This window comes from Stegostoma tigrinum, chromosome 5 (genome assembly GCF_030684315.1).
Source record: "Stegostoma tigrinum isolate sSteTig4 chromosome 5, sSteTig4.hap1, whole genome shotgun sequence".
NCBI classification, from domain to species: domain Eukaryota; kingdom Metazoa; phylum Chordata; class Chondrichthyes; order Orectolobiformes; family Stegostomatidae; genus Stegostoma; species Stegostoma tigrinum.
In genome coordinates this window covers 88,587,062-89,086,244 of record NC_081358.1, presented here as the reverse complement: position 1 = coordinate 89,086,244, position 499,183 = coordinate 88,587,062, and the positions used below count along the sequence as shown (strand labels likewise).

General features: G+C 41.4%; 2 protein-coding genes and 1 long non-coding RNA gene across 7 annotated transcripts; 1 reads left to right on the top strand and 2 right to left on the bottom strand.

Moving 5' to 3' along the window:
* Window positions 1–26,128: 26,128 nt before the first annotated feature.
* On the top strand, window positions 26,129–401,831 carry LOC132209590 (uncharacterized). The gene is made up of 3 exons (XR_009445777.1): window positions 26,129–26,300; window positions 138,347–138,510; window positions 401,661–401,831. It is a non-coding gene; the product is annotated as an uncharacterized LOC132209590 (long non-coding RNA).
* Window positions 380,893–448,361, bottom strand: lrrc69 (leucine rich repeat containing 69). Of its 5 annotated transcripts, none has more exons than XM_048530110.2 (8): window positions 448,131–448,361; window positions 445,891–446,017; window positions 436,221–436,293; window positions 435,206–435,401; window positions 414,607–414,678; window positions 409,290–409,391; window positions 387,443–387,616; window positions 380,893–383,700 (listed from the first exon to the last, which is right to left on the bottom strand). In XM_048530110.2, exons 1-8 carry the CDS (start codon window positions 448,305–448,307, stop codon window positions 383,590–383,592), a joined length of 1,032 nt encoding a protein of 343 aa, XP_048386067.1. In that variant the 5' UTR covers window positions 448,308–448,361; the 3' UTR covers window positions 380,893–383,589. The 5 variants fall into 5 exon arrangements, with proteins under 5 accessions (XP_048386067.1, XP_048386068.1, XP_048386071.1 ...); XM_048530111.2 differs by having other exon boundaries at window positions 387,506–387,616; XM_048530114.2 differs by lacking the exon at window positions 387,443–387,616.
* Window positions 448,362–454,428: 6,067 nt separating this feature from the next.
* Window positions 454,429–475,160, bottom strand: otud6b (OTU deubiquitinase 6B). Its single transcript, XM_048529633.2, has 7 exons — window positions 475,001–475,160; window positions 466,803–466,957; window positions 466,209–466,307; window positions 465,722–466,034; window positions 462,757–462,818; window positions 457,200–457,306; window positions 454,429–454,716 (listed from the first exon to the last, which is right to left on the bottom strand). Exons 1-7 carry the CDS (start codon window positions 475,068–475,070, stop codon window positions 454,632–454,634), a joined length of 891 nt encoding a protein of 296 aa, XP_048385590.1. The 5' UTR covers window positions 475,071–475,160; the 3' UTR covers window positions 454,429–454,631.
* Window positions 475,161–499,183: the final 24,023 nt, after the last annotated feature.

Genomic DNA, 499,183 nt, shown 5'->3' with positions numbered 1-499,183 from the left:
TATCAAACCATCTGAGGCCAATCCAGTGTTTAGCAGTTTAGTTAACGTCACTTGCCTATTTCATTCAGCATTGTTAACAGCAATTAGCAGTAGACATACAAACAACAAAGACTATGTAATGGTTAAAGCCTTTGAAAAGACTTTATCATTCAATAACGGCAGTAGGTAATGGAATCAGTAAAGAATATGATTAGGACAGCAGAGATTTAATTGTAGATATGAGACCAAATTCTAAGCTTTTGAAGGAAAAGGAATACTCACTTGCTATCTGAAATATCCAATAGAGTGCTTTGAGAAAATTTTTGCTTATATTCTTTATAAAGGTTTTTTTAAAAATGACTTTCAAGGATGTTGTTAAGGAGTCTTAATGGATAACGTTTTAAGTTTGAATTTGATTGTCACTGTTTCTCAGGCTGGTGCAGATATTGAAGTGTGGCCAGTAACTTTCTTGAACCGTAAACAGCAGTGATGTTGCTGGCTCCATTTTGAAAGATGGAACATTAACTGCTTTTCTTTCCATACAGAGCCTAAGCTGTTAAATATTTTCAGCATTTTCTGTCTCTTTGTCTAAAGCAAATAAGCCTTTGTTAAAAAAACAGATTTGCATGTATCCATCATATTACCATATGATCTATGTTATTCGAACAAAAAAAGAAGCAAATTGTTGTGACTTACACTGCTTCGTGACTTGCTCATAGACTCTGTTTACTGCTTCAACATTTGTTTCGCCAGTGCTTGTTTTTTTGCCAGACGTACAATTTGCTTCTAAAAGCTCTGGGAAAGGATAAAAGGTCTCCTTCAAATATTTGCAGCCTCTAGAAATGCTGAAACAATTTCTTGCTCCAGACGTGGGCACTTACCTTGAAGTGGTTAATCCTTTTAAATAGTCTTTTTAAGGAGTCTAATCACCAACCCCCAACTTCGGAGAGCTCACAGGACCAGGCTGAAGAATATCTGAAAGCACTCCATGCATAGCTAATTAGAACTGATGGTAGGAATTTCTGCAAATTCCTGCAGGATATCAGTGAGCACTCAGTTTGCTTTGCTGTGGTCCTCTGTTTCAGTGCCAGGACTAGGAAGTCACAAATGATTTTTTTAACTCTGTGGATGTGGTTTGCAGTGGAACATTTTATAGATTGGCAATTACTCATATATGAGCCTTGACTGTAGATTTAAACAGGGTGCCCAAGTAGACAGACATCATAGGTGAGCCCTATCCTGGCCTTTATCTCATGCTGATACACGTGCCCTGCAAGGAGGAGTTTGTTGAACAGTGGTCAGAAATAGCTGCTTTTCATCTCCCAATCACAGAGATGCTGATGCCAGTTTTAGGATCTTATTTCCGATGCAATGAAATCACCCAATTTGTTACAAATTGCAGGTTGAACCTCGGCCATTCTGCTCTGTGTCATTGAGCTAAATCCTGTTAAAATCAGAGTGATTAAAGCACTGAGTAAAAAAGGCTTTCAGTGGTTAAAGCAGAGATGTGCTTCCAATTATTATTTTGTAAAATAATTCTCTGGATTAGAATAGGTTAGGAATTATAGAAGATGTGGTTAAATACATCATACCAATACAATAAATGGATGTATAAATGTAAAAAAATACTAAGAATGCAAAATTGCTGCTCCAAGATGTGTGCTGCTGCATAATTGACATTCGAAGTGTGGTGACTGAGTGCAAGACATTCATTCTATATACAGTACATGACTTGTGCACAGAATAGAAAATTGATGAAAAATGGTAAAGTTTCTCCTTATTTTCAAAAAAATTAGAACATAACCTTTACAAGCTACATTCTGTTAAATGTTTCTGTGTCTAAATTTGTTTACAGTGAAACATTTTAAGAGCTAACATTCGAACCATCTTCGAAAATGCTTATTCATGAAATCCATCCTTTAAACAGTTTTAAATGATGTCCGGGCACATTACGATTTTTTGGCTCTCATTCCTTGGATATTAGTAGAATTATGGAAAATAATAGACAGACACCACTTCTTTCGGCTGTTTGAGTTCATACTTAGCTACTTTAACTGTCCATGATCAGTTTTCCAGATCAGACGGCTTCAGTTCTTGTGAGGGGAAATAGTAGCATAGCTGAGAAGAGCTAAGTCAATAACTAAAAGTATGAAAGATATGTTTGTGTTTACACAGCATCTTTACAATCACAATCTCTGAAAGCATTCTGCAGCCAACGAAGCACTTTTGAAGAGCCACCATTATAATGTAGCAAATGCAGCAGTTAATCTTCTCACTGCAAGCTCCCACAAACAGCAGTGTAATAATGAATATTTTTTTTATTTACTTGTGAGATTATGGGTATCTCTGACAAAGCGAACATTTATTGATCATTCCCATTTGCCCTTGAGAAGGTGGTGGCGAGCTGATTTCTTGAACCTTTGTAAGCCATTTGCGAAAAATAGACTTATGATGTTGGTAGGGAGGAAATTGCGGGATTTTGACCCAGTGAAAGTGAAGGAACAGCATATATTTCCAAGTCAGGATGGTGAGCGGCTTGGACAGGAACTTGCAAGTGATGATGCTCTCATATATCTGCTGCCCTGTTTGTAGGGTTAAGAGGTGCTGTCTAAAGCTCTTTGTTGAATATAGATTGAAGAAAAAATATTTGAGGACACCCCAGGGTTAAATCCTGTCCTCTTGTTTGAAGTAGTGCTATGGAATCTTTCTCAGACACCCAAGAATGCAGATGGAGTCTCCATTTAACATTTCATCTGAAGTATGAAAATCACATGAAAAGATACAGCTAAAAAAATTGAAACTAAAGCTTAGCATTAAGATCAACATTAATATAGATGCCATGGATCTACATGGTGAACCAGGTATTAAATCATCAATGGGCTTGAGATCGGTATGACAGGTCGGCTCAACATCGAGGGCCGAAGGGCCTGTACTGTGCTGTTATGTTCTATGTAATATGTAATCTGACAGCATACAAGTGACTGACTGTGCTTTGTTACGGACAGAATTCATTGTTGGCATTTCTCTGAAACCTTCATAGCATGAGCTGGAATAGAGTTTTGATTAAGATTGTGTATCTACCATCATTTGAATAAGAATCAATGTGATCCCTTTCAGTCTTCCTTCAACATGGAGTAGATGTTTCTCCTCAACAGTAAGTCCATCAGAATGGTGATGGCTGGTCTTTGTGACTACTGACACTGACCTAGCAGTTTTTTTAGGAGCAAATTACCGCAGATGATGGAAGGTGCACTGAAAACAAAAACAAGTGCTGGATATCACATGGGATCAGGCAGCATCCATGGAGAGAGAGAGCAAACCAATGTTTCAACTCGAGATGACCCCTCATCAGAGATAACATGAAGAATGGAGGGGACTTTATGCAATAGTGGCAGAGGTGGAATGTTGTGGGAGAAAGGACCCTGATAGTGCAGATTAAGTGATCAGAAAATGAGAATGGCAGAACAATGGTGTGCCTGACTGCCAACTTGGGAAGTAAAGATGGTCCCACTGGATTGGGGAGAGGGAAGAGAGGACACGGTGACAGAGAATGTAACAAGTTAAGCAAAAAGAAAGGGAAGGAATGGGAGTGGGTTCATAATCTGCAGGATTGGACTTAATATTGACTTCAACACCTTGAACTTATTTTTAAATGACAGCCAAATCTGCTTGCAATTGTTTGAAGATTCCTCCATCTTTGGCCTGCAGCTCCAAGGACCCATTATGTAGCTCAGCGCATTAGCGTTCAAGTCTGAATCAGTAAAAATTCAAAAAGAGGGTGTTGATCCATCACCTACATCTTCAGGGTCTGAAGGTATCAGTAAAGGAAGTGAGGCAAGGAGCTGAAATTAGGGGAAAGGCACAGGTCAGACAAAGTGTGGCTTCATTGTTCAGCACAGGTTTTTCTCCAGGCAGGTCTTGTTCCCAATAGATAGTCCCTTCCTGACTGAGCTAGAAAGCCTGGATGGAAATAACAGTAGAGTACAGCATTGTACATTTCACCCTTTAAGACAGTTCTTAAATACCACACTTTTTGATCTTTCTGTTGCTCAGTTGCCCTGATGTCTCCTATGATGCTCCAATGCAATAGCTTAGCAGTGCTGTATAAATACAAGTTATTTTTATAAAATCTAATACTAATTGCCTTAATTTTTAAATATAATTTTAATATAATTTAGAAGAATGAGAGATGATATTGATATTTATCAGTTTGTGATGGGGTTTAACAGGTTTGATGCTATTGGTTGTTGAGTTTAGAGTCAGCAGACTCAGTTGTGGGATAAAGGATTTAGGGGACAGGGAATTTCCCCCCACAGTGGGTTGTGACTCTTTGGAATTCCCTTCCACCAAGCACTCTGGATGCTCAATAATTGAGTATATTTGAGGCTGAAGCAGGCTGTAGGGGAATTGAGTGATATGGAGTTTGAGCTGGAAAGTGAAAATGGGGTGAGAGATCGACCTGATCTTATTGAAAGGGGTCATATGGCCTACTCCTGCTGCTTTTTTCTTATATTCTTATAAGTTGATATTATTAAAAATACTCACAAATAATAAAATGAATCACTTAATTTTGTACTGATTTTTATTTGTGTTTGTGTCTGTTGGTGCATTTCTGTTTTGCTTGGAGGGTGGATGGAATATTGCCCGTGAAGAGCAACAGGCGAATTATGTGTCATCAAATTATGAAGTTGGAGCAATAGTTTAATTGGTTACTTTTAAGCTTCCAATCATTTTACCCCAGGCTTAGTTTTTAGAAGTTAAATAGGTAGAATAGAGTTCATGATCATGTGGATGGTTTGAGATCTCTGAGTAATAAGTGGCATATTAAATAAGTGAATCCTCACTACACAGCTGCCACATCATCTCAAATGGATTGCTGACATGAAATGAATGTCTCACTATCATGATCAAATACTTTTCCAATAGTTTGGTGATTAATCTACTTTATTTGCAGTTACCTCGCTTTCAATTGATTGATCTCCAACTTGAAAATATACCATGTAAACACTAACATTTGTATTGATGGTTGAGAGAGCTTTTCAGAGTGGAGAACCTGCTGTAAAAATTAGCCTATTCTGAAATGCTATACCAATTTCACCTCCAGAGGTTTGTAAATTGGGTGTTTTTTTTCCTTATAAGATCCTTAAGCAAATTGAAACTATAGACATATGGTTTAATGAGCATGTCAATAAGCTCTGAAATATATGGTGATGTAACTGTGACCTCAATCATCATTATGATGGAGAATCTGCTAGAAGGTTGGAACTGGAGTAGCTCAATACAGAGATGTTTGCTGCCATATCGTCATTATGTACAAGTTAATAGATACTGTTTGAACAAACACCATGTAATTTGCCTGAATCCAACTGAATAGGTGGGCCCATACTAAAAGCAAAACCACTTTAAAAACCATTGCTCCTCTTGTCCTTATGGTGACATTAGCTGCAGAAATAAATGAATTTAGGTTAGAACATATAAGAATTGAAAGACACCCCTCTAAGATTCAGTGACTAGTTGCACCATGTAGAACACACAACCCACAGCTTTTACTGTTCGCCTATTTCTTACTTGAATGATCTCAGGGATTGAGCAATGCTAGAGATTGTACAGTTTTACTTTTCCCTGAGTATTTCACTCAAATCTGCAGCCTGTCAATGAATTTACTGTTCATTGCATGGAGACTAACATATTAGCTTTGCACATGCTACCTATTAGCAAACGAAATATGAGAAATCAAGTGAATAGACTTTGCGTTCAAGTAATCTGCTAATGCTCACTTTCAATGCTCCTATTGAATAATGTCCACATTTCGAAGGGATGCTGAATGCCCACAGAGCAGAAACACCCCAGGGATTTATTGAGCTGGATACCATTTGAAAAAAAAAGTTGTACAGTGGTAAAAAATGAGGGAAAATCCAATAAGACTTGTTGCTATCTCATGCTTGACTTGGATTTCCTGTTCTTAGTTCTATATCAACAAGCAGGTTCCAACAGGATAGATGGAAACCAGAAATCTGACCCATTTCCATCATGTCTCCTCCAATTATTTCTACCCCCTGCGATCATCGCACGAAAAGTGGCAGTGAGCTTCAGTTAAGGGTTATAGTGCCTCAAAAGGTCATGGAGTAGATCTACTGGAGGCCACCTTCCTATTACTGCTCAGTTACAACTAATTGATCTCCAACTTGAAAATATACCATGTAAGCACTATTGATGGTTGAAAGATACGGGATGTGCAGCCGTGGAGGTCTAAGTTGGGAAGCTCTATTGCCCCTTTAACATCCTTGTCATCTTTGCTGGTGCATTAGAAGAGATTGCCAGCATTTAGACATGGCTGCAAGACCAAGCATTCATAATCAATGACCCACAACACTTGGAGATGGGTCAGAATTAAAGGGTTGGGAGGAATTTCTCATCTTGATGCTCTCCCAAAAGGAAAATCCTGATTAGCACCTTAAGTTAAGGATGGAGGAGAAAATTTGTAGTGAAAACTGGCAAGGGATATAGTATGAAAATAAAATATTGTGAAAGCTGTAAACCTGAAATAAAAACGACGAATGTTAGAAAGCAGGTGCTATCTGCCCCTTTGAGTTTCCAGCATCTTTTGTTTTACTGAAATATTGCACACAATCTCTTGGATTCTCTTAAAATAATGAGGGCAAATTGAATATAAATCAAAGAAAGATTATTTTGCAAACCAAAATGATTTTTGACAGAGTATTTATGGTATTATAATGAAATTGGTAAAACTTGCTGCATTGGTTTTAATATTCTCTTATGATCCTCATGGGCTTAATTACAATACTGGTAAATTATTTTTGCTACATAAGAAACATTGTTTTTTAATAAAGTCTTGATCTATATTAAAGTCCATGATTCGGACTAAATGACTATCAGTGAGTATTAAAAAATGGGTAATATCGTCAGCAATATTGATATTTAGAATGATAAGATGGCTTCAATGGCAGTCAAATTTCCAATCCGGTCCAGGATTTTGTTTCATACATTCCAGCTCCATAGATGAACATTTTAATTCTGATTTCTGTGTATGCCAAAGCTTTGTGAATTGGTTGAAAAATGCGCATGTTCCGTATGCAGTGCAATGGATAGAGCCAGACAAAAATTATGCCAATCACTAGAACACGCTTGCAGCTATCACTGCTCATCAGGAGAAGCAATATTGGAAGGCAATTAATGAGACAGCATTGATAAGCTGTTCCTCTGAACAGTAAACTGGGTTTTACTTTATACTGAGTCAAAATATGCAAGGTTGCAGATATTCATCGTTGTGGATAATGAAATAAGAATTATTTTTAAGTCAAGAAGTGAAAAGTAGAGAAATGGTGAAGTATTTCTTGAATATGAGATTAGAAAGGTACCCTTGCTAGTAGGTGTATAAAAGGTGTAAATTCTAAAAGGTGTGCATTTAGTTTTGTCACTTTGTTTGAAAGTTGGTTCACTGACAGTGATACTTACCATAGTGTAAGTAACGCATCTGTTAATGTAAGTGTGGAGAATGTAAACTCTGAAGTATGGACTTCTTGAAACAGTATATTTGAATGCACAACACAGGAACAAGCTTTCTCCCAAGGAGTCAATTGACATAAGGCAAAATGTAATTGTGTAGATTCTAAACTGAGCATATTAAATCAAAAAAACCTCTAGTTGACAGTAGGTCAGGGCAAAGAAAATGTTTTTTCTAACTAGAATGGATGATGATGGCTTTGCTATTTATGCAACAATACTGCCAGTATGAAATGATGCCTTGAGGCATTTGAATCTAAGCAATTAACATCTGGGGGACTACAATCCTGAGCTGTGCCAAACACTATTCTATCCTTGTGAAAGTGAGTACCCATGCTATAATTTAATTTCAAAACATACTGTTTCAATAATTAATAAAAACAGAAACTGATGGCGAAACTCAGCAAGCCTGGTACGAATAGTCACTGAACTCAAAACGTTAGCTCTGTTTTTTCTCTCCATGGATGCTGCCAGAGCCCTGCTGACTTTTTTCCAGCATTTTGTTTTTATTTCACATCTCCAGCACCTACAGTTCATTATTTTGTCTTGACTTAATAATTAAACTGGTTGAAAGTGATGCAGAAAATGGATTGCGCTACCAATTTTTCATGTGACAAGTACTTAATGTGTTCTCAGATGGAGATCAGATACTTCATCAGAAGCCAAAAAGTAGCAGAGGATGACTTGGCATCCACTATTCTCCTGACAAATATTTCAGAGCTGTCTCCACTGGATGGAGCTGGGGGTCAGTGCGTTTCCTTGTTCACTGACTTCTTGATCCCTGCATAGCAGAAGGTAAACATTTTTTTTATCTCTTAATACATGTGATGAACCTCTGCTATTCCAAAGGTTTACCCTTAATCAGTAGCATTTACTGTAATTGGAATGCCTAAAATGTTCAATTTAGTTGGCTGTTGAGTTAATCCCATGTTTGCATGGAGAATAGAATTTGAACAATATTTTCTTAACTTAATGACAGTTTTTAAAAAAATCCTATTCCTGGGCTGTTGGTGTTGCCGGCTGGGTCAGTATGCATTGCCTATCTCTAATTGCCCACACAGCAGTGAAGAATGAAGCACATAACTGTGTTGCTGGAATCACATGTAGGCAAGACCAGGTAAGGATGGTAGATATCCTTTCCTAAAGGGGAATTAGTGAATGAGATGGGCTTTCAAAACAATTGAAGGTGATTACCATAGTTCAGATATCTTTTTTGTTGAATTTACCATCTGCAGTGTTTGGATTTGAACCCAAGAAAATTAAACTGAGGATTATTAATCTAATGAAAGTATCATTATGCCACACACTCACTCACCTTGTTTGTTCCCACCTTCGTTTCTAAATAGTTTGGTGCTGATGTTATATTCCAGTCTAAATTCAAAGCTGTGATTCGCTGAACAGTTCAAGTGGTTGGTGAACTATCAAGTCATCAGTCACTGTCATCAGTGCTCTTTTGGGAAGAGACTACTGGCTGCAGCAGCTTCTATTTAATTAATGTTAAAAATCTGCCTTTGTACGTCATGTTGGGTACAGGCTTACACAGAAATTGGATAAGTTCTCAGCTGTGCCAGGTGCTCGACCTGACACAACCCTTTAATTCCACAAAACACATTTGACCAGCTTATAATTTATATGGTGATCCAGAAATTCCAGCTGCTTCTTATCATATACAGCATTTTCTTCTTCAGTTCAGACCTCCCATTTCTGTTGATTTTTTTTAAAGACGTTATTGATATTTTGGGGGAAATATTGCCAACGGGATCACTGAAATCCCATCTCTCACATCCCCTGCCTCCTTATCTTGAGTTTTTAGGGCAGGTAGACGGAGTGCACTGTATTTTGCTGATCTTCTGTTTCAAAAACCTAGATATTAATAAAGCTATGTTTTTTTCCAGGTCATCAGAAGTTCCACATTTTTTTTTGTCAAGACTGATGAGAGTATTTACATAACAGAAGTGGTCCCACGCTGCTTTGAGGGAATACACAGGCCTGCAATCTGCTCCTTTTATTGCTCTCATTTCAGCAGTTAACATAGTGATATTAGCAGCCATTCCAGCTTCAATGTCCCTTACTTTGGCCAAGACAGTTGTAGAAAACAACATCTGCAGATCTTTAGCCGTATTCCCCAGCTTCTGTGCAGCAGCAAGTTTTTAACGTCTCTAATGTGATATTTCATTGAACCTGAGATGTTTCAGCCTGACTGCAATGTATACGGCCAGCCGTTTGCCAGCTGGCAAATCTGGGTCTCTACTGCATTCTTCCCTTTCACTACCTTCCGGAAAAGCCTATGTTTACCCGACATTATTAATTGTATTTGATCCTTCTTCCATAATTTTGTGTTATCTTTTCTCTGTGCTAAAAGCAATTCCTTTGCCTGAGAATGGCTAAGTAATCTACTCACTGGCCCGCGTTCCTGGTGCAATGTGCAGGCTGCTCTTCTATGAAGAGCAACTTTTCTATGAGCAACACATTGCCCCTCCATTGAATACACATCTGACCAAGTTTGGAAAGGCAACATAACTGAAATTGCAGCTGAAAGTGCACATCCAAATGTTTATTCGCACAATGTTTTTAATCACCAGCATTTAAAATTACACAGAATCCCTATAATGTGGAAACAGACCATTCAGCCCATTGAGTCCACACCAACCTTGTGGAGAACATTACACCCAGACCTAGCACCCGACCCTATCCCTGTAACCCTGCACAAGCCAATCCACTTAAGCTGCACCTCTTTGGATTGTGGGAGGAAACCAGAGCACCCAGAGGAAGCCCGCACAGAAACAGGGAGAATATGCAAACTCAACATGGATAATCACCCGGAGGTGGAATCGAACCCAGGTCCGTGGCACCATGAGGCTGCAGTCCTGACCACTGAGTCACCACGCTGTCATGTCAGCCTCTTTTGACAACCACACGTGGAAATCAGACATTTGCACTTAGTTTCGAATGAAAGCAACAGATAAAACTATTCTAAGTGTATAATGCAGTCAAATTTATTTTGTAAATAGATTTGCCAGTTGAGGAAGTGTCTTAGAAGTAAACATGTATCTAGGTAGTTACATACTATATGAAGACTTACACTGAACTTGGAACAGTAATTCTATTTCTCTCTCCACAGAACCTGTCAGACCTGTCTGCGGTGTTTTGCTATTACTAGGATATTTTATCTTTCACCACTAGCAACAAGCCTTATCCACCAGAAGTACATATTAAACAACCTGCGCAAAGTGGATGAGTGCCCAACAAGTAATGATAGACAAATTATTAGTAACATGTGTCCAAAGCTGTGATCAGGTACTCCCCGCAGGCAATGATCCCCATTACTTTGTGCTCAATCCACTTGAAACACAAATATATCCCACGGATCTTTACTGAAGTGCGTCAGGCAAGGATTGCATCACACGTTTAGGACATTGAATCTTCTAGACTACATCATGTTGAAATCAGCGACATTGTAACTTAAGGTCTCAAGTAAAAGGAATGAAGTTGGTATAAACATGTAACTGAATTTACAATGCCTTGAAAAGAAGTTATACCACATGTTTTTTGCAGTAGCTACTGGCAACTGTAAAATCTTCGGGTTTCAAATGCAACATTTTAAAAAATAATTCAGCAATACAAACATTTAGCCAAAACACATGCCTTAAACAGCCAGAGTCTAACCTGTTTGATCTGTTTGACAAGCATTTCGGTATTTGGCGGCAAAATAGAATGCATTCAACAGTCTAAAAAGATAATTTTCCTCTTTTGCCAACTGATGTACATGAAGAACATTTGTTATTGTTCAAGCATATTGTCTAGACCATTTTGCTAAACACATGTTAATTGGAGATTTGAAAAATGGTAAGATTGTTATTATGTAGCTATAATTACACATTTTGGAGCTGTATCAGCTAATGAATAGTTGTCTGCGAATAACTAGGACTCAACTTTTATTTAATAAAACAAAAAACTGTGGATGCTGGAGATTTGAAACAGAAACAGAAATTGCTGGTGATATTCAGCAGAACTGGCAACCTCTGTAGGGAGAAACCAGAGTTAACATTTCAAGACCAGTGACTCTTCATTGAAACATATCAGAAGAAGAGTAGCTGGACTTGAAAAGTTAACTCTGTTTCTTCCCACAGATCTGCCAGACTTGCAGAGTTTTGCCAGCAATTTCTGTTTCTGTTTCTCAACTTTTATTTTATGGGCTTCCAAAATATAATCTCAATAAGTCTACCTAAAGTTTCTGCTGTGTCAAATGTCCATTATTAAAACACATTTTTTTTCATCATAATTCAGTCCATTGTCATTGACAAATTGAAAGATGCCAAGCAACCAGTAAATCCCTGATGAATAATAGATTGAGTATTGCAGTCAACAGTCTATTGGACTTCAGCAAGGCTTTTGGTCAGGTCCCACACAGGAAACTGATAGCGAAGGTAAGAGCCCATGGGATCCAAGGAAATTTGACTAACTGGATCCAGAATTGGCTCTGTGGCAGGAAGCAGAGGGTGGTGGTCAGGGATGTTTTTGTGACTGGAAGCCTGTGTCAAGTGGAGTTCCACAGCTATCAGTGTTGGGACCCTTACTTTTAGTTGTATAAATAAATTATTTAGACCTGAATGTAGGAGGCTTGATCAGTGAATTTGTGGATGATGTGAAAATTGATGTGTTAGTAAGTAGTGAGGAGGATAGTCTTAAATTACAGGAGTCTATAGATGGGGTGGTCTGATGGGCTGACTAATGGCATTCAATTCAGATAAATGTGAGGTGATGCATCTGGGCAGGACAAACAAGGCAAGAGAAAAACATGATGAATGGTGAGATCATGGGAAGCACCAATGATCGGAGGGACCAGTTGTGCATGACCGCTGGTTGCTTAACGTAGTGGGGCAGGGATGGAAAATGTTTAAGATGCTTGACTTTATTAGTCAAAGCTCAGAGTTCAAGAGCAGGGAGATTATGCTGGAACTTCATAAAAAAAAATTAGTTCAGCCATAGATAGAGTATTATACAGAGTTCTAGAATCCATATTATAGGATGGATGTGATAGCTTTGGAGAGGATGCAAAGGATATTTCTCAGGTTGTTGCTTGGGCTGGAGAGTTTTAGTGATGAAGACAGATTGGATACATTAGATTGTTTTCCTAGGACCAGAGGAGACTGAGGGGGTGCTTGACTGAGATGTCTAAAATTATGAGAGGCATAGATACTACAGGCAGAAAAAAAAAAATTTCTAGTTGGTGGAGGGACCTTAGATTTAAGGTAAGGGGTCAGGAGATTTAGAGGAAATATGAGGGAGGATTTATTTCTTAACTCAGAGGGTAGAGGGAATCTGGATTTCACTGTCTGCCTGGGTGGTAATGGCAGAAATTCTCATAGCATTTAAAAAGTATTTTGACGTGCACTTCTGGTATTAAAACACACAAGCAATAGGCTAAGTGCTGGAAAATGTGACTAGAATAATGAAGTGGTTGCTTTTGGCCAGGACAGACTCATGGCTGAAGGCACTTTATCCACGTTGTAGACCTCTATGACTGTATGACTACACGAATGACAAAACTATTGAGAAATTGCCATAAAAAACAAATAAAACTTCAATCTATATTACAGTAAGACATTTACTTATCAGTTCAAATATTTGCTGGAAATTCCAGTAACATTTTAGTTTTTCTTTTCCAAATCTCATTATTCTGAATCACTTGCATTTTGTTGATGTACCTCCTACAGTGTTGTTATGGAATTTCACAGCAGGGTGCAGCAACTGCTGTGCTCAGGACTGTAAGGAACTAGAGTTGTGATCACAGCCCAGTCCATCAAACCAGGCAACCTACCATCCATTGACTTCATCTATACTTCTCACTGCCTTGGGAAGGCAGCCAACATAATCGAAGACTTGTCCACCCCGGGTTATAATCTTTTCCAATCTCTACCATCAGGCAAAAATTTAAACATGAGTACCAACAGATTCAAGAGCAGCTTCTTCCTCATTGTTATTAGACTCTGAATGAACCTCTCAAACTTTAAATTTAAAGTTGACTTTGCTGTTTGTGCACCTTCTTTGCAGCTGTAACATTGTATTCTTCTCTCAGATCCATTACTCTAATGCACCTTGCATGATACGTTCTGTTTGCACTACAGGCAAAACAAAACATTTCACTATACCTGGTTTCACGTCACAATAATAAATTAAATCATATCAAATAGGATTTCTGTAGGGATTTTCCTGATTATCTACCATAACTTTGGTAGAATACCCATTGAAATCCCAAAGTTCTTGCAATCAAAGTTAACTGACAATACGGAGAAATCCCTCAGAATTTAATCAAATGCACTTTTGCCTAAAGGTTACATGTCATTATCTGTGTACTTCAACATAAATTCTGTGGCAAGAAAAGGAACATGTGTTACTTTATCCACTCAATTTTCTTGCACTTGATAATCTTTGTCGCCAGTTCCGAGTCAGATAATTAACACAAATGATGGTGAGGGTTAGCAGCAGTGACAGTATGTTTTGCTCTCAATATGTTCAGGGTAAATTAGATTGAAAATTACATGGCACAGGTGTTGCCAAGATAGCTGAGACAGGCAGAAGAGACATGATTATGGGTCTAGAGACTTTCACTAATGATCTTCATGGCTGGGAATTACTTTTTGAGAATTAGTTTTGGCATCCTGCCAACACACACCTGGACTTACCTTACTGTTTCTGACAGTGTAAGAGCACTACAGGATTTTTATTCTTCCAATCTCCCATTTTCCCTTCATCCTGCTCCGATCTCCTGTAAGGGCATGTTCTAATGAATGTGCCCTTGTACGCCATTACAATGGCAGAGGAGAAAGCGCATAGTTCAAAAATGAGTCAGGCAATATAAAACCATATACTTAACAAACCCATTATGGAATACTGAGGCAACATACGTGTCTCACATTATCCACAGAAATAATAAAATATGCAGAAGTTCAACAACAAGATTCAAGAAGCGTGGCGCCACCCAGGGCAAAACAGCCCACTTCATTGGCAACACATCCGCAAACATCCACTCCCACCACCACTGATGCTCAGTAGCAGAAGTGTGTGTTATCTACAAGATACACTGCAGAAATTCACCAAAGATCCTTAGACAGCATCTTCCAAACCGATGGCCACTATCATCAAGAAGGTCAAGGGCAGCTCACTATCTTGACTTGGAAATATATTGCAGTGCCTTCACTGTCGTTGAGTCAAAATCCTGGCATTCCTTCCATAATGTCATTGTGGGTCAACCTACAGCACTTGGTCTGCAGTGGTTCTTGAAGGCAGCTCACCACCACCTTCTCAAGGGTAGCTAAGGATGGGCAAAAAATGCTGGCCAGGCAGCAATGTCTGCATTCCACAAATGAATAAACAATTTCACATTTTATTTTGTTACAACAACGTATAAAATCGACACAAGCCAATCTAGTTTTTCCGAGTGCCATGTTTCATCTAATGTCTGCATGTAACTTTCCTTCTGTTTACAATGCAGTAAGTATAACCTGTGTGCCAATGTTACAAGTGGATGGTTGAAATTCTGCAGGGGTTTTTTCAAATCATCTATCATAACGCAGTCATGAAACCTGTTCTACAAATAGGTTATCGGACTGAAGGGGACATCCTCTGATGACATCTTGCTCTTTGTGGGCAACGGCTGTTGGGTGCACATCTTGGATTGTGCCTGAGCATCCTAGTCCTTTATATTTCACTAGCCAAGTACTCTGAGAGGAGGAAAACTCAAGGACTAGTTTATCTCGCTGTTCTAAAGAACTGGCAAGTTCAGACAAATCAATTCTAATTGTAATCATTCCAGAGGCTCTTAGATGGAAGTCACTGCCAATCACAAGCCTGTCTAATAGCAGCGATCAGTTTGTAAAATCCCTGAAAGTTACTCCATTCTGGTCATGACCTGTGGCATGTACATTGAGAGCTTACCATTCTTTTATCCTGTCGCCAAAGCTATAGGTAGTGTTTGCTGAAGATGGATGGACAGGGGGCTTGCTGCAGATTCCAATGCAGCTGTCATTTACACCAAAAAGCAGCCAAAGGTTTCTCTGACACTGTTCACAAATGGGGCATCTCAACTTGAGAGTCAAACTGGTCATCAAGTCCTCAGAGATTTGTCTCAGAACCTGCATTGAAGTATACAAATTATTGTTTTATCAATAGATTTGAAAACCATGACTCCAAGCCACGAGCAGATTTCTTCAGCCTCCATCAGTTATTTCTCTTCAACTGATTCCACATTTCCAACTTATCTTTTCTTGTAAATCACTTGATATTACTTGGAATCCTAGTTACCCACTCCCAGCTAATTCTCCAGATCATTCCAACCCTATACCTGTGTCAGTATGTTACACAGTATTCTACCCATGCACTGCTGCAAGACTGGATGTTCCCAGGAAGTTTTAATCAGGTGTAAACCTGGTGTTCCTGTTTATAGAAATACAGTGTAACATGCTGTACTCATGTGAATTCTGTTATAGTTGTTTTCAGTTTCAAAACAGAAGACATTAAAGTGTTCTCACTTTGATCACACAAGGTGATAATAAATGAGTAGCTATTTTGTCACATCCACAGGTATCAAAGTATAAGTTGAGAAATTTCTGCTTCACTGCAGGCAGCTGATGACGAAGATAAGTTACCATCAACTGTGCAGAGTACCAAACAACCATTAGTCCGGAGCTCCAGTGATCCTCAGTAATGGAAAGGATCAACAACAGTTAGCCTAGAAGTAACCATTGCCATGGGAATGACATTCCCCAGAGAAGGAACAATACCTCAGTAACAAGCAGATACCAGACAATCAGCCAACAACAATGCTTGTTTATACCATAAGAAGAACTGAATGCTTTCAACATCGAGACACACCCAAACTAATCTTCCAAAAATCTGAAGTCGGAGTTAGTAACAGAATTGAGCAACAAAATCAAAGTCAAATCAAAATAAAAACATGATGACCGATAAAAAAAATGCTAAATCATTTCCAGAACATTAGGCAGTTAGAATTTGATCTAAGAGTTTCTCTATCAAGAGAATGTACCTGGTTCTCATGCAGTTGGCTCATTTTTACATGGATGTGTCCTTGGTCAGCTCACAGGGCACTAGGGAGCATCACTGTAACTCCTCCCATTTGCAAAGTTCATCTCCCCAGCTTAACAATTCACAACCAGTGATGAACTGTACTCTGAACTGGAGAAGGATAAAGTGGGGTGTATCACTTTCAGAAGAAGTTTCACCATTTTCTACCCTCCTCTTGTCATACACCAACTTGCCTCATTATCCTTGGCCATTCCCACCCCCCATTTTAAGAGCAACCTCCTCTCTGTTGAGCCCCAATTTACAATTATCCACATACCTGCACTTCCCCTGTGAGCTCACCCATGTCAATGACCAGATATCAATCCTCATCCTTAGACCTCGCATTATTGAAGCCAACTGCTTCTTCACCTTTAGAAAGCTCCCATGATGGGAGTTCCTGAGACCCTATATGAATTGAGAAACCCATCCTAATGTTTCCCACTCGATTCCCATCACTACCAATAATTCAGCTGCTACTCAGCACCCTCAATGTAATCGTCAAGAACCTCCTAATGACAGTATTGACCTTGCATTTTAGATGTAATACTCAATCACCATCCCAACTAATGAAATTCCACCTACTGGAAGCTGCGCCACACGCATGCACACATGCGTGCGCACACACACGCAAACGCAAAATAGCCCCCTCTCTCCCAATACCACTTCCACCCTTGCCTAAGCTCTGCCCCATGCCTATTTTGACTGACATCTTCCATGCCTCATACAAATTAGATTGACTCATGCAGATACACAATTTTAATCAGTGCATGACATTGATGAATGCTCCCCAAAGAGGCCAAAACAGCAACTATTCATTCTGAAATTCTCAAGGATGATTACCACGTTTGCTGCAGACTTCTATTATACAATCATCATCTATAAGCACTTGCTAACTTGCATATAACTTTGTAAGGAAAGATTGGAGAGACTAGACTTGTGCCCTCCAGATTTTGGAAAAGTTAAAGGTAACATTATTAAGATGTAAGATCCTGAACAGGCTTGACAAGGCAAATGTGCAGAATGTCTCCTTATATAGGAGAATCTAAAACTATGGCCTCCATTTAAAAATTAGGGGTTGCCCATTTAAAATAGGGGCATGGAAAAAATATTTTCTTCAGGCAATTGTGAGTTTTCAGAAGTTGCTTCCTAAAAGAGGTGGCAGAGGCAGAGCCCTTGAACATTTTTGGTGAAGAGTTAGACAGATTATTATTAAACATAGCGTGAAATAATTTCAGGCATAGGTGGATATGGATTTAAGGTTAGAATTACTGAATAGCAGAGCAGGCTTGACAGCTGAATGGTCTATTCCTGTTTCATGCTCATATGCATGTCATTTACTTGAGAGGGAGCATCATTCTGGTCTTTTAATAAGAATGCATGAGAATTATAGATTTCATCCAACTTTAAATCCATTGATGTTAAAGGAAGGTAATTAATAGGATCCCCTAGCAGGCAGTCAATCAACTTTGTCAGATTACCTTTTGGAAGATAACAATTTTGCATCACATGCTTATCATTGAGAGTTTGTATGGCTGTGTTCAATTGTAATAGACCATAGTTTTGTGATACTCGTGATTCTGCTCTCCAACTGAGATATTTCCATTTTTATGTATTGAGTACTGCAACTAACCATGGTACTGAACCTGACAATAAGTTGCTGCTTTACATTGTTTTAGGTATGTGGAAAAAGCTAGAAATAGTTGGTTGCTTGTCATTTTCCAATCACATTTATTGTCATAGCTATCTTACAATAAAATGATGATGTCACAAAATAGGACAGGATTTTCTTCTTAAATTGTACTGATTTACCACCATGTCTCAAGGTGGTAAGAGGTAATAAATGGGCAGAGGCAATCCTGTTTGGTTTCCACCCATTTCTATCCATGTAATATGGGTCAAATGCAGGCAAATGGGACTAGTTCAGTTTGAGAAACCTGGTTAGTATGGACAGGTTGGGCCAAAGGGTCTGTTTCTGTGCTGCGTGATTCTAATAATCTTGCTGTGTTAGTTTAACCCCAATCCCAGAAATGCTGATCCAGCAAAATGTATGGGCATAACCAAAGGCATTAGTAATGATGAGGCAATATTTTGTACTAGGTTTTCTTTTCTCTCACCATACATTTTCTGACAGTTATACGGTGAGAGATGGCATAGCCAAAACCTTCCTACAAAGTGCTCTGAAATATATTATTGGCAAAATTCATCAGCTTAGTAATTCTACTACATGAACATTGCAATAACTGATTACAGCCAAAGCTTTCTACTGTTTTCCTCAATTATTGCATTAAAATCAACCAAAAAATATGCAACCACCATATATACTCACAATACAGGAACATTCCTGAAAAAGGAAATGAACTGCATTAAAGAGATCAACTTGGTGGAAATAGCTCATATTTTAATGAAGTCTGTCTGGGCATCAATGTTACATTGCAACATGTCTAAAGGCTGTTCCTGGCACTTACATAAAGTAATGCAGGCTACCTTGGAAACTGCTATATTGCTTTCACCAAGTTTCAATCCACCATATCAGAAGACTAAAGGCAGAGATATGTTGGAAAGGTGATTGATTAAAGATGGAGTTATCTCTTGCAGCAACAGTTTACGACTCTGGGATGGTATCCAGAGACAAAGAAAAATAAATATAATTAGACCTATAGGACTAGAAGAACTGTAACAGAGTGGCCAACTGCTAACATGTTCTTTTATATTTCTGGAGAAATCTGGCAGAATTCTGTAATACAGCCCAACAAGAATCAGTGTGGTGCACTTCATGCTTTATTGCTCTTAAGAAAAATCTTCTTGAAACTGATGGGAGTGATGATGAAGATGGAGAGAGAGTTCCATCTGTTTATCAAGGGAGGAAGCGCAAAACAAAAAGTAATGGAAAAAGACAGCAATTAGGCAGCAGCCAGAGAAAGAAGACAGCAACCTTCAGTTGAATGCTTCCTGGAAATAAACGTTTCCTCCCCTTAACTACTTCCCAGAGACTTGCATTGCCAGGGGATTTTGTTCATTGCCATTCTATGGGGATCATACTCTTACATGTCATCATCCAGGTCCACTAAATTGTAACCAGTCATTGAATACACTCTGAAGTCTGAGTGATTAAACAGTTTTTTTTCCCCTTAATCAGTGCATGAATTACTCGAGGCTCTTGAAAAAGATCTCAGCAAAATTTCAGTTTGGCTGGTTTAGCTCAGGAAGTAGATTTTTATTTTGCTTTCCCACAGTTGTAACAGGGTACGTGGTTTGGTAGTTACAGCTCATCAGCAGCAATCTGTTGAATTTGAATTTGTTACAGGCCTTGAGCCTAACAGGAGCCACAGGCAATGACCACTCCATCGCTGAGGGTAGATGTTCATTGTTCTATTTGAAACTGAGCAACGATGATTTAGGAATCCAAACTCCTCAATGAATCATGAATGGCATTCCTTTTGTGATTTTTCTAGGACTTTCCCCCTGTATAAACTCTTCAGTGAAAGTTGGGTGTGTTTTTTGGGGAATATTGCAGGGTGGGGTAGGGCGGTGCAGGCGTGGGAAGGTGATAGCATGTTCTCCGTCTCCCTTTCCAAAACATCCATTGTCATCCCACTTACTTACAATGCAGCTGCCCTGCAGCGATAGGACACTGGGAGTTGGCTCAATTGAGTCAGTGGGAGTTCCACTCCCTTCTAGGAGGAACTCTGATGCTGGAGTAATGCTAGTACCTGGATCCAGTTGTGGCCACTGCTGGGACTACAAGCAGCCCCTGTAGATAAAGACTGATGAAGCCTACACTTTCATTAAGCCCAGGACAGGCCTTCATGGCAAACTCCTGGCAAATTAGTGAGTGCTAGGGAGAATGGATGGATGCATGTTTTAGACGTATGGCCAGGACTTGCTGCCCATCTTTAAATGTCCTTGAACTCTTAATCTTGCTAAACTAGATTAGACGGCACATGTAGAACCAGGCTGGATAACGAACAGCAGATTTCCTTCCCTATAGGACATCGGATTGGTTTGTCCAATAATCACTGACAGTTTCATGGCTACCAAGACTCCAAATGAGAACCCTCCTCCCTTCTCACCAGAGGCCTGCATAATGGACTGTTTACAGAACATAGGAGCAGGAATGGGCCATTCAACCGCTTAAGAATGTTCCACCATTCAATTCTGTGACCTAACTCCATGTTAGGTCCTTTGGCCAATATCTCTTCATACGCTTGCTTGGCAAAAACAAAATTTCAGATTTAAGGTTAACTACTGATCTAGCATCCACCACTGTTTGTGGAAGTGAGTTACAAAACTCTACCTACCATCAGAAATGTTTCCTAACATTGCTCCTGATTGGTCTGGACCTAATTCTCAGACTATGCCCCTTAATTCTGGAATTCCTAACCAATGGAAATAATTTGTCTTAATCCACCCTCTCTTTTCCTATTAATACCTTGAAGAGTTTGATCAGATCACCCCTTAACCTTCTCATATCATATACATAATTATGGTGGCGCTCCCTAAGCTACTATTTGCTTGGTTACTTCGAGGCTTCAATAGACACAATTGCGGGTGGATTGCTCAACACAATATTGATGACAGTGCAGTTTACCACTGGGTCACGATCAAATGAGTCAATGGGCTGAAAAGAGGCAGATGAAGTTCAATCTGGAAAAGTGCAAGGTGTTGCGTTTTGGTGTAACATACAAGGGTAGAGCTTATACATTTGAAAGTAGAGCCTTGAGCAGTATTGAAGAACAGAAGGACCTCGGGATTCAGGTGCATAATTCGTTAAGGTTCGTGTCACTTATAGACAGGGTGGTTAATAAGGCATTTGGCACACTTGCCTTCATTGCTCAGTCCTTTGGCTACAGGAGCTGGAAAGTCATATTAAGGGTGCACGGGACATTGTTGAGGCCTCTTCTGGAATACTGTGTCCAGGTCTTGTCACCCAGTTATAGGAAGGATATTATTAAGCTGTAGAGGGTTCAGAAGAGAATTACCAAGATGTTGCTGGTTACGAAAGGTTTGAGTTATAAAGAAAGGCTGGATGGAGTGGGACTTCTTTCACTGGAATGTAGAAGGTTGAGAGGCAACCTAAGCAAAGTTTATAAATTAATGAGCAGTATAGATAGCGTTATTGGTACTTGATTTTCCCGAGGCTGGGGAATTTCAGGACTTGGGGTCACATTTTTAAGCTGAGAAGAGAAAAATTTTAAAAAGACAGGAGGGACAAATTTTTTACACAGAGGGTGGTTCACGCGTGGAACAAACTTCTTGAGGAAGTGGTGGGTGTGATACAATTGCAATGTTTAAAAGACATTTGAATAAGTACATGATTGGAAAGGTTTGGAGGGACATGGGCCAGGAGTAGGCAAATCACACTAGCTTAGTTTGGGCTTATGCTTGGCATGGACTGGTTGGACCAAAAGGTCTGTTTCCGTGCTGTATGACTGTATGACTCTATGACTGAGGTGGCCCAAAACAGTAGATAGGTCACCAATTTTGTTTTACAATCCCCCTTCCTGCACCTTCACATATGCTGAGGAATATCTAGGCTCCTCTTCAGTGGATGTTGAAGATGGGGAGGGTCAAGAGATATGGTTTGAACTGAGTTTGGTTGTTCATCTTGTATCAATAGCAGTTAATATCCATCAAAGGTTAACATCCGTTTGTTATTTTTGGCATTATTTCTGGAAGGAAATGTCTTTTTAAAAACCAGAAACATGGACCAAAAATGGCTACAGTCACCTAACTAAAAGTTGAGGCAAGCTTGGTGAGATCTACATAATATAACAGATAAAGATAGAAACATTTGGTCTGACTGACTGTGAGAGTTAAAAGGGTCAGGGAGAGATGAGTGGTTGGGGAGGCAGATGCTCCCTCCTCACCTGATCATAACAAACCATTAACGTCTTTCTCCAAATTTTTTGGAGGAAATATTTCCAAGATATCAAAGTTTCTTCAAGCTAGATTGTAGTTAGAATCATTCATCTTAGCAACAGTGTCAATTTTTGCTATTGCAACAGGTTGACAGTGCATATGGTGTTACAATGAATTATCCATTGCCTTAAATTTGACACGTGCATCCTACTTTCATCTCCTACATCCTCCCCTGCCCATGGTCTACAAGTTTCAGAGGTTGTTTGCTCTGTGAAGTGCTAACATTGCAGATCTTTAACGCTAGCTGCGTACCTTCCTTTACCACAAATAAAGATAGAATTAAAGGAATGTTACTGTCAAGAATATTTCACATCATCTACATTTCTTATTTGGTTTGCAGATGCAAAATCCCTTTAAATATCTGTCGTTTAAGATGAATCAACTTTGGCAAGCAATTTGAGTTCTCACAGTAATTTGCAATTAACCTGGTGTGTTATTGTTTCCAGATGTTGCTTGGGTGTAGGTCACTTCTTCTGTCAAATGACACTCAGTACAAAAGTGAACATAGATGACAAACAGTAACTTCACTGAATATGTTCAAATCTCTGAGTTTATTCAGTGGTTTCCTTCTCTCTATATCAGTTTGTAGATTGCACTCACTGTCTCTATCCTTTCCAGTTTATGGTGCAGTCCTAAGAGTCCTTTATTTTCGACACTTTATTTGGTAGAATCAGACGAACCAATCATGCTTGTGCCTGTTATTTCAATCAACGATCAAATTAGTCCCAATCGTGTGCTCTTTTCCCTAAACAAAGTTTTACATTTCAGGTATATGTCCAATTTAAAACTGATATTAAATCTAATCCCACGACCTTTCAACCATGCATTGCAAATCATAACAACTAGCTGCATCACTTAAACATTAGGCAATCTTAGTGCTTTCCTGATGACAAGATGATCATCATTCCTCAGTAATTTTGCTCCCTAACCAAACAAAATCGGTATGAATTAACTGCAACATTTTCAATTCCGAAGCACCAAACTTTCATCTTCCCAACAGTAGTAAACCAATAGAAATCTTGTTAATGCTCTAAAGTGCGAGCTGTACAGGAAAATTTAGCTGGTCAGTGGCCCAAGGGTGTCTAGAAATAGTTGGGTTCTTGATGACTAAGTGGATCAAAGGCTACCGGGAGAAAGCATGACAATGGGATTGAGAAACAGATCAGATATGATCAAATAATTCATGGGCTGAATGGCCTAATTCTGCTCCAATATCAATGGGTTAAATGGCAAGAGTAGCAGTGGAACTAACTTATTAATTGGAGAAGAACTTAACACCGTGAGAGATATTTTCCATTATTGCTGCTGATTATTTTAATCAATCTTTTTGGACATATCAATAACATACATCAGCGCAAGTGGGACTTGAACACAAACTTTCTGGTCCAGAGATAGGGTCAATATAGCTGCACCTTGAGATTTCTAGCCATTATTACTGCTAGATATGTTCTAACCAACCTGTGCAAAGATGTTATTACATATCTCTGGAATAGGTGGAACTTGAACCTGGGTCTCCTGGCTCAAGAGGTAGGGAGACTGTCGCTGCAGAAGAACAGCTGAGCTTCCTCCACCCTGACCTTCAACACAATCACCCCCATCCATTGGTTATTGTTATTATAGCCCTTCTGGATATAAACAACAGATGTCTACTGTTACTAAACTTGGCAGAAGACTTCAAAGACAAAGCCTAGGTCTGCATTTGAATTAAAAGCAGAACTTTCTGAGGAAACTCAGGAGGTCTGGTAGCATCTGTGAGGTGGGAAACAGAGTGAAGTTTACAAGAATGGTTCTGTATTTGACTGCACGGTTATTGCCAACACACAAACTGATTGTTTTTTAAGAGGACAAAGGCTTTATCCTGGAGCAAGTTGTCCTGTTGGGCTGCAACAGGATCAAAAATTTTGAAGCAGCAAGGATTTTCCATTTACTGTGACAGGGTCTTTAGTAGAGGTACTAATCTTAATAATATTTAAATTAAGCTTGTGTCAGTATGAAATGTGCTGGCTATTGCACTGATTATATTAGATGAGTAAAAGCCCCTCCCCGACCAACATTTGGATTGAAGCCACCAAAAGGCAAAATTCCAGTCTAAAGCTGCAGGAAATATAGTTCAGTTTTTCCATTTCTTTTTATTTATTATAGTATCGTAACCTGTGGAACACTTCCTATTAAATGCAGATGTATGAGTTCCACTTTCACTTAAAGACTTGCAAATAAACAAACATAAATGCCATTTCTTTTCAGAGTGCAAAACTAAGTGAAAAAATTAGAAAATTTAGTTATTTTATAACTGATTAAGTATTCTCAAATAGTCTTTGAAAAGAAAGTGCTAATATCTCTTACAGACATTCCAGTGTATGACTACCGTACCATAATTGCTGCAGTCATTTTTTCTCCACATTTATTGCTTGGAGCCTTAGCTATAAGTGTGAACAACATGCAGTTTAAAAAAGTCATAATTCACCATATCTTTAGACCAAGTTAAATTCAAGCCTTTTGCCAACAATTTCCCTTTGAAACGTCCTGACCGCTTCAATACTAAGTGGCACCAAAACTCAGTTTATGTGACTAGCCAACTTTGCCTACAAACCTGCAACAAATGTAGCAGAACGGAAATGGTGCAGAAGATTGGGAACAGATTCTGAGGACATATGAGAACTGAGTGAGGTTTAAATAGTAACATTTGTAAGTTTTCAGAACAAAACTTAGCATGACAAAACATAATGTTTCTGCGATGGTTCATTTGATAAATGGACTGCCTGCTGTGAGCACAGTGCTGTACAGGTGGGTTTCAACCCTTAGTGTGTGCTGAGTAAGATGAATTCATCCAGGGCAGTGATAAGAAAGCTGCGTTTGACTTTTGTACATGTGGGTTAGGGAAGTAAGAGTCCGCCAAGATTTAAATTCTTGAGCCTATGACTCTTGCTGAGAAGTACTCTTGAGCGTAGCATATAGATTTGATTGGAATTGGATCAGATTTTGACACAATAGACTCCTTTCTTCTCCAGTTGATAGTTCAATAATATCGCATCCAATTAGATCTGCAGCTGCAGTCAGTTCTCTTCTGGTTTGCTGTGTCACTGTGCTGGGGGTCTTGAGGAACAGTGGTAGTGTCCTTACCTCTGAGCCAGGAGGCCTGGTTCAAGTCCCACCTGCTCCTGATGGATGTAATAAAGCCCCTGAACAGGTTTATTAATCAATATTTTGTTTCTCTCACCAGCTTTTACTGTGATACTATTTTGAATAACACTGGCATCCCTCTTGGAACATTTAACATCTGCTGGTCACCTCTGCATCATGGTGTTGGGGGTCAGCTGCTTAATTTTAATGTTCAGACCTGATTGTCAAGTTGTTTAATTCCTGACGAAAATAATAGGATAAGCAGAAGAAAGTGGTTGCCAGGATAATTTCTGCCTGTTGAGTCAAGTTAAAATTGTCTCCATGGTGTTAATAATTAGTTGTGGTTACTATTATTGGAAATTTTAGCACATTTTGATAAATGGCACATTTTGTTTTAAAGTAAATACAGCTTGTCTTCCTCCAGTTCATTACTGTATGCTTTCACTTGGTGGGTTGGAAGCCTATAAGGGAAGTGCAGGCTTCGCCTGAAGAAGGAGCAAATGATTCAGCAAGGACCGTTTTTTTAAAAATCGATCTGTTAAAGATGCTATTACAGCTCTGGAGCAGGTGGGTCTTGAACCCAGGTTTCCTGGTCCAGAAATAGGGGCACTACCACTGAACCACAACAGCAACTTAGCAAAAGCCCTTAAGATGTTGTGGAAAGCACGCAGTAGGTGAGTAACGTTTTCCCGTTTATTGAAAGTGTTAGACCATCATTAATTTGTTTACTCCTTCGGCTGCTGATTGCAGTCCCATGTCCTCATGCTTTTGGGAGGGAGGTCGACTGTTCACCTCCTCTTTGTCATCAGCGGTTTCTGGAGGGAGCAAGTCGTTGTTCATTATGACTTATGTATGAAGCTACAATGAACCCTAAGAGTTTTGCTGGGTTATATTGCAAGGTGCACCGGACCTATCCAGGCATTTTATGCTGAAGCTTGGTACTGCCAGTAATTGGCCCATAGATACTTGTTGCCAGGCATTAGATCTATTAGGGTGAACCTGAACTGAAACCAAATGGAACAGCTGAAACTAGATGGAACAGGACTTAAAATGCACCATGAATACTTGCCACTCGTTTTCTATCCACCAGCCATTTTAACAATGATGTTACCGTGGATGGGTTGAAGCATCTGCTTGAAACCGGGCTTGTATGTCACCAGGATCGAAATACTTTTGTAACTGCCCATTGGCTTGAGTCTATGGACACCCAAGGAAACCAGATAAATGTGGAGGCGATTTATGTGACGTATAGCAGTTTTCACAGGTCAGGAACACATTAACAATTCTAACTTGGTATCCCATTCAATTCATATACTCTCAGTCTGTTTTAATACCTTCTGGCCTGCTTTCCAACATTATTTGGGCTGTTCCATAGCCACAAGCTTGGCGTGTGCTAGTCTATTATGGGCTTGACTTAAAATGGACCAGGCTTGTCACTACAACTCCTGAAAGGCTGCGCCATTGTTTCCTGAATGGGACTTAAAAATTCCCACGTGTTGTCCCCCAACATCCCTACTGTGCTGTAATCAAAGGTATTGTTGCACATAGATTTACTCACCTCTGGCCCATCCTGATGTATGCTTAACTTATGAGGGTTAACATGATGTATTGTTGCCTGAGAGAAGTTAAATTACAACCTACAGGTGTCTGACATCTTGTACAGAGCAATCTGTGACATTGTATGTAGCAACACACTATTAAAATGAAAGCCTTTTCTACATATTAAACTGAGGGGCTTGTTATATCAAGCATTGAGTGAGAGATGTATATTGCAATAATTGTTCCTTGCGTCGACAGGACACCTTCATGCCTGCATATCTGTACAGGCGTTTTCTCTTTCTCTCAGGTCTTCTGCTTTTCAGCAGGATATGACTGATATAATGCAGCTGGGCGTAATATTCCTGACGTTGATGTAGCGTTGAAGAAATATGTACCTATGTAGAAAAGACCACCCCTTATTCTCCCTGGAAGGGTTCTGTTTCAAAGAAGCTTAAAGTACAAAAAACCTTTTATTAGTCAGCACTGAGAGACCATGAGTGTGAAGGTTGATCAAATATTCCGGGGTTGATCGAGAGGTCCACATAGTCAATGTGAAAACTCACTAAGTAATAGAAACGTAATGCACAACACTATTACACACTATTTACAGCATTAATCATTTCAATAATAAAGCAACTTTGCCTTAAGTAAAACTTAGTGGCACTGTTTCACTCACACCCTCAATTGGCAACTTGAATATTGTGGTAGGTCACAGTATTTGAGGAGAAATTGACTCAACTGTTGTCATTTCACGTGGGCATTCGATTGAACAACAAGTCTTCACATCGGGACGAAAAAAGACTAAACTATTATAATTGCGCAGAACAATACGGTAAACCTTGCAGTAATTGAGGTATATATTTTTTGCTGGTTTATAGAGAGTGCCAGTTCATCAGGTGCTGCTTAAACGAAAGTTTGCTGTACTGTTAACCATGATTGCTACATAAAATGATGTTCTCCTGAGAGAAGTAAATTACAGATCTTTCAGCAGCAGTTGGCATATTTCCCCAGTAGCCTCTGGGATGATGGACCAAGTGTAGACTTCTGAGAAACTTACAAACAGAAGACCTCCTTGGTGTGTGTTGATGGAAGAGATTGATATGCAGGATAATTAGCTTCAATCCTGTGCCACAAAATGATGTCTCAATGTGGCATTTCTGGGATCTTTCTTTTCATTTATTCATGTATGTGATCAATGCTGCCAAGGACAGTATTTAGTGTTTATCTGTAACTATGCTTGAGAACTGGTGGTGAGTTGCCTTCTTGAAGGACTGCAGTTATCTGATGTAAGTACAGCAAAAGTGCTGGTGTGATGTTCAAGTTTTCAGATTTCCAGCTTTCTGGACTGCAACTGTGAATCAATGGCAATGTAGAGCTGGATTTTGTGTTCTCGTGACAGTAAGTTTGAAGATGACAGTGTTGTAAAATCCAAAGGGTAGCCATCCCTGTCAGTTACACACCCAGTCCGACCCCCACCGTAATAATACCAGCTGCCGGGTATTGTATAACGTTGCCTGCAAACTAGTGGACCAATTGGTAGCCTTCAGCGAGCAATTAATGGACTTAGCCAGCAACAAAAGTGGTGGTAGGTCATGTCCAAGTGGAGGTGGAGCTTCCCCCTAATGGGCCCCCTGGGAAAATTGCCTATTAATGGCTGCTGGCGTTCCCTTTGGCAGTTTTCCCTCCTACCCACCTCTTACACTTTTCCTTTTGATGCTGTAGAAAAGTATACACATATCTCTATTTTTGATTCTTATGTGTAACCATATAAGGTTTGACCATAGCTAGTAAAGCTGACAACTGTTTAGGCATTTACTCTTCTAAACAACTGAATTGATTGTATCAAGAGTCTACCAACAAGCCACGATGGTTGCAATGTCAAAAATGTCCAGCCTGTACACATTCAGGCCTGGGAGAAATCCTGAGAAACTTAGAAGTCAATGGTAACGAAGTTCTAGAGGCAAATAACTGTGAAGGGGTCAAAGAGGAAGACATCCTAACAAGGTCATTGAAGACATATGTTTTGGGAATTTATGCTAAGTAACAATTGAGCTTAGTTAGCAGTTATTTTAAAGCTCTTGGGGATAAACATCAACTAAGGAAAATAGCATCAAGTGAATGCACACTAAACTACAAAAAGGAATTTAGCTACTACCATGCAACTGAAAAATAAGTTTTAGCATGGAGATAGGGTGACTTCTCCTGACTTTTGAGGGACTGTAAGGTTACTACTTTTTCCCCCTTTATTCATAAATGGGATGAGGATGTTGCTGGCTAGGCTGAATTTATTGCCCATCCCTAATTGCCCACAGTGTAGTTCAGAGTCAACCACATTGCTGTGGGTCTGGAGTCATAGACAGGCCAGACCAAGTGTGGATGGGAGTTTCCTTTCCTAGTTGAGATTTTTGAACGAGATGGGTATTTCCCCAGCAATGGATTCAGGGCCATCATTATATCGTTAATTCTAGATATTTTATTGAATTCAAATTCCACCACCTGCTGTGGCAGGATTTGAACCTGGGTCCCCAGAATATTATCTGAGTCTCTGCGTTAACAGTCGAGCAATAACACCACTAGGCCATTGCCTCCCTTGTTTGGAGGGAAAGGAATTCATCTTTGTTTCTGAGATTGTCCAAATAATTCTTCTTTGGTGTATAGTTCATGTTTTGCCTTTGTGCAGTAAAAAAATTATGTTATTTTGTTAAAAGTACATTGGCAGTCTTTTGTGAATATGTGTAGTGACTGTCCTTCATGGTAGACAAAAAGAAATGTAAAGCATATAGTCTTTTAAGTCAGGTTTCAATCTAGATTCTGACTTGTCCATATCATTAACCAAAACCATACTAAAAAATACATTCACAATTTTCCGACAGGAACTCTTTCTTTTTTCCCTTCTTCTTATCCTAGGATGGCTATGCATTTCATAGAAATGAATTTTTCATTTTCAGGCTAACATTGACTAGATGAAATGCACACCACTGTCATCATCTTATAAGAGATGATGGGCCCTATTGTTGCTCACTATCTTCTAGTTGGTAAAATCAGGAGAAGTGCCTGGACTCAAGATGCTAACTCAATTTTCTCTCCACAGATGCTGCCAGACCTGTTGAGTTTTTCCAGCAATTTCTGCTTTTGTTTGTTTATCATCGGTCTTCAGGTGACTCTGCTATCAATAAAAATGTTTACTGCCTTGCTTAAAAATGAAAGCCAATTCTCTTTTTAAAAGAAAATGGATACAAGTTGACAGGGGCAGCAAATTTACTTTGAAGATGTAAATAAATTGCTGAAATTAACTGCAGGCTTGATCGTGCTTTCCTACGAAATCAAAAAAGTCTGGGTGTCACCTGTTTGTAACTGGTACGAACTCTGGTTCAATGCATTTTTGCGCTTACTGATCTCTTGATCATTTTTAATCCAGTTGTCCGAAATAGTTGACAGTTTGATCATGTTTTTGTGTGGAAATGTTACCTCTAAAAATAGCTAGAAAATCTGCTTTGAATATAAGTTCAAGATGGTAATAGTTTTCCTCGCAGTCATCACAGTGTAATGGTATATTGCCAACAACTGGTTTTCATTTGTTTAAAATCTATAAAATCTTTATGTTTAATTCCGTGAAACGACCTACACTCAATCTAGTCTGTGCTGCAGTAGTACAGGAGCCAGGATGAAAAGATCTTGACATTTTATTCACAACACCAACTTTATGATTCTATGGTGTTCAGATCACCATTAACTCTTAAAGCACCAGTCACAGGGAGAAGGCTGTTATATATTATGCATCTTTTAAAAAAAGTCAACTCTTTGATTTCATTCCATGTATGGAGATCTTTCCCTTTATTATTTGTTTCCTAGTCTATGAATTAAAATTAATAAAATGGTTTGAGTTTATAGGCTTTTTAAAGGACCAACCCTTTAATGTGGCCTGTGCTTTGTTTTGGGGACTGGGCTTTGCAAAACAAAATATCAGTAGTATGGAATTAGTAAAAAAAAGTTTCCTTCTGCTATGGTAAATTTGATCGGAAGGATGAGGGCAAGAAAGTCTTACATCAAAGGAGCTGGGTATTAAAGCAGTTTTTATACCACAGTCCCGAGAAGAGACTGGATGTTTTCCAACACAGCGGAAGAGAAAGTTGGAGGCATGGTTACCACAGTCAATTATGAGGTCTGACAGATGTCTTGGACTAGAATTTGCCATTAAACCTTCTGGTCTGTGGAAAGCTCAGATCTAAAGGTTACAAGAGAATGTGCATTCAGAGAAAAAACACTGCTTCTATTTACAAGTTGTTATTAATCAATCATTCATTGTAAGCACACCCTTTTGTATTTCTCCCTAAAAATGCTGTAAAGTAGCTGTAAAGATCAAATTCAATTGCAGTATTTTTGTTCCTTTTCTGTTAACTGGGAGTTCCTGGTTTAATGGTTAATGCAACCTACGCTCAGTCACTAAAAAAGGATATCATCTCCAATCCCTGATGCGCAATGCAATTACATCATAATTGACAGGCTGTGATTGAGTGCCACAGAAATACAAAGTGAGTGTGATAAATTCAGTCCAGGAGGCTCTTCAGTTTAATATCTCCAGAAGTAAAATGTTACTCATTATTTTTTCAGCATCTATTTATTTATTCAACAGTTGCTACCAATTTTAGCTAAAACAGGTCAGACTGTGGGAACCTCTGAAGCATTCAAGCCATTTCAAAAACCTGTTTGATATATCATGTATTGAACGGAATTCAGTTCAAACACAGAAGCCTCTAACCGCTACTAAATGCAAGAACATACACTGTTTCAGGCATACAAATTAACTAATATTCAACTACCTAAGGAAGCAAGTAGGGAATTACTACAAAATTTTGAGAGATTTCAATACCTGAGAATTACAATGTCATAGATTGATTACGTAACTTAGTGTCTTTTTTAAATCAAATGTGGTTCAGCTATAATATATTTGTCTCTTGAAACAAAGGATTTGTGTTTAGTCTGACTGTAAGAAGTGAGTGCATATTCTAAGCTGACTCTTCAGTGCAGTATTGAGAGAGTGCTACATCATTGTAATGTTGTCTTGTAAATATGATATTGGGCTGGGTTTTCTGAGAAGTAGTAATCTCATGCAGCTTGTCACTCTTTATGATTGAAGAGAGCGCTGTGTTTCTGACATGAGATTTCAATCAGGGCATCTTCACTTCCATGCTGACAGTTCCTTCACAATGCATAACTGTCAGGAGATGGAAAACCACAATCCCCCTTCCATGCAGCCAGCTGCGGTATTCTGACATTTGAAGGTCCAGAATCACAGGCAAGGAACCCATTGTTGGGGTTTGGACATGGTCAGAAGTCAGACAGTACCAGATTATTTGAAATCACAATCTTTTGGGTGTTGCTCTTTCATCAGGGGAAGTGCGAGAAAGTAACGCACAGACACAGAATTTATGGGTAGAGAGATCAATGGGCATAGAGGTCAAAAGACCATACAGATTGTGTGAGTGGAGTATCGGCAGATTAATGGATCTCTGCAGGTGATCAAAAGTGTCAGACGGTGTGAGTAAAGTGTAATCAACTGAATAAGAAGTGAAGGGCTGACCTATAATCCGATTAAATGACGCAGAGAGATAATTACAAAAGATTAAAAATAAGATGGTGCTGAAGACAAACCAAAAGACTGGAATAATATAATAGGTGTAAGAGTCGCATTTCAAGGGTCTGGCCAAAGTAATAACTGATCCAAAACTGTGCAAACTAATTAAGATAGTCAGATCTTAACAATTTATCAAGGTGATGGTATCAAAACAGGACTGTGAGGAAGATTTTACAGATACAGGACAATGGTGGTGTCACATGTAGCATGATATAAACCCAAGATTACTGTTGGGGCCATCTTTATGGTTACAGAACTTGGCTATCAGTTTCAGTTTGGTGATTGTGTGCTGTTGTGCATCTCGAAGACCACTTAAGAGGATGCTTACCTGAAGGTCAGGGGCTGAAGGTCCGTAGTCACTGAAATGTTTCCCCACCGGGAGGGAACATTCCTGTCTGGCAATTGTTACACGGTGTCCATTCATCCATTGTCATTATATCTGCAACCTCTTGCCAATATACCACACGTTAAAGGCATCTTTGTCTGTAGCGTATGAGATAGGCAACATTGGCTGAGTCACAAGACTATCTACTGAGTACTTGGAGGCTGGTGTGTCCACATCTGATGGTAATATCCGTGTCAATGATCTGTGGCAGGATTGTATAGTGTTGTGGTCAACGTTGCCCTGAAGGTTGGGTAGTTTGTTGCAAACAATAATCTGTTTAAGGTTTAGTGGTTGTGGAGGTGGAGGGGAAGATCTTGGAGAGGTGCTCATTGTCATTGATGATGTGTTGAAGGCTGTATGGAACATGGCGTAGTTTCTTCATTCAGGAGAGCTACCTGACGATGAAGCGTACTGCATCAGCCATTTTCCGTGTGTGTCTTCTGAGGAGTCTGTTGCGACCACAACACCACACAACCCTGTCATGGCAACCTCTGTAAGACATGTCAGATCATCAACATGGGCACTACCATTACACGTGGGAACGCCATGTACTTGGTTGATACTCATGTGACTCGGTCAATGTCGTCTGTCATATTCTGTAGGAAACGGTTCCTGAGGCATGGTACATTGGTGAGACCGCACAGATGCTATGAATGGACACCGTGTAACAATTGCCAGATTGGCATACTCCCTCCCAGTGGGGAAACACTTCAGTGGTCAAGGACATTCAGCCTCAGACCTTCGGGTAAGTGAGCTACAAGGCAGCCTTCAAGATACACAATAATGCAGAATCACCAAGCAGTAACTGATAGCCAAGTTCTGTAACCATGAAGAGGGCCTCAACCATGATCTAAGGGTCATATCACATTGTATGTGGTCCCATCACACTGTTCTGTACCTGTAAAATCTTTCTCACTGTCCTGTTTTGATACCATCACCTTGATAAACTAATAGTTATGATCTCTCAACCTTAATTAGTTTGTACAGTTTTGAATGACTTATTATTTTGGTTAGACCCTCAGCATGTAGCTCTCATAACTATTACGTTATTCCAGTCATTTAATTTGCCTCCAGCACCACCTTATTTTCAATTTTTTTGTAATTATCTCTCTGCCACAATTAATCAGATTATAGGTCATCCTTTCACTTGTTATTCAGCAGTTGACACTTTAGTCACACTGCCTGACACGCTTGATCATCTGCAGAGACTTATTATTCTGCCTGTTAACAGTTCACTTATACCATTTGTGTGATCTTTTGATTTCTCTGCCCTTCATCTCTCTGCCTATAAATTCTATACCTGTGTGCTTCCCTCTCACTTCTCCTAACGAAGAGACACCATTCTGAAAACATGTGATTTCAAATAAACCTGTTGGATAATAAACTGGTCTTGTTTGACTTCTGACTTGGTCCACCCCTGACCAGCACTGACACCTCTACATTGTTGTTTGGACTCGTACATTTATGGTCTTTCACCCACTTCTCCTGATTTGTCCTGGTGAACTAGACCCAGACAAACAGAATAAATCCAGGCAACAGGATCGGGGAAAACTATCTCATTGTGTTCTTTACTTTTAATCATTTCAAATTTGTATCAATTATACAGATCAGGAGATGAATTCATGATTAGAACTTCCACATTTTCTGTTATGTCTAGTCTGCCATGACTTTTTTTCTGTCAGTCTTCTGCTCTTCACTCCAGGTATGCAACTAGCCTCTTTGGGACCCTTCTCATGCTATTGTGCTGCAGTAGAGGCAGAAGTGCTCACCACTGCTGGGATCTGCAGCATATACATCACTGACATCATATTTGAAGCTCAGTTGTACGTCGGTTAAGAGGCTGCAAATCAAGCATGACCTCTTGAATGTTGGGGGTCATTCCGGATGACCAAATACATGGCCCAGAAACAAAAGCTCACTCTGTGCGCAGGAGCCTGGCGATGCTGATGGATGAGGTGGTGGAAAGTTGACAATGCAAGGGTAAGTGCCACTATCAGCCCTCTGCCATGGACCACCACTGACTTGAATTCTGCCACTCTACATGCCTCTCACCAGCACACATGGATGACTACTGTCACTGTTGCATACATTTTGTCCATGCAATGGCATGTTTTTTGTACTCACTCATGCTACATGGGTGTCACTGACTGGTCAGCATTTATTACTCCTCCTCTGTTGCTCTTGAGAAGGTGGTGCAGTCCACATGATGTAGGTTGACCCAGAATATCCCTGGCAACAGTGAAGGAATGTCAATATGCTTCTAAGTCAGTAGGATGAGTGGCTTGGAGGGGAACATATAGGTGGTGATGTTCCCATGTTGGAGGGAGTGGATATTTGTGAACGTATTGCCAATCAAACATGTTGATTTGTCCTGGATGCTGTCTGGTTTCTTGTGTTGTTGGAGAGGCAAGTGAGGAGTATTCCATCACTGTCCCTATTTCTGCCTTATAGATAATGGACAGGATTTGTGGAGTCAGGAGGTGAGTTACTTACCACAGTATTCCTAGCCTGTAACCTGTTTTTGTAGCCACTGTGTTTATGTGGCGAGTCCAGTTGGATTTCCAGTTTATGGTAACCCCACAACGTTTATAGTAAGAGATTCAGTGATGGTAACACCATTGAATGTCAAAGGGCAGAGGTAAGATTGTCTGTGAGTGAGATCATCATTTCCTGGCATTTTTGTGGCACAAATGTTACTTGCCACTTGTCAGCTCTTGCCTGGATACTGTCCAGATCTTGTCACATTTGACATGGGTTGCTTCAGTATCTGAGGAGTCATGAAACTTCTGAACATTGTGCAATCATCAGCCAACATCCCTACTTCTGATCTTATGATAGACAGAACATCACTGATGAAGCAGCTGAAGAGGGTTGGAATTAGGAGTTGTGAATGATGCTGAACATTGTGCAATCATCAGAGAACATCCACATTTCTGACATTATGATAGAGGCAAGGCTTCCACAATATCCTCCAAACGATTGACCATTTTTGTCCTCTGAGCTCCTACTCAGTTAATGGAAACACCTCACCACTTCTGCTAATGAATCACTGCTAACTACTGTTTCATCCACTTCCAACACACTCAATCGCTTCCTCCTGTTCTCATTGGAGGAACCCCACAACTGGGCTAAGACTAGTGGAGAGCATTACTGGTGGCAGACATCAAGCTTCCAATCCATTATGCTCCTTATTAGAGCAGAATTCATAGCAACAGCAGTGGGCCATTTGGCCCCTTTAACCTGCTCTTCCATTCAACAGGATCACGGCTAATCTGACATTCCTGACTAGATAATAAAATGTGAGGCTGGATGAACACAGCAGGCCAAGCAGCATCTCAGGAGCACAAAAGCTGACGTTTGAAGGGTCTAGGCCCGAAACGTCAGCTTTTGTGCTCCTGAGATGCTGCTTGGCCTGCTGTGTTCATCCAGCCTCACATTTTATTATCTTGGAATTCTCCAGCATCTGCAGTTCCCATTATCTCTGACATTCCTCACGTTCACTTTCCTGCCTTACCCTTATAATCCTTGATTATGAATCTATACTGATCTATATACTGATCAAGAATCTATCTTAGCCCTAAATATACATAAGGACTCTTCCCCTCACAACTCTGTGTGGCAAGGAGATCCAAAGATTTAGAACCCTATGAGAGATGAAATCCTTCATCATTTCAGTCTTAAACTAAAGTCTCGAATTAATTCTGAAACAATATCCTCTGGTCCAGGAATTTCTTGAGATGACAAACGCTCAGCATGTACCCTATCAAACACCTTCAGAATCCTATGTTTCAATAAAATCACCTCTCTTTCTTCTAAATTACGGAGAGACAATTTCACCGGTAGCTTCTCATTTGGAGATGGGGTACCTCGATGGCCAACCAAGCCATTTAGCCTCATTGTGCTGAGTTGCTCCACTCCCTTATACCTAACATTCCTAAATATAAACAGAAAGAGCGGGAGAAAATCAATGGGCCTTACCACACCTATAGACAGAAAAAAAACAGAATAAATTTCTCAAGTTCAGTATGGCTTATTTGAAACACTCATTCTTAATCTGCACAAGCCTTTATCCCTCTCACACAACTATTTTCCTTTCTTGTCTTACCAAGGCACTAGTGACACCCAATGAACCTCCACTAGGAAGAAGCCAGGACTAGATACCTTCTGATCCATTCCCCACCTGTGGATTCACTGACAAAGCTTTCATCTACATCCTCCAGCAGCTCAGTTTCACATTGTTGAATAATCTATCTCAACTAAACTCAGGAATGCAAAATGCTCAAACAAAATGCTTCATTCTATATCACAAACCAAGTCCTTGCAAGCTTACAGTACTGTTTGTGAATGTGACAGCTGCTAAGCATTATCTTCCAGTGTTAGCTATAGAATGGGAAATGGGAACTTCAAGTTCCACATAATAGTGCATGTTTAATTGTAGTTGCTTTGCTGCCATGATGAGGAGGAAATTGTTGTGCACACTGTGATGCTCCAGCTTACTTGAGGTTGAGTTTTGCATTCTTGTGAAAGAAATGACCCACTGATTGGGTTCAGAGTGAAGCCAGATGGAAGGCATCACTGTATCAGTGGAAGCACAATGACTGCAATTGCCCCTAGCAGAACGTCCATTTCCAAGAGTCTTACTCCATTCTTGCATCAAAGAAACACACTCCCCCAACCCACTTTGCAATCCATGCAATCAATTTTGTTCGGTTATCACACGGCTGACTTTCAATCTGAAATGGCAAGGTTGCAACCTTGTTTTAGTGTGAGTGAGTTGCAGGGTCTACCTGAGACACAAGGTACTCCCCCCATCTTTCACATTGTATTGCTGCTCTCGTAACTCCTGTAACTTTCAAACTCACCCCGTTTTTTGGGTTAAGTCAATTGGTATTACTATTAATATGCCTTCTTTATTATGGGTTCTCTCACCATGTAGATACCAGAGTGACTGTGACCCGGGAAAAACCCTTACCCCAGGGCTTGAAGTATACCTACTCACTTAGGGCCACCCTCTATTTAGAAATGGTCCTATCACATTAATGGCTCCTCCAGCAACTCACACACCATCCCACGATTTGAACTGTCCACACTTGTCACAACTCCATGGACTGCAGCTTGATGATTTCCTTGATCATAGCCCCAGGACTGGCTGACAATCAACCCTCGAAACTGACTTAGCAGGACATCCTGATGTGAGCCTGATGAATTGGCCTGTAGTCCTCAGATTGCTTGTACGTTACTTGCACGACTGACCATGGCTAATCTTCCATTCTAAGGATATGGGTCCCTGGACATTTGTAGGACCACATGCCTGACTGACTATGGCTAATCCCCTGTACCGTAACAAGATTAACATCATGACTGACTGTGGCACTATCCTTAGGCTGACTGTCATCTACCTTGACTCCACTAAGGACCTGCTCCCCTTTGACTTTGACACACAGTCATTTGCTTGAAGTGCATGCTGTGTATTGGCCTTGTAAGCTGATGGCACACGCTGAAAATTTGACATTGACATGGCGCACTGCCATACAGTGACATGTCCATAGCCTTGATAGTTCAGCACTCACCACCATGACAAGCTCCCTGTCTTTCCTCAGCATTAAAGGAAATTCAAGCCACAGAAGCCAGCAGCCTATAGCTGATCACTGAATGCCAAGAAACTACACCAGAGGCTGGCAGCCTACACATCTAGGCTAAAATCAATGAGCGTGCCCTTAAAAAGCAGTAAGCAGTATACACAATCTGGAGCCTCCAAGTAAGTGCTAAGTGAGTGAGTACTAAGAAAGCAAGCCAAGAACCATGAGGTGTGTCTTCTTTGGAATAATAAGATGCATTTGAGTTGTTGCATGCAAAGTGATCTGGCAGAAGTGTCCGAATCATGGCAGTAGCTATATCTTTTTATGGTCAACGCGGTGGCTCAGTGCAGCCTCACAGCGCCAGGGACCAGGTTTGATTCCACCCTTGGGCAACTGCCTGTGTGGAGTTTGCAAATTCTCCCCATGTCTGCGTGTGTTCCCTCTGAGTGCTCCAGCTTCCACCTAGAGTCCAAAGATATCCAGGTGGGGGGATTGGCCACGCTAAATTGCCCAGAGTGTCTCGGGATGTGTGGGCTAGGTGGAGTATCCATGGGAAATTAAAGGTTGCAGGGATAGGGTGAGGGCAGGTGGGTCTGGGTGGGATGCTGTTTGGAGGGTAGGCATTGATATGATGCGCCAAATGGCCTGCTTCCACACGGTAAAGATTCTCTGATTCTATAAGTTGTGAGTGTGCCTAAGCCCAAAAGTAAGGTGTTGAAGTGCCATAGTTTTGTGCGTGTGTGTGTGTGTGTGTGTGTGTGTGTGTGTGTGTGTGTGTGGGGGGGGGGGGGGGGTGGGGGGGGCGTGGGGGGCAGTGGGGGGTGAGGTTGTTTGTTGGCTGATGCTGACTTGCTTGAAAGATCAAGAAGAATGGTGGGTCTGGAACACATAGTAATCATGTTCTGAACAAGCAGTTGGATGACAGCTGAGGCAAGCCAGCAATGAGTTGCAGCTGCCAGGTAACTGTTCTGATTTACATGTTGGGAATTTGCAGCACCAATTGTCTCGAGGAAGAAGAGTAGAGCTAGAAAAGGCACTCAAGTGAGTTAGGGTATTAATGAAATGCAAGCACATGGGAAGTAAGGTAGTCACCAATAAATAGCAAGATTCTAAAGTTGTCACTTGAAGATTGAGGGGTAAGTTGCAAACATTTTCTTGACTTCAAGATTCCAATATTTTTTCAATCTCACCATATATTTCTCAACACTGTTCATACCACCTAAGACTTGGGGACATTCTGCCCATTGTCTCTGCCAAAATAGATGCTGGTGGCAGGCCATAATTGTTCTGCTTTGCACTTAGGTACACGCATTCTCTGGATACAGAGCAGAAGGCATATATTTGGAGACCCAACAAACTGATTTTCCAGATAATAAAATGTGAGGCTGGATGAACACAGCAGGCCAAGCAGCATCTCAGGAGCACAAAAGCTGACGTTTCGGGCCTAGACCCTTCATCAGAGAGGGGGATGGGGGGAGGGAACTGGAATAAATAGGGAGAGAGGGGGAGGCGGACCGAAGATGGAGAGTAAAGAAGATAGGTGGAGAGGGTGTAGGTGGGGAGGTAGGGAGGGGATAGGTCAGTCCAGGGAAGACGGACAGGTCAAGGAGGTGGGATGAGGTTAGTAGGTAGCTGGGGGTGCGGCTTGGGGTGGGAGGAAGGGATGGGTGAGAGGAAGAACCGGTTAGGGAGGCAGAGACAGGTTGGACTGGTTTTGGGATGCAGTGGGTGGGGGGGAAGAGCTGGGCTGGTTGTGTGGTGCAGTGGGGGGAGGGGATGAACTGGGCTGGTTTAGGGATGCAGTGGGGGAAGGGGAGATTTTGAAACTGGTGAAGTCCACATTGATACCATATGGCTGCAGGGTTCCCAGGCGGAATATGAGTTGCTGTTCCTGCAACCTTCGGGTGGCATCATTGTGGCAGTGCAGGAGGCCCATGATGGACATGTCATCAAGAGAATGGGAGGGGGAGTGGAAATGGTTTGCGACTGGGAGGTGCAGTTGTTTGTTGCGAACTGAGCGGAGGTGTTCTGCAAAGCGGTCCCCAAGCCTCCGCTTGGTTTCCCCAATGTAGAGGAAGCCGCACCGGGTACAGTGGATGCAGTATACCACATTGGCAGATGTGCAGGTGAACCTCTGCTTAATGTGGAATGTCATCTTGGGGCCTGGGATGGGGGTGAGGGAGGAGGTGTGGGGACAAGTGTAGCATTTCCTGCGGTTGCAGGGGAAGGTGCCGGGTGTGGTGGGGTTGGAGGGCAGTGTGGAGCGAACAAGGGAGTCACGGAGAGAGTCGTCTCTCCGGAAAGCAGACAGGGGAGGGGATGGAAAAATGTCTTGGGTGGTGGGGTCGGATTGTAAATGGCGGAAGTTTTATTATCTTGGAATCTCCAGCATCTGCAGTTCCCATTATCTCTGATTTTCCAGATATTTATTTTTTGATCCATTAATCACAGAGTACATTAAAGGCTGGAGAACATTGACACATTTCCACTAAGAATTATGAGCACATACTTACCTCTACATCGATTACAGACTCTAGTCCAGCAAACAATCTTGAGGAGCCATCTTGAAACTTCAAGGTGAACCACAATTAGGGCAGCCCTGCCTTGAATTTATGGCAATCCCTATTGCAATAGGTACTATTTTAATACCAAACTGCTTATTACATATATTTCATGAATTAATTATTTAACTTATGAATCCAAATGAATTCCCAGTAGTTAGGAAGCCACTATAGTGTAGCTCAATTCAGTAGCTGATTTTGTATTCACTTTACATTCATGATGATTTCTTTACTAATCCCATGAGCACACCTACAAAATGTAACATCCTCAAAAGGTCTTTCCATCAGCCCTCCTTTGAATCTGCTTTAATGTGCGCAGTTGGTACAAAGACTTTCACTATGTAAATCCTGCTTTGAAATAATAAAGTACTTGTTTATTGGTGGCACTACAAGAGATACTATCATGAAGCAGCAGGACCCCACTGGTGGCTATCAGCAGCATTTGTGATGAGTCGCTTCTATTTATGTGCATTTCAATCAATCTCTTTTTCTCCTGTATTCAAATTCGACAAGACTTTCTTTTTCTAAATGACATTTTATCAGTTTGTTAAGTACTTCCTTGCTTTAGTTTACAGATTCTAAATCCCTAAAGCTTTCTGCTGACTGACAAAATTTAAATGAGATTATGAACAACAAGTCATCAACACCCTATCACCCTGCTCCATAATTCCAGTGGTTTCCAGCTTTAAATTATATTCCATCCACACCTTTGGACATCTGTGATTCTATTACAGTCCTTAGAATCAAATAAATACATCACCAGCTGGTGCATTTAAACCCTCTAGCTTGATTTTTTCCTTCAGTTGACATGGTAACAATTGTGAAGCCATCTCTTGGTAATACTCTTAATTGATAGTATAAATTATTTCTGAGATATTTGATTACAAAATGATGTACTGAAGCTATTTAGTGATCCCAGATCAGCTTTTTTTAGATATGAAATTGCAACTGAGCTTCCACTGTGTTGCAGGTAGTGCTTCAAACCTGAGTTGTAATAACCAGACATAGTGCTTTTTGAAAGGCTGTGTTTTAGCGTGAAAAGCATAGGGGTACTTATATTCATGTGAAGTGGGCTTAGTGTGTGATTATAGTGATTCTGATGCTTTTCTCTGCATGTGATGCTATGATTTGTGCATTTATGTCTACACAGTACTGTACTCCATTACAGAACAATCTTCATTGTTATGCTGAATTGATTGCTATATATATATATGACTCATAACAAAGGCACACGGAACTCTCATTTTGGAGTAGACAAGCTGGAAGGAAACCTGCCAAATTAGATGGTACAAGCATGCTTCCAAAATCTCAAACATTAAATCAAATCAAAATTACATAAAGACCTAATGCAGGAGATTCTCAGCAGCTGAGTAGCCAAGCATGCTAACTTTAATGTTGAAACATTGGTCATGATCAATTGCAGTGCTACACTAAACCCCATACCAATACTATGTAATTATAGTTCAGTGCTTGGAATTCTGCCAGCATAAAATTATAAATGATTCTAAATATGCATATTCTCAATGCTTTTCTGATATGTACTCAGCACTGAGAAAGCATACAACTCTTTGTGATTAGTGAGACTTTATCTCACAAAATGAAAATTGCAACTGCAAAGAGGTTGGGGACCCTGTGATTCTGGGCATGCTAGGAATATAAATTTTAAAATTGGGATCTTTTTCGAATGATAATATACATGATGCTTAACTATGAAGTGTTAAAGTCATCCTATTGTTTCAACTGGGCATTGTTAAACTATTTATTTTCTGGCAGAACTCCAGTTACTCAACTATAATTATGTGGCACTGTACGAGCTTCCATGGAAGTGTAGCAATTAATAAGATAGCATACATTGCTTGCCACTCATTTTGTTTTCCAGTTGCATTGCTCTAGTATACTAGCTTCACACCACAATAAAGGAGGCAACATGCGTACCATTTGGACAGGATATTGGTGTTGTGGTGAAAGGTACCTGGCAGAGTAACTTTGTGCAATAAGTATTCTGACTAAGGTACTCTGTCAGAAAGAAGATATTGCTAAACTCCGATTTGGTTTGTTAAATGCTGATAACAGAGTGGAATCAAAGGCATATGATGTGGCCAACAATTTCTATGCTTATGACACCAAAATGATAAGCAACTTGAACCGGAAGCCTATTTTCCATTTACACATTGGTCCTGTGGAGGTAATTTCAAATTAAAGGAAAATTGATAGGTCAAAGCAGTAGTGGTTTCTTCAGTACAATTAATAGTACATGATACGGTATGAAGTTGAACAGGATCATTGGATTACATTCATTTGTTCAGCATATAGTTATGTAATTCAATTGGTAACGATAGTCATGTGGTATCACATATCCCAAGCAAAATTGGAGTAAATGGGAATGGATGGAGCGAGGCAACTGTCTACTAGTTAGAGACACAACTAGCACAAAGGAAAATGGATATGGTTTTGAAGGTCATTCATTTCAGTTTCACATCTCTGCAGGAATTCCTCAAGGTAATGTCATAGGCACAAACATCTTCAGCTGCTTTATCAATGACTTTCCTGGCATCATAAGGGCAGATTGGGGATGTTCATTGATAAATACATGATGTTCTGCATCAGTCAAGATTCCTCAGATATGAAAACAGTCACGCAAGTGCCAGGCAATGACCATCTCTATAACCGGGAATCCAACCATCACTTCTTGATATTAAAATGCATTATGATTACTGAATCTCACCCTGCAAATATCCAATGAGTTCCCGTTGACCAGAAACTGAACTGGATCAACCATATAAATGCTGTGGCTATAAGAGCAAGTCAGGGGCTAGGAATCCTGCAGCTAATAATTTACCTCCTGATTCCCCAAAATCTGCCCACTGTCCACAAGGCAGGAGTCAGCAGTGTGATGGAATACTCCCCAACTGTTTGCTACACCTTCGTCATACACTTCGTCCAATCTGCTTGCCCAGTGGTGGCAATTCTCTTCTGACCTCATTTTCCAACCCCTTGAACTCTACTACCTAAAAAGATAAGGACATCAGATGCATGGGAATGTCAACCCCTGAAAGTTCCCCTCCAAGCCACTCACCATCCTGGCTTGCAAACATCACTGTTCCATCACTGTCCGTTTTCACTCAAAATACTGGAACTCCCTTCCTAACAGCACTGTGAGTACAACCAAGGATAACCCTTGTTCAAGAGGTAGCTCACCATCAATTAGGGATGGCAAGAAATGCTGGCTGACCCATGCCATGAACAAATAAAAAAGAAAATATTTGCTGGGTGCCACTATCTGACAAATCTAGTGTTGTTTAACATTAACAGCTGAAGAGATCCTTGGGCTTGGCATCTTCTTAGGGCTATTTTAGATTCATCTTAGGACAGTATTGGATCAATTGATAGATTAAAATATGTCATTAAGGTTTATTGCCTCATATTGTTCGTGCAACACAGCACTTTTATCCCTTTCTCATAAAACTGAGTTCTATTTAAAATCCAGCAGAAACAAACCACATTTAACACACAGGCAATTGAATCATAGAGTGGTGCAGAATCAAACAAGGCCATTCAACCCATTGTGCCTATGCTGGTTCTTTTGTCTTGTTATCTGATAAAGTCAAATATATCTCATATCCCTGGATGCTTTGTTTCTCTTTACCATTTATAAGTATCTCTTTTGTATATTTCTATTAAGTCTGCTGTGGCTACTCTTCCAGGCAATGCATCCCTGACAACAACAACTGGAGGAGTTAACAGAAATGATTTCTCATCCCTAGTATCTTCTGGTTACTGACCATACTGTCATAAGAAACAATTTTGATATGATTACTCTACCAAAACCATTCATGAATATCTCTCCTGAATCTTCTCAAACTTCTGAAGAGGAGGAGAAAAAAAAACCATTTTTTCTAGTCTCACCACATTATCAAATAACGCCATTTCTGGTGACATTTTAATAAGTCTCTTCGGCACACTTCTAAAGACAGCAATATCTTTCTTAAAATGTGAGGACCAGAACTGAATATAATACACTCATTGAAGCCAACTCAATTATACTGTTAGTGCCTCTGAATATACTGCCATATTGACAGCATCCTCCTCCCCAGTGAAAACAGATGCAAGGTATTCAGTATTCAGAATTTAGTATTCAGCCATGCCTTCTGTCTCTACAAGATCATCTCTTGTTTGGTTACTAATCTGCTATATACTTCCTTTAAAGATCTTTACACTACTTATATTTTATGGAATGTTTTTGTATACTTTTTTATATTAACTGCTAAACTATTTTCATTCTATCTGTGACTTTCATTTCCTTTTCTAGATCTCCTCTGCACTATCTATACTTACCTTGATGCTTTACTGTACTGTGAATCTCACAATTATTCTAAAATGGGTAAATCTTCATCAAATTGAGTATTCCTAGCTACTAGTTTCTCCTTCACAGATGCTGCCAGACCTGCTGAGCTTTTCCAGCACTTTATTTTTGTTACTCTTGGCAAATACTTTATTCAATGAGATGAGGCTGTTTGCTCCTGGGGAATCAACATATGCCTGTACATGTAGAAACATCTCCCTCAGGACATGTTGCGCATGTTCTGCTGAGTTTTTTCCAATTCAAGTGACAATTCAAGTGATTCAATTGCGTCGATACGTGCCTTTAAGTGGGATTTGTTCTGTCTTGCCTCTCTTGAAGAAGAGTGTTGTCAACCTGGAGACAAGGTGTTGCTCCATGGAAAGCAGAGTAACTAGCTGTTCCTATTAAAAAAAAGCAAAAGAAACATGAGTGGATCAGGCTCACAGACTGAGGGTTTTAGTTTTGCTTTCAGTTGTTGAAGTTGGAGCTTTGGAGTTGAAGCTGCTGGATACTGCTCTCTCTTTGCTACAGCAAAATGGCTTGTGTTTTCTCTCTGTTGCCAGATTTCTTCTTTCAGTATTTCATTCTGCTGAATTAGAGTTAGAAGACAGCACGTGAGCAAATCTATTTTGGTGAACTTGTCTTTGCCAAGGCTGTGTTTATATGATACTCTTATATTGAAACAGTCAATGAGCAGTAGTTGAATAATATACTATTTTTGTAAAGTATTTTGATAGAGTTAAAATTTTGCCAATTCATCTTTCCTTTTGTTTATATTTAAGTGTGGTGTAAGAATAAAGTGTGTTTTGCTTAAAGACTAGTAATGTGACCAATCAATTCAAATCTGGAATGCAGGTTTCCTCTTGTCATTTTACCTCTTGAATACTTAAAGTCCATAACACAATTCAATTTCAGAGGATTATCGCTTCAAAATATTAAATTTTGCTTTTCTCTCCTTTGTTGTTGCTTGACCTGCTGAGTATTTCTATCAACTTCACTTTTTATTTCAAATTTCCAGCAGCTACAGTATTTATCTATTGTTCTCCAGCGGCCCACAGTCAACAGTGGCCTAACCAGTAGTACTGAAAGGTCTGGAGGCTATCTAAGAATTGGTAGTTTTTAGTATAAAGTGTTTGCCTGTTGAGCTGGAAGGAATAGGAATGCTCCTGTTGATTCCATTATACTACTGTGGGTCATCACAGGAGAAGTGCAAAAAACAGAAGGCATTGCCTTGAAACATAGCAGAAACACCACATTCTCACAATTGGGTTTGCACAAGACGTCTTGAGAGATAAAGTTGATGAAATGGGAGAAGCTCTGAAGAATTCTGAGTCCTTTTGTTTCACTATGTTTACAAAAAAAATTTAGAATCCTGACTATAACTAATAACAATGGAATGTCTGGAGCTTTCAATGACCAAGCACAAAATGAAATGTTTTTCAATTGTTTTATATCTATGAGATTTGAAATAAATAAAATCTTACAGGGGGAGAAGAAGGAAAACGAAGAATGTGCAAAAGGTGTAATAGTTTAAAAGGTATTTGCTTTTTTCTTTTTAACATTCATGTACACAAAGACATCACTTAATGTCACTTACATGATCGTGAGTGGGTGGTACGGGCTGTAGTATTGGAGTAAGAAGTGGGGGAGCAGAAAGGCAACAGAGTGACATTGGTCTAGATATTCTGATTAAGGTTTAATACCCAACTCCCGTCCATGATTGGGTTATCCATTTAGTTTTAGATGGCTTTTGCACTGGAGATTCCAGTGTCAAAAGAGACTAATAATATTACAAAATTATTAGATATTCAAGAGGCAAAATGAGGAGATGAAATAAGCAAATAACTGCTAATATAGAGAAAGTGCTAGGGATTTTGATGAAGCTGACAGGATACTAAGAAACTTGGATAAAGTGGACTATTAAAGTAGTTTGTTAGTCAGATCACAGCTGGCATATCGTGAACTATCTTGGGCTACTTATCAAAGGAAAGGTCTATTAGCATTGGAGGTCGTCCAGAGAAGGTTCACCAGGCTGGCACTATATATGTTCGGAGATAATGGGAACTGCAGATGCTGGAGAATCCAAAATAACAAAGTGTGGAGCTGGATGAACACAGCAGGCCAAGCAGCATCTCAGGAGCACAAAAGCTGACGTTTCAGGCCTAGACCCTTCATCAGACAGTCTAGGCCCGAAACATCAGTTTTTGTGCTCCTGAGATGCTACTTGGCCTGCTATGTTCATCCAACTTCACACTGTACATGTTTGGACTGTTGTATGAGCAAGATTTGTTCATGGATTCCTGGGCAGGTTCCCAGATTGGAATTGTGGCAAAGGGTCACAGGACATGAAATGTTAAATCTGTTTTTCTCTCTTCAGATGCTGCTAGGCTTGCTGAGTCTGTCTAGCACTTTCTGTTTTTGGTTCAGATCTCCAGCATTGGCAGTTCTTTGTTTTATTTCTGTGGGCTGGGGCTTTAATCATTGGAATGCAGAAGAATTTGAGGCTACCTTATTCAAGCATCTTAGGTTTTTAGAGGACTTGACAAGGGAGATGTGAGGACAATGTTTCCCCTTGTGGGAGCATCTTAGGTCAAAGGGCATAATCTCTGAACACGGAGTGGCCCATTTAATTCAGAGATAAGACGGAATTTCTCTCTGAAGATTACGTATCCATGGAATTCATTACCAAAGCCTACTGTTGAGGTCGTTAAGTATAGTCAAGGCTGAAATAGACAGATTTTTAATCAGTAAGTGCGTCAAGTATTTTGGATAAACACAGAAAAGTGGTGAGAATTATCAGATCAGCCATGATCTCATTCAATTGATGGACTGAACGGCCAACTTCTGCTCCTATATGTTATGGTCCTATAAACTCATGGACAGGGGACTTCTGTTAAGAACCATCAGCCATCAACAGAGTTGGCTAATGCTAAGCAGGTGTTGCTTGATAGCACTGTTAATGTTTCCATTCCACCACTTTACTGATGACCAAGAGTAGGCTGGTGCCGTGGTAAATACATGGTTTGGATTTGTCCTGTTTCTTACGTATGGGAAATATCTCGGCGATTTTACACAGTAAAAAAAAAATTCAAAACAACTGTGAATGTTGTAAACCAGAAACAAAAATGGAAGTTGCTGGAAAAACTCAGCAGGTGTGGCAGCATCTGTGAAGAAAAAATCAGAGTTAATATTTCGGATCTGGTGACCCTTCCTGAGAACTGGTCTTTGTGTGAGATAATTGAAGCATTCCTTGTTCCACAGCTATTCTTGCCCCCAACCACAACTCTTTCTCTGGTATATTGATGACACCGTCGGCGCTGCTTTCCTGTCTCATCTGGAATTACAAAAGTGTATTTTTCAATTCCAACCTGCTCTCGCTTTCACCCGTTCCATTTCTGACTTTTCCTTTTCGTTTCTCAACATCTCTGTTTCCATTTCCAGGGATTGGCTGGCCACCAATATACACTACAATCCCACTTATTTCCAGGACTGTACAGAGAGCAACAAGAGAGGATGTGAGGGCCCCATCTCATTCTTCCAATTTCTCCATCTCCACTGCATCTGTTCTGGCAAAGCTACCTTCTACATGGGGTCATCAGAAACATCCACTGAAGATTTCTTCAGCTTTCTTCAACTGACGATTTGCTGCCACCATGGTTGACAAGGACCTCAGCCATGCCCAACACATTTCCTGTACTTCTGCTCTTAATCCTTGCCTTCTTGCCCTCAACAGTGATTGAGCCCCTCTGGTCCTTACTTGACAAACCCAGCAGCCTCTGTGTCCAAAGGATTGCAAACCACCATTTCTGTCTCATCTAATGGGATGCCTTGAACAATTGACATTCCCCTCCCCTCCCTTGTCAGCATTCCACAGGGACCATTCCCTCTCTGGGCTCTCTGGTACACTCCTACTTCAATCCCAACATTGCCCCACCACACCATGGCAGCTTCCCATGCAATCCCAGAAGGTGTAATGCCTGCCCGTTTACTTCATCCCTCCTCTCCATCCAAGACCCCAGGCACATCTTCCATCTCAATCTCACTGTCAGTCCTTCCCTCACCCCTCCCTTTCTGCCTCCACTCCCAATCTTCAACTTCAGCATAAATACCACATTTTCCCAGCTACTATCAGTTCTGATGAAGAGTTGCCAGTCACAAAACATCAAATCTACTTTCTTTGCACAGATGCTACCAAGCCTGCTGAGTTTCTCAAGTAATTTCTGTTTTTGTCTTCAGTGCTATTGCCAGAATGTTGTCAAGCTCATAGCCTTTGCAATACCCAATATCTCCAACCATTTCTTGATACCATGTGGCTGACACTCAATCCACTTTTTCCACTTCATTTTCAAAAATCAATTTCAACAATGCATCCTATTTCATTAGACTAGACACATATTGCTGTAAGAAATTCTCCCAACTGGTGAGGTACTGGCCTAGTGGTATTATCAGTAGATGATGAATCCAGAGGTATTCTGGAGATCTGGGTTCAAATACTTCCACCCAGAAGTATTTGGTGAGAGCTGGCGGTAGAATTTGAATTCAATTTTTAAAAAATGAAATTTAGAGTCTAATGGTGACCATAAAACCATTATTGATTGTTGAGGGAAAACCCATCTAATTTACTGCTGTCCTTTAGGGAGGGAAACTGCTATCCTTACTTGGTCTGGGCTTCATGTAACTCTAGATCTGCACTCTGTTCTATTACTTTGAAGTACTAAAAAAAAGTATGATTTGTCCGGTTTGGACATAATACAATACTTTTCACTGTATCTCAGTACATATGACAATAATAAAATCAAAGATCCACAGTAATGTAGTTAACTCTTAACAATTACGGACAGGTAACGAATGCTGGCCTGCCCAGTAATGTTCACATCTTGTGAATGAATGTTAAAATATCTTTAAAGAATGCAATGCATAGTAGAGCTAAGGGTAAGGAAATACACATTAGGATTCCAGAGTTGAATTCAAATGCTAAACATAATTATTATATAGTTGAACAATACAAGCAAAAACAATAAAGACTGAATATGTATACTAAAAAAGTAAACCATAAATATATAATTCTAAGCAATATAGACAACATAGACTCTAATTTTCAGGATTAGCTTGAGATAAAAGAACAAACAAATTATGATTAAACTCTCAATAAAAAATGAAAGAACTGTGGATTTTTTCTTCAGGAATGAAAACTGAAGTTGCTGGATAAGTTCAACAGGTCCTGCAGCATTTGTGAAGAAAAAAATCAAGAGTTAACGTTTCAGGTCTAGTGACCCTTCCTCAGAGCCTGTTCTGTGTGGAAGGGTCAGGGGACCCGAGATGTTAACTCTGATTTTTTTCTTCACAGCTGCTGCAAGGGCTGCTGAACTTTTCCAGCAACTTCTGTTTTTATTCATAAATAAACACTCTACAGACTGAACGTTAAATAGCTAATGTAGTCAGGATCAAACCTCACTGGACGTTAGTGAGGCTGTGGATCACTAAATCTCATTAAAACTTTGTTTCTTCTTCAAGGAATTCCAATGGTTTGTTAGAACATAGAACAGAACATAGAATAGTAGAGCACAGTAGAGGCCCTTCTGCCCACAATGTTGTGCCGAACTTTTACCCTAATCCAAAGTCTATCTAACCTCCATCTCTACCTTATACTATCAACCATATGCCTATCAACAGGCGCTTAAATGGTCCTAATGAGGCCGACTCCACTACCCTCGCTGGCAATGCATTCCATGTCCTGACCACTCTCTGAGTAAAGAACCTACCTCTGACGTCTCCCTTATATCTATCTTCACTCACTTTAAAACTATGCTCCCTCATAATAGCTACCGCCACCCTAGGAAAAAGTCTCCGGCTATCCATTCTATCTATACCTCTGATCATTTTGTACTGCTCTACCAAGTCACCTCTCATCCTTTGTTGTTCTAAAGAGAAAAGCCCTAGCTCTCTCGACTTTCCTCGTAAGACCTTCCCTCCATTCCAGGCAAAATCCTGGTAAATCTCCTCTGTACCTTTTCCAATGCTTCTACATCTTTCCTGTAATGAGGTGACCAGAACTGGACACAATACTCCAGATGTGGCCGAACCAGGCTTTTGTACAGCTGGAGCAAAACTTCATGGCTCTTGAACTCAATCCCTGTATTCATGAAAGCTAACACACCATACGGCTTCTTAGCAGCTCTATCCACCTGGGTGGCAACCTTCAGGGAAAAGTTCTTGAAGATCTAGCTTCAGAGCTCCAGCAGAGCCTTTACAACTAAATCTCCTTTAACAACAGTTCATAGCCTTGATAGTTCAATCTCTTTGCCCAAGATTGAGTTCCCCAAAACCCCTGAAACTATTCTCAAGTATCTAATTATTGGCAGAATCTCAGCTTTTATCAAATTCCTAGCATCACTGAGCAGCTTTAAATTTCTTTAAGCTTCAATCTTGCACAACTTTATCAAGCAAATGCTGTTTGAAGGCTTCTTTTACCCCATTTTCAGCTGCACTGATGATTTAATGGATCCCCAGAGACTTATTCTTCTTTAACTGGAACCTGCCATATTGTTCGCTTGAAACTACCTCTGTGCTTCAGCATTTCCCAGATCAATTCAAACCAGAGAACCTCATTCTATCCCACCTCTGTGAAAACATAGTCTGCTCTACTCTGTGCTTAACCAGATTATTCGGATTTACTGAATGCTTTTAAGCTAATAGAGCTCCAACTTCTTCTAGACCACCATTGCTTTAAACTTTGTAGGCCATCTCTGTAGCAAAAGAAAACCTACCTTCTTATAATTCCATCTCTTCCATCTAATCCTATGGACCAAACTGACAATCACCAAAGCCTAGCATTTTACTTACATTACCTTCCCAGCTGTTAACTTCTTAAAGTAAAATGACCACAGCATTTTAGGTACATCAAACTTCAATAGACTTCAATGGCATTTATCCCATCTCTACATTTTAACCTTTAATTTCTAAAATTAAATCATATTTAGGAAATGATGGACTAAAACATATTAACCATGATCTGGATATTCAGAGCGGTTCGTAAAATGAGAACTAGCTCCTTTTAAAAAAAATCTGTTTGTACCATAGTGCGTTGAAATCAACATTAGAGTAAGGAAAATAATGTTTCATGTATCTACATGCGGGAAGATTTATTGCTCTTCAGCAAGTTGTAAAATTCATCTGTAAGACTCAGTTTGACAATACTGTAGCCCAATTTAGTTTCTCCATTTTATATTATTGAATTTGTTCTGCAGCCTTTTTCAATCACTTTTCATTTTGTGCTACAGAATTGAGTTTATAATATGTTTTATTTCCACTGACCTGGGCACCTGCTTTTCTGAATGAATATCAATGCAGCAAAAATAAATTAGGAAAGGCCACATCAAGAAAAGCTCTTCTAAAGAACTGTTTTGATATGGCTTTTGTTAGACATTTCCCATCCTTATCTGGTTGCATTTCGACTGTAAGGCTGATGAACTTACCATGAGTTGAAATGCAGTGATATTTCTGCTGTTCTTTCCACAGTTCATTGTGACTTTTTTTTATCAGTAACAGAAATAGAGGGAGACTGAATTAAACAGGAGCTGCTGAACTGGGATCTGCGATAACAATACAAATGGATTTTTTGGACAGAGAAAACAGCTGTCTCCATTATTTGAATGCTTCACCTTTCTCCACTCCATTAATTGCTTCTTTGATCACAGACTGAGGTGGAGAGGCTGTGATAAGGAATAGGTTATTAGGAAAGTAGCCTAAAGGAATAAATCGGACCCACTACTTGCTGCAGGAGATGAGATAAACCGGTAATGCTAGAGAGTGTGAGTGGCAAGTAGCGATAGTGCTTCATTCTTCCCTGAACATCTTGCAAAGGAAGGAGAGCAAGGCAGCAGCACTATGAAAGTTAATACAGGATATACATTTAGCTATGAGGGATGGATGCGGATAAGAATTCCATGAAGAATTTTTGGCCTTTGAATGGCTTACACATTTTTTTATCAAACGACGTTGAAATATTTTGTAGAAACGGTTTCTGAATCGTGTTGTGTATTAAGCACAACTGGAGGCTTTCAATAAAGAGGAGAAAATGACTGTTAAATTTGTCCTTCAAGACATTAATAACAGCTCTCTTTGAAGTGTGGTAAAGCTAAATTGCTGGAATTAAATTTGATTGAATCTAAGCCTGTTTATTCTTGATTTTTAGGGATCAAGCAATGCACAATTTGTAATACTTCGCTGGAAATATTAAGAAACTCACTATCTTGTAATCCGTTCTGTCCATGAATGCTACTGGAGGGGACAAGCCATATTGGTTTGTTGTTAATGTACTGGAAAGAGGTGCTATACAGAAAACAGTTAATATTAAATTATGAACACAAGGTTATCTTTCGGTTGCACATGCTCCAGTGCCCTAGGCTGGAGTAATCTGCTAATAGCATGCGATCAAAATTACACCATTAAGGAACTGAAGCTGCACATATTTTGCAGCCTGAGTGATGTCGAAAGCTCAGTTTTTCATCATTCAGACTGCAGTTAATTATCTGTGGTGCTAAAAATTGATGTGGGGCATAAGTTAGAAAGAGCTAGTACTAAAGCACATAGCAAATGGCCGCAGGCAGGGACAGAAGGACATACTTTTGATGACTAATCCCTCATGACATTGCACCAAATGCTACTCTTCCATTCAGTTTCACATCAACCTCAAATATCTTAAGCGATCTCTTCACTTACATAGGTATCTGCGGGGAGATTTCGAACAATGGGTCATGCACTAAGTAAAAACGTACATGACATCTACAGCAAAGCTCTCTTCAAGTGTCGCGGTACATTTGTAGTAACCTGTGTTGCAAGGTTCATTCCATTCTTTGTCAAGCAGTTCAAAGTCAGACGCTCACACTGAACTGGTGCGACAAATTATTGATTTTTTTTTACTTGAATTCACTTCTCAGCTTCTCTAGACAGCTTGCTGAATGCCTGACTATTCTCAGTGATGACTCTCTCTTAGAGATTAGGAAGTAGGATTTCCATTTGATACTCGCAATTTGTTTTGGTTAATTCATGAGGAAGTCTACACATATAATAAGCTGAATTTTCAGAATCAGTAATGAGGCCCTGATTCACTGCCTCTCTCTTGTAACCTGAGTAACATGCTTGTGAAAATATTATCTAACATACTGTTGTTTAATTCCACTAGAAATATATTAAAAAATTGAAAAGTTGGAAAATTTGATTCTTAGCAGGACACTTTAAAAAATTTAAAATTTAATATTTTAAGGTAAAATATAGTTCTTTTGCTAATGTTTTTGCATATAGCCTTTCCTAACTGGTCTTCAAAAATTAAGACAAGAGCTGTGAAAATTAACTGGTATGGACTTCTGGTCACTAGCATTCAACACACCCCATACTAAATGCATTAAGTTGAAGATCTCCTACATTTCTTTAAACTTATCTATATCCTTGAACTCATTCTTGTTCTTTGTTTCACATTCACCTTCAACAGGTATGAGGAGCTCTTGAATTTCTTTATCACCAAACATGCAGTAATCTGTTCTCCCCACATCCTCCTTTCCACCAACTTACTCTCAAGATAGGGCCATCCTTGCAACTGCCACACTCTGCTTGAGCCCTAAATTTGTCTCCCTGAGCTTGGCAAACTGGAAAGGTAAGGCCCCTAACATTAGTGATTATAAAGGCATGCTTGACATTAACTTGGTTCAACCATCTGGCCAGAATGCATATGAGAATTTGTACATGAACCTGCAGCCACCAAACTAAACCCCCGACCCCTCCTTTTGCCATTGTCTCCTGGTCTGTGTGGCCACTCTTCATTCTTTCAATCACCGTCAGTTTCAAGAGGGCGCTGTATCAGGCTACCCGTGTCTGCAATCAACCTGTTCCATCGCAAGCTTTTAAATGAACAAAAACATACTTCAGCATCATTCTCTGTAGACTTTTAAACCCTCCACTCAATGCGGGAAAGCAAGGGGGATTTCACTAGAAGCCAGAAAAAAAAAGGCAGCAACTAAACATGAAATAGTTCATGAGTCGTTTTTAATTTCCGCCATGCCATTTAACGTCATATTCAGCTGTGAGACAGGACCATAGTTGGAGGGTGGCATTCAAAAGAGGCAGTGTTTGTATCAAATAAATTTTTCACATTGATTGATGTCATAATCTGCCTGTTCTGTACCTTGACAGTAGTCACTAAGTGCTTGTTTGCAAGCCCTTTACCAAGATGGTATCTGGCGTTCTGCCTTTCAAAATGTGTCTTTTATAATTCGGATACCATTTTCCAACTTTTAGGAGGTTGTACTTTGTTGAACAAATAGTTGCTACAGAATCCAGTTTCTTCTACAATAGCTCAGTTCCTGTCAAATGTTATCTAGGGGAAAGTTGCAATTAATCTGCAATTTCGCTTTGGAGAAAAAGACAAACATCACACTAATTCAGTTCAAATTTTCCGAGGCTGTAGTATTTTGATTTTGATATCAATTGAGTGTTGTTACTGCTCACTTTGCAGCCTACGTGATAAATACAGGTAATGCCCTCAAAGTTGTATCATGGTGAAACCAGGACACAATCCTTGTGCCACGTGAGTTTCACCTGTCTAAGCATGCAGAAGTGGGAAAAAAATTCAAACAACTGTGCCGGTAATAGAAGAGAAGGGGAGAATGCCAAAGATAGTTCCTGGAGAAAAACGTATGAAGAATAATGAAGTGGACATCTTTCTGAAGGATATGCAAATGCTTAGCACAATAATGTGGGATAATACACCACAATTACACAAGATGTTATTGGTAACTTAAACTAGCACAGAACTGTTGCTGAGCAGGATGGAATCCAGATTAACTGATAAAAAGAGATAGTGGTAAACTTCGAAAATTGTTTTCCTGAGCATCTTATAACCGTTGCAAGACTTGGCAACTAATTTGCGTTCAGCCAGCCTCAGAAACAGTAATCTGATATTAATCAAAAAGTTCTATTTTTGTGAAAAATATTGGCTATAAAAATTGGGAAAACCAGAGCTGCTCTTTCTCAAATGCTGTCATGGGAGTTTTTTTTTAATCCAATTGAGGCGTTTATTTCAACCAAAAGATGGCACTTTTGGTGTTAACGTTTGTCCCTGAGAGTGTCAACGTAGGTTTTTTGTGCTGAACTTAGAAGTCCCAAAAAAGAAAGAAAACATGTTATTACCATACCTTCATCCAATATTATACAACTGCAGTTATTGGTTCTTTTGAGTAATTCTTTAAATGATTGCTTGCACCCATAGGGCAGTGACATTAACTTACATGTTAGATTCTAGCAATATACTAATTAGATCCCAGCAATGCTCAGGAGGGTTATTGACTATGGATTGATGCCCACGCATTACCTGCAATGGACAATCTTCCGAAAATAATATTTCTGGCACTAACGGCTACCAGAAAGGAGATGAATTTCAGCACCATGATATATATTGAAGCATGCTTCTTCAGTTTTTGAGCATCAATTTATGAATTAGCAACAATAATGGGATCCACCATTATAAACCAAAGACCAAAAAGAATTAAAGGTGGCCAATTTAAGACAAAAGTGAGGAGAAATTTCTTCCCTCAGAGGGTAGTGAGTTTTTGGAAGTCCTTGTCACACAGAGCATTGGGGACTGAGGCCTTGTGTATGTTCAAGGCTGAGATAGATGCATTCTTCTTACGCACTTATATGAGGCATTAGATCTCAAGGGTAACAAAGCATTCTGATGTAACCACACTTATCTGAAAACAGTATGAAAGAATTGGATGCAAATTGTGTCATACTGTCCCTTTCTTTATTATGAGATTTAGGTACAAATCAGATTTTGATTAATGGAACACAACTTTCCTCTTTCTGTCAGCTGCAAGCATAAAAAAGGCAAGGATTTGCAAACAGTGCTCTTCAATCAAACAAGTTGACAAGTTAAACTGGAAGCAACTAACTCATAATCGATCCTGCTGCTAATGAAGAGAAATTTCATTCTTCAGAAGTAACATTTGTTGTGGTAATGAACAAGAAACTTTTACAAACATGCGCATATATAAACTATCACACCTACCGGAATTGTATGATTTTAGATACTATTGAGGAGGCGCAGCAAAACCTGAAACAAAACAAAAAAAATATATCTTACAACAAGGTTTGACCAGAGTAAAATCCTTCATAAAGATAGAAACATAGAAGATAGGAGCAGGAGGAGGCCATTCGACCCTTCGAGCTGGCTCCACCATTCTTCACCATCATGCCTGATCGTCCAACTCAATAGCCTAATCCTGATTTCTCCCCATAACCTTTGACCCCATTTGCTTCAAATGTTATATTTAGCTGCCTCTTGAATACATATTACAATGACAGTATTATTAACATTAAAAAACTCACAACATTTAAATATGCTTATAAACTACAGTTGCTGATATCATCACAGGAATGCAGATTGGAATGCTAAATTCTAAATTTTTCATGCCACTTTATTTTGAGTGAGTTCACGCCACCATTAAAAAGGTAGAAAACGTCGCTGGTAAAACTTGTTAAGTATTTGTACAATGGCTTCCCTAAACATCACCTGAGCGATATTTGCTTAATACATAGAGTTATGGTAAGAAATGAAGCAATCTTAGAATAAAGACCAAAAGAACTCCGGATGCAGTAAACAGAAGTTGCAAGAAAAGCTCAGCAGGTCTGACAGCATCTGTCAGGTAAAATCAGAGTTAACGTTTCAGGCCTGGTGACCCTTCTTTAGAACAGATAGTTGCTGTTGGCTATATGCAGAAGATAGGGTGGGGAGTGGAGGTAAGGAGTAAACAATAGTTGGAGATAGAACCCAAAGAGAGAGAAGAACAGTTGGATAGACAGAGGAGTAGATAACGATCTGGCCTAAAGGATGAATAGCTGTTAATGTGGACTATTAGTGGTTAACAATGGGAAGTGTGTAATGGCAGACTATTTGATAACAAGGCCTGGTAGGCCCTAAAATACTGAACTCGATATTGAGTCCAGAGGATCCTCAAGCAGAAAATAAGGTATTGTTCTTCCAGCTTGCGGGAACCAGAACACAGATGTTGGTCAGGAAACAGGGTGGTGTGTTAAAATGGCAGGCAACAGATCTTTTTTGTGGGCAGAATGTAGATGTTCTGTGAAGCAGTCACCCAGTCTAACTTTCATTTCCCCAATGTAGGGGAGACCATATTGTTTGCAGCAAATGCAATAGACTAGATTGTGAGCACTGTTTCACCTGGAAGGTATGTTTGGGCCCTTGGATGCTGGGGAGGGAGGAGGTAAATGGGCAGGTGTTACACCTTCGCTGGTTGCAGGGGAAGGTGCCATGGGGCTGTGGAGATCTGTTGAGAGTGAAAGAAGACTAGACCAAGGTGGGCCAGTGGGAACGGTCCCAGTGGAAGGTGGACAAGAGGGGGAATATGTGTCTGGTGGTGGCATCTTACTGGAGATGGCAGAAATGGTGTATGATGATCTTCTGGAAGTGGATGCTGGTGGGATGGTTGATAAGGACAAGGGGAACCCTATCTCTGTTGTATGAGGGAAGAGAGAGGGCAAGGGCAGAAATGCAGTAGATGGGTCAAACCCAATTGAGGGCCAATTCAACAATGGTGCTGGGGAATCCTTAGCTGAGCAAGGAAATGGACATTTCTGAAGCTCCCTGATCAGTAAGCCTCATAGGAGCATTTGCAATGGAGACGGAGGAACTAGGGGAATGGAAAGGTGGCTTTACAGGAAGCAGGGTGCAAGGATGTATTGTCCAGGTAGCTGCAAGAATTGGTGAGCTTACAGTGGATATTAGCGGCCAGCCTATTGCCAGAAATGGAAACAGTGATGTTGAGGAAGGGAATGAAGAGTCAGAGATAGGCCAGGTGAAAGTGAGGGCAGGGTGGAAATTGGAAGCAAAATCATTCAACTTTTCCAATTCTGGACAAAAGGGGAAAGCAGCACTTGATATCATCGATATATCAGAAAAAAAGTTGTGGGAGATTTTTGGAAGAGGATTTGAATGAGGAATGCTCCACATACTTCATGCAGAGATAGGCATAAGCCCACCCCCGGCCTAAAAAAAATGAGGAGTTAAAAGAGAAATGGTTGAGGGTGAGACGAGCTCAGCCAAGTGGGGGAGGAAGGTGGTGGGTGGGGATGGTTCAGGCCTTTGGTCTAGGAAGAAACAGGGAGCCCTGAGACCCTCCTGTTGGGAGTTGGATGTGTAAAGGGATTGCACATCCATGGTAAAGAGGAGGCTGCTGGAGCCAGTAAACTGGAAATTCCGAAACTGAGGAGTATCAGAGGAATCACGGATATATGTGGCAGGGACTGGACTGGGGAGAAAGGACCATGTCAACTTGGAAGAGATGAGTTCTGTGGAGGAGGAGCAGGCTGAAACAACAGGTCTGCCCGAGCAGATGGTAGAAGTGAGCTGTGCAGGACTGGGGAGCTATCAGCTTGGAAGCAGTGTGGTGGGGAGGTCACCAGATCAAATGAAGTCAGTTACTGTAGTAGATGCAACGGCCTGATGTGCCATGGTGGGACCATGGTCCAGGGGAAGGTAGGAGGAGGTATCTGAGAGCTTGTGCTCAGCCTCTGCAATATAGAGGTCAGTATGTCAGATTACAACAGCACTACCCTTATCTGCAGGCTTAATAACAAAGTCAGGGTTAGGCCTGAGCACACAGAGTGCAATCAGTATGGAAGGAGATGAGATGGATTGGTGAAGTGTGCAGAGAAATTGAGGTGACCAATGTCATGTTGACAGTTCTCAATGAACAGATTGAGTGCAGGAAAATACCAGAAGGAAGAGTCCAGGTGGACGGAGAATGTTGGAGCTGGGCGAAGGAGTCTGTAGGACAAGTAGAGGACTCTTGTTCAAAGAAATGGGCATATAGCCAAAGATGGCGGAAGAAAAGTTCATTGTCATGTCCTGAATAAAAGACCCTGAGCTTGTCTGTCCAACTGTTCTTCTCTCTCTTTGGGCTCTATCCCCACCTATCATTTACTCCTACACTGCACCCCCCACCCCCACAGCCCTACTTTCTGCATATAAACCAACATGTTCCTCGGTCCCATCAGTTGTGAGGAAGGCTCACTGAACCCAAGCCATTAACTCTGATTCCTCTTCACAGATGCTGCCAGACCTGCTGATCTTTTCCAGCAACCTCTGTTTTCGAAACATTTTTAGAAAACAGGTTTCATAACAATGCTCAGAGATAGTAAGAACTGCTGATGCTGGAGTCGGAGACAATACAACATGGAGCTGGAAGAACACAGCAGGCCAGGCAGCATCAGAGGAGCAGGTAAGTTGAGGTTTCGGGTCGGGACCCTTCTTCAGAAATGGGGGAGGCGTAAGGGAGCTCTGAAATAAATAAAGAGAGTGGGGGTGGGGCTGGGGAAGGTAGACGGGATGGTGATAGGTGAGTGCATGTGGGCTGTGGTGGATAACGGTCTGTGAGGTGGGAGAGGTGGGTAGGGCGCAGAGCAGATGGGCAGGTTGTGTCAGATCAAGGAGGCAGGGATGAGAGGGAGAGTTGGTCATGGGATGAGATTGGGGGTGGAGAGATTTTAAAATTGGTGAATTCCATGTTTAGGCCATCGGGCTGTAGGTTCCTGAAGTGGATCCATAACCTTAATCAACACTTTCTCTCCAACCTATCTGACACATTCATATTCCACCTCGGAAACCTATAGACTGATGGCCTCAACACGGAACTCACCAGCTTCATAATCTCCCACCCCCGCCCTCATCCCACATCCAACACCTCTCCCATCGTTGCCTCCTTGACAGTTCACAACCTGTCCATCTTCTGTCCCACCTATCTGCCCCTCACATCCCACTTACCAATCCCCACCACTGCCTACCTGCACCATCACCATCCCACCTACCTTCCCAAGCTCCATCCCTCTTTTCTCTATTTATTTCTGAGCTCCCTTCGCCCTCTCCCATTTCTGAAGAAAGGTCCTGACCCGAAATGTCAGCTTTCCTGCTCCTCTGCTGCTGCCTAACCCCTTGTGTTCCTCCAGCTCGATACTGTTATCTCTAAATCTTGTTCCTAAAATAGTGCAAAACAGTGGTTAGCATGTAAGCTGTAATCTGGAAATGGAACAATATCTCCTTAATTTCAAACACAGGCTCACTCACAAAACACAAGAGCTAAGTCTCTGCTGAGACAATTTTATTTTTAAAATAACAGAGGAAACGTGGTTGTGGGGCATGGCTTGAAAGCAAAGATACGAAGGTGGAATTTGATAACTGCTCACAGTATACCGTGTATCTTGTCGATGAATTCCAAATACTGACAGTGATATTCTGATGCAAGACTTTCAGTTCACATTGAAATCAAGCTGGATCCAAGCAAGTCTTTGTAAAATAGCCTTGATTTAGCTTTTCAGGCCTTATAAGCTAGTCAAAAACTTTTTGGAAACTTTATCAGGTTCCCAAAACCTTCTCAAATGATGATAAAACACTGTTCTAAACCTGAAACAATGACAAACAATGCTGGAGAAACTCAGCAGGTCTGGCAACATTTGTGGAGAGACGAACAGAGGTAATGTTTCAAGACTGGTGTGACTTCTTCAGTTTTTGAAGTTTCGCTGAATTTGCTGAATTTTGTTGATTTTTATTTTGCTGAGTTTCTGCAGTATTCTCTGTGCTTGTTCCAGAAGCTTCAGAGAGAAAAGGGGGGCAGAATTGCATCTCCCTGAATTTCTCCATTACTGGCTGCTCAGGTCTATAAAATAAGAAACTAATGGTTTTCTGGACAACCATTAACATTGAAACCCTATACGCTTTTCAAATTCAGATTTTCTAGTAATTAAAGCCATAAACTCCATCTCTTATCTGCCTGAAATCCTTTGCTTGTCATTTTTCTAAAGTCCCTTCACTTTCTGTGAACAGCAGGTAGACTTCAGCCTGTATTGAAGTGTTGAATTCATTTCTAAGACCCCATATGAAATAAGCACTTTTCAATCCAGACGACCTCTAAACAGTTTTGTAGCATTCAGTTTTTCATGAGCATAGTTCAGGAAACAAAACATGTTTACCCAACAAAGCTTTTGGAGGATAATGTCCTGTAAATATATTGTCAGGAAAGATGTTCATTGCTCTTGTTTGATGGGAGTCCACATAGGGATTCAGAAGAGAGAGAAATAATGGCAAAATCAAATGACAGAATGTGAAATAAGAAAAGTTATAGGCAGAGAATTCAAGGACAAGAATCACACAGTGCCATGGTGCAAAATAATACAAATGGCACTAAAAATGTTAAATTCAAGCTTTAGGCCCCTGTGTCTTAAGGACTGGAACATTCACAATGAATTGGATGAATTAGTTGTAGATTTAAACATGAATGGTATCATTGGGATTGTGGAGATATGGTTGTGGGGTGACCAGGGATGGGAATTGAGTATCCAGGAGTATTCAGTTTTTAGGAAGGACAGACAAAAAGGTAAGGGAGCTGGGGTAGCATTGCTGTTGTAAAGGGGACATTAAAGCAGTAATGAGGAAGGAAATGAGCTCCAGTGAAATGGGATCTGTGTGGCTAGAGCTTAGAAACACCAGAAAACGATAGTGGGGGATGTACGGAGACTCCCAAAGTGAAATGGTATGCTGGGGAAGGCATTAAACAGTAAATTAGAGATTGTACCACAATAAAGGTACAGCTGTAATTATGGACCATTTTAATCTGCATATAGATTGGGCAAATCAAATCAGTAACTATACTGTAAGGGAGGATTTTCTGCCGTGTGTGTGGGATGGTTTTCTGGATCAATAAATTGAGGAATCAGTCATGGAACAGGCAATCCTAGAGTGGCTATTGTTTAATGATTAAGGAATAATTAGTAACTTAGCTGTGTGATACCCTTGGGAAGAGCGACCACAATATGATAGAATGTTTCAATTAAGATGACGGATATCTTAGTTGATTCTGAAAGTAGGGTGCTGAATCTAAATAAAGGAAACTACGCTGGTTTGAAGCACAAGCTAGCTATGATAAAATGTGGCATGGAAAGGTTAATGGCAATCATTCAAAGAGGCACATGGAGGAATGGGAACAATTGTTTCTTCATGTCTGATATAAAAGTAAAACAGGAAAACTGATCAAACAATGGCTAACAAATGAAATTAGCGATAACATTACATTCAAAGGTCAGACATACAATTTGGCCAAAAAAAGCAAGAGACCTGAGGACTGGGGAATGTTTAGATTCCAACAAAGGGATTGATTAACAGCAGAAAAACAGAGCATAAGAGTAAGCTTACAGGAACATACAAATTAGTTGCAATAGCTTCCATAGTCATGTGAAGAGAATACAATTGATGAAGACAAATGCTGGTCCCTTACAGTCAGAAAGAGCAAAGTTATAATGGGGAACAAAAAAATGGCAGACCAACTAAGTACATACTTTGGATCTTCATTCACAAATGAAGACATAATTAATTTTCCAAAAATGTGAGGGAAGGCAGGGCCTACTGACAGGAAGAGGGTGAAGAAAATCAGTATTAGAAAGAAAATGATGTTGGAGAAATTAATGGGATTAAAGACATAAATCCCCAGGCCTCAATATCCTACATCCCAAAATGCTTAAGGATTGACTCTGGAAATATTGGGTGTTTCCAGATCATTTCAAGATTCTATAGATATTGGAACTGTTCTTATGGATTGGAGAACAGTTAAAGTAATCCCCATTTTTTTTAAAAAAGAGAGGTAGTAAACAGAGAATTGCAGAACCGTTAGCCTGACATTGGTAATTGGGAAAATGCTAGGGTCTATTCTGAAACATTTAATAGCAGAGCATTTGGAAAACAGTGACAAGATTGGATGGAATTTGCATGGATTTATGAAAAAGAAATCATGCTTGATAAATTTGCTGGACTTCTTCAGGCCTGTAACTTGCAGGAGTTGATAAGGTAGAAACAGTGGATGTGCTATACATGGAGACATAGAGTCATAGAGTCATACAGCACAGAAATAGACCCTTCGGCCTAATTTGTCCATACCAATCAGGCTTCCTAAACAGAATCAGTTCCTTTTGCTGGAGTTTGGCCAGTATATCTCTAAACCTTTCCAATCCATGTACCTGTCAAAATGTCTTTTAAATGTTGTAGTTGTACCCACTTCTACCATTTCCACTGGCAGCTGGTTCTACATACTCACCACCCACTGTGTGAAAAAATTGCCCCTCAGGCCACTTTCAAATCTTGCCTTTCTCATCTAGCTTTGGACTCCCTTACCCTGGCAAAAAGAACTTGTCTATTCAACTATTCTATACCTTTCACAATTTTATAAACCTCTTTAATGTCACCCCTTAGCTTCTTACGTTCCAGGGAGAATAGTCCCAGCCTGTTCATCCTCTCCTTATAAGTCAAACATTCCAGTTTCGGTAACATCCTTGTAAATCTTTTTTGCGCCCTTTCCAGTTTAATAACATCCTCCCTATAGCAGGGTGATCTCAATTACATGCAGTAATCCAAATGCAGCCTTACCAATATCTTGCACTGCTGTAATAAGGCATCCCAACTCCCGTACTCAATATTCCTAATAATGAAGGCAAATGTACCACACACCATCTTCACCACCCTGTCTACCTGTGTCGCCACTTTCAAGGAACTGTGAACTTACATCTATAGGTCTTTCAACATCACTCCCCAGGACCCCCCCCCATTAACTATTTAAGCCCTGCCCTGGTTTTGTCTTACCAAAATACAACACCTTGAATTAAGGGTCATTTATGATTTCTCAGCCCATTGGCCCAGCTGATCAAGATCCCATTGCACTCTTAGATAACCTTCTTCATTTTCCATGAAGGCCTTTGGTAAGGTTCCCCATTAGAGATTGGTATGCAAAATTAAAATGCATGGGAATGCGGCTAGTGTACTGATGTGGATCTAGAACCAGTTAACATACTGGAAACAAAGTGAAGGAAGAAACAGGACTTTTCCTGCTTGGCAGCCAGTGATTAGTGGGGTACCACAGAGATCAGTGCTTGGTCGCCAACTATGCACAATAAATGTTAATGATTTAGAGGAGGACACTAAATTTAACATCTCCAAATTTTACAGAAGACACCAGTTGTGTGAGAAGGTGAGCTGTGTGGAAGATCCAGAGATGTTCCAGTGTGGTTTGAGCATGTTGAGTGAATAGGCAAATGCATAGCAGATGAAGCAATAATGTGGATAAATGTAAGATTTTCAACTTTACTAGCCAAAAACAGGAAGGCAAGTAATTATCTGAATGGCAATAGATTGGGAAAGGGGTAGGACCAGTGAGATTTGGATCCCACTGTACACCAGTCACCGAAGGCAAGTATGCAGGTGCAGCAAACAGTGAAGATGGCAAATTATATGTTGATCTCCATAGTGAGAGGATTCAAGTACAGGAACAGGGATGTCTTATTGCAAATAAATAGTGTCCTCATCAGCCTACGCCTGTAGAATTGTACATCCCAGATGCCCACGTTCTTCAAGGACCGCAACTTTCCCCCCGCAGTGGTCGAGACGCCCTTGACCGTGTCTCCTGCATTTCGCTCAACACATCCCTCACACTCCACCCCCGGCACAACTGCCCAAAGAAGATCCCCCTCATTCTCACACACCACCCCACCAACCGGATACAACGCATCGTCCTCCGACATTTCCGCCATCTACAATCCGACCCCATCACCCAAGACATTTTTCCATCCCCACCATTGTCTGCCTTCCAGAGAGACCAATCTCGCCATGACTCCCTTGTTCGCTCCACACTGCCTTCCAACCCCACCACACCCAGCACCTTCCCCTGCAACCGCAGGAAGTGCTACACTTGTCCCCACACCTCCTCCCTCACCCCCATCCCAGGCCCCAAGATGACTTTCCATATTAAGCACAGGTTCACCTGCACATCTGCCAATGTGTTATACTGTATCCATTGTACCCGGTGTGGCTTCCTCTACATTGGGGAAACCAAGCGAAGGCTTGGGAACCGCTTTGCAGAACACCTCCACTCGTTTCGCAATAAACAACTGCACCTCCCAGTCGCAAACCATTTTAACTCCCCCTCCCATTCTTTAGATGACATGTCCATCATGGGCCTCCTGCAGTGCCACAATGATGCCACCCGAAGGTTGCAAGAACAGCAACTCATTATCCGCTTGGGAACGCTGCAGCCCAATGGTATCAATGTGGACTTCACCAGCTTCAAAATCTCCCCTTCCTCCACCGCACCCCAAAACCAACCCAGTTCGTCCCCTCCCCTCACTGCATCACACAACCAGCCCAGCTCATCCCCTCCCCCCACTGCATCCCAAAACCAGCCAGACTGTCTCTGCCTCCCTAACCTGTTCTTCCTCTCACCCATCCCTTCCTCCCACCTCATGCCGCACCTCCATTTCCTACCTACTAACCTCATTCCACCTCCTTGACCTGTCCGTCTTCCCTGGACTGACCTATTCCCCTCCCTACCTCCCCACCTATACTCTCCTCTCCATCTATCTTCTTTTCTCTCCATCTTCGGTCCACCTCCCCCTCTCTCCCTATTTATTTCAGAACCCTCTCCCCATCCCCCTTTTCTGATGAAGAGTCTAAGCCCGAAACATCAGCTTTTGTGCTCCTGAGATGCTGCCTGGCCTGCTGTGTTCATCCAGCTCCACACTTTATTATCTTGGATTCTCCAGCATCTGCAGTTCCCATTATCCCGGTAGAATTGCATGCAGTTTTGGTCTCCTTTTCTGAGGAAGAATGTTCTAACTATGACAGGAATGCAAAAAGAGTTCGCCAGCCTGATTCATCAGGTGGCAGGACTAACATATGAAGAGAGTCTGGTTCAGCTATGACTATACTCACTGAACTTTAGAAGAATGAAGGGATCTTACAGAAACCTATAAAATTCTAACAGGATTAGATAAATGCAGGAAGGATGTTCCTGGCAACTGGAGAGACCAAAACTAGAGCTCACAGTCTGAGGACATTTTTTTTTCACCCAAAGAGTGGTGATCCTGTAGAATTCCCTGCCACGGATGTGGTTGAAGCCACAGTTGATTTTACTGTGCTGACATTATCATTATGAGTTATGTGAATACCTTTCTCTGTTACCAAATAAATTAGCATTGCCAGAGACGTACTATGTGTTAAGTGCTTGCCACCTATGTAGGGAAGCACAAACAATGTTAGAGGAATGAGGCATCTCAAATTGAGAAGAATTAATCTGAGAGTTTCTGCAGCTGATTGACACAACCACATATTACATAGAAACACATATATCTTATAGAACAAAGGCAGATATCCAGTCAAGTACTTAACAGAATCATTACAGTAAAGAATGAATCCATTCAGTCTATGCCTGTTCTCCAAATTAGCATTTCACTTCATACCATTCTCCAGCTTAGTCCCAGTAGCCCTACATTTTGTTCCTTTTCAAATCACACTCTGATTTATTTTAGAGTGCAACAACTTAACTTGCTTTTACCGAAGGTTAAAGTTATTCATAGACCAGCAAATAGTAGTGGTGGTGTAAGGCATGGTACTAAACAGGAGATGAGAGAAATATATAGCACATAGCATGGGCAACACAGTAATCATGGGTGACTTAAATCTGCATAGAAGAATATAAAAAAAAAGAGCAAGAGGAAATAAATCAACCCCTGGAGCCTGTTCTGCCATTTAATATGATCATGACTTATTTCATCTCAATCTCAACACCATTTTCTTGTCTGCTCCCCAAAACCCTTTAAACTATTATTAATTAAAAATCTGTCTAGGTCCTCCTTAAATTTAGTCAGCGTACTGGCATCCACTACACTCTGGGGTAGTGAATCATGACCCTTTGATATAAGTAATTCCTCCTCATCTCTGTTTTAAGTTTGCCACCCCTTAACCTAAAACTATGTTCTCACATCTGGATTGCCCACAAGAGGAAACAAATGGTATACATCTACTTTGTCAATCCCCTATAGAAACTTATTCACCTCAATTAAATGTCTCATTCTTCTAAACTCTAGGGAGTACATATTTGGGTAAACCTATCAAGTGCTTCCAAAAATATGGCACCCAGAAATGATGCAATATCCCAGCTGCTACATATTTCTCTCACCTTCTCTTTAATACCATGCTGTACAATTCCACTATTATTTGGTGGTCTAAGAATAACTTCAAATTTTATATATAGCTTGAATTTAATTGCTTTGCTTTCCTATTCTCTATTTTAATGGCCAGGTTTCTGTATGCTTTATGAGGCACTCTCTCAAACTATCTTGCTACCTTCAATGATTTATGTATATATATATATTTTCTGAAAATGTTTCCTGCACTACTCTTAGCATAATATTTTTTACATTTTTCCTCTGCATTCTTAATGACAAAATTAATCTTTAAGGTTTTGGAGTAGATTTGTAGCTCGGGTTGTGAGTATTGAGGTTGGTTGGCTGGTTGAGCTGGTTTGTTGTTCCGCAGACGTTTCATTACCATGCTGGGCAACATCCTCAGTGCAGCCTCTGGTGAAGCATCGGTGTGTTTTCCCTGCCTGGCTTTTAAACTCTGGGATCCGTTGTGATGGATTGCCTCACTTCCAGGTTTCCTCCATAGTAGAATGTTTATGGGGTCGAGTTCAATGTGTTTATTAATAGCCTGCTTTGTGGAGTGCCATGCTTCCAGGAATTCTCGTGCTTGTCTCTGTCTAGCCTGTCCCAGGATCTTGGTGTTGTCCCAGTCAAATTTGTAGTTCTCCTTGTCCATGTGGATTGAGATGAATGAGTATTGGTCATGTCTTTTTGTAGCCTGTTTGTGTTCATGTACTCTTGTTGTTAGTTTCCTTCCTGTTTGTCTGATGTAGTGTTTCTCGCAGTCTCTGCAGGGGATCTTGTAGATGACATTGGGCCTGTCCGTGGCAGGGAGTAGGTCTTTAGTTCAGGTGAGCACTTGTCGTAGGGTTGATGTGGATTTGTGTCAGTCTGATGCGCAGCGGTTGTAGAAGTCTTGTGGCGAGTTTTGACGTGTTCCTGATGTAGGGTAGTGTGATGAGTGTGTCGGAGCATGTAGCATTTTTCTGATGCTGTTCCTGTAGGCATCTCCTGATCCAGTTCTTTGGATATCCATTATCCTTGAACACTTGGAAGAGGTATTCCTCATCCTCTTGGTGAAGTTCCATGTTGCTGCAGTGTGTTGTTGCCAAAAGGATATCCAAAGAACTGGGTCAGGAGATGCCTACAGGAACAGCATCAGAAAAATGCTACATGCCCCAACACACTCATCACACTACCCTACATCAGGGACACGTCAGAACTCGCCACAAGACTTCTACAACCACTGCGCATCAGAGTGAACACAAACGCAAATCAACCCTACGACAAGTGCTCACTCGAACTAAAGACCCACTCCCCACCAAGGACAGGACCAATGTCAACATGAAGGAAACGAACAACAACAGTACATGAACACCAAATGGCTACAAAAAGACAAGACCAATATGCACTCATTTCAATCCACATGGACAGGAGAACCATGACTTCGACTGGAACAACACAAGATCCTGGGATAGGCTGGGCAGAGACAAGCACAAGAATTCCTGGAAGCATGGCACTCCACGAAGTAGGCTATTAATAAACAAATTGAACTCGACCCTATGTACATTCCACTACGGGGAAACCCAGAAGTGAGGCGATCCATCACAATGGACCCAGAGTTTAAAAGCCAGGCGGGAAAACACACTGACGCTTCAGCAGAGGCTGCACTGAGGATGTTATGAAGCATGGTAACGAAACATCTGCAGAACAACAAACTAGTTCGGCCAGCCAACCAGCCTCAACAATATTAATCACCTTATACTTCTTCGCAGTAATTTTCATCTGTCACATACCTATCCATTCAACGAACTGACTACGTACTTTTGAGGTTCTGTCTATTCACCTCATTGTTCACCGTACTTCTACATTTCCTATCGTTCTCAAATTTTGAGATTTTTGCACCCTGTGCGCCAAGGTCCAGGTTATGCATACCAGGTGGAGAAGAAGTTCCCACACCAGTTCTGAGGAATTCCACGGTAACTCTTGATCCTGTCCGAAAAAACAAGCATTCATCACTACTCTTTAATTACACTCATCTGGTGAATTTTGCATCCATTTTATTACTATCCCTTTTATTCCATGAACTTCAACATTGCTCATAAATCTGTTGTGCAATGTTTCAACAAACGGTTTTTGCAGGTCAACAACATCACCCTCATCATCAATCCTTTCAATTACCTTGTCAAAAGCCCAAACAAATTAGTTGCAAATGATTTGCTTTTAACAGGTCCTGGTGGATGTACCTCAAGTAAATAAAATTTGCCCAAGTGACAATTCATTTTGTGTGGAATATTGTTTCTAAAATCAGCCCTACTACCAAGGTTAAATCAACTGGAGTGTACTTGTGAGTTTGCACTTAAACCCCTTTCTGAATATTTGCAACTTTTCAGTCCTCTGGCACCAGTCTAAGGAAGATTGGAAAAATATTTCTAGTGCCTCTGCAATTTCCACTCTCTGTTCATTTCTTATCCTTGGATATATCACATCCAATCCTGGTGTCTTATCAACTTTAAGAATAGGTGGCCGATCCAATAGCTCCTGCTTAACAATTTTAAACCAGTGTCTGAAGATTTTTCTTTTTCACCGTGATATAAATATCATCATCTCTCTTGAGAAGTTGTAACTGATTCATTAAAAACCTAAATTTTCATGCAAAAATCCATCTTTTGGTGCCTAACTGATTCCTCTCCTCCTCTTTCCACTTTTTTTTAACTTTCCTTTCCCTATAGAGACTCTGCAATTCCCTTTTGTGCTCGTTAGCAATCTCACCTCCCATTCTCTCATTACTTCCCTTATTTGCTTTTTCAATTCCCCTTTGAACTGGTTCTCAATTGTATTATCCACCTAATATTTAATAACACATTCTTTTTCTGTTTCACCTTCATCTCTAATTCTTCTATCATTCAGAATATTTTGGATTTGAGCACTCTACTTTTCCCATTAAAGGGAATATACTTGAGTGTGTTTCTTCACATGCTAATCTTGAATTCTAATTTACCTAGGCTAGAATGTTTTTAATTAGATACGATAGAGATAACAGGTCGGATTGGTGTTTTACAGCTAGAGCATTCGGGAGTTGCTACATGCCTAGGTGATCCACAGTGAATACATCTGTAATGAGAATGTGCAACTTGAGCAACTTTCGATCCAAATTGAGGTCCTGGAGACTGAGCTGACATTGCACTGCATCAGGAGGGTAACAATTGCTTGGACATTTTGGTGTTGGACGCAGTCTCGCCACTTCAATTAGCCAATTCAAAAATTCTGTAATCAAGGACAGGAGAGAGTGATGGTATATGAAACAGGGGACCCAAGGACCAGCACATTATCTAAAAATGAGAAACCACAGTGATCTGAGATTCAGAGGGATCCATGTGTCCTACTGTATGAATCACAGAATATTATTGTGCATGCACAGAGAGCAATCAGGCAATCTAATTGAATGCTATGTTTTGTTGTGAGGAGAATTGAATGCAAGAGTTGGGAGATTATGCACATCTAGAGTGCTGAGTACTGGCCACCAGACCAATGGAAGGATGTTAAAGCATTGGTTTACTACAGTAACACCTGGAATGGGCAGATTTCCTTATGATGAAAGGCTAAACAAGCTTGGCCTCTTCTGAAGATTTGAAGAGACAGGGTGATTTAATTGAAACATATAGGATTCTGACGGAGCTTGACTAGATGGTTTCATCTTGTGGGAGAATCTAGAACTAGGGATCATCTTTTAAAAATAAAAACATCTTTTTAAGGCAGAGATAATGGGAAGAAAAGTTCTCTCTGAGAGTTGTAAGTCTTTGGAATTCCCTTTCTCAAAAGGCATGTAGATGTAAGTGCGGATGTAGAGCCATTAAAAACTTTGAAGGAAGATGTCGCTCTTGATCATGAAGGCGATGAGTGATTACTGATTGTATGCAGGAACGTTGAGTTGAAGTTTAAATCAGATCAGCTGTGATTTTATTGAATGGCAGAGCAAGCTCAAAGGGCCAGGTGGTTTACCCTTGTTCCTGGTTCATATGTTTATATCAGTATAGGTAGTGATAGGGAATGGAGAGGGTATTATATAAAGGGGGTATTTTCAGGATCGCAACATGTAACTGATGAAGTGCCATAAGCATCAATGCTAGGGCCAAAATTATTTACAGCATACACTGATGACTCAGATGATGGAAGTGAATATACTTCTTCAGAAGATTCACAAAGTGAAGAAGGGTCACTGGACTCAAAACATTAACTCTGCTTTCTCTCCACCAACACTGCCTAAGTTGCTGAGCTTTTTCAGCATTTTCTTCTTTTGTTTCAAATCTTCAGCATGTGCAGTGCTTTCTCTAACATTAAAAAGGGAGGCCTTGCTAAAATTGCCCAATACCCTTGTCGAACCATAGGTGGAATGCTGGGACCAGTTTTGGTTTCCTTATGGAATGGAGGACATTCTGGCATTAGAGGCAATCCGGAGAAGATTCATGGGGCTTATGCCATGTATGAAGGGATTTTCTTATTTGGAGTGGTTGAGTAGGCTGGGCTTATACTCAGTGGAGTTCAGGAGAATGAGAGGAAAGCTTATTTAAAACATGCAAAGTTCTTAGGGACTTGACAGGGTAATTGTAGATAGGCTCTTTCCTGTTGTAGGACAGTCTAGGACCAGAGGGCATAATTAAACGAGTCTCCCATTTAAGGCAGAGATGAGAAGGAATTTTTTTCTCTCAGAGGGTGGTGAATCTGTGGAATTTTGGATTGAATTATGCGAAGGCTGGGTCATTAAACATATTCACACTGAGGGAAACAGATTTCAAATAATTAAGGGAATCAGTGGTTATGGGCATAAGGCAGGATAGTGAATGTGAAAACTATCAGATCAACCCTGATCTCATTCAATAGCAGAGTGGGCTCAAGGGGCCGAATAGCCTCCTTCTGATCTGATATATGTTTGTAGATCCATTCTTAACTCTTTGAAGCAGGCTTCCTCCAGTGAGTAATTCCTACTCTGGTTTGCTCGTTTTTCTTTCCCTTTGCCAAATCAAAGCTTATGAAATTATCAGTGTCTGCTGGAAATGTTCCCTTATTAAGCTTCCCATCTTATTTGACTGATTTACACTGCTGTCAAAAAATTCCTCAGCACACTCAAGAACACTCGTCCGTCCCAGCCCATTACATTACTACTATTCCAGTCTACACAACTGAAAGTCTCCATTATAACCAGATTCATAGAATCATACAGCAAGGAAACAGAGCCTTTGGTCCAAATTGTCCATACCGACCAGATTCAATAATCTGAACCAGTCCCATTTGCCTACATTTGGTCCATATCTCTCTATACCTTTCTTATTCATGTACCTTAACAAATGTATTTTATACGTTGTAATTGCACTCGCCTCTACACTTCTTTTGGTGTTTGTTCCATATGTGCCCCATCCTCTTAAGTCTTTGCACTCTGTAATTTCTTCTGTAATTGCATCTTCCTCTTCTATGGGTAAAGCAGCCAGCTGTTTGCTGAGCATCAGGTGAGTGGTTAAGATCTATTCTATCCCTAACGTTTAATAGAATGTAACAGCTGGTAGTAAGGTTCATAAAATATATAAAATAGGGAAAAGAATCAGGTTTATTTAATTAGTCAATGAGGCTGTCAAGACAGGTGCTGTGTCATGGCTGCAATAGGTTAGAACTTCTGGATGCCATTGCAATTCAAGGTAAACAGGCCTACAGTGAATGTTTCAAGTTCAAACAGCTTCAGTTCAACTGCAGATATTGCAACACAACAGGCAAAGAAAAGCGACCTAGATAGTTTGTACTAGCTGTTACAGCCTTTAGGACAGGCTCATCTGATTTGGAATGTGGTAAGTGAAAGGAGGATGTGACTGCAAGTGAGGCAGTTAAGAGAGATCCAGAGGGCAACAGTCAGCTTTAGTGATTGTCCATGCTGCTTGCTTAGATGTGAGTGCAGGCTGGAGGGTGATTGAACCAACTAACCATAGAACCATGGGGAAAATGAAATTATAGAATTATAGTGCCAATAGGGGACTGTATAATAATGGGAATGGATACTGTTCTGTGCAGCCAAGAGTGTGAGGCCAGAGGGCTGTGTTGCCTGAAACAAAAACAGAAATTGCTTGCGAAACATGACAGATCTGGTAGCATCTGCGGAGAGAAAGCAAAGTTAATGCTCCAAGCCGAGTGACCCTCCATCAGAACTGATTACGACTCCACTACAAACCCATTGACTCCCACTGTTACCTGGATTATACAATCTTACACTCCACTCCCTGTAAAGAAAGTCCGCCTTTTTCCTCAACTGAATATTCCCACAACCGTGGTTGACAGGGTTGTCAGTCGCATCTGATCCATCTCTTGCACTTTAGCCCTCACCTCTTCTCTTCCTCCACAACACTGATAGGGTCTCTCTGGTCTTCATCTACCATCCCATCAGCAACCACATCCATTGGACCATTGCCGCCATGATTTCCATTCACCTTCCCCTCAACCCGTACTTATTGCAATCTCTGACTATCCTCACATACCTGTCATCTACAACTCTATTGTTTCCTTATGCCAACAGGCATCCTCCTGCCTTAGATCTTAATAAAGAGGAAGTGGTCCCAGGCCTCAGCCTAAAGTTTGAACAATTGAGCTACTTATGTCCTGGCAGGCTACGAAAAAGAAAAGTTCAAATTCTTAAATGTTGCAAAGAGAAGAGGAAAGACAAGGTGAATAAAACATTTGCTCTTTTACATTTTGCTTAAAATTGTATTTGAAATGTTTGTCAAAGTTATTATTTGGGTATTTTATCACTGAAATATATTAGCTGCTTCTGTTCAATCTATAGGCAGGGCAAAGTTAAAAACTGCTTGTTTCCTTGAACTTCTTATGACTCTCAGGATTAAATAGATAGCAACATAGTCAAATCTGTATGTATGAAAACTTATTATTGTTCATATTGCACAGAGTGTTGGTGAAAGACAACACTTTTTCCATCTCAATCTATTGAATACGAGAGCAGAATTCTATTGTGGTTTGACATTGAGCCATCTCATTATGACAGTGTAGGGGCAGCCAAGTAGTTATGCTGTCACTGAATGCAAAATGCAAAAGGCACTATATTATTCAGCACAATTATCAGTCAGCTTAATGAATATGTCCTTGCTTTTTGAGTCTTTCTGCTTTTTTCTGCTGCTAGTGGTAGCACCTTATCAAAACGTGCATTACATGGAGTAATGTTTCCTGGTATTCACTTCATAATTGATTAATGGAATGTACAATCAAAATTATCTGTTGATATCACTATAAGGGTAGGGCACTGAACTCTACAGACACTTTCAATATGACTGCCGTCTGAAATCACTTTGTCCATCGGCTGAAGAGCTGTCAAGAACCCCATCTGTCTCTGTTCTAGAAAGTCTGCCAATTAAGTTGCATTTAATCACTTTGCTGGACAGTGGTTAACAATCCCTGGGAAAGATCCTGGATATGGAAATCTTACTGTCAATGGGTGCTGGCAGTCAGAGGCTGGCAGCTTTATTGATAGCCATGTTGCTGGGATGGTGGTGGCTGCTGTTCTTGTGGCACCCAGCTCAGGCCTAGGACCACAGTGGGTGAGAACATTGGGATGGGAGTCACGGGAGAATGGGGTGAGAGGTTGTGGCAGCAAGGCTAAGGGGTGGTTTTCACTGAGAGCCTTTGATTAAGTAACTGCCAACAACCTCCCCTACACTGCACCCCAACTCCACCAGGAGAGCACGAACAATCCTGCAAGAGTTTGCTTCTTATCCCACTTCATGCCAGGTCTTCCACATGGCACAGAGTTAATGAAAACAGCCTCTTAAGAGGCTGAAAGGACAAACCATGGACTTTCCCATCACTGACTAAATTAAGATGGAGGGAGGATCCCAGGCAAACCCTCCCACCTGATTAAATGCCCCTCTGACAACAAACTGGCACAGAAAAGGAATTCAATTCTATCCTATGTTAAAAAGGCATCAGCCATAGTAAGACTTGGCATTTAGTTATTAGGAATCTCAGGAGAGATACATTGGCCACCAAGAGAATGCATCAGTCATTCACCAGAATAATAATGGAGGCAAGTGTGTGGATCATACTTATATTCCTGAGAGTTTAGTAGAATAAGGCATATTTTAACAAGTTTCCATTTTTAAAAGGAATCAATAGAATAGACACAAAGAACCTGCTTCCTCTGGTAGGGGAATCCAGAATAACGGGGATACAATCTTAAATTCAACTGTTCAGGAAGCAATTTTCTCAAATGGTTGTAGAAATCTAAAATTCTTTCTCACAATAAACTGTTAAAAATAGAGTAGAGCCATAAAATTCGGTCAGTTGTACCCAGATTTTTTGTTAGAAAGGACGCTGTTTCAGTCAAAAATTGCATGCAAGCAGACTGTGCATACTTTTGGCATTGGACCTGATTTCCAGTAGGTTCTTAGTGGGTGGATTAGAAATGAGTGCCATGTAGACATCACACAGCTTGGAATGCAGTTTGATTCTAGCAGTGCCATTTTCAACCTGACTGCTCCAACGACTGCCCTCTCTCAACTTCATGGACCTGAATATGGACTCAGCAGCAGGAAGACCTGCCCTACCAGACCTATACCGAACATCAACTAGAGCTTAAGTAGCATCTGCGGTGAGAGAAACAGAGATAACACTTCCAAGCCTAATATGACTCTTCTTCAGTTCTATACCAGACTCGAAATATCGCTCTGGTCCACTCTCCACAGATGTTGCCAGACCTGCTCCGTTTCTTCAGCATTCTCTGTGTTTGTTTCAGATTTCCATCAACTGCAATATTTTAGTTCCACACTAAAGGCTAGTTACTGACTCTGGTTGAGAAAGCAGAAGCATTTGGAGGTATGCTTAGGTTTTGAGTTTGGTGAAGTCAACAAGATATTCATATATTGAAGGCACCGATTCCAACTTCAAGGGTTCTGCTCAGAATATGTGATCCAAATGATGCTTGGATGTTGTTTCTATATCCTTTAGTTTGCAGAGGAAATGACAGAAAGGTCGACACCAAGAAGGACGAGCCATTCAGAGAGGGAAGTGGAGGTGGGCGTGGGTGTCGAAAATGCCCCCATAGAGAAAGCTCATATCTACCCAAAGTGAATGGCAGCTATTCATGATCCTTCATTCATGCCTCCTCTAGATATAGCTTTTGTTCCTTTTTGTTTGCATCCATCATCAGTTCCCATGGAGTTTTGCCATCAATTATTTTCTTATTTTATCTGTCCTATTTTCCTGCCTTTTACAACCCTTTTGTTTTGCTATTCTGTGATTTTTTTAATCTCACTCTTTATCCTTTAACTTACTCAAAACCGAATACATTTCAAATTTATTCCAGCTATTTTTTAAAAAAAAATCACTCTTGGAATCTGACCCTTGCTAGCCTGGAGTAGCATTTGTTGCCCATCCTTAACTGTCCAGAGGATGGTTAGTGTAAACCACATTGTTATGGCCTGTGAGTCAACTGTAGGCCAGATATATATATCTGGTATATATAACAAATTTCCTTCCCTGAAGGGACATTACTGAACCAGATGGGATCTGAAACATCAAGACTGACATTGACAATCCCAATAGCCACAATGAGCATGGATTCTTCCATGCAGCCAAGACCATTAACATCCCAAATGCCCAAGGGCCTGTCCACTGAGAGCTAAGAACTGAGCCGCAGTAAGGCGTCAGCACTGGTTGTAGACAGCACTTCAAAGATCTCTTTAACCAATCTTCAGTCCTCAATATGGACTCATCCTCATCCTCATCCCACAGAATACTAGTACAACTCCCGTACTAAAATACAGCAGACAAGCACTCTTAACATAATGAATATATCACATCATTTGGAGGGAGGAGCTGCAACAGTTGTAACCACCTTTAAAAAAGGAGATAACTTTAGAGGGGTGTCCCCACTGGCTGAAATGCTCCTACTGGAATCACAATGTGGACTCTACCCATCACAAAGCACCTTTAACACCTGGAAATACCCATGTTGAATGCCTTCCTCCTTAATCCACTGGCTGGCGTTAACTGGGCACCTATGCTGGTTGCGTCATCTTAATTGAATGCCGTTGTCCACCCCCACCCCCCCCCCCCCCCACCACCACCACCACCAGAGCAATAATACCAGCTGCCCCACACTTGCAATGACCAGAAATCCTGTAAATTCAATATACCAGTGAAAAAAAATCAAAGCGAGCAGGGCATGGTGATCTGACATCCTGCGATCAGCCACAGGCACACCCAGTAAATTGCATCCCCTTAGATAATGGCTGCCAATAACTTCATTAAGAAGCTCAATTGACTTCCATTACGGTTAGACAAGTTGCTGAGAAATGTGGGAGGAGGCAGGATCACATCAGTTCTCCTGTCTGATGCAAATTAATGTTCGTCTCCAAACTTACCCCCTGTCTTCAACAGTTTCATACAATCACTGCCCCTGACAATGCTGTGGTTGTGTTTTCTTTGGTTGATTGACCTCTGCATACAGTTTCAACTGGAGATATCAAGATTCAGTTGTCTGGTCCACAAAGGCAGAAGTATAAACCTATATGTATTTCTTGCCAAGCAGCTAAGTAATTCAAGTGAAGAGTAAAATGTGAAAGAAGCTTCTATGATTGCATGGGAAAGTGCGACGGGGAAGGGAGGAAATCTTTGGAGTGAAGAAAAAGTGAACCAGGATGTCACAGAGGGAATATATTGTTGACAATGGAGGGAAGGGAAGATGGTTTTGATGGTGACTTCCTGCTGAAAGTACCAGAAATGATGGAGAATGATTTTTTGAACGTGAGGACAAGTGGGGTAGAGAGTGAACTTGCATGCCATCAGAGAATTAAGAACACTTGTGCATTCACCTCCTGCCTCCTCACCATCGAAGTCTCTGAATACACCTTCCAAGCCAAGCAGTGTCTTTCAGTCTAACCTTTGGTACTCATTGCTGACAATAGAGTCTCCTCTACATTGGTGAGAACAAACATAGACTGGGTGACCGCTTTGTGGAGCACCTCAGCTCTGTTTATGGGAATGAATCTCACCTCCTAGTTGCTTTCCATTTCAATAAACCCCTTTGCTCGCATGCTAATGTTTCTATCTTGGGCCTGCTGTAATGTTCCAAGGAAGCACAAGGAACAACTCTTCATTTTCTGCTTCGGCACATTACAGCTTCTCGGAGTCAATATTGAACTCCACATGTTCAGGGCCTGACTTCAAGATGTTTATTCTCCAACGTTTTTTGCATTTTCTACCATCACCACCCCCATCTGAGCTCTCCCCACCCCACCACCCCAAACTCCTTGACCTTCCCTACGCAACCTTGTCTTTTTTGAAGAAGGGTCACTCGACCCTTAGTTAACTCTAATTTCTTTCCGTAGATGCAGCCAGACCTGCTGAGCTATCCCAGCAATTTCAGTTTTTTTTTTCTTGTCTTTTTTTTGTGTCTGGGTTTCTTTGCTCTTAGCAGAGAGACAGTCTCTCCCATTTTAGCTTAATTTGCACTCATTTTACATCTCCATTTCTCTTTCACCACAATTAACAACCCTTTTGTTGTTTTGCACCCAGCCTCCACATCATATATTCTTCCCACTCCTCCATCACCTCTGTCAGAGGTTCATAAAAACATTTATAATCCTTTCAGCTCTGACTGAAATGTTAACTCTGTCTTTCTCTCCATAGATTTCTCTCTCACGCGTGCCTGGTTTCCTCAACGTTTTTTGTGCTTGTTTCAGATTTACAAATGTGCAGAATTTCGCTTTCATTTGAAAGAAGCTGAATTTGGTGGTGATGATATCAGCAGCTATTGGCTGTAAATCAGCTCATTTCAAGATAAGGGATTTAATGAATGAGAAAGACAGTTGCACGTTATCTGCAGCTTAAGCAAGCTCTGAACATTGGACACTCAATTTGCATTATGAAGGAGCCACCAATTTGATTGAGGTTTTTTTCCTACAATAACTATGTGTGTGCACAGGCTTTCAGCATTGTTGGTGCTTCCTAGTAATTTTGTTTTAATTACTTATGGAACCAGGGCATTGCTGACCATCTTTTGTTGACCATGAGAAGATACAAAGCTACCTTCTTGAATTTCTACAATGTGCTGTGGGTAAATCCACAATACCAGTCGGGAAAGAATTTCGGGATGTTAACACTGTGACAGAGAAGAAACGGTGATATATTTCCAAATCAGGATGGTGAGTGGCTGGAGTGGAATTTACAAATGGTGGTGTTCCCCTTTTTCTGCTGCCCTTGTGCTTCTAGGCTGAAGTGGTCATGCAGGAGGGGTGCTGACTAAGGATCTTTGGTGAATTTCTGCAGTGCATCTTGTAGACAGCACATGCTGCTACTGAGCATTGATGGTGGGGGGAATGAATGCTTGTTGATCTGGTACTAGTCAAGTGAGCTGCTTTGTTCTGGATGGTATCAAGCTTCTTGAGTGTTGATGATGCTGAACACTCAGGCAAGTGAGGAAGGTTACATCACATTCCTAACTTGTGACTTGTAGATGGTAGAGAGGCTTTGGGGAATTAGGAAGTGAGTTACTCACTGCAGGATTCCTGGCCTGAAACCTGCTCTTGTAGTCACTGTATTTATATGGCTAATCCAGTTCAGTTTCTGGCCAATGATAACCCCCAGGATGTTGATAGTTGGGGGTATGTAGTAACAGTAATGCCATTTGAATGCCAAGGGATAATGATTAGATTTTCTCTCGTCAGTGATGGCCATTGCCTGGCATTTGTGTGGCACAAGTGTTAGTCACCACTTTTCATTCTAGCTTGGACATTGCCCAAGGGTTTTTTGCATTTGGGCATTGATTGCTTCAGTCTCTGAGGACTTGTGAATAATGCTCAGCATTGTACAAAGATCATCGAACATCCCAACTTCTGACCTTATAATGGAGGGAAGGCCATTGATGAAGCAGCTGAAGGTGATTTATCCTAGGACACTACCTTGAGCAGTTCCTGCAGAGATGTTCTGGAGCTGAGATGACTGACTTCCAGCAAACACAACCGTTGTTCCAGTTATGACTCCAATTAGCAGAGTGTTATCTCCCTAGTTCCCATTGACTCCAGTTTTGCTTGGGCTCCTTGATGCCACACTCAGTCAAGTTGGGCCTTGATGTCAAGGGCAGTCACTCACACTTCACCACTGGAATTCATATCTTTAACATGCTCTGTGCACTAGGTGGTAATGTAATGTGTCCAATGTGCATCACTAAAGGGACTGGCGATTATATTGCTGAACCCGTACTTGGGCTATTAATTAATATTCTAAATAAACTGAATTGTTATTGTTAGAAAGGAACAAACTCCCGTTTAAGAGGTGCCATAACTTTTAATTGTTTGCAATTAAGTTTATTGGTTTAATGTTTAGGTTAAATTTATATTACCTTTTGTCTTAATTTGTAGGTCTTGATATATTTCAGTGATGTGTTGTATTCATTTGTGGACTACTAAGTTATCCCTGAACAGGATTAGTAGGAAATCAATTTCAATGCGTTCACTTTTAGAGATAGCAAATTACGTCATAATACTAAATATGAGAATATTATTTTGTTATTGGCCATTAGGGCTTTAAGATTCCCTGAATAGTCAAACAAATACCAGATTCTGAAAAGTTTCTTTCCTAAGTGTTTTCAAATCAATTTTCAGTTGTAGGATAGTTTCATCTTTATAGAGTAATCATTAATTTAAAAGTACCTTATGGGTTTTTGAACTTCCCAGAGATTCATGCTGTGTTGATTAATTGCTAATGAATGCTAATGAATGAATGAAGAGAACATGCACTAAGATGTACTTAAGAAATGATTGATTTGCCCTAAGTATATGCTGTCGCAAGAGAATTCAGTGCCCCAACATGCAAGCACCTACGTATGACTCCAATACGTCAGTATCAATTACTGTTCCTCAGGTCTTAACAGACGATGAAGACTTTAAAATCTTGGTGTCCATTGTCATAGTCTGAACTGAGGTGTAAGCCGCTAAAGAATAGACAGGCGTTCTTTCCATCAGAACCCAATACAATTTAACACCTGCGCCACATTATGTTAATATTTGGGGTGACATATTTTGTGAAGAAGACATTAGTCCCATTTTCCATAATTTCTTCATTATTAATGCTGAGCCAAACCACCTGAGATAGACATGTTTAATCAAACTGTTTAGTTGTGTTATAACATAACTTTGGAACATGTGGGACCTGAACCCAGTCCTTCTAGCTCAGAGGTATAAACACTACCATTGTACCAAAGGAACTCCCAAATCACCTGAGGCAAAGGGTTGAGGCCCGTGCTATCCTCAATGAAACATGAAGCAATTGGTGGAACCAGGGACAATGAACTAAGATCAAGATCTAATAGAGGCCATCAGAGCCACAATGCATCAAAAGTGGATGTTTTGACCAATATCTTTCACAATTTAATGGGCTATCTAGATACAGCAATAATCAAAATGGTACTATTTTGGGTTGACTAGAAGTACAGTAGGATTGTGAGATACTGTTTTACAAATCTTTGAAGGTGGTGGGCCAAGTTGATAAGGGGCTAAGAAAGCTTCAAGGATCCTTGGCATTATGAACAGTTTATTAAATACAAATCCAAGAGAGATATGTTGAAGTATTGTCTTCAATTCTGGGCAGCATGCTCTAAAAATATTCCTAGTCTTGGAGTAGGTCCTGAGGAGGTTTAGCAGACTACTATCTGGGATGAAGTAATTTAGTGAAGTTTGAAAGGTTAAAGAAATTGGAATTATTCTCTTTAGTACAGAGATGGTTAAGGGGAGATCTAGTAGAGATATTCAAAATTATGAGGATCGTTGCTAGAGGGAGTAGGGAGAAACTAGACTAATATCAACAAAAGAATAGGTAGCAATGAATCAACCCAAAACATTCAAATGGTTCAGGTGTAAAAACAAAACAATGCAGAACATTGGACTTGTGTTTAGTTGTATTGGAGGCAGCAAAATTGATCCACAAGTCAAAGTTTAAACTAGTGTCATCCCTTGAAAAGTCGATTTTCAGTTACATGTACATTTAAAAAAATGACAATCGAGGCTGTATAAATGAAGCAGAAATATTGGCTTTGTGAAGGCTTTGTCATTTTAAGACAAACCATTTGATTGACACAAGTTCAATATACTACCATATGGGATAGTTCACCACAATGAATTACTGTTTCATCAATGTGTAGATGAAAAAGAAGAAAAGTCCAATGTTTAAGTTATAATGGTTATCTGTTATGTAAGGTCATTTGTACTGAATTTGAGAAGAGCTGTACTTGGTATTCATTATGGCAGTGAGTTACATGAAATGACCTTTTTTGCTGTATATTAGTTACTATTTTTTGTCTATAATGGATTGTCTTTTTTAATTGTTCATGAGATGTCGGCATCTCTTGCAAGACTATCATTTGTTGCACACTCTCATTGCCCTTGAAGAAGGCGTTTGTGAGCCAAATTCTGCACTTTGAATGATGTTACACCCATAAGATTGGTGGCAAGGAAGTTGGAGGATTTTGATCCAACTGCAGTGAAGATTACATAAATACCCCTCAAACTACACTTTCAATTCACATTACTTCTCAACCATATCAGATAACTGCCTTTTATTACTGTACCGAAAGAATTAAAACCCAATATGTGTTTGATTCTAAGAGATGGCTGCTATAACGACGTGACTGTGTTTAACAACAACCATTCAGGAACTTCTCAGAAGTCAGAGTAAGCCAGACAATCAACAGCTCATACCTCCCAATATCCCAGTTAGGGATCTGCATGGAAAGCATTTAGGCATACTCTCAGTTGTTATTCGGGTTCACCTTTCCACACAGACAGCGGGTTGGCCATGGTCAATCTTGAGAGTTTATGTGATGAATGTCAGAGGAGGGGCAGCAGTATCAGGGGACACTGTTGTGGTAAGGAAGTCAGGTCAAGTCAATTTTGCAGATTGGAGGGAGCAACAAGGGAATGCTCAGGGGACATGGGTGGCGAAGAGAGAAAATTTGACATATAACAGGAAGGGGGAGGCAGTAGTGCATGGGAAGAGATGGAGTGCCCAATATGCATTGAGTATATTCCATGATATTTTGACATTCTATGAATCACAAATAGCTGTGGCTACACCCACTTTCTTTTCTGGATCACAATGTGGGTCCACTTCTGAGTGACAGGAGACCCTTCAAGGGGCAATTACATCAATCATCCACTTGTAGAGTACAGGCTGAAGAGATTTGGTGTTATGTCATCATGCATGTGAAATGTGCATTTCAGGTGCTATTGGTCTTTGCATTTGGAAGTAAAATATCTCTGTGAATTAATCGCAGGCAAACTTAAGGAGGCACCTGTGGGCGACAAAGTATAATGGTAATGCAAGAACTGATAGGATGCACAGGGATATGGAATCTCTCTCAACTTGAGTTGTAATTAGGATGAAAAATGCTCTTGTATGCAATGATACTTTTAATGGTGATGTGGGACTGGGAGGAGAAGGGTTCAGTGCTCATGTACCATCTGCTATGTCCTACTGTCTCTCTTAGTCACTCACCAGAGCCCCACTGTACGGAGCAGTGTGCAAAGCTCTGATTTGTGAGTGTGCGAAAGCTTAATGCTCATATGACTAAGGACTTGTTTAGTTTCTTACATTCCCCAGCAAGCCCATTGCAAGTAAGAGTGATGGATCCAGCCACAGTATGGGTTATAGTTGCTGGTGAAGATGCAGAAAAAATGAAAGAAGTGTAGACACACCAGAAGCCCAGAGCTGGCAGCAACCTGCAGTGATGCTGAGCACAGAAAGATGCCATAGCTGAAGATCCTCTCCGGACACACAGGAAAAATGAAAGAGTCAGAATTTGTTATCCTCTATGTTATCTCCCTTGGGTGAGAGCATTGCTGCAGACTGCGGGTGTGCACGGACCCTATGGGTCACAAAGTTATGCCAAATGGTGGAGTGGAACCTGTGACCTGAAGGAATGTATGGCCGTCCTAATCCAGTAGCTGTCAAGGGCTGTTACCCAATGTCATTTTATGTCAGACTACACTGCTTCACCTTATTTTCCTGTGACAAGGATGGAGCAATAGGCTTTACCAATGATAATAGGAACTGCTGATGCTGGATAATCCGAGATAACAAGTTAAAGAGGCAGGATGGAGCCAGTAAAGGCGGGTGTAGGTCCCCTTGACCTGTCCGGCCTCCCTGGACTGAACTATCTCCTCCCTACCTGCCCACCTACGCTCACCTTTACTGGCTCCATTCCCGCCTCTTTGACCTGTCTGTCTCCTCTCCACTTATGTTGTCGTCTATCCATCTTCTATCCACCTCCCTTCTCTCCCTATTTATTTCAGAACCCTCTTCCCCTCCCCCATTTCTGATGAAGGGTCTAGGCCTGAAACGCCAACTTTCCTGCTCCTAAGATGTTGCTTGGCCTGCTGTGTTCATCCAGCTCCACACCTTGTTATCTAGGCTTTAACAATGTTACCAGTCTTGACAAGAATACCTTCCAGCAATGTCTAAAGTGTACTGCTGAAAAATTGTCGTTTAATATATTCTACTTTATTAACAAATTCCTAACCATGAGGAATGTGGTTGCATTCCCAGTAATCAGTGTTGCTAAGAATGTGATGGGAATGGTAGGAGTGGGGCTTGGGTGCTTATATAACAAAAGGGTGCTGTGCATGGTCTCACCATAAGGCTGTAGGAATTCGAAATAGGAGTAGGCCATTTGGCCCCTTCAGCCTGCGACACCGTTCAATATGATTATGGCTGATCCAACAGTCTCATATCTACTTCCCTGCCCTTTTACATAATCCTTGAGTCCCTTACTGATCAAGAATTTATCTTAGTCTCAAATATACACAAGGACTCTGCCCTCACGAATCTCTGTAGCAAGGATTCTCAACCCTCAGAGAGAAGAAATTTCTCCTCATCTCAGTCTTAAATCAGTGCCCCTTCATGCTGAGACTATGCCCTCTGGTCCTAGACTTTCCCATGAACAGAAGCATCCTGTCAGCAATGACCCTGTTAAGACCCTTAAGAATGCTGCATGTTTCAATGAGATTGCCTCTCATTTTTACAAATTCCAGTGAGTAACTTCCCAAACTGTTTAGCTTTTGCTCATAAGACAATCCCTCCATACCAGGGGTGATCCCAGTGAACCTTATCTGAACTGTCTCTATTGAAATAATATTTTTTCTAAAATAAGTGGGGTGGTGGGTGGGGTGGGGGTCGTGGTGGGGTTGGGGGTGGGTAAAGCTGTTCACAGTACTCCAGATGTGGTATTTTAGGCACTTTATACAGCTTTAGTAATATTTCTCTATGCTTAAACTCTGACCCCCATGGAATAAGAGGCAGTATTCCATTCGCCTTCCTTATTGCCTTTTGCACCCTGTGTGTTAGCTTACTGTGTTTCTTGAACAAGTATCTTCAAGTCTCTTGGTGCTGCAGCTTTCTGCAGATTTTCTCCATTCAAATAGTATCTTGTTCTTTGTTCTCCTTTCTGAAATGAACAGCTTCACATTTTCCTATATTTCACTCCATCTGCGAATTTTTTGCCCACTTACTCAACATATCAATATCTAAACAGTTTCTATTCTCGCGACTTGCCTTTCCACCTATGTTTGTGTTGTCTACAAATTTGAACACAGTACAATCACTTCATTCCTCCAAAACCACTTACAAAATACTAGCGACAATCCTTACACTGACAGATCTGCCAAGGCTGAAACGTGTAACAATGGAAATGCCACCACAAGAAATTTTGGCAGAATCTCTTTTGCAGATATCATATGTTTTGTAATCTATTTATCAAATATCATCTAAACCCTTATGGCTGGATCAATTTAAGAAGTTATATAATAGAAAACCCCTCTATTTGGCCAAACTCCTGAACAAAAGTCAATTGAACGCTTCATTGTTTCACTTTTATAACAGGTCTCAGCAAGCAGCTTGAAGAACAGCAGGACAATGCCATTGCAAAGTAAAAGGGTAAAAATATTAGTAAGAAGCAGCAACAGAAGCAGAATTGCAATAAGGTGATTTGTTTATCAGGCACATACAGTAGGTGTTTTCCAAAAAAATATTTTGGTAAAGCGAAAAGTACACCTGCAAGTCAATAATTCCGAAACAATTTTATCCCAAACTTTATGCATTGTTGTTAAATATCACCAAATGCCAATTTTGCTGAGTTCTAAGCATGTTATGAGCAAGATTAATAAGTATTCGGCACAAGTGCTCGAGTCAGGCACAGGGCACTGTTTGCATTATTGTGTAGATATTGGCATCTTGAGGTAGCATGTTGCTATCCTTGGCTCTTGTGCTTGATTTTAGATGTGCAACCTAATTGATGTAGTGATTCCCTTGTGGAAGGTATAAGTGTTCCAGCTGGCTACAGTGTTTCACTGATATATTGTGTGTGATTTTAGTGGCACTTGAAGCATTCCCAGCACTCTATGTGAATCAGCTTCATTTGTGGCTGTGACAATTGACAAGTTTCGTATTTTTTAAAATCATCTCCCTGATTAAGATAGAATTCCATTTTTGTTTAGATTGGTGGGGCTGAGTTGGGAAAAGTTTTGGGAGTGATCAGGTAACTTTGAGAGACCAGCTCTATTTCAGATCATAACTGCTTTCACCTTGTTATTTACAGCTGATTTAGAGAATATGTTGCTGGTGCCTTCTCACAGATTAACCTACCTTAAAGAGGGAGACATCACTTATTTTAGCCCAAAGGTTGAAAACAACACAATTGCCAGTAAAGCATGTGGATTTTTTTTTCCCCATAAGTTGTTAATAATTCATGCTTCACCCTGAGCAGAAATTTCAAGACATTCAAAAGATTTTTCTGTTTCTTTTAAATTTAGTTGCAGTGGAACTTTAGAGGCTGGTGGCACAGAATTTGAAAGAAGTTACAGATTGGCGGAGACTGATACTGAACATGGAGACTGGTAGGGATTAGAATGAAGCAAGTATAGATATGGGAGAATGAATTACAAGGCTCTCTCATGACTCAACACCTCACTTCCAAATTATAGCCACCAAAAACCAGAAAATGTTGGAGAAACTCAAACAGGCTTGATACCTTCAGTGAGAAACAGTGTTAAAATGCTTTGAGTCCATAAGGCCATAAGACACAGGTGCAGAAATTATGCCATTCAGCTCATCGACTCTGCTCCACTATTCAATCGTGACTGATAAGTCCCTCAACCTCATTCTCCCGCGCTCTCCCCATAACCCTTGACCCCCTTGATAATCAAGAACCTATCTAGCTCAGTCTTAAATATGTCTAATATCACACATTTTATTCTGCTGAAAGTACTGTGGCATGGTAGCTCAGTGGTTAGCACTGCAGTCTCACAATGCCAGGAACCCAAGTTCAATTCCAGCCCCGGGTGACTGTCCGTGTGGAGTTTGCATGTTCTCCCCATGTCTGCATGGGTTTCCTCCAGGTGCTCCGGTTTACTCCCACAGTCTAAAGATGTGCAGGTTAGGTGGATTGGCCATGCTAAATTTCCTGTAGTGTTCAGGGGTGTGTGGGTTATAGGGGGGGGTCGATCTGGGTGGGATGCTCCAAGGGGCGGTGTGGACTTGTTGGGCTGAAGGGCCTGTTTACACTGGAGGGAATCTAATGTCCTCCTGAGTCTCTCCAGCATTTTCTGTTTTGTTCTAGATTTCTAGCACCTGCAGGAATTGGTTTTCATCAGCACCAGGCAACCTGATTTACCCCTCCCACTAAGGAACATCTAGAAAGAGCATTGTGGTACATTTTGGAAAACAAATTGTACGCTGGCCCTGAAAAGAATCTGTGGCTGACATCAAAGATATATCGATCTCCAATATGTTAAATTAATTTTGCCTTATGGATATTTTGATCAGAGCATACTCGTAATCGTTCAGAATTAGACAGGAACGAATCAAAGGTTGGACATTAGTTGCAGGTGAGTGGTGCAGATGAAAAAAAAATTGGCATATTGAACCATGCGTAGTGTACACACAGATTTAATTGTTAATACATCGAAGACACAGAGAATTAAGAGTATATCTGCTCTAGAAATGATCTAATAGGCTGAAACATTGTTGCAACCACGCCATTAGCAGTCATTGTCAGTGACCTGATTTGGTTTTGTCTATATGGATTGACGTTTCCAGCAGCTGTTTCATTATTGCATGGCCTATGCAGTAAAGTGGCACCCATACATTACAGGCCCTAATAGGAATGTCCTGCAAAGGATACTGAGTCTTCTCAGGCATTTGAAGCATTGCTTCAAGATGCCAACGGTTCACTTAACTTTCTTTTGTCTCAGGACAAAGTTGAGTAGGATAGTGGGTGTATAAGAGGTGTAAAGGGCATATCATTTCATTTTTGTGCTATTTTGGATTGCAGATCAAAGGAGGAAAAGGATGCCATTTTAAACTAAGCTGTACATTTTCAGGCATCATTGAAGGTGTCAGGACAGACAGAGAGAGCAGTCAGTAAACCATGCAGTTTCCTCAGTGTTATTAATATGACCATAGACAACAAGATCAGGGAAGTGATGTTGAACTTGCTTAAGACACTGGTTAGACCTCAGCTGGACAATTATTTGCAGTTGTGGGTGCCACATTATAGGAAGGAGGTGAACGTATTGAAGAGAATGTAAATGTTATTTACAGATTCTGGCTATGGGAAGTTTCAGTTATGAGAACAGATTGAAGCAGTTGAGATTGTTATCGTTGGAGAGAAAAATGCTGAGAGGTAATTCCTCCATCTACAATGTTTGTTTCTTCATTGTTTGTCTGTCCGCATGTGTGTAGGCATTTAAGAAAGGGTTGAGTTTAAGTTACAGAGTTATGAGCTGATAATTCATATAATGCATGCCTGTGGCTAGAACTGATTTATTTGTAACACAGATGTTTATTTTTTAAATGCAGAAACATGGTCAGTGTTTTCGGTTAAATTGAGGTCATTAGGCAGGAAAATTGAGGACTTTGAGCAACTTGATTAAATCTTTCACTTTTTTGATAACTTTTGTAGTCGGAGTTTCCACTATCAGCATGCTTACATAAATGAATCGTGACAGAGTGAATGTTACAAAGGCCACATTTGCTGCCCATTTCTAGGACTCACAAGTCTGGATGCTAAGCCTCGAAGAGGAGCATGGATGTGATAGTGTTCCCAAGACATTGTTATCTTATCCTTAGCAACAATAGAGGGTGCAGTGGAACCAATTGTTATCAAGGTGCTCTTGGCTGATTACTGCAGCATATTCTGCAGTTAAGACGGACACTATTGCAGCTACAATGCACTGTATAGCACTGTGCTAGTGAGATCTGAAATAGAGAATGTTGACACTGATCAGACCATGTAGCATTATCTGAACATTCATGTGAATATAATATCGCAGTGTCGTTTTATGATAAATATTCAGATCCCTGCCATGGATGCTCTGGTTACCATAATAGAAATTAATGTGTTAATGAGCTTGAGAGATTTGGTAACTGGTTATTCACAAGCATAAAATCAAAACTGATTACAGCACAGCACAGAATGAGGCTACTTGGCCCATTATGCCAGCTTTGCATGGCAAAGTTGTCCATTTTGAGTAATTAGCTAATCCTCTTTTGAAGTCCTCATTTGAAACTGCTTCTATTTATTACATGAAAATCTTTTTACTCATGTCACCATTGTTTCTTTTCTGAAGTATCTTGAATCTGCACTTTCTGATTCTTCATCCTTTCACTCATGGGAATAGTTTCTCTTTACCTACTTATCCAGATCCCACATTATTTTGGACATCTTTCTCAAGTTTACTCTCTTTTCCAAGGAAAAGAGTCCTAACATCTCCACTTAACTGAAGTTCCTTATTCCTGGAACTTCTCCTGAATCACTTCTAATCTTCCCTAATGCCTTCACGTCAGAACTACAGGAATTCAGGGTAAATTTTTGGAAAGGATGTGAAATTGGTTGAAAGGTGGAATTAAACATTTGTTAGAATCGAGGAAAAAAGCTTGTGAGATCTTCAAGATTTTGCACTAAGACCACTGTCGGTTGTAATTTCCATTATTTGACTTCAGAATTTCAACACCACACAGCCAAAATTGTACATGATGCTAATCAAAGAAGATGAAATCAGTGAAGCAACTCAGGAATTACAGAATGAGTTGGATTAAATAAATAATTGGACAAATAACAGTCAAATTTATAAAGCAGTATGTAATTAGGTGGTATCACAAATAGTATGCAAATAGCCAAGGATGAGACTGAAAGAGATCATGACTAACATTCTCCTCTATATCTCCGAATAAAACTGAAAAGATCATGGTTGAAGAAAGGGCAGAATTAGATAGCCAGGTCATTGATTGCTTTATAATCCAGCTTCCATTGCTTCTCTGACTCTCACTAGGGTTGTGACTGATTCCAACATGCCCACTTTTTAATGGAGAAGTCAGAAAAGTTTGCAGATGCAGCTCTGCAGAACCTACTCTCCCTTCAAGTGTGAAGCCCTTGCACTTAACTTTTGGGTGTTAGGTTTGCGCCAATGTCTCAAAGTTAGGAGTTTTCTTACACTGGCTTCTCCCCATTTAAGATCTTTGGATGTTGCACCCTCTCTTTCACTACAGCGTCATCTCAGTTCACTCGCACTGGATTGGAGTCACAGTTGAATCAAATAGGAGGGCAGCTATTTCTGTGTTTTCACTGGAATTCCATCCTAAGAATTTTAGCTGATTTGATTCACAACATTTCCAACTGAATGCAAAGCAGCCACAAGAATAATGCATCTATAGCCAAAGCAATAACATACAACCTTAAGATAACAAAGTATGCGGCTTTTTTGAACACAGCAGGCCAAGCAGCATCTTAGGAGCACAAAAGCTGATGTTTCGAGCCCGAAACGTCAGTTTTTGTGCTCCTAAGGTGCTGCTTGGCCTGCTGTGTTCATCCAGCCCCACACTTTGTTATCTTGGATTCTTCAGCATCTGCAGTTCCCATTATCTCTACATACAACCTGAAGTCAGTCATGAAGAAATTGGAAAGTTTAGTACATTTGTGGATGACGCTAAGGTCAGTGGAGTTGTGGATAGTGCGGAAGGATGTTGCAGGTTACAGAAGGACTTGACAAGCTGCAGAGCTGGGCTGAGAGGTGGAAAATGGAGTTTAATGCAGAAAAGTGTGAGATGATTCACTTTGGAAGGATTAACAGGAATACAGAGTACTGGGCTAATGGTAAGATTCTTGGTAGTGTGGATGAGCAGAGAGATCTTGATGTCCATGTGCATAGATCCCTGAAAGTTGCAATCCAGGTTGATAGGGTTGTTAGGAAGGCATATGGTGTGTTTGGTTTTATTGGTAGAGGGATTGAGTTTGGGAGCCATGAAGTCATGTTGCAGTTGTACAAAACTTTGCTATGGTTGCACAAGGAGTATTGCGTATAGTTCTGGTCGCCGCATTATGGGAAGGATATGGAAGCATTGGAAAGGGTGCAGAGGAGATTTACCAGGATGTTGCCTGGTATGGAGGGAAGGTCTTATGAGGAAAGGCTGCGGGACTTGAGGCTGTTTTCATTAGAGAGAAGAAGGTTGAGAGGTGACTTAATTGAGACATAGAGGGTTAGATAGGATGGATAGGGAGAGCCTTTTTCCTAGGATGGTGATGGCTAGCACGAGGAGACATAGCTCTAAATTGAGTGGTGATAGATATAGGACAGATGTCAGAGGTAGATTCTTTACTCAGAGAGTAGTAAGGGCGTGAAATGCCCTGCCTGCAACAGTAGTAGGCTCGCCAGCTTTTACAGCATTTAAATGGTCATTGGATAAACATATGGATGATAACAGAATAGTGTAGGCTAGAGGGGCTTCAGATTGGTTTCACAGGTCGGTGCAGCATCAAAGGCCGAGGGCCTGTACTGCGCTGTAATGTTCTATGTTCTATGTTCAATGTTCGGGTCAAACCATTGCATGATTATGGCAACTGCTAGGAAAGCAAGATTTTAGCCTTCATAAAATGGTGCTGCTGGTAATAAATAAGCTTGACATGGAGCAAATGAAATTGCTTCCTGTTGGTAGAGGTATTGAGGTTTCTTGCATTTAAGGGATTTTACAACTCAGTAAAACTGTCAATGGCACCGCCATGCGTTGTTGTACATAGGGAAGGTGATGCGCTTGTCCTAACAAGCAAAACAAAAATCATCATTTGCTGCATCTGTGCACAGCCAGTTAAATAATGTTGCTTATGTCCTCAGAGTCTGGAATCACCTTAAAGTATGGGAATTCATAGCAATTCTGACCTTGACATTGACTGACAAAATGGGTACAGCTTGTTACATTGATTCACAAGAAAAGCCATCAGTAAGCACAGCATCTTCAAACACCTTGTCAGAATCATTTGAAGATAAAATGCCCTTGAAGTGAAGATCAAATGGGTAACCTCTTGAGTTGCTTTGCCAGACTGGCTTGCTTCTGGTTGTCTTTTCCATCTATCTAGAAGGAGCAGAATTTCTAAAGAAATTTCTCAATGGTAGTTTAAGAAATTAATTAGACTGTAAGTTAACCACAGAACTTATAGTGTAAGACTAGTAGTAGTATAAGAATCAAAGGATGAAATCCTATCCTCTCTCCGGTAATAATTTTGGTGTGCAAGGGTTACCTGTCACCTGAACCCAGATTAACTCTGTGACAGGAAGGCCTGGCACATCGAGGCCCATTAATGGCCTTTGTCCCAATGCTGTTGGTACGGACTCAACCGCAGACGGGGGGCTCACCTTGCAGAGAGTGTGACCCATGCAGGGTTACAACAGACTCCTCAGGTGGCAGAGTCTCCTTTGTTAAAAGGCATTCAGTGCCAGATGAAGATACCCAGCATCAGGAAGACAGCAGCCCTACTGAGAGTCAAACTCTTGTTGTTGCTGCTGATGCCTCTTACACAGCCTCCACTGTGAGCCCCACCCCATGACCAGTTTCCCACCTGTACCCTCGGATCAAATGGTGATCCTATACCTCAGATTGATGTCACCACAGGCTCTAGCCACAGTGTCCTTGCTGGAGCTGCTAGGCTCTGATTGACCAGCAGTTCTCAGTGTGTGAAACCTCTGCCACTCTGGGGCCCTAGATCCCAGTGTTAGTGCTGGTCAGCCAAGTGCCTGAAACCGGTCTTCCCAAAAATAGCCTTTCTTTGATTCACCTGTGGGATGTAGGCGTCATCGGCCTGGCCTGTATTTCTTGCCTGTCCCTCATTGCTCTTGAGAAAGTGGTGGTGATCTGCCCTCTTGAATTGTTGCAGTCAAATGCAGGAGGTGGGCCATTAGGGAAGAATTCATGTTCCAAGATTTTGCCTCAGCAACACTGCATGAAAGGTGATCTATTTCCAAGTCGAAATAGTGAGTAACTTGGAGCAGAATTTGCGGTAGTAGTGTTCCTATGTATCGACTGCCCCTGTCAATTTCGATAATGGTGTTCGTGGGTTTAGAAGGCGCTGCCTTAGGGGCCTTGATGAATTTCTGCAGAGCATCTTGCAGGCTGTACACACAGCTAATAGTGAGTCTTGGTGATGGAGGGAATGGATGTTGGGGAACTCGTGCCAGTCAAGCAGGCTGCTTCTCCTTGGATGGTGAGAATCTTCTTAAGTATAGATAGAGCTACACTCATCCAAGCAAGTGCGAAGTAATCCATCACACTCCTGACTTATGCCTTATAGATGGTGAGCAGGTTTTGAGGAGTCAAAAAGTAAGTTACCTACTACACAATTTCTAGCTTCTGAAGTTCTTATGGCAATTGCATTGATATGGTAGTCCAGTTCAGTTTCGGGTCAATTGTAACCCTCAGGAAGTTGGGCTCTCACTGACTGTCCAGCCAATATTAGAGACTCCTGCCTCTTTCACAAGTTTCCATCCATTTGGCACGTATTTCAACTGTTCAACAGTGACGAGACTTTTCAAGCACTTCATATGCTGTAAAGTGCTTTGAGACATCCAGTGGTTGTGAAATGCATGGCTTTCAGAGACAGCAAGAACTGCAGATGCTGGAGAATCTGAGATAACAAAGTGTGCTTCTTCCTTTTGTTTCACACCTCCACTAAGAAATGACTTCTGAAGTTTTGGATATATTCTACATGATGGTCAATAAATCGCTTTAGTCTTTGGAAAATCTCTTCGAAGTGTATTTTCCCACAGTAAACCTTATCTCCTCTGCCAAAGACCTTGTTACAAATCATCAACAATTGCCTAAAGAGGCCAGGGCTAACTGGACATACAGCAAAAGCATCAAGGAGAGGCTAAGTGGAGCAGACTTTAAAAGTGAAATTTTGTCATATTTCTTTTCCGTAAGATACTTGTTTTAAAAAACAAATTGCATTCAACCAAAAAAGACATAGTTTTAAGTCACTGAGGGGACACAATCAATGTTGTAGAAAGCAGAATTCTCACCTAAACCCACCTGTGGTTCTTCCATATCCCATTAAATACCACATTATTTCATGCACAGAGTTCTTAATCATCCCTCCCTCCCAGCAGATCCTCAAGTGCCCCTCTGATTTCTTCCCAATGACCTCTCTCATTCTGATGTTATTCCACCCCAGGCCCCTCATCCTTCTCACAGGGACTCAGATCTTGCCGCCCACCATGAGAGATCTCATATTCACTTCCCCCGACTTCCCACTTTGTGGTTGAAGTGATCACTTGTGATGTCTAAACATAATACAACTGGGTACATGGGTTCCATTCATCTGAAGATCTCTGGTGCATTTGCTTACAGCTAAATTAGTGCAGACAGTAGAGACTAATCTCTAGACACATACTTTGTCTAGGATTCTACAATTTAGACTATAGCCTTTGGTAACGTGATGTCGATGTACTTGATTCAACAGCATATTGAGCTTCTAAAAGGGACATCAATCTTAAAGCGATTGCAAAAATCAATACTTTTTTTTCCTCAAAGATAGTTCTATTACTGGTGCCATTGTGATCCATGGCATCTAGCTTGCTCTTAAGCATTCTTTTCGAAATTAACACTGCACTTTCTGAGAGAATCGATTGATATAATTGCATCTAGTCTGTGGAATCACTTTTGAAACTTCCAATGGCGTTGAAGAGTCTGCATACTGTATATCCTGGAGTGTACCTATATGGGTATAATTGGTCTTTTCTGTTGCCATGGGTTGAATTCATTGATAATCATATTTTTGAGTCCACATTGTAGGAGGAATATGATAGCACTGGAAAGGGTAAAGTGGAGATTTACCAGGATGTTGCCTGAGTTTGAGGGTTCCAATCATGAAGACATGTTGGACCAGACTGGGATTATTTTCCTGAGGCAGAAGAGGTTGAGAGGGGACATGACTAATGTATAAAACTTTGACAAGCATAGTTAGGGTAGACAGGAATAAACAGTTCCCCTTGATGGCGAGATCAATGGCCCAGAAACATAGATTTAAGGTAAGGGGTAGAAGGTTTGGAGGAGGCTGGTGGGAATTTGAAACTCACTGTGTGTACGCAGGGTGGAGGCAGAAATCCTCATAATATTGAAGAAGTATTTAGATGTGCACTTGCGATGCCAAAGCATACAAAGCTATGAGCCAAGTGCTGGAACATGGGGTTAGAGTAGTTAGGTGTTGTTTTTGACTGGTGCAGACTCGATGGGCCAAAGGGCCTTCTTTCTGTGCTCTAGATCTCTATGACCTTAACGTCCAATGATCCCTGTGCATATTCTTCAGAACTGAGATTGGTGTTTTCTGTTACTTGTTGGACAAATAGTATTGATTGAGGAAATGTTTCCAGTTGCCTGACTTTATCACATAATGTTTTATATTAACAATGCGGGAGCCTTGTTTATCTCTAGTTAGAGTTTGTTCCACACTGAATCTTATCTCAGGCCTGTCTTACCGTGAACTTCATGAATCAACAGTTAAGCAAGTCTCTGGCTGTATCTTATCACTGCTTTATTCATATTTTTCCCCTAAAAGAAACAATGGCCAATACCGCCATATATTGTTTGTTTGTACTGTTTATAACTAAGATAATATGCACATCTGTTTACTTCAACATATCTGGTGAGTATACTTAGATCTAAATTTGTGCAGATAGTGCAGAGTAATCTCTAGCCACATCCTTGCTCAAAGATGCTACACTGCAGAATGACTGTGGTTCTGGTCAGATGAAAATATCCAGATACTTGGCTCAGCTGCATGTTGAATTTCTTAAATTGAGGATACCACCGCACTCATCACAAAGTTGTGTCCTCTTCAACTACCCTCTTCCCCTTGATATGATCCAATTTGTTGGCCACCATCACTCCCTACACATTATTTAATTGCCCATCAACCTTAGCATTGAGCCAGCTTGTTGTGTGATATCAATAACCATGTTCTAATTGTCATTATCTCTAGTTATTCAATTTTCCTCTTTTTCGTGATCTAGAACTATCTACAAAACGGTACAATTCTAAATGAAAATTTCATCTTTTGATTTCTAATTTTCATATTTGAGATGAAAATTGTTTTAGTGGAGGGATTGTGAGTTTGAGGTTTGAAATATATAGTCTACCTTTTTATAAAGGATGTTGTTTCTTTGTTACTTTAATATTTGCCGATTAATTATATGGATATATTCTCTTGGTTGAAATTAAAATCCACTCATGAGGTGCAGTGAACTTTATCTTGCTCAGTAGTCTGGGCTGTAAAGTCTGAAAGGCTTCTTTGACCTTCCTTTTAATTTGCTCTGCACAATTTCTTTGGCTTTGTTCACTGAAATTGATTTTGTGTTCCTTTACCTTGATGGGAGCTGCCAGTTTTCAAATCCCTAGCCACCGCCAGAAGGCCTTTTCTAGAGTTGCCAGTAGTGCTAATGTTCCTGGGGCAATAGAATAACAATTACCCACAAAGAAAGCCAGTATTCTCTTTCTCCACATTGACAACTTCAACATTAGGATGAAAAAAAATTCATTTAGGCCTTTCTGCTTTTATGAATTCCTACAGGAGTTCTCCAATCTCTCACTTAGAATTCAACAGGAGATTGGTGACCACAGGGTAAATGCTGGGAAAACATTTATGCAATTTCTCCAGGGATCCTCCCAAATGCTTACTGAATTGAATGTGGCACATCAAAATACCTCCAATTGAAATTCAGGGTCAAAATCATTTGGAATCTAGTTGCCAATTTTAACCTCCGAATAAATTGAGGGCAAGCATATGTAAGTTCATTTGTGAGCCAGATGCAGTAGAAGTGGACGTGCCAGGCTTCCCCAGTTGTAATTATAGGTCCTTTTTATCGCTTGCTTGTAACTTGGATATTGCTTTTCTCTCAACTTGTCAGGTCATGGATCTGGTTATTTTAAAATGGGACTCAAAGCATACATTAAAATGAAATGCGGCCAGTGTGATCAGCTGGAACTCCGCACTCCCGGACTCACTGGCTTAGTTGCCTTCTTTGGGGTCAAATACACCAGGTCCATTTTTTCCCCCCAAATTAACCTTGGCTGTGGTTCCCATGAAGCCTCATGGTCAAAGATGGATTGCAATACCCATCACTAAGAGTGATTTGGTAGCCCTATGCACTTTGATCCTGAAGAATATATCTGTCAGTTCATATCTGTGACTTGTGAGAACACCAATAAGTAGAAAAAACTTGACTTTGTCCACATAAATTCATGTATCACAGAAGTTTCTGTTCCATGACAACATTTGTAGGAGAGGCCACCATACACTCCTTATGAAGACATTTACCAATGGGGACAAACCATACAGGGTTGGATGCCATCATGCGGAATGAGATATTTAGAATGAAGTTCACAGTTTGAAACTGGGCATCAATGAAAAGTAGAGGGCCATCACCATCAGCTAATTTGTGCTGCATCACAATCTGTAACTTTACGGTCAAGTATTTTACCAAATCTACCTTTACAACGAAACTAGGGAACGAAATCTGATTCATTGAGGACTGTTATAGACCACATCAGGATCAGCAATGTGAAAATTGGGTTCAAACCTGGTGAAGCTTCGATACAGGGCCATGTGATTGTCAAGCAGAGGAAATAATATTGCGAAGTGATTCCACAATGGCAATAAAAGTTCTGCAGCATTGCCATGTCCAATTGTGAATGACAACAGACAATTAAACAACTAACTGGAGAAGAATACTTCTTGAGTATCCTCTTGGTTAAGGTAGGGGAACCACACTCATGAGTGCAAAGGGCAAGATTGATGCAGTTTCACACATTTTCATCTAGAAAAGTTGTGTGGATGATCCTCCCTAGCATCATCATGAGGTCCCTGTCATCACAGTAGCTGGGTTTCAACCAAGCAAATTCCCTCCACTTGTTCTCAAAAATACAGTTGAGAGCTTGGGATAGAACACTGGGTGTGAGCCTTGGCAATACATTGACTGTAGAGCTCCAGACTTAAATTCCAGGATTATTTGCACCTCTAGCCAGAAAGTTCCAGTACAACTACATCATTGGAAACTATCTGGTGAAGTAAAAAATTGCCTAGTTCTGCAGTCTCCACAAAGAGCAGACAAACCCAACCTGTAAAATTATTACTCCATCAACATTTTTCTGACAATTAACTAAATAATGTAAAGGTTTGTCAACAGTGCTATCAAGAGACATTAAGTCAGCAGTAATCTCCTTGCTGAAGCTCAATTTGGATTCATCCAGAACCATTTGACTTCAGGTGTCATTAGAGGCAGGGCCCAAACATCGACAAAAGTATCTAATTCCAGAGATGAGGTGAGAGTGATTGCCCTTGACACAAAGTCAGCATTTAGGCAAACAAGGAGCATTTTGTTTAAGTTCATGGGGCGTGGGTGGCTCTAGCTGGTCCAGCATTTATTACCCATCAACTTGAGTGGTTTGTTAGAGCCATTTCAGAGGGCAGTTAGGAGTCAACCACAGTGCTGTGGCCCTGGAGTCACATGTAGGCCAGACTAGGTGAGGACAATTTCTTAAAGGATAGTCGTGTAACTGGTAGGTTTTGACAACAATTGACAGAGTCACACACTTACCATTGGGTGAGTTTTTAATTCTAGATTTTTAGTGAATTCAAATTTCACCGTCTGCCATGGAGTGATTTAAAGTCATCTCCTCAGACCATTAGGCTGCAGCACTAGATTACCAGTCCAGTGGCACAACTACTGTGCCACTGTATGCCCACATACATCAAGGATCCCTAACAAAATTGAAGTCAAAGGGAATCAAGGGTAAAATGCTAGGATTAGGGTTAGATACTGAAGCTGAAAATGCCAAAATGAGGAAAGTCTGGCCACAGTCCTGGATTCTGCTGAAAAGTGGTGTGTTATATTTGCACCTCACAGACTACAATGTCTCCATTAACAGAGAGTCTAACCATCTCCCCATGGCATTCAATGGAATCATCATTTCTGAATCCACCACAATCCTAGGCTTGAATCAATGGAGGTTCGTATTCAGGCACAGGAGATCAGGAAAGGTAATAGAATGTTATGTTTCATTGTGAGGCAAATTGAATGCAATAATAGGGAAGATATGCTTCAGTTCTACAGGGCATTGGTGAGACCACATCTTTATACTGTATACAGCAATGATCACCGTACATATGGAAGGATGTTAAAGCATTGGAAGGGTTAGTGAACAGCCCACTTCTGACCTTATGATGAAGGGAAGGTTATTGAAGAAGCAGCTGAAGATGGTTGGGCCTAGGACACTATCCTGAGGAACTTCTGCAGATGTGACTTGGAGCTGACTGGGATGACTGACCTCCAGCAACCACAATCATCTGTGGTATGTCAAGTTAAGGTTAGAATCAGATCAGCCGTGTTCTTAGAGCTATAGAATGCCTGCAGTGCAGATAGAGGCCATTTAGCCAATTGAACCTGCACTGATCCTCCAAAAAGCATCCCACCCAGATCACCCCTATCCCCACATTTACCATGGCTACTCTACCTAGCTTGCAGACTATTGTGCAATGTAGCATGGCCAATACACAATTTTGGACTCTGGAAGGAAACTGGAGCACCCAGAGGAAACCCACACAGGCACGGGGAGAATGTGCAAGCCTAGGCTGGAATCAAACCCACTTTTTGGCTCTGTGCGGCAGCAGTGCTAACCAGTGTCTCACCATGCTATCCTCTTATCAAATAACAGATCAGGTATGAAGACTGAATTGACAGCTCTTGTTCCTTGCTCGTAATCAACTCCTGGATTTTATCATTTATCAAAAGGTTAACTAGGCGAGACATCCTAAATACATTGGTTACAAGAGAAGGCCACAGGCTGAGAATTCTGCATCAAGTAACTCACCTTCTGAGGTGTCTGGAAAGGAAGAAGTAGTGACTGTCCCTGATAGACTTCTCAATGCTTCTTTGACCTTTCTAGTTGTGACCGTTCAGACAATTCTGTTCTCTCTGTAGTGATCATTCTGTCACCCTGCTGACTGTGGGGAGTGTTCCCAATGCATTGTCAACCCATCTCTCACCTCAGAAGTTTCTTCTTCAGGCAGTGGCCTTGAAATAATGGATGCAAATGGTGGCCATCTTCTAAGGTTCTGTAAAGCCTGGAATAGTGCCTACAGATTGGAGGGCACCTAATGTAACCCTGCTATTTAAAAAAGGGAGGTATTATAGAGTGGTGAGTCTGACGTTAACAGTCAGCGAGATGCTGGAGTCCAATGCCAAAAACTTTATAACACAGTAATTAGAAAACACTTGGAGAATCAGATACCGTCAGCATGGATTTACAAAAGGAAAATCATGCTTAACAAATCTACTGGAATTCTTTGAGGGTATAACTAGCAGAGTTGATTGGGGAAAGTTGGTGATTGTGATATATTTGAACTTTCATAAGGCTTTCGACAAAGCCCCACATAAGAGATTAATGTGTAACATTAAAGTACATGGGGTTGGGGATGGTCCATTGAGATAGTTCCCTGGCTGTTTTTTTCTAACCAATTTTCTAACTAACAGTGTGAATATTTTTTTTCTGAATGGCAGGTGGTAACTAATGGGGTGCCATAGGGATCAGTGCTAGAAGCCCAGCTATTCACGATATGTGTTAACAAATTAGATGAAGAAATTAAATGTAATATGTATACATTTGTAAATGACACAAACTGGATGGAAAAGTGAGCTATGAGGTGGATGCAGAGATATTACAGTGTATCTTGTACAGGCCAAATGAGTGGGCAAATGCTTGGCAGATGCAGTTTAATGTAGTTAAATGTGCAGTTATCTACTTTCCTAGCAAAAATAGGAAGGCAGGGTATTATTGAATGGTTATAAGTTGAGAGAAGGGAATGCTCAACGAGACCTGGGTATCCTCATGCACAGTCACTGAAAATAAGTGCCAAGAGATTGAGTTGATTAGGATTGTAGGGTTTAGAAAAATGAATGGAGTCTCATGGAAACCAACACAATTCCAGCAGGACTATGCAGGTTAGATGCAGGAAGGATGTTGCTAATGGTGAGAGTCCAGACCAGACGTCATAGTTTAAGGATAAGGGTTAAATCTTTTAGGGCTGAGTTGACGAGAAATTTCTTCAGCCAGAGAAAAGTGCATCTGTTCACTACCACAGAAAGTGGTTAAGGCCTAAACATTGCATTTTCAACAAAGAGATAAATATAGCTCTTGAGGATAAAAGGATCAAGGGATATGGGGAGAGAGCGGAATTAGGGTATGGAGCTCAATGATCAACCATAATCATAATGAATGGCAGAGCAGGCACAAGGTATCGAATGGCCTACTCATGCTCTTATCTTCGGATTTCTAAATTTCTAACACTATCACCTTTTTTTAATCATTCATTTTGCTCCTCTGCAAAGTTTCTCACAACTCTGATGTTGGACCCTCTGGTAAATATAGAGAAATGTAAAATTTTGCGCAAAGCTTGTTTTGTTCAGATACGTTTATTAGGTCCAGATTTTTTCCAATTAGTGATTTTCTTTCCACATAGTTTTTTTTGCTGCAACATTAAGAACATATGTAGATCTATATTTAAGGAATGTATCTGGCACTGAATACTTTAGAAATGCAATCATTTATATTTCCTCTAATGTTTCTGTTGTGCTTGATTCTGAGATTTGGACTATGCGACAACATTGATCTCACCAGAAGGCATTCTAACCAAAAGATTTTTAATTGTCAGAATTTGCCCCATCTTTATAATAGCCAACCTATAATGCCCTCCTCAACAGTGTGACTAGGTTTATTCAGATTCTTTTGCTGGAGAAATCATTCCTGATTAAAATCAAATCCATTGCTCCTCAGAATTTTGCAAGTATAATCTTTTCTGTGCTGCTTAGTTAGGGAAATTAGTTAACATTCCCTATGTCAAAATTATAATGTAATTAAGACTGTGAAGATTTTTATAAAGATTAAAAGCAGTGAAACAACATTCTAAGGCAGAAGAAAGGAAATTTTATTGTGTGATGAAATCAGTTGTGGCAAGAACCACCAGAGTAATTTAGAGGATTTACCAGTTTTGACATTACAGTGATAGAAGCAGAAGAGTTTACTTTGGGTATTCTACTATTCATTCCCAAACTGTGGGCATCCCCAGCAACAACACTATTTATTACCCAACCCTAATTGTCCTACGGAGGATGGTAGTGAAGCAGAATTTGAAAGGAACCAGAATGAATTAGCGAATGGTTGAGATGGAGAAAGATAAAATTTGAGTATCAGCATAAAAGAAAAGATCGAAGGTACAGTGGAATGGACAGAGTTGAGAATTTGGGTGACGTTGAGGAAATGTGGGTTAGACTAAGAAAATGCGGCAGCTGTCATGACGTAGAAACATAAAATATTGTAGATGCTAAAATAAAATTAAAAATGACGAGTGATTGAAAAACATGTCTTCTAACATCTGTGGAGACAGACCCAGAGGTCTGGGTTAAAAGGTTAAGGGAGATGGGGATGATTCTGGTTGCCCTCTCGTAGCAAGTTGATGCAGCAAGGATCATTAAGATTCATGGAAAGCCAGGCTTTTCCCAGGAGGAAGTCCAACTCACAGGAGTTACAGGTCAATCAGATGGCTCATCCCTCTACAATGCTGTCCTCCTGCATATCAATGGCCTCTGTTGGGGTTGCAGGAGGTCCCACCATGCTGAGGACATCAGGTTTATCTGGAACCAGGGGTTTCAGTCAGAAGGAGTTAATGGGGAAGGGAAGTGGGGGGCTGTGTTCACTGGCGTGGGGATTGGATTAACTTGGGGAAATGAAATGAGCAGTGGATTGAACAGCTCACAAAGGAGGCATTGTCCTGTTGCCTCATACCAGCTGAAGCTGTAGGACTTCCTGCATGGCATGAACTTATTCTCCATTGCAGGTAAGATACTACTCGCAGGATGAAGCCTCTAAGTGACAATTATCTGGCACAATGCCATTGTGGTTAGATGGCAATAAACACTTGACTCCTCTCCTAAACTATACCCCCTCTCAACACGCACCCACATCTTCTCATCTCCTGTATATCCCATAAAATTCAGGCTATTGTGTTCATCTCGAAGTACGCCGCAGAATTTTGAACATGTTGGAATAGTGTGAGGTGAATGGGAGTTGGGAGGATGTGGCCAGGGGTGTGGGGAGGCGGGGGTGAGGCGGAGGTGAGGTTGTGAGATGTAGTAAAGCAGGACATTGAAACAATAAATCCGGAGGCGATAAGGACACACACAGCAGGTTGACTGATGTGCAGCCTGAGGTCTATTGGAAGTTGATGCAAATAAAATTGATCTCAGACATTAACAGATGTAAAACTCTGCTTTATCAGAAGTTAACAGCATAATACGTGAATATTGGAAATCTGAAATAAGAACAGAAAATGCCAAACTGACAATAAGTCATTAAATGTGAGAGGTCAGCTATGTACTGAATCTTACATTTTTCTTGGCTAATTGCGAGTTGCATTGAATTTTTTGAGACAGATTCTTGCCACTAGGCTGAGTGAGAATTCTTGCTGTATGTTACCAAACTCGGTTCCTTAACTACATCTGCCACCCTATGGCATCATAATATCCAATTCCAGTGCAATCTTACCACATGCTATTCCCAAAACAACTCGCCGCAACTTGGGGATATCTGCTGAAAGACTGGCATCACTTGCAACGTGCCATCTTCAAAAGGCTGTAGTTCACCTGGGCAAGTATTGGCATTCTGGAGCTGCCTTACTTGATCAACTATGTTTCCAGAAGATGTCTGAGAAGGGGAAGATGACACCATGTTTTTCCGACGAAGACTTAGAGGAGATGTGAAGGATTCTCTGCAAAGTAGTGGAGTCTGGTTCCCGGAGGATCTGCAGACAAAACCACACCACCAGATCCTAGCTGCCTGGTATGAGGCCACCACCCAGATCAGTGCCAACTCCACAGTACCATGGAATAGTTAGCAGTGCCATAAAAAGGTCAATGGTCTTCTCTGTTCTGCCAGTGTAAGCGCCACATTCATCTCTCTGCTCCTTCAGATTCAGTCTACTGCATCCATCTTCCAACCACTTGCTTCTTGCCTCTTTTCCATGCATCTGCAATGTATCAGCACCTCCTGAATGATGGTTGCCTCCAATGGAATTTAGTGAGGACTCTAAGACTTCGAGACATGTCTGCCTAGGAGAAGCTGCTGGTAGATGGTGCATGAGTGAGATTGTAGTAGTAGACTGGCATACCCAATCCATGAGCTGTGTCTTGCATCGTGCATGCATAGTGTCTCTGCTGCAGCCTTTCACTGCTAGTTCCTGAAGTACTCTGCAATGCAAGTTTGCTTCCAAACTTCCTAATGTATTGAAGTGGTGGCACAATGGTCATAAGAGATTGGCAGGTGCAACATGCCAATGAGTGTGGATAAGTGGCATGTGCAGCTGGTGCCCATAGATTGTGCCCTGTGTGGACACTGCTCTCTCCTAAGCAACATAGAAGCCCTTAGGACCAATTGTTGATCTGAAGTTGCCAAGTATCTTGATTTGATTTCTATATTTAGGTTTTGAGATGGTGAGCTTGATGACATCATTTGGTAAAACAAAAAAAAACCTGAATGTTAGTGACACAAGTTGGGCCATTAATGAGGTGTTTAACCAACAATAATTCCTCTTAATTAGCAATGGGCTCCTCTTTTGTGAGAAACTCATTACATTACAGGTAAAATACCAACAGTGGGATAAGTATCTTGAGTAGTTTTAATGGGTTACTAAAGAAACTCAATAAGCCCAAGGTTAGGCAGACCACCCAATGCCATCTCACATACTGTTAAATGCCAAAGAGGTTGAGAGCAGGCAGGTAGATAGCACATGGTAGATGGCAGATAGTAAAGATCACCTGCTGGATTTTATATGCTTCCTCAGTGACAGACTCACCAGCAAGGAAGCATATAATGCCACCCACTGGCTGTGAAGGCATGTCCTAGCTGAGAAGGAGAATAGAGTCATTACAGAGAGACTGAAATTTGTGCTACTTTCATGAGAACACAATGAATGGCTCTGCAATTAACCATGAAGCTATAGGAGGGTTGTTAAGTAGTGCGAGCAGCTATTATCTGTTCATTCTGAAAGCACAACTTCATTTGTGACCCATTTGGAAAGGAAAGTGGTAACTAAGTAATTTGTTAACAGTTTGTGAAGTGTCAAAATGACTGTCTCTGCAAATGCTCACTGATTCATCCTTTCTGCTGGGCAAGATTTTCAAATTCCTGAGGCATGAATCCAATAGAAGGAAAGCTGGATGCACCTATCAATTTGATTGGCAGATGACATTTCTGAGCAGAGGTGGGTGGACTTGAATAATTACTTCCAGAAGAGGAAAATTGCTTTTTTCAGGCAGCGATGGATGTCACATAAACTCTGCCAATGTAATGTAACCTACAATTGGAAGGGCTGGAAGCTCTTTGGTCAAAAAACTTTCTTGTCCCATGGCCTTAGAATTTTCTGAACACATTGAACCTAGGACGGTTAAAGACAAAAACTTGCAAGACATTTTAATCCCAATTCCAGAGACAATCAGAAAAGAAAATTGCATTTAGTTGATGATAATTTTTTTGCAGCCTCATAGCTTGAATGTGGTGTATTTAATGGTTGAATGATAAAATATTCAGTTTCCAAGTCAATGATCACTTTACTGTTTATTCAGGCACCAAAGATGGCCAGTCACCTATGCTAATAGTCTAGTCAAGGCCTAGTTGAAGTCTCACTGGACTATTAAACCAGAGACTCAGGTAATAGTCTGGGGAGCTGCGTTCAAATCCTGTGCAGAGCAAATGGTGGAATTTGAATTCAATAAAAATTTCAAATTAAGAGACTAATGATAATACAACTCCGTTGCTGATTGTTAGGAAAAGCCCATCTGGATCATTTAGGAAAGGAAATTGCCGTCCCTACCCAGTGTAGCCTACATGTGACTCCAGATCCACAGACATGTCACTCATTCTGAACTGCCCTCTACGCAATTATGGATGGGCAATCAATGCTGGCCTAGTGATGCTGTCATCCCATGAATGATTTTTTAAAAATTACTATTGGGAATGTCAGAGGGTGAACAATGTTTATGACATCACTTTGAATCTATTTGAGCTGAGACAATACCCACTTATTTTAAATGGGTTATAAAACTGGCTAGAGCAAAGGGTGACAAATGTGCAGCAATTACTATTAAGAATATACCTGCTGAGATTACTGGCAGTAAATGTTGACCTCATGCCACAGACCTGTTTATAAAATGGTGCAATACACTGTGATGTGCCACAGAACACAAAGTCATACACACAGATGTCCACTGTCATTAGGCTGCACCCAAAAGAAAATGTGACAGTCAAATTTTGCAGCACTTACTACTTCATTACACTGATAAATGGAAGTTAGTAGAAAACCGACATTTGCTTTAACCTGCCCTTGAAAAGACAATGTAAACCTGATAGATTCTGTACTCCGAAATTGGACAAGGAATAAAGCAAGACGCCTCCTTTCCACCCTCAGCCCACCACGACCACCTGGTTGAAGTTTCATATTACAATTAATTCTGAACCTTGTGGCGTTTTACCATCTAATCAATATTGTACCAGCCTTCACTTTCTTCATGCATTTGTGATGTGATTTTGATGGAATTAGAATGATTATAGTGTCGTTTTGAGATGTAACAACATGGCTGGGGGAGGGATGCTTCACTGAATCCAACCGTGCAAATGCTGCCACTGAGACGAGGTGATGACATGACAAGAAACAAGCTATTAATTGCAAATGCAGAAATAGCACTGTGGCTCTGAAAGGGTTACAAGTGTTTTTTTTCTCTGGAAATGAAGGTGATTGATGTTCGAAAGCTTCTATATCTAATCAGCACTCCAACCCAGCTGTATGTTCACGTCGCTGAAAGTGGCTGATTGGCAGGGCAGGGATTAAAGTTCAATACAGCACTGATTAGATCACAAAATGTAATAGCAGCAAGATTAGATTGTCTTTTCAGTCATTAAACATTGCTGAGCTCTAGAGGGTTTTCACAAAATTGAAGTTGGTTCCATGAAACATTTTAAAAAGTTATTAAAGTGATGTAGTGCTAATTTGTCAGCGAGTAGGTCATTGACACCTTTATAATTTTAAATCTGTTGAAAAGAAAGAGATTGGATTATCAGTTTGGAGTTTAACAATAAGAGCAATTACATTAATCATGTCATTTATTGACAGCTTCTAAATAATTTTCTACAATGATGATGAATAGAATAGGATTCCTATTGATCTAACATAATATCCATTGGAAATAGCTTCTGGGGGCTCTAAAACTATGAAATCAATGTGCCAAAATGATAAAAATATTTTAACAACATATTTCTTTCTTTTAATTTTCATGCAATTCCCATATTTTGGCTGATGGTGTAGTATAAGCCCTAAAATCTCTGGTGGACTGTGCATTTCTAAATGCCTTTGGAAGCCATGAAGAGAATTCTGTAGGTTTGAAATTGACCATCAGCTGGGGAGCAAACTGAGAGAGCCTAAGTCCCATCATTAGGTAAAAATGAGGGCTCAGAAGCTGCACTGTATGGGAAACAGTCAGTCAATGTGGTTTTCCACAGCAAACCAATTCAAACCCAGAGGGAAGGCTCGCCACTTAATGATGGAGAAAATCTGGTGATGGGCTAATCTGAGGCCCAGGATACAATGATAGTTAAATTAAGCAGCATTTGCTTCAAAATTTTATTTGATTTACTATTGTCACATTTGCTGAAACACAGTGAAAAGTATTGTTTGCATGGCATCCAAGCAAATCAGACCATCTATAATTACATCAGGGTAGTAGAACAGAATGCAGAGTATAGTGTACAACTACAGAGAAGGTGCAGAGAAAGATCAATGTTAGTATACAAGAGGTCTGTTGAAAAGTCTGATGTCAATGGGGAAGAAGCTGCTAGTACATGTTTTCAAACTTTTGTATCTTCTGCCCAATGGAAAAGAGTGGAAGAGAATATAACCAGTATGGGAGGGGCCTTTGATTATGTTCGCTGCTTTCCTGAGGAAGTGAGAAGAGTAGATGGAAGGCTGGTTTTCATGATGGATTTGGCTGCGTTCACAACTCTCTGTAATTTCTTGTGGCCTTGGGCAGAGCAGTTATCATACCAAGCTGTAATGCATCTGGATAGGACGCCTATGTGGTGCATCTATAAAAATTGGTAAGAGTCATTGTAGACATGCCAAATTTCCTAAGCCTTCTGTGGACGCAGAAGTGTGTCATTTTTTTAACTGTAGAGTTGAAGTGGCTGAACCAGGATAGATTGTTGGTGACATTTACTCCGAGAATCATGAAACTCTCAACCATGTCTATCTCAGCACCATTGATACAGACAGGAGTGTGTACTCCACTCTGCTTCTTGAAGTCAATGAACAGCTCCTTCGTTTTGCTAACGCTGAGAGAGATATTGTTGACTTGACACGAAAATTGGATGCTTCCTGTCTGAAACTTTTCAAACATTAAATTCAAAATGGATTTTGTGGATACATCGCAGCGGAGCAGATAAATCCTCCCCCAGAGTGAACTGAGGGTCTGACTGGAGCCAGGCAGACAAGGCCTCTGGGCCTCCCTGAAGCACTGGCCTCATGGTGTCCAACAGGGGAGTGCTTTCAGTCAGCACAGTCATCCCTCACTACACCCAAGGACCTGGAAGCTCACTGAATAATCAGTCTCTATAAACAGATAATTTAATTGGGTCGATTTTCGGCCACTGGTGAATTTCCTGCACCCAACGGCCTCTGTTTTCTGGCCAGGAGGTGGCAAAGAAATTCAGGCTGCATTGTTCTGATTCCAGGAAAGCTATGAGTGTAGGAGGAGAAGGGTATCATAGAGAACAGCTTTAGGTGAGACACAGAGGGAGGGCAGTAAAAATAGGGGCAAGCTGAACCCTCAGGATTCATACATTGTTCCAGTATTCACTGTTTTTCATAGAATCATAGAATCCCTGCTGGGTGGAAACAGGCCCTTTGGCCCAACAGGTCCACACCAACAATCACAGTGTCCCACCCAGACCCGTCTCCCTATAACCCACCTAATCTACACATCCCTCAGCACTATGGGCAATTTAACATGGCCAATCCACCTGGCCTGCACATCTTTTTGGACTGTGAGAGGAAACTGCAGTACCCAGAGGAAATCCGCACAGACACGGGGAGAATGTGCAAACTCCATGCAGACAGTCGCCCGAGGTTGGAATCAAACCCAGGTTTCTGGTGCTGTGAATAAGCAGTACTAAGAACTAAGCCACCGTACTGCCTATTTTTAAATGAAAGTATTTGACAGCAAGGGGTCGACATAAATCAGGCAGTGAAAGCCTCATAAATACTGAAATGTCAATTAGAAACTTTGGATCTAATGTACTTTTGACTGTGAGGTACAGAGCGTGGTGAGTCTGTGCCATAGACCCCAATGAGACTCAAGTAAACATTATATTAAAGGGTAGAATCTTACCAAGCTCCAACGATGGGGAGATGTGTGAAGAATCAGGTAAGCTGTGCGATGAGGCTCATCTGGACATCGAGATCATCTCATCACATCTTGTCAATTTTTTTCAAGCTCTATGTCGAGATTCTCACCAGCCAGAAGTGAGTTCCTAATTGACGCTCATCATTGTTTGCTGAATGCCTTGCTAACAGCCCAATGCATCACAGGTTACAATGTTACCAAACTCACCATATAATCTAGCCACGGGAAAACTTTGACATGGAAACCACAGCAGGTTCTTGGCAGGTACAACTGGCTGTTCGCTCCAAAAGAACACCGTCTGCCCCAGGACAAACCGCAGGGCAGGGCAGATGCACCAGCACCAGCTGCACCTGACTGTTCATCACTGTCATTGAAACTCCACTCTCAGGGAGATATTGCCACCATCCTGGCATCCTCCACTGCACTGACACTACACCCTGCAAGGGCATAAAGGTCTAGCAGGACACATTAGTAACCAACAGTGTATGGCTGATAGCACACAGGTAAAGGAGCCCATACCAAGACTGTCTACCCAGGGCTAGTCCCTTTCTCTCTTAACATGCATTCACCTGGCGACTTGCAGCATGTCTATAGCATGCGTGCCTTGTCTTGGCCTAATGACATGACGCCGGGTTATAGCCCAACAGGTCCTTCTAGGACTCAGGCTCCGTGTTTCAAATAAACCTGTTGGCTATAACCTGGTATCATGTGATTTCTGACTTAGTTCACCCCAGTCCAACACCGGCATCACCACATCTTGTCTTGGCCTGCCATGCCTTGCATTGGCAATTGGTGCAGTCACACAACTTGAGGCAGCTAAGCAGTGCAGCGGTCTTTTGTCAGCATTGGAGACATTAGTGTGACATGCCTACCAGTTAGCTTCAGTGAATCTGCTAAGCACCTGCATCTTCAGCGAACAGCAAGAGGTGACTGAATGTCTGAGGGGAGTAGTCCCTGCAGAAGTTTGTTTTGGTATCCCTCAGTCAGAGCAGAGATGGGTGGGAAATGCTGTGGGGTTGGTGAAGGGTGACCTCCCATCCAATCCTTGGCTTCAGATATGGTCAGGTGTCCGAACAGGATGATATTGCACAGGGAGATGGTGTCTCCTTGCCCCATGGTTAGTCCTTTTTCTCCATGGAGGCCAGTCTGAGGCGGGGAACATACCTTTACACCGGTCAAGATCTGAGGGTGAGGGTCAGCTCTGGCAGGTACTTTAGGGTATAGATCATGGTCATCCCATTGCCTCTGTTTACAGAAATGAAGGGAGAACAAGTTGCTGGGGCAAATGGGGTCATGGTGGTGTGGGCAGGTAGGCTGTTGAAGTTGCGAGTGCATGGCTTGGGTGGTGACCTGGAGGTGTGAAGTCTGTGGCATTGGGCGCCCACCTGAAGGAGGGGCAATACTCCGAGAGCTTCTGATTTCAAAGAATATTGTTGATCTTTAACCTGGTTTTGTCCTCCCCATTGGCCACCCCTTTCCAACACCACACCTCCACATCCTGGAGATGGCATTGACCAACGTGGTGCCCTCTGACCACTCTGGCATGATAGGGTGAAGTGGACTCCTGCAGGAAGAGGATTTCACCTTCCACCACCCTGCCCACCAGGCCCTCCTGGCCCACCTCAGAGCAGGGTTGTGCCAGCCTTGCCTTCTCCAGATCTCTCCTCCACCCTTTTACAGCTGAGCAGCACACTTTCCAGAGGGCAGCTCTCCTGCAGGTTTTGGATGATGGTGCAGCTGCCAGGCATGCTGGTCTCAGGGGTGATCCCTGAAGAGTGACGAGATGCTCCAAGAATGGCAGGTGGTAAGCACCAACTGTATCTCTGGTAGATGGCGCAGAATTCTCTGCTATAATGAATACACCGCACTTTAACAGAATCATAGAATACATACATTGCAGAAAGAAGCCGTTTGGCCCATTGAGTCTGCCCCAACCCTCTGAACAGCATCCCAACCCATCCCCATCATGGTGATGTTACCCTGGCAAATCCACATGTCCCTAGACACTACAGAGCAGTTTTTTTTTAATCATAGCCAATCCACCTAACCTGCACATCTTTGCCCTGTGGGAGGAAACCCACTCAGACAAGGGAAGAACACGCAAACTCCATGGAGACAATCACCAAGGCTGGAATCGAACATGGGTCCTTGGTGCTGAGAAGCAGTAATACTAACCTCTGCACTATCATGTTGCCCCAGGATCAAATAAACAATTGTGGAGAACACATCCCCATGATACTGGTTATGTTGCAGGCATTTATCCTTTGACAGGGCATTGATTGTGGGGCATGGCCATACTTCCAGGACCTGCCAGTCAATCTGACAGCCTAGCACCTCTGCTGTCCAACAGCCCAGCTTTGAATGTTAGCCATAGCAAGGCATCTCAGGTAGTTCCCAAAGCAAGGCAGCCAATGGAGGCCAAACTGGTGGGATATAACCAATACCACCTCCTACCGCCCCCTCGATCATGAACCCACACCCGAGCACCAAACCATCATCTCTAACACCATTCATGACCTCATCACCTCAGGGGACCTCCCACCCACAGCCTCCAACCTCACTGTTCCCCAACCCCGCACGGCCCGTTTCTATCTCCTTCCCAAAATCCAGAAACCTGCCTGCCCTGGTCGACTCATCGTCTCAGCCTGCTCCTGCCCCACCGAACTCATCTCCACCTATATAGACTCCATTTTCTCCCCTTTGGTCCAGGAGCTCCCTACCTACGTCCGTGACACACCCATGCCCTCCACCTCCTCCAGGACTTCCAATTCCCTGGCCCCCAACACCTCATATTCACCATGGACGTCCAGTCCCTATACACCTGCATTCCGCATGCAGATGGCCTCAAGGCCCTCCGCTTCTTCCTGTCCCGCAGGCCCGACCAGTCCCCCTCCACCGACACCCTCATCCGCCTAGCTGAGCTCGTCCTCACCCTCAACAACTTCTCTTTCGACTCCTCCCACTTCCTACAGACTAAAGGGGTGGCCATGGGCACCCGCATGGGCCCCAGCTATGCCTGCCTCTTTGTAGGTTATGTGAAACAGTCCCTCTTCCGCACCTACACAGGCCCCAAGCCCCAACTCTTCCTCCGCTACATTGATGACTGTATCGGCGCCGCCTCTTGCTCCCCAGAGGAGCTCGAACAGTTCATCCACTTCACCAACACCTTCCACCCCAACCTTCAGTTCACCTGGGCCATCTCCAGCACATCCCTCACCTTCCTGGATCTCTCAGTCTCCATCTCAGGCAACCAGCTTGTAACTGATGTCCATTTCAAGCCCACAGACTCCCACAGCTACCTAGAATACACCTCCTCCCACCCACCCTCCTGCAAAAATTCCATCCCCTATTCCCAATTCCTCTGCCTCCGCCGCATCTGCTCCCACGATAAGACATTCCACTCCCGCACATCCCAGATGTCCAAGTTCTTCAAGGACCGCAACTTTCCCCCCACAGTGATCGAGAACGCCCTGGACCGCGTCTCCCGCATTTCCCGCAACACATCCCTCACACCCCGCCCCCGCCACAACCGCCCAAAGAGGATCCCCCTCGTTCTCACACACCACCCCACCAACTTCCGAATACAACGCATCATCCTCTGACACTTCCGCCATTTACAATCCGACCCCACCACCCAAGACATTTTTCCATCCCCACCCCTGTCTGCTTTCCGGAGAAACCACTCTCTCCGTGACTCCCTTGTTCACTCCACACTGCCCTCCAACCCAACCACACCCGGCACCTTCCCCTGCAACCGCAGGAAATGCTACACTTGCCCCCACACCTCCTCCCTCACCCCTATCCCAGGCCCCAAGATGACATTCCACATTAAGCAGAGGTCCACCTGCACATCTGCCAATGTGGTATACTGCATCCACTGTACCCGGTGTGGCTTCCTCTACATTGGGGAAACCAAGCGGTGGCTTGGGAACTGCTTTGCAGAACTCCTCCGCTCGGTTCGCAACAAACAACTGCACCTCCCAGTCGCAAACCATTTCCACTCCCCCTCCCATTCTTTAGATGACATGTCCATCATGGGCCTCCTGCAGTGCCATGGTGATGCCACCCGAAGGTTGTAGGAACAGCAACTCATATTCCCCTTGGGAACCCTGCAGCCTAATGGTATCAATGTGGACTTCACCAGCTTCAAAATCTCCCCTTCCCCCACCGCATCCTTAAACCAGCCCAGTTCGTCCCCTCCCCCCACTGCACCACACAACCAGCCCAGCTCTTCCCCTCCACCCACTGCATCCCAAAACCAGTCCAACCTGTCTCTGCCTCCCTAACCTGTTCTTCCTCTCACCCATCCCTTCCTCCCGCCCCCAAGCCGCACCCCCATCTACCTACTAACCTCATCCCACCTCCTTGATCTGTCCGTCTTCCCTGGACTGACCTGTCCCCTCCCTACCTCCCCACCTATACTCTCTCCACCTATCTTCTTTTCTCTCCATCTTCGGTCCGCCTCGCCCTCTCTCCCTATTTATTCCAGAACCCTCACCCCATCCCCCTCTCTGATGAAGGGTCTAGGCCCGAAACGTCAGCTTTTGTGCTCCTGAGATGCTGCTTTGCCTGCTGTGTTCATCCAGCCTCACATTTTATTATTATGGTGGGATATAGCTGGCAGCCAGTTGGTGGGAGGGGGTAAGGGTAGCTGGTGCCCTCGGGTTTGAGATGCCTGGGAGGGGAGTGAAAGAGAGACACAAAATAAGATTGATGGTGTTTCTGAAAGACATATCAGTTGAAGGCATCTCTTCCTTGCCTGACGCCAATACATGCAAATGAAACAGTCTGGCTACATGCATGCTGTGGGCCTCTCTTCTTGTGGTTAAGTTAGAGGTGAGGCTGTGAGTGGATGGACCACCCAAAATCCCAACCCAGACATGGGGAGAACATGCAAACTCAGCCTCTGTAATGTGGGAAACAGGAGTGTCAAGGACAATCACTGACAGGCAGGCCATGTACAGACAATGTACAAGTGCCTTATCCTCAAATCTAGTGAAGGAACAGTGTAAGATTTCACCAATTGATTCATTTATAGGGTGGAAAATCATAGAGGTTAGGAGGCCACACCGCAGCCATAAGTTACTGCAGACAGACAATACGAGCTCCTGGTGAGAATACCAAATTATGCTGTGATGGGACCTCACTCTCCAGAGAAATTAGATTGACAGTCACTTCCAACAGTTCACAGAGTACCGGAGCTCCATAGTGGGCACAGCCATGATGAGGGTTACCTGAATCCAGGTAAGCCCAGCGGCTTTGACCTGGGGTCTTAGTGACTAATCAGGGAGAGGTTGATGTTGGCAGTGAAGTGGGTTTTAAAGATAATGCAAATGGAAAGAAACGGAGAGTGCAATCTTGTTAGGGGGGTATCAATAAGCCGGGGGCAAATCCAATAATAGCACAATTATCTGCATTCCTACTATTTTAAATAGGTCTTTAAGGGAAAAAAATCACAAATCTTACTCTGTGCTGTCCCTCCACAGCAACTATAATTTAGTAAGGATGACCTTATATTGAAGTCAATTAACTTTTTAAAAAGCTCAGTTGAGCTTTAATTATTTACTTATACATGATGGTTGGGCTGCCAAATTTGGCACTTGTCTACTCACTGTGTTGCAGGATAAACTCAGTCGGGGGGGTGGGGGGGAAGGTGAAGGGTTAACTAGCCTCTCTAAAACACATAACTCTGACCAAAAGACACCAGTGATGAGCATGTAATATCAAATCCTTAGTATTTAGAAAAAGGCAATGAATGAGAAATTTGGATTTGAACTAGAAAAATTAATGAACATTGGATTTGTGAAACAAAAGCAGAAAATGCTGCAAGTTGGCAATTCATATGGGGATAAGAGAAATAATGGTTAACATTTCATTACCCTGCTAGACCTACTGTGTGTTTGCATCATTTTCAATTCTTACAGCTGAATGAAAATGACATTTGATAATGGCATTTTTAATTTTTTCATGTTACCATTGTGTTTACTCTCCATCACCATTCTCTGAAGGTGTTGGCTTGTAGAGAGAGCACAATTCCACTGCTGGGTACACCAGTTAAATAATTACCCCTCATTTGGCTATCTATGTTATGGCTCAGAGAGACATTTGACTGTGGACTGGTCTCAATTCAGGCTGAGTCTCCCTTCTCCTGGCATGTAAACATGTGCCTCCAATATAAAGTCCTCTGGAGTGATACAAAGGCCAGATTTTTGTGACTTGAATTGAATGGGAATGGCATTATGCAAACAGGAAATCTGCCCCCTCCCCATTCCTGAGTGACCAATCTTTACAAAGGGTGGGGAGATGGTAGAGTTTGCATACACACTCACCCGTGCTCCCAATCAGTCCAGTTAACATGGTTAACGACTTGCTGAAAGTTTCTCACTATTAAGATTTGAGTTTTGTGGAGGTGGCATTTTGTTATGGCTTTCCTCAGAAAGCCATCACAGTCACTGATATGTGTCATCTGCTGCAGGAGTTTTTGTAATCTGAAGGGGCATGTAGCCATCCAATCCTTTGACTGGCTCTTTCCAAGGATTCATGGGGGGCCTGTATGGGATTGATTAATTCTCAACCTACAAAAGCAACAGGACCATTACCCATGTAATTTGAGCATGATCAAACTGCTCCAACTGCGTCCCTGTGATGAGGTCAGTGTTGCAGACCAGTTCCAGGCTTTGCTAGTGTAGCTGGCATCCCCCAGGTACAGGGCACGATAGGCTGTAGACAAAGTTGCATTGAGAGCAGTGTAGCGTCTAGTGGCTGAATTCATTAATACAAAGTATTTTACTTGGTCGATGTGTAAGTCATCTGAAAACATTACTACCTCATTTCAAAGGTTTGCATCATAAGGGCTATGATCCCAAATCCTCGGTAATTCTCCGATTCCTCCTTCAACGCAAGGGCGAGATGACTCACAAGGATGGCTGTGGGGAGAAAATGGCTCTCTTGTGTCATGCATCACAGCTAGTCTGCAATACTCTTACTAGTAATCACATTTTTGTGTCAAAGCATGTAACCTCATGGTATGAAAGGTCTGAGCCCCTATGTTCTCAAGTTGCTAGCAGTATAGCATGTTGAGAGAGGCATCCAACAATTTACATTCTAGATTGATTAGCCTGAGCAGATACAAGAGGCTGTAATAAAAAGCTATTGAATGCTTCGGCAGTATATTACCCGCATCTCATTCTTATGTTACGGGAGCTAACGTAAATGTCATTTCATCAGGTATGATTACCCTTCTAAAAGTAAAAAGCCCAGCATTGTATCTGTGACAGATTGTGAAGGTAAAACAGATCTCGGTTAGCTGTTTGTGGTGGCCGTTTGCGAAGCAATGACTCCCAGATAACAGATATTACTTAACCATCTCAACCATGTCTGATGAATTCATTATGGAATCCCTGAGGCAGTGTGTAAATGTAATATAGGCCACTGTTTCACTACAGCCATTGTGGGGAAGGTAATCTGCCTCCTCAGTTCAAGAGTCAGCTGTTTGAGTCGATGTTGGAGGCCTTGCGGTACAATCCAGACAGAGTGGGTCACAATTCCTAGCACTTGGCATATCTGGAGCAGGCAAAGAGGTGATGTGATGGATGCTGAAGAGTTGGGAGAGCAGTAGCAGTCATCTGAGGAGGAACATGAGGACATTGAATTGGGGCAATGTCATGTTCACCATGATAGCATGGTGCCACATTGAATGCAGCAAGCCAGACGCTAATTGGCATGCACTTCCCAGATATTTGAGTTGGGTGAAGTCATCATTTATTGACTGTAAGCTGCACCTGCTTAGTTTCAAAAGTAAATGTCGCATTTCTGTTTATTGTTTTTTCACTTTTCTTGTTGTATGTTAAGAGTCAACTTTAGATCGGTTTGAAGAGATCAAATATTAATGGATCTAATGAAGGACAACTTCTGTCTCTTGACTCTTAATCCTACAGCTAAAATGGCAGCTAATTAAGCAAGCAATGATTTAAAGTGTGTATATAATTATCAATGTGGCAGTCTATTCACCATCCCTCCTCTGTGCCCACCACCTGCTTTTTCTAGATCTTTGGCCTCGCACCACATCTAGTTTCAGTTCCAGCGTCCACACATGAGGTGACATTGAGCTTGTCTCATGGCTTTGGGAAGGTAGAAAGCCAAATATTAAAGAAGCAATTTAGGCTGTTAACCAGGCTTTTAACAAGCAACAGCCCCAGTTAATCAGTATCTCACCAGCTCCAGTGGGAATCTCACCACGCCACTTGCTAAAGATGTGAAAGATGGTGCAAGTTGCACCTGACATTGAGCTAGGACCTCAATGGACTCATTTCCTAACTCTGCTACAAATCTCAGCACAGCCCAATTCGTTCAGAATCCTATACTATTCCAATACCTATCACATGTAACCTGTATCTAGTTACTAACGTGCAATACATCTTGTTCAGTTCGAGCGTCTCTTCCAGTTAGACAAGTAAGCTGCTTTCCTTCATCATTCGAGACCACACAGGCCCTTTGGATAACTACATGTATAGAGACCAGTGGCAGCAAACTTCCCACATATTGAGATGCAGACTTTCTTCAGCTGCACATAAGACAGTGCTGAACTCTAAGGTTCTGATTCAGGGGAAAATAGGATTCTTGGTTTCACAGCTTGACTTTCCCAGGACATAGGCTGACACCTCCACATTATCAAATTCAGATGAAGTTCTGGATGCAGTTAAGTAAAAGTAAAAATGTATTATAAAACCACAGAAGCACTTCAGCAGCCAGAACAGCAGCCATGTGTTATAACACTCTACTGTTGACAGATAATGCAACTCAAGAGTTCAAATTCAACCAAATCTACAGTTCAGTAAACTAAGCTGGTTACATTGAATCCAGAAACTGATCCAACCCTCATGTCTACTGCTGAGACTGATTTTAAACTTTAAATAAAGACAGAATTGAGTCAGCTCCTGCTGGAGTTACCAAACATATGTTCAGTCACACATTTGGATTGTTGTGCTCATTCCTAAATAATAAAAGAATTACTTAATTTTTTTAGTTTGCTGCTTGAGAAGCATTTGGAACACAACAAAGGTGCTAGTACCAGCCTTGTTTAGTTTTAGCTACCGCACAAGTTACATATTATTTATACTACCAAATAAATGTTAGCCATTGTATTAATCAACATTATCCAAAAGGCAGGTTGTTTTTAGACACGAGAGTGAATGAGAAAAAGGTGAATAAATAGTGGATGAATAAGTAGACATGATGAAGAGAGTTCTGACAGAACACACCTGAGTTCCATCCTGTTCTTTCATGATTAATAACAGGGCCAAGCTGCACTGATGTGATAAGGTCTCGGTTGCACAGGAATTTATAGCTGCTGGCATTGTCTCCCCTGGCCTTCATCAGCTGTTCCACTCCTGGAGGTGGGGTAAATCAGTAGCTTTCCTATTTATCTTCTGAGGTCCACACTTATACAATCAGATGCCATGTGCTGGTAGGAAGGAACTGGGAAAATAAAGATAAATGCTGAAGTGCAAGGAGGTAGAAATGCCTACCTGCTGTGTATTAATATGGGATAGAAACATATTGTCAGACGTCAAAACCCAGTAAATTATTTAGTCCTTCATACTTAATACCAGCTCACCATTTGCTGCATTTTTTTTCTAATTAACATTATGATGCAAAATGCTAAAGCAAATATCATAAGACCAATCATCTAATCTAGATTTCTTGGCTTAGTTGATGCACTAATCATTACAACCATTTCTAATCAGAAGGCATTAAATGCATAAAGTACACTAACTTGTGTTTATATTTCACTTGCAAATGTTAATGAGCTCGAAGTATGTGAGTAGGGGTTTTGTATATTGTTCTCATAATCTTAGTTCCTGCAGTAATAAATGTAAAGCTAGAGCTCTACTCCATTGTCAAAAAAATTGAATTAAAAAAAATGCTGTAAGTCTTATAAAATGCAGAAATTGTTGGGAATACACAGGCTATATTTGAAAAGAAGAAAACCGCAGGTTAGTGGATGCCATTTAATCAAAATATTAGCCAAACATTACTCAGGGGCATAAACTGACATATGCATTTCCCTGTTTCTGCTTTTATGTCAATAAAATTAACTGGGCTTGATCTTAACTTACTCAAAACTCATTCATTAACACAGAATGAAAGTTATGCATAGTGTCTAAATCTTTCAGTGTTCTAATGACAAGGAAAGAGCACTGTGGTCATTTTTATCCTGACAGCAGCCAATGCAGAGCAAGTGCGTGTGCATTTGAAGGCTTCCTTATCTGTTCATTTGGGAATAATCGAGCACATTATGTTGCTACAGAAACAAAGTTTAAGTGCCTGAGCAGGTTTAAGTGTTTCACAAAGTTTCTTTGACACCATGGTGATGTTGAATCCTGCAAAGCCTTGTCAAACAAGAATGCTGACGTTTAGAAGAGCTGTTAGACCAAAAAATATTGAGACAGTTGGTTAAAACATAAGAAGCTCAATGAATGGAATAATGGTCAGGCCTCTGAAAAAAAAAGTAGATTATTCATAGAAGATCATAGAATCCCTACAGTGTGGAAACGGGCCTTTTGGCCCAACAAGTCCACGCCAATCCTCAGAGCATCCCACCCAGACTCATCCGCCTATAACCCACCTAATCTATATATCACTGAACATTACAGGCAATCTAACATGGCCAATCCATCTAGCCTGCACATTGTTGGGCTGTGGGAAGAAACCAGAGCACCTGGAGGAAACCCACGCAAACACAGGGAGAATGTGCAAACTCCACACAGACAGTTACCTGAGGGTGGAATCAAACCTGGGTCTTGGTGCAGTGAGGCAGCAGTGCTAACCACTGAGCCACTGTGGCCAATGCTTCTCATACTTGAACAATTTTATGGAAAAGAAAACAAACTTTTATAAGAGATAACAAAATGTAGAACTGGATGAACGCAGCAGGCCAAGCAGCCCTCTGATGTTGTTTGGCCTGCTGTGTTCATCCAGCTCTACACTTTGTTATCTCAGATTCTCCAGCATCTGCAGTTCCTACTATCTCAGAAACTTCTTTAAATTGTTTATCTCTACACCTGCCTTTTGCAATAGGTTATGTTATTTGTCTGCAGTCAGTTAGTTGAGTAAATGAACATATGAAGACTACATGTTCTTATAAGTTCTACTGTTCCTAAATTGTGGAAACTACTATGTTGAAGGTGCGTCCAAGTATTGCTGAAACTTTATTAACCACGTTTGTTAACCTGGAATTTTACAATTTCGGAGCAGCAATAAGAGGTGTGTCTTAAAACCTGTACAGAAGGCTATCTAATGTAACAGTGGGATCACTAATAAGAGCAAGCATCTGTTAACAACACTAAGTGGCTATTTAAACTCCTGCAACTGTGCTGGAGAGACCATAACAGCTGGTTACTGTGTTTTGGAAGCTGAGTGGTACTGAAAATACAAACTCAATGACCAAGTACTGAAAATTCTTCTTTAGAGAGTGAGTAGGAAACAAAGGACAACTTATGATGGTACTGCCATCTTTCTCTCCTCCAACTTGAAGCATATGTTACCGCATGCATGGAAAATATTAAAGAAAGACCAAGTGCTATTTCTGAATCAAAAGGAGCTAAAAGGGTGTAAAGTAGATGTCATTCAAGGAAATAAGAAACATAAGATATAGAAACATAAAAGCAGAAGTAGGCCATTTGGCCCCAGAAAACCATTCCACCATTCAACAAGATCATGGCTGACCTGCTCCATGCTTCATTTCCTCCTTCATGCCAATTCATTATATCCTCCAGATACCAAATATTTTTAAAAAATCTATCTGCTTGCTCTTCAAATACTTTCAGTAATCTAACATCTACATCACTATTTTAAATGAGTGCCCCCTTCTTCTGTAACAACATTACCTTGTTCCAGACTCCCCCACTTATGTGAACATCTTTTCAACATTTCATTTCTTCACCTTTTGAAGATCCACAAAGCCAATAGACTTAGACATTCCATTGTATCAGCTAATGGGACCCTATATGAAAAGCTCTCTGGCTATGTGGAGGACCTCTTGAAACCAATCATACAAGGAGCCTCCAGCTTTGTTCGTGACATCACAGACTTCTTACAGAAGCCAGCACCCACGGATCAGGCCAGGAACATTCCTTGTCACAATGAATGTTTCGGCACTCTACACCAGCATACCCCACAATGACAGCGTCACTGCAACAGCCTCGATACTCAACACCAACAACTGCCAATTTCCAGACACCATCCTACAACTCATCTGCTTCATCTTTGACCACATTGTCTTCATCTTTGACAGCCAGCCCTTCATCCAAGCTCATAGAACAGCCACAGGACCAAGTTTTCACCCCAATACACCAATATTTTCATGCACAAGTTCGAACAAGACTTCTTCATTGCATAAGACCTCCAACCAATGCTGGACACCAGATATACCGATGACATCTTCTTCCTTTGGACTCCAGTAAAGAATCACTGAAATGACTATATTGGTGATACCAACAAGCTTCACCCCACCACCAGACATTGCCTGGTATTATCTTCCCATTATCTCTCTGCACATATATTCTGTGCTTGTGCACCTCCCTCGACTTCACCTGATGAAGGAAAAGTGTTTCGAAAGCTTGTGATTTCAAATAAAGCTGTTGGACTGTATCCTGGTGCCGTGTGACTTCTGGCTTTGTCCATCCCAGTTGAACATTGGCATCTTCACATCATGGAAACATCTACCATGTCAAGCTTGCTCAGAATTTTGTACATTTCACTGCAATCACTCTTCATTCTTCTAAACTTTAATGATAAATAATGAATAAACCAATTAGCCATTATTAATAAATCATTCGCTTCATCCCAGTAATCATTGGAACTGCCTCCAAAGCCAGTGTATCTGTTCTAAATTCAGGGGCTAAAACTGTACTCACTTTTCCAGGTTCACCTCACCAACACCATGTGAAGTTTTAACAAGATTTCTCTACTTTTTAAACTCCAACCCCCTAGTAATAAAGGCCAACATTCAATTTGTGTATCGGATCTGAAGAAATCAGACATTGTGGGCCAAAGAATACTGCTAGCTATGGCAACCACTTCATGTGAGCAAATACATGAGATATTTGCCATGAAAATCCTTTGCTCTTTCAACTGAGCTAAGTTGTGGCCAAAAGACCCAGGAAAGGTATGGGTTTTGTGTCCAGCAGAGCACTTTTACCTGATGTGGCAGTTCTTATGTTATCCCTTGTAACACAAAAAAATCTAGGCATGGATAGCATAGATCCAACAGACATTTATTACAGACATTTATAATATCCAATATTTGCATTCACAGACACATTAAGTGTCTGGGTTAATAATTGGCAATTTGTGACAACAGAAGAGCGCACCTCTAGCAGTGTGTCATACTGCAAGAAATCCCAGTAAGATGACAGGTGAGCCCTTTTTATGATCAGTCACAGACTATGATAAAGTGATGATAACATTAGCGTGTCTCTTAAATGTATACTGAAATATTGTGTTTATTAAAGATTTGCTGATATGTTGACTGAGAGACATAATGCAACATTCCTTATTTCTAAAGATAAAAACTTATCCCAAATAGATATCTATTTTTGTACATAGGCACATGTCAATTCAATGATTATTCAAATAGTTAAAAGAGATTTAATAAGAGTAGTGCAATGATCACTTGCATGTTTTAAAAGTCTTGGCTTGTATCTAATTCATACTCTATGCCCAGTGTGTAATTTTGGTGTACCTGTTTAATCATTGCCTATCAGGTTAATTCTCCTCTGTCTTTTAAGAAGAATGCCCTTTATCTAGTTGTACAAATTTGTTATACAATTGATTGCTGGGTGAGGTCATTTGTACACCCAAGGATAGGTTATGCTGGGGATTGGTGTCGCATAAAAATGCAGTGAGGTAAGGTGGAAACCTTGATTTGTTGTATGACATTTGGTGGTCATTGATTTGACGGTATGTATCATATTCTCTGCCAGACTATTTAAACAATGATTTTGGGGTGACAACGTGATTTCTATCACTCCTCGCTTTCTACCAATCTCGAAATGGCTAGGTGTGCATTGTGGACTGTTGTCAAACACTATCTGCTCTGGGGCACTGAATAAACTGAAAATAGCACTCATCATATTGTTGCATCTCTTGACAATGGGATCTTTAGACAAGTCATCCATCACAAGGATATAATCTTCGCCTGCTTTATTTTGTACCAAAGAGTGGATGGAACATTGCGTGAATGTAGAGACTCAGTGCTGGGGTTGATACATTTGGCATAGATTCATGAGTCAAATATCCTGATTAATTCCTGGCCAGTACATAGATTCATCTGCTATCTGTCTTGTGCATTCAATACTTGTGCGTTCCTGGTGTTAACATGAGCAAGACATCCTGGAGCAATGCTATGGATATTAGGACTTGTTTGTCCTTGAAAATATCGTATTGTAGTCACCACATTTATCTCCATATGGCCAAAATGAACAAATCCTCCTAATTATGGCTACATCAAAATCTTGTAGTCCTACCACTACTAAACAGTCGAACATCTGCCAGGTATGTGCATCAACCTTTCTTTTTTGTACTTAAGAGATTTATGATTGTAAAAGCTTCTGATTTATCTTATTTACACTGACATCATGATTGAGTTTAACAATATGTAGTGCTTGGTCATTCTACAAAATAGGTCTGAACCTCATTATGTGTTTGCATTTGTGTACACTCTTAACACTTAACTTGCTGCCAGTGTAGTGATGTTGTACTATCTTGTTAATCACCTTTGATCTGACTTTGTCCTTGAAATCAAATTTCCTGCACAGGCAAGCCCACTTTCCTCGGTACTATACGCTTTATGAATACCACAAGAAGCCTTTGCTTAGGTGGTTTAAAATACGTGTTTCCCGCTTTTATTGGTTTAATGCCTACTGCCAAGCAGAGCAATAGTGCTGACTGCACTTGAAGCACACAACTGTTATTGGCTGCCACAATGGCTTCATCCATGCATCCATCCTCAAGTATTAATGGGATAGTCCGTCTTTTTCAAGAAAGCCCTTCCAAAGGCCTTTAATTGGTGTGGAAGCAATCACTAATTTCATGAACCGCTTTGATAGTTCCTCTTTGGAAATGTCACACTCATGCACTTTGTTGTGGCTTCTTACAACAAACTGATCACTTTATATTGAGCTGGTCTTTGAATATATTCCAGGCCTTGTGTGGATCCTTCTAAACATCCAGTAAAGCAGCACGTGTGTTAATTCTTAAACCCCTCTTTTGCCAAAGGAAATCAAGATTTTTATTGCTCTTAGTTTTCGATCGTCTATTTTTTAATGCGTAAAATTGAATTACATATGTTTTTGAATAGCTGTGATTTAATAAAGCTGTCATTAGCTGTCCAGTCCTGAAGTAAATGTTTGCCTTTCAATTCTTTTTAGGATGTTTTCTCCTTGGCTTAAGATTTTCATGAAGTACACTATTTGTTTATTTATTTTACTGCTTTTGCTTCCATCTCCTTTAATTTTTCCATTTTATGCTTCTATTTCTCACATTTTCATTGTTAATGCTCCTTTCCTGGCCTTGATTCCTTTAAAGTTATCAGGAAAACTACAAATCTGAACATGTCTGGCTCCTACCTCAACTTTACTACAACACTGGCATCTACTCAGTACTACGGGAAAATGCCCAATACTCAGTTAAATGCTCTTTTGACATCATCCAGGTTTAGGCTGATAAATGTCAAATAACATTCATGACACACAAATGCCAGGCAATGATCAGTCTAACAAGAGAGAAACTTAACTAGCCCTTTAACATTCAATGGCATGACCATCATTGATTTTCTTGCCTATAAACATTCTGATCAGGAACTGAAACCGGCAAAATAAAGTAAAAAAAAATGCGGTGGCTACAAGAGCAGTTGGAGACTTGAGCTTCCGTGCTAAGTGAATCACGTTCTGACTCTCCAAAGCCTGTAGCATGGTAGCTCAGTGGTCCGCATCACTGTCTCACTGCACCAGGGTTCTTGGGTTTGACTTTACCCTTAGACAAGTGTCTGTGTAGAGTTTCCACATTCTCCTTGTGTCTGCATGTGTTTCTTCTGGAAGCTTCACTTTCTTCCCATGGTCCAAAGATGTGTAGGTGGATTGGCCATGTTAAATTACCCATAGTATCCAGGGATATGTAGCTTAGGTGAATTCACTATGATATATACAGAGTTACAAGGATAGGATGGGGTGGATGATATGAGTGAGATGCTCTTCAGAAGGTCAGTATGGACTCGATGGGCCAAATGGCCTGCTTCCACACGGTAGGGATTCTATGATTTACGAAGTAAATGGCTGAAGTGTCTAGAATACTCTTCATTTGCATGGAGGGGTGCAAATCTAACAAAACCCAAGAAGCTCTCCTTTATCCACAACAAAGCAGCCAGAGGGATTGGCACTCCAACCACCATCTTCTACGTTCATTCCCTCCGCCACCAATGTACAATGGCAACAGTGTGTACCATCCATAAAATGTACTGCAGAAATTCACCTTTGCCGCTTCACCAGCACCTTCAACTCCCAAACAACCACTAACTTACATCTAGAAGGACAAGGGGCAGCAGAGACATGGAAGCAGCAGCCCCCAAATGTTTCCCACAAAGCTACACACCCTTCTGTCTTTAGACCATATCACTGTTCCTTTGCCCTTCTGCTGTCATTTAACTGTCAAAATTCAGGAACTCTTTTCCTCACAGCACTGTGGCTGAACCTACACCCTGAAAATTACAGCAGTTCAAGAGGGTGTTTTCCACTTCTTTCTCAAAGGAAGTTGGGATAGGCAATAATACTAGCCCAGCCAGCAACATCTACAGCCCATGAATTAATAAGAAATAATGTTATTCAGGTAAGCATCTGATTCTCACAAAATTGCATTGGACCTCCATAAATGTTCATCATGTGTTTCCAGTGGGTATAAAATGCATCTTGAATACTAAATCCCGCCCAATGTCTTCCTTCTGTAGCTGAGTTTCATCTTTTGTTTTATAGTACTCCTATGAAGCAAATTAGGGCCCTTCATTAAGTTAAAGGTAGCGATGCCCTCATCCTCCAAATGAATAATATAAAAAAGTAAGTCATTGTTGTTCTTAAAATCTTCTCTGTTCGATGCTCCAAGGCTACAGGCTGGCAGAAAGGTTTCGAATTAATTTTCTCCTTAGCTCAAGGAATACATACTTAAACAATGGAAATAGCTGTCCATTTTTGTTTAATTTTCATAGTCATTTAAAAAAAAGTGAGCGGAAATATATTTGTCAAAGTGTGGAGTATAGTCAAATAAAGATTGAATGAGCACAAGCACGTTATAAATTTTCCAACAAGGGATGAGTAGTATTTATAGTTTATTTGCTATGATGCTGTTATATTTATAATGCACATGGGGGGGGAGGCTTTCAATGAATTACTACAGTATGTCGACATTTACAGGCACATTTTATATTTTATAGAGCTATGAAACACGCTTATTACATTTCAAAACATTGTTAAAACTTTCTATATTCTTCTTCTGATTTGTTTGGGTCTTTTTTCATCGACCAATAATAGCTTTATTTCTTCCTTAATATCAAGTCCATTTTTGATATGTAAATATTGACTATTATGTATTTTAGACTGTCACTTCAGTATACAGTTCCTGCCCATTTTGCTATTACAGCATGCTGTTACTATAACAAACATCAGCATTGACCGTAGTAACATTGTTTCAGTTAAACAGAAACAGAAAATGCTGGAGAAGCTTAGCAGATCTGGCAGCATCAGTGGAGAGAGAAACAGAGTTAATGTTTTGAATGCAGAGAGACTCTTCAGAACTGAAACTGGCTGGGGAATCGTGTTTTCTTATGCTGTTGGCACAGGAGAAGTAATGAATAGAACAGATTGTGAGGTTCTTGTGAGGCCCAGATCAAAAGATACTTTCTATTTCAGATTTCCAACATCCACATTTTATTTGATTGCTTTAGTTAAAGATACAGAATAAAATCCAAACATAGTGCAATATGTTCATGTTTACACGAGGAGATGCCCAGAATTCCCTCAACATGAGTAACACCATAACGTCTCATTCAAAACAAAATTGTAGCCTCTGCTAAGCAGCGACAAAGATGTTATTCGCGGTCTACTTATTGGTATTTCTATGACTGCAATAGTAATTGGAAAACCTGTCCAAAATATTTTCAAGCAACAGAATTATCTGTAATATTCTATTACCTTTTAAAATGGCAATTCTATCTGAAGTCTTCAACAGAGAGTTATTAACAATATTTTTACTGAGAAGGAGATCAGAGGTGACTCGCACAACAATGTCTTTTGCAGTAAAATGTTTCTTGTTTGCATTCTGTGCTACTATTGCTGCATGATGACTTCAAAATGTGTTCTCCTCCTGAATGGCATTCCTTACACCTGAGGAGCCATAGCTGTGGGTATTGTGTGTGAAATAGGGAGGATGGGATCAGATATTCTCCCAATGGATCTGATGCAACGAGAAGTCAGTGCAATGCGTGCAGGCAAAATGGGACAGAAAAGAAAAAAAACTTTATAATTGTATTTCCAAACAGCAGAAATCTGTATTAAAAACTCCAGCACTCTCCTATGTCAAACACCATTTTTGCCCTAAGCAAGTGACCTTACATCTGCTGTACCTCATAAATCGCAGCTTAAGTTACACTGAGTGCATGAGCATGTAGACCCAAAAAACGTAAGTGTTCTGCCACTGACTCTCAGTCTGATGTAAACAAATTAGACTAGTGGGAGCTCAGCAGGCAGACTGTTGGAAGACTCATAAATTAGAAGGAAGCTTTGCGGAAATGTTTTAAGAGTGAAGAATCTTGCAGACTAATGTCTGAGGTAAAAAACAGGTTGGAAATTCAAATTATATATTGCTTATGGACTGAAAAAGAGGCGAATTAGTCTGATTTTATCTAGTTTACATGATGCTGCAGTTGCAATTCTTAAAGAAGTATCTTGATATTAATAAAATTACATACACTTTATCATTAATGTTGCATTAAAAACAACACTGCCATTTGCATTAAGTCAGAATCTTCTGTTCTGACTTTTGCTCTCTTTGAAACTCATCATTTATTTGTTACTTCTTGGATATTTTTCTTCTGGCTTTAACCATGTAATAATCATATAAATATTTTAGCAGGGGCGAGATTATTTCATATCGAACTATTAAGCCCAAAAGATAAGTTTTACCTGGCTTCATCCATTGTTGTTGTGTAGTTTCTCTGCCTTTTAGCAATTAATATTTGTTTCAGAAGTTTAGAACTTGTCAGAACTGCGACTTTAATCAGGTACATTGTAAGATAAATTGCCTTTGACCCGTAGAAGAAAGGTGAAGAAATCAATTCCCCACAACAGGATGGAAGGTAAGAGGTCATTGAAGAATTTTATAGAGGTATGCACCTTCAAAACATTGCGGTCTATTTATGAATAAAGATACTAAAACTTCTTACAGTGTTTTGTTCACTAGCAATATAATTCGAAGGGCTTAATCTCACAAGGGCATTTGTAACAAATGTGTTAAATCTGCCAATTCTCCCGATGCATTTTACAAAACAAGTGTAGAAAGTACCTAATCACGGCCAAAGTATTCAACTCATGCCCCTGAATATCAAATTAACTTTATTATAATCAACACATAAATCCACAAGCGAAAAACCAACTTTGCAGTAAAATGAATTGTTTGTGTCAAGTATGGTGAGACTGATTTCCCCTGATATCAAGACAGCATTTGATTGGACATAGCACCATGGAGTTCCAGCAAAACTGAAGTCAGTGGGAACTTGATGAAAGCCATGTACTGGTTGGAAACAGAATAGCACAAAGGAAAATGGTTATGGTTGTCAATAGTCAATTATCTCAATTTGCTCAGCCATAGCTGCTTTATCAATGACCTTTCTTTATCAATGACCCTCTTTCTATCATCAGATATGGGTTGTTTGCTGATGTTCTCTCAACATTCAACCCCATTCACGACCACTCAAATACCGAAGCTATCTCTATCCATTTATAGCAAGACCTGGACAACATCTGGACTTGGGCTGGTAAGTGCCAAATACCTTTCATAGTAAAATTGATGGCAACAATTTCTGGACACTGTTAATCTCTAACAAAAGAAAATGTAACCATTTCCCTTTGACAGTCAATAGCATTACCATCCCTAGATCCCCAACTATCATTATGTTAGGAGTTATCATTGACCAGAAACTGAGCTTAACCAGCCATATAAATCTCCTTTACTTTTATATAAATCTCCTCTTCTTGTTGCTTTGTTCATTCATGGAGTGCAGACGTTTCTGGCTAAGCCAGCATTTGTTATCCATCACTAATTTCTCAGTAGGCGGTCTGTAGACAGTCAACCACAATGTGATCTGGAGTCATACTTAGGCCAGATCAGGTAGGTCATTGAGTCATAAAGGCAGGCAGCACAGAAAAAGGCCCTTCAGCCCATGAGTCTGTTCCAGGCAAAAACAAGCTCCTTGATATTCTAATTCCATTTTCCATGCTTGGCTCATTGCATTGGCAAGGATTTGGTAAATTTCCTTCCCTCAAGATCATTAGTGAAGTAGAAATCACAATCATCTTTTGGCTAACATTTTATTCCAGACTTCTATTGAATTTCGATTTCATCACATGCCAAACCTGGATTCAAACTCATGTCACAAGCACACAAAGTTGTGTTGCGGTCCAGAGACATTGTCGCAAAGCCACAACACTGTTAGTTAGACTTGAGATTGAGATTGACTTTCGTTTGTTCCCAAAGCTGTGGACCCTGAGGTGATAAAACTGTCCAATGCTGGATTAGCATTATCTGTCAAATGTGGAGCAAAAGGTGGATGGGTGGATTGAGTTTCAACTCCTTTTAATGTGCATGTTGAGCCTAGAGCTTGACCCATTGGGCATGACCAGGAAGATTGGCACTTTTGCAGGGCCCTCTTCTTCAGTTCGGGGGCAAGATTCTGGGCAAAAGATTGCCACTCATCTGTGAGGATAATGTAGTTTTCAAAGAAGGTTTGAGAATACCCTCGGTGAAAGATGGTGCTGGAATACTGGGGCAATGTTAAATTTTGTTGTCAATATCTGCTGCCTCAAAACAGAAGCTTCCGAGGTGTGAGAATTGATCCAAATTGTCTGGTAGATTGCTGTGGATGTTGATAATTAGAAATAAGGTGGGAATTTGCTACTAAAGGACCTTTGTCTTGTTGATGCTTAGCTTAAGGCCCGTCCTCACATACACCCCACTGAATTTGTCGAGGATTGTTTGACTGTGTGGATGTAGAAATATTTCTTCTGTACAGCAGTTCCCTGACTCATCTCTTGGTTCTGCAGTGGAGGAAATGCAGGTTTTCCAGTTTTCCACTCTTCATGTGGAGAAGCTCCATTGCCGTAGCCATTCTCAAGGAATATGGGGTGGCGTGTTGCAGTGATAACGAAGGAGAAGAGGGTTGGTGTAATGACACAGCCTTGCTTGACCTCAGTTTGAACGTGTACTGGGTCTGTAGTGGACGGTTGGTGAGGATCATGGCTTACATGTCAATGTGCAGCAGTTTGATGCTGGAGACAACTTTCTGAATGTAGTGAAATTTAATGGAGATGTTCAATAATCACTTCTGGTTGACATGGTAGAAATCCTTTGAGGAGTTTTCCTTTGTGGAAGAGTGTAGGGCCAGACATCAAAATCTCAGAGTAAGGAATCAACCATTTAAGACAGAGATAATGCAAAATTTCTTCTCTCAGGGGGTAGTGAATCTGTGGAACTCAGAGAGCTGTCGAGGCTGGGTTGTTAAGTATATTCAATGCTGAGAGAAATAGAAATAGTAAAGGAATCAAGTGTCATTGGAAACAGGCAAGAAAGTGATGTTGAGGATTATCAGATCAACCAAGATCTTATTAAAGAGCGCAGCAGACATGTAGGGCTGAATGGCATACCTCTGCTCCGATGTCTAATGGATTACTGTGTTATGTATAACCCGTCCAGCTTGAACAGGTCCCACCTGCCCCTGAACTAGAAAGTTGATGCCCTCCCTCATGTATTCGTTTGGCATCCACATATTCAATTAATGAATTCTAGCATAAGAACATATAAACAAAATAGAATAAATTAAAACATTTACTCATAACACAAATGCAAAGACTTTAAATTATGCAGTAACAGTGTTATCCCATTAATCCGCAAACATCCCTTTATAAACCAAAAAGAAAAGCAACAACGTATATATAGTGGCTGAAGCATACACAGCAGACAAAATACCAATCATGTAATTTGCACACCAGAGCTCCGACACCTAAATAAAAACTGAAAAAACTGTGGATTCTGTAAACCAAGAACAAAAACAGAAGTTACTGGAAAAGCTCAACAGGTCTGGCAGCGTTTGTGACGAGTTAATGCCAGAGTTAATGTTTCAGGCCCAGTGACCCTTCCTCAAGACTGATGGTAGCTAGGAAAATGTTGTTTTATATGCAGAAGATAGGGTGGGGGAGGGGGTAAGGAGAAAACAATACGTGGGGGTAGAGTGCAAAGACAGAAGAACAGTTGGACAGACAAAGTGGTTGATAACGATCTGGCTAAGAGATGTATAACTGTTAATGGAGAATTCTGTAGCTTACAATAGGTAGTGTGTAATGGCAGGCTGTGTTAGCAAGCTTTGGTAGAAGGGGTAGGAGCCAGGACATGGGAGAGTTTAAGCCCTAAAATTATTGAACTCAATATTGATTCTGGAGGGCTGCAGGGCCCTCACGTAGAAAATGAGGTGCCGTTCTTCCAGCTTGCGTTGAGCTTCGCTGGAAGACTGCAGTAAACCTGAGACAGCGATGTGAGCCAGGGAACAGGGTAATGTGTTAATGTAAGATAACAAAGTGTGGAGCTGGATGAACACAGCAGGCCAAGCAGCATCTCAGGAGCACAAAAGCTGACGTTTCAGGCCTAGACCCTTCATCAGAAAAGGGGGATGGGGAGAGGGAACTGGAATAAATAGAGAGAGGGGGGGAGGCGGACCGAAGATGGAGAGAAAACAAGATATGTAGAGAGGAGAGTATAGGTGGGGAGGTAGGCAGGGGATAGGTCAGTCCAGAGAAGATGGACAGGTCAGGGAGGCGGCATGAGGTGGTAGGTAGGAAATGGAGGTGCGGCTTGAGGTGGGAGGAAGGGATGGGTGAGAGGAAGAACAGGTTGGGGAAGCAGAGAAAGGCTGGGCTGGTTTTGGGATGCAGTGGGGGGAGGGGACGAGCTGGGCTGGTTTTGGGATGCAGTAGGGGAAGGGGAGATTTTGAAGCTTGTGAAGTCCACGTTGATACCATTGAGCTGCAGGGTTCCCAAGCAGAATTTGAGTTGCTGTTCCTGCAACCTTCGGGTGGCATCATTGTGGCACTGCAGGAGGCCCATGATGGACATGTTGTCTGAGGAATGGGAGCGGGAGTTGAAATGGTTCCCGACTGGGAGATGCAGGTGTTTGTTGCGAACTGAGCGGAGGTGTTCTGCAAAGCGGTCCCCAAGCCTCCACTTGGTTTCCCCAATGTAGAGGAACCCACACTGGGTGCAATGGATACAATATACCACTTTGGCAGATGTGCAGGTGAACATCTGTTTGATATGGAAGGTCATCCTGGGGCCTGGGATAGGGGTGAGGGAGGAGGTGTGGGGGCAAGTGTAACACTTCCTGCAGTTGCAGGGGAATGTGCCAGGTGTGGTGGGGTTGGAGGGGAGTGTGGAGCGGACAAGGGAGCCGCGGAGCCATCCCTTCCTCCCACCTCAAGCCGTACCTCCATTTCCTACCTACCACCTCATCCCGCCTCCTTAACCTGTCCATCTTCCCTGGACTGACCTATCCCCTCCCTACCTCCCCACCTATACTCTCCTCTCTATCTGTCTTGTTTTCTCTCCATCTTCGGTCCGCCTCCCCCTCTCTCCCTATTTATTCCAGTTCCCTCTCCCCATCCCCCTCTCCGATGAAGGGTCTAGGCCCGAAACATCAGCTTTTGTGCTCCTGAGATGCTGCTTGGCCTGCTGTGTTCATCCAGCTCCACACTTTGTTATCTTGGATTCTCCAGTGTGTGCAGTTCCCATCATTACTAATGTGCTAATGTGGCTGGCAATCAGAAACGCAGGGTCATTTTTTTCGGGACTTGACGTTGAACTCTTCTGCCTCCATTTTTGCCTGCTGGCCCATTTCTTTGGACAAGAGTCCTCTCTCTGGCTCAGGTTTAGTCCTTATATAATTAGCATGGCTCAATGGTGGAGCTTCAGTCTGTGATATGTTATTTGTTGCTGCAGATAGAAGCATACCATTTGTTACAGGTGCCTGGTTTTTATCTGATTTATCTAATTTACTGCTTAGCTTTAGTATTCAAGCCATCATCATGTGTGATGGGTGGTTGATGATTTATCATCTGTTTGCAGGACTTGACAATTGATCATTACCCTGTCATATGACCTAGGCTGGGCACAAAGACATAACGTCTTTCTGTGAACATTGTGTTCATATGAAAGTCTCAAACTCATATGTCTTCTCCCATTTCAAGTTGGGATAACCTTTGCATGTTAATTGCTTAAGCTTTTGTACAATTTTCTTCCTTTTTTAATAGAATTCATCATAAATGTGTGGTTGGGTGGTGAGAGCATGGAAGGGAAGAACTGTGTGGGCCTGAACCCATACATGATAGTACGCTGTGCAGGTAAACACTTGCCTTAAGGAATTGCATGTTTCCAAAAACCTTGGCGAATTACTTTACAATTAATGATCATAGACTTTACATTAGGCCACTCAAGTGAGGGTGGTGAATGGGAAATATGTTGAACACCCCATTTCTTATGCATGTCTTAGACGGACCATCATCAGGGGCAATTTATTGAGGCATACAACAATGTTAAATATGGCAGTCAGTGTGACAAGACCCACGCTGTTATCATTGATTTATTGCATTCAAATTCAGTGAAACAGGCAATCACTGGAATGTTATCATGACTGCAGACATGGAAAATATCTGTTGAAATCTTCTACCATGGCCAGTGTGGAAAGAAGGGTTCTTGTGATTGTTGGAATGGACGAAAGTTAACATGCTTCACACTACTTACTTAGCTGAACGAGTGATGAATTCACGCACCAAATCTTTGCTCTTTTCTGTGCCCATCTGACCTATAAATATGATCTGGCAACTTTTGATGTAGACCTTGTAGAATTATTACTTGGTCATCCCTAAAGAGTATTTTTTGTGTGAATCCTGTATGTCTCTAAGTGACCAGCATTAGCTTGAGGACCTGTTGGATGTGTTCAGGTCACCAAATGATGATCTTCTTGAGCTGTAGCTGGTCACCATTTCATGTAGTTTGCTGAATCCACTTAGTTGTGATCAAAATACATGAGATCAATGTTAAGACTATCCTCCAGTTCAAAATGAACAACGACCACATGTAGGTCTAAAGGAATATCTTTTATTCTTAGATAACAAAGTGTAGAGTTGGATGAACACAGCAGGCCAAGCAACATCTTAGGAGCACAAAAGCTGACGTTTTGGGCCCGAAACATCAGCTTTTGTGCTCCTAAGATGCTGCTTGGCCTGCTGTGTTCATCCAACTCTACACTTTGTTATCTCGGATTCTCCAGCATCTGCAGTCCTTATTATCTCTTTTATTCTTAACTCGGTTTGGAAGTTAAATAAGATCATCGGAGATGATCGGTTGAGGATTTGGTTTGCATTGTACTTTTAAATTGTATCCTTGAATCTTCACAGGTAGACATTGTCATTGTAATGCTACACTGTTCAGAGGTCTTTGACCGAAAATTGCTAATGATTTGTAGACAATATGAGCAATGAGATTATTGCTAGATATCTATGTGTGAAACCATTGTATCCTGAAAAATAGAGCAATGGTCTTTACTAATGATCGAATAGTTACTATGAACTCTATTAAGGAACTTTGAAGCAAAAAATAGTATGTTTATCATCTTGTAATAGATACACGCTGGGGCCTTTCTGGAATATTTTTACTCCCATGTGGCAACCTTGAGGGATTAATAATGTTAAAGTATATACTTACTAAAGTTTAGAGTAATTTTCATAAATTGAAAAATGTGACAATCTTCCTGTCACATTTTAGATGTCATGTGTATTTTTACAGAAAAGAGCTTAAAATGGAAATAAATAGGTCACAAAATTCAGAACACATGGGAATATAAAGTCAAACAAACTGAGACAACTTGTGCAGACATACTGTGTAATATATTGTATACACCTATTTTGGTAGGATCAAGTCTAATGCTAGTTGATGAGTAGATTAAACCAAATAAGTTAGTTCATCTCGTGTTGATTTGGCATTTTTAAATTGTTGGAAACGAGGCCATGTTTCCTTGCTACTGTTGTGAGTTGATGGTGGTTATTGGTATGCTGACATTCACTCCATCTGGCAACTATGATGTCACCTGCAATACAGAGACAACCCGGTCGATACAATCCAGATATTGTTGGAATATTCCTGTCTGATAGACATTGCAAATGGTAATTTGAGGAAACAATATCTATGAAGCATTCTGAACTGTGACTCGAGGGAACAGATGTATTGACCAATATCCATTCTTGGTATCGAGCTTGGATAAATGTTTGATATCTGAGAATTTGGTATTAATTACTTACATGGTAGGAATTCTGTGTGGACATCGTTTTAATGCACTATTCAGTTGTTTTTATTTAAATGTATATAAAACATTATCATCTTTCCTCAACTAATAAAGTGACAACAGTCTGTGTTATGCTTGTCTTTCCAGATGATGTTGCCTTGTTCGGTGGAATCCAAGTCCAATTTGAGCATTCCTTGAATGTAAATGCTGCAGTTATGGGGAGAGTTGATGCTAGTTTGGGGACCACCTTTCAGATATACCATTGCATTCCCTTTACTGCTACGAACAGTATTAAACTGGGCTAGTTATAGGTAAGTGAGGTCATAGACAGACTCAATGTCGTGGTCTGGAATTTTTGGTGTTGTGATTTGTGATCTTGGAAATTACAGATCCGTGCATACTGGTTTGCCAACGATAAGTGGCCCATCTGTTTCGACAATATTTCAAAAAGTTTCAGGTGTCCATCTGACACTTCCTTGTTGGCATTTGAGATGATTAGTGGAAATGCATGAAATATTGGACCTGCGGTTAAACAGTGAGCTTAATATGTGTGAACTGCATCCTGTGCCAGTTCCCTGAACACAGCTCACAACACATGCTTAAAGGAGTCAAAGAAATAGGGATTAAAATGGAAATACCAATACAATTAGAGAATGAATCAAAAGTTGCAAATTTAAATGTTAACCTTCCAATAATCAGATTAGAATACTCTGAGATGCTTTATGAGCTGTATGTTTTATCTTTCAGAAAACAATCAAAGTGATTTATGAAGGCAAATGCAGAATTGTAAATCAATTTGCAGGAATAGGTCAGGAATAATGGCTTTGGCTATTTCTGACATTAATGTAGGAGATGCATTACTTATAAAATAAAAATAGAAAGTGCTGCAGAAACAGGTCTGTCAGTATCTGTGGAGAGACAAAACAGCGTTAACATTTTGACTCTGTTCCATTAACTCTGCTACTCTCTCTATAGATGCTACCATACCTGTTGAATTTCTCCATCACATTCTATTTTTATTTCAATCTGCTTTTATTTGAATAAAACACACAGAAACTCAATCCAGAGTAAGGGAAGAGATTCAGTTCATAAAGGACAATGAAATTATTGAATTGAGTCATCGTAGCTCAAGGTCACCAATAATGATGGCACCATTGGATCATAAAGATTGTTGCAAAATTAACACTGTAACTAAAGTAAACTCATGTCCTTTTCTGAGCTTAAGCTGAATGAATTATACATACATGATGTGTCACAAAAATTGACTTGCTAAAAGAATATTGGCAAGTTCTGTTGACCAGTAGAGCACATGAAATATGAGCTTTTTAGACCAGGTAGACTGTATCAATGTAAAGTTAGGTTATTTGGAGAGAAAATCAATTTAGCAATATTCCAACAATTAACCAATAGAGTCAGTGAAGGAATATATAACCATGCTGTTTACATTAACAATTTAGTTGGTTTTAGCCAAACCTGGGAGAAACGTTTAGATAATTTAATAAATTATTAGACTGGCTACAAAATTACAATTTGGCTGTGAATCTGGCTAAGAGTGAATTTGCCAAAGCAGAGGCAGCTTATTTGGGCCGCACTATGAGACAATGTCAAATATTGCTAGAGACATATGTTAACATGAATGTATCTTTCACAAGTTTCTGTCCAATCTCAGCACTGTTCTCTAACCGCATTATTTGGAAATCATTAACGTGTTTGCTAAAGAAAATGTTACAGCAGATGCTTTATTGTGAGAACATTTAAAGGACATAGAGTGATGTGGTCCCCATGAAGTAAAGTAAGATAAGGTTGCTGTGTAAATCACTGCATGTTTAATATCAACATGTTTCTACTGTTAGTGAGACATTTCAATGCTGATAAGACTATTTTTGATAGCTCATGAAAATTCCTCTTAAAGACATAGTTTCATTCTTCTTCAGGGAAGGTGTGCTGTGTCATATATATACATATACATATAGATACTTTAAAGTTGTTTTGTTTTTGAGTTTTAGTGTTTGAATTTTGAAATAGTGATGCAAACTTTATTGTGTGTCTGAAGGGGTTTAATGATTAATGTGCAAATATTTCTGTAGCCATGATTTTTTTAAGCTGTGGTGTGAAGGAACAATTTCCTGGAGTAATGGGATTTTGTTTACATTGGGAGAATTTTGCAAGCAAAAAATGTGAACAGTTGTACATTCAGAAGGTCAGGGATTTTGATTTTTTCAATCAGGAAAAAACCCATAGGTTGTGAGGAAAAAGGATTTTTTTTTAGTTTTAGTTTGCGCTTTACATCAAGTGGCAGGGTTGATACTGAATGTGAAAAGCATTTGCTCCTGAGAAAGGGAAAATGTCAATTTTCAATGTCAATAGTTAAAAATGTCAACATCAATTGTTAAAAATATGTTATCTGAGTAGAAGGAGTTTAGTAAAAGTTTCAGACCAGAAGTGTTTGGTTAAGGCCCAGAATGATTTATTTAAAGCTGAGAAGATTTAAGCTCAATTGTAAAAAGGCTCTAGGAAGAGGCTACAAGATTCTCAAGAATGGGAGTTAAAGCCACAGTTAAGTTCAGTAGAGATGAAAGAAAAGGCAATTCTCTCAACTGTGAGTACTGTAAAGGGATACTTTTAGATTGAATAGGTTGTATTTTTCACCATTTGTTTTGACATATTTAGAAGTGTGTTATATGTAAATAATGTAATTTAGAGTCAAAAAGGTCACGGAGAGATATAGCATGGAAGCAGACACTTTAGTTCAACTCTTTCATTCTGACCAGATAACCTAAATTAATCTAGTCCCATTTGCCAGCATTTGGTCCATATCCCTCTTAACCCTTCCTATTCATTTACACATCCAGAAGCTTTTTAAATGTTGTAATTGTACCGGCCTCCACCACTCCATCTGGTAGCTCATTCCAAACACGCACCACCCTCTACATGAAAAAGTTGCCCCTGAGGTCCTTTTAAATATTTCCCTTCTCACCTTAATCCTATGGCCTCTAATTTTGGATGCCCCCAACCCAGACAAAAGACCTTGTCTATTTACCCTCATGATTTTATATACCTCTATAATGTCATCCCTCAGCCTCCTACACTCCAGGGAAAATAGCACCAGCCTATTCAGCCTGTCCCTATAGCTCAAACCCTCTATCCCTGCCGATATCCCTGTAAGTTTTTTCTGAGCCCTTTCAAGTTTCACAACATCCTTCCTAAAGCAGGGAGGCTAGAATTGCATGCAGTATTCCAAACACTGCCTAACAATGTCCTGTACAGTGACAACATGACCTCACGACTCCTATACTCAATGAACCGACCAATAAAGGCAAGCAAACCAAACCCATTCCTTCACTATTCTGTTTACCTGTAACTCTACTTTTAAGGAAATATGAACCTGCACTCCAAGGTTTCTTTGTACAACTACACTCTCTTTCTATTAAGTGTATAAATCCTACCATGATTTGCCTCTCCAAAACGCAGCGCCTTGACCAAAGCCTCAATTTCTCTAGTCATCCAATATTCCCTACACCTACTAGCATTACCTTTCACCCTAAAAGGAAGGAACTGTCTCTGGACTCTCATTATCTCATTTTTGGATGCTTCCTATTTTTCATCAGTCCCTTTGCCTGAAAGCTTTCACCCCCAATCAGCTTTTGAAAGTTTTTGCCTAATCCCATCAAAGTTGGCCTTTGTCCAATTTAAAACTTTGACGTTTAGATCCAGTCTACCCTTTTCCATCACTATTTTAAAATTAATAGAATTATGGTCACTGGCCCCAAAGTTCCGCCTCACTAACACCTCAATCACTTGCCCTGCCTTATTTCTCAAGAGTAGGTTGAGTTTTGCACCTTCTCTAGTGGGCATATTCACATATTGAATCATAAAATGTTCTCGTACTCATTTGAATTCTCGCATGCAAGCCCATAACACTATGACAGTAGCAGTCAATCCTTGGAAAGTTAAAATTCCCCACCATAACCACACTATTATTCTCACAGATAACTGAGATCTCCTTACAAATTTATTTCTTAATTTCCCACTGACTGTTGGAGTGCCTACAGGGCAATCCCAATAAGGTGATCATCCCTTTCTTATTTCTCAGTTCCACCCAAATAACTTCCCTGGGCATATTCACAGGAATATCCTCCCTAAGTACAGCTGTAATGTTATCCCTAATCAAAAACACCATTCCTCCCCACCTCTCTTGCCCTCCGTTCCATCCTTCCTATAGCATCTATAGCCTGAAACATTAAGCTGCCAGTCCTGTCCATCCCTGAGTGATATCTCTGTAATTGCTATGCTATCCCAGCCTTATGTTCCCAACCATTCCAAGTTCATCTTCCTTACCTGTTAGGCCTCTTGCATTGAAATGGATGCAGTTTAATTTATCTGTCCTACTTCATTCTCTGCTTTGTTCCTGCCTGCCCTGTCTGTGTGACTTATTCCTTTTCCCAACTGCACCAGTCTCGGCCTGACCTCTTTCCACACTATCTCCCCCAAACAGCTCTAGCAAATCTTGCCGCCAGTATATTAGTCCCCTTTTAATTGAGGGGTAGCTGTCCTTTTTATACAGGTCACTTCTTATTTGCGCTGTTTCTTCAAATTTAATTTATTTAAGACTTCATCACACAGAACAAAAAACTAAGTATTTACCAGATGTATATACTTGTCATTGGGTTGAGGGAAATGGGCTAGAGTTATTTTGTTCAACCATATACTTTCTGTTACAATGAAGTGAAAACAAACAATAATTTTGGTATTTATTCACTAAATGCTGGTTATTTGTTCCGATTTAAAACTGATTGATTAGGAGAGTTTAATAAACAAGGAAAGAGATTTTAGATACCATTTTGGTAAAAGAAAAGTGATGACCAGTTTGAAAAGTAAATCTCGAAAATAACAGTGAACATATGATCATGTTGATGACATTCATATTATACTGTATAGATAATCCACATACATATGACTAAGTAGCAAAATTGTATAAAATACAGACCAGTTTAAAATAAAAGAAGGCTAATTAATTCCTTATCACTGCACCAATTTGCAATTTTTCCCTTGTTAGAATGTCTACATTAATAACATTTACATTAATACCTGCATGCACACCTTAGAATGGCAGCTAAGACATTTGAATGTAAAATATGGTCTATATATGTGAACAACAAAGTATATTTTACTTTAAGCTAAGATATTTAACAGGCAAACATTTAGTTCTTTCAAAGTGTCAGTGGTTACAGATGCATTAAAGTTCTACAACGACACATTTGTGTAATAGATGTGCATTCAAAAAGTTTCATGCTTGAAATTTAATGGAAAAGACTTTTAGCTAAATAATAAAGTGAACCATTCGTTATTTTTAATCAAGCCGCTAGTTTGGCTATTACTTTAGAAGTCATAAAGATGAATGTGAGACCATGGAGAGCCAGACCAACATAAGAAAGTCTGTTCTGCAGCTGGATGTTATGAGAGATCTGGTTTGCATTAATGGGCTCTAGCATTCATTTCCTGAATAAAATAGAAATATTGTTACTAAAACACTAAATGTTGAATGGTCAGAAAGGAAATGGGTTTGTAGAATAATTCAGTATACTCTTAAAACTTTTCTTTAAAGTATTGTCGTATTGTTGCACACACACTGATTGCATAAAGGTGAAATTTTTGGGTAATAATAATCAACTAATTTTAACTACTTGGTGAGCTACGCTATTGTGAGAATTATTGAAGAGACAGAAGACATTCTGGCTTCTGGAATTGTTATACAAGCATTGTTCCATGCAAAAAGAAAAATATTTTCATGTGAATGACCATTAGGCTGTGGTTAACATCTGTCTTATTAACCCTTTTTCCATCATAACTACTATGTACTTCAAGCTATTTATCAGTGAACAAAACATCAAGAGGCTTAAATCTGTAAACAGTGTTATATTTAGAAACACACACATGAGTGAATGCATACCCCTCTGTATGATATTAAAATGGGAATTAATACAGCTATGTTACTGTGCTGACAAGGTAGTAATCTAATGAAAGCAGCTAATTATAAATCATGCAAATGATACCTTTTGATTACAACATTGAAGCCACTCTCTGCTACTAGTTGTTAAATTTAGAATAAGAACAATCTTTGCCCTTCCAAGTCACACAGCATCCTCACCCAACCACATCACCATTCTGACAATATTGCTAGTTCAAAATTGCAGAACTTCCTTCTTGAAAGCACTGCAGGTGTACATAGCTCACAAGGATTGCAATGGTTCAAGAATGACACTCACCATCTTTTAATTAGAACATAGAACAATACAGCGCAGAACAGGCCCTTCGGCCCTCAATGTTGAGCTGACCCAGTGAACTAATCTAAGCCTATCCCCCGACACTATCCCATCATCATCCAAATGCTTATCCAAGGACTGTTTAAATGCCCCTAATGTGGCTGAGTTAACTCAGGGATGGACAATAAATTTTGCCTTTGCACAATGATCATATCCAAAGTATGGTTAAAAGGATTTGTATTCATCTAGGACCTTACACATATTACCACATTCTGCTGTATTTTAGATATGCCCAAAAGTTTTCTAACATTTATCAAGTCAAGCTTCCATTAGGTTAAATTTATGTTTCTTTATCCCACTTATTTAGTTTATTTTACAATAAGATTCTGGGCATTCATTATAGATACATTTTAATTTGGTGAAGCTGCAAGAATTTAACTCTGTAGTTACAGGGCTGGCCATCATTTCCATAATGAATAGGACGGGCTCCAAGCAGTGCACAATGCCATGTTGGCCCCATGCTCTTTGGCAATGATTAAAAAGCTGCACAACAGAACTGTGAATATATCCTATAAAAACTGAAAGGACTGCAGATGCTGTGAATCAGGGACAAAAACAAAGTCAATGGAAAAGCTCAGCAGGTCCAGCAGCATCTGTGAGCAACGGTCACGGGACCCAAAATGTTAACTGTGTTTTTTCCCTTCCTGAGATTTTCCAGCAACTTTGTTTTTGTGTCAGTGAATATTTCAAGTATCCTGAGTTACATGATCATGACGCTACCTCATCAGGTTCTCATTGATGCTGTTTACAACAGAATCCCACCTGCAACGATGCCTTCTGGGAAACTAACACTTTCAACTCTCCATTTTACCTGAGTGTGGCTGCACCCTACCTGTGCCTGGGTTTTTGCTATGTTCAGATTCCACCTACATTTTGCTCTTAAGAGTGCATTCTGTGCTAGTATCTGAGCTGATAAGTTCAATTGTCAGATCGAGTTGATTGTGCTTTTTCCTCAGATACCTCTGCAAAATCTCACCCTTCCTCTTGGATTTTTCAGTCATTGATCAGGTATGTACATTTGGAAGAAAAAAATCAGAATTGAGAATCGGAGTGAAGGAGGAAGGTGAAGTCGAGTTGAGTGGAAAGCAAGCAGTTCATGGTTACATGCCAGAAAACAGTTGTAAGTGTGGGTGAGGTATGGCTTCAGTAAGATCATGAGGAAAGAAGGAGTGATCATTCTGATCATTCTTCATGATGTGGAAGAATTGTTTAATGCTCTATCCTGATTCATAGGCATTCTGAAAACTCAGGGAGACTGGACAGGAAAGGTGTCAGATGATAAACAATTACTTTTGATAAATTCTGAGATATTAAAACAAGTATTTCACATGTGTGACAACTTCCCAGAGATCTGTGTCCAATAATAGTTTGCCTTTCTGCAAGTACAGTGCAGGCTTCTTGTAGACAGAGATGGAAAGTGCTTTCAATTTAGTCTGAGGACCTGCTTTCCCTCTGGAGGTCAAACAGCAACTGACTTAGAATCCCAGAAGTATGTACGTCTGAAACTCATTAAGATCCAAGTCATGTGACAAAAATAAACATTTCACTTGTTAAAGGCCCATCTCACTGGCTAATTGGAATGCCATTAATAACCGTGCACCTTTACCTTCTGTATTGAAGTTGCTGCTATAAAGTGAAGTAGTGATTGAAAAAGCACTGGCGCCTATTTTAGTCTAATAGCTTTTGAGGTTTCCGCTCGTCCTGAGCTGGCTGGAGGTAGACAAATCATTTCTAAACCTCCTTGTGTCAAAGAATAAGGTGCAAAAACTCCTGGAAATAGGATCACGTGATCAGCCTCAGCCAATTTATGAGTGCAGGAAGGTTGTTCATTTTCAAAAGAGACAGAATTTAAACATGAACATCCGGCAGAAAGTAAAGTTTTCCTTAGGATTTCTCACCAGGCTCCATGGTCACGAAACAAATGTCCATGAATTTTTGGAATTGATTACACCAAAATATTGCGGATGTTCTATCGGTATGGATGGGAGTGACAAATGTTGGCCTCAGTTGCTCTGATATTTCCTGGTTCTCCATTGTTATTTCAGCAACCTCATTTGCCTAAGGGCCTATGTTTACTTTGCCCTCTCACTTCCTTTTTATCTATTTAAAGAAGATTTATTACCCATTTTTCATATTATTTGATATTTTTTCGTCAATTTATTTTCTGAATCTTTATCTTTTATTCCAACTTTCATTTTAAGACTTCCCTAACCTTCTGACTTATCTTTGTGATATTGTATGTTTTTATTTCTTTCATTTTGATCCTACCCTTAACTTCCTTGTTTAACCATAGTTCTGAGAATCCTGCTCCTTTATTGGAATATATCTTTATTATGAGTCATGAACTATTTTCTTAACTGTCTACTATTCATCAAGTGCCTTTTTTGCTAACCTCCTTCCCCAGACCATTCCAATTAACTCAACTGTCATTTATTGTAATTACCCTTATGTAATTTTAGCATGGTTGTTTCTACCCCAAGTTTCTCACTCTCAAAATTGTAGGTTATATTCTACCATGTTATGGTCACTGTTTCTTATGGGAACTTTTACTCTGTGATCATTTGTTAAACCTATAGCATTGCATATTACCAAATCCAGATTCAAACGATCCCTGGCTCAATCCACAACATATGATGCTCAGAAACAGGCCCAAATATATTCTACAATTCTTCCATATGACTACCTCTGCCAAATTGAATCTCCTAATCTATATGAAGGTTAAATTTACTGTGATTAATGTACTTCCTTTGTTATAAACCTTCTGACTATCCTCTGTCCTACTGCCTGGCTTCTGGTAGATTGGCCTATGAGCATTGTCTTCATCCTCTTATTATTCACTAACTCCACTCATATAAGTAATAGGAGCAGAAATTGACTATCCAGCTCCTTAGGCCTACATGGCTATTTTGTATAATTGCGGATGATCTGCCCTAAACCTCAAATCCTCTTTTGTGTCAGTGCTTCATAGCCATCAATTCCTTGATATTTCAAAAACCTACCTTCTCTTGAAATACTTTCAGTGATGTAGCCTTGATGCCGATCTGGGTAGAGAATTCCAGAAATTTACGATTGAGAGAAGAAATTTCTTTGTATCTCATTTTAAATGAGTGTTTCTTATTCTGTAACTATGTCCCCAAGTTCAAGATTCCATCACTAGAGGAAACATCTTCTCAAAATCTACGCTGTCAAGACCCCTTTATTGGTCATTGCGTTGAGTATAGGAGTTGGGCAGTCATGTTGCAACTGTACACGACATCACTTAGGACATTTTTAGAATACTGCATTTAATCCTGGTCTCTCTGCTATAGGAAACATGTTGTTTAACTTGAATGGGTTCGGAAAAGATTTACAAGGATGTTGCCAGGGCTGCAGGTTTTGAGCTATAGGGAGAGGCTGAAGAGTCTGCGACTATTTTCCCTGAAGTATCTGAGGCTGAGGGTGATATTATGGAAATTTATAAAATCATGACAGACATGGATATGGTGAATTGACAAGGTCTTTTCCCCACAGTAGGGAAATCCAAAACTAGAGGATATAGGGTTAAGGTGAGAAGGGAAAAAAATTAAAAGGGACCTAAGAGGCAACTTTTTCATGCAGAGGGTAGTGCATTTATGGAATGACCTGCCAGAGGAAGTGGTGGAGGCTAGTACAATTCTAATATTTAAAAGGCACCTGGATGCATATATGAATAGGCAGAGTTTAGAGGGATATGGGCCAAATGCTGGCAAATGGGACTAGATTAAAGTAGGACTTCTGGTCGGCATGGACAAGTTGGACCAAAGGGTCTGTTTCCATTCTGGACATCTCTGTGAGTTCTATGACTAAGTACTTCAAGTTCAGAAGAACTAAAATCCCTTTACAGAAGAGTTACGGAGAATCTGTAAGCAATTTCATTAATGACCTTTACATTTAATTGAAACCGGAGACTATGGAACCTTGTAATCAGAATTCATAACAGAAAGAATTGCTGTGGGAATTTTTGATCATTTTTAATAAGATCTTTTATAGTCCAAACGAGGTTTAACTTCGAAGAAAGCTAATCAAATCATTTTGGAAAAAGAAGCCTGGGAAAATCTTGGATAATAATAGCAGAAAGTGCCTGAGAAACTCTGTAGGTCTACCAGCATCTGTGGAGAGAAAAACAGAGTTAATGTTTCATGACCAATATGACCTTTGTTCAGAAAATGCAGCTTCATATGAACATCACTTCTGGAACCCGGCAATGGCTGTAAATCTTACTGTTCCTACTTATCGGCTTGCATCACCAACGGGGAATGTATGTTGAATTTCCAGAAGGTTCAGCCTATGACTTATTTAATGTGGTCATGGGCTGCAGATTAATTGGTGTGCAATAGGTCCTAATTGCAGCCTGAAATAGGCTTTAAGTCTCAAAGTAGGTGACAATTATCACATGGCTTTATAGTGACAGAGGAGCATGGCGGCTGAAGGAGTTGGCAGAAGGTCTTATTGTTTAAGTTGCATGTCTTGTAAGACGGCTTATCTGTGAATCACAGCCTCTTGGCCTGCTGCATTTCTATCGCCTGTGATAGGCATGCTGGTGAGTATTCCTACTGTCCTCAGTCCATCTCCAGTTCCTTGAGGCTTCCCTGGCTGCAACTACTGCTTCGCTCCATCACCTTTCTCCTTGTCCTCTGCCCAAAGGTGACTGTCCAGAATGAGTCTAGCTGGCAAAGGTTCCCAATCCCACCCTGATGTTATAAAAAAAACCCACCAATGTCTTTATAGTATGTTTAACATATACAAACCAATTTAAGAACATAAATCAAACTTGTGAACTCCTGAAATAAATGTTTTTCCTTGTCTGGAAGCAGGAATGAGGTGCTACGTTTTTCTCTGTAACTTCCAAGATGCAAATAAATCAAATCTAATTAAAAATATATCCCTATTATTGGGTAAATAAGGTCTGTCAGAAATACATGCCAACACATCAATTTTACAATTTTGGCTCATAAAGCAATTGAAAATTCATTGCATTTCTAAATTGAAAGAAATTTTATTCAGTTTCTGGTTAACATCCTAAGTTGAGCTACATGGTTTATTCCAAATACCCTTTTTTTTCAATTAATTCTATAAATTAACTCAACACAGTGACATGAATTCCAATTATGTGCCTTGCTCTGTATTTGTATTACTGAAGTGGCATCTCACTCTTTAGATGCCATAAATTGATGCTATTAATCCTGCTACTCCTTTGATAAGTCAATGCAGATATGTAATTAGTTGTTAAGCTGAACTTGTGGCTGTTGCTCCACCTTACTTATTACTTAAAAAAATCACTTTAGCCAAAGAAAAGTAAAACCACTTTACACCATTAACAGCTGACCTTATGAGTTGCAGGAGAATATTGGGACTAATGCATCTTTGAGATGCTTCTGTTGTGCTTGACAATGCTATGTCACAATCTTCTTCATATGTGGTGGAAATTAATTGCTTTAAATGGATTCCTTTCTTTCCCTTTAAGCCTGAAGTAATTAATGCACTCACGTTCCTCAAAATTATACTTTAAAAGAAAATAAAAAAACACTGCAATTTAAACCTAGCACTTTAAATGAAATGGTATCTCTTTAAGTTGCTCAATGTCAAACTTTCTTTGATAATGTTCCTGTGCAGCAGGTTGTGATGCTTCACAATATCGCAGACATTATATAAATATAAATTTCTGCTGTTGCTGTTTAAGCAGAATATTATCTTTTAGTTGACATTCAAATTTCCAATGCACTACACTTCCCAATTCATTATAAACAGAAGCAAACCCCCATCATAAATGATAGGGGTACCCAGCAAATCTGAGCAAAAGACAAAATTGAAATATTTGCATCTATCTTCAGCCAGAAGTGCCAAGTCAATGACCCACCTCAGCCTCCTCCTGCGGTCCCCAGCATCACCGATGCCAGTCTTCAATCCATTTGTTTCACTCCACCTGATATCAGGAAATGTCTATGTTGAGACTAGATACTGCCAAAACTATGGGCCCTTCTAACATTCCAGCAATAAGACTGAAGACTTGTGCTCTAGGCACAGCTGTGTCCCCAGTCAAGCTGTTCATATACAGTTTCAACATTGGCATCCATCTATCAATGTGGAAAATAGCCCAGGTAAGTCCTGTGCACTAAAAGTAGAAGAAATCCAACATGACCAATTACAACCCTACCTGCCTATCCTTAATCTTCAGTAAAGTGGTTAAAAAGGTCATGAACAGTGCTACCAAGATCATTGCCACTCTGTTTGGGTTAGTCAGCTCTTGACTGCATTACAGCTATGGTCTAAGAATGGACAAAAGAGCTGGACACAGATTAAGCTGAGTGGCATCAAGGCGGTGTTCAACCAACACTGGCATCAAAAAGCACTAGTAAAACTGGAATCTATGAGAATTTTCAGGAAGATGATCTGTGGCTGGAATCATTTCTAATGCAAGAAACATAGTCCTTTTTGTTTTGGAAATCAATCATCTTAGCCGGGGACACCACTGCAGGAGAACACAGCATTATAGAATTGTTATAGTGGATAAGGCAGCCAATCAGCCCATCAATTCCAAATAAACATCTTAAAATTCTCTTGCCTTTTCCCCTCATACTAACATGTTTTTTTCTATTCAAGTAATCATCCAACTGACTCTAGAGTCCCTCGCTTGAACCTACCTCTACCATACTATAAGGGAGCGCATTCCAACTTTGAACCACCTGTTATATGAAAATATTTCTTTCTCACCTTGTACTTGCTTCTTTTTCAAATCAGTCCTTCTCATTCTTAATCCTTTTACGAATGAAAAGCCTTTCTTCCTGGCAACTCTATCTAGCCGCCTTATGATTTTTAAAACTTCTATCAGATCCTGTCTTAGCCTTCTTCACTCCAAGGAGAACAATCCTAAATTCTTCAACCTGGAACCAAGCCATAGTGCATCCAGAATTGTAAACAGTACTCCAGCTAAGGCCTAACAGTGTCTTAGATAAGTTCAACATCACCTCCTTACTCTTGTACTCCACATCTTTTAATACAGCTGAGGACATTGTGTGCATTTACTGACTGTTCTCTCCACCTGCCCTATAATGATCTGTATACACGTATACCCAGGTCACTCTGTTTCTGCAATGGCTTTAAAATTGTACCCTCTACTTCATGTTTTTTGTGCTTTTCATCTACTGAAATGCATCATCTTGTATTGGTTCACACTGAGCTTCATCTATCATTTATCTGCCCACTCCACTGACACATTTATGTCCTTTTAAAGCCTGATGCTATGCTCCTCACAGTTTTCACTTCTTCTAAGCTTTATTTCACCTTCAAACTTTATAACTGTCTCCTGTTCACCAATATCCACATCATTAATGCATTTCAAGAAAAACAAGGGTCCTAGTACTGACCCCTGGGGAACCACAACACAAACCTTCCTTTCTGCCTGAAGAATATCTATTAACCATTACTGAATGTTTATCACTCAGCCAATTTCATAGCCATGTTACTATTGCTCTTTTTATACTGTGAGCTATGACTTTTTACACAAGTCTATGTGTGGCACTGTATCAATATCTTCTAAGAGCCCATGTACAACATATCAACAACATTACCCTCATCAACCCTTTCTGTTACTTCTTCAAGAAACTCTAACGAATTAGGCAAATGTGATTTCCAATTTACAAATCCATGCTGCACCTAATCAACCATCCTTTCCCATATGCCTTTTAACACTATCGCAACTAATTGGTTTTTTAAGCTTCCCCACCACTGGAGGTAAACTGACTGATCTCCAGTTTCTGGCCCTTTCTTTAAAATCATTTTGAACAATGGAGTGACATTTGAGATCCTCCGTCCTTCTGGTATCCCCCCAAGTCCAAGAAAGACTTAAGGATTGTGGTTTATGGAACTACAATTTCCACTTTCACTCCCTTCAATAAGTCATTCCGTCCTTGTCGACTTTAAGCACATACAGTCTATCCATGACTTCTTATTTATTAATTTTGAATTCTTCCAACGCCAGAGATTCCTCCTCTGTGGTCATGACATCTATGTGGCATCTACACATATCTATTTCACATTTCAGCCATGTTCCCTCCCTCCATATGTGAATTAATCTCTGTAATTCTTAATCAGCTCTATTCCTTCTTTCATCCATTTAAAAGCAAAATACTATGGATGTTGGAAATCTAAAACAAAAACAAATAATAGTGGAGAAACTCAGCAGGTCTGGCAGCATCTGTGGAGAGAGAAACGGTATTAATGTTTTGAGTCCGATATAACGCTTCTTCAGAACAGTCTTCTTTTATTTTATCTTGCTCCTTATATATGTATAAAAGCTTTTGGGATTTCCCTTTTGTTTGCTGCCAGACTTTTCTTGTAATTCCTTTTTGCTTCTGTAACATTTTTTCACCTCCCTCTAAACCCTTTGTATTCCACTTTATTCTCAATTTTACTTCCAACTTGACACCTGTCATGAGTATAGTTTTTCTTCTCTATCTTAATTCCCATCTCTTTTGTCATGCAAGGGGTTCTGGATTTTTTAGTCTTACTTTCCCTTTTGAGGGAATATACCTTGACAATATTCAAACCAGCTCCTCATTGATGGTATCAGAGATAATGGGAACTGCAGATGCTGGAGAATTCCAAGATAATAAAATGTGAGGCTGGATGAACACAGCAGGCCAAGCAGCATCCCAGGAGCGAGCACAAAAGCTGACGTTTCGGGCCTAGACCCTTCATCAGAGAGGGGGATGGGGAGAGGAAACTGGAATAAATAGGGAGAGAGGGGCAGGCGGACCGAAGATGGAGAGTAAAGAAGATAGGTGGAGAGAGTATAGGTGGGGAGGTAGGGAGGGGTTAGGTCAGTCCAGGGAAGACGGACAGGTCAAGGAGGTGGGATGAGGTTAGTAGGTAGATGGGGGTGCGGCTTGGGGTGGGAGGAAGGGATGGGTGAGAGGAAGAACAGGTTAGGGAGGCAGAGACAGGTTGGGCTGGTTTTGGGATGCAGTGGGTGGGGGGGAAGAGCTGGGCTGGTTGTGTGGTGCAGTGGGGGGAGGGGACGAACTGGGCTGGTTTAGGGATGCAGTTGGGGAAGGGGAGATCTTGAAACTATTGAAGACCACATTGATACCATTGGGCTGCAGGGTTCCCAAGCGGAATATGAGTTGCTGTTCCTGCAACCTTCGGGTGGCATCATTGTGGCACTGCAGGAGGCCCATGATGGACATGCCATCTAAAGAATGGGAGGGGGAGTGGAAATGGTTTGCGACTGGGAGGTGCAGTTGTTTGTTGTGAACTGAGCGGAGGTGTTCTGCAAAGCGGTCTCCAAGCCTCCGCTTGGTTTCCCCAATGTAGAGAAAGCCACACCGGGTACAGTGGATGCAGTATACCACATTGGCAGATGTGCAGGTGAACCTCTGCTTAATGTGGAATGTCATCTTGGGGCCTGGGATAGGGGTGAGGGAGGAGGTGTGGGGGCAAATGTAGCATTTCCTGCGGTTGCAGGGGAAGGTGCCGGGTGTGGTGGGGTTGGAGTGCAGTGTGGAGCGAACAATGGAGTCACGGAGAGAGTGGTCTCTCCAGAAAGCAGCCAGGGGTGGGGATGGAAAAATGTCTTGGGTGGTGGGGTCGGATTGTAAATGGCGGAAGTGTCGGAGGATGATGCGTTGTATCCGGAGGTTGGTAGGGTGGTGTGTGAGAACGAGGGAGATCCTCTTTGGGCGGTTGTGGTGGGGGCGGGGTGTGAGGGATGTGTTGCGGGAAATATGGGAGACGCGGTCAAGGGCATTCTCGATCACTGTGGGGGGAAAGTTGCGGTCCTTGAAGAACTTGGGCATCTGGGATGTGCGGGAGTGGAATGTCTTATCGTGGGAGCAGATGCGGCGGAGGCAGAGGAATTGGGAATAGGGGATGGAATTTTTGCAGGAGGGTGGGTGGGAGGCGGTGTACTCTAGGTAGCTGTCGGAGTCTGTGGGCTTGAAATGGACATCAGTTACAAGCTGGTTGCCTGAGATGGAGACTGAGAGGTCCAGGAAGGTGAGGGATGTGCTGGAGATGGCCCAGGTGAACTGGAGGTTGGGGTGGAAGGTGTTGGTGAAGTGGATGAACTGTTCGAGCTCCTCTGGGGAGCAAGAGGCGGCGCCGATACAGTCATCAATGTAACGGAGGAAGAGGTGGGGTTTGGGACCTGTGTAGGTGCGGAAGAGGGACTGTTCCACGTAACCTACAGAGAGGCAGGCATAGCTGGAGCCCATGCGGGTGCCCATGGCCTCCCCCTTAGTCTGTAGGAAATGGGAGGAGTCAAAAGAGAAGTTGTTGAGGGTGAGAACGAGTTCAGCTAGGCGGATGAGAGTGTCGGTGGAGGGGGACTGGTCGGGCCTGCGGGACAGGAAGAAGCGGAGGGCCTTGAGGCCATCTGCATGCGGAATGCAGGTGCATAGGGACTGGACGTCCATGGTGAAGATGAGGTGTTGGGGGCTAGGGTATTGGAAGTCCTGGAGGAGGTGGAGGGCGTGGGTGGTGTCACGGATGTAGGTTGGGAGTTCCTCCCTACCTCCCCACCTATACTCTCTCCACCTATCTTCTTTACTCTCCATCTTCGGTCCGCCTCTCCCTCTCTCCCTCTTTATTCCAGAACCCTCTCCCCATCCCCCTCTCTGATGAAGGGTCTAGGCCCGAAACGTCAACTTTTGTGCTCCTGGGATGCTGCTTGGCCTGCTGTGTTCATCCAGCCTCACATTTTATTATCCTCATTGATGGTAACCCATTGTTCAAATTCAACTTTTCCTCGTAAACTTTCATTCCATCTATGAAACACAGACCAATTCTTGTACTTTTGAAGTTGGTTGTCTGCCAATTATTTTTCTTACACAGATTGACCATTGTAATTCTCCACTATCATTCTAAACCCTGCAATACAACGGTCATATCTCATTAATATTCCCTCACTTATATTTGATCCAATTCACCCATTTCATTTCCAAGAACTAGAGCCAAAGGTGAGTCTTTAAAAATCTGTGACTATTAAGTCACTTTTTGTTTCTGAAAAGCATGTCCACCAACTGCACATCACGATAAGGAATGCAAATAAATACACTCTATTTACCTGGATGGGAACAACTCCAATAACAGTCAAGAAAATTAACACCATTCAGGACAAAGTATCCCATTTGACTGGCACCGCATACCACCTTTAACATTCATTCCCTTCACCATTGATGTAAGGGGCAGCCGTGTGTACCATCTACAAGATGCAATGCATTAACTCACCAAGGCAACACCTTCCAAACCCATGATTGCTACCATCTATATGGACCAGGGCAGCAGATAAACGTGAATGTCATTCACATTAAATTCTCCTCCAAAGTAAACACCACCCTAATTTGGAATGATTTCAAAATTCCTTTACTACTGCTGGTTCACAATTGAGGGCTGCAGCCATTCAAGAAGACAGCTCCACCCTTGCCTTTTCCAGAGCAACTCAGGATGGGCAATAAATAATGGCCTAGCTATCAAAACTCACACACTTTCAATGAATAATAAGGAAATGTGCACCCTATACACAAATGTGTGTAATTTTTTTTACTATTATTGGGTGGGATATTTGATGGCTCGTATTGTAACAGTTAGTTTACTGACAAAGGGGCCGCAGTTGGCAGTGGCTGGTGCTCTATCCCGAAGAGACATCACTTTGTAAAATGAAAGGAAAGTCAGACAGACAGTCTCATTGTGTTTCCATGTACATCCCCCTGCGGACAGTCATAAGGATGTTATGACAAAGGTAAATGCAAGCTCAAATGAATTCTGAAAAATATTGAATACTGCCGTCATATTTTGTTCATCTTAAAATCCTAGCAAACATAAAATGAACCTGGAACCCACTATGGAGCCACCACTAACAACACCTTAAAATGATATTCTTTCCTTAAATCAAAAGCATAACCTTATATCATCCAGATATTTCAAAACATACTGACATGGAGTATCTGATTAGTAGCCCTTGAAGGAATTGTGTAGAAATGAAATGCTTTTTCTGGCCCCACAAATATAGCTGATGTGCTGCTGGTTCCTAGCCTGCCCTCTCCCCTAATCTCCTCCTCACTCAGATTAACTTCCCACCTGCTTCATAAAGTAAACTGTCTCAGTGTCTGAGCTGGATCATTTCCCCCTAACAGCTGTCTTGGGCTGCCTGTTAAACACTAGCAATTAGCTACTGTGCATTGGTCAGACTCACCCACCAGGATGACTGTAACTCTATGAGCAGCCAATTAGAATACCTACAGACAACTCACTATGTAGCCATTTAAATTGCTTTTATTTATTGAAATAAATGCCTCTGTGAATTATAATAACTAAACGATTAAAAAAATGACAAAATGGTAAAAGGAAACTTATACTGCTAATGCAGGCAAAATTTAATTTCAGAATTGTTTTTGTCTTCATTTCCAGAGGTTGTTCCATTGGGAAAATTGTTCAGATAAAAGACCCTGTTCCTAGAATTGATGCAAATTATGTAACAATAATTTCAATGTTCAGACATGAAAAGTGATCTTTCAGTGGTAGCATTTTACAAGCAACATTTGTTTTTACCGGCTGCAGATGTTGGAATCTTGCATACTCTTATAATGCCAATGCTAAGTTAATGCTCGAAAGAACGGATTTTGCCAACAAAAGCAGAAGGATTTATATGCCTACCCACAAGGAATTTCTTTAGGCCAACAGCTGCTAGGCAGATACTGTAAAGTTATAATATAGTTGTTCTGTTAAAAAAAGGAAGTAAAATGGGACTAAAAACTTTATTAAAATGCTTACTGCTGCTTAGTTTTTGCATATTCTAACACATTTTGAAATTATAATAGATGATAAATACGTTGGCCTAAAATGTTCAATCAGATACATTAATGTTTGAGATACATGTCATAGAATAGAAATATAGGCATGGCTAAATTAGCACATTAAAATAACCAAAGAAATTAATTTTCTTGGTATTGTTGGTACACAGACCACGCAAGTCTACAGAGAATTTTGTTATTTAGCAAACTCCTGTACCCATTTCTTGTCTACATTTGATATGATGTCCTTGAATTTTCCTCACGATTTTTTCTGCCTTCTACCCACCAAATACCACCTTTTATAGTGGGAACAAATGATGTAGCAACAGTGAATTTCCTGGGTATTTCAATATTATAATTTAATGGTCCAGCTAAATTAAACATTCCGATGGCCACCACTGGCACTATGTTGCATGAGTTAACTGGTCATCATAAGATATACTTCCTGCCACCATTGTCCTTTTTAGTTTAGGGTACAAAGGGTTTGCCTTGTCTGGTATGGTGCAGGAAAACCCCTCGGCAGTCTAATGATGAAAGATGCTTGTCTTAAAATGCAGTTCATTGCGTGATAGCAATCTTAAGTTACATTGGTATTACAGACATTGTTACAAAGATCATTAGAGAGTCATACAGGCATAATGATTGAGGTTGGTTTAGCTTGAGTGGCTGGATTACAATACCAAGTGATTCCAACAATGGGGGCTCAATTCCTTCACTAGATTAGGCTACCATAAAGGATTGTCCTTCCCAACTTCGCACCCTTGCCTGAGAAGTGGAGATCCTCATGTTAAACTGCTACCAGTTATCTCTCTCTAATGAGGGAGCTTACTATAAGTCTAGTAAGACTATGGCAACTTTACCTTTTACAGTACAGAAAGAAAAGGTGTTTTAACTATCACATCCATACTGGACATTTAACTATTCTGGTATAGTAGGAACTGCCGATGCTGGAGAATCTGAGATAACAAGGTGTTGAGCTGGATGAACACAGCAGGCCAAGCAGCATCAGAAGAGAAGGAAAGAAATGTCAGCCTTCCTGCTCCTCTGTTGCTGCTTGGCCTGCCGTGTTCATTCAGATCTACACCTCATTATCTCTAACTATTCTGATGCCATTTCCTGGTCACTTAGCACATAGCCCTATATTCCTTGGCATCACACAAAAACTTTGGATAACTTACCTCTCCCTTTTAAGGTCCTAAAGTGTTCTGCCTAACTTCTGCCAAGTCGTCCAGCATTAACTATTTAAGAACTGTAACCTTATTGCTCACTGGGTAACTTCAAAGCAAAGGTTATAATTTGCAGCAACAACTGATCTGTGGAAAAACACTTCAGTACTTGGAAAAGACCATACTGTGATTCCTGCAGTTAGAAAATTTTCTTTTGAACATTTGTTCTGTAACTGTTTTTAACTTCAAGATCCATACCCAAATCTGATGATGGTTAACAGGGTCAGCCCACCAAAAACATTTCTGTGCTACTCTCTCCATCTGCAGTTAGCACATTTTTGTATTTGCTCCTCAGGAACATAATTTTTAAAAATAATGATTTTTGTGGACCAGGGAAAGCAGAATTGCCTGAATGGAAAACTTCTTCCTTCTCCCTTAATTGTCATCAATAAGAGCCTACATACTGAAATAAGACCTGAGAGTTTAAATTTCAGTGGATCAAGTTGCAAATTTATCTCTCAACATGCTTGTCCTCCATCCATCTACACCTCAGCAACTATATGTAATGATCTCTTTCCAAGCTTTAATGACATGCCCTGGCTATAACATTGGCCAATCCAGAGTCCAGTATAATTGGGGACTAGGTACAGAGTAAACCTTCCTTCACAACACCACAGTATTATCAAACTCAGAAAAACGCCAGTCTGGCATTCCAATTGCTCACACAAACTGATATATCACCTATCACAGACAAACAATGATTTGTAACTGAGGTATTAATAGTTCTGTATTGTAAATTCATGCCCAGTAGGAAATTAATCCAGATCATGAGACTCATTTCGCATAAGACTCTCATAACCATGAAGCAAAACATTCCTTTAAGCCTTTAATGCGAGACTACACCGAATTTAGAAAATATTTATTTCATCACTATGAGAACAGAACTTGTTTTGAATCCATGTTTCAAAGCTGAAAAAGTAATATACTTCAATCTTACCTCCAAATTCCTGGCTTCACTATTTCATTATTGGTTGCTAAGCAGGCATACATTTCAGTGTACTGTTTTCAACTTAAATAAGTTGTATGCATTATTTCTGCATTCTTAGAGGTAAAAGTGTTGGTATTATAATTTTACTATCAACAGTTTTTTGTATTCAAAGGATTTTTTTACACCAACTTAAATTAGAAACCCTGCCAGGCAACCAAATTTCTATTGACATGTGATAATAAGACTCAAGGTATGATGATTGAGGCTCTATTCAATTTAAGGATTAAAATTATGTAAGAATGAATCATTATATCATGAGAAAAAACAACATGGTTGATGTGCACTACTGTCATGTGATGTTAACATGACAGTAACAATTTCATAGTAGGGTCGATGGCTTTACCATCACATGAACACTCATGATGCAGGTTGGTCTAATTCAAAAGAAGTCCCCAAAGCATAGGCTCGAATCAGGTGATTGTGGAGTATCTGGTGGCTCTTAGAAAAAAGTGAGGGGGCCCTCTTGTGGCACAGAGATAGTGTCTGCATCTCTGAACCTAGAGGCTCAGGTTCAAGTCCTACCTCCTCGAGAGGTGTGAAGTAACATCTCTGAACAGGTTTAGTAGAAAAATAGGTTAAATAAATAAGAGCTGGGTTCTTCCTGGCCTGCAGGGATTTTTTTTCTTCCAGGTAGGGAAAAGGTCCACTGCAGAAAGAAGGAATCTGGTATTTGAGCTGAGCTATAAATCTTATAAAAGTGACGGAGCCCTCTCATGGCATAGAGGTAGTGTCCCCACCCCGAACCAGGAAGTCCAAGTGCATGTCCCACCTGCTTCAAAGAAAAACATTTCTGAACAAGTTGATTACAAAAATAGGTTGAATGAAAACACAATAAAAAATGTGTGGAGCTTGTGTGATGCAGTAATAGTGTCCCACCTGCCCCAGTTGTATAATAGTCTCTGAACCAGCTGATTAGAAATATCTAGGAAAGAATGTGAATATCAAGCAGAGGCAGTACAAGGAAATGCCTATGACATCATTATAACATAATTAGCATAAGAGATTAACTGCTTTACTCCTTTCTAAAATAAAGTGCACTTGATATGTTTGTTTTTATCTTCTTGATCTGTATTTATAAATTAAGATGATTGATCATAGAATCCCTCCAGTGTGGAAACGGGCCATTTAGCCCAACAAGTCCACACTGATTCTCAGAGTATCCCACCAAGACCCACCGCCCTATGACACACCTTATCGAGGCATCTCTGAAAACTACAGGCAATTTAGCATGGCCAATCCATCTAGCCTGCACATTTTTGGACTGTGGGAGGAAACTGAAGCACCCAGGGGAAACCCATGCAGATACAGGGAGAATGTGCAAACTCCACATAGACAGTTGCCTGAGGGTGGAATTGAAACTGGGTCCATGGCACTGTGAGGCAGCAGTGCTAACCACTGAGCCACTGCGTTGCCCAATATATATATTTTACTAGTCAGTCTAAGAATCTTATTGCATGCCTCTGGAGCAAGTGGGACTTAAACCCAGGAGTCTAGCCTTGGAGATAAGGACTCTACCACTGCACTGCTAGATTCCACCAGTAACTGTATAATAAAGCCTTTCTGATCCACTTGCATGTTTTCATGCCAAGTTTATGACTGTTTTGTTTTGACTCAGAACTTACAGAAAATTCTGCTTCTTTTGCTTAGACATCTGCTGTATTTGCTTTCTTTTGGTCTGTTTTTATTCTCTGTGGTTTATAATCTCTATATGTTTATTAACAGCATTGGTTTCAATAAATGCTCCTGATTAATTATCTTTTCATAATGAGCTTTCATGTTGTTTAAATCTTCTTCATTGTAGTGGTTCAATTCCTTTTCTATCTGTGCACAGTACATTGACAGGTTAGAATCACAAATAGTAGGGGTTGCTCTTGACTATCCGCTATAATATGACAATCCATATTCAAGTCCACTGTTTGAAACATCAGACTTGTGCTTCAGATTATGAATTGTGTCATGATGAATGTGTAGGCTCAACATTGGTTGAGCTACTCCTACATGAATCATACTCACTTTGTGGAACTAACACCATCACAACCCCAGCAATTGTAAACAGCGTTTGAGCATACTTAAAAATGATCTAAGCTCAGACATATCTGTTTACTTTGATGCAATGACTATAGCCTCTATCTCACTGAATGAGCACTATTGTATTGATTTTAAAGTCAATATGCATCACCTCAGACTGATCAAGTGCATATTTGCTCATTTCAACATTTCTGATGATCCATCCAACAGTTCGTCTTCTTTGTTACAGCCATGATCAACACTTCATCTGCTGCTCAAGTAATATGGCCTCATTGAATAATACTATCTATTGGAGCTTTGGAGCTACTTGTAAACAACATTGTAACACATAGACAGGGTGGTTAAAAATATTTGGCAGGCTTGCCTTCATTGCTCAGTCTTTTGAGCATATGAGTTGAGAATTCATGTTTTGGTTGTACAGGATGTCAGTGAGGCCCCTTCTGGAGTGATGTGTTTAGCTCTGGTTGCCCAGTTATAGAAAGAATATTATCAAGCTGGAGAGAGTTTAGAAAAGATTTACCAGGATGTCGCCAGGTATGGAAGGTTTGAGTTATAAAGAAAGGTTGGATAGTCTGGGACTTTTTTCACTGGAATGTGGAAGATTGAGAGGTGACCTGATGGAAGTTTATAAAATAACAAGAGGTATAGACAGAGTTAATGATAGTTGTCTTCTCCCTGGGATTTCAAGACAAGGGGACACATTTTTAAGCTGAGAAGAGAGAGATTTGAAAAAGACATGAGAGGCACATTTTTTACACAGAGAGTGGTTCATGTGTGGAATGGACTTTCTGAGGAAGTGGTGGATGCGGCTACAATTACAATGTTTAATAGATGTTTGGATAGGTACATGAATAGGAAATGTTTAGAACGATATGGGCCAGGAATAGGCAGGTAGGACGAGTGTTTAGGATTATGTTCGGTGTGGACTGTTTGGACCAAAGGGTCTGTTTCTGACCTGTATGACTCTATACAAGAGGTCTATATAAGAGGTCTATCTATATATGGCCAGCTTTCTGTTTCACAAATATACTTGCATTAATATCCTTGAAATATTCAACGTAATCAAAGTTTTTGCTATTTCAAACTGAATAACAGTCTTCCAGTCTAATTTCGATTGTACAATTAACGTTTGTCGACTAATTTGGTTTGTTGACATAGCTCACTATAATATTGGGTAACTTGAAAAACTTACCCCTTTGCTGCACATTGTTGTGCATTTGCTCACATATTTAAATAGTTCACCAGTTGTTTGAAACTGTAATTGAATTGCAGACTCAGTTAGAGATTGTCACTGAATTGAAGTGCATGTTAATGTTCTTTTGAATCACTGACAAATCTGTGCAAAGGTCTGACATTTGGGTAATTGCTAGCGTGTTGTTTCAAATGTATAGTTTTGTGAGTTTAGCAACTTCATTTGAATTAATTTGTCTAACAATTCACAGACAATTCTATTTCATAAAGTATGGACTAAGAATGTGACGAAAGTGATAAATTCTTCAACTTGTGACAATATATTCAACAATGTTTTCATAACTTCCCTGATTTCTTGTTCCTGATGTGTAGCTTTCTATTATCTCTTGTGAATTGATCTTAGATTTAGCATGAAACGAGGCTATTTGGTCTTCCATTTTTCTGCTCAATCTGAAGAGGCAATTCACCTATTGCCACTTCCTTGCCTTTTCTCTGTAGCTCTGCATTTTTCTTTTCAAATAATTATTTAATCCACTTTAGAAAGTCTCAGGTGAACTTGTCTTGATCACATCCTCAAGTAGTTCATTCCAGATCCTAAATACTCATTGCACAAAGAGCTTCCTTCCTTATGTCACCATTGCGTCTTTTGCCAATTAACTCAGATCTGTGTCCTCCGTTCCTCGATCCTCTCAACAATGAACCATTTCTTTCCAACCCTTCATTTCAGATCTCTTATGATTTTGAATACTTCTAATGAATCGCTTCTCAAGCTTCTTTCTCCAATGTGAATAGTCCCAAATTCATAAAATCACAGAATTGTTATGGTGCCAAAACATGTTGAAGTCCCTCTGCTCCTGCATTCATTAGAATTGCACACGTATTTCTGTTTGAAACTCTCTACTCTTCTGACCAAACTGAATCAATTTGCACTTCATGTATGAAAGGAGTATGGGGATGTGAGGGAACATGGACACAGTATATGGATTATGGGATGTGCGGAAAGTGGGATTGTGGAGGATATGTGGATCATGGAAGGTACATTAGGTAATGAGAGGTCACGAGTGACATGAGGGGGATTGCGCACATGGATGGTATGAGAAGGCATGAATGGGGAATATGAAAGCATGGGGTATATGAGGGAACAGTAGAACAGGCAGTGATACGAAGAGTGGTCATTTTCTGTCATCCTTCACCTGAATGAACTTCAATTTATTCAAAACTCCGTTGTCCATACATTAACATGTACCAAGTCTTATTTACTCCCATTAGACCTGTTGTTACATGGCAACTTTAGCTCTTGGCTGCCCAGTACCTCATATTTAACTGTTTTTCAAATTTATATATCTTCAAGGCCTATCCGTTCTTATTTCTGTGCCCTCCTCTAACTTACAATGCTTACACTAGATTTTTCATTTGTTCAGCTTTGTCTTCTTATGAACCATCCCGCTTTGTTCTCTCATTAATAGCCACAATTAAAGTTTTTTGTTTACTCATTCATGGGAAATGGTTGTCATTTACTGGTTCGATATTTATTTCCTGCCCTCAAATCCCCTTGAGAAGTTAATGGTGGGCTGTCTTCTTAAATGGTCCTGCACTGCAATTCTTAATATGTAGTTACAGCCATATTGTAGGAGAGGAGCAGAGGTAGTTCCAATGTTTTTGATTAGATTAGATTCCCTACAGTGTGGAAACAGGCCCTTCAGCCCAACAAGTCCACATTGCCCCTTGATAGATCCCACCTAGACCCATCCCCCTATAACCCTGAATCCTACGGGCAATTTAGCATGGCCAATCCACCTAGCCTGCTCATCTTTGGACAGTGGGAGGAAACTGGAGCACCCGGAGAAAACCCATTAAACTGGTAACAATGGTGAAGCAGCACAATAGATCAAAGTCAAGATAGTATGTGGCTCGGAGGGAAACTTGCAATTGGGAGTACTCCAATACTTCTGCTGTCATGGTCCATCTAGTTGGCAGAGGTCATGGATTTGGAAGATTTCAGATATCTAGCACCCATGCTGTATGGTCCCTCACCCTGTATTCCTGTCCTTGTTTAACAACTGCATTAAAGCTCTCTTCTTTGACACCTTTCTGAAACTACTCCTGTGAATGACCATTTGTTTTATTCTTACACATTCACAGTACGTTAGGATATTATTCTACGTTAAAGGCATTTATAAATGCAAGTTGTTGACCTGTTAATATCCTAGTGAAGTTATAACATGCCTGGTTGCTGTGCAGTCATGGAAAGTTAATGTTCCATAGTGACTTGAACATGCAATGGATTGGTATGTGCGCAGAGCAGCCTATAAAACTGTTTTGCACTAAAATGGCAATCAAGATGTATTTATGACTTCAAGTGCCAATTTCCTTATTAAAAGGAATGATACAGTCCTCTCAGTGCCATATGTGTGCAAATGAAAACACCCTTTATCTGGGGTTTTCCCAAATCCAAAAGCCCAGGCTGCAACACTGACCTCATTGTCGGGAAACAAGATGATGCAGTCCATTCTTACACAGATGGCACTGGCCACTATTCTGCATTTGTGGGCATATAACTGAGAAATTTCACTCAGGTTATCCCACCCCCTCAACCCCTGGCCTTCTCTCTTCTTCTCTCTTATGGCAGTGAAAACTCCACTGCCCCTATTGGATCCCTTGCACCTTCCTGAATTATCAGCAGTCTGTTCCCAAAGACAGTACTTGACCCATATCTCTGGCAGACTTTGATAACAGCACCTAGACATGACTGACCAGACACTGACTGCAATGTTTACAGCTCCCTGACTGATGATATGATTCCCTTAACTGCGTCTGATAGCCAACAAGACCAACCATATCTTACACCCTGGGCTGTAATTGTACATATTCCCTAGACTGTGAGTTGCCCGAGCAGACAACTGACAATGGTGAAGCCCCTAAGCTGGGTGCAGATAGTTCCCATAACTGACAATGCCAGAAACCCTGACAAACAGAAGTACATCTCTTGGCTGGGCTGCTGAACTGTCCCCACACGGCTATTTGGTTGAATAGACATGCGTTCCATTTGTCATGCAGGTAACTGGTACATACTCTAGATTGATCTTTCAGTGCATGGCAAAAGCTAGACATACACCATTACCCACCCACCCCACCTCCTATGAGCAAATACCCACTGTCAAACAGCCACTGTGTCTATCTTCATGAAACAGCATGTTAATATAGCATTACCAATAACCTTTGGCTCTGGTTGAAGCAACAACTCAGTAACAGGTGTGGATGCTGTGAGCATGCATGTAAGTGCTAAGTGATGGAGCGCTAAGTGGTTAAATGAGCTTCATTGGAATACAACCTGGTCAAATATATGAGCTGGTTTTCTGCTGCATAAAGTGTCCTTTCAGTTGTTAGTTTCTACTCCATCCCTCAGTGCAAAGTGTGTGCCTACTTGGCATCCTGCAAGTGGATCGGAGAGGTGCCATGATGATAGCAGAGGGTTGGCAAATGTCAGTTGCTCAATATCCATGAATGAGGGCTATGTGCAGAGAATACCTATGTATCATGCCCGAAGGTGCCATTTGGTGCTCAAATCTTGGAGCAACAAGATTTGCTATTAATGCACACTACAGCCATTAAAGAGCTGAAGTTGCCAGCTACTCATTCTGACTTCCATATTGAGAATTCATAATATCTAGCTTGTGTGACATGTGCAATAAGATTAAAAAGTTGGATATTAATGAGGTAAGTAATTGCAGTATTTAAAAAGCTGTAATCCCCCTTAATTATAATTTCATTGCTACCTAATGAGAAATTCACCTCACCATTAAGCAAATGCATAAAAGATGGAATAAGTTGCTCCCGATATCAGCATAGTTCTCACTGTACTTCTCATCTAATTTTGCCAGAAATCCAATCATTGTTCTTGAACAATAAAAAAAGGTTGTAGCTGTTAGCGGATTAGAAACAAATGTTATGCTAGACTGCTTTGACTGACGGGTGAACTTTAGAATAAAAGGTAATGTCTGACCATGCAGTTACAATAAAGCTTTTTGCTAACATGTCCCTCACAGCTGTTATTATACCGGTATGAATGTTGGCTGAGTTTGACAGGAGGCAATTATATCAGCAAAAGTTTCTGGCTTCACAATTTGATTGGCAACTCAAAGAGACTAGTAAAGGATTAAGTCTCCTTAATGTGTAGATTCAATTAGACATTTGTTTATTTTTGTAAATTATTAACTGAGTTTGGTTTTTTTGAAGCAAATGTATCCCATGAGATAATTAGATTGTTGGAAGTTTAGCTTTTCAAATCTACTTACCTCCTGAGGTAAGTAAGTGCCCATGGTGGATAGTGGATTGCTACGGAGATGGCATGAAGAGTATGAAGGGCAACGGAGGGGAGTGTGTACAGAGGGGAGTGAGATGGTGTGATTGATAAGGGCTAGACGGCTTAATATCTCTCAAAACAGCAACAAGCAAGTCTCAGAGAACTGAGGATGCTTGGCTGTCCAATGCTCTGCTTCCAATGTTAGTGGCCCAGGCTCCATCCCACATCCAGCCTGGTAGTATAATTGCATATTTTTGGGTACTTCTTTTTGAGACAGTCCAGTAATCTGGGAATTTCCTGATGGGAAATTTACCTGAGTAACCTAAATTTGGCCTTCAGCCTCTGAAATGATTGTTTGGTTAGCACACAATATAATACTTTTTACTGTATCTCTGTACAAGTGACAATCATAAATCAAAACAAATCCGATCAAATCAGTGGACAGTTACAGTTTAAGTGCTATGTTCTTGTTGCATATCAACAATCAATATGTGAGCTGTTAACAGACTTCACATATTCAAGTCCTTGTATCTTGGATTCACTCATAAGTGAAAATTTATTCTCCATATCCATTTTAATAAATCCCTTCAGAATGTTAAGGACCTCAGACAGCTCTGCTATTGTTCTTTATTTCCAGGGGAAAGGGCCCTAGATTATTCAATCTCTCCTGATAACTACATGCATTCAATTCTGTTAAACTTCTTGTAACTTTTCCTACTCTCCTGTCCTTCTTGAAATATGAAAACTAGAACAGCACAGAGTATCCCAGGCCAAACACTTTCTAGTCTTGGAATGACGGTTCTCTTTGCGTATTTTTTTTTAATTTGTGTGATACCTTATACTTTGTCTCTGTTTAAACTGGCTTTTATTGTCAATTATATATTCACAAAAACAAGTCTTATTGCTTTGCTTATACTGCTTCTTTTATTAATTATTATGGCCCAAATAATAGACCCATTTTACCACCTTACTCACTTGCCCTGTTGCCTGCAATCTGTGGATATATGCACCAAGTCCCTCTGGTCCTCTGTGTTTGTAAGGATCCTACTATTTGTCATGTGATCCCTTGTTTGTTAGTCCTCCCACAGTGTATCACCTCACATTTTTCAGGATTAAATTCCATTTGTCATTGTTGTGCCCATCTGACTCGCCCATATATACCATAGTGTAGTCTAAGGCTTACAACATATCAATTTTCATATCAGCTGCAAATTTACTGATGAAACCTCTTACATGTAAGTCTGGATCATTAATGTCCACCACAAACAGCAAGGAACCCAGTGCCAAACGCTGTGGTGCACCATGTCTCCAAGTTCTCCCAGTGTCATGTTAACATTGATGCCTCAACCAAGGCACAAGAAAAGATTCCTTTCTCCCTCTCTCCCATGCCTTGTGGCATGAAAGGCAAACAAAGAGCATGCTTGTGTTTGCTTCTATAGCTGTTTCTCCTGAATAAGAGGCTAGCCAGTGCAGGGACACATGTTTATCTAATCTGAAGATCAAAAAGAACGTATAAGATTGATGTGGCAGGTAAGGCTAAAGATAATCCTAAGAGGTTCTGTAGCTACATTAAGTGTAAAAGGGTGGCTAGGGAGAGAATAGCCCCCCTTAAAGATCAGCATGGCCACCTATGCGTGGAGCCGCAGGAAAGGGGGGAGATTTTTAATGAATATTTCTCCTCAGTGTAATGCTAAAGAAATAAGGGAAACAAGTGGGGATGTTTTGGACTGCATGCACATTACCAGAGAAGAGGTTTTTGCAGCCTTAGATCACGTTGAGGTAGAAAAATCCCCTGGGCCTGATCAAGTCCACCCTCGGACATTGTAGGAGGCCAGGGAAGAAATTACAGGGGCCCTTGCAGAGATTTTTGCTTCACCTTTAGCCACTGGTGACGTTCTGAAAGATTGGAAAGTGGCTAATGTTGTTCCACTGTTTAAGAAAGATAGCAAAGACAAGCCAGGGAAATACAAGCCAGGGACCCTGACATCAGTGGTAGGCAAGTTGTTGGAAAGGATGATGAGGGATAGGATCAACTATCATTTGGATAGTCAAGGTCTGATTAGGGATATTCAGCATGGATTTGGGCACATGAGTTTGTGTCTGAGTTCGTGTTTTCGAGTTTTTTGAAGCAGTAACCAGGAGGAGGGATTAGGGTAAGGCAGTGGATTTTGTCTATATAGACTTTAGTAATACCTTTGACAAGATCCCACACTGCATGCTAGTCATGAAGAATAGATTACATGGGACCCAGAGAGAGTTAGCAAGTTGCTTTCAAAATTGGGTCTATGATAGGAAGCAGAGGGTGATGGTTGAAGTTTGTTTTTTGGACTGGAGGCCCGTGACCAGTGGCGTGTCACAGGGGTTAGCACTGGGACCTTTGTTATTTGTTATTTATATATATGACCTGCATGTGTATGTACAAGGCATGATTAATATGTTTGCGGATAATACAAAATTAAGAGGTATTGTTGATAGCAAAGAAGGTTATCAAGAATTACAGAAGGATCTTGATCAGATGGGGAAATGCGCTGATGATCGGCAAATGCAATACAATACAGATAAGTGTGAGGTTTTGTATTTTAGAAAATCAAATTAAGGTAGGCCTTATACAGTAAATGGTAAGATCCTGAGGAGTGTTGTGGAACAGAGGGACCTAGGAGTACAAGTGTAGAGTTCATTGGAAGTAGAGTCACAGGTGGACAGGCTGGTGAAGAATGTATGTAGCACGCTGGCCTTCTTCAGTCGAGGCTTGGACCATGAGTTGGGAAGTAATGTTACAACTGTATAATTTGTTGGTGAGGTGGTCATCCTGTTATAGGAAAGACATAGTTGAGCTGGAAAGTGTGACAAGAAGATTTGCGAGGTTGTTACCAGGATTATTAGGCCTGAGTTATAGGGAGAGGTTGGCCAGGCTAGGACTCTATTTCTTTGAACTTTGGAGAATAAAGGGTGACCTTATTGAGGCATACAAAATCATGAGGGGCAAAAATGGGATGAATGTATATAATCTTTTTCCCTGGAGTGAAGAATTGAAAACTAGAGGGCTTGGGTTTAAGTGGAGTGGGGGTAAATTTAAGAAGGACCTGAGGGGCAACTTCTTCATGCAAAGAGTGATGCATATATGGAATAGCTGCCAGAGAAAGTGGTTGAAGCAGGTATAACAGCAACGTTTAAAAATCATTTGAATAGCTACAAGGATGACCAGGGTTTAGAAGAATATGGACCAAGCGCTGGCAATTAGAACTAGCTGAGTGGGCGTCATGGTCAGCATGGACCAGTTTAGGCCAAACAGCCTGTTTCCATGCTGTATTACTCTAAATGGTTGACCAGTTGACTCCCCTGTTCTTACCCATTTCAATAGCCATAGAGGAGTAATTTACAAGTTGATAATTGATTTATCTGGCTTTGTTATCAATGTACATTCCATGTCCATGCCATGGGATGGAACTTGAACTCAGAGCTTTTAGGTCAGATGTAGACAAACACTTCCTCTCATGATCTCCTAAAAAGAAATTACTTAGTGAGGTCTTATTGCTGTTTGTTGGGAATTTTCTTTCATTCGTTCAGGAGATGGGCTTTGCTGGCTGAACTATCACTTATTGCCCATTCCTACCTAAGTTTGCAGAGCCAGTAATGAACTGCCTTCTTGAATCACTGCAGCCTGTTTGGTGTAGATGCAATTGCAGAGAAAGTTTCAGAATTTTGAAGGACTGATAATATATTTCCAAATCAGGATGGTGAGTGCCTTGGCAGAGTAATTTTAGGTGATGGTGTTCTCATGTATTTGCTGCCTTTGACCTTTGGATAGTAGTGATTGCAGTTTGGACAGTGCTGTCTAAGGAGCCACGGTAAATGTCCGCTGTGAATCTTGTAGCTGTACACCCTGCTGCTGCTGTGTTCCAATGTTGGAAGGAATGAATGGTCATGGATGTGATGCTCATCCTGCAGGGTGCTTTGTTCTGAATGGGGTCGAGCTTCATGAATGCCCTTTGAGCTGCATTTGTCCACGCAAGTGGGGCGTATTCCATCAAACTCCTGACTTATGCCTAATCAATGGCTTTGAGGAGTCAAGAGGTGAATTATTCGCTGTAGGATTTCCAGCCTATGATGCAGTCTCGTAGCCATTGTATTTATGTGGCAAGTCTAGCTCAGTTTCTGGTTAATGATAATCCAGAGAATATTGATAAGAGGGGATTTCAGTGACAGTGATGCTACCGAATGTCAAGGTGTTAGATTCTCTGTTAGTTGACGTGATCATTGTCTGCCACTTGTGTGGGATGAATGTTTCTTGCCTTTGTTAGCCCAAGCCTTGAACTTGAACAGGTCTTGCTACATTTGGACAAGGACTGCTTCAATATCTGAGGAGTTGCAAATGTTGCTGAATATTATGTAATTATTAGTAAGGATCCCCACTTCTAACCTTACATGAAGCAGCGAAATATGTTTGAAACCAGGACACTAAGCTGAGGAACTACTGTAGTCAAGTTGAGTTGACCTTCAACAGCTACAATTATTTTCCCTTTTGCAAGGTATAACTCCAGACAGCAGAGAGATTTCCCCTGATTCCCAATGACTTCAATCTAGGTCACATTGTTTCCAGTCAAGTACAGTTTTGATGTAAAGTGCAGTTATTCTCACCTCACCTCTGGAATTCAGCTCTTTTGTCCATGTTTGAACTATAAAGTCAGAAGCTGAGTGGCCCTGGAGGAAACCAAAATGGATGTCACTGAGCAGGTTATTGCTGAGCAAATGCTGCTTGATAACACTGTTAATTGCAATTTCCATCCTTTGCTGATGAGCGAGAGTTGCTGATTGGGCAGTAATTGGCTGTGTTTGATTCGTCCAGCTTTATCTTTTGCGTTGATGTGATGGACTCCACCATCATTGAGGATGGAGACTTTTGTGGACTCTCCTCCTTGAGTGAGTTGTTTAATTGCTCACCACCATTCATGGAGAGCTGCAAAGCTTATGTCTGGTCTATTTGTGAGAGTGCTTAGCTCTATATATCATTTGCTGCTCATGTTGTCTCACACACAACGAACATTTGCCTTGTCTGTGAGAAAGCTCTCTCAGTTTTGGCATGAGTCCACAGATGTTGTTAAGGAGGACTTTGAAGGGTCAACAGGATGAAGTTTCTTAGGGTCATTTCTGGTGCCTACTTCAATGTCAAGTTTTGCCTTGTTTCATTTTTTTTTGAGATTTTTAGTAGATTGTTAGAATTGAACAGGGTGCTGTATGACCATTTCAAAAGGGAGTTATAGATCAATCACATTGCGATCAGTCTGGAGTCACTAGACCAGGCCAGGCCAGGTAAGACCTGCAGATTTTCTCCCCTAAAACACATTAGTGAGTAAGATGTGTTTTTACAACAGTCGTTTCACAACTATCAGTGTATTTTGACTTCATAATTTTTTAATTTAATTCAAATTCCATCATTTGCTGTGGTGGGAAACGTCCCACAACCCCAGACCTGGGTCTCCAATACTAATTCCAGTGACCATAATACTGCAACATCACCTCGCCCTTACTGTGCTTAGCTTGGCTGTCATGTTCTGATTGTGGTTACTCTTCAAAATATTTTACTGCCTGTAAAATGCTTTGTGATATGTTGAATATGATAAAATGCTGCTTATAATTGCTAAACAATCTTTCTCTTTTTTTAGAAAAAAATTCTATATGCACTCTTCAGAATTCATTTCAATTGATCCGAATAGACTGTAGCCGTTAGACATAGTATTTTAACATATTTCCCCGATGATATATCAGCGAATAATGACTTGGCTGGTCGTGTCTTTCACTGGTGTGTTTACAAAGCATTCACAGTGCCTTGATATGCCAGAGGTTACGTTAGTTTGAATCTCATTGGTTGAAAAGAAGTATAACCACCTGAATTGAATAAAGCTAGAATGTCTTAAGAATCAGTGCTGGCCTATGCAACAGGCAGTGGGAGTCTCAGTTGTACTAATATTTGAACGCCTCCTCCACCACAGGAATGATAGAATTTTACAGATAATCATCTTTCCAGATGTTATTTAATAGAAAACATGTGCCCAGTTAGTAAGTTGCAAAGAGTATCCAGTATTCAAAGAGTTAACTTGACCAATGTTATTTGTTTAGAAATGTGAATTATTCTAAAAACAAATGTTGCATTTTCTGTTTAGTGGTTAAAAACTGAAGTTGAATTTCATTACTAAATCCTTTAAAAAGTATAACCATCTTCTCTAATAGCCAAAGGCATTTTAAACATTAATCATACTTCTATCCAGGATATCATCCACATGTAAAACAAATGCTAAAGCAGAGCACACGCAGCGCTAGTCATATAGCTGTTGATGTTGGATCAAATATATATGACAGAAGAAATTGTTGCAGGGATACTTTCTGTATCAAATATTTATGGAAAGTTATGAAATACAGATGTTCTTTTAGTTCATTGATTGAAATAAATCAAGTGATTTATGCATTTCTTCAGCTCAGTTTATAATTTAGCACTTACTGAGAATGCTAGGCTGTTCAGCTGTATAGAATTGAAGTAAAAAATGCATCAGTCTTACCAAATATCTATGAAACCCAATTTTATGTTTGTTTTTAATGGTAATCCAAACTTTCAAGTAAAGTTGGACAAAGAACATTTAGTTAGAGAAGGTTTCGAATCATCGTAAGTAGAACTGACAATCCCTTGTCAATCATATGTAAATAGAAAAGCTGTTTTAATGCATTATTAACTGCAATCTATACAGTTCCAGGATTTTCCATTTTTTAAGCAGTTCTGAAACAGATGTCAGCTGTGCTGGCCTCTTGAATATGAATATTTAATTTGGAAGTTTAATCTCTTTTAATTGGATGGCGTTGATATTTTTAGCAATGTGGGCCACTCCCTAGGATGTAGCTCACCCCTGCTCGAGGAACATGACTGTCAGATTTCTCTGTGAGCCCCTTGCAAACTGGCAGCAACAGTCTATGTTCTGACAGCAAGAAATGTGCTTCAGGCAGGGTGACCTGCATTACTTAGTTTTTCTGCCTTTCTCCCTAAGGTGAAACATTTCATTTCTATCTGGCACTTGGTGTAAAATTTTCAGTGAGGACTTGATGTGCCTTTCTGAGCTGAACCAAATAAGCGGAACTTCTTTTTTTGGTTGGCTCTTTTGCCCTTTAAAGGACACTGCAACATTTCAATTTCTAAAACGCTCATTTCAAAGTTGACGAGCAAAACTCTCCTCTTGAATTTCCGGATGATAATTTTACAATGTTGTGTGGGACCCCATTTGTATCTTTTAATTTTTCTCTATCATTGTTCTTCAATATTTCTTGTATGGCAGAGGATTCTGATTGAAGTGAGATTATTATAGGCCAACAGCCAATTCATGTTCTTTAGCCAAGCTTTATCCTCCTCTATTAAAACTTGGCTCATGTATTAATTAGCAGCACTATTTGAGACCATGAGGAGTGTGAAGCAGGTCAGAATCTCTGTGAAGTAGACCTAGAGGAGTGTGATGTAGGCCCAGGCTATTGTTGGATCACAATGAAGCAAATCAGGATGACTGAGTGGCAAACTGGGGTAAGCATGAAATAGATTGACATCACTAAAGCAGACCAGGAGGAGTGTGAAACAAGTCTGGATCACTGTGATCAGACAAGGAGGAGAGTGAAACAATTCTGGATTACTGTGAGCAGACCAGGAGGAATGTGAAACAAGTCTGGATCACTGTGATCAGACCAGGAGGAGTGTGAAGCAGATCAAGATTAATACTGTGAGTCAGAAAAAAAAATCAAAATTCATTGCAGGAGTCTGTAAATTGATTGTTTTTGTTATAATATTTAGCAACCAATGTTGCTGGAAAAGCTCAGCAGGTCTGGCAGCATCTGTGGAAGAGAAAACAGAGTTAATGTTTCGGGTCCAATGACCCTTCCTCAGAATTGAGGAAGGGTCACCCAACCCGAAACATTAACTTTGTTTTCTCCTCCACAGATGCTTCCAGACCTGCTGAGCTTTTCCAGCGACTTTGTGGTTGCTTCTGATTTACAGCATCTGCAGTTCTTTTGGTTCTTACTATACTGAAAATTTTAACTTTGATTTCCATTCTTCAAAATTGGAATTAATTAAAGGAGCAAGGTTAATTTTTAATATTAAGAATTAAGCAATATTAAGTATAGTAGAGGTAGCTGGTGAGTTTTTGTTTGGGATAACATATTATCCAATAGATCGAGGAAAGCAGGGCAACAATCTATGGAGTGCACACCCTGTTCCACGTGGGAACTCTGGAACATTTTCTCTGTCCTGGATACAGATGTACAGGAAGTTTGGTCAGGAGCCTACTGAATGCATCACAAATTCCAACCAGTATCCAGTTCTGAACAGTAATGGAAGTAATGGTTCGTCTGGAAAACACAACCAGAGCGAAGTCCATAGTACTATGGCTCTCTTGGATGTACAGGCCAGCGTGAAGAAAAGAAAAAGAGCAGTAGTAAAAGGAGATATGATATTGAAGGAAGCAGATAGGCATTTGTGTGACAGAAAATGTAAATCTAGGATTGTATGTTAATTCCCTGGTGCTGAGGTCAAGGTAATCACTGAAAGACTGCATAGGAGTGAACTGAAAGCAGTTGTGGTCCCCATTGGTGCAAGAGAGATTAAGGACAGGTTCAGTTTGGCTAAAGCTAAAGAGCAAAATCAGTGTAATTTATAGGCCGCTACGTAGTGGGAAAGCTGTGGAGGAACACATTTGCAAAGAAATTATGGAAGTGCAAGATTTATAGAGTGTTTATGATGGAGAATTTAATTATCTGAATATAGGCTGGAATATTACTATTGTAAAGGGCAGCGAGGGACAAGATTTCATAGAGTGCATTTAGGAGAGCTTTCTACAGCAATAAATATTCAGCTCAATGAGAAAAGAGGCATTGTTGGACCTGTTGCTTGTGAACGAGATGAACCAAGTGAATGAAATTTCGATAGGGGAACTCGTAGTGGTCAATGACCAGTATGTCATAAGGTTACTCCCCTCCAACCCCACCACACCCGGCACCTTCCCCTGCAAACGCAGGAAGTGCTACACTTGCCCCCACACCTCCTCCCTCACCCCCATCCCAGGCCCCAAGATGATTTTCCATATTAAGCACAGGTTCCCCTGCACATCTGCCAATGTGGTATACTGTATCCATTGTACCGGTGTGGCTTCCTCTACATTGGGGAAACCAAGCGGAGGCGTGGGGACCGCTTTGCAGAACACCTCCGCTCGGTTCGCAATAAACAACTGCACCTCCCAGTTGCGAACCATTTTAACTCCCCCTCCCACTCTTTAGATGACATGTCCGTCATGGGTCTCCTGCAGTGCCACAATGATGCTACTTGAAGGTTGCAGGAACAGCAACTCATATTCCGCTTGGGGAACCTGCAGCCCAATGGTATCAATGTGGACTTCACCAGCTTCAAAATCTCCCCTTCCCCCACCGCATCCCAAAACCAGCCCAGTTCATCCCCTCCCCCCACTGCATCCCAAAACCAGTCCAGCCGGTCTCTGCCTCCCTAACCTGTTCTTCCTCTCATCCATCCCTTCCTCCCACCTCAAGTCACACCTCCATTTCCTACCTACTAACCTCATCCCACCTCCTTGACCTGTCCGTCTTCTCTGGACTGACCTATCCCCTCCCTACATCCCCATCCATACTCTCCTCTCCACCTATCTTCTTTTCTCTCCATCTTCAATCTGCCTCCACCCTTTCCCTTTTTATTCCAGAACCCTCTCCCCATCCCCCTCTCTGATGAAGGGTCTAGGCCTGAAACGTCAGCTTTTGTGCTCCTGAGATGCTGCTTGGCCTGCTGTGTTCATCCAGCTTCACACTTTATTATCATATATAAGATCCTGTTCTCTTCTTTTACACAATCATGGCTGATCCTCTCTCACAATTCTACTTTCCCACCCACTTTTGATATACTCTCAAAGTGGTCAAAAATCTGTCCATATCAGTATTAAATATATTCTACAATGGAGCATTCAGGTCCCTCTGGAGAAAAGAATTACAAACATTCCTAACTCTTTCTATGAAACAAAAAATCTCCTTGTTTCAGTTCAAAATGATCAACATATTTTCCTGAGTCATGTTCTTGATCCTCCTGCCAATTGAAGCAATCTAGCCCTGATATCTACCCTGCCAGGCTACTTTAGACTCTGAGATAACAAGATGTAGAGCTGAATGAACACAACAGGCCAAGCAGCATCAGAGGAGCAGGAAAACTGAAGTTTTGGGCCTAGACCGTTATTCAGAAAAAGGGTCCAGACCCAAAACATCAGCTTTCCTGCTCCTCTGATGCTGCTTGGCCTGCTGTGTTCATCCAGCTCTATACCTTGTTATCTCAGATTCTCCAGCACCTGCAGTTCTTACTACTTCAGATTCTTCTTTGTTTCATTCTTCTAAACTCCAACGGGTATCGGCCCTATTTACAAAGCCTCTCATGATAGGATAGCCATCTTAACCCATCTACTAATCTAAAAAAGATCATTACAAAACTTCCTCTGAGTCAACTATATGCTTCCTTCGATATGAAAACCAAGCAGCTCACAGTGTTCCAAGTGTGGTCACATCAAAACTCTGTACAATTGTAACAAAATATGATGGTTCTTGAGCTCCCATCTTCTTGCAGTAAAGGCTACCCATCAATTGACCCTTTAATTGCTTGTTGTACCTGTATGATCACTTTCTATGTTCTTTGTGTAAGAACACCCACATCCCTTTGAACAATATCAATGACAAGTTTCATTCCTTTTATGAAAATTCTGCTTTGCTGTTCTTGTTATCAAAATGAATAACTTGACAATTATCCATATTATACTCCATCAGCCACTGTGCTACCCTTTCATTTTAACCTGCATTTATCTCTTTGCAGCCTCTGTGTGTCTTCCTCAAAAATAACAATCCCACATGTTTCCATGAGGTGATTTTGCTTTCAGAGGGCAGCAGAAACTAGTAGCCTCAGATCGCCACCCACAACTCCACATGATGCACATGTGAGAGCCTCTAATGATTAGCATTTTCACAAGTTGGTAGAAAAGAAATGGAAACAATCAGAGGAACAGGTAGAAGCAGATCACATTAATGCAGTACAAAAGGCTATAATTGTGCATAGTATTTGATTTCCCTCTAACATGGTCACCAATGCATCCAAAGGGGCTTTAAGGTCAGAATTATACAATCCTACAATACAGCAGAGGCCCTTCAGCCCATCCAGTCTGCACCAACAACAACAACACCAAATCTACACTAGCACCACTTATTATCATTTCGCCTCTAGCCTTTCATGTTAAGACATTCCTACAGTGCATCAAAGTACTTCTTAAAGATTGTGAGGCTTCCTGCCTCAACAACCCACCCAGTTAATGCATTTGAGATTCTACCAAGCTCTAGATGAAAAAAAGTTATTGCTCAAATCATCTCTAAACCTCCTGCCTTTTACCTTAAACTTATGTGACCTTGTTATTGACTCTTCAACTGAGGTGAGCAGATGTTTTCTATCCACCCTGGACATGCCTTTTATAATCTTATGCACCTCAATCAGGTCCCCTCTGAGCCTTCTCTGCTCCAGGTGGTTAGAGGAAGCAGTTCAGTGATACCTTCAAGGCCTCACTGGCAAAGTGCGACACTCCCACAAGCACCTGGGAATCACTGGGCCAAGACCGTCCAAAGTGGAGGAGGAGCATCCACGAAGGGATTGAACACCTCGAGACTTGCTGATAAATGGAAGGCAGGCAAAAACAGCAAAAAGAGTGCACTACCACATCGATGCCCCACTAACCCCTTTCCATGACCACCTTCTGCCCCAAGTGTAACAGAGCCTGCAGTAACCACATTGGACTCTACTGACACCTACGGGCTCACCTGAGAGTGGAAGAGAGACATCCTTATCTGTGAGGGACCACGAATGGTAATGATGACGATGATGATAACACTGTTAACTAAAATACTAATCTCCTTGTAAACTCTACCTTATGTACACACAAGCAGACAAACAAATAGGGAAGTAGAATATTAGTGAAGGTTCAGAAACCTGGAAAGTCAGTTTAGTGGCCTTTGCTTCCCAGCCTGATGTTGAGATGATCCTTTTTCAGCTAAACCAAGCCTCTTACTATTCAATTGTCTTTCCCTGAAGATACCCACTGGTTTGTAAGAAGTACAGAATGACTGATTTACTTGGCAATTGTCTCTGATTTAACTATTCAAAACCCACAGCTCAGAGCAAGGGTTGCAGGAGAGGGAATTGGTTTTCAAAGAAACATGGATGGAAGATGTTAGGGATGGATTGACTGAGCAACACGGGAATGGCAGTACATTTCCAAGTCAGGGTGGTGAGAGATTTGGAGGGTAACTTAGGTAAGGAGTTCCCATGGATCCAATGCTCCAGTACTTGGTTGTGGCTCTGGAAGGTGCTGTCGCAGGGGCGTTGGTGAGTGCAAAGCATCTTGTAGATGGTAGACGCTAATGCAACTGAGCATCGGTGGTGAAAGGTGTGAATGTTTCTGGATGTGGTGCAAATCAAGCAGGAGGCAATGCCATCAGAATTATTGCTGGGATGTTTTTGGGCCATAACCTTTGCCTTCAGCCATTCCTTGATGTCACATGGAATGAATTGAATTGTCCACAGACTGTGATGCCAAGGGCTTATGGAGGAGGAGACTGTGATTGATCTTCCACTTTTAGAAGATCACTGCAAATTTTTCAGCCTTATCTTTATCACCAGCCCATTGTTGAGGATGGGGACATTTATGAACCCTCCTCCTCAAAGTAGTTGTTTCATTTTCCACCACCATTCATGGCTTGTTGTGTCAAGGCTGCAGACATGAATATGGCGCATTGCCAGCACAGATTGAGGATGTCCCTGGACACGATCACAGACTGTTCATCAGCTGGACCAAGACATGTAAGCTGAAGGGGCATGTTTCCATACTATTCCAGTTGCCCTCAAGTTGACAACTGCAATGATTTTTGAGGATCTGCTGGGGATCTCTCTCAATCCTGAACCCACAAACATATCAAGTCTGTCACAGATGCAATTTGTGCCACACCATATGCCACAAGCAACCTAGACAATGAGAATCCTCAACATGGAAGGCAGGGTGGGTACATGGTGACTACCGCTTGCTGCTGGTTGTGAATGGCCTCCATGTTGGTTATCACACAACATGACCTCAGGGCATCATCCGGGGCCACCATCCATGGTCACCAGCCACATATAACCCTCATCTGCAGACATCAGTAACCAATCATCACCAATCCCTCAACATCCTTATGGTATCTCTCCAAACCATTCGCAGGATGCTTAGGACTAAGGTTGTACCTGCAACTAGCATTGAAAGGCAAAGCAAGGGACAGACACCCAGCTCATGGTTTAGACCAGGTGACATCTCAGGTCTGCACATGCGCACTGTTAGTGCTCATGCACTGAGCACATATCACATGCTTACAGTATCAATGCTTTGCCTTGCCAGTTAATGCATTGGCATCAAGGCAAAAATGCAATTTGTAGTGTAGTATGGATGGGCTCTTTTACACAGATAGACTGCTTGTCATGCTTGTCTGTAGGGATCTGTTGCACGGGTTGAGGGGGAGGAGGCATGGAAGACATCTTGCTGGATAGCACATCAACCTGTTAATCCTACACCTACAGCATGTGCCAGCTGCCTGTGTGACAAGCACACACATATATTTATTCAACCAAATGGCCATGTCAGAAGGTATGTGGGGGACAGACAGTCTCAGTCCAGTCAAGGTGGGGTTTGCTGTCAGTCAAGGGTCCTAGTACTAGTCAGTTACACTGCCTGCACACAGTCCAAGGGTTTGGCCGTGGTCTGTTGTCTGCGTGTGGTAGGGTAGGAAGAAACTTATTGTTACAAGAGGGTGAGAATGGGATCGAACAGCCAGTCAATTTAAATTGTACATCCGTGTGATTCTCACTGACTGGTACACATTTAACTTGCTACTACCTTAGACTGAACAAAAATAAAGTTGCTGGAAAAGCCCAGCAGGTCTGGCAGCATCTGTGGAGGAGAAAACAGATTTAACGTTTCGGGCCCGGTGACCCTTCCTCAGAACTGATGGTGGCCGGGAAAATGTCACTTTATAATGCAGAAAATAGGGAGGTGGGTAGTTTGGGGAGTTAACGATAAGACAGAGCCCAAAGAGAGAGAAGGATGGTTGGACAGACAAAGGAGTTGCTAACGATCAGGCTGGGAGGGTGAATAGTTGTTAATGGGGACTGTTAGTGACTAACAACAGGGATGTGTAGTGGCAGGCTTTTTGGTAACAAGGCCTGGTGTGTGAGGTAGGGGGCTGGGACACGGGAGAGTTTAGGCCTTGTTGAATTCAATAATGTGTCTGGAGGGCTTTAAGTTCCCCAAGCAGAAAGTGAGGTGTTGTTCCCCCAGTTTGCATTGGGCTTTATTGGGACACAGACACAATTAGACTGATATAATTTTTGATAGCCAGATGTTCAAACCATGATTTGTGCACTTTAGATCTGGTTGGGATGATCTAAAGCTTCCAGCTTTCTATGGCAAAGTTGAGCACCCTTTTGGATCAAGTTCCCCAGGACATAATTAGGGAAGGTTGAAGATTTTTTGGGTGAGGCAGATTATCCTTTGAAAAGTTGTCAAAGGGAGCTGTCAAAAAGAGCCTCCAGCAGAAGTAACAAAAATATTGTTGAGCCATCAATGAATTTAAACCTTCCGCCCTTTAAATATTTGGGTTAAAATGAGGGTTTTTTTAGGAAAAGTATTTTCCTTTATCCTGGCTATTAGCATAAACCTGGAGACATTATTGGATTAATGATGCTTGAATTGATATCAGAACCTTCAACTAACACAATGAGGTCCCTCACTGTTCACAGTCTGATTGATTGATCCAAGTGGTTATGAACCTTTTGAAGTGAGACTAGAATTCGAAAGCATTTCTTTAATGGATGAAGGAAATTAAATGTAATAGAGTTTGTTTTTAATCTATGCAACATTTTTGTTTAAATAGTAGTTGATTCAACTGGCATTTAAGAACTTTAAAAATTATTTCATTTTAACTCCTGCCCATATTGGATATTTGCTGACATAGTTTTATAGGTGTAAGAGCAAAGGGTGTGGGGCACAAGTTGTATGAGTTGTCACAAAGTTAGCATCAAAACTATGAAGAGCATTGAGGGTGGTTGGAGCTGTATAGGTTAACATGGAAAATCTGAGAGGCAATGACAGGTGGGCAGATGGCAAAAATTAACATAGGGTCAGTGAACAGACATGAGAGTTAGTGGAGGAACATGAGGTGATTTGGAACATTTGAGGGGTCTTGCAGGTTGAGTGGAGGGCACAAGTTGGCATGTAAGCTCTAAACTGATAGTTGAGGCATGAAGTCAGATGCTTAGGCATGAATGGGACAGAGGCATTTGAGGCTATGTGAGGAGTAAAGGCGGTTTACATTTTATTGCATTTTCTAAAAAAAACCACTTCACATTATCAAAGCAACAAGGCAAACCTTCCCCCAAACTTGCCGCTGAACCTGGTAACTTCCACCTTTGTTTCAGGGCCACCTATTGTTACTCTACTCAAACACAGTCCCACTGGAATGGAAGTTGGAATATGCAGCGCATTTTCTCCTATGTTAGGTTACAGACCAGTGAATTGCCCTCACTCTTGATTAGAATTGAAAGTTTAGGCTTGTGTGTCCTCCTCACATCTTGTTTTCCTACATTAGTTTTATAACATCAGCAAATTTAGTTTGAAACACTTGGCTCTTCCTCCAAGTTATTAATGTAGATTATAAATAATTTAATCTCTGTCACACATCATTAGTTACAAACCATCAACCTGTAAATGATATGGTAATCCTAAACCTTTGTTTCCCGTTAGTTTCACAATCCTCTCTGTGTGCTGCTGTATTACGCCAAACACCTGAAGCTCTTATCTTGTGTAGTAATCCTACAGCTGGTAATTTGATTCAAATTTTTTTTCAGTTGAAATATATTATATTCTACTTCTTCCCCTTTATCCATCCTGAATACTGTAATCTCAAATAACTCTAATAACTTTATTAAAAACAATTTTCTTTTCATAGCGCCATGTCAACTCTGTTTGACTGTAATATGCTGTTCCAAATACTTTACTTCTACTTTCCTTTATATTAAATTCTAACATTTTTCCTATGATGGATGTTAGACCAACTGGCTTGCAGTTTCCTACTTTCTGAATTTCTCTTTTCTTGAATAAAGACAATAATGTACAGTTGGCAAATCTCCTGGCACCTTTTTGGAATCTGGGGAATTTTGGATAATTACAACCATTGTATCCATTACCTCTGCTGCTACTTCTTTCAAGATCTGAGGATGCAGGTCATCAAATCAAGAAACCTTCTTTGCCCCATTAGTTTAACCATTAAAAGAGGTTCTCTCAAGCTCCCCCCTCCCATTTACACCTTAATTTTTTTCAGATGCTTTTTATTATGAAGTTAAATTAAAAAATGCCTGCTCAAAGCCTCTGATATTTCCTTGTTCCCCATCATTAATTTGTCAGACTTGTCTTCTAAAAGGACCAAGATTTTTTTTTCTCTTTCTATAGACTCATCAAAGCCCATAAATTTCTTGTTGGCTTATCCTCATTTTCTAATTTCTCTTTTCTTGCCAGTCGTCCTCTGCTGGTTTCTAAAATTTTCACAATCTTCTGCTATGTCTGATCGTCTTGGTATTGTATACTTCTTCTTTTAATTTGAAACCATTTTCAATCTTCTTAGTTAGGAAATATTAATGCCTCCCTTTTGCAGAGTCATTCTGCAGAAGTGCAGCTTGCTGTAGATCAGTGTGACACTGCAAAATGAATGCAAACGTTTTTGTATCAGAAATAATAGGAACTGCAGATGTTGTACAATCCGAGATAATAAGGTGTAGAGCTGGATACTAGGCCCGAAACGTCAGCTTTCCTGCTCCCAAGATGTTGCTTGGTCTGCTGTGTTCATCCAGCTCTACACCTTGTTATCTCGCTAAAGTTTTTGTCATCCTTTTAAATGGAAGTATTTAAGTTCATCCAAGTGCCCTGTAAAAGTTGCCTTAAACATTCTCTGAGGCTTTAACACCTATGAGGTCTGTGGAGACTTGCTGCTGATGAAAAGAAAACTCCAGAGATTCCAGGTATGAATCAGTACTTGTAAGATGAAGATATTCTTCATTATTGGAAGATTATTTTATTTTACTCTTTGCTGAAATTGAGATGACTGACTGGTAAAAGATGCACTTGTTAGATTTGATTCTGTCAACAGAAAACTGGGAAGTCTCCATGGCCATGGTTGATAAGTTGCCGCTGATCTCCACCAGTTCCTTCTCTGTAATTGACATCTGTATTATTTGTAGATTTCGTCACCAGTTCCCTGCCTCATGTATTTTCCCTTTCATCTGAGCACTTCTGTGCTTTGTCCAAAAATTAGATTGAACAGTTAAGATTTTCAAGGGAATCTTCTGTTATAAAAGTTATCAGTATTTCCATTTTCAACTATATAATATTAACGAGGTATCAAATGGGAGCCAGGCACTTCATCGCAGAGAGGGAAGTCCAACACTGCTCCAATGCATTTCTCATCCAGTGGTCGGAGAAACAGCATCTACAGTTAATGTATGACCGAGAGACACAAGGGGGCAAATTAAAGGAAAAAAAAGACTTCCCTTCCAGATTGTCTTACGCAATCCAGTTTAGCCAAAGTGGTGTAGGGTATCAGGGCAGTTGTTTGACTATGTGCACAGTTTTATAAACATGGTTATCAAGATGCTGGGGCAGTTCCTTAACTTAGAAGTAAAGGTGTTTGGATGGTAACTCAGAAGTCAGGAAAGGTATCTATTAACAATTAAATAGAAATGCACTGATTATTTTTGCAATTGTTTTGTGACAAATATCATGTGTGTTTTCAAAGCTGCAAAGGGAATTTAATGCTCAATGGGTTAATAAAGAAAAAGTGACTTCTGCTAAGGCTGACAGTACTAAAACAAAAATGGATCCGTAAGGACATCTTTGTTCCCATGGGCAAGTGTCTTAATGCTATTCCTTGAATTATAGAGTTACTATTTGTTGTATGATACCATCATGGAACTGTTTGCTTACAGTGAATGAGTAGGATATTCCATTCTGCTGGTACTGTGAAAACATCAATAAGCAATAGTCTCCAATGTGTGGCACGTAGCCACCGTACTAAAAAAGGAAAATTGCTCTTTGATGTCACTGACGTAAATGTATTGCCTGCTGCAAGACAGTTAACAGGCAATAGTGAAAACTAATTAGTCGTGACTTTATCCCAATGGTGCACTAAAATATAGTTCAGTTTGACAAGGGACTGAATTAAATATCATGCCAGATGTGACGGCCATGGAATGGCATGGTGAAATATAGTTTGTAATTTTGACTTCTTCTAGGGGGGAGAGTTCATTATTTCCAAGTTCCATAAACGCTGTTACACGCTATGTCCATTGCATTCATTTTAATTTGTTATAAAACTACTTTTTCAAGGAATAACGCAATGCGGAAAACAATAGTTACGGAAACAATAAAATGGAGAATAAAAGCACGAGGAATGCTGAAATATAACATGATGCATGATTAAGTGAAGGTGCTGACATAATAGATTTCTTAATTCACTTATAATCACAAATCACCAGACTCACTGGCAGTGACCCAGTAGCAGTTTATAGTGACAGGCTCATTAATAAAATAGCTACTTGTGTGTCGGTAAAAAAAAAGAGTTGGAATATGGTACTTTTAATGAGATACAGAATTCACCACTGAAATTACATCCAAGAAGTATATTGGTAGACGGATTTGTAGAATTTCTAATTTTAAAAAAAATCACAGTTAAGTGATAATGAGTTCAAATCACCATGAGATATATATATCCATATGAGGTATCTCTGAGAACAAAGGAGAATTATCACATAAAATTATGTTGTCTGAAAAAGACAATATGATTGCTTAACACAGTGACAGCCCTAGAAATTTGATCACATTACAGAAAAAGATTGCAGGGGTATGTTCACATGCTTATCCCCCTGCTCTCAGCCAGAATGTCAAAATGGTACTAGTAACTCATTACAATGTGGCCTCTGTGTAATCATTGCAACTAACAATATTCATGAGATATCCCTTGTTGTTGAGGTGGCTGAAGTGGATACAGGGTGTAGAAATCTAGTGCGACAGTCCCTACTTAAAGGCAACCCACACTTTGTAAAATGAAAGGGTAATTTTGTTGCAAAAAGCAAAGAATGCTTCAGATTAAAAAGATGGCTGGGGAAAATATTAACAAGGTCCACAGATACTGTGATGTCAGACTTTAGGTAGCAGAACTAAGATCCTCTTCACCCTCTTCTTTCTCCCCACTTCCAGGTAAAATAAAGCCCAATACCACCAAAAAAATTCAGCCAGTGAATGTTACCCAGCTCTCAGCACATAACTGCAATGCAGAAAGAAGTTCAATGATCTGTCCAGACTTGTTACTGTAACTATACCTGTCTATTAAGCATGATTCATGCTGCCATGACTTTCGGCTTCACTGCTCATGGTATTGACTTTTCCCTTCATACTCCTCTGATCAGTGTGCTTGTTCATAAAATCTACATTTCCTATCTCATGACCATTCAATCTTCATTCGACAGTCGCAATCTTACAGTGTCACTAAAGTTTTTGCCTTTTTGCAAATAAAAGTGATCTGGCAGACAATTTGTGACAAGAGACAATGGCTGAAGGATATGTAATCTGTCCATATAGGCTTCCCTTCCACAATAGATCACGACACTGACATCTACCCAGCAATAATCCACAGCCAGCAGCTCCAAAGGAGACAGTAGCACCCAGCCCTGCCGAGTCTTCACCATCCCCCCAGACCTCCCCCTAACTGAGGACAAATGGTCAGTCCTCAGGAAAGGGCTCACCTTTGTCCCCCTCCACCCTAACATCAACGAATACCACTCACATTCGGGCATTGAACAGTTTTTCCGCCGCCTCCACCTCCACGCTTACTTCTTTAACTGTGAGCCTAACCTTCCCTCTACTGACCCCTTCTCCCCCCTCCATCCCCTCCTCCTGGACACCACCCCAAGGCCTCCTACCTTCCCTCGATCCCTTCATCTCCACCTGCCATCGAAACATCAATCGCCTCAAGCTCTCCACCCCTCCAACCTCTTCCCCACAGAACGTGGAGCCCTCCACTCCCTCCGCTCCAACCCTAACCTATATAACTATAAAACCCGTGGACAAGGGAGGTGCAGTTGTAGTATGGTACACTGACCTCTACATTGCTGAGGCCAGATGTCAGCTCTCAGATATCTCCTCCCAAGGCACCTTTGATCATGACCCCACCCCTGAACACCAAACCATCATCTCCCAAACCATCCACAACCTCATCACCTCAGGTGACCTCCCACTCACAGCCTCCAACTTCATCGTTCCCCAACCCCACACCACCTGCTTCTATCTCCTACCCAAAATCCACAAACCTGACTGCCCTGGTTGATCTATTCTCTCCGCCTGCTCCTGCCCCACGGAACTCACCTCCACCGATCTCGATTCCATTTTCTCCCCCTTAGTCCAGGACCTCCCTACCTACGTCCGTGACACCACCCACGCCCTCTACCTCTTCCAAATCTACCAATTCCCTGGTCCCCAACACCTCATCTTTACCATGGATGTCCAGTCCCTATACACCTGCATTCCCCAGGCAGATGGCCTTAAGGGTCTCCACTTCTTCCCGTCCCGACTAGTCCCACTCCACTGACACCGTCATCAGCTTAGCCGAACACGTCCTCACTCTCAACAACTTCCCTTTCAATTCTTCTGAATTCCTGCAGACAAAGGGGGTGGTCATGGGTACCTGCATGGGCCCAAACTATGCATGCCTCGGTGTAGGTTACGTAGAACGATCCCTCTTCCATCGCTACACTGGCCCTGAACCCCACCTCTTCCTCCGTTACATTGATGACTGTATCGGCACCACCTCATGCTCCCACAAGGAGCTTGAACAGTTCATCCACTTCACTGACACCTTCCACCCCAACCGTAAGTTCACCTGGACCATCCCTAATACCTCTCTCTCCTTCCTGGACCTCTCTGTTTCCATCTCTGGAAACCACTTGGAAACCAATATCCATTTCAAGCCCAGCACCTCCCACAGCTACCTAGAATAAACCTGCTGCCACCCGCCTTCCTGCAAAAATGCCATCGCCTATTCCAAATTATATTGCCTCTGCCGCATCTGCTCCCAGGATGAGGCATTCCACTCTCGAACATGTCAGATAAGCTTGTTTTTCAAGGATCGCAACATCCCCCCGCGTCCCCCCCCACAGTGGTCAAGAACGCCCTCGACTGTGTCTCCCACATTTCCCACAACTCATCCTTCACACCCCCTCCCCGTAATAACAACTGAAAGAGAATCCCCCTTGTCCTCATGTACCACATCACCAACCTCCGGATCCGATGCATCATCCTCCATCTTCCATCTGCAAACCGACTCCACCACTAAAGACATCTTTCCTTCCCCACCCTTATCTGTTTTCCAGAGGGACCACTCTCTCCGTGACTCCCTTGTCCATTCCACACTCCCCTCCAATCCCACCACACTCGGCACTTTTCCCTGCAATCTCAGGAAGTGCTACACCTGCCCCTACACCTCCCGCCTCACCCACACCCCTGGCCCCAAGTAGACCTTCCACATCAAGCAGATGTTCACGTGCATATCTGCTAATGTGGTATACTGTATCCGCTGTTCCCATTGTAGCCTCCCCTACATCGGGGAAACCAAGCAGAGGCTTGCGGACCGCTTTGCTCGAACACTTATGCTCAGTTTGCACTAAACAACTGCACCTCCAGTCATGAACCATTTCAACTCCCCCACCCATTCCACAGACAACATGTCCATCATGGGCCTCCTGCAGTGCCACAATGATGCCACCCAAAGGTTGCAGGAACAGCACCTCATATTCCACTTGGGAACCGTGCAGCCCAATGGAATCAATGTGGACTTCACCAGCTTAAAAATCTCCCCTCCCCCAAACGCTTCCCAAAACTAGCCCAGCCTGTCCTCGCCTCCCTAACCTTTCCTTCCTCCCACCTATCTCCTTCTCCCACCTCAAGCCCCACCCCCATTTCCTACCTACTAACCTCATCCCACCCCCTTGACCTGTCTGTCCTCCCTGGACTGACCTATTCCCTCCCTAACTCACTATCTACACTCAACTTTACTGGCTCCATCCCTGCCTCTTTGAGCTGTGTGTCTCCTCTCCACATGTCTTCTCCTCTATCCATCTTCTATCCTTCTCCCCCTCTCTCCCTATTTATTCCAGAAACCCCTTCCCCTCCCCCATTTTTGAAGAGGTGTCTTGACCAGAAACGTCAGCTCCACTCCTCCTATGATGTTGCTTGGCCTGCTGTGTTCATCCAGCTCTACACCTTGTTATCTCAGATTCTCCAGCATCGGCAGTTCCTACTATCTCCCAAGCAAATTACCTGGCTATGTTCTGTCCACACAAGATAGAACAAATCCAACATAGCAAATTACTATCCCGTCAGTCTTCTGTCAGTCTTTGGAAAAGCGATCGAAGGTCTTGTCAACATTGTTATTAAGCAACACTTGTTCAATAAAAATTTGCTCCTTGATGCCCAAGTTTAGATCTACCAGGGACGTTCAGCTCCAGACCTTACTGCAGTCTTGATACAAATATGGATACAGCAGCTGAACTCAAAAGGGAAAGTGAGAATGACTGCCCTTGACATCTAGGTAGTAATTGACTGAGTCAGTCATCAGGGAGCTCTGGCAAAACTAGAGGGAAGTCAAGGAGAAAACTGTCCAGTCACAACTGGATCAATAAGGTGGTAGGCGGTTGTCGGTCAGCCACAGGATGTCTGTGCAGAAATTCCTTCGGATAGAGTCCTAGGCCTAAATATCTTTGTCAATGAACTTGCCTCCCTCATAATGTCAAAAGTGAGGATGTTCAATGAAAATGCCAAAATGTTCAGTTCCATTAATGACTCCTCAAATACCGATGCAGTCCATGTCCAAAAGCAGCAAGGCCTGTGCAATTTCCAGGTTTGGGCTGATAAATGGCAAATGACATTCACATCATAGAAATGCCAGTTAAATACCATCCCCAGCAAGAGACAATCTGATCATTGTCAATTAATATTCAAAAGCATTAACACCGCTCAATCTCTATCAATGTTGCTACGTTTGACCAGAAACTGAGCTAGATGAGCCACATAAGTTTAGAGCAGTTCAGAGGCTCGGAAACCTACTGTGAGTAACTCACCTCCTGATTCCCCAAAGCCTGTCCACCATCTACAAGGCACAAGTCAGGACCGTGATGGAATACTCCCCAGTTGACAGGATGAGTGCAGCTGCAACAACACTCAAGAAGCTAGACGCCATCCAGGACAAAGCAGCCCACTTGATTGGCAACCCACTTGTGATGGTATGAAGGCTATTCACTCCCTTCACTGACGGCCCCAACAGCACAGGAATCATTCTGGTGAACCTCTGCTGCACTACATCTATTCTGTCATAGGCAAAAGGACCAGAACTACATAGAATACTCCAGGTACAATCTCATCTGTGTGTTGTATAATTAAAGCAAAAGTTCTTTACTCCTATATTCAAATCCACCTGCAATAAAGACTAACATACCATTTGCCTTCTGAATTGCTTGCTGCAAGTGCTCACTCAATTCTAATGACTTATGAACAAGGACACTCAGGTTTCTTTCGACATCAGCACTCATCAATTTCTCACCAGTTAAGAAAATGCTCTGCACTTCTGTTCCTCTTACCAAAGTGCATCACTTCACGCATATCCACATCATATTCTAGCTGCTATGCGCTTGCACACTCATGCTGCCTGTCTGAATCTGCTTAAAACTTCTCTGCATCCTCTTCACAATTCACAACTCTCAACAAATTTTATGTTATCTGCAATCTTAGAAGTATTGTTCCTCACATGCAAATTATTGATAACAAAGACAGAGAGTGCCGAAGAAACTCAATGAGTTTGGCAGCATCTGTGGATAAGGAAACATAACTGCTTCAAGTCTTTTATGACTCTCCTTCAGAACTGCCTTTATTCATATCATTTATATAGATTGTCAACAACTAAGGCCCAAGTACTGATCCTTATGATATCTCACTGGGCACATAATCCATTCATTTCAACTCTCTGATCATAAAATATGGATTGAAAACTTTCCGTGCTGTTATGTTAAAACAAAGGAATTTATAGAGACCAATTTATACTCATACACTTAAATGCTGACATGCAGGCATACACATTGGCCCAGAAAATCTGGGTGAAGGATGACAGTGGCAGCTGGGTGAAGGATTAGGGTACTTTATGAGATGAAGTGACAGATAAGTAGATGAGTGCTTAAGGGTAGGTTGATCAGAGTAGGGTGAAGTCAGAGGGCAATGCCAGGTCAAGGAGGTTGCATTGCTGATATCATGTCCAGGGTGATGGGGGGAGGTGGTGTTGGCAGACAGGAGTTTAGGCTAGAATGAGTGTATCAGGTCAGATCGTTGTGGAAAGGGAAGGGATGGTGTTCACGTCAGGTCATGTGAGCCTGGCTCAGGCAGAGTGTTGGGTTGTGGGAGAGGTTGACAGATGTGGGAGGGTGGTACAGGATCTGACCCTGGTGTCAGGTTGGGTGGGGAGGTTGTGGGGAAAGAGTTAAGGGTCGAGGGTTGAATAGCTCTGGGGAGTGAGTCAGAAGTTCAGTTTAAAAATTGTTCAAAAATTACAGTAGGTTTTTAATCCTCTCCTGATAATTACCAAAACCCACTAAAATCTCCAACTCAAGGGGCATTTTCAGAGGGTTCCAGTCACAGGGGAATTTCCCCAAGGAGGCTTCAATATCCTTTAAGTCAACTGCATTGGAATTTTTGCCACGCCTATTTATCCTGCAGAAACAAATTTTTCCTGGTCAATATATTTACAGAAAGTGCTGGAAAATATAACAGGTGTGCCAGCATCTGTGAGACAGACACAAGAGTTAATTTTCAAGTCAAATATAACTCTCCTGCATAAGTAATGCGATGCTAGACCTGCTGAGATTTTGCACTGTTTGATTTTTTTTAAATTTCAGATTTCCAGCATCTGAAGTATTTTACCTTTAATATATTTGCATCCACTGAAAGGATTAAATCAGCCTCAAGAGAAGAGTCATTTGCAGACGGTGTATTTGCTGAGGAGGGCAAGTTAGAATTATTCTGCCATATTTAAAGACTAAATGCAGAGAACGTAAGGCATTTTTTCTGCAATGGCACAAAGCTGCTTAAGGGGTACACATCAGGATTTACTCAAAGGCCATGAAAGATCACGAGGTAATCTCTTTGATGCCACTGTTACACTTGTAATGCTGATTTAATTCCTTCCAAGCTCCAGTTCCTCAAAAGCTGATCTTCAATGGACTTCCCAATTATGCTGACAGCTTGTCCTCATGTTTGGAAAAGAATGCAAACAGAGTCATGCATATTTACTGAATTCTTTTTGAAAAAATAGATCTGTTTGCCATGTCAGTGAAAATATGAAGATATTAAGATTTGGTTGAATATTACAACAACTTTTTAAAATGTGTTTCTGCAAGTTCACAGGGAGCATTGTAAAAAGATTTCATATGGAAATTCATTTGTTATTAGTTCAAAACTTTCCATCAGTCTTGTACTTCAATGGTCTTCTACGTACAATAGAATCATAACATTTTTAATTTTATGTAACATTCCATAAAGGGTTGATTCCACTAAACACCATTGAATTAGAAGCAAATTACTGTAGATGTTGGAATCTGAATTGAAAACAAAAAAATGTTGGCGATCACAATGGGTCAGGCAGCATCCATGGAGAGAAAGCAAGTTGACATTTCAAGTCTAGATGTCTCATCAGAGCTGAGGAGCTGATTGACTTGAATTAGCTTTATAGTCACATGTACTCAAATGAGCTCAGTGAAAAGTTTACAAGCCGCCACATTACCGCACCATCTTCGGTACAATGGTACTTAGGTACAGATTCTTAAGAACAAATTCTGAGGACAAAAAATTGAAACATAATAAAAAGAATTTGCACCAATTCCATCCCTTAACAGTTTCATCCTAGAGTAGCAAGATACACATCTGTCCCCATGTTTCCTGTCAATAGGTGTATTTCCATTGATTGTATTCCTCATGACAAATTCATACATGCACTAACAACTTCATTAAATGTAAATCATTTTACATGCTAGTTACAATAACACCTCTAATTACAGTCCCTCGAATGAATTGGTGAGCCCGTGCATGCTGAATTGGACTTTCTGACCAGCAGGAGTGATCCCTGACACGAACCAGGTGTTCAGGAGATGATAAATGGGAATTTACTGGAATTTGCTAGATGCTTGCTGATTGCGAGCAGTATTTTCGGTTCTGTACTTCATGTACTGTTACCAATAATCTGAATGTGTGAAAGATTAATTTAGAAGTATTAAATTCTGTGGTAATTGGGTGCTGATAATTACTCAGTTGGAATCATGTTGTTTACACAGCCAGGGTGCATCATGCTCTACCACCTATGTAGAGTGTTATGAACATAGCTGATGTCAAAACTGGACACATCAAAGTCCCGGAATTAAATCTTGCTTGATAGATCACATGTTTTTGTGTATTTTCGTTAACATGGTGTTCAGTGACTGAAACACAGTCACACTAGGCTGAATAATTAGTTTAACAGAAGAGTCCTTTATTTTACACAAAAATCTAAAACAAAGAAACAAATTAAGCCATCTAGTTATGGTTTACAGTTTAGAAAAACCTTCAAGCACACAGCAAAATAAAGATTTCAACCTATTTCCCAATGTGGTTGTTGTTTGTTTTCCTCTCAAGATCAACACTAGTGGGCACAATAAATACACAATAAAAACTAAAAGAACTGAAGATGCTGGAAATCAGAAACAAAAGTAGAAATTTCTGAAAAATCATCAAGTCTGGCAGCATCTGTAGAGAGAAATCAGAGTTAATGATTTGGGCCCTGTGACCCCCTCCTCAATACTGGGGAGCACCAGTTCTGAGGAAAGGTCATGGGACCATAAACATTAACTCTAATTTCTCTCCAAAGATGCTGCCAGACCTGCTGAGCTTTTCCAGCAATTTCTATTTTTGTTTTCGACATTGAATGTACAACCGTTACTGTGAGCTACTTTCAATTAAACTGCAGTCATTTTAACAAAACATAAAATTGAATAAAAGCTAAAAGAACTGCAGATGCTGTAAATCAGGAACAAAAACCAATTTGCTGGAAAAACTCAGCAGGTCTGGCAGCATCTGTGAAGGAATCTGTGAAGCATCTGTGTTTTTCCTTCATAGATGATGCCAAACCTGCTGAGCTTTTCCAGCAAATTTGTTTCTGAGCATAAAATTGAATCAAGTTACAATGAAAAGCTGCCTCAGACTCACCACTGAGACTTAGGTATTACCTGCACTGCTGAGGGATAGGGCTGGGAAGGATTCAGTCTCTCAGCTGGGTCTGCCCTTCTTCTCTGAACTCTAATCTCAGCATCCTGCTTCTTTGATGGGTTTTCCAAGGTTATTGCCATTGATGCTTTCAAAACACTTATTTTGACATGTTTTCGCCCAATTTTCCAGAAAGTTTGACCCCTACCCAGGACCGTTGTGTCTCCTTGTGATCATCTATATGTGGGTCATATAGACAAGATAGATATCTCCCATTGTCCTCCATTCTGCCCTTCAATGAAGTAGTCTTGACAATGACAAAGGTTGAGCAGCCCTTTAACAACATTTTTATCACCAGATTTCTGCTTAACAACCAGTGCCTGGTTCTGCCTTGCACACATTGGCTATTCCTGTGAAGTTGGCCATTCTCTCCAATCATCCTTGTAGAGACTTAGATGTTAACCATACTGAAGTGAAGGAATTAAGATGTAGCCATATGGCTACACCATCAATTTACAACAATTCAAGTGCCGAGATATTACCCCTATATTACACTTAACTCTTCCCTTTGAACTATAAAGTTTTCTCACATGAGTACTCAGAAAACTGAAAGTTTAGATATCTCAGCTTTTAATAAATTTCAGATTTTTAACCTAACCGTTCTGGCCTTGAATCTGCACAAACTAAACTCCTGCTGAACTAATTTATCCCCTGAACTCCTGAAATCATACTTGCTCCTGACATTAGCCAGTCTCCCCCGAACAGCCACAAAAACTTTCAATCACTGAGTTTCCTGAAATAAATTTACTCCTTAATTATTCTGAACTGGAAATAAGCTAAGGCATTCAATGTTTGTCCATTTGATATAAACCACAACAATAAAGAACTATTTTAAAAGTATATTTTTTTTCCAATCACACCAGAGACATCTACAGGTATTTGTTTGCTGAGCATTTCTGGATTAGGTTACTATTCTGGAAGAACATTCTGACCTTGTCTTTTATAAAATAAAACTCTTCACAAAAGAAATCAATGCTGACATGCCACTACTTTGGAAACCCAGTCCAAAACTAATATATATAACTTTCACTATACCTCTTTACGAAAAATAATGAAAATGTATCTTTAAAAGCTATTTTCATTTCCCATTAAAAAGTTAATTTTAAACACTGTTTCTATATTACATAAAAAGTTATAATATATTGGTAGGAAACACATAATGACTTTCACAGCACCTACATGTTGCTTAAGTCTATTTAGGTGACAGCTATTTGTTTACGTCATAAGTGCTCTTAGCAAAGCATCTGCTCAATATAGCCTTTGTCAGACAGATGAATGATTTGTAAACTGTATAACTGGAGTAGTAAACTTCACTAAAACATCTAGGTGCACAGATAAAGAATACTTGCCTTGGTAAGAATCCAGAGACCTGCTTGTATCAATGAAAACTTCAGCAGAAAAGGGAGAAAAAATTAAAGAAATTGAAAAAGTGAAATGATTAAATAGCACCAACAAAGCAACAGAAGATTGCATTTATATAGCGCCTGACACAGTTTTAGGACAATCAAAGCACTTTAGAACTACTATGCGCTTCTTAAAATGTAGGTGTTGTTGAACTGCAGAAAAGATAGTAGCCAATTTGTAGATAAGAAGGTCCTGCCAATAGCAATGAGATAACCTGCTCTGTTGATATTGGCTGTGGTGGTTTGAGCCCTGACCTCAGGTTCTAGGGCAGGAGCGCAAATTGGAGCAAGTTGAGGAGGAGCAACTGGGGCATGGGATGAGGCCCAAGGTGCAAGACCTGAGGAGGAGGGAGAAGGAGAGATCTGGAGGAAGAAGAGGGAGAGGCCTGACGAAGACTCCTGCCAATGGACTGAGGCAGATTCTGCCTGGAATCAGTGGCCACTTTGGCCCCTGGGTGGAACAGGTGATTGAATTGAGGCATTTATGATCAAGAACTCGATGGGGGAAACAGCTGTCTCTGGGGCGGGAGGGGTGTCTATCTGGCTGTTCTCAGGAAACACTTTTTTCACACAGAGAGGTGAAAATAGGCACTATCTCTCCCTCGCTCTCCCTCAAGTTAACCCTCTTGAGGTCAGCGAGCATTGAAGAATATGATCTTGGGTCAAAGGTGTTGAAGCACAAATTGGCCAAGATTGAACTGACTATAAGTGACTCAGGAATGAATGGCCCCCTCCTGTTTTGTGGCAGAAAATCAGCACAGGGCAACTGACTGGATTCTGATTCTGAAGTTCCTGTTGACTTGTCAATTTCGAAATGATTCCACATTGAATCTAGGAGTTCAGCAAATTGTCCGTCATGGTCCCTGGGTTTATCCTGGTCACCGGGCTCTGGTATCTAGCTTGTGGTTCCTCAGGAGAGTATGGATATTTCCCAGGCTTAGTAAGGGAGCACATTGCAACCGTGCAAACTCTTTAATATAATCTTGGAAAATCTGAAATGAAAGTATTCCAATTTAATGTCAGATGTTTCAACAGAAACAGAATTGGACGTTGCAACAACATAAAGTGATGGAGAAACTCTTTATAAAGTCATGAGGGGCATAGATGAGGTGAATAGCAAAGGTCTTTTCTCAAGGGTGAGGAAGTCCAAAACTAGTTGAAAGATTTAAAAGGGACCTGAGGGGAGCCTTTTTGACACAGAGGGGGTTCATATGTAAATGAACTACCTGAGGGAATGGTAAATGCAGGTACAGTTACAATATTAAAAAGATATTTGGACAGGTGCATGAATAGAAAAGAATTAGAAGGATGTGGGCCAAATGCAGTAAATGAGACTTGTCTAATCTGGTTGGTCTGGACAAATTGGACCAAAGGGTCTGTTTCCATGCTCTATGGCTATGACCCTCATCATACATTCTTGACTCAAAATTTCTCAAAAAAAAATCCAAAAATTGTGGTTGATATAAATAATATTTCATAAAGTAGTGAGAGATGGAAATTACAAATGAATGCAAAGCCATCATAGTACTTCTCAACTTTTCCTCCAGCATTCAATATTTCGGTCCACATGCCTTCAGTTTCTTTGAAAAATAACTAACAACATACTTGATCCCAATTTTGTATTCAGATAGTAAAACAGCACCTGTACCAATGTGCTACCAACAACAGCCAGTTTGAATGGCATTGCATAATTCAGTGCTGCTAAAGCCTTTGCAGTTGACAGCAGAAATTTCAAATTATCAAATACACTTTGACATTAATATTCTCACCCAGATTTTTCACCTTTCTTCAATATGTTTGTGAAAGGAGTTACTACTGTGCTGAGTTTGAAAGTAATGTCTGACAAAACGAACCACGTGTAATTCTTTAATTACAGTCGTCCAAGATTCGAACAGGATATGTGTCTACTTTTGTGACTGCGTTGACTTTACAATAACCAAGACAGAATATTTGTATGGAGGCAAAATACTGCAGATGTGTAAATTCTCTGAAAGAAACTCAGTGAATGCTGAAGTAAAAAATGGTAGGTCTGGCAGCATCTGTACAGAGAGAAACAGAGTTAATGTTTCGAGTTTGGTATGACTCTTCTTCAGAAGTGGGCAGAATATTTGTAATCTACTTAGTTTCACCACAATAAGTGAGTTCTAACTGCAATGCCTCAAGTCAATAATGTCATTGTCTATCATGGACTTCTGTTCTTCCCTCACTTGAGCTAATTTCTCTAAATTGAGTCTGTAAGGATGATTTTTTTTACGGATAACGCTTCCCCCTACATTAACATCAGGAACAGCTGATGATGTTTTTCCTGGCCTATTCACACAAATCAATTTATTCGTCTGCAATAGCCTTTGTAAGTTAGTTTGATAATTTATTTGAAAATAAAATACAATGCCAAATATTTAAGAACCATAATATTATTTAATTTGGTCACTGAAGAATCACCTTATGGGTGTTCAATCTCATATTCAGATCTAATATTGTTATTTCACTCATTATTACTGTAACTACATAAATGCACTTTTCACCTGCTGATCCTTCTGTCATAATATCCTTTTTTAACATTTTCACACGAAATAGTCACTGCTCACATCTTAAGTCTGGAGTACTCACTACATAATTTGCATTTTTTTGTTTCTTTTTCATGTTATAAGGTCCTATGAATCTTATTTTTAATGATTCTCCAGAAACAATATTTTGAACTTTGGGCTTTTTTCTGCTCCAGTCCTCCTGAAACATAATCGCTGAGACTTACCTTATATTTTTTTTTCATGAATTTGAGTCATCCTCCCACGTCATGTCCATATACTAGGAAAGGACTGAATGTTGTGGATTCATGAGTAGCACCCCTAATGGAAAATCTCATTCATTATGATACTGCAACAATTAAGTTGTAATGGTAGCCTTTAAAGTTTGATGCCAATTCTCCAATGCACTTTGAGATTGTGGCTGATAAAAATATACACTGCTTCATTTGAATACTTCGTTCATAAAAGTTCAATCATTTTCTGATTGCATTTATTTGTGTAATCCATTTCTTGTGTAAAAGAAAAGATTTAAATTTTCTACTGCTACTTTTGCTGCAATCTCTCCTATGGGCATTGGTTCAAGAAATATTGTTTGGATAACCATAATTATGAAAACATATTGATTCCCATTCCTGATTTGTGGCCAAGTTCTGACCAAATCTATTAAACATTGAAACATAGGAACGAGGATCAGGATTAAACCATTCAATACTTTGAGCCTGCTCTGCTTTCAATAAGATAATAGCTAATCCTCTGTCTCAAAGCCTTTGAGCAGTTTCTTCACCACCCCAATACCTTCAGCATCTAAAAATGTATCAATCTCTTTATTGAGTCCATTCAGTGGCCAGCCAGAGGATATAGAATTTCCGGAATTCTCTACTGTTGTATTGTAACGAGGTCAGCCAAGTGGACCTCATGGAATATGAGTTTCCTGATTGGGGCTGTCAACCTGGTCCAATCAGAGAGTCCTGGCTGACAGATATGAACAGGAGTGTCAAAGGTTGTGTTCTCACCGAGAGCTGGCTCTGAGGAAGCTGGATCAGTGTCAAGGACATTTCATGTTGAAATAAAGCATGACTTGATGATGGGATACCAGTCTCTGTGGAGTTATATCAGCTATCCCATCGAGTTATGAAGGATAGATCAATTAAGGTATTTAAGAGAAGGTAGATATTTTTGAAATTTCTGGGAGTTGATGGGTATGAAGAGGTGGCATGTAAGATGGCATGATATCTGGGCAGATAATGCATGATTTATTAGAATGGCAGATCAGGTTTAGGTCACTGAATGGCCAGCCTGCTCCTATTTCTTTGCTTCTTATTGTTTCCTTCTATGGCCCATGCCTTCCTGTGTCTTCTTCCTCATTCCATGCCGTCGATGTACACTCCATAGCCATTAACCCAGTATCCCTATTTTCCAGAGCTCCCAAAATACGTGGAGATTGTAAGAATATAAATCTTCTAACAATTTAATGGAGCACTCACTCAAACATTTTTGGTACTGAAACAAAGTCTCAATCATGAACACATTTAAAGAGTTAAAATCCCTGAAGTGGTAGATGCTTTGGAAGAAAGAAGCATAAATTTCACTAGCCAAAGACAGATAATCTTTATAACCTTTTAAAATTGTCAATCATGTGTGAACAGACCCCACGTGATGATAAGTGAGTTGTGATATTTTGAAATTCAGCCAAGCATTCAGCATTGGCTCAGCTGTAATAAAAATGTTCAAAAAAGGTGTAAAAACACACTGAAAAATCATATTACTTTGGATTTTCTAAGCTGCATCAAATGCCCTGACAATCTAAACTGTCCAGGAGTATGTGTTTGTGTTCTCTAAATGAAATATGTTATCACTCTTTGTTTCAATTTAACAAGATTCTGGACTTTAACATTTCAGGTAATTGGATTAGAGTCATAGAGTAATGCAGCATGGAAACAGTCCAACTCATCCATGCCATCCATAATCCCAAACTAATCTCGCCCCGCCTGCCTGCACTTGGCGCATATCCCTCCAAACGTATCATATTTAGGTCCTTATCCAAATATCTTTTAAAAGTTGTAACTGTATCCTCATCCATCACTTCCTCTGACAGTTCATTGCACACACAAACCATTCTCTGTGCAGAAGAAGTGCTCTTTGTGTCTTTTTTAAACCTTTCTCCTCTTACCTTAAAAATATATCCCCTAGACTTGAAATTCCCCACCCCAGGGAATAGACACTTGCCATTCACCTTATAGATATCCCTCATGATTTTAAAAACATCTTAAAGTCATCCCTCAACCTCCTATGCTCCAGTAAATTAAGGGATTAAAGAACCCAAATAGGTTCCTCTTTAATTTTGGATCCATTTCAATGTTTACTGAACACTGGCCAAATTATCTTTGCACTACAAAGCCCCGTAAGTAATCAATGAAGTAAAAAAAAGCATCTAACAACTGTTATGTATTACAAAGCCTGTCGAAGGAAGAATGGCCGTTCATTTTATTTTTGTTTCCTCACTTGGGATAGTTATTCTTCATGGTTTCTCTGAAGCACCATGAACCAAATCTCCTGCTAAAATGAAGACAGTGTGAAGTCTGAAATAAAACATAAGAAATAGTTGTCAGGATGAACCATTCAAAACACTCTAGCCTGCTTTGACAGTCAGTAAGGTCATGTAGGATCCAATGTGGTTTTGCCTCCACTTTCCAGCCTGTTCCCATGGCCCCTGTCATTTGAAAATCTGTCCAAGGCCGTTTTGAGTATATTCAATGATCCAGTCTCTCTTACTCATGTGAGACAGAATTCCAAACACTAACTGCCCTCTATGAGAAGTTCCTCATCATCTGTCTCCTTTGTTGAAACAGTGCTCCATGTTTCTATAGTGCAACATGGGAGGAAACGTCTTCTCAGTATCTACCCTGTCAAGGCCACCTTATCTTATATGTTCCAATTAGACTATTTCTCATTCTTCTAAATGAGTGTCAACATAACCTGGTCTCCCCTCCCCCCCCACCCACCTCCCCGACTTTGTAAGAGAATTCTGTCATCCAAGGAATTAGCACAATAAATCTTACCTGCACAGGGAGCAGTTTGTGTGTGCAATGGACCGTCAGAGGAAGTGATGGATGAGGATACAGTTACAACTTTTAAAAGATATTTGGATAAGGACCTAAATATGATACATTTGGAGGGATATGGGCCAAGAGCAGGCAGGCAGGGTGAGATTAGTTTGGAATTATGGTTGGCATGGATGGGTTGGACTGAAGAATCTATTTCCATGCTGTACTACTCTATGACTCTAATCCAATTACCTGAAATGTTAAAGTCCAGAACCTTGTTAAATTGAAACAAAAAGTGACAACACATTTCATTTGGAGAACATAAACACATACTCCTGGACAGTTTAGATTGTTAGGGCATCTGATGCAGCTTAGAAAATCCAAAGTAATATGATTTTTCAGTGTGTGTTGACCCCTTTTTTAACATTTTTATTACAGCTGAGCCTATGTTGAATGCTTGGCTGAATTTACAATCCATGTACGTTCTTTCTGAAGTAGTGACCAAACTGTAAACAGTACTCCAGGCCTAGTCTCATCAATGGCTTCTAAAATAATGGCAAGATGTCACTACTTCCATACTCTGTCCTTCTTGCGACCAAGGCCAACAATCCATTTGCTTTCTTAACTACTTGTTCTACATCCATGTTGACTTTTTGTTATTCATATGCAACGTTCAAAGTTCTGCAGTCTTTTTTCCATTTAAATAACCCTTTTAAATTCTTTCAAAGTGTACAACCTAAATTTCTTACATTATTCTCCATCGAGCTGGCTTGTTTTTGTTCAGACGTTTCATCACCATGCTAGGTTAAATCATCAGTGGAGCTTCCGATGAAACAATGTTATTCAACTCTCCTTGGAATTTATATTGTCTCGTCCGTTATGATGTGCAGTGTCATTTTCGGTTGTATTCTGTATGGGTTTGTATATGAGGTCCAATTCTATATGTTTGTGGATTGTATTGTGAGTAGAGAACCATGCCTCTAGGCACGCCTATAGACATGGTTCTCAACCTATAATGCAATCACCAAACATATAGAACTGGACCCCATATACAAATCCATACAGAACAAAACAGGAAATGACAATACTCACCATAACGGACCAAACAGTATAAATTCCAAGCAGAGTAGAACAACATTGCTTCATCGGAGGCCTCACTGCTGATGCTACCTAGCATAGTGACGAAATGTCTGAACGAAAACAAGCCATCTCAGCAAGCAAGTCAAAAAACTCACCCACAACCTGAGCTATAAATCTTTGCTAAAACATTATACTCCATCTGCCAATGTTTTGCCACTCACTTAACCTGTATATGTTCCTTTACAGACAATCTGTTTTTCTACTTTTCATTCTATCATCAACAAATTTGGCAACAGTAAATCCAGCACCTTCATACAAGTCATTAATATAGTAAATAGTTGAGACCCCAGTTCTGATCCTGCACCAACCCTGTAATCAAGTAGGCAAGGGTGGGATAGCTGAGCTGGGATTGTTTCTGGCGAAACCAGTACATTTATTACCCATCCCTAATTGCCCTTGAGAAGGTGGTGGTGAGTTAATTTCTGCAGCTTTCATAGTTCATGTCATGTAACCCCCACAGATTTGTTAGTTTGCAAATTGCATTCCAATACTGCAAATTCGTTAATGCATCCCTGAGATAAACACCTCATCCCTCTGTTCGGAAACCTCTATGACCTCACCTCTCCCTACCTTGTAGCCACCATCAAGCCCACAATATCCCATCCCAAATTATCTGTTTTTTTTAAACCTGATTTCTTCTACATCTCACCTCCTTCAAATCCATCATTGCTAGCTACGTCTTGTTACACCATAATCTAACATTTCTCATGGCATGCGATAGATATTTTAACAGAGGTGTCAGGAGTTTCTCTTTCCAGTCGAAACATTATGAGTTCTTTATCCTGAGAAACACAGAGAGATAAATATTCTTTCAGTGTAAGATATGTTACTTCAGTTTAGGCAGCAAAATACCTTCAAATAATACTTTCCCTGCCCACATTGCCGCATTCCATCAATTAGGTCACACTCTACTTTTGAGATTGCTGATTTGGATCATGTTGTTTATAGATATGAAGTTCATTTGAAGTGGTAGCAACTTATAAAAGAATTTGAAAGTGTATAAAGATTAACATGACCTGACCAAATGTGATATTTAGTTGAACATACAACCAATTTTTTTGTGGAATGCCACACCATGAGCAAACAATGTATTGTTGGGGAAAAAGCACTCCGCTATGTAACCATAGTCTGACTCAGCTTAATAAAACATTTCTTGTTGTAAGTTTTCAAAGGTAGCTACTTCAGAATAGTAAATTATATAATGTATATTAATGTAACATGGAGAGATGATCTTCTGCAGAAAGGTTCCATAGCCTGATTTCTCAAATGTCAAGTTGCTGTAATCTGGGTGCAACTTGCAGGCAGCTTTGTAAAACTGCAGAAAACAGCCCAATGTTGTAACAATTTAAACATTGAAATAAATGTTCTCAGCACATGCAATGTGACAAGCTTCATGATTACCTCCTGTGCGCCATTATCTAGCATTGTTCAGTAGAACTTTGAAGAAAATCTGCAATTCTCACCTGGTCTGGCCTACATGTAGACTCTTAACCACCCACTGAAATGGCATAGCAAGACAAGCAAATACATCAATCACTACAAAGTCTCAACAAAAAAAAAATGGATGGACCGTCTGTCATAGATCTAGGCACCGGAAGGACAGCAGCAATAACAGCTCTGTCAACCTTATAATATCCTCCTTCCTAACATTAAGGGGTCTAGTGCCAAAATTGGGAAAAGTGTCTCACAGATTAATCAAGCAACAGCCTGACATAGTCATACTCATGGAATGATACCTTACAGACAATGTCCCAGACACCACCATCACCATCCTTGGATATGTCCTGTCCCACCAGAGCCAGCGGAGGTGGTGGCACAGTGGTATACAGTTTGGAGGAAGTTACTCTGGGAGTTCTCAACATTGAGTCTGAACCCCATGAAGTCTCATGGCTGCAGGTTAAACATGGGCAAGGGAATGTCCTGCTGATTATTATGTACCACCCTCCCTCAGCTGATGAATTAGCACTCTTCGATATTGAATATTTGGAGGAAGCTCTGTGAGTGACAAGGGCACAAAAATGTACTCTGATTTCAATGTCCACCACTAAAAGTGGCTTGGCAGCAGTACTACTGATCAAGCTGGTTGTGTCTGCTAGACTGGATCTGCGCCAGGGGCCGAGGGAACTAGTAAGAGGGAAAAACATACTTGATCTCATTCTTATCAATCTATCAACTACAGCTGCATCTGTCTATGACAGTATCAATAACAGTGGCCACTGCACAGTCTTTGCGAAGACAAAATCCCACCTTCACATTGAGAATACCCTCCATTGTGTTGTGTTGCACTATCACTGTGCTAAATCTAACAGATCTAGAAACACAAGAGTTGGCATCCATGAGGCGCTGTGGGTCATCAACGGCAGCAGAATTGTGCTCCAGCACAATATACAACCTCACAGCCCAGCAAATTTCCCACTCAACCATGATCATCATGCCAGGGGATCAACCCTGGTTCAATGCTAGAGTGCAGGAGGGCATGCCAGGAGCAGCACCGGGCATCCCTGAAGATGAGGTGTCAACCTGTTGAAGCTATCAAACAGGGCTATTTGCATGCCAAACAGCATAAGCAGCATGTGATAGATTGAGATAAGTGATCCTACAACCAACAGATCAGATCTGAGCTCTATGGTCCTACCACATTCAGTCACAAATGGTGGTGGAGGATTCAACAGCTCACTGGAGGGGAAGGCTCCACAAATATCCCCATCCTCAATGATGGAACAGCACAGCATATCAGTGCAAAAGATAAGGCTGAAGAATTTGCAAAAATCTCCAGTCAGAAGTGCCCAGTGGATGATCCATTTCAGCCTCTTCCAGTGGTTCCCAGCATTACAGATACCAGTCTTTACCCAATTCAAGTCATTCCGCATGATATCAAAAAAGCAGCTAGTGGCACTGGATTCTGCAAAGTCTACAGACCCTGACAATATTCCAGCAACAGTATTGAAGACCTAACTGTTTCAGAATTTGCTATTCTCAAAGCCAAGCTGTTCCAATACTATTGCAACACTGGCATTTACCTGACAATGTGGAGAATTTTCATTGTATGTCCTGTATACAAAAAGCAGGTCAACTCCAACCCAGTCAACTATCATCCCATGATCATCAGTAAAGTGACAAAAGATATTATCAACAGTGAGGTCAAGAAGCGCTTGCTCAGCAGTAACGTGCCACCCAGTTTGGGTTCTGCCAGGGTCACTCAGCTAATCACCTTATAACAGCATTGGGACAAACATGAGCTTCCAATGCTGTGAAAGTGGCAGCCCTTGACATCAAAGCTGCATTTGACTGAGTGTAGTACAAAGGAGCCTTACCAAAATTGGCATCAAGGGTATTAGGGGTAAAGTCTCCACTGGTTAGAGTCATACGTGACATATTGGAAGATGGTTGTGATTATTGGAGGCCAGTCATCTCAGCTCCAGGACAACTTTGCAGGGGTTTCTCAGGGTAGTGTCTTCAGCTGTTTCATCAATCACCTTACCTCCATCATAAGGTCAGAAGTGGGGATATTCACTAATGATTGCACAACGTTCAGCACCATTTGCGACTCCTTTAGATACTGAAGCAGTCCATATTCACATGCCACAAGATCCAGAAAATATCCAGGCCTCAGCTGAAAAGTGGTAAGTAATGTTCACAACACAGAAATGCCAGGTAATGATTATCTCATCATGTCCCACTATGGGTAGTTCTGCTATAATGTGCACTCCGTTCATGTGAATTGGCTAAAAGCAATTGATCAATAGTGGGATAACAAGGTGTAGAGCTGGATGAATGAAACAGGCCAAGCAGCATCAGAGGAGCAGGAAGGCTGACATTTTGGGTTGAGACCCTTCTTCAGAAAAGACCCTTCTCCAGCATCGGCAGTTGCTGCTATCTTTGATCAACAGTGGGCACTGTTTGGATAATGGAAACTTTCTGTTGTACAGGTATAGTGATTTTCCGTAGCATTTTCCCTGTAACGTGATTTCCTATGATGATTTTCTATAGAATGAGGTCGTGCAAGAACACCGCAATCGTCGTGTTACCCAGCACGGTAACGAATCGTCTGTGGCCCAACAATCCAGCTTGGCGAGCCAACCAACCTCAACAACTATCATGTTGAAGGAGAAGTATCTGTATTAACATCCTCGGACATACCATTGACCGGAAGCTCAACTGGATTTCCCATGTAAACACAGTGGCTGTAAGAGCTGGTCAGAGGCTAAGAATACTGTGGCAGTTATCTTACTTCCTGCCTCCCAAATGGCCAACCATCCTCTGCATGGTACAGCTCATGAGTGTGATGGAAAACTCCCCACTTGCCTGGATGGGTGGAGGTCCAACATCACACAAGGAACTTGACACCATTTGGGACACTTCAGATTGGCACCCACTCTCAGGGGTAGCAGCAGTGTGTACTATCTACTAGATGCACTGCAGAAACTTACCAAAGATCCTCAGACAGCATCTTCCAAACCTACAACCACTTCTGTCGAGAAGGGCAAGGGCAGCAGATAAATAGGAACTTCACCATCTTCAAGTTCCCCACCAAACCACTCATTATCCTGATTTAAATGTACATCACCATTCATTCACTGTCGCTGGGGCAAAATGCTAGAATTCTCTCCCTAATGGCATTGAGTATCAACCTGCATCATGTGAATTGCCCAAGAAGGCATCTCCTCAAGGGCAACTAGGGGCTGGGAATAAATGCTGGCCAGCCAGTGATGCCCACATCCCAGGATTGAATACAAAGTTTACAGGTTAAGGGCATCGTTGGCTAGGTCAGTATTTAGTACCCATCCCTAACAACCCAAACAGCAGTTAAGTATCAACCCCATTGCCGGAGCCACAGTTAGGCTAGACCAAGCGAGGACAGCAGTTTCATTACCTCAGTAGTAAACAAGATGGGTCTTTCCAGTTCATTCTAGTTTTGTATTGAATTCTAACTCCACCATCTTTCATTGGCAAGATTCAAACCCAGGTCCTCAGATGAATATCTGGATTTCTAGATTACTTGCCTAGTGACAATACCACTAGGCCATTGCCATCTGTCTGCTCCTGCCATTGATAGGAAAGGAAGAGCACAAAAATAAGGCCATATCAATAGCATAGACGTAACAATGTCTTTATTAACACCAGTGCTGCCATCGGCTCCCTGTTGAAAAGGCCCAGCACTAGGTTCCAAAGCAGGCACTCATTACAGGTCTTTGGTTCCTATTATCATGGCAATCAAGACCCAACAGTACAAATCAAGAAGTGCCATTCAGGAATATCATCCAGGATAAAGCACCATGCGTGACTAACACCTTATCTACAATCTTCAATATTCATTCCCTCCATGATCTGGGCACTGTTGTTGCAGGTTATGCCATCCACAAGATACACTGTAGCAATCCATCGAGGTTTTTTTCAACAACGTTTTCCAAATTTGTGATCTCTACCACCAGAAAACCACGGGCAACAGACGCATGGGACACCAATGTATCCAGTTTCCCTTCCAAGACACAAGCCATTAAGAATTGGAGGTTGTTCTCCTTCACTGCCGTCGAAACCAAATGGTAGACCTCTATATGTGCGAACTATAGTGGTTCAAGAAAGTAGCTTCCTGCCAGCTTCACACGTAGATTAACGACAGGCATAAATGTTGGCCCCACCAGTGATGATCATATTCCACATATGAATAATTAAAACAAAAAGGACCACAGTTGAAATTTTAGCTCAAGCCCTGTTCTGTATGTATTTTTACCATTTCTGTGGTCATGGAAACAAAGTCCTCTTGGGATGCCCACAAAAACAACTTGAGCTTCCCAGTTCTCTGTGATCATTCTACAGGCTTGTACCTTTCAGATGATTGCATGACATCAGAAGACATTCTGCAATGAAGGTATCAGTCCCATCTTCAGTCCCTTGATCTGTGCCATGAGTTAATGTTGTTTGTACTGTCAGCTATTGATATGCATTTATTGCGCAGATAAGCCAGTAAGCACAGAACCCAGGCTACATGTGAAAGCCCATGATATTGTAGCTGTGTCAATCATGGGTGTTAATAAATTTCAATTCATTTGTATGATCAAGAACGCAGCATGGAATTTTCCACTCTTTGAGCAGTGCATGTAATACTGAGGATGTTGAGAATACATGGCAAAATTTGAAAAATCAGCTTTTTGACATCCAAAACAAACATTTCCAAGTTTCCTCTCAATGCTTAAACAGTGAGTTCGGAATATTATTAATTACCAAAGACTTGGTTATTTCAGTGCATTTGCAATTCAGTACCAACTGGCCTCATTTCTAAAAAGCTCCGCATTTTCCTCCCGTTTCCAGGAATCAATTTCTGACGTGAGTGTCAGAGTGACAACCTGGCAACAATAGGTCACCACTTGCTTCTCCTCGGGACTTTGTCTAACTCTGACTACACCACAGTGTCTCTGGACTCTCTTTGTCCATGCAATTGGGCATTGGCAAACCACCAGCCTCATCACAGTGTAATGCCTGCCTTCAGACCAACTTCCACAATATTTCAGCCTTTCAGGGCTTTACTTTGGACCTCCGAGACACTTAAGACTCATTACAGACCATATATTTACATAGGGTTCATCTTACAGCTTTTAGTTTACTTTTTAGCATTCAGTATTGGAGGGGGTAAATTGGAGCTCAGTGGTAATGTCACTCGGCCAAAATGCAACACTAAAACTCTGGGGACACGACTTTGAATCATACCGCAGAGATGGTGAAATTTGAATTCAAATAAAAAACACAGGAATAAAAAGCTAGTCTCAAGGCAACCATTTTTGTTGTTGTAAAAACTCACCTGAGTTACTGAATTCCTTTAAGGAAGGAGATCTGCCATTACGGAAGGGCCATAAGTGAGTTGAGCAACTTCACTTCCCATAAACGTATAATAATAAAACTAACTTCCTGCATATTTAGAAGCTGCCAGCCTTGTGGCTTGCATTGCCTTTTTGTGCATAGGAAGAGGTGGTCACTTGTCACAGTTTCGAACACTGAGCAGTCCACGCATTGAACATGTTGTCACATTGCACTCTGCTACATCTTATGTACAGCTTATGTAGCAAAATCACTGCATGTGCTTCAACCAAATGGTCATGAGAGAAAGTTACCGGGACTCATTCCTTTAAGGGGTTAAGAGGAAACAGTTGAATTGACTCATTTAATTCTAGGGGACTGGCTATGTTCAGTCCTGCAGGTTAGCCAAGACCTGTGTTAGAATTAGAGAAGTGTTATTTAGGGTACTGTGGAGACATTAGTCTAGGACAGATGCGCCATCTGTTCCTCGAATGGGGCAAAAAGATGGATTGAAAATGATTGAAGTCAATGAAAGAACAGTTAGCAGTGATGCATGAGCAGGAAACGCAGTGACAAATGTTCCCTCTTAGCTCAGAAATCCGGCACACACTATTTGGCGTGTGGACACATTATTATCTGCGAATAGACGTCACACAGCCCTTGTAGACCCATGCAGCAGAAAGCAAAAAAGGGGAATACAGGGGGTGGGGTGTCCGCAGTTGGTAAGGAGGAAGCTCAGAGGTCTGGAGCATGATTTATTTGGATGGAGGATTTAAAACAGAGGGGGAATGAGTGACCGCCAGAGAGAGCAAGAGGGCTCAGCTATTATTGAGGGACTCCTCCAAATGCATCTTACTCACAAATTGTTTGTCAGCCTTGGAAAATGGTAAGAATATTCTCTTGAGGACAGCAGAGCCAAGGCTGCGGCATTGAGTGTAGCCCAGTCTCTCTGGGTTGTTGGAAGAAGTGTGGATGGGCAATAATTGTTGGGAATTCATTAGTGCAGGGAGCAGACAAGTGGTACTGCAATTGCAGACTTGGCTCCTGGATGGGATGTTGCCTCTATCATGTTAGGGACATCACAGAAATGCTGCAGAACATCCTGAAGAAGAAGGGATCACAGCCAGAGCAGCTTTTTACAAATAAAACTGTATTCAAGTGGAAGCAAACATTTAAGGAGGAAGTAGCGAGAGAAAGGGCACATATGTTCCTGTAAAGACAAAGTGTGGGATCAAACCTTGATATTAAAGAAATAATGGTTAGGATTAAGAAAAATAGAGAAGAGATGGCAGATACAGAGACCTTGATATAGTAGAACCCCCAGAGAAGTATAAGAAGTGTAGGCAGGAAATTAAAAATATTCGGAGACCTGAGAGATTGCACGAGAAAGCGTTGATGTGTAGATAAAGGAAATCCAAACTTTCTTTTTGAACATATAAAGAACCAGAGAATAACCAAAGAAAGAGTAGGGCCACTGGGGACATCTGAGGCAGTCTGTGTATCTACTCAGAAGGTCATGGGCACAATCATCAGTAAATACTTTGTGTCATCCTTCATAATTGGAAAGGGCAATGCAAGGACAGAAATTAATGTAAGGTGAAATATTAGAAGAAATTGACATGGAGGGAGAGGGTATGAGGGAGGAAGGAGATACTAATGGATTTACTACCTTAAAAGTGCATAAATCATAGGTCCACATGAGATGTATCTCAGGATGTTGAGAGTGAGGCAAGGGATGAGATACTAAGGGCCCCAGCAGTAATTTTCTGATCCTCACTGGCCACAGATACAGTGCCAGAGGACCGGAGGACCGCTCGCTGTCCCATTATTAAAAACGAAAGGAAGGGGTAGATCGGGAAATTTCAAGTCAGTCAATCCGACATCAGTAGTGAGGAAGTTATTTGAAAGAATTCTGAGGGACAGTTGGTTCTGCACTTGAAGAGACGTAGATTAATTGAGGGCAGTCAGCATGGATTTGTTAAAGACAGGTCTTGTTGGACAAATATGATTGTTTTTGAGGAGGGTAACCAGGAGTGATGAAAGGAATAACTTGTTTGATGTGGCCTACATAAACTTTAGAAAGTCTCCTCAAGGCAAACTGGTCAAGAATGTATGAGACCATAGGATCCAAGGCAGAGTAGCTTGTTAGATTCAAAATTGACGGAGAGGCAAGAAGCAGAGGGTGATGGTAGAGGGACATTTCTGTAATTGAATGTGTGTTTCATGTGGGTATGCACAGTGCTGTGTTGGGATCTATGCTATTTGTAATGTACATTAATGATTGAGACATAAATGTAGGGGGTACAACCAAGATGACATGAAAATTGTTACAATGGTAAATAGTGAAGACGATGGCTGTAGCTACTGGAAGGTATCGGGTCAGGTGAAAGAAAAAGCTATGGCAAATGGAATTCAACCCAGAAAAGTAAGAGGTTATGCTGTTGGAAAGCTAACAAGGCAATGGTTGGAGCTGGACAGTACTGAAGATCAGAAAGGCCTTAGCGTGATTTTCCACAGATACTGAAGGTTGCATGGTAGGTAGATCAGGTGGTTAGAAGGCATACGGACTATTTACCTTTATCAACTGATGCACTGAATACAAGAGTAAGCTGGTTATGCTGGAAATATACAAAATTCTGGTTAGGTCACAACTAGAGTACTGCATGCATATCTGGTCACCACATTATAGAAAGGGTGTGATTGCACTGGAGAGAGTGCAGAGGAGATTCACAAGGATGCAGCCTGGAAGGTTTGAGGAATAAGAAATGATTAGATAGGCTGAAGCTGTTTACACTGGAGCAGTGAAGATTGAGAGCCGACTTCATTATGAGGGCAGAGGAAAGTACTTATTGTCCTTAGTAGAGGAGTCAATGACCAGGGATCATGTATTTAAGGTAAGGGTTAAAGACTGAGGAGATTTGAGGAGACATTCATTCAGTGTTTGGAATCTGGAACTCTTTGCCTGTAAGGGTGAGCAACTCAAAACTCTCATAACATTTTAAGCAGAACTTAAATATTCACTTATGCTGGCATAGCATCCCATAATATGGACCAAGGACTGTGAAGGGGAGGTCATGGACTAATGTGGGGAAATGGTGGACATGTGTGAAAAGGCGATGGCCTAGTGATGCCGTAACTAAGTTATTATTCCAGAAACCCAAGTAATGTCCTGGAGACGTGACAGTGGAACTTGAATTCAATTTTAAAGAAAGCCTATTGCCTTCTCTGCTCTGATCTTAAGATTAATATCCAACAAGCTGCATCAGGCAGCTCTTTGGCTTATCTGCATCTCTGCTGCCAAACTTAATTGCGGTTCTGTAGTGATGGGAACCAGATGGATTTTATTGACAATGAGATCCTTGATTGAGATTGTTAATCTGGGCCAATTGGAGAGCCCTGGCTAACAGATATACAAGGTATTCAGAATCTCTTCACTTCAGGGATTACCTCTGAACTGTGTACTGTGCACATGTAAATAAAGGGTGACATGGTAACAAGATACCAGCCTCTGTGCAGTTATTTCAGGCTTGTGTCTCAAATTTATATCGTTATCTTTGCCTCAGGAAATGGCTAACATCTAGTTTCCTTCACCATTTTTCATTTGACATGCATGATGCTCAATTACAATAAGTATTAGACTCCAAATTCTAGCCTCATTAGAAATAGAGCATAATAAAGGATAGATCTGACTTAAATAAATTTGTCAATTTTAGAGGTTATGTGAACGTAGATAACATATGCATTCTATATGTATCAATAACATCAATTCTAGTATAGCAACGTATGAAAAATAAAATGTTTCATGGTAAAATAGATTTTCTGACCCTGTATTTAAAAATACATTGAAAGAATTTTAATGCCTTCAAAATTAGAGAATGCCATTTCTGAGTTTGGCTTGAAGAAATTACTGCTTTCTTTGTTCTGGCCACAACTCTTCCTGGACATTGGAAAGAAATACGCCTGTGGTTCTAATGAACAGATGCAAGAACAACATCTTGAGAACAGCAAATGCCACATTCATTTTAGGGCCAATCAGTTTGTTGAATGACAATAAAAAGCATCCGTGACCCGCTTGAGGCTCAGTATGTTGCAGAAGCACTGTAGCCTGACAGATGTTTTCATCTGGATGGTTAACAGCACCTTTGTTCACCAGAGAAATGAACTAGAAACTCAAATAATGCTGGCTTTCTCAGTGTGGAGATTACATGCTTAGGATGAAATAAAAACATTATGGAATTCATGGTGAAAATTAAATGAAAGATAGAAATGCAACATGATCAAAGTGATCAACACAGGTTAAATTACACATTCACACATATCAAGTGAGTGGACCTTTGTGGAACAACGAGATAAATTCTTTGAGCGTCTAACCTAATTTAAACTGCTATTATAAACTCAGAATTGACAAAATTGTGTGCGTCCCCAGTAACGTTATGTATGTCGTGATGTATGGAATGCTGTACCAAGAATGGCAGCGTTCACTTACTTCTTGTAAAATCCACCCTCCTGAGAGAAAGGGATTTGTAACTTGATAATACAGATAGAAAATCAGATTTCAGTTCATTCACACTTTATATGTTCTCCTGCTATACAAAGCCTGGTTCTGCTACAGCTTTTATAAGGACAGTTGTTAAAAACAATTGAACATTGATTGCTGCATTAGAAATGTTATTGATCATTCTGAGGCTTAGGACAAAATAATAACAGATGAAAAGAATAGATTAAATTCATTAAGTACAATTTCCTATTTAAAAAATTGATATGATTTGTTTTAAGCATATAAAGCCTTGACCATGAAATATGAAGAAAAACTATTCAGTATGTTACTGGCAAATTGTGAACTGAAAGCAACTTCAAAATAGCTGCTAAACAGTCAGCTTGTTTTTAACATTTAGATTCAAAAGACAAGGTTGTGTCCATGATAAAAATAGTGGACTTGCAAAATTAAAACATTTCTGTTTTTTTATTGGCAATATCTTATGATTTTTACTGCATTATATAATATAACTGGAGACCAAAAAATATGATTCATGTCTTGATTTGCTAATGCATTGGTAACTGAGTGTGTTCAATATCATGTCAAAAATATGTTATGTTATCAGTATGTCAAAGAGGCTTTTTAATTTAACCAGCTTACTTCAATTTTATTTCTGTTTCTCCTATCTAATCAGTGCCAGTGGCCTAGTAGGATCCATATGTCACAATCTCATCTTCAGTCTTAAAAGCGACAACTTGAGGATGCTATTTGAAAATATTTAGAGAACTTTTGAAGAAAAGAGAAGCAAAGGAAATAGCAGAGAGACATGCAAGCTTTGCATCCAGGTTCAAAAATATCTTCCCCACATGTGCTAGAGGTTATGGGGAGCATGATGAACGTATTATGCTATGTTATGTCCCATAGTCAAAGTCTCAAAATTCCTCTAAGGCACTGTACCACAGCTTGTGACTGGGGTATATAGATCCTAGACACTACCTTGACTCAGACCACATGAGGCCTGTTACACTCATGGAGTTATTCTAATCTTTTTAACTGAATAATTTAATGTTAATCCAGGAAGCCAGGCAGCATCAGAGGAGCAGGAAAGCTGCCTTTTCGGGTTGGGACTCTTCTTCAGGCCCAAAACATCACCTTAACTGCTCCTCCAATGCTGCCTGGCCTGCTGTGTTCCTCCAGCACTGCTTTGTGTTATCTCAGACTCCACAATCTGCAGATCTTACTGTCTCTTAATGTTAATCCAGATTGCGATGTGCTTGTGATTGTAATATTTGTATATGACAGTGAGCTATAATAAATATCTGTTGGATCTTTCAATACCAAGTTACCCACGCCTAAAATCTTGTGTTACAGACGTTAATATATGTGTTGCTGATATCCTGTAGGTGGAAAGCACAGGTCAGTGTTAATTTTAAGCAATGAATGGAAAAGTCGAACTAAAGGAAGAAATCAAGAAAATGATGATTGGAGTCATTGTATGAATGGCAGACTATAAGATCACAATCTTTGATACACTGCAAGCAGTAGGTCAGGAAAATTGATTTTATCTGTATCCTGACATTTGCATTACCCCAGACTTCTCAATTTTTTCAGCTCAAATGTATTCCAATTGTTACAATCTTGTTAGGAACTGTTAATGTTTAAAGACAAAATCTGAATACCTAGCAATTAACCATCAGAAGTATACCACAAGCTTTTAGATCTTTAAATAAAACAAATATTATTACATAGAGATAGAAAATAAATAAAACACTGACATAACACTAGAGCTTATAAAGATTGATACTAGAAACTATTCTACTTATTACTCATACCTTAGTGTTTCATTGTCTAATGAAATCTCAATGATTGTTCCATGTCTTATGGGACTAACCCAGGACTTAGCCCAAACCTCCAGAATCCATCATAATTGTCCTCAGTGCTACAGATATCCTCTGATATAAGATTCTATGGGGACTTTCCAGTAACCTTTAGTTAAGCAACCCTCCATGTTTTCTTTACAGAACTTTGGAGTATTGCATACAATTCTTGTCGTCCTGCTACAGGAAGGATATTCTGGATGGGAGTTTGCTCGCTGAGCTGGAAGGTTCGTTTTCAGATGTTTCATCACCTTTTTTTTTATTTGAAAAAATATACTTTATTCATAGAATGTACAAAAAAATAAAACATTTATACACCTACCCAGTCATGCAAGCCACTCCAGGCTACCCGGGGGTACGTACACCAACTAAAGGGAAAAAAAAACAAAACAGAGAAAAAAAAACAAAGCAAAGAAACCGCCCCGGCAGTCGTCACCCCGCACAGTCCCAGTTGGCCCCCTGACCAGTTGGGGAAGGCGCCAGCTGGGCCCAGTTACCAGATAGGATTCTTTTCCCTTTTCTGGACGAGGGGGCTCATACGGTGGTCTTTCCCCACCGCGCCTTGGCAGCGGCTGCCCCAAGCTTTAGCGCGTCCCTCAGCACGTAGCCCTGGACCTTGGAGTGCGCCAGTCTGCAACACTCAGTCGGGGTCAGTTCTTTCAGCTGGCAGACCAGCAAGTTGCGGGCAGACCAAAGAGCGTCTTTCACCGCATTGATGGTCCTCCAGGCGCAGTTGATGTTGGTCTCGGTGTGCGTCCCCGGAAACAGCCCGTAGAGCACGGAGTCCCGCGTCACGGAGCTGCTCGGGACGAACCTCGACAAATACCACTGCATCGCCGTCCAGACCTCCTGCGCATAGGCACACTCCAGAAGGAGGTGATCGACAGTCTCGTCCCCCCCGCAGCCGCCTCGAGGGCAGCGTGCGGTGGTGCAGAGATTCCGGGCATGCATAAAGGATCTCACTGGCAGAGCCCCTCTCACCGCCAGCCAAGCAATGTCCTTGTGCTTGTTTGAAAGTTCTGGCGATGAGGCATTCTGCCAAACGACTTTGGCAGTCTGTGTTGGGAACCACACGACGGGATCCACCCTCTCCTTTTCCCGAAGGGTCCTGAGGATACTACGTGCTGACCACTGCCTGACGGCCTTGTGGTCAAAGGTGTTTCCTTTCAAAAATTTCTCCACGAAGGACAGGTGGTACGGAACGGTCCAACTACTCGGAGCGTTCCGCGGCAACGAGGCCAAGCCCATCCTTCGCAACACCGGGGACAGGTAGAACCTCAGTAAGTAGTGACACTTGGTGTTTGCGTACTGAGGATCTACGCACAGCTTGATGCAGCCACACACAAAGGTAGCCGTCAGGGCGAGGGTGGCGTTCGGTACGTCCTTTCCCCCATTTCCCAGGTCTTTGTACATGGTATCTCTGCGGACCCGGTCCATCCTCGACCCCCAAATGAAGTGGAAGATGGCCCGGGTGACCGCAGAGGCGCAGGTCCAGGTAATAGGCCAGGCCTGCGCCACATACAACAGTACCGAAAGCCCCTCGCACCTGACAACCAGGTTCTTACCCGCGATGGAGAGGGACCGGAGCGTCCACCTGCCCAGCTTCTGCTTAAATTTGGAGATACGCTCCTCCCAAGTCTTAGTGCATGCCCCAGCTCCACCAAACCAAACACCCAGCACCTTCAGGTAGTCTGTCCTGACGGTGAAGGGGATGAAGGAGCGGTCGTCCCAGTTCCCGAAGAACATGACCTCGCTCTTACCCCTATTGACTTTGGCACCCGAGGCCAGTTCAAACTGGCCGCAGATGTCCAACAGCCTACTCACCGACCGACGATCGGTGCAGAAGACGGCGACATCATCCATGTACAGGGAGGTCTTGACCTGAAGGCCTCCGCTGCCTGGGATAGTCACGCCCTTCAGGCTCACGTCCTTCCTGATGGAGGCGGCGAAGGGCTCCACACAGCACACGAACAAGGCAGGAGAGAGTGGGCAGCCCTGCCTGACTCCAGATCTAACAGGAAAACTGTCTGATTCCCACCCGTTGATCGAGACTGCGCTAACGATGTTGGCGTAGAGCAGCCGGATCCAATTGCGGATGCCCTCCCCGAACCCCAATTTGGAGAGGACGTCCCTCATGTAAGCATGAGAGACCCTGTCGAAGGCCTTCTCCTGGTCCAGGCTGACGAGGCAGGTGTCCACCCGCCTGTCCTGTACGTAGGCGATCGTATCCCTGATGAGCGCGAGGCTCTCAGCGATCTTCCTGCCCGGCACAGCACAGGTTTGGTCAGGGTGAATCACCGACTCCAGGACAGACCTGACCCGGTTGGCAATGACCTTGGCCAGGATTTTGTAGTCCACGTTCAAAAGTGAAATGGGACGCCAATTCTTAATTTCTTCCCTCTCCCCCTTCCTCTTGTAAATGAGGGTGATGATGCCCTTCCTCATGGACTTGCACATTTCCCCTGCCCGAAGCGCACTATCGTACACCTCCAGCAGGTCCTGGCTGACCAGGCCCCCCAGAGCAGAATACAGCTCGACCGGTAAGCCATCACTTCCGGGAGTCCTATTCCTCTGCAAGGACTTGAGGGCTCTGGCCAGCTCGTCCAGGGATATCGGCCGGTCCAGCCACTCCCTCGTGCCGTCATCTAAGACCTCCGTGATAGACGACAGGAACGACTCGGAGGCCGTGCTGTCCGTGGGCTTCGTGTCGTACAGTCCGGCATAGAAGGATCTGCTGATCCTCAAAACGTCGGGCCGAGACGACGTCACCGAGCCGTCGTCCTCCTTCAGCCGGCTAAGCACAGAGCTCTCTTTGTGCACCTTCTGAAAGAAGAAACGCGAGCACGTCTCGTCCTGCTCCACAGAGCGGACCCTGGACCGGAAGATTATCCTGGAGGCCTCCGCGGCGAAGAGCGAGGCTTGCTGGCCCCTCACCTCGCGGAGGTCCTCCGTGACATCGACCCCCATCAACTGCAGAAGGAGCAGGTTCTGCACCCTTTTCTGGAGTCGCGACAGCTTTCCCCGCCTCTCTCTTGCCTTCTGAACACCCTTGAGGACAAAGAACCTCTTGATGTTCTCCTTCACCGTCTCCCACCAGTCGCCTGGAGACTCAGAGGGGTTTCACGGTCCTCCAACCGGTGTACTCCCTCTTAAGCTCCTCGACGTTCTCTGGGGTCAACAGAGTCGTGTTGAGCTTCCACGTCCCCTTGCCGGCCGGCTGGTCGTCCTGTAAGTGACAGTCGGCCAACAGGAGGCAGTGGTCAGAGAAGAACACCGGCTCGACACCAGTGGATCTGACCAAGAACATCCGTGACACAAACAGGAAGTCTATCCTTGAGCGGATAGACCCGTCTGGCCGCGACCAGGTGTACCTCTGCTGCGCTCCGTCTGCAGGGGTGCTGAAGACGTCGAGCAGCTTGGCGTCCTTCACCGTGCCCATCAGGAATCTGGACGTGACGTCCAGTTGAATCCCCCCACCCGCTGTCCCCACGCCGGATCTTCCATCTGCATCAATGATGCAGTTGAAGTCTCCGCCTAGGATGACCGGCCTGGACGTAGCCAGCAGGGGTGGAAGCCGCTGCAGGACGGCCAACCGCTCACTCCGTACCACTGGGGCGTACACGTTGATCAGCCTCAGGGGAGCATTCCTGTAGGTGATGTCAGCCACTAGGAGGCGCCCCCCCACCACCTCCTGAACTTGAGAGATGGTGAAGTTGTGCCCCCGCAGCAGAATAGCCAGGCCCGAGGAGCGACAGTCGTTACCCCCCGACCAGATCGAAGGCCCACAGGTCCAGGCGCCGGACCATTTCCCGTACCTGCCGAGGTGCGGTATCCCGCACTCCTGCAGAAACAGGAGGTCCGCCTTGATGGTGGTCAGGTAGGCCAACGTGGACACACATCTCGCGGTTGACTTGACGCTGCGCACATTAATGCTCGCAATTCGTACCCCCATTGTGGGCAGTGACCGCAGTACCCTCCCCAAGTCCAAGGTCCAGCCCCTCCATCTGTCCCTTCATGCCCATTGCCCGGGCTAACTGCTGGACGCTCTCTGGGCTCAGGAAACCGTCTGTGCTGCCTTCCGGGTGGCATCCCCCCGTCAGGGGTGCCGAGGCAGGAGGGTCCGGCTCCGGGTCAGGCTGGGGACGCGCTGTTTCCTCCTTCCCGCCTGGAAGTTCCGGGGGGCCCTCCAGTGCTCCAGCGGCACTTGACTGGGTGTCGGAGTGAGCCTCCGGACGCCTCCCGTCACCTGGAAGCGGGGTGCTGCTTTCCTTCCCCCTCGAGACCTTTAACTTCTGCTTCGGGTGGGCCCTCTCCGAATCCTCCTCGTCAGAGGAGCTCTTATAGCCCCCCTGTAGCTGTCTCTTCCCTCCTGATTGTTGCGGTTCCTGGGCCCGTCGACGCACCTTCCTCCTCGCTTTCCGGACTGTAGTCCACTCCCCTGGGTCGCCTGTCGCCGCCTCCATTGGCTCCGGGTTGTCGGGGGGGATCGGAGCCTGCAGGGGTGCTTTGCTGGCCTCGGGCCCATCCTGCAGGGCTGGGCCCTCCTGCACGGCCTGGCCCTCCTGCACATTAGTGGGGTCCTTGCTGGGCCCTGGTGCCTTCCTCTCCTCCGGGGGGGCTGGCCCCGCATTTCCCCTGCCGGCGACCTGGGCGTAGGTGGTACCCCGCCGCGGGCATGCCCTATAGAAGTGGCCCGCTTCCCCGCAAAGGTTGCAGCTTCTCTCTCGTGGGCAATCCTTTGCAAGGTGTCCCTCCTCCCTGCAGTTCCTGCAGATGGTGTCTTTGCAGTCGGCCGCCATGTGACCTGACCTACCACAGGCATGGCAGACTTTAGGTTGCCCTGCATAGGTCAGGTAGCCCCTGCTCCCGCCGATCGCGTAGCTGGACGGTGGGTGTGCGACATTCCCGTCTGCGCCCATCCTCAGTGTTACCTTGACCTGCCTCTTACTCGTCCAGATGCCAAAGGGGTCCACCATGTCAGTTAGGTCCCCTTCCACCTTCACATACCTTCCGAGGAAGGTCAGGACATCAACTGCTGGCACATGCGGGTTGTACATGTGTACAGTCACCATACGGCTCCTCTGCGCCGGCATCACAAACAGCGGGACAGCGGTCAATACAGAGAGGGGGCCCTCACCTCCTTTCTCCTTGAAAACCTCCAGGAAGCGCTCGCAAAGCTTGGCACTCCGGAAGGTCACATCGTAAAAACCTCCTCCGGGGAAATCCTGCAGGCAGTAAATGTCCGCAGCAGCAAACCCACAACAGTCCAACAGGACCCTCTTCACGAAGAAGGTGCGGTCCACAGGTGCACCTTCATCCACCTTCTTTACAGAAACACGGATGGTGTTCCGGACCCCCTGACCTGGGGCACGAGCACTTGCTGCAGCCATCGTTGCAGGTTGGCTGCTCCCCTGAACCAGCGTTAGGCCGAAGCCAGCATTAAGATCCACTGGTCGCAAGGGTGCACAGCCAACCCGACGTCCTCCTTTCACCTCCAAGACTGCACTCTCGTCCTCTCAGTCCACAAGAGAGTGGGTCTTTATTGTGTTCGAGATGTAAGCTGGTTCACTGAGCTGTAAGGTTTGTCCCCAGATGTTTCATCACCATTCTAGGTAACATCAGTAGTGAGCCTCCAACAAAGCGCTGGTGTTATGTCCCGCTTTCTATTTATCTGGTTATGTTTCCTTGGGTTGGTGATGTCATTTCCTGCATTGGTGATGTCATTTCCTGTTCTCTTTCTCAGGGGATGGTAGATTGGCTCCAAATCAATGTGTTTGTTGATAGAGTTCCGGTTGGAATGCCATGCTTCTAGAATTCTTGTGCATGTCTCTGTTTGGCTTGCCCTTGGATGGATGTGTTGTCCCAATCAAGGTGGTGTCCTTCCTTATCTGTATGTAAGGATACGAGTGATAGTGGGTCATGTCGTTTTGTGGCTAGTTGATGTTCATGTATCCTGGTGGCTAGGTTTCTGCCAGTTTGTCCAATGTAGTGTTTGCCACACCGGAACTCCATCAACAAACACATTGATTTGGAGCCAATCTACCATCCCCTGAGAAAAAGAACAGGAAATGACATCACCAACGCAGGAAATGACATCACCAACCCGAGGAAACCTAACCAGATAAATAGAAAGCGGGACATAACACCAGTGCTTTGTCGGAGGCTCACTGATGATGTTACCTAGAATGGTGACGAAACGTCTGAAAACGAACCTTCCAGCTCAGCGAGCAAACTCACATCCAGAACCTCAACCTGAGCTACAAATCTTCTCAGGAAGGATATTATTAAACTGGAAAGGGTGCAAAAATGATTTACAAGAAGGTAACCAAGACTGAAGCTTTGACTTACAAGGAGAAGCTGAACAAACTGGGATTTCTTTCCCTCAAGCATAGGAAACTGTGGGGTGACTTTTTAGAGATTTATAAAATCATGAAGGACATGGAATAAGTTAATAGCCAAGGTCTTTTCCACAGAGTAAGGGAGTCCAAAATTAGAGGGCATAGGTTAAAGGTGAAAGGGGAAGGTTTGAAAGGAACCGAAAGAGCAACTCCTATACATAAAGGTCTTGCAAATACGGAACGAGCTGCCAGAGGAAGTAGTAGAGGCAAGTACAATTACAACATTTAAAAGACATTTGAACAGGTACATGGGTAGGAAGAGTTTACAGGCCAAATGCATGCAAATGGGACTAGTTCACTCTAAGAAACCTGGTCAACATGGATGAGTTAGGCCAAAGAGTCTGTTTCCATGCTCTTTGACTCTCTGATTCTATGATGCTATGACTTTAGGAAATTGCCTGTATAAAACATTTATTTATTAACAGTTGCATTTTCCATACCTCATCTGAACTCAGGTTTCCAGACAATAGTATTCCAAAACTCTTCTAGCCCCAGCTTCAGTGTGAGCACTCTGTGCTTCATTCATGGTGTTAGCATCTAAAGTTCATATAAACGTCTCAAACTTATTTTACTTCATCCTTTCAAATTCAATATTGGTTTGCCCAGTCTGTTTTCTTGAATTCTGAAATCTTTGTCTATATGCCTCAGGTATTAATTCATGTGTTGACAATACACACTTTTTGACAATATAACAATCAAGAAAAGCCTTCTCTGAAGTGAAGCATAAATTTCCTTTCCTTTACCTGTCAACTTACACTACGTGGGCTGTGTCCAATGTTCTTTTACCCAATTTATTTGTCTAACTAATTTCTCAAAATACATGTAGAATGCCTCCATATTCGTCACTTTCAAATTTTGGCAGGGGCCGTGCAAACATTTCTGGACAGACTTTAGATTAGACTCCAATTGTCCCCACCAGAGCCTGATTTCAGAATCTGATAGCATCTCTCTAAATTTTAAGTTTTTATTCATATTCTCTCACTATCTCTCTCTTTCTTCTTAATGTCTTCTCCCTTTTCTTATCATTTTTTATGCTCTCTAGTTTCTTCCTTTTGCTCAAACTGCTTTGACTATAACTGAATATGAACGGATTCCAAAGATTCAATACCTAGTGTAGCTGGCCTTAAGGTCCTTTAATTTCTCTTATGCATCAACGTTTTACTTCAATGCAGGAGGCACAGAATGACTGGTTCACAAGTTATAAAGTCATTTATTTACTGGTTAAAAGCAATAGCTTACAGGAGATAATCAGTTTTTGGCAGACTGATGGCTTTTAGTATCAATAACTAATCATCACTTCACAAGCCAATCAGCTGCTTGTTGCTGAACGAATCTCATTTTTACACACTCCCTGACTGCAGGCTACATGTAACTAACCTAGCCCGCTCCTCGAACAAACCAACACGGTAAACTCCACTTGCAATGAGTTTCAGCGGCTTGTGTTTAAAAAGTGTAGTAACCTCTTCCACAAAGACTATTTTTAAAAGAAATCCTTTTCCCACTTAAGAAAAGTACAGAAAAGTGTAAAGATAAGGTCTATACAACACAAAAAGAGAAAGCATCACTGCCAGAGTTTACAACGTGTGTCATGAATGACTTTGACAGCAGGGTTAATGGGAGAATCACAATTGAATAGAGAATAGCACTTACTCAGTTGGCAGAACATGGATGTCTTGGCTCTCCCAGATCCTATCATCATATTCTCCATTGACATCCATGATTTTTTCCTCAAAGGAGGTGAAAAATTAAATTTTGGCTGCCTATCCAGGTTCTTTGGCCCTATTGAGATCTATTTTCCCAGCAAATGCAAGTATTCACCCTGGTGGAACAGACAATATCAATGAAATTCCTACTGTATGGCTGTGCATTCCTTCAGACTGTGGAGACTGCACTAGCCTGGGTGATGACCTCAGACAGGATCTGGTGTCATGGCCTCCTCTGCAGGACCTGAGGGAAAGGGGCATTTCTTTTCTGTACCATTGTATCCACCAGGACATCCAGGTCCCTGTCAGTGACTAATGGTGCCAATTTCACATTATCAGGCGTCACTGAGACAAATGTTGGTAACCATGCAGTTCATTTCTGGAATGCCAGCATTTCTCCAGACACGCAGTAGCCTTTAAATAAGGTGCCAGTGCCAGGGATGCCAGGGTTTCCAGGATATCCAGTCAGTGATGAAAGCATTTGGCTACAGAAAATGGAAAAAGTGGGATGGTATCAGATACAACAGGTTTTAGGTCGTGAATGAAGTGAATTTAAGATGATAGGATAAGAAAACAGGTTGGATGTCACAGAGAGATCCTCCATGAAACTCAATAAATTAGCATTTAGCCAAAACAAAACTAAGATTCAGCTTGTTATGTTTCATTGAGGCATGATTTCTGCAGGATTATTTTTTTCTTAACTGATTTTGTGACCAATCTGTCTATGGGTGGTTCTGTTTTACAGGCAGATTCAAGCTGGCTGTGGAAATAACTCTGTCGGGCAGACTTCTATAGAAATTTTGTGTTCTGTGTAAAGTGTATTAAAACCTTGATAATCAAAGGACTGTACTCAGTGTGAGTTGAAATTCTGGATCAGTCAAGCAACTATAAGAGGAGAGATAGAATTCATAGACACAGGACACCAGAATGAATCAACATCAGAACTAGAACAGCTAACAATGCTGTTTTGAATTGAGAGTCTACAATTGTGTGACTGTTAGAAGAGTTTTGTAATGATAAGTTTGCCAAAAACAAAGTTCAAAAGATGAACTGCATGGTCGCCACTTATGCAAATCTTTGAAACAGTCCTCAGACTAAATGGTAACTGCTCCAATATCTGAAAAGTATCTGATTGACTTTTGGGGGGAGGGGAAGTGAGGGGATTTAAACCAAATTGGTGCAGAAACAAAATTTGAATTAAGAAATTCAATTTAGAGTATAATTAGCTATGCTCATTGAAGTTTTTGTACATTTAATTTAACAAAGTATTTAAGTTAGGATATCATTATTAGCATTCAAGTTCTCTGATTTTGTGTAGTACATGTGTTTGCTTTAAACAATGAACAATATTGTTTCACTCTATTATTAAATGCCTTAGTTCTCAAATTTCGAACAAAAAGTTTAAAACACATAATTAGATCAGTCATGATCTTATACAAAGAGTGGAGCAGGCTCAAGGGCCTGAGAAGCCTACTCCTGCTCCAAATTCATATATTTGAATGAGATCATGGCAATATTTTGTGATTTCCTGCTTGTCAATGAATGTACACTAGCTGTTGGTTAAATCTGGAAATGCAGTGTAAACTTGTTCTCCAAGGCATCTAGCAATGTCCACTCTACAATCAACATGAAGATACAATGTTTCCCTCTCTAATGGCATTGTGGGTCAACCCACCAGCAGGTGGACTGCAGCAGTTGAAGAAGTCACCTCACCACCAGCACCTTCTCAAGGAGGACACGGGATGGGCAGTGACACCTACATCCAATGAAAGAATAAAAAATATCTGAAGTTATATACGCAACTGCTCCAGGAAAGTCTTATCTCAGAACCAAAATTTCTGTGCAAGACTAGATCCTGCTAGCAGTGGATATATTGAGAGTGTGTATCAACAAAATACATGCAAGAATTGCCAAAGCAAATGTAGTCTTCAACAGACTTCAAAATTTAGTCTGGAATTAAGAGGTGTAAGTCTACCCAGAAAATTAAAAGATTATAGAGCAATTGCCCTGACAATTCTGCTCTACCCATGTGAAACTTGGGCTATGTTCCTAGTCACGTCAGTAAGATGAAACACTTTTACCCCTGGAAGCCACGATGTGGAGATGCCAATGTTGGACTAGGGTGGGCAAGGTCAAAAGTCACAGACTCCAGGTTATACGATTCACAAGCTTTCAAATCACAAGCATTTGGAGTGCTGCTCCTTTGTGAGGTGAAGTGACCAGCACTGCAAAACACAGTTGAAGTCTGGGGTGGGCCTGAGTAAGAGTGGAGCAAGAAATGTTCCACATATCCTGTAAAAATGCTGGCATAGCAGTGCCTTTGTGGGTATCCATGGCACCACCTTTTATTTGGAGGAAATGAGACGGGCAAAAGGAGAAATTGTTCGGCGAGAGAACAAGCTCAGTCTGGCAGAGGGTGATGGTGGCAGAAGGCATTGATTCGCCTAGGTGCAGGGAAGAAGCAAACAGTCCTCATATCATCATGGAGGTATGAAGAGATTGGATTTTCTCAATGAAAAGAAGATAATTAGGCCAGAACGTTGGAAATTATTGCGATGAAGTAGGCATCAAGCGATTTATGAATGTAGATGAGAAGAGACTCAGCAAGGGAAGTAAAAAAGTGTTAAGAAAGGAAAATTGTTCGTGGGGCTGAAATGTCTATAGTTATGGAACCACAGGGACAGTTCAGCTTGCAGATTTTAGGAAGGAGGTTGAAGCAGGCCGTGCAGGATTGGCGGAAAATTAGATGAGAAGCTGTGGATCAGGTCAGTAACAGCCCTGAAAGCAATGTATTGATGTTTGGTGGTAGATGCATAGCCAGCGAGATGTAGGAAGAAATGTCTGAGCATTGATGCTCTCCTTCAGTAATTGGAAGTCAGTACACCAGATAATTACAGCATCACTCTTGTCAACATGTTTGATATTAGTATCCAGGTTATAACTGAGAATAGAGTGCAGAGGGTTCACAATGAGCTCGTTTACAGCTATTAATGGAGCAGAGAAATTAAGACAGCCACTGTCATTGCGTAAGCTCATAAAGAAAATGTCAAAAGCTAGTAAGTGGCTAAAGTGAGGCTTCCAGGTGAAAGGACAACACTGAGGCAGAGTAAAGGTTCTTCTAGTCAGAAGGAGGGAACCTGGATCCAACCAGGTTCTGCCTACGCCGAAGCCACTGTGAAGATTCCAAGAATATGAAGATTGAAGATTTGGAGCTGCCCAGTTTTTAAAAACATGTTAAAACATAGAAAGACAGAAAATATGAGCAGGAGTAGGTCATTTTGGCCTACAAGCCTGCCCCTCCATTCAATATGATCATGGCTGATCATCCACATTCCCCATTTCCTTTGATCCCTTTAGCACTGAGAAGGATACTTAACTCCTTCTTAAAATCATTCAATATTTTGCCACTTTCGGTTGCAGAGAATTCCACAGGTTCACTACTATCTGGTAGAAAACATTTCTCCTAATCTGAGTTGTAAATGGCTTAACCCATATTCTTCGACTTTGACCAAGAACTCTGGACTCCCCAGTCATCGGGAACATCCATCCTACATATGCCCTATGTAGTTCTGTGAGAAATTTCTAGTTTTTCATAAGGTCCATCTCATTCTTGCAAACTCCAGGAAATATAGTCCTAACCAATCCAGTCTCTCTTCATATGCCAGCCCTCCATCCCAGAAATTACTCCGGTAAACATATGTTCTTTCCATTGACAGAAAACCCTTCCTCAGGTAAGGAGACCAAAACTGCACACAATACTTCAAGTGTGATCTCAACAAGGTCCTATACAGTTGCAGCAAGACAACTCTGTTCCTGTAGTCAAATCCTCTCACCATTTACCTTCTTCACTGCCTGCCTGCACTAGCATGCTTACTCTCAGTGACTGGTGTACAAGGACACCCAGGTATCATTGTACCTCTCCCTTTTCCAAACTAGCTCTGTTCAGATAATAATCTCCTTTCATGTTTTCTTGCTACCAATGTGAATGACTACACTTTTATCCATATCATACTTCATCTGCCATGCATTTGGTCATTTATTCAACTTGTTCAAATTACATTGAATCATCTCTGCACCATCCTCACCATTCACCCTTCCATCCAACTTTGTTTCAACTGCAAGTATGGAGATATTTAGTGTCCTTGTCTAAACCATGAATATATACTGTGAAAATCATTGGGTATTGTTGTAATGTTAAGTTTCTGCTGATAAGATGAAATACAAAATAATAATTTGAATCATATTTCCACTTGTCTTGTCCATTCTCGGTTATTTGCTAGCAAGGGCTCCTTTGTAATCAGTTCATGAATGGGGACATATGAATTAATGACAATCAATGCATGAATATAGAAGTGTTATTCCTCCTTCAGGTTAAAACCTTGCTCGGCTACATTATATGGAGTGCAGTAATCTATGATCTCTCTGAAAACCTTTTTTGGTGTGTACTGAAGGATGAGTCTAGCTCTGTCCAGGTATTTGAAACATCTTTTCAGTATTTCGATAACTTATAACATATCTGGCAGTGAAATGTCATTCATTATGGTGCTTCTGAGAATCATTCCCAAGTTCCTGAGAGGAGTCATCAGTCATGTTTTAATTGGGTACCCTTTGTCTCCTAGCAACAAGCCAGCAACTCTGTTTCAAGGTGCAAATAAATCATGCAGATTGGATTACTGCAGGAGAAAAGCATCATGGCAGCTTTCCAGGCATCATGTACATGAAGATACTTTTGTAGCTGTACATCATCTGCACATTGATGGAATGGAAGCCCTTGCAGTTGTTGAAAACTTATGAGTGATCTGTGGGTGCCCTAATTGTAATGTGCTTGCAAACAATGATTCCTTGCACTTACAGAATGCAAACCAGAGTCAGAAATTCAAATATTCATTCATTTTGACTGGCATCATTATCGCAAAGTTGGTGTCCCCGGCAAATAGGCCATCAATCATCTCTCCGCTGCAGTGCCAACTGGGAAACACTTCAAACCCTCCAAGTGACAAACTGTACAAAATCGTCAGAGATCTAAACAGAATAAAGAGGAAAAATAATTGATCCCATTGAGTGAAGGGTTGAAAACGAGAAAATGCAAACTTAAGGTGACTGGTAAAGGAGCCAAAGTCAAGTTGAAAAAAAAGTGCAGCAAGTGATTTGAATCTGGAATGCACTGCTGGAAGTATGGTGGAGGGAGATTCAGTCAAGACATGAAAAGGAGTAATGTGAGCATATGAAGGAAAAGAATTGCAAAACAGTCTGGCGATAAGGCAAACTGGATAGTCTTTTCAGAGAACCAGCATGGGTTTAACAGGCTGAATAGCCTCTTTCTGTGCTATCCATTCTATAATTTGATGATTCTAAGTCTCCCAAAAGCATATTTGTGGAAGCTGGAAACAAAAATGTTGAATTTTGTGATGGCTTTATAGCGGCTGTTAAAGAATGGCCTCGAGGTCTGGTTTGCAGCAAGATATAGATGTCTGTTGCCATCTGATGTCACATTCTAAGGCTCCAAAAATGTTATTTTTTTTTAAATTCATTAATGAGATTTGGAAGTCAATGACAAAAGTCAGCATTCATTGTCCATTTCCAAATACTTTGAGGTAATGCCAATACAGCCAAGGTAGAGAGAGTGAGAATTCCCGATTTAGCTAAACATGTGATCAGCATGTACTGTTTAAGTGTAGACTTTAGCAGGATCTGGGAGATCCAAAACAGCAGCGTGTGCTTCAAGTTAGCATAAGACACTGTTTGACAGCATGCCTGTCTACTCTGCTTCTAGATGACATATCCATGCTAGCACCCTTACATTTAGGGTGCTCAGTGCAGGCCATACTCAAAGTGAAGAAGCACGCTGTATGAAGAATTTGAATACTTGAGGCAACACCAGCAACATGACAGAAACATATTTTGTGGTCAGAAATGAACAGTAACAGAAACAATGGTAAAATGTTTAAGTCAAAGGCATTTTATTTAAATAGATGGAGCATTCATAATAAGATGGATGAATTGATGAAAATATGGAGATCAGTAGTTTTGATTCAATAGCCATTACAGACACCATTTTGCACGGTGACCAAGGTCAGAAATTAAATATTTCAAAACTCTTGATATTTTAAAAAGACAGATCAAATGGAAAATGGACAGGAAAAGAATGGTTAGCCCTGATAATAAAAGATGACATGAGGAAAGCAGTTAGAAGGAATTTTGGCTCACAAAGCATACAATGGAAACAATATAGTTCAAGATTAGACATAACAAGGGATTCTAAACATGAGCAGGAAAATTTATTGATCTCAAATGATTGCTATATCCTTGCGCATAATATTAATCAACATATAAAAGATGTTTTTAACATAAAGATTCAACAAATCAAATAGGAACTTGGAAAACATTTCAGACAGTTTCATAGAATGATCCGATGAGGAAAGAGATCATTTAAAATCTAGGTGTCGAGCTGGATGAACACAGCAGGCCAGGCAGCATCAGAGGAGCAGGAAGGCTGTCGTTTCAGGCCTAGATCCTTCTTTAGAAAATTCCTACAAACTAGGATTTTTTTCTGAAGAAGGGTCTAGGCCCAAAACGTCAGCCTTCCTGCTCCTCTGATGCTGCCTGGCCTGCTGTGTTCATCCAGCTCGACACCTTGTTATCTCAGATTCTCCAGCATCTGCAGTTCCTGCTATCTCATTTAGGATCTAGTCTTGTGCAGTATGAAATAGTGAATCGTCAGTTATAAAGAAATTCTATGTGGAACCATGATTATAATACAAGAAAATTTTCTTCTGATTGCGAGAGTGATGTTTAACTCTTAAGCTGATGCATTATATTAAGTGCAGTTAATTACGTAAGTATGAGACAAAACATTGACTAAGGTATATTCATAAGTCAGATTAAAATGTGTAACAGCTGATAAACAATGGTAAACAATTAAGGAAATATCTTATAGTTATCAATTAATATACAATGAATTCCACTTTTGACCACCAACTCCAAGGAAATAATGATGCATCCATATCTAACTACAAAGGTTAAGGATAGTTTTTGGTGGAAGACACTTACAATATTGACAAGAGTTGTAAGGCTGATGTTTGTAAGAATTTTGAAAACCAATAAAAAAACGGAGGAGAGAAAACGAAATATTACTGCAAAATATCAAGAATTATAAGAACAAAAGGGTGCCTGTCCATTCTGTGATATCCTAGCAGTGGCAAGTTTTTTCACACGCACCAATTGATAGGATCAGACAAGAGAGCATCATATGGATGACATAGATAGTTAATAATGTGAATTTTGCAAGATGTGGTGAGAAAACCTAGCCTCATTCCATGAAATTTGATGGAACTGACATTTAGCCAAAAATGGTAGTATTCATCCCTTTATGTCTGTCTTCAAGAAGGAACATAGGAAAAAAATTCCAAGAATACTCGACACCAAGGGAATAATGTGAGTGACGAACTGAAAGATATTAGTATTAACAAAATAATCAATTCTGGAGAAATTATTGGAAATTAAAGTGGATAAAATTCGAGTGTATTGGATTTATTGGAGGCCATCTTTCAAAATACTATAGATCCTGAGTGATTTTTGGAGATTGGAAGGTTACAATTGTAATACCATTGTTTGAGAAAGGAAGGTGGGAGAAAATAAGGAGTTATGAACCTGTTCACCTAACATCAGTGGTAGGAAATATACTAGAATCTAAAATGAAGGAAGGGATAGCATGGCGCCTGGAAAATATTAGCAGGATTGGGCCTAGTCTATAGGAATTTATGAAGGACAATTCATGTTTGACAAAATATTTTGATTTCTTTGATATAACTAATACATTAGATAAGGGGGAGCCAGCAGATGTGGCAGACTGGCCTTTTTAGAAGACTTTTTATAATATCCCTTACAAAAGGTTATGAAACAAGTAAATGGGATTTAGGGTAATATCTTGTCATGAATTGAGAATTGCAGAACGGACAGGAAACTGAAAGTAGGTGTCATTCTCATGTTGGCAGACAACTGCAAGGATCAATAATTGGTCCCCAGGTATTCTAAATCTATGTCAATGATTTGAATGTGAAGATCAATGTAATATTTAAGTTTGCTCAAAACATAAATCTAGATGGGGAAATGAGTTATGAAGAGAGTACAAAGAGTTTTAATGCGATTTAGACATGTTGAGTGAATGGGTAAGAACATGGCAGATGGAATGCATTCTGGAAAAATGTGAATTTATTCACTCATGTTGGAAAATCATGACCAGACCATTTCTTATGTAATGAGAGGTTAAGAAGAATTAATGTGTATAGGGACGTAGGCGACCTTGAGCATGAGTCACTGAAAGTTAGCATGCAGGTACAACAAGCAATTAGGAAAGCAAATGTTATGTTGGACTTTAATGCAAGAGGATGTGAATAACATAGAAAATAGGAGCGGGGTAGTTTATTTTGTCCATCAGTTCTGCTCTGTCCTCCATTATGTCCCTTACTGATCATCCAACTCATGTCCTGTCCCCACTTTCTCTCCATACTCTCTGATCTTTTTAGCCCTAAGATCCATATAAAACTTGTTCTTGAAAACATTCAATGTTTTGATCTTAACTGCTTTCTATGGTAGATAATTCCACAGGCTCACCACTATTTGGGTGAAGAAATGTCTGCTTACCTCAATCCTAAATGTTCTACCCTATAAGCTTAGATTGTGACGCCTGATTCTCCCACTGCCTGCCCACCGTACCCCCTCCCTACAACCAACCTGTTTAGTCCAGTTAGAATTTTATACATCTCTAAGACAGAACTCCTCATTCCTATAATACAATTCTAAACGACTCAACCACTCCCCACTCCTGCCACCCAAGGAGTCAATTTGGTAGACCTTTGCTGCACTTTCTCTATAACAAGAATATCTTTTCTCAGCTAAGGATGCCAATGCTGCACACAATATTCTGAAGAAAGGTCACTGAAATGTTGACTCTGCTTTCTCTCCACAGATGCCAAAGGACCTTGTGAGTTTCTCCAGCACTTTCAGGGTTTTTTTTCGCAATATTCCAGTTATTATCTCACCAAGGCCCTGCACAATGGCAGCAAGACATCTCCCCTCCTGAACTCAAATCATCTCACTATGAAGGCCAACATGCCATTTGCCTTCTTTTCCACCTGCTGCACCTGCATGCTTACTCTCAATGATTGGTGTACGAGTATACTGATGTCTTGTTGCACATTCCCCTTCCTCAATTTATAGCCATTTAGTAAATGATCTTCCTTCCGGTTTTTGATCCCAAAGTGGATAAGCTTACATTTATCCATATTATACTCAACTGCTTCTTGATCAATGATTCAGTTTATCCATGAAGCATCTTTACATCCTCACCACACCTCACCCACTCACCCAGCTTTGGGTCGTCTGCAGACCGAGAGACATTACACTGAGTTCATTCATCACAATCACTAATATATGTTGTGAATAGCTATCAACCCTGCAATACCTTAGTATGCACCACCTGCCATTCAGAAAATGATCTGTTTATTCCTAATCTTTGATTCCTACTGGTCAACCAGTTCTCTATCCATCTCAGTGCACACCCCAATCCCATGTCCTTTAATTTTACATGCCAGTCTCTTATGAGAGACCTTAATGAAAGCCTTCTGAAAGTCAAATGAACCACAGCCACCATCTTTCCCTTATGAATTATATGAGTTACATGTTCAAGGAAATTCAGCAGATTTATCAAGGAAGGATTTCCCCTTTCAGAAATCCACTCTGAATCTGGCTGATCCTGCCACTGTTTTCCAAATCCTCAGCTCTTAAATTTTTTTGTGGTAAACTCAAACATTTTACCCATTACGACTTCAGGCTGACTGGTCTAGAATTCCCAGTTTTCTCTCTGTCTCCCTTTTAAAATAATGGGGTTACATGAGCTAACCTCCAAGCTGTAGGAACAGTTCTAGAGTTTATAGGATCTTGGAAGATGATCACCAATACATCCATCATTTTTATGGACATTTTAAATACTCTGGGATTATTCTGCCCTCAGGATTTATTTGCCTTGAATCCCACCAATTATCCCAATACCATCTCCCTACTAATATTGAGTCCATTCAGTTCCTCCATTTCACTAACCCCTGTGTTCCTCAACATCTCTGATATGCTATTTATGTCCTTATTTGCAAACACAGAACCAAGTATATACTTAGTTAGTCAGCTATTTCCTTGTCCACCATTTCAAATTCCCTGTTTCTGACTTTAAGGGGCCTATATTTGTCTTCATTAATCAGTTTCTCTTCCTTTGTCTATAGAAACTTACAGAGTTGACCATTACATTTACCGCATGCTTACTCTGGTGAGCTGTTGTATCAGGAAAGATTGTACTTTTAGCCTATATTTTCTGGAGTTTAGAAGTATGAGGGGAATCTCATTTGAGCCTATAAAGTTCTTACAGGGCTCAGCAGGACACATTCAGGAAGGATGCTGTCCTGGCTTTGGGGAGGGGTGTCTAGAACCAGATAACATAATCTCAGAAGAAGAAGTACCATTTAGGACTACAAGAATCTTTGGAATTCTCATTTTCAGGTAGCTGTGGAAGCTCATTATTGAGAATATTTAAGACTGAGATTGAAACGTTTCTAGATATTACAGAGATTTAGTTATAAGATGATGGTGCAAGAAAATGACATTGAGGTAGAAGATCAGCCATGATCAATTTGAATGGCTGAGAAGGCTTGAGGGGCTGAAAATCCTCCTCCTGCACCTATATGCCATGTTCTTCTCACTGTTTAACATCCCTATCGACCGGTATTGGTGCTTTGCCAAATTAGTACCTCATTTTTAGCTGCATTTTGTGCTGTCTCTGGCATGTCCCGCCTTTCTCATTATACCAGTGCTAGCTTTCTGATTTGTTGGTCATAGTAGAGTAAGGATATGCTGAACCATAATGTTCAAATTGTAATGGCAGAGAATTTTGTTTCCGCTGAGCATCATTTTTTGAGCTACTAGACCTGTTTTGCATCTATCCTACTTGATGGAACATACTTTCACTTGAAGAAGGCATTATGTCTCAACAATGACATGATAAAGAAGCTTACCCTCTGCCTGTACATCATGCTGTACCATTATTTGCAGCTCTCCCCAGCTATTCTGTAGTTAGAGGTCTGTGACCGGTAGGTTATTGCTTGACCTCTTGTGGATCTTCTTCGTCTTGATCCTCATTTAAGGTACAGACCTCTAAAGCCCAGCAACTAACAACTTAGCAATTTAGCAAAAAGCACCTTGGTCATAACCATTTTCCACGAGCAGAAATTAGCCTTTAATACGCTATTCAAACCAAACTGTAGAGCCTTCATGCTTAAAATATCCCCCTCTGCATTGTGGGATAATAAAATGTGAGGCTGGATGAACACAGCAGGCCAAGCAGCATCTCAGGAGCACAAAAGCTGACGTTTCGGGCCTAGACCCCTCTGCATTGTCTCAGGCAGAGATAGTTTGAGAGTCTTTCTTTCAGTAAGACCAGTCAAGATGAAATGAGGAAATGGGCAGACAAATTCATCAGCGCTGAAATTTTAAGCTTGTGTTGTTAAGATACTTGATTCAGCATTTAAGTGGTTAACAGTCAATGTTATTTACTTTGTTTTTTGTAAATAGAAAAACAACAACCTGCATCAGTCTGTTTGTCTGTTTGATTTCCCTCAAGGTGCATGTTCTTTTAGATTCAAGCAGTAATTATTTGAAGTGTTAATTAGTTAATCATCCCAGTAGTCACCACAATTTAGAATTCCAAACATCTTGTGGCATTGTAAGCAATAGTTCTGTTGTCCCTCAGGAGGACAATTGTGGCATCTGTTTGGTTGGGATGTTGTTTTATTTAATCCATACAACATAGGGCTATTTCTTACAATATTCACTCTTGGGACAGAGGTGCTGTTGGCATTGTCAGCATTTATCTCCCATCCTTAGTTGCTCTATTATGATACAACTAATTGTATTAGTAGGTCTTCTTCAGAGGGCAGTTCAGACACAACCAATTTGATGTTGGGCAGGAGTTGCATACAAGACAAGTTGCATACAGGTAGCTTAAAGATGCAAGTTTCCTTCACTAAAATACAATAATGAATTTTCTTTTAGGCCAATCCAGGATGGTCATGGACACTTTTTATTGTTACCAACTTAATATTTCCAGGCTTTTTCTGACTGAATTGAAATTTTTAACTCAAGTTCCATAGATTTTTAATCAAAATAATTGAATAACTTGTCATTTGGTAACCATATCTATACAACAAAAGCAAAGCACTGCAGATGTCCGGCAAACTGCTGGAAGCATCATGATCACACATCGAAATATGAGATTTCAACACATGGGATCCTTTTGAGAACTGTTTCGCAGCCCAATGGTAAAAGGAGGAGGGAATTGGTTTCCTGGAGCTCACTATGATTGATATTTTAAGATGGAGAATCTATATTTTACCATCTAAAATAACAGCTCAGAAACATGGTATGGTCCATGTGTGTGAACTTTGTAGTCATCAAACAAACAGGATATCTACACATTAAACTTTGACCCAACATAGCATTAAGTGTCAAGTTATTGGAAGAAATTACATTTTCGTGCTCATGTTTAGAAAGTGAGATACATGATTATTGTTTTCATGTATGGAGCAATATATAGATATAGTATTCTCGCTGTGTTGGATGATATTTGAGACAGTTTATTGACTCAGAAAAAGTGCAACAACTCCATGGCATATTTACCTGGTACACCATCAGAAAGAGATGAGAACCACATGGGGAACATGATCTATTCCTGCACGGAATAAGAATTCAATCCCTGGGACAAGTTACAATTTATCCAGATGTTACTCCAAGAAAGTGAACCTATGATGATAGGAGGTGTGAGACCCATTTAATGGGAGGAATCTGTAACGCTGAACAAAGTGGCATTAAGAAAATTGTGATGGTGCATTACACTGCGATAGCCACAATGGAATACTGTGAATGTGAAGTAGTTATTTTTTAATGTTAAAGAAGTGCAAAAAAGAATATCCACTTACACACATATCAGGAGATTGAATAATAAAGATTATAAAGCTTGTGGATCTTGACTCTCCACTTACACACAGAAACATGTAGAAGATACATATAGAAATAAAAGATCTTTCAACCCAACAATTTGTTTCAGCATTTACTTTCAAAAGTAAAGTAATTATTCTGATAATTTTTAACCAACTTATTCACATAACCGTCATACTCTTTTGTTTATCTATCAAAATATGTATTATTGATAACTGAAATTGTTCCTGTCTCAACCACTGAAATGAACTTTCCATTCACACATCCCTGTGCAATGAAGTGCCTCCTGTCTTCTGTTCTAAATTTCTTGCACGTAATTTCCTACATAACCCTCACTTTAACTTATCAACTATTGATAAGAGTCTTCATCTAAAGACAAAGGCCTATCTTATTGTCACATAATTTACACTGTCCCAGAAAAGCACCAATTTCTGTTGTCTTTGCATATGCTTACATTTCCTTATATAAGGCAGCATCTAATGAATCTGCATCGTGATCTCAAAAATATTTTTTAAAAATCATTCATTGTTCAACACTGCACATGTTATGTATTGGAGCAGAACTAATCCCTGTGGGATCTCAACACCAATTAGATTGTTTTACATCTAGCTCTTGCTGACCCTTACATATGCTGCTTCTTCATTTTGTGAAGTGATTCATTCTGTTATTTATTTTGTTCCACATCTACGAAAACAAGAACATAAGAAATGAAAGCAGGAGCAGATTATATTGCCTATCCTGTCTGCTATAAAATTGTGCTGTTCAGATCTTGACCTCAATTCCACTTTCCTGCCCGTCCCTCATTAGCCTTGGCTCCCTTGTAGATCAAACATCTGTCTTATTCAGCTGTGAATATGTTGAAAGACAACTTCTTCAATTCTCTGTGGTAGAGAGTTCAAAAGATTCTCAAGCCTCTGAGGGAATAAATTCTTTCTCACCTGCGTCTTAACTTATTGTTCTTATTGTACAAGTCATTTTTAACAAACTTCTTCATAAAACTCTTCATACTGTTTAGTTTCATCGATCGATAAAGACTGGGCCAGCATTTATTACCCATCCCTAACTGCCCTCAAGACGCTGGTGTTAAGCTGCCTTCTTGAACTGCTAAAGTCCATTTAGTAGACCAAGAGAATGCCTATAGTCTATTAGAATCAGATGTACAGGCAAATGGGAGATTTCTTAGATTAGACAATGTACACTTCAGCAGCTAATTCATCCTTTTCTTCACTCCAAACACTCTTGGCCAAAAAACTCAAAAAAAAGAGACATCCTTCCCCCAGCTTCCAATCCACTTCTTCCTCAGTCTTCCATTCAACCACCACCATCACTAACGCTGAAGATGAAGTCTCTAAAACCTCAGCAGGACAGAGACATTGCGCTATCTAGAGTCCGCTGAGAGCCACAACCTGGTTCTTACATCATAGATGCAGATCCACAACTGGCAAAGGAAGCAACATATGAGATCCCTGACACTCAAAGGGCTGTTAGAAACCAGCACCCTGCCTGCTCCCACTGTTCAATGATAGGTTTCTGCATTTGGCCATAAGAAACACATTTCCACAAGCAAGTGAAGATGAGGCAGAGCTGCAAATGGCCCTCAATAGATTACAGCATCAGCTGGAGAAGTCCATTTTCATTCCAAATATAAATCAAACATAAAACTGCACATGCCCCATTTAGATCCCAAGTTTCCAAATGAAAATATATATCCTACTCCTTCATCACACCGTACTATTGTAAAGTATCTTGACTTCCATTGAATTCTAGTGTGATGCCCTCTCATTGTGCTGCTTGGCACTGACAGTTGGATGGACTGAAAGGAGTGGAGGATCTTCTCCCTCAGATTACCATGCTGGTCTTCCTTTGGCAAGCTATTTCTCACACCATCATCAAAACATGTGCCTATTGTTCAGAGATAGTAAGAATTGCCGATGCTTGAGTCAGAGATAGAAATTTTTTCGGAAGAAGGGTCCCGACCTGAATTGTCAGCTTTCCTGCTCCTCTGATGCTGCCTGGCCTGCTGTGTTCTTTCACCTCCACACTGTATTATATGTGCCTATTGTTGTTTTTATTACTGAGACAAGAATAGACCTGTCTATTGGAGATTCGTCAAGGCTGCGAGATTTATTTCTGGGAAAATGGCCTTGTTAGCTGATCTGAGAGTGAGGAGACTGTCTCTGATTCACAAACTTTCAGAGAACATAAAATAATTAATGTTAGCAATGAAGAAACTTGGCCAAGCTTTGCATAGAAAGATCTTTCCTCTGGCTGAGCTCTCCATGGCCAGGTGCAAGGCTTTTAGAATAAGAGGTAGACAATGTACTGCTGAAATGTGAAGATAATCATTTTCTTGGCATTTGCAAGGCAAGTACTTTGAATTGTCCTGCCCCACCCCCATAGGAATTGAGGCACAGTCATTAAGCCTGTTGAACTAATGCAACTGTTGTCAAACTTCAAGGAAGAGAAAGGTCTCCAGGACTGTGGAAGGTAGTGAGGGAGTAATATGTTGAGTTCTATCAATCATGAAGTGGGAGAACCCTTCCAGGGATCAGTTGGTCTAAACTGGCTCTTCTTAGCTTTCTCTATATGTCTATGTATGCCTTATGAGGTCCTCATTAAGGCAGAATCCACATATACAGATGAGGCATGTGACCAAACAAGCCATGGTGAAAAATCGTCTGGCTCTAAAGTTAATATCCATATGGACTGTGCTGAGGTCCATAATCGTGCTACCCTCCAGGAACTCAAAGTTATGGTAATGCACAGTCAGTGCAAAGACTGGATTTTTCTCAAATTTCATTTTGACATTTCTAAGGGATCACAATACTAGCACATTAAAAAGAAAACAGACACTTTTTTAAAGGAATCAAACAAAAAGTTGATATGAATAAGTCAATGATCAAAGTGCCACAGAGCAAGCAGTGGCATTCCAAGAGGTGGATTTTTTAAAAACATCAAAAGCTGACGCAGCTTGGAATCTGTTCACAATACTTTTTTCACGGGCCAGTCTACCTCATCCGACCACTGCCCAAGTTTTTATCCATCCATAAGTGACTTCTTAGTACACATCATAATTATCACCTTCAGTGTGTAAGAGTAAGGGGACCATACAGCAAACTTACTGTGATATTACAGAGCTAGACATCACAAAGTGTAAATATCACAATGTCACTGGAACTGTTTCCTCAGCTCTCCAATTAACTCCTTGACATTATGTTTCATAGCACTACGATTCTCATTGAACACCTGTTGCTGAGAGTGACCTCTGATGGGAGATTGAAAGCAGAAAGCCCTTATCATCCACCATCTATGCTGTGATTTGGCATCATGATTGAAAGATTAATGAAACAGCTAATTGGTGCAGAATTAACACAAAATGATCCCACAACAGTGGGTTTTTACTGTCATTACTTGCTGAGCATTGTGGCAGACCAACTGTTGCAGTACATCCCAGGTTTAAGACGCGGCACCCTCAAAGCTACCCGTGTGAAGTTGATGACCATGTTCCACTTTGTGGAAGCCCAGTTTTGTGACAAAGCCACCTGCACTGTCTGCCTGCTTCTCTCAACTTATCCATAGCACAATGAACTCCCCACTGCTTGCATAAAGTATGTCTGCCACTTCCCTGAAGCACCAATAGAAAATAAACAGGCTAAGGTTTGGAAAGTAAAAAAACAGAAGGTGGGAAGAATGCAGCAAGCCAGGCAGCATCTGGAGGAAAGGAGCAGACAGCATTTTGGGTATTACTCTTCTTAAGGATGGACAAAAGGTAATACACAAAATGTTGACTCCTCCCTTCCTCCAGATGCTGCCTGGCCTGCTGTGTTCTTCCAGCCTCCTGTTTATCTTCTTTGGTTTCCAGCATTTGCAGCCTTTTTTGACTCTAACTTAAGGTTGGAAATGTTGCCTGTTGCGAGCTGAAAGGGTCCTGGCACAACCAAATTCAGCCCCACAGCAAGCTTCACAGAAACTGACGTGCTGTTCTCTCAGAGATAATGGGAACTGCAGATGCTGGAGAATTCCAAGATAATAAAATGTGAGGCTGGATGAACACAGCAGGCCAAGCAGCATCTCAGGAGCACTAGTTTTTTAAGCTGCAGGTCTGATTCGGGAGATGGTAGTATCTGTGAATGCCTCCTTCATAAACCACTCACAATGTGCACAGTTCTCTTAGCTTAGAGGAAGGCAAAGTTCTCCAGCAAATTGCCTAGGTAGATAAAGTCTCCTGCAGAGTGTCATTCTTCTCTTTATCATTCTTCATTTGCAAATATCATGCATTCTCTCTCATACTGCAACCCAAACAGGGGCTGCTACAATGGCATTCAAGACTGAAAGCAAATTATGTGTCCAACACATTAGCAGTTACATGTAATACCTTTACCCGCTAACTCTGTTGATGCAAGTAACAGCCAAAATAGCCAGCACTTCCACAAACCCAAAATAGCCACTAGAAAGTAAGTGGCAACTAATGTGCAAGTTGCTGTTGTTGCAATTAAATGATATTGGTTGGATATCTTTCCTGCTGCATCAGCATCTGTGCATATTTAAAAGATGGAACCACGCTGAGACTAGTATCAAATAACTAGGGCTCTAGAGCAGGCATGAAATTAATTAGAAGGGGTAGAGCTCACTAGGGATGAATACATCAGCTTACAAGGCAAAAGGATATGACAGCAGTGCAGGGCAACTATTTTGCAAATGACACATAAAATGCGTCTGGAAGAGATAGATCATCCAACCATTTAAAAAAAGTAGCATATAGGGTCAAAGTAGGGAAAGTTATTAAAAAAGCAAAATTAATGGCTGTTTACTCAAAAGTGTTGACGTGTTCATAATAAAGCAGCACAAATAGAGGTTAACTGGTGCAATCTTATAACCATTACAGAGATATAGTTATAAGGAGATCAAATATTTGGAAGTATATGACTGTTCAAATAGGCAGGCAGGGGGAAAGGCTGGTGGGGTAGCTTTATTAGTACAAGATGGAACAAGCACAATAACAAAAAATGATCTAAAATCAGATGTTGTAGATTCCATATGGGGCAAGTTAGCAATGTCAAGAAAAAATAAACACTTTTCCATAAGCCCCCCAAATTGTTTTGGTTCTGTTTGGCAGATAATAAGTCAGGAGATAATGAGGAGCTATGAATAAGGCAGCACAGCAATCATGGGTGCCTTTGATCTTCGTGTGAATTGGGAAAATCAAATAAAAGTAACCATAAGGAAGAAGTCATAGAGCATATTCAAGGCTGTTTCCGAGAACAATGTGTTATAGAACCAGGGATCAAGCTAGTTTGGATCTGGTAATGTGTACTGAGGCATGTCTAATAATTGATCTCAAGTTAAAAGATCATTTTGTGGACAGTGACAATAACATTGTACAATTTAGCACTTAGTTCAAGAGGGAGAAACTTGGGTCCAAAACAGCTGTGTTAATCTTAAATAAGAGTATTACATATAGACAAGTGGAGAGTGTAGGGAGTGGATAGGGAAAGGGGTTTAGCAGAAAGGATGGTTGAGAAATAATGGAAAATGTTTTATTGAATAATTCATGGCTCACACCAAACATTTATCCCAGCGAGGAAGAATGATTCTAGGAAAGGGATAAACCAACCATAATTAACAACAGATGTTAAGGATAGTATCAAATTAAAAGGAAAAACAAACAATATGGCAAACATTAGTGGTAAGCCACAGGATCGGGAAAGTTTAAAAAGCCAAGAAAAAATGACAAAGGAAATAATAAAGAGACAAAAGAAGCTATGAGAGTAAACAAGCAAGTAATATGAACAAGTGTAGTATGTGGAAGAAAAAGGCCAAAGTGAAATTAATCCCTTAGAGAATAAACTGGGAAAATAATAATATAGAACCAGGAAATAGCAGGCGAGTTGCATAAATACTTTGCAATAGTCTTCACTGTAGAAAACATCAAAAGTATTCCAAAAATACTAAATAAACAATGGTTGAAGGTGGAAAGAAATAACCGTCACTAGAGAAAAAGTGCTAGGAAAACTAATGGGGCTAAAGACCAATAATTCCCCTGCACCTGATGGTTTTCATTCTAGGATTTTAAAGGAAGCAGCCACAGTTATAATGGCTGCATTGGGAATAATCTTCTGAGTATACTTAGATTCAGGGAGAAAGTCACAGAGGATTGAAAAACTACAAAAAAGGGAGGAAAACAAAAAGCAGACAACTGTAAGCCAGTTAACTTAACATCTATCACTGGAAAAATTTTAGAATCTATTGTTAAGGATGTAATAACAGAGCATTTTGAAATACAGAACATAATCAAGCAGAGCCAGTTTTGCTTCATGAAGGGGAAAAACATGACTGACAAATTAATTCGAATTTTTTGAGGAGGCAACTGGTATTTTAGGTGAAGAGGAACAGTAGAAGCAATATATTTGGATTTTCAGAAGGCACTCAATTAGGTATCACTCATCTGGCTAGTTTATAAGAGTCTCTGGTGTTGAAGGTAATATATTATTATGGATAGTGAATTAGCTAACAAATAGAAATTATGATAAGGGAGTAATTTTCAAGATTATAGCCTATAACGAATGGAGTGGCATAGAGATCAGTGCTGTAGCTACAATGATTCATGATGTATATGAATAATATGGGTGACAGAGGTAGCTGTATTATTGTTAAATCTGCAGATGTCACAAAATAAGTGGAAAGGCAGGTAATGAGGATGACAAAATAAAGTCTAAGAGGGGTGTAGAAATATTAAATGAGTGAGCAAAAACTTGGCAGATGAAACATAATGTGGGAAAATTTAAGGTCACTTTGGCATGAAGAATAAAAGAACTGAACATTATTGAAGTGAAGAAGGACTGCAGAGAACTGTAGCCCAAAGTCTTTTTTAGGGGTTACGATGCATGAATCACAGAAAGCTATTCTTCATGTTCAGGGGGGGTAATAAAGAAGGTAAATGGTATGTTAGCCTTTATTTCAAAGGAAATGGAGTGTAAATATAGTGAAGTCTTGTGAAAACTATACAAGAAACCATACCTGAAATTTCATGAACAGTTGTGGCCCACTTATGATTTGATTTGACTTGTTGTTGGCACATGTACCTCAGCACAGTGAAAAGCTTTGTTTTTGTGAGCAGTACCAGTAGATTATAGCAAACAAGAACAGAAAGTTGGGTGCTTAGACAGAGCGAGGCATACAATGTTAGCTGCACATGAGATTCACAAAGCAAGATCAATATTAACAAGGTCAACATCATTTGAATTAAAAAAGGTCCACCCAGCGTTCCCACTTGCTTCAAGAAGATCACCATCATCTCAGTACCGGTAGATCTTCTATAAAGTTATAGTTGTGATCCTGTGTAACCTAGTGTTATAGAAAATCATGTTTTAGAAAATGACATTAAAGGGAAATTGCTATAGCAAATTGCTATACTTGTACAACAGAAAGTTTAGTTATCCAACAGCATCCACTATTTATCAATCATATTACAGCCAACTGCCTTTAACAAAACATATGTTATAGCAGAAGTACCTGCACCAAAGAAAACACATGCGACATGCCTCAGTGACTACCTTCCAGTAGGTCTAACTTCCAAAATTATGAGTTGCTTTGAGAGGCTGGTCATGGCTCATATCAACTTTAGCCTCCAAGCCTGCCTCAATCCCTTGAAATTTTCCCACTAGTGAAACAGGTCCACAGAAGATGCCACTTGCCTAGCCATTCACTCATCCCTGTAATGCCTAGATAACAAGGAGTCAGGCTCCTACTCTTCAACTACAGCACTGCCTTCAATACCATAATCCCTACCAGACTAAACTTAAAACTCTAAGACCTAGATCTCAGCTCTGCCATCTGCAACTAGATCCTCAGTTTCCTGACCCACAGGCTACAATCAGCGAAGATAGACAATAGCATCTCCTCCACGATAATCCTCAACACTGGGGTGCTGCAAGGATGCGTTCTCAATCTCCTACTGTACTCCCTGCTCACCCATTACTGTGTAGCCAAATTCCATAGGAATGCCAGCTACAAGTTTGTTGACGACACCACTGTGGCAGGTAGAATATCAAACAACAGTAAGTCAAAATACAGGAAAGAGATAGCATGCTGAATGTCGTGGTGCAATGATAACATCTCTCTCTCTCTCAATATCGGCAATCATTTACTTTAGAAAGAAAAGAGGAGAACAGGCCCCTGTCTATATCAATGGAGCTGAGGTGGAGAGCGTCGTGACTCTCAAGTTCCTAAGAGTGACAATAGCCAACAATCTGTCCTGGACTTCCCACATAGATAAAACAGTCAAGAAAACACCAACAAGGTCCATTCTTCCTTTGGACACTAGGGAAATTTGGTACGTCCATAAAGCCCCTTACCAACTTTTACACAGGCAGCACAGAAAGCTTTCTATCCAGCTGCATAATGGCCTTCTCCAAGGATAGATATATCCTGAAAATGGAGGCAGAGTAAAGAATGTCTAGTCGATTAATCCTGGTCATAGAGGGACTGTCTTATGAAGACGTGTTGAGTTGATTTGGCTGTTTACCTTGATTACCATTATGTTAGTTGTTATGATATATATTGACATATGCGTATGTCTCTTCAAGGTATTTTGCATATCTGCACTAAGACATAAGATTAACTCTTCCAGCACGTGCTAGATAGTAGTCACTCCAGAAGTGGGTCAATGAGGCATGAATACTATTTCTATGTTAAATCAGCCTCTATAATATCCCTTCATTTTTTATATCTCTTATTAGGAGGTGCACAAACCTAAACAGAAAGAGTTGCAAGTAGTTTCTGTTGCCAATTAAACTTACCAGTTTCTGTTCTTTACCCAAAGGCTGGTCCAACACAGAGAGCAACAACTTTCACCATCAGGAGGGCAAAGACAGAGGTCTTGAATCTAGCTCAGGCAGAACAGGGATCAAACCTAGGCTGTAGGCACCAATTTAGTCCAGGAGGGTCATTCAGCCAAATGAGCCAAGGACCACCAAAGCAATCTGAGCTGCTGTTGAAACACATATTTTTAGATGCATTTTTAGAGCCTAGGGCTGTGGATGGTGATGTTAGAGGCTCCAATTTAGCTCTAACCCATACAAAATATCTTCCTCTTACTGCCTGCCATTATGCTGCTGCCTGTAACTGTGGCGAAGTATTTTAAACACTGCAACATGTGCTGTGCCATACTATAGTGTTGCTCACTAACATTACTTTTCCAAAGTCATAGCAAGTTGCATAGTTCATTTTTATTGTGACCTATTATGCAAGGAACCTTTTGTGCTACAGTAACCTCCCGTCTTTCACGCCTTCCTTCCATATGATTTAATTAGTTTATTTATGCAATAATCCATATACAGCTACCTTACATCATCTTTGGAATGAAATTCATTGTCTCCAATGTTATCATTGTCATTGAGTGGAATATACAGGTTTTTGGAGTTAACAATTTAATCCAATTTTGTTCTTTCTTTAAATAAAAGCAAGAGAACTGTGGATAGTGTAAATCAGAAATCAAAACAGAAATTGGCAGAAAAGCTCGGCAGGTCTGACAGCATCTATGGAGGTAAAATAAGAGTTAACATTTCAAGCCCAGTAACCCTTCCTCAGAAACCTTAACTCCGATTTCTCTCCATAGATGCTGCCAGACCTGATGAGCTTTTCCAGTAATATCATTTTTTGTTTATATTCTTTCTTTGCTGTGTATTAAAATTAAGTAAAAAGCAACCTATATTCATCACAGCATCATCTGAAAATTTTGACACCTTTGATACTGGGCCTCCATTCAACTGAATTAACAAACAGAAGAGATGTAAATGAGATTCACAAACAACTATTCAAAAGAAAATACCATGGCCGGACAGAAACTTCCTAACTTGTACATAAATAGTTAAAAACAAATAATGTATAACATCCATCGTTGACAGTAAATAGTGGTGCTCCGAAGTGTTGGAAGATTGTAGCTCATGATGTCTGTCACTTTCCTTAACATTCATGCCTCTTTCCATTTTTTGCTGGATTTGATACTAGTAAAACCTCCTATTGTCAATCCAATTAACAATACTTCCAATGGGAATCCTTGGAAGCAACCAATTCTATTCAAACTTAGCACGTAGAAATAAGAATGATGATCAGAATCTTTTATGCCTGTAGACAGACCTCTTTGCAGAGTAAACATTTGACTCCATTTTAAATGCCATTGGAATGGACTGTATAAAAATAGCTGAATAAAATGTTGCTACTCTGCAGGGACATCTGTTCTCAATTAATCAAGTAGCTGATTGCTATTCCTTACTGATATTCATCACCCCTGTCACAGCAGAGATTCAAATGGAAAATTATGTCTTTTAATGCATAAAATGCACCAAAGTAATTTTACACAATCAGATGAACAGAATCTAAGTTATGATCTATAAATGCAGATTATATTTTGTTTATTGTAGTTATAGTGGATGCCAGTTTGATCAGTTTAAATATAATTTGCTAGCCTTGAAAGAGATTTCTATGTTTAATATGAGCACTCTTGCTCCAACAGCATAGGCACTGACTGACAAGATTCAATAGCAAGCTGTGTGCAGGTGCACTGCAGGAATTTAACTATTTAAAGTCCTGTAGTTAAAGAAAATACTTTATCACTGCTTATCTATCCAAATTATATTTATTGGAGTTCAGAATAAGGGGTAGTGTCATTAAACACAATTGGACAAGGCAGGCTAAATGCAGGAAGGATTTTCCCAATGACACAGAACCAAAAGGCCACAGTTTAAGGATATGGAATAGGCCATCTAAGGCTGAGATGAGGAGAAATTTGTTCACCAGAGAATGGTGAGCCTGTGTAATTCTCTGCCACAGAAAGTGGTTGAGGCCAAAATATTGAATGTTTTCAACAAGGAATCAGATCTAGTTCTTCAGACTAAAGAAATAAAAAGCATGGAGGAAAAGTGGGAAGTTGGATGATCAGCTGTGATCATATTGAATGAGAGGGGATACTTGAACGACTGAATAGCTTATTCCTGCTTCAGATTTAAATGTTTTCTGTGTTCAAAGACAGCCATCTTGTTCTGTTATGAAGAGGTATTGGGTATTGAGTGGGAGGAACTCCTGCTGTCACTGACAGTTCTTTTCTCTATGTTCCCACAAAGAACCACGTTGATCAGTCAATTATACTGTCAGCTGGTTTCCGACAGATTTGCAAAGTCTGCAATATTTAGTCAGAGACTCGAAAGCCAATCACTCAGTGCACGAGCAGGAGATCTCTGAACCCCTCACTCTTGGTTCTTTGGACTCTGTCTCCAAGTGCAAGCTGTTATTAGATATTGGGTTTTGAAACCTAGCACAATGACTCTATATGATTCACTGGCAGTCTGTCAAGCAGATAACTCTTGTGAGTATTGCACTATCAGATTGTGCAATTTTTGCTTGTATCACAATTTGATAGGAGCTAATGGGTCAGGCAACTATTCAACTGATTAAAGAATTACTCTTGTCAACAGTTACCATAATATTACTAGACCACGCTCATCAACATCTACAACCTTCATCAGTCCTCACTTTTGCATTCCGTCATTGTTCAAACACATTCATCTAAATCTTTCTATTTAGAGTTGTCTGAGTGGACAAGAATGTGGCAGATGGAATACAAGTGATAAATTATGAATCTATCCAACATGGCAGGAAATATTTCAAAAAAGAAATCTTTTTGAATAGTGCGATGCTGGGAAATGTTTATGTTCCTGGAAGCCACGTGCATGAACCATAGAAAATTAACGTGCAGGTAATGAAAAACTAGGAAAACAAATAGTATATTAGTTTTCCTTACGAAATCATTGGAACCTAAGAGTAAAGAACAGGAATAATTCATATGATTCGCAGAGTCTGTTCCACAATTCATAAGATCACAGTTGATCTCATCACTTACTCCACTTTACAGGCTATCCTATATTCCTTGATTCCCTTCACTTTCAAAAAGCTACAGACTGCTGACCTTCAATGATGAAGCATTTACAGCTGTTTGGGATACACACATTCTGAAGATTCATAAACATTCAAGTTGCTTGCTGAACCAGAAATATATTGAAAAGATGAACAAGTTCAATTAACTGAACTTCTTTCTTCCATCCAACAATTTCCATTAGAAATCTTTTGAAGGTGGATAGATCTATTCCTATTCTCACTCATTGCTTAATTAGTTTAATTATCTAATTAAATTTAAACCTTAACATAGGTTCTGCCTCAACCACTACACTGGAAATGAATTCTGTAATATCACAGGAACGGAAAGAAGAATTTCTTTATTCTAAAAGTTTAACATTTGGTCCTTTATGCTGACTTACATTGCTTTTGAAAATTAGCTGCTTTCTTTATTTAATTGACTTTCCATAAAGTCAGTAGCATGTTAGCGTATCAATTGTAGTAGTTCACGGAGACCTACTTCCACAGCTTGCCTCATACCTTGCCACTTGGGGTTACCCTCAATTATACATAAACAATCACCTCTCACCAATGGAGTCAGATATCTATGGTGCTTTGTGAACAATGTCTCCTTACTTTTCCCAGTTTTCCATAAATACCGTATTAACCGTTTTGCAGTATGGAGTGCAAAGCTGCTTATAGCATTCCTGTTAATATTTTTCTAGGGTCACATTAACTCTTGGTTGTGTATTCTACATTAGTTGTGATAAAATCTAGAATTCCAACAGTTTGTTTTATGGCCTTATTGACAAAAGATATAGCTTTTAATATCTTGCGAAGGCTAAGCCCAACACATACCAATATTCTTTTAGAATTTCAGTTTGTTTACTTAAAAAAAACTCTATCTTGTATTTTGGGAGCAGGAAGTTTTGCTCCAAGCCACTCACCATCCTGACTTGGAAAGATATTGGCATTCCTTCACAGTTGCTGGGTCAACATCCTGGAATTCACTAACTAACAGCATTGTGAGTCTAACTACACCAAATGAACTGCAACTGTTTAAGAAGGCAGCTCACCACCAACATCTCAAGACCAGTCAGAGATGGCCAAAAAATGCTGGCTTAGCCAGTCACACTCATGTCCCATGAGCTAATTTTAAAAAAAAGGTGAGTAAAACAGTTTAATTGAATATAACAATGAATAAGGGAAGTTACGAGAGGACATCAACTGCAATATACTTATGATTCAGTTCCATGTGATCTGATGCCAATATGACATAGTTTCTTATGCATATGCTCACTAGTTATTATTAAAGTGTGGTTGACCTTTTACTCTATACTGATCTGCTTTCAGCATGACTTCTTTTCTCATTCATTTATCGTTCACCATTCGCTTAACTCCACTTTTATTTTCCCAGTAGTCCGTATTTCTTAATTTAAACATTCCTTTGCTGTTTAATTATTTGCCAATAGATTGGCATCATCTGCAATTTTCATTTCTCCCAAAGTGCCAACAGTGAAAGCATAGCATCCTTCTTTCCTGACATTATATCTTCAAACAATTAAACTTAATAATGAGAAGCAAATAGATGGATGCTTAAGCAAAGATATGGGTAGATTAAAGCTAGTTTTAACACTTCAGGCCCTTAGGAAATCACTGTCATGTGCTCATGCGTTTTTCCTCTATTTTCTGCACTCTGTTAATTGGTACTGCTCTGCAAGGAACATGTTGCACAGCACAATATTTACAGATGAGAAAAACTTGAAATGTCCTTCATTTTCCAAGATAAAAGAATTTAATCTGTTTAGACTCACATGATCCATTGTTTAGAAAGCTCAATGATTCAATCTTGTGAGTGACATCATAAGCGTTGCTGCAGTAAAGATACCCCACTGGTGACAAATTGCATGCCAGTCACAATGTCCATTATTTGGCTTTAACAGTGGTTATGTTGTCAATCTTAACATCAAAACTAAATTGAAATTACATTTTTACAGTTGTTTTTCCAAGAATGGGGTTGAGTCATTTTGACGAATTTCAAACTCCTGTTGGATACCAAATTGCTGTGTAAAATTGTCATGTATGTATTCTCTTCCTACACGCATAACTCTACGTCCTTCTCAACTCTCAGGATTGCCCACTCACTTGAACTATCACAAAGATGAAGCACCCTTTCAACCTCGCTATCACAATGTTGTTGCCAGTAACCCCCGACCCTTATCCTTAGCAATGTAGAACTTCACATGCTATTCCCAGGTTGTGGTGAAAGCTGATAGCACAGAAGCGCAGCTTACATTTAAGTGAAGTTTAAGATAAGTAACATAATTTCTAACAAAGAATCAATAATCACCTATCAAGCAGTGAAAGCAATCTCTAAGATGAAGGACTGAGAGCATCAGCTGTCACCTTGCCATGGCTGCAGCTCTTTAGTTTTATTGAATACTGAAATAATGATCCACCAGCCATGAGACCTGCCTCCATTCACTTTCAAACACACCCAGGTCATTCCTGGAGAGGACAGAATGATGTCAAGATAATAATACAACAGGTAGCATTTTATTTGTGGCACCTCAATCCAAAGCCAGAGCTGTAAATTGACAGTGGTCTTCTGGTATTGTCTCTGGGCTATTAATCCAGTGTCCCACGTAATGTCATGGGGACCTGTGTTCGAATTCTGCCATTGAATTTTTAATGAATTCAATAAAAGTCAGGAGCCTAATGATGACCATGAGATCATTGTTAGGAGACATCCATCTGGTTCATTAATGTCCTTTACGGGAGGGAATTGCCATCCTTATCTTATCTGCAGACGCACTGTAATGTGTTTAACTCCTAAGCACCCTCAGGCAATAAATGCTGGCCTAGCCAGCAATACCCGTGCGCTGTGAATGAAGAACAGAAGGCAGCATTTGCAATCCTTTGTTAGGAGCTCTACATCATACTCACAACTTTGTTGTCAACTTCTTTTCCATTAACATAAAATTCATTGAAAGCACAAAAGTGTGGTGGATGTTTTTTTTAAATGTAAACTTTCCTTGTAACTATTGCACATTGCATTTGTTTCACTTTAGTCATGTGAATTTTGCTAGCATTGTCATTTGTTGGAACAAACTTAGCCAGAGAGATGAACATACTGGCAAAATCATAGATGGCACACATTGATGGCTACAGGGAGCTGTATTTATTTTATTCTGGAAGAAATGCTGTATAGGTTGATATAATGTCCACATTCATGTCCAATGTTGCACTTGTCTTGCCTATGGTAGTTAGCAAACTTTCAGATTCAGTTGGCTGAATCCCTTTAGTGCATTGGAAAGAAGATTGTCTGAGATCACTCTCAGCAGAGATAATTGAACTTTTGTGTGTGAGTTTAAAGCCCTGTGAGGATGGTTCAGAGCATGATTTCTCTGTTATGGCAGGCTAATTGACATGTATCCCAAGTGCAATATGAATGTTGCCAGGAGCAGTGGCAAATAGGTGTGACAAAGCTCTCTATTCCTTCCTTATTTAAGTGTCAGAGAATCAGTTTGGAGGAACGCTGCTAGGGATTGGTCTAGGGATCTCCAGTGATCGGACCATGGACATGTAGGAAATTCACTCTTCGGTGATTCTGATGTTTGTTTGGGTGCTTGGCCCTGGGATCACCAGTGAAGACTCATACACAATCATGCTTCCTCCTCAGGCACATTTAATTCATTCTTATTGGAAGAGTAGTGTTGCTTCTCCCATTCTTTTTATTGTAACTGGATTATATGATCACGTTGTGCAACAAGACAGCAAACCACACCTTTTTAATTTACTTCATGTGGTGTGCTCTACACAGACTCTTCACACCAATCAAGGCAATAGAAGCACATTTTCAACAAGCCGAGAGTTAATTCACGCTGACTTTGATGGATTATGCTACCCCCTGGGAATATCTCACTAGTATAACCAATCAGGTCCAGAAAGGGTAACCTTTATCACTGAAGATCCAGAAATCAAATCAGGATGTGGTGTTAAGAAAGCTGTCACCTTATAGTTGTGTAAACTGTATAAATTATGACAGCTCCCTGAGAAATAAGCACATGTACAATTCTATGCCCACAGTCACAGACCTGCTGCCCATTCAAGAAGTGGAATTCTTTTAATGCAAAGTTGCCATTAGCTGGTCCCAGAAAGCTCTTATGGTTGCATGATCACAGCTGATAATCTCCTGTGATCTAAGGAAATAACCAATGATCCCAAAACCCATATGCATTCGCTTCCTGATTGACTTCATCGGTGAAGTAATTGATTAATTCATTCACACAATAGAAGAGGGTGTAAACTTCTTCATGCACCTGTATGTTCCAGCCTGTGAAATGCCACATTTATCACCACTGGATTCGTGAAAATAACCTTAGCAGTAAAACGGTTTAGAAATGAAATTCAGAAACAGATATCAACTGAGTGCCATGACAGATTCCAACACTCTGGAGAGCAGCAAATATAACCCTTCTATTCAACAAGGGAAGCAGGTAAAATTGAGCGAACTGTAGACCATCTAGTTTGACATATCGTGGGAGGGATGTTAGAATCAATTGCATATTTGAGAATATTCTAGGAAATCAAGACAAGTCAGTCTGGCTTTGTGTAGAGGAAATCATTTCTAACAAATTTTTGAATTTTTTTAAAGGAGTAGCCTGTGCTGTGGATAAAGAGATAGTGATCAAGGTACAGCACGTGGATTTCCAGAAGGCATTTGCTAAGGAGTAACATCAAATGTTATGCAGAAGATGTTAAAAATCTAAACATTTAGCATGAAGAGAAAAACAGAGAGTATGCATAAAAAGCTCTTTTCTGATTTGCAGAATGTGATGTGTAGAATTCTGCAGGGCCCCATCTTTACTAAGGCCCCAAATTTTTACAATCTGCATCAATAACTTAGGCGAGGGATGCGAAGGCATGGTAGCTAAACTTTCAGATGACACAAAGATAGGTAAGAAACTATGAAACAAAAACAAAAATTTCTAGAGAAACTCAACAGGTCTGGCAGCATCTTTGGAGAGAAAGCAACGTTAACATTTCAAGCCTTCTTCAGAATTATCCTTTTTGATGAAAGGAATTGAATATAAAAGTGAAGATGATGTGCTTCAGTAATTGATGAAACCACACCTCTAGTACTGCCCACAGTTTGGTCATTTTATTTGGGAAGAATGTAACTGCATTGGAGACTAATTGCATTTCTGCGATTCTGTGATACTGAATAGTCTTGTCAATGTGGATGTGAAAAGAATACTTCCTCTCCTGGGTGAATACAATTTGACTACTGTGCCCAACCCAAATATGTCATGTGGAGCTTATTGTTGTAAAAGTAGAGAAGGTCTTCAGCTCCCCAAAATAGCTTCAGACCACTGATTCCTGATGCCTGGCCCCTGAAACTGACAGCCAACATTATCGAAGCTATAGCAATGGATGAGGGTTGTATTTTTCACAAATCTGGTTTCACCTGTTAAAGTGCATCTGCCTTCAGTCAAATCTAATTTTCGCGCATAGAATGACCAAGACATGATTTGTGCGCTTGAGGTCCTGCAGATGTCTTTGGTAGGTTCAGAGAAGTTTGATTTGTCCTCTTTGGGGAAGATATGATTCCCTGTGCAGGAGGTCAGGAGACCTTTAGAATAGCTCAAGTGCTTTCTGAGAATGTTAAAACTAAACATGAATAAAACATTAAACCATAAAATGCCAATAACCCATCGGAACTCTCAAGCTGATTATCACTGTCTTCTAGTCACTGGAATTGTAAGGCTGTCAAGGAATTTAAATGCCCTGGTCTAGATTATCATTTCTAAAAGAATGTATTCAAACAAAAAAAAATCAGTGTTTGCTATTTCACTTTGTCTATTGACATAAAATCTAATAGCTATTATTATATGATCTGTGTGCCATATGACTGATTTCACAAATTATCATTTTCACAGTCAGGTTCCTCTCATTTCACAGATTGATTGATACATCCATGTGCTTATAAAGTATTTGAAGCAGGTCTATAAATAGATACTTGCTGACAAGGGATTGGGTAGTTAAAGGAAGGTGAGTGCAATGGTCAGATTTTTGATATCAGAATGTTTGCTTTAAATGAGTGAATTCATCAAAGACACATAGACCTTCATTTATTTTATCTCAGAATGGATCCTGACGCCCATGGTTGGCACTGGCAAGATAACACAGAGGGAACAAGGTCAAAGGGTATTACAGAGGAAATGGTTTGCCATAACTTGGCACTTAGTTAACAGAGTAGCTACAAAGGATCATGGGATGTATATAGCGGTGAGTAGATTGGCATGGAGGGTATGAGGATCCATTGGGGTGTGTGAGGGGCATGATGTAGAATGGATTGGCAGGTGTGAGTGGGGTGGTGTTGGGTTGTGAGTGGTGAGGATTGGAGGTTTTTGGCTTTACGGTTTGTTTCAATAGTTAGGATGAACTACAAAATCGCAAACAGAAGCAGCATTTACTGACAAAAAACTCAGCACGTCCAACAGCATCTGTGGAGACAGATCAAAGTTAACATTTCGTGTTCAATGATCCTTCTTCAGAACTTCAGTTAGCTCTGATTTGTCTCAATAGATGCGACAAGACCTGTTGAGTTTTGCAGCAATTTCTGATTTCCAGCATCTGCAGTTCTGTGTTTTTCTCCATGTAGAGTCAACAAGCCCGGCCTTTCACATGGATAGCTGTGCACCTGGCAACAAGTGCCACCCTCAAACCATTTTCAGGGCCTACACATCCAACTCTAGTTGTAACCCAGACTCCAGGAATGAAGATCCAATTTGTCAGAACCCCTTCTCATGTGTTAGGCTTGCGGAGTAGGGTATTTTCCCCACCTGCGCTACTGACTCAGACGGCAACACTGAGGCCTTTATGTGATCCTATAGCCAATCCAGCTGGACAAAGATTACTTTCATTCGCTTAACAAATCCCTTCAATACAAGTGATGGAATGTTGATATGCCTGCAGCTTAAGTTCCAATAAGCTTGTAGCCCATTGCTGCTACTGATTTACACATGTCACAGACAAGGGCATTGAATTTTTAGTTTTCACAGAAAAATGGAGCAACCTGTGGCAACAGAGATATTTGAAAGCAGTCTAATAGTTTCCCCATCCAATGTTTCTGTTAACACATATCTCACATTCTGGAATTTCATGCATTAGGAACTGCATATAACTTGGTCAGTCACCATAAACTAGCGATGGCCAGGATTTTTATTGTATTGCTGGTTATTTTTGAATGTCAAAGCTTTGAATTTGTATCAGTTTATATGATGGCTTATCAAATTTTGCGAAATTTCAGATTATAATAAATGAAAATATGACTTTAGATGTTGGATCCTGTCATTTTTATTCTCTTTCAAATTGTTGCAGTCTGCTACCAGTTAAGTGACATAAGAAGGAATATAAATCTTCCTACTTTTGGTTTTAACACAAGCTTTATTAATTAATGTAAGCAAGTGTGTTAATTTCTATCGTGCAATTCTTAACCATTTTGCTGAATAAAATCATGTTTCCTTTTAAGGACTGATCAAGATATTATTCTGCTATTATTATATAATTCAATTCAATGAACAATTTAAAAGATATATTTCCACCTTTCCATTAGTTTCAACTAAATATAGGATTTGTGTGTATCAGTAGAAAACTATTGGAAAACAGCAACAGATCTTTTTTGTGCTTTGATATTTAATCCATAAAAAATGTATTGGCAGAAGTTACCATGTAATGAATGCAGGGGTAGTAAGAACTGCCAATGCTGGAGTCAGAGATAACACAGTGTGGAGCTGGAGGAACACAGCAGGACAGGCAGCATCAGAGGAGCAGAAGAGATCTGAAGAAGGGTCCCGACCTGAAACATTAGCTTTCCTGATCCTCTGATGCTGCCTGGCCTGCTGTGTTCCTCCAGCTACATACTGCGTTATCTGTATAGTGAATGCATTCTTTTTAAGGACTTTCAAAGTAACAATTTAAAGTATGTTCTCATTTGTCTTTTTGATTTGGTGGAAAAATCTTGTTAGTGGCAAATAACATATCGCTGTTGCCTATGATACAAATGAGTAATTTCACTATTGGTGGAATGCAGTATGTAGGTCATACACTCCAAAGACTGGCAGATCATATTAAGCAGCATAGATCTACAGCTATTCACTACAAGTACTATACTGATCATATGCAATCAGCTCATATTTGTAACACTCACAACACAAATCCCAGCATTAGAAGTGATTCAGCAATTAGAGGCCATTTATTAAGTAATCATGAGTGTGCAAAAAATTGCCCTGACAACCAAGTTAGGATTGTCCATCAGGCTCACTATGTGCACTTGCTTGTATTGGAAGCTATATATCTGAATACACAAGCCCTTGTTCTTTACAGAGAGAAAGAGTATGGACACATATTTGCCTGCTTCAATGCAATAAAATAAATGACAGTCATTCACTAATTATTTTTTGCCTCGACCAGAGTCAACCTACCTGGTTTAAAAGTTAAGCAAAGTTTAGCAGGCAACGGTCAGTCGTTATTAACTAGTACATACTTAATGGCATTGCCTCTGCCAATCAAAATCCACTCGACAACAATCAGCAGTCTCTGTCTTGAAGCATAATGCTGCTTTCCCTTTACATTATGAGTCGTCCAGATGAGTGGAAGGCAAAAAACTTCAACAAATCGTATTGTTTTTCAGCAATGTGCATATTCTTCACGACCTCTGTTACTCTCACTGTTACCCACAATAGTTGAAACAGTTTTGCTAGACCAGGGCATCAAGCAACACCTGTGATTAGTGAGATCTTCAGCTCAAAACATTCGTCCCAGTAAGTTTCTGAATGTGTGAGCCAATAACCACAGGAACGGATTCAGGGCAACTGAAACCTGCGTTAGCAGGGCAACTAACAAGATACTTCCTTAAATATCGAGAAGTAAAAATTTAGGAATAAAAATGGGAAGGATTATAAAGGAGAATTAATTAAAAAGAGGGAACTCGATGTCAAATGAGGAACACAAAGAAAAATAAAGAAAATTTGATCTGGGAGATTGAAATACAAATGTTCCTCATTAAATAGCACTTGCAACTGTCAAGTACAAGCCTGACTTTCTATGGCACAATTAATGGGCAATTCTTGCAGAAGTGTAGCAAATTCATGAAACTCAGAGGAGAGTTTGAGGGGGAACTGTTGTTTTTGTAAGGCTAATGGCAATGTGGCTTAAATCATGCAGAAACTTGTGGTGATTCGCAATTTACATTGTATTTTTTTCTTCACCATGAGTTGTGGGCAATTTACACATTAATAATGCTAAGTCCCATTAAACGCCTTGTTATTTTGTCAGTAAAATCTTGGTTGTTATGTGGTCAACATTAAAAATTCATGGAATACTATTTAAGGCAGCTGAACCTCAAAGCTATTTCTTTAAACTGAAACATCACTCTGTTTTTAATTAAAAAATGAACAATGCCAAATTCTCTGCAACACAATGAAGAAAACCACATTTTAAGCAATTGTACTCACCAGATATTATTTTAATTCAATCCCAAGGATACAATTCCAGTGTGCCAAACTACATCCATTACATTGATTCCAGACATGACACTTGCGTGTATAATTGATGTAATTGTCTGCTGTTTAATACAAACATAACTTTCTGGAATGATTTGGTTTAATATTCAGCACATTGAATGTCGACACTTTGCCAATTTTACTTTAAAAATATATACTTTAAACATTTATTATTTTTAAAAAGATTATTTTTTAAGGTACAACATTAAAGATATTTATTCATGGATTCTGCATTTCTGTGCAATGTTATTCGACTCAGAACGTATATTTCATCTGAACAGGATAATTTATTTTATTTTTTGCACATTTTAATCTGGGTACTGAGGTACCAATATTTACTGGTAAAACTGCAAACTGTAAAGATAGAAAAACAATGAGTTTCACAAGTGTTTAAATCTTACATAAGCAAACTCCTGATCTAAGCAATCTTCAGATTGATTATTGATTTAAGCTTTTTCACAAAATTCAATGGAACAAAATAGTTTGCTTTAATATTTTTGATATTGTCCAGATTGGTACTTGATGAAATGTTGCACTTGCATGCCTCACAAACCACAGCATGTGATATTTTCCAATAGCCTATTAAATGATATGCGTCACCATTGAATTTGCAGATTTAGATTATTCATTCATTGCTGGTTCATGAGGAGTTGAATAAGAGGAACTGTAAGGCTCCTGTCATTTATGCAGAAATATTTCAGCATCATTGAGTTTTATTCTAGCAATATGACTATTTATTTAATCCGCAGAGAAAGGCTAAGGGAAACATGAGGAAAGGCTGGCAGGCTATGCGAAAACAAACAGTAAAATGTTCCTCAAACATATTAATAGTGAAATATTAGTAGAGGATAGAGTTGGGGCCCATAAGGAGCAAGCAAGGTCATCTGCTCACTGAAACAAAGAGTATGGCAGAGGTACAAAATGAGTACTTGGCTTCTGTCTTTACCAAATTGGAAAATGGCCCAGTTCAAACTGTGGCTGTTGAACAAGTGAGCAGTATAGCTTTGGCCTATTGTACCCCAAACACTTTGTGCTTCTTGGGCCGAGCTGCAGCAGGTTGACCAATAGAACTCTGTGAGTATCCTCCCTGAAATGATGAGACAGAATAGAGAAGAGTAATAGGTTTGGCTATTTTTAAATTCATTCATGTGAGGTAGGAGTCACTGGCCAGGTCAACATTTATAGCTTGACCCTAATTGCCCAGAGGGCTGTTAAGAGTCAACCACATTCCTGGTCTGGAGTCACATGTAAGCCAGACCAGGAAAGGATGGTGGTTACCTTCCCTAAAGCATACTTGTGAACATTGAGCCCTGGTGCTCTCCAGATCTGAGAAAAGAGATCCAACATCAGCCAGACACATCAAAAGCTGTTGACTGACTTTCTGTAATCAGTAGAGGAAGGGAAAGCATTGGTCCAGATCCTCTAGAAACTAAACCTGGGACCTCACCTCAAGGATGCAGTTAAAATTGTCCCTGAGGAAGATGCCCACACCCCCTTGGGGAGCTTAAGAACATCCAAACCCAGTTGGGGATAACTGTGGTGATGGGTTGTAGGTCTCCACCCTGAAGGTTCAGGGTGAAGGGCACACAGGGAACATCACTGCCTTTTCAGCAGAGGGACATATCTTATTTAAAATCCCTTCCACTTCAGGAAGTGATGCCACTTACAGGAGGTGTGAGGAGTGAGGCAGATCTCCATTTCAATGCTGCTTCTTGTTCCTCACTCTGCTAACATGACTATCTTGGAGCCACATGGAGGTACAGCAGGTTGGGGCTCCTGTGCTGATATAATGAGAACTACATCAGGGCTCCGAACCAGCTGAGCATTCATATTACAGAGTGAGGTCACAGAGGCCATGACATGCCTAGAGGGTTGCAATGGGCTCAGAGTGACGCAGGGATGCATCTTGCTGGCCATGTCTTGGTTTTTCAGCTTCCTCCATGGCACAGGCTCTCTGCCCAGTCTCCCTAGCATCACCAGCAGGCTTAGCTGCAGCTGGGAATCTCCCTTTGCGGGGCCTGAGGTGGGTAATGTTGGGGGTGAGAGTGCAGGGGCTGAAGGGGTGGGCATGGCAGCCTAAGAAATTGGGAGGGTCTTCCCTCCTGCCCCACCCCCCGGAAGGTAAGGGTGGGGGAGTTTACAACCATAGTGGGTGCTTCTTCCTTGGTGTTGTAAACAGGACTAGCAAGATGTTAACAAATTCTTGGGCCTGAGAAGACTGAAGTTCTTCATTTGAGTCATTTGAAAAAGTAGTGGCTTGCAACAGTTTAGCTTATCATCTTGTTATCTCCCTCCTCTTCTATTTAACCCCAATGTGCAACTATCATCTAAAAATGTGGGACTTAGCACCCACTTTTTTGTTATCGCTAAGTCCTCTTGTTATCCTCAAATTTGAGTAAATTTAAGTCTGACACCCCAATGTAAAAGGCAGGCTGCCCTGGTTACTTCACCAGGAAAGCAGCCACTTTTCTCACCAGCCAGAAAGGCAGGTGATCGGGTCAGCGACGGCTTTGGGCCCTTAAGTGGTCATTAGTGTCCACTCTTGGGTCTCCTTGTTGGTGAATTGGGGGAAGATGGGGTCAGGAATGTCACCCATGGACCTTCTCCCCTAGAATGATGGTCAATGGGATGGTGCAAAGGGGACAGGTATCTCTCCAGGACCAACCTGCGCCATTATTTGATTTCATCAGCAACTGCCCTCCCATCGAGGGAGAAAGAGTCCTGGTGCAGAGTATGCGATGATGAAGGGCTGCTACATTGGATCAAGCTGCTGTTTTTTTAGAAAATTGTTCAATTGAACCCATCACTGTGATTCCAATGGAATTTAAATATACCACGATATTATTCGAAGAAGAGAAGTGAATTTCATATGCATATAACCTAATCAGCAATCCTCCCTCAAGCAAAGCTGTCAAAAATCAGTCATTTATCTTAGTGCTATTTGTAGCATTATACCAGTTCTGCCTCAATTATAGTTATAGCTGCGGTAAGAGTGATTAATTCCAGCCCAGATTATCCAATAATGGTTTTAAAACAGGGAAACTTCAGAAGCACCAGATTAGTTTTTGTCAATTCTGCTCTGGGCTAGCCCCATAGGAACTCCCAAGATCATCACAAATTCTGTTTATAGTTACGGCCTATACCATATTGGGGCTGCACTGGGAGCTCATTTAAAGACCTGCATTACAAATTGCTGCACAAGTAACTTCTGAAGGGCTGTGCCTAAAATTTAAAGGAATGCAGACTCTTAAAGGTAAGGATTCCCAAGACTGTAAATATTGGCTATTTAGTTTCAGGCAACGAATCCAAACCTGATAAAGGGAGAAAATAAATAAAAGGCAGGTAAGTGTGAAGGCCAGACATTTTATATATACTGCCCAATTTTGCCTTTCATTGACTTGCTTAAAAATGTTCCTTTGAAACATCCACCCCGGTCATGCCTCATGCCAATAGTCTTCCCTATGATAAGCAGGAGCTCCACCCACAAACAAATCCACAGGAGGCTCAGACAAAGTGGGTCACAAATTTATCCCAAGTCTGGCTAAGTTTCTGTTATGCACTCCTGCTAGGGTTGCAATGGGAAGTATATCAGAAAGGCCATATGATGTCAGCCCAATAATAGAGAAAGGAAAATTCAACTATGGCTAAGAAGATTACTGAGAGATTGGCTGCGTATGACATTTCTCCAAAGTTCACTCCAGCAGGGTGGAAGTGGACCCCTAAAGCAATTGAGGTGGATAATAAGTGCTCTCAGATTCAAAGGAGCTCACATCCATGAAAGAATAAAAGAGAATCTCACTGTAATCAAACTGAAAATTTGGGTAAGCCTTATTTAAACATCATTTATTATTTATCCTTTTGTTTTTATTCATGCATGGAATGTTTGTGATTAAACAATGAACCATTCAGGACTGAGACAAGGATGAATTTATTCACACAGAGAGTTGTGAATCTGTGGAATTCTCTACCACAAAAAGCTGTTGCAGCCAGCTTGTTAGATATATTCAAGAGGGAGCTGGACAGGGCCGTCACAATGAAAGAGATCAGGCGTATGGAGAGAAAGTGGGAGTGGGTTGCTGAAATTGAATGATCAGCCATGATCATATTGAATGGTGATGCAGGCACAAAAGGCCAAATGACCTGCTCCAGCACCTATTTTCTGTGAATCTATGAATCGAGACTCCCTGGGGATTGTTTACTGCCTACCTGTGGCTGCCCATGGAAAGTTAGTGGTGAGCCACCTTTTTAAACTGCTACTGCCTACTTTCTGGGAATACATGCTCTGAGGCATGATGGAGGGAGCTTCAGAATTTTGGATCAGCGACATTGAAGAAGCTGTGATATAATTCCAAGTCAGGACCATGAAACATAAGGGAAATTTATAGGTGCAAATGAAGAGGTGAGTTACTTGCTGCAGGATTTGTTGTATCTGACCTGCTCCTATAGCCACTGTATTGATATGTTGAGTCCAGTTCAGTTTCTGGTCAATAGTAACCCCCAAGATGTTCATAGAGGGCAATTCAGTGATGGTAATGCCATTGGATCTCAATGGGAGATGATTAGATTCTCTTTTGTTGGAGATAGTCATTGTCTGGCATTTATGTGGTGAAAATGTTGCTGCCACTTTTCAGCCCAAGCCTGGACATGGTATAGATCTTATTGCATTTGAACAGTGTTCTCCAATATCTAGGGAGTGACGAATGGTGCTAAGTATTGTGCAATCATCAATGAATATTCCTACTTCCGAACAAATGATGAAAGAAGGATCATTGATGAAGCAGCTAGGTTGGGGCTAGTACACTACACTGAGGAACTCCTGAAGAGGTACCCTGGAGCTGAGATGACTGGCGTCCAATAACCACAAACTGGGCATCAATTCTGAACAAGTGCTGCTTGCTAGTGCTGTTGGTGACACCTTCAATCACTTTACTGATAATCGCAATAGACTGAGGGGGTGGTAATTGCCCTGCTTCTTCTGTACAGGACATACCTGGACAATTTTCTACATTGTCAGATAAATGCCAGTGTTGCACTGTACTGGAACTGGGGAGCAGCAAGTTCTGGACAACAAATCATCAGTACTATTGCGAAAATTAGGGCCTTTGCAGTATCCAGGGCCTCCACAACAATTTATTGATATCACATGGAGTAAATCAAACTGGCTTCAGAATTGTAGATAATAGGAACTGCAGATGCTGGAGAATCCGAGATAATAAAATGTGAGGCTGGATGAACACAGCAGGCCCAGCAGCATCTCAGGAGCACAAAAGCTGACGTTTCGGACCTAGACCCTTCATCAGAGAGGGGGATGGGGCGAGGGTTCTGGAATAAATAGGGAGAGAGGGGGAGACGGGCCGAAGATGGAGAGAAAAGATGATAGGTGGAGAGGAGAGTATAGGTGGGGAGGGGATAGGTCAGTCCAGGTAAGACGGACAGGTCAAGGAGGTGGGATGAGGTTAGTAGGTAGGAGATGGAGGTGTGGCTTGGGGTGGGAGGAAGGGATGGGTGAGAGGAAGAACAGGTTAGGGAGGCAGAGACAGGTTGGACTAGTTTTGGGATGCAGTGGGTGGAGGGGAAGAGCTGGGCTGGTTGTGTGTTGCAGTGGGGGGAGGGGACGAACTGGGCTGGTTTTGGGATGTGGTGGGGGAAGGGGAGATTTTGAAGGTGGTGAAGTCCACATTGATACCATTGGGCTGCAGGGTTCCCAAGCGGAATATGAGTTGCTGTTCCTGCAACCTTCGGGTGGCATCATTGTGGCACTGCAGGAGGCCCATGATGGACATGTCATTTAAAGAATGGGAGGGGGAGTGGAAATGGTTTGCTACTGGGCAGTGCTATTGTTTATTGCGAATCGAGCGGAAGTGTTCTGCAAAGCGGTCCCCAAGCCTCCACTTGGTTTCCCCAATGTAGAGGAAGCCACACTGGGTACAATGGATGCAGTATACCATATTGGCAGATGTGCAGGTGAACCTCTGCTTAATATGGAGAGTCGTCTTGGGGCCTGGGATAGGGGTGAGGGAGGAGGTATGGGGGCAAGTGTAGCATTTCCTGCGGTTGCAGGGGAAGGTGCCTGGTGTGGTGGGGTTGGAGGGCAGTGTGGTGCGAACAAGGGAGTCACGGAGAGAGTGTTTCTCCAGAAAGCAGACAAGAGTGGGGATGGAAAAATGTCTTGAGTGGTGGGGTTGGATTGTAGATGGCAAAAGTGTCGGAGGATGATGCGTTGTATCCGGAGGTTGGTGGGGTGGTGTGTGAGAACGAGGGGGATCCTCTTTGGGCGGTTGTGGCAGGGGCGGGGTGTGAGGGATGTGTTGCGGGAAATGCGGGAGACGAGGTCAAGTGCGTTCTCGACCACTGTGGGGGGAAATTTGCGGTCCTTGAAGAACTTGGACATCTGGGATATGCGGGAGTGGAATGCCTCATCATGGGGGCAGATGCGGCGGAGGCGGAGGAATTGGGAATAGGGAATGGAATTTTTGCAGGAGGGTGGGTGGGAGGTGGTGTATTCTAGGTAGCTGTGGGAGTTGGTGGGCTTGAAATGGACATCAGTTACTAGCTGGTTGCCTGAGATGGAGACTGAGAGGCCCAGGAAGGTGAGGGATGTGCTGGAGATGGCCCAGGTGAACTGAAGGTTGCGGTGGAAGGTGTTGGTGAAGTGGATGAACTTCCACTGGATGAAGGTCTTCCACTTCACCAACACCTTCCACCCCAACCTTCAGTACTGATTCTTGCTGTACACCACTGGACACTGGCCTCTAGTCAGTCTAATAACCTTCAACCACTACCCTTGTGTCCTATTACTTAGGCAGTCTCTCATCCATCTCACCAAGTTTCCCTCACCTCCAAGTGCTTTAACCTTCTCAGTCTCCCATGTGGGACCTTGTTGCTAAACTACGTCAACTGAACTTCCCTCAGCCGCACCTCCCTCTGAGAAAGCCATGCTGAATATCCCTAATTAATTTTCCGAGTGTGTATTAATTATCGAAGTGTTGTTCAATGTGGAGTAGAACTGATGACATCAGCTGAGCGAGAGTCAGTATGTAGTAATCAGCAGGAGGCTTCCTTGACCATGTTTGACTTGATGCCATAAAGTTTCATGGAGACCAAAAAACATCCCAACTCTACTGGCCTCTGAACTTTATATGATTGTGCCACCACTTCTGCTCAGTCTGATCTGCCAGTGGGACAGGACATATCCAGGAATGGTGATGGTGGTGTCTGTATATTGTCTGTAAGGTATCATTCCATGAGTATGATTAGGTCAGGCTGCTGCATGACTAATCTGTGAGACAGGTCTCCTAATTTTAGCGCTAGCCCCCATAAGTCTGTAAGGGGGATTCTACAGATTTGACTGCTCGCTCTTGACATTTCTAGTGCCTTAGTCAGTACCAGGAGGTCTATCATGCTTAATTCTTTTAATCTTTATGAAACAACTAAGTGGCTATTTCAGAGGGCAGTTAAAGGTCAATCACATTGCTGGACTCACATGTAGGCCAGACAGTGTAAGAACAGTAGGTTCCTTCCCTAAATGACACCAGTGAGCCAGATGGATATTTGTGACAATTTTTTCTTTGTTATCATTAGGCTTTTAATTCCAGATTTATATCGCATTTATTGGATTTCTTTTGTTAGATGAATTACTAACCTAGTAACAAAATATTTAACATTGAAATATTTTGTGTTTAATAAAGTGTTCATGTCTCACATTTTCTTTGAAAATCTAAAAGATACTTGCAAATATCAAAGATTTGCTCAAACTTCAGTTCGGCAAGCTAATACAGTTCTGGATAACAGTTTGGGTTGCTTTTAATATGTTGCTGTTGAGAATCATATTGAAAAATGGACAATATTCTGACTGCCACTACAGTCTCCACTATTGTGAGTGGTGTAAACTGAATGACAAGACAAGATATCAAGAGCTGGAAAGGATAACTTAATATACTTTCATTTTGGATGATGCCCACTAGTTTTCTAAAGTTATTTTTCCACTCAGAGACCCTCTTGTTAATAGCCCAAGAGGAACCTTTACATTAGATGGATAATATTAATGATAGAAATGTGCATGTTGACATCTCAAAATGGTACAGAAAGCATCTGATCAACAAGGCAGATTACAGTATCCAAAATGCACTCAGAAAATTTGATTCAGTAGATGTTGATAAAATAGAAAACAAAAAGAAATCATTTCTAAAGATAATTGTTACATTGTCAATATACGTTAGAAATTGGGTTTATTAATGTTTTCAATGTTAGTTTATAGATTTAAACATCAGACATATCTGGTAAGTTTTTTGAACTGCTGTTAATTTGCTTTATTGTTAAAAACAAATGTAAGTTTCACACTGATAATGGGAACTGCAGATGCTGGAGAATCCGAGATAACAAAGTATGGAGCTGGATGAACACAGCAGGCCAAGCAGCATCTCAGGAACACAAAAGCTGATGTTTCGGGCCTAGAACCTTCATCAGAGACGGGGATGGGGAGAGGGAACTGGAATAAATAGGGAGAGAGGGGGAGGCGGACCGAAGAAGGAGAGAAAAGAAGATAGGTAGAGAGGAGGGTATAGGTGGGGAGGTAGGGAGGGGATAGGTCAGTCCAGGGAAGACGGACAGGTCAAGGAGGTGGGATGAGGTGGTAGGTAGGAAATGGAGGTGCGGCTTGAGGTAGGAGGAAGGGATGGGCGAGAGGAAGAACAGGTTAGGGAAGCAGAGACAGGCTGGGCTGGTTTTGGGATGCAATGGGGGGAGGGGACGAGCTGGGCTGGTTTTGTGATGCAGTGGGGGGAGGGGAAGAACTGGGCTGGTTTTGGGATGCAGTGGTGGAAGGGGAGATTTTGAAGCTGGTGAAGTCCACATTGATACCATTGGGCTGCAGGGTTCCCAAGCAGAATATGAGTTGCTGTTCTTGCAGCCTTCAGGTGGCATCATTGTGGCACAGCAGGAGGCCCATGATGGACAAATCGTCTGAGGAATGGGAGGGGGAGTTAAAATGGTTCGCGACTGGGAGGTGCAGTTGTTTATTGCGAACCGAACGGAGGTGTTCTGCAAAGCGGTCCCCAAGCCTCCGCTTGGTTTCCCCAATGTAGAGGAAGTGTCGGAGGATGATGCGTTGTATTCGGAGGCTGGTGGGGTGGTATTTGATCCCACCAACCTCCGGATACATCGCATCATCCTCCAACACTTCCGCCATCTATAATCTGACCCCACCACCCAAGACATTTTTCCATCCCCACCCTTGACTGCCTTCCAGAGAGACCACCATCTCCGCAACTCCCTTGTCTGCTCCACACTCCCCTCCAACCCCACCACACCCGGCACCTTCCCCTGCAACCGCAGGAAGTGCTACACTTGCCCCCACACCTCCTCCCTCACCCCCAACCCAGGCCCCAAGATGACCTTCCATGTCAAGCAGATGTTCACCTGCACATCTGCCAATGTGGTATATTGTATCTATTGTACCCGGTGTGACTTCCTCTACATTGGGGAAACCAAGCAGAAGCTTGGGGACCACTTTGCAGAACACCTCCGCTCGGTTCGCAACAAAAAACTGCACCTCCCAGTCGCAAACCATTTCAACTCCCCCTCCCATTCCTCAGATGACATGTCCATCATGGGCCTCCTGCAGTGCCACAATGATGCCACCCGAAGGTTGCAAGAACAGCAACTCATATTCCGCTTGGGAATCCTACAGCCCAATGGTATCAATGTGGATTTCACCAGCTTCAAAATCTCCCCTTCCACCACTGCATCCCAAAACCAGCCCAGCCTGTCTCCGCCTCCCTAACCTGTTCTTCCTCTCAGCCATCCCTTCCTCCCACCTCAAGCCGCACCTCCATTTCCTACCTACTAACCTCATCCCACCTCCTTGACCTGCCCGTCTTTCCTGGACTGACCTATCCCCTCCCTATCTCCCCACCTATATTCTCCTCTCCACCTATCTTCTTTTCTCTCCATCTTCAGTCTGCCTCCCCCTCTCTCCCTATTTATTCCAGTTCCCTCTCCCCATCCCCCTCTCTAATGAAGGGTCTAAGCCTGAAACATCAGCTCCTAAAATGCTGCTTGGCCTGCTGTGTTCATCCAGCTCCACGCTTTTTATCTCGGATTCTCCAGCATCTTCAGTTCCCATCATCTCATTTCATTTATAACCTGGTTTTGTGTGACTTCTGACATTCTGGGGAAAGGCAGGAGTTGATGATGATCAGATCAGCAATGTTCTCTTTGAATGGCTGAATGGGTTCGATGGGCCAAATGACCTACTTTTGCTCTTACATTTTATAGTCTTATAATGGTATTAGGTGGGTAGGGTACTTGGCACATGCCAGTATGAAACTTATATTGCACAAGGTTTGAGCATTAAGGTGGCAGCACCAATGTGATCTTGCATCAACACCATCATTCCCACCCATATATTTTAATTGCCAAAAGGCAAGCAGCAGTTGAAAATTGGGACCCCTTCCCCAATAAGCTTTGTTCCAATGTATAGCACGTGTATGTGTGCCTGTGCTCTGACCACTGTGTTTCTCCTCAGAGCCTGTGTGTCTGTTGTCTGAACTCTGAAGCCTTACTTTCCCAGAAGCAAAATGGGTATCAATAAGGATATTTATCCACAAGTATCGGGAAGCCAATTTAAGGTCATTTTGTCAAAGCAGTTATGCTGCTACCATCAGTAGGTGAAGGCTGTGTTCATGCTCTGCCTTTGTCTTACTCGTAATTGCAACATTATCAGTGATACGTACACAGCCAGGAACATTTGCAATATTCCTATCTGTGTGCTACTGAAGTAGATCTTAGCCTACTGATAGTCTATTTGGTAACCATCAGTAACATCTAATTAGTGTCCTAAATGTCATGAGCTCTTCATTTCATCTGGTAAATGGAGAGACCTATAGCTGTGATTCACATCCAGTTTGGAAAAAAGTGTTTGCGCCAGCAAATTTAAGATTTAATTCTTCCAGCATCGGTCTTTTCTCTGGGCAGTTTTAAGTGAAAGGTTTAGGTGCTTAGATCTAGACATGCTCTTACATTTCTTTAGGGTACATCTGATGGATGTGGTGGGCAACTTCCAAATAATATCATTTCAGTTCAATTGTTCAGTTCCACTCAAGTGCATGCAGCATTTTCTTGAAGAATCAATAAGTGAAGTTGCATCGCTCCTCAGATGTGATATTGTATTACCCTTAAACACAGGCAATTCCATCTAATTGGGCTGATTCCAGGGGTGTTGGATGATTGATTGGTTTGATTGTGTCATGACTGGTTGTCCTACCACACTGGATACATTTAGAACCTCATGAATTACAACTGAGATCTGAGTGCACTGATAGTTCTGACACGGTTGGATTATTGGTTTCCACTAGGTGGAAGATTTTGGGGAGCCAAGATAAGCTTTAATATCGGCCCTTCGATGTGGTTCAGCCAATGGACACAATTTGTGGTATGAGATGACCAATAGCACGAAGTGTTACTTGTTGACAGACATGTCTTCCAGGATGCATAGTGATGATGTGTTAGCATTTTAGTTTTTGGGATGTGTTGATCTGCCTTTCCAGGTCATATGATTTTAATGATCATAAAAGCTTCGGAAACACCTTACAAAATTAACAAAATGTGTGAGATTCAATAAGAAAAGTTTGAGCATCTCCTGAAATTTATCTTTCACTTGATGGGTTCTGAATTTCATCTATGTATCTACATTTGTGCACTTTCTTAACAGTGTCCTTGCTGCCAGCATCATGATCTTTTGGCCATGTGTTATTTTGTCCTGTGGTTAAATTTAGTTTTTGAAAATAGATTTCCTAGACCTCCATGCCCAAAGTACTTTGGTGTCATGTTTCACATATATCCCAAAAGGTTGGGTAGCCTTTGGGTATATATGACAAACCACATCTGTTACAGATTTTATTAGTTTGGTGCACTTTGGTGGCTATAGTAATTGTGTTAACTGCAACTAAAAAAAATAGTTTTCACTTGACAATATAGATTCATAGTTGCATCCATCCTCAAATAGTGCATCAGTCGCACAGTATTTTCTCTGCGTAGAAAATCTTGCCCAAATGCTTTAATTGGTGGAGAATACAACAATACGATATTCTAATACAATAAGTCTCCCTGAGAATTCCTGTTTCTAACAAGTTATACACGTGCTTTTGCTGTTTCATCTTCTGACAAACTGATTAATAGAATCTTGACTTGCTGTCTCTATGACATGAGTTGGAGTCATTTTATGCCTTCTTCAAATTAGAAAAACAGGCGACACTCGTTCATTGGTTCATTTGTTAGGACAATGCCATGACCACAAGACCATAAGACCATGGGAGCAGGGTAGGTCATTCAATACAATGAGTCTGCTCTGTCATTCAATGAGATCATGGCTGATCTGATAATTGTCAACTCTATTTTCCAGTGTTTTCACCATAACTCTTTAATCCCTTATTAATTAAAAATCTGTCTGTCTCAGCCTTGAATATATTAAATAACCCCAGCCTTGACAGCACTCTGTGATAAAGAATTCCTCAGATTGACTCCCCTCTGAGAGAAGACATTCCTTCGCATCTCTGTTTTAAATGTGCTGTCCTAAATATACTATAGTTAGGGACCTAGCAACTATTCCTACCAGTGTCTCCCTCCTGTTTTTATTCCTTAGCTTCATCCATATGCATTCTAAATTGTCCAATCCAAGATCACATCTTGGTGTTTTACTTATTCCATTCGGTGCTGACAATGCTACCTCATCACCCTTACCTTTCTGCTTGTCCTTTTAAAAAGTCATGTACCCCTGGATATTTAGCTATCAGCTTTGATCTCCTTATAACTATGTCTCCATAATGGCTATAAAACCAGATACATTAACCCTTATTTGTGCCATCAATTAATTATTTTTTTCTGAATGCTACAGGCATTCAAGAAAAGAGCCATTCATTTAGCTTTTCTTACAATTTCCTCCTCCTTTGGCCCTATTTACTGTTTTTTTCTACTTTTCATACGCTGTCCCATTCTGGGTGTTGTTATACAAATGGTTGCACTGTAATGCTGTCATAGCTTTGTAAACCTACATTTCCACTTTCCCAAACCCTTTGCCACCTTCTAATTAAACATGGAAACATAGAAAATAGGAGCAGGAGAAAGCCATTTGGCCCTTTAAGTCTGCTTGGCAACTGACCATGATCATGGTTAACCATTCATCTCTGAACTTTGCTCCAACTTACTCCCTGTACGCTTTGATCCCTTTAGCTCTAAGACTACATCTAACTTCTTTCTGAAAGCATTCAATGTTTTGGCCTTAACTACTTTCTGTCACAGAGGATTAGTTTAAAGTCCTCTCTATAGACCCAGTTATTCAATTCACCAGGACACTTCTACTAGCATTGTTCAAGTGAAGCCCATTCTACTTATCTGCCCCAATACTGGCGACAGTACCTAATGACTGAAACTCATTCCACCTGTAACCATTTTTGAGTCACAGACTTAACTCCTTGGCTTTATTTATCCAATGCCAGCTGGCCCGTGGCTCAGATAGCTGTCCAGAGATGATTGCCTTGAAGATTCTACTTTCTAATTGAGCTCTTATTTGTTCAAAATCTTTCAGCAGAACCTTATTTCTAGTCCTATCAATTCCATTGGTACCAACATGTACAATGACTCCTGGATCCCTCCCCTCCCTCTCCAAGTTCTTCTCCAGCTCTGAGCAGATGTAGTTAACCCTGGCAATGGATAGGCGACACAGCCTTCAGGACTCCCACTGATGGTTGCACAGAACAGTATCTAACCCTATAAATATGCTATCCGTTAGCATGACAACATTATTAATTCCTCCACCCAACCCACTTTTTAATGGCTCCTTTTAGGAAGGAGTTATGGTCAGTTTGTTTATCCTCCCCATATATAACAGATTCAAGCTGCCAGGTTAAAATTTAAACAAAACAGGCTGTTAACTGTCAATCATCATTAACTGAGTTCTCCAGGCAATGCATCCATGAATCAGAGTCTACTTGTCCACTCTATTCTCATATAGTATAAATGTTGGTTTCCCATTAAATTGACATATTGTGAATTGTCTTAATGACTACAAGAAGAAAAGTTTCAACAAAATATGTACTTTTCAAGAAAGCCTCAAGTTTGTACTTCCAAATAACTTACTTAGAAATTTTTTCTAGTTTAAGCTATATTTTATTTTAATTAGCAAGAGATTAGTTCTGTCTTCTGTACTCACAGAAACTGACAGAACTGAATTTCTGAATTATTTGATCACCAGGGCTGTTGTTCATTGATTATCAATTAGATTTTCAAAATATCTGCCACCAAGATCTTGAAGCCTTTTTTCTGTGGCAACTGCTGTTTACCATGATGTGGTTTGCCTCCAGCAGGATTTATTTACCATTTCGGCAATGTTTCTGTAATTGTCTATAACATAAGAATCTACATAGGGATAAAGAAGTATCCAACAGAGTTTTAATTACAGCTCACTGTCATGCACAAACGTTATATTCAGACACTTCATTGTCTGGTCTTGTATCAGGCTGTTCAGTTATGAAAAGCAGCATGCTTTCATCAGTGTGTCAGGCTTTGGGGTAATCCAAATTAGGATGGTGTCTGAGACTTTTGAACCCTCAGGCCACATGCTAAGACACAGTGATGATATCATAAGCATGTCTCTTAAAGGGATATATTGACGTACTGACCGAGACATAACACAACACCTGGTTCCCTTGAGATAGTAGCAATTGGCGCAAATGCTGAAAGGTGGCTTCCCAGTAGCAAACAAGCGGGTCAAAATGGTGGCCCAGTTAATGAAGGCATTTTTAATTAAAATGTTGGAGAGAGGACGCCTAACGAATGGTAGTACCCAATCCCTCTCTTGCCTGATAAAGTAGGCTGCTTTATCAGAGCTAGAAGTAGCAGAGCACGTATGATGCATGAGCTAGAGACAGAAAAGGCCCATTTTTTTGGAAAAGTGAAAAGTGTTTAATTGTTCTGGATTAGATAAATGGACAGGTGAACGAGAGTAGTGCGGATCTAACTCTGAACATGGCAATGGCTATATCTTCTGTTCTTGGTAATCTTGATCTAACCTGAGTGTTGGCCCAGAGCCAGCATAAATCCATCCCAGAAAGCTCTCATTTGTCAGTGTCACCTTGATCCAAGCAAAGTTTTAGGAGGCCTCCATTATCCTCGGGAGCTTTCTTCCATCTGAAGCCTCTTTTCCTCCTACTAAAGTCCCTATTTTCATATCTCATTTCTCGAGAGTCATTGGTGCTTCATGCTAATCACTTATTCAACTGTTCAATTATTTGTGGACAGATATTCAAGGTGCTGTACCTCCTCTCCCACTAAGAGATAGCAAGAACTGCAGATACTGGAATCTGAGTCAAAAAACAGTGTGGAGCTGGTGAACACAGCAGGTTAGGCAACATCAGAGGAGCAGGGAAGTCAACGTTTTAGGTCAGAATCTTTTTTCAGAACTCGGGAGGCAGAAAGGAGCTGGAAAATAAATAGAGGAAGGCGGGTGGGGCTGGGGTAAGGTAGGTGGGATGGTGATATGTGGAAGCAGATAGGGGTCATGGGATTGGTCAGTGGAAAGGGTGGGGTGGATAGTTGGAAAGGAAGATAGACAGGTTGCATCAGGTCAAGGAGGCGAGAGGCAGTATGGGTAAGGCTTATGTTTGGTTTGCTACCCAAGCCCTCTACCTCCTCCAAGACTTCCAATTCCTTGGCCCCCACAACCTCATCTTCACCATGGACATCCAGTCCTTGTACACTTGTATCCCCGACACAGATGGCCTAAAAGCCCTCCACTTCTTCCTCTCCCGCAGTCCGCTCCACCAACACTGTCATCTGCCTAACAGAAATTGATCCTACCCTGAACAAATTTTCCCCATTGTCTCTGCCTGCTCCTGTCCTACTGAACTCATCTCTACTTACCTTGACACTGTCTTCCCCCCCAGCGTTCTACATCCAACGGTCTAGGTACACCCCACCTATGTTTGGGATACTACCCATGGCCTCCACCTCCTCCAACACTTCCAGTTCGTTGGCCACCAAAATCTCACCTTCACTATGGACATCCAATCCCTGTACACTTGTATCCCCCACATGGATGGCCTAAAAGCCCTCTGTTCCTTCCTCTCCTGCAGGCCCAACCAGTCCCCCTCCACCTACACCCTCATCACCCTTAACCGAACTTGTGCTCACCCTGAACAACTTTTCCTTAAACTTCTCCCACATCCTACAGGCTAACAAGGGGTGGCTATGGGCACCCATATGGCTCCAAGCTATGTTTGTCTCTTCATAGGATATGTGCAAAAGTCCCTTTTCTGCTGTTACACTGGCATTATCCCCCACCTCTTCCTCCATTACCTCAATGACTCTATTGGCATACCTCATGCTCCCAGGAGGAGCTTGAACAGTTCATCAACTTTATTAACGCCTTTCATCCCAATCTCAAATTCACCTGGACCATCTCCAATACCTTCCTGTCCTTCCTGGACACCTCTGTGTCCATCCCTATTTACCATCTCAATGCCAATGTCTATTTCAAACCCACCAACACCCATAGCTACATGAAATACACCTGTTCTCACTCACCCTCCTGCAAGAATGCAATCCCATACTCCCAATTCCTCCGTGTCTCCTCCCAAGATGGAGTGTTCTGTTCCCGGACATCCCAGATGTCCTCTTATTTCAAGGAGTGCAACTTCCCACACAAAAATAAAGACTGAATCCCCCTGGTCCTCACATATCACCCCACCAACCACCACATCCAGGGTATCATTCTCTGCCACTTCCGCCAACGACAACCCAACTCCGCCACCAAAGATATATTTCTCTCCCCACCCCATCTGCCTTTCATAGGGACCACTCACTCTGCAACTCCCTCATCTGCTCCACACTCTCCACTAGCCCCACCACACCCAAACCTTTTCCTGCAACGGCAGGAAGTTCTACACCTGCCTCTACACCTCCCTCTTCACCTCCATCCCAGGCCTCAAGAAAACCTTCCACATTAAACAGATATTCACCTGCACATCCACTACTGTGGTCTATTGTATCCACTGTTCCCAATGTGGCCTCCTCTACATTGGTGAGACCAAGCGCAGATTCAGGGCTCAATTTGTGGAGCATCTGTGATCTGTACACTTTAATCAATAACACCTTTCGGTTGCCAATCATTTTAACTCCTCCTCCCACTCTCTTGATGACATGTCCGTCCTGGGCCTTCTTCAATGCCACAATGACATCACATGCAAACTGGATGAGCAGCACCTCATATTCCTCCTAAGGAGCCTACAGCCCAATGGCCTGAATACAGTATTCACCAGTTCTTTAATCTCCCCACACCCAGCCTCATCCCATGTCCAATCCTCGCTCTCATCCCCCGCTCCTTGACCTGACACAACCTGTGCATCTTTTGTGCTCCTGAGATGCTGCTGGGCCTGCTGTGTTCATCCAGCTTCACATTTTATTATCTTGGATTCTCCAGCATCTGCAGTTCCCATTATCTCTGTGCATCTTCCTCCCCACTTAACGATTCCACCCTTCCCACTGACCAATCCCTCCTACCCCCTGCCTGCATGCATCTATCACCATCCCACCTCCCCTCCCCCGGCACCACCCCTCCTCTTTCTCACTCCTTGACCTGACACAACCTGATCATCTTACTCCCCACCTATCTGCCACACCCTTCCCACAGACCAGTCTCCCTCTCTGGACTCACTTGTCACCATCCCACCTACCTTCACCCCAGCCCTATCCCTCCTCTCTATTTAGTTCCCAGCTCCCTTACCCCTCTCCATTTTTCATGAAGGGTCCTGACCCAAAACATCAACTTTCTTGTTCCTCTGATGCTTCCTGACCTGCTGTGTTCCTCCAGCCCCACACTGTGTAATCTCCTCTCCCACCCCTGTGCTACAGTGGTGTCCTTCACAGAGATAACACACTTTTACGTTTGTCTCACTGTTAGCTGAGCAGCCTGCTATACAATCTTTCCCAGTAAGAGGAAAACAAAGAGAGCTATTTCTATAGTATTCAACTAATTTGTGGAGATTTCATAATATGACGAGATCGCCATTTATTACACTAATCAACAAAAGAAGGCAAAGAAAATGAAATAATAAACAGCCATTTTAAAATTCCTATTTGCAGCAGTGTCCAGGAATTCATCTCTAGAACCAGGAGATGCCAAAACATTCCTGGAGAATTAGCAACTCGAGGTGCCGGGTGATCACAAAATCACAATATCCTTAGAATCTGGCACTCTCTCCCACAAATCATTGTTCAAGATAATGATGAAAGAAACATGAATAGTCCAGGAATAGAGAAATATTTCGGAATTAGATTGAGTGGCTGATGTGAAGAACACTCCAGCTTAGATTCAGCGGGTCAAAAATATCAGCTTCTACACTGTAACATTTATATGATTTCTACTGCAGAATGAACAAACCAATCACTGAAGTGAAACACTGACCTCTAAAGGTCAAAGTACGCAATTGACATTGTAATGTTTAAAGTTGAAGGTCAGGTTTAAGCTTAACCTACAGTAATTTTGTCTAAATTGCAGTTGTTTTAAAATTTAAAGGAGCTGCATTTATGGCCTTTATATTGAAGTTTTAGTCTTAGAAGAGCTAATGGTTTGACAAATTGATACGTGTTGTATGGAAAGTACTTGCGGGTCATCATTAAAATGCATATAAATCTCCAAATGCAAATTAGATGACTGAATTATTATTGGCTCACTGGATGAACAACTAACGCATAGAGAGGGAAAATATTGTCTGGCAATTAGTCATAATGCTAAACAGTTTCATAATTGTACAAATGCCAGATTGGAGAGGTGTTTACGACCAGTATAGCCTCTCCCGCTGGAAAATAAATCTCACACGCAACAACTAAGCTATTTATATACTCTTCTGTTTTTTTGAAATGTGATGCCAAGAAAATGTTATTAAACGTACATCATTTAAAATCGTCAATACTCCTTCATGTATTTTAGCACTGATAATTAAGATTCAGAAGAAAATCTAAGAATCACAATTATTCTATTTTTGGTAAAATACACTTAAATGTAGCATTCTTTGAGTAGTTGCCGGTTTAGTGAGTGTTTGAGATATTCCTTAGTTTTCTTTCATCATAACCTTAGTGGGACCATTGGCAGTGGTTTGATTTTTCTCTGGTTTTCTTCAAATCTCCCTCAAGCCATGTTCTAATAGTATCCATCATAAGAGATAGGAACAGGAGTAGGCTGTTCAGCTCCTCAGTCCTGCACTGCCACACATTAGGATCATGGCTGATCCAAATTTGTTGCATTTTCCCATAACTCTTGATTCTCCTACTCATCAAGAATCTATCTACATCAGCCTTAAATGTGAGCCTTACCTCAGTTGTTGGTAAAGTGTTGGAAAAGGTTATAAGGGATAGGATTTATAATCATCTAGAAAAGAATAAGTTGATTAGGGATAGTGAGCACGGTTTTGTGAAGGGAAGGTCATGCCTCACAAACCTTATTGAGTTCTTTGAGAAGGTGACCAAACAGGTAGATGAGAGTAAACCGATTGATGTGGTGTATATGGATTTCAGCTAAGGTGTTCGATAAGGTTCCCCACGATAGGCTATTGTACAAAATGCGGAGGAATGGAATTGTGGGAGATATAGCAGTTTGGAATGGAAATTGGCTTGCTGAAAGAAGACAGAGGGTGGTAGTTGATTGGAAATGTTCATCCTGGAGACCAGTTACTAGTGGTGTACCGCAAGGGTCGGTGTTGGGTCCACTGCTGTTTGTCATTTTTATAAATGACCTGGATGAGGGCGTAGAAGGATGGGTTAGTAAACTTGCAGACAACACTAAGGTCGGTGGAGTTGTGTATAGTGCCGAAGGATGCTGTAGGTTGCAGAGAGACATAGATAAGCTGCAGAGCTGGGCTGAGAGGTGGCAAATGGAGTTTAATGCAGACAAGTGTGAGGTGATGCACTTTGGTAGGAGTAACCAGAAGGCAAAGTACAGGGCTAATGGTAAGATTCTTAGCAGTGTAGATGAGCAGAGAGATCTTGGTGTCCATGTACACAGATCCTTGAAAGTTGCCACCCAGGTTGACAGGGTTGTTAAGAAGGCAGACAGTGTTTTAGCTTTTATTAATAGACGGATCGAGTTCCAGAACCAAGACGTTATGGTGAAGCTGTACAAAACTCTGGTGCGGCCGCACTTGGAGTATTGTGTACAGTTCTGGTCACCACATTATAAGAAGGATGTGGAAGCTTTGGAAGGGGTGCAGAGGAGATTTACTAGGATGTTGCCTGGTATGGAGGGAAGGACTTATGAGGAAAGGCTGAGTGACTTGAGGCTGTTTTCATTAGAGAGAAGAAGGTTGAGAGGTGACTTAATTGAAACATATCAAATAATCAGAGGGTTAGATAGGGTGGATAGGGAGAGCCTTTTTCCTAGGATGGTGACGGCGAGCACGAGGGGGCATCGCTTTAAATTGAGGGGTGAAAGATATAGGACAGATGTCAAAGGTAGTTTCTTTACTCAGAGAGTAGTAAGGGAATGGAACGCTTTGCCTGCAACGGTAGTAGATTCGCCAACTTTAGGTACATTTAAGTCGTCATTGGATAAGCATATGGACGTACATGGAATAGTGTAGGTTAGATGGGCTTCAGATCGGTATGACAGGTCGGCACAACATCGAGGGCCGAAGGGCCTGTACTGTGCTGTAATGTTCTATGTTCTATGTAAATACACACAAGGCCTCTTTTCTTTTGGGAAAGGATTTTAAAGGACTCACAACCCTCCGAAAGCAGAAATTAATTCTCATCTCAGTGTTAAATTGGCAACCATGTATGCTAAGACTATGATCTCTGCTCTAGACTCTTCCATGAGAGGATATCCTCAGCATTTACCTTGTCAAGACCCTTAAGAATCCTATATGTTTCAATGAGCTCACCTCTCATTTATCTAAATTCTAGTGAGTAAAGTCCCAACATATTTAGCCTTTGCTCATAAGACAATTCTTCCATATCAGGGAACATCCTTAATGAACATTTTATTAGCTGCCTCCACTGAGATATCTTTTCTTAGATATGGGGACCAAAACTGCTCAGAGTACTCCAGATGTGGTCTCAACAGCACCTTGTGCAGTTGCAGTAAGGTGTTCCTATTCTTATGCCCTAACCCCCTTGAAACAAGGGCCACCAATGTGATTTTTTTCCCTTCCTCTTCTGTGTTAACCTTCAATTTCACCATTAATTGTCACCAGGGCTTCATTTTCAATGTCTGCATTTGGCAATCATTCTCTTCTAAACTGCATTTAGATCTCACCCTGACTTTGCTATTAAGCCTGCCAAGAAGGCTGGTGCTGTTGTAGTCTGGCGTACTGACCTCTACATTGCAGAGGCTGAGCGCCTCCTCCTATCTGTCCCTGGATTATGACCCCACCATAACACATCAGGCCATTGTATCAACTACAGTAACTGACTCCGTTTCATCTGGTGATCTCCACCCTGCCCCCAACGGCCTCCAAGTTGATTGTTCCCCAGCCTGCACAGCTCGCATCTACCTCCTTCTGAAAATCCACAAACAGGGCTTCCCAGACAGACCCATTGTTTCAGCCTGCTCCTGCCCCACAGAACTCATCTCTTCCTACCTTGACTCGGTCTTTTCTCCCCTGGTCCAGTCCCTCTGACACTTTACACCAGTTTTACAATTTCCAGCTTGCAGGCTCCAGCCGCCTCCTCTTCACCATGGATGTGCAATCCCTTTACATGTCCACCCCTGCAACAGGATGGTTTCAGTGCTGTCTGCTTCTTCCTGAAGCAAAGACCTGAACCATCCCCAGCCACCTGCCCCCTCTTCAGCTCAGATTTTTGAGGAAATGTCCTCCAAGGCAGACTTTGGGAGAGTCACCAAGCGGAATCTGATAGCCAAGTTCAGTATCCATGACGACGGCTTCAACTGGGATCTGGGGTTCATGTCACACTCATCCTCACCCTTAACAACTTCCCTGTTAACTCCTCTCATTTTCTTCAGTCCAACATTTATTTGAAGACACAAGCTTTCAGAGTGTAGCCCCTTTGTCAGGTAAAGTGAGAAAGAAGCACACAGAACACAGAATTTGTAAATAAAACATCAAAGGGTCACACAACTGATGAGGATGTATTAAACAAACCTGCTGTTAAATCTTTAATCAGTTAGAAGGTTTCAACTGATTAATGAGTATATGTAAATCCCTGAATTTCTTTCAAGTCATTGCCCTAAGAGAGCTACAGGTTTTATCAGTGTTAGAAAGAGGTGACATTTTAGGTCAGACAATGCCTGTTAGGTGTAAGGCCTTATATAGAATCTGTTTGTGTTTTAATTTGGAGTCAGACTGGTCTGATTTCTAAAGTAGGAATTTATAAAACGCCACATTGACTGACTATCTATAGATTGTGTGTATTCTGAACAAAACAGAATGTATCTGCAAATATAAATTCACCCCACAGATTTATATATGTGTGCATATTAGTGTGTGCGTGCTCGCGCGAGTGCACGCATGCATGTGTGTGTATACATGTGTGCATGCACGTGCGCGTGCGTGTGAGAGTGGGCCTGTGAAAGTGTACAGTGTGGTGGGGTCACCTGTAGTGTGACATGAACCCCAGTCCCAGCTGAGGTCATCGTCATGAGTACTGAAATTGGCTATCAGCCTCTGCTTGGTGACTTTCCCAAAGTCCACCTTGGGAGACATTTACTCGAAAATCTTAGGCCAAATGTCCTTGACCACTGAAGTGTTCCCACACTGGGAGTGAATATTCCTGCCTGGTGATTGTTGCATTGTGTCCATTCATCGGTTGTTGTAGCATCTGTATGGTTTCGCCAATATACCACACCACGGGACATCATTGCCGATATCTGAGATAGACAATGTTGGCCGAGTCATATGATATCTGCCATGCACCCGGTTGGTGGTGTTCCCACGTGTGATGGCAGTGTCCATTTTGAAGACCTGTCATGTCTTGCAGAGGTTACCGTGACAGGGTTGGATAGCATTGTGGTCGATGTTGTCCTGAAGGCTGGGTATTTTGCCACGAACAATGGTCTGTTTAAGGTTTGGCAGCTGTTTGAAGGCAAGAAGTGGAGGCATGAGGAAGATCATGGCGAGGTGCTCATCATCATAGATACTGTGTTGAAGGCTGTGAAGAACATGGTGTAGTTTCTCCAGTCACAGGAGGTACTGGATGGCAAAGGGAATCCTACTGGCCATATCTGGTATCTGTCTTCTGAGGAGGTCATTGCAGTTTTTCGCTGTGGCAAGTCGGAACTGGCAATCGATAAGTTGAGCATCGTATCCTGCTCCTGTGAGGATGTCCTTCAACAATTTCAGGTGTCCGCCGCGTTCCTGCTCATTCGAACAGATCCTATGTATGCGTGCAGGCTTCTCTATAGGGGTGGCTATCTAGCTATGTTTACGGTGTCAGAGAAACAGACGCTGCTGGTGGCATGGTCCGGAAGGGCCTTACAGGCAGTAAAATCTGGAAGGGACACATGCCAATGATGAAAGAGGAACTGGGCACATGGGAATGACAAACCCTCTCCACCGTCAGCAAAAACCCATTCATCAGGTGTAAGGCACCCCCACTGCTACCATACATAGAAATACCTGGCTCATATCCTACACCTGAGCTGTGCCAGTCATTTAACATATCTTTCACTATCTACAGATCTAAGATGACCTGAAGGGCATGAAGGAAGAGCAACCACAGTTTCATCTCAGAGATAGTAGAAATTGCAGATGCTGCAGAATCTAAGATAACCAGGTGTAGAGCTGGATGAACGCAGCAGGCCAAGCAGCATCAGAGGAGCAGGAAAGCTAAAGTTTCGGACGTAGACACTTCTTCAGAAATGAGGGAGGGGAAGGAGGTTCTGAAATAAATAGGGAGAGAGGGGGAGGCAGAAGGAAGATGGATAAAGAAGAAAATAGGTGGAAAGGAGACAGAATGGTCAAAGAAGCAGGAATGGAGCCAATAAAGGTGAGTGTAGGTGGGGAGGTACGGAGGCGATAGGTCAGTCCAGAGAGGACGGACAGGTCAAGGCGGCAGGATGAGGTAAGTTGGTAGGAGTTGGAGGTGGGACTTAAGGTGGGAGGAGGGGCAGTTGGAAGAACAGGTTAGGGAAGTGGGGATGAGCTGGGCTGATTTTGGTGTGCGATAGGGGAAGGGGAGATTTTTGAGCTTGTGAAGTCCACATTGATACCATTGGGCTGCAGTGTTCCCAAGCGGAATATGAGTTGCTGTTCCTGGAACCTTCAGGTGGCAATGTTGTGGCACTGCAGGAGGCCCAGGATGGACATGTCATCAAAGGAATGGGAGGGAGAGTTGAAATGGCTCACGTTTGGGAGGTACAGTTGCTTAGTGCGAACCAAGCGTAGGTATACAGCAAAGCAGTCCCCAAGTCTCTGCTTGGTTTCCCGATGTAGAGGAGGCCACAACGGGTACAGCAGATGCAAGATACCACATTAGCAGATGTGCAAGTAAACATCTGCTTGATGTGGAAAGTCTTCTTGGGGCCTGGGATGGGGGTGAGGGGTGAGGTATAGGGGCAGGTGTAGCACTTTGTGCGGTTGCGGGGAAAGAGCCGGGTGTAGTAGGGATGGAGGGGAGTGTGGAGCAGACAAGGGAATTGCTAAGAGAGTGGTCCCTCCAGAAGGTAGATAAGGGTGGGGAGGGAAAAATGTCTTTGGTGGTGGGGTTGGATTGCAGATGGCGGAAGTGTCAGAGGATGATGCTTTTTTCCAGAGGTTGGTGGGGTGGTGTGTGAGGACGAGGGGGATTCTGTTTTTGTTTTTTTATTGCAGGGAGGAAGTGTGAGAGATGAATTGTGGGAAATGCAGGAGACACGGTCGAGTGCGTTCTCGACTACTGAGAGGGGGAAGTTGCCGTCCTTGAAAAATGAGGACATCTGAGATATACGGGAGTAGAATGCCTCACCCTGGGAGCAGATGCAGCAGAGGCAAAGGAATTGGGAATAGGGAATGGCATTTTTGCAGCAGGGTGGGTGGGAGGAGGTGTATTCTAGGTAGCTGTGGGAGCCGGTACGCTTGAAATGGATATCAGTTTCTAGGTGGTTGGCGGAGATGGAGACTGAGAGGTCCAGGAAGGAGAGAGAGGCATGAGAGCTGGTTCAGGTCTTTGTAGGTTACATGGTACAATCCCTCTTCCATACCTACACTGGCCTTAAACCTCACCACTTCCTTCATTACATTGATGACTGTATCGGTGCCACCTTGTGCTCCCACAAGGAGCTTGAACAGTCCATCCACTTTACCGACACCTTCCATCCCAACCCTAAGTTCACCTGGACCATCTTTCATACCTCTCTCTCCTTCCTGGACCTCTCTATCCCCATGTCCGGCAACCACCTAGAAACTGATATCCATTTCAAGTCCCCCGACTCCCACAGCTATCTAGAATACACCTCCTCCCATGCACCTTTCTGCAAAAATGCCATCCCCTATTCCCAATTCCTGCTTCTCTGCCGCATCTGCTCCCAAGATGAGGCATTCCAAACCCATACATCTCAGATGTTCTCACTTTTCAAAGGCCGCAACATCTCCTCCCCAGTAGTTGAGAACGCACTCGACCATGTCTCCTGCATTTGTTGCAACTCATCCCTCACACCCCCTCCCCACAATAACAACCAAAACAGAATCCCCCTCATCCTCATGTACCACACCACCAACCTCCGGGTCCAATGCATCATCCTGCAACACTTCCGCCATCTACAATCCAACCCCACCACTAAAGACATTTTTCCCTCCCCACCTTTATCTACCTTCTGGAGGGACCACTCTCCCAGTGATTCCCTTGTCTGCTCCACACTCCCCTCCAGTCCCACCACACCCATCTCTTTTCCCTGCAACCACAGGAAGTGCTACACCTGCCCCTACACCTCCTCCCTCACTCCTATCCCAGGCCCTAAGAAGACTTTCTACATCAAGCAGATGTTCACCTGCACATCTGCTAATGTGGAATACTGCATCTGCTGTAACCAGTGTCGCTTCCTCTACATCAGGGAAACCAAGCAGAGGCTTAGGGACCGCTTTGCAGAACACCTATGCTCGGTTCGCACTAAAAACTGCACCTCCCAGTGACAAACCATTTCAACTCCTCTCCCATTCCTTAGATGACATGTCCATCCTGGGCCTCCTGCAGTGCCACAATGATGCCACCCAAAGGTTGCAGGAACAGCAACTCATATTCCGCCTGGGAACCCTACAACCCAATGGTATCATTGTGGACTTCACCAGCTTCAAAATCTCCCCTTCCCCCACCGTTTCCCAATACCAGCCCAGCTCTTCGCAGCCTCCCTACCCTGTCCTTCCACCTATCCCTTCCTCCCACCTCAAGCCCCACCGCCATCTGCTACCTACTAATCTCAACCTGCCCCCTTGACCTGTCCGTCCTCCCTGAACTGACCTAGCCCCTCCCTACCTCCCCACCTACACTCACCTTTAGTGGCTCCATCTCCGCCTCTTTGACCAGTCTGCCTCCTCTCCAGCTATCTTCTCCTCTATCCATCTTCTATCTGCCTCCTCCTTTCTCCCATTTATTTCAGAACCTCCTTCCCCTCCCCCATTTCTGAAGAAGGGTCTTGGCCCAAAACGTCAGCCTTCCTGCTCCTATGGTGCTGCTTGGCCTGCTGTGTTCATCCAGCTCTACACCTTGTTGTCTCAGCTTCATCTCGACAGTCGCTTCACTGTGCAAGAAGGCAGAAAGCATACATGAACCTGATCAATGGGAACACAAACACTTATCCCAACCCGAACTTCGACAAAGCATGTAAATGCAACATTTTTGCATGAGCACATTTTTGTGTCCAGCCCGGGTCATATTGCATGATTAGCTGAAGTGAAGTCAAAGAAAGAAACAAATTGCACATTCAAACTGAATGGAAGCACATTCACCCGTCGCACAGGGTGATAACTCAAATGTTGAAGAAATCATATCAGTCAATTTCCTTGCTTCTATGACAAATGATCTGTATCCATCTGCAATGACAGAAAGCACACCACAGACTGAAGTTAAGTCCTGATAAATGTATTAGGATCAGATCTGGTTATATTGCACATGCACCAACTTATCATCTGGAGGTATAGAGACATCTTTTCTATATGCAGGAATGCTGATGAATAGCCACATTGGACACAAAACATCACCTTTGTTTCTCTGTCCATGAATGCTACCAGATCTAATGAGTTTCTCATGAACTTTCTGTTTTTTCATTTGTTTCTGATCTCCAGAATAGGCAAGTTTTACTTTTATCTCTATGCATTCTTGGACATATTTATCCCAAAAGGGGGTTCCATTCTTAAAAGGGAAAGACGAGATATTGTATTATGGTGTGGATGCCAGACAGGCTGATACCTTTAAGACATGACATCCCAACAAGTGACATTCTATATAAAAGTACCCATCTTGAGTTAATTTTCCATGTCTACATTCTGGTGACTGACCATTTCATAAAATTATCCTTTGCATGACAAATCAAAGATGCGGCTCATGATAAAATGTGACATATTGGTCACAATATTCAGTCAGTGAAGTGTATAACAGATTGAGTGTCTGTCTTCACTCAGGCAGTTATGCATATGCAATGTATAGTAACATCAGTAAGCACAGGAGCCAGATTCTGCATGTTCGTCTGTGATAAAGGCTCAGATATTCTGAGGATTGGCAATCAATTGCCACTCCACTCATTTTCTTTACTGTTAATAGTGGAGTGCTCCACTTATCTGTCCAGGAATTCTGATCCCAGCTTCTTTAGAAATATAAACTGTAATTGAAGCCAACACAGTTCCCCCACAGTGCAGGATGGGGAGTGTTATCAAACCATACCCCATTTTGTAGCAACCCAGTGCATCATGTTCTGAGATGGAAATGCCCAGCAGCACAGTCAGGTACTTTAACAGCTGCTATTCAAGGGTGAGGCTGTAGGTTAAGTGGAGGGGGTGGGGTGCCAGCATTTAGGCTTCCAAGTGGGTAAAGTGTTAGTGTTCCAGGTAAGTGAGGTGCCAAGTGGGTAGATTACAAGGTAAGTGATGGCATGGGGATACCGATGATTTTTCAGATAATTCCCACAGCGTCATTTAGATTAGATTAGATTACCTACAGTGTGGAAACAGGCCCTTCAGCCCAACAAGTACACACCACCCCTTGAAGCATCCCACCCAGACCCAACACCCTGGAACCCACACAAGTCACATGCTTCTTGATTCTGAAGGGATCTGAAGTGCAACTGTGTTGTTCCATCAGCCATCTGGCCAAATGGAATATGGAGGCCATTGTAGCTGTGCAAGCAGTCAGTGCCATTAATAAACTTCATGGCTTCTGTCTCAATATGAATCCAATACTCTGTTGTGCTCACCCACAACCCCTGGCAAAATGCATCTAACCTGGTTTCTCCCTCCCAATCTTCACTCATTTTCCAGTACTACCCTGCTTACCCAGCATCCTAATCTCCTATCCAAGTGGCACCCTTCTCACCTGGCACACTAACCTCACACTGACCATAAGACCATAAGACCATAAGACATAGGAGTGGAAGTAAGGCCATTCGGCCCATCAAGTCCACTCCGCCATTTAAATCATGGCTGATGGGCATTTCAACTCCACTCCCCTGCACTCCGCCCATAGCCCTTGATTCCTTTTGAGATCAAGAATTTGTCGATCTCTGCCTTGAGGGCATCCAACGTCCCAGCCTCCTCTGCACTCTGCGGCAATGAATTCCACAAGCCCACCACTCTCTGGCTGAAGAAATGTCGTCTCATTTCAGTTTTAAATTTACCCCCTCTAATTTTAAGGCTGTGCCCATGGGTTCTAGTCTCCCCGCCTAACAGAAACAACTTCCAGCGCCCACCCCTTCTAAGCCATACATTATCTTGTAAGTTTCTATTAGATCTCCCCTCAACCTTCTAAACTCTAATGAGTACAATCCCAGGATCCTTAGCCATTCATCATATGTTAAACCTACCATTCCAGGGATCATCCGTGTGAATCTCCACTGGACATGCTCCATGACCTTCCTGAGGTGTAGGGTCCAAAATTGGACACAGTATTCTAAATGGTGCCTAACTAGAGACTTATAAAGCCTCAGGAGCACATCGCTGCTTTTGTATTCCAACCCTGTTGCGATAAACGACAACATTACATTTGCTTTCTTAATTACGGACTCTACCTGCAAGTTAACCTTTAGAGAATCCTGGGCCAACACTCCCAGATCCCTTTGCACTTCTGATGTGCAAATTTTCTCACCGTTTAAAAAATAGTCCATGCCTGTATTCTTTTTTCCAAAGTGCAAAACCTCACATTTACTCACATTGAAATTCATCAGCCATTCCCTGGACCACTCTCCTAAACTGTCTAAATCTTTCTGCAGCTTCCCCACCTCCTCAGTACTACCTGCCTGTCCACCTATCTTCATATCATTGGCAAACTTCACCAGAATGCCCCCAGTCCCTTCATCCAGATCATTAATATACAAGGTGAACAGCTGTGGCCCCAACACTGAACCCTGCGGGACACCACTCGTCACCGATTGCCATTCCGAAAAAGAGCCTTTTATCCCAACTCTCTGCCTTCTGTCAGACAGCCAGTCCTCAATCCAAGCCAGTAGCTCACCTCGAACGCCATGGGCCCTCACCTTGCTCAGCAGCCTCCTGTGAGGCAGTGTATCAAAGGCTTTTTGGAAGTCTAGATAGATGACATCTACTGGGTTTCCCTGGTCTAACATACTTGTTACCTCTTCAAAGAATTCTAACACGTTTGTCAGACACGGCCTCCCCTTACTAAAACCATGCGGACTTGTTTTAATCTGACCCGGCACTTCCAGGAATTTAGAAATCTCACCCTTGACAATGGATTCTAGAATTTTACCAACTACCGAGGTTAAGCTAATCGGCCTATAATTTTCCATCTTTTGCCTTGATCCTTTCTTAAATAAGGGAGTTACAACAGCAATTTTCCAATCATCTGGGACTTTCCCCGACTCCAGTGACTTTTGAAAGATCACGACCAAAGCCTCCACTATTTCCTAAGCAACCTCCCACAGAAATCTAGGATGTAGCCCATCAGGGCCAGGAGATTTATCAATTTTTAGACTCTTTAGCTTTTCTAGCACTTTCTCTTTTGTCATGCCTACCGTACTCAACTCTGCCCCGTGGCTCTCCCTAATTGTTGGCATACTACTCATGTCTTCCACTGTGAAGACTGAAGCAAGGCACTTATTAAGTTCTTCAGCTATTTCCTTATCTCCCATCACTAGCCTTCCAGCATCAATTTGGAGCGGCCCAATATCTACTTTTGCCTCTCGTTTGTTTCTTGTGTATTGAAAGAAGCTTTTACTATCATTTCTAATATTACTAGCTAGCCTACCTTCGTATATGATCTTCTCCTTCCTATTGCTCTCTTTGTTATCCTCTGTCTGTTTTTGTAGTCTTCCCAATCTTCTGATTTCCCAGTGCTCTTGGCCACTTTTTAGACTGTCTCTTTTTCTTTGATAGATTTCCTGACTTCCTTTGTCAGCCATGGCTGTCTAATCCCACCCCGGATAATCTTTCTTTTCTTTGAGATGAACCTCTGTACTGTGTCCTCAATTACACCCAGAAACTCCTGCCGTTGTTGGTCTACTGTCTTCCCCGCTCGGCTCTGCTTCCAGTCGATTTTCGTCAATCCCTCTCTCATGCCCCTGTAATCTTTATTTAACTGTAAGACCAATACATCCAATTTTGCCTTCTCTCTTTCAAACTGCAGACTGAACTCTATCATATTACGATCGCTGCCTCCTGAGTGTTCCCTTACTTTAAGGTCTTTTATAAAGTCTGGCTCATTGCATAGCATTAAGTCCAGAATAGCCTGCTCCCTTGTGGGCTCCATCACAAGCTGTTCCAAAAAGCCATCCTGCAAACATTCCATGAATTCTCTTTCTTTGGATCCACCAGCAACATTATTCACCCAATCCACATGCATATTGAAGTCCCCCATGGTCACCGTGACCTTGCATTTCTGACATGCCCTATTTATTTCTCGGTGCTTCTTGCGCCCCTGGTCCTGATCACTGTTAGGAGGCCTGTACATAACTTCCATTATAGTTTTTTTGCCTTTGTGGTTCCTCAATTCCACCCACACAGACTCCACATCTTCTGACCCTATGTCATTCGGTGCTGTAGATTTAATTCCATTCTTAACTAACAAGGCAACCCCACCCCCTCTGCCCACCTCCCTGTCTTTTCGATATGTTGTGAATCCTTGGATGTTTAACTGCCAGTCCTGAGCTCCCTGCAACCATGTCTCTGTGATGCCTACCACATCATAATCATTCAAGAGGATTTGTGCTGTTTATTCATCTACTTTGTTGCGAATACTATGAGCATTTAGATAAAGTGTCTTAATGCTAGCTTTCTTATCATTATTAGAGAGGTTGGAAATCCCAAGGTGTCTTAAGCTATCCTTCCTTTTTGCTGTATTCCTAGTCTGCCTCGAGCTTAAATCCACCTGTGCATCTGCTATCCTGTTGCTTATCTTTCCATTTAACTCCATACTCCCTCTCTCTTTGACTTTCCCTTCCCCCCGACTCACTAGTTTAAAGTCCTACTGACCACCCTATTTATCCTTTTCGTGAGAACACTGGTTCCAGATGGGTTCAGGTGGAGACCGTCCCAATGGTACAGATCCCCACCCCGCTTCCAAAACTGACGCCAATGCCCCATGAAATGGAATCCCTCTTTCCCACACCAATCCCTTAGCCACGTGTTTACTTCCCTAACTTTCTTATCCCTTTGCCAATTGGCACGTGGCTTGGGCAGTAATCCGGAGATTATGACCCTTGAGGACCTGTACTTCAATTTCTTTCCTAGTGCTTGATAATCCCTGAACAGGTCCTCTCCCCTAGCTTTGCCTATGATGTTAGTCCCAACGTGGACCACAACAACTGGATCCTCCCCCTCCCGCTCCAATATCCTTTCAACCCATTCGGAGATGTCCCGCACCCTGGCACCGGGCAGGCAACACACCATGTGGGACTCCTGATCCGGCTTGCATAGGATACTATCTGTCCCTCTAATTATAGAATCCCCTGTAACAACTACCTGTCTTTTTGCTCCTCCCTCTTGAATGACCTTCTGCACCACAGTGCCATGGCCAGCTGGCTCATCCTGACCACAGTCCTTTTCCTCAACCGTACAGGGAGCAAGAATTTCATACCTGTTGCTCACGGTCAAGGGCTGAGGCTCCTGCACTCCTGAACTCAGAATCCCCCTACCTGCCTCACTTACAGCCACACCTTGTCCCTGAACACTTTCTGAATTTGAGCTATTTAATCTACCGGGTGTGACTGCCTCCTGAAACAAAATGTCCAGGTAAGTCTCCCCCTCCCGGATGTGCCGCAGAGTTTGAAGCTCAGATTCCAGATCATTTACTCTGATCCAGAGTTCTTCCAGCAACCAACACTTGCTGCAGATGTGGTCGCTGCCGTTCACAATGGGATCAGCCAGCGCCCACATCATACAGCTACAGCACATCACCTGTCCAGCCATTACTACTTATTGAGTTAACTTTTACAATTTATGTATTAAATGCTTTCTAGTACTTCTCTGCTACATCTTTTTCATTTAAGCAATTCAACCTTTAATAAATTACACAATACACAAGGATATAAATTGAGAAGCCTTACCTTAACAACACACGAGAATTCTTCTCGGTTAGAGCTCCCGCTCTTTCTGCTGCTGGAACAGGAACGGAGGGCTCCAACGGTCAAGGTAGGTATTTGCTAATCTTTAAAGCAGAGACTCACCCACCTGTAGGCCTCTGATCGACGCTCCCGCTCTTCCCGCGAGTCTGTGGACTTTTAATTAGGTTAGAGGAGACCCGACTGTGTAGGACCTGGGGCTTCGAGGTAAGTGTATAAATAACGGTCGCTTACCTTCCCAACTGCCTCTCGGCTCCGACTTCACTTCCGCCCGGCTCCCGCAGCTCTCCGTTGAAGAAAAGACCGCTGAACTTGTGTACTCACTGGTGGGCAGCAGCTGTCAAAGTGGTTGGATGTAATTCTGGACTTTCACATTTCAAAAGAGGGCAGCTGACGGATATGAACTAGTCATCATTTGCTTTTGCCCAGCTGTTCTGCAATATGAGATAACTGGAAGAACAGCTCTGAAGGAGTTCTGATCAAAATCTATCATTTTGTGCAAATAAAAGATGGGGCAGACTGGCATGAGGTTACCAATCCTTGGAAAATCTAGCTCATCGGTACAGCAGCTTTGAGGGGAACCAAGGTTTAGATCTCACTCTTGAAATATGCTCACTTATAAGACCATAAAACATATGAGTGGAAGTAAGGCCATTCGGCCCATCGAGTCCACTCTGCCATTTAATCATGGCTGATGGGCATTTCACCTCCACTTACCCGCACTCTCCCCGCAGCCCTTAATTCCTTGCGAGATCAAGAATTTATCAATCTCTGCCTTGAAGACATTTAACACCCACTGTGCTCCGTGGCAATGAATTCCACAGGCCCACCACTCTCTGGCTGAAGAAAAGTCTCCTCATTTCTGATTTAAGTTTACCCCCTCTAATTCTAAGGCCGTGCCCACTGGTCCTAGTCTCCCCACCTAACAGAAACAACTTCCCAGCGTTCACCCTTTCTAAGCCATGCATTATCTTGTAAATTTCTATTAGATCTCCCCTCAACCTTCTAAACTCTAATGAGTACAATCCCAGGATCCTTAGCCGTTCATCGTACGTTAGGCCTACCATTCCAGGGATCATCCGTGTGAATCGCCGCTGGACATGCTCCAGCGTCAGTATGTACTTCCTGAGGTGTGGGGCCCAAAATTGGACACAGTATTCTAAGCGGGGCCTAAGTAGAGCTTTACAAAGCCTCAGAAGCACATCGCTGCTTTTATATTCCAACCCTCTTGAGATAAATGACAAAATTACAGTTGCTTTCTTAATCACGGACTCACCCTGCAAGTTAACCTTTAGAGAATCCTGGGCCAACACTCCCAGATCCCTTTGCACTTCGGCTCAATGAATTTTCTCACTGTTCAGAAAATAGTTCATGCCTGTATTCTTTTTTCCAAAGTGCAAGACCTCGCATTTGCTCATGTTGAATTTCTTCAGCCATTTCCTGAACAACTTTCCCAAACTGTCTAAATCTTTCTGCAGCCTCCCCACCTCCTCAGTACTATCTGCTTGTCCATCTAACTTCTTATCATCGGCAACTTCACCAGAATGCACCCAGTCCCTTCATCCAGATCATTAACATATAAAGTAAACAGCTGTGGCCCCAACACTAAGCCCTGTGGGACACCACTCATCACCGGTTGCCATTCCGAAAAAGAGCCTTTTATCCCAACCCTCTGCCTTCTGTCAGGCAGCCAATCCTCAATCCATGCCAGTAGCTCACCTCAAACATCATGGGCCCTCACCTCACCCAGCAGCCTCCTGTGAGGCACCTTATCAAAGGCCTTTTGGAAGTCTAGATAGGTAACATAATAGATAACTTTATCATGGAACTTTTTTTCAGCATAGAACACCTACAATATGGAAACAGGCCCTTCGGCTCAACAAGTCCACACCAAACCTCGGTGCATCCCACCCAGAACCTTTCCCCATAACCCTGAACACTACAGGCAATTTAGCAGAGCCATCGTTAGACCGTGGGAGGAAACTGGAGCACCCGGAGGGAGCCCACACAGACACATGGAGAATATGCAAACTCCACACAGATGGACACCCAAGACTGGAATCGAACCTGGGTCGCTGGCACTGTGAGGCAGCAGTGCTAACCACTGAGCCACAGTGCCACCTCAAACCTGCTCAGATGTTATATGGAACCAGTCAGTACTAACCCTTTCAGAACCTTTCTGCTCCCAAATACCCTGTCAGGTGGTGCATTGTAAAGGAGGAAAGCACAGAAGAGAGATGGTGGCTTCTAGAAATATTATTTCAGAGTTTAGAGCCCAGCTTCCAACCTGTTCAGCTTGCTGCATTCTTATTGTTATTTACTGTAGACAATGGGATTTGAGACGGGACACAGCAGCCTAGTAAACTGTCCTCGTACAGTTGAATAAAATTGCTAAGGATCCACTCTGGGGTAGGGGCAGTGGATCCAGGCAGTACCAACTTGCTGCTCTTTGTCACTACCATTCATCTTCCCAATACTGTCACACAGCCTGTGCTCTATTCTTCATTGTTGGTTCTTGCAATGTGACCATTGCTGATTGAGCCAGCATTTGTTTTGAATTCCTAAATTCTCCTGAGGAGGTGATGATGAGCACCCTTCTTATGCTGCTGCAGTCCACATGTTATTGGCATAGGCACAAGACTATAAGAGAGGGAGCTCCTGGACTTTAACCCCAAGATAGTGATAAAACAGTGATGGAGTTCCAATTCAAAATGATGTCTGTCTTGGAGGGGGGCTTGCAACCGGCTTGCATTCCCACTCAGCTGCTGCACTTGACTTTCCAAGCGATATAACACAGATTTGGAAGGTGCCATAGCAAATTGCTACAGTGCATTTTATAGATAATACACACTGCTGCTGTTGTGCATCAGTAATGGAGGGAGGTAGGTTTACAAAAGTGAATGGGGTGATAATCATCCAGGCAACTTTGTCCTGGAGAGTATCAAGCTTCTTGAATTGTTGGAGCTGCATTCATTCACGCAAGTGGAGAGTATTCCGTTCCCTCCTGAGTGGTGCTGTGTGGATGGCAGACAGATTTTGCAGGGTCAGAAGACAAATAACTGAAAACTCCAAGATAATAAAATGTGAGGCTGGATGAACACAGCAGGCCAAGCAGCATCTCAGGAGCACAAAAGCTGACGTTTCGGGCCTAGACCCTTCATCAGAGAGGGGGATGGGGAGAGGGAACTGGAATAAATAGGGAGAGAGGGGGAGGCGGACCGAAGATGGAGAGTAAAGAAGATAGGTGGAGAGAGTATAGGTGGGGAGGTAGGGAGGGGATAGGTCAGTCCAGGGAAGACGGACAGGTCAAGGAGGTGGGATGAGGTTAGTAGGTAGCTGGGGGTGCGGCTTGGGGTGGGAGGAAGGGATGGGTGAGAGGAAGAACCGGTTAGGGAGGCAGAGACAGGTTGGACTGGTTTTGGGATGTAGTGGGAGGGGGGGAAGAGCTGGGCTGGTTGTGTGGTGACCCATCGTCTCAGCCTGCTCCTGCCCCACCGAACTCATCTCCACCTATCTGGACTCCATTTTCTCCCCTTTGGTCCAGGAACTCCCCACCTACGTCCATGAGACCACCCACGCCCTCCACCTCCTCCAGGACTTCCAATTCCCTGGCCCCCAACACCTCATATTCACCATGGACGTCCAGTCCGTGTACACCTGCATTCTGCATGGAGATGGCCTCAAGGCCCTCCGCTTCGTCCTGTCCCGCAGGCCCGACCAGTCCCCCTCCACCGACACTCTCATCCGCCTAGCTGAACTCGTCCTCACCCTCAACAACTTCTCTTTTGACTCCTCCCATTTCCTACAGACTAAGGGGGTGGCCATGGGCACCCGCATGGGCCCCAGCTATGCCTGCCTCTTTGTAGGTTACGTGGAACAGTCCCTCTTCCGCACCTACACAGGCCCCAAACCCCACCTCTTCCTCCGGTACATTGATGAATGTATCGGCGCCGCCTCTTGCTCCCCAGAGGAGCTCGAACAGTTCATCCACTTCACCAACACCTTCCACCCCAACCTTCAGTTCACCTGGGCCATCTCCAGCACATCCCTCACCTTCCTGGACCTCTCAGTCTCCATCTCAGGCAACCAGCCTGTAACTGATGTCCATTTCAAGCCCACCGACTCCCACAGCTACCTAGAATACACCTCCTCCCACCCACCCTCCTGCAAAAATTCCATCCCCTATTCCCAATTCCTCCGCCTCCACCACATCTGCTCCCACGATAAGACATTCCACTCCCGCACATCCCAGATGTCCAAGTTCTTTAAGGACCGCAACTTTCCCCCCACGGTGATCGAGAACGCCCTTGACCGCGTCTCCCGTATTTCCCGCAACACATCCCTCACACCCAGCCCCCGCCACAACCGCCCTAAGAGGATCCCCCTCGTTCTCACACACCACCCTACCAACCTCCGGATACAACGCATCATCCTCCGACACTTCCGCCATTTACAATCTGACCCCACCACCCAAGACATTTTTCCATCCCCTCCCCTGTCTGCTTTCCGGAGAGACCACTCTGTCCGTGACTCCCTTGTTCGCTCCACACTGCCCTCCAACCCCACCACACCAGGCACCTTCCCCTGCAACCGCAGGAAATGCTACACTTGCCCACACACCTCCTCCCTCACCCCCATCCCAGGCCCCAAGATGACGTTCCACATTAAACAGAGGTTCACCTGCACATCTGCCATTGTGGTGTACTGCATCCATTGTACCCGGTGCGGCTTCCTCTACATTGGGGAAACCAAGCGGTGGCTTGGGGACCGCTTTGCAGAACACCTCCGCTCGGTTCGCAACAAACAACTGCACCTCCCAGTCGCAAACCATTTCCACTCCCCCTCCCATTCTCTAGATGACATGTCCATCATGGGCCTCCTGCAGTGCCACAATGATGCCACCCGAAGGTTGCAGGAACAGCAACTCATATTCCGCCTGGGAACCCTGCAGCCTAATGGTATCAATGTGGACTTCACCAGTTTCAAAATCTCCCCTTCCCCTACTGCATCCCTAAACCAGCCCAGTTCGTCCCCTCCCCCCACTGCACCACACAACCAGCCCAGCTCTTCCCCCCCACCCACTGCATCCCAAAACCAGTCCAACCTGTCTCTGCCTCCCTAACCGGTTCTTCCTCTCACCCATCCCTTCCTCCCACCCCAAGCCGCACCTCCATCTCCTACCTACTAACCTCATCCCACCTCCTTGACCTGTCCGTCTTCCCTGGACTGACCTATCCCCTCCCTACCTCCCCACCTATACTCTCTCCACCTATCTTCTTTACTCTCCATCTTCGGTCCGCCTCCCCCTCTCTCCCTATTTATTCCAGTTCCCTCTCCCCATCCCCCTCTCTGATGAAGGGTCTAGGCCCGAAACGTCAGCTTTTGTGCTCCTGAGATGCTGCTTGGCCTGCTGTGTTCATCCAGCCTCACATTTTATTATCTTGGAATTCTCCAGCATCTGCAGTTCCCATTATCTCTGATACTAACTGAAAACTCCCACCTCTTACTTGTAGTTTTTATATGCCTGGTCCAGTTCACTTGCTGTTCAGTGATAATCCTTGAGACATTGATGGTTGGGGGCTGGAGAGTGAATTCAGTGATGGTAATGCTAGTAAATAGCAAAGAAAGATGGTTAGATACTCTCTCTCACTGGAGATAGCCATTGACTGACACATAGAATCATGCAGTTATAGAGATGTACAGCTAGGAAAGGCCCGTCGGTCCAACTCATCCACACTGACCAAATACCCCAAAATAATCTAGTCCCGTTTGTCAGAATTTGGCCCATATCCTTCTAAACACTTACATTCATATAGCCATTCAGATGCTCTTTAAATATTGGAGTTGTACCAGCCTCCACTACTTTCTCTGGAAGCTCATTCCACACACACACCATCCTCTGCGTGAAAAAGTTAGCCCTTAAATTCCTTTTAAATCTTTCCTCTCTCGCCTTAAAATAATGCCCTCTAGTTGTGGATGTCCCACCCCGGGAAAAAGACCCTGTCTATTTACCCTATCCATGCCCCTCAAAGATTTTATAAAAGTCTATAAGGTCACTCCTCAACCTCTAATGCTCCGTGAAAACAGCCCCAGTCTATTCAGCCTCTCCCTGTAGCACAAACCCTCCAGCCCTGGCAACGTCCTTTATAGCTTTTCTGAGCCCTTTCAAGTTTCACAGCATCCTTCCTAAAGCAGCGAGACCAGAATTGCACATAACATGGAAACTCTCCCCAATGCCCTACATCCAAAGGGAAGAGCACAACACTTTACTAAAGACCATCTTTCCATCTTAACAATCTACAGAACCAGAAAATAGCACAATCTACAGACCCAGAAAATAGCACAGCCTTACTGCTCTAAAAACACTGCTCCAGGCTAACCTAGTACCTATGCTTTTACATTTTTAAAGTTTGATCAAGAGATAGATCTCTATAACAACACATAATCAAAAATCTGGTGTCAATGTCATTCGCCAATTATTAGCTTTTCCTGGAATCTGTCCAGATCTTGCTGCTCATGGGCACAGAATGCTTCAGTATCTGGAGTGTTGAGAATGATACTAAACTCTCTGCAATCTTCAGTTCATATCCCCGCTTCTGATTTTACGTTGGTGGGAAGGTCATTAAAAAATGATGGCTTGCCCACAGTATTACCCTGAGTAATAGTTTCCTAGGATTGAGCTGATTGGCTTCCAGCATGGACCCATGACTTTAACAGCCACTGTAATCAAAACGCAACAGAGCATAGAGATAGCAAGGTGTAGAACTGGATGAACACAAGCAGCATCAGAGGAGTAGGAAGGCTGACGTTTCAGGCCTAGACCCTTAGACCCAAAACTTCAGCTTTCCTGCTCCTCTGATACTTTTTGGCCTGCTGTGTTCATCCAGCTCTACACCTTGTTATCTCAGATTCTCCAGCATCTGCAGCTCCTACTATCCCAGAGCACAAAGAGATTTCTCCACACAAAAATAAACAAGAGGTGCAGGTAGAAGAATTACTCACTGAACACTACCCTGGATTCATATGGCCTCCTCCAGAGTATTCTTCTTCCCTTCCTCCTGCTTGTCCTGCTCTTAGTGCCTTTGCTTATTCCCCAAGTCAAGGCATATTCCATAGGGAATAGCTGTTAACGTACCCATCACTGAAGCAACTATTTTCTTCTGAAGCTTTGAAATCAGCAAAATATCTTTCAGCATCTGCCTTCCCACACCCTGCAGAGTTCAACAACTTCAAACAACCACAAAAATCACCAAACATTTGTAGAATCATAGTGCAGCAGAAGAAATTGACTAACCTGTAAATTGTTAATGATGTCTTTAAATAGTACTGAGGGTGGGGGAGAGGGTAGTTCATTCTTGCTCCTGAACACGTGTTCAGCTGTACAAGGTTCAAAGAGAACATTAGCTACAGCGTTGAGCTCCAAAATCACTGTTTTCATCACATCATGACATCATGAACTGCCTGTTCTGCATACTTCGGGGAGACATGCACTGTGCCCATGCTGACACCTTCACCTTTGTACCTGGCATGACTTATCGCAAAAGTATTGTTGCCATAAATGCCACTTTGCAGCTCTAAGGCCATTTATAGACCTCCAAAATAGGAACAAACAATCTGAATGTCACACACTTTGTACTTTCACGTCGATATACGATTTAATGGCAATCTACAAATGCTTTTCCTAAACCATGTTATCAAAGTAATTGCATATATATTGTGCATTGTACTAAGAATCCACATATGGTTTAATAATCAAAGTAAATTCCGTTGTATTTCAGTAATAGTTCATTAAATTGTTTGTGAGCGATCATTTCTGTGCCCTTTATCTGGCTTCTAGCATCACAAATAGTGCTCTGTGTGTTTTTCCTATGAGTCGGTCCGAGTCCTTTGATGTGTATGATACAAGAGGTTTTCCCAGTTCCAGTCGCTGTAATTCTGCTGACAATCCCAGTTTTCTACCTGTTAGAAGCAATAATGTGCTAGGAGAAAGTTTCCAATTCTCCGTGCCCAAACTTAAACCCTGAGCCATATATTGAAAATGTTTTTGGTTTTTTTTTCCATTCCCTTTGGAATAGCACAGTCATGCAACAAGGGTCACTGGATAGTAATCAGGACCAGGAATGCTGGTTGATTTTTTTGTATTTTCTGCCTTGGCAACAAGGAGGCCCAGTTATAACATTTCACATCACTGCTCCTTCCTGCAACTGATTAACTCATCAAAGACCCAAAAATGTAGTTGGAATCCTCCTGAGCCAACCATTACACTAACCTACTCTGCCATCACAACTGTTAATTACATCAATTTTAAGCAAACATTGAAAGGAATTTTGAATAGTTTATATATCTACTAATATGGAAATAATTCATTCCTGTTTTTCAGTGATTTGACAGTAGCAGATAAGAAAATGGCCTATGGTAGTCAAGCTATTGATGGTGAATAACAATACGGTTTTGGGTAACGGATTCAGTGTTAAGACAATGTCTACGGATAAAATTCCACATTCAGGGAGATGGGAATTTTCATGGGAGTGGAACTAATAAGTGGGCAATCACATTCTTCAATTAAAGAGGGAATCATAGGCACGTCTACAAGTTGATTTGTGTACCTCCTTAAGGAATGACATTGTGAAAAGCTCCAGAGATGGTCAATACTGCTCTGTTTTATTCAGGCAACAGTTCAATTCAAGAAAAAGGAATACAAAATCAAAAAAAACCCATAAACTATAAATGTCAGCAAAAACAAACAGTGAATTTAGGATCTATCCCACCATGGGAAAGATTGAAATCATGGAAAGAACTGAATCGTCACTTCTACAGCTATTAATGAATCTGCTTCAGCTGCCCTGGGGAAATCTCACCCAGCTTTCCCACATTAGGTAGCAGAGCAGCTGCTATTCTGTTCTTGGGGAAATGCCAAAGAAATGTTTTGAATGAACACTAGAATAGGACTATCCAGTAGAATGATAAACTCCCTTGGGGTGTGATTTGTGTTATCAAACCTTTTCTCATATAAAGTACTTTTATGGAAATAGGGTCAGTATGCAGTGAGCAGACTGGGTCCCAACACAGCTGTATTACAAAATTTGGCGGAAGTTCAATTAAATTACTGAACTTCTGAGGGAATTCAGTAATAAGAAACTATACAAGAATGAGACAAGAGAAAGAGGTTCAGCAAAAAAAAACAAACATAAAGGAATTTAAAAATGGGAGCTGATTGTAAGGCTTGATTTCATCTGGTAGGCTTAAGAAATCATAATCATATTGGCCCATATGATTATTGTTAAAGCAAATCCAACCAATGGCAACCCTTCAAAATATTCCCTACCTCCCTGACAGCAATTTTTGCTGCCATTCCTCTGACATTGTCATATCTTGAAAATCTCCATGACTGAGTCCAGCTAGAAATCCACTCAGCGAAGGATTAGTATTGGAGGCCAAGACAAGCCCCTTATGATGATGATAGCAGCTGTGTTTGAGTAAGCAAAATGGTTAAAGAAGTTAAAGCAATCCCCCAGCTCCGAAGCTGAGAGAAGGTGATGTGTAGAGTAAGTGGGTGAGGGAGTAGGGATGTGGTGAATCATTGAAGGTAGAGGGTGGCAGATGCATGACAGGGTAGGGTGTCAGATGAGTAAAGGACTAGGATTGCAAATGAGTGAGGGAGTTAGGGGGCAAGACGGTGAGAGCGTAGGGTAGCAGGTGCGTGAAGGGGTAAAATGCCAGTTGGTTGAATGAGTTCCAAATGGCTAAGTGGGTAAGGGTAGAGGGTGGCATACAAGTAGGTGACAGAATAAGGTACAAGGTGGGTGAGGAAAAAGAGTGGCAGGTAGGTACGATGGTGGGAATGTGAGGAGGTAGTGTGGATCGTTTGTTTGATCCATTAGTGTTCACATCTCCAGGCTGCTGTCTTTACCCTTAAAGTTACACATTAAAAATCCATTTAATTCAGTCTCAAATATGTTTACGGATCCAGACTACACTACCTTCTGAGAAAGAGAACCTCAAGACCTAATGTGTCTCTGAGAGAAAATTTTCTCTTTGCGTCTTAAAAGAGGACATCTCTATGTCTCATAGTTTTAGTCTCTCTCAGTCAGACCCCTCTGTTCTACAGAATTCTATAATCTCTTTTCATTTAGCTAGTGTATTTGTTTTTGCCAAAGTGGACAAATTCACATTTACCAATGCCATATTCCATCGGTCAATTTTTGCTCGCTCACTTAATCTGACAATAGAGAAGGCAAGTGGAGGAATTCTGAGCAGCCATGTCAATGGAAGGACTGATGGGGTGGGTTCTGAATGTGGGGACAGTACGTCAATTAGAAAAGAAAGACAAGAAAGATACAGAGGTACGTAGTACCTCTGAAAAACTAAATTGCATTTATTTTAATGCAAGGGGTCTTACAGGTAAGGCTGATGAACTCTGGACATGTTTAAGAACATGGGATTGGGACATTACAGTTATAACAGAAACTTGGCAGAGAAGTGGACAAGACTGGCATCTCAATGTTTTAAATGCTATAGGAAGAATAGATATGGAGGCAAGAAAAGGGGATGGTGGAGTTTTTGATTAAGGAATACATTACTGCTGTAACTAGGAAAGATAGTTCTGAAAAATCACCCAGCGAATATATACGGGTAGAAAATTAAAATAAGAAAGGAAAGATCAATTTGATGGGATTGTACTCTAGGTCCCCAGTATTAAGAGAGAAATTGAGAAACAGATATGTAGGAAGATGTCAAATATGTCTTAGCATAATAAGGTTGTAATAATGGGGGGGTTTAATTTTCCAAACATTGACTGGGGTTACCATAGTGTTAAAGGTTTGGACGGTGGAGAATTTGTCAAATGTGCTCAAGAAAATTTTCTTTGTCAATATGTGGCTGCTCATACTAGAAAAGGAGCAAAACTAGACCTTCTTTTGGGCAACAAGGCAGGGCAGGTGACTGAAGTAAAAGTGGAGGAACACTTTGTGTCTAGCAATCATAATTCTATTAGTTTCAAAATGGTTATGGAAAAGGATAAGCCTTCCATAAAAATTAATACTTTTTAATTGGAGTAAGACAAATTTTAATGGTATGAGACAAGAACTTTCAAAAGTTTATTAGAGTAGACTGGTTACAGGTAAAAGGACATCTGACAAGTGGGAGACTTTCAAGAGTGCGATGATGAGAATTCAGAGGCATTTTGTTCCTGTTAGAGTGAAGGGTAAGGCTGGTAAGATTAAGGAACAATGGATGAATAAAGATATTGAGATTCTAGTCAAGAATAAAAGAGAATTTTATTTTAGATACAGACAACTTGGTTCAATTGAATCTCTTAATCAATGTAAAGAGTATAGAGAGAAATTAGTAAGGCAAAGAAGGGATATGAAATAGCATTGGCAAATAAGTTTAGGGATAATCCAAAGAAGTTCTACAAATACATTAAAAACAAGGGTATAAATAGAGAGAGGGTTGAGCCTCTTAAGAATCAAGGAGGTCATCTTTGTGTTGAACCCCAGCAGATGGGAGATGTGCTAAATGAATATTTCTTGTCAGCTTTTACTGTGGAGAAAAACATGGAGCCCAGAGAATGCAGAGAAAGAAACTTTGATGTTTTAAAAATAGTTCACATTACAGAAGAGGAAGTTTGGGAGGTCATAGAGAATATAAGGTAGATAAATGTCAGGGCCTGAACTAATGTATTCCAAGATATTGTGGGAATTAATGGAGGAAATTACGAGACCCCTTGCAGAAATATTTGCATCATCTCCAGCTAAGGGTGAGGCGCCTGATGACTGGAGGGTGCCTAATGTTGTGTCTTTGTTTAAGAAAAGTTATAAGGAGACACCAGGGAACTAAATACCTACAGGCCTAGCATCAGGCTGTAGGTAAATTGTTGGAGATGGTTATAAAAGATAGGATTTATGGACATTTAGAGAGGAAAAAATTTGCTTAGGGATAGCCAGCATTGTTTTGTCCAAGGAAAATCGTGTCTCACAAACGTGATTGAATTTTTTGAGCAAGTTACCAAAAACGTTGAAGATGACAGAGCAGTGGACGTTGTTTATTTGGATTTTAGTAAAGCCTTTGACAAGGTTCCACATGGTAGACTAATTAGTAAAGTTAGGTCTTGCGGGATTCAGGGTGAGCTTGCCAATCATAATTGGCCTAACGGCAGGAGAGAGAGTAATGGTGGAGGGCCACTGTTTGGACTGGAGGCCTATGGCCAGGAGTGTTCCACAGGGATTGGTTCTGGGTTATCCTTTGTTTGTCATTTATATAAATGATTCGGATAAGAATATCGATGGCATGGTTAGTAAATTTGTGAATGACACCAAAATTGGTGACATTGTGGACAGTGAAGAAAGTTTTCTAAGATTACAGAGGGATCTTGATCAAATGGGTCAATGGGTTGAAAAATGGCTGATGGAGTTCAATCTGGACAAATGTGAGGTATTACACTTTTGTACAACAAACAAGGGTGGGGCCTTGGATAGTGTTGTAGAGCAGAGAGACCTAGGGGTGCAGGTATATAATTCTTTAAAGTTTGCATCACATATAGACAGGATGGTTAAAAAGGCATTAAAAAGACATATGGGCCAGGAGCAGGCAGGTAGGACCACTTTAGTTTGGGATTATGTTTGGCATGGACAGGTTTGACCAACGGGTCCATTTTTCTGCTATATGGCTCTATGACTCTATATCTTTTTGCAGACTCTCGACTTTGTTTTGTCAATATACTTTTCTACCTATTTTGTTATCATCAGCAAATTTGGTTACAATCAACTCAGCCCCCTATCCGATTCATTGAAACAGTTTGTCAATAGCCGCAGTCCCAGCACTGAGCCTTATGGTACTCAATTAGTTACAGCCTGCCAAAACAGAAAAGAATCCTTTCTCTCTGCTTTCTTCTAGCTAACCAATCCTTTATCAATATTAACACATCAACGCCCCCACCCTCTATAAACCATGTAGTTTTAACAAGTGCATTCAAATGCTTTTTTGGCACCCAACTAATCTGCTGAACATCAGGTTGGCACTGACTTCAATGACACCTGCCTCCCAAATACTCCCAACCACTCCTGACCCCTGACTATCTCCTTACTTCTCCCCTAAACCAACTCCAACTACCACTAACATCTCATCGATTCCCCTGAACCAGCTATCACACTACCAGAGACTAATCCCCTTACCACACAACTCCAACATTCCAGACACAATAACCACCCCCTTGTGCCTGCCACTCCATCCGCTTATCATCTACCACCCCAGCCACATTCCACCTTACCCCCCAACCAACTCAGTCACCTGCCACCCTATTCACCTGCAAACTCAACCATTTATCACCTTACCTACCTGTTACCCAAACCACCTACCTACTGACCAACTATCATCTCACCCAGCCGCAACACCATCTATCTGCTAATGCACCCACTTATCAACTCAGTCCATTTCTATCCTATCCACATGCCAACGAAATCACCTGCCAACTAAACCATCTACAAACTCACCTACCTGGCACCATTCCCAAATAACAACCCATGCATCTTTAATTCAGCCAAATGCCATTTCACCCACTTGCTAACTTATCCACCTGCCATCCTATACAGTTAACACCGTAACTACACAAAAATTAAAGATGAATTTGCAAGAAAATATTTAAGTGATTGATTGATGAACATTTAGTTCACTACTTAAATCTTTCAACGCTCAGGATATATATTAGTAATTACAAAGTTTCATTAGTAAGTTAATCAGTAGTAATAATCTTAATGGGTGTAGTAGAGTTTATTAATAATAACTTAATTCATAAAATTGGCTGATTTAGTTAATTAAAGATGCACAGGCAGTGATGTGTTGTGACTGCAGTATGCAGGAGCTCCTTGTCAATATGTTTGCAGGGAGTGTTCAGGACTCAAGGAACTTCAGTTCAGACATTGAATTGGAGAGTGATCCCCAGGCATTGCATTGCCTCGGGGAGGAGGAAAGTTACCTGGGCACTTTAGGAGGTGGTCACAACCCTAAAGATAGAATCTTCTGATTTGGTCAGTAGTCAGCAACAAGAGGGTGTAATTGTAAGTTGGGAAGATATGGGAAAACATAGGTAGTGGAGCTACAGCCTTTGCAAAGGTCCTACAAGCATGAATTAATTTCAGTTTGTAAGACTGAGGTCTGCAGGGTTCACAAGCCAACTGGTCATGATACTGCGGTGCAGGGAGCCACTCGAATATGGGAAGCAAAATGAATTTAGTGATAACAGAGGACAGTATAGCATGGGAGACTGACACTGTGTTTTGCAGCAAAGCATGAGAGCCCGAAAGACTGTTGCCTGCTTACCGCCAGGGTTTGGGATACCAGGTCAGGGCTTAACAGGAGTATACAGTGAGAAGGGCAGAATTCAGTCGGCCATGATCTATGTATGCACCAATGACATAGACAGAACAAAGAAAGAGGTTCTGCACAGGCAGTATGAGGAGGTGGTCACCAAATTAATAAGTAGATCTCAAAGGTAATGTTTCCCAAACCATGAACAAATTGACATAGGGCAAAATAATGTTAGAAAACTAGAATACATGGCTCAAACTGTGTTGGAGAAGTAGGTTTCTGTTTGTGGGGCATTGGAGAAGGTTGGATCCATACCATTGTGATAGTCTAGGCCTGGCATTCTAGCAAGCTGCATAACCGGGGAAATATAGAGGGTTTTAAGTGAAATTAGGGGCCAAGACCATTAACTTGGGAAATGTGGTTGATCTCACAGAGGTTCAAGGTAAGAGTGAAAGTTATTATTATGGGAAGTGATTAACAGATTGTAACAAGAAGGGATACAGAGTACAAATAACTCAACAGATAGGGTTAAAAAAAGTACTAAAATGATAAAACTAAAAGCTCTATGAATGCATGCAGCATTAAAAACAAACAGCTGAACTGGTCAGACATATACAAGTACATGTACATACATACAAGAGCTGATAGCCATTACGTAGATATGGCTGTAGGTCAACACAGGTTAGGATCTTAGTATTGAAGGTTCTAGGACTTTTGTGTTAAACTACTGGCAAATACTTTAGTTCTGACATCAATGTCAACCAGGACCATACCATGTCCCCAGCTGACTGACAGATTCACAGGTCATGACTCAGCACCACCTGCCTGCACGCGTCTTTCTCCGCACTAAAAAGCAATGCAAGCCACTGGGGCAGGCAGTCTGCCACTGAGCACTAAAAACCATATCCCACTAAGGAAGCAATGTGGGCTATACAGAAGCATGTGAATAGACATATGAGCAGGAAGGGTTTGGAGGGAAATGGGCCAAATGCTGGCAAATGGGTCCAGATTTCTTAAGGGTAATGCATGGACGAGTTGGACCGAAGGGCTTGTTTCCCCATGCTGTGTATTTCTATGAATCTTACGAAAGTAAGCATGGAAGTGAATGAATGGTAAGAAATCAAGCTAAGGGTCTAACTCGAGTTTGCATGATGAGATTTCTGTAAATTTCAATTTGTTTTTGGATGCCAGCTCATTGTACATTACATGTACGTGAGAAGAGAAATATAAAGCAGAGTGCAGTTGTACTTGTTTTACAGTCTGCAAATGCTTCAAATTACACTTACTTACTTTTGACACGTAGATTTTTGAAATGGTAGTTGTTTGAACGGGACCAACGTTTCCCTTGAATGTGACTAACTGGTAAAACTGATGCTGGTATCAAAGAACGTCTTTTGTGAAATTTATTTCTGTTAATCAAGTTGACCTAGAAGGAACTATGTAAATCAGTGTGACAGGACTGTGTACATGGTATAAGCAGGGAACCTTGCCAAAATCATGGAAAGCAAATGCAAGAGACTGAAATGCTGACAGTCAGAGGTAGCAATTTCCACTTCCACGAGCTTATTTTTTGTTATGTGGGTTCACAGGGAAGTTGTGTAATCTTGTTTAAAAAGCTCAAATATTAATATCAATGTTACATTCTTTAGTAGGTGGATATCTTTTGCTTTCTATTGGCAGTAATTTGATATCACTGAAATGGAGGAAGTGTCTCAATTCTATGTGAAACAATTTACCATAAACCTAGATCATAACTTGTGACAAGGTGGTGAGATTGCATATAATTTCTAATGGGCAAGTCTGACTTGTGCTACCTCACCAAGTTTGTTCATTCAGCTATCACTCTCTTTTAACTTTCACAGTTTAAATTGAGAAAAAATCAGTCTTATGTATTTTTTATTTGATTTGTTTTTGGTTAGTATGATTCTTGAAGTTGTCAATAATTTGAACATTAGTTTTTCACACTGAATAAAATGTCTATTTAAAAAAAAACAATCAAATTGAATTTTTTTTGAAAAGGTAACGAGGATACTTGATGAGGCAAGGGCTGTGGATGTAGTTTATATGGACTTGAGTTAGGCATTTGATAAAGTCCCACACAGCAGGTTGGTACAAGAACTAAAATCACAAGGGATTCAGAGTGGCCTGGCTAGATGGATAGAAAACTGGCTTGATCATAGAAGACAGAGGGTAGTGGTGGAAGGATGTTTTTCAGAATGGAGACCGGTAACTAATGGTGTTCCATAGGGATCAGTGTTAGACCCTTTGTTGTTTGCAGTATATATAAATGATCTGGAGGAAAATATGGGTGGTCTGATAAGCAAGTTTGCTCATGGCATGAAGATTGGTGGAGTTACTGAGAGTGCCAATGATTGTGAAAGTATATAACTGGCAACTTGGGCACAGGAATGGCAGGTCAAGTAGCATCAGAGGAGCAGGAAAGCTGACATTTCGGGTCGAGACCCTTCTTCAGACCCTTCATTTTCTGAAGCAGGGCGTCAACCCGCAACGTCAGCTTTCCTGCTCCTCTGATGCTGCTTGGCCTGCTGTGTCCATCCAGCTCTATGCCATGTTATCTCAGATTCTCCAGCTTTGGCAGCTCCTATTATCTTTACAGGAATGGCAGAAGGAGTTTAATCCAGGCAAATGAGGGGTGACACATTTTGGAGGATCAAATTTAGGTCTGAATTATATTGTAAATGGCAGAGCCCTTAGGAACATTAACATTCAGCCAGATCTGGGCGTGCAGGTCCACAGTTGCCTAAAAGTGGCAACACAGGTAGCCAAGGTGATTAAGAAGGCAGCTTGCATACTTGTCTTCATTGCCCGGCGCAAGGAGTAAAAAAGTTGGCAAAACATGTTGCAGGTATATAAAAAACCTTTGTTAGGCCACATTTGGAGTATTGTGTACCAGAAGGATGTGGAAGCTTTGGGGTGAGTACTGAGAAGGTCCACCAGAATGTTGCCTGGTCTCTAGGGCATTGACTACAAGGAAAGGACAAAAAGATGACAGCTGACAGGAGACCTGATCAACGTCTACAAAATTATAAGAGGCATAGACAGGGAGGATAGTCAGAGGCTTTTTCCCAGGGTTGGAGTTTCAATTGCAAGGACACACAGATTCAAGGTCAGAGGGGGAAATTTTAAGGTGTGTGAGTCAAGCTTTTCACGCAGAGAATGGTAGCTGCCTCGAAAACGCTACCAGAAGAGGTGGTGGAAGCGGGCACATTGAAGACATTTAAGGGGCACCTAAATGGGTACATGAATAGGAAGGGAATAATGGGATATGGATCAAAAAATGGCAGGTTTGTTTTTAGATTAATTAGGACATGATGCTAGCACAGGCTTGGAGCTGTTTCTGTCCTGTACCTTTTCATTTGTTCATTTGTCATAGACTTCATGTTTCCATGTGAATGCAAAAGCATCATGCATGTATATCCTTGCACACAAAGCAGCATGGCAGGAGCTTGAAAATTCCAGAAGTCCCTGAGTTTCAATGTCAATTGTTGAAGGGCTGAAGTCATGGCTGATTTGATCCAAGGGCAGACAGGACGGGTGTAGTGAAGCTGGTGATGTGCAGGTGTCAATTTACATGTGACATCAATGTAACACCGTTTTTCAAAAAGTGAAGAGTCAAGAAACAGGCCAGTTTAGCTTGGCATCTGCTTATGGGGAAATGTTCAAGTCTATTACAAAGGTTGTAATTACAAAGCATATAGAAATACAAAATATGATCAAGAAGACTCAACATGGCTTCATTATGAAAAAATCAAGCTTGATGAATTTATTATGGTTCTTTAAGGATGTTACAAACATTGTAGACAAAGGATAACCAAATGAAATAATATATTTGGATTTCCAAAAGACATTTGATCAGATACCATATACGAGATGATTTAAAAAGATAAAAACCGATCATATTGGAGTGTGTATATGAACTTAGATAGAAAATTGGCTCACAAATAGAAGACAGAAACTGTGATAAAGCAGGCATTTCCAGGATGGCAACTTGTAACTGATGCCACAAATATTTACAATGCATGTTAATGACTTGGATGACAGAAGTGAACGTACCAACTCCAAGTTTACTGATGACATGAAAATAGATGAAAAGTCAAGTGATGAGAATGGCACAAGGAGTCTACAGAGAGATGTCGGCAGCTTAAGTGAAATTGCAAAAATTGGAAGAGATGGAATATAAGAAAATGTGACATTGATCACTTTAGAATGAACAATAGAAGAGGTGAATATTATTTAAATTGGGAAAGACTACACAAATATGAGACAGTATCCAATGTTTGAGCGTTGTCAAGTGTGAATCATAAATATCTCGCATACAAATTCAATAGGTGATAGGGAAGGCAAATTAATTCATGGAATATAATGGATGGAACATAAAAATACAACAGTATGCTGAAATTATACAAAGCCAAAGTCAGACCACTGTTGGAATACTATGCACACTTTTGGGCCCTGTATCTAAGTAAAGACGTTTTTGCAGTGGAGGCAGCCCAGAGAAAGTTTACTAGGTTGAAAGTGGTTATGCAAGAACTGTCGTATGAAAAGTAAGTTGGGCTTGTATTCATGAGAGTCTAACCTTTTTAGCTTTTCAATTTTTGTTGAACTGCAGCTGCCCCAGATATGCACTTTGATTTATATGTTCAGAATTCAAGTCTTGGGGAAAGAGAGAATTGGATGCACCATGTAAAGCAAGTGATTTAGGGTTGGGTGTGATTCAAATGAGTGAAAATAAAGTAGTCACCACTCAACAGAGAGATTTTGAATTCATCATGTATGAGGGGAAAATCAAGAAAACTTTACCTGACATTCGAAATCTGATATGTTTGTTTTAACCGTATTTTCCTGTCTCTCTTGCCATTTCTCATGCCAGTCCATTGACAGGAAAATTCCACCCTTTGTTTTACTAATGGGTAAATAGTGACAAGGACTATCTTTTGCTCCTTAATACTAACGTGCAATCTTTTACATCGATATGATGGGGCAGATGAGGCCTCATTTTAACAGCTCGTCCAACAATGGTGTATACTCTCAGTACTACACTGGGTCATCAATTGAGATTTTTCAGCACTCGGTCCCTGGAAAGTGGGAATTGAATTCATGCCATTCTGACTTTGAGGTGAGCTTGCTACCAACAGAAGATCAGATAACCATCTCCCTTGCCCCGCCCCCGACAATCAGAGGTCATATCGTCAACCATCAACACGGTGGCAAGTTTAACACGTACTACAGTGATATTTGAACAACATTGACACAGCAGCACAGAGATCAACAATTTTCTCAACAAAATCACTGTTGATTGTGAGTCCACACCAGCATTGACTTCATTTCTCAAGGGTGGCATTTGCTTGCTTGAATGATTTAATCTTTCTTCCAACTGATTGAGATATTTAACAAAGCCGGTGAACATCTGTAGTATATTATTGCAGTTGTTTTCATAATTTCCTTTTGAATGATCATAAACAGTCCTTTCCCCTTATCTGTATATGCATAAAGAGTAAAGGTAATGATGGGCTTTGTCACATTGTTTGAAAAATAAAGTGTATATATGGTAATTACAGGAGACTCAATATACACAAACAGTTTTTTAAGAATGCAACAAAACCAATGAAATATGCTTCTGGGAAGGCCCAAGCGTAGTTGCCAATTACCGTCAGGAGTGAAGTTACATGGAACTAATTTCCAGACTGACGTCCTCCAGAAAATAGAATGCGCATTATGGAAAAATAAGATTGTATCGAGAATGGGTAGCATTGTTACATATTGTTATTGGAGAAGCACATAACTCATTTTTCCAAAAAATCAAAAATGTAATTGAACCTGAATGTTAAAAGGAAAATAACTCCTAGAAAAGTGCATTGAGTCCTTTGGCGAAAGACTTTGTCTATACAAAGGCGCGAGCTGTACAGGTGCTGAAACATGTGAGAGATTTGGCACAGTGCTCAGGTTTCATAATTAGATTCACATTTCCAGGCGAGGCAGGAGACTTACACATGCTGGCTATTTTATAAATGTACAGGCTGGAGACAAACGAGAGTTGGCACTAGACACTGGCCAGCTGGATCATGGGCTACAGTCACGTACATATATTTAAAGCATTAACTTTCCTTCCCGTGTTGAAAACCAGAAAGGATTGTTAATAATAACAATTCTGTGCTATAACAGGAATATGGTTTCATTGCTTTATATATTAAATGTTATGTTCCATTATTTTTCATTTAATCTATAGCCAAAATGTGTTTAGAATGGCAAAGGCAAATGTGTCATGTCTCCTACCTTGTTGTATCCATGAGTGACAGGAAATATCTTTTCTTCATGTTCGAAATAGGACAAATAAGACAATGGTGGCTTAATGCAGTGACCTGGAATCAACAAGTATTTATATTTCCTTCAAAAACGGCAAGACAATTTTGTAGCTCTGTAAAGACCCTCTTGTTATGATCCCAAAATATATGGAATCCTATGTGGACTTTAGCAATATAGGCCATAGTGAGATTTGAGGTTGAATTGCATGTGAAATCCTGTCTTGCCACCAGGAGCAACTTGTTGCATCATTTATGTATTTATTGAGAGATGAGACACATCTTTCCTTGCGCCGTGGCAAGTTGCCCATGAACGGGAATTACAGGTTGGTAAACAACCTCTTCATACCACAACTTCCTTCATTAGTATTCAGTTCCCTGTCTTACCAAATGCAACAAACAAGGTAGACACTGAGAATGGAAGGCAGAGGTAGAGTTCATCATATGGAATGGATGTGGTGCATTCTGTGTGGTCATAATATCCATAATGTTGGCACAGTTACATTCGGGTCTACATAAATTCAAACATATACTATAGAACAAAAACAAAAAATTTATACTTCATTTACAGTCCAATTTCACTCATGCCACCACAGTGCATTCTGGAGGATTTTTATCTTTCTCTCCCTCCCACCAGATCTTAATGTGCTCCCGAGTTCTGCAATTGGGTTGGAAGGAGCTTGTTCAGCAACGGAGCTCGTTGGCCCTGAAAGTATGATCCAGCAACCTTGGGGTCATTTGTGACTGGACAGCCCAGACATGCTGTGAGATTTATACCAGAGGCTTGTGGACTTTCTTTGGCTTCAATCTCCAAAGATCAGGAGTCAGGCGGAATGGAGGAGGAAGGCCTGGTGATCTAAGTGTCCTGAAAGAAGATCTCAGAGGGGCCTGTATGTGGTTCCTCCTCTGGCTGAGTGACTGCTGGCACGGAGCTAGCTCCTGGTGTGGAGTGCCAGCCAGGTTCCCCGTTCACCCTGTCACAATGTGCTTAGTCCTGAAGGAAATCTGTGCAAATGTGTGCACCTCTCTAACAGATCCTGAGAGCCCTGGGCCTTGATCTGTATAGCAGACATCAAACAGTTGATAGAGGCAACTAGATGATTGCACACTGTGGGTAGTAGGGTCCCATAGAATGGCGGTACTCTCACAGCTTCTAGGCATATCCCACATACCACCTGGAGCTCCTTTTGCTCCCTGTGTATGTGGATGAAGTCCCCGATTACAGACACCACGGGGTCCTCTCCTGCCAGGCACTGGGAAGGTGCCTGGCCTCTAGCAGTCCTCCGACTGCGAGTGATCCTGGAGGAGTTCTTCATTTCAGTGAGATGCTCGCCAGATTGTGCTTTCACACTCTCTATTTCTATGGTTCCCACAAAGCTGTCAGCATCTGAACTGGTGGGAGTGCAGAGGTAGCCTTCTCGATTCTTCCTCTGAGACCTCGATACTGTTATCCTCAGGCCTCAGTGACATATCATCGGATGGAGCTGGCTGTTACTCTACAGAGGGCCATGGACATTCCACTGGTCAAAAAGAAACAGATGGCTCTGCGGCCAATGGTTAGAACTGGTGTGCAGTGAATACCACTAATGGCAGGGTTATTGTGGGAGTCACAGGGGGATGAAAAATGGGGCTTACCTGACTGTGAGATAAAGATATCTTTGTATCCCCCTCAGGGATACAGAGGATGACTGTATCGAAGTCTCAGAGGAAGCATCGAGAAGGCTCCCTCTGCACTCCCACCAGCTCAGCTGCTAACAGCTTTGTGGGAACCATAGAAATAGACAGTCTGGCAGCACAATCTGGTAAGCACCTCACTGCAGGGAAGAACTCCCCTAGGATCACTGGCAGTGGGAGGACTGCCAGAGACCAGGCACCTTCCCAGTGCCTGGCAGGAGAGGACTCTGTAATCAGGGACTTCATTCACATGCACATACAGGAGATGGAGTAGGAATCTTTGCCTGTGAAACCCAGGATGTAGGGCTGAGCAGTCTAAAACCTGGAAACCTCACCAATTCTCTGATCCCTTTCTGTCTATTGCCAGCTGTCTGTCCATTCTCTAGGAATGAGAGAAAAGAAGGGATTGAGTGAGCTGAAAGTAGGCGGCAGGGCACCTACTTTGTATTGGTATATGGGAGGTGTTGCAAGAGTGACTAGGCAGGGAAGAGGCCTTGCAGGGTTAGTGGTGTAGGAGGTTTGCGAGGGGCTGGGGTGTTGGGGGGCTGCAAGTGTTCATGAAGAAAGATATTGCAGTCAATAGTGAGTATGGGCCTTGGTGGGAGGTTGGTGCAGGGACAGGGATAAATTGAGCAGAGGGAAGAGTGTGGTATTTATATGGCACAGTAGAGAAGGTCATTCACCTTCTGGTGGCACTGCTGGCCATTCGTCTGCACCATTCTGAATGTACTGATCCGGATGGTCACCTCAGACCAGCCTGCAGGGTCTGGTGGCATGGCTGCCTCTGTCAGCCTGGGAGTTGGGCATGCCTCGCTGCACCACCCTGCCGGCCAGGTGCCTGACAGAGAATTATGGCAGCATCTTAACTTTCTCTGATATCTTTGTACTGTGCACATCTGATCAGGGCAACTTTTAAATGTCAGTGTTAGCACATGACCGGGGACACTGGCCTTCTGTCAAATATCCGCTGAGAGACAAATTGTTCCAAGATCAGCGTGAGAGAGCTCCACAATTTTGACCCAGCAACACTGAAGAAATGGGGAAATATTTCCAAGTCAGAGTGGTGAACAGCTTGCAGAAGGATTTGCAGATGGTGATGTTCTGATGTATCTGCCATTATTTTTGGACTCGATCATAGCTGTCATGGGTTTGGAAGGTGCTGTTGAAGGATCCTTGGTAAATTCCTTTTATAAATTTGTAGATGGTACAAATTGGTACTACCCAGAGCATTGGTAGTTGAGTGTGTGGATGTTTGTGATGTGGTGCCAGTCAAGTGGGCTCCTTTATGCTGAGTAGAGTTCAAGCTTCATGAGTAACGGTGGAGCTGCAGATATCCAGGAAAGTAAGATGTATTCCGCACATTCCTGACTTGTGCCTATTAGACAGTAGACAGGCTTTGGGGTGTCAGGAGGTGAGTTACTCGCTGCAGTATTCCTAACCTCTGAGCTGTCCTTGTAGCCATTGTGTTTACATGGTGACTTCAGATGAGTTTCTGGTCAAAACTAACCCTGGAATGTTGATATTGGGAGATTCACTGACGATGACGCCATTGAGTGTAAAAGGGCAATGATTACATTCTATCTTATTGGTGATAGTCATTGACTGACATTTATGTGACACAAATTTTATTTGTCCCTTGTGAGTCCAGCCCTAATTATTATCCAGGTCTTGCTGCAAATCAACAAGGACTGCTTTTGGAACTGTCTTCCCATTTCCTTCTAAGTTTCCAAGGATTTCTCCCCAGCCTTGGTTGCTCAGAGACTTCTACTAAAAGCACCTCTGCTGGTATGAATCTCTTCATTATACATGAAGCTGTTTCTGGCAGCCTCTCTAGGTCGCAAACATCAAATCAGCACACACCCTCGCAACTGTCTTTATGGTCATCAAGCCAAAATCACATGACTGCACGTTAATTCTGATTTGATGTCACTGTTCAAAATTACTCTATATTTTTTAAATGTGTGATCTTCATACAGCTGAAGCTGCAAACCATTTTCACTTTAGAGACGTGGTACACAACCTTTGTAGGACATTCATGGCTTAAGCACTCAGCCTTTGGCCTATTGAGGTCATTTAGTGGCCTTAACCTGCCTCACAGCAATTCTCCCCATGCCATGTGTGAAGTCCAGCAGCTTCACTGTGCAAGCTGGTGTCAGCAAAAATGGTACTAAGCCTCCTTTATGGGTGCTGTATGTCCATCAGAGACACCCCACCAAAAGTTGTCCTTTTCCCTTCCTCTGGCCTCTGAGATCTTGTCTTCCCTATCACTCCTTGCTAAGCCTGTCAATCTGATCCAGCAAAACATCCCCTCCACTTACTGTAATGGCCATCTCCCCTGGGGGCTTCCAGCTTTCTGACCAGTGGGTACTACCCTCCCACCCACTCACCCCCTCGACTGCTGGGTCACAAAGCTGCCCACCATCTGCCGGGTGGTGGGTATCATGGCATCCAATAAATTCCAGAAAGCTGGCTTCTGGTAGCCATTTTACACTCCACTCAACGATGGCACTTCTGCTGCAAAATGGGGTGAAGTCATGCCTTAGACAACAATCAGCCAAACAGATAAAGCAACTGTTCTATGGTCCCCACTGTGCCAGCTTCAAGGTGTGGTCATTATTAAGATAGACCCAAAGGAGCGGCTTTTGCAGGCCAGACTGAAAGCAAGCTCAGGGTACGAGTGGAGCCTGGTTAGGGTTCCAAAAGGTGAGCATCAAAGGGGGTGTAAGCCTTTCAGGGGTGGGTGTGGAGGCTACCTCCAATTGGACTTAACTGACCCTCTAAGAAGATTCTTCCTTGTCTACCCAATGCTAACCTGCTCAGCTGCCGGACTAGCTACCCCCTGACCCCACTGGTAAAATAGTCCTGGAAAGGTGCCTTGACATGTAAGTAGCCATCAGTTGGCTGCATTTTATGAGCTACCACCTTCAACCACACCAGCAGGGCAGCTTAAAGCCCAGTCCCTGGTCAGGCTGCTGATCTGATTTAATTTTATTTCCTATCCCATCGCCTCGTTCCTGCCTCCTTGGGGAGTTGGGTGGCAGTGGTGGGGGATATTCAGCAATATTCTGCCCAGTGTTTCTTCCATCTGTTGTTTTAATGCAGGAATGAATCTGTTGATTTTAATGTCTTCATGGTTTATGCCTCTTCCAATATAGCAGGCAGAGATATGTGATCTGAATGCTATTAAGCTTCCTTCTGCTAATGCTACCAGTTATCATTGCTGTCAAACATAATGTTACTTCCTTCTGGTTTACTCGTTGGCATGCCATCTTATAGATACAAAAAGATGTTTTAAAAAACTGTTCAAAATGTCCACTTGAGATGAATATTTATTTCAAAATAGAATAATTGAGATACAGCGAGTCATGTTGTTTCAGCATTCATACTAGCTAAGAAAATAACTGAACAACTCTTCTAGAGGGTGATGTCCTAAATTGCCTTCATGACAGAGCCCTGTTCTGATACCTGTATTTATTCTGGAGAGGACAATTGAGCATAGATTTCACAACGATGAAGTTATGCTGGCCATATCAGGGAATATTAAATGCTGACCTAACACATGCAGTTCTGGTCCATTCCATAACTCTCTGTGTCTAACCAGAGTGTTTAATATCATTCTAGTAAATGAGCTAATTGCATTACCAACCAGCTCTAACTCTGGCTTTCTAACATCTGTACTAGAATCAGTGTTTCCATTTTTGTTATCCATTAGCAGAAAGCACAAGAACAGCAACAGGAAGTTGAGCTTTCGAGAATGCAATCCAAAAACAAAACTTGCATTTATGTGAAACATTTGTTTATAAGGGCTTTAAGGCTATGGAGCAATCTTATGATGTCACAGGACTACCTCACAAAGGATATTAATAACACAGTGGGGCGGAGCTAAGGTAGAATGAAGAGAGAATTACATGTAGATTACAGTTTCTTAATAACACAACAATGATCTCTAAGCCCGGTATCTCTCTGATTACCATCTATAACTATGCATGCTGTTAACATGCATTAAATAGAACTCTATAGAAATCTAAGCTGCAAGACAGTCTTGGCTTTGTGAAGATTGTGTATTATCCCAAAGTCTCAGGTGTGAACTTAAAACCACACAACAAAAGATCTTTAACACTTATCAAACAAAACAAAACCTGACCAAACTGTTAAATTTGAAGAGTATCTTAATGGAGGAAATAAAGGTAAAGAGATGGAGAGTTTTACGAAGGACACTCTAGAGCTTAGAATCTTCATATTTGTCATTTGTGGAAAAATTAAAATCAGGGCTATTCAAGAGATCAGGATCATAGGAGGGCAGATAGAATATAGGCTAGAGGAAACTACAAGGTTTTGATATGGGAGAGGAGGAAGGTTATGCTGAGATGTGGAGGGATTTAACATGATGATTAGATCTTTAAATTCAAGTTCTTAATCAGGAGCCAATGATGGTTAATGCACATAGGGCTGATAGGGGAGCAGGACTTGGTGTTAGTCAGGGTTTGGATGATTTCAGGTTTAAAGAGAGTAGAATGTTAGAAATCGCTCAGGAGTATATTGGAATAGTCAAGTCTAGAGTTAGGGAAGACATCTTGAACAGCAAATGAACTGAAACAGGGACTAAGTGAGGTGATGTCATGAAGTTGGAATTGAACCCCTTAGTAATGTTTGATCAGAAACTCATCTCAAAAGATTACTTCAAGGTTTTAAACAGTTTACCTCAACTTCAAATAGTTGCAGAGAAAGAGACACGGTTGGTGACTACACAGCATAGTTTGTACTTGGGGTTGAAGGCAATGGCTTCTTAACATTTACTTGCAAGTAAAAACAAGAGAAATATTTCTCTGTTACAACAAAGCAGTTAACAGAATGCTGTCAGTCACCCACCTCATGAAATATTGGGGTCGCCTTATTATCTATAGCACGTTAATAGAATGTTCTCAGTTATACACCACATGGAAAATTGGGATCCTTTCGTTATCTATTGCACGAGTTTATTTCTCTCGGCTTTTGGTAATTTCTCCTACTTGTTTATCAAATATGTACAAAATGGCTTGTTCAAAGTTTGAGGGTGCTGGATAAGATGGGAAAATCTATCCCACAGCAATAAGGCTGCATATTTCAAAAGGGGACAGTGTACATCTCTCGAACACATTAGACTTTTTGACTTGAAATTTAAGATGACTTTTATTAAGATGAGTTGACCCCATTTTTCAAATATTATATCATGAAATTATCCCAATGCACTGGCCATCAATTTATTTCTGTAAGTACCTTATATAAAATGATAGCGCTTTATCTTACCTATTGGGGTAAAAGTCAGTCATAGCCTAAGATCAGCAGCAAACCCATGATCATGAAGCATAAGCGAACCAGGAATTAATTCTCTGGCATCGTTAAAAATATTTGCATGAGCTGCCAAATCTGGTCGCTCCTCTGCTTTTGGAAAAATAAATGTTTGGCAGTTCGTTTCACTATGGAAGTTCCAAGAAATGGGAGATGTTTGGTCAAGACTATTGCAATATTGGGGGAGTTCTCTTACATTCCTGGCACCCCCAGTTTCTGTTTCTTTCAAAAAAATGTATAATCTTATATTTAGTGGGAACCTGCAGTAGCCGCTGAAGATCTTTTTGAAAAATGAATTTGGAAATGATGAGGTACAGTTCCTGATTTGCTTTCAGGAGCCAATTTTGGCAAGCAGTCTAGAACAGATGCTTGGCCACTTAATTGTGAATTGAATGGGCCTGATGCCTGTTTTATGTGGCTGACAGGAACACCTGAAAACACATCTGGTAAATTCACTATTTGCCTAATGTGAACACAGAGTGCAGAGCATCCATTATTAAATTGGTCAGTGTGATATCTGTGTAGTCGATAATAAATGGACACAACCTATGTTAATTTCTACTCCACTGCGTTTAGAGAAGTATTTATTTATAATTTATCCATGGATAAGACTGGAGAAATGAGAACTAAGTAAATACACACAGTATTCTTTTAATGTTTTATAAAAGAGAACATTTTAAAAAATATGTAAATAAATTACATGACTCAAAATATTTTAAGGGACGTTTGCCAACAGCATAAAACAGATATTAGTGTTGCACCTTGTTTCTATTATCTTCCAGCACCATCAATCAAAACATTGCATGATACTAATTCTGGATAGTACTTGGAATTGTGCTCCTGTTCTTAGATGCACTGGCAGGGATAGCTTTTTCTTTCTGAAAAAAGAAACATTTTTATATCAAAATGTATTTAATGCATTAAGAAATTGATGAGGGTACCCTAACAAAATTGTTAAATAGCGCAGCAATTTTCCATAAAATGCCCTTTTAAATAACTATGAATCCAGTGATCAACTGATGGTTATCCTTTAAAAAAGCTGCAGCACATTACCACTTTTCAATACATCAAAGAATAGTTATTAAGGAAAGAAAAGAGGCCATAGTGTTCTGTGATTCTGACCAGCCCTCTGGAATCTTTTATGTCCACCTGAGATAACAAATGAGTCTCCCTGAAGATCTCATCTGAAAAATAACATCAATCCCTCAGTACTACACCTGAGAATCAACCATGTGTCAGCAAGGCTTTACACTTTTGATTTTATAAACACATTTGAGAAGGATGTTGAATTGTAACCCAATGTTAGCAGTTGCCTGCACTTTAGGGGAAGTTTTAAGAAACTCTTTTTCATAGTTTTGAGCCCAGAGCAGGAGAGAGAGAGGATGGCGGTCAGCAGTGAGACAGCAGTGTGAAGGAGTGGGGATTGAGTGATCGAGTCCAGTGCGGGAGAGAAATCAAAGCTAGCACGGGGGGGGAGTTCGAACTCAGACAGGGGAAGAGATTGAACTCACCATGAGGGGAGAGATTGAACTCAGAATGGGAAGAGAAATCGAACTCAGAATGGGGGGAGAGAACGAACTCAGACGGGGGAAGAAATTGAACATCATGAGGGGAGAGATTGAACTCAGAATGGGGGGAGAGATCAAACTCAACACGGGGAAAAGAGATTGAACTCAGCACAGGGGGAGAGATCAAATTCACCACAGACGGAGAGATCGAAGTCAGCACGGGGGGAGAGATCGAACTCAGCACGGGGGGAGAGATCGAACTCAGCACGGGGGGCGGTGGAGATCGAACTCAGCACAGGGGGAAGAGATCGAACTCAGAACAAGGGGAGAATTTGAACTCAGCACAGGGGAGAGATTGAACTCAGCACAGGGGGAGAGATTGAACTCAGCACAGCAGAGAGAGACTAAGCCTCGCACAGAGCGGGGATTGAGTCTTCATGGGGAAAGTCCAGTCATTATTTTTTTCTGAAGAAGGGTCTCCCCTCCCCCAACCCCATCGAAAACCAGCGCAGCTTGCCCCCACCAGTCTAACCTGTCCTTCCTTCCATCTATCCCCTCCTCCCACCTCAAGCTCCATCCCCATCTCACGCCTCATCCTGCCCCCCTTGACTGTCCATCCTCCCTGGACTGGCCTATACATCACCCCCTCCAACTCCCCACCTACACTCATCTTTATTGGCTCCATCCCCGCCTTTTTGACTGGTCTGTGTCCTCTCCACCTATCTTCTCCTCTATCCATCTTCTATCCACCTCCCCCTCTCTCCCTATTTATTTCAGAAACCCCTTCTCCCCCACCCATTTCTGAAGAAGGGTCTAGGCCCGAAACGTCAGCCTTCCTGCTCCTCTGATGCTGCTTGGCCTGCTGTATTCATCCAGCTCTACACCTTGTTAGTCCAGGATAGAGTGTCTGGAGCCCATGGCTAAAAAAGGACGTGATTTGGAATTTGTGACTTTATTTTTTATTTGTTACTTTATTCTGAAAAGTACTGTAGTGTTGCACTTATAACTTATTTCTTTATTTCTCTACCTTTTACCTAAGATTGTATACCTAAGTACCTTGTATGTAAGATGGCATTGTAAATTTTTCACTGTACTCCTGTTTTCCTGTACTTGAGTACACGTCACAATAAAACCTCATTCTAGTTCAAAATCTAATTTGAGTTTGCTGTAATAACAACATGGCAAAGGCCTTCGAATTTACCTTATAATGGTATGAAGATACTTCTATTAACTTTTTTGAAGGTTTATGTTAAAGGAGAAGCGAACAGAGGTTCATTCGGATACATGGAGCCTCATTTTTAAAAAGAAAAGTTACCAGAAAAGGACATTGGTGCCATTTATGGTAAGCAGTTTATCGAAGTCACATGAATTAAGCTTATTGGACTTGGTGCTTTGTTTTAGATATAGCTTGGAGTTTAGCTGGAGTAGAGCCAGTTGAGAGAGAGAAACAGACAAGCTACCCTAGTTAATTCACTGCTTTTCAGAGAAGAACCCTTTTTAGGGGATCCTGAAAAACTGATGCAGCAGCTCTCCAGAAAACTCTCTGAATGTTTTGCATCTCCTGAACAGACTGCACTTAAAAATCCATTGTATGCTTTTGTGGCACCTGTTTACATGTTCCAGAATGCTGACTGATAGCTTTCATGAACTCTTCATATATTACCCTCTTCCCTTAAAAATTAATCATTATTGGCTGAAGTTTTTTTTTTCTTCAAAACTAAACACTGCAGAGAAATCTCTTCATTCTTTTTAATTGGTGTTCATAGTTTATATTGAAAGATAAATGTTTTACTGTCCTCTTTTAAACTGTGTGTTAATTAGATTTGGGTCTCTTCTAATGTTACACTAAATTATTCAGTGCATTGTTTATTAAAGAAAACTATTTTCTTTTATTCTAATGTTAATTGGCCAGATATGAAAATGGATAAATCACTGAAATTTATATTGTAATTTGTAAAGTGGTGGGGCTGGAGTGAGGCAGAGGGAGAGACAGAGAGAGATAGGCACTCCTCAATCTCACAGTAACAACAAGAGAGTTGAGGTTGTTTTTTATAATGGTAAATAGAAACTCAACTGTGCTGGTACAGCCAATTGACTAATCATTTCTGAGTATTTTCATTTCTGTAGTAATCCATTCTCCAAACATTGAAACCTAAGACTCCTATTTCCTTCAGACTCTGTCACACTGGGTCATTATAATATAATCATTCTTGTGTGTGGACATTGACATTTTCTCCTGGGATTTAATTTCCAATAGGCTGAGATTAGCTGTTTCAAGCGGCTGTCAAGGCAATAGCTCACACTCCTGTACTTACTGGGTTTGTGTGTCCACAATATTTGGTTAAGCAACAAAATTATCCCACCCATTGTTTAGTTAACTTGGAGGAGTCATGAACCTCAATTAGTTTGGGGTTTGTGGCCTCTGACTCTGTTAGAATATAAGTTACCATGCAAGCTGTCACATTGGCTTAATCTGTTTGGCACATGGGAGAACTATGGCAGCTTTACTTTGTGTGTGACAGCACCAGCTATGTGTGCGCGATGCATTACTGTCTGTGCAAACATGGACTTAAATCAAAAACTTTCACTTGTCAAATCTGCATGAAAATGACAGTCAAGTATAGACTAGCTGGTTCATTCAATTCATGTCATATCGTTGTGATTCCTCATCATGCAAATTTTCCACCCACTCAGAGCCATAGAATATTTTGAGATAAGTGAAAAAAAGTGAAAAGCATAGGGGAAAGTGAATTATGTGTTTGATATTGAACCAAACATGGGCACTATTTCCGGGTTTACTGCACCAGTGAGCAAGAGGTTTGAGCGGGAGGGTGGTGAGGATTTATGGGAAGGAAAGTATTCAATAAGTGATTGGCTGAGGTCATGATTGGTGGCCAATCAGTGGCAGCCGCATGCAGAATGGAGAGAGAACTTTGAAGGTGGAAGCCCAAGTTAAACACACAATGGCAGCTGTTATAGTGATAACCATCTGGTGTGGTTATGAAAATCCTAGGTTATCAGGAGAGCTAGTAGCCTGGCATTGATGGTAGAGCTGCCCTGAGATGCAGTCCTTGATGTTTTTTTATAGGTGGCATATGAGAAGTGAGCGGTCTTGTTCTCACTGTGTGAAAAGATAGGCTCATCCTGGGCAATGCTGTTTGGAGATGGCAGAAGATGTCTAAAGGATCGGGATGCAGTGCTACAAATGGTTTCATGGCCTTTTGCACTCTGGCAAAGTGAGTAGGTTTTGACACTGAAGCTAAAGGCTTCCAGGTCTGCTGGAACTTCAGCTGAACAGCCTGAGAGTACATTTACTCCTGCATGTAGGAGAATTGTGTGCTGAGGGCTAGTACTAATCCATCAGCCTTGGTGCTATTTTAAGGACCTGGAGCACTTGGACACACAGCTTTGTTTAAAATTGATCCACTAGCACTGATGAAAGAGGCTGGTAATGCCTTATCTCTCTTTCTCTTGGGGGAGGAGAAAGCAAGATAGACAGAAGGAGAAGTGCCTAGCTTACGATCCTCCTTGCTAAGGAGGAGACAGCATGGGGCATCACCAGAGAGTGCCACATGGCCAAGTACCTGATGGAGAGTTGTGATAACCCGTAGGCATTGGTATAAAGAGATTGAAACATGTAGAGACAAAGCAGGAGTGCACTTTCCCGAGTGACAGCATGTCAGAAACCCAGCTCTGAAGAGGTTTCTGCAGTTCTCATCATGCCTTCCACAGGCAACACAAATAACTAGGGTTCCCTGTCAAAAACAAAGCACAGAGCCAGCACTGCCACCTTAACCAATAGGCCAGATACACTGATATCAGCATGTCTGTGCTTCATTGGGCAGTGTGGCACTCGGTGACAGCCATGGCAAGAGTGAGCAGAAGCTCATAACAGAGGCAATGGTGGAGAGTCTGCCTCAGAGGTTGTCCACTAGGCAATTACAGAAGGTCACACTGACCACATGAGAGAGTACCCACTTCTTGTGCAAGACGATCAGTACTGACTTGTAGCAATCCTGTGAACCCATGATCTTTGCATGAGTCAGCGATCTGTTCCACAGGTTTGCGACTTACCAAGGAATGCAGGTGAAATAATTGATTCATACAAACGTTGCTTCATATCTATGTTATTTAGAAACTTCAATTAAATCAACTGAAACTACTCTAGCATTCAGATTCCAATTGATCAGGGTAGCTAAACCACTCTAAACTGTGAATCAAGACCAGTTTTTAGTTATTGATTTCTCATCATTCATTTTTGCTTTGCTTTTTATTCTTCTTCACTATCACTTTCCTATTTCCCATCATTCTATTTTTATCTGCTTCATTTCTCTCTCTGCTAATTTCAGTTTATTTCTTCACATTTATTTTTATTTCTTTCTCCAATTTCTATTCCTTTGGCTTTTCTCTTTCAATGTTATTCTATTTTTGGAGGTTTAGTCACGATAAGGCCGAATAGGATTTCTCACCATATCTTTCCAAACTCACTTAATTAAATACCTATCTCACCCCAGAGCAATCGTCTCACCCCATTCTACCACATGCCATTCCTAGAATAACTTGCCACTCAGTGGGTATCCACTGAAAGACCAGCATCCCTGGTACCTCTATCATCTTTAAAATGTTCCTGTAAACCCAGGCAATTGTTGGCAATAGGTCACTGCCCCTCACCAGCAATGTACTGGCACAGCAACCTCAAAGACATGCTGCCCAAGGTAGCTGGCATGTCTGACACACCCCCACACAAATAATTCCATTCTCTCACCTGAATTGCTGTTTAACTATGAGCCCACACAGTTTTCCCTACCTGGCATGTATCCTGTCTAATCACCCTCTTCAAGTCATCACCATTCTGACTTCAATGCCCACTCTGGAGATTGCATCTTGTCATTTTCCATGAAGGGAATGTTACATTCAGGCAAGCGATTTGACAATTCCAAACATGAGCTTTAATTTACGGTTAGTTCATCTCCACAGTGTAAACAGAGTGCTGGCACTATGGCCAATGACTATTGAACATTCTTTGAATGTCTGGCTGCATTCAGTTCTCATTTATTGACACTGGGTGTCAGTCAGGTCCTATTTGATGTAGCTGGACTCTGTCATGCACAGGGAGGCCTTCAATCTCCTTAAAGACGTCACCATCCCTCTCAGAAGACTGCCCACATTCTCCGGTTCTGCTCACATTGCCTAGTTTCCTGCGCCTCACCACCCTCCACAACCTTGATTGGTCATTGCCTCCCTCGCCCTTTGACCCCCACACACCCCGCACATGTTCTATGAAAATGTTGTAAAAATGTATATACCTTGGCCTGCAATACTGCTCCTGCACCAAGTGGAGATTTGGAGAAACTGGAATTCTTCAGCTGAGAGAAGGTAAGGTTGAGAGAAGATTTGATCAAGGTGTTCAAAATGATTAAGTCTCCACATGGCGTCAACAGGGAAAAACTATTCCCGTTTGTGGAATGGTCAAGGACCAGAAGGTACCAATTTAGGATGGCTGGCAACAGAAACAAAGGTGACATGAATTAAAAAGCACCTTTTCTTTACACAGCACATGGTTAAGATCTAGAGTATGTTGCCTGAGAGAACGGTGGGGGTAGATTTAATTGTAACTTTCAAAGGGAATTGGATCTTTATCTGAAGAGAAAATATTTGCTAAATTATTGGGGAAAGTTGGGTGGACTGTGACTTTACAGTACTTTCATAGGATGATAGCATTGCTGGCTAGTTCAAAATTTATTGCCTATCCAGTTAACATTATACAGTTCATGTGGTCAGTGTGACCTTCTGTAATTGCCTAGTGGACAACCTCTGAGGCAGACTCTCCACCATTGCCTCTGTTATGTACTTCTGCTCACTCTTGCCATGGCTGTCACCGAGTGCCACACTGCCTAATGAAGCACAGACATGCTGATATCAGTGTATCTGGCCTATTGGTTAAGGTGGCAGTGCTGGCTCTGTGCTTTGTTTTTGACAGGGAACCCTAGTTATTTGTGAATCAAGACTAAGGGTCATGGGACTTAAAACATTAACTCTCCACAGTTGCTGCCAGACCTGCTGAATTTTTCTGGCAATTTCTGTCACGACATATTGCATATCATTAGTTCCTTGAGAAGGTGGGGGTGAGTTGTCTTCCTGAACTGCTGCAGTCCATGTGCTCTAGTTAGACCCACAATGTTGTTAGGGAAGGAGTTCCAGATTTTGACCCAGTGACACTGAAGGAATGGCAATACACTTCAGAATCAGCGTGGTGAATGTCATTTGCAGATGATGACGTTTCCATAGATCTGCAATCATACATTGGAAGTTAAATGATTTAAAAGTCCCAATGTCACTTAGACAGTGACTGAGTAAAGGTCAGTGTGTAAGGTGATCACCTAGGATGCCAGGCAACTGGATGAGTGCTTAGAGTTGGTTGGAAATATGGGGATGAATTGGGATGGCGTAAGGTTGATACTTTTCCTAGAGTCAGGACAGGTTTTCTAACTTTTCTGGACAATTATTAAACTTAAGTGAGTCAAAACAATTAAAATTCTGCAACTTTAGAGGGGTTTCTTGGCAGCTTCCAAATGCAGAGAAATTGAACCCGTCAGTATAAATAGAAGAAATCAAATGTGTTCTTTTACAGATAATGTGTTCTAATTTGCCCAATCTTAAATGTGCACAGTGTCCAAGCAATATTTACCTTAAACCTAGGACTCTCTCTCGTGTTTAGATAATTGTTTTGGGATGTTAAAGGTCACTGCAGTCTGCATTCAGAGGATTATGATTTTTAACATTAAGTTGCAAAACCAGGCACTGAAAAGACTCTATAATAGTGGACAACTAAAGCTAGTCCAAAGTTAAATTGACTGACTTAAGTCATTGGCCAGAGTCAACATTTTCTTTAAAATTAACCATAAAACACAACACAGGGGCAAATTGAAGACATGGTAGTGGCCCTAGTAATGTAAGTATATCAAAAATCATGAATCTTTAATGACTCCAGATCCCGCACATTTATAAACTGAACCTTTGGAGCATTACACCTTTATATCTAAGCAATAGTTAGCCATACTGTATATCAAAAGACCCTAAGAAATTCAGGATTGTGGGATAATGTGGAAAGAAATGATTTATATATTGTCTTTTCAGAACATCCTAAAGCATTTACAGCCAATGAATTGGAACAGTAGCCACTATTGTTATGCAGACAGACATAGAAATCAGTTTGCACACAGCAATGTTCTGCAAAGGACAATGAGGTGGGTTAACAAGGCATAGAGCTGGATGAACACAGCAGGCCAAACAGCAACATAGGAACAGGAAAGTTGATGTTTCGGGCCTGGTTAGGAGTACAATTCTTATCATGGCAGGTGGTAGAATTTTAATTCAGTTATTCAATCAAGAATGAAATATACAAATCTTGGCAATATTGATCGTGCACTACTAGATTACTAGAACAACTCAGCTGGTTTCACTAGTGTCCCATAGAGAAAGAAATCTTGATAACCTTACCAGGTATGATCTACATGTGTCTCTAGTTCACCCACAGGAATGTGGTTGCCACTGAAGTGGCTGAGTGAGCCACTCAGCTGTGTTAAACTGTAAGAGGAAAGTGAAATAAAAGATCCAGGTGGAACATCTGGAATCAACCCAGGGACTGGAACTGGCAGCAACACACACAGCCCTGTTGATCCTGCCTTACTAATAAGTGATGGTTTGCGGCAAAAATTGAAAGAGACTTCCCAGAGAATAGTCAAGCAACAACCTCGCACTAAATCATATTCCACAACTGATGACGCAATCTCCTCCATTATCAACATTGGTTATGTACTGCCCACTAGAGGTGGTTGTACAATGAAACAGTTTGGGGGAGGACTGACCTTAGGAATCTGATGTTTTCAAGATCTCAGAAGTCTCATGCCATCAGGTCAAACATGGGCAAGAAAACCTCCAGCTGATTATCACATACCACTGATGAAATTGTACTCTATTTGGAATACCAGTTGAAGGAAGTGCTGGTGTACATGTGACTCCAGATCCATGGTAATGTGGTTGTCTCTTAACTGCTGCCTGAAATTGCCTAGGAAGCCACTCAGTTATAAGTTAAATCTGACGTCAACCTAGGCACCGGAAACAAGAAGAGCAGGAAGAACCCAGCCAACTGCAGAGTTCTCCTTCTGACCTCTGGGGATTCGTGCCAAAGCTGGGAGAGTTTTCTCACACACTAGTCCAGCAATAGCTTGACATAGTCATAATCATGGAATCATACCAATAGACAGCATTCTTGACAACAGCTTGAAATCTTAGGCCGGCAGGTCAAACACGAACAAGGAAACATCCTGCTAATTTCCATGTACTACGCTCACCCCCACCATTACCCCTCAGCTCATGAATCTATACTCAATTTGGAGAAGGCACTAAGGGTAGAAAGAGTGCAAAATGTACTCTGGGTGGGGGATTACAATGTTCACCACTAACAGTGACTCAGCAGCAGTACTACTGATCGAGCTGGTCGGGCCCCAAAGGAAATAGCTGCTAGAATGGATCTGTGGCAGGTGGTGAGGGAACCAACAAGAGGGAAAAACATATTTGACCTCAGCCTTACCAAGCGGCTGATGTATCTGTCCAAAGTAATCACCGCACAAAATCCTGCCTTCACAGTCAGAATACCCTCCAGCATTTTGTGTGGCATTATCACCGTGCTAAATGGAATAGGCTTCAAACAGATCTGGCAACTCAAGACTGGGCATTCATGAGGTGCTGTGAGCCTTCAACAGCAGCAGAATTGTGCTCCAGCACAATATGCAACCTCATGGCCAGTCATATCCCTCACTCAACCATTACCATCAAGCCAGGAGATCAACCCTGGTTCAATGGAGAGTGGAGGAGGGCTTGCCAAGAGCAGCACCAGGCATACTTAAAAATTAGATGTCAACTTGATGAAGCCACAAAACGGGACTGTTTTTGTTCCGATCAACATAAGCAGCAAGTGATAGACTGGGTGAAATAATTTCATAACCAATGGTTCAGATTTAAGCTCTGTAGTCCTGCCACTAGTTGTGAATGGTGGTGGACAATTCAACAACCCATTGGAGGGGGAGGCTTCAAAAATATCCCCATCCTCAATGATGCGCAAGCCCCGAGCATCAGTGTAAAAAATAAAGTTGCAGGATTCTCAATTATCTTCAGCTAGAAATACCAAGTGGATGATCCACCTCGACCTCCTCCAGTCACTGCCAGCATGAAGATACCAGTTATCAGCTAATTCACTTATCTCCACAGGAGTCAGCATGGCTTTGTCAAGGCGAGGTTGTGCCTGACAAATCTGATAGAATTCTTTTAGGAGGCACTGAGCACGTTAAACAAAGGAGCCAGTGGACATGATCTATTTGGATTTCCAGAAAGCCTTTCATAAGGTGCCGTACAGGAGGCTGCTAAACAAGATAACGGCCCATAATGCTCAAGACAAGCATGGAGGATTGGCTGACTGGCAGAAGGCAAAGACTGGGAATTAAAGAGCCTTTTTCAGGATGGTAGCTAGTGACTAGTGGTATTCCACAAGGGTCTGTGTTGGGACCACAACTATTCACGTTATACACTAATGATTTACAATGAAAAAAACTGAGGGTATTGCTGCTAGGTTTGCAAATGGCACAAAAATAGGTGGAGGGACAGGTAGTTTTGAGGAAGCGGGGAGGCTTCAGAAGGACTTGGACATGCTAGGCAAATGGGCAAAGAAGTAACAGATGGAATACAATGAGATTGTGCACTTTGATAGGAAGATTGGAGGCATACATTAATTTCTACACAGGGAAAGGCTTTAGGAATCTGAAGCACAAAATGACTTTGGAGTCATAGTGTAGGATTCTGTTAAGGTTAACAAACAGATTTCGTTGGTGGTTAGGAAGTCAAATGCAATGTTAACATTCATTTCAACAGGGCTGGAATACAAGAGTAGAGATGTACCACTGAGGCTGTATAACGCTCTGTCAGACAGTATTTAGGATATCGTGAGCAGTACATAAGGAAGGATGTGCTGGCATGGGAGAGAGGTCCAGAGGAGGTTTAAAAGAATGAATTTGGTAATGAAGGGATTGTCATATGAGGAGCAGTTGAGAATAGTCAGTCTGCACTCGATGGAGTTTAGATGGATGAGGGAGGTCCTGTTTGAAACTTACACAATACTATGAGGCCTGGACAGAGAAGATGTTTCCACCAGCAGGAGACACTAAGACCCAAAGGCACAACCTCAGAGTGAAGGGATAACCTTTTAGAACTGAGATGAGGAGGAATTTCCTCAGCCAGAGGGTAGCCAGAAGGCAGGGATGTGTGCTGGGACCCCAATTATTTCAATGTATATTAATGATTTGGATGAGGGAACAAAATGTAACATCTCCAAGTTTGCAGATGATACCAAATTGGGTGGGAGGGTGAACTGTGACGAGGATGCAGAGATCCTTCAGCATGATCTGGACAGGTTGGGTGAGTGGACAAATCAATGGCAGATGCAGTATAATTTGGATAAATGTGAGGTTACTCACTCCAGAAGCAAAAACAAGAAGGCAGATCACTACCTGGATGGCTGTAAATCGGGAGAGGGGAGTGTGCAGCAGGACCTGGATGTCCTTGTGCACCAGTCACTGAAGGTAAGCATGGGGGTGCAATAAGTTATAAAGAAGGCACATGGTATGTTGGCCTTCATTCGGAGAGGTTTTGAGTGCAGGAGCAGGAATGTCTTGCTGCATTTGTACAGGGCCTTGGTGGCACCACACCTAGAATACTGTGTGCAGTTTTGGTCTCCTTTTCTGAGGAAGGGTGCCTTTGCTGCAAAGGTTTACCAGGCTGATTCTGGGGATGGTGGGTCTGATGTATGAGGAGAGATTGACTAGGTTGGGATTATTTTCAGATGAATGAGGGGAGATCTTATAGAGTCTTATGAAATTCTAACAGGACTAGACAGAGTAGGTGCGGGGAGGATGTTTCCGATAGGGAGTGTGTCCAGAACCAGGGATCACAGTCTGAAGATTTGGGGTCGATGATTTAGGACAGAGATAAGAAGACATTTCTTTACCCAAAGAGTGGTGAGCCTGTGGAATTAATTACCACAGGAAGTAGTTGATGCCAAAACATTGAATGTATTCAAGAGGTGACTAGACATAGCACTAGGGGCAAATGGGATCAATGGTAATGGGGAGAAAGCAGATCTAGGCTATGGAGCTGGATGATCATTCATGGTTATGAAGAATGGAAGAGCAGGCTTGAAGGGCCGAATGGCTTCCTTTTGCTCCTATCTTCTATGTTCCCAGGAATTTGTGGAACTCACTACTACAGAAGGTTGTGGAGACCAGGTCATTGAGCATATTTAAGTCAGAGATAGACAGGTTGTTGTTCGGTAACAGGATCATTGGTTACAGGGAGAAGGCAGGAGAATGGGTTTCAGAAACATATCAGGCATGATTGAATGGCGGAGCAGACTCAATGAGCCTAAAGGCCTAATTCTTCTTCTATACCATAAGGTCTTAATGTCCTAAATCAAAAAACAGTTGGAAGGACTTGATATTATATGGGCCTGATAACATTTCAGCAATAGTACTAAAGACCTGTGCTCCAGAACTTGCTGCTCCCCTAGCCAAGCAGTTCCAGTACCATTACAACCTGGCAACAATGTGGAAAATTGCCCAGGTACATCCTGTATACAAAAGCAGGACAAATCCAACCCGGCCAATTACCACCCCAACAGTCTACTCTCAGTCATCAGTAAAGTGATGAAAGTTGCCATCAACAGTGCTAGCAAGCAGCACCTATTCGACAATAACCTGCTCAGTGATGTCCAGGCTGCGTTCCACAAGGGCCACTGAATTCCCAACCTCATTTCAGCTTTGGTCCAAACATGAATAAAGGAGCTGAATTCCAGAAGTGAGGTGAGAGTGATGGCCCTTGACATCAAGACCACTTCCGATCAAATGTGGCAACCAGGACCCCTAATAAAACTGGAATCAATGGAGGCCAGAGAAGAACTCTCCACTGTTTGGAGTCATACCTGGCACATAGGAAGATGCTGTGGTTGTTGGAAGTCAGTGATCTCAGCTCCAGGGCATGTCTGCAGGAGTTCCTCAATGTAGTGTCCAATGCCCTATCATTTTCAACTGCTTCATCATGACCTTCTCTCCATCATAAGGTCAGAAGTGGGGATGTTCACAATGTTCAGCACCATTTGCAAACCCTCAGGCCCCAAAACAATTCATGTCCAAGTGCAGCAAGGTCTAGACGATATCCAGGCTTGGGCTGAATAGTGGCAAATAATATTTGTGCCACACAAATGCCAGGCAATAATCATCTCCAATAAGAGAGAATCTAACCTTTGACATTCAATAGCATTACCATCATTAAATATACCCAACTGCCAACAACTCCGCAGTTACCATTGACCAGAAACTGAACTGGATTAGCCATATAAATTCAATGGCTACAAGAGCTAGGAATCCTGCAATTCTCTCCCGAACATTATTGTGGGTCTCCCTTTAGCACTTGGGTTGCAGTGGTTTAAGTAGGGAGTACATCACTACTTTGTTAAGAGCACCTAGGGATGGGCAATAAATGTTGGCCCAGACAGCAATGCACACATCCCAAGAATGAAAAAAAGAAATGAGATCAAGGCTTTCAAAGAAGAGGAGTGCAGAAAATCTTGCCTGATATACCTAAAATGCGCTGTCAACCTGATGGGGCTGTAATGCAGGGTTATATGCAAGCTAAACAGTGGACCAGAAGTGCTAATAACAGAGTTAACTGATCCAGAAACCAACAGATTAGATCAAAGGTCTGCAGTCTGGATCATTCAGTTGTAAATGGCGTTACAACCATTAAACAACTAAATGAAGGATGAGATTCCACAAATATTCCAGTCCTCATTGATGGGGGCCCTAGCAGATCAGGGTAAAAGATAAAGCTGAAACATTTGCAGATATCTTCAGCCCCCATAAGTGCAACGTGGAGTTGTCAGTTTTTGTTTATTCACATGGTATGATATCAAGAAATGGTTGAAGACACTCTATGTTTCAACAGCTATGGGCCCTGGCAACGTTCCAGCAATACCTGCGCTGCAGAACCAACTGAGCAGCTACCTAAAGTGTTCCAGTGCATCTACAATGCTAGCATCTAACCAACAACATGGGAAACTTCCCACCACATCCTATCCACATAGTAAATTCCAATGCAATCAGTTACTCCATGATGTAGGGAAATCTAAAACTAGAAGGCATAGGTTTAAGGTGAGAGAGGATAGTTTAATAAAGGAATTTAAGGGGCACATTTTTTACGCAGAGGGTAAATGCAGGTATGGAATGAGCTGCCAGAAGAAGTAGTAGGGTAGGTACAATTACAGCTTTTAAAAGGCACTTGGATGCTTCCATAAATGGGAAGAGTTAAGAGGGATATGAGCCAAATGTCAGCAAATGAGACTCGCTCAGTTTAGGATATCTGGTTGACACAGACAGGTTGAAATGAAAGGTCTGTTTCCATGCTGTATAACTTATGACTCTATAATCGGCCTCCCCACACAAGGCCCTCTTCCTGTAATTCCCTGTCTGGTTTGAATCAGCCCCAGTGATTTCAGTTAGTTTACCTCCGTATGGTCAGAGTGAGGGAGATTTCGCCTGAGTGAGACAGAGGCAGTACCTGGGAATTTGAGTCAAAGTAGGAGTTTGGGATGGAGGGGTGTGGAAGGTGCTTTAATTAAGGTTTACTGCAAGAAATAGTCTCCAGAGTGAGAGTGAGCAGGAAGGGAAATAAGCACAAATCATGTGGCCTGCCTGCACTGATATCTATGATGGCATGATATTATGAGTGTAGCTAATTGGTGAGCAGGATTGGTCAGTATTTCCAACTTATAAATGAAAATTTGATAGCTTGTTAGGTTTTCATGGTAAGCTCATACATTTTTCTGAACTTCATTCACAGGATATGGGCCTCACTGGCTAAAACAGCAGGAAATTAAAAGGTGATCACATTTCTATGGGTCAGGAGTCGCGTACATGCCAGACCAGATAGGAACAGCAGTTCCCTTCCCTAAAGGACATTAGTGAATCAGATGGGCTTTCCAATATTCAACAACAGTTTCATGGTCCTCATTAGCACTCAGCTCCTCCTGAGACTCCAGGCTGTGTCTTGACCCGGATGCCTGAATGGAGTTAAGACTTGGAATCAACCATAGAATCCCTACAGTGGTGGAAGCAGGCCATTCGGCCCATCAAGTCCACGCCAACTTTCTGAAGAACATCCCTGCCTGATCCACCCCATGTCCTTGCATTTCCCCTGTCTAACCCAACCAGCCTGCACATTCCCTGGACACTACAGGCAGCTTAGCAATGGCCAATCCACCTAACCGGCACGTCTTTGGGCTGTGTGAGGAAACTGGAGCACCCGGAGGAAACCCACGCAGACACGGGGAGAATATGCAAACTCCACGCAGACAGACTTTAATAAGACCAAATCTTTTTGGCTTTGTTTCCTGTTTTTTTGCTGGTTTTTTATTTAAATTCTGGTTTTGAAATCAGATATGTAAACAAGATGGTGCTATTTATATCAGTGGAGGCGAGAGGCACTGAAAGCTGGGGACCACTATTCCATGGCATGGTGGAGGGGACTGATGCCTGGCTTCCAGGTCCATGGTCAATGTTGGAGCACTTAACAAGAAGGATTTTAAAATAGTACACTTTCTCTGTTTCTTCTTTGTTCTGCTTCTATATTCATTATTTTGGTTTGTTTTTCTGCGTTTTAAGATGACACCAGGTAGAGGTGACACTATTCAATTTTTTCGTTGTATTTTGTGACATAGTACACATGACAATAAATAAATCAAATGAAATCAAATCTTAATTCCAGATTCTTATCAAATTTAAATTGGCATGGTGTGTTTCAAACCCAGGATTCCCGGACACAACTTGGGCTTCTAGATTAATAGCCTATAATAGTAATAATGCAATTAGGCAGTCACCTCCTTCTAAGTATCAGAATTAGTTTTATGAACAACTGGATGGTGGATTGGAAGAGCCAAGTGGAGTGTATATCCTGCATTATGTGTAAAGTCACAGACAAACACATCTGCATGAAATGTCACCAGCTGCACAAGCCTGAGTTCTGGGTTTCAGAGCTTAAGCAGAGTCAGGAGCCTCTGTTTTTTGTAGCCGTGGGTCAGAGAACTATGTGGAATGCACACATAGGGAGGTGGGCTCACCCAGACTAGAAATGGTCAGGCAGAGAGGGAATAGATTACTACCAGGCAGTCTAAGAAAGTTAGGAAGGCAGTGCAGGAGTTCCCTAAGTCCATCTTACTTGTTAATGGGTATTCCATTTTGGAAACTAGTGAGGGCAATGATTCCTCAGGAGAGTGCAGCCAGACCCAAGACAATGGCACACTGCAACACAGCTGCACAGGGGAGGAGAAGGAGGGATTTGGATGGAAGAATTACAGTTATAGGGGATTGCATAGTCACAGGATCAGACAAGCATTTCTGTGGAATTAAATGAGACTCCAGGATGGACTGTTGCCTCTCTGGTACTCGGGTTAAGAATATCATGAAGGGATGTCCTTCTGGGGGAAGGGGATCAGCCAGAAGTCTGGGTTAGATTGGTACAGATGACAGAAGTAGGAAAAGAGATGAAGTCCCGAAGACAATTTTCAAGGAGATGGGAAGGAAATCAAAGTAGGACATGAAAGTAAATAAACTCAGGATTACTCTCAGTGTCATATGCTAGTGAATAATATGAACAGGAGGATTTATCAGTTGAATGTATGACTGGAGAAGTGATGTAGGAGGAAGGCTTTGAGAAACCAGGTAATCAGGTGGAACCCAATGCTGACCATGACCACCATGAGCTATATCAGTACCCTCACTTTCTACTCCCTCAATGTTAAATATAGCTGGAAAATGGTTGGGATAGCAATCAGAGTGGATGAAGTCAATGCGGGTGAAAGTGTGGGATCCACATTTGCTGGATACAAGGACATTGAATGGACAAACGTACATTTGCAAACTGCAGCTACATTTAATTTGCAATCATTTCATCATTTATTTACAATGTATGCAGAGCGAACATTTTAGGTTCCAAATTCTGGTCAGGGGCAATTTGCGCCCTATCACTGGACCTTGCAAATTGGGGGTTGGCATCTCAATGATGCAGAAGTTAGTGGCAATAACTTAAAAAGTGGTGAATGCTAGTCAAAAGCATTCTATCACTTGTGAAACTTGCAAGGGTCCTGTGGGAGATGGAGAAAATTATTTCATTATCTGTCATATGAGTCTTATGATGGGCTCAATGAGAAGTTTCATGGGATAGGAAGGGGGTTGGAGCACTGCACATACTCCCTTTTTAATGTAATGTCTCAGTCACTCAGTCACTGTGCCACCTTCACCAAGTCGGTGCACAGGCCGAGGCTGAAGCTAAATGAATGGTGGAGATGTGGTCCTTGTTTGGACATGTCTTACTGCATAGTGCAATGTGTGCAGCCTTATGAGTATGGCATCAGTGACTGGTCTCAGTGCTAAGAAGCTGTTTGCTCCTTGTTTTCCAAAAATATATATTAGCTTTTGCAATGAGTCCTGCGCCCTACTGCTTGCAGGATGTTGGTCATTATGGCTGCCTTCCTAAGATGACAAAGGCAGGTGCAGGAGGGCCAGGACTGACAGCAAGCCCAGAAGTATCACACTGCCTCAAAAGCTCAGGAACATACAAATCAAGCAGAGGTCACAGCCATAAATGCAAGCAGTTCATAGGAGGACTCCATTTCCTGGGGATGAATGAGGTGCAGTATTGCTACAACAACTGTAAGCTCAAGACATTGCCTTGCTGCTGAAGTGGGACCTGAGGGCAGCAATAGTGGGACCCCTATCCTCTCCTGGTGGCTGGGAAGGTGACATACACTTTGAACTTCAATACGACTGGCTCCTTCCAGGAAGTGACAGGTGATCTACTTGTGATCTCTCAGTGGAGCATTGAAAAATGCTGCAGGACCAATGGCATCTGTGCAAGGTCACACCGAGTCATTTAATTTCTCCGTGACAAGGTCCGTGCTGCATCCCAGACAAGTAGGCTCTGGCAACATCGTTGGCATTGCTTAAGTGTAGGGTGCCATCGACTGCACACAGTCCGTATCTCAACACCCACTCATCAATAGGAAAGTGTTCTATTTCTTCAATACTCATGTGGTCTATAATCATGATTACCACTTCCTAGAAATGACTGCCTGCTATCCTGGCAACAACTGCACTTCTGCACCCTGGACCGCCCGCGTGTGGTTGATGTGTTTAAGAGCCCAGGTGACTTACAAAGCTGGTTACTGGGGTTAAGGTCTATCCTCTGTGACCATGGCTCATGATACCATTGCACAGCCCCTGGCTAATGTGCAGCTCAGATATTATGCCACCCGTGCTTCTACATGGCCCGTGCTGGAACAGATTATAGGGCGACTGCTGCTTGGGCCAGTCTGGTGGAGGGGGAATGGGTAGAGTGTGGCTAGACAGAGTGTACTGTATCATCCTGGCGTGCTGTGCCCTGCACAATTAGAGCAGACAAGGAGGCGGTGATTGAGAAGTTAGGGGAACTGGGAGAACAGGAGCAGTCTTTGGAGGAAGTGGGTGAGAGCATTAAGCGAGACGAAGCTCTCATTGTATGTAATAGAGGTTAGCAGTGTCAGGCACTTCAAGTCCGATTGACACTCAGTGCCAGTCACTGAGAGCAGCAGACCATCATGGAATGTAAAATTGTAATTGGTTATGATCCCAGCATATAGTTTGCACTGGGGGCTGGGATGAACTGTGGCCTCTATTTGTGTTGTTTGTGCTTGCTTTTGCTGGCTGTAAATAAAACCTTGTGATTGGAGTTGTCCAATCGCTTGCTTGTGTGTAATGTTTTCCTACTGGACAATGGCAAGGTGCAGCTCTAGAGTAGGCACTAGCAACAGTTGTGGTGATTCAAAGTTGCTATTCTGTCAGGGTATATAGCTAAGGACAGACAAACTGTGGCATGGCATTTATACAGTGACTAGGGTGAGAGAATGAGGTTCTGCATGTGACGGAGCGTCAGCCATACCAGCTATGAGGTGTGTGACTTTGAGCTGATGTGCCAGTGAGGGGCATTGCCAGATTGCCAGCGCCTGTCCGCATGTGCTGCGATCTTTTAGAGGTGATGCAAGTACAAGGAGTGCTGATTAATTAGCAGATATCCAATGAATGTTGGGTTACTCTGGCAACAACGCGCTGTAAGATCATGCTACACCTGGATGATGGGGATACCACTGGGGCAGAGTAGGTAGTTAATGAGATAGATTTGGTAAGAAACAGCAAGTGATCCCACCAGACCTTGCAATGAGAAACTTGCATGAAGCAGAACAAAACTGACATCGGATCAATAAGCTTAAAATTCAGCCCATCACCACTATTTCATCATCACTGCTGCATCCTCTTACAAACACTGTTGGTATTTCAACACTACGTGAACAGCAGTAAATCACCATTTTCACATTGATAACTAGGCAACAAATGGTGGCTTTTCCAGTAATGGCCTTGAATGAATAAAGAAGATTTTATGATTTTTGAACCTGAGAATTGGTGCCATCTAGCTTTTACCTCATTCGACTGGTGTTCTGAACAATGAGTTTTGCCTGACCACCAAGATTCTCAAAAAATAATAAAATTTAAAATGTGCGGCACTGAAACTCAAACTGTAGTTTCACCTTCGGATCCTGCTGATATTCAAAAGCTACTCAAGCTAACTTGTCATTACAGTCACTTGAATAAATTGCTGTCTTTTAACGCACAGTTAGTGCGCTATTATTCTATATTTAAACATACTAAGATCTATAAAGCCATCAATTTTTAAGCCTATACAGGTGGCATGGAATTCTAAGAAGAAAAAGGCTTATTAACATGGCACTGTGATTTCACTTTTGGACATGCAGACCACAGCATACTTTCGCTTACACAGCTCAGACATCAATGCGGTTAGCACTGCTATTTGTTAAAATGTCTCATTTCCATATTCTATTGTGCCAGTTTGTAGGAAAGTATTTAATGTATTCAAAATCTGTGGAGTCTAATTGTTTTTAAACAATCGACATTTATTATATGAGTCATTTACTTGTGGCTGATACCAAACAGGCCTAGAAGCAACTGTGACACCCCAGGCCTTAACATCTGTTTTATTACACAAAACAGAAACCTAAGAATATCTGTACATTTCACAAATGTTTTCATTAAAAACAGAAAATCAAAATGTTCTCCATTTACAGAGAAACTGAGGAATGTGATAGACATAGCAATTAAATATCTAAGACACTAAACAATTTGGAAAAGAGTAGATGGAACGCAGCTTGAGACTTTGATCACAGCGTTCCAAGAATTGTATAATTTAGATTGCTTAGTGTGGTAATAGTCCCAATATGAACGCTACTCTGTTGTAGTTCTGAGTAGGTGAATTTTCATTGGTTCCTCCTGCTCATCTGCAGTGCAAAGGCAAATAGACCTGGAAATGCTGTACGAAAGATCTCACCACATTTTCCCAGCAATTCTCTGTTGGATAATCAAGAAAGAGCCCCTGTGGAAATTTATCCCCACGTCATTATTTGTTTTTCGATTAAAATATTTCCTATTGGCTTAGAAAAATATTTGCCTGATCAGTTTGACAGAATGCAGCATGTAAAATGAATCCTTCCCAAATACTAAACCCGGTGCTTCACTGCACAAAAACTTTACGAGAAATTTTGCATGATCTCAATTGACAGAAATGAAACATTTTGCTGAAGCATTTTGAGTGGTTAAAAATAAAAACAAATAGAATTTGTGGCAGACGTAGGGAGATCTGTTGATAAATTCCTACTTGATAAACTAATGATAATTGAAAAGCGACCTCTTTCAACTTCCTGTGGCTGTTGCATCTGTGATCAGTTTGCAGGGTATTCTTGTCTCCACATGATTCTGATTTTAAAGCTTTACCCCAAATACAACTAGGTCAATATTCTCTAAAATTAGAATGTAAGCACTAAAATTATACTGCAGATTGGTAGTGGACAAACATAATAGGGGCTATTTTCAAGCTTAAATCTGGCATGTGGTGGACAGGCATGTATTTCATATACTCAAAGGAGCTGGTGCATTTGTGTGTGTGTGTGTGTGTGTGTGTGTGTGTGTGTGTGTGTGTGTGTGTGTGTGTGTGTTGGGAACTTAATGGTCAGGCTTAATTTATATTAATCTCATGAATTTAACACCCAACAGATCAGCCAAGATCAGACTCAAGAGGCTAATGGCTTATTCAGTTCTTGTATTCTTTACAGTGGGCTCTCAAATAAGAGGTTAGACATCCTTGAGGATAGTATGATTTTCATAAAGAGCGACAGCAGCCACAAAATGCATGCAAGAGCAAATAAAATTACCTCCAAAGGATATAATGGAAATATCGTCACTGAACATGTCAAAATGAGGAAGGAATTCTTCTTTCAAACAATGGGTGTCAAGGCAAGGGACAGAGAGAAGTATCCGAAAATGTTGCTATCAGTAGCATCACCCCCAACAACAGGCTAAAATGAAGAGAAACCATGAAATAACCAGACCATGGTAAGGTTATTGTACTCTTGTACTTTTTTTCACAGCTCTGTATGACTTTATAATTTAGCTCAGACATGTACAACCAATCCCTTTCCTTCCTCCTGTCGTTGTCAACATCAACAGTAAAGACTTTCACAGACACAGTCACTCCTGTTTTCCTTTCCCATACAGACCATGGCATGATTTCTCATACGTGTTGCAAGACTTAGCACAGATCCCATTTTACTGGACTTCCCCTCACCTTGCAGGAGGGGCTGATAGAGAACAGGGGAAGTCTAGCAGAACAGGTGGAGCTCCTTCCTGTATAAGCACTTTCACTGGCAGAAGAGATCTCCGTCAATATTATTGAATAACAAAGGGCACACACATGACAGACTGTCAGGCTGAAAGTGTAACTGCCTGGGTACCCTTCATTTCTATTTCTGACTATCTAATTCACTCAGTCACATATTGGCACACACAGCATCACAACCTGATGGTGCACATTGCTGCCATTCCATATGTTACCATTTACATTTGCCTTTCCAGCTAATTTATTCTTCTGACTTTCTGGTTGTTCCATCAGATGGCTTGGACAGGTGCTCTATCACTTTTTCTTTTCATTTTTCCAATGAGTACAGTTAACAACATCCCTGCCAAACAGGAATGATTCAGAGTTCTGCATTTGACGGTAGCATAGTGATAATATTACTGTTTTGATTATTGTGCAACTGGACAAGCACCGCCAATCCGAGCTGCCCTGTATGGTTAATGACATTTGCCCCAGGCAGAGGACCAAAAGATACAGTGCAGAATTAGGCCATTTGGCCCATTGAAGCTACTCATCACCATGTCTTCTGCCTTGTCCCTGTAACTAATAAAGAGCCTATTTGTCTCTGCATTAAATACAATGGACTTGGTCTCCACAGCTCTTGGCAGCATGAATGCCACAGATTAATCACCTACCGGCAGAAGAAATTCTTCCTCATCTCAGTTCTAAAGGGTCCCTGCTTTGCTCTGAGGCTGTGCCCTGGTCTTTCCTTCTACTGGAAACATCTTATCCATGTCCACGTTATCCAGGATTCTCAGTATTCTGTAAGATGCAGTCAGATCCCCCTCATCCTTCTCAACTCCATTGAATACAGGCCCAACATACTCAACCGCTCCTTATATGACAGGCCCTTCATTCTCACTAACCTCTTCTAGACCTCTCCAATGCTCTCTTGAAGTAAATGGCAACATGACAGGTTAGGAGAAATTGACACCCAGTTTCACCAATAGGGAAATGGAGGTCCTACTGGACTGATTACAGACCTTCCATGCTCCACCAGGGTAAGTGGCACTATCTTCTCTCTGTTACATCACACTCACTCCATCTCTGCTATTGGACACACAGGGCTTACATTCTACTATTGTCATTACTTGCTCCAACCCACTAGATAACCCCCTCCCTACCAACCCTGCTTAGTTCCTGCACTGTCTACCCACTCATTCAAGATACTTCACCAACCTTTCCACACCTACACTAACACCGCCACCCATTTCCATCTCACTCAATCCCTCTCTTTCTCTAATTCCAGGAGAGAAAAGTCTAGAATAGGGCAGAAAGAGACTAGAAGAATTGCAGGGTTGCAGTTTTGAGTTCTTTGTCTCCTACAGAGAAAGGACCCTCACCAGCACAAGAGGCTGAATGACTAAGCCCAAAACCCCTGGATTGATATCAGTCACTCTGACTTACTGAGCTAGGATCCTTGGCTGAAAACTGTCACCATTGACTTGACTGAGCATTACCCCCTTTAGACTTTGGGACATGGGCATTTGCCTGAAACAAATGCAGAGTGTTTTTGTTTATTGTGCCAGTAAAGCCATGGGAATAGGATGGGAGAATGAGTCTGGGAGGGTAGTCAGTATGATAGATGGACCAAATGGACTGCTTCCATGCTTTAGGGATGCTACGATTCTACATTGTACAGGTATGAGATTTACATAGCACAATGCCATTCAACAGCGTGTGGCACTGCAGCCACACAGCACCTGGGTTTGATACCACCTGTGGGTGACTGTCTGCATGGAATTTGCACATTTTCCCCGTGTCTGCGTGTGTTTCCATCTGGTGCTCCATCTTCTACCCACAGTGCAAAAATGTGCAAATTAGCTGGACTAGCCAAGGTAAAAACCCCAACCTAGTGATGGGATGGGTCTAGATGGGATGCCCTTTGGAGAGTTGGTGCATAATTGTCAGGCCGAATGGATGTTTTTTACACTGTGAGGATTCTAACATGTCCACCTCTTTGAAAGATGACAGGTTCCTTGGCCTTGGGTCAACACTAAAAACTAGGACAGGAGTTTTGAATTCCTCTCTGTCCGCAGGGGTGTTATCAGGGGATTGGAGGACAGCTAGTACTGTTGATCTTTCCAAGATGGATATCAAGAGAAACACCAGGGAATTACAGACCAGTGAGTTTCACGTCTGTGGAAGGAAAAATATTGGAGAAAATTCTGAAGAAGACAATTAATCCCCATTTAGAAAGACAGGTTTGATAGTCAAGGTGGCTTTTTCAGAGGGAGGTCATGCCTAACAAATTTGGTTGAAGTTTTTTGAGGTGACCAATGAATAAATGAGGGTATTGCAGCGGATGTTACTTATGTAGATTTCAGCAAGATCTTTGACAAGATCCTACCTGGAGAAAGAAGGTACAAGCATATAGGATCTAGGATAACTTTGCAAATTGGATCCAAAATTGGCTTAGTACAGGAGACGGAGGGTGGCGATAGATGGCTGTTTGTGTAACCGGAAGCTAGTATCCAGTGGTGTTCTACAGAGTCAGTGCTGGGTGTCTTATTGGTTGTGATATATTCAAATAATAGCCAGTGATGAGCTGAAGTCACCAGATACCTGCTGTGACTTCCATGTCAAGAATTTGCAATGTCATTGCGCATTTGCTAAGCTAGGAAGCTGAATTTTCGTGAAATAAGTTGTGACATTAATAAGGTGTTGAACAAGCAAGCAACACCTTATTTGAGAACTGGTTGCTGCCTGGTGGGAAAAGTCACCTTGCTGCTTGGCAAAGCCATAAAAGATCCAGCGAGTTGCTCGCAACATCGAGATGGGTCTCACGGAACATCTCAAGTGATCCTGCCACAAGTCCCACCATGGTCCACGTCACTAAGGTCCGGTCCCTTGTCTCCTACTGGCAGATAATATAACAGAATAGATCTGAGGTAGAGTAAAACTGAAGAATTGCAAAACCTCGATTCCCATTATGGGACTAGACACTTCATCAGCCGAAATGTCATCTTTTGTGCTCCTAAGATGTTGCTTGGCCTGCTGTGTTCATCCAGCTCCACACTTTGTTATCTCAGATTTTCCAGCATCTGCAGTTCCCATTATCTCTCATCCCATCATTATGGTTGCTCTAGATACCTTTGTATGTGACAGCGTGTAAGGAACAGAGGAAGCCATACTTCTCTACCACTTTCTTAAACTGTCATCACTTTCTCACCCATTTCCACATAGGCATGTACATGTTGGTGATTCTCAACTTCTAGCTGCAATGGATCACACGTAAAATTGAGATCAGCAGAAAAATCAGCAGAAGGATGACGTCTTGGACACACTGATAACAATGGCGTACATGTGCTAACCTCAGGCCTTTTGAATTTGGATTTCTCTAAGCTTAGACTTCAGCCTGACCTTCTGCTATCAATTGGTGTTGGATCTGCATGCTGTTTGTAAAATGATCTAAAAGTACTTTTGTGGTGCAGTGGGTAGTGCCCCTACCTCTGAGCCAGGAGGCCTGTGTTCAGGTCCCACCTGACCAAGAGGTATGTAGTAACATCTCTGAGCAGGTTGATTAATAAAACCTATAAAATAATGCAGGAGCAGAGAAAATAGATGGCAAAAGGCCTACGGTGGATTTAAAGCTATTCTTAACACAGCCTATTGTAGGGGTTTGAAGTTTCACTGTCTGAAAAGTTGATGTGAGCAAATTCAATAGTAATTTTCAAATTGAATGCAAACTTGAAATAAAGAAAAAAGTTGGCAGAACAACTGGGAAAGACCAGGAAAGTGGAACTAATTTGATGACTCTTCCAAAAAACTGGTACAGGCAGTAATGGCTAAGTGACATTCTGTCCTACATTAATATTTTTCTCCTTGTGTTTTAAATCTATCAATGTATAGGTATGTGATATTCTTTTGCATCACTTTTCTTAGGCTTTCCAATAGAAGTGCAATTAACGTACATTCTCAGTGAATAGGGCCTAATTGTCTGAATCTTCCTGGAAAAATAATGACATATTATTGACCCAAATGAACGTCAACGTAGAACTGCCCAGCGGGTTCAGGAGATGAAGGGTTATGGCTCAAACTGAGAATCTCCACAATGGCTCAGTGGTTAGCACTGCAGCCTCACAGTGCCAGGGACCCGAGTTTGAGTCCAGCCTCGGGTGACTGTCTGTGTGGAGTTTGCACTCCCCATGTCTGCATGGGTTTCCTCCGGGTGCTCTGGTTTCTCCCCAAATCCAAAGATGTGCAGGTTAGGTGGATGGGCCATGCTAAATTGCCCGTAGAGTTCAGGGTTGTGTGGGTTCTTGGGGGATGGGTCTGGGTGGGATGCTCCAAGAGGTGGTGTGGACTTGTTGGGCTGAAGCGCCTATTTCCACACTGTAGGGAATCTAATCTAATCTCATTAGGCGATTTATATCATGCTGCTATTTGTCTTACACAAATGACACCTTGTCTTTAGTTTTCTATTTTTTAAAAGTTGCTGGGTTTGCACCTCAAGGTTCCAATCTCATTGATATTTTCTAATCTACCTTTTCAGAGATGTTATTACACACTGCTGGACCATGTGGCATTTGAACCTCGGCCTCGAGGTAGAGACATTACCACTTTACAATGGGAGCAATTCAGATTTCATATGACATGAAATTGACAATTGTTAATTACAATGACATGATAATTGTCAATGTGATGCAATGCCATTAAATCACACCAGCCCAGACAGGAAACAATTTAAACTATTAAGTTCTATGCCTGCACAAAGTGAATACTTATGAAAAACATTTTCTTTGTCTCTCTCATCTCTATATCTTAATCCAATCTTTCTTTTGCTCTGTTTAATGTTCTTCCTGTACCTGATTAAGTCAAATTCACCCTCTTTCTTTGTTATTTGTTTATTCCTTCTCAATCCATAAATCTGATTAGTTAAGAAGATACACAGTTAACTCAGCTTTCAAGAGGTCCCAGATACACTGTTACCCTTGTCATTCCAACAACAGCTTGCAATGCATTTGTTGCTGAAGGGGACAGAGAGAAAAAAAAACTTAACCAACAGCACACACTGTGAGATGCTCAGGTTGAGCAAAATTTGGCCCATTGTTTCACATTAGTTACATTTCCATGCCCTGAGGTTTGTAATAAACTGTTTTTCAATGTGTGTGAAATGAGGTGCTCAGCAGGTGACAGCAGGGAGTAGCAGTTAATGAACTTGTACGAGAAGGGTTTTTTATTTGCACAAGGTGATCAGATTATCACCATTTGAGCTAATATTAGCCTCCTCCATAAAAGACCCTGCAGAGACAGCTCACAAACATCATGTTAACCAGCAGTGATTCGGAATTTTGTAGGAGATTAGGAGCATCGAGGAATAATTGCCAGGTAGAGAGAGAGAAATTGTAAAGGTGCAAAGTATGAAATCATTCAAATGTCGAAGACCCAAAGCAGGGGCAGATGGATCTTGTTCTAAATTTATTTCTTGGTCATCGAACTGAATTCAACTGTTCCAGGTGCACTTGTACAAAACAGTGTGTGATGTTTCAAATTCAACTGGGTTGTTGCACTGGACAAATTTTTACTCCAACATTTATGATTTAAGCTAATTACATTAGCTGGCAGACTTCACTCAAGGATGTGTCTTTTTAATCACACATTTCCACACGATTTCTTTCACCGAGAGTCTCCCGTCAACTTAGCACACACACAAACTGATTTTGTAGTCCCTCAAGATTAGAGAACTGTCACTGGGGCCATGGTTTGTGCCAGCTACTCACCGGTGAAAAACAGATGAGACCGTGTGATCAATCTAATATGTCTTGTTGCCAGCCTCATTATGCAGCTAGTGCTCTCGGATCATATCCCAACTCAGCTGCAATGGAATTTCTACGCCACATGTAAGTTTAATGTTGTATTTTATCTGCTTCAGCCCTCTAGCCCCACCATTTGCAGAAACTACTCAGACTTTAAAAGACCCTCACCACATTTTCATAAACTCAAGTTCCATTTCTTGGAATGATGTGATCTGGAACAAATCCGAGAGCAGTCTATTTTATGATAACCAAGTGTGACGCTGGATGAACACAGCAGGCCAAGCAGCATCTCAGGAGCACAAAAGCTGACGTTTCGGGCAAGGGTCTAGGCCCGAAACGTCAGCTTTTGTGCTCCTGAGATGCTGCTTGGCCAGCTGTGTTCATCCAGCTTCACACTTGGTTATCTTGGATTCTCCAGCATTTGCAGTTCCCATTATCTCTGAGCAGTCTATTTTATGTCTGGCAACGAGGAATGAGGCTGGGTTTATTCATAACTTTGCAGTAAAGGATCCTTTTAGTAAGAGTGATCATAACAAACTCATGAAAGGATTCTCTCAGCAAGAGTTCTGTTTGATAGGGATTCACTTTGCTTGATTGACATCTTTAAATTGTTATAATAAAGCATTCCTACTGTGCTGCAAATTGGCTCTGATATCATAAATCAGTTTGCACCAATTTGGATCTCATCTTTATCCAGTATGAACTTATGACCAATTCTGCCATGAGAAGATTTGCAGACCTTATTCAGCTGCAGCTTCTATTGATCCACGTCTCAACTTCCATTTCAGCATCAACAGAGATCCATCAAATATCTGAGTCCTGCAGTGGAAGCTTAGTCTATGTCTGGAAGACATGCTGTCATGAAAGCCCAGCTTGGTGTAATTCCGTTGCAAATGCTGCCATTGTGGATACGGGCACAAGATCTCAAGAGTCTCTCACATGTTCTAAAATCTGTCTTCCAACAGATTATTAGGATTGCTGAAGTGCAACACTGTGGAAGAAGAATTGACTGCCATCTCTCAGGATGACTGCAGTTGGGCTCCACCAGCACCATTCCTCCAGTACCCTTGCAGTTTCCGATCAGCCAGCCATTCTGCTCCCACAATGAAATGGTGGTGCCGCCTGAGGTTGGGATGTTCTCTGGATCATGTTGCACCCTGCAGCACCATCTACATTTTCTCCAACTGTCATCAACCTCCCTCTGGCCATTCTGCAGACACTGGAGTAACACTGTGTGGTCAGGTGACCCATGACCTCCAGGATTGTTACAGAAATATTGATATTTATTTTCATGAACATAAATGAAAATGTAAAATGTAGAAGCCAAGTTTAAAACTTGCCAGGCTTGGCAATTTGCAACCATAAGAGCTGGAACTGATAGTATTAATGTAGCCAGGCTTAACCAAACAGGACTGGGACTACCTGGCCAAGTTCTTTTAGCCACATTGTTTCAAAACAAACTTTGATTTACATCTCCAGTGAACCTGTTTTGTTAGAAGAATGTTACACAGACTTGTGGCATCAGCTCAGGAGGACCAAAATGTGTGACAAGGACAGGTCTTGACAGGTGAAGTCTCAAAACCTCATCTCAATGAATCTTTCAGTCCCCACCCAATGCTAGCTTCAGGCACAGGCCACAGAATCTTTGAGAAAGGTACAAAGAGTGGAATAAAAGGGACAACTTGGAGCCCTAGCTCAGTGTGCCTTCTTCAACAACATCTCCAGAGAGCTACACAGTATCTCCAGTCCCTGACCACAGGCAGAAAGACCGTCTCAGTGAGATGACCTGAAGACCAGAACCAATTCTAGACCAGAGGGAAGCAAAAATCAAAACTGCAGATCCCACAAATTCAGCCAACCCTCAAAGACCGAGGAACAGCCTCTCCCAGCATTACTGAATGAGTACAGTATTATCAATCTTTTCAGACAAACAATTCAAATACAGTGGAAGGGCCCTGTGGGCAGGGTACAGCAAATCCATAGATTGCATGTAGAAGTAGATAGCTAGTGTAGATTTGAGATTGTTTACTTTGAGATTTACTGAAGAACCCTGTGAAGAGATTGAGAGAGTTTAATTAAAGTAGAATAGTACAGATTGATAGATATTGTTTTTCTTTGATAAAGTGTTCAATAAAGTTGTATTGAACTTTTCCCCGACTCTTGTCCCCTATGTTTATCTCACCATGAAAGCAGTTGCTCCTGAGAAAGGGGGAAGATAGTTTCAAGTTGTTAAATAAATATTACCTGTGTAAGGAGTGTAGTAATAATTTCAGACTAGAAATATTTGAGTGAAGGGTTATTTGAAGATGAGAAATTATAATATCAGTTTTATGAAGACTCCAGGAAAACGCTATCAGATTATCAAGAATTCAAGCCACAATTAAGTTAAGCTCCATAGGGATGACAGAGAAGGGAATTCTCTCGGGTAGCCAAACAGGAGGCTGGAAGAACACAGCAAGCCAGGCAGCATCTAGAGGAAAGGAGAAGTCAACATTTCGGCTGTTACCCTTCTTCAGGACTGGATGTGGGGGCAGGGGAAGCTGCAGATAAAGGTGGCTGGTTGGCAGCAGAATGGTGATGATAGGTGGACACTGGTGGTAGGTACGACCTGGTTGGTTGATGGAAGTGATGAATCTGGTGGCTGGAAGGGAAGATCAGGAGGTGGAATGGAAGGAACGAAGTGGGGCTAGAAAGAGAATCGGAAGTTTATTTGAAATTGGAGAACTCAATGTTGAGTCCTCCAGCTTTAGGATGCCCCGGCAGAAGATAAGGTGTTGTTTAAAGCCCTGCTTTTGGGATTAATATTGTTACAGTGTTTTGAAATCTTTAAATATGTGTTATTTATAAATAGTTTGGTTTATTCTGATTTGCCTTTGTTTCTTTAGTGTAGTGAGCTTCTATTTTCCGGTTAAAACCAAATCTACAACACTTGTGCTTATGTTTTAATGAGAAACCACCTTGTTGAAATCAGAAGAACGAAGTATAATCTATCAAACCAGATTTCTTTCTGGGACTTAACTCATCCAGAAATAAATCAGCTGGAACCATAACACATGAGTCACGTTCCGCATTGTCAGGTAGATGCCAATATTGTAAGCAGACGTGAACAGTTTGGTCAGTGGCATAGCTACTCTAGAGTATAAATCTTCAGTGCCATTTCCAGAATGCTGTCAAGGCCCAAATCCTTTGCAGTATCCAATGTCTTCAGCATTTTCCATTCTCAGATACAGAGAATCAAACTGCTTAGAGAATGGCATCTGTGATCCTGAGGACCCCAGGAGAAAGCCAGGATGGAATATCCACTTGATGCTCCTGGTTGAAGATATTTCAGCCTTGTTGTTTGCACATATGTGCAGGGCGCCTCCATCATTGAAGATAGAAATATTTGTGGACCACTACCCTCCTACTGTTTAATTGTTCACCAACAATCATGATAGGGTGTGCCAAGACTGCAGAGCTTAGATTTGGTCTGTAGCTCAATGATTTCTTGAGCTCTCTACTGCATGGTGTTTTTGGTGTTTGGCATGCAAGTAGCCCTGTGTGGTAGCTTCACCAAGCTGATACCTCATTTTTAGGTTCGACTGATGTTACTCCTGGTACGCTATCCTGAACTCTTGACGATAATGGTAGAGTGGGAGATATGGTGGGCCATTAGGTTACAGGTTGTGGCTTCATTGCACTTTTGTTGCTGTTGATGGTCCACAGCATGTCACAGGCGACCAATTTTCAGTTGCTCAATCCATGTGAAATCTAACCCATTTTGTAAGGTGATGGTGCCATACAGTGTAATAGATTAATCCTCAATGCTAAATCTATGAACATAACTGAAGGTGCCCATTCCTGGAATGTTACGAATGGAGCTTCGCTGCACTCTTTCTCGTGAGCATGAGACCATAGATATAGGAACGCACTTAGACCATTTAGCCCATCAAATCTGCTTTAGCATTAAATCATGGATGATATGTTTCTCAATGCAGGACCACTTGCTCATCAGTACTTAGGGAAATTCAACTGCAGGGTTCAAGTTCTGGCTGCCTGGTTGTCCAGTCTGTTGTGAATTTCAGAAAATTGCTGGTCCTTTTGAACATAGTATTGGTGACATCCCTAATATGTGTAAACATATGAACATAAAAATAAAAATCTACTCAATCCCCCAGACCTGTTCTGACTTTCATGGTTGATCTGAGAACTCTGCATTTTCACCTACACTGGCTAATGTCTCACACTTATAAAGAATCAATCTATCAATGCTTTAAAAATACTTAAGTACTTGCTTCTACCGTCTTTTGACAAAGACAATTCCAAAGCTCACAATCATCTGTGAAAGAAAAAAAAACCCTTTTTCTGTTTTAAATGGGAAACCGATTATTTTGCATCACCAAAGACAAGATCTAGACTTTTGCACAAAAAGAAATATCTTTTCCACGTCCACACTATCAAAACCCCTCACCACTTCAATCTACTTCAATCAAATCATCTCTTAACCTTCTGAACTCTGTTAGATAAGGCCTGTTGCAGCTATTAGTCTGTAGTCTTCCCTGAACTGCTTCCAACACGTTTACATCTTTCCTTAAAATTCAAGACATGAACTCCAGATGTGGGTTCACCAATGCTCTGTATAACCAAGGCATAATCTTTGTACCATTGCATCCAGTTGCCCTGATAGTAAGTTATAACATTCTATTAGCTTTCCTAATTACTTGTACCTGCATATTAATTTTCTGCAATTTACCATCCACAATATCGAATGGAGCTCAGCACAAGCTGAAAGATCACCACCTCATTTCCCAGCTGGGGATCCTGCAATCTTCTGGACTCAATATTGAATTCGACAATTTTAGGTCGATAAACAGGAGGCTGGAAGAAAACAGCAAGCCAGACAGCATCTGAAGGAAAGGAGCAGTCAAGTTTCGGGTATTACCCTTCTTCAGGACTGGTGTCACACTGCCTTTAGTTGGTAACATCCTCAGTTACATACTCTGCCCCTTATTACATTGAAACATTGAAGTTAAGGACAGGAGTCGGCCATTTGATTTTGCAAACCTGCTGCATCATTTAATAAGATCATGGCTGATTTAATTATGGTCCTAACTGCACTTTCCTGCCTGCCCCCATAACCCTTAATTCCCTTATTTATCAAGAAGCTCCATAACTAAGCCTTGATTAAATTCAATGACCCAGCCTCTCTCAAGGGAAGAGAATTCTACATACTAATGACTCTCTGAGAGAAACAAAATCCGCTCATCTTCACCTTAAATGGGAGATTCTTGGTTTAAATTGCGTCCCCCAGTTTTAGTCTGGTCCTTTAGGAGAAACATTCATCCTGTCAAGAGCCTTCAGGAGCTTATATACTCAATACATTCACCCACTGTTCTTCTAAATTCTAATGGTTATAGATTCAGCCTATACAAACATTCCTCTTAAGCTCAGCCCTTCATCCTATGAGTCAATCAAATAAACTTTCTCAGAACTGATTCTAATGAAATTTTGTCTTTTTCAAATAAGGAGAACAAACTGTCCACTTATTCAAGCTGTATTCTCAGTAATGCCTTGTACAGTGAAACCAAAAATTTGCCTATTTTAATATTCTAGTCCCCTTACAATAAATGCCAACATTCGATTTTCCAATTAAACTGTTGCTGTACCTTCATATCAACTTCCTGTGATTCATGCAGCAGGATCCAGAACCCTATGTGCCAAAGAGTTCTGGAGCCTCTCCTGATCTAAACATGTAGCAGGAATCCTGATCCCTATATGCCAAGGAGTTGTGGAATCCCTCCCCATCTAAACAATGCACTATTTTATTCCAGCGTGCTAAATTGAGGGGTCAAAGATATAGGACAGACGTCAGAGGTAGTTTCTTTACTCAGAGAGTAGTAAGGGAATGGAACGCTTTGCCTGCAACGGTAGTAGATTCACCAACTTTAGGTACATTTAAGTTGTCATTGGATAAGCATATGGACGTACATGGAATAGTGTAGCTTAGATAGGCTTCAGATCGGTATGACAGGTCGGCACAACATGGAGGGCCGAAGGGCCTGTACTGTGCTGTAATGTTCTATGTTCTAAGTGGCCAAATTCACATTTTCTCCCCACACTTCATCTGTCAAACTTTTGCCTACTCACTTAATCTATTTTATTCCCTGGTACACCCGTCATTTCCTCTTATAAACCCACTTCCCTATCTGTCTTGCTGCCATGGACAAATTAACAACCCTACAGTCAGTCTCACCACCAAAGTCATTGATAGGAGTTGCAAATAGGTACCGCGGCAGCACTGACCTCTATGGGATGTATTGGCTTGTTGGCCATTGCTGTGCCTGTCTGATGGGCCATTCTCTTTAACTCATCTGCCAAGACATCAAAAAGCACTGAGTGCATAAGACACATCCTGTCTGAAGTGAAATTCAGTCAGAAGGCTGTAAAGGTTTGTCAGTTCAATCTATTTAGTTGGTTGTTCTGAATTGAAGATGATGAATCAATGGAGAGCTTACTGCTGTGCATTGACAACACCTGGTGTCCATGTATCACACTGTGACTAACTCTTTCCTCAACCTGGCTCCTCCGCCACTTCTTCCAGCTGCCACAGCTATAGCCATGGACACTTCCAAACTGATTCTGGAACTACTTTTTTGGGGAGCGGCACGGTCGCTCAGTGGTTAGTACTGCTGCCTTACAGCACTGGGACCTGGGTTTGATTCCACCCTTCACGACTGTGTGTGGAGTTTGCACATTCTCCCTGTGTCTGTGTGGGTTTCCTCTGGATGCTCTGGTTTTCTCCCACAATCCAAAGATATACAGGTTAGGTGGATTGGCCATGCTAAATTGCCCGTACTGTCTGGGGATGGGTCTGGGTGGGATACTCTGAGGGTCAGCGTGGATTTGTTGGGCCAAAGGCCCTGTTTCCACACTGGAGGGAATCTATAATGATTCTATGATCCTAGAAGCCATCATCCTCTATTTTTACCATTATTGATCTGGCCTAGATTACCCTTGAATCCCCCAAACTTTATCATTGAACTGCCCTCATCATTTATGATCTCCCCTCTATTATGCTTGATCTGCCTTTGGTAAAATTTGACATCTTATGTTGTTCAGCTCCCTTTTCCATCCCCCGTGACCCCTCTGTAGCTGCCACAAAATGACCTCCCTTCTTCAGTCTGATTCTCTGACCTTCCTAAGCAGCAGATACCCTCGCTCCAAGATGTCTCAACTTCCCTGGACAGCTTTCAAACAAGTGCAATACTTAGCCTCCTCATCAATGGTGCAATAAAAAATGCCCTTAAAATGAAACCAGCTTGTATTTAGTCCAGGAATTCTACCCACCTATTGCACACTACTTTTAACCAGCCATGAATCCACTGCTGACTTAATCACAAAGCTATCATTTAATTTGGTAACCACTGTTTTAATGAGCATCATTACATGTTAATATATTAAAACGTAGGTTGCAGGGTACCCACCATTGAGAACTATAATTTGCTTTTAATATGTTGCCAATGTAATTCCCAACTTTCAGCCTGCCATTGAAAAACTGATAGTTTGCTTTTCATAAAAAGTGCACCAACCCACCTTTGTTTCCTGCTCCCAATGCATTCTGCCCAATGTGTTTGAAATAATTAACTAAATGGAGGCTAATCCAGGTCTTTAGCCATTACCCCACATGAAATAAGGACCCTTTAAGAGTTAACATTCAGTTCAGCAGACAGAAAACTGTCATTACTCAACTACATAGCAGCTGAATTTTGTGCCTGGAGAACAGGAGTTAGTGAGGAAAATTGTTCTATTTGCTCAAATTGTATTTGATGTGTGATGAAAGGTGTGGTTGCAGGAATTCACAAAAGCCTATTGTTTGTTTATTGTCATTTCTACTTCTGATAATGATGTTTCAAAAGTTTATTCCAAAATTTGTAAATTCCAAAATTTATGTCCTACACCAGAGAAGTGATATCATGATGTTTTTTCTTTCTTGAAACAATTGTTGACCTAAAGGCAAATGGCAGATGTTTTGAGGGAAATTTTCTATGCATCCTAACTGTGAGTATGAACAATGAGCTGCTCATTTTCATCCGAAAAATGCTTGGGAGCTGAATATCTATGTATTTAAATTCTACATAGAAATACTAAGAAAATTAAGTAGTTGCATACAATAAACAAAGGTTATTTTATGGAACTTTGGAGGAGTGTAGTTTTATTTCAAGGAGTTCAGGTCAATTTCCCAAACAAATAAATGTCATAATTCACTTTCCCTTTTTGGCACATGATCCTTTGAGTAATATGTTACAATGAATAGTTTTCCAAAGGAGGCAGTTTCCAAGCTGTGCCCTGCTCAAATGTGAAGAAATCCTGAAGGGAACTTAATATATACTGAGTGAGTCTTTGTGAAGTTATGCTTATACACAGACTGCAATCCATGATATAACTGAATTTTCCATCTGAAAAGTAATTAACAACAATTAATAAAAATAATACCTTAAACAACTAAAAGAAAGATCATGATGCGTTTACTCCTCAAAGTTAACATCTTGCCACATTTTTGTAACTGGTCTCTTTTATTCCATTCTGTTTTCATTTCTTCTTAAATTTCTGCCTTTAACAAAGATCTGTTTTCCATTTTCCATTTTTTTTCATATGGGTTGGTTCTTTATTTGAACATCAATAGGGAAGGCTTATACAGACTAGTTAATGGTGCGGGAGAGCAATTATCCCTGATTATTATATTTACCAATAAAAATGTTTCCAGATGAGATATTTCAAATGTAAAATTTCAGTTTGCCATTACAATTTTGCAGAACTGTCCATTAATTATAGTGATTACCAGTAATTCCATTTACTTTAAAAAGATATAAAGCTACCTAAAATACTGTGAAAAGTTGTTAGCAAAATTGCAGGCAACTTGCCTTGCTGCCTTCCCATTACTATATTACCAGCCAAATCTCTTTGTAACACAGCAGCATATGGCTCAGAACAATGAGATTTCACCCAGCTAATAGGGTTAAATTTAATTTTAAGTTTTTTTTATTCTAATGCATTCTTAATAAGGGTGATTACAAGTGTAGAGGGCACTTTGCTACTCGCCATATATAACACCCAAATTTATTCACTTTCTTGTGTAGATAACAAAGACATGCTGTCTCACTGAAAGACTCAGTAATCACCATCTCCCTCCTGATTTCAATTCCCACAGTATTCTGTGCAGCCACTGAGCCTGCTCAAACTCATTTGTGAAACCAACAGGACCATTGTATAATTAAGGCCCATAAATGGAACACGGACAAGACTATTCGATGTTTTTTGAGGGGGTCAAGAAGTAAACTGGATAATCAGCTAATGGAGTTGAACACTGCCATCTTGTGGGCAACCTTTCATTCCTATGATGCTGCAGAATCTTTTTCATTGATTACAGAATTTTCAAAGTTCATCTTTAATATAGAAGTATCCTTTCAATTTTTTAAATGTACATGGACATGATAAATTCCTCTCATTTCTCCTTGTCGTGTTATTCGATTGAAAAAGCATATTTTTCACAATTTTTCATTATTATACAAATTGTTTTACAAAATTCTAATTTGAATAAATGTAATCCCTTTGTCCATTTTATTCTAATATTTTGAAGTGTGTCTGTCTGCTTCCTTCTATCTCTCAGGTATGCAAAGTTTAATTCAATTCCCCAGTTCAGCAGTCATACCCTTGTTTCACAGCAAAGTAAATAGCTGTGCTCAACTTACTTTGCCTCTTGGCTAAGGACATGAACATACAATCATTTGATTTAGGACCTTGAAGACGCCACTTTGTCCCATAGCCTGCTGTGCTATTTAATAAGATCATGATTGATCTGATCACTCTGCATTCCTCTCTAAACTTCACCCCTGTGCTAAATAAGAATCTATACACCATGGTCTTAAAAATTTTCAAAGACCCTGTTTTCACTTCGTTTTAAAGAAGTGCATTCAAAAAACTCAAACCCTCTACGACAGAAAACGTTCTCCCAATCTCTATTGTAAATGGGTGACGTCTTATTTTCAAATAGTGACCGCTAACTCCAGATTCTCTCACCACCAGAAATATTCTGCTACCCTGTCAAGACCTTTTAGGATGTTTAAATAAAAACAGACAGTGCTGGGGAAACTCAGCAAGTTTAGCAGCATCTGTGATGTGAGAAAGAGAGGTAACATTTCAAGCCCAATTAGACACTTCTCTGGAACTAGAAGGGGTTTCTCATACTTTCACATAGTCTATCTTTGACTCTTCCCTTCCTTTCCTTGACTTCTCTGGTTTCATTTCTGGGATTGAATGTCCACCAATATCCACTAACCTCCAAAGTTACCTTGACTGCATTGCTTCACACCCCGCTTCCCACAAGAACACCATTCCATTCTCCCAATTTCTTGCTCTCCATTGCATCTGTTCAGAAGATGCAGTCTTCCACAGGGTTACTTCCAACAAACCTCTGATTTTTCCTCAATTGGGGGTCGCTCGCAATACGGCTAATAAGGCCGTCAGCTGCGTCTAACCTACTTCCTGCACTTCAGTCTTCACCCCTTTCCCTTCCTCCAAGGAATCAATAGAGTTCTCCTTGTCCTCACCTTCCACTCCAACACCCAGAGGAAAAGCACAGTAATAAAAAATCTCATATGATTGTACAGGTCCATTTTAAACTGTGCAAGATGAGTCAGACTAGTATGTGCTCCTTCTGTTTTCCCTCCTGGACAACATCTGGGAGGCTTTCAAAGGATTATCCTCCACTACTTTAGCCACCTCCAGCAGCATTCAAGCATCAAACACATTGTCTCCTCCCCGTCAGCATTTCACAGGGACTGCTCCCTTCGTGTTACCCTTGTTCATTCCACCATAATTTCCAGTGCTTCTTCACCCATCCGTGGAATCTTTGCTTCAATCCCAAAAGGAATAGCACATCTTCCATCTTCATGTGCCACTTCAATACACCAGCTTGCTGTCATGGTTACATTTCTGCCCAGGCCTGCCGCAGTGTCCCAATGAAGTTCAAAATGCAAGCTAGGAAACAGAACCTTAACTTCTGCTTAAGCACCTTACAGCCTTTCAGAAACAACTTCAGACTCTGAACTGTGATCACAGAACTTCAGTGTGATTTGGAAAAGTCAGATAAGGGGGAAAATATGTGGCAGGTGTAGTAGGGAAGGTTGTTAAGGATAGGCTGGAAAGTACATTTTGGAGAAAACAAAAGGAAGGCAAAAAGGCATATACTTAGGTTAATCGAGTGGACCAAAGTCTGGCAAGTGGAATAAATTGTAGGAAAACGTGAAATTGTTCATTTCAGTCGGGAGAATAAAAAAGAAGCATACTGTTTAAATAGTGAGAGCTTACAAGTCTCTAAGGTGCAGAGATATTGGTGTGTTAGTACATGAATCACAAAATTTTAGCTTGAAGGTACAGTCAACAAGTAGGAAAACTAATTTTAAAAAATTACCACATATTGCCATATCAGCAACACCTGTTTCTATTCAACAAAATAAGGGAAGGCAAATTCACAGGTTCATTTCATAGGGCAATGCCTTGGCCAATAAGAGTTAACTTGCCTGATATAAAATTTAACCAAATGTTGGCAGGTAACTGTCAGTCATCTTTAACTAGTGAATTACCAATGGCAAAAACCTTCAGCAGGTTCTACTTGTCAACCAGTCAGAACTTTCCTCTTATACAGTATAAATGTTGCTTTCCATTTACATTTTTTTTATGAATTGGTCTGACAAGTGCAAATGATCATATTAAATAGCAGAACAGGCTCAAGTGGCTGAATTTTCTGTTTCTGCTTCTAGTTTTTATGTTAATATTCCTTAGTAGCCTCATTATATCCTCCTCACAGTTTACTTACCTACTAATATTTGTGTTATTGGCAAATTTAGCTACCATGCTTCACTCCCATCATCTAAGTCATTTATATAATGTATAAAATGTTGACACCCCAACACTGACTTGTGAAGCATACTATTCATTGCATCTTGCCAGAAAATGATCCACTTATGCTGACTCTCTGTTTCCTGTTCATTAGCCAATCTCTATCCACGCCAATATTTTATCTCCTTAACAATGAACATTTATTTCCTACAATAAAATTTGATGTGGCACCTTATCCAATTATTTCTGAAAGTCTAGGTATAATACATCTACTGCATTCCTCTTTGCAACATGTTACTTCCTTGAAGAACTCAAAAAGTTTAGTTAAACATGATTTCCCTTTCACAAAGTCACATTGATTCTGCCTGATTACCTGGAACTTTCTAATTTTCTGTGACAATTTTAATATTAGATCCTAATATCTATCTTATGACAGACATTAAGCAGATTAACTCATGTTTCCAACATTTTGCCTCTCTCCCCTTATGAATAAAGGTGTTATATCCAACATATTCTAGTCTACTGAAACCTTCCCCAAAATAGGTCATTTGAGATACCAATACAATGACAGTCACTTTTTGTAGGACTCCAGGTGAACTCCATCAGGACTGGGGACTTGTCAGTCCACAGTTCCAACAATTTCCTCAGTATCACTTTCCTTTCAGCTGCACTTTCCTTGAGTTCCTCCCTCCCAACCATTTCCCAACCAATGTTGCTAATATATTCTACTGAGAAGACCAATGCAAAATACTGTTCAATTCATCTATCATATCTCCTTACTTTCCATTATCAATTCCCCACCCTCACTTTCTATAGAATCTCTGCTGACTTTGTTAACACTACTTTTTAAAATTTTTACAGAAACCCTTATTCTTTGTTATTATATTTCCTGCTAGTTTTCCCTCAAAACCAATGTTTTGCCTCCATTACATTTTTTTAAATTTTTGTTAAATGTTATCATTATAGATTGTGTTCATACTCTTAACCATAATAACATAAAATAAAACCTTTTGATCATGATCCTATACTGATCTTTATTGTGCTAATAAACTCGGTCGCTGTTATAAACAAATTTCTCCCATAGGTACAAACTATTGCTATACATAATGATGCAACTATAATAGTACCAGACTTCAGAACTTGGAGTGTTTCAATTGTGATGGTATCATTTTGAAACCACCACCTTTTAACGTCAGCAATGGCAAGAAATGGAGATGCTTTCCCACAATATTCAAAACTGACATTCTGTTTGATAGCTCCTGGGTTCATAAATGAAACAAGTTTTGAAAATCCAAACCTTGTTTCAACTGGATGTAAGCCTGCAGCTCAAAATGCATCTTAACTTATCTCTGTCATTTGTTAGCCTATTGGTTTCATGTTTAGGACAGCTGATATGAATGGCAGTTAGGAAATAATAAGGAAATCTGGCTGAAGAATCATAAGCCTAGTGCATTATATTTGCTTACTGTGGACCTGAACCAGAATGTTTTAATTACCATTACAATAGCCCCATAATTGAAGGAAGACTAGACTTTGGTAGATTGAGATGTAGATGTTACGTTACGTGGTTATTAAGGCAATAGCTTCTTGAGATAAGAATTAGACTGAGATAGCTTGATTAAGAATGTGGTCATTAGATGCAGCCCAATTTGACAGAAATTTACAAAAATTGATAATTGTTGTGTTGTGTGGGCATAAATGGAATAAGAAAATCTTTCTTGAGACAGAATAATGATGTGTAGAGGTAACTTTATTGCAATTTTGGCTTACAGTCTGTTCCCAAACTAACACTACTTCCCACTAATATTGTACCTTCCAAATCTCCTGGCCCACTGCATTTCATTTATAGTTGCTTACAATGTAACACAAAATTTTCTGAATGTTCAAACAGAACATCAGAACAGTGCAGTTCGGAGGTGAGTCTCGTCATCATAGATCCTCCTGAGTAATACAATGATATTATTATATAAAACAAAAATGAACACAGTGAAAGGTGCAGAAACTCAGCGGATCTAGCAGTTTCTGTAGAGAGAGAAAAGTACTTAACATTTCAAGTCTGATATGACTCTTCCTAAATAATATTGCACAATTTATGTCACAGATACTCCTGTTTCTGGTGTATTCTCATAGCACTTTTTAAGCTCAGTTTGTAAATTAGGGAAGCTCCCTGATTAACACTGCCAGCATTTCTCATTTTAGTGTGACCACTCAGCATGCCATTCCTTTCTAAAATAAACCATTGCTGTCCTCAACATCTCTCCCAATCTCTTGCTCCAGCAAGCTCACCACTTTCTTCTCAAAACCTTCACTGTCTCCACTTCATTGTCTTTATCTGTTGAGAACTTACTGTTAATGAGGGCTGGAAAGTGGGAAGGAAGCATTGGAAAAGTCTGGAGAAGGACGCGGGATTGGAAAAGTCTGGAGAAGGACGCGGGAGGCAGGTGGCCAGGGCATGGTACAATATTAGTGGAAAGTAGTCCTAGTTTGGGAACAAGCTGTTAAGTGATTCGATTGAGAAAGGGAAGTGATGAGTTGGCAGAGGGAGGCAGTGAAAAGAAGAGATGGGCAGGGTGGTAAGTTCTGTGAGAGGCACAGTGAGTGGGAGGGAAGACACAGGAAGCAGGAGGTAAGTAGAAAGAGAATTAATGAGAAGACTTTTGAACCTGTTAAGTTCCAGGACATTAATATCATTTTAGTATAAAAGGTAAAGTCATGAACATAATCCATTTTTATTACATGTTATGTCATGGGAAAGTGATTTTCATTTTAGCATTATTTTGTTTAGTGTGCTTTTTTATGAACACATTGGGAATGTTAAACAAAGGATATCTGCAATTCAAGGATATTTACAATGTTTAGACTCTGTTAGTTCATGAATAATGAGGTGTTCCACTGACCCATTTAAATGAACAATTAACATTTCAGCAGCATCTGCAAAGGTAAAAACTACAGCTATTAATCTCTATCTGAAATCAAAATTAAACACCTTCTGGCAAAGAAAAACTATTCACCTGTACCTACGTGAATTGATCTGGATGTGAACTTACATTGTTAAGGACTTAGGGTCTAAAGCAGAAGCTACTTCCAGGGTCTTTAACAAATGCATATCACTAACCAGAAACACTTAAGAGTACAATAACTTATGACGTGGAGGTGAAGATGTTGGACTGAGGTGGACGAGGCCAGAAGTTACATGACATCAGGTTATAGTCCAATAGGTTTATTTGAAATCACAGGCTCTACTCCTTCATCAGTTAACTGATTAATTACGTCCATAGACAATAAAATGTGAGGCTGGATGAACACAGCTGGCCCAGCAGCATCTCAGGAGCACAAAAGCTGACGTTTCGGGCCTAGACCCTTCATCACAGAGGGGGATAGGGAGAGGGTTCTGGAATAAATAGGGAGAGAGGGGGAGGCGGACCGAAGATGGAGAGAAAAGAAGATAGGTGGAGAGGACAGTATAGGTGGGGAGGTAGGGAGGGGATAGGTCAGTCCAGGGAAGACGGACAGGTCAAGGAGGTGGGATGAGGTTAGTAGGTAGGAGATGGAGGTGCGGCTTGGGGTGGGAGGAAGGGATGGGTGAGAGGAAGAACAGGTTAGGGAAGCAGAGACAGGTTGGACTGGTTTTGGGATGCAGTGGGTGGAGGGGAAGAGCTGGGCTGGTTGTGTGTTGCAGTGGGGGGAGGGGACGAACTGGGCTGGTTTTGGGATGCGGTGGGGGAAGGGGAGATTTTGAAGCTGGTGAAGTCCACATTGATACCATTGGGCTGCAGAGTTCCCAAACGGAATATGAGTTGCTGTTCCTGCAACCTTCGGGTGGCATCATTGTGGCACTGCAGGAGGCCCATGATGGACATGTCATCAAAAGAATGGGAGAGGGAGTGGAAATGGTTCGCGACTGGGAGGTGCAGTTGTTTATTGCGAACCGAGCGGAGGTGTTCTGCAAAGCGATCCCCAAGCCTCCGCTTGGTTTCCCCAATGTAGAGGAAGCCACACCGGGTACAATGGATGCAGTATACCACATTGGCAGATGTGCAGGTGAACCTCTGCTTAATATGGAAAGTCATCTTTGGGCCTGGGATAGGGGTGAGGGAGGAGGTGTGGGGGCAGTTTTTCCGCCGCCTTCGCCTCCACGCTTACTTCTTCAACCGGGAACCTAACCCTCCCTCCACTGACCCCTTTGCCCGCTTCCAACACAAGTCCTCCTCCTGGACACCACCCCCAGGCCTCCTACCTTCCCTCGACCTCTTCATCTCCAACTGCCGTTGAGACATTAACCGCCTCAACCTCTCCACCCCTCTCACCCACTCCAACCTCTCCTCCGCAGAACAGGCAGCCCTCCGCTCCTTCTGCTCCAACCCCAACCTCACCATCAAACCTGCAGACAAGGGTGGCGCAGTGGTAGTATGGCGCACTGACCTCTACATCGCCGAGACCAAACGCCAACTCTCCGACACCACCTCCTACCGCCCCCTCGATCATGACCCCACCCCCGAGCACCAAACCATCATCTCCAACACCATTCATGACCTCATCATCTCAGGAGACCTCCCACCCACAGCCTCCAACCTCATTGTTCCCCAACCCCGCAGGGCCCGTTTCTATCTCCTTCCCAAAATCCACAAACCTGCCTGCCCTGGTCGACCCATTGTCTCAGCCTGTTCCTGCCCCACCGAACTCATCTCCACCTATCTGGACTCCATTTTCTCCCTTTTGGTCCAGGAACTCCCTACCTACGTCCGTGATATGACCCATGCCCTCCACCTCCTCCAGGACTTCCAATTCCCTGGCCCCCAACACCTCATATTCACCATGGACATCTGTATTCCGCATGCAGATGGCCTCAAGGCCCTCCGCTTCGTCCTGTCCCGCAGGCCCGACCAGTCCCCCTCCACCGACACCCTCATCCGCCAAGCCGAACTCGTCCTCACCCTCAACAACTTCTCTTTCGATTCCTCCCACTTCCTACAGACTAAGGGGGAGGCCATGGGCACCCGCATGAGCCCCAGCTATGCCTGCCTCTTTGTAGGTTATGTGGAACAGTCCCTCTTCCGCACCTACACAGGGCCCAAACCCCACCTCTTCCTCCGTTACATTGATGACTGTATCGGCATCGCCTCTTGCTCCCCAGAGGAGCTCGAACAGTTCATCCACTTCACCAACACCTTCCACCCCAACCTTCAGTTCACCTGGGCCATCTCCAGCACATCCCTCACCTTCCTGGACCTCTCAGTCTCCATCTCAGGCAACCAGCTTGTAACTGATGTCCATTTCAAGCCCACCGACACCCACAGTTACCTAGAATACACCTCCTCCCACCCACCCTCCTGCAAAAATTCCATTCCCTATTCCCAATTCCTCCGCCTCCGCCACATCTGCTCCCACGATGAGGCATTCCACTCCCGCACATCCCAGATGTCCAAGTTCTTCAAGGGCCGCAACTTTCCCCCCACAGTGGTCGAGAACGCCCTTGACCGCGTCTCCCACCTTTCCCGCAACACATCCCTCACACCCCGCCCCCGCCTCAACCTCCCGAAGAGGATCCCCCTCGTTCTCACACACCACCCCACCAACCTCCGGATACAACGCATCGTCCTTCGACACTTCTGCCATCTACGATCCGACCCCACCCCCAAGACATTTTTCCATTCCCACCCTTGTCTGCCTTCCGGAGAGGCCACTCTCTCTGTGACTCCCTTGTTCGCTCCACACTGCCTTCCAACCCCACCAGACCTGGCACATTCCCCTGCAACCGCAAGAAATGCTACACCTGCCCCCACACCTCCTCCTTCACCCTTATCCCAGTCCCCAAGATGATTTTCCATATTAAGCAGAGGTTCACCTGCACATCTGCCAATGTGGTATACTGCATCCACTGTACCCAGTGTGGCTTCCTCTACACTGGGGAAACCAAGCGGAGGCTAGGGGACTGTTTTGCAGAACACCTCCGCTCGGTTTGCAATAAACAACTGCACCTCCCAGTCGCAAAGCATTTCCACTCCCCCTCCCATTCTTGACATGACATGTCCATCATGGGCTTCATGCAGTGCCACGATGATGCCACCCGAAGGTTGCAGGAACAGCAACTCATATTCCGTTTGGGAACCCTGCAGCCCAATGGTATCAATGTGGACTTCACCAGCTTCAAAATCTCCCCTTCCCCCACCGCATCCCAAAACCAGCCCAGTTCGTCCCCTCCGCCCACTGCACCACACAACCAGCCCAGCTCTTCCCCTCCACGCACTGCATCCCAAAACCAGTCCAACCTGTCTCTGCTTCCCTAACCTGTTCTTCCTCTCACCCATCCCTTCCTCCCACCCCAAGCCGCACCTCCATCTCCTACCTACTAACCTCATCCCACCTCCTTGACCTGTCCGTCTTCCCTGGACTGACCTATCCCCTCCCTACCTCCCCACCTATACTGTCCTCTCCACCTATCTTCTTTTCTCTCCATCTTTGGCCCGCCTCCCCCCCTCTTCCTATTTATTCCAGAACCCTCTCCTCATCCCCCTCTGTGATGAAGGGTCTAGGCCCGAAACGTCAGCTTTTGTGCTCCTGAGATGCTGCTGGGCCTGCTGTGTTCATCCAGCCTCACATTTTATTGTCTTGGATTCTCCAGCATCTGCAGTTCCCATTATCACTGTACAATTACGTCCACAGAGTTGCTTACAGTAAGTCAGATTAACTGTTGTATTCGGCACCTACAAAATTGGAGCAGAATTAGACCATTTGGCCCTTCGATCTTGCTTTGTCATTCATTATGGCCATGAGTCATCTCTCTGTTCACAATTCCAACTGGCTCCATTAATCTTTGATTCTCTTACCTAGTGAGGACTTACCTGCCTTAAATGTATTTAATGACCCCACTTCCACTGCCTTCTGTAGCAGAGAGTCACAACACTATGAGAGAAAAACACTCTCTTCATCTCTGACCTAAAAGGGCAAGCTCTGATATTAAAACCCTGCCTCCTTGCTCTGATTTCACTCATAAGAGGAAATATTCTCTCCACAACCACCTTGTTGAGAGCATGCACTTCAAGCAGGTCACTTCACACCAGTGTTCCCTGTATTACTGTTTTCACTGTACAGATCTTTGTGGTCCGTGCGCAGAGACAGTTCCCACAACTGGAAGCTAACTGCTCAGCAGCATGTGCAGACCGACTCAGCAGCTGAGCAGCTTAAAAGGCACATTGCCCCCCATTCTTCTAAGCAACAGTGGAAATAAATCCAGTCTGTCTAAACTATCCTCAAAAGACAATCCATTCATTCCAGTTATCAATCTAATAAACCTTTCTTAAACCACCTCCAATGCAGTTAGATCATTCCATAGATTAGACCAAAACTGCACGCAGCATTTGAGATGTACTCTCACCAATGCCCTGTATAACTGAGCAAAACAATTTTACTTTTATGTTCAATTCATTTTGTAATAAGTTACAATGCCATCCTAGCCTTCTTAAACCTGCATACTAACTTATTGTGACTTATGTACTAGAACACATCAATCTCTCTGCAACCTGGAAGAACACAGTCATTTTGTAAGAACAGAAGCCTTTTTAAAGATCAGGTATTCAATTTTTTCTGTTTTCACTGAGAAAAAATGCCATGAAATTTTATTTTATAATTCCAGTAGAAATCCCTAGATTCCAGGCAAAATAGTGAAATTTGACTTGTTCAGTCCAAAAGATCTTGAATCTTTGGAACAGTAGACTCTTTGCATTTCATATGTAAGGCTATGAGTTTTCCACATTCACAGAAAAAGACATTAAAAACTGACATATGATTCCCCAAATACCAACGTTTTTATTAAATCCCTGCCGCACAATGGAAAGTTGATTATTCAGTCAAAATGGAACAATGTGGAAAATATGAGGATTTTCACTTTGGTCAGAGAAACATTTATGTAGAGTATTAACCAGTAAGAAGTTGAAAAGTACAGACGAAGAAGCACTCTGGGAGCACTTGTCAGTGAATAACTGAAGACTAACTTACAAGTGCAGCAAAGTATTAGGAAGGTTAATGAAATGTTGTCCTTGATCATAAGAATATTTGAGTACAGGAGCATTGAAGATTTGATTCAATAATATGGACCATCCCAGAGCACTCTGAGCAATTTTGGTCTCCTTATCTTAGGAAAAATACTATTGCCACTGACGGAGTCTACCCTGGGATAGCGGGACTTTTCTACGAAGAGAGATTGGGCAACTAGATCTGTTTTCCCTAAAGTTTCTAAGAATGAGGTTACTTCAGTGAAACCTACAGAAAACTTTAATGGACAGACAGAGTTGATGCAGATATGTGCCCCTGTTGGGGAATACCCAAAACCAGGATGCACAATTCAATAATGAGGGGGATGCCACTTAAGTCCAAGATGAGTGGAGAGATTTTTACTCAGAGGTTTGTGAACCTTTTTGGATTCTTTATTACAGAGAGCAGTGGAGGCTCAATCCTGAGTATGTTTTACTGTAGAGATTGATGGCTTTCTGATTAGCAGTGGTGCGTGGGATTGTGGAGATAGAGTGGGTAAAAGGCATTGAAGTGTTCAATCAGCCACAATCATACTGAATGGGGGAGCAGGCTCAACAGGCTGAATGGTCTAATCCTGTTCCTATGTTACTGCCACTGCAAACATGGAGCTAGATTTTACATGGGGCAGGCATGGGCGAAGTGTTCACTGACAACCCCCCGTCCCCCCCACCGCCTCCATCAATTAAAAAGTCAGCCAACAGCTCACAGGCTTTAAAAAGGGCTAGTGGATCATGGCCATTACAGGGTGAGAGTGGGACCTCAGGCACAGGAAATGCTACTGTCGAGAACAAATCTGATTGGCTGACAGCTCCCGAATTAGGTATCGGCTGAGATTGCAAAGGTGTCTCAAGAAGATGATCATGAATACTGGACTGAGGCAAGTCCAGGGGTTTTGGTTGGTGTTTAGACAGGGCGTGGGAGAGAGGGGGTGAGGAAGTGGAGAAAGGTTAGGTTTGAGAGAAACTAGGCAAGTTACAATCTTGGAGGGCACACCCAAATGAGTGTAGGAATCTTTCTGAAGGGAGGTAGCTCCCATCTGTCCTACTCATTGTGCCAAATTGGGAAAGTAGTAAACCGGTCAGTTCCTTTCAACCTTCCACAATCACCATACCCCCTCCATGTTACAACTGAAATAGGTTCTTAAATTGATCTTACTTGGTGGCCTAAGGTTGTGGATAGGCTGAAGAGCAGACAACGAGCCACAAAATGGTGGGCCCTTCAAGGGTAGGCAGGAGGGTGACGAGACAGTCACGTTTTTGACTTTACACCTTCACCAGGTCAGTGGGAGGTAGGGGTTGCGCAGGGATTGGGCAGTGGTTGATGGGCCTGGTGAGGGGGATGTGATGGGTGGGGTCTAGTCAGGAGGAATGCATAACACATTCCCCCCACAATCACAGGAGTTCAGTGATTCCAGCTTGGTTTGCATTGAGGCATTTGTGCCAACAATTCTCTGTTGGATCACTAGATGGAGCAGCACACTATGAATAGGGCTGACATCATTCCCTTATTCAATTAGAAGATTGTTTCAGTTTCTTTTGAGGTAAAGTTCGGCAGAACATCAATGGATCTTTGACTGACAGGATCTAACAAGTAGTTTCCACAAGGCACCTTGAGGCAGTGGCCTGATTGGGATGAGAGAGTTGGTTCACTTAGTTGACTGGATGGTTGCTATGCAATGCACAGTGACAGCAATAGCATGGATTCAATTTCTGCTCAAACTAAGTTGCCACAAAAGTTTTGCCTTCTCAACCTCGCTCCTTGCCTGAGGCACCATGATCCAGTTGTCTCTCTCTCTCTCTCATTAAAGAGCGTTTCATAGAATCTGTGGAAGCAAGTCATTTAGCCCATCAAGTCCACAGCCACATCTGAAAAGCATCCCACTCATACCCATCCTGTGCCTGTAACCCTGCATTTCCCACGGCTAATCCACCTAGCCAGCACATTTCTGAACACTAAAGGGCAATTTAACATGGTCAATCCACCTAAACTGCACATCTTTGGACTGAGAGAGGAAACCACAGCATCTGGAGGAAACTCACGCAGACACAGGGAGAATCTGCAAACTCCACACAGACGGTCATCCAAGGGTGGAATCAAACCCAGGTCCCTGACACTTGAGGCAGCAATGCTAACCACTAAGCCACCACAACACCAGCTCTCTGGGGTTATGGTGGCTTTACTTAGGTAAGAGAAGCAAAGATATTAATTTTCTATAGCACACAAAGAATTCGGAAAATATATAATGAAGGAGACGTAAGAAGTTTGTAGATGAGAATAGTTAAGGTGAGTGGGTAAGTATTTGAGCAGATGGTGTATATTGTGGGAAAACATGGAATGCATTTTGTTAGGAAAAATGGAAAAGCAGAACATTATTTAAATAGAGAACAGCCGAGGAATCCCAAGGTGCAACAAGATCGAGATTTTCACATAAATGAGTCATAAAAAAAAGTTTGCAGGAGCAGTAAATAATCAAGAAGGTTAATGGGATACTAACCTTTGTTATGGAGGAATTGAAAAGTGAATCTATTATGCTTCGGTTATATAGGATGTTGATAAGATTACATCTTAAATGCTATGTGTAGTATTTCTGTCTCCTTATTTAAGGAAGGATGCAAATACACTGAAGGTGGTTCAGAGGATATTCACGAGATTGATGCCTGGAAAGAATGGGTTGTCTTGGCGGAAAAGGTTGGACAGACTGGGCTTGGTTCCAGTGGAGTTTAGAAGAGTGAGCGGTGACATAATTGAACTGCATAAGATCCTGAATGGTTTTGATAAAGTAGACATGGGAAGAATATTTCCTCTTGTAGGTGGGTCCAAAACTAAGAGGTACTGTTTTGAAATTAGGGATAACCCTTTTAGGGCAGAAATGAGAATTGTTTTGCTCTTAGTGAGCTGTGTGACATTATAACTGTCTGCCATAGAAGGTAGCAGAAGTGGGGTCATTGAGTATATTTAAGGCAGAGGTAGATGGATTCTCATTAGGCAGGAGAATGAATATATCTGATGTTTTTTCCATACCAAAGGTTTCCAGATTTCTCTAATTTACCTCCTGAAGTCTGATCAGCAGTAATAGGGAAGATATCGGTTGTTAAGAGAGTCCATCGCCAATGTATGTGCAACATCTAGGATGGCCTGTGGCCCCACGGGACTGTACCAATACCCAATGACATTGGCACTTATCACTGTGGCACTTGCTTTCTATGTATCCAATTCCATCCAGGGGTCCGCTTGAGCTATCTACAGGGTATTTCAGGCAGCTGGTCACTGCTGCCTTCAGAAGGTCACCAATGCTTAGGTCTAAAGGTCTGGAAGTTTCATGTAACTGATAACCTGGCAGAAAGGTCTGTTAGCCTCAGAGCCATTGCCAGCTTCCTGCAAGAGTAATCATCTGCACCCATGCAATTAAAGCTTTCTTGGAGCAGCCTGGAACCTTTGTAACCAGGAAGAATGCTACTCAATAATTGTGCACATGATCATCAAATCTCCAGGCAGACATCCTAGAAATTTGGGAAGGAAAAGACTTCCTCCCACTTCCTCAACTTCGGGAATGTCATTATCTTCAAGAATGGAGAAAAATTATGCTGTGGACGAATATCAACTTTGCTATTTCTGACAGAAAGGAAAAAAACGCAGCATTCTATTTAAACAGAGTGCAACTGCACAACATGGTAGTACAGAGAAATCTGGGTGTCTTCGAACATGAATCACAAAACATTAGAATGCAGAAAACAACCAGTGGTTATGAAGGCAAATGCAATGTTATTGTTAATTGCAATGGGATTGAAAAATGGGAGCAGGAAGGCTTGACACAGATGTGCAGGCTGTTTGTTGATAACAAATATGGAGCACTGCATGTAATTTTGGTCTGAAATAACAAAGTGTGGAGCTGGATGAACACAGCAGGCCAAGCAGCATCACAGGTGCAAGAAAGCTGACATTTCAGGCCTAGGCTCTTCTTCAGAAATGGGGTAGGGGAAGAGGATTCTGAAATAAATAGGGAGGGGGGAGGCGGATAGAAGATGCATAAAGGAGAAGATAGGTGGAGAGGAGACAGGTCAAAGAGGTGGAGGTGGACCCAGTAAAGGTGAGTGGAGGTGGGGACTTAGGGAGGGGATAGGTTAGTCCAGGGAGGATGGACAGGTCAGGGGGCATGATGAGGCTAGCGGGTAGGAGATGGGGGTGGGGCTTGAGGTGGGAGGAGGGGATAGATAGGAGGAAGGACAGTTTGGGGAGGTGAGGACAAGCTGGGCTGGTTTTGGGATGCAGTCGGGGTAAGGGAGATTTGGAAGCTTGTGAAGTCCACATTGATACCATTGGGCTGCAGGCTTCCCAAGCGAAATATGAGGTGCTGTTCCTGTAACCTTCAGGTGGCATCATTGTGGTAGTGCAGGAGGCCCAGGATGGACATGTCATCTGAGGAATGCGAGGGGGAGTTGAAATGGTTCGGACTAGGAGGTGCAGTTATTTGTTGCAAACCGAGCATAGGTTCCACAAAGCGGTCCCCAAGCCTCAACTTGGTTTCCCTGATGTAGAGGAGGCCAGAATGGGAACAGCGGACACAGTATACCACATTGGCAGATGTGCAAGTGAGCATCTGCTTGATGTGAAAAGTCGTCCTGGGGCCTGGCTGAGGGTAAGGGGGGAGGTGGAGGTGCAAGTATAGCACCTCTTGCAGCTGTAGGGAAAAGTGCCAGGTGTGGTGGGGCTGGAGGGGAGTGTGGAGCGGACAAGGGAGTCATGGAGAGATTAGTCCCTCTGGAAAGCAGATAAGGTGGGGAGGGAAAAATGTCTTTGGAGGTGGGGTTGGATTACAGATGGCGGAGGTGTGGGAGGATGATGCATTGGATCTGGAGGTTGGTGGGCGGGACGTGAGGATGAGGGGAATTCTGTTTTGGTTGTTATTGAGGGTAGAGGTTGTGAGGGATGAGTTGCAGGAAATGCGGGAGACACAGTCGAGGGCGTTCTCAACCACTGAGGGGGGAATTTGCCATCCTTGAAAAAAGAAGATATCTGAGATGTTTGGGAGTGGAATGCCTTATTCAGGGAGCAGATGCGGTGGTGTCAAAGGAATTGGGAATAGGGGATGGCACTTTTCAGGAAGGTGGGTGGGAGGAGGTGTATTCTAGGTAGCTGTGGGAGTCGATAGGCTTGAAATGGATATCAGTTTCCAGGTGGTTGCCACAGATGGAAACAGAGAGGTCCAGGAAGTGGAGAGAGGTATCAGAGATGGTCCAGGTGAACTTAAGGTTGGGGTGGAAGGTGTGGGTGAAGTGGATGAACTGTTCCAGCTCCTTGTGGGAGCATGAGGCGGCGCCGATACAGTCATTGATGTAACGGAGGAAGAGGTGGGGTTTAGGGCCAGTGTAGCTATGGCAAAGGGACTGTTCCACGTAATCTACAAAGAGGCAGGCATAGCTTGGGCCCATATGGGTACCCATGGCCACCCCCTTTGTCTGTAGGAAGTGGGGGGAATTGAAAGAGAAGTTGTTAAGGGTGAGGACGAGCTCAGCTAAGCGAATGAGTGTGTCATTGGAGGGGGACTGGTCGGGTCTGCAGGGATAGGAAGAAGCAGAGTGCGTTTAGGCCACGTGCATGGGACATGCAGGTGTGTGGGGACTGGACGTCCATGGTAAAGATGAGGTTCTTGGGACCAGGGAATTGGAAGTTTTGGAGGAGGTGCAGGGCATGGGTGCTGTCACGGACATCGGTGGGGAGTTCCTGGATCAAGGGGGATAGAATGGAGTCAAGATAAGTAGAGAAAGGTTCAGTGGGGCAGGAGCAGGTGGATACAATGAGCCGACCAGGGCAGTCAGGTTTGTGGATTTTGGGAGTGGGATAGAAACGGGTGGTGTGGGGTTGGGGAATGATTGGGTGGGAGGTCACCTGAAGTGATGAGGTTGTTGTCTGCCTATTTGAAAAATGATATAATTGCTTTCAAAGCAGTTCAATAAAGGTTCATTTTTGTAATTCCTCGGACTTACATTCCGAAGAAAGTTTGAATAGGGTAGGTATATTTATTGGAGTTGAGAAGAATAAGAGATGATTTGATTAAAACACAAAAGAACTTAAGGTGGCTGGTGGATACCCAGAGGATGGTTCCTCTTGTGAAGGAACCTAAAATTGGAGCACATAGTGTAAGAGTAAGAGGTCACTCTTTGAGACGTTATTTAGGAGAGTTTTGTTTCTCTCAGAAGGTTGTTTGAATGTTGAATTATCTTACCATAAGGTAGGGAGACAGAGACTTTAAATTTATTCAAAATTAAATCAAATAGGAAATTTATGGAACTGGGGCCACCAGCCAGATCAACCATGATTTTATTGAAAGGGGGACAAGCTCAAAGTGCTAAATGGTCTACTTCTGCTCCCAAGTATTATGTCCCTCTGGAAACTATTGAGGTTTTTTTCCCTCATGTCCATAGTAGGGGAAATTCTGGCATACCTTCACTTGATCAGCCTACTTTCTCTATCTGAGGAAATCATCCTAGAGACATGGTGTTGCTTTTGACCTTCCAGAGGATTTGTGGATTGAACTATCACAAAATGGATTTCCAAAAATTTCATCCTGCAAATGCTTCATGATAATATAATTGCAACAGTTTTGAGTGAGAGATCGGAAAAAGATGCCTTAAAAGTCAGGCTCAGGGTCAAGCAAGGCTGTACGAAAGCCCCCAATCTATTTACAATCTACCTAACATTGGCTGTTCACCTAATCAAAGATTGTTCTCAAAACTCAGAGCTAGTAAGAACTGCAGATAGTGGAGTCAGAGATAACACAGAGTGGAGCTGGAGGAACACAGCAGGCCAGGCAGCATTAGAGGAGCAGGAAGCTGATGTTTCAGGTTGGGACCCTTCTGCAGAAGTATTCTCTGGCGTGAGAACCTTTGATTAGCTGAAGGCAATCCTCATGGAAGAAACAGTGTTATCTACTCCTGACTTTACCAAATCTATTAAACTGGCAATGAAGCTCATAACTTGGAAATGGGTACAGTCTTGCTCCAACATAAATTATGGATCAAGAAACGAGTATGGGACCTTTCTAAGAAATTAAACTAGTATTAGAAAAAGTAAGCTATTGCAGAAAAGGAGAAATAGTGATTATTATTAGCTCTTCAAAATTTTGAAATATATGTTTGTCACCATTGCCAAGAACCACCAATTTACTCTAGCTATAGCCTACTGGATTTGTTGAAAAATGTGAAACTTGAAATGCATGGTTGGTTTAATGAAACTTACTAGTGGATTTCATATAAAAATAGTTCAAATTGTGGGGCACAACTATATATTATTATCGAGATAGCAGTTGTGTTGGGACAACTTAAGAATATGGAAAGAATATGTAAACTAACAGCATATAAATCCTGCATAAAGAATTACTGAGGAACACAACTGATGTAATTTCTTGTGTCTTATTGTTTTTATTCACTCATGGGATATGGGTGTTGCAGGCTGGGCCAGCATTTAGTACTCACCTCTAGTCACCTTTGGTGGTGAGTAGCCTCCTTAAACTGTTGCAGTCTATTCTGTGTAAGTCCCTCCGCAATGCTATTAGGTTTGGTATTTCAGGATTTTGATCCATTCACACTAAAAGAGCAGTGATAAATTTACAAGTCATGATGATGAGTGGCTTGGTGTGGGAGCTTGCAGACATGGTACTCCCATGTATCTGCTGCCTTCTTGTACTGCTCATCTAACTAATGCCTTTGGACTTCAGCTCATGGGTCTCTCTACAGCTCCCTGAGAACAAAAGATCAGACAGCGCCTCTTATTACACTCATCTAAAGGTGCATGTTTCTGCCATTCAGTCTGTGCATCTGCTAAAACTCCTGTATTTATATCCATTGAAATTCCAGTCTCCTGAGTAAGCTCCTGTTGGCTATGGAACCAATTCTAAGTCATTGCCTAATAGTCACTATCTATCAGTGGGTAGGTTGTATCACTGACTAAAAGTGAAAGGAACAACAATTTAATATTGTTAAATATTAAGTGCAAACGTGACTAGATTCTGGAGAGGCCAAGCCTTACAATTTCCTCAATTATGGAAGTCTAAGAGTTAAGTACGCTGCTACGTTGCACTGAGTCAAAGCTGATGGATGATCATTGTCAAGGTCTACCCACTTGACATGGCTGCTGATGCCAGCGAGAAACTCTCACACTGCAGCTTAAGAAAACTGCAACATTTGCCACACATCACTCTGGGCCACAATAGAACAGACAACCAGCCTACTAAAGATTACATTCTGTTGTCCAGACCACACCACTAGAGTTTGACAATAAGAACAGTATGGCCCAGTAAGGACTTCCAAGTCATTCACTGTGCTCTGCACAAACTGACACAGTAAAGAGGGAAAGCCTTGCATGGACATGGAGGAACTTCAGTCCTCATCTGACAAGTTGTTCTATGTGCAATTGCATTTAGTACTTACCATCATCCGCTGCCTAATCTGCAGTGAGACCATAAGATACAGGAGCAGAAGTAGGCCATTCAGCTCAATGAGTATGTGAAACCACTCATGGCTGATATGTTTCTTGGCCCCATTCTCCTGCCTTCCACTTGTATCCCTTGATCCCTTTTGTTTATACCTCTGTTCTTCCTACCAAAGTGCATAACCTCACACTTTCCCACATTATACCCCATCTGCCACTTCTTTGACCCACTCTCACAGGCTGTCTAATTCCTTTTTCAGACTTCCTGCTTCCTTAACACTATCTGTCCCTCCACCTTTGTGTCATTGAGTCATAGAGTCACACAGCATGGAAACAGACCCTTGGGTCCAACCAATCCATGCCAAACAAAATCCCAAACTAAACTAGTTTCAGCTGCCTGATCCTGACCCATATCCTCCCAAACCTTTCCTGTTCATGTACTTATCCAATGTATTTAAAGGTTGTAGTTGCTCCCACTGCAAATTTGCAATTTATTTAGTGCATCGCAGTGTCTCACCAAAACATTCAGAATACATTTGTACCAGAGGTTTTTGCTTCTGATAGGAAGTTCTGATTTTTGTTGCCGTGATTTTCAATGACCACACTACCTGCAACCTCTAGTGTTGCCTCTTTCACAGTTTGAAAGAACTGCAGGAACAGAGGAACCTGGGGTGCATGTGCATTAGTCTTTAAAGGTGGAAGGATTTACTGAGATATTAATTAGCATACATGTGGATTCTTGCACCTCATAAATTGAGGTATTGAATACACAGCCAGGAAAGGTACGCTGAATATTTATAAAACTCTAGTTACATTGTAACCCAAGAACAAGAGTGGGACCTTCTGCCTATTGAACTGCCCTGCATTTAATGTGGTCATGGTTGATTGAATACTTCAATGCCTTTTCCTACCACATCTCCTTAACCCTGGGAGGGTACTGGTAATCAGAAATGGATAAATCTCTGCTTTAAACATACTGAAAAACTGAGCTTCCATAGACCTTTGTGTAGAACATTCCACAGGTTCACAACCCTTTCAGCAAAAGAAAACTCCAGTCAGCTTGGACCAAAGTGGCATCCCCTTATTTTAAAATTATTTCCTCTGGTTAGGCCCAAATGAAAGAACTGTATCCAATTCTAGTCAGTATATTTTAGGGGAGAAGTAAATGTCCTTAGCAGGTTTTTGAGGGGATTTACCAAGATGGTTCCAGGAATGCAGAGTCTTAGGTATAACATTAGATTTAAAAGACTTGTGAGGGTGTTAGAAGCAGAGACAATGACTTCAAAAGGGAATTGGATAGACAATTGAAAGAAATAAGCATGCAGGGCTCTGGGTAATCAGTGGAATGATGTGATTGATTGGCCTGTTTTATAAGGAGCCTGCAAGGTCTCAATGGGTCAAAGGATCTCCTGCTGTGTCACAAGTGATTTGGTGACTTCAAGATTTATTCAAGAAGTTGTAACTCTTCACAATTGTCTAATACCAGAAAAAAAAGGAGATATGTTTTGGTGGCACAGAAGATATAGTTGACATTTTTTTTTTCCTTTGTGTTTTCCTATGATTTAAAGTCATAGAGCTGTACAGCATGGAAACAGATCCTTCAATTCAACTTGTTCATGCCAACCAGATATCCTAAATTAATCTAGTTCCATTTGCCAGCATTTGGCCCAAATCTGTCTAAACCATTCCTAGTTATGTATACCCATCCAGATGCCTTTTAAATTCTGTAATTGGACCAGCTTCCACCATTTCCTCTGGCAGCTCATTCCATACAGGCAACACCCTCTTCGTGAAAAGGTTGCTCCTTAGGTCACTTTTAAATCTTTCACCACTCACCTTAAAACTATGCCCTCTAGTTTTGGACTCCCCTATCCTATGGAAAAGACCTTGACTACTCACGCGATCCATGCCCGTCATGATTTCATAAATTTCTATAATGTCATCCCAGGGAAAATAGCTCCAGTCTATTCAGCATCTTACAATGGCTCAAACACTTCAAACCCGACACCATCCTTGTAATTCTTTTCTGAACGCTTCCAAGTTTCACAGAATCCTTCTTATAGCAGAGACCAGAATTGAATGCAGCATTCCAAAAGTGGCCTAACCAACGTCCTGTAAAGCTGCAAAATGACATCCCAACTTCTGCACTCAATGCACTGACCAATAAAGGAAAGCATACTAAATGCCTTATTCACAATCCTACTACCTGCAACTCCACTTTCGAGGAACTATGAACCTGCACTCCAAGGTCTCTTTGTTCCAACACTCCTCAGGACTTTATGGTTAAATGAACAACTGCATCTCCCAAACGACGTGCAACAATGATGCCACCCGAAGGCTGCAGGAACAGCAACTCATATTCCACTTGGGAACCCTGCAGCCTAATGGTATCAAGGTGGATTTCACTAGCTTCAAAATCTCCCCTCCCCCCATTGCATCCCAAAACCAGCCCAGCTCATCCCCGCCTCCCTAATCTGTTCTTCCTCTTACCTATCCCCTCCTCCCACCTCAAGCCACACCTCCATTTCCTACCTACTAACCTCAACCCGTCCCCTTGACCTGTCTGTCCTCCCAGGACTGACCTATCCACTCCCTACCTCCCCACCTACACTCACCTCTACAGGCTCCATCCCCACTCGTTTAACTTGTCTGTCTCCTCTCCACCTATCTTCTCCTCTATCCATCTTCGATTCACCTCTCCCCCTCTCCCTATTTATTTCAGAACCCTCTCCCCATCCCCCTTTTCTGATGAAGGGTCTAGGCCCGAAACGTCAGCTTTTGTGCTCCTTAGATGCTGCTTGGCCTGCTGTGTTCATCCAGCTCCACATTTTGTTACCTCACGTTCTGCCCTGATTTGTCTTTCCAAAATGCATCACCTCAAATATACCTAAATTAAGCTCCATCTGCCATTCCTCAGCCTGTTAGTTCATCTGATCGAGGTCCCATTGTACACTGAGGTAACCTTCTTCACTGTCCACTACACCACCAATTTTGGCGTCATCTGCAAACTTACTAACCATACCTCTCATGTTCACATCCAAACCATTTACATAAATGACAAAAAGCAGTGGACCCAGCACTGATCCTTGTGGCACACCGCTGGTCACAGGCTTCCAGTCTGAAATGCAACTCTCCACCAACATCCTCTGTCTCCTACCTTCAAGTGTATTATTCTGAGATGTCAAATCTCAGTTTCCACATCAGTGACACATTGTGCAGATGCAAAGCGTTTTTCCTTGGCTAACCATTTTGATTTCAATTTACAGGAACGAACTGGTTTGTATAAGTGGGCTGATGTTGCTCTATGCTTCAGTAAAAATCTTCAGCTTCATATTTATGAGTGTGGGCTTATTTCATGCCCTCTTCTTGATCTGATTGAGCGAGTCAATTTATTTGCTTTGGGAACATCTAGTCATGTCGATTTCACGCAGGTTTAGGTTTCTTCTGTCTATGTGTTCTCAAATTGATGGACATCTGCCAGGATATGGATGTTTTGCTCTCTTTTCCTTCTCATCTCAGTTCCTGAAAACTCATTTATCATCCTCTTTTCTCACTGGGTATATCCTTCATCCACAAGCTCTGCAGTGTGATCCATTAAAAGGATACTTCTATTTGACTGTGAACTCTTGTGCTCATCCACAAGCTCACATAATTCTCTGTTGTGAATTAGTTTGTCGCTCTTCGTCAATCCTCCTGCCTTCATTTTGCCTTAGCTGAATACCCATGTAGGGGGCCAGAATATTCATCTGTATACTCATAGCTTTGTGTTCTGGCTGTGTCCTTTCCAATCAACTTTTTTTGTACGTCAGAGTGTGTATAGCCCCAAATAAGTTGATCTATCAGCTTTTCATGCATTTCCAAAAATTTACATTTTCATGCTATATTTTTCAATGTGGGCTCTTGCCTCAGGCTGTGAAATTTATATTGTAGGATCCATTGATTTGACTTTGGCTGGTGATGCGTGGTGCATTTTTCAAATATTTCATCTCGGTTTTTACAGTAGTCTTCACTCAGTTCACAGCTGTTAAAAGAAATTTAACTCTTTCTCTTGTGTAATTGACACTTTCTTCTTCACAGGTGACTTTTAGAAAGCTTTTGAATATGACTGCACTTTTGTTTAAATTTCTCAAATGCCTGTCTAACACCGTCAACCTCCCAATTCTTCATGATCTGGAGCAGTGTGTTCATTTCCACAGAAACAAATGTTGATTCCATACAATTCATTCTGCTTTTTCTCTCTCTCAGTCACTAAGTTGGGATAATCGTTTGTATAATCTAATTCAGCACCAAGTCCATTTGAATTCTTGTTGTATTTAAACCCACAGTCACTATTACCGTCTTCTGATTCTCTTAACTTCAGAATAATCAGAGTTTTTAACTCAAAATGCTGGAACTTCATTGCTCACATGTCTTACAGCTCTCCATGTAGCTGGTGGACTGATACACTGTTGCTCAACAGCTGATTGCCGCGCAGTTGTAAAAGTGACACCACAGATGTACATTCAATGATGAAATCTGTAGTTTCAAAGGGAAACTGCAATATGAAATTGAGAAAAGAAATTGAGCCTCCAGCTTCTAAAGACACTGAGACTGAGACTGAGATTGAAAACCAAAGTTTCTGATGAGTTTGGAAACGGTGGAAGCCATATTAGGAGGAATTAGGGCCAAAAGAACTTGGACAATGATCCCAGTGGTTCAATACAGGTAGGCTAAAGAAAAAAAGAGAGGATGGATCCAGAGGCTGAGAATAGGAAAACATTCAAATTCTGTTGCTGTTCTTGTTAACTGAAGATAAAATTGGTGACTCTATGCCACTCAGACCACCACAAGCAAAATTAAAGACATTTTGCAGAGGTGTGTCATTTCTGGTGAAAACCCTGACTGTAGAACATGGATTGGTTGTGCATTGCTTTTGCCTAGGGATTAGGATAAATTTTGGAAGAAGTGGTACTGAATTATTTGTAAGAAAGAATTTTGAAAGGCTTTGTTTGAGATTACTAACATATATGCTGAGTGGACTGCCAGGCCAATTTATAAGATCTATCTTACTGGCACTTGCTTTTAAAGGGAGAAGTTCCAATTTATAATTGACTACAATTTCCCTATTAATGCATGTTTAAATTACATTAATTCTGGGTTTTAGCATATAGGTGGTTACCTATCATAGTATCTATTGTTTATTTTGTTTGACTCCAGCATAATAAAAATTCTTTGTTTTACACTATGGAATCATGTGGCTTCATCATTTCAATAACTAACTGGGATTTCAGATTTCCATTTTTAAAAAAGTTACCAATCTCTACCAAGATTATAATGCTCTTAATGTATAATATAACTGTATAATACAATTATATATTGATAGGCTCTAGTTTTTCTGTTTCCCACAAGTGGAAACTCTCTCTCTGTCCACTCTCCACATAATTATATAATTGTAAAGACCTCTCCTAAGTCATCCCTCAGCTTTTTGCTTCAAAAGGAAAAGAGACCCATCCCGTTAATCCATTCCTTAAAACGTCTCAGTTGGTACCATTCTGAAACATCTTCATTTGCATTCTCTACATCCCATTTATAGAATGTAGGCCAGAATTGGAGGCAATACACCAATTGGAAGGTAATTAATAAAATAAGCCCGAATTGATGTTTTTATTATACTTCAAACATTAATGTCAATGCTACAATGAACATTGCTTAAAAACACAAACGTTCCCTGAAAGTATACCTGGTTATAAAGAACATACTGAGACATGTAAAAGTTTTACACAAACGCTGTTTGTAAATTTGAAACTCTTGAGATCAAAGGAGCAGCAGCAGCATGGATAGAAAATCATGTAAGGGACAGAAAATAGAAAAAATGCTTAATAATTGTTTTTTAGATTGAAGAGAGTTACACAGTGATGTCTCCCACTGATCAGCATCAAGACCACTGCTGTACAAAATATACGTTAAAGATCTGGAGTTGGGTATACAGGTGTACGTCTCCAATATTCAAAACTTGCAGATGTCACAAAACTCTGAAATGTGTTCAACGGTGAGAAGAATTGTGGCAGGCTTCAGGAGCACATAGGCTTGTGAACTGTCAGACAAATGAAACAATGTAATACAGATAAATGCAAAGAAATCCATTTTGCAGAAAGAGTTAGAAGTGGAAACATAAAGTAAGCAGAACAATTTTAAAAGGGCTGGCAAAACAGAAACACCTGGGAGTGGATATGCACAAATCTTTGAAGATAGCAGTCCGAATTCTTCAAAGAAGTGCTTTGAATTCAAGGAAAATAGTACTTAAAAATCACTACAGCACAGCATTACTGAAAATATTCTCTCTTCTAATTCCTTTTTCAAAGCTCGAATTGAATCTTGTTTCCACCCCCATTAAAGGCAGTGCATTCCAGATCCTAACCATTTGCCTTAAGAAACAGCTTTTCCTCAGGTTATTTTGGTAATCACCTTAAAACAATATCCTGCAGTTCTTGACACCACTTGTGCCAAAAAAATAGTTTATCTCTCTTAACTCTTTTACTTTGTAAAAGAGGCACTGAGTACATGACAAAGGAAATTATGTGCTAAATAAATCACTGATTAGGTCTGAACTGGAGTACTGTACTCATCTCAAACCAACATATTTAGGAAGGATAGCAATAACTTTTTTTTAAAATGGGAGGAAACTTAATAGAATGGTGTGAGCAAGGTGGAATTTAGAGAGGAGAGACAACAGAAGCTTGCATATTGTCCTTATAACTGCAAGAATTAATGAGAATCAATAAAGGTGTTCCAATTTTGAAGGGGTTGATAAATAAATGTGAAGAAACTGTTTGCAGTGGCAGTAGGCTCTGTAATCACAAATCATATATTCAAATGAACATTTTTCGCTGCCAAGTTCTGGAATGCACTGCTTGAAAGTGTGATAGAACCTGATTGGGCATTACTTCTTAAAATGGAATTGTTAAATTTTTGAAGGGAGAAAATGTGCAGGGCTATAGAGAAAGGGCAAGGGAGTGAGACCACCACAAACACAAAATATTGCAGATGGAGGAAATTAAAACAGAAAATGCTGGAAACAGAGTTAATGCCTCAGGTTGATAACAATCTTTCAGTCCCATTCTGATGATGGGTCGTCATCAACAAAAAATATCATCTCATTTTCTTTTCATAGAAGCTGCCAGATCTGCTGAATATTTCCAGCCTTTGACTAATTGAATAGATCTTTCTGAGCACAAGCACAAGCATAGTAGATATGACTCCTTGTGTGCTACGCCATTCTATGATTTGGCTGGTTTGTGATCACACTTTTATCTGATAAAATATAAACATATAACAGGTACACAAAAAATCCATTTAGAGCATCATGTCCACCCCATATGGACATGATTTAATCAAATATGCCTTTCCTCACCCACAATCATGTACATATCTGCACATATGTATTGATTCCTCTTTTCTTTAGAGTATTTAGATAAAATTGTACTCTAACAAAGAAGGCATACCACAACTGGCCTTCTTTTGGGCATCCTTAATATCATTCCATAATTCCTCTCTTGTCTCTGATGTAGCTGAAAAATGTGAGACAACATAATCTGATTCTCCTACTTGGTCTGCCATTCCCTGAGGAAAAGCTTTCAGGTTCCACTTAGGATGTTGGAATCAAAGGAGGGAAGGAAGAATAGATGTTGGCTTTAAACCTTTTCTGAAAGAGGAATACATGACTTTCTTTTCCTAAAAATACCCCACATATTCTTGGAGTCCAACACTGGAGAACAAAGGAGTCTGGTCTTCGTTGTATGCACTTAGCACCTTAGGTGAGAATAAATATCTTCTAGGAAACTTTAGCCAATTCGTCTAGAAAATAATTTTTAGTAAACAATTATGATAGTTGCAGAGACAGCTATAAACTGGTGTCCTTTGATTTCTTTTTTGTGGTTAAACACCACAAAAAGCACTGAAAAAGACATTGTGTTGGTATCTACAGACATGTCCAACAGGACACACATTAATAATTCAAATGGAATAAATGCAATGTATCTGAGCATGTGCATCTTGAATTTTATGCTCCAATTTCAATTCATCAGCAGAGGCAAAAAAAGAAAAAATTCTGTTGTAGATAAAACACGGCAGTTACTCTAAGCAGAAACTCATGCATTTTCATTCTCACAAAAACTGGATCACTAATTAGTTAACGTTAAAACTGAACAATGGATTGCAAATTTTGGAAATATGTCATCTGCAAATAGTCCATTCTTTATCATTGCGAGTTCCTTAAAACACAACCTAAAACATATGTTATTTCCAGTTCATGAAGTCGATCTTCAATTTCTTCATGTTGCTTCGTTATATTGCTCATGGAATTGCTATCCCATAGAACTGATGACCTGATTCATTGAAACATTTGTACGAACAAAGCAAGGCTCGGATGGGAACAACGTGAACAGGACTAACTATGCTAATTTTCTGAAAAATAAGAAAAGGAATATAAATCACAAAACAATATGATAAATTTTATGTCTACAGCAAAACAGACTTATATTAAATCAAAAGTATATATTACAGAAAATTTTCGCTTGAATTATTAAAACACTTATAATGAAGTAAAGTTTGTCAAACATAATGTAGTGAGACAGATTCATATTATGATGTCAATGATGATTAGAATAGTATAAAATTTGTATGTTTGTTACGTTCTCGTTCTGTTTCAATTTCTCACCCCCAGGTATATATCCACAATTTTATCATCATATTAAAACCTTAAAAAGATTCTGGATGCGAGTTTGCTCACTGAGCTGGAAGGTTCATTTTCAGACGTTTCGTCACCATTCTAGGTAACATCATCAGTGAGCCTCCGATGAAGCGCTGGTGTTATGTCCCACTTTCTAGTTATCTGTTTAGGTTTCCTTGGGTTGGTGATGTCGTTTCCTGTGTTGGTGATGCCATTTCCTGTTCTTTTTCTCAGAGGATGGTAGATAGGTTCCAAATCAATGTGTTTGTTGATGGAGTTCCGGTTGGAATGCCATGCTTCTAGGAATTCTCGTGCGTGTCTCTGTTTGATTTGTCCTAGGATAGATGTGTTTCTCAATCAAAGTGGTATCCTTCCTCATCTGTATGTAAGGATACTAGTGATAGTGGATCATGTCTTTTTGTGGCTAGTTGATGTTCGTGTATCCTGGTGACTAGCTTTCTGCCTGTTTGTCCAATGTAGTGTTTGTCACAGTTCTTGCAAGGTATTTAAAAAGATGTAAAGTGGCCACTGGTTGACAGATGCAATGACTCTGAATTTCGCCAGACCAACCATTTTGGCGAAGTTCCAAAGGTAGCTTTGGTTACCTTCACTGCTGAACTCCCTAAAGTATGTCAAATCAGAAGCATATTATTCAGATATAGTTTAATACCTAGTTAGTAAGCAAAGAAGCAGAGCCAGTTCATCCCTGCTGACCGAAAAGCTTAATCGCTCAGGGCATCGTATCTAGAACTGTAATGATTGAGGAATCTTGCCCTGAGATAGTCATAACATTATATATTGGGAAAAAAAATTCTTGAAATATAGGGGCTCAAATTTATGTGAATTATTTGCCTGGTATCTTTCCTCACAAGATGGTCTCTATTTTTGCACTATCAAATTCGATCTTAATGATAATGACTCAGATATGCTCCTGACAATCTAAACCTGCATGATCAAAATACCAGTTCATATACACCTTAACTAGTAATCAATTGTAAAGGTGAAATCTGGATCATAGACATGGATGGAAACACAGGCTTCATTAAATCAACAAATGGACAAAACAAGTGGTCAGATGTGTTGAATAATTACAGCACAAATTCAGCCAGTGGTGTCTGTGCTGGCCCTCCAAAGGAACTCTTCACCTAGAGACACTCCATCCCTTTCACCATAGACCCACACATTCTTCTTTTTCAGACAATAATTCAATTCTCTCTTCATACTTCCAGGAAGTTCATTCCACATTCCAACCACTCACTACACAAAAAAGTTGTCACATTGCATTTGTTTAAGGTCTTTAAATCTGAGCCGTTTTATTTTCAATAATTACACCAGTGATTAAGAAGAGAAAGAAATGTTGTTGTGCCTTCTTGACCGTTGCATCTACTTAGGAAATGCAGGGCAGGTTGTCAGTTACCATCAATCCGAGAACTCGGCGCTCTCCATACTCACAACCTCAGTACCGTTGATGTATATGGGGGGCATGTTCTCCTCCTTTCTTTCTGAATTCAGTGACCAGTTCTTTAGTTTTGCCGACATTGAGAGCGAGGTTGTTCTCATTGCACCACATCACCAAGCCCTGAATCTCCTTTCTGCATTTTGGATGTGTTGTTAGATATCCATCCTACTATTGGCATCATCAGCAAATTTATAGATGGAGTTCGTTCAGAATTTGGTAATACAGTTGCACATGTACAGACAGTACAGTAGGGGGCTGAGGACGCTTCCTTGGGCAGCTCCAGTGTTGAGTGTTATTGTGGAGGAGGTGCAGTTACCTATCTTCACTGATTGTGTCGCAGAAACCTGGGGATCCAGTTGCAGAGGACAGAGCTGAGACCAGCCTGGACAGGATAATGATGTTGAAGGTGGAGCTGTAGTCAATGAGCAGGAGTCTGACGTAGATGTCCTTATTGTCCAGATGTTCCAGGGATGGATGCAGGGGGAGGGATATGGTATCTGCTGTGGACCTGTTATGTTATTAGGCAAATTGTAGGGGTCAAGGCAGGCTGGAAGATGGAGTAGATGTAGGCCGTGACCAGCCTCTCGAAGCACTTCATGATTATTGAGATCACAGCCACTGAGCGGTACTCAGTAAGGCATATTGCATGTGCTTTCTCAGGCACAAGGATGATGGTGGTTTTCTTGAAGCAGGTGAGGACTTTGGCTTGGAAGAGGGAGACGTTGAAGATGTAAGCGAATACCTCCGCCAGTTGGTCCGCACAGGATGTGAGTACTCGGCCGGGGACACCACGCAGGCCTGTTGCTGTTGTTATTCTGTTTGAATCTCCTTGAGATTCCCAGCAAACAATCCCAATCAAAAACACTGCTTAAAAAGCTTATCAGGCTTTATTAATAGGGCAGTAAATTATATCAATATTTTGTCATATTAATATTAAATCTGCAGAGTTCTGTCGAGTTCATGATTTAGGCCGGTACTTCAAGGTGGTTTCAACATTTAATTCGGCACCAAACTTATTTTCATTTAAAAAAACTAGCCAAGGGCCAAGAGATTCCAGGTAAATCCATTCTTTCCTGAGCCTGGAACAGGCCACAGCCTATCCACAGTCTGTGCTCCCTTTGATGTGAAATCCACATTAAAGTAAGACCCCATTTTACCAAAAACAAATGCAAATGGAAATTTATGGAGAAAGCCAGGACTCAAAGGAAGTTTGCTAGTCCCAAAAAGTGCAAAGATTGGCTGTTTTAAATATCTGCTGGGTAGCAACCAGAATTTCAGATGGACAGAATGCAATCAGGAGGAATATAAGCAGTGGTTGGTACTGGCTGCAACTTAATTCAAAACTTTAAGAAGTCTTACCACTCATTCCAACTCCACAATAAGGTAAGCAAAAAATCCCACTTATCTCTAGAAGGGAACATCTAGCAGTAACTTAAAAACACTGTATTTACTACCACACATCTAAGAATACTGACACACGCCGCAGTCAGTGAATAATAAATTGTTTAGCAAGAGCTTCCACCAAATCCCCAATTTGCAAGTTTAAAGAGTCTAATATCTATTTCATTGATGACCCCTGAATATCTATTTGGAGAAGTACTTACAGAATGGAAAGTGATGCACTTCCAGTACAAATTATATATAAACATAAGATCTGCCATATTGAAAACATAGTTAATGTAACTTGGAATTTTTGTAAGCTTCTATGCTACATTCAGTTGTCTGGATGGCTGATTTGTGATGCAAAGTGATGCAACAGCATAGGTACAATTCCCATACTAGCTAAGGTTACTATAAAGGATGCTCCTTCTCACTTCTTCTTTCGCCTGATGCATGGTGACCCTCAGGTTAAAACCTCCACCAGTTGACTCTCTCTAATGTGAGAAGAGCCCTATGGTCTGGTAGGACTATGGCATCTTCATAGTTATTGTATTTTTTTAATCCTGGTATTCATCCAAATCCTGCTCATTTCATTCTGCATATATGTACATTATTGTTAATTAAAACAAAATATTTACCCTTGCTAGATCAACAAAGCTCACACATTCAAGCCAGGTGTTCAGAAAGCTACTTTTACATACAGCGCATAAGCTTGCATGATCCAATATTTTTCTTGCTTCTGGATAATGTTCAAGAGCTTTGGTGAGTGAATTACCACTCGGTCCATTCAAGATATATCGTGCTGCAATTTCCTTCAAATTGAAAACAGAATATACAGTAAGGTAAGCAACATTGGAATGGCATTGGTATTTTGAAAAAAAAAGCATCAGAATCCAAGTCAAATTATATAAGTGATAGTTTTAATTCATGATTTAAATTCATAATGGGGTGGGGGGTTGTTGTTGTAAGAAATGGAAATACTACATTAAGAATAAAGATCTCTGCTGATTTCATTAAATAACAAATGAGATAAAATGGATTGGATATTTTGATGCTGACCTATATAACGTAGAAAGTTCATATTGAAATCAACACTTGTACTGAGATAGCTGATCTTAGTGAAGCAGTCACTGATACAGGATGAAGAATCTCCTCTAGAATAGGTAAGGGTGTAAAATCAACCAGAGTTTTTATTTTCAGTTGTTACCTAGTAATTCTCAGAGTGAAAGGGCCAGGCTTTATTTGATGCCTGCACATTTAGGTAACCTATTAATTATGGTTGCCAACTTTCTTTACATATATTCTTTGAAATATTCAAATATCTGCCAAACAAATAATATTTTATCCATGGTCTCAATTCCTTTTAACAAATAGCCAAAAATATTTTGAAAAATAGCAAAATATTTATCCAATTGAGTTATATCTTTGCAGCGCCTTCACTTTCTGGAGTTTTATGCATTCATTTTGTGGGATGTGAGTATCGCTGGCTGGCCAGCATTTATTGTCTGTCCCTAGTTAACCTTCAGAAGGTGGTATTGAGCTGCCTTCTTGAACTGCTGCAGTCCACAAGCTGTGGGTGACCCACAAAGCCCTTGGGGAGGGAATTCCAGGATTTTAGCCCAGCAGCAGCAAAAGAATGGCAATATGTTTCCAAGGCAGGATAGCGATTGGCTTGGAGGGAAACTTGAAGGTGGTGGTGTCCCCATGTATCTGCTGCCCTTGCCCTTCTAAATGGAAGTGGTTGTGGGTTTGGAAGGTGCTTTATAAGAAGCCTTGGTGAATTTCTGCAGTGCATCTTGTAGATAGTACACACTGCTCCTACTGAGCATTCGTGGAGGAGGGAGTGGATGCTCGTGGATGCAGTGTCAATCAAGCGGGCTGCTTTGTCCTGGATGGTGTCGAGCTCACAGAGTGTTGTTGAGGCTGCACTCATCCAGGCAAGTGGAGAGTATTCCATCACACTTCTGACTTGTGCCATGTAGATGGTGGACAGGCTTTGAGGAGTCAGGACATGAGTTACCTGCCATGGTATTCCTAACTTCTGACCTGCTCTAGCAGCCACTGTGTTTATGTGGAGAGTCCAGTTGAGTTTCTGGTCAATGATAATTCCCAGAATGTTGAAGTGGTGGATTCAGCGATGGTAACACTGTTGAATGCCAAGGGGCGGTGGCTAGATTGTCTCTTATTCATCATCATCATAACCTGGCATTTATGTGGCATGAATGTTAGTTATCGCTGGTTTATTGTCAGGGTCTATATCCAGTGTCTCCAACCATTTCTTGATATCACATGAAATGCATCGAATTGGCTGAAGACTGGTAGCTGTCGTGCCGGGGACCATCGAAGGAAGCCTAGATGGTTCATCCACTTGGCATTTATGGCTGAAGATTGCTGCAAAAGCTTCAGTCTTATCTTTTGCACTTATGTGCTGGGCTCTTCTATCTTCGAGGATAGGGATATTTGTGGAGTCTCCGCCTCCAGTGAGTTGTTTAATCGTCCACCACCCGTCACAACTGGATGTGTAGAGCTTACATCTGATCCGTTGATTATGGGATTACTTAGCTCAGTATATCACTTGCTACTTATGCTGTTTGGCATGCAAGTAGTCCTGTTTAGTGGCTTCACCAGGTTGACACCTCATCTTCAGGTATGCCTGGTGCTGCTCCTGGCATACCCTCCTGTCCTATCCATAGAACCAGAATTGATCCCCTGTCTTGATGGTAATGATTGAGTGGTGGATATGCCAGACCATGAGGTTACAAATTGTGCTGGAGTACAATTCTACTGCTGTGGATTGGCTACAGTGCTGCAATGATGCCCAGTCTTGAGTTGCTAGATCAGTTCAAAGTCTGTCCCATTTAGCATGGTGATCGTGCCACACAACATGATGGACATTGTACTCAATGTGAAGACGGGACTTGTGATGGGGCACTGACTACATCAACTCAAAAAAATAGCCACTTTACAGACATACTATACAGCCGCCAATACTGGTGGAAGTACACTTGTGCATGAGTCAGATTGCCATAGTAGCAATGGGCACAGAATATGGTCTGGGTGAGGGACTTTAGTGTCCATCACAAAGCATGACTTGATAGCACCATCATAGACTGAGTTAGCCTAGTCCTAAACGACATAGGCACTAAACCTGGTTGGAGCAGGTGAAAAATCATACTTGTCCTTGTTCTCCCAAAATCTGCAGCAGATGTACCCAAAAGTACCATTAGAACTGATTGCCGCCAGTTATGGTAAAGGCTTAAAAATGAGATGTAAGCTACAACACAAGACTATTTGTATGTCAAATAGAATAAGTAGCATGAAAGACAGGGTTAAAGGAGCCCACAACCAGCATATCAGATCTTACATTGCCAAATGGTCAGGGCAACTAGGGATGGGAAACATCGTTAGATAAGCCAGCCATACTCATATCATGTGACTGAATAAATAAAAGTGAGACTTGGTGTTAGCTGAGCAGGGAAGCAGACCGCAAATTTGTTTGTATCCAAATTTCAAATTTCTTGATCAGATGGTCAGAATGCAAATGACAACATGTTTTCACGTTTACAGAGTTAACATCTTGAGTCCAATATGATTCTTTTGCAAGATTAGGCATATTGGACTTGAAGTGGTAACTGTTGCCTATTTTACAAGTGCTGGCAGGTCAGATAAATTTATTTATTTTTTTGTTCAACTTCAGAGAGTTGGGCTGAAACTTACGATATTACAGATTATACGCAATTTTCATCTGGTTTCGTGGAATGTTTCTCTATGCAAGATCTAGTGACTTGTCTCACGCTATCATTACAAACGTATCTCATTAACTTCTTACCATGCCACAGGCATCTGCTTAACAATGTGGAAAATTGGTCAGGTATGTCCTGTACATGAAAAGTAGGAAAACTCCAAGCCAGCCAATTACCACCTCATCAGTCTACTCTCGATCTTCAGTAAAGTGATGGAAGGTGTCATCAACAGTGCTGTCAAACAGGACCTGCTCAGCAATAATCTGCTCAGTGATACCCAGTTCGGGTTCCACCAGGGCCACTCAGCTCCTGGCCTCAGGCAAGGACAGAAGAGCTGAATTCCAGAGGTACGGTAAGAGTGTCAGCCTTTCACATCAAGGCCCCCAAGCAAAATTGGAGTCAATGGGTCGCAGGGGCAAATATCTATTGACTGGAGTCATACCTGTCACATTGGAAGATGATCATAGGTGTTGAAGGTTAATCATCTTAGCTTCAGGGCATCTTTGCAGGAGTTCCTCAGGGTACTGTCCTATAGCCAACTATTGTCATAAAAGCTTTATCAATGACCTTCCCTCCATCATAAGGTCAGAAGTGGGAATGTTCATCGCTGATTGTACAATGTTCAACACTATATGCGACCCCTCAGATACTGAAGCAATCCATGTTCAAATGCAACAAGACCTAGACAATATCCAGGATTGGGCTAACAAATGTAAGTAACATTTGGGACACACAAATGCCAGGTAGTGACCAACTCCAATAAGAAACGACCTAATGACTATCATTTGATATTTAATGGTGATACCGTCATTGGGTCCTCTACTATCAACATCCTGAGAGTAACCATTTACCAGAAATTCAAATAGACTCACCACAAAAACAGAAACAGATCAGAGACTAGGCATAGTGCAGTGGGTAACTCACCTGACTTCTCAAAGCCTGTCCACCATCTACATGGCACAAGTCAGGAATCTGATGGAATACTCCCCATTTGCCTAGATGGGCGCAGAATCAACATCACTCAGTGAGGTTGACAAAATCCAGGTCAAAACAGCCCACTTAACTAGTTCCATATTCACTCCCTCCACCACTGACAATCAGTAGTAGCAGTATGTGCTGTGTACAGCAGAAATTCACCAAAAATCCCTAGACAGCACCTTCCAAACCCACAGCCATTTCCACCAAAAAAGACAATGGCAGAAGATACATAGGAACACCTGCCAGTCCCCCTCCAAGCTGTTCACCAACTTGACTTAGAAATATATCACCCTTCCTTCACTGTCATTTGGGTCAAAATCCTGGGATTCCCTCTGTAAGGACATTGTGGGTCAAATTACAGCATGTGGACCGCAGCAATTCAAGAAGGCAGCTCATCACCACCTTTTCAAATGCAACTAGAAACAGTCAATAAATGCTAACCAGCCAGCATCCCACAGTGAATAAACAAAACAGCTGTGCCACTTTCATCTCACTCACTACTTGCTTTTCTCCCTGTCCAAAAGAAAGCAATCTACAATAGGATAGAAAGAGCCAAGATAGGTGGTGGGATGTGCAGCATTCACCTCCTCCCTCCATAGGAGAAGAAGATACTGAATGCTCAGAGTGGCCATTTGGCGGTGACAAGATAGTGGAACTGATATGGAGACTTTCCATCATGTACTGTGCCTGGATCCCCTGAGTGAAGGTGTCTTGAGATTCATTCCCCCTTAGACTTTGAGAAATGGCTGATTGCTTGCTCCACATGCATGTTTACTATGCGTTAGGGGCTGGGACATGGTGAAGGCATGAGATTAAGGCAGAAATGTATCCCTTAACAAGGTGTTCACCTCTGTGACTGATGGCTACTGACAAATGTGACAAGCTGCCTGGTTTTGAGTCTAAATTAAAATATCTACAATATTGTTGCAATGCTGGGTTGGAACCTCAAAAAACTTTAAAGATTTTTTGCCCTTCATTCTGAAATCTGTCTTTATTAAATGAGGAGGATATTAGACATAAAATAACTCTTAGGTGTAAATTCAGTGGCCAGCTAGTATGTCCCCTCATCTCCTCTGCTCCAAGGAAAACAACCCCAAGCTATCCAATCTTTTATGTCTAAAACATCCTGATAAACCTCCTCTGAACCTTCTCCAGTTCAATCACATCCAACCCATAATGTGGATTCCAGTAATGCACACAATACTCTAGCTGTAGCCTAACCAACTTTTTGTACAGTTCCAGCGTAACCTCCTTCCTTGTTCCTCAAATTTGATGACTCAGTTGATAAAAGCAAACATCCCATATGACTTTTTAATGTTTTATTTACCTACCCTGATGCACACGAAGGTTCTTCTCATCCTTGGGTCTTCCCAGAATCCTACTATTCATCATGCATTTCCTAGTCTTGTTTTTCCTTCCCAATTACACTTCTCACTAATCTGGATTGAATTCCATTTGCCAGTGATCAGCCCATCTATATGCTCATGTAGTTATTATTTACCACTCCACCAATTTTTATTATCTGTGAAAATACTGATCAACCCTCCTACATTCAAATCTAATCATTTGCAAGTAGTTCTATAACGCAATTGTTGTGTTCGTGAATCACAGCATAAACTGGAGAAACAATATCTCATCTCCAGATTAGACACTTTACGGCCTTCTGGGCTTAATATTGAGTTTAAATCCTCTAAATTGTGAACCATTTTATCCTTTCCTCTTAGCTTGTTGTCATGTCCACCCCTCCTCCCATCCCAATTACTGCCTTTTCAAGTCTGAAGGGAGACAGAGCATTGTTCTGCCATTCTCACATTCTGATCACTTAATCTAAACTATTAACATATTTTCTACACCAGCACCCTATACCCACTACCCCCAACCCTGTCCCCCCATAAATGCTGTCCTCTCCACACTTTGTTTATTCATTCACGGGATGAGGGCATCACTGGCTAGGTGTTAGCTTGCTCTCTCTGTGTGGATCCCTAATTGCCCAGAGGGTGGATAAGAGTCAACCACATTGCTATTGGGTGTGGAGTCACATGTAGGCCAGGCCAGGTAAGGAAAGGATGGCAGTTTCCTTCCCTAAAGGACATTCGTGAACCAGACAATGTCGGTTTTTCCGACAATCAACAATGAACTCATGGTCATCATTAGACTCTTAATTCCAGATCTTTATTGAATTCAAATTCCGCTATCTGCCATGGTGGGATTCCAACCCAGGTCCCTAGAACATTGTCTGGGTCTCTAGATTAACAGTCCAGCAATAATATCACACCACCTCCCCACTTTACTTTAGCTCTGATTAAGAGTCATCTAGACTCAAAACGTTAGCTTGTTGTCTCTGTGTGGATGCTGTCAGATCCACTGTGATCTCCAGCATTTGTTGTTTTCAACTAGAAACAGGAATTTGTTTTCTGCCACAGAAGCTCCCTGATTTCCAGTATTTTGGTTTGAAATGAAATTATCTGTTGATCATACTTGTGCACCATTGTCCTTTTTCTCAGTGGCAATTTAGGATGAGAACTGGAAAGCCAATTGAACAGATGAAAAGTATCTAATTTAACTTTTGCAACACAAAATAAAATACATTTAAAGCAAAGCAACAAATATTGCTATTTGTCAGCTAACTTACACAACTTGTTTTTAAAAATTGGCAGCCCAAAAGTAATTTTAAGTGCAACAAAATAAGAAACAGAAGCACTGAGAGTGAATCAATACATTAGGCAGAAAAATCATTTTGAATTCATGGTACATCTGTGAAAGCCAATAACAAAATAACAGATGCTGTAGCAAAATTCACTGCCTGCTGCCCACTATTCCTAAAATGTATTCTTGCCAGCTCACCAGTTGTACAGGAATTTTGCATTTAGGGTAAGTATTGGGATGTGAGAAATAAGGCCAGCTGATAGTATGTTCTTTCGCTCCATGAAGCAATGACATTATGGCATGTCTGTATTTACTCATAACACCTGCACTCGATTTAAAAACAGCTGATAACACAAATATTATTGCCAGCTCTTGGGTTACACATTACATAGAAACCCACATTTCATTTATTCAAGATCTGCTTTTGTTGGCTTACTTCAAATCTATAATAGAAGAGCTGTAAGGCTGTTGGCCTTATTACAAGTTCCTGCATTCAATAAAATGCTACAATTTGTATGCAGTTTAAATGAACATCAAAGGAGGAAAGCCATGAGACAGATGTGTGTATTGACCCATGCAGGCATCTATATGCACAAAAATTGTGAGAAATGATGAGTAGTCATTTTATAAAGTCATGAAAAATCAAAGACGTTATATGTATTTATAGGTTGCGAAGCATGTATGGAACTTCAGTACACAAATTTTGAGCATCATATTACTTAGCCCTGTATTTTGCATGCTTCTGTTATTGGTGTACAAGTAATTGTTGTTTAAGCTTTTGCCAGGTTGATAACTCATGTTTAGGTATGTCTGCTCCTGCATTCCTCATTGAACTAGGGTCAATCTCCTGGATTAATGATAATAGTAGAATGAAAGATAAGCCTGGTTGTGAGGTTACAGATTGTGGTTGAATGAAATGCCATTGCTGATGGCCTACAGTACCTCATGGATGTCTTATTTTGAACTACAGCATCTGTTTGAAGTCTGCCTGATTTGACATCCTGATAATGCCACACAACACGTTGGAGGGTATCTTCAATGTAAAGCTGGAACTTCTTCTCCATGAGGACTTTGTGGCAGTCACTCATACTGATAATGTCAAGGACAGACACATCTGGTAGATTGATATAGAGACCATACTTGGCATCTTGCTTAAGACCATAAGATTATATGAACAAAATTAGGCCACTCTGCCATTCAACTGTGATTCTTAGGAATCCCAATCCCATTCTGCTGCCTTCTCCCCTTACTCACCTTTTGATTGCCTTACTAATCAAGAAGCTATCTGTCTCTCTCTTAAATACTTGTTGGTTCTCTCACCACCTGTCCAGATCCAGAAGGCCAGGAATGCCCTTTAGAGGCCTCAGCCTGCTCAGTGAGTAGTGGTACTAGTGAATTGTTCCTGACATTTACGTTCTCCACTCGGAGTACATTGTGCACCTTTATCACCCTCAGCACTTCCTGAAAGTGGTGCACACTTGGAGGAGTACCGATTCATCAATCTTCGTACTGTTTGTTCAGCTGAGGCGGAGCAGGAGGTGGTAACCAGCAGGATGTTTCCTTCTCCATGTTTGACCTGATTCCATAAGATTTCATTGGATCACGAATCAAAGCTGTGCACTCCCAAGGTAATGTGGTCACAACTGTACACCACTGTGCCACTAACACTCTTGGACTATCCAACAAGTAGCATGGTGATGGTGGTACCTAGGAGATTGTAAGGCATTATTCCATGAGTGTCTTAATTGATAACCTTGAGACCACTTTCCCTTAGTAAGGAGGATGTTGAATGGTCAACAAGGTTGTGTTTGCTGTTGTCATTCAATCCACTTGGTTTTACTCCTTTGTTCAGGATTCGTTATGGCTGAGTAGCTGGCTAGGCCATTACGAGTCAACCATATTGCTGTGGGTCTTGATACACAAAGAGGCCTGACCAATTAAGGATGGCAGAATTCCTTTAGGGGAATTAGTGAACCAGATGGGTTTATGATAATCAACTGTGGTCACATGTGTCATTAGGCTGGCATTTAATGGAGGATTAAATGAATTTGTATCTCACCATTTGCTATGGCGCGATTTGAATCATGTCCCCGGAACATTAGCCTGTGACTCTGGATTATTGCTCCAGTCACACTGCTACAATGGCCTTTGCCTCCCTCGGTGGGGAACATTGGCATGGATAAAGAAAAATTGTCCAGCTAATGGGAAACAGAGTTTAGGCACAAATGGGCATGTATTTTTCTGGTTTACCAGATATAATGAGCAGTCTGCCGCAAAGATTACTGTTGGGCTCACCATTTCACAATACATATCAATGATCTGGATGAATGAACAAAGGTGTGGCTACTAAATTTTCTGAAGAAACAAAGATAGGTAAAAAGGTAAATTGTGAAGGAGGCCAGAAAATGAAAGAGGTAGGTTTAAGTGAGTGAGTAAAGTTTCTAAATTAGAGCATAATGTGGGAAATCGCAACATTGTCCATTTGAGCTGGATGAATAAAATGCATTTTACTCAAGTGGTGAGTGACTGCAGAGCTCTGAGATGAACAGGGATCTAGATTTATGCATCATGTATACAGGACACTGATAAGACAACCTTTGAAATACTGTGTACCTTATATTGGTCTCCTTATTTAATGGATGAAAATACATTGGAAGCTGTTCAAAGAAGGCTTACTGTACTAATACCTGGAATGGGCCGGTTGTCTTATTTGGAAAGGTTGGACAATCTAGGCTTAAATCTGCTGGAATTTAGGACCTCTTGATAGGATAAATGTGGAGAGAATGCTTCCTCTTGTGACAGCATCTAGAAATGGGGTCAGTGTGTAAAAACCAGGTGTTGCTCATTTAAGACACGGGCGTGGCAATTTATTTCTCTCACAGAGTCCTAAGTCTTTAGAATTTTCTTCCAAAAACTGGGTGGAAGCATAGTTGTTAAATACTTTTCACATGGGACAGATAGATTCTTGTTAAGCAAAGGGGCAAAAGATTATCAGTGGAAAGTGTGAATCTGGAGTTGAGCTTACATCTGATCAGGCATCAGGGACTAATAACTAGTATATCTTTGGTGAGATTAGCATCTATAGAATATCCAAAAAAATTTCAAAAGGGGTAAATAAAATGTCAAATCAATTATTGAAATATTTTAATGAGTTCAAACTCCGGTACTAAATGTGATGGAATCAATCTTTATCTTTCATTCTGAAATGCATAGCTCATATCTGACCAGCAAAGGAACAAACCTTCATGTCAGAATTGAGCAAATTTTTGCATATTTGGCTGCAATTTGTCAGGAACAGGCACCCAACATCAGTTTTGTCTTGATTAGCCAAATGGTGGCCAGAGGGTCCATTCACGTTCCAGATTAGGATGGTAGTAGATTCTATAAAGTCTCTTTACTTATAGAACATAGAACAGTACAGCACAGAACAGGCCCTTCAGCCCACGATGTTGTGCCTTGATTATCCTTTTGGATGTCCTTCACAGAAGATGCCATTCCTGCTAAACCAAGTAGTCCACTACCTCATTTGGACCCTTCTTAAAATCTCCTGAATTTATTTTGCAGAGGAATTCTTTATTATTAGGTCACTACCCCATAGCATCAACCATGGGACATTTGATTTCCCAAATTTCCCGAATGGAAGACACCTGCTCTGTTGAAACAGATTACTTCCTTTTTTAACTATCCCACAATTTTGGAAAAGGAATCTTGACTGTGCCCTGAATTTGTGGATGTTGATCATCCTACCTCAGCATTGGCTCCCATGGAAATGTTTGTAGTGCGTTTTTAATTTGTGTAAAGAAATCATATTCTCAATCTGCTGATACATTTGAGTTGAAGTATATAAACTTTACTTCAACTATATGTGAGGCTGAATGTCTTAATTTTCCATCTGTGGTTCTCTTATTGGTGAACCAGCATGTTCATATCCTCTGAGTTCTGAGGAAGGGTCACTGGACCTGAAACGTTAACTCTGTTTTCTCCTCCGCAGATGCTGCCAGATCTGGTGAGCTTTTCCAGCAACGTTGTTTTTGTTCCTGATTTACAGAATCCACAGTTCTTTTGATTTTTATTATGTTCATATCCTCAGTCATGCAACTGTTACACCTAAGCAGGGTAGCTTGCTGGAAATCAAGTTTCACCATTCTCGAAGTCATCGCAAAAGTTAAATAAAAGTTAGGCATCTCATAGACCCAGATTGATAGATAGTATTGACCAGATTCATGGGCTTAATGAGAATTATTACAGATTTATTTATTAATTTATTACAGATTACTAGATTCCAGCTGCAGATAAACAATTATGAATCATCAACACATAAATCTACTAGTTAAAACTCTAACCTCCCCCACTACTTGAATAAGCAGCAGTGTCAACTGCACTTACAATGAGTGTTTTGTAACTTGTTTTTAGATTTACAGCAATTATTCAACAATCATTTACTTTATGAAACAATCCTTTCCACACCAGTCCAGAATCAAATTTCAAATCTTCTATTACATTTTGTTGATTTGTTGTTTATAAATTACATACGAATTCTCCACTACATTACTCCCTTTTTGTGCAGTATATCTTTGATTTCACCAGAACCATGTAGTTTCATTTCAATAGGTCGATCCAGGTCAAAACAGCGGGTTTGGGTAACCTAACTCTAATCCTAACCACCTTCTTTGGCCAAAATGAAAGTTTCTCACCTTCTATGAGTAAAACAATGATTTCCTGCTTTTCACAGCCTCTTAACAATGCCTGTCCTTTTTCATGGTGTTCTCAAATAAAGATTGGTGCGTGCAGCCATACTAGGTTATTACTAGGTTAAATTATGGATCTGCCATCATCCTCTTTCCTTAACAGTGAGGATGGGCATTCTTGGTTAATAGTAGTAGAAAACCAGCAGGAAGTCATAAGAAGAGGATGATGTTCTCTTTAACAAGCTTTCAAATAATCCACTGGGATCTTTAATGCATATCTCAGAGAGCACAAAATATACACTCACCTGTAAAATTGAAATATTCACTCAGTACTGCATTTAAGTATCAGGCTCAATTTTGGTGCTCAAGTCCTGGAGTGGGGTTGAATCTACAAACTTCTGACCTAAGCAGGAGAATTTGCAATTGGTCCACAGCTGACACAACTTACTCGAACATTCATCAATATCCTTTGGTACACTGCCACTACATAAGAGGTAACAAAAGAAGTCTTGTAGTGCCCTGTTTCTGAGCCAGGCACTCTAGTTCAAGTCCCACTCCATCACTTGATGGCCAAGGAAGTTGTTTTCATAATTAACTTGAGTATCAACTGGCAAATCATTGCAACATGGGAAGCCACTAAGAGTGGAAGAAATTTTTGGTCAGCAACACAATGGAACAAAATTAGATCCTCTATCATCACTAGCCATAGCTCCAAATTACCACGTACATGTGACAGTATACACTGCCAGAGCAATTCGGATTCCTTTGCATATGTGGGTGTGGAGGGGTGTTGGGGGAGAAACTGGTTTGTGTGTGTGTGTGTGTGTGTGTGTGTGTGTGTGTGTGTGTGTGTGTGTGTGTGTGTGTGTGGGGGGGGGGGGGGGGGGGGGGGGTCAGCTTGGTTAATTTGGCAGCTACAGTGCATCAAATTTGTCCCAACAGTTTGGGATTTGATTCTGCCTTAGGCTGGAATGGATTTAGGACCCACCTCCTTGTCCTACTTTCTGGCACATTTTAAAAAGTGTGAATTGGACCTAATTTGTGCAGGTAGCTGAAGACAGGCACACACCAATCTCAATTACTCTGCACACCTTAACTTCAAGATTTTCATTTCTTGTATTTCTAATAGTAATATGTAAAAGAATGTAATTTAGTTTTCAATTAACAATTGATGCAACTACTTGACTATTGTTATACTCACTAAAAATTTGATTTAGTCAAATATTTCACTGGCATATTTATGCCTTCTGAGTTGTAGTCATTGATGTAGTGTGTCTATTCTGCTTTATCCACTAGCCACCCAATGTACTCTAGTTGTGAAATTAAATTTACCACTAACTGACCAGTTGTTATTGTCCTGGTATGAAATCTGACAACTGCACAGTGTCCTATACTTAAGCTACATCAACATTTGGAGTCATGCAACAGCAATACTTGTTAGGTACAGTCTGTATTTACATCACTTTTGAAATGCCGGTGACGACGTGGTAAATCACATTGACAAATATATACATTCTGTAGAGCACAATGCTCAGCCTCCTTTAAAGACTATATTTTGAAACTACAAGTTGAAAATATCCACGATAATTTGGGGTTCTGAACCATGGTCATGACAGGATGAGGAGTCTGGCCTCAAATGATAAGAAAGAAAGAACATTTCTCATTGTCCAGTCAATTTCTGTTATTGAAATTACAGCAGCCGTGGAACCAATGGGACATATTTACATCAGGCTACAGTTTAAATGAGGGTTAATAAGAAATAATAGTTCAGCATTCAGAGTTTATGACAAAGTTAAACATACTGATATCTGAAACTTTCTCTGGCTCCCACAGTTATGCTTCTAAGAAATCCAGGCAGCTTGCCCTGCTGTAAGGTGTCTTTGTTTCTAGAAGGAAGACAGTTCTTTACTTTCAGTGACAGCTGCTGGGAGATGTGTTCCTTCAACTAAGTGTGTACTGAAGCAGCAACTTTACTTCAGAGGCTGTTGCTAGGTAAGTTTCAGGACAAATCAGTCTGTCTCGCAACTGTAGGCCTTAAATCGAGCACTTCTCTCTCTCAAAAGATTTGCTTTCCTTTCTTTCCACAAAGTAAGTTGACTTTTTTTATGAACAGTAGATGAACCACAGCACATTTCAAATTTTGACTGTTCATTAGGTATAGGCGAGTGCAACTCCTGGAGTCACTTGTCCCATCGAAACCTTTGAATTCCCAAATAGTTTCATATTACAATCTTTATAGTCCTTAAGTATAAATATAAATTTCCATCAAAATATAACAGATAAGTTCTTCCTTCTGTTACTATATTACATCGAGTATGCACATGCCATAATAAAAGCAGGTACTTTGTACAAGCCTTCACTGATTAAAGGAAATTAACTTAGATCCTATCAACCAGCTTGGAAACATCTATATAACATCAGAATGTTAGGTGTTATACCTCACTGCTGTAGCACAGCGAAAACCAAATTCCACTAGTCCCAGCGTCAAACCAAAGTAAAAGATTTTATACAGGCTTGTAAATACCCACTAACCATTTAATATTGAAATACTATCAATGGCACATCAATCATTAACCTCTTACCATTGTTAAATGAAAATTTGTTTCTTTCACTTTATTAATCATTATCACATTAAAAATATGCTTATGAAACAGCTGTTTAAAAATAAGTTAAAGGTATTCAGTCAGGCAATTGTTGGTAAATTGTTGAGTGCAGGATATCCAGGCTTCAGTCGCTATGGCTTACACTAACAGATATCAAACAGGATACAGTCTCTGATCTCTCTCTTTTTGTCTTCACAGGAGAAACAAATGTAAGAGGTCCTAAGACCATTAAAATCCATGGAAGAAATAGCTAATAAAGGAAGAGGAAGTTGGCAGCTGGCAAGGATTCCAGCTGCACTCTGTAACTAAACAATCAATGCATACTTTGTGGAAGGGAGCACCCCTCATCCAAAAGCATTTAAAGCACTCGGTGACGTGTAAGATCCTGGCATTCAAAGGCTTCAGCTGTCCCAGGATACCTCACGTAAGTTATTTTTGTCTCTCCCATAGGTATGAGTATAACGTTCCTTCTCCACTAGCATCCCAGGAGGACAAATTCAAGGCAACAGTGTCACCATTCATCAGCAGAGGGACAATAATCTCAGTAGGTTGGTGTGCATATTTAGATAGAATGGGGCTGGGTGAAAAGCACAGCACTAATGTGCAAGAGGTGGTATCTGAAACACTGGGTGGTGGAGGTACTAGCTGCACCCTTCATATACCACCAGGCTTATCAGTCAAGGGCTGGGAATGTCTCCAAAGAGGATGAGGGTGTCACACCATTTGTAGCACTGTTATCATCCCCAGTCTCCTCAAACTATCTAACGAAAGGATCCTCTATGTAACAGAGCCGAATGAAGGTCATCTCTGCAGTTATGTAAGTACAGCAGTCCCATAAAAGCGATCCAGCTACAGCCAAGATGGCAACACTTTGAGACAGCATTGAGGCATGCATGTATTAATTTCACGGCCTCTTTCTGGGCTTCCATTATGGTACTGAAGACATTGGTTAGCTTTCATTTGTGCTGCAGTAGAAATTGAAACAGAGGCAATCAGACAGTCCACTACAGTTGAGTGTACAAATGCTGTCATGGAATTCACACCCAGTTCCACAATAAAGATGCATGGGGTCTAAGCTCTGCTCAATGTCTTTATGTTATATTGGAGCCACACCCCTTCATATGCCTCTCCAATTTCAAAAGATGGTCGAGTAGGCCAGCTGATGCACCAAGGCACCTTGGTATGAATGCTCAACAATTTTCTACTGTATGCTTCCCATTAAAGTCTTCATCTGAGTTCCCTGCAGCAGAATTCATGAGACCTTATGTTCTGACGAGCTAGTGCATGGACCACCCTTTCCCCGTGTCTACCTGCAGCTCATACATAGGTGGCAATTTACAACACGCAGATTAATTTTTTTTTCAAAACCTCTTAGGTAGCTGCAGTGCCAGTATCTGAGCCAATGGCCGCAAATTTAGATCATATGACTGAGATTCCTCTTCACAAGTGTAAAGTTGTTGTTCTTCTTCATTGTCAGGCTACATCAGTTGTCCAGTTGACAATACTAAAAGCATACAATCTTATTGGGAGTGTTCAAGGGAGGGATGGGTGCAGGGTTCATGGTTGCACAACATACAGCTTTTACTATATGCCAAATCTCAGGATAAGATGGGATTTGAGAAGGGTCATTCAGCAATAATTCATCGTAATTCCCAAAGACATTGGTAAGATCGGATGCTTTGGGATCTTTTGCAATCAGCCCATGATTTACAGTACATCCTCTCCAATGTGAACCTACTCAAAGATGTAAACTAAAACAGGAGATATGTGGCTTTCTGCTGACTGTTAACTAATCTATGTTGATTGGCAATTTGTGGTCAGGTAATGCCTTGATCATTTTAAGTCAAGTGTTTTTGGTTACATTTCAACCATTTCAGTCCATGGAAGTCCTAGTATTAAATTGATCCTAAAATTATTGGTCCATGTTTTACATTATTGTGACAATTCACAATAGTGTTGACCTTGCATGTATTAAACATCCTCTAGCACTGCTACCAGGTTCACAGGGTTAGAGTCCTCCCATTATTTGCTCTTGCCACTTGCTCGCGTTCCTAACCTCCAAAGGAAAATAACCTCTATCCTTCAAGTCACCTGTACACCAGTGCCTCCAAAACAGTACGAGGATCTTACTGGAGTCCTCTCTCTGCCTGTTGTGCCATACTCCTTTGACTAAACCAATATCAGTTATTTGCAGCTTTCACATATCAAGTGAAGCCTCTTTTTTAGAGGGAAAGACATCATTAAAGAACTGGAATCTAGTTTGAACGTCTGTGAACTTTATATGCACGTAAAGTCTTGACAATACAGGGTTATTAATGCGCAGAAAGAGATTATTTGGCACATTAAATTCAGGCTGGCATTAGAGCAATCCAATGAGACCTACTACCCCATGGCCCTGCAAGTTTACTTCCCTCAAATGTTCATTGAATTTCTTTTGAAATTGTCAATCAAACTCCCTCCAGTACTTCTGTAGGTCGCAAGATCTCGGTCAATACAAATCATTGCATAAAAAATAATTCTCTCACATAATCTCATTGCAACTCTTGTAGAAGACCTTAAATCTGTATTTCATCAGCTAACGGAAAGAGCTTTCCTTTAACTACCTTACCTAAATTTGTCATGATTTTGCATATGTTTATCAAATATCTCCTTAATCAGCTTTGCTCCAAGAGAATATCACCAGTTTTTCCCACCTCAACTTGTTACCAAAATTTCAAAGACCTGGAAGCAATCTGGTAAATTTCCTCTGCACTTTTACAAGGACCTTCACACCTTTCCTAATCCTATAGGCATCTTGTGGTACATGCAATGATTACTTAAATGAGGCAACACAAAATTTAACTGGTACTGGGGGATCTCAAACTAGGACATTGTGTCCAAAGAACTGTGCAATCAATGTTGAGTCCATTTTATTCATTCTTACTTTTGTGGTCTCCTGAAAACACTACCTTTATCATTCAAAGTTCAACAACTGAAATTTGGAAATTATATTTATTGCTCCAGCAAAATAAAAATGCAATAAAATCACTTTTGTTCACACTTCTTAATCCAATGCCATTTGTACTTGTTTCACTGTAAGGAAATCGGCTTTAAACATTATAACCTGCAATTTTGTTTTGTTTAACGAGTATTCTTCAGTGTTACTAGATCAAAGCCGTAACTGGTTTCTAAAGGAAAAGATGTGTATGCATGAAGTATTGAGGCAAACCCGTGAATACAGGAATTAAAGCAGACTATTCAGTCCCTTGAGACTTTTTTCAACTTGTAACAATCATAGCTGATCAACAACTCCAACCCCTTTTATAAACACTATCCTGAAACCCATTACACCACAGGTAATCAGAAATCTACCAATTTCTAAACAAACATAAAGACTGATCTTCTGTAGCCCTCCGGGAAGATAACTTCCAAAGATTCACAACCCTTTGTGTAAAAACAATTCTTATCTTTATCTTAAATGGCTCCCTCCTATTTTTAAATCGTGACCATAATTCTAGAGTATTATCTGGAGTAACATCTTACTTGCATCTGACCTGTCGATCTCTTTAAGCATTCTGTACGTTTCAAAGTGATCACCTCTCATTCTTCAAAACTTTACAGACTTCCAAGTCCCTTTACACATGCATTCCAACCTCTTACCATTTAAGAAATAGTGAACAACTCAGTCTCAAGTATTGATCCTAGTTCATAGTCTGCCAAAGAATGACCTATTTATTCCAACTTGATGTTTTCTGTCTGTAGCAATCTTTAATTCATGCCAGTATATTACCTCCAGTACTGTGTGCATTAATTTTCCCAAGTTCATATTATGTTCATTGACTCACTTTCAGCTATTTTGCAATCTTGTTAGTAACATTCTCAAAGAATTCCAAAACGTTGGTCCAACATGTTTTTGCATTCATATATCCATGCTGATGATGCCCAATCAGATTTTTTTCTTTATCCAAGTGTCCATTTGTCATGTCTTTCATGACAGATTCTAGCATTTTCCCTACCACTGATATCAGGCTGATGTGTCTGTGGTTTCCTGCATTTCCCCTCGCTCCCTTCTTAAATAGTGGAGTGATATTTCCATGCGTCCAATCTTCAAGAATCATTGAAGAATTTATGGAATTTTCAAAGACTACCTGAATTAAGACTGCCCTCAACATTCTGGGTTGTAGATCACCAGGTTCTGGGGACTTAGAAACATTCAATCTTATTAAGTTCTCTAGTATATCCTTCTTACTAATATTAATTTCTTTCAACTCTTCATTATCTCTAGTCAGTTGTATGCGCAATTCTAGGAGCTTACTCTGAATTTGCTCTTTGAAAACAGAGTAATCATTTTGGTTCTTTGCCAGTAAAGTTCATTTTCTGAAAGCAGATCAAGAAATGCAATTTCAGATTCCAGGAAATGTATTTAATTTATAACAGGAGTTGAATAGTGTCCCCTGCAATAAACACAATGAAAACTATTCAGAATAACTATGTTTATCATTCATATACGGAAAAGAAAATACAAGATCCTACACTCACTACTTAAATGTAAATTTATTGTTTGAACAATTTAACTACACAACATATTGATTCCTATAGCTGCAAATTTTATTTTGAATACTGAACTTCTCGCTGTTTTTTACATCTCTTTTCATTTGTAATAGCAACCAGATGAGTATTAAAATATGAGTAATAAAAGCATTCACCGACATTAAATCAAATGCATTTGCATTACAATATGTTCAAAATGCAGAGGTCAATCAGCATCTGTACACAGAAAGGATGGATTGTAAGGTTTCAGATTTTAGACCATCACCACTTCAAAAATGCATTCTGCCTGTTCCACTTACAGTTACAGTGCATTTTACTTTATTAATTCAAAGAATGACGACTTTAATCATTGGGCTGTTTTCAATATAATAATGTTCCAGAACTCCTTCATCCTCAGTTCGGCGCAAGCAGACTGTGCTAACTTATTTAAATCCGGATCTGCTTCCTGAGTCAAATGCTTATTTTGAACAGTCCTCATTCTTAAATAGCATTTAAGTATCTTAACATATGCTTGAAGTATTACATTAACCTTTCATGATGGACTTTGTTCAGTCTTCTCTCTGGTCTGTACAAATCATAGAAATATGCCCAGAATCTGTTCCTGCAACTTTTCCACTTTTTGAGTGTTCGTGAACTTTCTGTGATTGTAAGCAAAATAACTTCAACTCCAACTTAATCATTCCCCATGAGTAAATCAACTCTGTCCACAAACAACTTCTTAACAAACCTAATTAGCAGCAATTTCGAAAATGTCACTCTCCAAATGCACAATGGAACCCAGACATTTCTCACCTATGCCATTTACCGAGACATTAGCATTCATTGATCTCTGTGAAGAAGAGGCTTGGGCTGACAAGAAGCAAGTAAAATTCATGCCACACAGGTGTCAGGCAATAACCATTCCCAACAATAAAATCTCTAACCATCGCCGCTTGACATATAATGGTATCATCATCACGGAATCCCCCATTGTCCTCAGGATTATCATTGACCAGAAACTGAATTGGAATAAAATACCTGGCTACAGTAACAATAATAATAATTTGCTGTCACATGTACTTTTGTGTTGTCACAATTTATTGTCACATGCACTCATACGAGCAGAGTGAAAAGTTTACAAGTTGCCAATTACAGCGCCATGGTAGGTACCAAGCTACAAATTCTTAAGTGGAAATTCTTAGGGGAGAAAATAGAAAAATAAAAAAAATTTTAAAAATCCATAAATAATTTAGAAAAATAGAAAAACATGAGTTTAGAGCAACAGTAAACAGTTCTTCCAAATCAGACCGTACCGGGCTTCACTTCGAGGCCGTGAATACCGGGAGTTGGACTGCACACCACGGTCAGGAGTTGGAGTGCACACCGAGGCCGGGAGTTAGAATCCATGCTGAGCCCGGGAGGTGGAGTGCGCTGAGGCCCGGAGTTCGAGTCCACGCTGAGGCCAGGAGATTGAGTGCATGCTGAGGCTGGGAGTCTGTGCTGCCTTTCGCCCTGAGCCACCAATGGCACCCAAGAGGGGAGGTAAAAAGAAAAAGCAAAAGGAGAGAGAAGAAAGAAAAGAAACCTAATGGTATCGTGGGTGAACCTATATCAAATGGACGGCAGTGGTTCAATGAGGTACCTCACCAACCACTAACTAGGATGGGCAAGTGCAGGTCAGAGGCTAGAAATCCTACAGCAAGTAACTCACCTAGCGATTTTCCAAAGCCCATCTGCTATTTCCAAAGCACAAGCCTGGAGTGTAATGGAATAGTTCTCACTTGCCTAGATAAGTGCATCTCAAACAACATTTTACAACTTGACACTATCTAGGACAAAGCAGCCTGTTTGACTGGCACCAACCCTCAAATATTCTGTCTCTCCAACACCAATGCTCAGTAGCAGCAGTTTGAACTATCTAGAAGACGCATTGCAGAAATTAACGAAGGCTCCCTCAACATCACCTTCCAAAACAGCAGCAACTATTAACATCTAAGACAAGGGAGCAGATGTATGGGAACACTGCCACCTGCAAATTCCCCTCCAAGCCCCTCTCCATCATGAGTTGAAAATATACAGTCATTCCCTTGTATCACTGGATTAAAATCCTGGAACTCTCTCCCTGATCAACTGTAACTTGGATGGGGAATAAATACTGTCGCAGCCAGTGACCCCCACATCTCATGAATGAATGAAAAAATCTTGTCACTAGTTGTAACACAGAATTACAGCTGGCAAAGTCCACACTGCTGGCACATCAATGCTATGGTATAGCTAAATCATCTTGGTTGCCTTACATAGATTTGCTGTAACCAATCCTTAGAATCGAAGAATCCCTACAGTGTGGAAACAGGTCCTTCGGCCAAACAAGTCCAATTCGACCCTTGGAGCATCCCACACAGGCCCATCCCCCTATAACCCATCTAATCTACTCACCTCTGAACAGTACGGGCAATTTCCCATGGCCAATCCACCTAGAATGCACATCTTTGGACTGTGGAAGGAAACCGGAGCACCTAGAGGAAACCCACAAATGCATGGGGAAAATGTGCAAACTCCACACAGACAGTCACCAGAGGGTGGAATTGAACCCAGATCCCTGACACTGCGAGGCTGCAGTGCTAACCACTGAGCCATCTTGCCGTCTTTCTCACTGGTGTTCGCCAAATCTGCTAACACCGAGTAAAGGATGATATCGCATAAAGTTTTTGCAGAAGATAGTCTCAATCTTGATCAACAGCAAAGGGTTTTTTCCATAGCTTTCATTATCTGTTACATTATATTTAAGATATAATGGTGTTTCCAATGAGGCATCAGGCTCAATTAAAGAATAAATACATATTACTGTTTTCTACACAGACCAAGCATCACAGCAATTTGGACCAAACACTGTACTTCTCACAGGACAGAATGTTGATGTGAGAAACACAGTCACTTAGACATACCTTGTGATTTTGAAAAGTGGAATTTCGAAGACACAGGTTCGCTGTATTGACAAGCTTATTTTTTTTGACTAGGGTCAATATCATGGCAGGCTTCATTGACACAATCTTGCAAACTGAAGTGAAATGCACTACTTGAATTGGAACTGGTACGTTTTATGTCACTTCATCATATGAATTCCAGAAACTCAGAATCAATTAAATTTTGTTGGTTCAAAAAACTCTGAAGCAGTTCAAGGACATATTAATAGCGCTTGTATTTCTTTTAGATCTCAGTGAAGAGGAGGCTGGCTTACTACTGTTTTACCTTTCTAAATTAAAACATGGTCTACCCAAATGAGCTTCAGAAATATCTCCAGTAATGTTTAATAATTACCTGAAGAGTTAAAACTTCCTTCATTTGTGTTGAGAAAATAAGATCTTTTTCCAAAAGAGGATTCTGTTCATAGTAGAATTCTTCCAGTTTAAGATGCAGTAACTTCAAAAGTACAAAATAAAAATTATCTTTGGTAAGTGTACACATTTACCTTGCTATATTTATATTTTATAATTCTTGCATCGTACATTTCTTTTGGTCACATGTGGGGAGATATTGTCAACAGCATGACTATTTAGTTTGAAGTGTTTTGCTCTCATGCTTTTAGACATCTCCTATACAAGTACAATTAAAATAAAATGTATAAAAGTTTAAAGTTCTGTCAGCATACATAGTAAACACTTGCAATTCCATGACAGGGAAGGCTTTATAGTGATGAAACTCACCAACGGCTAACAATATCCAACAAGAGATAAGCTATGAAAGAGTTTTCTGGTTAAACAATGAGACTCTGCATTGCACCTAAACTTTTCTGCGCAATTCCATTGCTATTAATAGATTATACAGTATGGAAACAGACACTTCGGTCCAACTCGTCTGCACCAATAAGACATCCCAATCTGATCTAGTCCCATTTGCTGGCATTTGGCCCATCTAAACCTTCAAACCCTTCATATTCATATACGTATCCAAACTGCTTTTAAAAGTTGTAATTTTACCTGCCTCCACCACTTTCTCTGGCAGCTTGCTCCATACATACATCACCCTCTATGTGGAAAAGTTACTCTTGAGGTCCTTTTTAAATCTTTCCCCCCTCACCTTTAACCTATGCTGTATAGTTTTGGATACCCTCACCCCATTGAGTATTTATATTTAAGATGGATATAGATAAGTTCTTGATTGTCAAGGGGATCAAGGGTTACGGGGAGACCTAACCCTACCCCTAACCCTATCGCAGGAGAATAGGGTTGAGAAACTTATCAGCCATGATTGAATGGCGGAACAGACTCAATGGATTGAATGACCTAATTTCTGCTCCTTTGTCTTATGGTCTTATGAAAAAGACCTTGGCTATTCACCCTATCCATGCCCCTCATGATTTTATAAACCTCCAAACAGTCACCCCTCAGATTCCAACACAGCAGGGAAAAAAGGTTCAGTCTATTCAGCTTCTCCCTATAACTCAAACCCTCAAGACCCAGCAACATCCTTGTAAATCTTGTCTGCACCCTCTCAAGTTTAACAGCATCCATCCTATAGAAGGGCAACCAGAACTGAATGCAGTATTCTCAATGGGGCCTCATTAATGAACTGAACAGCCACAACATGACATCCCAACTCCGATACTCAATGTTCTGACCAATGAAGGCAGGTAGACTAAACACCTTCTTCACTACCCTGTCTATCTGTGATTCCTCTTTCAAGGAACTGTGCACCTGTGCCTCTAGGTGTCTTTGTTCATCAACACTACTCAGGGCCCTACCATTCAATGCATAATTCCAGCACTGTGTGTCCTTACCAAAATGCAGCACCCCACATTTATCTAATCTAAACTCCTACTGCCACTTCTCAGCCCATTGGCCCATCTGATCAATGTCCCTTGTACTATGAGATAATCTTCTGCACTGTCCACTACACCACCTATTTTGGTGTCATCTGAAAATTTATTCCACTCGCTGTCCCCTGCTTTCATGCCAATTTTGTATCCAATTGGCTAGATCCCTGAATCCCATATGGTGTAGCCTTGCTAACCAGTTTACCCTGCAGAACTTTGTTGATTGTTTTGTTGAAGTCCATACAGACAAAGGCCACCACTCTGTCTTTATCAATCTTCTTTGTCAACTCTTCAAAAAAACTCAATCAAGTTAGTGAGACATGATTTCCCTCGCACAAAACCACTTTTGACTATTCCCAATCAGTCCTTGCCTTTCCAAATGCATGTAAATCCTGTCCCCCGGAATCCCCTCCAGCAACTTACCCACCACCAATGTAAGGCTCACCTGTCTGTAGTTCCCCGGGTTTTCCTTACCACCTTTCTTAAATAATGGCACCACATTAGCCAATCTCCAGTCTTCCTGCACCTCGCCCTTGACCGTCGATGATACAAATATCTCAGCAAAGGGCCCAGCAAATTCAAAAAGTTCTGGAAAACACCTGATAAGTCTCAGGAATTTATCTTATCTATATTTATGCATTTTAAGACCTTCAGCACCTCCTCTTCTAATAACATGATAATGAGAACAGCACAAAGGTGATACAGAATTTTTTTTCAAAATTAAATTTTAGACCAAATATTTCACATTACATTGGTTCCACTTTATTTCTGTACATCATTGTTATTTGTTGAGATGAGCTTAGTCACAGAACTAAATATACTGGCAGATCTCATGATTAGCAGGCACTGATGGTCACAGGGAGTTAGGGATATTTATTGATCATGGAAGAAATACCATTACATCATTCTTACCACTTCTGACACCACCCTTGTCCCAGCATAATCAGACCCTACCAACTTCACTTCTCCATGCCCCTAAACTTGTAAAATATTCTTCATCTCATTATGCTGCTAAAGAATATTAATAGTATAAAGTAAAAAACTTCAATTCGTCTGTAAGTATGATTATGGACTGAAATGTGAAAAGGACTATTTGAGAAACCAAGGTCTGTGGACAGGGTTGCTACATATTTAAAAAGAATGTTACCAAAACTGAGAGTAAATGGGTGTTTAAATTTCTGCTATGTTCAAGTAATGGGAGAGGCTGGTTGTAGATGTGCTGGCATGAGAGGGTGCATCCAAAGTAAGAGTTGGCCAGCAGCAAGTAGCTGATTGGTTTGAACTGATGTCCAGTTTTTGATGACAAATGCCAACTGCTTGCCAACAATTATGAGGGTGGCTCCAGGGTAGCTGAACAACTTGTGGCTGTCAACTATATTTACAAACTTCTTCAAACTGCTGGAAGCAGAGGAGATATGTTGTTGACTGTGGGAAAGTACATGAATCCCAAAGAAAGCCAATTATTTTTGTCTCACCAGTTGCTGTAAACTGTTGCTTTCAACCAATAATACTTAACTCTATAAGTTGTAAGCCAAAAACCTGTAACTCCTGTGAGAAAGTGGAAAGAACTAGAAACAAAAAAGTTGAAGGACAGCAAGTCCTGGCTCAAAAAGGGATCATCTCAGTGAACCGTGTGAACAGCAGCCAACAAACTGCTTCCACAGTTTTCTTTTAAACCCTCCACCCATGAGCCAATGTTTTTGTCTGTCTAAGTCTGTATGTGCATGTAGGGTGAGCTTTATAAGGGGGTTGAGTTTTAACTGGTAAAGTCTGAATATTTTGATAAAACATATCAAAGAAACAGCAACACATCAGGATGGAAGAAGTAAACAATGTGACTTTGCTTCTTGCTCAAAGAGCATTGCTGGTATGATATGGTCTGAATGACGCTCTCTAGGTTAGCTCACGTAATATTCCGGTACAAAAATACATGCCTCGCCTTCAGTCATTCTCTGTGAAACAGAGTCAGTGTATTGTATCAAATAAATCTGTAATTGTATGATATGCATTACGTACAAATCAGATGTATTATAACAATTTAAATATTCAGTGTTGTTTATAAACTTTAAACCATCTATCTCAATAGGAACCCAATACTTGCCAATATAACAGTCTTAAAGGTACATTTTCTGTCTGGTCAGGAATCTAATAAATAATACTGTTTTATTTTCCTTTTAAAGAATGGGAACTGTTTACTTATAAAATATACAAGGATGTATACAGATACATTGGGTGGAATTGTTTAGGGTTTGAGTGATTTGACATATGGTGAGATTTGTGTCAGATACGCACAAGTGCAGCAAAGCCCTTCTTGACATCAGGAGTGTCTTTAAGTTTTTCACAACTGACACGACAAACTTCTTGGTATGTGTAGCAAGTTGCCATTTAAGGCCGTAAGAGCATAGAACCACGAGGGGAATTATAAGGCCACAAGACCATAAGACATTGGAGTGGAAGTAAGGCCATTCAACCCATCGAGTCCACTCCGCCATTTAATCATGGCTGATGGCCATTTCAACTCCACTTACCCGCACTCTCCCTGTAGCCCTTAAATCCTCGCGAGATCAAGAAATTATCAATCTCTGCCTTGAAGACACTTAACATCCTGGCCTTCATCGCGCTCCGTGGCAATGAATTCCACAGGCCCACCACTCTCTAGCTGAAGAAATGTCTCCTCATTTCCGTTCTGAATTGACCCCCTCTAATTCTAAGGCTGTGCCCACGGGTCCTAGTCTCCTCTCCCAATGGAAACAACCTCCCAGCGTCTACCCTTTCTAAGCCACATATTATCTTGTATGTTTCTATTAGATCTCCCATCAACCTTCTAAACTCTAATGAGTACAATCCCAGGATCCTCAGCCGTTCATTGTACGTTAGGCCTACCATTCCAGGGATCATCCGTGTGAATCTCTGCTGGACACGCTCCAGTGCCAGTATGTCCTTCCTGAGGTGTGGGGCCCAAAATTGGACACAGCATTCTAAATGGGGCCTGACTAGAGCTTTATAAAGTCTCAGAAACACATCGCTGCTTTTATATTCCAACCCTCTTGAGATAAGTGACAACATTACATACGCTTTCTTAATCACAGACTCAACCTGCAAGTTAACCTTTAGAGTATCCTGGACTAGCACTCCCAGATCCCAGATTATTAGTTTACAAAATCTTGTTGATGGCCCAACTCACCTCATTAATATGCAGCTTTCAACAATATCAAACTGACCACAGATCAAGAAATCCCAACATGGAAACTTGAGCAGGTACCTGACAAATTCAGCTCTCTTTGTCAGAGCAAAAATTTTAGTACATATAAAATCATCTTTATCACTTGTATTCAGTTGAAATGTCAATATTTTTATATGATCTGTTAGAAACTGCCAGAGAATCAATTCCAGGCTTCCAGTAACATGGGGTGGTACTTGTAGGAAGTTATTATGGTTGTACAATTTTGGATTTTTTTGCCTGTTTATTTAAGTAGTTTGATAAATGCATACCATGCACGCACAATGTACAGGGTTTCCACTAAAAGCGCAGATTCGACTCTTCTATCAATTGCGAGTGCAATACTAAAACAGAACTTCACCCTCACTTTACTCAAGACAAGTGACAGTCAGTAGAACTTTGTGAATTTAAGTATCTAACTTGAGACCATCAGTTATGCCCATTTGTTGTTTAAAACTGAGCTACTAATTTCAAAACAAAAGTGAAATATTAAAGAAATTAAGAGACAAAGTTCAAAGTGTAAAGCGTAAATACATTTAAGTTGAGGAAAGATTTAATGCACCTTATTAGTAAACAGACTATGTTTATAAAATAACACTGACCTTTGTTGGGAAAATGTGTAATTGATTTCCAGCAACATCTAATACTTTCAAGTTTGTTAGAAGACATAATTCCTGGAAAGTAGATATGAGTTAAAAAATATTGTATCTGGTTCATGCATGATATATCACTACTATTATGTTCTTTCCCTCTTTATAAAGAAACATCTCAAATACAATTAGAAACACTTCGAGATCAATTTGATCAAGAAGACTCAACTTTAATTAAATCTTCAGTTTCAGCCTTTAGATATTTATGCCAAATAATTCTCAACACATTTGAAAAGCAATTTTATTGAGCTGCCTTGGCCCATCTCTCCATATTTGAACAGAGAAAACAGATGGTACTTAATGACAAGATTTGCTTCTAGTTATGTTAGATTTGTAACTGATATCCAGCCAAATGAACTAAAATCATTTCTCAAGGGGGGTGCTGAGCAAAAATAAGACAAGGAAATGCAATAAAACAAAAAATTTCAGTGGGTAAACAAACCTAAGCCTCGCATCAGCTACAATACAAAAAGAAGGCAACTTGGAAATATATACTTGTTGTTCCCTTGCCTAGAAAGTGCAAAAATGGAAGAAACTTATTTGTAAAATGGACGGTATATAGAATCAGTAGTTCAATCATACAAAGTAACAATAACTTGTTTTTTCCATTAATGCTTTTACAGTGGCATAATCTATATTATTTTGGATGTTATAAGAATACACAAGCATTCATTATGTATATATATCTTATTTCAATGCATGCCTTTAAATAGATAGTGACAGTCACAACTAACAGTAACCTGAGTTTATTCTCAGTTCAGGAAACCACAGGTGCACAATCACAAAAAGTATGCACGACATTTTATGATTAACAATTATGAAAGCTTACAAGATCTGTTTTGCTAATTTTTCTGGATCTATGTTGAAGTTTTACTAAAATAGCAGCAAGTAGAACAAATGGAAAATATTACACTGATAAGAAGAAAGCAACTAGCAGCAGCTGTTCTAATATATAAATAGACAGCAACAGGATCCTTAATGGGGAGCTAAGAAATGTAAAATTATAGCTGGCAAAGTTCAGTGGTGGAGAGTTAAAGACACAGGAGATCCCAGAGACAGATTTAAAAAGTAGAAATCAAAAGATGCTGGGGATCATGCTCGAGATAGAAGAACTAAAAACTGGATACTACATAGGATTGAATATCACTTGCAGCTGAAAAACAGGTCAGTCCGTCCATCTAATCAGTACTGCCACTTGTGCTCCACACAATTTTCTTTCAGTCTATTTCATCCACCTCACCTCATATCGGGCAGGTGATGGCGTACTGGTATTATCATTAGACTACTAATCCAGAAATTTAGCTAATTTTCTCAGAACCAGGGTTCAAATCTCATCATGGCAGATGATGGAATTTGATTTCAACAAAAAAAATTAAATTAAGAATTGACTGATGATCATGAAACCATTGTTGATTGCTGGAAAACCCTATCTGGTTCACTAATGTACTTCAGGGAAAGAAATCTGCCATCCTATCTGGTCTGGCCTACATGTGACTCCAGACCCACAGCAATGTGGTTGACTCTCAATTGCTCTCTAAACTGGCTTACCAAGCCATTCAGTTGTATCAATCGTGACAAAGTCTCAAAGAATTGAAACCAGACCGATCATTTTGGCATTGGCCTAGCATCAGAAAAGACAATGGCAGAAACAGCCCTGTCAACCTTGCAAAATCCTCCTCACTAATATCTGGGGGCTGGTGCCAAAAACAGGGAGACCTGTCTCACAGATTAGTCAAGCAACAGCCTGACATAGCCATACTCACAATGTCCCAAATTGCATCAACACCATCCCTGTCCCACCACCAGAACAAAATCTAACAGTGGTGGTGGCACAGTGGTATTGAGTTGGGGAGGAAGTTACCTTTGGAGTTTTCAACAGTGACTCCGGACCCCATGAAGTCTTGTGGTTTCAGGTTAAGCATGCACTGATTACTGATACTGCCCTCCCTCAGCTGATGAACTGAAACTCCTCCATGTTGAGCAACACTTGAATCATTGAGGATGGCAAAGGTGCAAAATGTACTCTGGGTGGGGGATTTCAATGTCAACCACCAAGGGAGGCTCAGCAACAGTGCTATTGATGAGATGGTCAGGTTATAAAGGTTATAGCTGCTAGATTAGATCTGCAGCAGATGGTGAAGGAACCAAAAAGAGGGAAAGACATACTTGACCGTATCCTTACCAATCTGCCAGGTGCAGAACTACCTGGCATTATCACCATGCTAAATGGAACAGACTTCAAACAGATCTAGCAGCTCAAACTGGTTATCGATGAAGCGCAGTGGGCAATTGATAGCAGCAGAATTGTACTCCAGCGCAATATGTAGCTTCATGGCCCGCATATCCCCCACTTAGCCATCACCATTAAGCCAGGAGATCAACCCTTGTTCAATAGACAGCGCAGAAGGGCATGCCCAGAGCAGGGCCAGGCATATCTGAAAATGAGGTGTCAACCTAGTGAAGCTACCAAATAGGAATTCATACATGCCAAACAACATAAGCAGCAAATGACAGACACGGCTAAGCAATCCCACAACCAACGGATCAGATGTGAGCTCTGCAGCCCTGCCATTTCCAGTAAAGAATGGTGGTGGACAAATTAACAACTCACCGGAGGAAGAGGCTCCACAAATATACCAATCCTCAATGATGGAAGAGTCCAGTACATCAGTGCAAAAGGTAAGGCTGAAGCATTCGCAACAATCTTCAGCCAGAAATGTCAAGCAGATGACCCATCTTGGCCTACTCGAATGGTCCCCAGAATTACAAATACCAGTCTTCAGCCAACTGGATTCAATCTATGTGATACCAACAAAAGGTTGGAGACATTGAATACTGCAAAGGCTATGGGCCCTGACAACATTCTGGTAATAGTGCTGAAGATTTGCACTTCAGAACTTGCTGCTCTCACAGCAAAGTTGTTCCAGTATAATTACAACACTGGCATTTACCCAGCAACGTGGAAAATTGCCCAGGTATGTCCTGTTCATAAACAGCAGGATAAATCCAACTCAGCCAACTACCATCCCATAAGTCTACTCTCAATCATCAGTAAAGTGATGGAAAGTGTCATCAACAGTACTATCAAGCAGCATGTGGCCAGCAATAACCTGCTCAGTGATTCCCAGTTTGTGTTCCACGACAGCCATTCAGCTTCTAACCTCATTACAGCCTTGGCTCACGCATAGACAAAAGAGCTGAAGTGCAGCGGTGAGGTGATTGTGACAACCCTTGGCATCTGGCCACATTCGACCAGAGGTGGCATCGAGTCCGAGCAAAACTGGAATTAATAACTATCACTGAGCAAACTCTCTGCTGATTGGAGTCAACCTGGTAATAGAAAGATGGTCAAGGCTGTTGAAGGTCAATCAACTCAGCTCCAGGACATCACTACAGCAGTTCCTCAGGGTAGTGTCCTTGGTCCAACTGTCTTCAAATGCTTCATCAATGACCTTCTGACAGTCATAAGGTAAGAAGTGAGGATGTTCACGGATGATTGCTCAATGTTCAGCACCATTCGTGACTCCTCAGATACTGAAGCAGTCCATGTTCAAATGGCACAAAATCTGGACAATATCCAGTCTTAGGCTGACAAGCGGCAGGTAATATTCATGACATGCAAATACCAAGCTATGACTGTTAACTATAAGAGACAATCTAATCACTATCCGTTGATATTCAATGGTGTTTACCATCACTAATTTCCTGCTATCAACATCCTGGAGGCTACCATTGACCAGAAACGCAACTGGATTTGCCACATAAACACAGTGGCTACAAAAGCAGGTCAGAATTTAGTAACTCACCTCATGACCTTCCCTGTTCACCACCTACACGGCGCAAGTCAGGAATGTGATGGAATAGTCCCTACTTGCCAGGATGAGTGCAGCCCCAACAACACTCAAGAAGCTTGGCACCATCCAGAACAAAGCAGTACACTTGATTGGCACTACATCCATGAGCATCCATACCCTCTACCCACAACACTCAGTAACAGTAGTGTGTACTGTCTAAAAGATGCACTTCAGAAATTCACCAATGATCCTCAGAAGCACCTTCCAAATCCATGACTACTTCCATCGAAAAGGACAAGGGCAGCAGATACATGGGAACACCACACATTCAAATTTTCTCCAAGCCTCTCACCACCTTGACTTAGAAATAAATTGCCATTCCTTCATTGTCAGTGGTTCAAAATGCTGGAATTCCCTCCTTGATGGCATTGTGGGTCAAACAACAGCAATAGACTGCAGCAGTTCAAGAAGGACAAGGGTAACTAGGGATGGGCAATAAATGCTGGCCAGCCAACGATGCCCATATTCCAAAAAAATGAATTAAAAAAACTTCTCCTTCATCTTTGTATGTTTGTCTTTTTTTTCCTTTATTGTATACAGTTGTTTGCCTCAAGTATTTCATGTAATAGCAAGTTCCACAGTCTAACCAATTTCTACATAAAGAATCACAGAACTGTTAGGGTGCAAAAGGAGACCATTCAGCTTATCGAGTTTGCACCAGCATTTTGCCTCAGTGCAAATGTCCTGCATATAACCCTGCCAATTGCTTCTATTTAACTAACCATCCAATGCCCTCTTGGAAGCTTCAGTTGAACCTACTTCCACATGTCCAGAAAGTGCACTCCAAACTTCACTCCGAAGTCCCCAAACACAGAATGTGTGAAAACATTTTTGTTCATCTTCCATTGGCTCTTTTGTGAAACTATTTAAATTTATCATATCTGTGGAGATGGGCATGGGCATCAGCACAGCATCAGCAATACTCAGACAGGGGTAGGTTCCCTCCAGTGTTCAGTCTTCTGTCTAAGGGTATCATTTGCATTACTTTTGGCTGACCCGTACTGGATTTGGGATTGAAACTGGAGGAGTTCAGACATTCATTGGCCCTGCTGCTCCCAGCTTGCCAGCTATTTGAAAGTAGCTGAGTGGTTTGACATAGAATCATATATCACAGAAGCAGCCCTTTCGCCCATCAGTTTTACACCAAGCTATCTCCACTAATTCCACTTTCCAGCACTTGGCCTATACCCTTGAGTGTTCTAACATCTCAAGTGCATACACTCATAGATTTTTACAGATTTCCCATCTCTACTGCACTCCCAAGCACAGACTCCCACTCACCTGAAGGGGAAAATATTTTTCTTCAAATATCCTCCAATTCTCCCATGCCTCACCTTAAAATTGTGCTCTTTTGTTATTGGGCCTTCAAGTAAGGAGAACAGTTGTTTCTTATCTAGCATGTCAATGCAACAAATAATTTTATACACTTCAGTCAGGTCTGCCCTGAGCCTTGTGTGCTCTGAAGAAAATGGTCCGAGCCTATCCAACCTCTTTTCATAGATAACGTACTCCAACACAAACAGTATTCTAGTGAATCTCCTCTGCAACCCTACAGTGGGAGCCAGAATTGAAAATAGTATTTTAGCAATATCCTCCAAGTTTTACATAATTCCAACATAACCTCCCTGCTCTTATTAGCTAAGTCTTGACAGACAAATGTTAAATGTATCTCCTGTATGTCATCTCAACTACCCTATTAAGCTCCCGAGTGTCCTATTAATAATTTATTGAGTAATCCCTGGTCTTGTTATTTCTTCCAAAGTGCATCACCTCACACTTATAAATATTAAATTCCAACTGTCACTGACAAGCTCATTGATCAACTCATCTATATCTTTCCATAATTTAGAATCACCTTCCACACTGTTAACTACTGGGCAATTCTTTCTGCAATTCACAAATGTACTTATCATCCCTCCACACATTCTCGTTTATATCGCTTTTATATTTCATGAACGTTAAGGGAGCCAGTGATACACAACTGGACAGCAGCCTCTAGTCACACAAAGAGGATCTACCATCACTCCCAGTCCTCTTTCACAACACCAACTTTGATTTGATCTTGACGAGTTATTCTGGATCTAATGTGCTTTTACTTTCTTTATCAGTCTCCCGTGTGAGACCTCGTCAAAGGTTTTGCCGAAATCCACATAAACTACACCAACTTCAATATCCTCATCTAAACAGACAACAGACCCAACTCCTCAAAAAATTCAAGCAAATTTGTTAGGCATGATCTCCCTCTGACAAAGCCATGATGACTATCCCTGATCAAACCTTACCTCTCCAAGTAGAGATTACTTCTTTCCTTCAGAATTTTGAGACCCTCACTGGTCTATAATCTACTGGTTCACACCTTCTTTAAAAGTGGAACCACATTAACTGCCTTCCAGTTGTCTGGTACCTCCCCTGTGGCCACAAAGGAATTTTAAAAATTCAGTCAGAGCTCCTACAATTTCCTCACTCACCTCATACAGGAGTCTGGGATACAACTCATTTGGATCTGGGGATTTGTCCACTTTTAGGGCTGCTAAAATTCTAATACCTTCTTACACCCTGTGCCGATTTGCTTGAGAGCCTCACAATCTATCTCACCAACAGCCTCCTATCCTGAGTGAAGACAGAAGTGAAGTACTCCTTTAAGACCCTATCAATATGCTCCTGACTCCGCAAACAGAGTTCCTTGAGTGGACCCTACTGTTTCCCTGGTTATCCTCTGCCCTTTAATATAGCCATAGAATATGTTGGGATTCTTCCTAAATTTATCCACCATTGTTTTTTCACAACCACTCTTTGTTCTCCTAATTGCTCTCTTAAGGTTAGCCCCCTGCACTTTCGACACTCCACTAGGGCTGGCATTAGTTTGCTCCCTTCTCCCCTTGGTGGTGGTGGATAACATAGCAGTGTTATCACTGGACTGTTAATTCCAACACCCAGATAATGTTCTGGAGACCCAGGTTCGAATCCCACCACGGCAAATGATGGAATTTGAACACAACAAAAATATCGGGAATTCAGAATCTAATATGACCATGAAATCATTGTCAATTGTTGGGGAAAAACCCATCTGGTTTACTAAAGTCCTTTAGGGAAGGAAACTACCATTCTTACCTAGTCTGGCCTCCATGTGACTCCAGAACCACAGCAATGTGGTTGACTCTGAGCTGCCCTCTGGGCAATTATGGATGGGCAATAAATTCTGCCTAGCCAGCGATGCCCTCATTCCATTAATGATTATAAAAAATGCCTCTCTGTTGTCAACAATCATTTCAAATTTTGCACTTATCTCTGAACTTCTGAAAATAGGCCACCTCAAACCTCACAGTTCATGTTTCTGACTGACGTAATTCTCCATATTCCTCACATTCAACTTGAGGCTCCAAATGGCATAAGTAAAAGCCACTTTTTTCTGCCCTTGAACTTGTGACAGCATCACATTTAGATCAAGAAAACTGGCATGTGCTTCTAGTGTAAAAGGGGTTTGGAAATCGGGTGGCCAAATTCAGGTGTTGAGACAAACTTCTGCTTCAGAGCACCAAAGGAATCTTCACATGCGAGGATGAAACTCCCAGCAATGCTCCGTGATGTAACAAGCCTTATACATCCTTTCCCAACAACATATGGGAATCATTCTCCAATTTCCTCAGTAAATTGCGAAGTGGGGCAGCCAACTGTGCATAGCCTTACACAAACCTCTTTTAAAATGCAGCTATGCCACATAGTTCCCTTTCCATCTTAGGTCAGAATTACTCCTTTACCAGTCAGATTTCCTCATGCTTTCCCTCTGTAACAAAGTGCCCAAAGTATTCATCCAGAAAAGTTGGCACTTCAAACAGTGGAGCTCCTGCTGAACTGCTCAGATTCTTTGCTCAGTGCCCTCCATCACCATTAACACCTGTTCTTGGAGGACCCATTATATGAAGATACTGAGAGGCACAACATAAATTTAAGTTCATTCTTGTTAATAACATGGATAAATTCAGGGATATGCTGCTCCCCAAAAAATGAAGATTCCTAATTGCCATTTCAGCATTTGCTGGTTAATACTAGTGATAGACAACCTCAGTTTTGAAAGATGGAATGATAGCCTTTTTTTCTATACTAGAATGAAATAACAGTGCTGCAACAAAAAAGTTCTATACTAGTAAGAGTTACACTTTTTCAATGTTGCTACAAATCATTATATTCTGGGGAAATTCTGATGAAAAGTCATTGTGAAAAGCTGATAAAATTAAAAACTCTCCTCTCTACCTATCTTCTTTTCTCTCCATCTTCAGTCCGCCTCCCCCTCTCTCCCTATTTATTCCAGAACCCTCACCCCATCCCCCTCTCTGATGAAGGGTCTAGGCCCGAAATGTCAGCTTTTGTGCTCCTGAGATGCTGCTTGGCCTGCTGTGTTCATCCAGCTCCACACTTTGTTATCTTAAAATTAAAAGCTTTATTATTTTATTTTTAAGATCTCAGAAATGCACAAACATCCTTTCCTTTGACCATGCCAATGATGTTTGTGGCAGTTGACAATCAGAATGCTCTCCCATGCACACCTGTTGCATACTATTAATATTTAAATGAATCCAGGCACAACGCTATTCAAATGATACTTTTATGCATTAACTTCTTTTCCAACTATTCATCAGAAAATTTCATTTGACACACTAAATCAAACTGACTTATTCCCCCTTAACATAGCTCATAATCCTTTACAGTTAGCTGTACTTCCTAGTTTTCTTTATCTAGAAATTTTGACACTGCAACCTCAAAAACGTGGGTCCAAATAATGTAAATATATAGAGAAAAACTGTATTTAAAACCCTAACATTTCATGATCCCACTATTTGCACCCATTTGTCTCATAAACATCCACGATTCTCTTTTTTATCCTGCCTATCTAAGCTGCCATACTTAGTTTAATAACTTTTGCTCATCATATAATCGAACATCTCCAACATTTATCAAAACCATTTGAACATCTATATACATACTAACCACTGCAATTTTTCATTAAATATGTCTCATTTCTTTAGAATCTTTTTAAAATTTATCAGTCATGACTTGCCTTTTATAAACAAAATCCCCTGAGCATTTATTATTTTTTACTTACATTGCTTGTTAGATGACAAAAAATATACAGGTATTAGAAAATTAGCAGAATGTCCATGCCACTAATGCTTGTGGAAACCACAGCAAACCAATTTGTGAATCACAGTTTTCCACAATTGGAGCTTTAGATAAGTAGTTTCTCCATCCTTCATAATCAGAAAATTTTACGGTTACAGTTTGTGATTTGGTTTCAAACTGCCAAAGCTCCAATTACCCATATATAGTTCCAAATATGCAGGAAAGAAAAACAAGCATATTAACTGTTCTTTGCCATTATAAACATAGCAATACATTTAACATCAAAGTCACCAGTTTATAGTGAGTACACAAGTCAAATTCAATTTTTATCAAATAGCATTCTGGAATTTATCCTGGTGCTTGGGATTAAATTTCACAGCATTAATAATTACACTAAAAATATTTCATGCACATTTCTTAATCTAATTTACGCTAACTTTAGTAGAAGACTGGCCCAGATAAATGCATAAATCAACATTTCATTAGTTTTTTTTTTCGCCAGTTTCATGCTGGACTTATGTAAAGGGACTTCAGGGATTTAACAGCATGTTAGGAGAAATTAGATTAGTTGCTGTTTTGATAAGTAGTGCTTTTGGTATGACTTGAGTGTCATTCTGACGTTTGACAACATTGCAATGGGTCACATGGAAATATCCATTAATCTGGCGTAAGTGGAAAGGACAAACCTCATATTTAGCATAACAAAAATGTGTGGTTTGACCCAGCAGTGAATTATTTTGTGACCTTTAACTGGAGAATCATAAGACATGGACTTCATAGAATGGAATGGAGGATATTTCCGTGTTTGGCAGGAGTACTAAGAAACTTTCTGAAAATACTAAATCTTATGCATTTTATATCAATGTTGCTCAGATAATGCACAGTTGTAAAAATATCTAAATATTTTACTTTTTGACTCTCTGCAAATTGCAGGTGAAATTGGAGTTTTCAAAATTCAACGTATTTTGTCTGGTTTAATAAAATTAAGACAAATGAGAGTATTAATTGCCATTTCTTCGTGCAGCAGCAGCACAAGCAGGAGCTTGGACCAGGGGTCTGTCGGGAAGCCAGTGAGTCAGAGATTTAAAATCTTTAAAAAGCTTAACTTGAGCGTCGGAGCCTTTCATTTCTTCGTGCAGCAGCAGCACCTCCGGGCAGAGGTTTCTGGGAAGGGAGGGACCTTTTTTCCATCCCTCAGCTATATCAGTGATCGTTGTGTAAACCCGAGACCCTCCCCTTGTAGGGCCTCCCACCCATCCACCTCCACTAACCTTATACACCAGAGACAAATCAAGGTAAGCTTCTCCTTTTTTTTTTACTTTCTGTTTAGGGGATTAGCAGGGATGGCAGTGCAGGTAGAGGAATGTTCCTCCTGCATGATGTGTGAGGTGAGGGACGCCATTAGTATCCCATCCAAATACGTCTGCAGGAAGTGCGCCCAACTCTTGCTCCTCCAAGACCGCATTGGGGAACTGGAGCTGGAGCAGGAGCTGGATGAACTTCGGATCATTCGGGAGGCAGAGTCAGTGATAGACAAGAGTTACAGGGAAGTAGTTACTCCTAAGTGTGAAGAAAGCTGGGTAACTGTTAGAAGGGAGGGAAAGCAGTCAGTGCTGGGATCCCCTGTGGTCATTCCCCTGAAAAACAAGTATACAGTTTTGGATACTGTTGGCGGGGGGGGACTTACCAGGGGCATGCAGTAGGGAGCAGGTCTCTGGCACAGAGTCTGTCCCTCTTGCACAGAAGGGAAGGGGGGATAGGAAGAGAGTGATAGTCATTGAGGACTCAATAGTTAGAGGGACTGATAGAAGTTTTGCCGGGAAGGAAAGAGACTCACAGGTGGTGTGCTGCCTCCCAGGTTCCAGGGTCCGTGATGTCTCGGATCGCGTCTTTGGGGTCCTGAAGGGAGAGGGTGACCAGCCCCAAGATGTGGTCTACATAGGCACCAACGACATAGGTAGAAAGAGGGATAGGGATGTCAGGCAGGATTTCAGGGAGCTAGGGTAGAAGCTGAGAGCTAGAACAAACAGAGTGGTTATCTCCGGTTTGTTACCCATGCCACGTGATAGCGAGGCAAAGAACAGGGAGAGATTTCAGCTGAACACGTGGCTGCAGGGATGGTGCAGAAGGGAGGGCTTCAGGTACATGGACAATCGGGGCTCACTCTGGGGAAGGTGGGACCTCTACAAACAAGACGGTCTCCACTTGAACCAGAGGGGCACTAATACCCTGGGTGAGAAATTTGCTAGTGCTATTCGGGTGGATTTAAACTAGCTCAGAAGGGGGATGGAATACTGAGGTGTAGTCCTAGTACACAGGAGGATGAGCGTAGGGAGGACATGAACAGGACCTCACTGTCACAAAAGTGTGCTGGCAGACAGCAAGCTGGGTTGAAGTGTGTCTACTTTAACGTCTGGAGTATCCGGAATAAGGTAGGTGAGCTTGCAGCTTGGACAGGTACTTGGGACTTCGATGTTGTGGCCATTTCAGAGGCATGGATAGAGCATGGTCAGGAATGGATGTTGCAGGTTCCAGGGTTTAGATCTTTCATTAAGGTCAGGGAAGGTGGTAAAAGAGGGGGAGGTGTGGCTTTGTTAGTCAAGGACAGTATAACGGTGGCTGAAAGAACTTTTGATGAGGACTCGTTTACTGAGGTGGTATGGGCTGAGGTTGCCAAGGAAGGTTTGTCAACTGAGTCAGTATGGGTGGAAGTTAGGAACAGCAAGGCAGCAGTCACCTCATTGGGGGTTTTCTACAGACCCCCAAATAGCAGTAGGGAGATCGAAGAACTCATAGGCCAGTAGATTGTTGAAAAGCGCAAACGTAGCAGGATTGTTGTTATGGGCGACTTCAACTTTCCCAATATTGATTGGAACCTCCTTAGTGCAGATGGTTTGGATGTAGTCGTTTTTGTCAGGTGCGTTCAGGAGGGTTTCCTCACTCAGTATGTGGACAGGCCGATGAGGGGGGAGGCCATTTTGGATTTGGTGCTCGGCAATGTGCCAGGACAGGTTTCAGATCTCATGGTGGGAGAACACTTTGGCGACAGTGACCACAACAGCCTCACAATTACCATAGCCATGGAAAGGGAAAGGAGCAGTTACCAGGGGAAGATATTTAACTGGGGAAAAGGAAACTATGATGCTATCAGGCAGGAGTTGGGAAGTACAGATTGGGAGCAATTGTTCCACAGAAAGCGCACCACGGACATGTGAAGACTGTTTAAGGAGCAGTTGTTGCGAGTGATGCATAAACTTGTTCCTCTGAGACAGGTAAGGGGTAAGATTAAGGAGCCTTGGATGACAGGAACAGAGGTGCCTCTTGTCAAAAAGAAAAAGGCAGCTTACGTAAGGTGTAGGAAGCAATGGTCTAGCACAGCTTTAGAGGATTACAGGCTTGCTCAGAAGGAGCTCAAGAGTGGACTGAGGGGGGCCAGGAGGGGGCACGAAAAAGGCTTGGCAGGAAGGATTAGGGAGAACCCGAAGGCATTTTACTCAGACGTGAGGAATAAGAGAATGATCAGGGAGAAGGTAGGGCTGATCAGGGATAGCGTAGGGAACTTGTGCGTGGAGTCTGAGCAGATAGGGGAAGCCCTGAATGAGTTTTTTGCTTCGGTTTTCACTAAGGAAAGGGACCTTGTTGTGAATGAGAACTTTGAGGAGCAGGAAAACAGGCTTGAGCAGATAGAGATTGAGGAAGTTGATGTGCTGTAAATTTTGGCAAACATTAAGATTGCTAAGTCCCCAGGGCCAGACCAGATTTATCCTAGGTTGCTCCAGGAAGCGAGAAAGGAGGTTGCTAAGCCGCTGGCGAAGATCTTTGCTTCCTCACTCTCCACGGGAGTCGTACCGGAAGATTGGAGGAAGGCAAATGTTGTTCCTCTTTTCAAGAAAGGGAATAGGGAAATCCCTGGAAATTACAGACCAGTCAGTCTTATGTCTGTGGTCAGCAAGGTTTTGGAAAGAATTCTGAGGGATAGGATTTATGACTATTTGGAAAAGCATAGTGTGATTAAAGGGAGTCAGCATGGCTTTGTGAGGGGCAAGTCATGCCTTCCAAATCTTAATGAGTTCTTTGAGGAAGTCACGAGACAGATTGACGAGGGTCGAGCAGTGGATGTGGTGTACATGGACTTCAGCAAGGCACTTGATAAGGTTCCCACGGCAGGCTTATTCATAAAGTCAGGAGGAATGGGATACAGGGTGATTTGGCTGTCTGGATTCAGAATTGGTTGGCTGACAGGAGGCAGCGAGTGATTGTAGATGGTAAGTATTCTGCCTGGAGGTCGGTGCTGAGTGGTGTCCCGCAGGACTCTGTTGTTGGGCCTCTGCTCTTTGTAGTTTTTATAAATGACTTGGATGAGGAGGTTGAGGGGTGGGTTAGTATGTTTGCTGATGACACAAAGGTTGGAGGTGCCGTTGATAGTATCAAGGGCTATTGCAGGCTTCAGCGAGACATTGACAGTATGCAGAGCTGGGCTGAGAAATGGCAGATGGAGTTCAACCTGGATAAATGCGAAGTGATGCATTCTGGAAGGTCGAACTTAAATGCTGAATATAGGATTAAAGGCAGGATTCTCAGCAGTGTGGAGGAACAGCGGGATCTTGGTGTTCAAGTGCATAGCTCCATCAAAGTTGCCAACCAAGTGGAGAAGGTTGTTAAGAAAGCATATGGTGTTTTGGTTTTCATTAACAGGGGGATCGAGTTTAAGAGCTGCGAGGTTATGCTGCTGCTCTACAAAACCCTGGTGAGACCACACTTGGATTATTGTGTCCAGTTCTGGTCGCCTATTATAGGAAAGCTGTGGAGGCTTTGGACAGGGTACAAAGGAGGTTTACCAGGATGCTGCCTGGACTGGAGGGCTTGTCTTACAAGGTGAGGTTGACTGAGCTCGGACTTTTCTCTCTGGAGAGAAGACGGAAGAGAGGTAACCTGATCGAGGTGTACAAGGTAATGAGAGGCATGGACAGAGTCGATAGCCAGAGACTTTTCCTCAGGGCAGGATTTACTGCCACAAGGTGTCATAGTTTTAAGGTGTTAGGAGGAAGGTATAGAGGAGATGTCAGAGGGAGGTTCTTCACCCAGAGAGTTGTGAGTGCATGGAATAGTTTGCCAGTGGTAGTCGTGTAAGCAGAGTCATTAGTGACATTTAAGCAACTGCTGGACATGCACATGGACAGCAGGGAATTGAGGGGAATGTAGGTTAGGTTATTTTACTTTTGGATTAGGATTATTCCACGGCACAACATCGTGGGCCGAAGGGCCTGTACTGTGTTGTACTTTTCTATGTTCTATGTTCTATTAATCAAGAGTCAAGTAATACTCTGGGACCTGGACTGAAGCCCACTGCAGCTGACAGCTGAATTTGAATTCAAGAAAAATATGGAATTAAGAGTCTAACGACGTCAATTGTCATAAAAACCCATCTGGGTTCACTGAATATCTATTAGGGAAGAAAGCAACTTTTTTTTTAATTCATTCACGAGATGTGGGTATCACTGGCTAGGCCAGAATTTATTGCCCAGATGGCAGTTCAGAGTCAACCACATTGCTGTGGGTCTAGAGACACACATAGGCCTGACCAAGTAAGGATGATAGTTTACTTCCTGAAAGGACAGTAATTCCAACAATCGACAATGATTTTAATATCACTATTGGACTCCTCACCATTTGGTATTCAAATCCAAGGCCCCAGAACAATATCTGGGTCTCTGGATTAACAATCCAGGGATAATACCACTGATGATGTTACCCAGTAAGGTAAAAATGAAACGTCTGTGAACTAACAAACTAGCACAGTGAGCAAAGCAACCACAGCATCCACAACCTGAGCTACAAATCTATCCAAGAACCTAAGATACCACGAAGCCCCCCCCTCATGAATTCTGACTTCCTTACCTGGTCTGGCCTACATGGGACTTCAGATGCACAGCAATGTGGTTAGTTGGCTCATAACTATCCTCTAAAACCACTCAGGCAAGCCATTCAGTTGTATCAATTGCTACAAAGCCTCCAATAAGAAATCAAACCAGATGGACTAGTGGCATTGAAGAAATGGCAAGGAAAATAGCAAAAACAGTCCTCTCAATCCTTCAAAGTCCTCCTTACTAACATTTCCGGGCTTGTTCCAAAATTATGAGAGTGTTTTGTCAGACTAGCAGCAGCTTGACATTGTAAACTGTGATTCCAAAGTATAACTATGTCCCAGGTCCACCATCACCATCCCTGGATATTTCCTGTCCCATTAGCAGGATAGATCATAAAGCATTGGAGCTACAGTGGTGGATATGAGACGGAGGTGCTTGGGAGTCCTCGACATTCATTTCAGACACTGGGAAGTCCCATGCCAGGTCAAACATGCACAAGGAAACGTTCTGCTGGTTACAACATACTATACTCCCTCGGCGGATGAATCAGTACTCCTCCACGTTGAACGAAGCACTGAGGATAGCAAGGGCACAGAATGTACTGTGAGTTGGGGATTTCAATATCCATCACTGAGTAGTTTGGCAGCAGTGATATTGATTGAGTTGGTCAAGTCCTAAATGACACTGTTGTTAGACCAGATATGTGCCATGTGGTGAGGGAACCCACAAAATGGATAAGCCTACTGACCTCAACTTCACCAATGTGCCTGCCACAGATGCATTCGCTAACGACAGCACTGGTAAAGGTGACCAGCACAACATCCATGTGGAGATGAAACCATGTCTCACACTGTCGTGCTGTGTGGCATTATTGCCATGCTGAATGATACAGACTTTGAATAGATCTGGCAATTCAAAGTATCCATGAGGTGTTATAGGCCATCAGCAGCAGAATTATGTTCCAACACGCAATCTCAAGTTCTGGCATTTCTTATTTTCAACCATTACCATCAAGCCAGAGATCATCCCTCATTCAACAAGACTGCAGGAGGGAATGCCAGGAGCAGCACCAGGCATATCTAAAAATCAGATGTCAACATGGTGAAGCTACAAAACAGGAACACTCACAGCAGTACAAAAGCTAAGGTTGAAGTGCCAAGTGGATGTTCTCCAAAATGGTGCATGAAGAAAGAATTCACAATTTAATCTTATTGCTCAATACAAAAAAAACTCAGGTGTATTGGTCAGGTGTTGTATCATACATTTCACTAGGCACATCAAGAAGAGTTCGGACATAAGAGAGTGACAATTTCAGGCCGCTTGATGCTATGAACAAAGATTCCATTGTATATGGACAATGTCACCATATTCTATTCAGAGCCTTTGTCTATTCACAGACTGATGAATTAATAGTTTGACCTGGGAGCCAAAATAACTTGTGACAAGAAAAAGGCCATGTTCTTTGGATACAAAACCAACTAATCCTTTGTCACTTTACTATAAGGTTAGATTATCAGAAAGGGCAAAGGACTCAAAACATTAACTCTGTTTCTTTCTCTGCATATGCTGTCGGACTTGCTGAGTCTCTCCAACACCTGTGGCTTTTATTTCAGACATCTAGCATCTGCAGTGTTTTGCTAGAATATTATTTCAATAGAGAGGGACTTCAGAAGGCTATGGATTAGGATCTGTGAGCCCTTATGCACCAATCACAAAACATTAGCAGGTACAAAGGATAACTAGGAAGGTAAATGGAATGTTGGCCTTTACCAAAAGGAAGATGAAATATAAAAGAAGGGTAGTCGCAACTTACTGGTGAGACCATGCCACTATGTACAGTTTCAATCTCTTTAATTAAGAAAGGATATACTCGCTTTGAAGGCAGGTCACATAAGGATCATTAGGTTGATTCCTGAGACAAAGAGGTTGTCATATGAGGAAACATTTAGCAAGCTGGTTCTCTACTCATTGGACTTCAGAAGAATGAATGTTGTCCTTTGGAAACAGATAAACTTCAATGGAGATTGGCATGTTCAATATTGTGAGAATGTTTTTCTTCGTGTGGCAATCTAGTGGAGGATACAGTGGGTCTCTCATTCAAGATGAAGATATTTCTTCTCTCAGAGGGTGGTTCAAGTTCTGGAATGCTCGACTGCAGACAACAACAAAGACAAGCCATTGAATTTGTCCACAATTGAGTTAGACAAATTTTTGATCTTCAACAGTTTTTGGCAGTGGGGGAGAAGGCAGGCAGAAAAAATGAAGTTATGGCCATAGACAGATCATAGACAGATCAGCCATGATCTATGTGCATAGTGGAATGAACTTAAGATGCCAACTGTTTACTTCTGTTCCTACTCATTACGAAGGGGGTCAAAATCATTTGGCAGGGCACATTATTGCTGGAACTTGAAAATATTACTAAACTGTATCTTGAATGGTGGTGAAAACAGTTCCCACATTCCCTTCATGCACACTCAAATAATTAGCACCATTGTATACAGCCTGCTAGCTGCTGGTGGTTGGGAAATGTCTGACACCCATCTGATACTGTATACACCTATGCTCAATGGGATGTTCCCTGGGAATTCTACCAAAGTAAACATCAATTTGTCCTAGAGGACCATCAACTTGGTGAAAGATCTCAGTTCTTGTTCATAACTAGTGGTGCAGACTGCCACTTTCCAAGATGGTCCAGAACTTAAGTGCATTCCCTTGGGCTGTACACACCAAAGAATGTGTGACATGAAATGCAAGTTCTTATTATAAGTAAAACCTGCAACAGTAAGTGCAATCTGGCTGCGTGACGACGATCACCTCTATGTCGGAGAGCTATCACCTGTATGAACTTTTGAAAGGCATTAACTAACAAGTCATCTCTGTATTCAACATTCCTTAAAGACAATGGAGAACTTGCAAAGACTGCAGGTGTAATTAAACTGTTAAGACTGTGGCCCACTGACACTCCCATAAACACTGATAGATACTACTGATGTAGGTGGAGGACTAAGGGTGTTTACAGATGGTGCTCCCCTCCAAAGACGTTCTGATATTTTAAAAATACAATGTGTCCACATCTGCCAGGGTGAGAAGAATCTGAGCTGACAATGGTCTGCAGTCACAAATGTGGCCATCTGATACCCATAAATCTGTGAAGCAGAGATTTACGAGAGTACTTTTATTCTTTCATATGATAAAGGTTCACTTGCAAGGGGAGAATCACTCTGGACTTGAAACACTAACTGTTTCTTTCTCCACAGATGCACCAGAACTGCTCAGTTTGCCCATTATTGTTCTTATTTCAGATTTTTAGCTTCCACACAATTTTGCTTTTAGTTAGGAATAATCTAACTAGAAAGTTAATCAGAAACAAAACTGGTGGGATTGTTCAAAAATAGTTATATGCCACAATGATTGATGTAATAATATGCCAGAAAATTAAACAGCTTTGGGTTAAAAGCTCTTTTCTCATCCCTACTTTTCCTAAATTTTGCAATTAAATAGATGTTTCTAATTTACCTAAATGAGATGACAAGACTCAATTACATAGAATTTAGGAATATCCCTACCTGTACCATGACATTAAAATATTAAATCCACTATCCTCTGTCCAAAAAACTCTTGAATACAGCTCTTTGAGCTTCTTGGCACTGTCATTATCTAAGTAAACTGTTTCCTCCTGCAAACACTTAAGCCATAACACAGGGGTTGATCATTAAGATCAACTTACCCCCAAGATAATAACAAATTCCAACTAGCTATGGAACAGCTTTCTTTACTTATCCATCACGGTCTAGAATAAATTGCTAACAATGGTTTTCACAAATGTTTTGTAAGTAAAAATTTTCACTCAGAAATTTTACATCTTATTCAATTATGTGTAGCTATTAATGTACCATCATTTTGGGCCAACAGCACACATGAAATTACCTACAGACTAGCTTGACTCAATTGATAATGTTCACCCCCAAATCAGAAAAATGAAAGTTGAAGCCACACTGTAGATGTGAACATATAACCTCGACATACATACCAGGAGAATGCTGCATTGTCCAGAAATATCATCTTCCAAATAAAATGTTACTTTAAGGTCCTGTCTGCCTGCTCAGATGAATGCAATGATATTCTATGACGTTATTTCAAAAAGAGTGAGAGTTTCTCCATGCATAAGTCCTCATCCCTCTCTCACAAAATACCACTAAAACCAGTTTGTCTACACATTTGTCTCACTACTTCTTTATGAATATTCTGTACATAAAAATGCTTGCCATGTTTCTCTACAAAAAAAAACCAAGAATTCATTAGTACTCCATTAACTGCAGAGCACTTTGTGGCCTCTGAAAGATGACATGAGATGGAGTTGTTGGTTGTTTCGCCGAGCTGATTGGTTTTCATGCAAACATTTCATCTCCCTTCTAGGTGACATCTTCTGTCGTGTCTAGCTTCCTTTGAAGCACTATTGCTCTGACCTGCTCTGAATTTATATGGTCCAGTCTGTTATGGTGGGCAGTCTTGTTTCCAGTTTTGTACCATGGTGGGAGGTAGATGAGGTCTATTTCAACATGTTTGTTTATCGCACCAGTGGATGAAAACCAGGCCTCCAGGAATTTCGTGCGTGTTTTTGTTTTGCTTGTCCTAGTGCAGTAACTTTGTCCCAGTTCAACTGATGTCCTCCTACGTCAGAGTACATTGAAATGAGGGAGAATTGGTCATGCCGTTTTCATAGAATCCCTATAGTGTTGGAAAAGTCATTCGGCCCAACAAGTCCACACAGCCCCTCCGAAGAGCATCCCAACCAGACCCATTCCCCTGCCCCATCATTTCCCATGTCTAACTCACCTAACCTAAACATCCCTGGGCAATATGGGCAATTTAGCATAGCCAATCCACCTACCCTGCACATCTTTGGACTGTGGGTGGAAACCAGAGCACCTAGAGGAAACCCACGCAGACACGGGGAGAATGTGCAAACTCCTCACAGACAGTCACCCGAGGTTGGAATCGAACCCGCGTCCCTGCCACTGCGAGACAGCAGTGCTAACAAATGAGCCACTGTGCCGCTCGTGCTATGAACATGAAAGCCAACTAGTAGCAAAACGGCACGACTAACTCTCCCTTGTTTCAACGTCCTCCTACATCAGAGTATATCAGTTTAACTGGGACAAAGTTACTGTACTGGGACAAGCAAAACAAAGATAAGCACAAGAATTCCTGGAGGCTTGGTTTTCAACCACCGGTGCAATAAACAAACATGTTGAAATAGACCTCATCTGCATGCCACCATGGAAACAAGACTGCCCACCAGGGCAGACCGGACCATAGAAATTCAGAGTAGGACGGAACAACAGCGCTTCAACAGAGGCTAGGCAACACTTAAGATGTCACCTAGAAGGGAGACAAAATGTTTGCACAAAAACCAGTCAGCTCGGTGAAGCAACCAACAACACCACCCACAACCCGAGCTACAGATCTTTGTTAAAGCATTAGATGACATGAGATATCAAAGAAATGCAAGTTACCTGACACAATTTCAACTGAATATCCACAGGAGCACAGGAAAAAAAAATCATATCATTTCCCTGGATTTTATAGATCTCTCAATTAGATTACTGCAGATGATTAGGAGAATCCCTCCAAAAATCAATGAACTAATGTTTTAATGTATATATTTAAATGCAATACAATAAGAAATTCTGTTTCATGATAACTTACTTCAGGGAGCACCTGGATTTTGTTCCTTGGCACAGAAAGCTTCTTGAGATTAGTCAAAAATCCAATGTCATGTGGAAGTGATTTGAGTTTATTGTGTGCTAAATGCAGTTCACAAAGATGTTGCAGGAGACAAAGTTTGCTTGGAATGCTCTCAAGTTGGTTGTTGTTCACAGTAAGATATTTGAGCTGTGTCAGTCTGCAAAGCAATAATTCATTATTTGAAATGATACAGTGACGCCCTCTACAGATCAAGTCTTATTTACCAGAAAAAAATCTTAAACTGGACCTAATTTGCCTGATCTCTCGAGAATAATGTTATTGGTTAAACACTTGTAAACTGTAGAAAATAGATCTTCTTCCAAACCTATTAATATAAAACTGTTCTTTAAAGAATAGTCTATTGCATTTTCATACAAACGTCAGACACAAAAATAATCCACCACAAGGAATATGCCTTACATCTAGTCTAATAGCATTAAATTTCAATAAAATCTTGTTCTGCACATTTCTGCATAACTATGACATATGTTTCACTTTCTAGCAATGTTGGTATATTAATCCAAAAAGTGTCAAAGTTAATGAGTTAATATCCAGAGCTCCTAATTATTATGGACTGTTTAGTTGTTCCTGCCTACCATTTGTATGTAAACACAAATGATACCGAACCACATAAACCAGATGCTTCAGATTTAATTTCTGGGAGATGCAAGGTTACGTAATCCAGGCCAGGATTTATTCATTACTTGTTGGAGAGTAGCCTGTGAGATGTCAGGTGAGGACAGAAAAAGGCTTGCCTGTAGCATTACTGCCATTGTCAAACAATTACCAATGGCCACGTCTGCAAGCATACAAGAAGGCTGGATGTAACATTGAAGTACTGAACAACGCTGCATCTGCAGTACTGTAGTCGAGCCACGGTCTTTACATTTGAAACAGATGGAGAAGTAACTATGGAAATAAATAATGTTTACTTGATGCAACATATAACAAAGCAATAGAAAACAAATTCCTTTACCTGCATATCTCTTCAGGCAAGGTTGTCAATTTGTTGTTATTCAGGTTCAAGAAAGCTAGGTCTTCTAAACACTCTGAAATGACCAAAAATGTGCATTTTGGAAATGAGACAAACATTAAAAAGTGTCTAGCAATTGATACTACAATATGGAAACAAAAATGAGAGCACAAAATACTGGAAATTCTTTTAAGGTCTTGCAACATTTGTGAAGAATAAAGTGTTATCAAAAATTTCAGAGGATGACATTTCATGGGAACATGTATGTTGTCAGATCTGCTGAATGTTTGCAGATTTTTCTGCTTTTGGGTTTCCAGCATCTGCAACGTCTTCGTTTTTCTGAAAAATCCAATAAGGTTGATTTCCCCTGCTCTGGCGTCTCCCTACTTTTACCATGTTACTGCATATGAAATTGTAAAGAGATTTAAAACGGTAGGAAGGAAGTCCAAGAAAGGGTAATTCCATGCTGTTTTTATTGCCTTGCAATATTTAGATTAAAGTAACACTGATAAAGTTAAAAGCCTGGGAAAAAATTACTCAAAAGTCCCACTTGATCATGGAGTACATTGCCCTGAGATAGAAAATTAGCTTTAAAAATGGGTACAAATTCAATCTCCAAAATAATATCAATAACAACAGTAGGTCGAGGAGGGCTTAGTGGATAAATGAATATGGAAAATAATTAACTGATGTAGATTCATCCTGACTCTGCATTTTTTTCCTCATTCTTTTTACCATGTATACATTCGTTCAATCTCCCACACAACACAGAAGTAAATACAGAAGTTGATCACAAGATTTCATCAGAATGTTTTGTATATGACCAGTGCAGAAAATGTAAAAAAAACTCCACTGAGTTGCTGACAATTTTATACAATTCCAAAAACAGAGAATTCAAACGAGGCTATCACCATACATTCCACATCTTAAAAAGAACCACCCATTTTTTCCAACTCTTTTAAGATATTCACACCTCTGTGCTACTGAAATGCACCTTTTCCCAACATAACGTGGCACCTAACCATTCTCTACTTCATCCGTCCACGTAATCATCAAATCCCTACCTTTTCTCTGCTTGATACTTCCACTTTGACCTACTTGCACTGTGGCAAATTTACTTTGTAGCACTGTTATCCTAGCATTCTTACAGAAAGTCAGTTGTTTCCTTCCACTTGGGAAAACCTGAGCAAATAAAACTCCCAATCTTTGTCAATAATAGACAAGGTTTAGTGGAATGGAAGATAAGTGTAGTGGAACAAAGAAAAATGTCAGGAGGTGAGTGAAAAGAAGGGGAAGAACTGGTGGCTGATACCAAAGTGGTGGAGCTACCGATTTAGTGAATAAGTAGGTAGTTTTTAGAAAGACACAGGAAGGGTGCAGTAGGAATGTTTCAATCTGGCACAGCATGGACTGGGGTTGTTTGGGGGGGTGGGGGGTGGATTGAGGTTGTTCTTAATATTTTGGACGATAAGATATTAAAAACTGTTGGCTATGCTTTAAGATGAAAAAAAGTAACATTTGTTTTGTAAAAGTTTATGATACTAATTTCAAGGAAAAAGAAAGAACTGCAGAAACAAAATCAGAAATTGCTGGAAAAACTCAGCAGGTTTGGCAGCACTGTGGAACAAAAGCACGGTTAACGTTTCAGGTCCAGTGATCCTTCTTCAGATTCTGAAATGTTATCCTGAAGCATTACCTCTGCTTTCACTCAATGGATTGACCGGCTGAGATTTTCTAGCAATTTCTGATTTTGTTATTAATTTCAAGAATATTGGGATGTGATGGATATCATTAGTAAACATTGTATCTTTTAGAGTTCCATTCTTTTCTATCCCTAATCCTGTAAGCATATGAATTTATACTGAATGTTGAGAATATATAAAAAAGTTGTCGATATTAATAAAAGCAAAGGTTGATAGATCAGTTGTGCATTTTTGTACAACTGATCTATCAAGTGAATTCTGAGGAAGGGTCACTGGACTCGAAACATTAACTCTGCTTTCTCCTCCACAGATGCTGCCAGACCTGCAGAGCTTTTCCAGCAACTTTGTTTGTTTTATAGCATCTGTTTTTCTTTCCTTCTACTTTCACATTTGTCACATTGCACAAGACCAACTGGCAAGACAGTCAACACAGAATAAAACTGCAGCATTAGAAAGAAAAGTATCAGTCACAGCTACTTGTACTAAACTAGCTAAACCACAGGCTTCAATCATTGACATTTTTTATTTCTGCAAGTAGAAATATTTCCATCAGTTCAAACCCTTAGGAGATTTGTAAGGAAAACATGAAATTACATTTGGCTGAGAAATGAAACGAACAAGAATTGCAATACAATCTGATATTCCCCTTACTTGCACATAAATTGAAGAACACTCATAGTTAATTACAAATCAGAAGACAATATTTGGCTTAAATAATTGCAAGCGATGTTGTAATGATGGTGGAAAGTTTTTTTTCAGAGACTAGAAACCATATTACCTAATTTATTATAGATGACACGGTGTAGAGCTGGATGAACACAGCAGGCCAAGCAGCATCAGAGGAGCAGGAAGACTGATGTTTTGAGACAAGATCGTTATTCAGATGAAGGGTCCGAAACGTCAGCCTTCCTGCACCTCTGATGCTGCTTGGCCTGCTGTGTTCCTCCAGCTGTACACCTTGTTATCTCAGATTCTCCAGCATCTGCAGTTCCTACTACCCCTTAACTAATTTATTGCTGATATTGCCTGTCTTTTGCCGTTTTTCACTGCAAAATGTAAAGTCACCCAAACCATTCAAGTTGTAAATTAGGATTCAAATAAAAAAATTCATGGTCCTTCCAAATCAGACTGACAGACGTCTGCATAGTATAACTTTTGTTGCAGACCCAACAAGCATACAGACAAATAACATGTGGAAAACCACAATCCGCTGGTTGTCAGGTAAGATGATACTCTTAACTAAACAGAGATTTCTTACTCTGGACAGTGATGGAAAAAAATAGTTTGTCTTAAGCCACAAGTCACAGGAGACTCTAACCTTGAATCTCGCGCTCTCCTGTAGCTGTGTACAATTTAACTCAGATATAGGAACACCTGAATAAGGCAAGTGATAATTTTAAATATTTCAATCTGTTGAATGCCATCAGGGTGCAGTTAAAGGGCTGGTATTGAATAATTATTTAACTGCATGGATTTCTGACTTTTTCAGGTATAGGTTGGATAAAGTGAGTGGAAAAGTTTTCAGTCCAGCTATTGTACTCTACGCACATTTTCACCACTGACGTCAAAGGTAATCGAAGCATGTCCCTGAAAGAGGCAACAGCTTCAATAAAATATTTAAATATGAAGCCAGAAATAATCTGCAGACAATTGCCTGCTCACAGATGATAGTGACGTTGGGTTTCTAAGAACAGTGAATAAGCAGAGACTTATTGAATAGTCACTGGAAAGTATTTGGATCATGTTGCAAGTCAATTCAACACTATTTTTTCTCTATCTATTGCCATTTACTTTGTGAACTCGTTATAGTAATTGTCATTTGTGCTGTCAAACCAACCACTACCACCTAATGATTGAGAGAGAGTACTGCCACCAAACCTCCTTTGTACTCTTTCAAAGAAAACTTTAAACAAGTTAGAAAACCTTTAGTGGGGCACTGTGGCAAACACAAAAATGGGACTGCCAATGGAAACCTAGACAGCTGCAACAGACACTTACAAAAATTAAATCAAAATATTATTTCTGTGGGTGATGATGTACTCCAGCGCCTGTTGTGCCGACTATTGTGCCAGAGGGCAGTCCATGCTCCCTCTCAAGGAACACCTGAGTGCAGACATGATCACAGAAGATGTTCAGATAGGCAGCTACTACAACGCCCTCCACATTCTGCTACTGGAAACTACTGGAAACACTTTGGCCAGTCCCAGAAACAGGTTTTGAAGGAAGCCCTCCATCTCTTCACATCCCTCCACTCATGGTGCTCAGCGATTGTAAGTGTGCTGCTGAAGTGTAAACAAAAATTTAAAAGGATCTCCTTTAGGGAACCAATTAGGAGCTGAAAACAAAAAACAAATCTAAGCAAATATGGTGGGCTTTTTTTTTGCAGACCACGAAAGCTATGTATGGCCTGGCATCCAGAGAACCTACTGAACGATTTACTACATAAGACTGCCACATGCAACATTTACACCCCAGATCCCCAATGGAAAGAGGAAGGTCCCCTTTCTAGAGAGCTCTCCGTGACATTTTTCTGCTGCTGGAAGTTAGGACATAAGACATAGCCCAGTGTTGGACAAAGAAGAGGAAATATGAAGTGTACAGTAGCAGCAGCCCATGCTCCACTCTGAGGGATACCGACTGAATTTTACCAGAACAACTCAAACTGTTGTGCGCCTGAGATGCTGCTTGGCCTGCTGTGTTCATCCAGCTCCACACTTTGTTATCTTGGATTCTCCAGCATCTGCAGCTCCCATTATCACTCAAACTGTGGGGCCACTGGATTCTGAGGGATCTGGGGTCAATGTTAATTCTGAAATGAACAGGGACCAAATCTTCTGGAAGTATCGATTTCCTATTCCTGCTTGGGACTGTGTAGCGGTCATGTGGCTCAGGATGGCTTGGGCTGCATGTTCAACATTGACCATTGTCTGAACAGTCAATTGCACAGGCATCATCCAGCCCACTCCTCCACCATCCAACTCTTCCAGTATGGTCAGCCCAGCATTCTGAGCTGACTCCTCTACCAGCTACCACATATCTCACTGGAAGGGGAACTAGTTCCTAAACAATGGCTCCCTTATGACAGTCACCATCCCCTTGGCAGGAGAGCTCCAGTGTGAGACAACCATGTTCCAATGTTCCATGGTCATGTCAGATAAAAGACAGACAATTCTTGGAAGAAGATCCAATGACACATCCACTCCACAAACAGGAACTACATTTAGTAATTGAGGCCACATACATAATGCCAGCATAAAGGTATCACTGTAGGGTTTGAAGGTGGTAAGTCGCTATCTAGATGCAGAGACAAACCAATGCCTAACCTCCCTTCCTCAAAAAAGAGGCTCAGTCCTTCAGCAGTGACCTAATATTGCTTCTTATCCCAGAAAAACACAATATGTTTCCTCTACATTTGTGACAAACTCTGGAGGAGGGAACAAAGTGACTAGCCAGTACCACAACATGGCAGCAATCAGCTCATTTATTACCAACTCTCAACCCTTGAAAGAAAACTTCAGAGCAGTCTGTTCCAATGTCCGAAGTGAGTTGCTATCTTGGCTTCCGTTTCATGCCAATTTGCCGCCAAGGGTTCACAGAAACTAGTAGCAGTCCATTTGAGCCTGCTTCACCATTCACATGACCATAGCAGATCCTTTATCACAATGCCATATTCCTACTTTCTCCCCATATCCACCTGTGTCTATCTTAAAATCCAAATCACTACATATATTATGCATTTTTCAATTTAAAGGAACTGAAGAGCACTGAACTATAGAAATTGCCATTGGCAGAGTGAAGGAAGGAGAATACACAAGGTGCCAGCGACAACAGAATGATGAAAATTAGGATTAGCTGTAAATCTAGACGATGTTAAAGAGAAAGTAAAATTTGAAGACAAAAGGGATTTAAACACGAGAATTAGAATACTGGTACCCAGGGTCAATGCAGGTCAGTGAGATAAAGGGCAGTGAATGAGTAGAAATTAATGTGAAAGAGAATACAAGCAGCAGTATTTTGGATGAGTTGGTATCATGTATTGTCCTGGATAGAACACTGATCAAGATAAACCATTGGAGTGGTCTGGCCCACAGCAAGGAAGGAATAGATGAAAATTTTAGGGGCATTTCAGCCAAGGTAATGCAAATATGGGTGATGCTGCAAAGTTGAAAGTAGCCAGTGGCTTCATTGGAGAGTCTGTTGGTTGTAATATGGTTCAGCTTGAAACAGTGACTAAAAAGAGAGATAGCATTGTTGGCCAGAGGATGGGGTTTATGGTGGTGGTCAGAGGTCAGGGTTTCAATATTTCCAAACTATAAACTTGAGAAGACCATCCTTCACCCAAAAATGTTTGGCAAACATGCAATCTGCAGTATATGATAGTTGAGGCATTGTCAGACACTGGAGAGACAGCATTCATTCTCACATGAAAACTGACTCCACTGCTAAGCAGCAGCATTTAGTTGAATAAACTGTTCAAGGACAGTTAGAAAACTTTAGATGCAATGGTCTATGGACAGGATCAGAAATCATTGCTGCAGATGTCTTGACAGCAATTAGATTGGTACAAGAACCACCAAATAAAAGGCAATCCCTGTGAGCTAATTAACAGGGAGGCCTGAGAGAAAAATAATCGGAAAATGGAAAATGGAAACGAAAAGTCCAGAGACACAAGGAGGTATAATGCATCATGACTGGTCACACGAAATGTCATTCTGTATTTTGTATAAAGCTATTTCAGTGTTAAACTCTAATTAGAGAAAACAAAATAAGAAATAATGGGAGATATGCACATTTTGGAGGCAACAATGTGTTCAACAATGGAACAGGAAATGGCATTGGAGATAGGGCAGCAGTTTACAATGATGTTGACAATGAGCTGGGGAATGGTGACAAATGTTTGGAAAAAAAGGAGTCCAGTATCTGAAAAGAATAACATTAACAAAGTGGCTCAGTGGCAAGCACAGCTGCTTCAAAACATCAGGAACCCAGGTTCATTCCCACCTTCCAGCAACTGTCTGCATGGAGTTTGCTTGATCTCCGTGTCTACAATGGCTTCCTCTGGGTGCTCCAGTTTAGTCGCACAGTCCGAGGATGTGCAGGTTAGGTGGATTGGCCATGTTAAATTGCCTGTAGTGTTCAGGGATGTGTAGATTAGGCGGGTTATGGGGGATAGGTCTGGGTGGGATGGTCAGTGTGGACTTTTTGGGCTGAAGGGCCTGCCCTCACACTATAGAGATTCTATGAATCTAGCATTTGTGTCAGGAAGAGAATTGGGATGGGGGCAAAGAATCAAGCAATGGGTTACATAAATGAGATAATTTGAACTGAAGAGGGCATTGGGAAGATGAGAAACAAGAAAAAGCAATGTGAAGCGAAAATAATTGAAAGGTTCTATAATGTTATCTTATTAGAATTGTTAGTATTCAATTTATTCTAGCATATGGATAAATATGACACAGTAGTGCTTATACAGAGCAGGTCACATTTCACTTATTGTGAGAGCAAAAATATCAAGATATCATGGCAAAAAAATATTGGCTCCAATGTAGTAGATAGATTTAACCCAGTAATCAATGTTCTTTTTATTCATTCACAGGCAGAGGGCATTAGCATCACTGGCTAGGCCAACAATGATTGCCCATTGTTGTGGGTCTAGAGTGACAAACAGGCCAGATCAGCTAAGAGTGGCAGTTTCCTTCCCTAAAGGAAATTAGTGAATCAGATGAGCTTTTCTAAATATCAATAATGGTTTCACAGTCTTCACGGCACTTTTGGTTCCAGACTTTCATTAAAGTCAAATTCCATCATCTTCTGCCATGGGATTCAAACCCAGGTCCCCAGAATATTACCTGGGTACCCATATATCAGTCCAGTCATAGTATCACTAAAACATCACCTCCCCCATTGGGATGTCAAAATGTTATGATCTTTTTGAAACATCATTAGTTTATTTTGTAATAAATATCTGTACATGACTGACCACACTGTTCCCCAAACATATTTGCATCTATAAAAGTGTTCGAAAAATCTGCAAACAAGCAAAATGAAGTACAGGCACCAAGCCAAGAGATAACAAAGTGTGGAGCTGGACGAACACATCAGGCCAAGCAGCATCTTAGCTGGATGAACACAGCAGGCCAAGTAGCATCTTAGGAGCACAAAAGCTGACACTTTGAACCAGAGCAGGCAGAGTTGAGTCCCTCGGCAATGGCAGAGAGCACGGGCCGAGTCGTGCAGCGATGGAAGAGAGCACGGGATGAATCCCGTGGCAGACTGGAGGGAGCAGGCACAGGTGAATCCTGCAGCAACGGAAGAAAGCACAGGCCGAGTCCCGTGGCAAAACCAGTACGGGCAACGTGGCCTTGTGCTCTGGGGCCTGCAGACATGCTCCGTGAGCCCCAGAACACCAGGAGCAGTAAACCCTGAGCAGTACATGGGCTGCGAGCTTGAAGCAGTGCATGGGAAGCAGTCCCGGAGCAGCATACAGGCAATGAGTCCTAGATGGAGACCAGTGTGAGGGAACAATCATTACGTTAGAACACTGTAATGTTAACCCTTTAATATTTTCCTATTTTTAACTTATTTTCAACTCTGTAATTAAGCAACTACTTCTATTCCTCCACTGTATCCAAGAATTGTACCTAGTACTCTTACCTAAGATGTTGCCATAAGAAGGCAGACATTGTAAAAGATTTTCACTGTACTCCGACAATGGAGTACACATGACAACAAAAGGATATTGTATTGTGTTGTGTTGTAAATTGTACGCCTATTCATTTAGAAATTCAGCACATTGTAAGTACCTACATGCATTATCATTACACAGTTTTAAGAATAAATTGGAACACCTGCCTCCAGAGTAGACATCAACTTACAAACTTAAAACAGATCCTGATTAATGAGTCTCATTCATATTAAACAAGTAGGACTAATTCCAAATAAGATTGAATTGAAGTTTGTTTTCTCAACTCTAAATATAGAAATAATGATTTGCAGCTTCACTTTTTTAAAGTTTTTTTTAATACTGCTTTCACTTTAACATGAAATTTTCCTTTGTGTCAAGTTTATTTTTCAACTGTGGTTTGACTTACAGTCAGTATCTTACAGTAGGATGGTTGTGGTGTCAGAATTGCAAGTTACATGACTTCCAATAGTCACAAACCAGTCTTGGAAAATTATGGAACAAAATGTCCAGACTTGAATGAAAACAAAAATCAAAAAACAGTTACACCTAAATTATATGTTAAAATCTTGTAGCTATGCACAATTCATCTCTGCAAGGCTTTGTTTACTACATGCTATATGTTTGCATCAGATTATTTTCCCCATGAGGTCATTTACCATGCCAAAATATCGGGTTGTGACTTCTGACTCAGTGTTGGGAATATTACAGAAGATCATCTAGTGACTATAGAATAATCCAAAGATTACTTATTTGTCTTTCACAGAGTTTGATCGAAGTACTATATTCAGGTTATCAAAAAATTCTTTATCTACAACTTGAGTGCAGACAGAGGGTCTCTAGTGCCTCTGAACTACATCGATGCTATTCTCCAACTTTGAGTAAACAAATGAGGAAAACCAGGTGTAAAGAACCTTGGTTGTAGCCATTTATGATTATTTATAATTTTTATAACTTGTTACAATAATGTGATTAAACAGTCATATAACAAAGGTGAAAAGATAAAACTGACAATAATGCTGGCCCTGAAAGTTGAAGGATTTATTTCAGCACCATTCCGCAACTTAAATTAGATACTACAGTTAATACATAAATGTATATACTACAAACAGTAATAGATAATACTCTAATTACACATTCACGTGTTCAATTTTAGACTGTCACCTCTTCCCCAGTAATTGATCTGTACAGAATAGTTCACAAATCTAAAATGAATGTAGCCAGCTTTCATAAGTAAGTAATCAACTTTAAAAATGCAAGCAAGAATTAACAGCACAATTATATTTACCAAATACACTTGGAGATAATGCTTCAAGTTTGTTACCAAACAAGTGGAGTTTCCTTAATTGTCTTAGATGTTTCAGAACTTCTGGAAGTGTTTCAAAGGAATTATTTCCCAAGTTGAGTTCTGTCAACTACAAAACAGTTCAAAATATTTCTATTTACAGTACTTGAAGCGTTTCATGTTTATACAAAAGCTGCTGCAATAACTTAGGAATGTCCAAATTGTTTAGTTCATAATCATAGATGGTTTATATATGTAGACTTGTAGTCTGCATATATAGTTTAGATATAAAAATAAGAAAGAAAAACTATAAATGTTGGAAGTCTGAACCCAAACAATGTTCAGAACAAATAGCATCTCAGAAAGTTATAAAATTTAAATCTGCGTTCTGTTATTTTGTAGGTATCTGGAGTACACCAGAGTATAGTATTCTGACTTAGTAATGATCCACCAAAGGTCAACAGAATAATGTGCTGTTTCAAGCACTTCAAGAATGAGAACGAAACAAAACAGAGAATAAGAAATTAGCACAAATAAGATTGAGAACTCTAAACTTATTGAAGACGACTGCAGGGCCTACAATGATGGACTCTCTAATTTGGACACCCCTACAATAGATAACAACAGCGTAAACTCACTTTCATCACTGACAGCACTATTGTGCAACCAAAAGAAAGACATAATCAAATAGTCAAGGGTGTAGATTTTAAATGGGCAACGGAATTTAGGTAAGGTCATACACAACATAGGCTTTAGGTGGCTGAAGATGCCACCACCAATGGTGGACCAATAGGAGGGTAGGGGAACACACAAGAGATCAATGCCAGAGCAAAGGAGATTTTGGCTGCAGAGGGTTACATAAGTAATAAGACCACAAATGGATTTAAACAGGAGAATTTATAAATTGAGGCTAAGGGAGACCTGGAGCCAATGTGAGGTCAAGGGATAACAGGAGGATGTGATTTACTACAAAACAGGATACAAGCAGCAGAGTTTTCAATGAACAGAAATTGACAGAAGATACAGAATGAGCAGCTTAACAGGGCAGGTTTGAAATGGAAATGCCAAAAACTGCAGGGCAGATAGACTGAGGTTGGGAAGGGGTGCAATTTTATGGAGCTGGAATTAGGCTTCTTTGTGAGAAAGAGGGTTTGTGAGTGGAAGTTCAACATAGGTTCAGTCAGAAGCAGAAACTGCAGTCTATTTCCACCTCCGTGGCCAGTGTAGATAATGGAATAATTATTGCAGCTAAAATAGTTTGTGATACCAACCAAGTAATAGCTTTGCTATTCTTAAAAGTCTAGCTTCAGTAAATTACACATTTGAAAAAAAATACAAGCAGCCCACAGCAGGAGGTAGATGTTAAGTGGTGTTAGTTAGACAAGGTTAGCAGTGGGATTTAGAGTGAGGCATCAGGATGGGATTTCATAGAAAGGCCAACATAAGGGCAGTTTTTGAGGAATCAAGAAGAGAAGTTAGTGTACTAGGGTGCCTGTGGTGTACATGATTAGCATTGCTTAAAAGAAAATATGCATTTATACAGTATGAACACAAGATATCTCAATGTACTTCACATTCAATGATGTAATTTTGAAATTTAGCCATTGTAATGAAGGAAATGCATCGTCCAATTTCAGAACTGAGCACAAGCTCCCACAAACATGGTAATGAGTAGTTAACAAAGTGTGAAGCTGGATGAACACAGCAGGCCAAACAGCATCTCAGGAGCACAAAAGCTGACATTTCGGGCCTAGTCCCTTCGTCAGAGATCATCAGAGATGGGTCTAGGCCCGAAAAGTCAGCTTTTGTGCTCCTGAGATGCTGCTTGGCCTGCTGTGTTCATCCAGCTTCACACTTGTTATCTTGGATTCTCCAGCATCTGCAATTCCCACTATCTCTAACGAGCAGTTAACCTGTTTTGTGATGTTAATTGAGGAATAAACACTGGCCAGGGGTTCGGCAGTAACTCTCAGACTTTTCTTCAAGACTGTGCTATCAGATCTTTTAAATCGCTGTGGCCTGATACAAGGCAGCAACTCGGGCCTAAACAGGGCTGAGGAGGGTTTTTTTTTAAATGGGGTTGTATTCGGAATGCGTGTGTTATGAGGGTAGGAGTTGGGACTTGAACAAGGATGGGGGTTGCAGGCGGGTGTGCCGAGGTGGGGGCGGGTTGGGAGAGAGGGGCTGGTGAATTGACCGGGGAGAGGGTTCGGTCCTGGGCTCGCTGCCTCCCCGCGCCTTACATTGCTGAGCGCCTGTAACTCCGCCGGCATGTCGCTGAGCAGGTTATTTTTCAGCTGGAGGCGATTCAGTTCGAATAACCTCCCCACCGCCTTGGGGACCCGCCTCAGCTTCTTTCCGCTCAGGTCCAAGTGCCTCGCATTTCCCCGAAGGGCCCGCAACACCAACGCATCCGCCATCTTCCCGCACCGCGTCTCGTCTCCAGGGAAACGCTTTCAATGCACATGCGCAGTATCCTCGCGCGCCCTCTAACGACCTATCAATCGAACCAGAGATAATGGGAACTGCAGATGCTGGAGATTCCAAGATAATAAAATGTGAGGCTGGATGAACACAGCAGGCCAAGCAGCATCTCAGGAGCACAAAAGCTGACGTTTCGGGCCTAGACCCTTCATCAGAGAGGGGGATGGGGGGAGGGAACTGGAATAAATAGGGAGAGAGGGGGAGGCGGACCGAAGATGGAGAGTAAAGAAGATAGGTGGAGAAGGTGTGGGTGGGGAGGTAGGGAGGGGATAGGTCAGTCCAGGGAAGACGGACAGGTCAAGGAGGTGGGCTTTTAAAAAATTCATCAAGAGAATGGGAGGGGGAGTGGAAATGGTTTGCGACTGGGAGGTGCAGTTGTTTGTTGCGAACTGAGCGGAGGTGTTCTGCAAAGCGGTCCCCAAGCCTCCGCTTGGTTTCCCCAATGTAGAGAAAGCCGCACCGGGTACAGTGGATGCAGTATACCACATTGGCAGATGTGCAGGTGAACCTCTGCTTAATGTGGAATATTAAGCCCACCTCCTTGACCTGTCCGTCTTCCCTGGACTGACCTATCCCCTCCCTACCTCCCCACCCACACCTTCTCCACCTATCTTCTTTACTCTCCATCTTCGGTCCGCCTCCCCCTCTCTCCCTATTTATTCCAGTTCCCTCTCCCCATCCCCCTCTCTGGTGAAGGGTCTAGGCCCGAAACGTCAGCTTTTGTGCTCCTGAGATGCTGCTTGGCCTGCTGTGTTCATCCAGCCTCACATTTTATTATCTATCAATCGAACCAGCCAGGTCCAGCCTCACCTTGTCCCCAGGTCTTTCTCAGGACACTCCAAACCTCCAATTCAAACTGATCCAAGGAAATCAGAGATAATGGGAACTGCAGATGTTGGAGAATCCGAGATAACAAAGTGTGGAGCTGAATGGTCACAGCAGGCGAAGCAGCATCTTAGGAGCACAAAAAGCTGACCTTTCGGGCCTAGACCCTTCATCAGAAAAGGAATGATCCAAGGAAATGCTGGCAATTTGACACAAAAGGGTCTCATCACTCACCTCTTTCTTTGATTGATACAGTAGCTCCAAAACAATTTATTGGATAAATTTTAAAAGGATAGCAACATTGTTACCTACAAAGTGATAAAGAAAGACTCTTGGGGCAATGTCCCTGTTGTTTGGAAGCGGGGAGACAAATCTCAAAATCTAACTTGGCGTCACAGGAATAAGGGTCATATCAGGAATCAGCTACTAAACAAAGCAGAACGTTGGACCTGAGAATAACAAGGGTCTGAAGAAAGGTCTAGGTCCTAAACGTCAGCTTTCCTGCTCCTCTGATGCTGCTTGGCCTGCTGTGTTCATCCAGCTTTACACTTTGTTATCTCAGATTCTCCAGCATCTGCAGTTCCTATGATCTCAGAAAGTTGGGCTTGTTTTCCAGCTACAAGTACTACAAAGGAGCTCTACTTGTCCCTCAACTATTCACAACCCACAAATGAAGGGACTGAGTGTGTAATAATGTACCTCAGTTCAGAATATTTCAGGCCACGTCATTTTATATTTTGGTATTTTCTGGATTATACTAAAATGATAAAATACTTAAAACACAAGTATGTGATCTGAAAATATAACAGAAATAAAAGTGATTAAGCCACATACACCAGTAATAAGAATTGTTTTATTGATCCAAATACTGTATTTTCCATGTTTCCACCAAAGTACTATACAAAAATGATAATAAATTGTATGCATCTGCTTTAAAAAAATCTAAGCTATAGGTGTTAATGAACAGTAGATTTCCAGAATATTGGAATTCTAATATATTATTTTAATTTTCTTTTAAATTTGCTCAGAGGATCTAGGCATGTCCTTTAAGGCCAGTATACTGCTCATCCTGAATTACCCTTGAACTAACAGGGCAATTTCAGACAGCCATTAAAAATCAACCTCATTGCTGTGGATCCAAAGTCATGTGTGGGCCAGGTTAGATAATGACAGCAGATTTCCTTCCCAAAGGACACTAGTAAACCAGTTGAATTTTTATGACAAACAATTATTATGTGGTAGCCATTAGGCTAGCTTTTAATTCCATGTTTTCTTTAAATAATACATTTTACCACCTGCCACAGTACGATTCAAATCCAGCCTACTGTTCACGACAGTACCAGCACACTATCTCCCCTGCTTGTGCCGCTGATACTAAGATAGGTAGCAAAGTAAGCTGTTGAATAACACAAAGAAATATGGACATATTGTCTGAGCAGGCAACGTGGCAGACAGATATCTAGGGAAGTGTGAAATTATCCAGTCAGTTATGAAAAACAGAAACTTTTTTTTCTTTAAAAAAGGGGCGATATCACTAAATATTGGTAGGTATTGGAATCTGGGTGTCCTTGCAAATGAATCACAGCAAGCAATTAATTAACTTGTACTGTATATAGATTAGAATAAAAGTGTAAGGAAGTCTTACGATTATTCCAGACTTTGGTGAGGCAACACCTAGACTGCTGTTGTTTTGATCACTCCACCACAAAATGCCTAGCTCAGATTGACTAAACAAAAACAACTTTATATATAGCACCTTTAACCCGCGATGTATATAGGAGCAGAGAAGAATGACATTAAATCAAGAGAGATATCAAGTCAGGGGTCCAAAGGTTTGAGCAAAAATGTAGTTTTTAAGCAGTGTCTCCAAGGAAGGAAGCAAGGTGGAGAAGTGTAGGAGAATATTTCCAAAGTTGTTGTCCAAAATGGTGGAAGAGCTTAACTTGAGAGATGCACAAAAGGTTTTAATTAGAGAGGAACTTCCTGGGATAAGTCAGCTTTCCCATGAGAAGAGATTGATTAGAATGTGTGTACAATCAATGGAGTTTAAAGTAGGACGTAATTGCAAGTGTTTAAATTCACACAAGGCTGAACAGGGTAGATACAAACCTCTGCGAAGCCTCTAGATACAAAGACACCTTTTCCCCTGCTAGAAAGTACAGAACAAGGGGGACAATCCCAAAATATGGAGGCCAATTATTTAAGACAGAGGTAAGAAGAAACCTTTTCACTCAAGACAGTTGTGAATCTTCAGGATTCTCTCCCCCACAAAGTTGTGGATGCTCAGTCATTGTGAATGTTCATAGGAAACAGTTATTAAGCTTTTAGCGCTAAGGGAATCAAGGCTTAAAATGGTAAATAAAAGGTGGATCACCCATGATCTTACAGAATGCCAGAGCAAGCTCCCAGGTTGTATGGCCTATTCCTGCTCTTATTTTTTTTATGTACTTAAAATAATCATACTACCATACACGGTGTCTTCCACCACGTACAATGACCAGGTCACATCCCCATTGCCCTTCATCTTGAAATGCTTACTGAAACCTCATATCAACTCCAAACGTATGCAATTTACGACTCTAAATTTTTCACCGAATCATATCTCTCCTGTTCTTCAAAAGCCTTTGAAAATCTGCCTTTTTTTTGTTCATGTGATCGTTTCTGTCTAGGCCAGTATTTGTCCTAGAGGATAGTTAAGAGTTTATCGCATTGCTGTGGGTCTGCAGTCACATAGTCTAGACCAGGTAAGGATAGCAGAATTTCTTCCCTGTAAAACATTTGTGAACCAGAAAGATTTTTAATGACAACATGGTTACATGGTCACCTTGTTATTTATTCTAGATTTTTCTTAAATTCAAATTTCACCAAGTGCCATGATGGAGTTCAAACTCATATTCCCAGAATTTTAGATAGGTTTCTGAATTACTAGTCCAGAGACAAACACTATCACCAGCTCCTCTACCACAATATCTATCACATGGTTGATTCTCTCTTCCTGCCCACGTCACCCAGGTTATTCCAGAATGTTTCACAGGAACTTGTTAGGTTAAAGACAGTACAGATGTGCAAATTCAAGTTTCTTACTTTGTCCAGTAATGGAACCACCAAGTGTTGATCACTGTAGTACAAGCATTACTCATGCTCTAAAAAAAGAATTTGTTTTGATGTGTCTCATTATTGAATAAACAGCCGCCCAAGTTTCAACATTAAAGAAAAAAACAGCTGCTGTGAATCAGACACAAAAACAGAAATTGCTGGAAAAGCTGAGCAAGTCTGGCAGCATCTGTGGAGAGAAATTAGAATTAACATTTCAGGGTGAGTGCCCCTTCCCCAGAATCATTCTGAGGAAGGGTCACTTGATTCAAAATGTTAACTGTGATTTCTCTCCACAGATGTTGCCAGATTTGTTGAGCTTTTCCAATAACTTCTGTTTTTGCATTCACATTTACAACATTCACAGTTCTTTCGGTTTTTATTTAGTGTTTAACTCACTGCCACTTCTCCTCTAGGTATGCCCACTTTGGAGCGACAATAGCCTACAACCTGTCCTGGACTTCCCTCATAAATGCAATGGTCAAGGAGGCAAAACAATGCCTCTTCTTCCTTAGGCAGCTCAGGAAATTTGGCATGTCCCAAGGACCCTCACCTAATTTACGGATGCAACCTAGAAAGCATACTGTCCAGGTGCATAATGGCCTTCTACAGCAACTGCTCTGTCCAGGACTGTAAGAAACTACAGAAGGGTGTTGGCACAGCTTACACTATCACAGAAGCCAACCTCCCATCTATGGACTCCATTTACACCTCCAGTTGCTGCGAAAAGGCTGCCATCATAAAGACCCATTGCACCTCAGTAATGGTCTCCTACAACCTCTTCCATCAGGTAGAAGACACAGATTCTTGAACACACTGACCAGCACATTCAAGAACATCTTATTAGACTGATGAATGAACTGTCGAACTTCAAATAACGTTGATCTTGCCTTGCGCATGTCCTGTGCAGTGTAACCTATATGCCTCACTCTGTCCAGGTTTTTCTTCACCCTATGATCAGTCTGTCCTTGCTTACTGTGATCTGCCAGTACTGCTCGCATACAGATCTTTTCACTGTAAGTGAAACAAAATCAAATCACCTTGAATAAGTTCTCCTCCTCTCTCTGACAGGATTTCCATTCCAATCTTTCTTCTCGTCCTTTGAGGAAGCATCACTTGACCCAAAACACTTACTGTTTTTCTCTCCACAGATGCTGCCAGACCTGCTCAGCTTTTCCAGCAATTCCTGTTTTTGTTTCAAGAATAACATATTTGCAACCGCTTCAGTCTTAATTATCATAAAACCTATTTACTACATTGTTGGGTTATTCAAGATGGTTGGTGGTAAGTTCGTGATAAATTCAAATGCAGAACTCCAAACATATCTAACATATTGAGGCATCCCATCTTCAAGCAGTATCAAACATCTCTTTGCACTCATGGAAGCACTTTTAGTTTTGCATTGGAATATACATTTCCTGCAGAGGTGCATGGTCATTACTTTAAAAGCTATAAATGGCATTTATATTTATTCAGGAAAGTTCAAAAGAATTGAAGAACTTTTTCATATGCCTGCTGGAGGCCAAACTCCTGATATTTAACCACGGGTTTCTGTTAGAACGTATGGATCTAGACAAAATTGGAACACATAATAATGTCTATCAACAATCAAACTCTCGGTTAATATTCAACAACTGTCCATGTGGGTGAAGCAGTAAACAGCATCATATCCCATTTGTGTACACATAAAAAGGGAGAAAACTTGATGGCCAACATTCTGTGATTGAAAGAAGCTGTTTCTCATTCCAATTCAAAACCCTAAGTGTTATATTTTAATAAATTAATTATCTCAACTTATTTTATCTAACCCTCGTGGTGCATGCAGTGTCATTTTCAGCAGTTAAGAAAAATTCAGATGAATAAATCTTTGCAACCTGGATGACATTTGTTGTAAAATCGAATGGCACAAAATCTGTAGTGTGCATTACACGTTTGAGCTACAGCATTGAATAAGTAGAAGTGAAATGCTGCAGAACAGGTTTTCTTAAAAAGAACAGAACTCTTCGTGGATCTCCGATTGAGACAACCAACAGGGTTCATCTCCATTGCTATTCACATCTGAAATTTTTATTTGTCTCACTATGCACAGCATATACTGAAGAGCAAGATCACTGACATTACTTAACCTCAATGAGCATATTCAGTCTTAATGCAGCTTTTATTGCTGGTCTTCATGCCTTTAAACGGTTTACCAAGAAAAAAAACTGGAATAGGCATTACCTTTATCAAATTCTCCACATGAGCCTGTGCACACAGTACAATTTTCAGCTCAGCATGAAAATTACACCAGAGAAATTCCAGTACTTTGATGTAAGAAACAAAATGTAAATACTGATCAATATTTAGCACACATCTTCTGTAGGTATGTCAATTAATTGTTCTACAGAGTTATAATGTTCTCCTAAACCATATGCATGCCTCATGTACCTGTAAACAAGAATAAAAGTATTCAATATTATAAGATCGTGCAAGAAACTGTTTTTTATAAAAGAATAAACAACATTAACTCAATTAGTTCCAATTTTACAACAGCCCCAGGAGTGGTTGAACTGCTGACTCATTTCTTTTTACACTAGCAACCCAATTATTACAAGGTAGCAAGTCTTTTGACGTACACTGACAAGAGATTCATTCTTCATAATTAAAACAAAATGTACAAAATGCGGAGGAATGGAATTGTGGGAGATATAGCAGTTTGGATCGGAAATTGGCTTGCTGAAAGACGACAGAGCGTGGCAGTTGATGGGAAATGTTCATCCTGGAGACCAGTTACTAGTGGTGTACTACAGGGTCGGTATTGGGTCCACTGCTGTTTGTCATTTTTATAAACGAGCTGGATGAAGGTGTAGAAGGATGGGTTAGTAAGTTTGCAGATGACACTAAGGTCGATGGAGTTGTGGATAGTGATGAAGGATGCTGTAGGTTACAGAGAGACATAGATAAGCTGCAGAGCTGGGCTGAGAGGTGGCAAATGGAGTTTAATGCAGACAAGTGTGAGGTGATGCACTTTGGTAGGAGTAACAGGAAGGCAAAGTACAGGGCTAATAGTAAGATTCTTAGTAGTGTAGATGAGCAGAGAGATCTCAGTGTCCATGTACACAGATCCTTGAAAGTTGCCACCCAGGTTGACAGGGCTGTTAAGAACGCATACAGTGTTTTAGCTTTTATTAATAGAGGGATCGAGTTCCGGAACCAAGCGGTTATGGTGAAGCTGTACAAAACTCTGGTGCGGCCGCACTTGGAGTATTGTGTACAGTTCTGGTCACCGCATTATAAGAAGGATGTGGAAGCTTTGGAAAGGGTGCAGAGGAGATTTACTAGGATGTTGCCTGGTATGGAGGGAAGGTCTTACGAGGAAAGGCTGAGGGAGTTGAGGCTGTTTTCATTAGAGAGAAGAAGGTTGAGAGGTGACTTAATTGAAACATATAAAATAATCAGAGGGTTAGATAGGCTGGATAGGGAGAGCCTTTTTCCTAGGATGGTGACGGCGAGCACGAGAGGGCATAGCTTTAAAGTGAGGGGTGAAAGATATAGGACAGACGTCAGAGGTAGTTTCTTTACTCGGAGAGTAGTAAGGGAATAGAACGCTTTGCCTGCAAAGGTAGTAGATTCGCCAACTTTGGGTACATTTAAGTCGTCATTGGATAAGCATATGGACGTACATGGAATAGTGTAGGTTAGATGGGCTTGAGATCGGTATGACAGGTCGGCACAGCATCGAGGGCCGAAGGGCCTGTACTGTGCTGTAATGTTCTATGTTCTATGTAAAACGATAATGCTAGCAATTCAAATATTTCTTGTTTAATCTAATCTTTAATATTTGAAGTGTTTATCCTATAATACTACCTTTATATTAAAGGATGGTACTCTCCGAAATTAAAGTATATAGATGGTTGTTGCAGCTGTAGATACATAACTCTTGATATATGTGACTTCTGACTCATTAAATTGAGGAATTTATGACACTGTCTTTGATGCAATTACTATTTCATTTTTCCTTCACTGAGAAATGTTCATTGTCAACTTATGAAGCGTCAGAACACACTGGGCTTTTGTCAGCTCTTGTCAAGTTGTTGACAACTTAATAAACCAACAACATACAGCCAAACTACTTCCACAGCAAAGGGTATGCACTCAAGGCTATGTGTAGGTGGCATTATCTTTTAGCAGGGTCAAATTTGTAAAAGGAACAGTGGGTAAGAAGTCAGTGGTGGGAAGCAGCAAGAGGACAGCAGAAAGTCAGGACTGAAACATTAAATAAACGGAAAAAAAAGGAATTTAAAACTTCAAAGTTTGATAACTGAGAACAGTGATGTTAAAATCAAAAATTAATCTGGGAAACCTGTGCTAAAAAATTAATTGAAAAATAATTTTCTAACAATACATTGACCTTTAATTGTTTCCATCTTTTGTTTTCAAGTTTTGCTGATTCCAATACAAAAAGCATTACACTGTCATCTAACTTTAAATCATTGTGTAATCTTCAGGCCAGGAAGTATTGCAGGTAAACCCAAAATGAAATCACTCATTGCCAAAAGTTAATATAGGGACTTAAATATGAAATGGAAAGTTTGACCTACCTACTCTATAGATATCGGATATAGGCAACTATGTTACATAAGTGAAAAACATGAAAATGAAACTTAGTTCCTATTTTGACCTACACTGTTCTGAGCAGATGCTCAACTCTTTAAAGTGAATGTAAAGTCATCCAATAGTCGATTCATAACAGTTATTATTGCAACTATAAGAATAAGACATCTTCCAACTCATTAATGACGCACCACCAGAAGAGACCTCTTTGTAAATCGGAATACCTGCCCAATTAAACTTTTCTCAACTTGATAGGAAAAAATTTGACATGTATTACTTTTGTTTGTAGTGAAAAATCCTACAGGGTTTCTACTTACACTAGAATTATTGGTTTCTTTCCATACTCTTCACCTACAGTGATTGGAGCAGAGTCTGCCTGTATCACCTCCACTGGCATTTTCAGAACGCGAGACAAAGCCCTCAACTACAAGGAATTAAACAAACATCATGTATGAAAAAAATTCAGATATCATTACCATTTCACAGTTTTGAATTAAACCTAAAAATGCAAGATATCTCAAGATAGTATGCATAGATAATAGACAGTCTTGCATCTTTGGGGTAGGAAGTTAGTTTAACCTGAACAAATTATATCACAGTACACAAAGCTTTGGTTTGAAAATAAATTCTCGACTGACATTTGTTTGAAAAAACATCTCAAAAGCATTAAAGGTTTGAAAGATTAAGCAAAAGTACATAGTAGAAAGATATTTAATTTCAACTAAACAATGACACAGTCTTTTCAAACTAAATGAACTAATTCATGCATTTATTTTAAAACAACAAACAACACCTGTGGTATCACTATAAGAGTTGAAATAATAACACTAAGGTTGAATTGACAAGCTAAAGAAACCTAATAAAGTCCACCACTGGAACAGAGGTTCTAGAACTTTGTCTGAATTTCAATTCCACACTTGGAAAGCAAAACTGATTCTGATAATCATTGTAAAGAATGAAATCAGAACCAGAATACCCTTGGTAACTTCCCCTTTGAGGTGGTTACTGGAGATCAAGGATATTTAGATCAAATTGACTTCCTACCACACTTGTGTAAGATACTATTAAACACCACAAAAATGTGTGTCATGGTCATACAAATACACTCTTACTGAAATCTGGAAAGAATTCCTTCACTGTTGTTTGGATCATTGATGTAATAAGACAACATTGGGCAGATTTTTCCATTATCGGTTAATGTGTTGGAAGACCATAAGAAAAAGCAGCAGGCCTCTCAAGCCTGCTCTGCCATTCAATAGCATCACGGCTGCCACATTCCAGTGTTTGCCTTAACTCCTCTACTAATCAAACATTCAAGTATGTACTTATGTAGGTGTCTATCTATGTCAGCCTTAAACATGCACAAGAGCTCGACTCTACAGCTCTGTGGCAAGGAATCCAAAGAGTCTCAATCCTCTTGAGGAAAATCCTCTTCATCTCAGTCTAAATTGGAACCCCTTTAATCTGATTATATGCCCCCTGGATCTAGACTCTCCCATGAAGGGAAACATCCTCTTATCTGTTACCCTGTCAAATCCCTGAAGAATCTGAGATAACAAGCTGTAGAGCTGGATGAACACAGCAGGCCAAGCAGCATCTGAGGAGCAGGAAAGCTGACATTTTGGGTCTAGTTCATCCAGCTCTACACGTTGTTTTCTCAAATTCTCCAGCATCTGCAGTTCCTACTACCTCTTAAGAATCCGACATGTTTCTCTGGGATCAACTTTCATTTTTTTCCAACTCCAGTGAGTAGACTCCCAACCCGTTTACCCTTTGCTCAGAAGGCAATTTGTCGGGATCATCCTAGTGAAGCTGTCTGAACTGTCTCCAAAGAAACAAGAGGAACAAACTGCTCACTGTACTGCAGATGTGGTCTCACCAGCATCCTGTACGGTTGCAGTAACAGTTCTCTACTCTTCTACTCTGACCTCCTTGAAATAAGGGCCAGCATTCAATTAGCCTTCCTGCTGCATCTGTGTGCTAGCTTTCTGTGCATATGTACCCCCAGGTAACTTCTTATAGTCTTCCGTAGTATTTCCTACATTTAAATAAGATTTTTTTTTGTTGTCCCCTCCCTAAATGAAAAACCTCACATTTTCACAAATTGAACTCCATTTGACTATTTTCTGCCCACTAACTTAAACCATGAATATCTCTCTGTAAACTGTTTGTATTCCCTTCCCTGCTTTTGCATCTATTTTGGCTCACTGAACTTGGTCCACATGTCTTAGAGCAGCTTTTCTAAAGCAACCTTTTGTTCTTACTTTGTTTTTCTTGCGGAATCACTAACTCAGCAGAAAAGGCAGAAGTGCTCACCAATGCCAGAGTCTTCTGGTATTCACACGATTGGAATCTTATCTAAAGCCCAAGCTGCACTCCACAGCTAGGATCCCCATCTCAGTCTAAATTGATATCCCTTTAATCTGAGACTACACCCCCTGGATCTAGACTCTCCCATGAGGGGAAACATCCTCTTAGCTAGCTAGGATCTGCCCCTAACACTGTGGGGTGGGCCATTAGCAAACAGAAATAAAAGCTCACACCCTACATCACAGGCAGGTACCTGTAGGAACTGGTGAACAGGGCTTTGAAAAGGAGGGCCATTCTTTTCTAGCTCACTGATGTTGGATGTTTTGACACCATAACCAGGCAGCCTGGAGCCATGCAGCAGCCTGGTCAGGGCTGAAATCAGGTGAAGCAGGATGTCCAGCAGTGCTGCAAGTAGGTCAATAATCTGCAAGGGAGTGGGTGATCACTTTCACTCTGCTATGATGCACTCAAAGGACCACCCCTTCTTTTAAAACTCTACGCACACATCTCACCAACGCTCATGGATTAAAACTCACCTCCTTGCATTCATCATGTCTACTCAATATAGATTTTGCTCATCTAATCTCCAAAACTGTGAACCATTTCTGCCTGCTAGGCTTCCTACACTCTCACTGGGAATACCTTACCACTTCTCTTGCTCGTACATCATCACTACTTGCTCTTCCATCGTACTGAATCCCTTCCTTTGTTGCATAGCAAGAGAAATTGGCCCATAACTTCTCATAGGAGATTTCAATGGCCAATCAACCCAATGTGCTATATTGCACTGCTCTTCCATTAACACCAGCATTACCTCGTTCTTAATGTGCTTTTATCCCACCTAGAAAACCAATTCTCTCCTCTGATGCAGGCAATACTGGAACAAACCTCTTCAAAGTAACCAATGCTGGAAATCCTCAGTTTCAGCTTCACTTCCATCTCTGACGAAGAATCTATGGAGGATGTACCAGCAAGGCTTCCACCTGCATCCCCCACAAGCTCAGGCTTTCACCTCAAGTGAGGACTCTATGTAGATTAGGCGAGGGAGCATTAACTGCTCAGACACTTCATTTCAGCTGGTCAAAGATCAAACGCCTCAAGTCTCTGTCACTCAAGACTGCCAGAGGCTAGCTCCATGCAAATACTGATCCCAAGTTCTCAGACATTAATGACTTGCCAAAATACACAAACAGGCAGAGGAACGGCTTACAGACTTGTTGGAAGAGGTTGATAAACTGAATTAAAGAATGGGTCCACCAACATTATCAATAAGGTGATGGCTCTGGCATGTATAAATAGTTGCACCCAAGTACAATATGATCGCAATCACAGGGACATTCTGCACACAAGACGCAGGATAAATCCAACTGGGCCAATAACCGTTCCATCGTTATACTCTCCATCAACAGTAAAGTGATGGCTAGGGTCATCAGCAGCATCTGCTCAGTAATAACCTGCTCACTGACTCAGCTGCTGACCTCATTATAGCCTTGCACAAAAGATCTAATTCGAGAGGTGAGGTGAGAGGGGCAGCCCTTATCATCAAGATTTGACTGAATGTGGCATCAAGGAACCCTAGCTAAATTAGAAACAAAAGATATCAGGGGAAAAGTATTTCACAGGTTGGAGTCATGCCGAGTACATCAGAAAATGATTCTGGTTGTTCGAGGTCAATCATCTCAGCGTTAGGTAATCTTTCAGGAATTCCTCAGCGTAGTGTTTTGGCCCAAACATCTTCAGCTACTTCAATAATGACCCTGCCACTATCTTAAGGAAAGAGTGGTAGTGTTTGCTGATGACTGCACATGCTTCAGTGCCATTTGCAACTCCTGATATACTGAAACAGTCCGTGTCCAAATGCAACAAGATCTAGACAATATCCAGGCTTGGGTCAAAAAGCAGCAAGTAACACTCGCAGCGGACAAATGCCAGGCACTGAATATCTCCAATAAGAGAGAATTTAACCACCACATCTCAACATTAAATGGCAGTACCAACACTGAACCCCCTCACTAGTAACATATGGCGGCCGAGGGGGTGGGGGGGGGGGGAATACTACTGACCAGAAACTAAACTGGACCACCATATAAATACAATGACTACAAACAGCAGATCATATGCTCAGAATACTGCACTTTCTACAAGACACAAGTCAAGAGTATGATGGAATACTCCCCACTTTCCTGCAGTCCAACAACACTCATGAAGCTTGACACCAGTTAGGACCAAGCAGCTCTCTTGATTGGCACCACATCCATAAATATGCATTCTCTCCACCACCAGTCAGTTGCAGTAACGTATACTTTTATAAGGTGCAGCACAGAAGTTGACTAGGGTATTTGGACAGCACCTTCCAAACCCACAACCAATACCACCTCACTGCAAAGGACAGCAGATATACGAGAACAACAGAAACTGCAGCACCCCCTCCAAGGTTCTCATCATCCTGATGTGACAGGATGTTACTGTTCCTTCAGTGTTGTCGGGTCAAAATCCAGAAACTCTCTCCCCAACAGCAACGTGGGTATAACCACAGCATATGGATTGCAGCTCACCAGCAACTTCTAAAGCTCACCGGCAACTTGGGATGGGCAATAAATATTGGCCCAGTAACACCTCCATCCCATGAATGAATTAACAAAAACAAACAAGAGAGTCCAGGAATAAATGAGTTATTTTCAGAATGGAAGACAATGATAAGGGGGGTACCACAAGGATCAGTGCTCGTGCCCTAGCTTTTTTCTTCTAATTGCCAATAGAATAGAAAGGCATACAGTCAAATGGCAGGGAAACAGACCCTTCAGTCTAACCAGTCCACACTGACCATAATCTGAAACTAAACTAAACCCACCTGCTTGCACTTGGCCCAGATCCCTCTAAACCTTTTCTATTCCTGTGCTCCAGTTAAAAAAGTCTGCATTCCAAGCAAAATCTTGGGAAATTTATCTAAATGTTTTTTACATGTTGTAACTCCACCAGCATCCATCACTTCCTCTGGAAGTTCATTCCACATACAGACCACTCCCTGTGTAAAAATATTGCTCCTTATGTCCTTTTTTGAAAAATCTTGCTCCTCTCACCTTAGAAGTATGCTGCCTAGTCATGAAATCTTCCACCCTAGCAAGAAGACACCTTCTCCCTATCCCTCATAATTTTATAAACCTCTGTAAGGTCACCCCTCAATCTCCTGTGCTCCAGTTAAAAAAAGTCTGCATTCCAAGCAAAATCTTGGTAAATTTCTTCTGAACCCTGCCCAGTGACCAGAACTGGACACAGCACTCCAGACGAGGCTTCACCAACACCCCACACAATATAATGTTCTAACTTCCGTACTCAAAGGTTTGAGCATTAAAGGCAAGCGTGCTAAACACCTTTCTAACAACCCCGTACGGGATACAACTTCAAAGAATTATGATACCGCTCGTTAATTCTAACTCAACATGCGCTGAGCGTGGTTAGCTAAATGGTAGTGCAAGGACTAACTTTTGTATTAAGGACCACTAATATTAACTATGAATTAGAATATCATCTAAATATAGCTGAAGTAAAATAACAATTCCTTACCTCAAGTTGTCCACCCCAGGCTGCTGTGTTGGCTACCTCATCACAGTATTTTTCAAATTCCTCTGTAATAGAGATTTTTTTTTAGAAAAGTAATACAGAAAAAATACAGTTGCAAAGAAAATCATATAAAACATATTTCTTCAACCAAAATACTCAAGTTAAAGACTTCTAACTATTTTTAACCCTCAACGTGCAACTCAGTACAGAGGAATATTATGAATAGACACCTATATCTTACCAGTTTGTGGCACACCAGTGTAGCTGGTCACCATCACATCTCATCCTATTCATAAATTTCTTCATTGTCTTTGAGTTCATTGTATATTAATTTTACTTAATTTATGTTGATGTTGGACATTTTCTCCAAAGGAAGGACCATTTTCTGCCTTTCATACCTTAATTCACACCCATTTTACATCTCTCTCTTTCACCTTCATTAACAACTCTTTGTCTCTTGTACCAGACCTCACCATCGTTCACTGTGCACCTCCTCTGCCTCTGTCAAAAGTACGTAAAGAGAAATTTTCTGACACCTATCAGTTCTGAATAAGTCATAACAGACTCAAAACATTAACTATGTTTCTCACTACAGATTTTTAACCAGACCTGCTGAGTTTCTCCAGCATTTGTTACAATTCCAACATGATGCAAAGCATTTTTGTCACAACATCATTTGTTGTTATCTTTGTAACATTTAGTCCTGGTAGTGTATTCTTCGGTTTATTCCCTCTAGCCTTTTCTGGAATTCTGACCCCCTTTCCCACACTACTATTTTGCTCTCCCGCTTTGACTCTACCCCTTGATTTGCTACATCTACTTAAGCTTGATTCCTCCCTGGCATTTTTTTAATTTACAGTTCTCTCTACTTCCCCATCACAGGGTTTTCTCCCTCTTGGGCACTGTTGGCATTACATGCAGAGACAGAAGGCGGTTTGATAACCCTGGCCTAAGCTAAGACAATGATTTTGCGTCATGGAAGGTTCTGAACATTTTGTGGGGAAGAGGGATGTATTTTGGAGTGTGGCTTTGAGGACAGGGCGCTGCCTCTGAATCACAAATGGAAGAAAGCTGATCTCTTCCCATCCCATAGTATAAACTTATTTTTTTAAAAATGGGAACAATACATAATGCATTCATTCATACACATGCCAATCATATTTGCATATGCAATTGAATATCAGGGTCAACTGAGCTTTTGAGAAGCTCAACTATATATTTACATGTGGTGAGTGAGCTACAATTTTTGGTGCCAATCCTGGATTACAGGGGTGCTTAGTAGGGGTGGTGGATGGGGAAGTGGCAGACATTACATACCTACTTACCTTAAAAGCACCTGGCAGGGGCACATAATATTCAGCCGTTGATCAAATGCTGGTTTGAGGTAAAATTAGTTTGATGTTGAATAAAAGTGGAACTAGGTCCTTCTCAGAATTAAAATGCACAGCTTGATTGAAAATAATCGAACTGTTGTCAAATGAATAATACATAATTTCTTTTAAAGCATTCATTCCAGCTTCCACCTCCGGACAGAAAATTTCCATCTTTAACGCTTTATACTTGACACATTTACGCATCAATAGTCTGATGTACTTATGTAAGGTATGGCTGGTCTGGTTAGCACACAGTACAATACTTTTTACTGTATCTCAGTATATGTGACAATAATAAATCAAATCAAAACATTTACATATACATTTCTTCACGGGAAGTTTTAGATAAATTCATTAATTGAAAGGAAAATCAATGACCGATTTAATAAAATGTGAGGCTGGATGAACACAGCAGGCCAAGCAGCATCTCAGGAGCACAAAAGCTGACGTTTCGGGCCTAGACCCTTCATCAGAGAGGCCCTCGGATGAAGGGTCTAGGCCTGAAACGTCAGCTTTTGTGCTCCTGAGATGCTGCTTGGCCTGCTGTGTTCATCCAGCCTCACATTTTATTATCTTGGAATCTCCAGCATCTGAAGTTCCCATTATCTCTCAATGACCGATTTCATGTTTTGCCAACTCTTTGCATAGCTGAATTTCACTGTCTATCCCACCATACCCATCTCCGTTTTTCTCAAAGGGGAATTCAAGCTTCAAGAATGAGAAACGTTGATATTAGAACACAAAAGGATACCACTTAACCCAAATATCATGCTAAACTTTCAAGTGGGCTCACTTCGTCTCATCTTTGCACTCCACCTTTTCATACCTAAAAAGAAACTACCTATTTGATATAAACATCTCAGTATGAATTAGTGGATATTCTGAATTAATATACTTCCTTAATGTATGCACTAGAAAAGACAAAGCTAACATACTAGATAAAAGAAACCAAAATATCATAGACTTTATAAAATGATATCAAAATGGGAAATTTCTTATCAAATGGAGAAGTGTGATAAGCAAATATGAAATGACTTATAGGGTCAGTGAGGTTGTTTAGCAATAATTATGAACTTAATATGCTGTTAAAAAGTCCAGTTACATGTTTTTCAACAGGGTCCAACTACTTCAAGAGTTTTAACAGTGAGCTAAAGAGAATAATAGTGGAAATTCTCATCAGTAGAAAAGATTTCTCATTCATCGCAGGAGGAATCCTCGGCAAATACGCCCTAAAGAAACACTGACAACAGTTTCTGAATGTCCACATTTAACCACACATATGCCAAACTGTTAACAAAACAAACACTAATAGCTATCTTTAATAGTACAAAATCTGGGGTAACACTCACTCACGTCTGACTGGAATGTAATCTTGTACAGGAAATTTTGGAATGTCTAGTGAGCAGAACACTGAAGATGTGCTCGTTTAAGTATACTATTGGACTCTAAAAGTACAGAAAAAACCGCATTTTTGTTTAAAAACCATCACAGTGCTGCCCTTTATGTAAAACCATCATACTTCCAAGCATATTTATAATTTAACTTCTAATAGAATCAATAACTTCAAGCATTTGAAGCAGTACACTAATACTTACCAGGTGTATACATGTCTCCTGTGTTACAGTTAGTCAGAAAAGGCAGGAAATCAGCCACGTGGCTTCTCATGTATTCAGCTGCCTGTGTCCTTAGATCTGTGAGGGTCAACTGGCTGCCCTGTTGTTCAAGTTGATCTTCAATTGCTTTATACATGCAGTGACCATCAGATGGGATCTGCCTGATCTGTAACTGCCTTTTAGCAAGGATTTCAGCAAGTTTCTGATTTTCCAGGTGTCTGGCTCCTTTCAAATTTTCAATTTCAGCTTCAGCTATTCTCTCTTCTCGTTCTCTGTCCTGAGCAGCTTTCTTCTCCTTGTTTTGGAGTTGAAAATATGTACATTTTTAAATTCATTAAAATCAAGTAATAGAAAAAAAGTGTCTTTGAACACTACTGGGAACTTAAAACAATGCATGTACCACACGTTTTAGTTTAGTATAAATCTAAAGGAAAAACATGACCATAGTATTTCAGGTCAAAAAACATACCCTTCTCTTTTGTGCCTTGGAAATCCGCGATTGCTTAAACACTTTACCATCTTCAATCTCCAACTCTAAATTTGCAATTCCATTGGTAGATGATTCAACCTGATGAAAAATAATATTATCAGGACATAGAAGATATCTCAGATATCCAATTCAAGATATCTTTGCAGCATTTTTCACACTACCAATGAAAAGCTCTGACTAAACTTTAAAAAAATATAGACGAAGGCTTCCTGATGCTTTGACAATTTTGTACTCTGTATGACAAAAATCAAATTGAGGATACTACAAGTCTTAACTACATGCATCAAGTAAATTAAAACCAAACTGATATATAGGATCTATATTTCCCTCAAATAGTAAAAAATGAACATTGATTTTTCTTCCTTGTTATTATTGTGCAAGTAAGTTGTTTGGTAAAGCATCAGGACATAAAATAGCACAAAAATCAGTAGAAATAATGACTTTAAAACAATCTAAATGACCTGGTGATTGTAAAGAAATGAAGTTGCTTATGCATGGAGAAAAAGCACCACATGGTAAATTACAATTTTTGATTAGTTACTCATGAATCTAAATATAAAACCATTTCCTCACCATACGAGACTTATCAAGTGACCGGGTAAGCTGTTTAAGTTCCTCCTCGTGCCTCAGTTCCAATTCAGTCTCAAATTTTGCAACTTCCTCTACCAGCTGTTTTCTTCTTTTCTTGTCATTTTTAGCAACAGCATTTTTCATTGCCTGTATTTTCGCTGTGAATCAAAGTGAAGATAAAATGCTTAGCACTTTGTTTTCTTTGCATATAAAAATAAAAACAAACATTCCATATAGTGGCAGAAGCCAGGATGTAACTAAATTAAGCAATTCATTTAAATGATAAAAAGTAATTGTTTGGTGCAAATTAATGGCTCATACCTCTGTCTCACTGGTCAAAAGGAGAATCATAGGTAACTCAAAGGTTATGGACCCACTGCTGAAAAATGTGGTTAGAATAGATAGATGCTTGATGACTGGCACAGACACGATTGGCCAAAAGCCACCTTCCATGCTGTAAATGATCTCTGATTCTATGACTCAAAGTGTCACTCCTTTTCCCCTTTCCATAGACACTGCCAAACATGCTAAATATATCCAATAACTACCCTTTGAAGTGAAAACCTACAGTAAGGGTCAAATGCATCTTTGTGGATCTGGAGTCACGTTGAGGTCTGACCAGCTAAAGATAGCAGATTTCCTTCCCTAAAAGATACATTGGTGAACCAGACAGGTTTTTAAAAACAAGCAATGATGGTTTCAATATCACACTTATTGTGACTATATTTCAATTTCTAAATTATTAACTGAATTTTATTATTTAAATGGAGTTTAAATTGGAGGTTTAATTGAGTTGAAAATACTTTAGTCCTCATATAGATTGGGTTAGTCAGAATTGCATAGATGACCATGAGGAAGAATTCATAGAGTGTATTCAGGACAATTTTCTGGAAAAATATGTGGTGGATTCAACTAGACATCAGGATATTTTCGATTTGGTCACACGTGATGAGGCAAGATTAATAAATTTGTGGCTCACGGTATAGATTTAAAGGCAAGAGAGAGAAGAGAGATACAAAAGAGTCCAGTGGTGCAAATTTTTCACACAGAGGATGGTGAGTGTTTGGAACAGACTGCCAAAGGAACTGGTGCAGGCGAATATAATTTTGTCATTTAAGACACATTTGGACAGGTACTTGGATGGGATAGGCGAAGACGGCTATGGACCAAATGCAAGCAAATGATGAAAACTAGGCAGCATGGGCAAGTTGGGCTGAAGGGCCTGTTTTTGTTCCTTTATACATTCATGGGATAAGGGCATTGCTGGTCAGGCAGCATTTACACCCATCCCTAACTGCCCACAGGGCAGTTGAGAGTTAACCACATTGTTGTGGGTCTGGAGTCACATGTAGGCCAGACCAGGTAAAGATGGCAGTTTCCTGACCTAAAAGACATTATTGAACCAAATAGGTTTTTCCTGACAATCAATCAACACTGAATTCATGGTCATCATTAGATTCTTAAATTCCAGATATTTACTGAATTCAAATTCGACTATCTCCCATGGCAGGATTCAAACCTGGGTCTCCAGAACATTATCTGGATCACTGGGTTAACAGTTTGGTGACAATGCCACTAGGCCGTTGCCTCTCTGTTTCTATGCTGTAAACCTTATGACTCTAAGTTGTGTCAGAGGAAAACATCCCTAGGAAACTGTGACCATAACTTGGCAGAATTTAACACTAAACTGGAGAGCAAGAAACTTGGGTTGGAAACAACTGTGCCAAACATAAATAAGGGTGATAACTAAGGAATGAGGGCACAACTAGCTGAAGTAAACCAAAGGGAATTTTCAGCAAAGACAGTACAAGACCACAGTTGATATTTTAGAAAATAGCTCTGGCTCACAACAGAGATATAACTCAGGGAGGAAGGAGGGCTCTTGGAAGGGGTTAAGCACAGGGAAGTTAAGGATAACAACAAAGTTAAAGAAAAGAACATAAATGGTGACAAAGATTAGTGGTAAACAGAGAATTAAGAAAGTTTTAAAAACCAAGAAAAAGAGGAAGAAGGTAAACTTTAAGGGTGAACTTCTAGGTAATATCAAGACAAACAGGAAGAGTTTTTGAAATGTGTAAGAAGGAAAAGTGTTGCCAAAGTTAACCTTTAGAAAGTGAGGCTGAGAAAATAAAAATGGAGAACCAAGAGCTGAATAAACACTTTACATCAATCTTCACGGTATAAGATCCTAATAGCACTTTAAAATTATTAAATATTCAAGAGGCAAAAGGAGAGGAAATTAATTGCAATAATTATATCAGAAAAAACGTACTTGGGAAATTGATGAGGCTAAAGTCCAATAATTCCTGGGACTTGATACGTATCTTAGGATACATTAAGGGAAATAGCTGCAGAGATAGTGGATGTACTATGGTAATCCTTCAAGATTCCTTACATTTGGAAAACAACTCCGAGGGGACTGGAAAACTGCCAATGTGGCACATATATTTAAAAATAGAAGGAGACAAGCAACAGGCGACTCAAGGCCAATTAGCTTAATATCTGCGATTGGGAGAATGTTAAGAGTCCATTCGAAATGATCAATAGCAAAGCATTTAGAAAAATGTAACATGATCAAGCAGGGTCAGTATTGATTCATAATTGGAAACTCTTGCCTGACAAGTTTAATAGAACTATTTGAGAATGTAACAAGCATGCTAAACAAAGCAGAAGCAGTGAATGTAATACATAGGGAGCTTCAGAAAGGCATTTGATAAGGTACCACATGTTAGGCTATTTAATAAGACAACAGCCCACGGTGGTGCAGGTAGTATATTAGCATGGATAGAAGATTGGCTCACTAACAGAAGACAGAGAGTTGGGCTAAGGCAGGTATTTCAGGATGGTAACCTATAACTAATGGGAGTGCCACAGGGAGTAATGCTGTGCCACAATTATTAGGTGGAAAGGCAAGTTCTGAGAATGACAGAAACAGGCATTGGATGGATATAGACAGACTAATCAACTGGGCAAACACTTAGCAGATGGAAAATAAGAGACAAAATGTGTCCGTCTGCACTTTGCAGCAGCAACAGACAGACTGAATATTATTAAAATGAAGAAAGGCTACAGAAGCCTACATCAAAGAGAGATTTGGAAGTTCTCATGTACGAATCACAAAATGTTAGCAGGCAATTCAGCAGGTAATACAGACAGCAAAGGGAATGTTAACCTGTATTTCAAAGGGCATGAAATCTACCAAATAGGGATAGTAGGAACTGCAGATTCTGGAGAATCTGACATAACAAGGTGTAGAGTTGGATGAACACAGCAAGCCAAGCAGCATCAGAGGAGCAGGAAAGCTGATGTTTCAGGCCTGGACCCTTTTTCAGAAAAATGGGGGAGGGGAAGGGGGTTCTGGAATAAATAGGGAGAGAGGGGGAGGCGGACAGAAGATGGGTAGAGGAGAAGATGGGTGGAGAGGTGACAGATAGGTCAAAGAGACTGAGATAGAGCCAGTAAAAGGTGAGTGTAGGTGGGGCCTTTCTGTCAGGAGACCTGTCTGTCTCCTCTCCACCTATCTTCTATCTGCCTCCCCCTCACTCCCTATTTATTTCAGAACCCCTTCCCCTCCCCCATTTCTGAAGAAGGGTCCAGGCCCGAAACGTCAGCCTTCCTGCTCCCCTGAAGCTGCTTGGCCTGCTGTGTTCATCCAGCTATACACCTTGTTATCTTTAACAATAGGGAGTTCTTCCTGAGACTATACAAGATTCCAGTAAAGCCACAGTTGGAATTCTATGAATAGTTTTGGGGCCCGTAATTAAGGAAAGCTTATCAGCATTGGACACAATCCAGAGAAAGTTCACTATGTTGAATCTGAGAGAAACTGTCTTTTGAGGGCCTGTACTCAATGGAATTTAGAAGAACGAGAGGCACCTATTGAAACATACAAGATTCTCAGAGGACCCCACAGGATTGATGCAGAAAGGTTATTTCTCCTGTGGGACCAGAAGGCATAACCTCGGAGTAACAGCTCACCCATTTAAGACAAAGAGGAGGTACTACTGTTCTCAGAGGATAGTAAAACTGTGGAAATCTTTATGAAAAAGTGTTGTCGAGGCTGGTAGTTAAGTATATTGAAGGCTAAGGTAGGCAGCTGTTTAATAGTAACAGAATCAAGGGTCATGGAGAAAAGGCAGGAAAGTGGAGTCAAGAATTATCAGATCAGCCATGTTTTCACTGAACTGTAGAGCAGACTTGATAGGCTACGTCTGTGCCAGCTTCTTATGACCTTGTACTCCATCAGCTGCAGTGGTAGGATCTGAACACGAGAACAGATTAGCCTTTGAATAACTATTCCAATGACAACACCAGCATCTCCTGTAACATGCCGAACTTCTTTGACATTTTTCAAACTAACAATTTCTATCACCTAGAAGGGGAAGGACAGCAAATGTATGATAACACCAATGCCTGCAAGTTATCCTCCAAACCACATACCTCCCGATTTGAAAACATATTACTATTCTTTTGCTGTCACTGGATCAAAATCCTCAAACTCCCTTCCAAACAAACAGCACTGTAGCCATTCCTGCACCCAACAAATTGCAGTGGCTCACTATCACCTTCTCTCAAGGTCAATTAGGGATGAGCAACAAATGCTGGTTTCGTCATTGACATCGAGATCCAATCAAACCATAAAAAAGTCTGAAGATAAAATCAAGATTAATTCAGTAACAGTTCATCATTTTTGTACATTTCTCAGGCAAATGAACAAACAAAGCTGACATAGCTCAGCATTCAGAAAGCATTGTAAATAACTACAAATTCTTCAAGGAATAAACACAGAAAGCAAGTTTGCATGTTTAAATTTTCATAAATCTATAACTCCTTTATTCTTAACTCATAATAATAGCAACCAGCTTTCTAAACCAATCTGTCTCACAACGCATTGCATTAAGGGAATCTGTTCTTAAAAAAGGCATTCTTCTAAAATTTAAAATGTAAGGGGCACCATGGAGACTAGAATACAAATGCTTACTATTTTAACAGCCATGATGTGGAGGTGCCGTTGTCGGACTGGCGTGGACAAAGTCAGAAATCACATGACACCAGGTTAAAGTCCAACAGGTTTATTTGAAAACGCAAGCTTTCGGAGCCTCACTCCTCCTTCAGGTGTAAGTGAGTGAGGTTACATCAGACACAGAATTTAAAAGTAAGAGATCAAAGGGTCACACCACTGATGAGGATGAACTAAACACACCTAAGGCGCTGTTAAATGTTTAATCATTTAGAAAGTTTTAATTGATTAATATGTATATGTAAATGCCCAAACTCCTTCCAAGTCACTGTCCTGAGAGAAGTAAAGGTTTTATCGGTATAAAGAAGAGGTGACATTCGGGCTGTGGGTCAGGCAGTGCATGTTAGGTGTGAGACTTTGTTTCGAATCTGTTTGTGTTTTGGCCTCACACCTAACATGCACTGCCTGACCCAAAACGTCACCTCCTCTCCACACCGACAAAACTCCCAGCTCTCCCAGGACAGTAATTCAAAAAGAACTTGGGGATCCACGCAAAACACACCAATCAACCAAAACCTTCCAACTGATTAAAGATTCAACAGCAGCCCAGGCATGCCCAGCACATCCTCATCAATGGTGTGACCACACCCGATCTCCCACCCACAAGTTATGTGTCCAATGCTAGCCATCCCAACAACAGTTGAAGGGGCAGCGAGGGTCCCAAAGCCCACGTCCCCATACAAACCCGTGGGACCACAGCCTAGCACTGTGTGATATCTGACCTTATTCACCCCAGTCCAACACCAGAACCTCCACATTTGATCAAAGAATTCTCTGAGATTACACTCCAACAAATGTGGACACATTCAGATGCAGAGGTGATAAATTTATCAATATTACAATATCAGCAGACATTATTGCTCAAATTGTGGAGTGGCATACAAGTCAATATTGAGTCATATAATCAGTCACTCAAGGGGAAGGACATTTTCTATTTTCATCAACTTCACAATGTTTTAAAACACTAATTTGCTTTAATACCTATTTCTACAATGTTCAATTTTTTTCTAACACTATAAACAACAAATTGTTAAAATGTTTTAACACTATTTATGATATAAAATCAATACATGTGAATTTAATTTCCCTTTTTTGATCAAATGGTTGAACAAAGCTTCTATCACTGCCTATCCTTTGATTCAGGGTTACTGTTTCAAGACAATTGCAAGTTTTGGTTGTAGGTCTTCCTGGGGCTAAACAGGCCCATTGATCTTTGGATACATGGGGTAGAATGTCCCATGAGGCAGTGAGATCTGGAGAGGATTTGCTTCCCCATAAAAGACTTGATGAGTCCATCAAGGCTTTTGGACTCAAAGTATAATGCAATTTGATGGGCAAATAGTTGCCATTTTGAACAATTAGTAGCAAGCTACTCCCAGTCATTGACATCATTGCTGCTGTACTTCAAGAGAACTTCAGAGCATCTGTATTATTCTTTTTCTCCTTCCTTGGAGCTTTGGACATTTGAGAGTTGAGACAATAGGATTTTGCAGGAAGATCCAGCCACAGTGTCGAGTTCATTGTAATGAATTGTGTGAGTTTATCTCAATGCTTGCAGAGCTGACTTCAAGAATGACACTAGCATACATTCAGCAGGTCTTCCCACTGAAGGAGAATCTGAGAAACCTCAATATTGCACTTAGAACAAACAAAAAAAAAACTTATTTATAACTTCTTTTCTCGCTTGCATTCACCCAACACGTTTTTGTTCCCCAATTGAACACATTCCACTGGAATCTACATATCTCGCAAAATAATTACTGTGATGGTTCAATACAAATCACGACCACAGTCTGTTGAGGCCATCAGTATTTTGCTTTTTTTCCCCCTCATTTTTGGTCTAGAACTGAGAGTCGCAGTTGGGAACTGAACTTTGAATAGCAGCTTGTTTTTTTTTATACATTAAAAAAAGACAAAAGACTGATATTTGCTATTGAGAACTGGCCTGGAAAGACAATACAGGTTAATTACAGCCAAGAACACAGTAGACGATTTGGCACTGAGATGTTGTTATGCTGAGGGACTGGAAGTTGGTTTGACACTGAATTGGTCAATCAAGGGGGGGGGGGCCACTGCTGGCCAGCCAATCACAAAGTACGTTGGAAAGAAAAAGTGAAGCCAAAGAATGTAATACATGAATGTTGACTGCTCCCTTCCTCCAGAGGCTGCCTGGCTTGCTGTGTTCTCCAGAGTCAATTGTCACTGACTAGATTTTGGACAGACAGTAGTTTTGGCTTTAGTAGACTGGGCAGCTGTTCTCTGCTTTTGCTGTCTCTAGTTGTTGATTTGTTGTAAGTTCTGAGAAAAGAATCTCAGTTGTAAGAAACAAGTAAAAATCTGAGGATTGCAGAAGGTGTTTCTATCAAATAGTGACTTCAGAATTCAAGCAAGACATACACAACTCAGTGTCAGTAATACAAACCATTGTCAAAAGGATTTCATGAAGGCCCAGTATTATTGTTGAAACACTTATCAAACTCCCAAATTACATTTTTTTTTAAAAAATCCCTTAATTGTGCCTGACTGTCAGTGAGAGCACGGTGGCTTCTGTTCAAAGGGGTCTTAGATTGGAGATATTAATCAGATTATTTTTGTTGAAAGCTTTTGTGCTCCTGAGATGCTGCTGGGCCTGCTGTGTTCATCCAGCCCCACGCTTTGTTAGCTTGGATTCTCCAGCATCTGCAGTTCCCATTATCTCTGATCACAAACTTCGTGCCCAAGATCTGCTATTTGTAAAAGTCTGGTTGGGAAAAATTGAGGGTCACTGAATGCGAATCCAGTGACAGTACATCACAAACCAGCTGCCCTGCCAACTGAGCTAACCTCAGAATTGCGCACACATTAAAACGTAAATGTTAATGTGAATGTCCAGTGTTGGTGAAAAGCATGCTCCTTGCACCGACTGAGAAAAGGTCGCGCATATTTTTTCGCGACAGAAGCACTGTTATTTTTCTTGTTGTTGTGTGTGCAAAGAACAATCCAGGTGCAGAGAGGGGGAGGCGTGCTGTGATCACAGGCTAACTGTGAAGCTGACCTCGGGGTTTGGAGGTTCCGGGCGGGTCCCACTCCTCCACAGCCCGGGTTAAACAGCAGCAGACGGTGGGAACGGCTCCCAGGCCTTCACTCGCCGCCAGCGGCGGCAGCCTCCGGCCTGCAGCTCCGCTCTCCGGGCTTCACCTACCCTGTAATTCTTTCCTCTCCTTACGGTGCCTTTTGAACAGCCTCTCCTCCTCCGTTTCTATTTCCTCCATCCTTTAACTGCACCGCAACCCGTGAAGATCAAACGCCGGCACAGAGAGAGGGAGAAACCTTACTTGTGTAGCAAGAGCATCACCCTTTCCCCTTTCACCTCTAACCCCAGCCCTCTTTAAAGCAGCACCACACTGGGGGAACCCTCAATCAAAACAAAACATACTACAACACTCATTCAGTCCACTTTCATTGGAAATAATAAACCCAATTATCAATTACTGGGCCAATCTGCAACCACATATTTGAATTAAATATAAATATAAATACTGATTTAGCTCAATGAGCATATGAAAACATTACAAAACAAACTTTGACCCCCGGTTGCATGAGACTGGGTTGGGGTGATGAACCATGGTTGTATCTTATAGGATTGGCACCTAATTTAGAAAATTGTCATGTCTAGTTTGGTTGCGTTTCTCCCCAGGATGCCACTTGTCCTGTATTTCCAGTATCTTTGGTGCTTTCTGCACAACTGTGAGGTTATCCCATGCCCTTTAATTCACTCATGGGATATGGGCATCATTGGTTGGCCAGCATTTATTGCCCATCCCTAGCTGCCCTGGAACTGCGCAGCTTGCTCGGCCATTTCAGAGGGCAGTTGAGAGTTAACCACATTGCTCTGGTTGCGGAGTTATATATAAGGCAGACAAGTTGAGGATGCCAGATTACCTTCCCTGATGGACATGAGTGAACTTGATGGGTTTTTCCATCAATCAGCAATGGTTTCACAGTTGTCAGTAGATTCTGAATTCCAGACTTTTTTTAATTGAAGTCAAGCTCCACCATCTGTCATGACGGAATTCAAACCCGAGAGCACAGAATATTAGATAATAAAATGTGAGGCTAGATAAACATAGCAGGCCAAGCAGCATCCCAGGAGCACAAAAGCTGACGTTTCGGGCCTAGACCCTTCATCAGAGAGGGGGATGGGGTGAGGGTTCTGGAAGAAGTAGGGAGAGAGGGGGAGGCGGACTGAAGATGGAGAGAAAAGAAGATAGGTGGAGAGGAGAGTATAGGTGGGGAGGTAGGGAGGGGATAGGTCAGTCCAGGGAAGACAGACAGGTCAAGGAGGTGGGATGAGGTCAGTAGGTAGGAGATGGAGGTGCGGCTTGGGTTGGGAGGAAGGGATGGGTGAGAGGAAGAACAGGTTAGGAAGGCAGAGACAGGTTGGACTGGTTTTGGGACGCAGTGGGTGGAGGGGAAGAGCTGGGCTGGTTGTGTGATGCAGTGGGGAGAGGGGACGAACTGGGCTGATTTTGGGATGCGGTGGGGGAAGGGGAGATTTTGAAGCTGGTGAAGTCCACATTGATACCATTGGGCTGCAGGGTTCCCATGCGGAATATGAGTTGCTGTTCCTGCAACCTTTGGGTGGCATCATTGTGGCACTGCAGGAGGCCCATGATGGAAATGTCATCTAAAGAATGGGAGGGGGAGTGGAAATGGTTTGCGACTGGGAGGTGCAGTTGTTTATTGCGAACCGAGCTGAGGTGTTCTGCAAAGCGGTCCCTAAGCCTCCACTTGGTTTCCCCAATGTAGAGGAAGCCACACCGGGTACACTGGTTGCAGTATACCACATTGGCAGAGGTGAGTTCCAAATCTCCCCTTCCACCTACCCCAAGCCTCACCTCCATTTCCTACCTACTAACCTCATCCCACCTCCTTGACCTGTCCGTCTTCCCTGGACTGGCCTATCCCCTCCCTACCTCCCCACCTATACTCTCCTCTCCACCTATCTTCTTTTCTCTCCATCTTCGGTCCGCCTCCCCCTCTCTCCCTATTTATTCCAGAACCCTCACCCCATCCCCCTCTCTGATGAAGGGTCTAGGCCCGAAACGTCAGCTTTTGTGCTCCTGGGATGCTGCTTCGCCTGCTGTGTTCATCCAGCCTCACATTTTATTATCTTGGATTCTCCAGCATCTGCAGTTCCCATTATCACAGCACAGAATATTAGATGAGTCTCTGGAATAACAGTTTAGCAATAATACCTCTAGATCATCACCTCCCCAAGGTTGGACTGTGTACCGTAAAGGGAATTATGTACTCTGGATATAGCTGCAGAGTGTTTATTGCATAGAGACCTATGTCATCGCAAAATTAGTTCACATGAAACTGAAAGCTGGCTCTATAGGACTCCAAGCAAGATGTCCTTTCTTACTGTCTTCTGTGTATGGTTATGTTCAATAAAGTTTGTTGTTGCTTGCTCAAAAGATTGTACATCTTTTTAGAGACTGGAGACAAGAAGGAATGGGATCCTGGTGGAGGAGTGCTGGAGTGGAGTCTGGGTGGATTCTTTGAATTTGCAACTTGCAGCAGTAAAGGTGAGCAGCAGAGTAACAACACAACATAATCGAGACTTGCTGAATAGCTCAGGCATGAGGCTCACTTGTGGAGCGTCATCTGAGGCTCATTCTTGGAGAAAAAGCAGGCGCGAAGCTCTTGGAGCATTCACTCAGGAGGCTTGGTGAGTGGGGAGGTGAAGATCCGGGATTGGCATCTGGAGCTCAAATGTCACCTGAGTACCTGGACTTCTTCACCAACTGTTCCCCACCTATTGTCTCACCACTTCTCTCCCACCTGGCAGGTGGTCCCCCTATCCCGTCCCGCACCCCACCCCCCCACTCACCCTCAAAGTCTCACCAGCAACCCATGCCCACTTTCTCTGCAACCCCACCAGTACCTGAGCACCCACCTCACCACCGCGCCCCCCATCCTGCCACTATACCTGCTCACTGTGTCACCAGCACCTACCCCTCTACAAGCAAAGTGTCTCTTACTTTATTTCCTCAGAAGTGGTCACCCTGGGCAGGTGATTGAAAGCGTGAATCAATTAAGGTACTTCTTACGGAGGTAGAAGGGCGGAGTGATTTAGCAACTAGAATGGTTAAGATTGGGGATGTTCGAAAGAACGGGATTAGAGTTAGAGGAGCAAAGACATCTGTGACTTCAGAAAAGATTTATCCGGATTTTGCTGGGAATGGAAGATTTGAGTTATAAGTATAGGCCGGGACTTTTTTCACTGGAGCGTAGGAGGTTGAGGGGTAACCTTATGGAGGTTTACAAAATCATGAGAGGCATAGATAAGGACAATAATAAAAGTCTTTTCCCTGAGGCAGGGGAGTTCAAAACCAGGTGGCATATCTTCAAAGTAAGAGAAGAAAATTCAAAAAAGACATGACGGAGTGGTAAGTGTGTGAAAAAAAAACTGCCAGAGGAACTGCAGGTACACTTACAACATTTAAAAGACATTTGGGTAAGTACATGAATGGGAAAGCTTTGGAGAGATATAGGCCAAATACAGACAGGTGGGATTAGTTTAGTTTGGGAACATGGTCACCATGGATTAGTTGGACCGAAGGGTTTGTTTCCATGTGCGTGACTCTACTCTGTGACTTTTGTGTGGCTCGGGGAGATTACAGAAACAGAGAGGTGTAAAAGCAAGGGTGAAGTTTTTTTTTAAATTAAAGCATTTAATCAAGAGTCAATGTAGCTCAGCAAGTATGGGGGTGATGGATGAACGGAGCTTGGTACAAGTAAAGAGACAGGTGAGGTTTTCAGGAGTGCATTGGAATAATTGAGTCTATTAATAAGAAGGCACAGATAAGGGTATCAGTAGCAGATAAACTAAGTCAGGAATGAAGTCATCTGATGATACAGATCTGGAAATAAACAGTCTTAGTGATGGTGTGAATATATCACCAGGAGATCATCATAGGGTCAAATATAACACCAGCATTGGAAACAGTCTGAGGACCAGAGAGAGGGATAAAATCAGTATCTAGGGAATGGAGCTTGTATGTATGAATTTTCTGTTTCCAGATATTTAAATGGAGAAACTTCTTGCTCATCCAATAATGGGTAAGCAGTTTGGTAGAACAAAGAACAATAAAGCATAGGAGTAGGCCCTACGGCCCCCTCAGCCTGTACTGACACATTTTCTCCTTCCATACTAAAACTGTCTCCATTTACAGGATCTGTATCCCTCTATTCCCTTCCTAGTCATGTATTCATCCAAGTGCTTCCTGAATGCTGCTATTGTGTCTGCTTCCACCATTACCTCTGACAGCATTTTCTGGGCACTCACCAGCCTTTGTGTGGAAAACGTGCCTCGCTCATCTCTTGTATGCACACCCCCGGCACCTCTTCATTTCTGAAGAAGGGTCAGCCTTCCTGCTCCTCTGATGCTGGTTGGCCTGCTGTGTTCATCCAGCTCTACAACTTGTTACCCCGCACCTTGAACTTGCGTCCCCTAGTAATCAATCCCTCTACCCAGGGAAAATGCCTGGTAGTTGAGAAGTCAAGAGAGGTGACAGTGAGGTTGAGCTGGATGTTTCTTATAAACATAAGAATTAGCAATAGGAGTAGGTTATTCAGCCAATTGAGCTTGGCCCACAATTCAGTAATATCATGGCTAAACTAATTGGAACTTCAAATCCACATTTCCACCTGCCTTGTTAACCTTTCACAGTCTTGCTTAGCAAGAATCTCCCTACCACTGCCTTAAAAATATTCAAGGACTCTGCCTTTACCATCTTTTCACCACTTTGAGGAAGAAAGTTTCAAAGACTTACAACAACACTCTTAAGGGAGAAAAAAGTCAACTAATTTTTATCTCCAGCCCATTTCCACCAATCCTCCCCATGTGGAGACCCAAAACATTGAACCTCGCCTCTAATTGTCTTCCCTGACCCCTGACATTACAATTTAACGATTCACAAGAGCTCTATGCTACCACTATGGAGGACATCATGGTCGAAATTGACGATAATCACCCCATTCTGTAGCTTACCATACCATCGAACGTTTTTCCACGTACCTCTCCACGCATACACCTTGAGTACCTCTGATGCTTTCCTTGTGCCCCTTTTGCTCCATGACCCTCGATTCTTCCACCCCTTCTGGCAGTCTGCCCTCACTACCCCCTACAGGCCCGTTCCACCCACCCCCCCGGCCTTGCACACTCCTGAACAGACTGATCCACAGGACTGTGATCATCCAGATATCTGATCATCTTCGACAAGCATCCCCTACACATGACTGGCCAGACCTTGACTGTCATGTTTGCAGTTCTCCTGCTGATGCACAACTCCTCTTACTGTAGATGCTGGTTCTAAGGGACTGACCATTACCCACTCCCTGGACTGCAGTCAGACATAACAGCTGACCAATCAGACAACTGACCAAGGCCGAGCCATGAACTGTGTGCAAACTGTGTCCATGACTGATGATATTGGGAGCCCCTAATGAACACCAGACTTCACCTAACTCCGGACTATCCCCACCAGTTTTATGACATGGCCATTTGTCTGAATAAATATGCAATATGTTTGCCATGCAGGTTGCTGGCACAAGCTGCAGATTTTAGGTTGATATTTTGGTCCGTCATGCAGCAAGACGTCATCACTCACAGACAGATCCCTACTGATAAGGAGCCAGTCTGTTGTCTGCCAAAAGGTACATGTGAATACAGCAGTACCGACAGCTTTTGGCTCCGGCTAAAGTGCCAACATGCCAACAGGTTTGGCAGGCAAGGTCAAACATGATACTGTGAGCATTCAGGTAGACACAGAGACAGCAAGAGCTAAGGCAGCAAGTGAGCAGCCCTGAGATGCAGCCTGATCCAGTCTATGAGTTGGACAGTTGACTGTGAGCAAGTTGTCCTTGTGGCAGCCTTTCAACACTAGTTCTACTATGCCCTGCAATGTGGATCTTTGCTTATAATAGAGAAATGGAACCAGTGTGAGGGTCTAGATGAATTTAGGAGGTATCAACACTTTCCAGGACTTTGGGGTGGAAAGAGAGATTGCAGATATGGCTATAGTTTGCAAGAATTGAGTGGTCAATTGTTGGATTTTTGTGGAGAGCGGCAATGACAACGGATTTGAATTTGATAATGATTAACAATATCAGCCAACATAGGAACCATAGAAGGGAACTTTGGAGATCTGCAGTTTGTTGGGAAGAGGATTGAGGGAGTAGAAGCGGGATGTCATGAACAAAATGAGCTTAGAAAGAGTGCAACGTGAAAAGGGGAGAAAATAGAGGAAAATGAGAGTCAGAGCTAGGGTGCAGGATAACTTTACAAAAAGATTGTCCAGTTGGGCTCAGGAAAAGGGAGGAAGTGGCTGAAGTAACTAATCAGATGCTCTGAACCTTAGAAACAAGTAGGTTCATGAGCTCCTCACTTTTGTAGTAAGAATTGAAGAACCGGTGGAGGATTTGAAGAAGGCAGTTTTCATTGGACATTTAACAGTCACTTAAATGGTTTACGTTGATATTTGGAAGTCTGCTAGTTTTTATGGATGTATCCAGGAAGTACCATGTAAGACTAATAACCCATCCACTGTTGCTTTTTTTATTATTAATTTCATATGGGACGCTGAACACAGTTGCATAAAATGAAATTAACTTATAGATGCCCAGAAGTAGTATAGCAGGCTTTTTGCTCTGATTTCAATAAATAACACTCGATTAAATGTGTGCATCAGAATTTTCATTTGAATACGTGGTAACCCAAAATCAACCTTAAATCAAAATACTTTGTATCAACTTAAGTACATAGCAAATAATTCAGAAAAAAATTGGCACTTACTAAGGCAATTCAATGCAGATAGGTGTGCTAAAATGTTTACCATCAATGGCTAATGTAGGAAAATAGGACATAAGGACAGAACTAAGCTGTTTAGTATTTGATCTATTCAAAAAAAATTGAACAACAGTAAGTTTCTGGTCAAAGGTAACCCTCAGAATGTTGATAGTGTGGTTTTAGTGATGGTAGTACTCTTATTAATGGAATGTTTTCCTCTGATTCTCGTTGACATCAGTTTTTCCAGGACTATTTGATGCTGCATTCAATAAAATACTGCCTTGTTTTTAAGGGCAGTCTTTCTCACCTAATGTCTTGAGTTTAGTTCTCTTTTCCATGTTTGAATCAAGGTCGCAATGAGACCCAGAACTGAATTAACAGTTTTTTTTTAAACTTCGTATGCAGCATCAATCTTCATTTCCGAAACCAAAAGCGAATGTCAATATTGTTATACTTGGTAAAAAATACCCTGATCAAAGGTTTGCACTTTACTAAACTATTTTTCCCATATTATAAAGTGTGGTTTTCTTACGTAATCAGAAAAATGTAATGTGCTTGTAAACTAATACAGTCGAAGAGAACAGCTTGGCTCTGTTTGTTTCTATGCTGTCTATTATGGTTCTGAGCGTAGACTTTTAGTTATATAGACTTTATTTTGGAAATGATATTCAGAGACAAAGCAAACAATAACCTGAAGGCGACCAGAGAAATACTAAACCGTTGGGTTCAACCATGAAGTAATTTGTTCTCCAGGTCTTCTCCCTAACACTTTTAGAAGTATCCCGCTGTTTAAATTCAGCTGAAAGGCCGTTCCATCAGACCTATGACATGACCTTCACTCTCATTTCACATTAATTTACATCAGTTCAGCATTTCAGAGAGTTGTTTTCATAACAAAAGTTGTCCTTAGTTTTAAGGAAATGGTAAACAGATATATCTGTTGAAAGATTAGACCTACACAAAGCTATGTTGTATAATGACAATCAGTACAACCTTGGAGATTCCAGCTGATATATTGACGTTTTCCAGAATATGTTTCAATTGTTCGGCAAAAGTTACATTTATTTTAAAAGTTGACAGGTGAATATGAATTGATTCTCTCACATGGAATTTTCCACTCGACTTTTTAACAGCGTTCATTACATTTGTGAATTTGGTGAAGGCAATTTGAATCACTAGATATAAGGAAGTATATTGAGAGCTGTTACTTGAAATAAAAAATTAGTGTAGATTAATTTTTTTTTCACATCAAGTCTTCACGTCTCCAAGTATTCACTTAATTGTCTTCCAAAACAGGGGATCAGCCTAAGGACGACAACAAAAACAGAGATAGTAAGAATTGCCGATGCTGGAGAATCTGAGATAACAAGGTGTACAGCTGGATGAACACAGCAGGCCAAGCAGAATCAGAGGAGCAGGAAAGCTGATGTTCCAGACCTGATCACTCCCCCATTTCTGAAGAAGGGCCTTGACCCGAAACGTCAGTTTTCCTGCTCTTCTGATGCTGCTTGGCCTGATGTGTTCATCCAGCTCTACACCTTGTTGCAACAAAATAGAAATTGCTGGAAAATCTCAGCAGGTCTGGCAGCACCTGTGAGCAGCATCAGCCTAAGGATACAGGGTTGATGATTTAAGACTAAAATGAGGAGACATTTCTTCACCCAGTGAGTGGTGAGCCCGTAGAGTTCTCTGCCGTGGAAAGCGATTGAGGCCAAGACATTGAATGTTTTCATGAAGAGTTAACTATAGTTCTCAGGACTAAAGAGATCAAAGGACATGTGGGAAACCAGGAACCAGGTACTGAGTTAGGTGATCAGCCATGATTATTGAATGGTGGAGCAGGCCCGAATGGGTGAGTGGCCTACTCCTCCTCCTATTGTCTATGTTTCTGTGAAGGTTGCCATTGCACAGACTGATCCCACTATTGTGAGGGATGACAATTTCTTTTTTACAGTGTTGTTAGAATATAGAATGTGTGCAACAAATGGAGGCAGAATTCATAACAGTTTTTAAAGGGAGTTAGACCAAAGTCATTACCTAAGGCTGAAACTAATTTTTTTGCACCAATGTGATTTGGGATGATACATTTAACCAAGGTCATCCATGGGAAAAAAGAAAGAAATTATAAGAAAGTAAAAGGCTGCCTTTCACTTGTCAATGTCAAATGGATTACTAAGCTTTGGTAATGGCTAGCTGTGTTGTTTTCCAAAATGACATAACTGAAATCGATCAAAGTGTGGTCAGGAGTTTCCTTGGAATTGGTACTTTCCTGTTTTGCTAGTTTCCTGAAATTATGGCAGAAACCTTGGGCTGGATTTTACACTGCCCACTGGTGGTTTTGATAAGGTGGGCAGTTCTCAATAAATCCAGTCTGGCTGCCATTCACCCTCCAGCCTCTGATTCCACTTGAGCCAGATGAGTGCATTAATTTGGCCATTTATTCTAATGTAAAGGCTCCATCCTGATGTTGCCAGTGTTTAGCTTGTGATGGGACATGTCATCACCACAAAATTGTCTGTGTGGGTTGGTGGTGTTCAGAAGTTGGCTCCACTTTTAAAAGCTCCTGCATTCGTCAAAGGGGACACCCACCACCCCCCCCCCCCAACTCGCCAGTAATTACTCTGTCCAGTTTATTCTCTCCACCACCCTGTGACCTCTCAAAGCTCAGCCCCTACGCAATCATCCCTCTTCCCAGAGACCTTCAGCTTGGGACACACTTATACCTCTATTACCTTTCCTCAAATTTGTATACATTTTGTCCTCTGCCACACAGTTCTGGAAAACTGCCAGGCTCTGACTGGCTGATAACTGCACAGAGGCCAGTATCCCATCACCAAGTCACCCTTTATTTATACGCACATAGTACTTGATAATGGTGCGGCTTCCTCAGCGTCAGCCCTCAGAATCAACAGAACCTCTGAATCCCCTGTTTATATCTGTTAGCTAGGGCTCCCTGATGGGACCAGATTAACAACCCCAACCAGAGAACTCATATTTCTGTAAGGTCCACCTGGTTTACCTCATTCCAACCACTGCAGACGCTGCAGGGCGGAAATCCTGCCTCCGAGCTATTAGCATCCAATCGGACATGAAATGGCTCTGAACAGCTAGTAATTTCTTTGGCGGGCACCTCCTAGTGTCTTAGTTGCAGCAAGGCAAGGAACTGGAACTGTATAAAACTCAGCCTTCCTTGTTAATCCACACAAATTGATTTTATTCCATAATTAAGATTAGATGTCTGCAACTGTCGGTATTAATATAAGAAAATGCCTTTGCTTCATATTGGCATAATTTCATATGTCATTTGCATTGACATTTATTAACTTTTGTGTATTACCCTGGCACAGATGTTGTTGAAAAATATATGGCATGTTAAACAAAGTCAATAGCATGAATGGGCAAACTTGTTATTTTTAATTAAATGCTATATGGTACTAACTTCACTATGATTTTCACAAGTTGAGTAATCTATTGTCTTTTTAACAACATGACAATTGTTAGCAACCTCATGCAATCTCTTCACCCAAAAGTGAACAATTGTAAATATAGTTTCTAACTCCTTCAGTTGTAAATTGTTGGTCATTCTAGTCCTTCCCTCTCATGATATCTCTTTCTGAGTCTGAATTGACATTGAATTATCTTGTTAAGTTCATGCTTTTTTCAGATAATTGTTTATTTCCTGATCTTTTAATTTTATTGGTTAAGGAAATACACTATTTGCACTTTTGTTTACACTTAGCCTGTTTCCCTCCCATGCTATTTTAAACTCATTCTTCTATAAATTTTATCAGCAAAATATTTTGGAGCTGTAAAGTGTAGAAACAAGAGTAACTAATATCATGGAATAAAAACAGAAAATGCTGGAAATTCTCAGCAGGTCAGCCAGCATCTGTGGACATGGAATAACACTGTTAATGGTAAGGGGTTCTGAACCATTGATATTGCCATGTGTATTTTCTGTGATTGCCAATCCCAGTTTACAGAAAGGTAACACAATTCACTCCATGGACACAGCTTCTCCTAAATTTACTGAATGATTTAAAAAGTTAATACAGAAATAGAGATAATGGGAACTGCAGATGCTGGAGAATCCAAGATTAACAAAGTGTGAAGCTGGATGAACACAGCAGGCCAAGCAGCATCTCAGGAGCACAAAAGCTGACGCTTCGGGCCTAGACCCTTCATCAGAAAAGGGGGATGTGGTGAGGGTTCTGAAATAAATAGGGAGAGAGGGGGAGGCGGACCGAAGATTAGATTCCCGACAGTGTGGAAACAGGCCCTATGGCCCAACAAGTCCACACTGCCCCTTGAAGCGTCCCACCCAGACTTAACCCCCATAACCCACACACCCCTGAACACTATCCACCCAGCCCGCACATCTTTGGACTGTGGGAGGAAACCGGACGAAACGCACTAAGACATGGGGAGAATGTGCAAACTCCACACAGACAGTCGCCCGAGATGGGAATCGAACCCGGGTCCCTGGCGCTGTGAGGCTGCAGTGCTAACGGCTGAGCCACTGTGCCGCCCTGAATGGATAGAGGAGAAGATAGGTGGAGAAGAGTGTACCGGTGGGGAGGGGATAGGTCAGTCCAGGGAGGACGGACAGGTCAAGGAGGCGAGATGAGGTTGGTAGGTGTGAAGTGGAGGTGCGGCTTGAGGTGGGAGGAGGGGATGGGTGAGAGGAAGAACAGGTTAGGGAGGCGGGGATGAGCTGGGCTGGTTTTGGGATACAGTGGGGGAAGGGGAGATTTTGAAGCTTGCGAAGTCCACATTGATACCATTGGGCTGCAGGGTTACCTAGAATACACCTCCTCCCACCTACCCTGCTGCAAAAATTCCATTCCCTATTGCCAATTCCTTCGCCTCTGCCCCATCTGCTCCCAGGATGAGGCATTCCACTCCAGCTGATCCCAGATGTCCGTGTTTTTCAAGGACTGCAACTTCCCCCACGCAGTGGTCGAGAACGCCTTTGACCGTGTCTCCCGCATTTCCCGCAACACATCCCTCACACCCTGCCCCCGCAATAACCGCCCTAAGAGAATTCCCCTCGTCCTCACATACAACCCCACCAACTTCCGGCACTTCCGCCATCTACAATCCGACCCCACCACCCAAGACATTTTTCCATCCCCACTCTTGTCTGCCTTCTGGAGAGACCACTCTCTCCGTGACTCCCTTGTCAGCTCCACACTCCCCTCCAACCCCACCACACCCGGAACCTTCCCCTGCAATCGCAGGAAGTGCTACACTTGCCCCCACACCTCCTCACTCACCAACATCCCAGGCCCCAAGATGACTTTCCATATTAAGCAGATGTTCAGCTGCACATCTGCCAACGTGGTATACTATATCCACTGTACCCGTTGTGGCTTCCTCTACATTGGGGAAACCAAGCAGAGGCTTGGGGACCACTTTGCAGAACACCTCCGCTCGGTTCGCAATAAACAACTCCACCTCCCAGTCGCAAACCATTTTTACTCCCCCTCCCATTCCTTAGACGAGATGTCCATCATGGGCTTCCTGCAGTGCCACCCGAAGGTTGCAAGAACAGCAACTCATATTCCGCTTGGGAACCCTGCAGCCCAATGGTATCAATGTGGACTTCACAAGCTTCAAAATCTCCCCTTCCCCCACTGCATCCCAAAATCAGCCCAGCTCGTCCCCACCTCCCTAACCTGTTCTTCCTCTCACCTATCTTCTCCTCCCACCTCAAACCGCACCTCCATTTCCCACCTACTAACTTCATCCCGCCTCTTTGACCTGTCCGTCCTCCCCGGACTGACCTATCCCCTCCCCACCTCCCCACCTATACTCTCCTCTCCAACTATCTTCTCCTCTATCCATCTTCGGTCCGCCTCCCCTTCTCTCCCTATTTATTTCAGAACCCTCGCCCCATCTCCCTCTCTGATGAAGGATCTAGGCCCGAAACGTCAGCTTTTGTGCTCCTGAGATACTGCTTGGCCTGCTGTGTTCATCCAGCTTCACACTTTGTTATCTTTAATACAGAAATAGACTTGCTTTACATGAAATACATTCAAGCAACAGATTCACCTGCAGAATTTTGAAACTGATATTGTGGAGGAAATAATTTGAAATATTTTAATAATTTTCAGTGTAATGTATCTAAAATAAAATGAGTTATGAAGGGTTTTAATGGAGGGATTTGAAACAAATTATGTACTTTAACATTTAAGCTGATTATAAGAAAATGGGAAGGTGGGAAAAGATTCTATATACAAGATAATTGTTCAGAATATGGAACGCTTTGCTACAGAGATTAGTTGATCTTAATCTTTTAAAGGAGGAAAGACAAAAAATCTAAATCACAGAAAGATACAGGGCTCGAGAGTGACAGTGGGCAGTGAGGTTTGTATTGGCTTGGTACAACAATGACCCAGCCATACTCCTCCTTTCGTGCTGTAAGATTCTACAGTCCTTTATTTCAACAATAATCTAAAAACCAAGCCAAGTGTTTTGTGTTGGTCACGTCGCATCTCTATCTTGCCTAACATGTCACACAATAAATTCTATAAAATCATGAACACATAGCAAGTTGGAAGAATTCTATAACTACCAAGTTGAATTGCCACATATCTCTTTACATCTTCTCTTTGGCTTGGATTAACAAGATGAACTTTAGATAACACTATTTTTTTGGTTTCCAAGCATATATGACCTAATGCTCCTTGGTGATCTCACTGCACTTCACTGCCCACTAGATTCTGAATGCACAAATCTTTTGGGACCTCAAACAATTTGGCTGGACTCGGTATTAACTTGAAATAATTAAGTATGATGAAAGAGAAAGGAAACAGCATTTAAATATGTTCATTTCCAGCAATAATTTGCTTGTAAACATGAGTTGCTCTGACAATGAATGAGCAATGGATGATTTTATGGTGGTTGAGACAAAACAATGAATAAAGGAGATTTATACAGTTCTTAGGACTAAAGGGATCAGAAGATATGGGGCAAAATCAGGGAAAGATTACTGAGTAAGATGACCAGCCATGATTATATTGAATGGTAGAGCAGTCTTAAAAGCTCAGATGGCCTACTCTTGTTCCTATTTTCTATGTTTCCATGTTTGTATTGCAAAAAGAAACTGAGCTACAGAGTCGTAGGGATATACAGCACAGAAATAGACCCTTCGGTCCAACTAGTCCATGACGACCAACTATCCTAAATAAATCTAATCCTATATGCCAGTATTTGGTCCATATTCCTCCAAAGACTCCCTGTTCATGTACCCATCCAGATGACTTTTAAATGTTGTAATCATACCAAAATCCACCACCTCCTCTGGCAGCTCATTCCATACACACAACACCACCCTCAATGTGAAAAAGTTGTCCCTTGGGCCCCTTTTAAATCTTTCCCCCTCACCTTAAACCTATGCCTTCTGATTTTTTAGTTGCCCACCCCAGGGAAAAGACCTTTTTCTTTTTATTCCGTCCATACCCTTCATGATTTTATAAATCTCTATAAGGTCATCCCTCAGCCTCTGATGCTCTAGGGAAAATAGCCCCAGATTTTTCAGTCTCTGTCAATAGCTCAAGCCCTTCAACCCTGGCAACATGCTTGTAAATCTTTTCACAACATCCTTCCTTTAGCAGGGAGACCAGAATTGCCTGCAGTATTCCAATAGTGGCCGAAACAACATCCGATATATCCACAACATGATCTCCCAACTTCTATTCTCAATGCACTGACCAATAAAGGCAAGCAAACCAAATTGCTCCTTCACTATCTTATCTAGCTGCAACTTCACTTTCAAGCAACTATGAACCTGCACTCCAAAGTCTGTTTGTTCTGAAACACTTCCCAGGACCTTACCATTTGCAACAAGACCTAGAGATCATGCAGGCTTGAGCTGAAAAATGGCTAGTAATATTTGTGCCACACAATTTCCAGGCAATGACCCATCTTCAATAAAAGACACTCTGTTCACTTTGATATTCAAAGGTGTTACCATCACTGAAACCCCTATTACCATTGACCAGAAACTGAATTGGACCAGCCACAAAAACACCATACTTACAATAGCTTGTCAAAAGCTAGGAATTCTGCAGTGAGAGACTCATCTTTTGTCTCCCCAATGCCTGTCCCCCATCTACAAGACTCAAGTCAGGACTGTGATGGTACACTATCAACTTGCCTGGATAGATGCATGTCTAACAACATTCAAGAAGCTTGAAACCATCCATTTTACTTACACTCATCCACCACCTTCAACATTCATTACCATCAGCAACACACAGTGTCAGCTATATGCCCCATCTACAAGGTAAACTGCAGTAACTCAACAAGCCTCCTTCAACAGCACATTCTAAACTCACAACCTTGATCATCAGAATGACAGTGATAATGGGATCTTGGGAACATCTCCACTTGTGAATTCATCTTCAAGAATCACACCTCCCTGATTTAGAAATGTATAATTGTTCCTTCACTGTCTCTGGGACAAAATCCTGGGACTGCCTTTATAACAACACTGTAAATATCGCCCACAACCCCTGGTCTGTAATGGTTCCAAAAGACAAACCACCACCACCTTCTGTAGGGCAATTAGGGATGGGCAATAAGTACCAGTGAAGTTCAAATCCTGTGGACAATTAAAAATAAATACTCTTTCCAAAAACCTCAATACCTGACAATCAGCTTTAAGATCTTGAATTTTTGATGAATTTTTTGTTTCAGATTTACAAAAATTTCCCAACTGTGATGAGAAAGTAGACAAGGCCATGACCACAGGAATTTTATATTTACCACTGTGAGCCATTAAAACTGCTTACTGCAGAGGTTCAAAGGGAACTAACTTTGAACAAAGTGATTCACAGACAGTTTGATGTCAGAGCAGGATGCAAAGTAGTTGCTCTAGCCTTTCATAGGATAGAAAGTATTATATGTATTCACTTCCATTCCTGTAATTTTACATCAACAGAACAGAGTCCAAAAAATCATGGCAATGGCCCTTTATATTTTTATTAAAGCAAAATCCCTACAAGAGAAAAACAAAATTGAGATTTGAATTGAGAAATCAGTGATTCATAAATCTCATAAATATGGCTGACCATTAAATTGGTACAAGAACAGAGATAATGGTGTGTTGAGGCTGGTGGTTTACCACTGCTGACTTGTGTAGATGTAGGAACCAAAAGGAAGACGTTCATGGAGCGTGGAACAACATTGTGCTGAAGACATAGGATGATGACTAAGTCAAGCAACCAGCAAGCTGCAGACACAAGATACAAGTATGACCTATATATCGAGAATTTGTGCCATTTAGCAAATTGGCTAATAATGGAAAAAAGATACATGGAATTCAGGTAATGGAAGCACAATGGCAAGATTCTGTAGTCGTTATTTAGAGCTTCCAGGGAGTGTCATAAAAATCTTCCAAATATCCAGTTTTATCACACCCTTCAGATTTCCTAATTTTCCTGCCATTGCTCATAACAGAGGAAAAAATTCCATCCAATAAGTCAGTTTGTCTAATGTATGTCATTGGGAAAATTTTAGAATCCATTAAAATGAGGTAGTAGTGAGATACTTAAAATATCATAATACAATCAGGCACAATGATTTTGTCAAAGGGAATTGTATTTGACAATTTGTTCGAATTCCTGAGAAAATAAAATGCTGGTAGTGCAGTGGTGTACGTGTAGTGTATTTGGATCCTTAAAACATGTTCAATATTTTTTTTTATTCACTTGTGGGACATGGGTATTGATGGCTGGGCCAGCATTCATTGTCCAAAGGTAGTGTTCCGTTCCCTTGTTAAACTGCTGCAGTCCATTGTGCTGTATGTAGACCCACAATGCTTTTGGGGAGGGAATTCCAGGACATTGACCCAACGACAGTGAAGGACCAATCAGATATTTCCAAGTCAGGCTGGTGAGTGGCTTGGAGGGGAACCTGCATGGTCATATTCCCATGATCTGCTGTTCTTGTCCTTCTAGATGGAAGTGGTTATCGGTTTAGAAGATACTGAGTAAGGATCCTTGGTAAATTTCTGCAGTGCACCTTGTAGATGGCACCCAATGCTGTGACTGATCATCAGTGGTGGAGGCAATGAGTACTAGTGGATATGGTGCCAGTCAAGTGGGCTGCTTTGTCCTGGATGAAGTCAAGCTTCTTGAGAGTTGAGGCAGCACACATCCACATAAGTGGGGAGTATTCCATCACAATCCTGATTGTACCTTATAGGTGTTGGACAGGATTTGGGAAGTCAAGAGGTAGATTACTTGCTGCTGTAGTCCCAGCCTCAGATCTGCTCTTGTGGCCACTTTATGTGACAAATCCAGTCTAATTTCTGGCCACGGTAGCACCTAGACTGTGGATAGTTGGGGACTCAGTGATGGTAATGCTGCACAATTTTAAAGGATGGTAGTTAGAATGTCTGTTATTGGAGATATTCATTGCCTGGCACTTGTGTGGCAAGGATGTCACTTGCTACCTTTCAGTCCAAGCCTGGTTATTGTTCAGGCCTTGCTGCATTTGGATATGGACTGCTTCAGTATCTGAGGAGTTGCAAATAGTACTGAGCATTGTGCAATCATTGGCAAACATCCCCACTTCTGACCATGTGATGAAGGAAGGCCATTGATGAAGCAGCTGAAGATGTTGGGGCCTTGGATACTACCCTAAGTAACTCCTGCAGAGATGTCACAAAAAAAATTTCTGCATTAGATAAGAGATCACAATATTGGGTTTGATCGATTAGCATGAATAGAGGATGATCTAACTAATAGGAAACAGAGTCAGGATAAATGTGTCATTTCAGTTTGGCAAACCATAGTTAATGAAGTGCCACAGAGATCAGAGCTGGGACTTCAACTATTTACAATCTATGTTAACGATTTAGAAGAAGGGCTGAGGTACAGTTTTCAACTATATGCGCTGATTGTACAAAAAAAAGGAAAACAAGTTATTGAGTCTCCAGAGGGATGTAAATGGATTATTGAGTGAATGGTTATTTGACAGATAGAGTATAATGATGGAAAATGTGATGTTGTCCACTTTGGCAGGAAGAATTGAAATGCAGATTATTTAAATGGAGGGAGACTGTGAACTGCAGGATCTGGGTGCACAGTAATCATGAAACAATAGTTTAAAGGAACAGAATTTATTTAGGAAGGCACATGGAATGCTTTACTATAAGGAATTCTCCCATTTAAGATGGAAATGACAAAGAATTTCTTCACTTAGGGCTCCATTAACCTTTGGAATTCTATTCCATGGAGAACAATCAAATCTGGATCAATCAATAGACTTAAGGATGAGTTTGTCAGAATTTGATTGATAATGAGCATTTCCTGATAAACAGGAAAGTAGATACAGGCCACTGAAGTCAATATGAACTTATTGAATGGTGGAATAGTCTCAATGGGCTGAATGAACTTCTTCTGGTCCTTTTTGTCATGCTCATTTGATCCTATTTGCTTCCAAATGTACCTCTAATCATGTCACCATGGCATTATTTTTACCTCAGTGCTATCACCCAGTTGGGCCCCTACATATGTTTGTCAAACCCTCATCCATGTCTTTGTAGTCTCCAGATTTGACAATTCCAGTGTGTTCTTGTCCAACCTTTCATCTTATATAAACACAAGCACATTCAGGTTCGTACGGTCCATGTCCCATCTCACATTTCGTATGTGATTTGTCTCTCCTTGGAGGAAGTGAGGAAGGTGGTAGGTAGGGCAAATTCCCGAGTGGGGACCATGAACTTGGCGCCACCTCAGCAATTGAGCTGTGGGCAAGAATTTCCACAGGGCCCCACGTTATTAACTCATCACCATTTAAGACTCTTAAGTGGTTAATAAACAGCTGCTGAAGGGCCTCAAGCCACCGCTTGGCTGATTACCTGCTTCTTGACAGATGACAAAAGTGACTGCCTTCGCCATGGATCTGCCTGCTGGATTGGGTGGGATTTGGCAGCCATTTCCAATTTGCAGGAAGTGAGCAGGAGGGTGAATACCAAAAGCCGATCCTCACCAATATTTCAGACCCTCACCATCATGATCCCCAGCACACAAGCCCCTGTCTCCCACTTTGTGAAAAGACCTGACTGTTGGTGCAGCTGTTCATAGCTGCAGAGACTAGGCCTCTAAAGACTCACTGCTGTCCTCAGATGCAGCACCTGGACAATCACTAAATACTTAATTTCTGCTTGTTCCAGTGAGCATTCTCGCTAGAGGGATGGGGGGAGGAAGTTAACTGCCTAATACTTCAGTGAGGATTTAGTGCTCACTGACCAGGCCAGCATTTATTGCTGATTCCAAATTATTCAGAGCTCTGTTTAGAGTTAAGCACATGGCTCAGTGCCTGGAGTCACATATGGGCAAGGATGACCGATTGCCTTTCCTGAAGGACCTTGATAAACTAGAAGAGTTTTTATGACAATCAACACAGTCACCATTCAGCTAACTTTTAGTCCAGATTTTTGTTGACTTCAAATTTCACCATCTGCCATGGTGGTAATCCAATCCATGTCCCTGAAACATTAGATGGCAGTTCTGAGCCACTAGTCCAGTGACATTACCACGACCACAGCACCTCTCCTGTCCGCCCAGAATGGATTGGAAAGTTTATATGGATGAAAAAAAAGGAGGACAGAATAGCAGTGAACTTAGAGGAAAAAGAACACAAACTGAAATGGAGGTTAAAATTACCAAGGATGCTTGAATTGATGCACTGAGAGAGATGTGTCGTGAGTGACTTAATTCCAGAAGCTCTTTTGAAAATTAAAGTGTAGGAGGATGCAATGATAGATATTGGTCAGTGGGAGTGTCCAAGAGCTGTTCAAAATCGGTTCCTGGGCAAATAAAACAAAAGCGATTGCTGTGTTTGGAGGTCACCATAAGATCCAGAATTGTCACAGAAATGTACTTCACTCTCAGGAGGATAAATTTCTAGTTAACGTTGTATAGAAGGTAAGGGTCTGAATGGGCTAATACTGAGCAGTGATACAGCCATCCACCACTCTAATGGTCTCATATAGATCTAGTGAGAGAATAGCTTAGGATTTTGAAGGAGTAAAATTTACAAATCAGATGTTCATCATGTTCTCTCTAACCAAGACAATTACATCAATATAATTTATACTGAGTACTTTTGAATAACCAATGTCAAGAGATAACTATGCACTTTTTTTTTGTGGGCTATATATGGCAGTATATTGTATTAATTATGAACTATAATTGTGGGGAGACATTAAAAAAAGCTGGAGGGTAAAGTGGAGCATCATCAGAAGCCACAAAATATATAAACTGCATAGTTTGGAAGATTGATCAGATAAAAACAAGTTTATATCAGTGCAGAAAATTCTAAAAATATTAAAGATTGGGCTATTAAGATGATAGGCAATAAAGAAGGAATTAACAAATCTTTTAAAGGCTTACGCTAAGTTTTTATTGTGTATTGATGTTAACAAAACAATCAATAACTTTTTTCCATGTTTCTGAAATTAAATTTCAATAATATTAGTCAGTCCACAGATGCTGACTTAAATCCATAGGACCATAAGACATAAGTACAGAAGTAGGCCATTCAGCCCATCAAGTCTGCTCTACCATTCAGCAAGATCGTAGCTGATCTGATAATACTCAATACCACTTTCCTGCTTTTTCCACACACCACTTGATTTCCTTACTGATTAAAAATCTGTCCATCTCAGCATCTAATATTCTTAATATTATCCAGTCTCAACAGTCCTCTGCGGTAAAGAATTTCACAGATTCACTGCTATCTGAGAGAATAAATTCCCCCTCATCTGTGTCTAAATATGAGACCCCTTATTCTGAAATTGTACTCTCAGTTCTTAGATTCTTCTACAAGGGAAAACTCTCGCATGTTAAAATAAAGTTGTCCTTCATTCTTCTAATTATTTCTGAATTGTTATTGTCTTTTGCTTGTTAAAGTAATATTGAAGTGTAATTAAAATCATCCGGGCATAATAAAAAACATGCATTGAGTTAATGGGACATTAGCTAAGAATGAACATTCAAGCAATAGAGGGAATAACAAGAATTTAGAATAATGGAGCAGACTCTCCAAATTTCTCCCCAAGCCACTCATTTTACCTGACTTGGAAATACCTTGCTGCTCCTTCAATGTTAGGGTTAAAATCCTGGAACTCCCTCCCTAATGGCTCTTTGTCACCTTTTCAATGGCAAGTAGAGATGACAATAAATGCTGCACCTAACACTGACACAATATCCTATGAATGAGTAAAAACAGATGTGGAACAAAGAAAAGCAGGAATTATTGACCAGGCTACAGGCATAAAAATATTAGAAGCCTTAACTATATTTTTAAAGTTGACACAACAGCTTTTCAGATGGATGGCTACACAAAAGGTGTGATTTTAGCTATATCAGCTCCAGATGTACTTGAAACTCAAGCAAATACACAGTTAAAATATGAACAAGCACAGCTACTTGCGAAATTCAGACGTCCCATTAATAAAGATGAAGTGACAACAGAACAAGACTATTTTACATTAGCTGACTTGCTTTCTACTTTACCTTGGGCTTTAGAGACATTGAAAGTCACCTTCCGTTCCTGAAAGGTAATCACAGTATTGTTAGAATTGAATGGGCCACTTGATTACAAAGACTGCTGCTGTCTCAAAAACTCTAAAATTGTGAAAAGCTGCAACACACAATGGGTAAGCCCAACCTTCCTTTGGAAGAAGATCTTTGAATTCATAGGTCACGTGATTCTGACCTGTCTTTTAAAAATAGAAGCAGAAGCTATTCTGGCAAAAAATACTCTAATAGTATCTGACACATCATCCAATAAGCTATCAAAGCAGCTTCATGTCATCTGTGCAACCAAGGTAAAACTCATATACTTTCAAAGTGGGTGAAGCATTACCCCCAACCGTTCCATCTTAAATCCATCTGGAATCTCCTGACAATTCAACTACAAGAAACCTCACAACTTACTAAAAATTCATTGTTTTTACCAGACTGTCATCAAGGACATAGATGACCATGGAACTGCCAAACAATTATAACGACTCTCTCTTAAGCAATCTATTTATTTCCGCTTGGTTTCACAGGCCTCACAACTAACTATGTCAAAGGTCTTGGTAAGGTCCACAAAGATAGCAGAAGCATATGTTCTGTTCTTAACATTTCTCCTGGGGAATATCCGGTCCAGACAGCTGTGGAGTTGGGTGATCGAACTGGAATTCCTCTGTTCTGTCTGTTTATTTCCCATTTTCTTCTCTTTTATTCCCTTTCTTCCCCACTTGATGTTCTCTCCTGAGGTAGAGCGGGCTGGAAACATTCAGTGGAGTGGGCTGGAGGCCTGAGTTATGTGGGGATGATCAGTGAGCTGGGGGCTTGAGCAATGAAGGGATCGTCAGTGGGCTGGAGGCCTGAACGATGTGGGGATGGTCAGTGGGCTGGAGGCCTGAGCAAAGTGGGGATGGTCAGCGGACTGGAGGCCTGAGCGATGTGGGATGGTCAGTGGGCTGGAGGCCTGAGCAATGTGGGGCTGGAGGCCTGAGCGATGTGGGATGGTCAGTGGGCTGGAGGCCTGAGCAATGTGGGGCTGGAGGCCTGAGCGATGTGGGATGGTCAGTGGGCTGGAGGCCTGAGCAATGTGGGGCTGGAGGCCTGAGCGATGTGGGATGGTCAGTGGGCTGGAGGCCTGAGTGATGTGGGGATGGTCAATGGACTGGAGGTCTGAGCAATGTGGCGATGGTCAGTGGGCTGGAGGCCTGACCAAAGTGGGGATGGTCAGTGGATTGGAGGCCTGAGTGATGCGGGGATGGTCAGTGGGCTGGAGGCCTGAGTGATGTGGGGATGTTCAGTGGGCTGGAGGCCTGAGTGATGCGGGGATGGTCAGTGGGCTGGAGGTTCAAGGGGTGATGGTTGTTGGACTGGAAACTGGGTTAAGTGGTCAGCAGCTTGCAAGCCTGGGCAGACACCTATGCTGATCTACTGAAAGATAGTATTGCTTATAGTTTTAACTTTTTTTCTCATTTTGCTGACTTACCCTCAGAACAACTGTAAGTAATGTAATTTTTTTCCTTCTTTTTCCCTTTACTTCTAATATCTGTTGTATCTAAGATCTGTAGCAAGGTACTTAGTACCTCGGATGCCACCAAATGGGGTGATGCTGTAGACTTTTCACTGTACTCCTGTACTTCGCACTTGCATACACTTGACAATAAAGGATATTCTAATTCATATAACTTTGTAAGTTGAATTGAGCTGTTCATACTGATGCATGCTTCACTAGCAAATTAAACCTCCAGTGGAGATTACAGGTCAGTGTGCACAGTCATGGCTGTTAAAGGAAGCTCAAGGAAACACTATGGAAGTTTTCCTGAGGAGTTTTGCTATTGACTTCACGATGTAGGAGAAACTCACTGCACCAGGATCTCTGCACCAGGTGCAACCAGATTAAAATGGGTGTGTTCCCTTTTCAAAGCTAGCACATGGCCCTCTCTGTCTCCACTGAACTGCTGTTTGCAGCATTTCCTGTTTTTATTTCAGATTTGCAACATCAGTATTTTGCTTCCGTATTGTGTTGCTATCATGTTATGACCTGTTAAAGTTGGAATGGAAAAGCGATTGTAACAATACTGAAATTATTCAGGAAATCATTGGATGCTAAGATGGATGCTCATAGATTGCATGTTCTATGGGAGAGTCATAGAATCAGACAGCATGGAAACAGACCCTTCAGTCCAACTCGTCCATGCTGACCAGCTATCTGAAATTAATTTAGCCCCGATTGCCAGTATTTGGCCTATATCCCTCTAAACTCTTCCTATTCATATACCCATCCAGATGCCTTTTAAATGCTGTAATTGCAACTGCCTCCACCATTTCAGTGGCAGCTCATTCCTCACATGCACCACCTTCTGCCAGAAAATGTTGCCACTTAGGTCCTTTTATATCTTTCCCCTCACACCCTCAACCCACGTCCTCTAGTTTTGCCCTCTCCTATCCTAAGTAAGAGACCTTGGCTATTCACCCCATCCATACCCCTCATGAAGTTATAAACTTCAATAAGGTCACTCATCAGCCTCTGACACTACAGGGAAATAGCCCCAGCCTATCCAGCCTCTCCCTCTAGCTCAAACTCTCTAACCCTGGCAACATCTTTGTGAATATTTTCTGAACACTTTCAAATTTAACAACATCTTTCCTATAGCAGGGAGACCAATGTTTAATGCAATATTCCAAAAGTAGCCTATCCAAAGTCCTATACAGCTGCCACATGACGTTCCAATTCCAAGACTCAATGCAATGGCCAATAAAGGCAAGTGTACCAAATGCCTTCTTCACTATCCTGTCTACCTGTGACTCCACCTTCAAGGGGCTACAAACATGCACCACAAGGTCTCTTTGTTCAGCAACACTCCCCAGGACCCTAATATTAAGTTGTGTCCTGATTTGCCTTACCAAACTGCGTCACCTCACATTTATATCCGCCACTACTAGGCCCATCTGGTTCAGGTCCTGTTGTACTCTGAGGTAACTTTCGTCACTATCCATT

Excerpts from the sequence above, each read along its gene's own strand:
- lrrc69 (XM_048530110.2), bottom strand. The coding sequence starts at position 448,307 with ATGGCGGATGCGTTGGTGTTGCGGGCCCTTCGGGGAAATGCGAGGCAC. Across the intron at positions 414,679-435,205 it reads AAATCCAGGTGCTCCCTGAA|GAATTATGTCTTCTAACAAA; the intron begins GTAAGTTATCAT and ends TCTACTTTCCAG. Across the intron at positions 409,392-414,606 it reads TACACATTTTCCCAACAAAG|TTACTGCATCTTAAACTGGA; the intron begins GTCAGTGTTATT and ends GTACTTTTGAAG.
- otud6b (XM_048529633.2), bottom strand. The coding sequence starts at position 475,070 with ATGGAGGAAATAGAAACGGAGGAGGAGAGGCTGTTCAAAAGGCACCGT. Across the intron at positions 466,958-475,000 it reads GGAGAGGAAAGAATTACAGG|CGAAAATACAGGCAATGAAA; the intron begins GTAGGTGAAGCC and ends TTTGATTCACAG. Across the intron at positions 454,717-457,199 it reads AAGAAACCAATAATTCTAGT|GTACATGAGGCATGCATATG; the intron begins GTAAGTAGAAAC and ends TCTTGTTTACAG.